Genomic DNA, 540007 nt, shown 5'->3' with positions numbered 1-540007 from the left:
CGGCAGGATCAATAGAGACATCTGCCTGAGAAAAGCTTTTCTCTGCAGTATTTTTAAGAACAATTTAGGGTGCAGGTTTTACAAAATTTTAATAAACAGGGGGAAGGTTTATACTGATATTAAATAGTTTTTCTATGAGGGCTGTAAATCTTCTGCAGTTTTTTATCAGAAAAGCATTTGTCTGAGCTAGTTATTCAGCATGCAGAGGAATGGAGTCTTTGGGATTTTTCTTCAGCTTTTTTTGAAAACTTTTTATTTTAAGTTCTCTAATTAATTGCTCAGTTGGGAGTTACGCAGGCAGTAGAATGCATTGCAGGAAAGGACCCCCAAAATGCACCCCCCGCCCCTTTTCTAAGCTAGCTGGGGGACAGGACATAAAAGCAAATCAGATCTTGGCCAGAGCTGTATTAGGATCTCAACTTTCAGATTAAAGTATGTCTATGGAATGAGGTAAGAGGACGAATCAATTCTTGGTTTAGAAAAAGGGAAGATCTCATGCGAAAGCATCAGGAGGAAGATTGCTTTCGAGTTTAGCTGCTGCTGATTTGTCTTGGATGTGTCGAGTATGGAGGATACTACAGCAAATCAGTTTGCCAGGAGCTCGGTGTTCTTTTATCAGCACAGCCAGCAGGCTCCCCGAGCAGACTTGGGGAAATGACATGGCATGTGTATGCCTCGGTTTCCCAACTGTAAAACTGGAGCAATAGTTTGTTAACTTCAGATGGTGTTATAATGATATCCCCCTCAATTTTTGGAAGGTTGCTGCTATCATCCTTAAGATGGTTTAAAAGCCCATGGTTAAATACATGTGCTCTTCCTTCGTTCTCAAAGACGGCCCAGTTTGCTTATCTCTTCAGTCATCTACCGCAGATGGAGAGAGAGGACTGTGCTCACAGTCAGGATAACTCTGACACAAGCGGATGTTGCAAAGTCAGTGAGATGTTTTGTACATTTGTCATTGTGTAAAATACATCTATTTTAATGCATGACTAAGAGTAAAAAATTTATTACCACAGAGCAAATTAATTAAATGTCCTTATTCTTATAACAAGTATGCATTTCTAATGGAACATTTTGTAGCATGTTGTTATATTGCTCTACAGCACTAACAAACATCTGCTATTATGCACAGCCAATCAAGATCTGACTCAGTTACCCTGCAGATAATTTTAAAATGCCTTAAAAATTTTAATCACGAAGCACTCGAGCACCACTTTTTAAAAAAAAAAACAAACCAAAACAACCAACCCTGAATTGAAGCATAGGAGTGGAAATAGCAAGATGACAAGGAGTGGGTTAAACCCATATTGAAACCAAGTTATGCTGCTGTTTTATTGCAAAATATTACAGCCTGAAGTACAATCTTCTGACTGTGGGCTCATTTGACTGCTATTCCTCTCTCCTCCAGTGGATGTTGACATTCCCTTCCCCTCTCCACCAAGGTAATTTATCTACTTATTGACTAGTTTAATATAATATTTGAAAGCCTTCGAGCACTTTGTTGATATGTGAACAGACCAAGGATCCTCCACCGCTTTGCTCTCCGCCCCTTTTCCCATCACTCACATGGCAGGATGGATTTGAGCCGTGAGAGGCGGGGGGATTCGCCAGTCGCGCCGTTTTGGGGACGTGGGATCAAATCCCCACGTACATTACACGAGGTGTCAAGGGATGTGGGAGAACGTGCCTCTGGCTCAGGGTCGGGCTCTTGGGTTTTGGCGAGCGGCTGGCCCTGTTAGTTTACTCTGCCGCGGATGCTCAGAAGCTGCCTTCTGCTTTGGCTGCCTTAAATTATATACTAAATCCAAATTCCTATGAACAACAAGGGAACATTAACTTTCAGTAAGTCAGTAGGAACTATTGGCTACGCAGCACCTCTGACCGTGCAGCCAGCTGAGAATATGGACCTGGGGACTCGTTTCTGGCCACAGTTTATTGGCAGACTACTGGGATACAAGGTTATTATTATTATGGAGATATTATTGAGCCACTGCTTTTGTTCCAAACCTCAAACCACAGTTCATGTATAGTGTAACAAAGTATGTAGTACCTATAACTTAAAATATCTTCTTTCATGTTTATTTTTCCAGTGACTCGGTATTCTTTCCTAAGTCAGTAGTTACATTTATGAGAGACGGGCAGATTTAGAGTTCTCTGAGCACAGACCTGTCAATCCAATGGGATATTTCTCCAGCTTTTCACCTCTGGAGGTCTAGCTCTAAATGTAGTCTGTATAATCACCCATAGTGCAGTTTGTTTGTATTGCTCTGGTAGAGCTGCACAGGATTAAAAATCAAAGCCAAACATGGAATGAGTTGTACACAGACACAGTTTGTAGCCTCTCCCCACATTTGCTCCAGTAAGGCTTGATGTTAGAGAAAGATTACTGAAAGTCAGAATTCAACTACATTTACAGCGTCATGTGGGAAATGTTTCCAATACCTGAGCGTTATTATTATAATATAGCAGGACTACTATAAACAGCAAATCATGTAAAAGTTTTTAATTGGTTCTCCTGATAGTCTTCACCACAGTACTATAAACTCCTTCTAAAGTGGAATTTACCTGCACCACCCAAACAGTATGAATTCCACTCACCCCCACCCCAAAAAAGGGAAAAGACAGACATTTCACTTACTTGGTAGTTTTTTTATTGTGTTTTATAAAGGTTGCTTAAATTATTGATGCAAGAGCTTATGTGTATGTATTATCATATTGTAAATACTGTCAGAACTGTGTTTACTTAGCTAGGTTATTGGGAAAAATAGCAAAAGGAAAGAAATTGGCCATATACTTCATAATGAACAGAAACCAAGGAAAACATAGAGATTATCTCAATTTGTTTATGTATTTGTTTTTACATAACACATTTTAAATCATTCTGGTTTTCCCACTGGTAAGCTGATACTCAGCCTGAGGATAAACCACTCTGAGGACAGAAACGGGAAGACTCACATTACAAACCAGCACCGTGCAAGCCTGGATTTATCCCACCTCCCCAGCTTTAGGGATTTTCAACAAGTCCTGACTATCTGCTTGTTCTCTGAAGACAGAAGGGCACAGAGGCTTGCACAACCACAGCTCACTTTTGGAAACCCTGCGGTGGGTGCTGACACGCTCAGCACATCAACAACTTCTATTTCCCCTGATGAGGAGCTTCATTTGGGGAGGCAGAGCCGCCCGAGCCGTTCTCTTTCCTGTGAGAAATGCCCCAGCGGTAGCATTGCCTGTCACTCATCACCTCCAAAAGCCTTGCTGCTTGTCCTACCCTGGCGTGTCGTCTCCTTCCCTTGCCCATTCACCGCGAACGTGAGCAGCTGCAAGAGGGACGGCACGGGGGGGCAACTTTTTAACAGCTGGGAAACGTGCAAGTCTGCTTCTCATTTTTAGATGCTGCACATCCCAGCCATTGCTGGCTGTGGATGTAGGTCTAGGAGGGCGAAACCGCAACATCAAGCAGAATATCTACACCCTGCTTCTCTCATCTTGTTGGCCGTGGTCTGTGCTGGACTGTGCTGACTCAGAAGTGCTTCCACAGAAGCACCCCTGAAAAGGTTCAGGGTGGGGACACCAAATGCGTTCCCCAACCACACTGTAGGTGATCGCGATGGTAAAAAACTTAAAACTGTGCTTGGAGCTGCTCTGTCACCAGCTCTGTCGTACTCGCTGTCGTTTGGGAGAGGCGAGGTGGCGGGTCGTGCCAGCAGCTGAGCAGGCAGCTTTTCGTCTCCCTTCCTTCTGGGCACCATCAGACCTTGTCTGGGCACTACAAGGCCCATGTAATCTTAGCCGAAGCCAGCTGCAAAACAGGACCAGGCTTGGTGGCAGCTTGGACCAAAACCTGCCGTTACTGTGGCCAAGGAGCCAGTGGACCTTGGTCACTTTGGGAAGTCTGGTCCCTGGCAAATCCACTATGCTAACTCTGAATGTTGTAATCTTGCCATCCCAAAGCTTAAGACATTTGTTTATTTTTCCTCTATTTTAAGAATGACATCCTTAAATTTCACCTATTTCTGCTTCCATTTCTCTGCTGTCTCAAGGACAACTTGGGGGAGAACCATGGAGAACCACTCTGAGACAGCTAAGCCCCATTTTGCACCAGCCAAAGACCATTGCATGGTTTGCAGGAAATCTTGAAAGGTAAAAGCAAGGCTTGAACCTTTCTCAAGTTTCAAAGGGTTAATTTTCCTTTTCTCCAAAAGAACACCTCCGTCATACAAAGGTGGATGCTGGTTGTTTGAAGGAAACACTCAGAGGATGTGGCTCCTCTGTCTCGGCTCTACTCCTCGAAAATTTGCAGAATGGAATCACCAGAGAGAATTGCTTGTCTCTGAATTGCCAATTAATGCCCCCAAAGTGCTTGGATAGCTGCTTCTCTTAAAGCTTTCGTGTTTGTTCACAAGTCCAGGGTAGACATCAGTGTAGAGAGTAATTACAGGCCATTTAAATTGTTACTCTGCTAACTTGTCTGGTCCATAACTTAAAGCAAATCTAGAACTCTATGGAGAATAAAAATGCTTCCAGAACTTTGAGTTTTCTAGAGACATTTTTATCCCAGTTCGAGAAAACGTCAGTATTAAAGTGTTCTGCAAAATGAAAAATATCTAGTTACAGATGGACCAATTTTTTTCCAATTTAGATTTTTTACACATTTCACATATGTCTGTATGAAACACAAAAATCAAAGTAAAAAGCCATTTCAAAAAGAAAAGTATAAGACTTTCATTTAAAGATGTCAAAATGAGCTATTTTGACATTGCCAGAGCCTTTCATCCTGGTTTTTCCTCACATAAGTGAAATTTCAGTAAAAAAAGACAAGACTTCACAAAGCGTTTAAAGAGAGCTACACTATTTTGATGAAAACATGTTCTGCTAGTGGTTTGATTATCAACTGTAATCAAAATAATGGAAGGTTTTGTTTTTGTTAAAATAAAAAAATGTGACTCTTAGGTAATAATAAGATACAGCAGCACTCAGCTGGCACAGAGTGTATAATAGCATCTACTTCAGAATTCAGTTCTCAACCAGTCATTTATATTATCCATCAGTCAGTGATTTTCCACATACAAAAGATAAATCCTCTTGACATTCTTCAGCTCTGGTAGGTAGCATACAAATGTGAGTCTGAATTTTTAAAGAAATTTTTTAATAAGAAAAACCTTCTACTGCTGAGATTAGATACTTCACTAGATGGGTTGGGTTTTTTTCCCAGTTGATTTTACTGGAATTTTGCAGTTTATTTATAGTAACACATGTAGCTTATTCCATGGAATCTGATAGAACTGTAAGAGTTGCCTGCATATTTGGAGGATAGGGATTGTAATGATTGAAGGACTTCAATATATTTGCTCTAGCAGGCAATTATCCTTCATGAAAACTGTTTTCTAGTTAGAGTTAGAAACAACTCCCTGGTAATAGCGACCTTCTTGTACAGTGATTTAGAAACACAGCTAATTGGCAAACTTGGCATCATGCTGCATTAAGTAAGTAATCTGCTTTATCTTATTAGGTAGGTCTGTTATCATACCAGATTTTCAAATTTGATTTGGAGATATGAAGGACATGAGGATCAGCTATAGGACCCACTTGCCCAACTGTGAAAATAAACAACAGAAAAAAGTCTGTTTTCCCATGCCATGAAACATCTCATTGACACCTGGCTGATGTAATTGACATTAAACAGCACATTAGGCTACTATAATTATAGGGTTCTCACTGCATCAAAACGTATCTGAATGATTAGTCTTATTATGTAGGCTTTTTTCCATGTATTAATTTTCTTATCTATGAGAAACAAAATGAAAAAAATACAGCAGTGCTCCAAAGCCAACTTTTGGAAACTCCTGTTAATAAGGAGAGGTGGATATTAATATAATTTCTTCAGACAGTAGAAATGTTCTTCAAAAGGAAGCTTAGTTCATCCCATATAGTTAAACAAACAAAAAAGGGGTTCAACTCTAAAACAGATCTTTCTGGAAAAAAATCAAACTAGTCATCTATTGAAAGGTTAATAAAAAGCAGGAAAACCATTTAAACCTATTTTCTGCCAATTCCAGTGTTTTTTCTGCTTTTAATGGGTACTAAGTAAGCGGGTTTTCAAGGGCACAGAAGAAGTATCAGCATAGTTTCTTCTATGTCATGAGTGATCTTTCATGACTATTGAATCACTCTCACCTAGGTGTGCGGTATAAGCAAGACTAAACTACAAGTAAAAGAGTGCTCCATTAAAAATGTTCTGAGGCCATCTCCAAGTTAGGCCAAGACATAAAAACTCTATCTACTTTCTTACATGAAAATCTAAGGAGTCGAATAACAAGTTAAGATGAGGGCAACAGCGTAATTTATTTCTTAGGCTTCCCTGTTAATCTTCCTGCAGATAAAATATTCATTTCCAATATTTTCTCACACTTCCACTGATCTTTTTTCTGCAGCAGTGATGGTAAACTTTGTTGGGTCTGACGCCAAATTTATTTTAAAAAGCAGTGTAACTTTCTGTCAGCAATTCCCATCCAAATCCCTGCTGATGCCAAATCTGGCACCGGCTCTCCGCAGCTTTTCCACACTAAACAACTACTGAACTCTGAAAATATTTAAATATTAGCAAAAGACGCGTTTACCCACTGCGATGCCGCTTCTACTTCCTAAATATCCCTGTCTTTCCCCAGACACGCCAACCGACTTGCTGGCGACCACCCCTGCCGCCCCCCGGCAGAAAAGCAGAGGACGGGCGCTGTGGGCAGGGCTCCCCGCCGCACCACCTCCGAGTCGGTGCAAACCATCGATACCTCTTCTTTCCAAGCACGGAAGAAAGGAGAGGCTTTCACAGGAGCCTGTCCTCCTCCTACGCCCTTCTTCTCCTCTTCTGTTTCCATCTCTAGAAAGAAGGCGTCTCGGTGCCGAGGAGCCCGGTGACCCAGGAGTGGCCGAATACGTGGATTTGCTCCTCGCTTTGATGGGGACAGGGGAAATGAAATAATCTGGGCTTGTTCGTGTTAGTTCTTGACTGCCAGCCACATCGTGCTGGAGGTGGGGGAGGACCTGGCTTGGGACCTGGCTGTGCACCAGGAGCCGGCAGCTGAGTTTTCCCTTCCCTTCCGCAGAATGGAAGAGGGCACTTGGAGGCTCCGAGCGCAAAGGCGGTTCCCAAAACTCTTCCCTCCACGCCGACCGTCCCTGCTCTCCCCAGAGCTGACGCTGGATGGAGGGGTGCTGGGAAGCACCGTGAGCCTCCCAGGTCTTTTTGCAGAGAACGGCAACGACTTAATGAAGAAGTGCAAACGGATGCAGGACTGGAAAGAGGTGAGGGGCACGAGAGGGCGAAGGCGCAGGTCCGCGGGCGGGCGACCTTGCAGACATCACACGGCCCCCACGTAGCGATGAGCTGGGGGAGGCTGACCCTCTCCAGCTCCTGCTGAGAGGTTGGTCTGCCCGCTACGGCGCGCACGAGGGAATCAGCCGCCCGCCTGGTAACGGGGGCGTCTTGCAAGCGCCTTGCCTGGGGACAGCATCTATCTACAAAACGTATAAGAAAAATGTCAGTTTGGGATGTATCGCTCACCTTTTTAAATCATTGAACAATAATCAGCAGTGATTCAGAGGCTGGTTTTGACAGTTTTCTGGAATTATGTAATGCCTTTCATATCTTATACGTATTGTAGACCTGTTATATACACGACATATTATAATTCAGTGTACGTACACATTATTATATACATAACGTATGCACACACACACATTAACACTCCCGTTAAAAATATGTACAGCCTTTTTATTTTAAAAGGATGGAGAGTATAATGAAATGTCAGACCCTGAAAACCCCACGTGTGGAGGGAATGCCGTGTAATCCGCGATCCCTGTTGCGTGGCAGGTGACTCTGAGGGGCTGCCAGAGGAATCTCATGACACTGAATGAAGCGGACTGTGCAAATTAAGCTTCCTTCCTTGGGGGACTTCAGTTTGGATTTTGAATTGCTTACTTCAAGCAGAGAGTCTCCAACACACAGTGCTTCTGTTGCTCTTGTTGTTCCGATTTCTTTTGCTCCCTATTTTGCATTGCAAATCTTTTGTTTAGGATTGATAGCGAGGCTTACTAACCCAGCCCCGATGGACTCAGCCCGGTGAGCTGGCTAGCAGACGAAGGCACTGTCTTCTCCAGAAACAGCAGCCAAGTTGAAGCTGACTTTTCCTCCAAGCTTTCTGTGCTTCTCTTGAATTAGTTCCAGCTGCCAGGCTAGCTCCAAGGAGGGATGCAGAGCCTCCCAACAGGAACACCAAGCAGAAGACGGCCTGCTCACCTCCTCACGTTCCCAGTCAACTCTTTTATGGGTCTCTTTTCCGTTGAGAGGCCACCACCAGTGGGCTGAGCTCCTTCTTCCAGATAGAAGTCTGTGTGAATGTCCCAGGCATCCTCCTGCCCTTGCCGCAGGGACAGGACCCCAGCATTCTCACCTCTTATGGAAAAAAATAGCGTGCTGGATTTATATTTTCCTTTTCTACCAAGCAAACATCTGGAATGCATTGATCCAATCTGCAATTTATATTTAAACCTTTTTTTTTTTTTTTAACGGATACTCAGAAAATATCAGATGTCAGTCTTCAGCAGTTTAATCACAAATGCATTTTGCTGCTTTCTCCCGGATTTTGAATGTCTACTTGTTAGAGCTTATTTGTGCTATGACAATTTTCACTTTGTTACATCAAGAAGGTACAGCTTCAGTAATTAACGACTGAAGACTGTGATAGTCTTCATTTATGATGAGTGAGTCCTTACCTCATGGACTGTTTCAGTACTTTTAGAATAAAGAAATGCTCGGTATGGAAATTCCTCATTCTCGTGAAATGATCAGCAAAATATCCAACTGTTTCAAGAGGTGGGTTTTCATCCAGCTTGACAAAAGAGTAGAGTATTCTGGTGCTAAGACATAAGAAGATATTTCATGCTAAAATATTTAAAGTGTATGATTACCTAAAATATATCCTCGTGACTTCTTATGAAGAACTAAAATTTTACTAAAAGCAGAAAATTGGGAATTGCTTTAGGGGATACATTGATATATTCTTTTGAGTGGGATGTGTCCCATCTCTGAAGAAATTATGTCTAGTGCTTGTCAGAGCTTCCCTCCAGCTCTCATGGCAGCAAAAATGTCAGCTACTAAAAAGCCATCCCATCAGGAGAAGTGGGAAACATTGCAGGATCCGTGACACTCAGCTTTGTGGCAGGATGACTACAGGACATTGAGGAATCTACCCTTGAATATTTACTGGTTACTGCATGATATAGATGACTTTTTTTCTCTTTTTTTTTCTCTCCCCCTCCCCGTTCTTTGAAGGCATTTAGAAATAAGTTAGGGCTGGGAATATTTAATGTTGTTTTGCTTATTCAAAATATATTTTTACAGCTTTTCTGTAGAAAGTAATAACATGATCTAAGTGGTTTCAAAACAAACCTACAATGCCTGCTCTGAAGGAAAAAGATTTACCTAAGGAAATTCTGCTTGTGGGTCTTTAAAGTGTCCTGTGGATATTATCACTATACAACCTATAGCAATTTTCTGTGGGGGTAACAGAGAGTTCGCCTCTTCCATGTTTGAGAGAAAGTTATCAGACTTTAAAGTGTTTTTTAAATAATTTTTTTGGTGGGATTGGTTTGAGTCTAACTCAAAAAAGAGAGGTTAATAGAAGCCTTTTAAAATGCAATTGAGTGCTGTTAAAAAATAAAAAATAAAAAATGATATGACAGATCTTTTAGAAGCCATAAAGATGAGACCACAGTCTTCAAAGATTTGTATTCAAGTGTTTTCACCAAAATATTCTGCTGCTGGGTAAAAAAAAATTAAATCTAAAGCTAAAGCTGGGTCACCACAATTGCTTGTTGTTTTCCACTAAGAAACTCACCACAAATTAAATTGATAGAAACTGATGTACGTTCCTTCTCCCAGGAGAAAGTCTGTAGCTAGGTAATGTATTAAATTTAGAGTGTTTAGAGTGTTTTTCGTGACCCAGGTGATGCTATAGGTCTTTTCATACAGTGGAATTGCAGATGAACTGGCTGGAAGTTTCATCCTAACATTTAGAAAGGGAAATCTCAGTGTTTAGAAGTTTTGCTGCCACCAAAAAACCTGAAGTAGGTGATCATCCCTCCTAGGATGAGGAATAAGGTTATGACATTTATTTCTGCAGCGTCTTTAGAAGGTAAATGTTGGGTTATCAGTCAACACATAGTCCTTGTATTGCACCCAGATCAGCAGGTACAATAAACAACTGCAATTTCTATTTGTCGTTCCTCCTCATACCTGTACACACAGGTGCACTGTTTTCAGTATTCTCTGAAAATTACTCTGAAAGACATCATTTGGTACCCTCAAGAGTACAGACAGGAGCTGATCTAAAGCTGGCCTCACAATGTAATTAAATTTCAACTATCCCCAAACATCAGCAACTTAAGGACTTGATTTGTCCCACCACTAATAGTGGACTGTCAAAATGCTTATTAAAAAAGTCTAAAAACAGTCTGATTTTGTTCTTATAATTTTGGGAGGAAACTTACTTTGGAAGTTTTACAACCGAATGTTAATGTTTCTCTTCTCTCTTTGTAACTCTCCTTTCTGCTGCCCTATTCTTCATACCCACATCATCCCGTGCTTCTTTCATCTACTTCCAGCTACTATCACCTGACAAAAGAAAAAAAAAAGCAAAGCAATAAAGGTCACAGCACAGTCACATATCAATACGATTTTGGTGAAGGATGCTAGATAAATCATTGTCTTTGCACTTCAGGTTGCACTGTGAGAACCTCTTGACTTCTCCAACATCAGTTGCAGGGGTGGCAGTAGATGCCGATTGTGACGCTTTATGGGCAGCCCCAGGGAAGGGACTTCAGCTCTGCCAAGGCCAGTGGTTACGGCTGTTCAGCCCACGTACATTTACGTGCTCAGCACCAACAGGTCTCACCTTAGCAATGCTGTGAAGGAACCTCTTTCCTACAACCCCATCCTTTTCCCTCTGTGAAGCGAGCCTCACTCTTGGTGCTTTAAGGAAAAAAGCCATTCGAGTCTGACTCCGCAACTAATTGGGTTAGCTGGGATTCAGTGTTAAAAGGCCATTCACACCTTTCCAGAAAATAAATCCACGATGCAGAAAAGACAAGGTAAACACTTTTCAGAGTTTATTCTGCTGCATAAATTCCTGCTGAAAAACATCTTTCCATTGCTAATGTGGTGATAAATTGACATTCATGTGACATGTTGCATATTGAATAGATGTGGGTGATTGTTAAAAGCAGTTTTCAACATTCCCCTGGAAAAAAATGAAGCTGTTAGAAATTATTTAGACTCTTCACTGTCCTTAAGGCATTTACTATGGAAATAGGAGAAATTGTTTAGTTCTCTGGGAGTGAAAATGTGTTGTTGAGACATTAGCTTCATTGTCTTAGTCGTAATTATATCCTTAAAACACATATCTGAGCTATATCTAGTCAGATGAAGGCTTTAACTTGTAACACCTAAGATGTGGACATTTTTTAGGGCCTCCAAGTGGTTAACATGGTTCTGACCCTGACTATTCCCCTTTTCAAGAGAGAATGCTTAACCAAAAAGTCCAGATGTAACGCCAACAATTTTATAATTATTTATGTATAGAACAGATACCTTAAGTTAAAGATTTGTGGGAGTTTCACTGAGCTGTCCCATCCTCTACCAGCTTTTGTATGTGGCAGGCTAATTTTACAGCCCACCTGCCACCCAGCGCGTGCACGCCTGTGAAAATCCATTTTGTTTGCAAAGAAGGCAATTGTGCAGTGCCTTTGGCACACCTCTGACCGAGGAGTGATTTCTTGTCACCCCGGCGTGACATACAAGCTACATTGCATACTCTTTATGAAAGTTAAAAATAAACGTGGAGTGACATGCGGCGTCAGCAAGCGCGTCTCCAGCTGCCAGTTTGAACCGAGCGCTGCTGACTATAATGCGAGCTTGGCACCTGGCTCACGTGTAAACACCTATATTTAGCTACCTAACTTCAGGTGTCCTAATCCCACCTATTTGGGGTGGGCATCAGTCACCTCCACACAGACATTCAGTGCCATTTCAAGGGCCATAGACTTGAACTGCCCTAGGACATTGGAGACATCTGCGCCGTCTGATATCTCAAATTACATTAGTTGCTTATATTTAGGTATCATTCTCTGTCTCCAGCCCAGAGTCTGAGAAATGAGGGGCACAAATCCTTTCTTGTCCTTTCACCAGTCTCTCAGACAAACTGCAGTCTCTTTGAGTTCATCACAAGTTTAAAAGAAAGCACACGAGTAAAATTTAAGAGGGATCACAGTTACTGAAAAGAATTGTAAAGATGGAGAGAATTAACACACAATACCAAGAAAACCTTAAGTTTCATTTTTAGGGGTGAGAAAAGACAAGATTCTAATACAGAATAATGCCTTTGGGGATAAAGAACTTTTGCAACTTAAAAGTTTTGACAAGATCACAATGACAAATACACTAGGGAAGAAATTTCTGTTAAAGTCACAGATAAGACTCTCTAACTGCTAGAACTGACAGAAGGGAAAAAGCTGGAACTGCAAGGCTTTATAGTCAGAGTAGTTTTCTGTACTTGGCGAATGTAGAATACTTTCAGTGTAAACAAAGAAAAATGGATTTAAATTCTGGGAAAAAGAATTCTTGGTGAGCTACAGGACTCAAAATGATACATGACACAAGTAGTTTAAAAATATTGTAGATCTATATATGATATCTCGCTTGTTTAAAATCATGCTGAGGTTAATTTCTAGCTCCCCATCATTTGACGTTAATCTTCATTTATGTATACAACTCCAGTAACGGTTAACAAAAAAATAAAAGAAAGAAAGAAGAGACCTTTCATAGTTACTAAGACAGAATACAAACTTATGCCTGAAGTCAGGAATGGTGCCCAGGCATTGTGGGTAAGTTCCTACTTTTAGTGGGACAGTGAAAATTATTTTATAGACTAGTCATCAATGTACTTACCTACCTGGGGGAGAGCCTAGCACACTGCTGTAGTTGTACTTCTGTATACTTAATATCCACCAGACTTGGCAGCCTTGTATCCCTTTTTCTGGTGGGATGCCCTAATTCACCAGGAACAAGGACTTCATCCTCATTTTCTCTCTGAACTACTGCATGTTGACTTCTTCCAGGCAAGTGCAACAAGACCCAGAGGAAATACGAATATTCCCACCTTGTCCTATGCAGTTGGCTGTGGTGACCTCAGATGCGAGTCAAATTTCTCTCACGGATGGCCAGTGCCGGGGTAGTCACAAAAGTGCTGAACAAATGAGGGTGATAGCAACTAAGGGGTCTGCATCGACTATCTTTCCTTGCTGTATTTTTTTGGAGCCCAATCAGTCAAGCATTCCCCAGGCGAGCCTGGTCACCTGCAGTGCGCCTCGGGGAGAGCTCTAGTGGGGTGGGTTTAAAAAGATGGCATCGGCACTTTGGGGCAGAGGACTTCCAGGAACCTGCGGTCTCTAATCTAGGATAAGACAGCAGCTGAACAGGCTCTAAATTGTAGACTCATTTGTAAACCCCTTCGTGATCGCAGTTCCTGGACTCCTTCCTTAGAGGGGAAAAAATAGATTCTGCATGAAATAGTAGTTTTGTCTAAATGCAAAGTGCCAGATTCACAAGTGGTGTCAGCTGGCCCAGCTCCACTGCATGCAAGAGCGTTGCACTTAACCAGCCAACATGTGCACTCAGAAATACTGGGAGGGGAGAATGTCTCACCCTCTGGTCTTTGCAGTAACTTGTATGGCCGTAATTTTAGATGCTTCCAGAGAAGACCATGCCTGTTGTAAAGGAGGAAAATCAAGCCACGGAAGATGAAAATAGACAAAATAGCCAATGAAACCTCAAAAGTGCGTTGTGCCAAGATACTGCCCAAAGCTGCAATTAGAGCAAGCAGGGTTTTTTTTTTAAACAGGCAGATGTTCAAACAGTGTCAACAGGAGGCCATGGCAGCACACAATCAGCCACTAACTTTGTACCTGTAATTTAGAAGCCTGGCTGAGGTATGAAACAGAAACAGTTAATTTCCAAGGGAGATACGCAGAGAAAATCAAACCCTCTCTAACTGTGAGCAGATCCAGCACAGGCAGCACATAGGACGTGGTGTCTGGGAGCCATCTGTGCCCCAGGCTCCCAGCTGGCACTGCCTACGGTGCAGCCCCGTGGAGCAGCGACAGCCCCAGACCTGCACGTCCCATGGAGGGCTCTGGCCTGAGGGATCTCAGGGGACGTCGGTTGGGTGCTGTAATCGCCGAACGTCGCTGCCGAGGAAGCTGGGAGGGTGCTTGCAGACCATGAAATTCACGGTGGTGAAGGGTGTCAGGCTGGAAAGTTCTTAGGTAGTGGTTAGACTCGTCGTAGGAAGGTTTTTTTCTGCTAATAGGTGGTGTGGAGAGGTGGACTAGCTCCTGCTTCTCATGTTATTCCATGCTTGGTTTTCTGCAAAAGCCAGAGGAGGATTTTGGTCACAGTGGAGGCGTGCTGTATGGGAGCAGTGTTCGTGGGTAAGCATGGGAGAACTGACCTACAAGTGAGCACTCCTCTGAAGACACACTCTCAGCCTGAAGAGGAAGAGTTGCTTTATTGAGGGCATGAAAAAGCACCAATAAAAAAATAAATATGAATGTCTTTAGGGTAAGAACTGAAGCGTATAGTTTACCCAGAGAAGTTGTGGATGCCCCATCATTGGACATGTTCAAGGTCACATCGGACGGGGCTTTGAGCAACCTGATCTACTGGAAGGTGTCCCCACCCGTGGCAGGGTGGATGGACTAAATGATCTTTAAAGTTTCCTTCCAACCCAAACCATTCTACGACTCCATATTTCAAGTCGGCATGCTTAGCCCTCCATCAAGAAAAGCTTTATGAAGAGGCAAACTGTGATGCTGAGTGATGGAAATTATATGACTGTCCTTCAGAAGTAGGAGCTGGTTCATACGCTCTGCTAAGATGCGAAGGCAGGGGAGTGGGCTGTTCGGGTCAGAACTGGAGGAGAAAGCAGGCAACAAATATATTATTTTCCTGTTCATACACTGGGAACATATTCTTTCCACAACATCATTTGGTAGCTCAGAATTTAATTTTATTTCCATTTGGCTGTGTAAGACAAGGAAGTTTATTGAAATGTCATTTTTAAGGGACAGTAGATTCCTGTCAATGCTTAAACAGCTAAGAGACTAAAACAATTTCTACTAAAAATCAGCCCTTTCTTTATACATGTGTTTCTTCATAGATGTCAGAGTCTGGGGGCTGAAATTACTCATGTTTTGAACTTTCTGAAAGTGATAATTTTAGGAAAGTCTGAGCAATAGTAACTGAAAAAATTAGGAAAGCTAGAAGTTTTTACAGTCAGTGGAGTGTAGTACCGTGTTCATTTCACACATTGTGTTACACAAAATAATAGTGTAGCTATTGATTTTGCATAATTTCACCTTGACTTTGTCCTCTACTGTTTCATATCTTGCCTGTGTCTCCACATGAAGGTGAAACTTAGCAGAAACAGGTTTCAACACACTAAGAAATAAAAAGTGAAAAAGATTGAACAAAGGCTGACAGCTGAAGGTCGCAGTTTGGAAGGTATGTGGCACTAACCAAATCACATATTAAATGATAAATTTGGATTTAGATGCAAGACAAAACACCTCAAGACTGTTGTGGAATTCCCAAAATTAACCTTTGGACAACCATTAGATTTTCTCAAGGAAAGGAGCCTACCTGTCCAGGATGACATGCGCTAGGAGTGGACACCTAAGCCCAGCGAGACATGCAAAAAGAGTGACCCAGGACAGAAAAGTATACGTGGGTCGTGGCTTCATGGCTTCGTTGACCATCTCCTCTTGCCATGGGCTGCTCTCACCTTGCAACTCTGCAGCTCGCTCAGCAGCAGCCTCTTCACCGTGCCTTTTGCAGCAGATTTTCTAATGGCTTCTCTGGTCTCAACTTTGTGTACGTGTGTGTGTCAAAAAGCAAAAGGAGGAGTATGGTAGTAATTTCTTTTCATTAACTTTTTCCAGGTTTTTTGTGTGTGAGGTGTTTACATGCCATTTTACAGAGTATGGAAAAGATGTTCCCTGTAATAGTATTAAGGGAAAAGACCACATTAGAAATGTGCCCAAATCCTTGGTTTCATCCAGCAGATGCATTCACTGGAGATGGCAGGGGAAACAGCTGTGTCAAACACGTTCCAAAGTTATATTCAGAGGAAAAGGAAGTTCACACCTATGTTCTACGTACTACACTTGAAAAACCCCAGTGATCTCACAAACCCCCCTAAGTCTGGGGCAAGAAGATAGGGAAGTGGACTCTTTGCCTCGGAACCATACAGCAACAAGGAGAACCAGCAAACGTCCAGGCATGCACAATTCAGCACAGAAAAAGGACCCTTCATTTAGATGTCAAGTCCAAGAAGCTAAATAGTCACACTAAAATGGAAAATTTTCTATTACCTAGAAAGGAGAGGAATATTTAGAGAAATGGTAAATACAAGTGATTTTTTCCATGCTTAGTGAACCAGGAGGCTGTAGTGAATTGGTATCCCAATAAAGACAAAACACTCATTCCAGCCCTTAAAAAAAAGAGAGATTAAAGGGTTTGATGAGATTTCAGTCATGAGTTGCTATGATGATAAATGCAAAACAAATTTGTTCACTGATGGCTCTAAGAAAAGCATTGCACAATCTTTTACAATGGTGTGGTCAAAACTTAAAAACCCCAATAGAATAATCATCATAGGAATGAACAAAACCCAAGATTTCAATAAACTCAAATAAAGTATGTGGCTTTGGTCTCACTCCATGGGTGAAAAATGTTTCATGTTTTTATTTATGGGAGGCCACTATTAGCTGACACTGACCATAAACCACGTGTTGACAGTGCCAAAAGGGGTCTGGCAAACCGTTCTGCTGCCGCTAAGAATAGAGCTTGTTTTTTCAGCTACAAATGTATGATTTGCAAATTGAACACCAAGTGGGGAAAGAATTAGTGGTTGCAGACGCACTCAGAGCAGTTTGACAGTGCAATGGAGCTAAGTCAAGAGGTATGTTATGTGCTGTGAATCTGATTAAAAATGTGGTCTGGTTTCAGGTGAAAATGAGGACTATTATTCCTGGCACTATTGTTAGGAACAAGACCCTACAAAAAATAGCCCTGGAGAACCAGTACAGTGTATTCCTAGACCCCATTGTAAGGGAAGGCTTTCAGTACTGTTGAGATTTATCTGAAAGCACCAAGATAATAATTGCCAAGGTATTACAGAAAAAAAAATGCTTCAAAGGATAGGTATAAGGATGATTTACAGAATCAAAAACCTAAGAGTAGGACAAGACTTTAATGTCGACCTAAAAAGAACAATAGCTTTCATTAAGGCTGTTTGGCTTACAAAAAGTACAAAGAATATATATAGCAAGTCATCTGAAAGAGCCAATGCTTGGGATATAGAAAACCTTGGTCCATTAAGGAATTACAGGTAGAAGGGTTTTTTTAAATCATATATACTTGTTTATGATGAGGCTTTCTTTATAGTTGTTCTGCCTTCCCTGAGATTACAATACTAGACAGTAACCATGCTTAAACAAATGATCATATACATTTATTTTTGTGGAATATAGTATTCCTGGCCTGACTACAGCATGCTTTTCAGTAGGCAGGAGTTTGCAGTGAAATCTGAATTTAAAAATATAATTAATGAGCTCTAATTACTTCTAGCCTAAGTAGCTGGAATAAGTTAGTGACAAAAATTTAGTACCTACTTAAAAAGATACTGATTGACATGCATCTGTATTTAATACTATTCAGTTGAAGTAAGAATATCACTAAGGAAGTACAGGACCGGGGTTTTTCTCCCTGCAGAAAACTGAAACAAGATACCTTCACTGCTGTACACTGATATCAGGCATCAAAATTTTTGGAAACAAAAAACCAATATGGAATTTCATATGGCTTGGAATGCAATTCCTTCAAATGGCATTGCAATAGCACTGGGGTGGCAAGAGCTAGCTGTATCTTTTGATGGTACGGTTACTCAGGATGAGTAAATATGATAAAGAAACAGATAAAGCACCTCAATTTACCACCAAAAGAATGGCCACAAGTTATCTACTGTGGAGAAGGAGGCTGCAGGCAGGCCACAAATACAGCAGGATGAGATAGCTGAACCAAAACACAGCAAAGCCAGAAAGAGTGAATGTACAACTGCCTAACAAAACCGGGGTATTGCTGTGGGAGAGCCATAGGTCTAGCAAAATTGTAAATTGCAGGTAAGTTTTAATGTCGTTGAGTGTAAAACACATGGAGAAAAATAACTCTAACTAGACATACTCACTGAAATGCTCTAAATCAGTTATTACATCTCAGGAAATGGATCATGGAAGTGTTGTGGATCATTCTAGAAAGATGTCTGCTCAGTATGTAAAAGAAAACATTACAAATTATTAGAAAAGGGAAAGAGTCAAAGAAAAGAAAGAATGTGATGCTACTGTCTGTCCACATCTTGAGCATTACGTAAGGTCCTGTCCTCCCAGCCCATGGACACATCTCATAGAATAAGGACAGTGGAAGGTGACAGAGGAAGGTGGCAAGGATGAGTAGGAGTATGAAACAACTGCTTTATAAGTAGATAGATTAGCATTCTTTAGCGCAGAAAAAGATTCCCTAGGTGAATATATTAAGAGTGTATGAAATCATTAGCACCATGGAGAACATGAAGAGGGAGTGATTATTCACTAGTCACAACATGGGAATAAAGAAATGAATCTAAGCAGCAACTTTAAAGCAAACAGATGTAGTCAAAAACACAAATGTTGTGGAAAGATTGCTGCAGAACGTTAGGGAATCCAGAAAAATAAATTAGTTCAACTTTACTTCAATAAAAGCATGGGTCAAAAGACCATTGACAACCACTAAAGACACAAGACACAGGTAAAAACCCCGTCAGCTGCCAGATTGCAGGGTTGAGGCAGCAGAGTACAGCAAGAGAAGGATGACCTTATGATACCCTTTTCTCACCATCTGTTACTGAGAACACAGACATGGACAGTGTACTTTGGCCTGAGCATAACTCACTACTGAGATCCTCCTTGCCCTTCTTGAAGACAGGAGTGGCATTTGCTTTCATCCAGTCCCCAGGAACCTCCCCTGATCACCATGACCTTCCAAAGGCAATCTGGAGTGGCCTCACAATGACCCCAGCCAGCGCCTTCAGCACTTGTGGCCGCATCCTGTCAGGTCCCATGGACTTGTGCATGTCCAGGTTGTTTAAATGCCTCCTAATGGGATCATCCTCCACCATAGGTAAGTCTCCATTGCTCCAGAATTTCCCACTCATCTCAGGAGCCTGGGGTACCTGAAGGCTGTTCTTACCACTAAAGACAGCGGGCAAGTGTCATGGAGTACTTCAGCCTTTTCCATGTCCTTTGTCACTAGGCCACCTGCCCCATTCAGCAGTGAGTCCACGTTTTCACTTGTCTTCCTTTTGCTGCTCTTGTACCAGCTGAAGACTTTTTTGTTGCCCTTTACATTCCTGCCCAGATTCAAGTCCATGTGGATATTGGCTTTCCTAAACCCATCCCTGCTCACTCAAATAGTGTCTTTCTCCATATTCCTCCAGTGTGACCTGTCCCTGCTTCCCCTTAGGTACACTTTCTTTTTATGTTTTAGATTTGTCGGGAGCTCCTTGTTCATTCACGCAGACCTGCCACCTTTTCTTGACTATCTACACGTGGAGAAGGACCGGTCTCAAGCTTGAAGGAGGTGGATCCTTTAGAACTGACCAGATTTCCTGGACTCCTCCCTAGGACTGTATCCCATGGGATTCTTCAAAGAATACCCCTGAACAGGCCAAAGTCCAGGGTCATGGTCTTGCTCCTTGCCTTGCTCTTTTTTCTCAGGATCCTGAATTTTACCATCTCATGCTGCCAGTTCAGAGGCTTCATGGACACAGGACTCAGCCTCTCCTCTGCTACTAGGACACTGACACCCTTCTGGAGCTGCAGAACTGCAGATGGGGCTGGAGCCATCCTCCTGGGGCCAGAAGTCACCAGCTTCCAGCCTTCACCATCACAGCAATCTCCATTTTTCAGTGCCGCCAGCATGGACTCTGCCTCCCCCTCCGTCAATGCAGCTGGGGGTTCAGACTCTCGTACCTGCAGGGTTTTGGAGAAGCTCCAGCCAAGCTCTTGTTTGCCATCCCTGATGGCACCCATGTGCTGCAGGCGAGGAACACATCTAAGCTGGGCTCCTGTTGAGAGGCCTCTGGTGTCTCCAGAGTCCCTGGCCGTGGAGCTGCACCCACCCTTAGGAGCTCACTCTGGTCCGAGTGGCAGGGGTAGGTGGTCCTGGGGAGCTGGGGACCATGCTCTGCCACATGTCACCACCACTGCAGAGGAGGCGGATGCTGTTCTGAGCGGAGATGCTGGCCCTCTCTATGCGTTGTCCTCCAAAACCTGCTGTGTCTGGGAGCAGGCTAGCCAAATCAGAAAAGAGTCACATTTTTAGTTTTGCACTGGACTTGTAAGCAGAGCATCGGCTTTTGGCAGTTCTCCTTCCCAGCAGATGTATGAGCTGCACTCTGTCCTCCAAAACAGCTGGAAATGTAACTAAGTTAAGATGCTTGTCCCTGTGTAGACCCCCCCAGACTAACAGAGAAGACTCAAGTCCCTCTTGAGTCCCTTCTCTTTCTAGAGCATCATAATCTCCTTAAGGTTCACAAGTGTTCACCTCTTTATGTGGAAGAGCACAAGGGCTCAGGACTCCGTAAAATTCTCTCAGGTCTGTTTAACCACATTCCTAGGTGTTTTAATTTATACATACAAGATATATGGTTGCTCTAGAACTTTCTTATTCTGTGCTTCAATTTTCTACTTGTAAAATAAGCATAATATACCTTCAGACCACCTCGTATTTGAAATTATGAAATCCTGAAAACAAATCATGTAACGTAACAATTACAGCTTTGTTCAGTCTGAGCTATTCCACATAAACAGGTCAATTTCTAATTTAAAAATGTTTTGCAGGAACATTTTTCTTTGTTTTCTAAATCAGAAATTAAAAATACAAGACTATTCTATGTAATTTCACGTAATGCAAATTCCAATTCCCACACAAGTGACATAGTCAATACTATTAGAAACCGGGGAGGGAATTAATGATAATGAGAAAAACCTCCTTAGGGGGCTAATTTTAAGAGTGTGCTGTAAACAAGGAATGAGACCACACGCTGAACAATGCAGAATAAAAATTTAATAAGTTGCTACCCTTTAAGTAAGATGCCATCCACCCTTTTCAGTAAATGAGGATGAAATCTTGAGAAAGGAGTAGTATTTGTTCAGGTAATTAGAGACCCTATGATAGCACATGCCATGTGCATGTACATGAGGAAACTAAAACAAAGTTGAGGAGGAAACTTTAATTAAGTTTCCTAAAGTTAATTAAGGAAAATCTTAATGGGGTCCTACAAGCAGCCTTCTAGGACTTATGACGAGGTCATGAAGAAGACAGAGACAGGTAGGATGAGAAAGAACGAACCTAAATTGCAACAAGAAAGGTTCAGATTGCATGGAAAGAGAAACTTTTACATTGTGAGGACAGCCCAGCGGCAGAGCGGGTTTCCTGGGGACTGCACATTCTCAGGACCCATTTGAATGAAACCATGAGCAGCCTGCTCTGACCCCCTCGCTGACCCTGCTTTGAGCAGGAGGTTGGACCAGCGACCTCCTGGAGTCTCTTCCTACCTGGATTATCCTATGATTCTGTGAATTTGCTTTTTTCTTCCATTAGACTGCTTGACTTTGTAACCTTATTAGTCCTTATGCATTGTATTTATGCGTTGTCACAGAAGGCTTGCAAAGGTAGCTATTGCTTTCTCCTGTAGCTAAACTGCTTTCAGGGAAAATCCTTCACAAACCGAAGGCCATCTGAAATAAATTGATCACTCTGATTTCTAAGTTCTTGTTTCAGATCCTGCATGGCCATTTAAAACAAATGTTCATACTAATCCCTGCAACTATGGATTGCTGGGGAATGGCTCTTTCCACTGAGGTTTCCAAAGATGTCATATAGTGCTACTAAAATTGATTCTTTTATTTCCAGTCTCTGACTTTAAATCTGAATGTGCAACTAACTGTGCTAACTGTGGAAGAAATTAAGACCAGGCCAATTATTGCTGTAGCTTTTTGGTTTTATAATGTATGTAAAATTAGGATGGTCCAGTGATCTTAAAACACAAAACATCTTATCACAGCCCTCCCTGTGGCAGGGTAGCATTCTCTAGCTTCACTAAGAGTGAAAGGGCTAAAAGGATCAGGGAAAATAAATTACTGCAGAGTCTACTTTTGCTTATGGGAAAAGAAAATCCATGATCTCCCCTTTCCTTTTTTTATTGTGTGAGAGACTTTGGGGGGCAAGGGTGTTTCCCACTGAATATGAACTTGGAGAGATTTGTAAAGATCATCTGGGGAGACTTTACTCCCTCTCAACACTAGCTGGATAGATTTTTTTCTAATGAATAATAATTGGTAAACCTAGAATTTTGATCAGCCTGAATTTAAATAACAAATTCAGTCCAGGTGTATTGAAAGATTTTTAAGTGGATTGGTTGGTTTGCCTAAAGAACCAGACACACAAAACCAGAATAAAAGAAGAAAAAAAAGAAGAAGAAGAAGAAGAAGAAGAAGAAGAAGAAGAAGAGAAGAGAAGAGAGAAAAGAGAAAAGAAAAGAAAAGAAAAGAAAAGAAAAGAAAAGAAAAGAAAAGAAAAGAAAAGAAAAGAAAAAAGAAAAGAGAAAAGAAAAGAAAAGAAAAAAGAAAAGAAAAGAAGAGAAAAGAAAAAAGAAGAGAAAAGAAGAGAAAAGAAGAGAAAAGAGAAAAGAAGAGAAAAGAAGAGAAAAGAAAAGAAAAGAAAAGAAAAGAAAAGAAAAGAAAAGAAAAGAAAAGAAAAGAAAAGAAAAGAAAAGAAAAGAAAAGAAAAGAAAAGAAAAGAAAAGAAAAGAAAAGAAAAGAAAAGAAAAGAAAAGAAAAGAAAAGAGAAAAAAGGGGAAAAAGCCCACACAAGGGCTCAAGAACCAGAGCTTTTCAGGATACTAGAGATGCAAATTAAGTTCCATTATCTGCTTGAGGGAACTGAAACCTGCCCTCTTACCTTCCTGGTGTAAACCAAGCAAACAAGTTGCCCTCACTCACACCCTGTGATATAAAGAATACATATATCCTTTTTCTAATGGAATGTAAGAATATCAACAGGGATGAGAGGCAAAGCTCAACCTAGTGTTGTCCTACCAGGCTGGAGAGCGGGGTGCTCCGCGAGGATATGGGGCACGTAGGAGAGGAGAGAATTCAGGCAGTCACAGCTTGGGTGAGAAATCTGGTCCCTGAACCTATGGAGAAAAGGCATGAAATTGCCACATCATATTTTATGAAGCTAATGCTTTATTTCTTTGGCTTTTCTTTCAAATACCTTAATGGTTTTGTTTGTGCCAAACGGGAACATTCTGTGTCAGAACATCTTTTTTTTTTTTTCCCTTCTTGCCAAAATAAGAACTTAGAATTTGGTTGGTGCCAATGACATTTTTATTTCTCTTTTCCTGTTTTACGGCAGAACTAAAAAAAAAATAAATCAGTAATTCATATAGAGCTCTGCTGCAGGTTTGCAAGGGTTATTCCATTTAGAGCTGAAGCTAGAGAGCTCCTTCCAACCCTGGAATAAATAGGCACAGCTCCTGTTGGCTTTAAAGTTTATCCTGGTATCTATCCAGGGCTGTGTTTGAGCCATGGAATAGAAAATAAATGTAACTGAAGGGGAGTTAATAAAAGTTTTAGACACCCATTAAATAATGCACCTTTAATGCTCCAGACACAATAATCCCAGTGCTTCTAAAATTAGCAAGGGTACTTTTTGTCCTTGCCTGACTTGCAGTGTAGTCCTATCTCATATTACTGATAAACCCTGGAAATACAGGGAATGTTCCTTCTGCATGTATCCTTCGCAGCTCGGTTCTAAGGATACATGCTGTACCTCGGGCTGTGTCAGGATCTACTGTGCTTCCTTCTCATCTATTCATTCCTTTCAGGCTTTAACGTGCAAGATCCTCTCCTATTGCCATGGGGATAGCCACTCAGTCAGAAACCTGTTTATTTCATTTCAGACACTTAGATGGTAACAGTAGGCTCAGGTTCATTCCAGCTTTTACTCCTGGTGAGGATAAAAACAAATCCTTCATTTAAAATATGCTTTGATTTCCAAGTTGCCCATTTGATTTTGTTTGCTTCCACCAGCATCTAGCAATGATTCTTGGAAAAAATTATCTTTCTTCTTCAGTACTATAAATCTGGAAAAGAAAGAGATATTCTTCCTTTTCCACTTTGATTCTTTTCAGATGTGTACTAGATTTAAAAAATCTCTTCAGACCTCCATTGCTACCAGACATGATCCTTGCCAGGCTAACCAAACTTACTGTGAAATAAGGTTTCCTGTCATATCAAGGTACAGCTGTCACCTTAACCCTCAGTGCTGTAAACAAGCAGTTGCTGGCAGCGGATCATAAACAGAACTATAATCTATGTACCTCAATTTTCCACATGTCTGGCCAAGAAAGGTATCTCTCCATGACATCATTCCATCTCATCCACTCCCCTGCCTCCTCAGCTTTACAACGCTTTTATCCTCTTTTTTATTTCTTCTGCATCCACTTCCCTTGCATCCCCTTGAATCATTTCTCTGTGCCGCTTTGGTTACTGTATGTAGCCCAGCGGTGACTCATGGAAATGCCTGTAGACTCCTCGCCTGTTTATTCTACCAGCCATATCCTGTTATTTGTCTGTCTCTCAACTATTCTTGTAACTAGACACCTTCTGCTTGACTTTACAAATGTTGCTTTTCTTGCTTGGGATTTTCATTCTTGAACACGCAGCCCCAGTGTTGCTTCGGTGCTTTTCTTGTCTCTAATTTTCCATGCTCTGCTGACCAAAGAACCCTACCTCTTTTGCAATTTAGCAGAACGCATCCATCCACGTTCTTACTTCTGCAGTGGAAACTGAATTGGTCTCTTCTTCTTGCATCCACTAAGAGTTGTTGGGTCTCTTCTCTTCCTCCAGGGAGCCCAACCCTGGCAGAGGCCAAAGGACTGCCCCTTTAACCCTAATCCCACACTCGCAGTATGACGACTTCAGTGCACCCTGCATGTGGGTTTTCTTTATCTGTACATCCTGTCTCTCAAAGAAATTAAAATATTACCCACTTACGTATGTTTACAACTGAGTGATTTTGTTCCTCCCTCTGTAAAAGAATGACAGAAATAAAGGAGAAAAGAATGAAAAGAGAGGAAAAGAGAAGACAAAGGATCTTTTCTGTGCAGTATTTTTTCTTCTCCCACATTTCCTACTTCTTTTTCTTGACACTCCTTAACTAGAATACCAGTTGTGTAGATCCAAGGGAAAGAAGCACACATTCTGCACTCCGCTGTCTTTGAGAATACTGAGACTGCTATTAGAAATGACATCCATAGGATAAAAGGCCCTAATGCTATGTCTCATTAACATCTTTGTTAGCATTTTTGCTACTAGTATTTTAAAATTATAAATCAAATTAGGATCAAGTATCATTTTTTCTTCTTCTGTTAGCCTTAGCAGATATTTTCTTCCTATCTTGTCATCTGTGCTTTTCAAAATACCGCAGACTTCTCTTCCTTGTGGTGTAATCTTCATCAGTCTCGAGGTTAACAAAGACTTCTGAATTTAAAATGACAAAGAAAGTTTCTAGCTCCTTCCTATAGCAACTGTGCTTGTCAGTCCCGGAGCAGGGCTCCAAAGGAACAAAGACCCTGATACTTTCTTCCCTCAGAATCCCGCTTCAAAACCTGCGTGCTCTGGTAAGGACTTCAGCATCTGGTAGGTTTTAGAGCACAGCCAGCACTCACAGTTGCTGGAGCCTTCCCTTCCAGACCTCCTGCAGAGACAATCCCACTAAAATACAGCACCTCTGTAAAAAAGAAATGCTATTCTGGGGGTCACTGGGCAGCTTTAGGGTCTGACAGAAAAGGTGCCTGAAAGGAAAACAGTTATTTATGGGTGGAACACATGTCACTAGGGGCAGAGCAGGAATCTTCTAAGAAATCTTAGGGTTCAGTATTAACTATCCAGCTAGCATTGAGTCTCATTGGCAAATAAAGAGTCTAAGATCTTCTCATCTGTAATTTTTGAACTGTCAGTCACAATCACTTTGATGCTAAAGAACTCGTATCCTACAAGCCCACTGTTTGTTAAATGCTCTGATCTAAAGACAAAGAAGGCTGTCAGTCTCATGCAAAAATACCTGAGGCTGACAGTTTTCATCATTTTCTTCATGGGATTATAATAATCTCAAAATATACACTACTGAAAATTAAGATAGTAAGAAGACATGGAAGACGCATTCATTTTGACTGGATTCACCGCACGTTGGTGAAAGTTTTATTTTTCAGCAGGAAGACTGCAGCATTCTTGTTAAAAAACAGATAAGTCAAAAGTATTTCTGACACAAAGCTCAGTGACTTTGAAGTTGGATGTCACTAGGCTTGGCATAACATTTTGGGGAGTTTCGTAATGTCTTAGAATACAAAATCTCCTTTTCTAAAGTGACTTTTGACTTTTTGGGTAAGACTCACATAGTCTTATTTCTGCCTAAGCTGCTATTTAAGTAAAGTGCTGCACCCGACTGTCAGTCTGTGAATTTTGGGAGGTGGTAAGGATGGATTTGAGTCCACAAAAGCTAAGCAATGCCTAGAACTCAGGCCGCCTCCTACTAACATTTCTCTGTGTTCAATGATTTGCACTACACTCCTACACTATAGCCAGGCAGCACCACTCTTCTTCTTAAAAGCCATGATCAGTTGGACACTATTATTTATGCTTGTAACTCCTTCCTAGCAGGTGGATATAATGGCCTTTTTCTGAAGTGTCCTTCATAGTCCTTTGAGGAAAAAGCAAAATGCAGGTATCTGTTGACACAAACTACACTTGCAGGAAGGGGACAGTTAACCAGAGTTTGCCAGATCCTTCCACAGAACATTTCTTGACAATTTGCTGTTTAAAAGATTAGGCAGTTGTCACCTCCCCACTTAAAAAAAACCTCCTGTCCTCACGTAAAATATACTTTTCCTTGCATTGGTCTTTGAAGAAATTATATGCTAGTCCTTGTCTAAAAATGCTGTTCATGAATACTTGTTCTGGCTGGATTCAGCACTTGAGACACCAAAAGAAATCACTGCCAAGCTTCTTATTGCTTCTTGATCAAAAGCTCAAACCAAGTAATAAACGTAATGCAGGAAGTACCTCTCAAATGTCCATCATTCACTCCAAAAAAGAAAGAGGGATATGTGATTTTTATTCTGCTTTTGTTCACTTCACTGGTTGTAGGGTTGGGATGGGAAGAACAGTCTTTTTTTCCTTTTCTCTTTTTGTCCTAATTGCATATGACAGTCTGTTGATAGAGAAAAAGCACAGAAATGGATCCTGGTCAAATTGTCATCCCTAGTGCCCTGAACTGGTGCTGCAGAAAGATACCATTTGCTACAACTATAAGGCTCTGTAAATTCCAGGATGCTAGACTTGAGTTTTTTCCAATGAAAAAAAAAAAGTCAGTAAAGTAGGATAGCAACAGTAAACTTCTACTTTTCAGAGACACCTTCCATCCAGTTAATAAATGATGTTCTTTCTAGGAAAACCTTACTTGTTCATTTTAAAGACCAGCAAAACACTTTGGCTGCCTAAAGACCTAACTCCTTTCCCTAGTCTACATTCAGCATAGGAAAGTCTCAGACTGTTCTGCTACTGATTTTGCACTTCAGACACCAAAACATGGTATTGATCTCTGCCTGTTTGATAGCAGAATGTGTGCAGGAAATGGGGGAAACAGCTTGCAAACAAACAAACAAACAAAAATCATTAAAAAAAAAAGGACTTGTAAACGGAGAGAACCATCCTTAGCTAAGTCCCAACACTAAGCACATAGCAAAAAAGAAGAATGAATAAATTGTATGCTTTGAGTTACAAAAAGAAACCTGTTCACTTAAAGAGGGGAAACATGAGTACCAGGGTGCATACTGCCTTTTTTTAATGTCTGTGTCTGATTATGGACTCCAGCTTTCACAGCTGAGTGCTCTGAAAGGTGGATAACCCCCTCCGCTTCGGGACCGAGCCTGAGGGTGGGCTGGTGCCCCCACAGCAGCCTGTGCCTCAGCATCCCTGCCCAGGCAGCCATTAGCTCTCTGCAGACGTCCAGGGACAAGTTGGGAGTTTGGATTCAAGCACAATCCTGAATCCCAAGCTAACATACAGATCAAGGCTGAAGGTCCAGGTCAAACTTAAAGCCTGAAGGCATTGATCTAAATTATTGCAGCCTCATGAGAGGCATTAGTGAAAACTACCGTTCCAGTAATATGAAATATTGCCACCTGCTCCCGTTTGTATAAAAACAAATTATTTTTTCATATGCCACCCTAAGGATCCTGTACGCTTTCACTGCAAATGTCTCACATTTACTTAAAGACCAAAAAGCCTGTGCTGTCTTCTGTATGCCTAAGTTTAGAATAATGAATATAAGGTGAGGAGAGGCCAAATAGGAGCTTTCCACAAGCATGGCTTAACCAATGCAAGCAAAAAAAACCCCAAAAACCCAAACAAAGCAGCTGTTTAAAAAGAATGTATGATCACACACAAAAGGACAGTTAAATGAATCAGCAGAACTGATCTTTTTTATATGACTTCATCATGGTATCCATCAGATTTAAGATGTATGTCTTTGACATTATATCAGTGGATACTTGCAAACATGCCTGAGAAATCTGGAAAATTACTTGCGTAACTGAGAAAAAACCAAGCATGCAAACATAGTAAAACTTTATTTCCCTTCAGTAATAATTGAACTGTTTGAAGCCTCAGGCTGGCCTTTTAGCATCACTGATTCAATCCTAACATTTAGACCAGAAGCAGCGTGGTGCAAATCCACAGTTGTGATCCTGTTGTGATGTTCATCATCTGCCATCTGGCAGTGGAAATGCACCATGCGCACGGTTGCGCCCATCTCCCGCTCTCCGAAAGCTGCCTGTCAGGGTAGACTTTAGGAAAGGGGCAGCATTGACTGGCTGCAGGTGTCTGGAGGGCTTTCTGTTGCTATACTCTTGGAAAGTGTCTCACATTGGAGTAAGGTGAAACGTATCTTGAAGGGGACTGCAGTCTGCATTTATACACAGACATGCAATACTGCCTTTTGTGGCTTTTTGGTATGGGATGGTTACCTGCTACCAGGCTGTTGACGCAGATATCGCTGCAGTTCTGTGGAGGTGGGCAACGTTGCTTTTCAGTCAGCGTCTGTTGAGAGTTATGCTTAGGAACAGGATTCATTTCTTCCTTACTTTTCATTTTATTCACATTCTGAACTTAAGTCACAGCTTTCAAAAGCTTGCAATTTACTTTCCACAGTCTTTGTTACAATATTAACCACTTTGCCACAAAACAATCTTTTTTGTGCTTAGAAGCCTAATGCTATTTTCAGTTGCAGTTAAAACAGACTGCAGGCCTTGAAGAGCAATCATCCACTTTCTCTATCACTAGATGCACAAGACAGGGTCCACCAGCCCCTTTTCTCTCTTTTCTTTCTGGCCTTCCTGCCCATCTTGCATCAAGGGCTGGTTGCTCTCATGATCCATTAACATACCCAAAATGCTCAGAGGCCAGGTAGCAACATGACTGGTCCAACACTAGCCCAGTATTTGATTTTGCTGACCTATAAGAGATTCATCAGTGCAGAAATCTTTCTAATTGGATACCAGTTTTTTGGGGAAATAGAGCCGACAACCTTCAGTGTTGGACATGAAAGGCACAGAGAGAAGAAAACTTCTCAAGTAGATAAGGACACAGATTTTCTGGAGTCAACTCTTTCCTCTTGCAAACTGCACATTGTTCATAAAGTGGGGACCCTGCCTCCATCTCTTAGCTGGAGATTTTCACCACTCCCATTCAAAACACTTCGTTTCATACATTAGTTACAGGTAAGCAGTATGAGAAGAAATGCTGTTGCTACTTGGTAACACAGAGAACAGAAAACATGATTTTAACCAAGGAAAGAGTACCAGTGAGGTAGTCCCTTCACTAGCAGGTGTGAAGAAGTGGGAATTTAATCTCAGCAGACCTTCTTCGTCCCTGGAGTTACTGTTTTTCATATGACAACAGCCTGAATCATTTGCGTAGGCTCATGAAAGAAAGGTTTTCCTTTCTGCATGTGCTTTAAAGGTTGCCAAGTGTTCTACTCTCCTGTGTAGTCTGCTCTAACTGCTTCTCTTCTGGGGTACAATGACACAGCTTCTCAGCCTGGGAATTTGTGAGTGTCCTGCCTTTCTACTGTGATTCAGGGATCTGGAAGAACTGAAGTGTTCCTAGTATGTAGCCCCAGTAAGCAAGAAACTGGGAATCACAACAACGAAGGGCTGGTTCACAGAATCACAGAATCACAGAATGGTTGATGTTAGAAAGTATCTCTGAAAATCATCTTGTCCAACCCCCCCTGCTCAAGCAGGCTCAACTAGAGCAGGCTGCCCAGGACCATGTCCATATGCCTTTTGACTATCTCCAAGGAGGGAGACTCCACAACCTCCCTGGGAAACCTGTGCCAGTGCTCAGGCACCCTCACAGTACAAAAATGTGTTTCCTGATGTTCAGACAGAGACTCCTGTGCTTTGGTTTGTGCCCATTGCCTCTGGTCCTGTCACTGGGCACCACTGAAGAGTGTGGCTCTATCTTCTTTGTGCCCTTCCTTCAGGTATTTATACACATTGATGAGATGCCACCTGAGCCTTCTCTTCTCCAGGCTAAACAGTCACAGCTTTCTCAGCCCTTCCTCCTAGGAGAGATCCTCCAGTCCCTTAACTATCCTAGTAGCCCTTTGCTGACTCATGTTCCATTTGGTGTCCGCCAGGACCCCCAGGTCCTTTTCTGCAAAGCTGCTTTCCAGCCAGTTGATCCCCAACATGTGGATGGGGTTGTTCTTTTCCAGGTGCAGGACCTGGCACTTTTGAATTGTATGGCGTTCCTGTCCGCCCATTTCTCCAGCCTGTCCAGGTCCCCCTGCATGGCAGCACGACCTGCTGGCATATCAGCCACTCCTCCCAGTTTTGTGTCACCCGAAAACTTCCTGAGGGCACACTCTGCCCTATCATCCAGATCATTAATGATGTTGAACAGGATTGGCCTCAGTATTGCCCCCTGAGGTATACCACTAGTGTCTGGCCTCCCACTAGCCTTTGTACCGCTGATCAGCACCCTTTGGGCTACTCAGCTGATCTCAGTCTACCTCACTGTCGGCTCACCTGGCCATACTTCATCAGCTTCTTTATGAGCATGCTATAGGAGATGGTAACGAAAGCCTTCCTGAAGTCAAGGTAGACAATATCCACTGCTCTTCTCTCATCTGTCAAGCCAGTCATCTCATCATAGATATTTATCAGGTTGGTCAAGCATGACTTTCCCCTTGTGAGTTTATGCTGACTACTCCCAATCACCCTCTTGCTCTTCATGTGCCTGGAAACGGTTCCTAGCATTAGTTGTACAGGGGTTGAGGTGGGGCTGACTGGCCCGTAGTTCCCTGGGTCCTCCCTTTGGTCCTTCTTGAAGGTAGGAGTGACATTTGCTTTCCTCCAGTCGTCAGGCACCTCTCCTAGTCACCATGATCATGCAAAGATTATCAAGAGTGACCTCATAAAGCCATCAGCCGGCTCCCTCAGCACTTGTGGGTGCATCCCATCAAGGTCTATGGATTTATATACGTCCAATTTGCTGAATTATTCCCTGACCAGATCCTCCTCTGCCAAGGGCACATCTTCCTCGCTCCAGGCTTTCCCCTGGTCTTCAGGGCCTGTCATTTCTGAAGGCTGGTCTTGCTAGTAAAGACTGAGGCAAAGAAGGCATTCAGTACCTCAGTCTTTTCCATGTCATGTGTTACCAGGGCCCCTGCCCCTTTCAGAAATAGGCCCATATTTTCCCTACTCTTCCTTTTGTCACCTATGTACTTATAAGTCCTTTTGTTGCCTTTGACATCCCTCACCAGTTTCCACTCCAGTTGGGCTTTGGCTTTCCTAAACCGCACCCCTGCATGCTCAGACAGTGTTTCTATATTCCTTCTGGGTTACTTCTCCCTGCTTCCACCTTCTGTATTCTTCCTTTTTGTGTTTGAGTTTTGCCAGGAGCTCCTTGTTCATCCATGCAGGCCTCCTCTCATGTTTGCCTGACTTCCTGCCTGATGGGATGGACTGCCCTTGAGCTTAGAGGTGGTGATCCTCGAATATCAACCAGCTTGCTTAGACTTCTCTTCCCTCCAGCGCCTTATCTTGTGGGACTCTTTCAAGCAGACTCCTGAAGAAGCCAAAGTCTGCTCTCCTGAAGTCCAGGCTTGTGATCTTGATTTTTGCCCTGGTCCCTTCTCTGAGGATCCTTAAATCCACCATCTCATGGTCACTGCAACTAAGGCTGTCATTGGCCTTCACATCCCCAGTACGTCCTTCCTTGTTCACGAGTATGAGGTCTAGCAGAAGACCTCTCCCTGTTGGCTCCCCTGTCACTTGTGTTCAGGTTGATCTAGCTCAACCAGTTTCATATGCCTACAATGGAGATACCTACATCTTTGCTAAGAACCCAAGGGCCATTTTATACTTAGTGGAAATAAACAGGAACTTTTGGGATGTGATTCATCCAATCTATTTTAAACTTCTACTTCATGCTGAATTGAACCTCAGTTATAAGTGCCTATTTATCTCCGTCAACTATAAACAGCGCAGAGGGTAACTAACTCACAAGTAGAAAACTGTATTTGGTCATATGGTCATCCTGTCCCCAAAGACTCTTTCTGTCTATGTGTTCATTCTACTTTGTAGAAGATCAAGTGAATTTTCAACTTTCAAAATGAATTTTATTCTCTGTTGAAACCAGCAAATGCCCTTATATCGTCCCATTTGCCATTTAGATTTGCATAAAAAATAGACAAGACTAAAAAGCAGAAGAGAATCAAAGATGTGTCGTAAATTCAGGTCCCTCTAATGAGGAACTGGACATCAAAATAAGGACATGCCATTAACATGAAATCACATACACCTGATTTCACAGACTTTCACCTTCTCTGTAACCGACTGTTCTGATACACATAGCAAAATTAGCTCTAAATCCTTGACATGAAATGCCTGAGTCATATAATAATTTTATGCATATATGCACATATAAACATCAGTATGAATACATACTAATAGATATCAGTATGATACACACATGTAACAATATTTGTACACACACAATTATGGAAATGAAATTATTTTTAAAATTATAAGTAGTGGTAAACAAAAAAGAAGTAAGTGCCATTTCTTTTTTGTTTGGAGTTAGTATGTAGAACTAAATAAGTTTATGCCAATTTACATTCTCCTTCTAAAAATCCATGTCTAGCACTGGACGAACAGAGTGACAAAAACAGTAACTCGCATTTTAAAAGCAAAAAAGCACACACAAACAAAACCATAAAAAATAGCTGATGTATAAAGTCTAGGCAGGACTGGCACATCTTAGTCTGTTGAGAAAAGCCATGGAATGCTTTAGAATGCTCATTATGTAAAGAGAGAAAGGAGACTGATAGAGTACATCAGAATAAATTAGATGCTTAGGCAAATAAGTGCATTTGGAAAAGATTTTCTAAAATAAAATTATTCAGTTCTTCACTGAAATTCATGCTGAACACATTGTACTCATTCACTAGCTAAAACAAGAACTAGACACAGAAAATGGAAAGCAATGCGTCTGTAGAATGTAACTCCCTCCCTTGCTGAAGATCAACTATTTTCTGTCTCGCGGGTGCTATTACCAAATAAGTGTCAAGAAGGCATACCAAAGAATTCCTACAGATAAAGCCTAAAGGGAATCTGCATTTTAGAATAGAATGGCAGAGTGGTTGAGGTTTGAAGGGACCTCTGGATGTCACCTGCTCCAACCCCTGGGGCTCGAGCAGGGCCACCTAGAGCAGCTTGCCCAGGACAATGTCCAGATGGCTTTTGAATATCTCCAAGGAGGGAAAATCCACAACCACTACTTTATGTTCTCAGTCTGTGATTATAAGATGAATATAAAAGGTATTTTCAGTGATAATCTAATGTGATGCACTTTTAAGCATGTTTTAATATACCTGACAAAAGGAAATTAATAAGTAAAAAGTAGACCATATGACAAACTAAGATATTATAGTCACTAGCAGAACTAGTACTAGAGCTGTCAGAGAGTATTTCTAATAAGAAATTATTCCACACTTATATGGAACGGTAGGACAACTAAACAGTACACTTTGGCAGAATGAGTCACGACAGGCGATAGTCTATGAAAGCCCATTGTGACTGCAAGTATATGCCTGGCCCCATTTCTTGCAGTCACTGTATGATGATGGCAGACTTTTTACATACTTCTAGTCACCACTACTGCATAGTAAAGCTAAGTCTGATGAGCCTCAAGCATGATGCATGCAGTGGTGTACGCTTGGATCTGCAGAGAGCTTATAGCAAGGATTAAATCCCCTAAATATTTGGATAGGTGATTTAGAGAAAATCCTGGCGGGCTGAGCAACAGGTCCCTGTTGCATTGCACAGCGGGTCTGCCCTCAACTGGGACAGGGACTTTGCTGGATCTTGGCACTGCCCAGATCTCCCGCGTTTGCCCCCAGCACAAAGATGTAAGAAGAGAGGGGACCAATGCATGCGTAAGCCTAGCTCTGCTATGGGGATGCATATCTGGGCTAGGGATCACAATCCCTGCTGGATCTGCCAGTTTGGATAGATTTTGAGACCTCTACTCCAGGACAAGGTATTCTTTAGTTCAAACGGTTTATACTGTTCCCCACCCCTCACGAATGTGCTGGGTTATTTCGGTAACCCTCTACATCCTGATTTCCAACCCTGTTCCTCTCTTGTCCCTTATATGGCTACACTGGGCCCGAGGCCAGTACTGATTTTGTTTCTGGTTTTGAAGATCAGAAGCAGCGCTTGGTGGAAGAGTTGGGAGTTCTTCCGGCAATTCATTGCCTGCCACTTACTCTCCAAATAAAAGTTAGAGAGAGCAGGGTCCCTAAGAGCTGTTTCAGGCCCAGGGTCAAATTGCTTTAGGCTTCTTACATTTTTCAGCAGCTCTGACAGAATCTTATCAGAAGTTCTCTGGGTAGAGAATTGTTGTGATTATAGGTAGCTTTAATATGACAAAATTGAGAAAGCATTTTAACATGCAGTTGCTACGTGCCACCAACATATGTGCTTAATGTTTCTCCAGTACATTATACTACCTTCTTCTCCTTAGTTCTAGCTGGCATCTGCGGTAATTTGCTTTTCTTAAATAACATTCCATTAAAGGAAATTCTTGGAAGCTGTGTGCACCTGAATTATCCTGGTGTAATTCTATATTTGATTGTCTTCCATGAAACCAGAAGTGACTTTGGCCCCATCTTCTGAGGCTAGTCATCATTACTGTATTTCACCTCTTCTCTGCAAATGTTTTTATTGTGTTCCTGCTAGCATGAGAAAGGATTCTGTAGAATTCATTAGGTTATTGTACTTGGCTGTGCAAAGAGCAATGGAGGAATGCAAGAAGAAGATGAGTTTGAAAGAGATTACTTTTCACCAGAAAAAGCAGGTCCCACCTAAGAATCACAACTACACTTAAACAGCTAAATACTTTTATAAATTTGTTTCTTAGTAATTCTGGCACAACCCATTCTTCTTTTCTCCAAAGTCAACAGCAGCTCTTCTCTATGTCTTAAAAAATCCTTATTATTCTCAGAAAGGAAAAATTATTAAAGGATCTAAGAACATATTGATTAATCCCAGTGGGAAAAATGTTTCTCTGTGGTTAACTCAGGGAGAAGAGCAAAGCTGTGGGTTTAGGACTCCCGATTCTCTGAGATGATAGGACCTGATGTGCTGCAGCTCCTAATGATGGATTGTGATAGGCAACAGCCTGCCAGTTTACAGAGGGAAAGATTAGTCAACTGCAATAGCCTCTCCCAAGGTTTCCCAGGTAGGACACGAAACACTGAACCGAGTCAAAAAGAGAACATGGCAGATGTAGGAAACAGAGAGAAACAACAGGCTGCTACCAGGCTGCCTCTCCTCGGGGCATCTCCATCTCTAGCATCTAGCTGGATATTCCTTCAAAAAGCAAAGAAAAAGCCGCTCTATTCTACCTGGTTCCAGCAAAGGTGTTTCTCGCTTAACTGCTATTTTTTTAAACTAAGACGCTGTTGCAGAAGTAGTGAGGCTGGTTCTGCCCAAACTAGTACATTAATTCTCGCTTTATCTTTGATAGCCTCTCGCTCTGTTTCAGGTAAGTAACACAAATGTTCATTTCAGGATCTGCATTAGGTTTCTCATTAAGCATTCACCTTGGTTTAAAGCTCAGTAACTCATCAGCAGCAGTCTCTTTTCAGTCCCAGAATACAGAAAATGGCATTCTTGCCCTTCTGCCCTCCCGCCGCTGAGCAACAAAACAGCTGCAGCGGTACAGGCGCAGCGTGATGCTCTCTGCCACAAGCTGCCTTTTCACTCCAGATCTTTCAGAGCTTTATAGTGTTTTCTCAAAGGTATTGACATGCTTGGTATCAGGGACCATCTCTTTGTTCTCTTTCTGTGCAACATCTGGCTGACAGGCCCCCCATCCAGGACCAGCTCTCACAAGTTTTACAGTGATGCTGTAACAACTGTAGTTAAGACTAAATGCCACCAAGTCACTTGGTTTGCTGTAACCAAGTCTAGAGATGTTGTATAATTTCTGTCTTGGAAACTGTCAAGAAAAGAAGTTGCTTAGCAGGAATGATTAGGAAATATGCCCATCTTTCTTAAATAAATACTCAAGGCTAACTTTATGGTTCCTTAGTTGCCCAAAGTTACCTGAAAGGCACAGCAGGACCATTTCTTTCTCTTCTTAGAACTGCTGTCAGCCATTATCACCGGGATGTCCTGACTGGCATCTTCCATCAGCAGTCTCACCGCAATCACCTTCAACCTACAGCAGCTTCTCTCTTCTGTAGTCCTAAGACCTCTTAGCATTTTCAGAATACTAAGGACCACAGAAACCGAGAGCAATAAGAGCCTGTACATAATTTCCAGTCTCTTAAAAAAAAATCAGAATCAATTTTCTTTCTGAATGCTATAAAAAGACACTTCAAAACTAGCACCAAAATAGTATAAATATTTCCTACAGAAATACTTTCAAAATTCAAAGTTTCATATTAACATCCAAATTAAATTATTGGAAAATTTGGGATAGTGGAATGTAATGGGACCCAGCCAGCACTTTCAAACGGCCAGCACTTTTCACTATAGTAACTTCCCAGAAAGACCAGAAAGACAGGTCTTATTAGGCTATAAATACTTCACAAATAGAGAAGCACTCAAAGTGACGGGGTGAGATGGAACAGAAGTAAAAGGGTTTATAAACAAATGTCTCTTCCGCTCATTGTACCCTCGCTTTCTGGAGCACGTTCGGCCAACTCGAAGGCTTTCTGCTCGGGATCATACTGTCCCCGTTCCTCTCGGCTCCCCAGGATGCCTTCCCTCCCACCTCCGTCCATGCTGGCTGCGTGCCGGCTGCCCACTCCCCCCGCGGCCCCAGGGCAGAGGGTGTCCCTCTCGACACGGTCCCTCTCCAGCTCCTCTACTGGCTTCTTCACAGCCGCTGCCGGGGCTGTGGGCTGTTGGCCAAGAGCTGGTCCCACTCCCCTGGCAGGTCCCAGCAACCTTCACCCTCTCCTCTGCGGGCAGCCCGCGTGCTGATGGAGAGCAAACCAACCCAATGTGCCACCAGGACTCATCCAGAGGCGTTAATGTATACAAAACACCGACGTACTTTGCACGTCTCCCGGCCTCCTGGTCTGACGCCAGCTAAGATCTGAAATTACTTGTACCGCATGTTCGGTCATTTAGGATACTACTTCCAAAATTATTTTTGGCAGAGGCGTGCGGAAGGTGAAGGAGCAACGTTTGAAAGAAGAAATAATCCATCCCTTGAAGGAGTTAGTTTTGGCTATGAGGATTTATTACTATAAAGCATACCTCTGTCATACCCTCTCCAAAAAACCCCACCTCAATTATTCCAGCTAATTTTAGGAATAAATACGTGGAAAAGTCTCCAGCAGTACCCAGTGAACAGAAAGCTTGCTTGTGTTTGCACTTTTGCTCTCCGCTTCCATGATCTCGGCAGCTGGGTGTGAAACTCGGCGCCCGAGAGCGCAGCATGGATGGCTCCGCGAGACGCCAGCGGGACCTGCGGGTCTGCAGGGGGAACACAGGCAACGTTGTTGGGTCTCTAGCAAACCAGCTCAGCAAAATTCAATATAAAGGTCAGGTTAGAAGTGTTCTCCAGCACATATAACCAGTTCCCCTTTTACCCAGCAGCTACGTACATCGCCTGCAATATTTGGTAGAGCCCATAGACTGAGCTTCCCGGCAGGGCAAAGGACGTGGGTTTGGTTGCTCTCAGGTTGTTAGGAGACCTACTGTTTCCCAGCTATAACCTCTCAGATAAAAGGGGATTATTACTTCCACATTTCAAAAAGAAAAGTGATTTTTTTTTTTTTTTTTTTTTTCTTGCTTTTTGCCAGGCATGAAGTCTGGTCAAGGGGTGGTGAGCACTCCTACGGTGCCAGACCCTCTGGGAGATGAAGTTACAGACTGATCCTGGTCTTGCACCAGCTACCATTTGGGTGGGAACTACCTGCCCAGGCATCACCTGAGCTGGGCATACCCACCCCTGCAAGTCTGGGCATCGGGGAAAGTCTCGGGGCATAAACGGAAAAAAATCATGGAGGTTAACTACTCCCCAGGAAAAGCTGCACAGGTATTTTTCGCACTACAAGTTTGAATTTGTGGGCCTAAAGGCTACCTAAATCTTGTTTCAAGCTCTTAGAAGAAAAAGAAAAGGAAAAAGGCATCATTTAGATTTCCAGTGACCTCAATGGGCAGGGCAGCGTGCCCAAGAGGCCAGTTCAGTAAGAAACTTGGCTCCTGCCTAACCTTCTCGGGAAAATGGTCCTCTGAAATAGAAACTACTCAAGTGTGTGAAATGGGGCATGTGCTTATTTATCTCGCTGAACCAGTGAGATTAGAGCAATGGATTAGCTGGAAGGGAAGGAAGAGATTCTTTATACCATATCTTGGTATTGCAAAATGAAAGGAAACAATTTATGCATCCCGAATTTAATCTGCACATTTCATTTAGTATTTATCTTGAGGATATTTTTATATTAAACTGTTCACATAAATCTTTTTGCCCTGGATTTTTCAAATATTGTTCACATTTGGGATTATACCTTTTCACTGCTTATTTGATAACCAGTACTTTATCAAATTCTGCTGCACTTATTACCTAGGTTTTTTTATAGACAGTACACAGTAAGCTTGGCACGTAGCTAAATAAAGTTAATTGTTAATCTCGATGTCTGGTACTGATCAAATACCTTTTCCCTTAGAAATGAAAGTGTGACAGAAGGAACATATTCTGATTTCATTGTAGACATTAACTAGAGAACAGGACTAACTGCAGTTGTAAGCAAGTGTACCTCAATTTTTTTTTCTTTGTTAATTAGAAATAAAATATTTATCTTTCAAGAAAGGCCTATAACATTCATTAAGTTGGGTGGTTTGGAGCTGCAGAACTTTCTAAGTCATCATTTTTAAGATAAAATATTTTCCATTCCCACTGGCAAAATTACCTGATGATGAACCACAAATATCTTGTTTGGACTAACATTTTTTTGAGATCCTAAATCTGACTTCCAAGCTTTGTCTCTTGTAAATTCTTCCGTACCTACTTTACCGTATTTTGTATTCAATAGTTCAAAAGGGAATTTTGCAACAGTGATCCACTTTTGCTCTGCAAATTCACATCTCCAAAAAAGGACAACTAGTGTGAACTGGTCAGCTTTTGGTCCTGTCTCTTCATTACCTGTCTTTTGATTTCTGATTTCTTTTCCTCACGTATTTAGTTATGGAAAATTTTCTTGCAGGTTTCCTTTCTGTAAGTTTCTTTTATGAGTAAAGAAAAGATTTGTCTCCTTGGGACTACACAGTATGTCTTTGTTCTGTTTGTTACTTTATGATGACTTTAACAATGCATGCTGATAACTGCATTTCAAAGATTTACTCCAAGAGAAACAGACTGGTATTTGAGTAATACTAGTGAGAGCCAGAATAAAAAAATAAAGTTAAACTCTTAAACCTGTGCTTAGGTACCCAAATATAAGTTTTGGCATGATTTTCACAGGGCTGAGATGCCCTGACTGAAAAATCTTTATTCAATGCTTTGGGGAAAGAAAGAGACAGAGCAGCTCACACCGCTGAAAGCATCTACTACACTGTCATTATCTTATATATCCATATTTGCCTTGACATCTGGCAGAAAAACTAATAACTGCTGTTAAGGAAATCAATTCCTTGAAAAAAACTGAAAGATATGGAAAAACCTGAATTTCTCCTGAACACTTCAACTTACTCACCCAAAAGCCTGGGAGAAAAAAATACCAAATTTCAACATTATGATTAGAAAAAAATAGGATGAAGGACACTTAGTTAACCTTCTGGGTGATGAGACTGTGCCATATTTAAAATCTTTTAGTCTTAATGGTCTGAAACATAAGGTCATAAAGTGCACTTGCGGTGGAGAGAGGGAAAGAGGAGTATAAAGTCTCTTTCATATTCTTGAATAAGTTCGTTCTCTTTGCTGACTTTTCTGATGCATGGAGAAACCCTGAAAGAGAAGCAAGTAGCTGAAAATATCTTACTGATCAGGGGCCAAGTGTAGCACCAAGCTTTGTATCACCAAACTTCAGAAGTCTGTACCTTTACGGGCTTTAGAGACCTTTAAAAAGTTTAAGCCGTTCCTCTGACACTGGACAAACCTCCAAAACTGTTTTGGTGCTGTCAGCACCCGCATACTTAAGAAAGATCTCATTTGTTTGCTTTTCCTCCTCACAGAATGAGTTTGAGAACTGGAAACATGGTTCATTGCCTTTGTCCCAGACAGACACACATGGGAAATGTACACTTCAAGCTCCCAAGGATCCAAATATAGATGACTTGGTTCCCCCAAAACAACATACCCATGCATGTTCTTTACCTCCTTGCTTTATTATAAGCGCATCATCAGTTGAAAACTGCTATATGTCAAAGACTTTGGAAGTAAATTAACATAGGACCTTTCAATCAGAACTGGGTATTTAAGCCTGAGATCTGAGTGTGAACTGTGTCTCATATTCCCTCCTTCCAGACAGCTTTTCAAGAACAAACTGAATTTGGATTACATAGAAATCTTTTTGGCACCATTGTTTTTTGCACAGATTAAAGATTTGTTAGAATGCATTCTTTCCATCCTTACGTGATTATGTGTATATTGGCCAACATTTTTAAACATGGAGTCCTCAGGCTGAACATTTTAAAATATCTTTAAGTACTAAATACATCCTCTGACTTTCAGATATGCTCAGCAACTGACCTCAGAAATCCCATAAAATCCCCGTGTCTTTTTCCCCGTAAGTACTAGTAATTAGCTGAAGGAGAGCAGAATTCAGAACAGGCATATTTTCTTTTGAAATTTCCAACTTGGCAGTGGATGGTTACGTTGTGTATCATCCTGTTACTGTTAAACAGCTCTTCCAGACCTGACTGTATTGAAATGGGTAAGATAAATTTTGCTGAACAGAGCTGTACAAAATCAATCTGCTATAGAGAAGAATATACAGCCAAAACACAATTATATTGGTTTAGGGAATTGAGTGATGTGGCTCAGGTTCAGCAATACTTTGGAAAACATAGAGCAAGAAAGAGACAGTTACAGTGAATTTCATGATTCATCGAAAGAATATACGGTACAACGGTGACCTTTAAAACTGGTGAAAACCCGACAGCCCCATTTAAGTTTCTCATGCTGTTTGCAGACAGCACAAAGAGAAAGCAAAGGTCCTAAGTATTCTGATCTTTAACTGGTTTTAAGAATATACACAGTAACATGTACACTCATTTTTAAATGGTGGAGGAACTGTAATCTGTGAGGGAAGTAGGGTTTGGAGTTCAACAAGCTTACATCTTCTCATCGTTAACACTTACCGTTCCAAGTAGCTCACAGCCAAAGAACCTCCATTTTACTTACTTGGCAAACAACCAAACAAAAAAGAAATCCATATCATTTGTTTTCACTAACTCTCGCATTGTATCTTAGCTCAACATCTGTTTTTTCAGTCATGAGCTCCTAAGAGCAGGGACCTCTAACACAGCATCGAAGAAATTATGTTGAAAATCTAACAAATCTAAGCCAGCTGAACCTATTGGAAAGATTCTTATTATTGCAAAAAGCTTTGGTCCCATTACTCAATCTTTCAAAAAGCAGTACCTTTTTGGAAGCTCTGACTGTTTTATAGCAGTTAAAGACACAAAAGTAACATTTCTCTTCCCTCCCCTCCCCCTTCCCTTACATTCAGACATATACACTAAGTAATTAGCAGAAGTTTGGAAGCTGACTCAAAGAGAGTTATGGTTTCTCTGCACACCCCCACTGCACTCCTTGTCCCTCTGTCCTTTGTCCCAGCTTCATCCTCTTATACCTCCAGTTTCTCCCTCATATGCTCCCTGCCTACCAGTGCTCCCATATTTCTTCTCATATTCCCTCAAACATTTTCTATCCATCTACTTTGCAAGTCCCATAATTTCTAAAGGGGCAAGGTGCAGCATGAACAGTGACTGGCTCGAAAGTATATGCCTTTGCCAGCCAGCAAGCCAAACACAGAGGATAAGTGTTGGGTTCACTCAGCAACTTTTACCTTAAATGGGACAGCAATGGGGACCATTCTTCACTAACCACCAACCAGTTTCTATGAGGTCTGTAGGAATTTAGTATCTTCCAGACGTCTAGCTTTCTGTGAGAGCTTACCGGACAGCGAATTAAGAATCTGTAACCCAGAACTCCTCTGGCATCAGTATCTCCTCCCTGTGGGATGCAGTCCACTATACAGGAGAGAAGACACCCTACTGACCCTCCTGAGGTTTGTTATTCTACGCTCTGCTTTGCTTCTCCACTTTGCTGTCCCACCCTGTCTTCTCCTCTGCTGTACTCTAGTACAGTGGTGGGATTCTTTCTCGAGTTCACTCTGTGGTATGACTCATAAGTATTACCTCTCTCTCTTTCTGTACCATGGGAGAAAGTGGGATGTGGTTTAAACCCAAAAGAATATAAACCACATGCAACTAAAAATAGTGGAGTACTTGGCCAGCAGGGAGGGGGAGCAAAACTGAGTCTGGAGACAGGTACTTAGCACCTGGAGTAGAGTAAAGTTTACGGTTGATTTAGGTCCCCCAGCGAAATCCATCATTCTTGAGATGGTCTTAAAAGTATTTCATAATTGAATAAGATAATCAAGCCAAATGCCACCACAGAAAAATATTATCTGGAACTTCAAACTCATTCCTGCACAAGTACCACTGCGTAAGTCAAAAGATCCTACTCATATGCATGTTTGCTGGCAAACAAGGTGTTAGAAGGATCAAAAACCTTATCATGGAGAATTAATGCACTATAGAGCAGAAGTTTATCGCAATCCATACCCTTGTGAGAGTCTAAAATATTCAGCTTAAATTTGCCCATTAAGACTTTGTCAACTGGAACAACAGTCTTTTAAGAGAAAGAGTATTTAAATTGACATCTTTAACGGATGCTGGAGAAATGTGCAAGATTGTTCAGAAAAGCACATTAATGCCTGCAGAGACATGGAGACAGTTTTGAAGGACTTTTAAGACATAACGCAACATGAAACAGCTAAAGCAAGAATGGGAGATGTTTTAATTAAATCTAACCTAAGAGAAATCTTTGTCTTTCCCTTGTTTGCTCATCTTCTTCTCCAACTGTTAAGGGTGAAAAAAATCCCATTAGACTCCACAGGCCTGGAGAGCACAGTGCTGACTCTGGTTTCGGTGAACAGGCCTTCTCCATCTTCTCCAGCGTTGTGCTGGAGCTAGCAGTTTCTGACTATTTTTAATTAGTTCTTGTTAGTTTTGTTTTTAAGTTGCATAGAAAAGTCCTAGAAATCTTTTTTTTAATAAAAGTCATGAGTTTCCTCTGGAGACCAATAGTGTAATATTCCAGGAGAAGATATTTTTCGTGGAACAGCAGAGTTTCAGAGGCCACGAGGGGCAGAGCTGCAGGCTCTGCTAAGCGTGAGGAGACATGCTACGTGGCCCAGGAAGGAAGGAAGGCCAAAACGACGGCTTCGCGGGGCCCTGCCTGGTGGAAATGGGATTTTGCGGCCGTTGCAGAAGGCGCTTGTCGGTGAGGGCAACGGAGGTGGCCCCATCTCGCCATCTCCTCACCTGGGACGTGGCCTAGCCGGCCCGACGTCGCAGCACCAGGGGCTCCTCAAGAAGGGGTCCACGGGGGGGCACGGGGGATGGACCCCAAGTCCCCAGGCCGGTGAGCGCCTGCAGGTGCTTCCTATAGGCACGGTCACCTCACGCACCCGCTTCTGTCTGGGTGTTGTGAGACGGAGGAGCTGGGACGCCATAGATGGGCCTCCCGGGGAGGGTAGGGGCTGCGTGTTTCCATAGCAACCGCAGACCTCCGCCACTGCGGCCTTCGTCAACGCTTTTATCAAAGTTTATCGCAGACGCTGTGAAGCCATAAACCCGCAGCACTTCATAGAATCATAGAATCATTTAGGTTGGAAAAGACCTTCAAGATCATCGAGTCCAACCATCAGCCATGCCCACTAAACCATGTCCTGAAGTACCTCATCCACTCACCTTTTGAATATCTCCAGGGATGGTGACTCAACCACTTCCCTTCCATCAAACATGCTGCCTGGGGAGCACTGGAGGAGAAAACATCCCGCCGAAAAAAGGACGTTGGCGAGTTCTAATTGCTTCAAAACCAAATAAAGTTTAATCCGCACACTCGCCACCACGTGCAGGAGCCAGCAAGTGCCGCAGCTCTTACTGGAAAACGTTAATGAAATGAGGAGATGGGAAGGAAGGCAAGGACTGGGATTAATGGCGTGATATTTCAGATGCCTCTAAAGCCAGGTTTTGGGACCCGCTGCTGCAGCTGAAGCGACGCGTGGACCCAGCAGCAAAGTTTTGGGTGAGGAAAGCAGAAAGGAGTTATGTCTCTCCCAGTTGCCCCGTTCCTTGTGTGCCCTGGGGCAAATCCAGGCGCTTCAGCTGTACCATGAGGATAGCAACAGAGCAGCACAGGACACAGGCAACACCACCTGTGGTAAGTTCAGAAAATGGCAGCCATCCAGACCAGCTCAGTGACCCTATTTATCCTACCACCAGTGCTGATGTCTCAGGAACTCTATTAATTTAGGTAGCACTGTAATATTAATACAAAAACAGTCAATAACAATCTTTGACATACAGCATATTTTATGTATATGTATAGTCTACTTCCTTGGCTCTTTTTAAACAGCCCACCTATTAACATGAATAAAACCAGTGCTTTTCTTCAAGAAGATGTCTTACACTTGCTCACATTCATCTCAAGTGTCCTTCTCATAAGCTTGATCTCTTGCCCATCTGCTGGCTAAGTGGCATGGGTATGGGATATTTTCTAGCTTAACAACATATGTGGGAAAATAAGTTAACTACTATGACATTTAGCTAGTAAAATAGTTGCCTTATTTTGCCCTGAAAAGACAAAGACCAGAAATCACATGCCACGTGCTTGCAGGGCTAGGCATGATGTGCTCCTGGCTCAGCCATCTCTCCCTTTCCCAACATGGGAGCTCTGCATGGGCCACTGGGAATTAGCTACACACTCTCACATCTAGCAAGCTGGGACAGTGCTCTCCAGCAGCTGGAGGGATGCTTCTGGGAGCACAACTACCACACCAGTTTTTAAACCTAAGAAGAAAAGATTTTTCTGCATCTCTTCTCTCCTCCTTCTTTTCACAGCTGTCTCAGTCTCCCATTTCTGGTCGCTACCACCCCTCCTCAGCTATGACCACCATTTTCCTCTTCATCTGGTATTTCCCTCCCTTTGGTTTATACCCATATTTCATATTAATTTCATATTAATTTTTTATCCAACATGTTTGCTTCTTTGCCCTTGGTGTTTGTCTTATTCTTGCACTGACTTTCTTTTCATAAACTCATCCAATCATTCACTTCTGTGCAGTTAAATTATCAGACCATGTTCTGGCCACTAACACTCATTTTTCACATTTTCGGACAGGAACTACTGTGCTTTCTTCCATGCTGCTCTCTTTCCCTCATGCTGGGGAAATGTTCCCTAAATTCCCCAAATGCCTACAAAAATTTGATAGTGGTTAGATTCCTAATGTTGCTAACTAATATCTACTTGTTTTATCCATGCATTTCTCATCCATCTGTCTCTGGTTTATGCTTGAGCTGCACTTTTTGAGAGGTAGGCCGTCCCTTTTCGCTCTGTGTTTGACCACTGTCTGTCATGACTACCTCCTGATAATGATACCGAGAGCTCCACAGACAGTAAATTAGTTTTGTGTTCAAATAAAATCCATGGAACTTCAGCTTTAGCAGGGATCGAAGGCCTGATATTTAATTCTAATGTGTCTCTTGGGACACTCTAGTTTATACAGTGCATAGCGAGACAGCGAGGCCTTGAAATAGGCCTACTACCCTGCTGCATGGAGGAACCATTAGATAGTCTTGGAGCTAGTGCAGGAAGAACTGCTAGCCAGGACCATTAGTACTCTGTAGAAACACAGAGCAGCTGAGATCGGTCAGGACCTCTAGAGATTGTCTAGTCTACCCACTATGCCCAGAGCAGGGTCATCTACAGCAGGTTGCTCAAGGTCTTGTCCAGTCAGGTTTTGAAGATCTCCAAGGTTGGAGACTCCACAGCTTCCCTGGGCAACCTGCTCCAGTGTTTGGTCACTCTCACAGTAAGAACTTCTCCCAAATTAATTATCATAGAGCTCTAGGCTGACAACTGCTCAGGCAGCATCTTGGTAGTATGCAGAAGAGCAAAGAGAGAACACGGACAAGCAAATGCCCTTCTGAGCTCCTGAACCCAATTGTGTTTTTAGCTCATAACCAGCTCCATTGGGGGACACTTCTCGCACTTTCTCCAGAGAGGTTGAAATCTCAAAACCTTTTAATGCTCCTGAGCTGGTCCAGTGCAACTGCCCCAACAGTCCCATGTACGCACCAATTTCCCCCTCGTAAGCTCCAGCAGCACCAGTGATATGTATGGACTATCTGCTGCTTATGATGAACCTGAAACAGAGGATTGCCACAGGTAACAAAGCAGGACGTCGCTGATGCCAGACACATCAGCTCAACAGCCATGCGAGGCTCCAGCAAATGGATTAAGACTGATTCATACTCTAAGTAAGAAAACCTGTTCACAAAGGAGTAGGGCATGTAATACACGCTTCCCTGGCTATTCAAGAGAGCTGATTTTCTTTACATTGTTCAGTGATAATTCTCCTCATTGAGGAGTATATTTCTGTGACAAATTTCAAAAAAGTTTGTCAAAATTTTGGTATTAATAATCCTTTATCAGTAAAGGAAATAAAACAGAACAATACAGATCTTTTCTCTCCTCTTCTTGACACCTGCCTACTCATACACATTCCACAGCTAAAACATTTTGGGGTTTGAGGTTTTCCTTTTAGACAGTGATTAATTATAGAATATTTTGGCCCAACACTGGTGAGCAATTCTGAACTCTGTTTTTGACTGAGAGCTTTTTCCATCATGTGTGAAGTCGCAGTTTTAAACTCCAAAAGTCCAAACAGTATAAGATCCCATAAATTACAGCCTAGGACATGTACCCTTCTGTTTAAAAATCCCTTTTAAAAAAATACTGATCTTAAATTTTTGTGGTTTTCATTATTTAACTGCTAACCAAGGTATTGTCAATGTATAAAATTAGACTTTAATGAGATGCATTTGGCAATACCCATCTGAGCACTGCTAACAGGGCACATTTTAAAGACAACTGATCATAGTTTTCAAAGAGTGTTTACTCTTTCCTTTCGAAAAAAATAAAATAAATTCATTGACTACACAGTCATCGTCTCTTTGTTTTGTGTTCCTGTTGGGATTTCATATTGAACAGAAGCCAGGCAGTATGAATTGCATTAGCTGGTGTCAGTGTGATCATTTCACTCAAGCCTAGATATTCTTATCTCATAGAAAGAAATATAATGAAATGAAGCATGTGTAAACTTTTTCTAGCAGTAGATGAGCTCTCTGTGGATATGCTTTTATGGTTCAATTCACACAGAGGAGTGTTTATGTGATAAAGGAGAAGGTTTCTTGCTAGCCTGGGCAATCATGTTAAGTTGTTTTCCTGAGATCTCTAAAGTTTCATAAAGAAAACAGATTGTAGATTTTAGATTCTAAATCATGTCTATCAGCCGCAGGCTTGCACTTTCGCCACTAACTACTCTGCTGACTCATTGGCTGACTCATTCAATGAGTTTCATGTTGTTCAATATTAATTTAGCTTAGGGAGAAGCATGCCATCGAGCATTTGCCATCTTAACACACATTCTCTCTCTCAACTTTGATTTGTAGCTAATAACAAAGACCAGAGTTGGGCCAGAATGGGGAAATCCAGCATTTGCTGCCCGGCAAACTTTGATCCTGTCAATGAAAGTCGGGCACTAGGGTAGGCACATGGCCAGTCCCAGGAGTACTAGATGTGAAATACAATGGCTTTGGGTGTTGTAGCTTAGTCTCAGTCCAAGTTGCCACTAGTTACAGAGTTCTACTATGAAGTGAGACTTATAAAAACAGTGCTGAAACTCTTCCAGTGGCTACACTTTAGACACTTTAAATATTTAATATAAAGTGATGTTTTGAATATTTATGAATAGAATTATAAGTGGATGCTTTCCTGGACAGAACTTGGGTTTCCTTTTTTTTTTTTTTTAATGCTAATGTAGAAACGAATAAAATCTGGGATTATACCAAAGACAACAGCTCAACGCTTTGCTGTTTATGTGCTTCATATTAAAGCTTTCTGAAATTCTTACTTCAGAAAGCACACCCAGTGAAAATAGACAAAAATTATTTCAACAAATAGTACTGTTCGAACAGATTCTTATCACAGAAGGATGGTCATCTCATAATATTTTTTTAAGATCCCAAGTCAAGATGAAGTACTGTTACATTATTTACACTACTGCAGCTTTAACCTTCCTTCACCCCAACCTCAGCTATAAAAGGCATCCAAAGACAACAGGAGCAGCATCCTCCCTCTAATTAAATTAGAGCTGGCCAAGACAGAGCTTAAACATTTTTCTGAAAACACAGGCAGGGTTTCAGGCTGATTACCTTTGTGCCCCTGCTTTTTGCCACTTTCACATCCACAATTTTGGAGGTGTGTGGGAATACATAAGTATTTGGAGACTTGCTGTCATCTGACCTTGTTTGCTTGTGTACTCAAGGGAGCAAAAAACAGCAACCCACAATGGAGGTGACTGCTCAGATGACACAAGAGGTTGGAAACTATTGAGGCTAACCCATAACCTCAGAGACATTCCTATCATCCCATGTCCAGGGGCCCCAAGTCCACTACCCTGTATACAGTAGGTCTGAAAAATAGTAACATTTAATTTTAAATTGCCACCACTTGGGCTGACAAGGAATTCTGGGCTCCAATTTCTCAGGCAGTCTACTTGGTTTTGAGGTAACGCATCACACATGCTGCTGAGAAGGGGGGGTCTGCCAATTACCAGTTACTGAGAGAAATTAGCTAACCGCCACAATCCCATTTCTAGCTGTCAGGCCAGCTCAGGAATAAGCCAAGTAACAAACTGCTCTTTGTCATAGCTCAGGCAAATACAGAAGTACAACCCACAGTGACCCTCAGCCTCTAGTGTGATAAACTCCCTATGGCATCTTGGCACTGAAATGTTGGATGGCAACTGAATTAGGAGGTTTCAGAACTGTACGTTGCATTTGAACAACAACACTCTGCCCAAATCCCTTCTTCAAAGACCACATCCTTCTGAATGGTTCAGATGTCCTTTATACAAAATAGGCTAAAACTTTCACTCAACCACGAACTGCATTCCTCATTTTCTGGTTGCTTGCTTGAGACCCCAAAGGTATGACATGGAAGTTGGAGAGAAGAGATGAAGTCTCTGAGAAATCAGCCACAAGTTATTCATGATCAGGCACTGAAACCTAGTGGGCACTTCTGGAAGTCTGGGTTGATCTTCCCTGGTGGTGGTGGAGCACTCTAGTGATGAAAGCACAACAAAGTCCACAAAGAATTTAATGGTTTCTGCTTAGTGGAAAAATTGGAAGATGGGTTATAAAATTTAGACTTAGGGGTGAATAGAAAAACAGCACATTCCAGTGCAACAATCACCATTTGTCACTACTGCTTGAATAATGCCGGGTCTAGAGAAGAAGACAGAATTTGTGTTTATGCAATTGGACTTTCATAATTATGTGCCCAGAGAAGTCAAAATAACATTGTGCATACTTCATTTTTCTTTTTCCTCCCTTTTGATTGCTTTTACTGAAGAATCTTGTATTTTAGATAAATGTAGTTATACACATAAAAGAAGGCAACCTCCCTGCAGGCACTTAAAACTATGCATGGAGCTGCACATACCAGAAGCAAAAACAGAACTGAGGGAAGTTCCATAGACAGATTAATAGAAACTGAGCAGCTGGGGTCAGCCTCCTCCAATGCTACAGACATTGTTTATCCCCTGTGCCTTAATTCTCCTTGAAAATGGGTAAAATATCATTTCCTTACCTCCTGAGAGTCTTCAGGAAGAAGAACAATATAACCAGACACTACTGTAATGAGGCCATCTAAAGGATATATAGATAAGAAAAACATCTGCTGCCTTCTACAACAGCCTTTCCTCTTTTCACTATCTCCTAGGCAGCAAACTAGGTTGTTTCAGAGGCAGAGATTATTCAGCTTTATTCTAGTGTATGCAGAACATTCGTCACATTTTGCCTAATCAAAGATTTTATCACTGTATCATAAGCCACACCTGGTTCCTGTATAAGAAAAGCTAAATTTCTGGCAAAGTCTGTTGTCAAGCTTTGACAACATTTGGCTCAAAATGAGTACTCCTTTCCTGCCTAGTCTGCACACACTCACAGTCTACCTGGCTTCTGCATGGCTGTAAGGTAACAGGAGAGGGAGAGAAAATCAGGTCAAGAGTTGTTTTTCCCTCTGCTCCCATTGCCAGAGGCACAGTTCAGTCTGACTTCTAGTTCACTTGCAAGGCTTTTACATAAAGCTCCACAGTGCTGTGCTGGTAGCCGCTCTTCAATTAATAGAGTAGATTCCCTTTATTTATTTAGTAACATTTCTTCCACTTTACGATAAAAGTCCCTGGTACAATAAAAGGTGCTGTGACACCAGGTTTGGGAAAAGGTCTACCAGTCCAAGTCCAGAGGTCGACAGGAGAATTAGGGTGCCAGACTGCTTCACAAGCCTTTAGCAAAATTTCCTTGGGAATTTAGATCTTGTGCTGGGACTCTGTGAAACAGCTCTTAAGTACTACTACTGCCAGATACATTTCTAATGTTGTGTGAGCTGTAATATGCTGCCACTGTGCTGCTTAATTTCTCAACATTTCTTAACTTCTAAGGAGTAGACTTTGCCAGCTTAATACCATTTTTAAGGGTGCTTTTTGGTAGTGACTGCATATTCCTGAGAATATTAGTATAATGACCTGAACTGAAGAAACAGTACATTCAAACCAGAAGCTCCTGAAGGGAATTGTATCGATACGTAGGAAGGTCATCGCCAGGGCTGGAAATTTTTGATCACCACACAGAGATCTGCCACTTGGGCTGCACAACAAGGCAGTGGAGTAACAGCTAGGAGCACTGACTTGTTTCTTAGAAAACCAGGGACAGAGGAATACTGGTATAGAACTCCATTCACAGGGAATAGAAGATTTAGGAATCACAGATTATATTCTTCTGGAAGTCAGCATGATCTAGTGAACATGATTGATTTTCCTGACTCTTTTCCATCAGCTTCATTTTTTCTCACCTTTGGCTTCATCCCATGCTCATTCTCTCTTGCCAGCCAGTGTATAGCTTCTCATGCCCATCTCAATATTTTTCTCCAGAAATATGAAGTGCTACAATCAGCTTCGTGTAATAATACATCTAATTAACAAAATGCTAACAGTATCTTTAAAAAAGCAGCTGATGAATGTTTTATCTCTAATAGCATGCATTCAAATACCATAGGCATAATTATGCTAGCCTTTTTATGTAGGGTAAAAAAGAAAGACATATGTCAACTTCACCTAAAAGGTTGTAAGAGACTTTGATTTCTGTCTTCTGACATTTCAGCAGTCATTTCTGCTTTATGCACTTTCAGGTCTAAGCCCTAAAAGAGTTTGCTCTCCTTTCTGTGTTGTTCTGTGAGATGGCAACTTTTAATGCCCTGACTAGACAGAGGTCTTCTTCTTATAATAGACAAATTGAATGCTAATTTCTAGTTGCATGAACCTTGGTACTCTCTCCTGATTAAATCTCTTGTAGAGCACAAAACTAGTTTTTAAACATGAAAAACATGCCATTAGCAAAGCTTGTCTTGCTGATATTTTTATCTCCTATATTTTGTGTCATGCTTTGAAGTCTAATGAGGCAAGCCACTCTGCTCTCCTTAGGTAGCAGTGCGGAACAAAGGATTTGAAGTGTTTGGTTGCTTCTCTTGGTTAGGAATTAGTTTCTTTATTGCTAGGAAGATGTTAGTTTACCTGGAACTTTAAACATTAGTTTTAGTTTTAGAATTTTGCAGACCATTGTGCTCATTTCTTTATGTTACTGCTTAAGAATTCCATGGAAAAGCACATGAAAAGAGATAGGAAACACTGCTGCAACTAATAGCAAAAGTAAAGATAATTAAGCTCTAAAAAGCCTAGGCAATGTAATTCACTGTAAATTCAATGTAAATCACTCTAAATCCATGTCTCCAGATTTGCTTTTCCAATAACGAATCCTATTCAGATTACATCATTATTCACTGCGAGAAGCCAAACTTGGAAATCTTGGAAATATACCTGGGTTTACATGAGCACTCTCTGTAATTCTTATAGAACTACAAGGTATACCATGCCACACAAGAACCATGGGGTTTTTGAGGGCAAGAGGAGGAAACTGCCAGACGTGTTTGGGCAAAGCAAATCTCTTGCTGGGTCTGCTATTCGTGGTATTATTAAATGGATTATGTGGGGATATGGATGTCACTGAACAGAGTATAACTTACCGATACTGTATATCACAGAAGAACATTTTTGTAACCCCAAAAGAAGTCTAAGGAATTTAACATGAACAGACTGAGAAGGGACAATTAGTTAGTGGGCTGTCTAGGCAGCTCTGAAGTACTGAAGGCACTTGGCTCCAGCTAAAGCCATCTGGAATATTTCCATTTGTACTCAAATCTTAACTAGAAAGAAATGTCAGAGGGGGTAGGTAGAGTCATATAAAATTTAAGGAGCCATCTGGAAGCCCTAGGAAATTTCTGAAGTCCCAGTTTTTGCAGCTAGGACATGCCAGAAGAATGTAGGTGACAGGTATAGAAAATAGCTAAAAAGGGATGTCATTGTTAAGTACAAGTAAAACATACATTTTACTATTTATCTTATTTGCCACTTTTCTCCAAAACTGTCTTTAAAAGCCTGATGTTGTCTTGCTAATTATGTCTTTACTTATTTTTTCCAGAGCGCCATTCTGGTGTCAGGAACAAGATGAATCTGAACAGAATCAGCAACCATGGGGTATGGTAACAACAGGGACAACCAGGAAAAGATAGCACGTGCGGGGCTCAGCTGCCCTGTGCATGGCAATGGACATCCTACCCATCCTATGGTTGGGCAGCCAGGCAAGAGCTCCTGGAAAGGCAACGGTCTTCCTATGAGGAATAAAGCAGAGGTGCAGCCCGTGGCTCCCATGCGCTAGCGCTGCCACAGCCCCTTGTATAGCATCGCCCTGCCGTAGGGAAGTGAAGGGCCAGTTCGTAGCCAAAAGACACAGGTGATGCCGGCAGGGCTGGGCTCTACAAAATGCTGTGGCCCTCCCTGAGCTGGAGAGCTGAAACTGCAGTGGAAATGCTGTGAAAATGTCTGGATTGTGGGGTTTGTGTTGTGTGGCGGCTGCACATTATCAGGTTGGGAAAGTAGATCCAGACTTGGGAGCGAAGTAAGGGCAGAAGGTTTCTTTTGCTAGGTTCTCTTCCCATTCCTCCCACACACGCACTGCTGCACTATCATCTCCAGATTTAAAGGAGTTTTAACAGCTCCTGAAGGGCTGAATAGGATCAAGGTCTCTTCACTCAGATTGCCTTGAGAATCCAGGGTCTGAAGAAAACAAACAAAAAATGCAATTGCTTATCTACTGCGGGAAGCTGACACAATATTTCCCTAAATTGGATCTACCTTTACCGGCTTCTGGAGGGACAACATTATAAGTGATTTCCAAAGCTTTTCAGTGGAACATGGGCATTCTGCCATTTATACACAAATGAATAAAGCATACTCCAAAACTTAGCAGATACAAACTCCAGGTGGACTGGTTATATTTTGCATCTTTCCCAGCCATGGAGAGCGGCCCAGACCCTTTTCAACCTAGGAAGTACAAAGCCCGGAAAGTACCACACTCTGCAACGCTTTGTCCGTACTGAAGGGTGCCAAGCACGTCCGTAACACGTGCGTATGTATAGTCGCCATCCAACATTTTGGGAACAGAACACGTGGCTGTTCTAGGACCAAGTGATGTAAATTCCCTTTGCTGCAGCAAAATTTCTTGTCTTAATTAGCACAGCAAAGGCCCGATGCTCCAGATGGCCTAAACAAGGTGTGGACTTCCCCCCATGCACCGAATTCCAAGCTTGCTAAATGTGGCATCCCGCCATGGGAAATTGAGTCTCAAAGTGATGCAGCTTCACCTCTGGCTGGTCAGCTACCTCCCAGCCAAAGCTGATCTGGGACTGTAACATCAGGGGAAGTGAGAAAGTAAGTGTGCATGTTTATAAAATATCTCCCCACCTCCCTTCCTCAAAAAAGTGTCATTATCCCAATCCTTTAGAGCACGGTTTTATTGTTCAGACAGAGACCTCACAAACAAACGCCAAAACAAAGCAATTTCCAGGGCCAAAATGACCTAGGGCTATTGCCCACAACGTCAAGTTAGTCTAGCTACGTTGACAGGGAAGAGATCTAATTTTGCTAAACCAACCTACCCTTACTTTAATTCCACTGCCAGTCAGGTTCATGTTTCAGGTCACTGCCATAAATCATTGCTCTTGAACAAATATCCAAGGCAAAGACAAAAACAGGCCTCGTGCACTTCAAGTCTTAGCGCCACAGGCTTTGAGAGCCTCATACCTCAGTGTTGAGTTTGGGCCTCGCTCAGAAAACAATTGAACTTTTGTCCTCCCCCTGGGAGTGTACGTAGCAGGATGGGTATGCTTAGCAGCACCTTAAAGGACCGGGCTGATCTCTGGATGCAACATGATATAAAGAAAAATGAAGAACAATGATAGAAACACTCCGTGCTCAAAGTAGGATAGCATGCCACACCCCAGTAGAAAAACACAGAAATGTGCGTTCAGAATATCCATGGGAATGCAACGGGACCGACTGTGATTTTGCCGATGCTGCGGGCATGCCAAATCTAGCAAGCTGCCTCTGGAAGCACTGCCATCGGCAGCTGCCAAATATTGCCAGCCATCTCATTAGCAGCGATCTGCATTTGCCAACGAGAGAAGCTGCTAGAGTGCGTTATGGCTGCTGAGCTGTGAGCTTGCTGAGGCCTGGTGGGCACTTAGGAAGGAGAGAGGCTGCCTTCATGTCCAGTGGAGCCTCTCCACTTCCCTCGAGGTCAGAAGCAAGGAGCTGGATTTATGCCCTTTGTTTCCTTCCCCTTTTCTTCTTCTCCCATACACACTACAGATAGCTCCAGTTTGGATTCAAATAATTTTTCCCATGCAGGAAAGAGAGAAAAAAAATATCATATCTCAAAATATCCCCCAAAAGAAAACAAAACCAGTGCAGTAACCAAAGCAAAGTTCTAACTCTGAGAAGGAAAACTGGCAGCAGCTCTCTGTGAAACCAGCTAACAGCTACTCCAGGCTGTCCCTCCCGCTGCAGTTTTACACAGAAGGTTCTCAGAAAGCATGGATGGGATGGAGGAGGCAGAAAGAAAAGACCCAAGAGTCACAAAACAAGTAGTCAGAGCAGAAACTTCACTGTTTCAGGTAAACTAATACAGATATTGATCATTCAAACTGCTGCATCGATATCAGTGATAGACAAAATATTTACTCAGAGGTTTCTGATCATCTTTCAAAAGCAAGTGATCTTAGGTACTGCACAAAAGTCAGATCCAGACCCAGGAAATTTTCAGTCTTGCTCGCCAGGATGTCTAAATAACGAGTATCACTTGCTATTTGTAGTAGTGCAGCACATAGCCACAGAGCTCCTCTAGCCATGAACTGAACCCCCACTGTGTTAAGGACTATAGATAGAGGCAGAAATGCCGGGCTCTACTCAGAGAAGTGAAGCAGATGGAAAACAGACAGATACAGGGGAAACAAACACATTATGAGTAAATACTCCTGGCAGAGGTCCCATGATCGCAATTTACAATTCACATAGGTTTTTGCAGGCCTTCCTACAAAGATGGGTTGCCTCAGGAGCCTGAAAGACTCAACATTGCCTCATTGCAGGTGATTTTAGAGAGCTCCTCCAAACATGAAGGCCAGGATGGGGACGGTCACAAAAGGTGGTATCTGAAAATTTTAGCAGGGGGCATTTGAAGAAACCAATCAGTGGTGGCAACTGGCTTTCGTTGTTAAAAGGCAGGGAAGACACGCAGTGGTGATAGGGTATGAAGCATATAAATCTGAGGGCAAGTCTAAAACGTCAGCTGCAGCAGAGAAAGAGGGAGTCTCTGAGCAACTGTGGGTTGCAATTGTAAAGATGTTGCAATAATCAAATAAGACAAAGGGCTTTGAATCAGAGAGTAAGAAAAGCTAAATAATTTCATGTAAAGTAACGTGTTTTTCAAATAGCCTAAGTTTGTAAAGCATAACAGAAATGTCCTTATTGTATGAACATAAACATTCCTTTTACAATTTTTCTTATATGAATGTTCCTATGAAAGGAAAATTCATCAGATTACTAGCAATTCATACGGTGACCTGCAGTCAGGTTCCACCATCACCCTGCTTTCAGTTTTGATGACTTCAGGGTGCCTTTACAATGTCAATAGTTATTTCCCCAGAGTAATTTCCAGGTGCCAAAGGAAAACCCAATTCCCTGTAAAATCCAACTTCGAATGCCCCGCTTTAAATTCAAGGACTGGCATTTGTACGCGGCACTAAAAAGACATAAAATATGGCTTAAGGCTACAAATCACATTTGTAATGTAGCCCAGGGGAACACAAAACTGTGCAGCATGGTCATGAACTGCTGATGCAACTCGTGCTCCACAAGCATCTGATTGTGAGGGAAGAACTACACTGTGGCCTTGATGATGAAGCCAAGGTACTAATTTCATTTCTGACTGCTAAGCAGTATTCCAAAAAGCTGCAAAATAAAAATTTTAAAAAAGAGCATCTGACTCTGTATTTTCATCCTCTATTAGAGAAGGTGAAGGGTTTTTAAAGTTACTTGGTATTCAAAGATTTTCACAATGTGGGTTGTGGGCTGTGGAAATGGAACTGGAAGATTGCTTTGGGATCTCCAGCTACAGCCCCGCAGTGGTTAGAGATGTCCTGGAAGTTGGGACAAGCAGCAGCTGCTGCGCTGGCATGTTGCTCCTGCCACCCACGAAGAAGCGTTAGCGTAAGCGCTGAAAGCAGCCTTTAAGTAGCCTCGCCTAGTAGAGAGCTGCCAAGGGATATATATTTTGGGACCTTGGTAGTGACTCTTTCACGATGTGCCACTTGTGGATGATATACAGAGCAGTACCCAGTTCATCTATTTGGTGAAAATAATAACTGTAGAGCTTACTTAGACTCAGCCCTCCGGTGATGCGCGAGGTGGAGCGGCGCGAGGCTGGCTGGCAGCGAGCTGCAGCCGGGCCGGGCAAGTAAGGCTGGGAGTTGGCTGAAGAGCAGAGGACAAAGCTTTCACAGGCTCTCGGTACACGTTCAGGTCCGCAGCATCATTCTGGTGCCTTCAACTGCCTCGCCAGTTGTCCACCTTCTACACAAGAGGCTGCTAACAGGAAGGACTGGAGATTTCCAAGGATGTCGGCAAGATGAGAGCAGTTCAATGGTGAAGAGGTAGATAACGACAGCCTAAAGTTTCTAGCCTCAGCTATTGCAACAGCTTTTGTAGAAAAGGCTTAAAAGCTTAATCTCACTACAAAATAAGAATGACAGTGTTTATTTCTCAAGAGTATTTTACCAAACGCAAGTCTGGACAGGAATGGAAAATGAAGACTAAGTATTGCATTAATAATGATTAAGCCTGATGCTAATCCTCCTTAAATTTCCACATCAGAGTAACTTCTGACTTGAAGCTCCATTGCTCCCTGGATTTTAACCATCTGTTTTTCTTACCTCTTACCTTGACTTTTATTAGGCCCTTCATTATAGAGCCTAGACTTAATGTTTGCTAAGCAGCTGTGTCTTTGATTTCTCTATTTATTCAGCAAAATTTTTAGTGATTACAGTGGTATTCTGTGGGGAGAAAAATCATTAGGCTCCAATGAAGATCTTCAGCCAGTGGTTGAATCTGAAGTTACCTGGCAACATTAAGTGGCTTTGGGTATGAGGTTGAATTGGAGGCAGAAACAGAATTAGACCTTGACATCAAGCTTCCCATAAAAGAGAAATCTCAGTAGGGAAAAGAGCTTAGCCCTTTAAGCTGGAAAGTTTTAATAGGAATGATACAAATCGATATTCATTTCATTGCTTGCATTGTAGGAGGGCAGGTGAATGATAGACAATAAGTGTTGAGGTATTGTTTTCCCTCCGGCCTCACTTGGCAAGGCCTTTTTCACTATGGAGCTGCTTCTCTCCTTGCAAATACAACTTCTTCATCATAGATTAGTCATAAGGGGAGAAACGATACTAGAGGATGCCAGCACACCTGAAATAGCAAAGCAATGTAGGGGAAAAAACCAGTATCAACTAAGTGTTTGCTCTATGACCTAGGGATAGTTTGAGGATCTCTGGGTAAAATACTGAGTTCGATTTCTCCACATATAACAACTGCAGCATGCAATTTGTCAATATTTTTAACAGGGATCTTTAGTTGTCTGGGAATCAGGGTACGCTCCTTTTTAAGGAGACAACAACCTGAGCCCAAAGGGTGTCTCTGGACCGAGCTCTCAAAGGGCCTCCCAGCTCTCCTGCAGAGATCAGACAAGGATACTTCAAAGGTTTTTCCCCTCCAGCTGAGCCGACAAGTGAGGGTGTTCACTGTGTAACTGTGCTCGTTGTTATGAAAACAGAGACGGAAGGACTGCCTGCACCACAGTCCGGGCCCCCAGGATTGCGAGCTCTTCCATGCACTGATCAACCTGCATTTTAAAAAATAGTTGTCTTCTCTCCTATAGTCATGGGCTTTTACCATGTTTGAGGCAACAGTCAGAGTTAAAAACAGTCTTTCCCACATACAAATATATAGAAAAGTACAGATATATATATATATGTCATCAAAAGTATAGCATGAGCCAAAGGTTTCCCAATGGCCTAACTGCATTGCTCCCTCTGAAGGGAACCTTTCAGCCCCTGGTGAAGTTACCTCCAACTCATGATCTGATGACACCATGTTAATATACAAGATCCTGTGAAGTTGCTCGTGTTTATTTTAAAATTGAGGCAGGGCTCCTGTGGTTCAGGTGTGGGGTATTAAAAAGTGCTACCTGCTTGCTGCTGCCCCCCAGGGACCTAGACTGCTCTAGGGGTCTCTGGAGAATGAAGACCATCCTGCCAGAGCATCTTGTCTGCACGTCTTTCATCTCGCCAGTGATGGACAGCCTCAGCTCATCATGCTAGGAACTGTGCTCAGCTCTTTTGGACCCCCTGTCACAGCAGAAAAGAAGGGAAATGCTCATACAGTCTCCCAATAAAAAAAGAAAAGAGGTGTTACCATGGGAGAGAGAACCTGGATCAGCCCACCCAGCCCAAGGTGCTCCTCCAGCGTGACCCAGAAAATGTAAATGGACCAGGACTTTGTGATTATTTTGCGTCTTCCCTAAAGGAAGAAGGTGAAATCAAATTAGGCCATTAAATCCTTGTCCATAACACCAACTGCATTTGTGATGTGTGCGAAGGACGTGAAATTTAGAAGTGCACCTTTTACCTGGACGAATTTCATTTGGAATGAGCCACCGAAGTTTATCAGAGAGTTTGTTGCATGAAGCAATGCATGAGGATTTGTGTGTTTGTGCCCTGGAGCATGGGCAATCCCATTATCTGCCCTTTCTCATTCTTCATGCCAAAATAATGGTTTCCCGGACCCAGCAGAGACAGATAGTTTCTATCTATCAGCCTGCTTATTTGTTTCGGTTGCTGAGGATTTGTATAACTGATGATTAACTCTTGCATTACCACAGCAGTGCTTCTAGTTTTTTAAGTGAACTGGATCCTTTGCTATCTGATAGTAATGCAGCAGTTACTAATATTTTTTCGGAGGTTATGCCTAAACCAAAAATTGAAAGCTGTGTTTCGGCAGGAGGCTGAGTCTCAAGGAACTTACCCGGAGCACCCTCCAGCTGGCCAGCCCCGTGCATTCCTTCCCCTTCATCCTCCTCCTCCTCTCCAAGGAGCCCCTTGTCACTAACTTGCTCTCACAGCCTGTCCCCCAGCCCTGCTTGCCTTTCCCTCTACCTTCACTCTTTATATCTTGCAGATTTACATGAGAAAGCACATTATGCAAAAACTTATTTTACACATAAAGGGATGAGAGCCAGAATTATGAAAATCCAATATATTAGTCTGAGACATTAATAATGAAAGACCAGCTATCATTGGCAAAACCCCAAAACTAATCCAGCTGCCCACTGAAGCATAAACAAATGCAGTCCAAATGTCTCCAGAAACACTAAGAACTATTCATTCTCCCCACATAAACTCAAATGCACTTCCTCTGAGTGGGGCAAGGGAAGGCATCTCCATCTTCCAGGGAGGCGAACCAGCCCCCCTTGCTGCATCCTAAGCAGGAGCCAGACTCTTGCGCCACCAAAACCAGCAGGAATTCTGCCATTCATTTCCCCACCGAAGTTCTGGATTTGATCCCATTTTCCTGGCAACAGATTTTTGAAACAAATATTCAGACCTGAATCTCTTTTACCCTGAGGTTCACGATGGTAAAATCAGAGTTTCATATGTTTGGTTAGCACCTTGAAAACAATTTCTCTTCTCTTTTGTGGCTTCTTGAAACACATCTACCCTGCTGCACTAGATTCCATAGAAATAATATTTTTGGTATTAGACTGCAGTAACACTCCCTTTTGCTTCTCCTACTTTTCACATAATATGACACAAGTTACAGATGTGATGGCCAGACAGTGAGTTATGTGTGACGGGTTAGTCTGTTGCTGGCAGGAAGGAATGTTTTACGTTGCGTAAGCAACATATGGAGGAGTAAAACACAAATGGGGGAGTAAAGACAACCTTGTCCAGTCCTGCCTTTTCTCATTCATTTTGTATCAGCTTTAGGCTTCAGTATTTTTCTTTTTAGCACTTCTCTTCCTTTATTCAAGGGTGATACCTGGTTTGCATCAGCAGTTAGCTCTGTAAGGCAGCAACTAATTGCATGAATTACTCTTGAGATACCAGAGGCCAGAAGAGGCTTGTAGGATAACTCAAGAGTCCAGGAGGATAATTCAGAGGGAAGGATAAGTCAAAGAGGGGAACAAATACAAGAAACCCTGTGAGCCTCAGTAACCTGGAATGGTGGTGAATGAGATGAATCCCTGCAGGGCCACTGGCTGAACTGCAATTTCGGAGGACTTTACTGTCCCTTCCTGGGACATTTTAGTGTTTGAGGGGCAGGGTGTGGAATGGATTAGTTAAGTTTCACTTTTACTGCAGCTTCAGGACAAAAGCATATGTAATCTTCATGTTAGAAAGGCATACGTAGCCCAGTGGTGTGCCTGGTAGATCCCCTGAGAAATAGTTTTAGAACTAGAAACTCCCCGTTGGAGAAAGTGTTTGTCATCCACAGAACCCAAGGCACGACACAGGCTCAGAATATGTTCTTCTCAATTTATAGAAGGAGAAACAGGCAAGAGATGTTGTATGGCTCTCCAGCGTGGAGCCAGGGAGAGCAGTAGGGAGCCTGGCACCCCGGTTTGGACTCCCAGTGCCCTCGGGCAGCCGGCACCTCGCTGGGAAATCCCAGCGCTGGAAGTATCATGTGCTGTCCAGGCTAGATGAACCACCCTGGCCCTGGGGATGCACGCTTCATCTTGGTGAAGGCAAGCACTTGTTAATCTAAACGTACCTCAAAAAAAAAAAAAAAAAATCCATATAAACATATCCTTACTCTCCATCTGTACGAATGACAGTAGGCATATGCTGCATGAATTAACACATTCTTTGCACTTCTCTCCTGCAAAGTAAATTATTTATTTCAGATGCTAGTTGTGCTGTCATTTTATTATGACCTAGGGTCTTTCCTTAAAATTTTGGCAACTGAACTGTTATAGCAACTGTCTTGCTATAAATAGTTCAATTTCATTAAGACTTACCAAGAGAAATGCAATTTCTCTCTCTCTCACTTAAGTGCACACACACACACCCCCCCCCCGCCCCAGTGCAGCACAGGCTTCATTCCCCGCTTATGGGATTTCTTTTTTCCTTAAATTGCTTACACACTTTATTTTCCTCATATCATTAAAACTCGTTACTACAGATTTTTTCAGCCAAGTTTATATAAGCTGCCTCATAGTCTAGAAATATTAGCTATATTTTATTCACTGCGTTTGCACTGTGTATGGGATTTTTCTTTTTTTCTTTTTTTTTAATAATCTTCAATTCATTTGGAAAACTTAACCATTTCTTTGATTCCTTGCTTGTTTGGCTTCTACCACAAAACATATCCTTTTATTCCTTACTTGCCTTTTTAAAGAAGATATTAGGGGATTTCCTTCTGGTACTGCTGTCTCCCTAAAATCATTTAAAACAGTGCTGTGCTAGCTCAGCTTCAGGAGAGCCACCAAGGAAACACAGAGACTGCAGAGGGGAGCTGTAAGAATGATCAGAGGACCAGAAAACATGATCTCTGAGAAAGGCTGAATCAAGAGAAGGTGTTCAGTGTACAAAGAGTCTGAGGGAACAAGACAGTATTCAAGCATGTTGAAGAAAATGTTTCAGAGGAAGGGAAAAACGATTTTTTCTGTATGCATACAGCAGTGAAGGCAAGAATGTATGGGCTTAATTGTAAAAAGGGAATTCACACTGGACAGAGGAAGACAACTAATGAGAAACCCTAAAATATAGTGAATCACTGGTTTTATTCCCGGACAAGCCCTGGAAGATCCACTACTGGACACCTTCAAAACCAAATATTTTTGGTAAATATCTGTGAATCACCACAGAAATGCAGTTCATCCTTCCTCCAAGTAGGGGTGAGTGGTCTTTTGAGATCCTTCTGAACCCCTTTTTCTTCTGTGACATCACTAAAAACATACTGCGGAACGTCACTGCTTACGGTGAAAATTGAGAAGGCAAAATAAGTTTAAAAGTTGGATCCCTGCTACAAAGAGACTGCAAAGCAAGAAAATACCAGCATCAACAGACAGTATACTAACTCTATAAATCTTAAGGGCTTGAATCAGGACTGAATTATTTAAAAAAATAAAAACATACAGTACTGTCTATTACTCAATTGTTAAAAGGGATTTCAAAACTAGAACATGCAGCTAAACCACATTTTACATTAAATTTAACAAATTTAAATGGAATAATTTATTTTACTCACTGCAAGATAATGTGACATGTACCTTGGAAAGCTGGGGTCATGCAAAAAAAATGGGTCAGCCTAACAGTATCAGGAAAAAACCTATCAAATGCACTTACAAAGACGGTTGTATAAGGACAAGACAGTGCCCATTTTTATCCCTTTGTATATTCATTTCAGTAAAGACCATCAGTTACGCATCTGACAAGGCAAGGGGAGATGCCTTTCCAGAGGGCAGCGGGTGGGAGATACGAGGTGCACACAGGGGCTCCGTGACCCCCACTGCCCTGCAGCAGCCCTGCCTTCATTAATGCCACATGAGGCTTGGGGATCCTTTTCCGCATCACATTGGAAAAGTGAAGGCCTGGCCTAACTTAATAAAAAGCTATGGAATTTATCTTCCCAGACTTTTAAAAACGTTGGTGTCTTAATGGAAAACTATTAACAAAATGACACTGAAGTTTTCAATACTTTGGAACTGAGCCTGCCCAGCAGGCTTGTTCTTTTTTGCCTCCAGGCATTAAACTGATTGCAGATTCAATCTGTGATCTGAAAACTAGTTTTCTTCTGTAAGCTCGTAAGCGCCAAGATGACAAGTTTTGTCCATCCAGGTCTGTTGACAGCTTTCAGAGCTGTAGGCAACTGAAAACTAGGACTTGCGTCGTTTCTTGTTTGCATAAGTAGGCTCTGGAATTGCATAAATCTAAACAAAATGGATAGGTTTTACATAAATAGGTTTCTTTTTAAGATACCAATGAAGAAACAGACTCTACTTTGTTTTTTTCTTAGCCACATTAATTTGGCAGCTATAGCAGGAGAAGCTTGGTTTTGTCACTAAAATAAGATCTAACTGAACTCTTACAGGGAGCACATTACAGATAAAAGCAATTTCACAGTCACTTTTCAGACTAAAATGGCAGTTGAGATGGAAAGACACACATTATGTTAATAGTAAGAGAAAGCTGGAAGAGAAGCGAGAGAGGTTTCAAAAGAACGTTAGTTAAGGAAAGAGAAAGAAACTCCAGGTTTCCCTAATGGCAACCATCGTTTCTTTAGAAGCGATATATAATAAAGCTCCAATAAAAAGGAAGGAAGGTGGAGCATTATTTTAAGTTGCAATCAAGTGGTGAAATGGAGGACATAGGACAGAGGCAGGGCAGCAACTGGCCCACAAGCTCGTGGCCAGGATCAGGCGAAGCAGCACGGGACCCAGAACAGACCCGTGGCCGCAGGGCTACGGCCCAAGCCACTCACGGCAGCCAGAGGCCAGGTGCATTTTCCTTCCCAAGTCCTATGTGAGCCTGCAGCATTATGACAAAACCCAACAGATTGCTTAAGATAGTCGTGGAAGTTCCAAACATTGCTGGCACTTTCTGCTTAAGATAGTCGTGGAAGTTCCAAACATTGCTGGCACTTTCAAAAAAAAAAAAATCATTTTAGCCAAGTTCCCTGGCTTCCTTTCAGACTTCCTCTGGGGTTTTGGGTCTGCTGGGAGCTGGAAGAGGAACATGGCATCCCTCGCTAAATTACGCTCACGTGTCCGCTCTGCGGCTTCTCTCACCGGGAGATGGAAGGTGCCTTTCAGCCTTGCCACCCAACCCTAAAGAGTCCTCCTGCAAGGCAGCCTAATGGGCACCGCTTCTCTTGCACGTGCAAAACTGAAACAGTTCGTGCAGAAATAAACACAGTGGCCCAGACCCTAAATATCCAGTCCCGCTACAGATTGTCAGTTCTTCCCAATATAGTCAGACCTTGAACTGTCAACAGAAGATAACTGGGTTATATGTTGTTATGCCCAAAGGGTCAGCATGTTACAGAATCTTATTTGACCTTATATAAACCACCAAAATTCAGTGAGAATTACAGCAAAAAGGTCTCTAACTTTCCTTTCACAGGGGCATACGGCAAACAAACCCTAATTGTGCAATGACCTTGGTGGGCTAAGGGGACCACACTGTGCTTCTTGGTGGGCCATCACGGTGGGCACTCGCTTCCCACTAGCCCAGAACTCCTTGCTGTACCCTATGGCTGGTAAATAAGTGAGACCTCCGGTTGGTGTTTATTATCCAAGACCTTGAAAAACATCAGAAAGACTCATTTGTTAGCACTTCATTAGACAGCCTGGTATGTCCTTTCATTAGCTCTCGGAGACCGAAAATGCAGGAGAAAATTGGTAAAGGAAGAACAAGAGAAAATGCCGCTATTGACTGCTTCCCTGTAGACTTGTTAGAGGAGCAACACATTAAAGGTGATACCTGTCTTAGAATTGAACACTTCCATCATGCAGCAGCTGTACTAGGCTTTATTGTTCTTCTTTCTGTTATGCCAGGCCAGGCTCAGAGAATGATACTCCGTGGGAGTGTGCATTAAATGAACTTAGTTGGGAGTTGCCCGACTTCTCTTCCCCGGCAGGGCAGCGGTCCGGGAACAGGGCGCATAGCCCCGGCATACAACATCCGACAGCCTGCGGAGAGCCCGAGCTGCGTGTCTAAATCCCGGATGGAGCTCAGGTAGGTGGTCATAATTCTGTGAGCCAGAGCAAGAAGGGTCAACTGCAGAAGGTTACAGAACAAGCCTGGGTGAAGAAATATCTCACGCTCTGGATTTCTTGTCCACTTTTAATTATTTTATCTAACTTTCTTTCTTCATTGCCTGAAAAAAGACTATAGTATTTATGAAATACCTCGTGTCCTGAAAATTTGTTTTAATTAGAATCAATCTGATTTTCAAATCTGACTTGATTTTGTTGAGTATGTTTGGCCAAAATGAAGGAAGAAATCCAAAGAAAATAAAAAACTACTCTTACCTTCCTTTAAGACTTCCACCCAGACTTGGGAAACCTGTTTCAAATCCCTCCTATCACCTCCTCCAGAACAGATTGCATGTAGGATATTCTAAAGGAAGTTCATTTCAGTATCAACTGGTCAACATGTTTCCAATTTGTATAAAACATTTACTGTTGACCAGAGCAGGGACTGGCAACCTGGCCTGTGTGGGCTCTCTGCTGATTAGCTCTCTGGCCAAACACAGACACAAGTGTTTCCCATTTCCTCTAAAACGGGGCTGTTTTGGCAGAAGAGATGCTCCATAGCACACAGGTTACTGGGATGATCCTGCTGAGAGGACAAAGATCTACTTCAGATCGCTGTCTCTAATCAGGAAGGATAAGGGTGAACTTATCTCCCAGGTCACCAGCATGTATCACCCGTAAGGACACCTTTTGAAGCTTCTTTGACTCTATTTGTTAAATTTCTGCTGCTCCCAAATTGTCAATTGTTTATTTTATGTATTTTTTTTTTCAAATCTTTTAGCTTAACATCCATCAGCTGCACAAGCGGACTTTGCTGCATGGGGGGTCATATACATGGTTTTCTCTGATGATTAAAAAACACCTACTGCAGTACAGCATGAAAGTACAGCTTTCAGGTCCTGGGTTAAAGTTGACTTTTATTTTCAATGATTTTTTTTTTCCTTCCTTAGGATCTACAGCTTTTATCTAATGGAAAGAGTAACTTCGGGGAAAAAAATCATAGTTCCCTGTCATATTTGTTACTCTAATTTCTACTAAAATTGTAGGGAAATTCACTGCATGTAAATATTGGTATATACTCTATGTGGGGTTTTTTAAGGGTATGCACAGCATCAGCCTCAAAGTAGCTTTACTGACAGAGTATAAATCAATAATAATCTCCACCTTTTCCCATTTTTTCTTTTTCAGATTGTGTTAAGGTTCATCTGCTTCATCTTCTGACCTGGTGCACCCTGTTTCTGCCCCATCTATTGATGGCTAAAATATTTATTCTTCCTCTGGCAGTCCTTCTGCCCTCTGGCATCAGGCGCAATGGTAGCGGGGGTGCCGCGGGGACCCAGCTGTGAAACACCCCGTTAGGCTTACTGATGGGACGGCGTGGGCTCACCGTGACACTGAATGCAGGCATGGGAAAGAGCGCCGTGCCCGCGTGTTATCTAGAGGTGCAAAGCCACCCCTATAAGCCTTCTGGCTTTCTTCCTACTATCAAGCCAGCAGGCGTTTCCCCTGTGCTGGGGTGAGCTCTGGTCGAGGAGCACTGGGAGTGGGAGCAGCCCTTCGGCCACCACCACGGGACCTGCCAGGCACCAGGCGGGATGGTGAGGATCAGAGGAAGAATACACAATTTTAAATGAGCCAGAAAATAATGGAGTTTTTCCGTATCTCATTTCCCTGTACGTTGTTTGTGTTTCAGAGCTACCGGAGGATTTTACTAATGCCAGCATCGCTTAGGGAGTCATGCTCAGTTCTGTTGCCTTGTGCTCATCCTTGGTTTTTTGGAAATGCTTTGTACATAAGTGCTTTGTTCATAATGCACTTCATAACCTGTGTCTGTGCTGTGATAAATACTTCCTTCCATTTAAGTCTGGCCTGGGCCTCAGCCGTGCGGATTCTTTTATGTTGTGACCAGAAAGCATCTTTTCCTGAGTTTACCTCCGAGATTTCATCAGCACAACACTGTCTTTGTCATCAACATCACTCTTTAAATATATTTAGAATTTCATTTCCTTGGTGTCCCATGTTCCCAGTGTGACATACCGTCATGGAAAAAGGCAAATGCTCTGCTAAAATCTTGACGGTTTATATACCCCCATTTCCTAACCTAGTTGTTCTTTATGCCATAGATGCTTTGATATACCTATTTTGTGACAATGTTCTTACCCTCACATGCCTACAGATCAGGTACATTTCCATTAGTATGATTCCTAACACTGAAATGGGATGTGGCTCACGCAGCTTATTTTTTACAGATTGGAATTTGAGATTTCTGTCCCCCCCAAAGGGGTACGATGTTTGATGGGCAACAGAAATATGACATTTGGGTCCACAGTGTATTCAACCAATTCCTTCAGATAGTCAGGCCGTACTCCACTTGCAATCACTGTCTATCTTTTATGTAAATTTCAGGTGATCTTGCTATTATTTAATATCCACAACACTGAATTTATATATGTACGTACCTACCTAACTGCAAATCAGCAAGCTTCATCAGCCCAAATCAAGTTCCTAAACACATGCCCATAAAGGTAAAGGGGAATTTGTTCGGGGGACCCTTGATCCGAGTCCCAGTCACAACCAGAAAGAGAATAACCCAGTTAGCTAATTCACATTTTACGATAACTGCCGAAGAGCTCAAAGCTGCACAAGGAGTAAAACTCTCCTGTGCCAACAGAACTACAGGAAGGTAAGCTGCCTGCGTGCTACCCGCGTGTCTTTTGTAAGATATCAGTTTGCTGCAGGTTCCTATGACTCTGGCTGGCATCACACCTGCCAAATGTGGGATGTTTCAGAAAGTGAGCTGGAAGGAGCAGTGTTGGGGGTGAGCCAGCTCTGCAGGACAAAACGCTGCTTCATTCCCAGCCTGATGCCCATTACCCCCCCCCAGACCCGCTCTCATCCTCACCTCAGCCCAGAGGTTGTCACTGAAAGGACTCTGACGAAGCATCCTCCCGCCTGTATAACTGTCGGTTTGTTTGTTTGCCTTCTGAAGAGGAATCCTACTGTCCCTAAATAGATTTGATTTTTTTCCAAAGCTGTAAATCCAATTATCCAGTAGCATTATCCAGCTGACAGCCATCAGAAGGGAAGCACTGAGTATAGTTTCTGAATGAGAAGCAGAATTAGGTTTACTATTTCTTCACGTTGCAGTATTTTTTCCTCAGATATTTGACATAGCATGGGAGGGACTTTGCTGACCCATTGCACGACCTGGCCTTCCTACCTCCATGTTGCTGATTTGTCATCTCATCTTCTTCTAACAAGCTGTTAGTGGAAATGAAAAGTGGGCTTTTTTTTTAAGATAGTGACATTTTTTTCATATTACCTTTCCAGATCCTACCTTTTGGTCACTTTCTGGATAGGCAGTTGGAGAAATTATACAGTCAGACATCAAAGACTGTTACTGAGATAACAGGAGAAAGCTAAGCCATGGATTTCAGACCCGCATCTGTGAACTACACTGATTTCAGTAGAATTGTCTCAAAGAAATATTCAGCTCTTGATAACTCTATTTGCTATGAAAGCCAGATTTCGGAACCACTGAGATACAATTAATCTGTACAGTAATGTAACAACCATAAACTGTATATTTTAGATTCAGTTTTGAAAAATCAGTATTTCTTCATACTTGTCTCTCATGACAGGGCATCTAGTCAAATGCTGTTGAAGAAAAGAGGAAACCTGGCAGAGAACAGATAAATGAGTGAAGGAGATGAAAATGGTATAAACACAATAAAGATTCATAAATACAAATCCCTACCTAGCAGACTAGGTAAAAGCTATATTTTTGATGATCCCCATCAGACATTCAATTTTATGTCCAGATTTCTCTTACAAGGTAACAGTAGAATCCCTGGTCTACATCATACTTTGGCCTCATGCTTCTTTGTGCCCTGTGTTTTTGCAGGGCCCCAGACCTTGTCCAGAGTAGATGCAGGTGTCAAAGACATCAATCAATTCCAACCTCACAATGAGTCAGCCTCACTAAATATTTCAAGTATCACTTTTCTCATGTTGCAAGGCTCATTGATGGTCCTAAGAGATTTTAAATCACCCATGGACTGTCAATGAGAACCTAGCACCTGTGTCCCTTTTTGTAAGGGGCTTCTAAATGATTCAGACCTTTCAGATAGGAGTGAGGTCTAAATTATCTTAAAAAAATCTGTGCCATTTCTGCTTGTGTCCAGATCTTGCCCAAAGGCAAGATGGAGACCACCAGATACACAGTCCATCTCCTTCCCTTCAGGAGACTGAAGCAGACCTGAGATGGGAGTCTTACTCTCCATTTTCATATCATGCAAAACAGTCTAGCCTGAGGCTTCTACTTTTATGGATTTTTTTCACTAGGAGTCAGATTACAGAAAAAAAAAGCAGCCTCTTTTTGAAAAGGGATAACTGGAAAATGTAAGCAAAAACATGTTTTCTGTAATTTTCTTCCTATGCACCATTTTAGCTAGAATATAAAGCAAAAAATTCTGATGAAGGAAAAAAACAACAAACCTCAGCTCATCTGTTTTTGTAACCTGTGCACAGACAGGATTTAGCATTCAGACCCTCTCAGAAACCCTTACAGCATTTTCCTCTCATTCAACCTAGCTCCTGCTTAATTTTTTTTGGCTTAAAAAAAAACAAATTGACAAATAACACCCCTTCACCCTTGTAGACAAGCCAACTGCCAAAATAACTATTTTCCCTCCTGTAGACAAGCCTAGCAGCTTGCAGATTTAACTTAGTGGCCACCAAGCAGTGATGGTGGTTGGTGAGGTGATGGGAGCAGCCATAAAGGCAGCCTGGTTAGAAGGGGAAAATTAGTTAACAGAAGAAAATATCTGCTGGAAAAATACTGACAGAGGAAATGCCTGCCAGCCTGGGAACGGTGAGCCTGGGAACCAGGTCTTTGAACCAGAAGCGTCCTTGAGAAGTACACAGCTGGCATCTTTGAAGTACAGCTGGGTACCTAGAAACCAGAGACATCCAGAGATACCATCGATAACTGCAAAAACAAGGAACTGTAACAGCAACTTATCATCTGAAAAGGTGAAAAACAGTCTGGAAAAAGGAGGAAAACATCCTGAGAAAGTATGATTTGGTAGCTGCCCTTGGCTCTTCTAACCGCATGAAGAGGAAAACAGTCTGGGAAAATAAAAATTGGTCTGAAAGAACAGAAAACATCATCATCTATTGGCTGTCCCAGGTGAAACCCAGAAATTAACAGCATCTATTGGCTGTTCAAAGTGGTGGTGTCCTATGCCCTCTTATGTCTCTGTGATATAAAAATGACTTTTCTTTTTAATCCAAAATGGAGCTGCTCTCTCTCTCTCTGAGAACTTTCTGTGCTGCACGTACTTTTCATTCCCTAAACAGGTTGAATTCTCCACACGAATGTTCTACGAAATCTTGGACCTTGACTGGGGATGCCTGGCTGACTCCAGCCTCCGTGATGCAGAGCATCTCTGAAGTCAGACTCTCGCTGTTAACGTTACTGGTGCCCTTTGGGCCCCCTTCTGGGGTCAGTTTGGTTTGTCCTCCCACTTTTGGGATGGTTTGGCCCCTTCTGAGATCTGTCTAATTTGCTTAATACTGATATTATATATTCATTTAAGTATTCTATCATAAGTATATCTGTATTGTTGATAAGTCGCTTCACTCATGATAACTTTGTAGTAACCTCTGGTAGGATATACCTACTTGGTTGTTCCTGTAGTACTGTTGATTGTTGCTATACTACTGATTGTTACTATGATTGATTGCTGCCACACTATTAATTGCTAATAGTAATTTGTAAATAGCTTGAGATGTTTATATTCCCTTTATTAACCATAGGTATACTTGCTAGCGGCGATTTTTGTGGTATTTGTGGTCATCTGTAACAAAGCAGAGAAATTTAGAGGATAAAGCCTCCATGTTCTTGTGTATTACGGAATCCTACAAACCCACAGTTGTGATCTCTACACACCCACAGGCTGGGGAGCCCTTTAGGTTGTGACATGAGGAGGACAAAAGGCAATTTCCCCAAAGAGCTCTGAGCCAGACGAGTGGAAGCACTTGCAGCATTGGTGGTGCCACCGCACCATGGCCAAGAGGTGAGCTGAGAAGCAAACATGGAAAGCGGGAGCACACACAACGGGAGCAACTATAAATTAAAATCCTTCAAAATCTGCAGTATTTCTGCATTCGTGATATACCTAAGCTTGTTTAATTTTACAGGAAAAGCTTTGGGAAATGGCAATGTGAAGAAGCCAGGACTGGGAAAATTGGTGAGTGCTGCTGGGAAAAGATGGCTGGACTTAGTGGTCTACTCTGCTACATTTGTGCATTTCATGAAAGGAAAAAACAAGGATCTTCACTTGGATTTAACTCTCCTTTTGCTCCTCTTACACCACTTCAGGTACGAAAACAATTTATTTACAATGTCAATTTTCTTGTAGTTCTCAAACTCAGTTTTATTGCTTGTCTACTAGTTGTTTATATAGGCGGTTGCTAGGGAATAGAAAACTAATTGTCTGTCTTTCACATCTCAGCATGTGAAAAATCAAAAGTCTGCTACCTTGCTGCTGTCTTTGAAGGTCTATAGCAAAGGCAAGCATGGGAAATAGGAGAGAATGAGCTTTAGGGCATCCGAGCAAGAGCATTGCTATGAGCTGATGGAGATAAGATGATTCTTTCACTGTCCTCCTCCTCCCAGCAAAGGTAAAAAAAAAGATTTTAACTAGAGCTACTTGGAAAGGGGCTTTGTTTTTCCTAAATGCACTTTTTTATCTTTTTAAAGAAAAATCTGAACCTGAAACTTTGACATTTGCCTGTACCACAGCTGCCCATATGGCTCAAAGGTGTTGCTGTGGAGGGGTTCTCTGCTGTTTGCTCCTGGGGCCAGGCTCTTCCCCCACGCACTCTCTCTCCTTTGCAGAGATGCCAGAGCAGCACGCTTGCCACAATGCATTTCAGGAGATATCATCATCCGGAGGCTTGGTGAGGAGAGCAGGGGTGTGAGACAGCCAAACAGTGACTCCCACGATCCATTGGCAACAGTGCCAAATAAATTTTTTCCACACATCTGGCCAAAATGTTTTGGCTTTTACTGTTCAGTCTTTAGAGGGAAGAGAAAAAAATATAAATTTTCCATCAAAAGCAAGCGGGTTTTTGTGAAAAGAAAACTCAAAAATTAACTTCAGAAGAGTCTCAACAGAGATTTTCTAACCAGTGGTCTAGTAGAACGGAGGGAGCAGAGGCAGACGCTCGCACGAGCAGCATCCACGCCCTCCTGCCCTGGCAGCCAAGGGAGGGTGCATTGGAGGTCCTTGGAAATCCCCCCAGCTCCACAACGTAATTCATGGGGTCCCGGCCCCTTTTGCTTTGGAGACCATGCAGCTCTCACAGGGCCCTGCTTGCTGAAGAGCCTCTGCAAAGAAACAAAAGGACCCCTCTTAGTGCCTGAGAGCTGGAGAGCTAAGGAGGACAACGCTGGTCGGGGTTTTCTTCCTGAAAACTGAAATGTTGGAATTCAAACAATCTATTCTCGTCTTTCCCGTGTGTTTTCTTTCTTTACGTGGTTCCCATTCAGCAGCAATATTCTGCTTGTTGCAATTTATGGATAAACTTGCCCTCGCTAAGAAGGAAACTTCTGCAGCAGTGATAAATGCCCACGTTGGTCGTTTTATTGCTTTTCCAGTGTGCACCGCTTGCAAAAACTGTGGCTGCTCAGCATTTTTTTTTTCCACTTTAATATCTGCAAGATCTTGGTCTTGTCTTCTCTCTTTCATGTGCATTAACTTGAGAAATAAGCAGGCACTGTTTCTTAAATCCAGATAAAAAGGATACATAATAATTACCAGCTGTATGGCTTCCTGGGGTGGTCCCCCCCACCATTCTCCCCTAATCTAATAAAACTGTGAGCAAGATCTGATTATGACTATCAGCTGGTCACCATATTTGTTCATAATGGCCAATAAAACCCCAATAAAAAGAAAAACCTGTGATTTTTCTTTGTTGAGTATGTGGAGGTAACTCATGAGGTGCATGTGTATACAAGGCCCCTCGGTACCCACCTCTATGCAACCGTCCAGGTTCCTCTTGCGCACTCACACTGCAAAATCTCGGCATTTAATCTCCTTCAGAGAGAATTTTTAGTGGCTAAACAGCCTCTCCTCACGGTCCTTCCCCAGGCAGATTTTGAATACTCCTTCTCAAAGCAATACTTCAACTCTCTTTCTTAAGTGTTTTTTTTAAAGGAAGATTGAGCTTCTTCTGGAATTTTCCTAGGTATCACGTAAAATATAATTTCCTTGACTTTTTTTTTTTTTTTTCTGAATTCTGAAACTTATTAAACAACAATAATTAGAAAAAGAAAACAGTATCTAGTGTGGTAGCGCATAGTGTGCATTCAAGCTGAAAGGGAAATAATTTATCACAAAGAAATTCTGCAAAGGAAAGTACTCCTAAGAAACCATTTTTGTGCTAGAGGAACATTAAACAACTCTAAAAAAGATTAAAAACAGCATATGGTATTTCTCCCTCGCCCTGCCCCCTCCCCAAATACTAGGACAACCAAACACGTAATTCAGCTTTTTATGATCTGGCATCAGTGGGTGCCAGTTATCATTGTTCAGTTGCCATCACACAGCTCCTTAACAGATTGCAGTATAGCTACAATTAATTAGGAGGAGAGCTCGCTGCTGGCACTGCCGTCCAAGGTCTCCAGTTCTCCCGGGGAGCGTGTGGTCAATCCCCAACAGGGAACGCTCGGCTGGCGAAGGCCAGCAGGCTCTCCAGGATCCTTAACCCAGATTTTTCCAGAGATGGGTTGTGTTTAGCACCATGTAATGACCAAACCTCAGCATTCAGAAGGGTGTGGGACAAGCCTTTGAGTACAGGAGGCAGCTACAAGTGGAGAGCTTAACAAAATACAAGAGCTCACTAAGTATGTTAGCTGTCACCTAAATGCACAGCTAAGATGATAGAAAAGTTCAAGTATCTCGCTGGAGCTACCAGCCTGAAGCCACCCCGCTCCTCCCCAGTATAATTTAGCAGCTCTCAACATGAGATCTATAGGTCTTGAGCAGGACCCGACGCAGCACCAGCAAATCTGCAGCTTCCATGCTGCTGATCTTCCATCTCCTGTCTATCCGATAAATCTCATTAAAGGAAGCTAAAAATAGAATAACATTATTTCTCCATTTTCTTGAACCAGAGAGGGGGAGGGCTGTGCTGGGGAATGGCAGAAGGAGTCCTGTGTACGTGTCTGCAAAGCCAAGGAGGTATGTCCTCCAAGATTGTTTTTTTATTAAGCTGCTTCTCAGTGTCAAAGCTGGTGAACTCTAATCCCAGGAAAGGCTTTTAGCTTCTGCTGAATTATATTATCAGGGAAAGTATATCTTTTACAGACTACCAATGATTTAAACATTTGCGTATGGTGAAGCTAAAGAACTAAAGTAAATTGTCAGCGTATGCAGATCATATCCTCCCTTATAGGGCTGGTCTTAAAGTGGAGAAGGCTTATGCAGTTGCAATGACTTTTTATTTAATAAATCCCTCTGTTTATGTGCTTAGACAACAGGAAATGCTGAATACATGGAATATTTCAATTAGAAAAAAGAAGTTTCCCTTCACTGTTGGTTCTTCTATTATACCTTTCTTCCTCATTCACGCTGAATGAAGAGTTAAGTTCTCCATCATACTTTTAATACCAGTGACAGATATAAAAGGGAAAATACCTGAAATACAGCCACAATCCAAATGATGTGCAAATGAGGTACAGTGTTTTCCCTACAAGTAAATCATTAGCTGCTAAATATTATACTTTCACTAATTTGGCCTTGTACTTCTGTGTTAGTCTATTCATGTATCTCTTTCAAAATCCCTGCAAAGCAGGAAAAGACTATTATGCTTGCAGATCCTGGTTCGAGGAGTGAAAGAGGATTATTTAACTCAACTAAAGCTATACAGGGAGTCAAACTGGCATTAGAAAGAAGATCCGAGAACCGACACCTATAATCCACTGTTCCTACAGTCTTTTTCCCCCCTCAATTCAGGGGATCTTTTCGTTCTTGTATTTTCCATTCAGAGAACTATTTTTCTTGCAGTGCTACTTTCATATTTTTCAGGAATCTTGAGCCAAATTGCAGACAATTCCAGAAAAAAGTAACACATATAGAGGTCAAACTAGAAAACATGAAAGGGGTCCTCTTTTTCCAGGTGCATAAATCTTTATGGAGCTTCTTAGCCTGACACTACCATCTTTTACTGGCAAATGTTTGAAGTTAAAGACAAGAAAAAAAGCACTATAAATCATAGAAGGATATAACAGGATTATTCACTATAATATTGGAGATGTTTCTGGCAAAACATACTTTATAATGTACTTTCTAATGGATGTTGTATTCTTAAAATTAAATAAAATAGCATAACTAAATTACATTCATTTTGCGATGAGGAAAACGGTAGCAGAATTAAAAAAAGAGAAATACCATCTAAGTTCCAAGGTGATTACTTACAAGTCTCCTAATACTCATCATTTTGAAAATGCTTATGATTTTCAGATCTGGTGACAGTGGGGGGTTTTCAACAAGAGACTCTGAGGCTTCTGCTCTTGTTTTTCCGGGTGCTGCAGCCCAGGATGGCAGATGAAATGGCGTGGGAGAGGCTGGACAAGCGCAGCCCAAGGTTACGGAAGAGCATAAAGGGAAATGTAGCATCTTTCATAAGTAGTACGGAGTTTTGAAAGTCTTACAGAATATTAACTATTTCCTTTAAAATTATTTTAAATTACTTGGGGTTTATGACATAGCTTGTCAGTCTGGCCAGCTGCGACCCAGGATGGCCGTGATGGCTGAGGTCCGGCTGGGGTCCACAGGTCGGGGCAGGGCAGACGTCACCCCTTTGGCCTCCCTTTTCACCCACGGCTCTTCCTGTGGGAAGAGAAAAAGTTTCTCCATCACAGAGACGCAGGAGCCGGAGGGGGAAGGAAGCCACAAACACCACTGCAGCTGCAGCTCCCCTGGGCTCGGGAGACCAGAGGAGACCCAGGTGGGTTTTGGGACCTGCCTGCAGTGAAACGACAGGGAGCATCCCACGAGAGGAGGGATGTAGCCCTTGGTCTTCACCACAAAGGCTGCACCTTTACACCACGGTGCCCGCCGGCTGAGCTGCACCGGGCCGTGGTGGCACCTACCCTCCCCCTTCCCCTGGCTCCCCACTGCCTCGTAATTGTGGTAATCAAACATACAAGCATCACCCATGAAATGCCGCTTTGGAATGACCTTTGTGCCTCTGGAGGTTTTACATACACCCTATGACTTCTATGGGCACAGGTAGCTATTGAGCATGGAGGCAGATGTAGTGATTAATTACTCAGATTTGCTGTTATGCAGAATTCCTTTAATATTCTTTTTTTTTTTTAACCTTAAGTTTCTTTTTTGAATATCAAACACTTCATCCTTTCAATCAAAACACTAACAAGCTTTTTTTTGAGTGGCTTGCTGGTTTGCAAAGCTGCTGCACCTACCTTCCTGGCCTCAAGCTTTGCTCTGGATTCTTTGTGAAAGGATGGCTTCTGTATTGAAGCAGAAGCCAAATATAGAGAGAGCTCACGTACTATATAGTTTTTTAATATGACTGTCAGAATAGCAACTTTTAACATTAGTGTATTTTTAACAAAATGCTATGATTCAGAAGCGAAATTTCTTGTCCTCCTGTCTTAGGCTGAGAGCTCAGGTTGGGGTGGGCATCTGGGTAGACAATGAGAGAATTTAGGATTCTGCAAATTGGATTTTTTGACAAAAAGACAACTATACAACCCTTATTCACAGGGCTAGAAAGCCCATTACATCCCAGCTATCCTTTGCGGACCTTGGCTAATGTGGGGTGGGGGGTGACAGCACCCAGAGGAAGGCAAGGTACCACTGATGTATCATATGTATCAGCTACTGTCAGAGAAAATTGCCGTGTTAGATGACCTGGAGACAGCGCAGTCAGCCATGGCTACGAACCTGAGATCTACAATATTATCTAATTACTTTTTCACAGAATCTGGAGGAGGGACATTCAGTCCTTTTGCCGGGATGTTATAAACACCTCCTTTTTAAGTACAGTATGAAAGCACTCAGCAGCACACACCTCTAAGCAACACCTGAAACCTTCTCATCACAGCCCTCTGTGATACGGGATGAAAGCATAGCTGGCTCTAACTGCATTTTTAAAAACGTGGTTAAGAAAATGAATTGTGCAAATTCCTTGCCAAGTGATTAATATTAAAGAGGAGAAATCTCGATTACTAGTCAAAAGGGAAGCATGTTCTTAATAAGAGAACATTTGGACCAAAACAAAATGTCAAACATTTTCTGATCAGCTGCATCCTCAGCTTGACGTGCCTCCTACTCTCTCACAAGATCAGCGTCACCTACTGAGCTCCAGAGTGAAGTCAGGCCTACAGCTTGGTGGCTTTTTCAAAGGGTGCTGGAGCCATCGGGGATTTACAGCGCAGCGGTGGGAACAGCCAGCCCACGTGGAGAGCGTAGGCACAGGGGGGAGGCGGGAGCCCAAATTTCGGAGGGACCTGAGGGGTGATGCACCCTTTGCGGTGCATGACGAGACTAGCGACTTTGGAAGAGAAACAAAAGTTGGTGAATACAAGTGAAATGAATCCTCGCAGGCAACGTACAAGACTCTTTTTCAACAGGTTTACTCCCCAGGGCCAAAGGTGTTCGTTTCCACACCAGGGATGGTTATCAGGGGTCACAAGCCTACAGCAGCTCTGGGATTCACTAGCACCCCTCTGTGCCCGAGGTATCGGGCTCCCTTGAAGCTGTACCATGAGGCTTTATGACCAGTAGGAAAGGCCACACTGAAAAACAAATGTTAGGCCAAATGAGGCATCCGCATTGACCTATATATTTACAAACTACATGCACAACCTCTGCAACTAACAGCATACGGGTATATGAAAAACTATCAAAGAGGTTTTCTTTAAAATATAACCATCATCTGCATAAAGTGTTATTGCTGAAGAACTGAGAAGCACAAGGAAGTGGTAGCCTGAAAAAAGATTTCTGTCAGCTCCAAGCAACAGAAAAGTGAGGCTTATGAAAACAACTGTTTCATAATCAAAATTACAGTAAGCGATAAGGCAGTGTATTCTCTAGTGTGGAAACTGAGAAGCTGTTTTCATACAAAGATACTTGGCTTATTAAGTTAACTGAGAAGGTCACAGTGAAGCAGGGTGATGTTCCCAAGAAAGAAAACCCCAACAGTTTTCCCAACAGCGAGGAGGCACCTAGATGCTGTTACAACTACATATTAGATTAGCTCCAATTATTTCATTGTAACTGTGTGTCCTCCCTGGCCTTTTCTCTCTCTTGTTTTCAATTCAGATGCTAAACTGCAAAAAGCAGCAGCGGTATTCTGATCGTTTTTACGGTCCAGTGCAGGGAGAGTAAAGGACCTACACCCAGGGGTTTGGGACACGGGATCTAGGTCACCCTGGGTCAGCTCTTCAAAGGCAAAGGTGGAAAGGTGCTTCTGCAGGACCTTATCTCCCCCTGCCTTGTTGGGTGTCTTTGCTGATCCGCAGTGGGCACCTCACCTTCAGCCTAGCACAGGCAGAAAGAGTTCACTGACCTGCTAAAATGAAGAAAGGGTCTTGCTAAGCCCCAGCAGCCCCTCTTACCTTCATCCCATGGATGTGAATTCTTCAGTGCTTCCTCCTACGTTTCAGAAGAGAAAAACCCAAACCACAAGCTCGGGACTATTTGGATCTCAAATTTGATTCAGACTTATCTCCTTTTACCAACATCTGTTTTAATCTTTAATGAGGCAAACTGTACCTTAGTGTGCGATTTGGAAGAGAACCAAGAAAAACAGGGGTTTGATTTTCAGTTCATTTAAACACCAGACAGTCAAGAAACATCATCCTTCCAGCTAATTGAAGTCAGACTGCAGGTTGCTGCTAATCTGGGACTAGGAGTTGCATGCCGCATTGTGGCCCTGCGTCGCCAATATGCACACGTGCAGAACAGCAGCCATGCTGAAATGGAGGGTCACGAGCAAAACAGATAATAAGAACACCACAGTAAAACAAACAGGAAAAGAAAAATCACTGAGGTACTGGTGCCAGAATACCACTAATGGAAACTTTCTCTAGCCAAAGCCTTAAGCATCTCACAAATCACTTTTTGAAGTCAAATTCCAATATGAAGAGCCTGGAGCTTTTGGACTCTGTGTTCAAATGGAAGGGCACGTCTCCACACTGCTGCAGGAGTGGCTTTGATTAATTCTAGCAGCACCTGAGCTACCTTTACCTGTGCTGCCGTGGAGACCAGCAGCGGACCTTCCACAGCAACAAGAAACTTACTGTGACTTTATATACCTGTCCAAAACCCGAAGTGACTACTGTGTAAATACATCCCAAGCTCAAACAGTTAGGATGACAAACTCTCCTCTTTCTAACTGCCTTCAGTGGTGTTAAACACATTAGGCTCTGATTTTTAAAACATCATGGTTTTATTTCCTGCTCAGAGGTTGCCACAGTACTGTGACAATCAAAAGAAATAAGATGTTTCAGTATGATAATTAATACAATGAGGCTGGTAAATTGATCACGATTGCTGTAAATGTCATTCCTTGGGCCCACAGTTTGTTCTCACCTTGGTTTTACCTTTTTTTTTTTTTTTTTTAAATGCTGATATCAGCACCCTTGGTAAGTATAAACTGAAAAGTTACCACTGTTTAGAATCACCCTGGTTTGCAAGTCAAACAGCTGTTGTAGAGCTGACAAGTCCCTGGGGAACCTTTAACACCAGAAGGATAATTTTAAATTGGAATCTGAGATGACTATGGCCTGGCTGAAGATCAAACAGGGTGGAACCAATATCATCTTATATTTAGAAAAAGAAAATATCTGAGCATAACGTTCAGGGCTCACTAATATATATATGGCAGGAATCTATTAAGAAGTATGAAAGAGAATCTGGATTTGTCTGAATGGACAGGTGAAGACATTAGCTGTGCGTTCAAGGAGAAGCAAACCAAGACAGAGATGAAGCATTAATAATGTTTGTGTTGTAATGAAAGGTAAATATTCTGGAGCAGGACTTGGCAGGGGGGTCAGGGAAGGCTGCTCGGGGCCAGGGGTCCTTCTAGACTGTCCCATTTTTCTTAGCTGTGCTACTTGGAAGGTACTGTTTAGCTTACAGACAAGTTCATCTCAGTCTGAAAGCACAAAGGACACTGTAATTCTATGAACAGTATTCTTTGGTTCTTTTCTTTCTTTCTTTCTTTCTTTTTTTCTTTCTTTCTTTCTCTTTCTTTCTCTTTCTTTCTTTCTTTCTTTCTTTCTTTCTTTCCTTCTAGCTACAGTTGCTGCTGCCTCCATTTCCTCTTTGGGTTATTGCTGGCATTAATCTCTCCAGGGAGTTCTACTGCAGAGCACAAACCTACCGACTGCTGCCTTGATGGCAACGTGACAGACATTTGAAGAAAAATATAGACATGTAGATGTAAATTGATAGGATTTTACAAGTATATTTTACTCACTTAAATCATTTTTAGCCCAGCTTGACCTGGTATGCCTGGCCACTAACACCAGATTAATCGCTTTTCAATTCCCCGGGACAGAAAGGCCAAGAATCATTTAATTGTAATGGTCTCTTTAAATACGATATATATTATGTTTTACAAGAAACAGTATCTATGGTCTTCCACAGAAACAAAACCACAAACAAACCCATGCACTGCATGAGAGTATTGCCAGAAAGAGGGTTGCAGCAGTTACGATGTCCTTGGCCCAGCGAAGGAAGGCTGTCAGAGGAATGAGGTGGTGTCTCCAGCTCCAGCCGCTGCTGCTTTCCAGCCTCTGCTCTCCCCCTAAGGACGAGAAGTGGGGTGGGAGGACGAATGCTCCTCATGCCTCGCCTGGGAGCCATGTGGAGAGTTTCTGGTGGGAAGCTGGTTGGCAGCAAGGAAAGTTTATGGATCGAGTGTGTGAGCCAGAAGAGAAGACGCTGGGTAAGTCTAAAAATGTCCGGGCAAAATATGCAGGCCAAAGTACATATATGCAGAAGAGAGAATGCAGGGCAGCGGGTGGATAAACAGTAGAAGAATGAAGTAGCTGCATAAACATGACTGGAAAACTTCAGACTGGTACAGAGAGGGCTGTGAGGCCACTTAGATGCTTGAAGGCTTCTATTCGTGTACCGGGGTCTCAGCGCCCTTTACTGTCGCTGAGATCTGGGGAGCAGTTCAACAGGTCGCTGATGGGCGACTGAAATTTCCTTGTAATCTTCCAGAAAGGCAAGGGTCACATCTGCCGGTCTCTTACCAATGTCTGGGCTACCCTAAGGCTTTTCAAATGGCTTGAGACGCCTGTTACAGGCAACCGATTTTAATCAGCAGAGCGGTGGAACGTAAGGCATGGTTCAGGTTGCCTTTGGTATGCAGCTGGGGCTCAGTCAAGTTGGCTAAGCGCAGGCATCGATGGTATGTGGGTTTAGGCACGATGGGATATCCCACGTGGCCTCGCACATCCCACGTCCGATCCGCCAGCCCTGTGCAGCTCCTGGGTGTCTGTGGTGCCCCTGGTGTCTCCAACTATATCGGCATCTGGATTCATCCCCCATGGCTGGTTAGCTTTAGGCTCCGCTGACTGCATTGACCTGCCTTCTCTGTTACACTCGGAGCTTAAAGACCTATAGATATATAGACATTCAACTTCAGGTGTCTCATTCTGGAACTGAACAGCATCCCAAGTGTTTGCCTAATCAGATGCATATGCTGAAGACTCCTTAGAGCTACTCATAGCCACCCAAGAGAAAAGAGAGTTTTATCAACTTCTATCAACAGTTTGAGGAAGATAATGCTGGCTGGGTTGGATAGGGTTTTGCCTTGAAACCTTTCTCGCCAGTAAGCAGCCTATGTTGAAAAAAAGAAGTAACAACTGAAACTGTAACAGACCCTATAGCTCTCTTCTCCCTGAGACATCAGAGGGTTTATTTCAAGTATTTGTCAAAGAAGTCTAGCACAGGAGAAATATCGTTTTTAAAAAAAAAATAGTAGTCGTTATTGCTTTTATTATTTGAGAAGCTGTCTGGAAAATTTCACCAAATTAAACTGGAAACTAAATAGTACAGGAATTTTCAGTGCATTTTCTCAGTTCTTGGAGTGGTTCTAATTATTCCTTCAGAGACAGCTCCTAGGGACCAAAATCTATTGCCTGTGTACAAAATCAGGCAAACACAGACCCAATCCCTAAAAATTTACAACCTGACTAAAATCCTAATCCAGAAAACCATTTACTCACTCGCTTTACAGTAAGTGTTTAAATAGCTAGAGGCTCTTAAAATCATGCTTCAACAGATGAGCTGTGTGAATATAAAATATGCTTGTCGCTTTGTGTTTTTTGCCAGAATTTCCATAACTTGTATAGACACAGAGCTTGGGAAGACGAGAGCTGAAATTCTAAGCAGTCTTTTTATACATACACACATATATACTCTCTCTGTGTGTGTGCATGTGTAGTATACATATATATCTGTGTATAAATATGTATATATGTACGTATGTATAACTAATTACAAAGCTTGCACAAATGCTGGGAATCTTAGTCACTGCTGTGAACTGGAAAGGTCACTCGAGCTGTATGAATTCAGAGAATTTGCTCTGGGGAGAGAGTCTGGAAGCGTCAGCCCATATAGCTGTCCAAGTATGGGAAAATAATTCCGGAATATTTTTTTTAATATGGATGAGCCTGAACAGCAAACCATAGAGCCAAACCATCCCAAATGTAGCAGAGCTTGAAACTGAGTTATAAATTGATTTCCTCATAGAGAAACAGTCATCTGTCTTCTAGAAGGGCAGTCAGGAGGGTCCAGTCATAATACTGGGTAGGAGCCATCTCAGTTTTTCACCCCCAATAAGGTCATTCATTAAAATAGCTGCCAGCACTTGCTACATGCTTCTCTTTTGCATTGCTCTTACTGACTCAGAAGGCTACAGGGGTCAGCTGAGTGGACCACTAGCTGTTTGAACTCTCATCTGGACGACCCTTCATCCATCTCTCCCATGTCAACACGTGCATGAGTTTTCCTCCATGTTTGATGGCTCTTTCAGGTCCTCAGTGAAATTTAGACCAGTTTCACAGGACTGCAGATCAAATCACAGGTCTCTGCCTTTCGTTTCAGGGAGTCTTGGCTACGTTTGACCCAAGCGATGACGTTTGTAGGATACGTTAGTGAGCCGTGATCCTCCGCTCACCCATCCCTACCCAACACCAGCTGTATGGCCGCAGGGGGAGGAAAGAGAAGGGAAATATACTGTCACTTTGGGAAGGGGATTGCAGATGTGGGAAAATCGCCTCAATGGTCTGAGGAGTGCAGGAGGAGAAGCAATGAGGGCAGTGCTCTGTGGAGACACCCCGCCCCGTAAAAACGGCAGCTGAAGCCCATTAGCACAGACTGATGTTGGAAGGGGTACTCGGCCTGCAGTTTAACTTTACTTGACATTTAATGCCCAGGGCTGTTACCTGCTGACGAATAACCAGGGTAGCTGCAACATGTGCTTACTTACAAGGCACTGAATACAATAGGGTAAAGTCCTTTAAGGAATCTTTGTTCTATTTTCTTCCTGTATTTCGTTTCCAGTTCCTCAAGATGCAGCGGTTGCCCTTGGCAACATTCTCCGGATTTTTCCCAAAATTTACGAAGACAAAATGGCACATTTGAGGACAAGCCAGTTTGGTCATTAAATAAACATTCCCTTTCCATTCAGTGGCAACATCAGAGCCACAGAAAGTCTTTTGCCTGGGTAGTTTCCTGAGATTACTGTCATTTATTACCAAAGCTACTGGGTCTTGCAGCAGAAACCTGACAAGCCCCACTCCCATAGTACAACCCATCTCTTAGCACATCCTGGGACGTGTACAGTCCTGCTACGCAGTGAAGAAGAAATTCTTCATCAAAATACTTGATGAAATGATCCTCTTTGAAGTTCAAAGTTACCTGTTTAAAGAAAAAAAAAAATCCACAAAAATATTCTTAATTTTTTTAATTCCAGTCTAGTTTGAAATCTATTACCACAGACATCAAAAAAAGATTTTAAATGGATAGCAGCTCTATAGCTGCCTTCACAGAAATTTTTATCTAACATTCTTGAGTGGATGACCCACGATTGCATAATATTTTTTATGGCCCACAAGTAGCCTAAAAAAAATAGGAAACTGAGATAGGCACAAAACTTCACAATGAGAAAAAATAGTGAGAAAGATGAAGAAAAAAATTCAATAATTATTCTAAATAAATCCTTAACTCCATCTGCACAGTATTTAATTATAGCAAAGAGAGAAAATCAAACCCTTCAGACACCAATATTTTCAGGCAATTGACGTATCTTGGCACTAGCAGAGCCACATTACAATGAAATAGAGTACCTAAGTCTGTAAAACCTTGGCTGTAAACTCAGATTTTCCAAAGGATGGATAGATAAAGGAGAAAACAAATATGATTTGCTTACAGGCTGAACTGCACATTAGGCAGGGCTATATGCAAACTATGGCACAGAGGTCAGAAAATATATCGCTGAAGTGTAAGCTTCTGAAGAAAAAACTCAGCTGGGGAAAGCAATGTGGTACAGAAGAAGCTATTTGGATCAAGAATCTGTCAATTCAAGTTAACAAGGGGTTAACTCCTGCTTTAAGTAATTTTTTAAAAGAAATTTTACAAACAGTGTTGGCTTGAAAAAAGGCACATACTCACAGTGCCAGTAACAGACATTTGTACTTGTCAAGAAGGAAATGGAAACTTTCTTAATAAAAGATATATAGCAGTGGGCTAATGTTCGGATTTTGACCTTGCTATGTTAGGATTAAAGCGTCTTGTTGTGGCATGTTGTATTAGGTTTGCATGGCAAAGTTTTGGTAGTGGGGAGGGCTACAGGGTGGCTTCTGTAAGAAGCTGCTGGAAGCTTCTTCCCCCATGTCCGACAGAGCCGATGCCAGCCGGCTCCAGGACGGACCCTCCGCTGGCCAAGGCCGAACCCATCAGTGACGGTGGTAGTGCCTCTGGGAGAACAGACTTAAGAATTGAAAAAAAAGTTGCTGAGACACAGAAACTGCAGCCGGAGAGAGGAGTGAGAAGGTGTGAGAGCCCCAGCCCTGCAGCCCCCCAGGTCGGTGCAGCAGGAGGGCAGGAGGTGTTCCAGGCGCCGGAGCAGAGATTCCCCTGCAGCCCGTGGGGATGAAGACCACGGTGAGGCAGGCTGTCCCCCTGCAGCCCAGGGAGGTCCTCGGGGGAGCAGATCTCCACCGGCAGCCCGGGGAGAGAGGAGCCCACGCCGGAGCAGGGGGATGCCCGAAGGAGGCTGGGACCCTGTGGGAAGCCCACGCTGGAGCAAGCTCCCGGCAGGACCCGTGGCCCCGCGGAGAGAGGAGCCCAGGCTGGAGCAGGTTTTCTGGCAGGACTTGTGACCCCGCGGGGGACCCATGCTGGAGCAGTGTGCTCCTGAAGGACTGCAGCCCGTGGGAAGGACCCACGTTGGAGCAGTTCATTAAGAACTGCAGCCCATGGGAAGGACCCACATTGGAGAAGTTCGTGGAGGACTGTCTGCCGTGGGAGGGACCCCACGCTGGAGCAGAGGAAGAGTGAGGAGTCCTGCCCCTGAGGAGGAAGGAGCGGCAGAGACAACGTGTGATGAACTGACCCCAACCCCCATTCCCTGTCCCCCTGCACCGCTGGAGGTAGAGAATTCAGGAGTGAAGCTGTGCCGGGGAAGAAGGGAGGAGTGGGGGAAAAGGTGTTTTAAGATTTGGTTTTATTTCTCATTATCCTACTCTGATTTGATTGGTAATAAATTAAACTAATTTCCCCAAGTCGAGCCTGTTTTGCCCATGACGGTACTTGGTGAGCAATATCTCCCAGTCCTCACATCAAGCCATGAGCCTTTCCTTGTATTTTTTCTCTCCCCTCTCCAGTTGTGAAGGAGGAGTGACAAAGCTGCTTTGGTGGGACCCTGGTGTCTTGCCAAGGTCAACCCACCACACATGGTCAGCATTTAGTTCTTGCTGGTGATACAGTATGTCTTCACCCTTTTGATTTTGCACTTTATTATCATTTTTAACCCTTTTATTTACAAAGGATCTGAGTGTTTTTGCAGGAGAGCAGGCGAGGGTGAATTTGCAAGACAGCTCAGCTTGCCAGAGCCTTTACCAACCTGCCTGCTCAGTCCTTGACCAACCAGAGAGGGATTAAATAAGAATCCATAAATAATTCTGGCCCTAATTTCTTAATACTTCAGATGGAAATTGATAAATAGAATTAGTTAGCTACCAAACTGCTTTCAATTAACTAGATGTAGTTAAACGAATACTCTAAATTTTACTACAAAGAAAGACTATTTTTTCAGCCCCATACCCAAACCACTTAAATTCCATATTCCCAGTTTCAAGCTGACAAAGAAGCAAGAGGGTAAATACTATGCAAAGAAAGGCTGAACTCCAGGAAACCATCACCTAATGGGGATGTTACGACTTCTCTGGGAAAAGTGACACGGAGTATTTCCGAACGTTCAGAGAAGTCCTCCTCACCCCAGGCGGGCTGTGTCCTGTGAGGTTTCACGGCGGTGCCCTCCACAGTGATGGACATGGCAGAGCTTGGTTGCCTTCACTGGTGTCGTAAAGAGAGTTTATACTGGTTAAGCCACCTAGTCCAGCTGTGGGTAAACCACACTGGCCCCGACTGGTGCCCAGGCTGCTTTGCTCTTTGCTAACTGGCTCTCCACGCTGGTGCAGCTACGTCGTGCAGGTGTGCTTCAAACCAGGACCTGCCCGGCCGAGGGGACGCCTTGCCTCTGCTCCCAGCAGAGCGGGCAGTGTGGCTGCAGATCCAGCTGGAAAAGCCCCTCAGTTCTCTGGTTGGGCTGGGACCCAGTGGTCTCCCACCTGCAGAACCTGCCCTGCCTCCGCCAGCGCCTGGTATGTTCACCCAGGTTAAAGTATCAGGTTCATGACAACGTTTGAACTTGAGCTGCTGACCCAAGTTAAAACTGAACAACTTGCTATTCGCAGCTCTTTGAAATCAGGTTAGTGAACCTAGATTAAGAAGATACCTTTTTTCCTATACTAGTAAAGGCATACTTCCAAAGATGCGCTCTCACTTTGTCAGCTTGTTTTGGTGGTGTGGTCTTGCCCAGGTTCTCATGTATTCAACACCAGCCAGTTCTCTTTCCACCCAAAAGCAAATGAGCAAGGCTATTTCTGTGCAAACCGAGTACTAAGTGTGTGTTTGTGTGAGATGTTTTAATAACAGCAGCCCTGGAATGTAAAGATAACACACCCGGCTCTATTTACAGAAGAGGCTGAGGATGTAGCATACATTTACATACCATTATTGTAATAAGGAAGAGTAACTTTCCATGCCTCTGAGTGCTTCTCTTGCTTCTAGAAGCTGTGAAGAAGGGACAGAGCAAACAGGGAGTCTGTCAGGAGAGAGGGTCTGCTGTAAAGGACATACAGACAGAAGACAAGAAATGACCAAAAGCCCAGAGGTGGCCATAAAAAAGGTTATTTAAAATTACCTTTGTAACTGTAACAGATTTTATTGTATATTGTGTTGTATATTATGTTCCTAGTGGAGATGTTGTTATGAAATTAAGGCGAACACATTACGTCATTCCTGTTGATCATCCTTACATTTATTCACACCCTGTAGGGTAATTTACTCAAATGTTAACTTCTGGAGTTTCTTACCATAAGGGAATTGGATATAAGGAAAAAAAGCAAAATTAGTCCAGGGCTGGCTGTAGATCCCCCCACCCACCAGTCCGAAATAATTTAAGTTAAGCACAAAGCAATCTCCTCTGAAAGGCTGTTCTTGCTGGAGAGGGAGATGGGCAGTGACGTGAGCTCTGATCCCCAGCTGGAAGCCATTGGGAAGCGAGGGGAGCACGGAGCTGGTGTAAGGCAGGAGGGTTGGCTGGGGGAGCGGTTACTGGGTACTGCCAGCACGGTGGGCAGCGGCGGCAGCGGTGCCTCTGCGTGGTCGGAAGATACGTCCCTTGCAGTGAGCTGGGGCAGCTGGCTCTTGTGAAAGAGTCCAATAAAACATTTTAATTATCTCCATGAATATCAGGTTGCTTTAAAAGTTGCTTGCTGTACACAATATAAATCTTGTGTTTGCAAGAGGACAAGTGCTCAGGGAGAAGAAAAAAACCAACAACATAGCAATCGGGAACACAAAAGAAGCAAAACCTAATAACCCTCCCATCAAAATAAAGTGAGTTGCTTTGCCTAGGTAAAGTGTCCTCCAGACGGCAAGACTGATGCTTGGCTCACAACAAAATAAATAGAACATTGCAGCCTGTTTGAGTGACTAATTAACTATTCAAATTTAAAAATGGCCAAGCAGTCAATGGATGCTAAAATGGGAGCCATTCTGAATGTGTTTGGATTTGCAGACGCACTGTGTTTATTTGGAGAATAGGTTCTTGCAGTCTGAAGCTAAGTTAATGACACTACCTGACTTTTTTCTTCATTTTAACTTTCCAGTTTAATTGGCAATTTGTGTAACACAGCTAAATCCTTATGAAATCCCAACAGCAACAACCCATATGTCCTGACTGACTGCTGGCTGGCTTTATAGTGACTGGTTGCTGTTTTAAAAAGATGCTGAGGACTGTATAGGCTGTGGATAAGAGACATCCGAGTAGCAAGAACCGACTTATGTCTGTAATTGGTCTTACTTATTCATGCAAAGATTGGTGATGCTGCAGGAGGAAATGCTCAAAGGTCTGGCCTCAAGCTCTTGGTGTCAAAGTTAATGGTGTCAAGCTCCAAGAACACCTTAACAGCCAACACTAATTGCAAATATGTACTTCTTCTGCCAGGTCCCAATAGCAATTACAAGGGAGGGGACTGAGTTCAGTCTCTGAGGGCCCTTTTCCAAGAGCTCTCTGGGCTGAAACCTCCCCAGCTCCACTGGCAGAGGGCTCCTTCGCAGCCCCTGGGAACAAGGAACTGCAAAAGGAGCTGACGGAAAAGGCTCACGACAGCCCTAACCATATTTACGGGCAACGAAATGTGCAAAACCTGGCTGGCATGTCAGGACGGTGATCAGCAGCTCAGTTCAGAGTATTAGTTATTGAGCCTGGTGAGGTCCAGGAGGCTTAGTCACGCAGCAGCTTAGTCAGCTTTGCATCGCTTCAGCCTGTCCCAGACCCAGAGGGATTAGGAAATTGCGGGGAAATTCAGAGCAAAACCTGACCATCATCCAGCCTGCGGGACGGTCTCCTCCCGTTGAAAGTTTCAGCCATATTTATTCCCTCACCTGTATGCCCCATCCAGCACCTAGGTGGTGAGGGTCACTCGGGTAAGCGACACAGCTCCAGGCCCATTTTTCCATGTAGCCACTGAGCATAAACAGCTAAAAATGGAAAATTTTCAACTAAAACAAGAACACAGCACGTGGCGTGGTAAGTGAGCCACACATACATTTGCCCAAGTGTTCTGTCTTGTGACTGACGTGTGCATTTATCATGCAGAAATGAGTTTCTCTATAAACACAGTCTCTGTTCCTCTTGGAAAGTGTACTGTAACTTTCTAAATACTGCTACACCTGCTTCCCCCAAAAGTCAATCCCCGGCCACAGGTGTGTCGGCTGTTTCAAAATGGCTGCTGTGGCATAAGCTCACATCTTTCCACAGCCATAGAAATTATTAATTGAGTAGCTTATTAAGCTTAAAATGGGATCCAGAGGAATTTAGAGAGCGTGTGAGCTCGTTTCAATACACAGGATGTAGCTGCGCTGTTGATTGATTGACGTTTCGCTACAGGCCTTTGTGTTTTGGAGGGTACGAATGTGTCTCTGCAAAAGCAGCAGAGCAGGATTAGCTCTGAATTCCACCACCAAGACTCCTTTTATCTTTCAGCCCTTTCACGCAGTAACAAATGGGAGCTGTCACTATTGCGTAAGTTACGTTTCTTTCTCTGCCCTTACGTATGTAAATGCCTAATCCCATATGTAAAAACAGTGGTACACAGTAGGCAAAAATCTTCTTTAGAGACGCGCTGCGGAAGGCTTGGATTACAGCCTGGTAAGAACGTTTAATAACAGCAGCAGCCTTCCCAAATTCCTTTTTCAGAGTTTGCACAACCAGTAAACGGAGCTTTAAACTCACACTGAAAATTAATACAATTTGTTTGTTGATATAGTTACCGTCATCTGCAGTTGTATAATTTATTATCGCCTACCGCTGCTGGGGATAATAAAAGAGTGAGTGGGTTTTGCGATGTGAGTAAAACATGAGCACAAAATCTCCACTGGAAATACTGAGTCACTTAATAAACATGTAGACCACAAATTCATTGTACATTATTCATTATGCAGGTTACAGATGGGCCTGAAATAGAGGAGCCTGCTTAGGTCTGTGTGCACATCTGCCGGTGCACACAGGCTCGAGCGGGGACGAAGGGTGTCCGGCCCCGGATGCCACCTCAGCCCCTCTCCAAAGACTGAGGCCAGAGAGAAAGTTTGGATGCAGCAGCCTGTGCTGCAGCCACCTCCAGGCCCGGCAGCCTGCAGTTTTATAGGTTTTGGCTGATCTCCAACGTAAATGTTGTTAAAGAGGTCCTTGAAGGAATAGTGATCAGGGTGTCTGTATTCTCATAAACAACGGAGGAGAGATCTGAGATATCGCAGCTTCTTTTTGACTCTGGTGTCTATCTCCAGCGCAGCAGCGTCAGCTGGCTGGACCCGCGTAGCCTGGGGAGTCCCGATACGTCCACAGGGCGGTTTGCCTTAGTCGTGTAGATGTGCCAGCCTGACACAAGCTGATCAAACGGCTTAGTGGGACCCTCGTCTGACCTTCAGCTCTGAGGGACCCATCCTGCCCCAAGGGCAGAGCCTGGGCAGCACTCAGCAGGAAGGAAAAGCAAGACGTGAGTCTTCTCCCTGCAGGAAGGCTGTACAGTCCCACGGTTAGGACTGGTGACTTCGGCATTTATTTTAGGTCCCTGGGAGGGGAGAAGCACCTGCAGAGAGAGATGCGGGGGATGTGGGTGCTCTGGTGGTGCACAGCGGCGGGGAGCAGGGACCAGCCGGCCTCGGCAGTGGCTCTGGAAGCAGGTCCTGCCTCGGAGCTTTAGCCAGGGGAACAAGGGCAGTGCTTTACCTCAGCCTTCTTCTCACCTGGTGCACTTGCCTAACCCAAAACAAGCAGCACAACCTGCCTTTTCAAGGCTGGAAACTTGCTCACCTGCTTGGTGTGGGGGCGGGGGGAACCCAAACCTTTGAAGTTTAGGTGTAGCTGTGCCAACTGGTGACACCTGTCGTAACATGAATAAACTACTAAGAGTTCGCATTTGCCATTTGAAGTGCATTTCGTAGGTGAAATACAAGGAAATTGGTGTTCAGTGTAAGCCCAAATGCTAATCCTGCACGTGTTTCGAGGCGGAGGAGGGAATAGGAAGAATTGTGGGAGATCTATTCTAACCGAGTAAACCCCACCGCGTTACTCATTTTTTTCAGCCATGGACCACTGTAAGTATTGACTCCCCTGGGATAAGTAACCACTGGCAGATTTAGCCATTGTGGCAGAACTGATAGACATCAGTATAATTCCCCCGGAGTGAAGCATTTATTTGCTTTCTCACATTTTTGCTGCTGTATTAAAAAAAGGCCCATTATTGATGATTTCCAGGAAAAGCTCTGCAATCACATTTTTCTTCATTGCATAAGCCCTTAGATGTATCTCAATCATTAAACATGTTTCATCAGTCTTTTTTTTTTTTTTCTTTGCAAATGGCCATGCAGTGCTACCTTTCACATCTCTAGAAAAGCTGTAATTTCCTTGGATCATCATAACTCTGGTGTAATAAAATGGGCAAAATGCTTAATGGCAGCCTTAGTACTATTCTTTGTAGACGGTCGTGCTTTGACATTTAGATGAATGTTCACCCAGCTTACAAACACAAGGGCATTCGAGGTCAGGTGCCAAGGCATGGCCATGCACTCCATCTGCGATCCCTCTGTGCAGTTGCCAGGGTGCCTACAAAGTGCCAGTCAAAAAGATAGGACCGCCATCTTACCTAGAAATCACATTACAGGCATTCATATTTTCAGTGCATTTTACACTCTTCCCCACCTCTTGAAAAGCCACTCTACTCATTTGCAGTTGACAACACATCTATCCAAATTCAATCCTACAGCAGTTTCCTAGGTAACTAGCACTTTGGCACAGAAACCCTCTACACGGCAGAACGAGCCAAAAACCCGTTAGCATTTCCACTTCTTTTCAATCCTTTTGAAACATGCAAAGATACAAAAAAAAACACCAAAGAAGCATTAAAAAAAAACCCAAACCAAACCAAACAATAAGAAGAAAGCCAATGGCAAGGTATGTTCAGCCGCTCTGTTTAACTTTCATCCAGGAAATTCTGCATCCGCCAAAAATTAGCTCAGATCTGGAGACAAGACCAATTTAAGGTCTGAAAGTGTTTCTCAAGGGTTGGACCTCTTCGGGTTATCTTCATAGATCCCCAAGACCTTTCTAGGCTCTGAGTCATGCCTGTGGTGTGGACAGATATTTCTGAATCATGCCGCGAGCTAATAATTTGAGTCTCTGCTCTCCTAGCCCCTCTTATCATAGCCCAGTTCCAGTGGGGCCTTACAAGGGCTGCAGGGCAAGGACCATTATCTCCAGCCTGTTAGAGGAGGCGTTTCCTCAGATTGCCTTGTAACACCACCAGGTTCAATACTCCCCCTTTCCTCTTCCATTTCTTGGCTGCAGAGCTTTGACCACTAATGCGGGATGACGCCAGCCCTCACCTCTAGTGTTCTGCACGTGGCTGCAGCTCGCTTAACGAAGGTTCCTCTATCCATCTCAAGAGAGAGAGACTCTGCAGTCCCCACTGTGGGACTGGCATTTAGAGGACCCCGGTGGAGGAACGGCAACGAGGGAAGGGGCAGGGTGACTACTGAGTTTGCTCCGACTGCCGTGCTGTAGGCCAGCAAGGGCAGCTGGTTCAGCGGCACGGTTGTGGTTGTGGGAGCTGTGGCGAGGCAGAATGCATTTCCTTGTTTTGCGTGCGAGAAAAAAGCAAATTCTTGCCCTCGCCTAAAATCCACACACGGAGCATTTAGGCACTGGAAAAAAAAACCCCGCAGCCTGAAGCCAGGATCATGTTAGAAGAGATTGGGCTGCAAAGCTACGCTGACAGCCCTTCCTAGCATTAGCAAGCACACACACACACACACACACACGGAGCTGATCCCTACAGAAAGGTAATTAAGGTGAGGGGGAAACCTGGGAGCGGCTGGCATAAAATGCCCTAAAGGGGAGGAGTGGGCTCAGGAATGTGCATCTGAAGGGCTTGGTCCGGTGTCAACTTCGGTGAACAAGTCCTGCTGAATCTTGCTCGCATACCCGGGTGAAGCCAACTCGGCAGGCCTTCGCCAGCCCCGTTCACGAGGAAGTGAGAGGGCTTCACAACTGGAGGCTGTAGCTTGCAGGCAAGGCCCTCCCTTCTCTGCCTGCAATTGTGCTAGTTTGCTGAAGGGCAGCATGTGCACATCGGACTGGAGCATAGTTCAAAAGAAGTAAGTGTTGCCTGCAGCTGTCCTCACTTCAGAGCATGTTATAGCAGGTTAAAGGCTGCTGTGAGCTATGCCAACCACCAACTCGAGAAGCTTTTCTGGCAACCAAGCATAGCGTCATAGCATGACGCTAGTCATGTCCCCTGGAACAGCTTCTTCTCCGGGAGCTTGGGGGAAAATGCCAGGGACACCTTCTGTTTACCTCCTGTGTCTTGCAGAGGAGAGGGGAGCTTCAAAAAGCTGGAAGTGCAGGGTTACATTTAGGAAGTTTTGTGCTACGACCTAGTGTGAAGCTGTCACAGAGTGCAGCTGCCCTGCCACGCTAGCTAATTTGAGGACTGGTAGTTTTTACAATTGCAGACTTTTATGCTAGCAATCTTCCAAAGCACTTTATACCACGTGAGCGCTTCCCTCATTGCCTTCCAGCAGAACCCCGCTGCTGAAGTGCAGCTGTCGCTAGCAGGGAGCAGCAAAGCGTCTTGTCCCCTGCTGACCCTCGGAGCTATACCAAGGTGAGCGTCATTCTTCTGGTTGTCGTCCCCTTCTAGATTCACAACAGCTGGGTTAGAGTCCCAAACCAGGGCCGTGTGTTGTTAGCCCTCTGTGATTTGGGTAGAGGAGCTCTAGCACCGGCCTCAGCCCTCGCACACAGGCACTGCCTGCCAGCCTGTAGCTGGGAGATTCTCCATGCCAGGTCAGCCTGAGCCCGAGTCCCAGCAAACTTTAGTTTGTCTCTTTGAGGGTGTTGGTGAGCTGAAGGCATGAAGACTTTATTCCACTCATTTGGCAATTTAAACACCACAGTAGCTATATGGGGCTACACAAACCAGCCCTGTGCTGCTCCCTGCTTCAGTTCCTTCACGGCTTTCAATGTTTTTTTACAGCTCAGGTATCAAAATAGCCCTTGCTCCCCCAAACCCAGCCTGCTATTTTGTCTGCTCTGACTGAGCAAGACCTTTCTTTTTATGCCTTTGCCGACTGACTTCTCTGAGGTAGGGGCTAGATGAGCAGTACCTGAGTTATCAAACCATTTTGGCTGTCAGCAGTAATACCTGTTTTTTCCTCCTTAAACAGATTATTGTCAAAGTTTAATAATCCTCCAGCACAAATGTTAACTGGCCGCAAGAAGTTCTCCTGATGTATCTGACTTGCAGCTTAGCATGAAAGTAACGAAGGTGTAGTGAGGGTACAGCTCAAACAATAAAGGTAATACTCAGAAAACAACATGAGGCTTGTCGCTTAACCACGCAGTAGCCTGACGTTAATCTGTCGGAGCAGCGGCTGCAAATAAGGCAGAAAAGGGGACAAATGTGCTTTTTTAACACTCCTTAGTGGAAATGCATTGATTTGAGCGAGTTCATGATCACTACTGAATCAGAGAAAAGGGTAGGCTGTTGAAAATAAGCATTATTTCTTCTTACGCTTCATGAAGCCTCCTTCAGAACTTTTGAGTTGGGAAAACCACCGCAGCTTCCCCCCCCCCCCCCCCCCCCCCAACCAACCAAGATAAAAATGCCTAATAAAGCAGGCGCCTATTCTCCCACATTACAGCGGAGATCTTTGCCACCCCCGGCTCCTCAGCCTCAGCCGCAGAGCTGCCCGCCGCAACCTCCCTCTCCCGCGCCCCGCCGGCCCCCTCGCCCTCCGCCGACAGCCCCGGGCGGGGGAACCCGGCGACGGTGCGGAGGGCCGGCCCGGCGGCCCTAAAAACTTCGACTCAGCCCGAGAGCCGGGACGAACGAGGGAGACGGGCGAAGCCGAGCCCGCCCGGGCGGGAAAACGCTGAGGGGAGAGGGGGCCGCCCCTTCGCCAACGGCCGCGGTGCTGAGGCGCCCTCCGGCGGCCGCGGGGGGGAGCGGCGGGCGGCGGCAACGGCCGGCCCTCAGGGACCGGCGGCTCGTGAGGTACCGGCGGCCCCGTGAGGTACCGCCGGCCCCGTGAGGTACCGGCGGCCCCGTGAGGTACCGGCGGGCCCGTGAGGTACCGGCTGCGCCGTGAGGCCCTTCCGCAGGGCGCTCGCTCAGCCGAATAACGTATTTGAAGGCTTTTTGTCCTTTTCCTGCAGCCCGCCAATGGTGGGGCGCTGTCCTCTAAATAAGTGTCCCTAAGGAGATCATTATTATTATTTTTTATTTTTTCTGAATAAATGACACTATTTGCAAGAGCTGGCTGACTAGCCGTCGCCCACAGCGGCGGGTTTTTCCGTCTTGCTGCCCCTCAGCCGCCCCCGGCACCGTCATCATCACTGTCACACAGCCCAGCGTGGCTGCTCTTCTGAAGTGGGTGGCTTTCCAGAAAACACCAGCTTTCGGACTTATTTGTTAGGGCATATGCATCACAAAAATAATAAACAAAAACAACCTGAGGCTCATCTATGGGCCAGGCAACGTCGTCCTGTCACGGATGCGGCGCCTCGGCTGGATGTGCGGCCGCTGGCTGTCACCTCTGTCACCTCCGCCATCGCTGCGCGGATCGCCGCCTCCTCACAGAGAAAATGCGGCTCCGTGGTTTGCGCAGCTGGAATTGCTGGCTGGCCTCCTGGCTTTGTTTTGCTGTCACCGAAAGAGGCTCGCTGCGCTGTGTCAGTCACCTTTTGTCACAAAAGCAACTTGGGTTCGGTCTCATTGAAATCGGTGGCGAAATTCCCAGACTCTTCAGCGCAGGCGAAACAAATCCAGAATCCATAAAAAAAACGCAGAGCGTGTATGAGGTATGCAGGTATGGCAAGGGGAAAGCAGTGGTCTTAAACCAGCCACGTACAAATGGAAGAGCAGCCCCAGAGAGGCGAGGTATTCAAAAACCCTCCTCTGCTTTCCTCCATTCACTCTCACTTGCTGAAGAAATGCAAATGTTATCAAACCCAACAGGTACATTCTCTGGAGACAACAGATACAGCTCTGAGGTGGTATCAGGCAAGCAAGTGATGGGAGAACAAGACTAAGATTAGTGCTGGGGGGCGATGCACACCTAAAGGACAAAGGGAAAAGAACGTCAAGCCCTGAAGAGTGGCTCACTGGCGTTGCAACGTATCTCCTTCTCCTCCTTCACATTTTGGGATTTGTTTTAGGGAATATTTGAATGGCATAACAGAAATCTAACAAAGCAGCCTGCATGTACAGTGGAACTGAAGGATTATATAGATAGCACAGCAGTGACTTATGGTGCAGCTGTAATTTAATTCTGTTTCAAGCTCTCCAACAAAAGAAGACGCGATGGGTTTCTTCCCTCTATCTTTTCATGCACATGATGAATGATAAAGGCCTGAAGGTTGGGGTTTTTTTTTGTATTTTAACATGAATGGTTTAGGAATGCTGGTCTTTTCCACCAACAGGCTTGGGAATCAAGTGAGCTGCTGGCAGCACCAGAGCAGAGAAACTGAGAGCTGAGTCCAGGCTCCAGGCACCAAACTACACTAAACTTTGCTTCACGGTTTGCAGGAGCAATGACCAGGGGAAGGGTGAGAGGAGGGAATTGGCATTTCTTACATCTTCTGGGAGAGCAGATACTGAACTTCAGCTGCCTCCCAAACCATAGGGCCTTTTCTACCAGGTAAAAAGAAGGAAAAGAGGTCAATAAGCCACTCTTGCAAGAAGCTTTTTGATACTCCCCAGCAATTACAGCTTTTATGTGCCTTTTGAGACTAGGTAGAGAGCAACTCAAAGATTATTTGTGCCACCAACTTGCTTTTCCCCTCCCGGTTAACTCCTAGAGAGTCACCCATCAGAAAGGAAAACAGCGCATCATATCTTTTTGACAAGTCCTGCTGCCACCAGACAGTCTGTTGCCAATACTGAAGCAATGAAGTTGGGCCAAAGCCTTCAGCCCTTCAGGAAGAAATCCACTGCCATCTGTGAGGCTTTAAGGAGTCGTTAATGCTGCTTCTTTTTGGAGCTTTCAGTCAAAAACACAGGAGCTAAGCTGTTACTCCTGTTTATTTTTCCTGGGCCTCCCTCTTTTGTCGCCCCCAGGGGAAGAGGGGCACCATTTCCTTCCCTTCCTTCCTCACCCTCTCTGCTCCCTAAGTCTGCCCTGCCCTCCATGCAGACGCCTGTTTCTGACTCATTGGTTTACCCATCACAGAGCACCAGACTTCTTTACCATCCTAGCCAATGCTTTATGATGGCCGATGCAAGATCCCTCTTCCACAACACAGTTTTTTGAGCTTAAAATTAAATATACCCTTTTCATCCCTTTAAAGTTAAGCTCGCACTCAATGCACGTGTCAGACCATCTCCGAAGAGAAAAGTGTGGACAAGCTGTACATACAAACTGCTCCGTTAGAAGTTGACTCGTGCTCAGAAATGCTGTAGCATTGGCTGCTAACAGACATCCAGCCCTTCCAACCTGTAGTATGAGCGGGACATCTCGGGGCTCGTTCTAAATCCAGACTCTTGTTCCCTAGCTGTTCCAAGGACAGCTGCACTCAGGCCTTCACAATCATCAGGCAGTTTTCCACATGGTTTTGAAGCACTGCCTTTTTGTTGCTCGCATAGCCTCAGACTCTGTCACTGGAAGAAACAGCTTTAACAAACAGCAGCTCAAGGATAATGCTGCTCCTGGCTTCTAACAGACTTTGCTTAGTAACTAAATATTTAGAAAACATTTCCCTCCCGGCCATCTCTCACCCTCTGCATTACTGAAAATAATAACTGGTTGTTTTTGCTCCTGTGTGCTAGTCTAATATTGCCATGTTTGCATTATGTGCAGACATTGTTTCTGCAGCATGCAAATACAGATACCAACACCGATTTCTTTTCCGAGTACACACCGTAACATTTAATTGAGGTTCTGTTTTATAATATTTGCTAGATTTGCAAATCTTAATTTTTTGGGTTATATTGCAAGGCAAGATTTCTTAAAATATCTACAACTGTCTTACTGACCCTTGTATGAGATTGTTCTAAATAGGATTATTCTGTCTTCTATAATTAGTGCTGTAGCATGTACCTGGGCAGCTTTCTTTGGAGACCTGCTGTCAGACCAGGCCACGGGGACTAAAGACAAAGTGGTGGTACTGGAAATGCAGAGGTGATAGTGAAGATGACAGCCGTGTCCTGCTTAGGTGTGTGGCTCAGGAATTTTTATTTGGCTGTAGCTGAAATGGAGTGACAAGGTTTAGTACGGAAGATAGTGCTTCCTGATACTTACCAGAGTAAAAAAAGACTTTCGGAGCCCGGACAAGAAGATGGGATCATCTTATGGCATCTCAGTCTCTGAGGACCTCGCAACTGCTTTTTCCACATCTACGTTCTGCTCTTTCCATATATATGCAATGTCTCTGAGATGGGGAATTAGGCCTACACCCATTTTATTCAGCACAAAATCCAGGTGCGGAGTCTGATAACTAGGTTGTCAGAGTCACCCAGAAGCATAGATCCCACTGATACAAATGAGAAGGAAATGTGAAAAAAAGACTTTAAATCTTCACTTAAATGAATCGTTGCAGACATAGTGAAAACCCACGCAGATGGTGGTATCACACAGCCTTTCACTATGGACCCAGTGCTTTACCAAGCGGGCCACTACTGATTTGTAACTGTATTTTAGCAGGGCTCTGAAATGGTACACATTAAAGGTGATCGGAATGAATAATTCTGAGTTGTCCAAGGAGCATTATAATAATGATCTGCTGCTCATCGCCTTTTGAAGTTAATTTTTTCAGAGGCCACCTGTGAGATTCTGTGAAACCCTGAGGTGACTCGCTTCTGGCAGCCAGCATCTGAAACCTCCAAAAGACTCAGCTCTTGAGGATGCCTTTCTTGTATTAGCTGAGGCATAAATACCGGTATACCACTGTATAATATTTGCCTTACCTGAAGTGCTGTATTGATACGCTGTAATTACAGATTCTGACAACTCTTTACCCTTTCCCTCAGTTACTCCTAGCGTTGAGCATTAGACACTTTGACTTAACAAGGCAGAACATCAAAGGTTTTATGTCCTGATGGACAACTGTGCAGCTTCAAATCATACTGGCCACTAAAAAGTACCTAACCAAGGGGCACTCCGTTAGACACCAGGCTGTGCATTCAGGAGCTGAATCATCATCATCAGCTGGATTCTAGGAGTGAAGGCAGCTTCCCCTCCCATCTCCGGCACCTCAGGTAGGACAAATTTGGATCACGAAATTTGGAAGAACATTTGATGCAAGTGACATGCCTGCCAAACACTACCTCGTTCATAACCATGGTATTTAACTACCAGCATACATGGTCATCCATGAAGACACTGAGAAAACATATATATGGCCCTGCATTTTCTTTTCCTCCTGGAAAAAATGGCAGGGCTGGGAGTGAGGTATTAATTGAGACTCTTGTTACTCTTGACAGATGTTCGCAGAGTTCTTAATCACTCAAGATGGCCAGAATACTCATTCCCTGTGTTGAGAAACTCCATCCTTCAGTAACAATCTGCTTTCTTGCAGATTGCTTTCTTCTATGTCTGTAGAATTATAGTAGGGTAACATGGGGTAAGCATTTGGGGCTTGAAAGAGTGAGCCACGTTGCTGTCTGCCATGACTTTCTTCACTTAAGGCAAAAGAAGAGTATGAGGCCCATAATCCTTTTTCCTAGAATTAAATGGGCTGTGAACAGTAGACTAGCAACTACACAGGAGTAGCAAACAGCCGACTTCATAGAGGACAAAGGCTGTAAGTAAAAATCTTGGAGTATGCAGAACAGCCACTGAAGATCCACTCTGAACTTTACTTGTATGTACAGCGTATCATACCTGGGCTGAACTCGACTTTTGGGACTGCCATTTGTGAGTGAAAACAGGCAACAAAAGTGCATGTATCATTTCTCTGGGAATTACAAAGGAAGGAGATCATGAAGCTCCGGTTTGTCCGTCCTACCCACTCACAGCAGTTCTGATGTCTCTCTAACACAAAAGGTTAAGGCCAAAAGCTTTTTCTCCGCCCACAAAGAGGGATGCTAAATTTGCATTTCAATGCAAAATTTAGAACATTTACTCATCATGAGGGAAATAACTGTCTGATTATATGGCAGGGATTATGAGTTCAGTATCTTTGCTCTTTCCCTGTGTATGGCATATAAGGCAGTAACGCACTCTCTAGGGAAAACCAGGAGGGAACTAAAGCTGATTTATCTGTGTGTTATAATCCCAACACTCGGCAATGAGTTTTTAAAAGGCAACAGTCCCTGGGAAAGGAGACCAGCACACAACTTCTCTGTCCTAGCACAGTCTACTACTTCATTCCCGAAATCTTTGCATACGTGATCCCCGTTCATCAGAAACACCATAAAAGAAATAGTTCAGCACGTTCTTTTGCTGCTGTATTTTCTGTACTTGAGCGGGAGATCACAAATGCTGAACTTTACTTATTTCTCAGGATCAGAAGGGAAAAGATACACTAGGACTGGATACAGTATTCAAAGCCATGAGATTTATGAAATTGAAGGTTTTTTGTAACAGTATGACAAACTCTGTATTTAAACAGATCACTCCCACCACACAGAAGCAGAAATATAACATGCCTTTTGTTCAGAGATTTACCATGTTTAATTATTCATTTTTTTCAGTAGCTTAACCATGTATTCAGTTAAATAAAGTAATTAACAAAAGTGTTCAAAGTGAGGCAATATTGTCTTTATGTTATTTTTAAATCGTGATCAGGTATCTGTGTGACATGGAAAACTAAAAATCAAACAAAGTACATAATCTTTGCTTCTCTAATAAAATTTAGTGCCAAATTCTGCTCTCAGGTAGATTTCTATAAAGCATTGTCCCTAACAGCATTACAATACCAGGGCGTATTTCGGGGTTTAAAAAGTGCAAAAAGATCAGAAGTTGTTCTCACATCTTAAAGCACACACCAAATGGAGAGCTGGTGTCTGGCTCTAACACATATCGCCCCGCTGACCTCATGCAAGCAGTCGCAGCATGACTCAACTCCAATAAACTGATTTGACTTCATCAGATGGTAATTTGGCTAAATTTGCTTTTTGACTTCAATTTGCCTGCTTCAACGAATGAGAGCACAATTTGGCTCCTTTCTTGGTGAAAAGGAAGCCAACCAAACATGACTTTCACCAGGCCTCAGTTTTTGGCCCCAGATTTCAACACACACTATTACAGCAATCAAAAGAACCATAGAAATTACTTATCATTTTACTGTTCCTCAACACATTTCACACAGTCCTGCAGCGAGCAGAATCACAGATGAACCTCAGAACATACAGAGAGCACAACTACTACACTGGACATGAAAAGGAAATTTTATTAAACATGTTTACATAACATGAGTTGGAAGTTCATTTAAAAGCACAGGGGAGTGTTAAGACAAGTGGTCAAAATAGAAAGGTACTATCGAATTATAGCTAGTTGGTTTTTGGCCACTAAGACAGAACAGGATCTAGTAGTAGTGCACCAATGCTTGAGTTCTTCCTGCTCAGCAGGTCGAGCAGTAACCAATCTGCGCCCTATGGAAAGATGGGCAGAATAATTCCCACGTGTTGAGTAATAATAAATAGTTCACTTGGTGCAGGCAGTATGTCTATGAATTAAAACCTAGTGTGTACACAGTTTCTACATGTGTTACAGCCCCACAGTAGGAATCTACACCAAAATAGTTATTAGAAGGAATTTGGTCCGTACTACATCACGTTTTCCATAGGGTAAAAAATAAAGTCCATCTATAGACATTTAGCACCAGACTCACAGACCTAGCCTGGCTAAAACCTGCAAAATGTCTATAAGAAAAATGGATGGCTTAGATTTCTTGGTTACTTCAGTATAGTAATTACGAGCAAACTGTACAAGTACATGCAACATACAAGCTGGCCTATGTGGAACTAACATACATTATTAAATAACCTTTTTCATCTCTTTTTACAAAACGTGCATGCAGCTTTGAACAGTTCCAAGTCATGCTGCTCTATTTGTGTGATCACAAAATTGAATGGCCTGTAAAAGGAGGGGAAACATATCAATGCACCTGCAGGAATCTGCAGTTGTTCGCACATTTACAGAATATCACAAGGGATTTCAAGGCCAAGAAGAACTCAAATGAATAAAAAGCAAATTGAAATTTGACTTTTTTTTTTCTCCAAAAAGTAAGATATCTTGCGTTAAAAAATCAAGCCTTGTGCTTGCATCAATCTCAAAGAAATGTAAACTAAAATTTGATAAAAACATTAGTAAGTGCAGAATATTTCAACTGGAATTTCCAGTGAAACATTGAACAACTCATACCATGCTCTATCCAGGGCAGACAGGTGCGTCTGAAGCGACACACATCAGAGAAGCCTGGGTACAGCTGAAAGTGTCATATGCTCAATCCATTCCTGGTCAACATTTTGGGAAGTCAAATATACATTTATACACAGAAACGTAAATATTTCCTCTCCATTTCTAGGAGGAAAATTGCATTACCAGTAACATATTCAATGTCAAAATTAAGACTAAAGCTGCTTTATACCAGTCCCCAGCAGTAGTTGCAGAATTCTTCAAAATTCTTCCATGCAAAACATCATAAACATAAAAGTTATTATATATAATGCAAACATATCTGCTTTTTACAAAGAAAAAGTGGCACTGTGATGATTATTTATTTTTAAGAATATAACTTAGATTGGTCATTTGTTCTGGGTTCCCACGTGAGAGACTTGGAAGTACCAGAACAGAGAAACGATTTGTACTCGCTGGAATCGTAACTGTGGCTGTTGAACACTTTAACGATGCTTACAGAGATATGCTTCAGCCCTTTGTTGTTTGGTTTAGAAAAAGAAAGGAAGGGTCTCTGTTAGCGTTGTGAGGACTTCTACAAAACTAGCAGAATCACATGGCAAAAAACTAGTGGAAGTGACAAGTACAGAAAAACTGCTGAAACACCAGGAAGGTAACACTGCTTGAGGGCTCTCTCAAAATGTGAAAAAATACAACATTGTTAACAGAGTGAGAGCTTCCAGTTTGGGTCATCTTTGACTTAGGTCGAATCTAAAGGTCCCTCTCTCTCTCTTATTTTATTTCATTTTTTTTTTTTTTTTTGATCATTATAAGCATCGGTGATAGCCGCTAATAGATTGGCCGTATGTGATAAACCTTTGTTCTGTCAATTTAAGCCATCTCTCGACAAACAGACATATGTTTGGATAACTACTACAAGCAAAAACAGAAGTGATTGTCTCTCTCCAACAGTGTTTTTTGATCATGTGAATATCTGGTTCCAACTGTCATCCTGGGTGATGTTTCTATTAGACAGCACCTGCTACTATGATCTAATGCAGGGAGGCCCAGTTGAACTTTCCAGAGATGACTGGGAAGCCCTGCGTGTCAGGGGAGTCAAGGTTGGATCCACTAGTGACGAAGGAGGAAATAATTTATACCAGCCTATTACCACACTGGACAGATCCAGTTCCTCCAGAAGGATCTGGGCAACGCCCATGAAGCATTTGTGGTCCATTCGGCCATAGTCTCCCCAAACTATTACCTGGAAGAAGATAAAATACAGGTTCAGCATTGTCCCCAATCCCACGCTCATATGTTCACTCCTGCTCTTGTTATGTGTAGCATAAGGAAAATGTTATTCTTAAGGGTGAAAGATTGCTCCCTCTTGTGGGAAAACCTAATGGCAGGACAGGAGTGAGAGTCAACAAAAGAGAAATGTTTAATACAGCCAGACATTTCGCAGGTCTGAAACCACAAGCCACAAGGATGCGTTTGCTGGTATTTATAAAATTAAATGCTTAGTGAGTTGGAATGGGTTTATGCATATTGCTTAAAGTTAAGTAAACATGCAAGTGCTTCTCCAAATTATAGCCTAAAATGGGATTAAGAAGCAACTGACCTGAAGGACTTTACCCTGTGGACTTTCATCAAAAACCAGTGTCTGCTGGTACAAAGGATCAAGGGTCTTCCGTGCAATTCTTGTTTTCTTCTTAGCTATACACGTTCCATTTTCCAATAAATACACTTTGACATAAGGAGCTGCAAACAAAACATCATGAGTTTTATGTTTGGACTTAAAAACTTCTACATTGCACATCGGAGCTGGATGACAAATGCCTTAAAAGGAAGCTGAGTGGAGAGAAAATGACACACATTATCTTCACTGTATAATCTGAATACAATTATATTCTTAAAATAAATGACGTGGCCCATAAGAAATCAATTTGATTTTTATAAACTTTGAATGTAATGATCTAAGATGTTACTAACAACAATTATGTTTCATGCATGCCTGTCATTTTAAAAACACTTTCTTTTGCCAGTTAGCTACTCTGGAGTCTCTATGCATGTTTAGGGGTCAGAGATATTTAACAAAAATAAGACTTTCATGTTTCATTGAAAGGAATATTTAAACTAAGTCATTCCAATAACAGACCTTAATTTCTCTTTCATCTTTGGCTCCGAAGGAGGTTGTAAAGAACCATTTTGGCAAAATGTTATCTAAAACAACTGCTCTAGTTGTTTCAGTAAGCAGTGGTTCTGGTAGCAATTATAAATCTCCTCTAACAAAGATTTCTGTAAATAATTAGAATGTCAAAAAATGTCCTTATAAAATGATACAATATTAAATCTCATTCATTATACAAATTATTGACACTGGCACTAGCACAACCTGCTGTCTTCCTGAAGCACCGTTGCATACAGAAGATCCTGGCATGTGGTGGGTCTGTTAAGCTGTTTGTTCAAAGCACTTTCATCTGTTCTCCATCTCTTGTTTTGACGTGGAACAAACACAAAGGACTTCATCTACATTGACAAAGCCCCTCTGAGATATATGACTTGCCTAAGATACGCAGAAATATTTCTGCAAATGTTCCTTCCAGAACGGATGTTGAGCTGCTGAAAAAACTTCCTTGGAAGGTGGCATGCAACTGGCAGATGCAAGGCGGTAAAAATTGGACATTGGTAGCAAGGATATCTCCATGCACACATTCCTTGTTGAAAAGCAAACCAAACAAATGTAAATGGAGTGACAGCTAACAAGGAGCTCAAAAAGTCTCCGATCCCCAGCTCATCAACATATTTCATATTCTTGTTTTCTGTTCATGTATTGTCTTTTTTTTTCCCTTACCTGGGGTAGATTTGGAGCCAGGTTTTTGTGTGAGGCCACGGGCTCTAATGACTTCTACTTCTAGTTGGCCCTTTTTATCCACCATTCCAATCTGGATGTCACCTGAGAGGGAGAAGAAAGAAGCCCAGATTTTAGACAAGCAGTGCGCCCCAGAAGATAGGGTATGAGAGTGAGAAACGGAAAGACTAGTTTGCTACTAGTCTGCTGCGTTAGTGTGCTTGTCACCTCTCCTCCTGATCCGTTTAATTTCCCCATCCTTAAACCACGACTAAAAGATATGCACTTGGGGAGCACAGTGACCTCTCTTGGTGTACGGTTTATATCAGAGCTCAGTATTTCTGATCCGTGGAAGCAGGCAAATTTACAGCAACACTATGGTATAACCACCACACCTTTAATTTTGCACTGGTAAATTATCTGGAGACTTCCCACCTAGGACTGTTGCCCCAGCGTGCCAGCCACTGACAATGCGCTGCCCTGGCAGCGGTCCCACACTCAGAGAGCCTAAAACCCAAACTCATGTTCAGAAATCCCTTCGGCTGGAAGTTTCTGCCTCCAAGGTGAGACGCAAGAGCTGGTAGTGCAAAGGGTCCTTGTCTGATGAAGGAGGAAGGAGAACTGCTGGTAGAGGCTAACGTTGAAACCTTCTTCTGTAACTACAATTGCCTGGCTGGATGCGCAGCGTAAGGCAGAGACGCCAGTCACACGAGGCACGCAGGCATAGCTCAGCTCCAGAGAATGGTGCCCTGCCCCTCAGCAGCTCAAAAGAGGTCTTTTTTCTGCAACAGTCTCCAACAAGTACAGGGGTGACAATTTTCCTGTTTTTATCAATATTCCACACCCATTTTTGGTGTGAATAAAATGATGCAACGCGTTAAAATAAGAAGCTGCTTTCGCTACTAAATAGTCAAACTTTTTTCCCTGCCTGAGTTCTGACAAATGACATTTCCTGCAGAAAAAGGAAACTGCTTAGTCCGAGACCAAGCACTGTTCTGATCTAGATCGACAAAATGCAAGGGAAGTGAAATATGGGCTGATGGTCAAAAGTGTTCTATCTCTGTGGTTTCATATATCATGGAATCAGCTGGGCAGAAATCTAACCGGCCACTTAGAATAAACAATGCACAGTGTGATGACATGGGCAGCTACGTGACACCTGTGCAAATAAATGAACTATGCATATATCCATGAAAAGCATGAGTATGTATGTATTTGACATGTGAACTCTGACTGTCTAGAAAAACACGCTCACGAATAAATGGTCCTGAACTACAGAATTTGGGGTCTGGATTTAGAAAGACAGCATTTTGAAATTAACTGGGCATGCGATTTTTCACGTGCTTGTCTAACAGTATATTAAAGCAGTGTTTAGACCGTGGTACTTGAGGTATGACAGAGCAGCAGGGAACATTTCTTTATCAATCAAACTTTGCTTGAATAAACAGAGCCCTGCGTTGCACTAAAAATAGTTCACAGGAAAATTCCAACAAGCCTTTTTAAGAGCACATCTCTGTATCGCATATCCAAAATAAAACATGCAACAGGGAACCAGAAGGGGGAGCGATAATACAAACATTTTCAAATCGTCACTAGTGAAAGGGTACCACATAGAAGGTCTTACGAAAATTGTTAAAAAGCATGACTGAGTGCTTTTTGGGGGGCCAAAACTTGAGCCTTTAGTAAATAAAGCAGTTCTAGGAGGTGAAAATAAATGTACTACTCAAGTAATCTTCAGAAAAATATTTAGTTAGAAAAGGATTAAAATAAAGAGATGGAAGAAATCTAGACCCTTACATTCATACCAGTAGAGCCACTTGGATTTTTATTGGGCAAATCATCTCACAAATACCTCCTCTTTCAAAATAATAATAAAAAATACTGATTTAACAAGTTTGGTGCTAATTAATGCACCAGTAAGTAGAAGTTACTTGGACTTACACAGCAGCCCCTGACTTAGGGGGTAACTCAAAGCATTCTCAAGAAAGTTTCTGTCTCCTCCTGCTCACAAGTTGGGAGGGAAACACTTTCTTCTGCAATTTTTCTTTCTGTTTCTCTCTCCTTTTTCAGAAGCAGCTCAGTAGCCCTTCCTGAAGCTGATTCTCCCAAGACAGCTGTACTGAAGCATTGGCCATTTATAATTTCCAGCAGGAGAAGTATGGTTAAAGTAGTGGATCAAGGACTCCTCACTTAGCATCCTAAAGCATGTCAAAGAATTGCTCATATATAAACAAAAAAATAAAAAAAATAATAAAAAAATCAAACATTTCCCAAGATACCTACACAGCACTGCAGTACTGAACACCTTATACACTCATACTCTGTTTATAACCAAGGTACAGCTAATACTACTGAAGGGAAATAAATACAGACTGGTCTGGAACACAGAGAAGATCACAGACAGCCTCAGGCAGCTGCTGTAGGAAAGGATTTTGTCTCTTTCATGACAAAGACTGGCTTTATCAGCAACTGATTATTGGGCATTGCAAATGTGGGCAGAAGTTTCACATTCTGGGGTTAGATGAACTAAGTCTGGACAAGTGCAGAGTTTGGCCAGGAACTGTCTGTCACATCCAATATAATCTGTGGAAAGTAAATATAAACTCTGAACAGCTGAGATTTTACAGTGAGCTACAATTGGAGAAGCCATAATAATTTTGAGTGGGAAGTGCAACTTCAAATTGCAAATGAGATTAGCTGACACCTCAAATGGAGCAAATACTGCTTCTCATCTCATTTTGGATGCTAGTGTGCTAGGAATATCAGTGACTGCATGTGGGACCTTCATGTTTACAGTGAAGGAAGCCACTTTGTAAAAGTCTTTTTGGTGCTGTAGTCTGGCAGTGTGTGCATTAGTTAATTGGCTTATTATTCATTTAACAGAGGAGAACATATTATTCTTACCCATGGCAGGGGTTGCTAGCGTTTGTCGGCCTACTAACTGTGCAGGTCCAAGTCCGTCGAGGAAATCACTAAACTGACTGTCAGCGCCCAGCCGTACTCCAGGAAATATTAAGCTGAAGACAAAATAAAAGCTGATTAAGCATAAGAACAGGATTAATTTCTATTGTCCTACAGTATTTACCTCAAAATTACTACTGATACAAAGCAAGCAGCTCAGGACGTGCAACCACAAATTGTTCTGCAGCATCAGGAACGAGCTGTCTCCTGTGGACCCCAAAGAAGTGTAGTGAAATTCAGCACATGGGCCCAAAGTAGTCCATAAAACAGTTCTGGCTAAGGAGTTCTCTAGGTGAGAGCCTAGTGAAGAGCCTGACAAGTGAATAAACTACGAGTGACCTTGGATGAGAAAACATAAAAAGCCTCATGAACTTTAATAGCCTATCCTTCTTCATTCTTGGATGCTTGATTTGCCTTGTAATACTGTTTGATATCTATACATACATCGAAACCCTATCCTTATCAGTTAGAACAAAAAGGGAAAACAGTTGTATACACTAAATTAATCTGATTGCTGCAGCTGTTTAATGAAGCAGTAAACTGGCAGGTAATAGTAGTGTTGATGAGAGCTAATGCCACTCCCTAGCCAAAATATTCTGGTAGCCACATCTGGATCTACAATTGGTACCCACCCCTCTTTCAGGACACAAACTGAACTGTAATACATCAGCACAGAATATATGGAAACATTCCAGGTCAGGCTGGACGGGGCTCTGAGAAACCTGATCGAGTTGAAGATGTCCCTGCTCACTGCAGGGGGTTGGACTAGGTGACCTTTAAAGGTCCCTTCCAACCCAAACCGTTCTATGATTCTATGATATGTGCTTTTCCAAGCTGCTTTCTTGTATTCCAGGATCGCCACTTTTTAATAGATATACAGTCTCCAAACAATAACAAAAGAAACAAACAAAAAAAAAGAAAGAAAAAAGAGAGAGAGAAAGAATGATCCATGGTGGGGAGATTCAGCTTTGACTTCCTCATCACAATTATGAGGAACAGAAGAACAGACTTTGAACCAAGTCTAGATAGCATCTTACCCAGCAGGCCATCCACCACACTGTATCTGCTTGTCCCTCAAAGGAAATTCCCTGTTTGACTGGAGAAAATGATAACAAAACTTCCTAATAAAATTTGATTTCCACAGATCAGGCTTACGTGCTCCAGTCACTCATTTTACACTGAAAACTCTTTGCAAACCCCAGTTCGTTGGATAGGAAAAGCCCATTCCTCTCTTCAAGACTAATTGATTTTACTATGCTTGCCTAAGTGACTGCCTGTAACTAAAGCTGGCCAGAAAATATCAGCACAGTGCTTTTCGTTAGAACACTCTGATTTACCAAAAGGTAAGCTTTTCACATAAGTTTAATTTTAAGAAATCTTTTTTTTTAAGAAGGTTTCTTTAGATGGAGGAGGAAAAGAACCTCAAGGTCTCCAGTTCAACCGTGAGCCCACCAGTCACAGCATTCACCTAACCTCGAGATACAGCTTCAAGCCCACCCTTCCTGACAAGACACACAGTCTGCTTCTCTCCCCAGTAGCACTATACTCGTTCACTCTCGCCCCTGCTATGAAAAGTTTCTTGCTCATTTCTTTGGCCTTTCCCCCCCAAACATGTTACATTTTGCTATGGAATGACTAACAACATTGAAAATATTCACTTTTCAGACACCTGAAGGTTATGAAGTATTAATTATGTATTGTGTATTAATTCTAATTAATAGAATATGTGTAGTAATTAATAGTATGTGTATTAATTCTAATTCATTAACTCTAGATATGGGCCAAGCAGAAGAATGCAACATGGTACCTGGGGTACGTGCTGTAGGAATCTGCTTTCTCAGCTGAGCTACACATTAATTGGTCTTATGAAATGCAGGATGAGGCATGATACTGTCAATAAACTATGTGATCCTAGAAGTAAAGTCAGTATGATAATGTACACACACATAAGGAAGGAAAAGTAGCCTGTGCAAACTTAAGCATTTCCTAGTTGTCATGAGTACCCACCTACAGTAATGTCAAGAGTGAACTGTGGACAAAATACTACTAAAACGACCAAAGTCAAGCTCTCACTGATTTTGATGGGAATCTCACAAGAGATAGGAAAATCCTTGCAAACAGCTTCGCTATTCTGAATACAATGTGCTATCAAAAACTGATTCCTGCTCACACTAGAAATAACATCTGAAGTTAAAGGTGACATTTCTAATGTTCGAAAAAGGCCCAGAACAAGGAGGGAGAGAGGGAGAGGATTTTAGGATCAGGTGGTACAGTGCATGTACCCCCGATTATGTGATGCAATTGTGCGCCTTTCCTTCTACCTTGCAGTTGCGTCCAACTTATGTTCTACAAATAAGCCAGTGATGCAAGTGGGGGAAGTGATTAAACAGAAGAAAATGGTTTTATTGGTCATCTTTCTTACAAGAATCTGTGTTTAACATTTTTCATTCACTGCAGTCTAAACCCAGAGCTGCTGTAACTAAAATTGTTGTACCAAACTCATGCAAGTTTGCAGAGCATCTGAGGATTTGATCTATAGCTAATCACAGAATCATAGAAAAACTGAAGACTTCAGAGAAGTTTTCTAAGCCACAAAATAGAGCACCACACTGAACAGAGCCCTCTGGTAGCCCTTTTGCCTACGGCATTGTGTCCTGTTTAAGGAACGTTTCTCTTCCTTCATTGCAGCAAGATATATTTAACTGTTTTGTTACCTGCCTCCTTTGGCCCATTCTCCTGGGCTTCCCTTCAGAGCCACTGTTTGATATTGGTGGTGGTCTCACTTCACTGGCCTCACTGTTTCTTTACTCTTGCCAGAGATTGGAATAGGGACATGGAGATCAGGGTCAGTGTTTAAGGCTAAGGTCAAGTGTGAAGTGGGTTTGCAGTCAGGTTTGCAAACCTGCATTGAGGTTTGCAGCCTCAATGAAGTTGAGGTATACTGAGGAACAGGAATCAACCAGAAGAGCTGGTAACTCTATCAAACCAGAAGTCAGGGACAGAAACATAGTGAAAAGTTAGGGAGCCGGTGCCAAAAGTATGGATCAATAAAGCAGGACAAACGTGGTCAGATGTGAAGAAATCTACTGTATGAGAGCCCTGAGAGAGGTAAGGAGAATTCTCAGAGGCAGAACTGGTGCTGGAACAAGAGACGGTGAGCAGGCACAGGAGCTAAGGAGGCAGAAAGAAGACATAAGATGCAGATCACGTGACTACCACCTTGTGATAGCTCACTTTACCTTGAAGGTGGACCTAGTTCTAAAGGATAATTTTCAAACTAAGTCCTGCTATGCACACCCAGCTTGCAATATGTCCCAATAAGAAGCAAGTACACTTGCTCTCTTCACTGCCTTACTCAGAGACTGATTCTCAAGTCAACAATTTAAGGCTCTACCTTGCAGTTTCTGTCCTTCAGATGCCCGCTGTGACCTCCAGATCCAGACCTTGGCTGCCCCAGCCTTGCCAAATCTGTTTACACACTCGGAGGGTGGAGCAGAGGATTAGGCTGTTCCCCTGAAAAGATCCTTACTGTCAGTACTGGGCTCCCACCTCTCCCATACTGATAACCAGGGAAACAGGCTCCCCAGCTCCACCTCAGCAGGGTCCAGTTTACTGGGCCCTTTGCCTCCACGGCGAGTGACTGGTGCCTTACAGACTGACGTTGCAGCACAAAGAAAGGAAGGAGGATGGCAGGATGGAGTGTTGAAAGGGTAAAGGTAATGCCCTATCATAGAATCATAGTGGGAAAAATACTGGGATATTTTACTCTTGTCCTTCACTCTTCATCTGATGCTTATTTACTCTGAGTTATTCATGATAGAGCCTGTTTTTCTTACATGGCTTTTGCAATTCTTAGATTCGTCAAAGAATCATAGAATGGTTTGGGTTGGAAGGGACCTTAAAGATCATCTAGTTCCAACCCCCTTACCTTCCACCAGATCAGGTTGCTCAAAGGCCCATCCAACCTGGCCTTGAACATTTCCAATGATGGGACACCCAAAAGTTCTCTGGGCAACCTGTTCCAGTGCCTTACCACCCTCACTGTAGAAACATGAGGGTGGTGAGATCATCTGATGATGAAGAAACTGCACCTTTACACAGCTCCTTGCCACCACCATGGCTGCCCCTGGCTCTTCGTGCCTTATACAATGTGCAATAGCAATTGTGGTAACACGGTAAGCATATAAAAAGATGAAGACAAAGAAGTCCCAATCTCTCGTTTTTTCCAGTTGTACAGGGTGCAATTTGCCTACCCCTGGTTTCTTCTTTTGTGGGGAGGCATCTTCTAAGAATTTCCTAGTGACCACTGTGCCCTGGCACACAGGGTAGAGTCCCACTGAGAGCTGTGAGGAGGCTGGACTATTCACACACACTTTTGTGTCAGATCTGCCTTTGTTCTCTTTTCCTACATATTGAGTCAGTCAGCAGTGAATGAAAACAGCTGCCCATTCCCCACCGTTGCCTGCCTGATTTCAGTTGATGGGGCAGCTGGACTCTGGGTTTACAGTTCTCAATAAGAGACTTGGACCAACTCCAGACTAAACTTTCTTTGTATATAGTATTACTGAACAGAGTTTCATATCACAGGGATTTACATAGAACATCTGAAGTTTAACTCTGAGTTAATCCAAACATAACTCGAAGAAAAAGTACCCCTATGTTTTGTTTTGAATAACGCGGTCTGAATTTAGTTGTCTTTTGATGAACAAAATGCCTCACCGGTTGACAGGGAAAATGTGAATCCTTAAGAAGTCCTCTCTCAATTTCAGTTTTCAAGACATTTGTGTTACATGCCTAAAATAGTTCAGTTTTGCAAACGTTTCAAGAGGAAGAATCTGTACACAGAGCTATCCCCTTCAGCCAGAGCTGGGACCTCTGTTCACATCCCAAGTTTTCTTACAAAGACAAGAAACTTCTCCTACGTTGCTGATATTTTTAATGCCACTTACTTGCCCTCAGAGCTATAACTATTTATGCTGCCGTCAGTGGATTCCCGACTCGGCTGTCGAACCATACGACTTCTCATCTCTGCTGCCATTCCTGTCTCTGTGCTTCTCTGTATCGTGCTCTTTAGCTTCTTGTTGCCAGCCTCTGAAAGCAGAGAAAAAGAAGCAATAGTTAGAATAACAACTTAGAGCAAAGCCTTTCCTTGCAATTTTCCCCCAAGAACAGTGAACTGACTTGACCATTACTATTTAATAATACGAAAAGACTATTTTGATCAAAGAAGGAATCCCTCTTCTTCAGCTGCAAACTGGCAATGACTTCTCTTTAAAAGGGATGCAACCTGCAGATCTTCATTAGGGCAAACTGTTAGAAATTAGGTGTCTTATTAATGACCTTTACACAGTTGGAATGTAGACAGGATGACTGTGATAGTGCCTGCTAACCATATACTTGGTAAGGTGTCTCTAGCCACCTCGTTAGTTAGGTTGGGTGACTACAAAAGGAGTTACAACTCTCAGAAAAAAAGAGGGGAAAAAAATCCTTCATGCATTCCACAGAAAAATGTTAAGTACTAAAATACTTAGTATCAAAAATATAATAATATGTTTTGACTCAGCAAAATCGTACTTTTCACCACGGAAATTCTTCAAAGTAAACGGTGAGCTTTACATAACTTCTGACCTCAGCACTTCCTAAGCAGAATTAACTCCTGAAGAATTTGTTTGGGAGACGATGGACTTCACAGTCTAGGCTTGCAACCGAACACTATCGAGTAATGCATATCTTGTGAAATTCTTTAAAGACTCGATCCATTTGGAAAAGCTTCCATCACACATTCTTTAAAATGCAATTTGTTTTCCACCTGGAAGGTTTCATGTTACCCTTGCGCAAGGAGAACTTCCAGTCCTTTACAGGGGTGGTTATGGGCTCAAGGTGCAATGGTCGATCAAAGAATTCTGCTGTCGTGTGGCAGAAATTATGCTTCTAGATGACAGTAATTGTTCTCAGATATCTATAACTGAAATACTTCCACCAAAGTCTCTGTGTGATGGAATAGCGTGTGCTGACTTCAAACTCGGTGTCCTGTTCTTCTGCATTTAGTTCAGCCCGTCATTCAATGGGTAACATTAGTTTCTCTCAGGAAGTAATAGATTTGACAAAGTTCCACGTAAGTGCATGCAGAAACATTCTTCTCCTGCATTTGCCCCTTCATTTCAGTGCTCCTTCATTTGCTCTCTGTGAAGTTTGTGCTTCCTTTTCACAGTCTGCTCAGGGGAGCGCCGGAAAAAGTCAATGTTTCTTCCACCTCCACCTGCTGTGGACTGGATTGCTCTGAAACAGTTTTCACCTTCCTGTTTCACATGGACACCGTTGATGTTTGAAGCTGACAGATCTTGACTTTTCTTCACATAAAAGTTATGGCTTTGGTAGCCCCGCACAGCCTACCCATTGCCCAGGGTGTTTAATCGCGCTGTGGAGAATAGCTCGCCCTTGCTCTTTGGGTCTGCAGAGCTGGTGGAGGGCAAGGAGAAATCACACGACAGAGCAGCTCCCCCTCCCCGAGTTATCACAGTAACCTCTCCAGAGCTAGCAGAGAGACAGCAAACGTGGCCAAAGCGAAAAAGAAAGAATTCGTATATTGGGCTTAGAGGAGAGAGACATCAGCACAGCAAAAGGGGCTGTAGTTTTCCTCTTACGCCTTCTGGAGCAGGGGTTGTTTACCTACGGCCACCCAGAAGCAGAGAAACTGCTGAGCAGAAGAAATCGGCTATTTCCACACATCCTTTACTCCTTTCTGAGGTCAACAGCTCTGAGGTTTTGCTGTGGGTCACTGCAACTCATCCAAATTCCCGGTCCTTGGTCAGCTGAAAAGGCATTGTTCAGTGCTGCTAAACTTGAGTAGAGTAGGCTGGACAAGGTACACCAGGCAGACCAGGTTCTGCCTGTGGACAGTGCAGGTGGCTGTGGAAGGTATTTGCTGGAACTTCAGTGACACTCTGTAGAAAATCAAATGCTACATTTTGGACCTGAGCTTTAGCTTTAAAAATAGATGGTGTGTCCAGCACATCAACGCTGAAAGGTAAGCTGAGCATCAAAAATGAATCAAAAGGCAGCCTAGGAAGCATAGCCCACAGGCAGAGCCCTACACCAAAGCAGGACTCTCACTTTCAGTAGCTATGCATTTGCCACCCATATTGTTTTGGGCTTTTCTCTCTTGCTGGGACCTGTCCGGAAGTTTCCATCTGCTTCCATCTGCTCCTACAAAGCGGGTGAGATTATGTGGTTTAACCCCTGCCTTCTTTTCCGGAGCCAGCCAGCTCAGGCAGCATGAGCAGGAGGATATAATATGGTAGAGCCTGAAATTTGGGGACCTGAATAGGGTTCCCTGTGAGTATTCACGGCTCAGGAAATGGGAGTGATGGGACACTAAAGGTAGCTACAAGATCATCATGACCGTGGCACAAATTGGGAAAGAGGTGTTGCTCTGGACCACTGGACAACACGGTGGGTGCTGGAACTTAGGGATTTGAACCAGGCTGAAGAACATATTCATAGAAATAACCACTGTAAAAAATATCCATTGATGACATTACAGAAATGAATATTTCAGCTTTGAGCCACAGCAGAGATTGAAAATGGCAAGTGGGTTTTTCAGAAAGAGTAATTTTATATTATCATGGATAATGTCCACGTTGCTGCTTGAACATACTTCTTTGCTGCACAGGTTTTAAATGCACAGGCCACGAAGTAGGAATCCTTGTGCATGGCCATAAGCAAGTCCACAACCTTGTGTCGCTGTGCTGCAAATACCAGACTGTCTTTTTCCGAATGTTTTTCAAGACACTGCTCTCTGTCTTACTCTGCTGGATTCTGCCTCTTTTTTTTCTTGCCAACATTTTTTTTCAGGTTGAAAATGAAAACAAATTCTTTCGCCTCCTCTTGTAAGTGCTACTAGTATCCACAACATTTCCTGGGAAAACTAGAGTCCTCCTGCATATTTCAGTGTACAACCTCAGTCTTAATAGTCTGTAGTACAATCAGAAATGTAACATAAAAGTAACCCAGGACAGAATGGTAAAATACCTCAAGAGTTCTATGGCATAAAGGGAATCGGTTTTGCCCATGACTAAGAACCGAAACACACGTTGCACAGGTTTTGGATGTTTTAACCGTGGTCAGTTATGCAGATCATATTTTTTTCATGCACTTATAGCACAAAAGTAATGAGAGCAGTTTGTCTTGCTGGTGTACTCCTGTAAACTTCTCAGCAAAACCCAGTTCTGCAAGGGAGGGAGGTGGTTAGCATACAGCAGAGTTGGGAACTGCTGTTACCTCTAAAGCTGCCCCAGTAATACGAACTCACACTTTGGGGTACAACTTCCAGTCCTGCCTTAACTGCACAATGAAATACAGAATCCGAACAACTACCAGTGTTTCTCCTGTTCTTGATAAGGTGTTCTTTTTAAAACATTCATTTTCATCTGGTATTACTTTTAATCTAGCAGTTCTGCATGTATCTTTGGAATGCCGCCTTTATACGAACAGTACAAGTTCGTAAAATATTTAAGTTCAATATCTATGATATATTGAGAAGATTTGCTACTCTTGCCTGGTTATCTATTGGAAAATGCTTGGTCCTGCTTCTGATTTTTATTAGGTTGGTATGTACTATTAAATTTTATAATACGTTACAGTTATTTGCCTGCACTGTGTAAATTACACTATATTCATTGTGCAGACTGAAGATAAACTGTCCCTATACTGAATACCATTTAGGTGCAAAATTTACTCCAAAATGGCCTGTATGATTCTGTCTGCTGTGTCAGTCATGTAAGGCTTTCTGCAAGCAGAAATGCAGATTGATGTGTATAAATTGCATGTAAACATATAGTTTAACAGGTACAAGCTAGAGAAAGACTATTATATAGCAAATGTGATGAACATTTTTGCAGATTTAATAACTGATGCGAAAGGATCATAAAGCAGCCATCTGCAGCTACAAAACATACACAGTCTGTAAGCATCTTGCAATTCATCAACAGCCTCGTTTTAGCACTCCCGCTACAACACACTGATGCATGTGTGCAATGTGCTATTTCAGTCTATGTATTGTAAATATAGCCTATAGGGATTCTTTTTTGGTCTGACAAGAAACTGGTCCCTGATTTTGGTTTGCTCAGACAAAAGTAAATTAATGGAGATCCTAATCTAAGTAATGATGAAGAGCAAAAAGCAAGCTCGTTACTGTACGCGCCGTCTCACATTTGCACAAAATATCAATGCAGTTGATGTGTCCCCAATTTCTGTACTTCCTCATCACCTTCACGTATAGCAGCCAGGAAACACCATTGACAACAGCATTATATTAGCGAGAAAGGGTCAGTGATAGGATCTATAGAATTAAGACGGCCTACTGGAGACACCTGAAGGCTAGCTTTACGTTTCTAAGGCATCCAATTCAGAGATGACAAAGCCAGGACAAATGGCCCAAAATGACTTGAATCCATGACTGCTCTTGGCGAAGGCACGTTGCACATGGCGTCACCAGTGGCCTGGCTTTGTCATTGGTGATTCAGTCAGTAGGACAGCGTTAGAGATCTCTGCAGGGCAGAAGACGACAATCCTGACATGGTCTTCTACGTACTGCCTATAGGGAGAGGTGCCTTGCGCGAGCATTGCCCAGAATCATACCTGAGAGCAACTGGTTGGTTAGCACCAAAAAAAGAAATTTACACACATGCAGCACCTGGGTACGTGGCATGGAAAAGTCGTGACTCGTTCAAAAGAACGCTCCAGAGAACAAAGCATACACCACTGCTAAATCCACTAATGAAAGGGCTAATAAGAAGGGTACTAATACTCAATGTCATTGCATGACTCAAGGGCAAATTATTCACGGTATCAAGCACGCTCATGCATCCAAAGAAAGCCTAAAAGGACTACAGCTCCAAGCCAGCTCTGACTGAAACCTGGCAGGACTGTGACCATATCGCTGGTTTGCACACCAACTGTGTGAGACACCACCAAGGTTACGCCAACTGGAATAGTAAGGGTCATCCTCAATTCAAAGAACTATAAAAAGAAAAGCCAAGGGGCATATTTCCTTCTGGTTCTTTCTGACGTGCTACTGATTTTACAACCTCAGATTTAGCTGCTGGGAGACCTGCTGAGTTACAAGTTCTGCAGCATCCCACTCACTCTGCATGTAGCACTTTCAAACAACAACAAAATGTATTTACACATGAATTGACAAAGCGCCCTTTGGCTTTAGTCCTAAAACAGAGAAAGAAAAGAAGAAATAATTCAAACAGCATTTTCTTTTACATGTGTACATCTCAGATGAACTCAGCAGTAGACTGATTGCAAAGATTGAAAATACATAGTGACTATGGACAGAAGATAAATAGTAAAAAATATGACCTTTAAATACAAATGTTTCCTAGACTTCATATTCCACAATACTCCACTCTATTTTCCATTCTGTGTATTCTGCTATACTCTCCTGAATATATAATGCCGTTTATAAAAAGACATCTGAAATATTGTAGTAATGGTCTTCTAAATGTTTCCTCCACCTATCACACAATATATTCAAAGAAAGGAGAACGCTGTTCATATTCTGTGGTGTTAGATCCAAATACAAACCATCATGTACTTCTTCCCATTTCTATTTATTAAAACAAATCCACAAACAACATTGATACTATTATAAATAACAAAACCTTCTAGAAAGAATATTCACCTTTTCAGCTGAGATAACTTACCAAGATGTATCTTATTATCAGGAGTTTGGAAAAAACCGTATCTCACAACTACATTTATAAATTCATATATTCAGCTGGCACACCAATTTCATTCCCAATAAATATTTTCAGATAATACAGAAGATATAAAAAGATATTTTTCAGATAAAAAGAAGATAATGCAATTGGTCCATTAATATACACAGTATTTTTTTCCGACATATTTAGAGACCAAGGAAGAAAAAGCACCATTCCTAACAAAAGGAGAATTCACTGAAATGCTGTTAACAGTTACGTTAATGCTTTGATGGCATTTTAGCCAGCATACTGCAGAATCTCAGCTTTTGACTGTGTTCATCATTGAAAAGCAAACTTGCAAACTCAGACTCTTTAACGGTTTGCACTTATATTTCAAAGGAAAGTAACTTTACTTATCCAACAGCTCCTATTGACTTCTGTGAAGCTGAAGAAGTACTTTGAGAAGAAATGACAGGAACTGCTTAAGGTCCTTGCTCAAACCAAAAGTAAACAGGAACTTGAAAATCAGGCCATTATTTACTACCTGACCATGACCTCAAAAATCTGAGCAACTGCTTTTACAAATCCTATCTCCTTAAGAAAAGATGGTCTTAGGCATGTTTACTGAAAAAAAAAGAAAAAGAAAAAGAAAAAAGTAAAACCAAGACTGTCATTTTGTATGATTATCCTGATACCTATGAATTCCCCATGTCAGGGAAGAAAACCTGGAAAGGAAAAACCTGGAAGGAAAAGCAAGGGTATCTGGTCAGAAGAAGTTCAGTTATGGCTTCTGAAATTACTAGTAGTTTTTGTCCAAAGACTTTTACATTAATAGTTTTGCCCACATACTTTACTTGCAATGAAGTGAAATCAGCCACTGTCTGTCAGCCAAAATGAGGCAATCAGTGATGATACATGGTAACGAGTTTTTACTGCTGGGATTGCACTAAACACACTTCATAAACATACAGAAATAACAGCATCTTAATTACCTTGTTTACACATATGCAAAGAGCTATATAAAAGCAGAATATGTCAATGAAACTGGTAAGAGGTATACATGTCTAGTTCTTCAACTCTTAAAGCCTATTTCAGTGAAATTCAATTAGCAACACAACAAAGTCATGTTTCCAACAAATTATTTACTATATAAACAGTTTATAAAATTTCAAGCACTCACTTTCTTACATATTCTTGGCTCTGTTAGACTGGAGGAGAAAGCGAGACGGAATGAAAGCAGCTCAGAAAAGCTGTTTGCACTTCAACAGTAACATTTTTACAGCAAAACACAGCCCTACATTACAACATCGTTTATTACCAGCCAACCCTTAGAAGAGAACTGACATATGGTACAGAGATAACATTTGTCCACTGCAAGGGTGCTGGGACACACCTGCCAGTTAATAGAGGAGGGGAAAACAACATTGTAATGCAGGAGAAAGTAGAAGAGATTCTTCAGATAAACTAAACCAACATTTTATTTCTTTAAAAATTTAAACATATTTAAGCAACTGCATGACGTCTTTTTTGGTTCTAGGCAGCCATTGCAATTTTAGCAAATTTGAGACTGTTTTTAAATAGCCTTCGCAATTACAAATACTTCAGTATTTATTATTAAAAACATAAAATGAGAGTATCATTACTAAAAGACAATGTTTTACAAGATGATATCACCCACCAGACAATTTATAAGATATCACTAATAAAAAAACCTTACTATTGCTATGCATCTTCAAAAACTTTCCTGAGAACTGTGATGTACATAATGGCAACCCAAAGCCTAATTCTTTTAATAACTTCCATAAAAACTGTAAATTGAAACACTGTCAAAACCACTGGTGCCAAAGCATCTTCTAGTAAAAAGATGTTACATGCCTTTTTGTACAGTTGAAAAGTTTCTGAATACTAACCCGAATTTAACGGCACAGCACACTAATCAGGAGACATTACAGCTTCAGAAACAGTCCCCTCCTTTTCCTCACAACAATTTGCATCCTGCGAATGGATGTGAATACGCCGCACCTTTTCTGTGGTTTGATTTGTTCCGACTGCAACTTTCAAGCCCTTCAAGTTTTATTTTACCACTAAGAGCACCTCCCAGGTGGGTATTACATTTCCCTTTAAAAATGTTACTAACCTGCCTTTAGAGATCATTTCTAGTGTATCAGATCAATGGAGTATCACGCCAGCACAGGTTTTTCCTTAGTGACTGTAACGTTGCAAAGTTATAACCCCAGACTAACACACGCTGCTAGATCAGACTAATAAGTAGGCTCATCACAGCAACACACAGAAAATACAGGCTTACCTCCAGCTTAAGCAAAATTAAACATCGGCTACGATATAATCCTTAGCAAGCAGCCGGCACCTAAAGCAAATTCACCTTTGTTTAAGTATCTCGTGCTGTTTCTGGGTAGAATAAATCTCTGGGGTCTTGGCGTTGCCTCTCCCTCGTTCTCCTGTAACCACTTGGCACGGCAGCACTGCGAGGAATGATCAAGTTGCTTCACTCACAAGTTCCTTTTACAACTCTGATTACATTATAGGGCCTTGCAGTGAACTACCTGCCAGCTAGCACTTCATAATATATTGCCGAAACATTAAAAAATTCAGTCAGCAGTGTATTTTCTAGGGATGTGCAAGTAGAGAAGAGCACAAAATATTCTTGGTAACCTTGGTTGATGCATTTTTTTAACGCTGCTGTTCAGCACTGGATGAGGAGAGTCAGACAAACCCAGAAATACATTTCTCTGTCTTGGTGATTTTGACTCATTCTGCATGAATTTTGGTGCAAAACCACCTGAAAAATTGCAAAGCTGAGAAACCATCAAATTAGCATTAAATACTAAATTACAGTTATGCTACAGAAAATTCTTAACAATGTTACTGTCTTAGAGGGACTTTGAGCACACCAAAGTTAAAGTTTCACTGCCTCCTAAACAGCCATGTGCATTTTGAGAACAGAACTTCCTTTTTGAATTACCCCTTTCATCTTTAAACTTCATTTTGAGGAAACAGACTTTGCGACAGAGTTGTTTCCATGTCAAATCGTTCAGTTTTTCTGATACTCTACTCCACAAATGTAATATGCTTTCCTCTTGCAATTGCTTCAGAATCAATTAATTCAACAAGCCTTTATCAACTTGGCATTCGAGCATTGTAGGGACCGATGTGTTTTCTCTCGCTCTCTTTTACAAAGAAAGGAGGTACCCAACCTAATGAATTTGGACATCAGGTTGATTAAAGATAGAAAGGAGAAAGGAAATGTCTCAGAATTTATCAAGCAAAAAGATGAAAACTATTTCAAAAAGAATTATAATGGGGAGAAAACGAAAAATATGATGCAATAAATTTCTCTCCAGTGGATCTTCAGAGTTATGGTGAAGTTCTGATTATTTAAAGTATCGTAAAATGATTAATGAGAAAAATGCCACAAATGATATTGTGCATTTCAGCTAGTAAAGATGTAACAGGACTTGTGGTTCCAAATACTGTATGGGTGACTAACAAATTCAAAATCCTCCGCAGTGGGGCTGCAGTATATCTCAATGTCACACCTATGCAGACATGTCCACCTGTTTTCACTGCATCGGCACAGATTTCCTATATAGTGCAATGGTTAAAGTAATTTGTATAATTTGTATCTTCTTGCTCTGCAGTACACATTTAGAAATGATGCTCAGAATACCACAGAGAGGGTGGCTTACCACCTTTTTGAAAAATACGTAGTCATATCGTCTGCAGTTCTCTCGTGATGTATGTTAAAAAAATTAAGACAGAAAAATACAATTAAATGGAAAGATTTATCTTCCAAAGGTCAGTACAATGCCATGGTAGGAACGAAATGCTGATGTTGGCAGCTGCTAACGTGTGCCTGTCACCCTCCCGAGACGTGCCTTCAAGCACACGCACGGCAAGGGCCCTGAGACCAGGCTGCCCTGTTGAGCAGTTCCACACAAAGTGCTCCGCTTATGTCAAGTGTACAGAAATTCCCTCCCACTCAGGCTCTTACTCAGGGAAACTCAACAAAGGTGTATAGTTTAAATAAAAAACCCATGGAGGGAAGGCTTTCACGCCACTGGCTCCCAGAAAGCCCCCACTTCAATCACAGTCTTTCCTCCTTTACACTCCTTCTCCTAGTCTCAGGAAAAATCATTCCTTGTTTTTCTTATTTGTATGACCAAACCCCCTCGCCAGGATGGTAACTGTTTGATCTGCAATTCCGGATCTGTAACAGAAAGGCTGACCAAAAGTTTGGCTTGTTCCTCCACCGCTGCAGGAAGAGCGAATTTGAGCCTCGGACTCTCTACAGAGCAAGTTTTTCTGGGCAGCCTCCAAAGTACCACACCCCAAAACAAACTTTCATTTAAACTTTCTCCATTCCTAAACACAAATGTGCACGCTATTTTTGCAGCCTTGTCTGCAGTGCTGTACCTGTATCACCATCAGTGATCCCTCTGAAGTTGCAGCTGCAGTAACATACATCCACGCTCTTCTTCAGCCGAAGTACCTATGCTAAGGTTTACTTTGCTTTTGAATTAACTTCTTTTTAAATGTGACTACATAAAGTCCCAAGCCAGCTATGTTGCGATGACCCACGGACCTACCTCTCGCATTTGAGGTCAGCCCAGGTAACAGCTGCCAGAAGGGAGACTAAAAACTCAGGAGAGGCTCTGTCTTTTGGGCAGCTAGAGTTCAGATCCACTTAATGGTGGTCCTGGTGCAAAATTTATCTTTTTAATCAGCTTTTTATTCACAGTAGTAGTTAAGACAGGTAAAGTAGTGAGCGAGCCAGTTGCTGAAGGTTTTCGTTTTAAAACAGCTGTTTGTGGCATTACGTTCAAACTGGTTTACATTAGTTACAGCAGTCAGTATGTAAAAAAAACCTACGGACTTGGGCGGTGGATCTGTGCTAGATAAACACTGCGTAACTGTACGATATAATTGTTCCCTGTGTGTTTATATTATTGAAAGTGGACAACTGCGAACGAAGACACAGTTTAGAGACAGAACGTTCAGCCAACCTTCCCAAATGAATGCTCCGGCATAACTCTGCTACGAAATCCTAAGGTTTGCATCCAGTATTGCTGGTTTGTTATCATTGGAAATATCAATTTCCAATCAATTTCCATTATCAAATACGCAGTGAGGAAAACTCTCCTGACAAGACGTAAAGGTTCAGCTGTGCCGCAGACAGACACCAGCACGAAAAATTGCCACCGCATCAGTATGGCTTTGATTGCTGGGCGAGGTAGGGAGAGATGCGAGACAGCAGGATTTTCTGTAACACCTTGCCTTTTGCCACTAAAAATGAATCCAGATTATTTTTGCAGGTCCCTACGGCTGCCCATTTCTCCTTCTCCTTAGCTCCCTTTTCTGGGTTGCAAACCTTGCTTAGCGAGGAAGCGCTCGTCCTTCTCAAAGGCAAAGGAGATGAGACAACGGTCAACAGACACCAGGCGGAAAGGTTACTGATACAAGAAGAGCTGTTCTGTGTTTTCTCTGGTAAATTACGCTAAATTTTTATTACAAAGCAAGATTTCTTTATTGTGTCTGTTGGCTTGTTTGATAATAGATTTCTCATATAATTTATCTGTTACAAACACAATAAAAAGCTAAGAAAAATACAAGCACAAGGGAGAATTAGCCACATATTATAAATTAGTATTTGAAAGATCTGGTTTAGAGCCAATAAATATAAGCAGACAGGCAGTGTTTACCAAATTTTAAAGCCCTTTCAAACACAAGGCAGGATGAGATGGAAAAAGAAAATGAAACGGTGCTAATACAGCCTATCTCTACAGAAAAAAATGCAACTCCCTCCCAAACTTCTAGCTATTTCTGAAGTGAAAACACTTCCAAAATGCTATGCCAAGTAAAACACAGGGTTACTTGAACTACAAATTTTAATGCAATGGTGCAGGCATATTAGTAAGTTTAATGATTAAAGGCACTTGTCTTGAGCTAATAGAATATCTGCAAATATTGCTCCATGTATGCTGATAATAGACATTCCAGCACAATACGAAGCTAATTCCAATACTTCCAAACTATTTAACAGGCCATTTTCCTCTTTCTACATTATCCAAAGGCAGAGGCTAAGACCAACCATTACATTTTCTTGCTGTTTTGATATAGAGGGCACTAACAAACCTATCACAGATGAAGAGATGACAACCATTTTAAAACAAACTGGAAAACAAAAATTGCATATGGACATCGACACAAAGAAAATGAGAAAGGGCAGCAGAAAATCGAACAGCTCGGTATGAAGGGAAACTTTCAAATCCACATCATAAAACCAAACATGAAAATCTACAGTAATCAAGCAGCCAGTCTGAACCACAGATTTCAAAATCCGAATTTACTTGCAGATAGCATATAGAAAGATGGCTCCCCAGAGTAGATGGCACGAAATGAAAATATAAAAAGCACACCTTATTTTCACAGTCCTAGGCTTACTACTGGCAAACCAGAAACTTGCCTTTTACAGTAATTTTAGTCTCTAACTTAGCATAGAATAACTTAAGCCAAGAAGTACTACATCTTTCCAGGGATTTCAATATATATTAGCTCATGGATGAAGATCATAAAATACAAAAGTAAAACAAACTTGCCTTTCATAGCAGGATTACACCATGGTGCTTGAATCTTGCCGAGCTAATGGTTTGAAGGTCAGGCTCTTTGGAACAGATGCACTAATCTCTTATTATCTGTATATTACACAAATTATTTCAGATAGTATTTTTTCTTGGAACTGACAGATAAGCTCTATTTGCTGCTCAGGATTACTATGATCATTAATGAGAGTGCTTCTTTTTGGGTATGTTCACAGTGTGAGAGGTTAGCTGTTATTGAGTACAGGTTGCTATAAAAATAGCAACAGCCAGTTAAATAGTAGGCAAAAATAAGACATGTAAATTCTATGCAGGTAAGATGTCATCAAAATAAGGATTAAACACAATATATGCACAGAAAAAAAGATTGCTATATACAATATAAATCAAAATCACATAAGATAAAACTTAAAAACATGATCTTGCTCTGTTATTATGAAATGCCATTTAAGGAAACATGTATTTTTGTTATTATAGCCTCTATAATACAACAGATTTTAAAACTCCATGAGTACCACAGAATCTAACATGACAGAATATTGAAGAGAAAATAACAACAAAAAGTGCATAAATCCCGGCTCATTTATCTAAAACTGGTATTACTACCCTCTTGAGTAAGTAAAGACTGGACGGACATAATAAAACTTATTGTCAGGTAACTTCTAACAAAATCATTATGAAAGATAACATCAGGAGCATGCAACCATCACAAAAGGAAAAGTTTGGGAAACTTCTTGGTAAGTTAAATGATATAGCTACTGCTAAAATAAGAAACAATATAGAAGGAACTTTGAATAAGCTTAAGTAACGTACATCATTAGTATAATAACTATTTCAGAGCCTTTAGATAATAATGATTATATGTTATTAAATACACCATCTTTAGACTATGAAAAATATAAAAACTAGCATGTCAGCTATTAGAAAGAGGATATTTGCGAAAAGGAGACTGTAATCACAGCCTTTACCTTATCCATTAGTGATGCAGCACTGAAGATATGTAATGAAGATAATCTCCAGTTTCTTTTGAAGTGAGTTTTGATGTGCATTTCAGTGGCAACAGGAGCCAATGTCACTGAAAGATGACTCAAATCTAAAAATTATTTTACTTTATAATTCTTTCATACAATGTGCCTCATTGCATAGTTTCCAGAAGAATATATATATATTCACAGTATCTCCTATTTTCCTCAGCTTTAAAGACATGTATTTAATTTTTAACAAAAAGAACATATTCTAGATGAAAACTGAAGGCATTTCTCTCAAGTCAAGAACTTGCAATATATAGTCAGAAAAGTTCTTAGAAGAATTTATGTTTTCTTCCACAGAAATTTTTAAGTAAAAGCCATCTTTCTTGTTTGGACACCGTTGTCCAGTGGTGGTCTTTCTCTGAAGACTGTATTATGTGTATGCCAAGTTGGGAAAGAGGAAGATGTACAATGAAGACCAAAACTTTTTCGAAGGCCTTAACTTTTCTATACATTTTTGTGTCATCTGCAGAGGAACTTTGGGCTACACAGGCTCATTGACTATATCAAGCTAAATATAAAAGCATGGGTAATTTAAAACAAATCTGAAGTGCATGGTCCTACTGAATGTTTTCTTTTCCTCTATATTAGAAAGAAGTGGTTTTTTGTCTTACATACTTGTTCACAAAACCATGCAGAATTTTCACCAAGGTCCAAGTTCATCATGTGTAGATCTCCATGGGACTCTTCCCTGTGAAACATACATAGGACTGGACCTCACCCTCATCTAGATGCTTGATGCATCATATTTAAATCAAACTTCCAGTATGTTTGTAATGTGACAATATGGCATTTCAACAGTGAGGAAAATAATGCACTTTAGAAACCAAAGTCAACTTTCCCTAAAAATCCTGCTCTGGCACAATGGTGCCTGAAAATTTGAAATAATTACCATTACCTAGCTAGTAGGATATGAGCTATATAAAATAGTATTATGGTTTTTAATATAACTCACAGTCCAGGAATTTAGAATATGTTCTGTTCTAGTCATCCCAACAACACAAGAACAAATAAAGCACCAACCCAGAATCAGGGTGAAATTCTGGTCTGCTTTTCTTCAGTATTACAAAAAACATCTGGCGTACACTTAAGTGATCGCTTATCATGCCATCTTCCTATTCAGCAAGGCAGGTAATGACAGTATTTTCAGGTATGTTGCAAAGATAACTTATGACAGTGATAAGCTATTATTTTGATAGAAAAACTAGCAATCTGAATAAAAAGATCTTGTTACAGAGAGTTCACCACTGTGCCATCAAGCAAGATAACAAATGTCACCATGCTATTTACTGAAGTACAAAATATGAGCTGAAAGAATGGTCAACAGGATGCGAGTATAAACATACACATTTTCAAGGCTAGCCAGTGATGGATGAATCTATTTGTAATTATTTTAATTTAGTTAATGACCTGTTCACATATCTTTTGCATTTCTTCACAGTTCAACTGAGTTCACCAAGTTAAAAAAAATTAGGAATCTTCTTACAGTGAAGTTCTGACTCAGCTTGTGTTTAACATACCTTTTATAATAATATCACTAAAATATGTCAAGAAATCAGGTACTACTATTTGCTCATTTAGCTAATTTTACACTGCAGAGAATAACGTACTGTGTTAAAGCAAGTCCTTCCTGGTAGAGTATTTAACTGAAATCCCCCAAATAGAAGCACTCTTACTAGGACACAAGAAATGAAGCTGTTAAGTGAAGCCAAGGATGAATGTATGCACGACCCACATTATATCCCAGCAGCACAGAGGTGTGAGTCCTACTAGAACATGTTGTAGGGGTCAAACGTCGTATTGCTTTCAGTCACAGATTCCCATTTCAAGAAAGCTGACACTGTCCTAGTTTGTATTGTAAATATTATTAAACATGTTTAATATGGAAGTGATATTTAGACACGCTTTAATGTATGGACATTTAAGGTCCCACGGAAACTTTGCTTAAAACAATACCCCTAACTAAAGGTTACGCACACATGCTCACACACATGCAGGCACACTCTGCGGGCACTCTGGGTTGTTTCTTTTCCAGCATCATTTCAATGAGATTACTATATCTCTTATAATGTGCTCCTAGGTACTTTAAACAGTCAGAAATATTTTCAAATCTGGTAATTACGGTCATAAGTTTTTAGGAAGTCTTGGCTCTTCTGCAGGCTGTGAGATTTTCAGTAGGTCACTTCCAGTCCTGGAGTTTGTTCCTCAATAAAAATGGGACAATGGCACTTACCGTTCCTTTGTAAAACGCTTTAAGGTCTACGACTGCCAACAATGCAAAGAACAAAGAACCATCGCTACTATTAAAGAGGTCTGACATGAACTATAAAAGTCAGAACATAAATTAAGAGCGCATAAAATAGATTGCACTACAAAGCGAAGTTCAAGAGTACATGTTTACATAGTAGCCATAGCAGTTCTTGCTCCAGCTGGGATTGCAAAATGATGGCTATACTGCTGCTGCAACTCTGACCAGGATAGAAAGCTTTGGACAACAAACAGAAAAAAAGCAATCTGCAAAAGGTCATCCATTTATTCTACAAAACACTCTTACCGGGTTACCAAATTCTTAAGCCATGAAATCAATGGGATTTTTCAGCAACAAGCTCTCAAGAGCAATTGATTTCTTAAAAATAAGCATATCCCACCAACAAAGAGGACTTTTTACACATAAAGACAAACAGCCTGTGTATGTAACGTGCCGACTAGTGTGCCTGTGGGAAGAAGGAAGGTCTTTAAGTGAAAAAGGAATGCTGCGATGCAAAGCATCAAGGTTCACTTCTCAGTTTTGCAACCTCATTTCATTCACAGTTCTTTTATAAACCGCTGATGATCCTAGTTCTCTATGGCACACCGCTTCTGTCGTAAGTACTGCCAATATTGTAGTGATGGGTACCACGTGAACACAGAGAGAGAGTAAAAGATGAGAAAAAAGTCAGGAGAAGTCCTATCTGTCACCCTAAACTGACATAATTCAGCCCTCCTTTTGGGAGCAATCACTGATCCAGCTGGACATTTGATTTGCCTCACTCTTTCTCTTCCTCACTTTTAACTCAAGTTCATGTTGTCCAAATATTTTTGCTCTTTCAGCAACAGACTATTTGCAATTATATGTGAAAAGTAATATTAATATGATAATAAAGAAGCATATTATCAATAAAAGCATTAACATGTAAGAGTTCCCCCCCTCCCCCCGCCGTAAAACTAAGATCGTGTATTTACTGCTCATTATACCAGCACCAAACACATGGCAGCACTAGATGAATAACAGCACATCGCTGTGCTCTCCGATTGCCCTTTGAAGACTAACAGCATTATGAGATTCCCAGTTTGTAGAAACTGGCAGTGTCACATAATAGAAAAAAGTTGTATTTGTGTTAATGGTACACTGAAAAAAGAATATTAGTGAAAGTACTTACTTTTTCATCATAAACAAGGCATCACAGGACAATGCTGTTATTACATATTAAGCTTGACTGATGACAATGTATGAAAGGCTCAGATCATGACAGTTGTGCTGACAGTGCCACCAATTAAAGTTACAATAAAATTACAATTCACTGTGTCATTTCCATCTACATGGTGATTTGATTTTTGGTTTGACTGGAAAGATTTATACCAATTACATAGTGTTAATTCTGATGATAGCATTTGCTTATCAGAAAAGGTAAGATAGTTAAGGAGATCATCAGTCCTAAACCTGCCTTCCCTTATTTTTCTGATTTGATCACATGTAGAACAGTTAACCAGCAGACTTCTTAAAGGCTTTTCATGGCAGTACTTTTCTTCCGAGGCTGACAATCTCACTATCCTTTATATAAGTATATTAATGGCTTCCTTCATGCAAACAATTAATAAAAAAATATAAAATAGGCACACATATATATGTAACTCTTGATTAGCATTCACACAGAGACTTAGAAAACTCTGACTTCACATCTGCAACCAAATCGTGCCACTCTTATGGATGCTGAGCAATCAGCAGAGCAAATGAGAGAAACTGCTTACAAGGTAGAGAATTACTCCATCTTAGTAAGAACATTATCTGATCTCCTACAAAAATAGCATCAGAAAACTTAAGTCAGTTGTACCAGTGACAAAACACACCCTCTTTAAAAAGTGGTCATTTCACTGTAAGTGTGCCAAAGGCGCTTTTGAATTTGTAATTTGAACTTTGCTATCACGCAGCAAGATGAGGATCAAACCTGGTGCTGCGACACAGTTTGCCTATTGCACGCCGAGCTGCAAGAACGAGAAAGTCTGTAGTTTGGGTAGCTCAGCAGCTGGGTCATTTCTGAAGCAAGACCTCTTCTATCCAAGCAACTCGGCTGTATCCCTCTCCTCTGTGCAAGAGCGGCAACAGAAAACCTTGCAGGGTTCAGCTCCAGGAGATGAAGGGCTGGGGCAGCCGAAGCCCTTGCTACTGCCGGCCTTTGAGGAGGAACAAAGCAAAGGCTGGGAGCAGAAGGGAATTTTACGTGTCTGTCGATGCTGTACTGGAGCTAGTCCTGCCAGACTCCTTTTAGAGCGTAGAGAGGGAAACAGATATTTTAGGGTGCAGTTCGTTTTTGCTATCTCAGGTATTTACTTGAGGATGGATAAGCCATGCGCAGGAGCGTACCTTTCTCTCTGCTGCCTAGAAAGAAAGCGATGAACTGTCCTGCTCCGTGGACACCTGCACTTGCTCGGACTAATCCCACTCGCTGTGATTATGGATCCTGATCTGCTTCTTTGAAGAACAGTGCCTCTCTAGTTGCCAACGGCAGGGTTCCCCCCGCTCTATCCCACAACCCCTCTCCAGCTCCTGACGCACACCTCGTACCGTATCGGTGTATTGAAAAAGCATGATGCGAGAGACATGGACATATGGGATTCCTTGAAGAGATAAGCGCAATAAGTGGGAATTAGTGGCTGGAGGATTTGTGCTCAAGTTTTTCTAGATGCAGCCCCAGATTTTTTTTTTTTTTTTTTTTTTTGATCCAGAGCAAGTAAAGCAATGAAAGCAGCTGCCACATGCAATAAAATGGCACCAGGTAAATGAAACAATCCATGACGTCAAATATTCAGTCACCAGCATTTGCACAGGAAGATTTGTTTCTGGGCCACACCAACTAGGACTGGAGAGGGGCTTTTTGCCCTCTTCAGAGTATCCCCCTGCCCAAGTCAGTAAACTTTAACTGGTGTTGCAGTAGGCTGTTGCAATCTGGAGGTGGTTACTGTGAGGAGTCACTCTTCTGAATATTTCGGGAACATGGTCAGATGTTTAAAAACAAAGGCTCCAAAATAAATGCAAGACCATTTAATGGGCCTGGGATTTTGGCCATGGGCAAACTTTGGACCAGAAACTACTGTGAGGCAGACTGGGAAAGCCCGAACCTTGGCTAAAAGAGGAATTTGGGGATCCCATCGAATTTCTTGCCATTGTTCCCAAGCTGGCCATAAACATGTCTACCCTCTTGAAGCAGAGTATAGGATAAAGGCCTGTACCCAGGCATGGAGCATAAAAATGCTGCCTGAACAAAAATTAAGTGTAACTGTATTTGCAGCTATGTAAGTGCTGTTAAAGAAAAACTGTGAACTGCTACTCAAACGCACCACAGTTTCTGTCACCTTCTCAGGCCCCTTTTCTCCTGGATTCCCCAATCAGTGACAATGGCTCATCTGTTAAGAGCTAAGTCCCGACCGGGCTCTATAATCCCTGCATAAATATATCAAAAGTGGCCTATTCCAACACATGCTAGAGATGACAGCTCTCTTCTTGCTGTGATATGAGCCTGTTGCCAGAACTGTGCATCTTCTTCACGTCAGAGGAGAACTAAGTGCAATACAAATGGAACTCAGCTCTGTCACACCCAACTCTTGGAGCGGCTGTGCCTCACAAGGGCCACTACTGAGACTCCAGAGAAAGAGTTTGGTTACTACATGAATCGGATCCTGTGTGTGACCCTTCTCAAGTGACCACTTCAGAGCGCTGTGGAGCACCTCTGCCTAGGCAGAAGAACCTGGTTCCTACCATGGTATGCCTCTAAGGTGGAGGCAACTCAAAACGTTCTCCTGGTAAACTATCCCTTTCCTATCAATAAATACTAAACTTCAACAGAATACTTTCAGTATGCGAAACAACCAAGCCAACCCTGCTGTGTATACACCCTGGAGTTTGTTTTCAGTGCCACTTGAACATCTTCCCCTATTAACATTTTAGTCACTTTGGAGTCCAGACTGAAGCAAGCGGATGAGCCTTGTCAAAGAAATCTCCCCACCCTGCCCTGACCATGAACTCCAGAAAAGAGCTGCTCAGGCAGGAGAAAAGATGGTTAGTAGGATAATTTTCAAAGGGAGAGTGATGGGTAAAACCAATTTACTTTTATACATAAATCCTGGGTCACATCTATACCTAATTCAGTGTTTCAGTCTGGCCACGCTCTGAGAGAGAACACTTAGCACCATCAAATCTAATCAAATGGTAGAGCTATAAATAAAGCCAGCAACAGCCACGTGAAAGCAAAACTAATCAAAACAGCAGCCGTGAGATTCCTCCCTTAACCTGCTCTATAAACAGGAAATCCATTTGCATATACCTGCGTTAAGATAACTTGTCAATCTGACAAGTTCTGTTCTGAGACCAGAGAAATCATCATGAATAAATGCATTCCCAAGATGTCGATTTTATCCCAAAGGCACAAAAGGCACGATTAAAAAAACCAACTTTCATTACTGTTTTACACTCGTATTTTACAAGCACCATTTAAGATCGAAGTCAGTCACCCAGTTAACCCAAGCTTCAAAAACAGAAGTTGGGTGTCTGTTTTGGGCAGCCACCCTATCTTACATAACCACGGAACTTCGGTGCTTCACAAATCACAGAAGTAAATGAGGAAACTGGAGAGGAGGCAGCAAGAGTGCTCAAAGGGGAGTAAACCAGGTTTCTCCTCTGCACTGACAGTGCGAAGAGGCGGTATCTCACACTGCCTTCTCATACGGACTCTTCTGCCTTGGTTTCTTTCTTCAGTACTATCAAATCTTGCATTTTTCAGAATCTAGCAGGAATGGGTGGCCAATTCTGACTGGTCAAACACTGGGAATTTCTGCTGGGATCGCCAGACGTCTAGAGCTTCCCAGAAGAAAAACATCTAATTTCTAAGATTTCTTATAAAGCAATGCTTTTGAAGCTATCAGGCACCAGAAACCGAACTTTTGCAATATGAAAAATGATTATGTGAGTAAATTAAATAAACCATATATGAGTGTCTGTCTGTGAGCATCAAGGACTTTTATAAATACTAAGTAATTTCAAAGCAATTCTCAGGTAACTTATGAGGATGAACACACAACAGACCACTGAAAAAAATACTGTAGTTTACTCTTTCAGTCCTTTGAATGTCTTAAGTGTATGACACTGCAGTTAAATATTTGTAGACTTCAGTCTGAAAATCTAAACAGATTGTCAAATTTTAATAAATTCAGGCAAGTTCAGGGATGAACCTTCCAACAGAGACCTGAGGATATATAGAGGCAACACGTACTGTTTGCTGAGGTCTAAGTAACTAACTATATTGAAGTCTGTACAACAGGAAACAGTAATTCAACTTCCATATTGCACAGTATTTTCATGTCTTAGAGTAAGTTATACCGAGTAACTGATATATGTAGCACCTAACAATACAATAGAAATCAATACAGATTTAAACAAACTTAACATTTTACACTATCGGTCCCCTTTTGGAAGTTATAGGACCATCACATTCTAAAATTCGCACGCTTAGCAAACTAAAGAAAGGCTGGGACAACATTCAAAATGCTGATGAAACTGTAAACATACGCCACAGTTGATAAAAATATTTGCACTTTGACAACATGCCAATGACTTAGAGATCCCAACTTTGCTAACTTCCTAGGCTGTTTTTTTTTCTTTGTCTTTTCTTGGCAATTTGAAGAAAATTTAGCAGATGCAACAAACCAGCTAGTCAAATGGAGTGCCCAAAAATCACTGAAAGTTTAATTTAAACACTTGAAATACCAGCACAAAGGAAAAAGAAAAGCCACTGTAAAAATAGAAAAAAATTGTCAAATATAAACCTCTGTTAAATTCTCACTAGTCTCTGATCGATTTCCTTAAAAAGAAATCACGCCTGGTATGTTTTTTGAAAGTCAGCCACATGCACAGAGAGCAGTCAGTTCCACGGAATAAACCCCACTGCTCACGAGCAGCGTTCACGCACGAAGCGCGAGCGGACGCCACCGAAGAGCCGAGCTTCGTTCTGAAGGAGCAGAAATCCATCGGGTGCCTCGGTCCTTTTCTTTCCCTTCTCTTTGCGTATCAGATTGGCTGGCAGGAAGCCAGTTTGGACTAGCAAGTGATATGACGTGCTCATTTTCATCTCTTCTACCTTCGTCCTATTTTAAGACTTGCCAAAGTGGTTATTACTTATGTTAATTTAATTTACATGCCATCGAAAGCAGGGAGAGGACTCTGGGCAATAAATGTTATACAACCAGAGATCAAATTCCGTTGTCGCACAGTTTACATTAGACTGCGGCTCCTTCTCGGAAACAAAGTCAACATCGGACTGGCCGATAGCCCTGGCTAGCAGATACGCTGCCAGCCTGATGCATGTGGGAACAAGGCCAGTGACTGTCCTCATTTATCATCTGTCCTCTCCTGTCCTGCAATGCTGCTCTTATCTGGGTCTCAGCCAGCTGAACTCAACCTCCCTTCATGACCTGTTAAAAGTATTGCAGGAGGGAGAGCTTGATATTTAAAAAAAAAAAAAAAAAAAAAAAAAAAAAGGCTATTCGGCAACACTGAAATGGTTTGTGAACTGATACCTGCTCCATCTGATGCTGTCAGCATTTGTTTTAAAATGTCGTTCATATTTATTCATATTTAAGGAAATACTCAAGCTGAATTGTGTCCTTTCAAGACGTACATTGTAAGCTGTTAGAATTGAAATAGTTTTTCATCCGACTTAATGACTTGCCAAAAAACTTGAAACTTATTTTTTAAAAAAAATCCTGTGAACATTTTTTCATAATTTTACTGAGTTCTACATATTTCATTACTTATAATATGCAATTCAGAGTATCTAAGGGCCATTATCTGTATTGCAGACTCTATTAGTTACATTATAGATAAGTATACAGGGTTTTTATAAATGCACTAACATCATCAGCTGCAATAAAAGCGGCAAACTTTACTATTATTATGATGATCATTATTATCCTTGCAAATCCCTTAAAAACACCTGTTGATCCTCCTTTTTGTCTTAGGTTAGGTTTACTGCTTTTCCTTTGGATTCTGTTGCTAATAGTTCTATTCCTAGCCAAAAAAAATACTGAAAAATCCCTCAGAGCTCATCTTCACATTCACAAGTAAAAGTGCTAAATAAGACGAAAAGTGTCTCTGAATCTAATGGTTCTTTGCATTCAGCTAAAGGCACTTTTTTTAAACTCAGCCCACCAGTATTTTAGCATCAAATATATGATTACCACACATTTTTATATAAGTTTTATAAAAAAACCCTCAAGAGTTTGAAAACTTGGGTTTATTTTCTAAAAGATCCAGAATCAAATCATTTCTTTCCCAGAATGGATTTAGAGATATAACATTCATATTTGAAAAACTGTGCTGGAATCAAAGAAGAATCTCTGTCCATATTTAGATGCAAAGACCCACTTTGTCCTTGACTGTAGCTAAACTGAAGCTACAAGCAAGCAAGCAAAACATTAAAGGTGATCTATAAAAGAGTGCAAAGAAAATTCAGTTGTGTGTTTGTGGGGAAGAATTGAGAATAGTTTTAAAACATTTTTCAAATTATTGCAAATTCTTCATTACATGAGAAAAATAATACCATAAATGGTTTGTAAGAAATACTGCCATGTACTGGCCAGATTTCAAAATTTTTCTTTCTATGAAATATTTTGATCTGCTCTCTGGAACTCTGTGTTGCATTTACTGGAAGTATCAGGAAAAAGGCCATAGTGTGAGAATCTGCAAAATTTGACAAAAAATGGTGAGATTAACAGTCTTGAGCAGCCAATTATGTAGACAATTGTATATGACAAGTCAGTTCTGCCCCAAACTTCATCTAGACGCTCGGAACAACCCAGTGATGAAAATACTGCAGATCCAGCTATTTCTGTTCTTTTCAGTTTTAAACTAGATAGCCTGAGCTCCCAAATCCATACTGAAAAATTGAATGAGTTGTTTCATGCTGAACAGGCTATCTCATTCAAATGAAAATCAAAGTTTATGTTAGGTAAGAAAAGGACTGCTTTGGAAAGGAAAAAAAAAAAGTTCAGGTCTATCAAAATTAAGCTAGATCACCTGACTCTAAAAAAAGGGGCTTTATTCTTCTGTAAGACAGGAATTCATTCCCGTGCCACAGAATGAGAGTATTTTTCCTCTGGATGACTGCAGGTACTCCAAACCTTTCTACAAAATCCCACAACTTCCAGAAAGCCAGAAACTGTGGCCCTGCTCACGCAAGAAGCATATGAAGGGTAATAAAATTCAAGTTTAAGGCTGACATTCTCTTACATATAGGTATTTATGTACAAATGTTTAATGTGATGATAGCAGACATTTTTTCCGTCTTGATAGTACTTTGGCATCACTCTATTTCTTTTTTCTGTCATAATTTTGATATTATTTCAGCTCAGTGTTTATACTTGCACAAAATAAAACTTGTGAATGCAGTGTGAATCAGATGAAAAAAGCAAATAAAAATCCTCTTTAAACAAAGCTTAGTTAACTAGAATTATCAGTAGGTCTTTCTATAAAACATTTCATAAAGAAACCCCAATAGAAACATAACAGTGAAGCTACACTTATTAAATACATTTGGCATATTTTCAAATTCTAGTTCTACAAGACATGTATGTCATAGCTTAGCTAAAATCAAGATTATACTTCTGGAAAGGAATAAATTCTCCTAAACCCCACACTACTCATATATTGGAAATAGCCCAAAGTACAGTTCTTGCTGCTGTAATATCTCTGTTAACAATTCTAGGGAGAAAATGCAAATAGACAGAAAAACAAACGAATGCTTTTGAGCACAAGTCAACTCACTACATAACAGGAGACAGTCAAAATGTATGTTTCAGGAAAAAGGAAAAGAGCCACATGTAACACGAGCTCAAGAGAGCGGCAGAACTGTGTTTGAAAAATACTAGCCCTTATTAGGAAATCTTTTGGAAGATGAGTAACTGGAACTGAATTATGTTTCTATTAAGGGTAGTGAATTCCTCAGCTAGACGGCAACAGTAAATAAAAGAGAACGTGCTTACATTCACTCAATGGTTTCAAAGAATTAAGGATCATTACTAGAACAAAGAGTTCCTCTTACAAAAATAATCAGGTCTTTTGCTTCGTTTTTAGTACTATTCTTCATCCTTTGGTGCGTTTCCCCCCTCCTGCTGCAGAAGCAGTTGGGTGCGTGCAGGATGAGCACGAAGCTCTTGCTGGGTCCAAGGGGACCTGCTGCTCTTCGCTGCCACGGCGTCAGGTTTAGAGCCCAGATCCTGTCACCCACCCCAAGGCACCACCACCATCCCTGCTGCTGCACTACAGACTTTTTTTAGATCGGCCAAAAAGAGAAATCCATCTTAACGTCAATCTCCCTCCATTCTTTTTGTGCGACAGAGCCGCCGTCCTCGCAGATCACCACAACTACGCAAAGCGAGCTCTAATGCTCTGCTCTGGGAAAAATAACAACCCGGATAGGAAGGACTCTCACAGAAATAATACCGAACAGCCAAACACGGCTACTGAGTGAGTTGCAGGACGGACCGCCAGGCTTCCGCTAGGCTGCAGAGAGTTACTTTTCAAGTACACGCAGTCTAACGTGAAGGAAAAGATTTGCAAAGCGTGCAGACTTAACAAAAAGGAGGTATCTGTAGGTAAGGAAGCTCCCGTGTAAATGCTAGGCATTCCTGCAGAGGTAAATGCCCAGTGCAAGCAAATACTTGAAAATGCTCCTCTACAACACAGCGAACAACAGGTGAATTCCAGAAGACTAAACTACACCTGCGGGGTGTAACTGTATAGCTGTAAGGCTCATGGTCATTCTGACTTCCACGATAATTTTCTCATTCTACCATTAGAAAATTGGGGATCTTGTTGCATTTTGTCTGGATGAACAGGAGATGCTAATACAAAAGAACAGCATCAGAAAACAAATCCTATGAAAACAGCAATGGGATATTTGCCTTAAAGAGAAAAACCTGTCTTGCTGACCCACAGGTAATTGCATCAGGCTGAATACGTCACAGAGATGTGACGCTACCAAATCTCGGATAGCGAGACGGTGAAGATACAGTGTCAGAATGGTCGCAAAGCACTGTCAGCACTTAAAAAGTACAAGAAAAGTGTGCTCCTATTAGCAGATGATCTTTCTGAACCCCTGTCTGCTGACCAGGGGTTAGAAAGCAAAAGGGAGGAATCCTTTCGCCTTCTTAACGCACGCCTCTGCATGGATCCAGGGATGGGAATACTTGCGTTTATCTGAGATCGAGCTTTTCCTTTTTTCCAGAACTCATCTCACTGGTGATACCTCTACCATTACCTCCATCCACTTTGTAATGCACTATTATGTCTCTATTTATGGTATAAATTCTGTAATAAAACTCTTTCCTCCTATGGCAGCAGTTTTTAACTCTTTCAAAATGAACCCAGGACCCCAAATCCAAATGCAGTATGATCAATACTGCCCTCAGTCACTCATTGATTAGGAAACTATAATATACCTGTAGGGTTATAGGGTGCTGTATCACAAAATCAGGACAATAGATGATGATTTCCTACCGTAATCTATTTTCCTATCATTTTCCTATGATTTAAACTTAGTTGCTGTAATTATTTAGAAAGTCTGCAGTTATATATTTATTTTGTATATATGTATATATTTATTTACAAAAATTAGGCTGGTAAAGAAAGCTAGAAAAGTTGGATTGTAACTAAAATTGTACAGAACATGCCTGGAGCTATTTTCATTCTTCTGTGGCCTTTTTGGGGGTTTTGCTTTTTTTTTTTTTTTCTTTTTTTCCCCCTTCTTTTTAACTGTGATAGCATAAGCAGAGCTGGATTTTCATTAGGAATACTGCCAGAAGATTACAAGCTTTTTTTGATGGACTATAAAATCTATCCAATTTGCGGGCACAATGAACAAACCATAGTAAGTAAGGATTTTGTTATTTCAATGAACAGTTACTAAAAGTATTATGAAATCTTAAACATAATCAAAAGGCGGGTGCAGCAGAAATACATACTTTTCCTTGCAGATTTACATAAAAATAAAACCCGATTCTTTCACTGACAATCTTATAAAGCACATATTCAGAAGAAATATTTTTAAAAGCACTGAAGAAGGCTGCACAAAATAATGTGATTACTGGTCCTTCTAAATCTAACACGCAAGTGGGTCTGCCCTGTATCTGCAAAGAGGTCCGTGTGTATATATAGACACATACACGCATACAGTCTCACACCCCCCCCCTTTTTCAATTGAAAAGAAAATCAGCTCTCAGAAATAACAGCTACTTAGTAGCAGTTTCATACACACCACTTCTATTTTTCTGTAAGATTAAACCTGTGCAGTATGCTAAAAGCAATAAGTATCTAAAAAAAGTTGAATTCAGCTCTTATTGACCATTTCTTCAAATGAGAAAAAGCAAGATGGAAGTTAATTTTACTGGTTTTGAAGACAGTAGTAAACTAGCATTTCAGATCTACATGTTCCACAAAAATAAGGAACCTCTGATTTTCAAGAAATATCTGACCTTTTGTTTTATTTCTGATCTTTTCTTTTGAGTTTTCAAAAACAAATAACTATATATGTCATGTATACCTGACTTACAATCATGCAAGTCATAGGAAAAAAAAATTTGAACTGACCAGTTCAGGAAAAACTGTGGAGGCTACAAATACATTTCTATATTTTTTATACTTCCTTTAAAATACATGCTCTGTGTCAAGACCACACCTTCAGTTACCGAGGTTCTGTAGCAGAAGTTCATACCTGGCACCAATTTTTGGCAGCCCATACACCTCCACACCAGTTTTCAAACTTCAGAATTTGGCTATTAGAACCAATTTTTACATAATCAATTTTAAGGACCTAGTTTATATAATATTGTCAAAACAGATTTATTTATTTTTTTTAATTCTCAATAGTGGAGACATTATTAAGTTACTTAGGCACAACACATTAAAATTAATTAGACCTTTTTAGACTTCTCCCCTTTTGTACACTACAGGAAGGAAGGACAGTGGGTCCCTGATTTAGGGCATGAGTATTTAGTCTTCAGCAATGGATTTTCTTCGGAAAACCTACCACGCCTCTTGTGTATATTGTCCTAAAAAATGGATTAATTCAATTCAATGATTTCTGACATAATTTAACTAAAAAAATAGTGACTGACAAAACATGTCACATTTTATTTGCTCTGCTTAGACCACAGATCGTGCTGTTTGCCTGAGCCACAGTAAGGCAAAGCAAATATCATTCTCAACTCTGTTTTACAATCATAATCATACTTTTCATATTTGATTTGCTGTTTGAGTTTCATTATAACTTTAGGTGCTCCACTCCTTGCAAAATTTTTCCTGTTTTGGAATTTATGCCAAGCAAAATTTGGAGAGCTATAGTGTCTTTCTCTGAAGAATGGAAACATCTGAGCTTTAAATAGATAATGCTGAGAAGTGTTTGGAAGTCACAGTTTCGATTTTAAGCTATTTACTAACTTCACTGAGAAGAGTGAGTTAGGGCTCATGCCAAGCAAATCGTTGTATGTTTGGTAGCCCCCTGTGCCGCCCTTAGGCATACAGCCCTGGCTCCTGGTCAGAGCTGGACTACTGAGTAAGACGGAGCAAAGATTTGCTCTGTCACAGCAATTCCTATTTCAGTAAGATTTAGGAGCTAGAAAGGAACACCAGATCAAACCACAAAAACATTCTCTGAAATACTTAAAATATTTTGTTCTTTATAGTAAGTGGAGTAAAACGTGAATCTAAAATCTTTTCTATAATATAATACCACTTTTTATTACTTTAAGAGCATGTCATTGATTCTGATGCATCTAAAATAACAACTTAGCGTATACAACTGTCTATATTCTAGTCTAATATTCGGGCAGAGTGCATTTTCGAGCAGCACTATTAATTACAGTGCTGAGCTTCAAATACGCCTACTACATCTATCATTTGGTCCAACTGCATGATTATATGCTTTCTGGCTTAAAATGAATAAATGAGTAGTGTAGAAAAGTATTACAATCTTTTTGTTAAAGCTTTACATTTTGAAAGAATCACTTCTACTGCTCATCTGGCAAAAAAAGAAAACCAAGGGAAAAGGGTGAGATATTTGATGATATAAATAAACAATATTGTTACTTACCTTCATTTAGATTACCCTGACTATGTGAGAGGAATGCTGCCATACGCGTACATTCTATGCTAGGCTGAAGCTTTTCCTCTTTTTTCCCTTCTTTTAATAAGAAAGAACCCTTAGGGCCAGGTCCTGCTCCCACTGAAGACAAGAGCAAAAGTCTTCACTGGGGCTCAATAGGAGCAGGACAGGGACTTTAAAACATTTTTTTTTCCCCCTTTTGTATATTTCTGTATGAGCTTTTGTTCCTTCAGGCTGTGCGGATACGAAGCTTTTAAGATTTCTGAAGTCGCAATAAAGAGATGGAAGTCTTATGTTCCTAACGAAGCATCATGCTGTTTTTTAATTTATCTGAAATCACTGACCCCAATTTGCCAGTGTTGTTTTTAACGAAAAAATATTGGATTTACTCTTGCCTAAGAAGTCAAAGGTAGTTTGTAAAAACATATTTTTTGCCAGTACAGGTACAACCTTTTATCCAAGTTACATAACCGCCATTCATTTGCTCAGATTTCAATTCCCCCATTCGTACTCAACTCTTGCGCTAGAAGAAATTTCCTATACATAAAAAGCTGCTCTTAGCCAAACCATTATCCACTGTTGATAGCCACATACGTGTCTTTGCCTTTGCTTGCCTACCTGTAAGCAAGGCTTCTGAGAGATGAAAACATCACTGATCAGGACAGAAAGTTGTTATGGTACATATTCTAAAAGGCATTTGTATATTGTTTCTCGCAGATGCCTAACGATCAAAGAAAATTAGTATCTCAGAAATTTATTCACAGCTGGAAAACCTTCTCTCCCGAGTGGTCTATATCCATATACATGTAACACAGATGCCACAGATGAAATAATGGTAAACCACGTTTGGTGAGAGTCCTGTTTCCGACCAGGAAAGTGTGTCTCACTCACCTGTTTGGCTAAGTTGAGATGTGCTTCTGCTCCTTCGAGATACTATGGCAACCACTTTGGCACTAAGGCTGGAACGCCTTTTCTTCCCACCTGTTCCAACCGTGCCGACAGCCGTGTCCGACTGACTCCCGTCATTGTGCTCCAGCTTATACATCTCTCCGCTCACACTTGTGCTCTTAGTGATTCTCCCTGAAGTCCCCATCCGTCTGCCTTGCATTTTAGGAGTAAATGTACTACAGTTACAAAGTAAAAACAAACATGTTAATTTGTCTGTGTAACAGCATTTCCAAAAACCTTTTTTTTTTTTTTTTTTTTTAATTAGTAAATTAATTTTAAGTCTTGATACATTTTCATTTATTTGGTTCACAAATAAAAGGTTAATTTGATGCTCCTCAGAGTATATATTTCCAGAATTATAATTTGTTCTTCACTTCTTTGAGGGAAATAAATAAAATGAACCGTTTCCCATGTTTTTCAGAGCGACATACACACAACATTTAAAAGGCACGTGGAGCCTTCCTGTCTATATCCCCAGAATACAGAAAGCAATAAACCAGCAATTTTATGACCAAAGAAAACGATTATGGGCCAAGAGAATATATCTAGGTTAATACGCGTATCTTATCGGCACTGTTCGCCAAAGCCTTAAGACCTAATAAATATGAAGATATCATCTTCCATATTTTCACACTTCACAGAAAGAGATAATACAATATGTAGTATTTTTTGGTCTTCGCTCTCTCACTTCTTTAAAGGTAAATGCAATAATCACAGTATAAAGGCAAAATAATGTTGAGGCAAAAAAAATCTAATAACCCGCTAGAACTTTCACTGATTGACAGAAGGATGAATCGTTCTGTCAGTTCTGTTTGATTTCCTTTAGCTATTGCATCGCATTTAAATGTTTCTATACAAATCCTTTTTCTGCTCCTGCACACGGAGGCTGGATAAAGTATTCAGAAACACGCTCTAGAGAACAATCTCAAATACACACAGGACATACTAATACACCGTCCTAACGCTGCTACGACCAAGCGATGCCCTAGCTCTAATGGCAATACAAAGTCAGCTACCACGCTGCAGACACGCAGTGATTTAAGCCGCAGCCTGACTCACTTCAGATGTTGTTGTTAAATTAGCCCAGTATGTGGGAAACTCCTTGATGTTGTATTGCTGATTAGTAGACCTACTGGCAACATACTGATTTTAGGATTTTTTTTTCCAGTAATTCTATATTTTGAAGTCAAATTTTGAATTTATTTATTGAGCCACAGTCCTGCTGTCCCTCCCAGCAGGTTCCCTTCCCAGGAGATGTGATGGTCTGTGTCACCCCCCTCCCCCCCAAAAAAAAGAAAAAAGAAAAAAAAAAAGAAAAAAGAAAAAAAAAAATAGAGAGTTTAGAGACACAGGCTTTACGTCATGACAAGTTTCACACAGATAGAAAACCTTGCCAGAAGAAATGAAGGGGTCTGTGGGGGAAGAACTGACATCTTGCGACTTCCACAGACCTGCGCCCTGCTAAAGCTGAAATCAGTCCTGTCCGAAGACAGATCCAGGAAAGTATAAAATAATGAATACATAAGTTTGGTTTACTGACAGTTACCAAGATTTACTAATGTGTGACTAGGTAAGAGCAGAGAAAAACAGACAGTATTTTTTGAAGCAGAAGCTAGAAAAGTACAAGTCCTTGAATAGACAACACTTAAGAGAAAGGTCATTATCAATCTCTGCACAGGCATTTAACGATGTTCAGCACTTAGGATCTGCTCCTGTTCAGTTCAAATAAAAAACCAGCTACCACCTTCACACAGAACAAGGTGCTGCGATGCACTGAAGTACTCGAGAACACATTGGAGTGGACCACCTGAGGCACACTGAGCTTAAAATAGGTTCTCTCTTGTTCCCTCCTATCCCACTGCGACTTGAGTGACTGGCTTTTGGGTTTGCACGGCAAAACTAGAAGGACATAGGTATTTTGATGTTGCTATGTAATATTCCTTTGTATTTTATGGTAGATCTCCCTCAGCACACACTCCCTCACGTGTATGTGAGCACACACATATAGACACACACACACACACATATATATATATATTCAACCATTCTAGGAAGAATTTTAACGGCACCTTTTGGTAATGAAAAAAAAACCTCAAAAAGACCATCTTCCATAAATATGCAAGTGTCAAGGAAAAGGTTTTGTGTAAGGCAAACTAGTTCTGTTCACTTAAATACAATATCAAATTAAGAAAAAATGCCCTAAAATATTTCCCATTTTCAGAAAATTGGTCTCTATTTTGGAGAGACACACATATTAATTTCTTGGTTTTAAATAAATCACGTCCCTAATATAGTACAGGTGTTTACTTCATAGGTTACATATAACGCCGCTTTTTAAAGTTGCAGGGATCACTAAATGACAGTATTTTTATTGTTGTTCACAGAATGCAATAACGTCAACTTTTACAAAATATCTACCAGCTACTTTTGTTTCAAGTAACACAGACATCTTTCTTCACCTCTTCACAAACACTGTAACGTGAAAAAATATGAATTGGGATTGCCACATGGGAGTCATTATTCTTCAAATAGCAAATTAATTTAAAAAAGCAGTGACGAATATCACAAAATTCATGCTGAAACTTCTGATAAAAATATTTTTTCTACGGTTTGAAAAGATTTAGTGAAGTTTATCTTTCTTAATTTGAGGGCTGGATATTGGTCCATCATAGCTCTAGCAGAGAATTCTGGCTATGGCCAGAATATCTTAGAAAATGTTTTCTCTTTAAGAAGTGGTGTTATTAACTGGCACACGCACCAAGAAAACCTTAAAACTAGAGATCAGACGTACAATGTGATAATACTGTCTGCATATGCAATCAACCTGCGCCATTAGCTCGGAGTGCTGTCACGCAGTCCCTGTGTTCGAACAGACGCTTCACTCCCTAATTCAGTGTATTTGCCATTTCAAGCAGAAGGCAGACCAAAAATACAGTCTGATACTTGGAGGGGGCAGAATCGCACAGTCCTCGTTTTCAGGGGTCCTACTTTCTACCTTGATTAGACATGGACAATTCCTTTCCATGTGGATAATTCCTTTCCACCAGCGCTTGGAATCGGATTTCAGGGACTATTTCTGCGATGCTGATAATGGCCCCTACTCAAAGCTTTCTGTAGTCATTTTGTTCCCATTTTGAGCCCTGGAGTTGTTGTCAGCTCTGGAACTCTTGACTTTATGCATCAATACTTTACTAAGTGAGGGAAGAAACTGAAAATACCTTTTTTCAGAGCATCTGTTGATATTTGAGCTATATTGACATGTACTTCACTGACATACTAATCTATAAACGTATCATTTACAGCAATAAAGTTTAAATGGACTACAAAATCTGCCATGCAATTAAAGAAATAATTGTTTATCATACTATTGACTTTGTTCTACTGAATTTCAAGTGTTTATGATGTAATAAACACTAATCTTACGATGGTTTCATGCCATTCTCACTTTTTTGTCCAACAGAGCTGAAATGCTCTAATCTCACCACATTATTTAATACAAGTTGAGGAGACAATGATGTCCATCAACTGAGAAATAAGAACTGATAGTATTAACTTCAGGAAAATCCCACTTTTGATGTATTAATTCTCTAATTCAAGGACTATGATTACTTTCTGAATAACAGATAAATTGCTTTTTCAAAGACCCACATACATTTCAATTTTCATTCTTTGTGACAGGTAGAGGAACCTACAGGATTCATCTTAATAAAAAAAAGATAGAGATATTTGGAATTCAGATTAATCTTGTACTTGTTTTTACCTTGCGAATATCAAGTCCTACTTTCCTAGGAAATATGTTCTAGTGTACTTCTAGTACAAAACAGCTGCTGGTTTGCTAGAAGCAGGCTTAATGGGATAGGGCCAAGGATCAAATCCTACAGCTGTCCAATACTTCCCCTTGTCATAACGAAGCAAACAGATTAAGAGTCCTTTGTGTTCAACTAATCCCCGGGCTAGTTTATTATTTGACATTAATTGGAACAGTATCAAAAGAACAGGCATTTAAAATTCAGTCGTCTTATACAATCGAATGGAGTACCCTTAGAACGCAATATTTCTCCATTCCATTACTGGCTATCACTTTCAGAAATAGCTCCTAGCTCACGTTGTTACTTTCTTCGGTATGGTTAGAGATTAATTAACGAAGCACAAAGAAGCAAAATACCTGCATGAATTTACATATATCCTTTTGCACTTAATCCTTCTGATAACAACATAACTAAAATTTTATTTTCCTTTACTGGACTTGCTGGGATTACTGACACATTTGTTTAAATGCAGACACAAGTTTTTGAAGGCCTGTGGCTAAAATTGGTAAATTATTAAGTTATATTGTTAATTCAAACCTAGTTCTCATACCACAATAAGTAAATATAGTTTTCAGTAGCAGGATAACTAAGAGTAACATATTTATCAGTAAACTCCATTTATTTCTAAATCAAATAATTCACTACATTTTTTTTTAAAGTATTTTACCATTTTTAGCAATGCTTTCAATGACTAGTTCAGCAAAAATCTTATGCTATTTCTAATCATTGGTATAACACCCTCATCAATATGTATTAAGAATAGTTATAGATGTCCTGTTCCTCTGTTTTACTTCACAGATATTTAGCATAGAAAAAGAGTCACTTGATTTTTAATTTTTTTTTTTTTTTTAAATGAAGTAAACCACTAAAGCAAAAGCCCCTTTGACCCCAGCAAGAGCAGAGCCGCCCCCCAGCCCCGGCTCCCCAGAACTCTCCTTCAGCCCCCACGTCACCCACTACCCCCTGGCTCCCGCATCAGCTGGGAAGACCCCGCTGCCTTTACCTAGGGAAAAACGCTTCCATTTTCCTGCCAAAACTTAAGGCAGTTTAGACAGATCCTATCTAAAGTGGTATCGGTACTACACGAGGCAAAATCAAGATGATATTTCCGTGTCAGCCATCAGCTGTGAAAGCAAGCAGCACTTTCAGTTCTGCAAGCTGCTGCTACCTGAAGGTTGTACTTGTATCTGTGGGAATGAAGAATGAACTATGAAGACAAAAAACTTGTTCAAAGAGTAGTTACAAGCTACCATAAAAATTAACCCCGAGGTAAATTCTATAAAATGAACACACTACAAGGACATTGTAGATTATACTTGCTTATATTAAACTACAGCATGTAGAACTGAAACAAAGCCAATTACATGTATTAAATCATTGTATGTCTTTCTACATACAGATATCTAATACATATATTTAAGATGCATAAAATCATACCAGACAAATTATTTGGATTGAGAAAATCAGTATGTAGCTATAAACTCAGTATTTCTCAATAACTACACAAAATACCTCCCAATAGTACATATCACCTGAAAAAGAAAGATAGTAAGACACAGGAAGCTAGAACAAACTCTGCCCATAAACTCACCTATATAAGATCTGGAAGCATATCCTTCTAGGGAGAAAATCTTAAGTCATTAGCCATTGCTAAAATTACAGTATTTCCTTCATTCCCTTAGATTTACTGATGATTTATAAAAAAATACTTTAGGCGTTTCTTTTCACGACCACTCATTTTTACTCCATCCATTTTTCCAATAATGCAAGCCATGAGTAAATAAATAATCCCCTGTATTCCTTGCCGTATAGATGATATTTTAATATAAGTTCTTTTCACACAGTTGCAGTAACTTGAATCTCGACAGAATCCCTGGCCTTCACCAGCATGAGCTAGTAAGCTTCCTTTCTCTTCCACTGAATGCAGAAACACGTACTAATTCATAGCCCCTATGGCACCCTTTTGCAATGAGGTAGCTCATGAATACTAATAACCTCCTAAACATGTAATAGTTGTGGACCAAAGGGAAGATGAGCACTCCTTTATAACGAGGAACATTACATTTCTAAAAATAAACTACGATATATAATTAATAAACCCAAAGTCCAAATTACCTATCCACAAACTGATCTGTCACTCTTAGAATATATAGCTATATTTACATATGATACGTAACATTTGCTGCAAGATTAATTACTGTACAATTTATGGTATTTCATAAATTAATTCAAACATGGTGTTTTACAAACCAAAGGAGAAACACATATCCTATCTTAAAATTCTCTCTAGTTAGTCAGTAGACTTTTTTAGATCATAAAGAAGTTAGTTGATTCAATAAAATAATAATTTTGTACAGTCTGTACCAACTGGAACTACATATTGATCTAACATGCACATCGATCATATATTAAATCCATGAAGTAGCGGTTCGAATCAGAAAAAAACTTGCTTCTCCTGTAAAGTCACCGTATTAGAGTCCTATTGGTATATTAAGATAGTTGAAATTCAGTAACTCTTGTAAACTATACCTGTTCTTGACAATATTCCTATATTGTAACAAAGTGCTAATATAGTATTGGAATCTGTTTTGTGAAAATGCCTTTCTCAGTAACACACTGACCAGTGAATTGTGCCAGTTTCACGGCTCTGACAGATTTCTATTTTTTAACCTTGTAAAACTAGCGTTTCTCCATGAAATGGAAGAATAATAATTCAGAAAGGAAGTCTGAACATTACAAAAGATAAGCAGATTTTAACTATTTCCCAAGAACATTTCATCAAGTCGATTTCTAGTCTCTGAAACAAGCAGAGCAATTGTCTGTGTACGCGGGAGCCCGTGCGTACCCACGGCACCGTCAGCCTGAAGCCGACTAATCCCATGAATCATAAAATGGAACCACCACAAAAGCAGTTCGTTCCTGCAGGGACGCTGCTCAGGGTTACCTATTCCTGTTAACGCTGATGCGGGCAGGCTAATGGGAATCAAAGGGCAAACAGCTTAAATGACCCAAACTTGACTGCAAATAGCCATGTATATATTAAGTTTACCAAACATAGCCAGCACATAAACATTAAATCCACACCAAGAAAACAGGCATTGGTGTGTGTGGGGGTGTGACAAATACAAAAATGTCGAGTTTAAGCTGAACAGAGGAAACTTTCTCCAGTAGCAAGAAAGCTGAATTCACCTATTTTTCTTTCTTTGTATAACATTCAGCAAGAACAGTTGCATCGCTTTCTTCCCTCCAAAGCATGAGGTACTGAAGTACCCGTGATCTCGCTGCTCTTTGTGTACAAAGGCTACCTCATCGATATGAAATAGATTGCTCGCTGCTCCTTTAGAAAAGTAAATAACAGCAACAGGCAATAGGCACAAAATAGGGAATGGAGGAGGAAAATCTGAAAGGCTAAATGGAACAACAAAGGACTAACAAAGGAAATACAGAAAACATTTTTAAAAAGATAAACTGAGATGAAGATAAAGCAAGTGAGAGCTACTTTGAGGTCTAAGCCATGGCTAAAGCTATCTTCCTACATTTCTTCAGTCTAAAAATAACATGTACTGCCTCTTAAAAATACTAGTGTAATGTTCTTATACTAAAAGTTTATGAATTATATTTCAACTTAATCAACTGCAATAATTAAATGAAAAACCAATTCAAATTATTTTTCAGATCATTAAGAAAGTCTGCTGGTAACATGACAGCTTCTTTGAAAGAGGAAGCATAATTAGATAATTAAAAATGCACAAGCAATGCTCCATAGTACATTTTTCATGTACAGATGTTCTGAAGGGATTAAAGACTCCATCTCTCTTCCTCTCTGACAGACACATAAAGCAGTTTATAATGATGGATTTGAAAAATCACTATATTTAGATAATGAATAATTAGAACATTAATTACTCTGGCTTCACCTTGGTTTTGTACACAAATGACCTCAGCACCAGAAGTTTCCATCTGTGATACACTATTTGGGGGTAAAAAGGATACACTGTATTTTTTAAGCAGCTTAGCTTAACTTTTTTACTATATCTTGCCTCTGCAATAATAATTTGGAGGCTATTGCCCTCTATTCCCCCCCCAAAAAAGCAAGAGTTGTGACTCAGGTTACATCAGTGTGCTTGCCCCTGCCCCAAGAGAGATCACCTAAGAAGCAATATTAATTAATTGCCATACATGTTCAAAAAGTTTCTCTTTAATGAAACTGGGAAGTGCACTAGTTAATGAAACAGTTTCGTTGTTCAGTCTTGGGCTGCAGGGATTTGGATAATCAGAAACAAAGTAGGATTGCCAATTTACTTCAAGTGTGGTGGTGGATGCTTAGAGTGTGGAGATTTTAAATGCAAAATGCCAGTCAGTTATAACGTTACTGGCTTGTCTATTAGTTACAGCTATACTTCAAATTTGACAAACATTAAAAATTTAGGTAGGAATTTTCCATTCCTGGTTTCTGCCCAAGGTTGAATTTCTTCTTTTATTTATTCTAAGCTCCAGCTGAAATACCATGACAGATTGTCTGGTCCTTTTGAAGGAATTAAAAAGGAAAAAAAAAAAAAAAACCTCAATATTGTACTGTTGCGTAATAAACAAATAAATTCACTTTGAGAAGTACTTATGGCTGGTGCCTGACTGAAAGATGCCAAGGAGGTGATCCTTCTATTTGGCACAGACTGTTTTCTGTTCCTTTGAGTAGCTGTAAATTTGGTAAATCAACATCTTTAAGCCATAACTCTCACGTTAGAGACTTCAAGGAGACCAACACTTAACAGGACACTTGCTGTAACAAAGCGGCATTGCACTCACAGCTCCTATTGCTAAATAGATTGTACATTTCCTGAATATTACTATTTTGCCTCAAGGCTAGAGGCAGAAAGTCAGTATTTCCCAGGAATTGCTTGTCCTGGCTACTCTAGATCTGGGAAAATTAGCTGGACTCTCCAGGATGCAGGGAGGCTGCATCTTCTCGGTTGGCCATCAGGCATGACCCAAGATGGAGTCATCTGACTGGAGGGCAAAAAAGTGAGACGGACAATAATCCCTGGAAGGAAAGTGGCTGGTTCATGGTGATACAGAAGCAGGAAGAGAATAAGAAAACTTGGAGAACAAATTCTTTTCATCTCTCTTTCTGAAGACAAAATGGTTCCTAAAAATTCCTGAGACTGAACAAAAGCCTTTCCAACACACCATCACAAGTATTTATTATATTCTGACCCTCCCACGAGATGATCAGTTTATCTTTTGTAGCAACAAAACACTCACTTTCCCCTTGCTTTTGCAGAGAAAGCACACTGCTTTTTCATGTGCCATTCACCCTGTTCTGCACGATGAACCCAGCTATCATATAATCTGCAATCTTTTACTATGTAGCTGGGTTAAAGAGACCAGAATATTAAAGAATCAGGCATGGTTTTTGCTCCAAACTTTCCACATGATGAGGGATTGAATCCACAGCGTCAAGCCAGAAGAAACTCACATGCAACAGGCAGCGTATGATCACCAATGAAGACGTGTTTGAAGTGACTTGTCAATCCTCACATAAAAGCTATGGGGCAGAGACCTGAAGAGATTCATTTCCCAGAGCAGTAATTAACTAGCCGAGCCAGAAGACCATCCTTTCTACAACTCCTTCCTCATCCTCTAAACAAGTTCTAGCTTCTGTAACAAAGAGAATTTGAGTTTTAAAGATGACCGACTTTATGTACAGTGTCTTCATTTAACCTTGGGACAAGCCCATCCCATGCACTGATTGAGGCAATTTCCATGGAGAGAAATGTAAGGCTAATTAAACGAGTATGCCTACACACAAAAAGGCCAGGTTTACACAAGCAGGCTCAGTTCTAGTATTTCCTATCTTTCAGCACTTAGCTTTGCACTCTTCATATTTCTTTCATACAAATTTTGTAAAAGTTCTCTTTAGTAAGCATTCTTTGTATTACATAAATTAAAATTTAGTGCTTTATGTCATTAAAAACATTTACATGTAAGCAGTAGAACTAGTGGAATATTTTATTCATATATGCAAGCAAAAATCCTGCCATTTTTCTCCTGATTTTTTAAACATATCCACATCAATCTAAGAGCCATAAAATGTTGGGTTTTTTCTTTCCATTTCAGGCTACACTTTTAATCAGGTGAATTTTTATAAAAACACATTTCCTTCTAATATATCAAGAGCTGAAGAGTGAACAGCCATAAACTTAACAAATCAGAACTGTTTTAAGTTTCTCCTTTCTGTTTTCAGTTGAAGTGTTGTGGACTGAGGGGTTTGGGTGATTTTAAATGTATTCTGACAGCTGTTCGAGCCAATTTGCTGGTCATTCTTCCATTTCTGGTCATTACCAGTTTCAGTCAGTGTACTGAACTGCTCAGCCAGCCAAACTTTGTTAGAATTGTAGTCTTCTGACTTTCTACGGCTAAGTAATTTTTATTGATGAACTTAAAATACCTTCACTATTGTGGCTAAACTCTGACAACTTTACTGTGCTTGAATTTCTCTTCCAACTACTCATACCTTATGTTATTTGGAGGCACGGAGACTAACCATAAAATCACAGACTAACTAATGCAAAAGATCCCTCTCAAACGAAAATACTATATACTCTTTTCCAGCACTTGTTCAAAAGAAAACAGTCCATATGGTAACTATTCTGTGGAGACACTCTCGATACGAAGGCATGAAGCAACACGGGGACGAAAAGCTTCCTGTAAACAAACGAGCTGTGGAGTGAGAAGCCGCGGAGCTGCACTTAGTGGTGTTGTGCCCAACCTCACGAGCCCAGAAAGGCAGGACTCCCAGTCCAGGCACAGCAAATTGCTGACTTGAGATAATAAGTTGGGATAAAGCTGTCGTATATAAACAGCTGTGTATGTACCACGTGATTAAAAGGCACTCCAAAAAGGAAATCAAACTGCAAAGTACAGACAAATAATTTCAGATACTACGGCGCGGAATATCCAGATGCAGGGATATGTCCAGAACAGGCAGCATGATGGTCCTCCAGTGCCAGAGTTGGTGGAAAGATCCCTTCTTTTTCTTCCCACTGCCTATTTCTACCCGAGTTTCTTATGCTGCGTTATGGTTTGGATAATCTGTCCTCGGCTATATGCTTTTAGCTTTCTTAACAAACTTTGACCAACTCACAATGTGACAGTTTCTCTATTGCCAACAGAAGATCATTTCGATCAGGAAGATTTTTACATCTGTACTCTCTACTTCTCAGACAGCTGGGAATGCAGATGAGACAACCAAGTCTTAAAGCTGCCCAGTGCTGAAAAGGTTCCTAGAGAGGTTTTATCCCTATGGCTTTGCCTGAAAGTGTTGATCAGTCTTTTTGCTGCATAAATACTCTTTCCTTGTGAGAATGAACACTATTACTGTCCTGAAGTTTTAAGCAGATGCTCCTTCATTTCTCAGATCAGATGACAGCTAGAACACAACTGTCCACATCTGTGAAGCTCTTAGTCTTTGCTAACCCAGCTAGGGAATTTGCATTAGCCACAAGTTGCATTTTGCACTATGTTAAAATTGTATTCTCTTTCAAGACAATTTGGCTTGGACTGTTTCATCTTACATCCGTATTTCTCAATTGTAAATTGTATTTTAAGCAAAGTAGCAGTCATATCACTACTACTCAAGAGAGTTATAATGAAGACTGACAGGTTTTCCATCAGCTTGAACTTTTGGTGTTTGTAAAAAAATTGAAGAATAGTGTAATCATTTAAAAGACATCTCTGATCTGACAAGTATCACTTATCCCTCTAGGGGGAAGCTGAATAAAAGTATCAGTTTGTTAAGCACACAAAATAGTAAAACTCCCAGCTTGTAAATAAAAAGATGAACTAGTGTGCTTTTTAAACCCAGATTTAAAATATTACCACTACATTGATGTTTTCCAGAGCATAATGTTCTAAATTATCATAAAAAATTTACTAATGCTTGTAAAAATGTATCAGTATCTTGAGTACAAACTTGTTAAAGAGTTTCAAGTGCTATTTATCACACTCCCCTCTGAAAGTCAAATTATTTTTTGGCTTATAAACTTCCAGTTCAGAAAAAAGACAAAAATTAGTGAACTTCATTTTTTAACTCAGATATGAAATTTCTGAGCTTTTAGACTTGCTTCCTGCGTTCCTTACGCAATTCTTAGAGCTTCTACCACTTGTTTCCCTACTGGCCCATGGTGAATTTCCACCAGAACTAATCTATTGGGAAAGAATTGAAGATACCAAGGTTTTACAAGTTTTGTGAAGTCTGATAACTAGGCAGATAAGAGATAACACTAAATAAGGTGCCCTGCTGAAGAAAGACTGCTGTATGATCTCAGTACTTATGTATTCTCTTTGGTGTGCCAGCTGGACACTCTGGGTAGGGGAAGATCATGGAGATACACTGGAGGAGGGAGATGACTGCAGCATTGGTGAGCTGATCTGCTAGGTTGTGACACTCAACTAATTGATTTGTTCCAAAACATCTTGTACGCATGGCCTTTTCACTGCGATAAATATTAAAGCTGAATTGAGTTTAATTTATTTTTTTATCAACCCTCCATGTTTTGGTTAATAATTGTATATCTTTTGTGAGCACAGCACTAATGCAAGCACCTACCAGGGACACACACACACACGTCCTTGTAGATGCAACACACAGTGCAAATGAGCATAATAAATGTGGAAAGACTCCATCCAAAAAATGATTGAATCTAGCACCCACTGTTGATGGTCTTGATTTCACCTCATTTTATTCCTGCGGTAGGAGTTTGATTAGTAACTATGGAGTGGTAAGTTTCACTGATGATTTTAAAGCATCCTATGCTTTGGAAAATACCGCTTCTTATAATGCTACCCCATATACCCTTCTCTGCATCATTAATGGTGAGATGCTCTTTGGATGGAATAAATTCTACCACCAGTCACATAGTAAAATGTTAATTTAAACATTTTTTTTTAAATAAAGACTTTGCAATGGAAAATTCCAGGATAAAAAGAAATCTTCTGAAAACATAGCAGACATATGGCTATGAATCCAATGAGGGCTTTTATTGTTTATTTTTAATAGTGAAACCCATGATAAGTCTTCAGTCTGTCAGCAGCACTGGCTACATTATGGATGCTCCTATTCTAGCTATGGGAGGGAAGATGTTCTCCATTGCAATATCAACTAATTAATCTCTCTCAGTATTTAAACACAGAACTATAAACCATGAAGCCACTGCACAATAAACATTGCTTATTACATTATATAAGAAAATCAGTCTCTACTTAGTGACCCTGAATGTCTTGTTTACAGCAGAAACCTTGACTACACAGAAACAGTCATACATGGGCAAATTATCAGCAATATAATTAGTGTCATAAATACAGAAGTTGTCTTCTGGTATTTATGAGTCTTTTTTAATCTCAAATTGGAATTCCATTACTGTCGTAGTCATGCTGAACAAAAGCTAAAGCAGTACAGTATCTTAGTTCTAATACTGACTTTAATAGCTTGTATTTAAAAATTACAAATAAATAATTGTTGAAATATATTTGGGAAATCAAAGCAGATGGTCATTACTGCCGTGTGGTTAATTACCTTATTAACTGAAGTCCTGAGACAGTCTAATTCCTGAAGCTAACAGGAATGGAAAAGTACTTGACAATTCAATGCAAACGCTCAATGCAATGCAGAAGTCCAGCCAGCCAGAATAAAACATACAAACAAGGGCTTAACATCCTGATTCAGCAAAGCGCTGCCATGGACTTGAATCTTTTCCCTTCCAGCAAAACACATGTGGCACAGCCCAGGTTACATACTTCTCTGAACCTGAGTATAAATCACGAACCACAACCCTTCATCGGTCGTGGGGAGCGCTCATTCATCCTTCACCGAAACCATCTGGTTCTTCTTGCCCATGTGGGCTGTAGCTCACTATCCTTCCCTTCTCCTTACTGCTGATGGTCACTCACTGCTGTTACTGTTGTGCAACAGAAAAAGCCATTAATCTTCTCCCCTCCCTGCGCACAGCTAAGCTTGCTGATATGAAGATAAGCTTCAAATGCTCAATTCCCTGCAAATTTCCCCCCGCAACACTCATCTTAGTACAAACGTCAACATGACAAAAGCAAACCGAAGAGAGAATGAAGAGAGACCTTCCAATGAAGAATCAGACCGCCGTGCTCTGCTGGCTATCCCTTGGTGATGTTCCCTTCAATACATAGAGGGACTATTTAAACATTTTGACATCCCAGTTCAGCAGGGAATCCCAGCAATTTGAGCTCTGTAATAGTGCCTTGAATCAAAACCTCCTTTCTTTCCACGAAGAGGAAGCTGGCCTCAACACTCGGTCAAACTGGGCTGTTAACTCATAACGTTTCTGTTTCAGTGATGTCTGATCTGCCTCTGGAAAAATCTCTCCTTCCTTACACTAAATTCTAAGGGCTCGTGAAGTTAAAACAGAAAGAGTGTTTAAGGAAAAAATTCTATGTTTTTCTGCTCTATTAGAGTCTCAGGGTCACACACAGAGTACAACCCTGGATTTCTGTGGAACTTAGCTAGGTAAAAAAGAAGAATCAAACTACAGTGAAGTCTCTCTTACATTACCTGCATTATTTCATTTTTTGGGCATGACAAAAAATGGTGGACAGACTGGCTCAACATTTCCAGTGAAGAATGAAAATTAGCAATAGATTTTTCTTTAAGGTAAAACAGTTTAAGGTAATTCTCTCTTCTGCTCTGAAGCAACAAAAATCCCCTAACCAGTCTAAGCTGAAAAACTGGACCACAGGAGGTTCTAGAACCAGAAAGTCATTCAATAAATTTAATCCTGGGGAACACTAGGCATTGTTCCCTCTAGGAGGAGACACATTTGAAGAAGGGCCAACCCCCCCTCCCCAAATAATTTTTTATCTGACTTTTAAAGAATTCCACTCAATATATTATTACTTGAGAAATTACACAGGTTAAAAAACTTTGGCCTGTGGAAGCCACCTAGTACTAGAGGACTATAATGTAACAGACAACAGTATAATAAAATGCAGTTGCTACACATTGAAGTTAGAAAACAGATATTTAGTTCCTGGGAAGTTGAGAGACTTTATATACTTACAAGTGTTACACAGTTTTTCAGTTACAGCTTACTGAACTGTAACTCAAAACCTAAAAGTTAATCTTGTAGCTTAAAGTGTGAGGCTTGAAATTTGATTCTAAGCTGTAATAGCTATACAAATCAGTATGATTTAATTATTCAAATTAGAAGAAAGAGCCACTTATTTCTGATTTTTCTGTTATTTGTACATTTAAGCACAAAAGAAATATACTATTGCATTATCAATGTATGAATTGCTTTAATCAGAGTAGCCTAGTTCTAGTATCTCATATTTCTTTCTTAGAAAGGAGGGATTCCTGTTTACAGACAAGATGGAGGATTTCATAATTACATGAAGTACATTCTAGTTACCTGAAAAAAATTTGTACCTGAAAATTGCAGGACCTACAAGTTGTCACGAGAAAGAAATTCTCAGGTTAAGAAATACTCTTCAGTCAATCTAAGTTTGCAGAGACACAGTTTAAAAAATAAATTGGGAACTCTCTCATAATTTTGACCATTAAAAAAATCATAAAAATGAAAACTTCAGAAAAGAGGACAACTTCTGTATTATCTCCCCAAATCCATGCCAGTTTGCATTATGAACAGAAATGAGTATCGTTTCAATGAGCGCCTTTGCACTGGGGCTTTGACAATTGATTAAAAAAAATCATCATATTGAAGCATAGATTCTGATGATCCACAGTCCAGCTGATAAATTACAACTGCAGCCATCTATTAATTTGCAAGTGCTTAGCTATGGAGGCTTTGAAGCAGATGTAATAGGGAAGATGAATAGCAAATGAGAACTTCGTCCAAGATTCTTTATAAATGTGACAAGCTGTAATTACCTGGAGTTAAAATTTCTGAAAAGAAAGGCTGATCTGATTCATATGTGAATATATATGCAGCAGAATTAATAATTTCTGGTACCGCTATAGGTATGTAATTGACTGTGGTGCTTTAGGCCTGAGAAACGTGTAACAGATCTTCCATGGTGATGTTCCGAAATGCTGCATGCAGCAGAATTTAACCACAAAAACAAGAAACACCCTTTTGAAAAGGCCGATTAAGGACTATATTTTCAATGCGATGCAGACTGATATCGCCACATGGCTGTTCGTGGAGCTGTGGAGATTTATAGTCGCTGGGATGTAGCCCTTCATATACTGCTAACATTGACTTCTGCTAAGAAAAAGACGCAGATGAGCACACTGCTAGAACGCTGTGATCATTGACACCTGACGGCACACAGCTAGGCATGCAGGAGGTATGCAAGTAATAAGATTTCTTTTTTTTATCTGTTTAGCGCTGCTGCAGCATATATAGTATATAAGATGAATCTACTATGTCTTCCAGTATGACACCCTGAAGGCCCTCAAAATCCTAGAATGAGGAACCACCACGCTTCCAACTGCAGGACAATGTCTGCTTTGCCAGACAAGGATCTGGGCCGATAGCATCTTGCACCGTTAGAATAATATTTATTTTTATACAGAATAGCGGTAGCAAGAGCTATAAAAATCAGGAACGTCCAGTTTGGTCTAGTATACCCAAACGGATCCCTCTCATGCTAAGCTACAGTTCTGTGCATTTCACTGCAAATTTATATAGCTCAATCCTTTCTTTATATAACGTGAACTTGCCCTTACACACAGGTTTGTCTAAGGAACATGGGATCAAACATATGCAAAGTACAAAAATATCTGTAATATTCACCACATTTTCAGGATCCCCTCCTAGGTTTAGATCATGAGTGTGGCATAGTGAATATCCCACACAAAGCCAGTTTGAAACTACCTACGAATTTGTTCCCATTTTCCAGGTGATTTGCTTTTATTGATGAATAAACTGCAGTGTTCTTCCATTGTTGCCTCCACTAGTTCTGTCCACAATAATAAGTAAAAGATTTTACATTTTGGTTTTTTTTCTATGAGTGAAGAATCTTAACTACACCCTGTCCGCTGTAGCACAAACTCAATATACAGATTTTAATTACTTTTGTAATTAACATGAAACGAGTGGGTTTCTTTATTTCAACACAGACCTCAGTCTCATCAACTGAAATGCGTGAAAAGCCTTGGTGCATTAACTTCGCTCAGCTGGCTCTGTGGTGCAGTACTGCTGCATTTCGAGTGAATCCGTGAGCTGACAAGGATGGATGCAGCCCTAGTCTAACCAGAGGGTGGGGAAAGGACAGAACAACTTTATTGCCCAGGTCACATCACATACATTTAGGGTGGTTAACAGGCAGCACTATTGGGAAGGCTGAGAAGAAGTCAGAAGACCCTTTAGACTCTCTCTACTCCATTCTCCCTCATCACCATAAATTGTATTAAACTAGATCCAATGTACTATGTGGGAGGATGGAAAACCAATGGGAGAAAATCTATTTCCAATCCAGAGAGTGCTCTCTGGCTACATCTTCTTGAGAGGTCTTCTGCAGATCAATGCTCCGGTTTGTCCTCAATGAGACGGCAAACCTCCAGTTACTTCATCTGGCTCCACACTAAAGACACCGAGCATTGTATGTAAGAGAAGAGCACAATATGCAGCATGAAATGAAACTCTGAAAAGAAAGAGGGATCTACGTGCGCAAACATTGCTAACTAAGAGGGAGCTACAAGCATAGAAAAGCAGCCAGTCAGCGCTCACCATTTCCCAATGAACTCCAAGGGGAATGTCTCTGGGCAGGTCCAGAAGCAGGGAAGGGAGAGCTCTTATTTGAGTCACTGGGAGCCCTTGCCTGGCTTCGAGTTTGCAAGCTCATCACCTTAAGAGCTTGAAGAAACTGGCTCCACAGTAACTAACAGGACAAAAAAGTACAACAGCATAAGGACAGGGACCCTATCTTGTGCTAGGGAGTCTCCCACATGTACATAACGCCAGCAGGCTGCCTGTCCAGAAGTGTGAGTTTCCAGAACTGTCACAGTAACTAGGAAAGTCCCCGAAAGCTTTGGAAAGAAAATATTTAAATGGCCTCATTTCTAGTTAGTTCCTCACACGAGAGTACCATCAGCAGAAGAACATTAGGTTATTTTCTTAAGAGACTAAGAGAGACATAGCAGAGGATACTTCCAATGCCTGCTGACAAACTGGAAGAATTGTTGGGAGTTGGGCAAAAGCCGTGGATCCAAAAAGTTGCACGACACACCAGCTGTGTTATCTTCAGTTTCACAGTGACATTCAGATTTTTAGTGTAAATCTTCAGTCACGGTCAAGCCCAACTTTAATAAGTTCATTCCTTTTAAAAGAAAGAAATGAACAGCAGATTCATTAATTAGCAGACAGTTCCTTTTCAGTACAAAAAATTAAGGATATTTGGAAACTACAGTTATATCTGAAAGCTAATTTAGATTCACCGGATCTTCCCTCTCAGTAACTATTGCCAATCAAAACTCTGAGGGGATAGAAAAAAGACCTGTTTCTCAGTTTTCCTCCTGGTTGAAGTGGCAAGGAGAGCCTGCAGAGGAAAGAGCAGGAGCAGGGTGCTGAAGAGAACACTGTACCATGGTCCACACTGGCTCTTCGTGCATGCTCAATATCCGAGGAAAAAGGACTCTGAAGGAGACGTAGAGAACTAAGGAGACCATCTAGCTGTAACTATGCCTCCAAAGGCACAGCTTCTGACACGGTTAGAGCTTTTGACTATTTTGGCCAATTGCTACACAACCAGCACAACCGAGTATTATGGTTATGAAAAAAGCAAATGGATTCTTCCATGTGTTGGTTAGGGCAGAATTAATGACACTGTGCCGGAAACCTCATCTACACTACTGATGTCACAAATTGAGCCTTCTTATGTTTAAGTGGGATTTCCCTAATTGCAGTTTGTACCAATTGCCTCTCATCCTTTCGCTGAGAAGGGCCTGGCTCTGTCTTTACTCTCTCTCATGAGACATTTATGCATATTGATAAGATCCCTCCTGAGCCTTCTCTTCTCCATGAACAGTCCCAGCTCTCTCAGTGTCTCCTTGTATGACAGATGCTCCAATCCCTTCATGGCCCTTTGCTGGACCTGCTCCAGTAGCTCCATGTCTCTTGTACTGGGGAGCCCAGAACTAGACTCAGCGCTCCAGATGTGCCTCACTAGAGCTGAGTAGAGGGGAAAGATCATGCTTCTCAGCCTGCTGGCAACACTATTCCTAATGCAACCCACGGTAGCGTTGGCCTTCTTTAATGCAGAGAGGCACTGCTGGCTCACTTTCAACTTCGTGTCTACGAGGATCCTAGGGTCTTTCCTCCAAAGCTGCTTTCCAGCTGTGAGCCCCCAGCGTGTAATGGTACATGGGATTATTCCTCCCCAGATGCAGGATTTTGCATTTCCCTTGTTCAATTTCATGAGGTTCCTATTGGCCCATTTATCCATCCTGTTGAGTTCCCTCTGAATAGTGTCAGACCCACCTAGTCTATCAACCATTCCCATCAGTTTTCTGTTGTCTGCAAGTCTGCTGAGGGTGCCCTCTGCCCCATCATCCCAGTCACTAATGAAGATGTTCAACAGTACTGCCACAATATTGACCCCCAGCGTATACCACTAGTGACTTGCCTCCAGCTGAACTTTGTGTCACGATCACAACTCTCTGAGCCTGGCGTTCAGCCAGTTTTCAATCTGCCTCACTGTTCACTTACCTAGGCTGTCCTCCCTCAGTCTGTCTATGAGGATGCTTTGGAAAAGAGTGCTGAAAGCCTAATTACTAAACACAACATAGAGAACATCTGCTGTTCTCCTCTCATCCACCAAGCAAGTCAACTAATGAAAGGAAGCTATCAGGTTGGTCAGGCACGATTTCCCCTTTGTAAATTCGTGCTGACTATTCATAACCACCCTCTTGTTCTGTATGTTTGGAAATGGTTTCCAGGATTATTTGTTCCATTGCCCTCCCAGGGGCTGAGCTGAGGCTGGCAGGCCTATAATTCACCAGATCCCCTTTGCCCTTCTTGAAGATAGTAGTGACAATTTCTTTCTTCTAGTCTTCAAGAACATTCCCCGGTTGCCGTGATGTTCCAAAGATTATTGAGGGGCAATGACATCGGTCAGCACCGCTCATTTAGTATTCGCAGATGCATCTTGTCACATGCCAACAACCTGTACATGTGCAGTTTGTTTAAATGTTCCCATATCTGATCATCCTCTGCTGAGTCCTTGGTCCAGATATTCCTTCTGGTCATCACTGCTCTACAGAAACCTCCTGGATTGCTTGCGCCCTACTGCATTGCTCAAACAGCAGATACCGATATGGTTTAAGTTCCCCATGAAATCCAGAGCCGGTGAATGTGAAACTTCCAGTTGTTGGAAGAAGGGTTCATCTACTTCTTCGTCCTGATCAGGAAGTCCATAGCAGACATTGTGTGGCCTTCTAATCTTTACCCATAAACTCTCAGCTGGTTCATCACCCATCTCTAGGCTGAGCTCCCTGCATAACTGCTCTCCCACTTAACACCCTTCCTTGCCGTTCTGCCCTGTGCTTCCGTGGATTGCAACACTCTAGTTGTGTGAGCTATCCCACCACGTCTCTGTGATCATGATGAGATCACAGCCCCGCAGCTGCACAACATACCTCCAATTCCTCTTGTTTGTTCCCCATGCATTAGAGCATGGGCCATTTAGAGAGCCACCCACTTGTGCTGATCTCCCAGATAAAGGTATGAGAGCTTCCCCCAAACGCTCTCCTCTCAAGCACATCCTTATTCACCTGCATACACTTGGGGCGGGCTCCTTCCTGCCCTGTTTGTTGATTACGAGGTCCTGCCCGTCTCCGTCACCCTGCACCCTTTGCTTATCAACCCATCAACCATTCCTCACTTGATCGCGTGTCGGCATTTCCCTCCTCCATTGCTCCTGGTCCAAAGCTCAAATGTACAAGCACTAAAGTTCTAGTGTATGGAAAGAATAACAGCTACATGCAAGTTGTATATGCTGTTCTGAAAACTGGGGATGAAACTGTTTGTCAGATAAAGTTTGACAGTATGAACCAAAACCCATTCTTTTCCTTCAGTAATGTGCTGAGAGCATACCTGAATCCCAAGAAGCAAATACGAGTTTCTGATACAAGCCATTCAGTGGCATGGTATAATATGTGAAATAAATTAGGGCTGGTTTAAGTCCACTGTTACAACCCATCATATTACCCTCTTTCTTTGATAAGCTCATTTAAAATATTTAAATTAAACTTAAGCATTCAATTAAGCAAAGCATGTAAAACCAGATTAAAATATGGCACATACATAATTATATGACACATTTATTAAGATACTAAATGTAATTCTTAATAAAGATGTGGTTTTCAAATTTAAAATGAGGAATAACAGTGATATTCCTAATGCAGGGGCAATTTGTTTGAAACCCAGATACACTGAGAGAAATTCACCTCAAAACTAGTTATCTACTCTTTCATATATTTAGCAATTTTGTTCAATCAGATTTAAGTGAAACGCCTTATGGTAGCCAGCTTGCTAAATCCTCCAAACCAGAAGCCTCCAGCTCACCTTTACCACGCATGACAGTTTCCTACTTGACATCACCAAGACATCCAGGTGTCTTTGCATTAAGCAGGCCCCTAATGAAAAATGATGCAATGACATCATTGGGCATCATTTTTAATGAAGTGAGCAAATGCCCTTCTTTGTCTGATCAAGCCCATATGGCGCTGATTAATCACCATGTATTTAACATGGATTCTTACTTATCAATCATTTGCATTAAACCGTGAAAAATTTCCTTCTGCTTCATTTAGGATGTGAGAAATGTTCCGGAGTCATATACAGTAACATCTGTAGCATACACAGGCACAAAGTATTGCTTGACTGTATTATGAATGCATAAAGACCATGACTGATGAAAGCAAACCTCCATAAAGAAGGACTGGTATTCTGACTTCAGTCATGAAATACACACCAACTCCAAATGCCATGGCAAGCCAAATTCACAAGTCTGCCTCTGCCAGAACATTTTGTTCCCAGAACAAAAATTCCTGATATTTGCCTGCACTTCCACTAGAGGGCATGGCAGTCAACCAGACTTCCCAGCATGGTAGCAAGAAAGATGTTCGGAATAATTTCATATGCAGACTAGTTTATCCATGCATAGCCATTTGTTATGACATTCACCTGAAAATGCTAACGAATTAGAAATTAAGAAGCTATTTTATATACATATATTTAGAACATGCATCAATCATAATTCCCTCTTGCAACCTATTAGAAGTGTTAATCAACAAAATCTCCAGACTGAAGATTAACTAATGGTATTTTCCATGCATGCTATGTCACAGTTTTCTGACAGGTAATTCAATTACAAACATAATGTAGGAATGAAATTAGTCTTCTGCCTTAAAAGGTTTACACAGTCTTGTCATTGGGTAAAGGAAAAGAAAGATTTGCTTTTGATCTCACTATGTTACTAACTTCTTCAACATGTTCAAGTTTCCTAATACTAAAAAACCTTAAGTTTGGGAGTTTTGACCCAAAGAATAGCTAGAGTGTTATCTAGCTATTCAAATAAGATACACAGTATTTCTGTTGTTCTGCATCAACTGGATTATCCTTGCTGTTCAGACAGTGTTTCATTCTATAAATGCTGTACTTTATTAAAAGCACAGTGTAGATTGAGTAAAGTTACCAGAGTTACTTATTAATATTAAAAATTGCTGAAACCCCCCACGAATTGTTCTACACTTACAGCGAATACACATAGACTTTAGAGCCACAAGAAAGAGAGATGTGCTTCTGGGTTTTAAAATCTTTACTGCTTTGAATAAAGAAATAACTAGTAATAAACATAGGATAATATAGAATACATTGTCTGAAATGACAGAATCTCAAGTCTTCAAAACTGATAGAGAAGAGAGAGAGATCGATTCTGCCTGGACTGATAGGGAAAAGGCATTAGCTAGATTTTTTTAAGGATCTTTCCTCCATTAGGATTTGGGAGGAAAGGTCAGGAAGCTGTTTGTGCTGGCAGACCTGGTGGTGAAGTTAGTGGATGTAAACCACACTTATTATGAGCTGAAACCTCAGTCCTTCTGACATTTAAAAGTAATGATATTTTGTACAAAATTACAACCAAAGTTTGCTTTCCTGCAGCCCTGAAAAGGACAGTATCTTGTATGTCTAGGATATGTCTAGGAGCTTAATTTACATCCCTTTTCACAGATGCATTAATATGAGGTATGATGGGGTTATATTGACTAACAACATTAACTAAAACTACTGCTGTCTTAAGCTGGCACGCTTCACATTCAGAAATTTGACACCACGACTGTAACAGGAATAACTATCCAGTGCTTTTTAGCTCATGCAGAAATGTTAGAGGAGCACAGTTTCGCTTCAGGTTACTAATCTGAACTCTGGAGTAGTCTCCAGTCACACTTCTCCATTTCATTTACTCAGCTTGCTGGTCAATAGCCCTAGGATTCATTTTTCTCTACTCAACAGAGAAAGAGATGGAGACACCCAGTCGAAAGGTGACGCATACCAGGAATCTTGCTTGTGTATTCTGAATTTGTGTAGTCTTCTTCTGGATACAAAAGACACCTAAGGATACTAGTTAAATGACTTATTTTAGTGAGATGGCTGATACTGGGCCATCTCCTTTGAACTTCTGTGTGCTTACTAGGTTCTTCATAGCTCTTATCTCCAGAAGGTATCTGGAGAACAAAAGTAGGTGCATAAAAAACAGGCAGTTCAACAAACTGTCTTTAAACTTAACATTACACTCACACACTTGCCATGGCCTCTGGGCTGACACACTTCCAAATGAAGATGTGGTTCCAGTAAAACAGAAGTCAAAAAATGCCCCTTTCCTTGCCCCTCTTGCTCGACCATCCCATCCAATCCCATCCCATCCTGCTTGATATAGGCTAACATCTGGTTCCTTGCAGGCAAAAATAAAATTTGAACTTCAAACTACTAATCAAACTTGAATTCAAATTTCTAATACCTTGAACTTAAAGAAACATTAGTAATTAAGAGAAAGAATCCATTTCACTTAATTTTAGATGTCTAAAATTAAAGCAACCGATCTAAAATAGTCATCTAGGGTTCCTTCAAAAATTAATGCTAGAAGAGGACAATTCACCTGTCTTTGACATCTATCTTAAGATGAGGTGAACCATTGAAGATAGTAGGTGGGTTTTTTTCCTTTTAATGATGACTAAGGGAAGTTAGACAATTTAACAAACCCCTATTTTTTACGTGAATTCTACTGTAGATATGTAGTTTTTAAGACTAAAGTTAAACAGCACGAATCTCACTCTGAAAAAATTGTAATACAATCAACGCTTTCCCCAAATTAACTCTTCATTTCCATGTAATAAGTAAACAGCACGAAGAATTGACTAAAGACTATGTGCTAGAGGCTACCTGTACAGGAGCGTAGGAAGCTGACTATGGCTCAGATCATCATCAAAATGCCTTCTCCTTTTGCTTTTCTTCAACACCCAACCTCCTTTCATTCTGACCTCTTTCGATATCTAATTCCCATGATACAACATTTTTGCAGGTCTCTAAAGACTTTGACCTTTTCGTAGCGATGCTAGGCAATCATCCAAAAATAAAGTGTGCACAACTCAAATGGAAAATTTTGAACAGTGGATGTTAATCTGCTGGATACAATGTTTTCCAACATAACATCAAAATTATTTTAAATTTCACTCCACTGCACTTAATGGTTGAAATAGGCTAATTGCAAAGATAGTACATTAGGCATGTCCCACTTATTTTAACAGGTCTTTCAGGGAAGCAAAACCTCTGCCAGGTTAGAAGAAAAATATTGAAATTTATGAGTCATTTATGATCTGTTAATTTCTTCCACATATTTCTACTGAATGAGCTGCGCTGTATATTATTACTATACACTTTGTTCACTGTGGAAGTACTACCCGAATTTAGAGAAAATTAAAGCAAGCAAGTATAAAGTGTCTAATCCCTGAGGTATGGATTCTGTGGACAGTATCAGAAAGGGAAAGCATCTGAATTCTACTTATATCACACTTTAGGGGTCCAGAGTGAAGGTGAACTGGAGCTCCCATTGCAGACACTTGGTTTTGTACACTAACTAGGTCAGCTAATCCTGTACCCAAGGTGCTCTGCTACTCATTAGAATGGAAGAGGTTGAACGGAAGCAAGGATTTGACCCTAGGTTTCCCCCTTCCCAGCCTCACATCAGGTTACTGGTTCTCCTCACTCTTGATATTTGTGATCAGACATTCTGAACCTAGGGAACATCTCTGATAAAATCTGTTCAACATAGAGATATTTAGGGGAAAAAAATCCTATTTTGTTCAACCTGCCCTGTGACAGGACCTAGCTGAGAAAATTCAATGTCTGGAAAATACAAGTATTTTGGTATGACTAAAGCCCTCTGTAAGGGACAAATACTGAAAAGCTAGGTCACAATGAAATGCAGCATTTAAACACATGAATTGAAATAACTTTAAACACTTCAATAACTTTAAATACATTTACAGTTCCACCGCAGTGTTCTGCTGGGTTATGGTTTACTGAAACTCCCAGGTTATAATTTCAGCAATCTGAAACATGACTTTGAATACCCTCATCAACTTCCCTTAACAAAGAAAATGAGGTGGAGCTAGTTCATATATAGAGGTCAGTTTCTGATTTCCCTAACACCCCTTCCCATTGCATGGACAGATCAAAAAGCCTCCAGCTGGACTTGTCGGATAGTGGTCTGTCTAGAAGTGTTCTGAAGTAGTAAATGATGCCTGATTCAGACTGATTTCCCCCATAGGGATTTTTTTTTTTTTTTTTTAATAGTTCCTAACTCTTCCTGTGTCTTATAACACTTAAAGTCAAATTTTTGAGAGTTTAGACATCGGTAGATGTAATTATAGACTACCAAGCCAATCCCACAGCCCTTACAGCTGGTGAGAGTTTTGTCATTAAGTTAAATGAAGACAGGAAGTGTGTATCTAAAAAAGCACTAAACCAAGAATAGATTATTATCAAAGATGAAAGAGATATTTTGTTATCGATAACGCAAATGAATTAAACTACTTTTGAACCAGAGATATCAAAATTACTATACAAGTACTTGTTTCAAATCTAGTAATTTATCATATGCATGGAAACAGCAAAATAAAAGCAGGTATGTAAGGAAATGAATACATAGATTGGAAGAAGGGAAAACAAAGCCTTCTTGAAAGAAAATTCTTTAGATTAAAAATCTAGTAACATTTCTGCTGTAATACCTTATTGGCATATAGATTATACTGATTCATAGCTAGCAATGACATGATAATGTGTGTTCAAGTTTCACTTGCCACAGACACATTAATCTGTCACCTCCTCATGGGATGTTTGCTTTCTGTTTTAGATGCACAACTGCAAAAATCATCATAGTCATCTTAGGCTATCAATGGAAGACGGTTTATATGCGCGTAACATTTTTCATAAATTCTTATGTTCTCTTATGTTTTCATAATATCTTACGGTCATCTCATTTCAATAATTTCTGATTGTATTTTGGCACTAAATGAAAGAGGGCGTGTGATACAATTGAAGCTGCACTGAGAACTCACCTGATTCTGCCCCGAGGGCGTTCAGATTGCTCTGACATAAAACTTGTGCTGCTGAGGCGTGAGGCACTGCTGGTTCGGGAAATGGCTGACACATCACTGACATCACTATCTGATGATTTGGCAGAGACGTTATCACAACTTCTGTACTGATCTGTTTGTATATTATACTAGAGATCAAGAAAAGAAAGGGTGAGGAGTCTCGTCAAAACATAGCGCATATATTGAGACAACAAGTGACCTAAGTATGACAATTCTGTTTTTACATCTAACAAAACTGTATGAAATTTAGAAAAATGCCTATATTAAATAACGTCTTTATGTCTAGTGAAGAAATCAAACATGATATTTATGGACTAAGACACTTGAAATAAATTACAGCATTGGAATTGAAATAGGCTGCTGGTTCTTTAGTATGCTGGAACTATAATAATGAACTATTTATGCAGCGGACATACATCTTCTCAAGCACATGCATACCATCTATTTGGCTATAGACCCTTTTTTCAACTTTTCAAATACTAAAAAAACAGGCTATGAAATACCTGTACAGAGTTAGTCTGGAACAGGAGAACTGCGTGTGAGTCTGAATGAAATGTAATGCTACATGAAGCTGACGTTGGGGATTGATTTCAATACCCAAGTTCTATCAGAAAAGGAAAAAACCCTGCATTTTCTACATCAAAATATCTCTGTGTATCATGATACTAGAGGTCTAGTCAGGCACAAAGCTAACTGAGCAAAAATGGTATTTTTTCTCAGGCAGATCCGTTCCCTGATCTAGTTGCTTTTATATGCACACACGTGTGAGAACTAGCAGAAGACCCAGCAGGAGGAATATGTGGACGAGGGTAGAAGTCTTTTCCCTTTTGCTAACAGCAGCAGCTTTGATGAGTTAAAGCCAACTGCAACACCACACTACCTATCACATAATGCTCGTATTACTCACATCATCAGTCAGACGTGTATAAAAGGAAGCTTCAATCCTAGCAATGTCACACTTACCTAAATTTTTAGTCACACAGATATGAGGATCAAATCATTGCCAGGCTCGCAAACCTAAAAACCACTACCAATAGAAAGCAAAGTAGCCTTGGCTGGGAAGCGACTAAAACGGTGGTATACCTCCCAGGGCATATTATGGGAAAACTATTAACACATGGGAAGACTAGGCAGTGTTTGACATGACACGCTAGGGAGTTCATTTTCCAGATCTGTGCTCTGCAAAATTGCAAGTCATAAAAATTTATTTATGAATTATATGGAAAGCTGTGACAGTCTGTGAATATCCCCAGCTCAACTAAGCACTGGGTTACAGGCTGAGTCAGTCGGCAAATGTCATGACTTAACTTTAAAAGCCTGTCAAACACAAGCTCAGGTTTGTACAGTTGAAGGTATCAGGCCTCCTGTCCTCAAGCCAGGTTTATCTTCTCTTGCTCCAGAGCCTTTCAGCAACTATGTTTGAAGTCTCCACAGCACACTTGGAAACCTCTTGGTAAAACATCTAAGATAAACGAGGAAGTTAACAGGAGTAGAGAAGGGGAGGAAATAAAGAGGACCCTAAGCACTGACTGTAAATATAGAAATCTGCAGGAGAAATGGAGGTTATACACATTTAGTGTCTTGGCGTGTGTTTCGGGGTTACTCACAGCTCCTGGAAGGCATACGCCAAAATTAAAAACACAAGCTAATTTATTAATAAAAACCTGGGGGGTTGACCTGAGAACTGTGCACTGAGGAAACTCTTAGCAATACCCTGTGAGGGGCTTGCACTGGCCGACTGAATAAAAACATCTGCAGGAGAGAAAGCTCTGGTTTACTAAGGGGAAATTTTCAGCTTCAAATACTAAATGAAACTCTGCAGATAATTTCAGAGTAGCTTCGAGCATGATGACTTTGAGCTCAAATAACATGTCTAACAGGCTTGACATGGAAACAGATGTAGCAGACCTCTGGTTTAATAAAGTGGGTAACACAGAGGACTCAAGAACTCCAATATTTAAAAATATTTTCAACTACAGCTAGGATTTATTTGGAGATTCTCTTTCCAAATAACTAGGTGTGACTTACTTGAATATAAATGACCAACAGTGTTAAGGTGAGACTATGCTGATATGCTTATTCAGATCACCTTTTGGAAATGGCTTGTAGAGTCTGATAAATAATTTTGATGCTTGCCCTCTTTCAGACTCCAAAATAAACCTCTCCGAAACAGAAATACAAAGCACACTAATTCTCATCAGCTCTATTTCATAATAATGGAATATTTAAATTTCTTTAGATGACATATTTTTCTTATAAAGTCTAAAAAAAATTCAAAGCCAGAATAAAAGCTATGAAAACTTTTTACTTAAGCTAAACATAAATATTCAGAGGCTGGAAAACCGAATGGTTAATTTTTTCCAGTTTAACTTAAACTTCTCCACTCCTGAGCCAGCCTGGGTATTTTATGAAATATTCCCACAGAATTCCTAATGAATCCTTTAAGCTTTCCTAAAATGAGGCATCTAAAAACATGAAAAGTATCTGAACACATGGAATGTTCTGGCTTTCCATTGAGCTAAATAGAACTGCAATCTGCAAAAGAAATCATGATCCTATTAAATAATAAAATTTCTGTTGACTTCAGTGAAATAGGGATTTCACCTTCCCTATATATTTAAAGGATATCTAGAAATGATTCCTCTGCAAGTGAGGTTTTAAAAATACTTTGTTTAAAACATAATCAGGCAAACTCTCTCAAATACATAGGGTTTTATGCATGATAACAAAGTGTCTCAGCAATAGCTCCATGTTTTATTTATATTTGCTGAAGACAATCTGACTTCCCCCCTCCATCATTCTGATGTCTAGTTACTTTTCTTCCTCACCAAAACGTCCACATTCTCTTTGAGGCCCTTGCTTTGAGAGCGCATACAGTAAATGTGGAATGGTAGAAGAAGATTCACGTGGTCGCTGAGCAAGCACGACACGGTGCTGGAGAAGGCTGACCCAGTCTGAGCTCTCCCATGAAGGGAACCATCAAGGCCAGCTCCAGTCATTTCCCTTGTCCTGCTGGAAGCCCTTCTTCTTCTGTGTTGAGGGAGGTATAGGCTGCTGGCCTTTGGCCCAAACCACATCTGAATCCTGCTGTTTGTTTAGCAGTCAATTTATTATTCAACAGCAAAATAATGAAGTTGAACACAATGGACTATATATGCCACGTGAAGCAGCAGAAGACCCTCTGTTTCACTCGTACAGAATTTGCTGCACATTTCATGGGCTACCTACATGGGCTGGGAAAGATGGGGAGGAGAGAGAGAGAAAGCATCAAGTATGGTTGTCCAGCTTACTGGTTAGGAAACTGGAAGAGAAGTCATAAGTCCCTGCTTGTGTATCAGTGACTGTTTAGGGACTCAGCCTCAGTGAATGACTGTTTAGTGTCAATACGAAACCATTTATTGCTGCAGGGTCGTCAGCCCAGGTATCATCCCCCATAAGTGGGGACTGTGTAGATAGCCTCGCTTTCTCTTGCTCCCTATAGTCCAGCAGTCTGTACAAAACGGAATTGCTTTGTAAGTATCAGACTGGCTTAACAGCCTGCCTTTCATACGCTGGTAAACAGAATTTTACAGTGAGAAGGGAGATAAAGAAAAAACTGAATCCATGTCTTCTACTTGCCTTGGTATTCCAATCACAGAGGTACTGCATAAAACATGGAGCATCCCTTCCTCAATGAGTTCTTCATGGCGTGGTTGAACTTTTACTACCCCTTTATACTGTATGCCAGGGCTGTGATTCCCGAGAAACTGAAACCCCTTCCCTTCACAGAAGAAGATTACCACAAAAAGCGGTGATGCTGCAAGTTAATGCTGAGTGCTACAGCATTTACATTTTCTGGATTTAGTTCTTCCTTCCTATAGCTGCTGCTTCTACTGAATTCACTGTCCTCTACAGGAGGCATACAACTTTTCCTGCTTATTCCCTACCGGGTACACCTTTTCAGTACAATCTGATAATCAGTCATCTCAGCTAACAGATGACAAAAACTGAAAGCAATTTTGAAGTGAACCTTTTTTCCCCTCAAATATAGTCAGAAGCAAATAGTACTCTCCCACAAAGCAGTGATCATTAAAAGAAGAATATTTTACTGTTGCAATACACCTGAACTTATGATTCAGAAGAAAAATGTCACGGGCTAAGATCCACTTATTTGACATCTGCATTAAAGTAATGCCTGCAGTTTTCCGACTGGGCTCAAACATAATATGATACAGTCCTGCTCATCATAACTCTGCATGTATTCACAATAATAAATTTCCCTGTCATGTTATATTTAAAGATTACATAATTCTGAAGCTTCAAAATAAAGTGAATTTTCAGTGCAATCACTTCTCCTTCAACTCTATATCTTACAGAAGTAAAGCTTATGTAACATTTCTATTCCGAGGTGCACTATTTATCACATTAGGAGAGTTGCTGAAGTTTGCAGCAACTTTGACAGCAATTACTAAAGAGCTGGCCTGTTTTTTACAAACAATAGCAGCTAGCTTCAAATGTCCAAACTATCTATCTGCACTGTCTGCTTCTGCATTACAAAGACAGAAGTTTTTTCAATATAACTATTGGGAATATAGACAGCTGAAATGCAGTCCTTCCACTCACTTTACCACCTGTGGAGTTGCTGCTGCTTCTACACCAGCAAAAGGAGAAAAATGGGGTATGATGTCCAGGCCTCACCTCTGACTCCTTCCAGCCCCTGGGTCTCTGTCTTAGGAGCAGCTCACCTGATGGCCCAGCACCCAGTAAGCACCAGTGATTCTGAGGAACTCTCCTCATAATAGTATCCAAGCCAACTACTGGGAACCCCACTCAACTACCTAACAGGGAACAGTAAAAATGAGCAAGTCAAACCATGGGAAAACTGCAGTGAAGCCCACGAGGCGAATGAATGGACCTCACTGAATTTTGTGAAACCCTACCAGTACTGGGATGACTGTTGTATCGATATGATATATAGTTAAGTATTTTTTTTCTGGAAGGCGGATGAAGGGAGATTAAAAGAAGATACTCATCGCATCAATGTTCAAGAGCATTTTCTATACAGAGCCTTTTACTTTACTTTTTTTTTTTTACTTTATACTATTAAGTACATACTACGGTGTTCTGATCAGTAACTCTCTTGAATAGACAGTCCTTCCAAAAAAAATGTGTTGCACATTCTCTGGAAAGCTGGGGCAGCTACAGCATGATGTTTGTGTTCTGTGTGTGGCATCTGGAATAAAAAACTTACTGTATTTTGAATTAAAAGCCTAATTAAGATATACTGTAATTTATATCTATGCAAATCCAATACTATGCTGCCAAAGTGTTTTTATTCTCGCAAACACTGAAACAGCACAAATATGTGGTTACTAGCCACGACAGCCTTACCAATACACAAGAAAGAAGGCAGACAGATGTTTAAAGCTGCTCTTTAAACCCTTTTGCCAAATCCGTAGAGGGTTTATTGTTTTGTTTTGGTTCTTTTTCTTTTTTCATTTAGCTTTTTGGAATTTAACTGTTTCACATAAATTATGGAGTCCCTTACTGGAACTGAAGGAAATAAGGATGTGAGCTCTGTGAAAGTCTCAAAACAATTAGAGCGGAACAGCCATCAAGACCTATACAAATGTTGTAGAGCAGACAGTTACCTATTCAAAATCCATTAATGGATGTTTCAAACAGAGATGTTTAAAAATGTTTACACCCTAAATTGCATGATGCATGCTTGAAAAACTAGTGCTTGCTTACAGAGATTAGAAGATTGAGAAACTGAGAGGAAGAAATTACAAAAATGGAAGAAATGCACAAGAAATGGACTGGAAATTGCAAAAGCCATGTTATGATACCTCTGAAAAAAATGCTTGTTTCAGTATAAGAGAAAACATATTTAAATTTAAGGAATTAATTTTGCATACACTTAATTAACTATTGCAAAGGAGAACCAGTCCATACTGAAGGAAAACTTCTGAAAGGTTCAGAGAATTTTATATGTAATAAACCAAGCATATTTGCAAATGTTAAAATAGTGGAAGGATCAAATCCGTGTGAGCTGTTTGCTCTGAAAAGTAGAAGGGAATATTTTCTCAATGTGCAACTCAGCATAACTTCTCTAATAATTATAAATACTTATTTTCTGAAGAAGTGGGCAAACAGTGCTACTTGGGAAAGAAAGAAGCATTTCTGCTAAAGAGGGACAAACTTTGCTTGCAACTGCCATTTCTGTAATAGCCATTTAATATTTCTTTCTCACTATCCCAAAAATGTCTGTTAGACCACTGAACATTTTTTCTCAAGTAAGTCTTGCTCTTGCAGCGTTCAAAGAATTTTCACAGATTTTGGCAGCAGAAATTAGGTATGGTCTTAAGTCCTTAGATGTCTCAGTCATCAGCTTACTGCACCACCTGATATAACTTACTATGTTTTGATTAGAGCTGTCTAAACCTTCATCTTTCAGGTTCATTTTCTTGACTTTCAGCATCTTCTGAGGGTAAAGAAAGGCAGTAGCACAAGGTTTGCTTTAGTAACACGTTTAAAGAGGTGACTATCACCACAGAGATATGAAGCAAACAGCTACATCACTGAATATAGTACAGTGTTAGAATGTGCTAATATAATTTGATCTCAGCACTTAAAAATTTATTGTAGGTTTTACCATCCTATCTAGGACTACACCATTTTCATGTAGAAAATACATGAAAAGTTAAAGATTTTTGGCTTTGAAGTCCAGGACAACTAATTCATTCTCCTTACTACTGTTTTAGCATGGAAAGGAGTACATGTCTGTCAGAACACTGGGTACTCCACAAGTATTTTTCTTATAACAGCGGACAGAGAATTTGCTTCCTCAAAGTTGTGGTCATACTTTTAAAAAAAAATTCTGAATAAAACAATTTTCAACAGAGTTTCTTCCATTTTGTACTCATTGTGGTGTGATTTGAATTTTGATTTCGTTTCTACATATATTTAAAAATGAACAATGACACTAGAAAACTCTAGGTACCAGAGGATAAGAGAAATCTGTAACATTGCAGGTTGATGTTTTCCAACGAGTATTTAATCATACACTGAATCTACATTAACCCAATAAGAAAAATATATTGAGGAGCAAAAATAATGCTTATGATAAATATTAAAGAGAGTCAGGATTAAAAAATATGTTTCATAATCAAAAAATACAAGCATTTGAATCAATCTGTTAGCACAGTTAATCCAAATCAGAAAACTGGCCTTTCACTAGGAACAAAGATGTATGTTTGGTCATCCTGGCCAAAGTCCTCAGATCGCACATTACCGTTCTCTCCTGCAAACTTTATCAAACCCATTTTTACTATTTTTTTAACATCTTAACTGGTTGGGAAGTACCACAGAGACATGCTGCATCTCACCCTCCTGTCCCGAGTTGACCTCTTGTGAAGGTAATGGCAAACCCAATATCAAATGAGCTCTTCTAATTATTATACAAATTCTGTCTTCGGAGAGATGATCTCGTTGGAAATTTCCATCCCAACTGTTGGGTTTTTTTAATAGCACTGATATCCCACAATTTGGCAATTGAGGGCCTAAAGCCTTGATTCTCTTATTTCTCTTCCCTTTGAGAAGTGTTTCATTTTCACTCTGCATTCACAGTGAGGTGGTCTCAAAAAAGAAACATCCTTGTTAAAGTTACCTCTGTATTTAACCGTAACAAGATCTTGAACAAATCTTTCAGATCTGTTAGATATTACAAGTTAGATGCCCAATTTCCTATTTACCCATCCCCAAAGTAAATTTCTGATTTTGTTTCCGCTGAGTACCTCACTTATCCGTTATTTTAACCTGTGCCTCCAGGAGCACGCATCAGTTCTGTGAAACACGGGGAAGTGACCCTGGAGGGGCAAGGACAGAAAGTCCAGCGCCTGCACTGCCGGAACAAATGCCAGGAGCATTCTGATATCCGCAGCTGTTGAGAGCTTGATGATGGTGCTTGCTTTCTGTATGGCACCTGCTCGCAAATGGAATGGTCGTCTCTTAAAATGTAGAAATAAAAATGCAAGCGTTTAGTTCTTACTGCTGAGAAGAAAGTCTTTGAAAAGTGGCTCTTGAAGCACGAAAATCTAAATTAATAAAAGCTGTGATTTTCTTCCAACTACTGTTATTCTGAGACCTTATTTTTAATGCACACAGGTGCTATGTGTGTCTTTGAATGTTTTACGGTGGACTTTTACATTCAAAGTGCTGTCCCGTGGTCACTCCTTGAAAGCACCTAACTCTCAGTGGTACCAGAAGAAAAGAATTGTAGGAATGCTTCCCCCACGACTGAGTTACTGCTGGCTTTTGCCTCTGCCCTTTACTCTGCCTACACCAACACAGTGCTGTATTTCTAAAAGGAAACACAGAATCTAACTAAACATTTTCCCTCCTGACTTTTGCAAATGTTCCCCCTCTGCTAGACATCACAAGGCAAAACATCTTTAGCCGAAAGTTCAGCTCCAGTCCCTCACAGCTTGATTTGTAAAAGTGGCAGTGCAGATGTGCGAGATGATTTCAGCAGTTTGCTCAGAAGCCTATACAGTTTTAAACTTACAAGGCTGCGGGATATCATTTTAGTATTATCAAGGAAAAAAAAAAGTCCCTCTATATAGCTTCATTAATGTAATTTCATGTACCCTTACTTATCAGAGGAAATCTTTATGAAAAGAGATGAAAGTAATCTATGTATTTCAAGAAAGGAAATACTTTATCCGTGACATTATTAGGCTATAAAAAAATTATACAAATATGAGAACATCTGCATGGGATTGGATCTAATTCTGTCTAGCCCTCTACTTGTCAGAAACCAGCAAGGGCTTAGAGAAGAACCAAAGAGTAGGGCTAACATCCCACCATACTTCCATGGCCCACTTTTCCAGTCTCCAGGGATTTTCAGGCCACGGACTTCCTAAGCTAGAGGTGACATGGATTTGTTTAACACCTGTTGAAGGATCTTTCTTCCCTGAATTAGTTTTGAAGTGTTCTGGTTTTTGCAGATTCATTTTAGGTGACATTAAAGACTAAGTCTAATGCACATTAGATGGGGTTAAAAATGATGTTAAAAAGCTATCACTCGAAGACATTTCTGTCAGGCTTTATAACACAATGTTCTTGAGGGTTATATAATATTTTAAATAAACAGGTTTATGCCTTCAATTTTCAAGCCAAAGTACCATTTCAATACTACTGACGTTACCTTGGTATATTGCTCACGCTCATGTTCTTGGCTAGAACCAGACCCTGATGTCTGATTATAACGGTGCACTTTCATTTTCATCTGTCTCGTTCGCTCCTCCACTACTAAGCTTGCTGCAAAAACACACAATGAAAATAAATTAAAAACAGTGAAAACTTTTTGGAAAAACCAGTGGTTTAGCAACAATTTTAGCTTATTTCCATCTCAATGAAACAAAGAAATGTACAAACATGTAGAACAAGCAGGGTGTAAACACAGAACAAAGGAACACTTATGTCAAGAAATCAACCACTTCCATTGCAAGAGTGTTTACCTGAAAATGGGCAGACATCCCAATTTTCTATACATTATCAAGCTGGTGCAACAGATATGAAAAGAGTGAAAGAATTTAGGTGATAGGCTGAATTATAAACCTGTTAAGTATTCTGGATGCAAGGGACAGAAATCCATGATCATCTAACCAGATATTTGCCTAAATGTAGAAAATATTACAGTAGCATTCTAAGAATAATTGCATTAAACAGGTATTAAAATTTAAAGAAATTAACTCCTCCTACTATTTTAAAACATAACTGCTTACCATAGCTCAAGATAATTTGAGAAGAATAATTTCTCCATTCAACCAGTCATAGTAAAAAATACAGTAATTTTCTAGCAATTTTCTTTTTTTTTTTTACAAAAAGTCCTTTAAAAGCACTACTTTGCTCTCTAATGTTCACTTCTATTTCAAAGAAATTATTTGTTCTTGTGCTTTCAACTTCCCTATGACATGTTTGTTTAAAAAAAGAAATCTAATCTCAAACCTTCAAGAAGTTGTGGTGCATTTTCTTCAATTTGAACAAATTACGGCAATTAATCTTGGCAGTGCTTGCCACAGGAAGATGACCTTGTACTAACGGAAAGAGTGGTGTGAAAGCCCGTGGGCTAAGGGTTCCTTAAAATAAGATAACCTTTGTGGTAGTGGGTAATTTTCAGAGGGAACTATATATACTGCTATTCTTAAACTTGGGAGCACTATAAATGCAAAGGAATAGCAATAAAAGAATACCTTGAAAACTGGCACTTGTTAACAGTTCTAGAACTGGACCCAAGTAGTCATCAGTGACTATTCTAAATAATAGAAGTACTCGCTATGCTCATTGTGTCTTAACAGGTTATAACATCCCAGAACAACTTCTTTTAGTTAGAAATTTTTGTGTGGTCACAAATTCAAGACTGGGATTTTTATTTGCAAAATCTTCTGCTTTTGGGTCAACCATGGATTTATATGGCTCTCCAAAACAATGAGTTTTAAAAGTCAAGTTTTTTGTAAACAGCCCTCCCCAGACCAGTGACAGGAGAAAGACACCAATTTAAAAGCTGCATAGAATCAATTTTCAATCACAAAACACAGAATTTTAAATTAGTGGAAGATAAGTACTCTATCATGTTGCTTAAAGATCTGTATTGTGAATTAAGAGGTACCAAAGTTCTCATATGTGGGCTTTATGCTGTTAACTGTGGAATACTTTACACATGTATTTTTTTGTCTGTGCTTTGCAAGCACAAAGATACAAAAGAAAAACCAAACCCCAAACAGTACACTCAGGGTCGGATATTTTAAAGTGTGTGCTACTGCACAAATCACAAGTGTGCATGCACGTACCATCCGAAAAATGCTTGTGGAAATGATGGAATGTCTGTGCGCTGGCTGGGTATGAAAAAATATACAAAGACATCACTGTGAAAAATATGTTGCTTTCATGTCCTCCTTCCACATTTCTTACTTAAAAATAGGAAAATTAAATACAGCAAATGACATCAAAGTTCTGCTACAGCTACAAGTTTAAGGCATGAAATAAAGTTATCATTGTAATCTTCAATCTCCCACACGCAGAGGGTCCAATCCAGGAAATTCTGCACATGCAGAATGTCACACTGGGCCCAGCAATTATTCCAGATGACTAATTATGTCGGTAAATGTGTACCTTAATTGCAATGAGTCCAGTTCCACCATCAGATATGCAGGCACAGCTCCAATTACTTCAATGGAAGTTGCATGGAGGTATCTGAAGGCAAAATTGAGCACTTTAGGTGAAATTTTTAAAGATGGCCTCTTATTTTAAGGACAGATACGAAAGGATTAAGATATACCAAATAGTGACTGAAGTGAAAAACTCAGATATCTTAATCCTATCATACTTGCATGAGGATATAAAATAAGAGGGAAAATTGAGACCCCTTTAAAAATTTAGCCCTATATGTGTATGGTGCACAGATTACAGTTACTGTAGAAAATAACCCTTTCACTGTGTGACTTTTAGGTGTTTCACCCTGTCAACTGTACATTATACTGAATAATTTATATGATATAATGTTACTCTGTATTACTTGCAATACCTGAGAAAGAATATTCTATTATGTAATGAGATGCTAATTCGGTAACTATATGTGAAAATTACTGCAGTTGAGGCTGGGTAAATATTCAACCTTAACTCCATAATTCTTGATTTTTGTTATGTTGAAATCCTTAACCTTAACAACACGCTTGTGTTCTGGTTTTCATTATTAGATATCATTACATAAAATAGCATGAGAACAATTAACAAGGACTGTGAAGTAAATCTAAATTCCCTAATGGAGATATTTGGTTTTGTGTGCATGGAGTAAAAAGTAATTTAGCACCAATTAGCTGTTAATGTATTTCTAAGCAAGCAACTGTGGGAAATATAAGTCTGCTCTAGAAGATACAACTGTGTTCTTTCTTCCAGCTTTGTTTACCATGCACATCTGAGCATATGTTGCAAACAGCTCAGTCCTGCGATGGAAAATTTCAGCTGCCTGATAAGTAGCCTGGTATACTCTTTACACATTAATCACAAGAAGCAGAGAAAAAATCTAACACAGGAGCAAAAAGCACATTAGCAAAAGCTGTAACAACCAGAGGTAACGCCACCATACGATCACATTACTTTCTTGGAACACAGCTGGTTACCACGGGTAATGAAAATTCGACATAAACAATACTTAAAGGACTTAACCTGCCTCTTAGAAAAATATGGATCTACTTTCTGTTAGGACGTCAGTATGTACAGAGTGCTTTTCCTGGAGCTCTTGAGAGGTAGGACTACACATTAATTTACAGATCGATGCACTGTAATCCCAAGACCTTTAAATTCTACAGCGGCCCTAGAATTCAAATTATGGAGGTTTACCATAAGTGTCTCAAATTAGTGGTACAACTACCATCAACAGCAGTTGTGTCAACATGTTACTCTCTTTGGTGAGTGATGCTTCAAAGAGCTACAACTCTCATCTCTTCAAGAGCTGCTCATTCAGATGCGAGATCAATCAGTGTAAGAAGTAATTGAAAGAAGAGAACTCCTTGAGCAGACTGCTTAGATAAGGGGTGCAAGTTTAGAGCTAAGGCTTTTACTACTACTAAACCATGTGAAGGCTGTACAACAATGATGTACATAAACAATCAAGCCATGCAGGAGAGAAAAGACAGACATACGAATGGAATCAAAATGTTATACTTCAATTCCATTAATATATTTCTAAACCGGTCTGACTCCTGTAACCCCAGGTGTACTGGGTCTGGCTGGGATGGAGGTAGTTTTCTTCACAGCAGCCTGTACGGTGCTGAGTTTTAGATTTGTGACTAAAACAGCGTTGATAACACACCGATGTTTTAGCAATTGCTGAGCAGTGCTTGCGCAGCACCAAGGCCTTCTCTGTTTCTTATGCTGCTCCACCACCCCCGTAAGTAGGATGGCCATCAGGAGGGGAACCATCTGGGACAGCTGACCCCAACTGACCAAGGGGACATTCCATACCATAGAGCATCGTCCTCAGCAATAAAACTGGGGGTAGTTTTTCCAAGGTCGCTGGTGCTCAGAGACAGGCCGGGCATTGGTCTGCTGGTGGGAGGCGGTCAGCGATTTATTGCCTTTGCATCACTTGGTGGTGGGGTTTGTGGTTTTTTTTCTTTATTTTTTTCCCCTTCACTTATTAAACTGTCTTTATCTTGGCTCATGAGTTTTTAACTCGCTACTGCTCTTCAAATTCTCTTTTCCATCCCACCGTGGCGGGTGGAATGAGTGAGCAGCTGGTGGGAGCTTAATTGCTGGCTTGGGTCAACCCACCACACCAAGCTACCGAGAATTAACTGCCCAACGTAGTTCTGAATGGTCTTCCGTCAAACAAAGAAAAGTTCCCTTAGCTATTACTTAGTTGATTATTCAACTCACTGCTAAGTCCCATCTGGCTTCCACTGTGAATGGGATTCAAAGGAAGACATGGTCTACAAAGATTAAGATCATCTCCCATTCCATAGGCTAGCAGGTCCATCAGCTCCTCCTGGGTCTCTTCCTCACATGTCATTCAAGAAACATCCTTGTGAAGACTGTTCACTTCGTACCGTAATTCATAACAGATCTTACAGCATTCTAAATATGCTACAAGCTGGAAGTATAACTAAACATCTGGATTTCCAATCTTTGCAGAGGTGATCATGGTATTACTAAAAGAATAATTTAACACATGCACATAATGGAGGAGTCAGGTTTTTATTCAAAAAGTAATTAAAAAACTTGCTTGTATTTCTTGTGATAAAAGGAGTTTTGATTACCATTAAAGGCAGTTTTTGGTACATATTTCCATAGTAAATAAAGGTTTTGTGGGGTTTTTTTATTGACGGACTATAAAATACATGCTGTCCTTTGAATGTCTAAAATATTCAAGTCCATAATATGCTACTTAAAGGAAGTAAGGAATAAATGGAAGGAAATAGCTACAGATCTCATTTTCAGCCTGCAACCTACCCTTAAAGAAAATTAGGACAGGCTAACAGTTGTTTTTTCTCCAAGGAGATGGCCATTTCTTAATTTTTCTAAGACATTATCTGTTTACTAAGAATTTATGTACTAGTCATACTCCTTTTATTATGTCAGCGCTATGGTAAGGTTTATAGATTTACATTTGATGGTATTAACTAGTTGACAGCCCTCATCTTTATTTCTGTCCTCAGAAAACTAGTGTGGGCACATTTCAACTCCTACCTGCTGTTTAACTGATAGAGAAGCTAGAGCTGGCTAGAATCCTAACTGTTCAGAATATGTGCTACCTTTCCAATTATGTACGGAACAACAGAACCATAAGCAAGTACTATACCAACATATCAAACAGAGTAGGCCAGATAAAGTTTTTTCTTTTTTTTTTTTCTTCTTTTTTTTTTTTGTTTAATACTTTGGTAGATAGACAGAATGTATCATATGGCATTTTTCTGTTATCCACAGAACGGGAATCTAACAATGCACAAAATGTGACTTTAAAATAAATTCAACCTGCATTGGTATCAACAACAGACCAGTCCAATGAAAATCAGTGACAGCTACAAAAGCTGCACTAACAGTAGTGACCAGTGCAAAAGAAACTGAGGTAATTTTAATGTTTTAAGTCCCCTATTTAAGGTTTGAAAGGGGAACTAAACTCTGTATTATTTGCAAAATTTCTTAAATGGCATTATGCTATAAACACCTATCTATTAAGCTGATAGAATGTATGAAACATGTCAGCTAATTTAAATAAAGATTGTAGCACAGGCAGCAACACTGAACAAGCAAGGAACAGCAAAAATTCTATAGCTGCCTTTCTAGCTCTACTTTTTAATTCCTGAGCTTAACTGTTTAGGTCTCCACCTCCTTCACATTACAACAATCACCAAAGAGACTCTACATTCTGTAGACTTTGGAAAGCTGTGAATCTTGTCAATAAATAACATTTAAAAAGAACCCACTCATACATTTGAAAAAAGGGATTAGAGTTGTTTTAGCACTGAAACTAACTCCTGTGTAGCAGTGTGAACATCACCAAATTCCAAGGAAAACAACCTTATACCCAAAACTGAACTGCTGTACATGCTACCCATGTATCTCCAGCAAAATATCACTATCTCTGATGACTTGTTGCTATCTAGCAAGTAATAAAGCAAGAAGGAGAAGGGAAATTTTGGCAAGGTGTATGAAAATAAGCCTTTATGCTTACACAAAAAGAACAAATTCTTAAATGCCATACAGAGATAGGGAGTTTTAGGACATCAAAAATCCACATGGAAACTGGAAGATACTAAGTTTATCTAAGGTTAATGGATTCTGATATTTTAGAAAGACTATCATTCCAAGCATACTGTTGGTGAAAAAGATTCAGCGAGAAGTCATGAGAATTATACCAAGTCGAGGTATACCAAGTCTGCAGTCTTGCAGAAACAGATTTAGGAAACGATTAAAAAGAAAGGAGATATGTGGCTTGATTAGGGTCCATAATTATTTACATGTTGGAAGAGTTCTAACCATTAAAGGCTCTTCAACTTAGCAGATACAAGTACCATAATGCCCAGTAGCTATGACCTTAGATAAGGTCAGATAAGCAACAAGCCATATGTTTAAAAAGTCAGGTGGTTAAGCACAGGAACAATTTTCCATCGCTTGCAGTCATTAAGTGAAAATACCTTTTTAAAAAGGACATTCTTGCTCAAACCCAAGTATGGGCTTAATGCCAGAATGACTGGTGACATTACCATGGTCTGTGATTAAAACTGATAACCATATCAGTTTATCCTAGACTATGGAAAACCTATGGATGTCTTAGCACTGACTATATAATTTTCTGTAATGGTGAAGTCTGCAAGCATAGAATTGGCTCTTGAGGCACTTCATGTTTCTGTTCAAGATAGTCAAGACAGAAAGCTGGTGTAGGCAAACAGTACAATTTGGAAATCCTCCAAATCTTACCTGCCCTCCGACATGTTGGAGTAAGCTATGTAACAAGAAGAAATTGGCATCAAGATTTCAGATAGCTGTAACCCTTACCAGCAGATATCACACATCCTTTATGATGCAAACTTTAAGGGAAAAACCCTGTAAGTCTAAAAGGACAGAAAGATTTGCTTATACAAGGAAGCTACTGAGAAGTAAATTGAAGTGAAAATTTATCTCATAAAAACTAGTTCATAGTAAGTCTCTCTGGGGCACAAACAGCAGATTCTGGCAGGGCAACAGGGAACTGCACTTACCCCAGAAGGCAACAGAGATCTGACCTATTCTTCACTCTGTCTTCACACTAAGAAGAAAAGTTGAACAATGACAAACAGCTACAGCTATAATGCAGTCTAGAGGCGCATACACTTAGCTCTTCTACACAGCAAAAGCCAGGAGCTCCATCTGTCTGTGCTGCTTAGATGCTCTGTTGATGGGAATGGGGGGAAAAAAACAGCATCTGGTTTGAGGAAGTGAGCACGGGAAGCTGAAGAAGAAACTAGGCAGAGCCAATGTCCAGAACAAAGACAGGGAAAAAAGCAGTGGTGAAATTTGGATGGCAGAATCCCCTAGAGCAGTGGGCAAGGGAAGCGAGGAAGGAGGGGAGCTTTCACTGCAGAGCTGGCTGTGTGGCACAGCAGAGAGAACTCACACTGGTGTTGGACCAGGATGAAGCGTTTCAGAAATAATAAAGAGTCTCCAGGTTATTTCTGTTCAGCCTTCAGGATGAGTTTTGCAATATGCACACACAAAGTATCCCTGTGGTAGGTTCCATGACTTTAAAAATCCACAGCAAACTCTACTGTGAAATGTAAAAAAACACATAAAATTTTGAAATCATGAGCAGAGGAAGGTCTTGAAATACAAGGTTGGTAACCCTGAAAAGTCCATCTCCTGCTAAGATAAAGAACTTGTTACCACTCCTCTGCATATACGAATTCAAAAAGTACTTATCAGCAACATGCAGGTAGTGAGGGAGATGGGCTCTGAAGCCTGCTCTGCAGCCCTGGTCCCTATACCCGACTAGAACGTGCTGTGGGTTCCTTTAAGCCTGTGTACATGGGTTTCCTTTCCGTGGGAGCTGATACCGCTCTGGACCTCCTCCCAAATCAGAATGGAGGCATGACCAAAGCACATACTCAGACTGCCAAGCTGGGAAATGAGCTTGGATCTCCCAGTACATGGAGAGGCACGGTGGTCATCTTGAGTTTAATAACTCACTCCAGAAGTAAGATAAGCCAATGTGAAAATCTGAACTGGCTGATGCAACACCCAGTTCTTCCTCAAAATGTTTAAAGGATGATCCCAACAGAAGCTTCTATTTAAGAGAAAACAACAAGAAAACCACCATATACTTCTTAAAATTTGAAAAAAATAAACCACTAGTTCTGGCAGCAATCCAGGTCAGCATCTTTGTAATCTGCTGAAGACTTTATTGGAACCCTTTCCATTGATTAAGCGGAACAGATGCTTGATTTTTTTGTTGTAGATCTATCTGGTCAGTGTTGTTCACATCTGTAGAATATGCTTTCATTCATACCTACGTCTCTTGCCACATAATATCCTGTAATCCTCCCCATCCATATCTCCCATTCACCTACTGTCCTTTTTCTCTCTCATTCTGCCCTGGGGAAAGTCAGAGGTGACAGCGGGCTACTAGTGTAAGTCAGCTCAACTTAAGTTACTCATGGTGCCCCAGAACTGCCAGCACTCCACTGCTTCCCACTCCTCTTCTTTTGCCCAGCTCTCTTCTGCCTCGGGGCTGCACCTGCATTCAGCTCCCGTGAGCCAGAGGAATCTGTGCATACAATGATCCCACCACCTTCTACACACTCCCAAATCTTGGGCCAGACCCATCCAAATCTTGTGGAAACAAGCTCTTTTACAAACCTGTTACAGGCATGGTCTAGTTTGTCTGCATAAAGTCAATCGTTTTAAACAAAGAAACATCCACTGCAGTCCAAGTCACAGGGCAAGGTTTGTGAACTTGAAAGAGGCATATAAACCAAACTGGCATGTTTGATTTGTATTGTTCTGTTTGAGAGAAATATAAATATTGAAGAAAGCAAAAATGACAGAAATAATTTGTAAAATCAACCATTCTTAGTACTTTCTTAAGACATTTCATAATACGTTCTTAACGCTGCAAAATAACCTGTAATTGCTAATACCCAAGTTAAATGTTATTTCTTTTTCATCTTTTTTTTACCATTATCATGAAAACATACTCCTGAGTATTGGCATGGGTGTTGGAGTTTGTAGCTAGTGGAACAGCTGCTGCATTTTTATCTAAGCAAGTATGAATGTGTCAGTGGGATTCACCCTTTCAGAAAGTAGAGAGGTTGTAGGAGATATTCTGATTCAAGTTCACCTTACAGTTTGGCTTTGACCCACCAAAGGCTATATTCAGACCAGAATTTCCCAAGATCTGCAGGCCTCAGGACTAGAGGTCAGAAAAGGTTAATCTGTGCCGTTAATGTTTATGCAGCATAGTAGTTTGCTGTTAACATTAAAAGGGATTCATATTTTTTGGTTTTTTTCTCTCCAAGCCTCACTCTGTTTTGAGATAACTCTTACTTTCAGCAAAAAGAAAAAAACCAAACCAAACCAAAAAACCAGAAAAAGGACTTCTCTGCAGTGTTGCCTGAATAGGGACGTGACAGACTACACTTTTCAGTATGTGGGACAGCCTTAGATACCTGTTGTTTGAGCTCACTGATTTACTGGTATCGGCACAGACAGGGAGAATTCATAGGAGGTCAAATGCACAGGAGGTGAGCGCTGTACATCCGCCCCTAGAAACCTGCCCTGCAACACGACTAACTTTCAGAGTGTCAAGGGCTTGTCATGCAAATAAAACACAGCTCATTCTTCAGAAGCCCTCTGCATACGAAGGATAGTTTCTGGCCATCATCACCTTCAAATATTCCCAAGCCCAGACCTATGAAACATCCTTCACAGATGCCAAAAGCCATGGCTGCATCATTAGAAGCAGATGTTGTGCAGAGGTCAAGAGCAGCTTAGGTAAAATCTTACTCTTTGTGTGAACTTTAACTCAATCAAGCTCCTTCTAAGCCATGTAAAATACCATGACTACTACTGTTAAATCCAGTAAATTGCATTTCAATAGGAAAACTAGAAATTACAAAGGAAACCATTTTCATATTCTAAAGAGGGGCATCAGGTAGTATATAGATATTTGAGAAACAACCTTCTCACCTGTTAAACACTGTTAACTAAATACTATATGCTGACATCGAATATATTGAGGGAAAAGCCAGTATTAACAGTTGCCAAACATTTGTAAAAAATTACATAAATATTTACCTTTTGTGGAAGAGTTAAAAGTCTCTTGCTCTTCAATGAATTAAATGCACGGAATGATGGAAACAGAAAAAGAAATCAGCAAATTTAAAGTTAGATAAAGAAATGTGTTACATGTGACAATGGCATGTACAGTAGGCAGTACTCCAGCATATGTAAAAGTGATGTAGAAAATTAAAATGATAAACCATGATAAATAATAAAGCCTATGACTTTTTCTTTAAAATTAACAGGAATAATGAAGTTACCGAGAACCAGATTGTGGAGTCTTTAAGTATTCCGCTCGAGCAGTATTGTCATACCCAAATTTATGATTAACATTAAAATCTTAAAATTGCTTTAAGTATCACTCTCACTCCTGAACCATGCAATCCTCATTTAGATTCTGAAGCCTTTTCTGCAATAATGAGCGTTACAAATTTATTTTCTATTACAAATTTATTTTCTATTAACTGAAATCTATAATACTCAATAACCACTGGACTACTGAAAATTGGTCTTTTGGAAAACATAAAAGATTATGAGGCTTGAACTCATTTGCAAGAGTTAGCAATGCTGAGAAAAAAATACTCTCCAGCGTGAGTAAAGATTCCACAAGCTGCCTCAAAATATGCAGAGCCACCTAAAAATTTCAAAATAAAACCAGAAATATGAAGACAAAACAAACAGTGCTAAAAGACTAACACCTAAAATTGAAATGACTTATTCTTTTTTCTTCTGCCACTCAAGTTTTATACTGATGGATCTGAAAAAAGGTTTTAACTGAAAGGGTTTGATCTTTTACCATTAGTCAAGCCACACTGTCACTGCAATGACATTTAAACGATCAAGTACATATACACAGGATGGTTTTCACTAGCTATTCATTTTTTTTTAGGATCATAAGTTGTTTAAATATAAAAAGATATTTGCAACTCAAAGGTATTATTTGACAACATACCGATTTTCTGTACAAAATTCTGATTCTTACTTGTTAAAAGGAAACACTGGACATCAAAACACTTCATTCCTCTATCAGGTGACTACCATTAAAGACTTGTACATATATGAGACACGTGAACTTTAGACAAGTAATCCCCATTCAGTACCAGTAGAGTCTTCAATGTAGCTTTCCCTCATGAAACACTAGCACACACACACGCATGTACTTCACCCTGCATACAGGCCACGTACAAAACTTATGCAGCTTTTTCTAACATGAGCTAAGATACAGCAATACTTCATGCTGGTCACACTTTTGCTTTTCTAACGGTCACTGCATGAGGCCTATTGCCATAAACAGATGCCACTGGAAACACACAGAACCACACTAGCTCAGTTATGTTTACAGATGCTCTTTACATGTAAATAGACTGCTGATTATCACAAACCTTACTCTCATTACAGAGCTTCTGAAATATGAAAGCACATTGTCGAAGCTATGAAAAAGAAATCATGCTGTGAAGCACCAAATAGAAGCAGATACAGGGAGAAAGACCTGGTTTGCATGAATTAGCTCTTAAAAATATTTTTTAGACTACAAACAATCATTGCACATTTATCTTGCTGGTTCATAAATTTCCATAGTACATAACATGGTTTTTTTTATTTATTTGCTAGATTTCCTAATATTATCTACCACAGCCAAAAAGGAGTGTAGAAAAATGCTACAAACCTTCAGCTTGTATTCGTTTCCTTAATCAACACAATGATTAACCATTATACAGAAGTGTAGAGACCCACCCTCAAATCCTATTCAAGCAAGAATTCCTGTGATGTTTGATAGTTGCAATGACAGAGGATGGACTGAATAAAGATCACAGAAATATGCTTTACACAGAAGTATTATTTAAAAACCGTGCAACTACATAACAAAGTTGTTATAGAAACAGCTGAAATGCAAAGTCAACGTAGAATCCCCGCCCCTCGTAATGATGTGTGCTGTTCCACTCAAACATGATGCAAATTAAAAAAACACTGATGCAAATCTCTTACAGCTCGGCGCAGCATGACATATTGAGAACACACCGTTGTCCTTATCTTGGCTTAGAATTTCACTGCTTTAGTCACTGAGCCAAAACGTCTTCATATTATTAGGTCCTTTCATAAAATTATCAGTTAAAACAAAGTAAAAAATGCTTCTTAAGTAGCAGACGTTAGGGTAATGACTACTAAAGTGCGACTTTTTGAAAACTCACAGAGACACATCTACACCAGCCTAGTTTTCAATATTCAAGCACCTCAAGACCTTTAGATGCAATAACATCCCACTGTGTCTTGCACTCTAGGAAATACTGCTGACGGGGTTTCAAAGGAAAGAAATACAACCATGTCTTCCTTGCATATCACTGGGATGAAAATAAAAATCACATTGCCTAAAAATTACAGAAGCCTACAATCTTAACTGAAACCACTTTAAAAGTCTGCATGTACTGGCATTGCTAAAAATATTATTTAGTTAGAACTGTTCCAAGTGAAAACAACTACCCACCCCACACTGCAAAACTAGGCAGAGCTGCTATCCCCTTTAGAACATAATCACCAAGAAGCCTTTTTTTTTTTTTTTTTTTTTGCTACTGTGCATAATTATGCTCTTTTGAGGTTTTAGTCCTTAAATGGAACTTTTTCCTCTACATTTAAGATTTTTTCTCTCTTCCTGATCAGTAGTACCAAACCCATTTCTGTAATGGAATAGGGACCACTACTTTGGTCGTCTCTCTAAGAATTACTTCTATGAGGGTTTTTTTTAAATAGAGTGTCTACTAATAAGGACCTTTTAAAACTACCTTGTTTTCTCACAAGTTGACTTTTTATGATTCTCTAACTGCCAGCCAGAGCAGTGTCTAAGACAACATCATCTGGTAGAGAGAAGGAAGCAACCGTTTTTTCAGTTCTAAACTTGACAATGACAAAATGGAATGTCCGAGATGCAATGTCAGTCCTAGAACAAGCCTTATTAGCATGGATATGATCATTTACAATTGAGAGCTAAAGATTAAAGATTTAGAGTTAAAATATCACTCTGTTTCTCGAGATGAAAACCACTACCAGTCTCTTGCTCCTTCATTAACTCTCATTTGTTTCATAATGAGAGCTTTAGAGAGTAATAAAATTACTTTACTGGATTCTTCTATGCCTTCTGAATATGCAAAGAGCAAATAAAAAACCCCTTCTTGATATACAGACATTCAATTTTTTACAGCAGTCACTGTGATTTGTAAAACAGACACAGATTCATGGATGTATATATTTAGATGTGCATTCAACACAACAGAATTCCTGTAAAGTGTACAGAAATACTTTACTATAAAAATGATACCTTATGGTTTATCATACAGGATTTCCTTGAAACACAGGACGTCAATACTGACCACCAAGAAGTAGCTTGCTTTATAAATGAAGAAAAGGCATTTTGAAATGCTCCCTGTAACATTTGTATATTGCACTAGATTTTGACATCGTCTATATCCACGGTGACTGTGAATTTAAATCGTTAAGGACACAATTCAGTTCCAAGTACAGCTAATGGAAATCTTTTACAGACCTCACCATGCTTTGGATTCAGCCCTACATTAGGGTCAGATCACTTCTAGTCACTCCATTTGACCCCGATGCTCATTTGACAGGGATTAAAGAGGTGAAACTGATATTAAAATTTGATACTGTAAATCAGAGCAAATGCTATGGTCTTACAGCCTCACTGAATTTAATTTCCTACAGTAGTATAAAGTTTATACGTATTATGATATTTATTTCAGAAGATACTGACAAAACCATCTAAAAATATTTTATAAAATCTATTCAATTTAGTACCTCTCTGCAAATACATTCTCAGCTTAAACAAAGTATTAAACATGGGTAAAATCAGAAACCCTCCCCTTCACAAGGACAAGCCAGTCACTTAGACAAAACCAAAGTACTGTGTAGAGAGGGAAATCACTTTAGCCTTCGATTCCATGTGCTGTAATGCAGCTATATTGACACAGATGGTATGATATATAACAACAAATTAAATGATATGTCGCATCCTACTTGTACATTTTATACATAAGACGCAAGCATATCAACAAGTGTAAATAAGAGTTCAGTGAAACAGCATTACTTTACAGGTATTCACAGTATCAACAACTTTCTAAACCTAGAGTAGCTTTAGCCTTCTGGTCAACTTTCATTTTTTCTTTTCCCTTCTGTATACAACCCATCTCTACTCATTTTCATTGTACGTTCTACATTCATTTCCAATGTCTTTAACAAAATATAAATTAGCATTTTATTCTCAACACACCAGTTATCAAGAACAGCAGAAAGATGACAGATGAACATCCAAAGGAAAGCCAACTTAAAATTAAATTAAAGGCTGATTCATCATTACATATTGTACCGAGTTCTGAAATGGCAGAAGAAACATGAAAGAAATTTGAAATTCATTACTTATTACGTTTCCCTAAGAGGCTCCCAACTTACTAATATGCAGAAATAGAAGATGTAAATGTAGTTTGTAACTAGTTTATAATCCAGACAGTCCTAGATTCACTACAAAATGAGAGGACTCGAATAGAAAGTTTAAAGTTAATAAACCCCACTTGTATTAGTATATTAATCATTCAAAATAAACACATGTATAAAACAAGAATGCATCTTTTATGTGTTAATTGAAGGTGTAGTATGCCATCACAGCTCAAAGCCATAAAATTAACGTAAGCTGATTGCATGTTAATGCAAGCCATCATACAAAAAAAATCCCACGATAATCTATCATGATAAGGTGGTCATAATCAGCAATATTATCTATTCAAGAAAGCAGCCTGCCAACAGTTCTATAAAGCGCTACAATATTTCACCATTAGAAGCATTTCTATAATTTCCACGTAGAAGAAAACCTTGTGTTACATGACAATCTCAGTTGTTGCTTGTAGTCAATGAGAAAACAGGCTTTTTAAATACAGACGAAATGTGCAAATACTATCCATTGTGCCATTTCATTTTATCATAATAGCTCATACTCTGTGTGCAGTATGTTGCTAGAAAAGGAAACAGCAATATTCATACTTATTTGATATTAGTATGTAAAAAACATCTTCCACAACCATTATGTCTACGTTGTCTTTTTCAGAAAAGAGCAGCACTCCTCTGCCTGATCAGTTTATTCTTAAGAAAGAAGGAGCTGATGACCTGTGCTTTCACATTTCCCATGGTGACTATTTTCATTCTTTACTCACTGAACTATGAACTCCAGAAGAAAAACAGATTTGTGATGTTTATTACTAATTTATGTTAATAATACATAACAATTAATATAAACCACAAAATAAGAAATGAGTAAGACTGGCAAAATGTTGTCAGAATCTTTGCCCCTGATTTCTTTAGCTGAATACAAACTAGATATGTGTTGGAAACTACCACGACTCTAATAGAAATTTAAAAGTAGACAAACATAAAAGGGTACTAGAAAATTAGGGCAATTAAACCATGCGTAATAATCCACTGGTCAAACTCTACTGGATTTCCCAGACTACAAATATGCTTTCATTCTCTTCTATTGCTTTATGAGTAGAATTATAGCATTGAACATATAGTTATGAAAGTAGACTTTAAGTAAAGAAAGGTAAGAAATCAAAGAGTTTGAGCTATCGTAAGCTCATTATTTGATACCTTGCTCTATACTGCCACTTCTTACTGGAACTTGCGGTAGCTGTCTTCCCCTGCGACTGCTGAAGGATGTGTCTGCAGGAGGAGACTGGGTGGGACTTCCTTGTTGATGTACTCTGCAAATGAAATTAAGATAAAAGTAAAATAATGCAAATGAAGAGAATTTTTATATTCAGAATTTTAAACACATATTAAGTTGCATATACTGAAGATGGGTTTGAAGAAGTTTGCATTTGGTGTATGCCATATGCACATACTCAGGTTTAGATACCCAGTTAACTTATAAGGCCTCACTTTTAATTTCTCTAACTACCTTCAACTAAGGAGAAATATTTTCCTTTGTTTTGTTGGGTTTTTTTTAATAAAGTACTAGTCAAAAACCACTGAATGAAAAATAGTTTTCTAAAACCCATTTATGATTATAACTCGCAATTTATATATGTTCTCCTGCACTGGTATAAGGGCAAAACAAAACGTCACCTCTATATTTTATTCAGTCTTGTATTCTCCTTGTGCTGATGCAATAATCGCACAAGGCCACAGAGAACTGGACAGCAAGTATCTGTTCCCATGGGATAACATGTTGTTTTACCCTGAACTCAGAGAAGGAAAAAGAACTTTAACCTTTGTACTGGGGGTGTGTGTGTGTGTGCATGTGTGGGTGCGCACAAAGAATGAACAAGATTTTTAATAATCGTACCTAAGTAAATATCCTAAACTCCTTTGGCCGAATTCTAGCTAGCACAATTTCAGAGCACCTTGGCTACTTCATTTCTTATACATAGTTACAGCATCTGAGCGTAACACATCAAACACCTTTGGAATGCTGGTAAGTCTGCATTTAAAATAAGCATGGTCACCTCTAATAACTAGGGAAAAAGTTTAAGAAAGTAAAACACAGATGAGAAGGAGCGGACCACTGAGGGAGAGAGCTTACTATTAAATGCCCTTGCCAGTTACAGTAATATCACACTCACTACAGTGGATAAGCACTGTTTATCTACTACCCCAAGGCTGCAAGTAGATAATTTGCAATTTTGAGTAACACATTTGTGGAAGTTCAAAATACTGTTGGCTTTCACACTGCGTAGATCAACTGACTTTCTCTTAGCCTGTAAGCTCAGAGTTAGCTGTGTGAACAGCACATGATTTCCTGCACAACGGTTAGAGAAATACTTTGATAATTTTCATATGGATACAGAACAAAACACAACAATGGAAGGACGAAAGAAACACAGCCGATTTTTTACTCTTACATTCGCTTAAGTATTTAAGTTCAACAGCAAGAAGTACCATCTGGATGGTGAAGATAGGTGGCGTAAAGGATATGGGAGAAGTGTAAATACCATGAAGAGAGGGTAATCTACAGTGCCAGAATGAGTGAACGCGCCATGTATGCTCAGGAAAGTACAACACCACACTGACACCCGGGAGGCAGGACATGAAAGCTGTGCTGTACACGTAATAGCAACCTTGTCAGAAGTGGAGAAGGTGGCGCCGAACCTCCGGGCACTAGGTGATGTACAGAGCATAAGGGTCTGACACTAGAGTGCTCACTCGACCTTGAGCGAGCGTGATGTTTTCCCCTAATGACTGGCTGTTCAGTCGTTCGTGGGGTTGGAAGTCCCCTTCTAGAAAGACATGGTAGCAGACCCCTAAAACATCAGGGCCAAAAAGAAACTGTTCAGTTGTTAGCTCCAGGCATACCTTCCCATGCCCCCCTCCATCAAAGAACATTTGCGAATCCTGGCTGCAGGACCAGGGTTGACATTTCAGATCGAAGTTATTAATTCTGAATGCAAATCCATTTTCAAAATGACAAACTGCAGAACACTCACCACTGCAGATACACGTGACCCTACTTGTGGAACTGTTGAACTGCACTGCATATAGCGGACGGTTGGCCAAAAACTCTAGCTGCATCTTAAACACAGCAAACACAAGCTAACAAAACATATGACGTTAAGTACTAGCACAGGGTAGGCTATGAATACCTACTTTTACCATAAAGCATTTCTAAACCACAGCTGTTATCCTTATTCAAAATATTAACTGGATTTCAATTAGTGTCCTAAAAAAGGACAATATGTAAGCACATATGTAATTCCCCTGGTTTCCCTAGGAGTTTGAAATAAGGAATCTAATTAAGTATCTTTCTGCTGTAAGCCCTAAACCAGAATACAGTTCTGAAGGAACTCTAATGAAAATATAATGAAAATATGCAGTAAAATGATTAATCGTGTTAGTATAATAAAGCATAATTATTAGTAGTTTAATAATTACATACACTGCAAGTATAAGATAACCTGAAACACTTCAAGTTTGGAGAGATACAAAGTATTCTAACTGTGCCTTTTTACTCTTCCTTGGTTTCCCAAAAGTACAGCATTTTGGAAATGGTACTACTGTATCTGCTGTTATTTCAGAAATTTCAGTTTCCTGTGACATGATTTCATTGTGGTTTTTTTGGTTTGTTTGTTTGTTTGGATTTTTTTGTTTGTTTTTGTTGTTTTTTTTTAAATTTCTGCAGACTTATGAAGTCTCCCTTCAGACACCCAGCACAACTTTCTCACAAGATACAGTCAAGTAACCAAGGGACTGTCTAGTTTATATGACTATCATACACTGAAAAGTCAACCTAAAAAAAAATATATATATGAGATAACATGTGGATGCCTACCAAGCAAGTAACAGTTTATGTGCAAGTCCAGTCACAATACAACAAAACCAGGATTCTGCTGCCCTTGCCTTATTCTCTCTCAAACCCTAACGCTTCTTTAGCTTAACTCCTGGTTTGCTGTGGTGATAACCGTAACATTCCTGCAGAGACTGATTCCCCTGATTCTAGAAGATGCTTACGACAACGAAGATGAGCCGAGTTCTGGAAACACCTGTTTCTCCAGGCTGACTGTAAAAGTAAACCATGCCAACTATTGCATGCAACCAGCTTTTAAGCATATTTTATCAGATAACGTCCATAAGGTAAATATGGATCCCACCCTGTGCCAGAAAGTGCTTGCTTGCTTTTACTATGAATGAATGCTCCAATCTAACAAAGTCATCATGTTCTCAGTTCTGATTTTTCTCATTTTAGAGGCTAAATGTCCTGGAATTTATCTGAAAGCCTAGCAAAGCACTAGGAGAGTCTGTCCTGCCATTACAGAACACTTTATCTGAGACTCAGAAACTGAACTCCTGCTCTTTCAGTAATACCTTTTTATAGACCTGTCCCCTTCCACGAGAGAAAGATAGAAGATCTGCTTAACTAAAATGAAGACACATGAGGCTTAAGACTTGCATTAGCTGGGCTATTACACTGAGACAAATATGCTACTTGGGGTGCAAATGAAAATAGAGCTAAAAGGGAAGTGAAGAAAAACTAGAATGGTGTTAAGGACTTGCTGGCCTAGGAGAAAGATCGGTTGCTGAAAGGAAGAAGTTTGCAAATGGCTGATCAGAATGAGACAAAAAGGAACAAGCACGGGAGACAAAAGCTAGTGTACGACTGAGGAAACGAGACAGAAGTGAGATAAGAAGTATGGAGAGGAGAGGAGTTTGGGAGAGAAATGATACCTGGTGAGCAATAGACTGCAACGAGCACGTACATGTGTATCATCTCCTGGTTCCTCAAAGAGGAAGGTAACACTGCAAGCAGCAAACCTGTTAATTCAATTGCCAATGGTCTACATGGGAATCCTACAGGTTCCAGCTCTGCCTGCAAACAGGAAAACTCAAATTCCTTCCTCTTCAGACTGATGGCTCAGTGGCACATACTAAATACAACATGCTGTCACTTATGGAACTATAAAGAAAAACTAAGAATGAGAGAGCATCACCGATCCAGCGCACGCTTGGCACCGGGTCCTATGTAAAATACAGCAAGGACAGTTGAATACTGCATGTATCATAACACATATGACAGGTAACCTCAGATCTGGCATTTCTGGGGTGATCAGTTAGGGCTGAAAGAAAACATTTTAGGATTGGGATGAACCAAGTTTTACCACAGTTTTTCTCATTCATACAAGCACAGCAAATGTAATCAGTTTTACTCTTTCAGAAGAGTTTACTGAATCCCACCTTGAAGGCTTATCACAGTGAATTAAGAGAATCCTTAGGCTCTGTAAACTATCCTGAGAAGGCTTGCTTTTTCCCTTTTATGTACATTTCCTAAGCTATCGCAATACATGGAGAACTTAATCTTACATATCATGTTGAAAGGCTCTACAGCGAAGCTGATAGCATGTTGGTATCTTATTCCAGTAATTTGCTTAGCTAATATTAGACAAGACCTGCAAATTGCAAAATAAAGATCAAATCTAAGACAGAAAAGAATATTTGAGGAAGAAATAGTCTTGAGTTATATTTGCCATTTGACAAGAAAATTAATTGCCTGTCCTATTATCAAAACTTTCTGGCACTAGTGCAACGTTCTATGATGAAATACTAAACTACAGCACTCGGACTTATTTAGGCATTTGTGTCTCACATCTAGCCGTAATGAATCACTTTACAGAAACAGAAGCCTACACCATGTGCCATGGAGATGTAAAAATAAACAGCGCAATTCATGTTTCCCTCTGCTCTTGTTGCACTGGGTTCATCGCTGAACAGCTATCAAGAACTGTGAGCCCCTTGGACCTCAGACCCAGTGGCTCCCCTTACTCTTCATAAGCTAGAAAAAAGGGGGGTAAAAATGGCTTTAGTGATCTCAATGGCAAAACTGTCCCTGGTTTAAACACAGCAAGGATTTCAGCCATTATTTAGGTAATTTCTCTCGTCTAAAGTGAAAAAGCAACTGGGCTGTTCTGACAACAGAATCATCAGAACTAAGAAAAATGTAACCATTGCTTTTGGATCAGGAACGATAATCTGGGGCTTGAAGCAGTAAAATAAAATAAAATCTCTGAAGTTTTTCTACACAATGTGCATTTTCATTCAAAAAAAAAATTGTCTGTGTTGTTCACAGAAGTTTTTCAACCCTCACAATGTAAACAGTTGTACATTCCTCCTCTGCTAATCAAGATAACATAAATCTGTTTCTGACAAAGGCAGGATCTCACCCCTCCTCACTGCTCTTATTTCAGCCAATATACAGGGTTTAATACTTAACTAGATGTACTGCTGACTAAATATATTTTTGTTTTTCACTTCTTCTTAATAATTTGAATGCATAACCCTATACCACTGTAGCATCAAAGCTAAAAGTTACAATGATAATATAAGTGCAGGAAAATTCAATGAATTCAAAGGTTAAAGACCCAGTGTTTATATTGACTTTTTATAATGATAGATTATAAAATTTTCTATACATATTTAAATGCATAACTTAACATTTTTATATTATAAATTGAAAGTCATTCGATCAGAGACATCTTGAATTATTAATCTGTGAATATATTTTTTTCATCCTGAAATTTATTGTACAACAGACGAGATTTTTTGGAATAAGATCAGTGGTAAAGTGCAGAAAAGGTTTAGTCCCATACTAATGAAATATACTACACACTTCCAAATGTCATCTTACAGAGATCAAGCTAGTGGCGATGGGTGTCAGGTTTTGGTTTATGAAATGGATGGACTGTTAGTCTTTACCATTGAGTTTATGTGCCATGATGGAGAATGCCAGCAAAATTCCATATGTATGCAACACAGCAAGCAGCGCTAATAATATAGATACAAAGTAAATAATACTGTAAATTATGACAACAGCTTTTGGTACTGTCACAGACGTTCTACTTCAAAAGTCGTATTAGAGGTATATTCAAAAAACTGGAATCATATGGATTATAAGAGACGTTTACTCATCGATCAGCAATCCTACCTTTCTGTTTCAGTTGCGGAGCCTTTCCTAGTTTGTTTTTGGCTGCTATATCTTTCCACTTTCCTGGACTGCCTGTGAAATGACATGTCAGAAAAGAAATAAACAAAGAAGAAAAAGAATACAGAAATATGAAGATTATTTATTAATGTATTATAAAGGTAATAACAGAAATGGTTGACAGATGAAAAAGTGACAACTACTGTCATGAACAGGCTGGTGAACTCGAGGTTGAAGACACATTGCACTGATTAGGTTTGACCGGGGCTGATGGTGTGAAAGTTAGGAGGTACCAAAACAGGGGAGTTAACATTGATCCTGACTGAACCTGTAGCTAGCTCCCACTTCACAGTCTGTATTTGATTAGAAACAACACCTCCTCGTAGGCCTTTTAGTCATCTCTTAACAGCATGAAAAAGCAAATGCAGAGTAGACAGCAGGAAAAAAATGTTGCAGAAAGCACCAGAAGATACTAATCAAATGTAAACTTTAAAAATTGCTTTTAAATCTAAAATCCAAAAGCAAAACAAATACTGCATCATATCAGATTTAAATAATGCTGTCACTATATTAATAAAAACTTGGCTTTTCAAAAATCTCATTGTATTAAAACTTGTTAAGGTTTTTTAGAAACAGTTTAAAACAATTCTATTTTTTTTCCTAGTCAATATAAATAAGTCAGAAGTTTATTTCATTTCTTCACTCTTTTCCCACATAAATCTTTTATAGAATTCATCTGACATTTGGATAGTGAGGCACTAGTTACCTCTGACAACCTAAGCATTTACTTTGATAGTAAATAAAAACAATGAACGGTGATATGAGTCAATAAATGTAAGAAGGAAGGTAAAGCATGTTTCACCATTATGACCCAGGACTATAAATATACTATGAAAATCTCTGCAAGTCTTGTGTGTTCCAAAATTTTCTTTACTATCCACAGTAATGTGAGCATTTACCCAACAGGATTTATGATTTGAAACCTTTGATAATCATGAATATATATCAGTTTTTCAGAATAAGAAGTGCATACAGTATTTCAGGAGTGGGCTAAAGCAGGAAGCGATGATTATTCATTGTTAGATCAGAAATGTTGACAAACCCTAACCTGCATCTTATGCTGGTGCAAGAAACATATATAGCAACTTGCAACGATATAATCAATGTCATATATTAAGCTATAAAAGAATTACTGTGGGCAAAACAAATAGATAAAAATAATATTTTAAAAATATATTTTCTTTTTAAACCTTTGTGGTTATAAAGAGTAATCCAGTGTCTGAACTGGAAGATACCTAAACAGCTGCAACACCAAATTATACCCAAAGAACATAATCACAGTGCATTTTCATGATTTGTACCCACCGTAATATTTGATGAGCATTATACTGTGATGCGGTATGCTCCACAACAAAGAAAATACTGCAGCAAAATACAAAATGCTTTTTGCATGAGCAGAGGTCATAACCTGATGCTTTCCAGGTTTTAAAAGAAAATACTTTCTTACCAAAAAATATCATCTCGGATTAAAAATTAAAATCCTTTTTGTCCTCAAACTATTTTCTCCAGATTTATTTTTTTTATATTCTCATTGCTTTTTATTTTTTTTCTTTACCAGGCCAAATACAAGGTGGATACACAGGGAAACATATTTAATGTTGCAGCTTTACTTAAAAGCTAAGTATTTAAAATTATGGTTAGATCCACTGAATGCAGCACCATTATCACTCAGATGATGTCAGCCTTTTCATTTTCTGTTTGTCTGGGTATGGGGCTTATTTTTCTCTTACTCCTTATGTCACTTGCTTAGACTGTGACATAATGTGCAATGGAGAAAAAAAGCACATAGTGACTACTCCTTGTAGGATGGAAAAGCTGAGAGCAGGACATCCTTTCTTGTGAAAAGTGACAAAGTAATATATAGCACTGGTGAGCCGAATATACTTATTTCTCTGCTCTCTGGCTGTCCTTGTGAGCAGCACGCATTAGATCTATGTTTAAAAATCACAATTTCCTTCCTGTTTCTTTCCTCTTGCTAAGAGGATGTTGTATACAATTCCGTATAGCTCAACAGCCTACTACAGCACTTGCAGCCCTGAGTCAGCTTGCGCACAGTGTGGGCATTGGCAGGTACGTATTTACAGGCAGGGGTGCTTTCGTGCCATATACAAGGTACGAAGAGTGCACTGGGGATAAGAACACTCAAGTCATACTCAAATTTACCTCTTAAATGTACTTTAGAGGGGATTAAATAGTATCTGTGAACAATACATACATATACGTACTTATACATAAAAAGAGAAAAAAACTTCATATACAGGGGATATATATATAATATACTATAACCAAGATCTCATTTATTTGGAACTATAATTTGAGTAAATAAGGATACCTCTGTGCTGCTCCAGGTTTAGCACTTAGGTGGTCTACACTGTCCTGTTTTGGAATGCAAGACTCCAGCGTCCTTGTTCTTCACAAAATTTGGAAACATGGATATGAATTTGGACAGAATGAGCAGAAACAGAGAGATGGTCACATGCAGTGAAGGTGGAGACATGCAGTCAAATACATAAACCAAAAGCATTAAGGCCCTATCTGATGAGAAAGGCTATATTTCTCATTTCCCCTTCCATTGATTTAATCCATACACTTTAAGGAAACGTTAAAATTTTTAGACATAATATCAACAATCTAAGATGCAATAAAGTATGAAAGAATGAATGAAAGCCACAACAATATTGTTAAACGCCTTTATACACAGCAGCACTGTGGCTTAATAGTTGCCATTATCCTTCTTGAGAATTAATCTACAGTATTTTCATTAGATTAATATATAAACCTAGAGAGAATATCTTCCCTTAGTAATCTGAAACATGCGTATTTCGTCATATTGTGAAATTCTCCTGAAAATGCAGGTAAATTTCATAATTTCATACATTCTGATGAAAACTTCATATTCTGTTGCCAGCCAGTCTGCTACAGTAATAATTAACAACAATTCAATAGCAAATTAGAATAACTGACTCAGCTTTCTTTTAAAAATTCAAATAAAGTTCAGACTATTTCTTAATGTCTGTATTATTTTCATTTTTGCTGAAGCTGTTTAAGAACCTCAGAATTTGTTCACAGCTTTCAATTTGGCATAAATATTATTAGCTTGTTGGTTTATTATTAGTTTTTTATGGTACAGATGGTCAAAAAATTTTTTTTCTTTATAAGGTATATCAATGTCAGATTTTTTTTCAAATATCAGATTTGGCTTTTAATGAGAAAACTCCGCAAAATTTGCAGTCCACTAATAATCCAGGGTATGTAATAAATTTGCATCTATGCCTCCATTAGGGTGAGGAAATGGTGACATTTCTCTTGAAGGTCAAAAATCTACCAAGTGCCACACCAAATCACCAATCAATAAGGCCTTGTTACATATATAGACAAGCACTATATATTATTTTATATAGAGACAAGCTATTCACAGTTCATGTTCCAATGACCCACGTGGCTCAAAATATTTATCGCTGTTGAGTGTAAACAAAATCTACGCAAAGAAATAGAATTACATTCATATCAAAATTAAAAATTACTAAAGTGACAAAATACCATTTTTTTAAAATTCAGTGTCAAACATTTAAAATGGTTTATTACTGGCTTGTACAAGAGACCTCAGTGGTTTGCAGTGAGTCTGGCCATTTACGTAGCCTTCAAGCCATCAAAAACGTCATGTTCAATACTTCCTGATTTTTCCTGAATATTTCTGAAAGGCTGGATCTACACGGTATGTGAGCTGGGAGGTCACAACTACTCTGAAGGCTTGGTAGCTCCTCGCACTCATTCCTAGCACTTCAATTCATGTCTTGCAAAACTGCGTCCCTGATCAAGTCCCACAGTTCCTGGAAAGACGGGAAAGGATCATCCAGGCCATATCAGTCTGCTGCTGGCAGTGCACTACAGCTGGCTTCAGGATGACTCGTGGACAAGCATTCTTACAGATGCACGCATGACCACCAAAAGGTACTTCTCCTAACTGAAAGTACATGAGAATTAATTTTTTAAAAGGCTTATTTTATCCGGTCTCGGTTATATGCTGAACCTATATGCAGACTTCTCAAAAAGAACAGTCTGAATAAAATTCCCACCTACCATTAAGTGCTTTCATTCTCCTTGTTTTTGTCATCACTTACAACTTCGCAATTTTGCAGTTCTCCAGTTACCAGAAAGTCTTTCACTTTAGACAGACTTTCTAATTCTAATTTCTAATACAAAACCCCCAAAACCTCCCAGCAATGAAGCTATCAAATTCAAACCAAAAACTATTCTTTAAAACGTTTTAAAGAAATACATGATACTAACCAAACACTTGCTAATTCCTAACACTGAAATAACATATAACCCATGTCTTCATCTTGTCAAGGTACATGGAGGAGTCACTTTTTCTGACATGGCAAGTGAACGAATTCCAGAATAACAGCAATCTTGCCAAGACCTTTACTAAAATTGATGTTATGAATCATTATTGATAAATACAATGTTGCAATAACTGGATTCAAACGATCAAAATTAGAAATAATGCATAAGTCATACGTTTAAGAAATGTATTCAGAAATAGATCTTCTTGATTGCACCCTATATGCAAATTTGGCCAATTTGTAAGGTAAATCTGGAATGTACTCAAATGAAGAGTAAGATGACATCTGTTGAAGTCAATTAATCTGTGAAAATACGATTTGAAAGCAGTGATAAACAGTTAGTCAGCTACCCCTGCTGATCCACCAGACCCTCATTCCCTGACACCCACTGCCTCAGTTGTGAAATTGATACAAGCACGTCTTAAAAACCCATAAATTATTGAACCGAGTGGTGTTGGCCAACTGCTAGAGCTATGGGAAATAATCAGAATGAATGGAAACTTAAAGAGTAAAAACCAAAGGTAAACCACCTTTGATTCCCTCACCGATACTCTCTCTACAGACAAGGTGCGCTATTATTTTGTATTGGGCATGCGATGCAAAGGAAGACCCTGGAACTGAGCGGCTGCAGCCAGTCATCAGGATTGGAGTTAGCCTAACCTCCCCGTTGAGCACTGACTGCATCACTGGGATTTGGTGACCAGATTCCCTGCAAGACTTCCAAGCACAAGAAGGTACTCATTTCGCTAAGAAAATTAGACTGCTGTTTCTCTGACTCGAAATCTTTCCCATAGCAGATTGTATATCGTACAGATGCTTTACTGTAATATGGTTGCTAACAGGTATTAGATTATTTCAGTCTCATTCCACGAAACTTCAGCTGACATCAAAAGGCTTACAATTCTGCATTAAGGATGGCAGTACTTAGATGAAAACCTCATTTCACCGATATGTGATATGATCATGATTTAATTCTAATCACTTCAATGACAGCAAGGTTTTATCAACTCTGATCCACTGAAGTCAAAGACGGTCTTTGCATCAGCTTGAAAAATGCGAAGCAAAATTACTTAAAAATGCCTAAAAGATACAAAGGACATTTGTAAACTATTAATAGCTGTCCCATCAAAGGGATGTGTTGGCAAAATTTCTAGAAAAGCGGTATCTGTAAGGGGGGGATAATTTTGAAATAATGTTTCACAAATTTAATTTTGTAATTTATAATGCTGTCTTACTCAAATAGAAAAAGAAATGCTATCCAAACACAATTACACTCTTCCCACCTTGTATTAGTGGAATACATCCAGTATCAAGTAAACAAGACAAATTACAGTACAAATATAAGTACTGTGGATAGACTTTAGCAGAAGGTAAGCACTAGCATTACAGTAACTGAGTTTTATCCATATACCAGTCTTGCAGTTTTAAGTGCAACTTCGTAAGAGTTTACACATGTACGGATTATTTACATGAACCATCTGTATCCTGTCATTTACTGTAAAATAAAAAAAAAAAATTGAAGGGAAAACTTTGACCTTGCATCTCAATAAGAATTATAATGTCTGCTTAAAAAAACCCCCAGATCTATCTGGAAAAAAAATAATAATAAAAAAAATTACTACCGCCAAGGCAACGGAATCCCCAAACTGATTTGAGCAGAAAGTTCATGACAAGAAAAAAACCAAAGGTGCTTCTATTAATCACAGGTGGTATTCAGCATTAAAAAAAAATAAAAATAAAAAAAATTCAAGCACTGGTATTTTTAGCCAAAACCTACCTTGTTAGGAAAACATGTTCCACGGAGACCATCCTGATTTGGACAGAATTTACAAACAGTGCCAATTTTTACATACATCAACTAGCAAGTGTTATCAAGACTTCCAACGTATCAATTTGTGGGTTTTTTCCCTCTTAGAAACAGTTTGTTAAAAAAAAGGAGAAAACCCCAATAAAATAAAAATAAGCACCTAGACAAGAATAGGTTGTACAACAAATATTTACCATATTATAAAGCACCACAGTGAAAACACCACCAATGTTTACAGAAGCAAGTAAAAACAGACTAAAGAACATTAACACAGATGATGTTCTGTTGTATTAGACATCTTATTTCATGGCTTGTGACCATTCAGGCAAAGAGAAGACTTGAAAAGACATTAATTCCTAGGTGCTTTATAACCGTTCAACAAAATGCAGAGATGGTATCTAAGCTGCTGTTTTATTTTGGGCTTCTGGAGGTTGTAAGTCTCTCTCTACTTATATGCGTACTTTGAAATGTCAGTATACTCCTCCGAGAGTGCAAGATGCAGTAAGCCACTTTCCACTGGGAGGAGTTGACTAGTACCTGTCATCCTCCGGAGATGCATGCTGGATATGAATCCTGGGACTAGTAGGTCGTCTCCTCTCTAGGGAGGGGGACCATCTACCCCTGTTTGCCCGTTCAATAAAACAGGAAAAAAACAGGATATTTAGTTTGTGATAAAATTAAATATATGGGATTTGGGACTGGAAAAATACCCCAAAAAGTCATGAAAGTGTGTCATTTAATTATTTTTTCTAGCAGTTTTCTAAGCCCCAAGTATGCTATTCTAATGGCTGTTAACTGCAGCAACATTACAGCTGAAACAAAGAGAATGTGTGCCCAAAGATGCAGAATTTACACCGATATAAATCTTTTACATAGTGTACCATTAAGTTTTCAAATATTCTTAAATGATAGATGATCTAAAAGCCTGTCATTCGCATAGAAAGTTGTAATTCCAAACTAGCAGAGATTTTCAAAGACCATATGATGGTCATTTTCTGTTGACTACTGGCTGGTATTTTGTTAAGTTCATGGCTGCTAGCTCTTTGTACTGAAAAATGCATTCTCAATAAAAATAAAGGACTATAAGAAAAATTCTAAGGCATAAAGTGACCCTTTTCTGGAACACAATGAGAGATTAAAGGTAAATTAATTAGCTACAACTAAGCTACACACATTTGTGTACATGTACTGGAGTAATTTTTTTCCTTTAAAAATATATATAGAAAGCATGTGCAGCCAGCTTCCTCTTCTGTTCGTTTCTCTGTATCCCTGCAGTACATGCCAGCAGAATATGCTGTATAATTCAATTTAACAAAAAGGACCTGAGCTGTGAATGCAAACTGGTGTTTTACATGTTTGTTTTTTTTAAAAAAGCTCATTTAATTTAGAATGATACATGTTATCTTACAGACTGGTGTTGCTTATTCTGTTGGGATGTTAAGTGGCTGCGTACGTATAACAATTTACAAAATCAAAATATACTGAAAATTTACAAAGAGCAAAATGTTTACATAAACTCTGCACAACTATCTAATATTTCACTTTCTGAGGCCTCCTTCCAGTCCACGTTATAAGGAAAAGGGTTTGATTTATGGAACATGCAAATAACAAAGTTTTCAAGGAGATTAGCATCACTTGAACATTAAGGTAGAACTTTGAGAAGTTTCAAGAGCAAATAGGTTGTTAGTAGTTAGTTTCTTTTTCTCTCCAAAGCAAGAGGTAAAGAAAATGTTAATGCATCAGTGCACTCAAAGCCCTTAATATGCTGATATCCACTACAAATATGAAACAGCATTTGATAGAATTAACTGGGTCATGCAGTATGAACTTTGAGAACATGCTCTCTTTCACTGAATGCTGAATGACTGTGAGCCACAGTGCAACGCAGACAAACATGCAGTAACCTAGTCCTTTACACGGCTGAAAAGAGCTGGAAACAATACGTCGCATACCTAATGCAAACACTTATTTTACTGTACATTATTTTAAATGTAAATGGTGATATTCAACATAACCGTTAAAGGCATGCAATATAAACACCTAATACTTCAGACTTACTAAAAAACCTTAGAAAAATCAACATGAAATCAGGACAGGTCTTAATTGGATCAAGTGACAGCTCCAACGTCTCTGTTACCTATTTACGAGTAGGTAACAAGTCACTGTTCGGCTTTGTACCTTAAGGTGGTAGTGACCAGCTAATAGCAAACACCCTGAAGATCTTGGAAATGTTTTGATTCCTACTGCAGCAAAGCACCTCAGAACAAATCTAACACCACAGCTGCTGGGCTGCATTTTGCAGATGTGCTGACCCTGTTGTACACGAACTAATCCCTGGGCTGTGCTCAGATCCCCACTGACTCACCTCTCAGGACCAAAGCATACAAACAGTACCAATCTGTACAACTGCTCTGGCGCTAACTGCTAAAATACACAATTGCTTGCAACATAAGAAACTTAGAAGGCAAATAAACGCCACACTAGATATTATTAAGTAACTATCACTGCCTGCAATCTTATATCAGTCTGGGGAAGATGCTGTTACGATGAGAAACCATTGCTGAATCAGTTCAGAGACTGCACTTAAATCTCACGCCTATGTGCTTTCCTAACTGGAGGCTGGGGGTTGCATATTTCCTCATTCTAAAGAAATGGTGCATCATTTATAAGGAAAAAAAGCACAATATTTGCGACACAGTGAAAAGGACAATAAAAAAAATCATAATAAAGGAAGTAGTAGCAGCAAAAACATTTTCAATGGCATTAGAGGATATTTATGACTATATTATAAAAGTAACAATGGCCTTGCAGATCATCACAGGAACTTCAACAATGCAATCATTTTGGAAAAAAAAAAACAAACCAACAACAAAAAAACCCCAGCTTGGAATAAATGGGTAGGTGGGTGGGGAAAGAAAAAAAAAAGGCGAGAAAAAAAAAATAAAGGCTGGCATGGTGCAACTGTATACGTGTATGCAGTAGGGGCTGGATATTTTTGAGTATCCTAGTGTATACTGCGCCAAAGAGAAATACATGACGGATTAAGTTCTGTACTAAACGATTCCATTTACCAAATAACTTTGGCAGGCCTGTGTCAGGGCAAGGACAGTTTGCCAGTCAAGTTATACAGACTTCCCTTGCTCAAATGATGAGGCTTATAGCAGCAGAAAAGAAATGTCTTTTTATTGTTGTTTTGGTTTTGGTTTAGTGCAACTAACGACTCATATATCCCAAATTTATATATACTGCTGAAAGTAATTTTTCTGCTGGTATATATGGGTCAACAAAATGACTGGCAAAGCAGCATCTTAAAAACCAGTAACTAGTCTGACCATTCCAAATGACAGGAATGATGTTGTATAGTTTAAGGATCAAAACCATTTCCAACAAATCATTGTCACAGAGAAACAGGACTCTATTGTCCATCAGTTAGACACAGCCAACACCAAGTTGTTAAAAAAAGCTCAAGTGGACTATTTTAACTCTTGATTTCATATTCAATCTAATTTATACCCTCTAAGACAAAAGATTGGGTGGAATAAGTAGAAATAATTTTCCATAGGTGAGTACACTCATAATTTTGTTGAAGAAAATATACAATGCCACATTTAGAAGTCTATCTTTATATTTTGAGGTCTAAAAAGTCTAAATTTTAAAATAAAATCTACAATTCCATTTGAGGGGTGGGGGGAGAGGGAACACCATGAAAACAACTAACAATACCTTTAACATAGGTCCCTCAAATATAATGATAATAAAGTGGTGCTGCATAGATTGGACTTCACAAAACCACGTAGCGTTTCTCTTTCTACAAGCAGGACCAACTCTACACCTGATGGGTGTTTGTCCAATCTCTTCTTAGACAATCTCCAGTAACGAAGCCAAAACAACCTTTTCCATATTGTCTACTACAGTGTTTCATCATACTTGCTTTCAAAAAAGCTTTCCTACTGTTCAAGATGAACCCAATTTAGTGTATTTTAAGTCCCTTATTCTCATCTTGTCCAGCACAGGAACAAAATGCTTTCTGAATACCTTGAACTTAATTCTACGTTCTTCAAACTGAAGTCTCCTCTATCATTACATGCAACTGACCACTAACCTCACGTTGAAGTGTAAGCAGATACATCCAACAGTGGAGAATTAAATCTTCTAAAATTAGCTTACCCCAAAACAAAAATATTAATTTGGTGGGTTTTATACATTAAACATAACATCCTCCAAAAATTGGGCTGTGTTGGAAAAACATCATCTATGTTGGGAGAAATAAATTTAAAAAAGTTTGTCCTAATTCCTGTGTCAGAGCCACACAGGTCTTATTTTCAACAAAACCATAGTGGAAAATTTGAATATGACATTCTTAAAAAAGAGTTTTCTGCACGCCCACGAAGGATCCCAAGTCAAAAGCACCTATTTAGGACTTCTAAAAGAAACAAGTAAAAAGTTTCATAGCGATGGACAATTTTTCTGGATCAGGCTCACAGATGATTTGGTAAAACCACGTGTTTAGTAGCCGTAGAGGCAATTAACACAGACTAAACACTTTTCTTTACAATGAGCTGATGAAAAATGCTGCAGATTCTGTGCAGTGCCTATAGGACAGAGGTTGCTGGGCATGAATTAGAAAGACACAATAGAACTAGTTAACATCAGTGACAGGTGTAGTTTTGAGTATAATATTTTAATTAGAGAGTTTACAATTGGCAGTTACTGTTTCACTGAATATTCAAATGATGGGTGGCATCTTGAAATAAAAGTTATTACATTAAATAGTTGCTTGTAGACGAATACAGCTGTATATATCTACACACTTAGTTCTTAATATGAGGCTATGATTTTTTTTTTTTAAATCTAGAATGATAACCTGTATTTCATTCTGAGTGGCCTTATTTCTGTCATACTTTTTTGTTTTTTTAATAACCATGTATATATTATCTATGATATCTTGAGCTCAATCTCAAAAAGGAATGGACTAGTGCAGATCCATCTGATTTATCTCAGAAGAACATTAGTCACTCCTCTGCAACAGGGGCACAACTTGAGAAAAGCAAAGTTCCAATTGAGGAGCATTAAGAAGTGGGGAGGAGAGGAAGGGAAATTCCACAAAAAACTTAGGAGAAACCTTATCTCAAAGGGAGAACTACATTCTTGCTGCCCTTCTTCACAGGTCCTCTCCCACAATAATGAAAATGATGCAACTGTTATAACCACCGCACTGTGGGGACTGACAAAGCAACTTTGCATTATTAACTGCCACGCTAGTTCAATATGTATCGCACAGATGAAATTGTAATTCCACCACAGTCCCACTCAATGGGAGCCTATTACTGCCTTTAGTGAAGCTAAAATCTCACTCACTCTAAAATGGCATAGTTCTTAGCCAAAAACACAGGCGGTGAGGAAAAATTCCCTTGTGAAACAATCCCATCTGTCAAACACACCAGTAGTATTTGGTTCATCTAAGATTTTGAATGAAGCTATTGTAATATTAAAAATTCAGAAAGCATCCATAAAATGCCCACACGATATATGACAGAACAATATTTCATTTAAATTGCAAACATGTCTTCTTAAGACTTATGTGAGCCTTAATATAATGTCACAGAGTGAAAAAAACTGAATGCAGCGATTTGCCTTGTAATTGCAAAAGCAGATGCAGCAGATTAGATTAAGAAAGCAATGGAGTTTGGCTGGTTTGTAGAAAATACATCAGTACACAAACTACAGTTCTGGCTTGAAATACGAGAGTTTTGTCATAATTTATAAATTATGTCACTGCCTTAGCAGTCCACAGAACAGGCAAGAAACAAACGTAATACTTTTTAGCAAATGATGATGACGATAAAGAACCAAGTGGTACTTTGTCAAAATACTTAACACTGCAATGCTATTATCAGCATACTGAGGACTTTTGTTAACAATGACAACAGCTTGAACTGAAACAAGGAAAGAAGCCAGAAGCGGTTATAAACTCCAACACACAGTTCACATGACATACATGAATATGGGAGCAAAAATGTCTACAAATACCAAAGCAGACATGAATGTACAAGAATGCAGAGTAGTCATATGAAGAAAAACAAAACTGATAGAGATCACCAGCACAGATGACAAGAAATTCATAAGTTTTTATTTTATACCTTTCTCGTTCTGGTGAATGCAAACTAGTATCTGGTCTCAAGCAGTTGGTACTAGCACTCCTAGCCCTGTCAAGGGAGGGCTGTAGTTCACTAGTGCCAGTGCATTGCATCCAATGGTAGAAGAGAAAGAAAAAGAAAACAAAGAAAGGAATACAATGTTAGATATTAACTCATAAAATAATGCTCTCTTTACAGAAAATGCAGAATCACAATGATTTAATTAAGGAAAACGTAAAAGAGCTGACTGGATGACAGTGCCAAGATTTGTTTACAAAATAAAAGCAAACAAAAGACTGCTAGAAATATTTCGCTAAGATCGTTGAAATGCTTAAAACTGAATGAGACAGAACAACATCCACTTGTAAGAAAGTGGAATGAGAAATATCAAACAATAAATTTAAAATCCTTATTAACAGCAGTAAATCTTAAGCCAACATAAAAGGATGAGATACACTATATATTATGTGAAATCACTTTACAGTGAAGCTCATTTACTCTGCAAATCCATATTAGATACCAAACAGGAGGGGGGATTAATCCTCAGTTTCTTACCTAACCAGTAGGTCATCTCCAAATTTCGGTATTCGTGAATTAAGGCAATCACGAAGGAGTGAAATATCCTGTCTAATCATGGATTTGGTCTTAGCACATGCAGGAAGAGTTGAGCTTTGTAAATTAAAATTTTTTAAACAAAATTAAAATAAATTTGACATGTAACCAAAACCTTATACATAAACAAAAGAATGTAACAAAGAAAAACATGCAACATATAATTTTAACAGTGAAGACAACTCTACCTAATACAAAGTGGCTTGGTTTGGGTTTTTTTGTAACGTGGGGATTAATTTAAACAGTTATATGAAGTTATTTTAGGATTATATCCCTTATCTCTCAGTTATAAAAAGTGTATGAAACATTTTAATTGTTTTTTTTTATTTAACAAAGCAAGACTATTTATTTTTTTAAAAAGGAACTAACTACTTAAAGGGGACTCTGAACACTTCTTACCTGTATAGGTTCCAATGAGTACCATTTTCTAGTAAAGGCATCTTGGGTGGTAATGTTTTATAGTGCCTAACAGAACTTCTTGAATGTGGTGGAACAGAAAAGAAAACAGAACAACACAAAAACATGCCAGAAATAAAAAGACAGGCAAACGTAAGCCAAGACTGCCCAAAATGTAAAATAAATGCATAATACTCTACTACATTTAATAGCTGTATTGAGGTTCCTCAATATATGTTTTTCTCAACTACTGGGACAGCTATCTGGGGGACAAATTTTTGTATTTACACTTTTGTTAATGCAGTCTATGAACTCATGACAATACTAGCCAGCTCAGATTTTTTCCCTTGAAATTAAAGTAATCTAAATTCCATTTATCAAGGTTTTTAATTAAAATATACAAGCTGTTGTACAGCATTAGGTTGATAGGAAACTTGGTCTTTATTCCTCTTAGTGATGCCTTACTTAAGCCTACAGAGATTTTAACCTCTTCAGTAGCTAAGCATGAAAAGCTTGCTTTAACAGTGAAATATAGTATCACAAACTTAATGAGAGATGTACTAGCATCTGGCATTTTTGAATATGGAAGTCTTTTGGAAGTAGTTTATTAGCTTCAATATTTAACAGTAAGTAAATGCTATTAATAATAATCTAATTAAAAAACCTAGGAGATCTACTGTATCAGCCAGCACGGCAGCACTCTGAGATGTTACATGACAAGTGGCTAATATCACTTACAGTACATGAGATTTTAGAACAGGCAATGTTTGCTTTGTTATCCAGCTCTACCCAATGAATAAGGGAGAAATTTAAAGGCAGACATTGGCCTCTGAGTGGGAATCATGGCCATTTAATGGTTAAGGGTTAATAACCAAGTTCTAACAATTTTCCACATACCCTACCAGGACACAGCTGCAGTGCTGTTAGCAGAAGCACCAGCAGCCTTGAGGGTTTTGAACATTTTGATTCCTGTTGAGGCTTGGACCTAGGCACAGCAGATCAACATTACAAACCCGCTGTGTCACAGACAGATGAAACACGTCGCTGCCTGGAAACCCCAGTGTTTGTAAAACCCTGAGGGATTTAACGGAGGAGCTTCGACCCTTCTTGCACAGGTTGAGCGGTCATCACTGCTGCCATCTCTAGCAGAGGTCACTGTGGCGTTGCAAAGTTGGAATAAAGGAATGGCTGTCCATCAGATCAATCCTGGCATATTAGCAGATATTGGCAATCAAAGTGGGTGTGACCCAAGACATGGAATGTGACAAGCCGTGGTCTATGGCATAGGTACACATGTCCTTCCAGCATTTCTGCTGTTAGTCAATAATTGCATGCAGATGGACAGGATGGACAACTAGGACTAGTATCGTTCTAAACTGGTGTATTAAACTAACCATGTAGCTTAACTTTGTAGCTGAGACTATCCCATATTAGTATTTCTTTCATTTAACATTAAACCCTTAACATTTCTTTCCTAGTTTAAGCTGAAGCTGTCTCAATTATTCAGCGAGCTCTCTAGAAAACAAGGATAAAGCTTTATAATGTTTCTAACATTAATAAATGTCAGGCCACTACAAATGAGAAAGGACAAAATATGGCAACCAATGCACAGAACAAATTTTTGTTGAAACAGTTTTTGAGACTATTCAGTCAAGGATGGATATTGGCAATTTTCTGAGTATTATTCAAACTTGGATTGGGCTGTATAAGCCTCAGAGTTAAATTTAAAAATCAATCTATTGTCTTCTATTGCCCTTATATTCACCTTCAATACATTATTAAAAGTACCATTCTGTTCTATAGTGTACCGTTACTGTTACTTTAAAGGGGTGGATTTGTTACTTTTCTTGATCATAAAAAAGTAACCGCTATAATTAGAGTAAGGAAAAAGGCAAGACAAGGCTGTACTCTCTGAATTCAGTGTCATGCTTACTTAACCCCATTGTTGCCCATGCACAATTTTTAGCTGGTTAGCTGGCCTGACGGGTTAGTAGATTTGTAAAACTATTGGAAATCTACAGTGGCTGGGCAAAGTGCATCAAAAGTTCATAATACAATATTTACTTTGTGAATTAAGTGAATTGAAGAATTCTAATGAAAATGATCATCTTTAAGAGGGAACGGAAAAAGCACAGAGCTGGGGACAAGCTATAGAAGATACAGCAAAAAGAGAAAGGCCATAGGAAGGAGGCAGGAAAGATTGCTATTGCATGACAATAAAAGGACATAAAACAACAGGGAGTGAAATAAATTATTAACTTTTAAAACCTAAAATGTTGAGGAAAAGGCTTTTTTAGATAAAGTATGAGAATGAAACTCTTTCTACTGATAATAAAATCTTAATTTTTAATGTAACAGCTTCTCTGATGCACAGATTTTTTTTGAAAGTTTTCATATTTATTATTTTACCTTTATACTACTGTGCCTTATAATAGGACCCTATCACAGCATCTTTGATGCTGTTTCAAATTCGATGAAGAGAATTAAAGCCACCCAAGGCATATTAAAAAACCCAAACTACTCTGTATGGGAAAATCCTACACCAAGTAAATGAGTAAGTACATTAGACAACATGGGTTTAAAAGTTTGATGGTTTCAAACATATAGGACTGACGTAAAACTCTTAGCAACACCCAGATCCCGAACAGAAAAATGGTTAACTACTTGGTTGAAGTAATTGACGGGTTAACTACTTCAACCTACATTTTTACTGATTCTAAATGGAAGATTTTCTACACAATCTGACATGTATTTTTAACAAAGTTAGCAGATGCGGTGGAAAAAAAAGGCAGGGAGGGGCAGAATTAGATTTGCTAGATAAAGATATTTCAGTCCCGTTTAGTTTCACAACATTCTGAAGAGTCGAGACAGGGAGCTCCACGTTTTGGAATGAGAGATTAACGAAGATTGAAGATGAGCCCAAACTACAAAGTTTATGCCTGAATCTAATTTATAGCACAATTTGTAGATGCAAAACCAAGTAATACCAGACTCCTCAAATCTGGAGTTCCCAGTGAGCCCTCGTTAATCATTGTTCTAGCCCCTACAAGTGACCAAAATCAGCATGAGATTAAGTGTCACAACAAGTAAAGATTGTTGGCTTCTGCGTGGCTGTAATATAAACATAAAAATGCAAATAAAAGAAAACACAAAAACAACTAAAAAGGAATGTTTGAAATTATAACAACACTGTCATGCATTGGGAGATCAGGACTTCTGTGACTAGAAAGAAAATCTATCACAAAATATAACTGCAAAATCAGAATTTCCTCAACTGCTTTAATCCTTACTACTGTAGTTCACAAACATACATACACATCTCAATCTGAATTAAAACAAACAAAAAAGAAAAACTGACACCTGGATCACAATGTACTGGGAAGTTCTTTACTTAGTGGGACTAATACCACTATGGAAAAAAGTTGGGCACACAAAGTATAGACAACTAAGCAGATGTGTTCATGATTACCAAACTCCTGTAGTTACCTGATGGTATGTAGGCACTCTGCACTTCTTCCTCGTTTTGCTCTGGGCAGCATAAGAAGCTCACTGCACAGACAGGATGGGTGGTGAGTGAAACAGGTATAATTATGAAGCATTAGATGACATGGGTTATGCCAATGATATGCAAATGAAAACATAAAAAGAAACAAGAAGCTTCTACCCAGATAGTCTGATAATGTTCAAACCCAGACTGCACTTCTCCAATATGAGCCAAAAAATGCCTGTGATAACTACATGTTCAACAAATTCCTTTTAGCGTGGCACCTATTTTTGTGGGACTTCTCCTTTTAAAATTCAGAAGTACTGTTTCAGAGCTCTTCATGACAAAAGCTATCCATAAAACAGCTACGTTTCTCTAATAACCTCCTTTCCTGTGAACTAATTAAAGAAGAAATACTTTAGAAAAAAAAGAACTATGCTTGTTGTTTGTTTTGTGGGGTTTTTTTTCTTCCTAAGCCACAAAATTATAGATGAAAAAACAGGGAGGTTTTACTACTAATTTACAGCAGATCATCTTATAAGAAGAGTAAACAGTCACCCTTTTGGGAAAAACAAAAATATATGTTTACTGGAAATATTACTTTTGGCCAAATATAAAATCTGGCTTATAGCTATTGACAGTGTTTTGTAACGCAATCCTAAAGAAACAAAAAAATTGCTAATCAGCCATCAGACTTTTTTTGTTTCTTGCTGTTTCCAATTGAGAAAATCAGCCATCTATTCTATTTTTTATTTACTGTAACCAAACACATGCTACAGCCAGCAAGATGGTAAAATTAATACATATTTATGCCTATGGTAAATATGACTATGATTTTAAATATCCCTTGAATTAATCTTGTAGTTTTATGCAGTTCAACAGAATCAGAAAGACCGACCTCCAAACCTTCTAATTACTGTAAATATGAAATTAAAGGTAAACTTCATGGAAACATGCTATTTTAAAAGAAGCAGGGAATAATATGAAGTACTATGGCGACAAAGAGAGAAAAGATTATAAAATAGATAAAGCAGCAGTTGTTCAATGTGCTTTTTGCTTCATGCCATTATAAAATGACTTATTTAATTGATGCAATATAGGTAATATTTATCTAAAATACTAAACTGGGCAGCTTGAAATAACAGCTTGCGAGTCACATGTGAGATTTAGCTTTGCATCTGGAACCACTGGCCTGATTTGATGCAACAAAATGTATTAAAATTGAACTGTTGTTTGTTTGTTTGTTTTTTAAGTAAAATTTCCATTCATAAGCTCAGAGGACTGACAGAATTTATATGCACCTAAAATGCACTTCTGAAAAACAGTTACCATTTTCTTAAGAGTTGCGAAGTAGTTGCAAAGTCCATTTTAAATCACAGGGTACTTCGTTAATATTTACTCTACGTTAGCTAAGCCAAAGAGTATCTATTGTAATTGGCCCATGGCAAACAGTAATATAAAATTCATCCAGAAAAGGGATATAAAATAGCAAATGCACTGTGAAATCTTCAAGTTAAAAAAACAAAGCAAAAGAATCCATCACAGTAGATTACTGATAATATAAGAAGATACTCACAATTCTATAATAAATTAAGTCTGGTTTGGAGACATTTAAAATAAAGACTGTTGTTCTAAAACAAGTGTTATCTAATGTGAGTATTTTAGTACTCACATTAAAAATTTTATTTAGGAATGAAAGAAACACTAAAAAAAGATATGAAGAGGGCCATGCCCTTGAAAATTGGACAATGATCCTAAATTCAGAGCAAAATATACTGATTAGCTAGATTTCCTAATAAAAAGCTTTTCCTAACAGATGTATATATGTATACACACACATGCGTGTATATATGTATATAAATATATATAAAAAATGCTAAAGTGGACAAATCACTTCCACTGGAAATTTATCATACCAGATGCTTTAGTAAGAGACTATAGTAACTACTTTTACAACGATCTATTCAGAATATTCAATATTAATTTGTGACCAATAACAGATCATTGAGAAAATGATCAGAAGTGATCAGCAACTCTAATTTCTGCCATGTAACTATGAGGTAATTACCTTTCAAACCAGGTTTTTGTTAGGCATCTACATGAATGTACTTGTTTAGATGCGGGGTTCAGTAAATGAACAACACATAATACTTATACTACTATTGATACTAATACATAACCCTGAATAAAGATTGGGGTTTTAAATCCTTGGATGCAATAGAGAATCTTCCTCAACAAAAGCTGGTTTTGATCTTCCCTATGATGCTGCTTTTATGTAATGAAAGACAGTGAAACCTGCAAGGGTTAAACAGTCTCCATAACTGAAGAAATCTGGGGAAAAGATGAAAACAGGAGAAAGGAGACCACTGCAGACAAGATTATTACTCAAGGAGAGTAAGTACATGGACTCATCTTTCAATTCTGCAAATAAGCCACGTACATCCATCATGTCTGATCTTTAAACTTCTGAAAAGCGTTTTCTGAACATTGAAAAGAGCTGTAAACTGCATCTTACACCTCTGAACAAATCCACCGGCCCATTGCTGCTGTGGCTCTGGTCTCATGTCCAAGAAAGCCTCAACGCAAGCCCTGCTCTCCAAGCATAACCCATGCATATATCATCATTTATATCATGGTTTGAGGCTTTATTGGAAGAAAATTTTCTAGACAGTTAACTGTTTCTATTTTTTTCTACTGACAAAAGCTAATTTTTAATGTCTCTCCCTCTTCAGATCTGCTGAATAAGAAATCTATCCAATAAATACCCTCAGGAATCTTTTTAATATATCACTACTTACAATAAATAATAACATGAAATATTTGCAACAAGTGGAAATTATTTAAATTAGCTTAACTATAAATCTGAGTACTACATTTAAAAAGCATTTCAATTCACCTCTGAAAGGAAATTCAGTACAACAATCCAACTTAGACAATTCTGTACATACTTCTTGCCTATAAAGTTGAATTTGAAAATGTTCTGAATAACTCATTAATTCCTGTATGTATGTTATCACATTCAAAAAGCAAAACAGGCAAGATCATATACAAAACTGAACTAATTTAACTGCAAAAGCCATCTGTTATTCAATTTTTGTGTTGCTTCAAAACTGGACAAAGAGTTCCAGAGATTGTTATGATTTATTCTTTACACTTTTTCACATGTCTATGAAGTGTATGTTCTGTATTGAATTTACTGGATCATTTGGAAAAGTTTTGTTGTCTTTAGTCATAAAAAATAGTAACTTACTGCAAAAAAAAAAAAAAAATCCAAAGGCATTACTAGGATAATTGATCTTACATGAATGGTAAACGTTTGCCATTACAGTTTAGCGATATGATTTTTTTTGAAGTAAACAAACAACCCACAAACATTGATAATCTATGTGACTGTCATCATTATATTTCCCAAATACTGAACTGAAATAACTTTTTAAACTTTTTTTAGCCATAAACTAAGCAGAAATTCTCATTTTCTTCCATTATATTAGAATATATTCTCAGATACCTGAAAACAATGCCTACTAAGAGAGACCAAGCATTCTCTGAGGAGTGTAGCCACTGCATGTATTCCAGGGAGACACGTGTACATGTCACACATCTGAGATTGGAGATTTGTGCTAATTACAAGCACCGCAACTATCCTTGCTATGCTTGGGTACTGTACCAAGTTCACCAGAATGTTACATAAGATGATGTGAGACTTCATATATAGATGTCCAAAATGTATAAGCACAGGAACGCAACTCATAGCATATGCAACTCCCATCTAGTAGGAACTCATACCTGGTATCTTGCTGGCTACCAAAACAGATAAATTCTGATTTACAAGAAGAGCTAGGGCATATGTCCAGATTTATGGTTTTCTAGCTAAAATCTCTGGGCTTCTTTCATGAAACAAAAAACAGAATACTCTAGGACAAACACCGAAGAACCATTAGTCTAGATACCTGCTATTTCTGTCAACCCACTGCACAGTTTTACCAAAGAAGAGTTATAGATAATTTAACCGTGACACTAGATTTGTCAGTTAGGGTGATTTCTCTCCCTTTCCCATTACTATCAGTCATGTTTCTACTGCACCCTTGAAAATTAGGCAAACTGGCAAAGACATTTCTAAAATTTTTTTCCAAGTTCAGGCTGACAATGTACCTTTCTTGATCAGACAAATACTGACTATCCATGTCTCTGGATCTGTAATCAACTGGAGTTCTGGAGGCATCATGGTGTCTAGTTGGAGAACGTGATCTTCTCATTTGATGAATTTCATCTAAACTCCTGAAAGGCAGAAATATGTATGATAATCTTGTTTTCTCATAAATAATACAGCTTAATGGATCACAGTACAAGTTACTTGAAGGAAGTTTTTAATCATTAAATTGTTAATATACGACTTCTAGAAAAATATCAGCTCCTAAGATTAAAAAAAAAAAACCACCTCTGAGCATAGAAAGCATCCATTTCTACCGTATTTAGAAGTACATGCTTGTTTCTGTGTACACTGATGGATTCAGTAATGGCATTTTCAAACCCTGTACTTAAAGAATAGCTGAGATAACACAAGAACTGATAACACTTCACATGAAATTAAGTTTTATGCATTTGTAGATTCACAACCAGATTTTTAAAGGGCTGATCTGGGGCCGTCAACTTTTTTGCAGGTACCTCCAAGTATTCTTTAAGAAAAACTGGGATAGGATATGGGAACTTACAGCAGATTGATAAAATCTTTAAGTGTTACACAATAGGGGTATGATTCTGTATAAATGCGGGTAAACTCTGACCCCCATGACAGTAATTTAAAGCTCTCTTCACATGGAAAAGAACAAGAAAAGAAACTACTATCTGAAGGGCAGATTCTTCCTTTAGTTTAGTAACTGCCATTGGAACAAGACGCATTAGTTTTTCAAAGTATAAAATGAAAGGAGGGGTGGGATTGACTATGAAATACTTCATTTGTGCATCATGCTTGTAGATAGAAAGAGTCAACAAGAGCACATATAATTGTTTGCAAAAGCAGAATGAGGAGCTCTCATTCTTTCTACTTTTAAAAAAAAAAAAGAGTCAGTGCCACAGTCTGGTTTATGTACAGCCATACTCTTCTATCTGTTAAGAATGCATTACCGAGAAATGCAACAGCAAGTGATTTGGTGGGTAGTGAAATAGCTTCATCTGTAAAAACTCAGGTAACAGGGGGATGCGTGCTGAGACTTAAGCAGCACACAAAATTTCAACACACAAGAACAGTATATATGGCACGGAGGATGGAAAGGAAGAAGCAAGATCATCAGGATTCTCAACTGGGAGGAGAAGCTGGTTTTCCAGTATATGCCATCAGTTTAAAACATCACAGACGTCTGGTATTAAACGACCCCTGATGAAACTCCAAAAAAGAGACACCAAACAATTGATAAGGACAGTACTGTAGCACAGAATTTTGTACACAAAACTCAGCTAAGAAGGGTAGATTTTCAGTAAACTACCATGCTCAGTGGGCAATAATGTTGCTAGTACAACACTTCAAGCCCTTGCAGTAATTCAAGAATAAAGCTTCCTAAAAAATGCAGGAAAGAAAAACTCGTAAAAACTGGCTGATTTTTAGGGTTTCATGAGAGGCTGCAAGAGAACCTTATTGCCCTGCGCAATAAAACAAGCAAAATCAAGTGGGTCAACTTTTGTGCTTAAACAGTCTGCATGGCACTATTCAAGAAAAGCATAAAGCAAGCAAATAAAAAGCTCAAAAAGGATTCTCCTTTTAATAGGTTGTCTATTAAAAGCAGTAAATGCAGAAAATAGAGGTTTATAAATCACTATCTGATTCTGTAAAGTATTTTTTACTTCTTCCATTAAAATGTCACATTATAAACACAATTGGTAATTTCAGCTTGCTGTTACTTCAAAATTAGTTTAATTCATAGTTATTACACGATTTGTACATGCCACTGTTTACTATCCTACAAATATACTTAAATGGCTCCATACAAGATTCAGACTCTGACTGAAAAAACATTTCCAAACCTACGTTTTAGTTATGGTACGCAGATGATGAATCACAGAGAAAATATCAGTAAGAAGTGGTACGCGTTACAAAGTTACAAGTCAGCCCATGAGCGCTCTTGAATGATTAATAAAAGCATACAGCAAGTTCAAATACTGCACTACTAAATTCAGATACAAAACAAGTTTTTAAATTGTTAAAAATTGCTGAACAAGAGAAAAGTTAATAATGACAGATTCCAGAAACTTGAAATCACCCAGTGTTTCACTAACTTGTGATGCCTACCTCTGTAATGGCACATTTGGTAAACGTGAACGGGTCCTGCCCTGATCGTCGCCACGGTGAGGAGATACAGATCGTGAACGATGATGTGTTGTTCTTTGCTGTTCTGGCACAGTTAGCGTTGTAGATTTGCTTTCTCTAGTACTAGATCTATAACCTACTGGCAAGAGGGCAACAAAAGGAAATTAGAGAATAAAAGTCTAGGTTTGGAAAGAATTCAGATGGTTAGTCCTTCCAGGAACACACATCTAAACGCTTACACAGCTTTCAAGTTGTCATTCAGCTGTTGTACATCTTGACGTATCATGCAGCCAGGATAAATTACTAGCATTACCTTTAAATGTCTACATGTACAGACACAGAGAAACTGAAATGATTTTCATTATGTACTGGAAGATGTAGACAAGAGGACTGAAATAGGTTTCTGACCTGGGGAAGTGTACCCAGAGTAAATTGTATTTCAAAATTGTCATACGGTAGCAAGTATTTGAAAGGAATCCAAGCAACGTAGGTTCACCTCATCTAACAAATGGCATGCTTGTGTACAACAGCACAGACTCATCCAGGACTGCTCATATATAAAGCATCCTTCTGACGCTTGTTTCAGTTAAATACAAAGATGATCTCCTACTGAACTTGGCCAAAGCCACCTACTTTCAAAAATTATGACCATTTCGAGTATATTGCATAGAATATTGGGTGTTGCATACTCTGCGGAACATTTTTTCTGAATACTATGAATAAGCTGCAAGGTTCCTTGTAGTTCATTTTTACATAGGATTTAAAAAAAAAAAAAAAAAAAAAAAAGTCAGCAAATTGTTAGTACATTTAAAGTGTTGATATTCCTGTGCCTTTATCCATGTAGCACACTGTTTGCCTTGTTATACACTTTGAACCCCAGCCTAAAACAGACAGTGAAGCTCAATAAGATGAACAGCTTTCAAAAGGTGCCTGTTACCTTTCCAAAAGACCCTAAGGAGATTTGTTCAGGCTTCAATTGCTCAATTCTAAACATTTAAATTAGATTACAAGAAGCCCTTGACAGTAAAATCCCTTAATGACGGAAAGGGTCTTCCCTTAATGCCTTCACAAATTATTGTTTAGATTCCAAAATAATAATTTTGCTGCTTCTCTGAATTTGCCTAGCATTGAACTCCTGTAACGTGTTATTTTGTTCAGCTAAAAAACCAGCCTGTATCAGAAATCTTCTTTCCATGCAGGAAAAGACTATGATTTAGTCACTCAGTCATCAATTGGATAAATTAAATAAGTTGCACTTTTTAAGGATCTTGCGATAGAGTTTCAAGTTTGGGTATTTTTCATCTTTTGTATAATTCTTGCAGTTCTCCTCTGATCTTCTATCAAATTGTTATAGCCCTCTTAAAAGCATAGCCCGTATACAGTCTGTGTTAGTCTTGGTCATGTATTCAATGACACTTGATAACCTGTTTAGCTGCAAGTCTGAACCCTGATCACAAACATCAAGGAAGCATTCATGCTTTTTTTCCCAAACTGTGCATCAGTTTACCAATGTATTCTAATGGACATGTGACTTATTTGAATGCATTATCTCATTATTAGACATGGAGGACAACACTTTGTTAAAACAGTGATAAGTAATCCTAAAATAATAATATCTTCCACCATGGAACAGATTCATCTCAGTAACACAAAAGTGAGAACTGGGACTTACTAGATGATTGCATTTTATCATCCAAGGAACTCTAAGGCTGCTTTCCCTGATTATACAGCTTATAATATCACAGCCTCCAGACATGTGTCCACCTTTCATACAGTACCGAACAAACTAGCAGAAGTTATCCAAAGATAACAGTAGAGCACCTATGTGCTGTAGTATCCTACAGTAGCTTTCAGCCTTATACCAGCTTTCCAGCAACTTCAGTAAATAAAAGAAGATTGGTTTCAATAAGTTCCTGTCTTTAATACCACTACAAATATGATAGGGAAGGCAGATAGGAAGGAGACAATGTTGACAAAAAGATGATTAGACAGTTTTACTACAGACTTTCTGGTTACTGTCAGCTAGAAAACACATGCAGAAAGACTTCTGCAAGTTCTGCTATCGTTTTGTCCAACTTCTGTGTCTTCTACGTCGTAGTACAGCAGCTGGTGTGAAAACATGGGAAATAGTTTTTTTCCTTCCATTTCTTGAAGCAGAGTGGTGGGATGAGGTTAATAAATCAGGGAACCAAGAAGCACTTTGAGTATTGATAGATTTTAGATTAGAAGGTAGGACTGGGCCCAAAGAAAAGCACTTGTAATAAGAACGTATAATGTAGCTGAGAAACAAACGTCAGGCACAATAATGTTGAGTGCACATGTGCGCCGTCCTCAAACAACACTGGGTTAGTCATGTCAAATAAAAATAATGAATGTAATTTCATATTTAAAATGTGATATTGCTCAGGTTTGGGGAGGGTGGGAACTATTACTTGAAAACCAGGAAAACATGTAGAAAAAACTTTTGGGAGAGCTCACTTGTAGCTACTAAAGAGAGCTCACTAGAAGCTACAAAACCAGCAAATGATTGCCACTTAAAGAGCATTTTTAATAGCGAAGCTGCACTGAGAACTACAGGCAAAACGGGCCTGTAAAAGTTGAGGGCATGCACGAAAGTATCTACTGAGGTTTATCAACCTTTTAACAAAGGAGCACTCCAATGTTTCACGGCTTTTTAGGTACTCTGGTGCTGGATTACCTTACCTGCCAAAAAAGTGTTTCAGAGTTGTGTAATAAAATTAGAAACATGAGGGTCACCCTGATCTCAGGAAAAGGACTGGGTGCAAATTTTGAAGCAAAAAAAGGGACTCCAGGACTTCAATGGAGATTCCCTCATCTCATGTACTAAGGTTGCTGCAGAAAATGTCAGGGGAAGAAAAAAGAGTACACATGACAAAAGCTGGTTGTGTTCCGTTTCCCAGGATAGCTAAATCTAAGCTGTATGTGCTAAAAAATATTTCATTTTCCAAACAAGTTTGCTTTAGATAAAATCCTGTCACCTGTATCAGAAGAAATATTAGTTTATATTTACTTAACACTAAAATCAAAGAAATCCAAGACTTCTTTCCACGCTTTAGGCAACTGTACTGAAATACCTATAATTTAAATATAAAAAAAATAAATATACATTTCAGTTTAAAATATATTTCTAGAGTGACTATCTCTAGTCTGCCTAAAAAAAAAATACACCTAGGATTATCCTGTACACTTAAAAATCTGGTACACAAAGATGATTTTATCCTACATATTCTTCATAGCCAAGCTATCCAGTGAACAATATCTGAAACTTGTGCATTGTGTTTACACAAAGCTTACAAAACATACAGAGCAATAGTAATTCAGATTTATCCTAAGTATTAAGTCAAGTATTGTCAAGTTGGTCAAATTGCATCCATACTTCCATAGTGACCATGACAGTGACAGCAACAGTAACATTTCCTCCTATCCTCAAAATACAAAGGCTCTGTGCTCTCCAGAGTGAGCAGAGAAATTGTTTGCATGGACCAGCATGATAGCAGCAATCAAGCTTATGGTAGTTTATGCAGAAGTTTCTCAGTTGCTCATGGGAAACTGTCAAGTGTGACATGAAATGGAAGCTGGATAAATGATGAAAATAGTTCTAGCAAATGATTGATACCAGAATGGTGGGTTTGGTTTTTTTAAAGACAATACAGACAATGACAAGGTGTTGTACTGATGTCACCCTGCTGCTACAGGATGAAAGTAAGTACAAAACAACGATTTATACAGATTATATATGATAGAAAAATAAATTGTTCTGAAAAGCTACCCATAGCATAAGCAATACAGCTCATTAAAAATACCCTTTGGGATATTGCCAACTGTATATCAGCTTTTTTTTTTCTTTTCAATTAAGAAAGTTACTGGGGATATTGCCAACTGTGTATCAGCTTTTTTTCTCTTCAGTTAAGGAAGTTACTGAAGTTTTGGTTAAAAAGACCTCAAAACATGTCTGGTTTTTATTAAATCCTTTAGTGATCCTTTACTGACCCTTCCTATATACTTAGCATTAATGAGGCCACAGCTGGAGTACTGGGCTCCCCAGTACGAGAGAGACATGGAGTTATGGGTGTGAGTCCAGCTCAGGAGCACAAAGATAATTAAGAGACTGCAGCATTTCTCATATGAGGAGAGGCTAAGAGATTTCAAATAACATTTTCTTCAGGTAAATAGATGTGGGCACAGCACAAAACCCTGTCAAAAATCAATTCTGTTAAAGCTGAGCGTCAAATTAAAGTTACTTTCACGTGTTGATATAAATGCCTTTTATGATCAGTTCTATGAGTTGATTTTAAAAAAATTATATATCACTGCAAGATAATAAATGAGAACAGTACAATTATATGAAAGATAAGACACATTTGTGATATGACAAGGGAAAAATACTTTTCTCAAAATATTCTTGAAGTCATCAAAGTGTCATTATTTTTGATGTAGGAGTGTTTACTTTCATTGACAAGCAGTGATTCTTTGCAGCTGCTGAAATGTCTAGGAAAGTAGTTTTCTCTGTTGTTACTAAATGCTAATACTGCATTTGCCTTAAAAATTGGTAAAACATTTGAAATTATAGTTTTAAGGATTTCCACTCTTAGTTAAATTAGCCAAAATATTTTCATCATTCCTTTTTTAGCTTATGGTGGTGATCAAGTGAACTTTTGTGCTTCTACATCTTGCAGTTATGTGTCTGGTTTTTAGAAAATGAGCAATAATCTTTGTGAAAATCTTGAGATATTAAGGCAGCAAAATAACTTCCTTCTCTTCTGAATATTTCAAGAATAATAAATTAACAATTGTAAGAATATACTTTTAATAAAGACAAAGCTGATTTATCACATATAAGCACCATGGTGCATAAGACTGGCTAGTAAGTGGTAAAGGGGCTTTAAAGGGAAACATTTTCTTTTGCATTGCACGTTGTAAACTCAGTTTTGATACTTTTACTTCTGTTGTGAAGGAATATCTTAATCCTAGACTAATCTATTGAAGCCAATAGAGGTTATGCCAAAATGGTCTAAGAGTGCACCTGAGCTGCATCATCAGCCTACATTATGGGGAAATAGGGATCTTGGTTGCTCCCTCCCACAGGCACACCTTGCAAAAGAATGTGTGGGAAATCTGGAGCAGATGAGCTGCACTGCACTCTGGTGAGGTTCACGGTGTTGGGGGGCAGGAGGAGGGAAGGGGTAAAGACCCTGCAGCAGAACGAGGAACTTGCATGCAACTTAGTTTTAACAGAGGAGACTGTTAGATGGAGAAGATATTGTCCTATTCATTCAGTGCAAATTAAGGTAGCAGTCCAAAGTCTTAGAAGATTTAGCAATGGGATAAGTAAGGAAGGTTGGAAAGGAGGGAAGAAACGTGTATTTGAACTTGGTCTCCAGGCACATTTGTGACTCTGTGCCTAAGATTGTCAAGCTAGCTACTCAGTAGATGGTGGGACTGGCAACCTTTTCCAGCTCTCACTGCAAAACACGTTTTCATATGCTGTCTAGGCTGTCACACATTCGTGGCTGAGGACTGACGTTTTCTTTGCCCCTGTGTCCCTAAAGTCTAACCCGCATTGAAGAATTCAGGTTGCACGTGCAAACAACCCCCCCACACTTACACGTCTCCACTTCGCATAGGAATCACAAACAGATGAACTCCACTTAGAACTGCCAAACAAATGTATCCATTACACTCAAAATAGACAAATTTGTGCTTGGTCAGGTCCAGAAGGAGTTTCCCCTCCAGGCTCTTCAAGTTTCAGTTTAGAGACTCTCAACTCATTGTAAATCCTGTTGCTACAGATTAAATCTTGCAATTTTCTACAGTGATCAATGAGAAAGTTTGGACCCATGCATTCTTCAAAGGCACACCTGAGCTTGCACAGTCCCAAGAAATTTCCGTAAGAATCAGTTACTCAAGTGCTGACCCAGGGACTAGAGTCCAATGCATTCAGCTGAACATTTTTGAACATTTCCTGTCAGATGGAAAATGTTTTATTTCAAATGGCAAATGGATGCCTTGAAGAACTGGCAGCTGATAAAAAGCCCCGATTCTTAACACGGTATACTGAAATCTTAAACGTAAGTCAGTCTACACAGATATGCCCATATCTACGTTGCCAACTAAAAAAATGAAATAATAAACAGGAAAAAATATTTAGAATCTATGATTTATTTCAATTTTAATTATTCACTCTCTTAGCTGATGTAAAAATATCAACATTAGTCACTTCATTAAAGCAAATATCATTACTAGACATACCTGAACAAATTTCCCTCTTAGTAACTCAGGTGGTAAATGCATTAAAGTAAGGAAGGAACTCAATCAACACTGAAGGAAGAAGAATTTGGCTCGGTAAACGTCAAAATGATATTGTGTTAATAGAATATGTGAGTTATTTCTGTGGTTATATAATGAATAAATAGTCATATTATTTTAAACACAGGTCAGGAAGATAGAGAGTTTTCCAAATCCCACCACGATATAATTCAGTGATTTTCATCAGGAGGATCCACAGAAAAACTGATTTAATGCTGGCAATGACATAGTGACTCTTCAGTTAGTTTGGGACAACTGGGAAACATTCATCTGACTTGTGGCAACAGTCAAATAGAAGTAGAAAAATGTGGTATCCAAAACGATCCTTAAGATTTTCAGTATGTAAGGAATGCTGAACTAAAAGTCAAACCACGATAGTCTCTGCAAGGATATATTTATGAACATTTAGGGTAATGACAGTTCATGAAGGCTTATGAAAACTATAAAAGATATAGCCATGCTACATGCATCTTAATCTACAGCCATGCATTCTCAACAAAGTCCATGGGAGACTGCATTATATCTAAGTTTCAAGCAAAAAGCAAAATAAATAAAAAAATGCTTGCAATAAACACTGAAATCTTAATTGTTATTTTAAAATGATTTTTTGAATTTAATTCATATTTTAAATAATGCTTAGAACATTACGAAGTAAACAATTAAACAATTTGAACCATCCAGTGGTTCACATATGAAGAATGATATGTAAAAGAAATATCAATGAATGAATAGTAAAATCTTTTAATTCACCATGATTTAGGACAGGTACCATGGAATAATCAGGAAAACTGTTTTTTTCACAATGCACTCTCCAAAACCAGTATCCTCAGTATTCCGAAATGTTACAAAGAAAAAAAATCAAACAAGCAAAAAAGAAGAGGAGGAAGAAAGCAGGACCATGCTGTTCACCCACGCACCTGGAGGAACAACTCCAATACCATCATCAACATCATAATCTGAGATGTCACTATCACTGATTGGCCGAGATCCTGCACAACAGTAAGGTAAACAAATACCTGAACATCCGGTCGTGTTATAAAATGTAAAAAATATGTTCATTTAACGTACTACTGAAATAAAAAAAAAATTATTTTAAGTCTAAACAATAGAGGAGGAGAACTCAACCCCAGTGACTGACAGTGGTGTTTCATAAGACAGCTGAGCCAATTTAACATCTTACAGCTGCTGCAGCCTCCTTTCCCCTTCTCCTTCCCTCATGTCCTCAGTAATCCTCTACTAGGATAGTTCGTCTCACTAAACCAGCAAAAAGTTAAGTCAAAGAAGAAAAATACTTTTGTGCTATTTCAGTGAGTAAGCTGAATCAGCTTGCTGAACAGGAAAGGAGAGGTGGCAACATATGGTGAAAGAGGGGAAGAGGAAACAGCACTGCCAGCTTTTAGAAAAATTCAAATCTCTCATAAAAACTAACCTTTAATTTGCTCTTTCTATACATATCCTCATGCAGCAATTACAGCAATATCACATTTTTATAATTCATTCCTGAATGTGCACCAATTTCCTACGCATTGGCTGGAATGAATGACTTCCTTCTTTAAGAAAAAAACCCAGAAAAATAGCTTGGAAACATACTTGAAAATAATCCCCTACATCCTTCGTATTTTTAAATAAATCTTAAATTAATTTAAATTAACAGAGAAGCTACAATATTAAAATACGTCAATACATTCATTATTTTAATATGCCTCATACAAACCTGAAATCAGACTCATCAAAACAACTACCTCCCAAATACATGCATACAACTTCTTTTTGTTGCAAAAGCACACTTCTCATCTTATTGTATAATGAGCATATTGGAGGTTGCGACTAACTTTACGATGAAAAGTGTTAAGCCTCTTGGGTCTTTAAGGACTTTCTTTTTGTAAAAGAAAAGCTTTTAATTATTAAAAAGAAGTATCCAATAATGATGAACTTCAGATATCTATTTAAAAGGAAATTTATGCAAACAAATGTTTGAACAATTTTCTTTTGTTAGTGAAGACCAAGCTAATTCCAACAGGTTTCACATTCTTGAAAGTTATGCACCACAGGTGAAAGGCTGCTACGTCATAATGTCATGTCTCTTCTGCCACACATTTTCATTATGTTTAAAGACTATGAAATGGGATTTTTATCTTGTATATGAAAGTTAAATATCATTACACCATTTCAAGTATTTCTAATTTTTAAATTTAAAAGAGATGAATGGAATTTAGACCTACTTTGTAATTTTTTGCTAGTGCTTTCTCCACCATGAACATGTCTTCTTGGCATGAAAGGTGATGGCTGAGGCAGAGGTAGTGAAGATTCATCATGTGTCTGTAGCTTATACCAATGTGGTTCATCATCTAAAAGCGCTGTCTCCAGCTCTATAAGAATCTAGTAGGAAAATTATCAAGTTTTAATTTTACTTTCAAGGCACACACAGACAAACACATATATAAAATATATATGCATATGTATTCAAAACCAAACAATAAACTCAGGAGAAATGTGATTGTATGTATCACCTCTCCAAGAAATTCACTCTCTTCTTCTTGTACTCTTGGCTGATCCCATACGGTTATTTCAAGCATTCGTTCTCTAAAATCTCTACGATGTACATGTGAGTAGAGAAAAGTTTGGTTCCATTTTGGCTCTAGACTTTTCTTTACTGTTTTGGTCCTCCTTTTACTCTTATCACTGAAACATAAATATTTGTTGTAAATTGTTTGTAGAGATAAATCACAAAATGCCATCTACTCATCAGCACTTACTGTTTTCATTCTTTCTTTCTGATCTGATAATGCCTAAAGAGAAAAGTATTTGCTGTACAATGGATCACATTCATCCAAAAGTCCACAAAGTTAATTTGATACTGACTTGCATGATTCAAGTGCAATTTTTTGTTACAATTAATCCAACTATAACAAATTATAAAAAAGGAATTCTTTACTTCATAAGCATTCATTTAAAAGCTGATTCAATACATGGTAAATTACAACATAATTTTCTAGACTGAAATTCTACTACCTTCTGTCTGGAAGAAAATACATTTTGACATAGGGATTCCTGGGGCGTCCATCTACTCTTGGTGGCAAATCTGTTGCTTGCAGAACATTTACTATTAACTGATGTCCCACTTTGTCATACCACAGTTTAACCTACAAGAATCAAGTTACCACAAAACATTACTGAAAATGGAGAAAACCCAAAATTTTCACACTGCATCACATTAACCACAATGCAAAAGTAACCGTTGTTTTTTCAAGAGACAATGAGAAAAATTTTATTTCAAATCCCTTAATATTTAATTAAAGTTAGATGGAAGTGATGATGGTATATACCAAAGACTTTTCTGTTTGCCACAGCTGAATAAAATACTAGTGCCTGATTATACTTACATTGTTTATGGTACTCACTGCATAATTTGCATCTGAGTGCATTTAAACCAGCATGTGTCTTAGCTGTGCACCTTAAAAGCTATATTCAAATAGGAAGTCCCGACTGCAACTAAACTTGAGGCATAGCTGAAATCTGTCTACTCTGATTTGTCACCTTGCAAATGTTCTTATGGGAAGTAAAATATAGAGCTAAATAATTTCTTAAGAGAGTCCTAACATTATGAAATTTTTGAGCCTGCTGTATACTTGGAAATTAATATGATCAATATAAAAAAGATAAGAATGTTCAAAAAGTCTAAGTACTCACAGTATACTTCATAAGCACAGCTTCAATTAGTATTACAGACAGTTTCAGGATGTAGTGTGTATATAAATTAAAATGCATTGCTGATCAGTGTAACTCTTAACAAATATACAGCTCTTTAAATGCTCCCATAAAGAAGATAAAGTGATACTACGCTTATCTGTAGACTACTGGAATGTACAGAAGAGACGCCATTTTCAGTGCAGAGGGTACAGGATGACAAGTTACAAGGCACTTTTATGGGCTCCTCTCAATGTAAATTCTTGCGCTTTTTGGTGTATTAAGACAACAATTCTTTACCTCTGCTGTGACTACAGTGATGGTTTGTGAGTGTGTACAGAGGGTCTTAAAAACATTGGAAAGGTTTAGTCTTTACAAACAACAGACATTTCTCTTGACCTCCCAACAGACCCTGGGAATGTGGAGTAGTGAGGGACCAGCACTTCATAGATTTTCATTAACAACTCAGGAAAAGCAAAATATGCTCACAGAAAGCTGCCCTGGTAGGACTTGTGGTGCATCCCGTAGGGCTCCAGGGCTGGTTGGAGATATAACAGAAATAGAAGGCCTTTCCATCTTCTGAGATTCAAAAGAACTCGAACCTAAAAACACATGAGAAACACATGAACTTTCCATCCAAAACTTTGAAGCAAATTTGGATAACTTATGAATTGCTTTTTTCTTTGAATTGCATAAAGTTTGCATTTATACACAGTATAACTGGATTAATAGATAGAAAGATTTTAAACCGATGTATATAGCATGGTGAAAAAGACTGCCTGGATACCCTTACCCCAGATTAAACCTGCCATTTTTTGATTTATTTTAAATAACATATAACAAAGTGCTCCTCATATAGCAGTGATAAAGCATACCAAGTGTTTCAAATAAAATATTGTCCTCTGACAGAATTACACACTCTCCCTTCCAACCCAAACTATTCTATGATCTCAAATCTTTGACGAATAAACCCACATCTGTTGTATGGATTATACTCCTGGTAGCCTCCGAAATTTTAACTCCCAAGGAACTGGCACACAGTAAGGTATGCAGGACATGCATCTGGCATGGAGGATGCTCCGGCGCCTGCAGGATATCAGCAGTTCTCCACGAGCAAAGCAGAGCCCTCACAAATGAGATGAGCTCGTGAGAGGTGTAACAGCACTCGGTGGCCCCACAGGACCCTGTCCCAGGGAAGGTTTCTGGTTGCATCTCAGGCAAGGCTCAGATGAGAAAAGACTGGGAGCCGTAGCCCTCACACGCTCCAGCTGACACTCTTTACATGGGATAGTTCAAAAGAAAACCATTCTTTTGAAGCATGATAAACAAAAAGTTCACCTAACCAATTTTGCCTGTTAAGAAAAAAAGAAGCAAGAACTCTGGACTTAGACTGGATGGTGCAGGAGGTGGAATTCCGACACCATTTGACCTTTGGCAATCCCTTACACCTGTTTTCTCTCTTATGTTAGGGCAAGTAAATGTCTGTTTTGGGCCACAGCATGTATACCAGTATGGTTCTAACAACACAAGATATAGAAGAAAACAATAAAAACCTGCTAACGTTTGAAATCTGTATAGCTTTAATCAAATCTACATTGCTTCAAATTTAACACACACGACCAAAACCCAGTGAATTTTGTCATGCAGAAACCTCGGAGCCAATGCAGTCTCCCAGTGCTCATCTTTCATAAAATTCATAGCTGAAATGATTGTACTGGATACAAGACCATGCTTAGTGGAAGGAATGAGGCGTGTACTCACTAGACTCTAACGGGGGGTGAGAAGTCTCGGGAATCCGTGGAATATCACTAAAATGTGAATATACACATAGTAATTAGAAACAACAGAGATGACCTGCTGCAACAAATAAGTTTCTGTGACACATTTCTAGAAATGTGGATCTGTTTCGGTTTTAATGGGTTATAAGGGAAGAAACACATATTTTCCACTAGCATTCATGAAAATCTTACTAATGCAAACTACTTCTTTCAAGTTAAGGAACTAGCAGACATAACAATATGAGCACTACAGCGTTCATATTGTGGATGGATTCCACAATATTTTTACAACCAGAATAAAGTTAGAGAGCTTTTAGTAAGTGAAAGGTGGCAAAAGGTAGTACAGCTACGGATGTTCAGCTATTCTGGGGAGGAAGAAAAATCAAAAAAATAAGATATAGATTAACTCACTAGTAATTTTTATATAAACGTCTCAAGGAGTTCACGGAATGAAACTGATGAAAATGTCTTACAATAATAAAAAGAAAAAGCAAATTATCTTAGCAATGTTAAACAAACAAAAGAATAATGCATTTCTTCAAATGCTAAAAAAAAAAATAATAAAATCAAACAATATTACTATTGAGTATGGACATTTTTCAATATACACATACCCAGCACATATAGAGCTATAAGCAAAATCAAACTGGTTAAGTCCACACACATCTATCAAAATTTTGCCATCAATTTACTCTTCCATCAAAATCTGGATGATGCTAGCTCCTTGCTTTCCTCTGTTCTCAGCAATCATTGAAAACACATTGCAAGAGCAAAAGAAACAACTGTTATTGTACAAATGTTAGCAAAGCAGCAGAGCAGGAAAATGGAAACCAAGTTCTTCATTAAATTACTTGAAAATATTTTTATCTACACAAAATAATCCCAAATTGGGACTACAATAATATTTGTGAAGAACATTTACAAGATTTTAAGTCTAAAGCTGAGCATTTTAAAGGTATTCAGGCACTTCTCTGTTCAGTGAACCACTATCTTACTGACTTGGAAGTCAATAAAACTAAGACTTCTAGGTATATAAAAGTCACTTATGAAAAAGAAACAGGCAGTTAAGTCAGAAAAGGAATGTAACAGTGCCCAATCAGATAGTCTTAAATTTGCTTTTCATGTCCTTCAATTTAAACTTCTGGTGCCTGTGTTTTAAAAAAGCCTATTTCAGCTCCACGTTAATGTCTCGCATCACTTACATCTCACATCACTAAACAAGAACGTGCTTCTCTTTGCCTTGACTTTGTAATTCGAGAGTAATGTGGTTTCCTTAGACTCATGGAAATGTAACTGCTTTACTCATTCTTGACACAGCATAGAACTACTTTACAAACATATAAACAGATTAACGACCTGTGGCACAGCATTTTCTCTCTTTCCAAGGCAGAATTTCCAGGGCAATTCTCAGCAGTCTGAAATATTTACTTACCACATTTAAACTGATTTTTCTGCTCAATACAACATTAAGTTTGTAATGATATCTTGTGCTAGAATACGAACACTCTCATCTGCAGTATAGCATTGTTTGTAATACCATCGCACTTAGGATAGCTAAACGAAGGCTCCTATGTGCAAGGAGTGTTTCAGCACGGGAAGTGCAACCTACAGTGTCAAGTTTCATAATCCCTGGGTGGGTGAAGAAAAACACTAAAATGAATTTGGTTTGGATTTTTCTCTGTATTGATGACAATACAGTAAAAGAAAGCCTAAAAATAAGTGTCATATTACATATAGAAGCACTTAAGAATTGATTTATACTTACACTAAGGCACCATTGCGCTATTAGACCAACACAGAAAAGTCTAATAATAAACCAAGATGAGAATCAGATCCACACAGTTTACAAGAGGAAAAACAGACACTGGAATGAAGATACCACATCATGAAAAAAAAAGGTCAAGTTGAGAGTATTTTCCTCAAGTAGAGCTGGCAACGCAAAAGTTCTCACCAGGTAAAGGTAAATCACAAAAATAATCAGATCTTTCTCAAGACTTTATGCATCAGACAGGAAAGAACTGAAAGTACATTTTTTAAAATGTATTTTTCTAAACTCCTTGTAATTCATATGAAAAACCGACAGGAACAGTGGAGGCTAGAACATAAATTCCAACTCCAGACAAAAAGCATGTTTGCAATAGAAATGTTATTTGAAATCTCTAAAACTTTATAATACAATGGACAGGTTTTTAAAATATATATATATAATTTGTATATATAAATATATATATTTATTATATATATACACATAATGCATGTGTCTGTATGTGTGTATATGTGTGCATATATATATATAAATTATTGCTTAGGAAATTGCAACTGTACTATATTTATTTTTAAGTACAGCTCCACACCACATTGCAAGACACAAAAATAACAGAAAGAAATAAATTCAGTATGCAATATGGTACTGATCTCCAAACTCATGGCAGAGTATTCTAACAAGTTCTCTAACAGTTCTGCTTTCTGCTATTGATTTCAACATGTACATGAAGTAATGTAAAGCTATACTTCTGTCTATGCGTGAATTTCTCACAAATTCAACAATCCAGTTTACATAATCATTTCTTAAATATTACAATGCACACAAGAAAAACAACTGGTGTACTACACTTTATCAAAAGTATGAGTGGTATTTTTTTAAAATGTTGGCATTTTAATTAAAGAATGAAAATTCTAAAAAGACACTATAATCTAAAACTTGTTATGTAAGAAAATTAGTCTTATCTAGCCTGCTTTTATTTTTGGATTGCAGAAAGCATTCTAACACTATGATTTACAAAAAAGCTCTTCAGAAGAAATAGTAGCTCATGACTTAAAATGTTCAAAACTAGACAAGAGAAAGCAAATGGTAAAAACAAAGTAAGAAGTTGCACAACCACTTATTTAAAATAGTAACAAAATTTCACTCCCCTTTCGGAGCAATGCGAAGATCAGAAAAGTAATGTCAGACACACATCCAGTAAAGAGCTGCCGACATTGAACTTTGTCTTTCTATCTCTGCCTTGGAAGGCAAAGGTATTTTGTGGTCATATGTCACGTTACATAGGATTATCTTATGCCTGATTCTTCCACACCTCAATGAATACATAAATTAAACCAAACTATACCTTAGCTTGAGACTCCTCGGTGCAGAGCCATGGTTTGTGAGGGTCACTAGTTTGTAAAACACAGGAACAGCTATAATTTCCCTGAGGTCTATAGTCAAGAGCTTGATCACTGAAGACAAACCAGATTCAACTGTGGCTGCAACCCACACTTTTTTTAGATTGCCAGAAGCAATAGGGCCAGAAGCATAGTCCTCTACATCCTACAGAGTTTTCAGTTTCTGAGTACCTGTCCCCAGTGCTCAACCTACTATTTCCAAAAGCATTCCTTCCCATCGGAACCTGTAAATCAATCTGCAGTTTGCACTAATGACGTTACTTGCGCGACTCTGGAATTCAGTACTGCCTGCTTTGTGATGGGGGTTCAACCTCCTTGCGAGGACCTAGAGCACAGTAGCAGTCCCTGCACAGAGGAGCTGTATCACACCAGAGAAACAACAATTTTGGCAATATTACCTGTGGAAAATAAAGCAAAGATAGCTAGCAGCTGACAAAGAAAACAGAGACAAATGAAAAAAGATTTGGTTTACCTGTGCTATCCCACAGAGCTCACCCCAGCACACAAGAGACGGTGAGTTAGTTACCGTGCCAGGTTTCTTCTCCAAAAAGAATACTGCCAGAGGATTTTCTATGCTGCCCTATGTTAACCACCTCTCACGCTGTATGCATATTCATAGGTAATTCTTCCCCTCGTATTCAGATAGCCAGCCCATTAATTCTACTTTTTATAGGTTTCTTATCTACCTTGTGTTGCAATCACTAGCATTAGCGTCAATTAGTTTCTATGGAGTTTTCACCGTACTGTTGTGGTTATACTGTTTATTGTTGCTATGCCTTCATCTGCTAATAGTGTTACATGTTTCACATTTTTCTCTAATAAACATCCTACAATTATCCATTACTCAAAATTACATTTGCTGGTAGACACACAAATCCAAATTTACACGACTGAGCAAATTGTTTAGCCATCATTTTTGTAACTGGCAGTCTAATTTGCGGGCTTACAATCGTCCCATTATTCACTTATGCCAAAATGTGTCATATTTGGGCTTTTTAGACCTTATATGCTAGGACTTTTTAAATCGAGACCATTAAAAGTGATGGTACATTATTTGCATTATTAATACTGAGAGATGAAAACACGTAAATTATGCAGACGAAATATCATTTTTCAGGTCTTTCGGGAACCTATTTCCTCACAGGAATTTTAGGTGTAATGGATTACCACTTAATGCTGTATCAAGCAGCTTCAATTTTGCTGAGTCAGCACCTAAAGTAGACACACAACTTTGATATACTAGATTTGTTGGATCAAATAAAATTTGGTGTCATGAATTTGAAACAATCACATAGTTTGGATAACAAGGGGGAAAGTAATCTGTTAAAGCAAGCAAACAATTTCCCATTAGGTAATATAATTTACATAGATTATAATTATTTTTCAAAAAAAAAAAAAAAAAAAGAGAAAAGGAAAAGAGAACCCTGTGTAGTATGTTCTTTTTTGTTAATAAATACCAGGATTTCCTTCATTGTACAATGTCTGATACTTTTTGTTCTTTTAAGATGACAGACAGGTAAATCCCAGTCTGATACAAAACAACAGGGCTTTGACTCATTACTGCTGGAAAAGGGAAATAGCTTTAAATTTCAAAGTTACATGCTCTAGTCACTTTGGGATGTTTATTAGCTCTTCGCAGAAAAAAAACCCAAACCCAAAAAATCCTCAAAGAAAAAAAAACAACAAACAAAAAATATCAATCAAGACACAACACTACAAGAATTGTGCTGTCATAGTATGTAAAAACCTCCATGCCAAGACTCTATTTCTCTCAAAATAAAAGCACAATTTACGTGCTCTATTTTTGCCTATGTCTGGAAAAAATACGCATGGGTCATCCAAAGCAAAACTTTACATTTTACTGGTACTATTTCTGGGTGCACTTTTTCCAGTGTAAAATTCACTGCTCGTATTCAGACATTCTTTGATTTTGAATGCAATACATGTTCTGTGCCTCAGTTCACCAGTTGCAGTATTTTCTCTTGATTTTTCTTCAAGAATATGTCACTGGAATGTGGTCACCTTGTACTTCACTTTTTGAAGCTATTAGATTTGCCAAATCCATAAACCAAAAGAATTCAAATGGTTTAATAATGAAGTTATCGTAAAAGTTTGGGATGCATGACATTTGCAAACATACTGATAGCAATAAATATACCTAAAGCTCATTACTTAAAATACTAATCTAGCACTTTCCTTTTACAACAGTTGTACAAATCAATTTTCAGATTTTCTTCAACTGAGACACGGACTTCAAATCAGGTCCACTATCAACATATTTCTTTTCTGCTGATTTAAACATAAAAACTAGACTTCCAAAAATCTCCTTATGGCATTTTATTTTTAATTACAAAGACATAGGACTGAATTTGCAACTTTCAGTCAGGAATTTCTCCTAATTTATCTGACTAAAGAATGTAAAATAAGGTTTCTACTCCCCCACAGTCTCCATCTGGATGGTAATTTTAGCTTTTAACAACGACTATTATTGCATCAAGGTTTCATTTTCCATTATAAGGTCAAACTCATAACTGGAATTAGCAACGAATGTCAATTTTATTTAAGTACTTTTAATAGTGATTACCATTAAAAAGGCAGAACTCATTTGCAAAATATAGCTACACTTGCACAGTATAGACAAAACCAAAAATCAAAAGCTGATGTGAAATAAATTTTGAAGAATGTTTTAGTCAGAAAATTAATCAAGGTTTATTGTTTCTAAAAGTGAAAACTTATATATGAGACAGATAAAAATTATAATTAGGATGAAAACTAGCAAATTCAAAATGAAATAATCATGCATTCATAAGGAAGAAACAGTTTACCATCTACCTAGAGGACAGTGGTATTTAGAGACTTACAGTGAGTGCACATGAAATCTGGGAAGATGACAAACTACAGAGAGATTTAAATCCTTTTAATTTTTTTTTAAACTAGCCAAGAGTCACTTTTTACTGTTAATCATGTGACTCTGTTCTGCAATACAAATGTGAATTTACAATATCTGATGCATATTCAATCCTGTAAGACTTAGCTCAAAACAGTCCCAATAGAGTTGCGTTCGGGGAAGGAGTGTAGAATATCACTGAAACAATTGTGACAAATGCAGGGCCAATGGCACTAATCTTATCAATTGAAACAGATTTTATGATCTTTCTAAGGTTTATTTAGGAAATCAAAAATAGAAGAATTGTTATCACAAAACCCCAAACCTGGATTTATAAAAAATAAAAATTAAGATAAACATAACAAGTTAATGCTAATTTTTGATGAAACTTTTTGTTTCCACTTTTGATTTTGATGACAGTATCATTTAACGCTAAATATAGTTTTTTCAGTTAATAGTTTTGGTTTTCCTTTTCTTAGCTTTTAAAGAAGGCCTGTTTCAAATCCTGCTAGCATTGACTTATTAAAATTGTGCAATGCTCCACGTTTGCTGATGCTTCCTTCTACTCATGAAAACTTGCATAAGTTATTCTGATTTAGAGAAGCTAAAATCCTGAAAACCAGATTTTTCTCATGCACAGGTCCACTTGATACACCAATTTAGCTTTCCCACTTGGCAAAAACCTTGTGAGTACTTTGACCATATGGAAAACAACATTTATACATATATATCACTGCAAAGATCCAAGACTGTAAATGGCAGTGAAGAAAGTGGAATATACACCATGTCAATAATAGAAAGTGAATCATATTCCATTATTAAGAGATAAAAAATAATGAACTCATAAATAGTCCCTTTAAAAGTCCCATTAGTAGAAGAAATAACTGTACTTAAGAAGCAAGTCTTTAGCCTTACCCGATAGGCCTTGAAACAATAATTTCAACTTGAGGTTCTGATTTTGATTCTAAAATAATGTTGTAAACTTCTTCATTTGTAGCTCCAGGCAAGGGTTTACCATTCCATTCTAGAACTTCGTCCCCTTGAATTTAAAAAGAAGTTTATCTCATTTCCATATTCTTTTACACAGACACGCAAAACATTTATGAAATCTATATAACCAAGTAACATTGCCCAAAATCAATTAAAAAGCTATGCTGAAACCCAAAAAAAGGTTTCTGAGAAACTATGAAGGCTCGTTTCTCAGAACACAGCTACAATTCGTACACACAAAACATATTAAAGAAACCACTTGTGGAAACATATTAAGTATTTCCAAAATAATACAGGACCTGTTATTGCGCTATGAAATGAAAGAGTCTTTAAAAAAAAAAAAAAAAAATCTTTTATTAACTAGCAGTTAATAAGCTTTGAAAACAGCTAAATCTTCAAAAATGAAAAATATAAATACCTACTGTTAAGCCTTTAAAAATCATGACATTTTATTACAATTTATACACTGTACATTCAATTTCTCTACAAAAAGGACAGTCTGCATTGTCTGTGTCAAACGAACCAAAAAGAAAAGCAAGGAGTGAGTCACTATCCCCTGAGGATGTTAGAGGGCACAGAAAGGAAAACATGACGTGAAAGTTATTTAAACTTTCTTTTTTCAGCTTGCTATTTCTGGCATTTAAATAGTATGTACATTACACTGTATTTTGGCCTTATTATAAAAAGGTGAAAACCTTGAAAGGTAGTTTCTAAAGAAAGATCAGTATATACAACTGAACTGCAGGAACCATAGGGTACGTTTACACTCTTACACCCCATCATATGCAGCAGCCAAAACTTCACAATCACTATCTGATGCCACAAGTAACTAATTTTATGGACAACGATTTTATGTTTATCAGATTCAGTCAGGAACAACCCTTCAGCTGCTGGCTTTGCTCCTTTCTGAGGAGATCTAAGCCAAGGAAGTCCTTTTTTCCCAAACAGCCTGTTATTTTGGTATTTTAAGAAATGCTTTCAAAGCATTTTGGCATTCTTTAAAACATGAGGGCTTGCTAAAGACAGACTTAATAAATGCTTGCTGGCCTAAGTTTAATTTTCCACCACGTTGTTTAGCTGAAACAGTTTTAAATATTTCATATATTTATTACATAATCTTATGTCGTGGGGAACAGGAATTAGATATTGCCTAGGAACTTCATTTAAAATTTATACAACTCGGTAAAAACACACCCAGTTTCTTCTGTAATACTGACCGTATTTTAAAGCTAACAACAGTTATCAACTAACATGTTGGTTTTCCCCTAAAATATAATCTGATTTCTTTAGAGACAGTTGGCTTAATTTACAAAAGCATCCCAGGCCTTAAAAGGAACAAGATGTGGCCAGCTTTGCAATAGTTATAACTTAATAGCAAAACCCAACTGGTATATATGCTACATTTGTAACACTTAAAATCACAATTTAAATGTCATTTACACAGCAATGATTGATCACATTTTGAAGACAAAATAGGTGCAACATGGTTGAGAATCCTGAAGAGGAACATGGAGGTGCCTGGATCGCAATTTTAGAGGACTTAAGCAGCTTTTTTACTTTTGAGAGTCAATAGGAGATCAAACAAGTAAAAAAAAAAGAATTGCCAGGATGACTAAACATAAGATCATCACAGTCAGAATGCTAAATTAACAGATGTGGCTCCAATTAGTCTTACTGAAAACTAGATCCAAACGGAGATTTGAGTGAAATGACACTTCTGCTAGTTCTAACCAGATCACCACCATCCATCTTTTGCTCAGCTTGTCGAGTTATCTTTTTGACCAGCCAAGCCCTTTTACATTGTCTCCTTCATCTCATGTTCATAAGGCTTACATTCCGATTTCTGCTCTCAGTAATAGGCATGGAAACAGGAAAACATCATTCAGATACTCAAAAAAACCCTGGACATAAGCAAAACCCACTGGACATGGTCCTGTGCAACCTGCTCTAGCTGACCCTGCTTAAGCAGTGGGGTCAGGCTAGAGATCTCAAGAGGTCGTACCCACCTCAACCATTCTATGATCCTGTGATACACTGCCACAAATTCAGGTGAGAGAAACTCTCCGGTCTTAAGTCCCACTGGAGTAACACAGAGTCGCAAGTCAGTCAGTCAAGGAGCCCTTAGACACCTTACACTGTAGATGTTTAGGATAGCCAAGGTATCGGCACAAAGCTGGCTGGTGGAACCTACAGGACACCTGCACCCTTATGGAGCCACTTCTGCTGGTGGGGCATATATCCCAGGGTATCTAAGATGCCTCTAGAAAGGAATATTAATGCATCTTGCATTCTACCCCCACTTACTGATGCGTGTTCGGCAGACAAGGAAAGTTTTCAGACTTACGCTGCAAATCTCTGATTGCTTTCATATTGATTTCTAAAATAGTAATTTGGATTGGGAGATACCTCTGGGGGTCAGCTAGTTCCAACATCAAAGGATAGACCAGGTTGCTCAGAGATTTCACCAGATGAGATTTGGGTATCTCAAAGGAAGAATATGCAACATCTCTTCTGGGTAACCTGTTCTAAGCCTCAACTATCCTCTCTAGATACAAAAAAAAAAGATTTTCACAAACAGGATCTTACTCATTCAGCTTGTGCACATTGCCTCTTTGGTGATCAGTGTGCACTTCTGAGAACAGTCCAGCTCTGGGTTCTCTACAGCCTCCCATTAGACAGGTAAAAACAAGAATTAGACCCTCCCATAGTCTTTTCTTTGCCAGCCTGAGCACACCCACTTCTCTCAGCTTCTCATACACGATATGCTCCAGACCCATTATCAACTTTCTGTCCCTCTGCCCAACCTGGTCCAGTTTGTCAGGATCTCTCTTGTACTAGAGGAACCCAAACTGGACGCACTACTCCAGATACAGCCCATAAGCACCGAACAGAGAGCAACAACCACCTCTCAACCTGCTGGCAACAGTCGTCCTAATACAGCCCTGCACATGACTGGTGTTTGCTGCAAGGTGCTTTGCTGACTCACGTTCATCTTCTTGTCCTCCAGCACGTCCAGACACTTTTCTGCCAAGCTGCTTTCTAGCCGATTGGCTCCTAGTGTTTCCTGTTGCACTGGGTTATTTTGTTCCTGATGCAGGACTTCGTATTTGCCTTTGTTTAGATTTATGAGGTTTGCACAATTACTCAATGATTTACCAGCTAGCCAAATTTTGGAGGTTTTTCATAAAGACGAAAAAGTGTGTTTTCCTAACGGCAAGGACTCATTCATGCCTTTTTTTGTGTTTTACTCCCATACAATAAGATGAAAAGACTTTCATTCATTGAAAATATGCACAAAACAATGTATTTTTTTCCTGTGAAATTATTTTGGCTCTAAAAATATTTTTATAAATTAAAAATAGCTTTGACTTAAAACACAACCCGGACCAAACATTAGAAATGTAATATTTCAGCCCAAATAGTTCAAGATTAGTGGAAAGAAACTTATTTTCTATACTTATCATCTGCAATTAAAATCTATAAACAACTATAATAACTGGTGCTATCAATCCCATGTATATTGACTTGGTAAAAAAAAAAAATTAACAAATGCCAAAACGAAGTAGGGTATTTTTAGAGACTCATCTTTTCTACTTCTGTATTACTATTTTCTTCTAGCAGTTATCCTAAAATCATACAAGTTGTCATCACAGCTTCTGGATTCCTAAGAAGGCATTGCATAGACTTTGGTTTGCTAAGACAACACTTGGAAGGTAGTTGCTTAGAGCCACGGTAAAAATATAAACTGCTAAGAAGTAACTTGGAAAACCAACTGTTGTGCATAGTTCTCGCTTCATTTAGAAGCTTGAAATATGCCAACAGCACAGACACTTATTTTTAAGTGCAATATATACATCTTATATAAATGAAATATTTTAAGACCATTTTCTTGAGTTGTTTTCCATTTTTATTTGTAACAATTCACGTTGAAAGAAGCACTAATAAAGACCATTGTGTACACAGCGCATCAGCCTTCAGGTGACAGTATAGGGCAAGTAAAGTAACTGCAGTGAGCTTTGTTTGCCACGATGAAACAGTTTTAAAAAAACGTTTGCATTGCTTCTGCAGAGTGTAACAAGCAGCTCCTGAGCTAGCAAGCAAAAAGTTACATGTGACACTCAGCCCTGACACCAGCACTGATGAGGAGTGTCTTGTATTTTGCTCATACATCCAAGCAACTGGAGTTAATAATAAATTAGAAATGTAGGCAGCTGTGGCATTCCATAACAACATTACGGTATCATCCTATATTTAAAAAATATTAGCATATCACACAACCAATGTTAATATAAATTAACAGCCGCATTACAAAAAGCTGAAATTAACAGGCAATGTATTTTATATGCAACTAATTGATTTACCTGCTCTGAGATGCCCCACCACATCAGCCAAGCTACCTTTCTTCACTTTGGTAATGAAGGCACCGAGTCGTCCCAATTCTGTCATTTTTCCTCCAACAACCTGGTTAATCATAAATTTCTAAGTTTCCAAGCCACAAACCAGACATCATATCAGGCATAAATATATAGACATATCAGTTTTCACATTATTTTTAAAATTAAACCTAAAATATGCATAAGCAAAGCTATTGTCAATTTGGGCTTTACAGAGGCCTAAGGACAAAGGTAAAGATACAAAAAGGCCAGATCTACTTGAAAAGAAGTACAGCTGACACAGAATGTATAAAATTTGTATTCCTTTTGATGTGTTCGAGTAATCAATCTTATGCAGTTTGCTAAGTATCTAAATTTGTTGCAGAAAGAACGTTTCTTAATAAATGACAAAGAAAATGTACCTTTTACAAATAGATGTCTGTCACATGCTGAAGTTTAAATTGCAAGTACACATTAAATCAAATGTATGAAAATCCCAAAATGCAATTGGTACAATTAAAAACTTAGCAAATACAGTACTATGGAAGATGGGCAAACAGTTCAGAAGAACATTGCTATTGCTAAACCCCAGGCCCTCTCATGCAAGCACATGACAGGACAAAACAGCAACTTCTGGCTTTTGTTAACAGAACTGAACAGAGCTATTTTTGAAGATGACTGCATGATACAGAGATCAGGAAAATCAGAACAAAAGGTGCCCTCAAGAGATAAGATTTTTAATAAAATATTAACCAAGAAAATGTAATCTTGCTGACTTGCTATTCTCTTTAGCTTCCTTACTCTCTCCAGCCAGGTTGGGTTTTTTTTGTCAGGAGTATCCTGGGAGGTGTTTTATAATAAAAGGGAACAGTGGAACGCTACTTCATTAGGTATTATTTCCCTATGTTGCAATCCCAATAACTAGTAGGAGCTTTAATACAGATATATCTCCAAGAAAATCGAGAAGCCTACCTGCCAACAAGGTTGTCACAAGATAGTAAGTCAAATTTGCCAGTGGGGGCCTTAGCTTATATCATACAACATTGAAACACGAAAAATCAAAAAGAAGTTCTCTAATCTACATTTCCTACTAGGACCAACCTTTTTTCTCACATATTAAAAAAAAATAATTGCTTGCTGTCAGCAAAAATCAGCCTTGTGCTACAGACTGCTAGACAGCTAGTAGAGTGAAGCTGTTCTCATCTTCTGTACTCCCACGCCACGTTATCTCATTTCAAGGTGGATAAATGGCTCTTACCCAGGACATTACCAAGTTCACAAGGTTCTTTCCTGATTTAATTCCCACCATGATGAGCAGAACTGACAACGCACATCTCCATCACATGTGAGGGATTGAACTATCAGAAAACTAAATGCAAGGAACGGTTCAGTGTCAGTGCCCTCTGAATTAGAGTCAGTCCTAAGTGGATGGAAATATTTCATATTTTGCACCGTTTCTGCTGCACTCAGTGGGGACAGGAAGACACCCAAATTAAATTCTCTCAGTCATCTTTGGAGCTCCATATAGTTAAAAATATAACTTGAGAGAGAAATTCTTGAACTAGCACACTGTACTCCCCACCAGCTTCAGAAAGAGCACTCTCTCTCTTTTAAGCGTTCCGGCAATTTAGGAACATGAACCAATGTCTTAATTTTTGAGGCACCAGATTAACTGGAATTACATTTTTGTATAATCTCTGCTATGCTTTAAGGGGTTTTTTTGCAAATTTTTGTGTAAATGTTTAGTTTCATTCTACAAAATTTCTGTTCTGAATGGCTGTGTGGATTTTAAACACTGACCTTATAAACACTTGCAATCGGATGACATTTATGTATGTGGATTATGAGATGAATTACTTGACTGAAATGCAAACAGTAGAGCTAGAAAAGGCAGGACTCCACCAGTGCATTGCAACGTGCAATGTCTTGCAGACAAGAAGCTAAATGAACAGACACCTTTTAATCAAAATGGTTCAGCTCCTTTGCCATGCATGAGTGGAAGACTGCATAGCATGATTAAATACATTTACATTCATAATTTTTCTGAATAACTTCCAAAACTTAATAAAAATGAGGAATACATTTTTGTCAAATGACCACATAATTGGAGAGTCCTCTGATTTAATGTGTTGGACCTCTAGGTCTAAGGTCAGTGTAAGTTTCTTTCATTTAAGACATAAACCATGTAATACTTACTTTTAGCCCCAGTAATGCACCTGATTCTTTTGGCATGGTTGTTCTCTTGTTAAGAATAACACGCCCAATTAAGCGATCTCCCTCTTTAGAAGGCTGCCACGTTACGGGATGCTGTTAAAAAAACAAGCAGTGGAATTCAAGAAGTGCAACCATCTTCCTGTATTTAGATGCACATTTATAAACCAATAAAATCTCTGGATCATTATGTCACAGTAGACACAAACATCCTTCAGATGTGTTACATATTGCACTCAATCTTCTATTATTATATCTGTTGGACTCTGGCTTCGTTAAATATTTATGTCCACTGTAAAAAAAATATCAGCACTAAGTCTGCAGGTAGAATTATAATACAATTCAAAATTCAATACATTTAAACATTTAAAACATACCTTAGGTAATAAAATTAAACATTTACTTTTAAATTCCATGACCCTGCAAAGCCCATTCATAAATTCTCTTCTTTAGAATAATATACATGTTATACAGCTCTACTACATGGGTTCACTACATAATAAAAATCCAAATGATCTTTTCCCAGCCCAAGTCAATAGAAAAAGTCACTGATCTTTCCCAGAGCAGCATCACACTCACAGCTGCTTTTGTGGTGCGTAGTGAAATCTAGTGTCATGTCTATAAAAGAATTAAATTCAAGTTAAAATTCAGGCAATTTTACCAGTGTATATTTTAATGAAAATTTCTTTCTGATTTCAATTTCCATGATCCACTAAACCAAATTTTCGTGTAATTTGTATAGAATAATTTTTTACAACAAAATATCTATGCTGAACTGAATTAACCAGCAAACATTTTAATTCATACTTATGAACCTCTTTTTTTCCTATTTCTTACCGAACTAATAGGGGATGTCTCCCTGCTGTGCCACGTGGCAGGATCCAGCCAGTAATAATCCAAGTCACCTGGAAGAATATGAGTAGAAAGAAATGTGTAATCTCTCAAACAGGGAAATATGTATGAATGATTACTTCTGCATATATTAATGTTAATGTGCAATAGTTTGATGAAGCAAATACAAAACCTGCATTATGATTCAAATCAACTTATATCAATTTGAAAACAATATGGCCTAATAACATAAAAACTAAAAACACATAATAATGAGTTTATTTGGACCTCTGCTTTTTCATGAATTGCACCTCAGAATTGTCTTGTGCACTCCAGCTGGTTTTTACTTTGCCCATTCATCTTCCAAGAACGGACCCCAATGCATGTCGTTCGCAGCCCTCCTCCTCCCCCCACCTCCATAACAAACACACAGGACTACAGCTAACAGTGACACGAGAGAGAATACTCCACAAAATAGGCACTTAGCTATAGTTAAGGACAGAACAGTCAACCACACTCAGAAATCTGCAAAGTAGTTGATCAATACTGTGACAACGGGTACTGTACAGATGGAGAGGCACAGGAGCTGGTTAAGGGTAAGAGAGCACCAAAAAAACCAGCCACACAAATAGAGCAAATAGTACCAACAGCAGATAGGAGGTTGCAATCTTTCATTTTGATTGGGACAAACTTATATCCTATGTACGTCAAGAATAAACCCATGAATTACAGTGGTCTGGAAGCCGTGAGCCAAGGAGAAAAGGCAGCAGAGCGTAACACCACAGAGAGTATATATGAATTTATGGAAAGCTATGGAAACCAACAGTTTGACTTAATGTATTACAGCTGTAGAAGGCTGAGTTGGTAGCAAAAAAACTACCAACTTCACTGGCAGTTGTCTGTGATGGAGGACTGATGGAACTGTGCACTCCAAGGAAGAAAAGGACGAGGCAGGAATTGCAAGAGGAAGAATATCAGGGACTGCAATTCAGAGCACAATTTTCTTTACGAAGAAGAAGGGTGCAGGTGATAACCGGGAAGGACATAGGAGAATGATGCAGGCTAGAAGAGATCCAACAGAAGGCTAAATGTGAGACTGATACAGCAGGAACAATTCTGAAGGATTTTAGTGCTAGCACTAGTTTTAAACAGAATATACCTGTGAGCTCTGAACCTTGGTGTTATTTCATCCCTTTGGGCATTGCCACAGGGTATTAACAACAATGCAATAGAGTCCTTAGAAATGAGAACGACAACTCTTGTTGTCTCTTGCAATAACAGTAGTATGTAAAAGCTTGATCTGAAATAACCAAGAGATATTTTTGAATTTTATCTGAGAAAAAGTAGATGATTCTGCCGTTTACCTTACAATCCCTTTAAACACACAAACAAAAAACCCCACCAAACCAAAATCTAAACTATCACTTCAGAGGTTAGTTTTAGACCCTGATGGAGATTCAGTCACCTCTCACTGAGGTTTATATCCATACCTGCGCTTCAGGCATTTTTCACCCTCACTTTGGCAGAGAACCTTGGTCATTTGAAACATGTTAGTGGAACAGTTAGATAATACTGCTTTTTGAATTCACAAGTAATTTTTTTTTCCCCCCCAAGTCTTTAAATTATTATGTCCCAGAGTTAGTTTTCGTTACAGAACAACTCTTCATACGCTTTCCTAGGAACATCCCTACAAACTCTTTATGGGTCATTTAAAAACCACTGGGTAAAAATTCTACTTTATCATTAAAATCAGATACTGATTGACAATAGCCTCTGCAGTCTTGATATGCTCTATGTCTTCAGAAAACTTATTTTATTTATTATGTGCACTTTAGGCAATACATCTTCACTGTCTTATCTTATAAAACACATCTCTATAATACTACTGTTAAATCAATACTCTTACTAGCACACAGGCATCCAACAAGACCCCAAACAAAGCATGCTTCTAGCAAGAAAAAAAATACATTTATATGAAGAGTTTATTATTTTTGACTCTTTTTCGACAAATCTTTACATGCTGATTATGAAATACAATTTGTATTACTCTTTATAATCTGTAAAATCTTTAATTGTTTACCATCTACATGATCATGTGCACAAGCTTATTTTTAAACAGCTTAGTGATGATCATACGCATAACCACACGAGGCAGTTTGCGGTTGCATTAGCTACTGAAGTTCTGCAATTTTGGAGAGCTTAACTTCACATTAAAGATCTTTCAGTTTTATTTTTAGCAACGTTCCTTGCACCTCTATAGACTTCAAAATGGCAACGAGAACAACAACAAATCCACGAACCAGACTGCCACCCCCAGTGCTGGCAGTAAGCTGGGACCTGTGGCACAGAGCTCTCCCATTTTCAGTAATGGACTCGACAATAGCACCAAAAAGCAACTCTCTCTTGCGTGAGCTGGCCTGCCACAGGCAAAATACAACACACTTTGCCTCCATGTTTCACAGCTATTTGCTCAGCAATAGAGAAACGTTCAGGCAGGAATAAATGCCAGCTCCAGCACGCGGATGTGTGTGTCCAAGTGCTCAAAAACATTTCTGCTCTTGTCCCCATTGCTCCCTCGTCTTTTCCTCTTTCTTCCTTCCCCAGCTTCAGCTTCTGGGTCCCAGTTTCCTTGCTGCTCTTCCTCCTGGTTATTGCATATCCATGACCACTTGATTCATGCATCTAGCGTCCTTCCCCACCAAGTTCCTGCTGTAACCAGATCCTCTCGTACGTCTTCTGCTTGGCTAACCTGGTAATTTTCCCATCCTCACGAACTACCTACCCTTTGCTGCCTTTCTTCCCTGTCCATTTTGTTGTAATCATCTATCTTCTGTCTCCTTCTGCTTCTGGCTTTGGTGTCCTTTCTTTAGGTTGTGTATTTTAATCCCTCCCTCCCCTCACACCCCTCAGTATTAAGCTACATCCTCGCTATCCGCTCCTGCCCGCACCTTTAGCTTTCTGTCCCTTTCACCCCTCTTGTCTGTTCTGCGCTTTGGTAAATTCCAAACCATCAGCTACGTCCACCGCGGCCGGCCACGGCCACGGCCCTTTTGCCCTCTGCTCTCAGAAGGCGAGAGCAGGAATCGTGCGGCTAACGCGGCTCTACTGAGCTGGAGCACGGATGATATGCTGGGAAGGCATAAAGGTAGCCATCAAATCAAAAACCTTGACTGAAAGTGATAGGCCTACAATTTGGTGAACATCTTAAAAGCTGCAAAAATGCATGAATTGGGGAGAAGAGAGTCCACATTCTTGAGAAATGACTTCATTTTTCATTCCTATTAAAAATTCAGTATGAAATAGACCACTAGCATGCAAACTTTTGGTTGAATCTACAACTGTAAAAAGGGGTTTACAATGCAAAATGTCAGTTAATCTATATTTATAAACAGTCATAGAGTAGAAGACACAAATTAAAACATAAAGGAACAAAATCCCCAAATGAGCTTAAAAAATATTTTATGCCAGCATCACTGACACTAGCATCTTGACATCTGCAGTTCAGTACTCTTTTACAGCTATACTTTTAACAATAATTTCACTGAACTAGTATTACAGAGAGCCAGGAACAGGTAAGTAACATGCGAAAACTTACCATCTAAGACCACAGTTTCAGAGTTTCAGAATTTGTCAAAAAAAAAACCCACAAAAACTCAAAACAGAAAACCCTATACACAGAGCACTCTCTCCACTGGTAAAAGTCACTAAAAATAACTAGTAAAATAAGACAAATTTAAGACATTATGGAGAGGCAAAACCTACTTTTCTAAGGAGCAAATAATTGATTTACAGGCTTAAACTGTTTTTAAACACTTTTTAAACAATGCTTTAAATTTAAAAACATGAAAAACTTAAAAATAATAAGCCCCTATGAAAATATACATATCCTGTACCATTATTTTTATACATTACTGATATTTTTAGAACTGATGTTCTAAAACACACACAAGTGTATTTCAACTTAAAGCATATTATTAAAAATGCATTTGCAGTTATGATACATGATTTACTTAAGACCAATGGAGTGAAACAAGTAGATTATTTACAAAACCTTCTTTCCCAAGGGAATAATTCAAAAGTTGTATCCTTCCAGCAATGAAATATTTTTCCTATTAACATGCTGCTGCTTGATTAGTTTACTTTTGGACACAGATGAATATCATCATAAATCTACTTTACAAGACACAAATGTGTTGAGGTTTTTTTCCATGAGAAGTCTTTTGCAGTCTTCAATCAAATTCCAAGACAGGGAGTAAAACTCTTAATAAATTGCTGTCGTTTTTGTATCCGCAACATGCGTGCCTTCAAAATGAAGGGAAAGCAAAACTCACACCACCAAAAAAAAAATTTTCTCTAAAATACTTCATCTTCAGCAGCACTACCCATACCAAAAGCTAATGCTGGGATACTGTGATTTTGAGTGAGATCCTGCAAAGCTGAGAAGTGCTGGAAATGACAGCCTTGTCTCTCTTGCAAAGCCACAACAAGCACAAAATATGAGAAAGTCCGTTATCATGTATGACCAGTCATGCTGATTTCCAAAGAGTCTTGAATACCGGAGTTAAAATACCCCAAGATGTTTCCCCAAATCCATCCAGACTACTCGGAGACTACTGATATTCAGCAAAGAACGTGCTTCTGGTGTCTTGCTCAAATCCAGATGCACTAGATTTGCAGCAGTTACTTAAAACAAGAAGCAGACAGTCTAATGATGTCAGTCAGCCCATGTTAGGCACTTAATTGAGCCTAACACGTAGCTGCTAATTAATAAAGCAATTCTATCACATAACTAGGAAACTTAGACAATTATTTTCAGAGGCTGCATCTAAAACTACAGCATAAACTAGCTTCCTGTATAGTCAGACTAGATCTCTCTAATTAACACATGCAACAGCCATTTATGTATTTTCCCTTATTAATTTTTAGAGTCAAATACAGCCTGCATTAAACAGACAATAAAGCTCATCAAAGACCTGGAACATCCTCTGTTATGTCTTCCACAGTCCCCATGAAACTTGATCAGCATCTCATAGAAATGATCAATTGTTTCCCAAGGTAGAAATCAATACAAGCCACATATCAACCTACAGAAAAGTTACAAAAAAATGTAAAGAAACTCCATGTATCAACTCGATTGCCTTCCTCCTTCATAGCCTGAGTTTTCATGAGTTGGAAGACCATTTTGCATGCTATTGGTAAATGTCTTCAGCATACTGTTATTGCCATCAAAAACATCTGGCTGCTCTTACAGATGCGATATGTCATATTGTTAAGCAAGAAAGTACTTCTATGCCCAAGAAAAAAAAAAAAGATGCTAATCATTTTATCGTATCAGAAAAATAATTCAGTGTATGAACAATGTATCTTTAAATCATTCTAGTCAAGCTACTAACTAACCACATAAAGAGAAAACACACGAGTACCCTGGCTTGACAGACAGCCTTCACATCTAAGTGGCAAGTGAAGAATTCAAGAGCTACCTATTGCTTATTTATACAGAAAGCTTCACAAAAATGCTCATTATCTCCTTGCTCTCAAATCAACCCACTTCAGATGCCTACAGTTAAGAACTTAAATCCCTGCTGAACAAGGTCTGTGTTTTACCATTTATGCAGTTCAAGGACAGGCTGGCTCATGCAGTATGTGGGAAGACTGCACCACATGACTGTGAAGTTTAGGTTTTATTTTGTACAGAAAATATATAATTGCATTGGATTTGATTTAGAAGATAAGGACATTTCATACTCTTTCTCACACAAAATGAACACTTTGGCATTTTATTTTGAAGCAAACCCCTTAGTTTAAAAATCTTTTCTAAAGTGGTAGTTACATTGTTACAATGTAGTAGTAGTTACAGCACAGGTTTCAATGTTGATTGATACTTGCAAACAAGAAATCCAGAAATAATTAGGCAAGGAAGTAGTGAACTCGGGAAATATTATTTTGATTGTTAAGGACACTAATATTAAACTAAATCTAGTGAAAAGAAAGATCCGTTTGACTTCTCCATTAGTTAATATTGCAAAGTTGTTTCTTCACAAGAGTTTGCAAATTCACAATTATTTTTGATTTTGCAAAGGGATGATTTGTCAGTGGCTGATTACTAAAAATTCTTTCAATATATTCTTTTTATCTGGGTGCAAGGTGAATTTTCTGTGGACCGTTTAAAATATAACACGAGTTTCTTATTCAGATATTTATTTAGCAAAGACTTTTTTATTTTATGGATTGTGATTTTTTATTTTTTTTTTAAATTAGGAGTACAGTTTACACATACACTCTTTTATAAGAAAGTATGACACTGGTGTTCATTGATGGCTCAAGAAGGTTTCTCAGAAGGTATACTTGCAAGAGACCTTCCAAAACAAAACCAACTGGGCCCATTTGTTTCACAAGGCAGATTTCCTGCCTGAATTCTCTCAGGGTTGTTAGGAGGCTTTATAAATTACGGAAAGCAAAGATTACTAATCTTGCCAATGGATGCTTGAAGCCAAAAATCACTACCTATCCAGTCAAGTAACAAACTGAGGATTTGTGAATGTTTCTGACACTTTTAATATGGACACAAGGTATGTAACAAGGAAGCTGTTCTAAGTTTCCTGAATCTCTAGGGAGTCCGCTCCTGACCATCCCTGAACCAACGTTATTTCGTTCCTTCTACTCAAACACTGACAGTGGAAAGGGTTGATGAACTCCTCAACAGCTAGATGTTTATTTTTATGTCAGAGACTGCCTAAAATATTATTCTAAGGATGTCTAAGTCTTATTGTAAGCATGTAAGTCCAGGAATTATATGACTCACAAAGGGATGGCCCTCAGAAGCACGTTCTGTAAGGTCTTCAGAAAGCACTTCAAGTGCTAAAGAACTTGTAGAGATGGAGAGATGTAAAATACTAAGCAAGATGCATGAACTTTCATTAATTTGAAAAGTTCCTTTGAAAGCTTCCTTAAAAATATTTTATTGAGGATCCAGAAAAAAAACAGTTAGCGGCACTAAGAGCTTCAAAGCAGCAGGCAAACATTTTAATTGTTTTTGGATACTGTGGTATTTAAAGATTTAAGAAAAAAATTCATATCTCAGGGCTAGCTCTGAGTACTGATTTTGCTGACTTGGATTACTCTCCTGAGTGGAAGCTAATTCTGTAGATGGATGGATAGATGGAGATCTCTGTTTTGAAATTCAGAGCTTCTTTGAATAAATTTATTATTGCTATTTAATTCCAATTCAGTATTGACACTAACTTGTGTTAACAGTTTTATTTGAGTTCCTGTTTCATATAATTAACACTAGTTTAGCTTTGGCCTGATCTCTTGATAGTATTTTTGTTCAGTGTATGAAGAAATTTGCAAAATGTATATAAAGTTGTCTCAAAAAGTCACATGGTCTCATAATTTTGGAGAGATGGATACATAGCTTAGCTATCCCATACACTTAAAGCCTGACCAGCTCTTAACTATTCTGCTGTTCTGAAGGAATTCCGAGCACTTCAAGTATGCCATGCTGTTCTTCAGCCTAACACAATTCTTCTTTCCTGTGTTGTGGGGTTTTTTGGGTGGTTTTGTTGTTGTTGTTGTTTTGTTGTTGTTTGGTTTGATTGCCTTTTATGGAGAGGTAGGACAAAATAGCTTTCAGCTGTTGTGTGTACTGGCTTTGTTTTTGTTGTTTTTTGGTGGGGTCTGGGGTTTGGGGGTTTTTTTTGACATTTAAAACCAATTGAGTAGGTTTTAATTGCAAAAGGTAGTATTTTCATTTTGGCCTCTTTTGGTATTTTTCCCCTGATACTTTTTAAAAAAAAGATTCAGTTGAATATTTTTTATCTTAATATTTGTTAAAGACTGATTTAGGAACTAATTATAATTCAAAATCAAAGCTGAAAATAAATTCTCCTCAAACCCCAGGGTGTTTCTATACTGCCAGAGGATAGGAATTTTAACAAGGATAAGCAAACCAGAAAAAAGTGTAAGGCTGTGAAACAGCACCCCATGCCTCAGATGTCCCACGGATACAATGCCCAGTGAGGTATCATGATACGTGCCCTGCTAGCACCCACTGCAAATAAGATGACCAAAACGGGCTATGCCCAGAGAGGCTTATTTGAACGTAGATTTTCTCCTACTGTGGGGAAAGAAGAAAGGCATTTCTACTCAGATATAGAAGGTAATACATGGTATTTATAAACATGCTGATAGAAACAACAGCAACTGGGAGCAAGGCTTCTTGTTATCCACAGGACCAGAGGAATCGGAAGGGAGAAAGACAGTGAACTTTTCTGTTAATTGTCCAACATACACACACAGAGCCAATCATGCAGACCTGCACAAGTCCCTTGAGAAATAAGAAGATTATATTTCATAATCAAAGTTATGGTTTCATTTTCATGAAAACTGGGGGAGATAATTCATCTCAAATATTACAATGAAAAAGAAAGTCTGAAGAGGGAAATAAAAGGCTCTTGGTCATCCTGAGCTTCAGGACAGAGCTTTCAGGGAAGAAATACAGCAGATGAAATTCTCTGGATCGTGATTAAAGAGAAAAGCACTTCAGCAGTACCATGATGGGGACTACTCCAGAGCACCAAATTAGGAAGACGAGCCTGGTGATGGTTGGTTTTGTTTGGTTTTTTTAATAAGCATTCATCAGAATCCTCCATTGTGCTGCATTTGAAGATAATGAGAGGTTTTAAAGGCTTTTGTTTCTCCAGTTCAGAAGGGAATACTGCAGGAAGAATCCTTGGAACGCACAGTGACAGATCACTGACACTAGGAAAGCAACCAGCAAAGGACCTGTGGAGCTTTGCTTCCCACCAGAAGAAGGAAATAATTAAGAATGTGAATCAACTTTGTGATCTTTAAAAAGGGAAGGAAGCTGAGCAGAAGAAACACCCAAAACCTTTCTACAAAAAAAACAACCAAACAACCAAACAAAACCAAAAAAACCACCCAACCACCAAAAACCAAAACAAACCAAAACCACCCCAACCTTAGCGAAAATAAGGAAGCAGCCACGACAGCAAAAGGAGTCCAGCAATCATGGAAGCATTTGAAGAAATACCACCAACATCAGAAGCAGAACCAGCCCAACACAGAGGAAGGAGAAATTAAGTCAAAGACTTTCCAGCTAAGTCATTAATGTTTCATTTTCTAGAAGAAGGTGAACAATCAATGGAAAGTTGCCTATGAGTAACTTACAGTGATAGTGTACCAGGAAGCACACTATCCAAAATTCGAAACACAACATTTAATGCAAACAGCAAAATGTAAAAACAATTGAGATCATTCTGCAAATATTTCATCCCTAGTGCTTAGTATCTAGTACCAAGTATTTGTCATTCTAGAATACCATGGAAAGAGTCTGCTACCATTTGGCTCTATCAGCAAATGACAGCAAGACAGCTAAGTTGTTTTGGTTTTTTTTTAAAATAAGTTCTCCTAAAAATAAACTCCAGTAAAACTCATAGCAACAAGTTAACAATGTCTGTAGCATAAAAATTAGATGTTATGCCAAAGCAGGAAGAGGTCAAACTGTTTAGATATAGTATACACTAGGCTAATTCACTTCATCCTAGAGTATTTACAGACCTGTCTGAAGCTACCTCATTGCCAGGAATAATTATTTCTTGAGAACTGGTGGAGTATGGATGAAGTTCCACAAAACTGGGAAAGGGCAAAGAGAGCACATAGGCTTAAAGGAGAGGGGAGGGGAAGAGAGGCTAGAAATTACAGACCAGTCAGCTTAATATCAGTTCCTGAAAAAATGCTAAAGCAAAACAAATCACCTTCAAGATAAGAAAAGATCTAAAAAAAAAATACAAAACCAAAACCAAAAAAAACCCCAAATTGTCAATAATAAATTAACCCAATTTCACTTCCTACCAGTGCAGTAAGATATGTAACAAAGAGCAGATGTCAAATATCTTCAGTTGAGCAGGAGTTTTGTTTATGAGCATGCCACGTTAGAGTCACACGAGAAAAAGTGTCTAAATAAAACTAGCATAAGGTAAAAAGCTATTTAGAAAAGCATATTCTAAGCTGCTAAAATTGGTAACAAAAAACCCCAAAGCATTCATTAAGCAGGGTTTGTCACATTTGTCTGGCATATAGCAACAGTCAACACTCAAATTACCATTCTAGATAATAAAACAGAAACATCTTAGATTTGTAGGTTACTAGACGCCAAGGATAAAGGAATAGCTAGTTACAGGAGACCAGGACTAGACTTCAAAGCTATCCTGACAAACTGGAAAAATGAACTGGAAGAAAGAGGACCCAGTTCAGAATGGACAAGGAAATGGCTCCACACTCAGACCAGGATAAACAAGTGTAGAAAAAGGGAAAGAAGGTCAATCAGTTACGGACCAGCTGTGCAGAAGATGATGAGGCGGATATAACCTATCACAGTGGTAACAGGAGAGGACAGCGTACAAGCCTGGCTGCTGTCTGAAAATTATTACCTTGGTTTACCTGGAAATTACCCTGCACTTGAGGAGTTAGCAGGGTTGGCCAGAGGCCATGCTCAGGTGCCTTGCCTACTACTTGCCACCAAATACCACCAAAGGTCAAACTGGTGAAAAAGTTAAAGTTTTGTTGTTGTTGTTTTTTGGGTTTGCTTTACTCTGTATCATGGTTTGTCTTCTGGGCACCCTTGCACCTAACCAACACCCTGACGTAACAGTGACCTTGATGACAGCTCAGTCTCTTACGTTCTCTCCTTGCAGCACACAGTTTAATTTTCAGAGAGGAATATTTAGCTTAACTGACATGTAGTTATGGGGGAGAGATGAGTTAAATTTAATGGCCAGAGAGATAGAGATGGTCTGGTTTAATAATCCTTTATAACTCTACAGTCTGTTACACAAAAAAGTCAAACACCCTCAAGAGAGACCAAAGCTGGACCAGGGGATGTGGGTCTAGTGTGATTTTTAAAATATCTTTTAATTCTCCCAATTCCATGCTATTCCAAAGGCTAGAGACGTGCTGCGGTATGACACTGCCCACAACACAGCCTTGAATCTCTGCCAGCGCAGGGTGTCATAGCTCTATACTTCTCAATCCCACCCTACTTCACCTTCTTCATCTACTTATTCCAGGATGTGCAAGAGGTCTCTGGAAGGCAGTTTAAGGCTGTCTACCACAGTGAGTAGCCTGAAGAAGAAACAGGGGTTTACCTTCTTTATGTAGCTATAAACAACTGACTTATTAAATGTGAGAGAGAGTGCAAGGCTTTGATCTTAACCAAAGGTGTTCTCCAGTCTTATCCTTTAAACCCCACACAGAGCTAAGGCTGACCATTGTCTCTTCCCAACCTTAGCAGCATCTTGTTTTCCTGATATTCCTACTGCTGTTTCAGTTCCATCTCTGTTCTGATTTCTCCTCAACCCCTTTTTCTCCAACGCATCTCTCCAGATTCTGCCCTCGGTATACTCTTACTCTCCTCTAAACTCTGCTAAAAGAAATTAATTTCACACATGGATTTTTTAATATATGTTAACTAACACAGCTGTAATATTTGAGAGGATAAAACTTCTTTCATGACTTATTCTATCATACAATCTTTAGGGTTAATTCTTCTAGTGAAAAGACTACTTTTCAAAAAAGACTTTTGCAGACAGTGTTATCATCTACTTAGATATAAGATTTTAAAGATATCTGTTATTCTCATACTGCATAATCCCTAAGAAACTTGCAATCTTCAATCCCTCCTCTTGCTTTCCCCTGTGATCCTTTAAGCGATTTAGCTGAGGACCTTATTCCAAATACAGATATTATCCCCCCCCCACCCCCGCAAGGAGAGGGCTGATGTCCTTCCCTGATTCAGAAAGTGCAATGCATCAGTATGATGATGCAGAGATAACATTCAAAATAAGCACAACTGTACATTTATTATCACCCATATATTATTATAACAACCATAAATGTATATTATGCTAAACAAACATACTTGTTCTATGTACACGGGTTTGATGATTTTTTTCCCCAAAATAATATGCAAAAATAAAAGTAACAGAATCATATTTCATTCTGAACTTGCTAAAGATGTTAACAATAGTGCAATTCAGGGGATTGAGGACACATCAATTGTCTTCTAGCAAAGAGAAATAATACACAGGAATTATTATTTATTTCCTGAAGTAAATTTATAAATTTTTTATCCATGACTTCTCCAAAATGCAAAAGTCATAATGCAATTGGAATATTATTATTAGTTTTCCGAAACACATTTACATTTTGATGTGTGCTTCCAGATTACAGATTTTTGTTTAAAAGCTCATGCCATATAACATAACTAATGTCAAATTATATTTGACACATGAGCTTTCAAAGTATAAACATAACTGAAACACAGACTTACAAGCAAAATGGTTCCTTATTCTCTGCTTAAGCTGAATATTTGCTACAATTAATACTTTACATTCAGAGGACACAGCATCTCCACTCAAACTGTACCATTAAAGAAATCTGTTTATAAAAAGATATATTTTAAAAAAATATAAGATACAAAATTATATCTAAAACCTCAGCACTCTATAGCCACTTATTTACCTGTCCCTGAATGCAATGTATGGAGTAGAAACTGAAGAAACCCAGCAAACATAGCAGCATCAGCAAGAGAATGGTTAAAAGAGCACAACTGGCATCTAGTAGGTTGCTGAATTCCAGCCTGCAACAGTAGCAAAACCGTAATGCAAGCAAAAATCCACTTCAGTGTGAAGGAGACGATATAAGAGAAGTCCCTAAGGTCCTTGCGTCCTGATTCTAAGCCAAATTATTCTGCAGCGTCAAACATTCAACACCGGTGACACCAAACAGTGCTACGAGAGCTCTTGTCATCAAAACAAATCTCTGCAGTGTAGTGCAAGCATCGATTACTGCATTAGTTCATACACGTTCGCTGCAATGACAAGGAGTTTCAGTCTCTAGAAGGAGTTAATGATTTTAGGAATCCAGAATTAACAATCCTCAGGAAACGAGATGGGAAAAAAAAGCTCCTTCCTCTCTAGATAGAACAGGAAAGAAGTTTCTTAGTGCTTTAAACCAACAGTAGACACAAGCTCAGGTACCTAAGTAATCAATACTACTGCTGCAGTTATTATTTATATTCAGCAGCTGTGCGCTGAACAAGTTTTAATGAACTGCATAAATGAAGCAATTGTGTAAAGCAAATGTGGCTGGTTTAAGTTATGTAAAACTTCCCAAACTGTAGATTTACTTCTAGCACACTGAAAACACAATGGCCCTTGAAAAAAATTACCATTTTTTACAAATTAAGTAATTTTTTATAAGAAAAATATCTTCTAAATAAAAAACTGGAAATAACATTTTGTAGTCCAAATTACATATTCAAGATAAGAGAGAAAAGCAGAACATGTACACCAGCGTATTTGGGTAAAGCCAGATGATTAGAGAATCACAGCTAATAAAATTTGCTAAAGAATTTAATGTAATGTAATCATATCCAAAACACACCACAATAAAACTGTTTCTTTGGCACAGACAGTCTTCCTCTGTAAAAATATATGTTTCTCTGCAGCATATCTAGATACTGCAGGACTTCAGAAATACAATAAACCTGCCTATTCAGAAACTAAAATGTGAGAAAACAAAGCAAACAAAGAGAAGCTTATAAGGGATAAAATGTAAACAATTAAGCTAACGAGAGCTTACGGTTCTTTCGTCTTTAATAAGATACAGATCTATTAGTAATAATGAAAATACACTTTTAATCAAGTTGTTCCACTGTAATTCTGGATCACATGATCAGAACCAAGGTACTGAATGCTGCCTTTCACAGCACATCTCACCTGTCAGTCAATAGCAAAAGCCACAGCTCACATCCCCGGCCACTGCTGACCTTCAGTGTCCCCAGTACCACAGTATCAGCAGAAAGATAAACACAACTGTCACCATCTGCTCTTTTCACTGGCATGTGACCAGCAGGTCGAGGGAGGGGATTCTGCCCCTCTGCTCCGCTCTGGTGAGACCCCACCTGCAGTTCTGCATCCAGCTCTGGGGTCCCCAACACGAGAAGGACATGGACCTGTTGGAGCGGGTCCAGAGGAGGGACACGAAGATGATCAGAGGGATGGAGCACCTCTCTTATGAAGACAGGCTGAAAGTCGGGGTTCTTCAGCCTGGAGAAAAGAAGGCTCCAGAGAGACCTTATAGCAGCCTGCCAGTACCTAAAGGGGGTCTACAGGAAAGATGGGGAGGGACTCTTTAACAGGGAGTGTAGCGATAGGACAAGGGGTAACGCTTTTAAACTGAAAGAGTGTAAATTTAGATTAGATATTAGGAAGAAATCCTTCACTGTGAGGGTGGTGAGGCACTGGCACAGGTTGCCCAGAGGGGCTGTGGCTGCCCCATCCCTGGCAGTGTCCAAGGCCAGGTCGGATGGGGCTTGGAGCAACCTGGTCTGGTGGAAGGTGTCCCTGCCCACGGCAGGGGTGATTGGACCTGGATGGTCTTTAAGGTCCCTTCCAACCCAAATCATTCTATGATTCTATGATATGTCCTCATTAGGAGATGATTCTTTGGAGGAGGACAATGTCCAGGCTTCATATACTCCAAAAGAAAATGATTGGACATCTACTGACCAGGGAACATAAACCCAGCTTTCCCCTAAAGCTGGAGAACACTTCTTGCAAAAGGGACAAAAGACAGACTATCCAAGTGCCCAGTGCTTGCACAGAACATCTGCTCTCCCAGTGACCCTTCTGTACTACTCCTTGAAGGACATCCTCCTGTTCTGCCAGGGCTGGCATTGAGGGCTTTGCTTCACTTTCAGAACATACCTCACCTGGATCCTGAACGCTCACCTCTCCTTGCAGCACATACTAAACAAGGCAGCGGATTTTGCCACGGCCCACCTCAACAGATGAAAAAATATTTACTTGCTACAACCTCAGAACTTTTAAACGAGACTGCACTATATGGGGCTTGTTTTCTAACTTTTTAAAAAATGTTCCTTTCATTGCTACAGCATACATGTGTTTGTGAAAAAGCAAATAAACTGTTCTCGCAAATGCATTTAGAAAGGTTGTTTGTGCCCCATGGTGTTGTTGAAGCTCTCACTGCCTCCCATTCCCCAGTGTGCCAGATACGTGCAACCTCTCCCTGCTCCGTCCCCACATCAGGCAGTCCTCAACACCAGTATTACCCACCGCTCTCGCTAGCCACGAGATCTGCCCAAGCCCTGCTAACAGCTTCAGCTTTAGATGGTAGAGGTGTCTGCAAGTATTTTCGGAGAAGTAACAGTAGAGAGGAGTAACAGAAGAGCTTTCTGAGGTCAGAAAGGGCATTTTGCAGGAAAGGACAGTGCCACCAACTCCATTATGCACTGCACACCCCTAAGGGTGCTTTTCACTCCACCCAGCCCCAGTCAAATAGAGCCTTTCTGGCTGCCCCAAAGGCTCATCTGACAGTTTGAGAATCAAACACTGATGGTTTATTTACTTTTACATCCATTAATAGTAGAAAGGCAGTAGGAAACTAACTGGAAATCTAGTTACCATTCAGTTGTCCTAGTAAAAATACATTATTAAGTTATAGCACACTTTCAGCCTTTGCTTTGGATAACATTGCCTATGTAATTTCAGGAAGTTTTTACCCTTGCAAATTATTTTACTGCCAATATTCTCTGAGGCACACTACACTGTGTATCTGATACTTAGATTTTGACCATCATATTTTAACTCCTCCATAATCTTCCTGCTAATAATTGTTCTAGATCTTAATCCGTGTATGATAGTCCTGCATTTGTAAAACTTCCTAAGATCATTGAACAATCTCACACAGATACCCAACCCTACCAGTTGTCAAGTTTTAAGACGTTAAATTCCAAGCATTAAACATACTATTCAGTTTTATGCCTGGGTGAAAAGGCAGCATTCCTCTAAAGCAAAAGTTTTACAACATGTTTTTTGAAAAAAGAAAGCCAGAGAATAGTCCCAAGCCTAATTCAGTAGCACAGAAAGGGCAATTCAAGGAAAAAAACCTATGCTTTAAGTTGGAATTTAGTTTAGGAAATAAAAGAAACAACAGAAAAGATCCATGTTACTGTCTCCAGACATCAAAACCAAGTTACAGTGGAGAAGAGATTCTAATACAATTGCAAGAGTCTTAGATACAATATTAGGTATTGTATGTGACATTTTGTACTCTGGCCATGCCTGATCCACTTCAAAAGGTCCTGGCTATTGAGGGAGATTCACAGTGACTGGACAAGGCAAACGTCACACCTCTCCAAGGAAGGCAAGAAAAAGGACCTGGGAAATCACCAACTGGGAAGGCTAACCTGAGTCCCTAGGAAGGTTATGGAGCAAATCCTTCTGGAAGGCAGTCCTGAGCACATGAAGGCCAAGAAGGTGACTGGGAGCCATCAGCATAGCTTTACCAAAGGCAAATCATGCCCAACTAACATGATTTCTGGATCTGCAGACAAGGGGAGAGCAGCAGACGTTGTTTAACGAAACTATAGCAAGGCTTTCAACCAAGTCTCTCACAATATCCTTGTAGCCAAATCAGAGAGATATGAATTAATTGGTGAACTACGAGGTGGGTGGAAAACTGACGTAACCACTTGACTCAAGTGATGGTCAAAGGACTGCAGTTCAACTCATGGTGAAATGTGAGATATGCAAAAAAGTATCAGAACAAAGATTTATGGGGAGGAACCAAGGCTTTCCTTTCCTCAGCTAGCAGCACTCCAGACCACAAAATGCTCTCCTGGGATCATAGAAAACTTGGATGTAGCCTTTGGCTATGCATCCAGAATTAAACTCAGTAAGGAAAACGTGCTTTCTTCTGCTGGGCTTAAGTGCAGAGGTTGGCTGACACTGAGCTAATTAAAACACTTCTGTTGACTGTGTACTTGTGCAACGTTAAGTGTGTCTTATCTTCAGTGAAGTATTGCCGAGTGAAGAGGACTGAGTATTTTTCAGATTCTTTGTCAAAGACAGTTGTTGACCATTTACCATTTACAAGAGGAAGACTTCTATATATAAATATACAAATACATATATCCATACACACAGAAGTGGTTTTCTTTTCAACAGATTGACATAGCTCGGCCTGTCATTTCTTATAACTAGTGAGAAAAAACAGATGTTAAGAACTGAGAAGACTGTGGTGAAAGAGACACATGGTCCTAAAAGCAATGTCTGCCCTCAAACACCCATTGAACTTGTTATAGCTCATCAACGTTCCTTTCCATTCAGGCATGAGCATATTCTGTTTATATTCGTGGCCAGCTGGCAAAAACCAAAAGCACTAAAGCAGAAATGATGTAGTCACATCAACAGAGGGACATACCGGAGCTAATAAGTTTGGCCTTTTATTTAGCTTGGGCTAAATCAATGTCATGCTGTCATTACCCCACAGCTTTTCGTTCAAACCTTGATCCGAGACAATGCAAAGTGGAAGTGAAGTAACTTGGCATCTGTCTGAAAAACACAATGTAAACACAGACATCGGGAGGAAGCTATGGCGTGCCTCCCACTGACATCCCAGACAAGTGACTTTACCACGCTGGTCCTAAAGGTCCTGTAGGGCAGTTTTACAGAACTTCACCCACCATTTTGCAGCAGACTGGAAGACTGATGGAAGACAGGGGAGCATTGCTGCACAACCAAATGATAGGAACCCCTTCGAGCACACAGGTATGCAAGAGCCGGTAAAGAAACACCCCGCTATCTATTGCTCCTGTATCCATCATTTCCAAGTTCTGCTGTCAATTGTTTAGTGCTGTGCTGCCACCAATATTCTGTTTCCCCATCCTCCACCCCGATTGACTTGATATTGTTCTTGACTCATTGGAGGAAGACGATAATGACAGTAAAATTGAAAGTGACAAGAAGAATGCTCACACTAGAAAATCTGAGTTGGGCCTTCAATCCCATAGATGTAGTGGCTGAGAACTTTGCTATCCAACCATCATGATCCAGTAATTTTGCAATGTGTTTATCTTATTTACTTCATCTATTAAAAAAAGCCAACATCTCCTCCAGCTGATCATTTTGACAATTGGCCTTGGCTGAGGAGGATCTACTGACATCAAGACAGAGAACATCAGTGCTGCACTGTCAGATTTACATATAACTTCGGACTTCCTCTGACATCACAGGATGATGAACTGACCTCTGTATGAAAAGAGATTTTGTAGAGTATTTTTCTTTGTGACAAGGGTAGTACTTAACAAATTTACTTACGATATCTATAAAAGATCTGCTGGACAGCCTTTTTCAGAGCCAAAGGTGGTCTTAACCAAACCCTAATTCAAACAATTTGCTCAGTCATTCAATTGCTAACCAAAGCCAGATGTTTTCAGTGAAACGGTGACAGATATGCAGCCACTGACTCTTCAAATTACTGACCAAGAGTATCAAAATATTCCTTTTGTTCCCAACTTTAACCATTATCTCTAGTTGTTGTGTTACTATCTCCATAGAGACAGATTTCTCCCAAGTCTCATGCCCTACAGCACGATGGATGTGGAAGACCCATATTCAAAGTCTCTCACCTGCCTGATGCAGGGTAAGCTGGGATGAAGTGGTGGTATGACAGCACTACCTTTGATAACCATGCTCAGGTACAGGCTTGAACTCACAGCACTGAACTGCTCAAATCAATTCAATGTTACTACCTGTAGGAAGAGACTGCAGGCATCTAATCTGTGCCTGAGTTTTCCTGCCAAAAGACAAGCCAAGCAAAAAGTATCATCTTCAAACCTGGGCTGCAGCAAAAATAGGAGATTCAACCTACAGCTGCAATATCATTACAGCTTCTTATTTAATTCAGCCACATCAGCTTACCAAAATTCCTTAAAACAATTCTTTTTTTTTTTTCCCTTCCAAAACTCTTTTTGCCCCACATTACAAAACAAAAGACAATGCATGCCCTGAACTGATTCATGTATAGGCTGTGACTGAAAGGTTATACAGCCAAGGGTGATAGACTAATTCATTCTATTTCTCTATTTCAGGACACCTTTGTCAACTTAATTCACATTCACTCCTATTTTTTTCCTTACTGCCTAAATCTGCATAGACATGGTTTAATTTCCAATTCCTCCTACAAGTCAGATTCCTCCCAGATCCTTTAATTTTAAAAATTTCAGATTAAAATGAGAAATTAGAGCAGCAGTACCATACACACCAACTATTTCAAAAGGTCGACCTCTATTAAACAGCATTTTCTATTACTTTAAAAATGTTATATACCATCCAAACAGAAAAAATAAAACCACACATCTAAACGCAGGGCTTAATGCTGACCGTGTTGTTTGTTTAAGCATTGCCAGAAAATTCATTCCTAATCCTCATAATAATTTTCCAGGTCAAATTAAGATTAGGTCCACAATAGCACAGATAGCTTAAAGTGTATTGTCAGACATCAGTTAATATCATTATTTGTTGTCGTAGCTTTTTTCTTTTCACGGAAAAGGATGCTGATAGATTAGAATTTTAAAGGAAACATTTGAAGAGAAGTCAAAATGTAAATGGTACATTTGTTCGTTAAAAAAAAAAAAAGAAGAAGAAATCTGCTCACTGGCAAAAATTAATGTTTTCCTAAGCATCTCCTTTCAATGGCTTGTAGGAATAGCCATTCCCGAAGACTTCCTTGGCACCGGGATTTAAAACTGGGTAACAGGAACAGATGAATCAACTTTTTGTATAACTGATTTCAGGGCAATTTTTTTGTGTGGAAAAGAGCCTGCAGCAACACAACTGGATTTATTCTTAAGTGTTCAGTTCAGTTCTCATTCCCAGGGAGCTGTTTTGCCCTCCCACCAACAGTCTCTGCTTCAAGATGATGACAATTCCACTACTGGCAAATCCATTACACGTGCCCCATGGGAGATAACTGAACCAACCTGGGTACCCTGACAAGGTTCAATGTGTTACATACAAATTGGCAGAAACAGCAAACACCAGAAAGTTTTGCAAATCTACATCTATCTAAATTTGTATTTGTGAGTTGCTTTTGTGAGGTTCAGTTTTATCTGTAAGTGCAAGTCACTTTTATACTATATTTTAAGTAAAATCTGAGCCCATAAAGAATACCAAAGTAGCTAGCATCCCATGTTTTTTGAGGTAAACTTACACCGATTTGCTGTGGTAGAGCTCTGGAGCATGACAGGCAGGAACCTGCATTATACCTCTGAGAGACCCAGGACCATGGGGAGTTGGAAAAAAAAAAAACCTGGCTGCTCACTAGCCCTCAGTTCATGGCACTGATTAGCATTCACTGCCTGAGCAGAGGTTTTTGCTCATCTCACAATCCAGGTGAGAACTATATGAATAAACTGCACATGGGTTAAAGCGAGTCAGTTGAGGAGCACTGCTTTGCACAGCATGAGCCCCCTGCTCTGCAAAGTTATCTGTCACTCCTCCCCAAAACTCACAGGAGCCCCATGCCAGGATTTGCAATTCCCACCTGAGATGTGGGAGCAGGGCTGAGGCGCTCCAGGGACTGTACCCAGCTGCTTCAGAATGGCATTTCTTCTCTTGTAACACCTGCTGATAATCTTTAATGCAGAAGAGTCTGACTTTCAAATACTTTACAAAGGCAAAGAATAAAACAAAAATCTGCAGAATTTTATATTCACACATAGGTCTCTATCCACTGTCTCTAACACCACTCTGGGATGGTGCCCTACAAGTACACGTCATGACACCTGAAGTATTGAAAAGCAACAGATGTATTAGAATGCACACATGCCTTCTAATTGTGCACATTCATTCTAATCCATATAAACGTTTATTTATACATTCACAAGCATGTACGACCCCCCCAAAAAAAACTCATCCAGCTAATATTAGGAAGTGACAATAAAACAAAGAATATGAAAGCATTCACATAAACTATTGTATCTTTTCTTTCTGCTCCTGCACCTACTTTACTGCAGCATTCCTGAAGCAGATAACACCGTGTGCTCTCACTAACCAGGTGTTTCTTATGCATTAGATCACAGAAAAAAATAGGCTGAAAAGAAATGTGATTTGGGTAAGCAGGAACAAAATATGCGACTTCACCAGAAGTATCTGCAAGGTTTCTTAAGCACAAACATACAGTCATCTGTAAATGGGTATCTCTAAGCTTCCCAAAATTTTTGAAAACCTGGCTCATGATCCCCCCAAAAAGAGTACCTTTTCCTTTCTATGTTTATTTTTTTCTAATGATAGGACTCATGTAAAGAATAACTGCTTCCGTTGAGCTATACTTGTCAGTGTCATTTCCATATCCGGAATAGATTCCATACACCATCTCTGACACTGAACCTACAGGACAATGTCAATCTGCCTACAGAAAAACGCACATGGAGAGAAGATCTGAAAAAGGTTTAAAAATTACCAGTTCTAGTAGGAAGGTGTGCCTGCATTTCCAGACTCTCTCCTTGCTAAGAGAAAAATTGTCTTACATAAACAGTTTGATAGATCAAAGTTAGATTTGACTGCTCCATCTAGCGGCTCATTAAGCACAATTTTGATGGTTAAGAACATGTGGCCTAATAGGTTAAAGAGAGCCACATGTGATGCTTGCTTTTTCTCTGAGCAACACAGCAAAATAAATTCTTAGCACCTAGCTCTTTTAATAGCATAACATAAAAATAATCTCCAAAAATGAAATAAAACTTCATGAAAGTTTAATGTAGTTAAGTCCATACAAGTAAGTAAATATTTTTATTTTTTTAATTATTAGCTTATTTATTCTATTTAGTTAATAAACTTAAATAAGAATGGTAAAGTTTTAGAGATTGTTCATTTGAATTTACAGTTGAAGTTACCTTCATATTTGAGTTTACGTTTCCAGTGAAAAGATATCTTACATTTTCACTAAGAGAACCAAACGAATAAAAAGCCAACCATTAAAACATATACACTGACTCTTGCCTAGTGTAAGAGTCAATTTCAAAGCTCAGGTGTGATTCAGAAAGCCACTCCTACTGTGTGAAGGACAACTAAACAAATCTAGAGCACCACTGATTTTTAGAGGGGAAAAAAAGTGTGTGCCCTCAAGTCTGCCCAAGGCTATTTCATGGCAATTCCAAAGAATAACAAGAACTTACATACTTTAGAAAACTAGTATAACAACATGACCAAATTGCTTTAAATACAATGTTTTTCCAACAATCATTTTGAGAATAACTAATTAGAACTGAAGTTCTTATTGCAGAGGAAAGAATTACCAAAGTGAGGACTAGGTTTCAAAAACTGGAACTTTACATTCTAGAAATTAATGTATACAATTAAAACATAAAATACATGTGAGTTAAAATCAGATGTATGTGTGATGTGCTTCATTTCTCCTTGCTACATGTCTGAAAACATTTTGTCTTAAATTACACATATGACTGAAAAGTAGCCAAGGAATATAACCATTTTACTTATTCCTCCACCACACACAGCTCCCACAACTAATACCATAAATATATTAAGTTAGGACCCTATGTGCAATTAAAACCTCTATGTAATGAAAGTTAAACATATGCTTGAATTCTTTACAGACTTGCATTTATGATTGCAAAATAACCCCACATTAGCTGTGGCCCAAGTGAAGCATACAATACACATTAAGTTAAACACCCTTTCCAGTCTAATGTTCCAATACCAGCCCCCCTTCCCTTCAAAGGCATTACTTGGATTTGGGAAGTTTAGATGAGCCACACTGCCCCTGCACATTTCTAGACTTGCTCAACGGATCAAGTCAGACTTGGTCCAATTTGCATATAAGGTACAGCAAAGCTACAAGTCACAAAGTAAAGAATGCTGATATTTGCTTTTCTAAAATAGAAAAGGTCGTGTTTACAGACAGGAAGCAAATGTGAAAAGAAAATATTCTAAATAACATGTATTATTTGAAGTTGCTTCATGGCTGGAAAGAAAGTATAATAAAATATTTAATACTAAGGGTGTCAAAAAAATGCTGCTGTAGGTATGCATTTAATGCATAGTATCACAGCATTTCCGAGACTTACGCTCTTACAAAATACCTCCAAGGTTGAAAGTGTTTAACAATTAGAAAGCTCTTCATATGCTATTTTTGCAGTCAGTCCAGGGAATGAGCTTAGAGACTCATGCACAAGAGAGATATTTTTAAGAAGCTAAACATGTACAAATACAGAGATTTCAAGTGTCAGAGCACCTCAAAATGTAACTTATTCAACTCTCTTAATATTTAGAGCAGTTGGGTGTCTGCAGAAGGAGGCAGTGAACTTAGAACAGTTAGGCTAGCAGCATGTAGCTCCTAGCTGTCGACTACATGCGTTAGCCAACAAATAATCACTGTTGCCTTACATTGTGCATATCCTGCTCACAGACTTTCTATTCTCACAGCAAACTTATGCAGAGAAGACAAAAACAACTATCAAGCTGAAAATAAAAATGTAAAAATCTGCCCTGTCCTTATACATCTTCAAGCTGAGGGGCAAGCCAAAACAAAACTCCCATCTCCCTTTGAACTAAAACCTTAGAAAATTCCTTTGCTTGGGCCAGAAAAGCAACGTGATCAGTTATCAGAACCATTCCATTAAGGTCTTAAAAACTTGGGGGCAGGGGGTGGAGGGCAGTAACTAATGAAGAATGAATAGAGCAGCAAGGTCCCATGCACACAACTGTCAAGCTGTCATATCCTTTAGTGGTGGCTCCATCAGTCAAAACTCAAAAAAACAAAAAAAAAAACCACCACCAAAAAGAACCCAAACTGAAAAAAAACCCAACCCAAAGGCTGAAAAAGGCTGTAAGGTCGGGAAATCTGGTCTTTTTATATGAAAACAAATAGCTCCACTATGTCTTTATAAACGGTAGCAGTATACATACATGAATCATTTTGTTACCTGATGGGAAAAGCAAGCAGGCAAACAAAAGGGTAATTTAGCTAATTAATAGGGAGTGAGAACGTGAATCTTAGCTCAGTTGAATCCCCTGTGGTAGGCAACCCACAGTTAGCCACAAGAAAATGCAAGTGTGCCAGAGGACAGTATTCTTGACAGTAATTACTTGACAGTAATCTGGAATTCTGCTGGATGCTGATAACAGAAGAAAAGGTTGCCTACTAATGACATGTCTTTGCATTAAATAAGCAAAACTATTTTATTATCATCAAGGCAAGTTGGAGTCTCAGTCATGGACTGAAATCTAACAAGTTAGGCACTGTACAAAAAGAAATGCCAGACTCCACTGAACTTGCAATTTAAATGCAAGTCAAGAAAACGGGCAGACGAACAAATAAGAAACAGGGACTACATTTATACCAGTGTATTAGACAGTGCCAAATGGATTGCCTTTCTTGCTCTACTGTCAGAGTAACCCCTGGAACAGTTGTGCCCTGGATCAGTTAGCACCCTCCTGTTTATTTCTAGGCAGAAGACATGCCAAGAATAAATCCTAACAGACAGCTTCCATGCAGCCTTTCTCTTGATGAATACAAGAGCTTCATCATATGGAAATGAGATGTGTTTTGTTACTTGGCCAAAGATGTCAAAGAATGGCTGTTTAACTTACTAGTACAGCAAATATAGCCAATGCGTCCATGTGAGATGTGCACATTTGAAAACATAACTCTTGTGCTTGGTATCACAGGTGAAATGGAGACAAGAATCAACTTCAGTGATTCCGAAGTGTAGGTAGGGAGTCCCTGATTTTGAAGTTCATATGCATTACAGAAGGAGTAAGAAAGAATGAAAAAAGCAGAATGGACAGGAACAGGATGAAACCGTGCATATTTAGTCAAAGGAAACACAGACTTTTCAAAATTATTAACCTTCCTTCTGACACAAGTTTTTCCTAGAGGCCATTTATCAGCACATAGAAAGCTCAAATAGGCCAGTCTATCTACTCAAATTTGTGCTGGAAGAAAGAAACTGGAATGGTTCCTGTGTATTACAGTAATTAAGTGCATTATTATAAGCAAAAAAAGGTATCAAAGATATCAGACAAATAGTAACAGAAAATACTAAGCAATAATCCTCAGTACCATATGGTATAACCCCTATGTTTGGGGTCAATAGGATGATCAGAATGAATACCCTGAATCCCTGTAACTAAGAAAAGGAAACAGAATGAACTTTTTCAGAAAATAACAGAATCAGATGCTTGTTTGCTCCTAGTTAACTCTATAATTAACTAAAATTAACTCTAAAATTAATAAAAGTATATGTATTATTCTATAATAAGCCAATAATTAATTTACCTTTTTCTTTGACAGGATTTCATTTTTCACCCAAAGGGAGGCAGCTTCCCCATACAGGTGGAAAAAACCAAAGGTTTGGAATTCAGTCCCAAGACCTAAACTCACCCTTCAATATGCTGTACAGACCATTCACAGTTACACAGCTTTACCAAACACAGTTTGGTTCATCCTTCACAGTTTACCTTTTCCTCTAAGCTCTCAGATCAAAAGAATAACAGTAAATCCTGAGTAGCAGTTCACATAACTTTGATGTTATACAAAAAATATATGCATATACAAAATGCTCAACAGTAGGACAAAGTGGGGGAAAGGAACATCCTCTGCCTATTAACACCATGCCACATTTCAGGCTAGCTGAGTTTTAACTTCAGTTCACTGCATAGCTACATTTTGAAAAGTGCTCAGCAGCTAAAATTAGGGTAATTTTTTCAAAACCTCTCAGCACCTTCTTAGACCATTAAAAAGTGCTCCATGGCCCACAGCTCCCACCTCTCTTCTTGCACCTGCTACCTCCAATGATTTCTGTATGGAATAAAACCTGACTGCTGAACGTTCTTGAGAATTGGTCTTCCATGGAGAAACCTAGAGAAGTGTTGGGTTTCTCTACAGGTCCAAACACTCTCCCAGCTCCTGAAATTAAAGCTACCCTGCTTGTCAGGTGTTAAGACTTTCTGAACATATGATCCTAATTCCTCCCTGCTTTAGTATCCCTCTTTTTGTAATGACAATACTCATTTTACTACTAGACAAATTACTAGTAGGACAAATTTGTTGCTATTTTATTTAAATGTGCAGGAGAAAGGTAAGCGACAAAGAACAAACAATTAATAAAGTAATGAACGTGAAAATCAAGGAACAGAGAAGACAGAGAATGCTAGTAGAAGCAAAACATAATGCCTTGCCAACTGCCAGAGATGTAAGAAAGAACTCAAGATTTAACAGTGTGACATCCATTTCTTCCATGTCTCTTGATAAATCAAAACGCACATTTCTCTTTTCCTTTTCAAAAACCAGATTGTTGTTACAAAACTTTGTACTGGAAATGGCTATCAGATATTACTTAAAGGGTGACAAAAAAGAGATAAGCTACAGTCAGGAGTTCCATGAATTTAGCCCCAGATTTCCCCATCTTGGCCAAGAGCCTGCCACAGGAACAACAGCAGTATTTCTCACATAGAGCCGTTTCAGTGCAGGCTATGAAGAAATCAATTTTCTAGGAATCCTCTATTTCAACTGAGTAAGAAATTATGATTACAATTATCCTTAACTTTGAGTTAAGGATAATCTGACCTCCCTGCCTTCCCCCACCCCTTTTTTTTTTTTCCTTTTTTTCTTTCTTTCTTTTCTAGACTATTCAACCCCAATCCATCCGACCTTTCCTTACATATCATGTTGTCTAGACCTCAGTCAATCTCATCGCTCTCCTGCAAACTCCCTCCAGCATGTTCACAACCTTCTTAAGGTAAACTAGAGAAAGGGCTTTATTAGGGTTTTAAAGGAGAATTCAGCCACATATCTTTCATGACATCTCCATTTATATGGTTACATATCTCAGTGAAATGCTCGATTTCTTGGCAACACTATGACTTTTTTCCCCACTCGCGCTCATCTTATTTAATTTGCATATACATGTATGTACTATACATAACTCCATGTACACAAAACAGATTTCTTACTGCCCAACACTGATTTAACAAGCACTTACTTACAGCTTCATAAGCACTGTAAATAATTTCAGCTACTCAAAAGCACTGAGTATGGATAGCATTGAATAACGTTAGCACTGACCAAAATTCTGAAACTAGAGCCATTTTAGATTATGTTTTTATTTAGATCCAGATTTAGATCCAAATTATTGCACAAGAAATAGAAGATAAATTGGAACTAATTCCTAAGAACTAACAATCTTCTTAGCAAGGTTATTTTATTTTACGCTAAGTCAAAGCTCTGCCACATTTTTAAACAAATTCAGCTCTTTTAAAACTCCATGCCCAACTCTCCACACAAACAGATGTTAAAATATGCTAGCAGATGTTACAGTACAACTTGACTTGCCTACACTCCACATTTAAAATACCTCAGTGAAAACACTTAGTTAAAACCATTTAAAACCAGCCTCCTCTTTCCTATAGCCTTTTCCTGATGTTTTCTTTTGGTCCATTTATACACCCTACCGCACACATGTGGTTTCTCTCTCAGCCCAAAAGGTACCCTCCTTGCCAGCAATGCTCTAGCACTTGGAAGACATCACCGGGGCAGGGATTTAATTTATGCTCTCCTTCCCCTGGAAGCACCCTCAAGCATGAGCACCCAAAGTGGCACTGGAGACACCAGAGGAGGATGGAGGAAGGGGTGGGATCCTCTCCTCCTGGGGCTGGGCCAGCGCCGACACGTTCGTCTGCAAACCACAGCATCCCTTTCTCCTGCTGACCCTCAGGTCTACTCCTCCCGGTCACTACACCCCCCCTGCTTCACACCTGCACGTACACCAAGATCCCAACAAGATCCCTGCCCCTAACACTTTCTAACCAGAAGGGTAATGTCATAAGAATGAAACTGGGTTGTTCTGTCCCGTAAGAAAGGCATTATGAATTAAACATTCACGTCTTCACTGAAAGAAATCAGAATGTCATCTCAGGAGGTTTTTTCAAACAAGGCTCCAACTCCACCATGCTCTCCTCACTCCCAATTAAATCCATTAGCAAGTATACGAAGTGAGTTTTACTTAGCTTTTTACCATTTTGCTAACAATATGCGAGTATCAGACATATTTTCAAGCCTAAGCAGTGTGAACAAAATACACATTTAGGCAAATATGAACAATGAGTAAGCAAAATGTGAAACCATTAACTCATCTGTTTACATAAAAGTACATGAGCAGCTTTCAGTACCTCCTCACATCATTCTGATTTCCAACACTATTTTATCTTCCAGCTTCAAAGACTGCATGACACACACCTAGAATAGCTCTTGTATCCATCACGGGATCAAAGAAGTTACATACAGCCTCATCTGGACACAAATCTACTAGTTCTATGCAAGTTCTTTGTTTTAAACTTTAAAGAAAACATGCTTTCTCAAACTTACTCCAAATCTAATTTGCGTTCTTCATTGGAAGGCAGTAGGCAGAAGCTGTTTTCAGTTTTAAAATGAGGTCTGGATTTCATTTGTAATAGTCTGGTTTATGTTATTCTAGCAAGTCTTTGAAGCAAGTATGAATGCAATTTATGCCTTCTAAGAGGACTCCTTTTGCCTTGCCAGGACAGTGCTGTCACTGGAAACTCAGTCCACCTAATGTTCAACTATTACCCATTTCAGAGTAAGGAGTCCTACAGCCTGTATTAATAACAGGATGAAAATTACTATCAGCAATCAGTAATAGTGTCCTGTTAAAGGGTGTAGCTTTTTTTTAAAAAGAAATTTGAGATGACCTTTTTGGACACCACTAAACAGTTCTTTCCCTAGACTTACTCCAACATGGAAACAACTCAACATAAATCTTTGGGTCCTCCACCAAAGAGGCAAAATCCCAGTGGACTGCAAAAGACATTTGTTTTTTGGAAAGAAAGTATCTCCAGTGCTTGTGAATTATTTTGTTCATAATTTTGAAGAAATACATATTCAATGGTTACATTAAATAGCAGGGGATGTACTACCTAAATTAGCTTGCTTTGTATTTATGAATATCACTTTTAGAAGGTTTTTTGTGCTCAGAAGACAGGGTAATGCAATCCTAAGCAGTATTTCTATGAAATGCAAATGTTAAAAAGTAACTTTTGCACAGTATCTACTTTATATGTCATTTTGGGCTATTGATTTTCAATACAGTCTTATCTACCCTACCTGTAACTTACGTTTCTGTGGGACACCATTTTCTTTTAAACATCTCTGTAAGCTGTTTTCTATAGAAAACTTCTATTTTAGTTGTTCAATATAGAATTGAAAATAGTACATCTTTATTACTCAGTTGCCAATTGCTTTATATTGGCACTCAACAAATGTGAACATTAATTTTATGATCTTGGTTTTTCTTGGTAACGGTGTTCAAAGTTAAAAACTTTATTTGCAGTAATTCTATCTTCCTAGCTCTACTTTGGCACCAGATTTCTGACTGAGCTGATATTTAGATAAGAGAGGATGGATTCCAGACCCTCCTGGGCTTATAAACTGAATCACTACAACTAGGGACCTGTGCAGTATCTCTCCCAAATTACAAGCAAAGCACTGAAGGAATGGTGGGTGCAACTCTGTAACAATGGTGCTACATTGCAATGAATGGGATTCTGACCTCGGTTACGACAGGGGCATTTTTTAATTATTTGTATCAATTGTTTAAACACTATGCCCTTTTACTATGGCATTTTTTTCTTTTAAATTATTGAAGGATTTCTAAAAGATTTTCTTAGGCAATAAAATTTCCTGCCTTTCCATCTACCCTTTTGAAATAGTGCAGATTTTTTCAAGTAATGATGAAAATTTAATTCTAAAAATAATTGGATACTTTACTACCAAAAAAGTAGTTTCTGCTTTCTCATTTGTATTCACATTTCTTAGCTCTTTTTCTGTACTATACCCCCAGCTTCAAAGGCTTTCCAATTCTTTTCCCATGACAAGGATTGCAAAAGTCGTATCATGATCAAGCAAAAAAACATTAACAGCTACATCTCACAGCTATTTAATTAATAAATGTTTGTCTGTAATTAATGTTTTGCATACACACATATATATACATATATATACACACATATATATATATTCTGATTAATAACGCGGTGCTAGCTTACTGACAAGTAGAAATAAGGTCTCAAGGAATGCTCAACAATGTTAACCAAGTATTGAGTTGGCAGTGGTCAGACAGGACCCTATTTATAGTTTTTATTCAAATAAAGTGAGGTAGCTCTCTGATATAACAGAGACCAAGGCCTCCACTGTCTAAAGGATGAGTCTAAATATCTGTCTCAGAGGTACTCAAGAACTTGATTCAGTTATCGAGAACATAAGCAGTTAGCAACATTTCAAATCCTCTGGGATTCGTAACACTGAAGGAAAAAAGTCCAACCTTTAGTGGTTTAACAATACAACAGGAAATTGGTCGAAAGCTGAGATCAGTGTCATGAGCCTGAAAGCAACTACTGAAAGGTTTTACTTACAAAGGACCACTCTAGAGCAAACTGTATCAACACATTGATACCAGTATCAATGACTTTCAGCCTGGACTTGACTTTCACATCAACGACCTTCCAGTTTATAACGATACCCCTTACTGAATATGGGAAGTCCTTTCTACTTCATAAGCAACCTCAAATTGATGTAAATAAATAAAAGCAAAAAACAAAGATGGAAAGGAAATGCTATATTAGAGACTGCTAGTACCAACAGAGGAAGTCAGAGAAAATTACACAAACCCAAATGTCAGCATAAAACATTGCCACAAAATAAGGGAAAAAGACATGTCCTCTTAGAAAGACTAGTTGAGACTGGAAGGGACCTCTGTAGGTGTCTAGTTCAAACCCCCTTCCTCAAAAGCAGGGTCAGCTAGAGCAGATTGCTCAGGGCCTTCTCCATTTGAGGTTTGAGCACCTCCAAGGATGGAGACTGTACAATGTCTCTATGCAGTATGTTCCAGTGCTTGACAACCCCCACAGTCAAAAAAGTGAGGGGATTTATGTCTAAGTGGAATCTGGATTAAGATTTCAGGGGCATGATAATCATGCCTCTTTAAAAATGAGCAGAAAAGCAAGGTTCTGTATTTTGAATGGAAAAGTTCATGCTTAGAAAGCTAAAGCAAGTAGCCATTCAGATGGGATAGAAGAGAAATGTTGTTTCCTCTTATATGTATATCTGGAGATTTAGGGGGTGTCAGGAGACCACAACATCAGATCAAGACAGATAGACAGGTTAGCATATATGAATCAGACACGTCAGGAATCAGCGCCAGGAACTAAAAGACGATGCAGACAAGCTGTTGGCATTTTGAGTATGAACACCAGCAGAAAACTTTCAAGTTACAAACACAGATAATTAAACTAAAGAGCTAAGCGCTACTTCCAAAGATACAAAAAGCCTTCAGTTCACTGTAGTGTCACTTAAAGACAAATTAGGGTTCTAAGACAGTTGGTACATTCTACCCTAGTCTTTTCTGACAATGTGTATTTTATCTGTTCACCATTCATGAACATGATTAACTTCTTCAGCCACAAGAAAGGCTTTGTTTAAAAGCACACAGTGTACGACACTTATTCCTTACTGTTGAGTGTTACCACGAACAGATGAAGACAAACTGAAATAACAGACTTTAAACATACTTGTAAGCTTGCGAGCAAATTCATCTAGACAACAAAGTAAGGCAATTCTCATTTCTTTCCTATATAACACTCCCCTTGCCCCATATCCTGACCTTGTTGACAACTCTGGCAGATCCTTGGTATTTTATTAAATGAGGTAAAATTTTGCATATCTTAAGACTGAGGTGTCAGTAAGATTATGATGCTTTATAATGGTTTTCTCAGATTGTTACAGAACTCAGTTTCCATTTCAATTCATTCACAGAAAATTATTCTGCATACAGACAAAAGGATGAAGCAATGACCAAAGGAGTACAGATATCATCGAGAGAATAATCTAGAACCCTTAAATTCTGTCAGTTCTGTCATTTCTAGATGAAAGAGGGAAGAGAACGAGAAAGAAACTCATGAGCTGATGCTACCTGTAACCAGCTCATCTTGAACTGAAAAGGAAACACTGCAAACCAAGTGTAAACAGGTATAAGACACTTCTTGGTGGAAAAAAAAAAAAAAAAAAAAAAAAAAAAGAAAGAAAGGTAAGGGGAAAAACAAAGGTGTACATTTTTTTTAAAAAGAGGCAAAAGAGAGAGAAAAATACAGATATTTTTTTTTTTCCCCCAAACCATGGCCATGTGCATAATATACATAAAGGTCCTTACCTTTTTCACTGACACTTTCACTTTCTATCTCCACATCTTCACAGCTAGTATATTCTGGTGTTGATGCCCCTTCTTCCTCTGAGCTACTAACTGACATCTGCCTTTTCTTTCCGCCTCTTTTTGCTCTATGAGGCTTTGGAGGGGATGGCCGCACTGATTCCGACTGGTCAGAGCTAAGGGAATCATTCCTTAGCATGGTCTCCATTTTCTCCCGCTTTGCTTTTCGCATGAGAATAGCAGAGCTAGGATCAAGGCGGCTCTGTTTTTTAAAGGAATCGTGGTTCTTGTACTCTACGTGTTCTATAGGAACTGGACTATGCCTGGGAGTTGGTGGGCTATGATTAGTTAATTGTTTAGAAACAGAAATTCTTACATCACCTGTTCTGTCTATAGAGTACGACCTCTGAGTTTCCACAAGAGATTTTCTGTCCTGAGTTCCCTGTAATTGTGAGCGTTTTCCTAATTTATTCTCAGGTACCTCCGCTTCCTCCATTTCTGTATGTGGCAAAGCTACATCACTGTGCCTTCTCTCATGCCGTGCTTTAGAAACTTTCGCGTGCATGCGCATCTGCTGTTCCTCAGGATGCGGTTTTACAGGGTATCTTGCCAGATTGGGGTCACTCCTGTAACGGGTATGATATTCATCTTCCTTCCTTTGTTTTTCATCATCAGGCACTTTGCCCTCCTCAAGTTTCTCTGGCAAGTCTGGGTAGTCCTGTGACTTGCCTTTCTCCAGCCTTCTACCTTCGTGCCGTTCCTTACGCTCCCTGTCATCTGCTGGTCCTTCTTTTTGAAGTGAGGTTTTTGGCACACGCTTACGCTCACTCTTTAAACCTTTGCCATTCTGGTCTGAAACCAACATTGCCTTCTTCCTACAATAAAAAGGAGTACAATAACTTGAAGAATTGAATGCAAAATAAAAATACTTGTGTACACTGTTATGGTAAATAGATTATAAACCAGGATAAGCTATGGCAAAACATATAGAAAGGTACTGAATCCATTAACATGAATTAAGTCTATTAATCCTTCCAGCAGTGCTTTTATTTTCCAACAGAAAACAACTTCCCGAGTCCACAAAAACACGAATTACAGATGGTCCAATTGAGTAAAATCACAAGAATATTAACATGGATAAATGCAGATAAACAGAATTTACCCACGTAAGTAGGAAGACTCAAAGCCATCTTTGTACTAACTGCAGCACTATGACAGAGTATCGGAGTATGTTCTTCATTTTTCTGGCAGCCGTTAGAAGGGTTACAGACTAACCACACAATTCACTTCAAGCACCCTGACAGTACAGATATAAACACTACCAAATGGTGTATCTCCCACAATAACATTACAGAAAGAAGGAATATGGATATAAAAACAATGCAAAAGAGAATATATCCAGAAACAATAATATTTGATGTAGTTTGCTTTATCTTATTAAAACTCTAAAAAGAAGTGCCCATTTCATAAGCACATAAAGAAAAGCAAATAGACTCCTTGAGATAATTTAATGGCATTCCTTTCTCTGGTAATAATAGGGGATGAAAAGTGAAATTTATTTCTCTATACTGCTGAAGTACAAAAACAATGAATAATGAAGCTGCATGAAAATTATGCTCTCTCCTCTTTCATCTTCTGCTTTGGGAGAATAAGCAAGCCAAAGAAACATAAAATCCCCTTATACCAGATATTTTTATTTCTCTCATCATTCCAACTGCCCTTTTGTTTACCACTTCACATATGAACCCATCAATTTTGAAGAAGGTTGAACAGAGCTATACACTGTATTTGAGATGAACCTGCACCAGGACAAAGTCACTAGGACTTTGTTTTGTGGCACTGAATCTTCCCTTCCAGAACTGATAAGTCTTCAGATTACACATCACAGATTTTCACAGATGCATCCAACAGGACAGGCAAAATTGGATATGATCCAAGTTAAGCTCCCGTCTCCTTTTTCTCCATCTCTTGTTCCTCCTGAGTTTTTGGCAACAAATGAGACCTGAGTTTACCATAGATGCTCTCCATTTAGAACCCTTGGACTTCACTTGAAAGTCTCAGTGACAAGTAGAGAATGTTACTATTGTATAATTAACACAACCATCTCACTTTTGGACAGCAAAGCAGAAATAGAAAGCATTTTGCTGCTCTAAAAGTGTCCTTCAGCTGAGTGATGACTGCTCTGGGGGCCTTCCCAGTGTTGGGGGAAAAAGTCAACAGAATTAGGGGAGGGCACCATGTGTTCATTTACATCATACATATACATAACACTAACCTGAGTTTTGGTACAGTTAAACCCAGACAGACCTCACCCACACAGTAAGTTACTAGCCACTGTTCATTATCCATTTTCAACTTCCATAGCTATGAAAAAAAAAAACCCTCATCAACTGTTCTGGCCAAGGGAAAATGTTCTATGACAGAGTCTCGTTTTGTTGCCACAGGCTCCCTCCCCAAGTGCTCTGCCATCTGCCAGGCAGCAGCCAAAAGAACAGCAACCGCTTCATCACATTAGCCTCTCTTGATCTGCTACTCCTCAACCTGTTCATTACAATGACTACAGCTCAAATTTACTCATTTCCTCACTTAAAATGTAATAGTGTGCTTCTGGTTGGCTTTATTCTTGCATACAGCTTGCTCTGAATTCAAGATGGTACTATTGCTGTTCTCCATGAATGTTTACTTTGCAGGTGTAAATGAGTTTTTAACAGTTCCTGGTTTATTATTAAAAATAATACAAACACTTATAAAAAGATAACACAGAAGGATATCTGACAGAACTCCACAGGGTGGGTTTTGAGTTTGTTTGGGTTTGGTGGGGGTTTTTTTTGGGGGGAGGGGTGTCAATTCTAGTACATTATTTCATCAAGTTAAAGGCTTGCTCTTTGTTTAATAACTTTAAAATACCTGCCAATTTTAAAAGTTACCTACAATTCTATATTAAAAGCGTACACCAAAATGCATTGAAGTACATGGAAATACCCCTAAAATACAATTATTATTTTTCTTCCTCATTTCTGTTGCAAAGACCAAATCAGCCAACGTATTTTCTAATGAACATTTACGCTTCCCTGGTCAGTAAATCAACTCTTTGTTTTTATACAGTTCTAGACACACACAGGGCCCAGCTGACAGCCTTGTGTAATATTACTGAACTAGCACTTATAATTGTGAGGCTCTAACAAGAGAGAAAGCATTACCTCTCTCTTGGAGGTTCACTTCTAGACCTTGATGAAACTTGCTTTTGGTCCAGGCCCATAGCTGGCTGGGATACTTCTGCTCCTTTCCTACGGTCGGACTGGACACTGGAAGAAGAGATTTCCTGTGATGAGGCAGTTGCTGTACTTAAGGGAGTCTGTGATCTCGATCGCTCTTGAAGTCTCGCTTTCTTTTCTCTCAGTGCATCCGAGCTTCCACCAGTGGCCGTATCACTCAGTGCTCCGTCCTGGCTGGGCGAGGGCTGCGGTCCACTTCCAAAAAACCACGCTCCAGATTTCGTTAGGATTTCTTGTTGCTTTCGACACAAATTGCATACCCACATAACCTAGTTGAAGACAACAAGAAGTGTCAGTGCAGCTACCCTTCAGACCCTGAAATGCATGCTCACTACCACAGAGCAGGTACAATCTCTCGCTCTCCTCTAAACTGGCGAGGTTGGTGCTCATGACACGACCCAGAACATGCTTCTCCAAGCACTGACTGCACTGGCTAGAGCCAAGCATCCTACAGGCACATGCTATGTGAGCTTCTCCAAAACGTGCTGCCGATACATGTCAGTCCTACCTGTAGCAATGACCCCCAGCCCAGCCCTAGCTCGCTTCTGAATTAACACCGACCACACGACCAACGCTTGTTGCCGGTGTTGATGCAGCTGGGGGGTGGGTTGGGTTGTTCTCCTTGGTGTGGATCGCTGTCAGGACAAGCCTACCAGACTGTAAATTGGACTTGTACCTTGGGTGGCAGAGTCCTGCCCAGCTAACTCCCAACCTCCGCCACCACAGAAAACTGACAGGGTATTTCCCTTTAATTAATTTTTCCTCACATAACGTAACTCAACATTAGCCTGCAAATAAATTCAGCATTTACTGTGCATGGTTTTAGCTATATCCACAACAGCTACTTACCAGAGATGCAAGGTAAGACCTAAAGAAACCTACTAATAGAGAACTAAACGCACCAATGAAAAGAATGCAAAAGAACCATATTTTGTACTACTTGAAAATGATCATTTACCACCTCTTTGAGTTACAGCTGTAAATAATAAATAAAACAAACATGTGTCCCTTGCAATCACAATTAAGCTGTGTACATAAACGGTGCTTCTTAGTTTTGGGGTTTTTTTTAAATTCCAGATACACAGATAAACAGGAGTAGACACAGTAAAGCGAGACTCCATGTTTCAAGTCTATATACAGTACAAGACAGTCTTATGTCCAGGAGTAAATCACCAGAGAAAAATAAAAGGTTAATCAGGACTCTAAAGTGTGTGAACGTTTAAGAAAAGATTGAGACAAAAACAAAAGGAGTTTTGGGGCAGAAGAACAAAAAAAGGCAAAAAATGCATGAAGAATATACAAGAGGTAGGATTTTTGTCAGAAATAAAAATAGAGATGAGAGGAAACAAAGCTGATAGCTAATAAGGAAAATGGTAAGGAAAATCTTTCAGTTTAATGTGGAAAGAAGTAAAAGAAAGGGTAAAATTGTAGAGAGGGTAAGAAGGAGGACAAAAGTTGGAATGAAAAATATGCTTAAATTATTTTGTGTAAACACGGGAATGATGCAACAGTTGCAAAATTATACAGTACTTAAAATTAGAAGGAACAGAAAAAGCAATCACTTCAGGGCAGAAATTGCAACAGGACAAAGCTCTGGTACCGAGCTCTCTTATTCTCTAGCCTGGGGAGGAAGTGCATGGCTTACATGGCATGATGAAAATTTTAGGCATTTTACATATTTAACATAATTAAGATTTATTTAAAACACCCTAGAATAGATTATCTGCTTAGGTATGAAGACTACATCAAAACTTCCAATACCTTTTCTGCACTGTTTGACCAAACTACGCTGAGAACACATCCAACTTTTCCCTGTATCTGGATTGTGCCTTTATCAAAAGGTGACTGTTATATTTCTTCTATTTAAGAAGGATAATGCCTATTAAAATTTTATTTAATTAAAAAAAAATAAAAATAAAACCTACACTTATTCCAACAGTGGCACAAACATGTATTATGATAAAAACAGATAACCCTCAGTAGGATAACAGGAACAGCAACTTCAACAAAATAAATGCTACTCCTTCAACAAAAAAAATCCTTTGATTCCGAAATGTCTTATTTCTTTCATCTAGTATACCTCAGAAAACAGAGATTCAGTTTATCAGACTATCTGTTCTAATAGGATACAGTTTTAGTCTATCTGGTATTATTACAAGTATTTAAAAAACCAGCAAGACTAAAAAGAAAAAACGCCACAATTTTAAATGTCTTTATAGACTCTGACACAATTGTTAGCTCATTAAACAGCATGTATGTGCATGCACATGTGTCTGTATAAAAATCTATGTCAAGGCTATAAACCAATCATTAATGAAAAATATGTCATTGTCTGTATTTTATCAGATTACAAAGTTGAAAAAAGGGTTAATAAAGAAATAAATCAACTAGAGTTTGCTTAAAGGAAGGAAAAGGAATACTAAAGTAAAATTTAAATATTCTAATTAAATTACATGTGTATATGTATACAAGCCCATTTAAATCTGTTACCATCTTTACACACTTCATTTACAATTTAATATACTTTATACATATTTTAAATGGTCAAATATGTAATAAACTTCAAGAAATTACCATTAACTTACATAATCATCTTTGATACTGTAATTAATTTTATGCAAAGTATTATGAGATCCAAACAAACAGGAATAGCTAATGCACAAATAGACACAGAAAAATACAGAATACAGGAAGAAGAAATACTAGACGTGTAAATTCAAAATCATTTTCTTACAGCTGTCTTTAAACACGGCAGTTTGGACACAATACATACCAATCACCACAGATTACACATGCAGGAAATCTGCATTATACTCACATAGAAGCTACACTATCATCCCTGTTTAGGAATCTCTTCAGGACTTAATAAATGCTACATTTGCCTTGAGATATATTCAGTCCAAAAAGGAAAAATAATAAAAGCTTTTCTTTAAGAGGAAAAAAAAAAAACCCAAAAACAAACAAAACTTGAGGTGACAGAAGAGTTTCAGTGACAAAACTGTATATTGAAAAACATTTTTAGAGAAGTATGTGGAGCAAGCAATTTAGCAGCATGCAGGAATTATATCCTGATTGAATATACTGGGATGTGTTCCAAACTAATCTAAAGTAAAGCAGGTCTGTGTAATAACTTATCTTAACAATCCACAGATGTTAGGCAACCAAACAAATGCTCTGATGAAGGATTACAGTTCTCTAATGTGGCTTCTGGACCTCCACATGATGCAGCAGTAAAATGAAGTGTTAGACAATTTTACTATGGCCTGTCACTTCAAAAATAGTTTCTGTTTACACTTTTCTGGATGGTGAGCTCTGATGCAGCGCTACAGTAAGTCATTCAAGACATCCAGAGTCTGGTGTTTGCTGTTGGGTTTGTTTCTGGTTTATTGCATCCTTGCACAGGTCAATGCATATCCGCACATGAAGCTATTAAAGAGAACCAGTAAAGGGGTGCTCCTCATTCAAAGGGTTCATATGCGTGGCTCTGGAAAAATGTGCATTTTCACAGCATAGCAATGGGTTCTGGGCTTTACTGCTACATAACAAAAACAAAGTGGCACATACAGGACTCGGCAGAGGTGGGTCAACAGTTCCCACACAGATTCACGTGGAAACTTTACAGGTTGCGTGAAAACATGCTAGAAGGATCCCATGCTTGCCTTCACGTGGAATATGGGGTATTTCATTCACAGAAAAAATATTCCTCAAACTTACTCTTACAGGTACTGTTGAATGTGATCCACAATGAGTAGGAACAGTATTCCTGTACTAACACAACATGAAATTCCAACTTGAAAGAGCCCATAGTAAATAATATATACAACTATACACACAGAGAAAAAAAGCATTTTTCAGTTAGAAAAATAAGAACACATATTCATAATTACATATTTCAAAACTGCATTTTAGAATGCAGAAAAAAGGCTTTTTTCCCAATTCAAATCTGGAGACTTCCAAACATGCACTGGGAAGCTGAAGTCACATTAGGGGGGACTCAAACTTTATACCAAATTTGCGTGACACATGCCAGGCAAAAGTCAGACTGAGGTCAGAGCAAGTTCCCCAAATCCATCACCCAAGCCCGGATTCTGAGGAGGCTCCACAAGGAGCACGCTCCATGCTTCATGAGTTCAGAAATTGCAAACCCACAGTTACACTGACCCCCATGCATCCTGCTTCATCTCTGTACAGCAAATTAGGTAACGAGTGTGCTAATACAGCAGGCCACAAGCTATTCCTTACTAAACCTTCATGTTATGTCAATTATTTCCCTTCTGAAGGGTGTATACACAACATCTTTCCAGTTTATTGCTTTCGTTAACATTCCTTTAGCCTCCACCTTCTACACACTTCTAGAAGACACTAATTATTTCAGAGAGATCTCATTAGGCAGACCATCTTCTCTGCCTCAGGCACCATTAACTTCAGCAGAGTTCTGCCACCATCCTACAAGTCATCTCTTGAAAGTCAGAGGGAAGAAATGTTATCAATTTGCTCTTACAAAACTATTCATTCACAGAATTGTTAGACTGTGTATCACTTAATGTTTCTGGGAAAACATAAAAACATGCAGCAAACCATGAAATTAGCATACAGCATTGCATTTATTTCTTCTGGTATATCAAAATGAATTCTGTAATAAAACCCTAGCTAAAGTGTCATGGTGGCTTCACTCCATTAAAATATGAATAAATGAATGTGAAAATCTACTTGAATCCTCACATTAGCCCAAAATCTAAATAAGTAAACAGCTCTACCTTTCTAATGAAAATGTGCTTGTGAATCCAAGCTTTCATTAAATATATTTTTCAAAATTGTACAGACAGCTGAGTTCATCCACTGGCTCCCAGTCACCAGAAGGGAAGGTCTTCTCCCCACCTCCCTTCTCTCTTGCTCTTCCTTTCTCCCTGTCAGGGTTTGCCCTCTCCCTTCCTCGCTCCCACCTTCCCCATACCACCTACTCCCTCACATCTTCTTCTGTGACTGTCAGGTCCTCCCAGGAGCCACCCGCATTTAAAAACATCGTAGAAATTTATCTGTATTTTTTAATTGGTTTCATTTTTTTGTCATATCTATTTTTCTCATGCAGGGGTATGATGAGTAGTGAAATCATGTGGCCAGGAACAGAGGCAAATGGGGGGAAGAGGATGTTTTCTCTATGGCAGTGGCTCACCATCTTCTGTTAAACTACATCTTGAAATGACACCAATAGTAGTACATGAAACTCGCACAGCAATGTTTTTGAGCAATGAAGCCCAGTGACATGAAACAACCTGTATCTATGCTAAGATCTCTGCTCTACTTCAAAGCAAAGCGGTTACATGCAAATTGCCTCCTGGAGGCAAGCCTCAGAGCACCCCAACTCCCAAACCACCAGGAAGAATTGATGAGAAGGTGCTAGTGGGCAGAAGACCAAGAGCGTGCTGAGCAGCTTTCTGTCAGTTTACTAGCACAGGTACTCTAACGTCTAGCAATAGTCCCAGACTGGGTTTAATTTGTTAGTAAAGAAATAGCCTAGAATTCTAGGTTCTGCTTTTTCTGAAGCCTCTCCTCTAGCTTGAGGGTTCAAAGGGACAGTAAGTTCTTTACCGTTCTCTCCTCCAAGCAGGGAGAGGACCACTTTGCCCACGCTGATGCTCCTCAGGCATACAAGGCTCAGCCATTTCAGGACTGGGATATTAAAGCCGTTTTAGCACTCTCCGTTCTTCCATTCCTGTGCAGAGCAGATTTTTTTCATAACTTAGGTTGTCAGCTTGATATTTTTATCCCAGTTTGGCAAGAAAATGAGGTTTATGCTGACAGCTGATTGGTTTCTTCTCCCCCTTTCTCCCCACACCCTCCAATAAATGTTTTAACCCACTGGACAAATGCAGTAAAATTTTGCACAGGCATGGAAGTTTTCAAGGGATTATATCCTTAAAAGTTTCATAAAATAGTCAGTTCCATAAAAGCCCTATAAATATCTCATCAGTGCAATCTTTTATTGGCATCACAGAATCTACATAGCAGTTCAACCGCAAGACATGCTCATAGGGAACGAGGCCCCACTGCTCACAGAACTGCATGTCACCTTCAAGTCTGCGGTGCCATTTACATGTTTGACTGAGAGCATCCAGCATCCCGCCTTATCAGAATTTTCCACTTGCACTAGAAAGCCTGCTTCATACTCTTTTCCTGCTCGCCTTTTATAGTTATCTGAGATGTTAGCTTTCCAAATCAGATCCTATGTGTACGAATAAGGATGAAAGACGCTTAAATTTTTTCTGTCTATGCTATAGACTATAGGCATGGCAGGTATTTAAGTTCGCATCCAAAGAGAATCCACTCACTTTCAAGCAGACACAACAACATAAAATGAAATCCTCTGCCTAGTGAAAGGCTAGTGCCATTAGATATAAGTCAGCGTATCCCACCTGGCTGCCACGTGGCACTTGAGAGGGCACAAGCCTGCCACAGGAGCTACATCACAACTGCCAGCCGTACATACATGTCTTACGTACCGTAGGGCATCAAAAAAGGCATCAGATGCCTGCTTTTAGGCAACTGAACACACAGTTAACACATCGATCCTAATCTTATTCCTGGCCTAAGTTTCTAAACCCACAATTACAAATTGCCAATAGAAGGATGCAGAAAAGGTACAGTGGAGCAATGATTCAAGGAGTTAACATCAAAAGGATATTTTATGCCAGTTTTGTTGACACTGCTGCTAGCAACAGCGTTACTAGTTATTTTAAGAAAAAAATAAAAAACAACGACTTTCTTCACACACCCTGCTGCCAAAATCTCTCAGCTACAGCTGCCAATCTTTCAGAAAGCTCCCGACAACTTCCACAAAAATTAAACATTCTCTAGAATAATCCTGCAGCAAACTGAGTGTTGGAAGTGGTATACTCAGGCAACTATAAAGTTACCATATGACATAATATCTCTAAAACAGCACACAGCCAGGTTTCAGTCACTATTGCAATGTACTTCTCTGAGAAAGCCTTCGGACTTCAAGGAAGAAACCAAAATTGCTAGTGGAGAAGTCAGTTTTTGTCTAAAAATTCATACCAGCAAATTTACATACTGTAATTTCAAATATTCTCCCCCTGCAAGTTTGTTTTTTTCTAAATCTACTACACAAATCAATTGATTAATACACATCACTAAAAACACACTACAAAAATTGTATTGTCACAGTTACAGTTGTGACCTTCTAAAGCAGGACTATAGCTTGGACAAACTATGAAACCTCGCACCTGAACTTCCTTGCAGCTCTAGTTTTAGGTCTACTTCTAACTAAAATGATCAAAATTTACAAACTTAGACTTTGGAGGGAGAAAGGAGGGGTTAAAAATCAATGAGAATTTATCCTCTTTGGTTAAAAAAAAAAAAAAAAAAATCAAAAGAGACTTGGGAAGTACTAATAGTTTGGGCTGATTTGCCCAGGCTTGAGAATTTCTTTTTTGGAAAGAAAGCAAACCCTCAAGAAAAGTTTACAGAACATCAGAGAGTACAGGCTTTATTTATCCACAGGTCATCATGATGAGCCTTAGACCACTTTTTTTGGAAACTCAGCAATACCAAATATCCCAATGGCCCTGTATTTAAGCCTACCCTATTTAAAATCCATTTTCCATATTGTTACACTCACTCATTCCTCACTCATCTTGTCCACACTACCCAGTTTCACCCTCAGTATTTTTATTTCCTCAGCAGTGGAAGAATTCTAAGCCCCAGCAACAATCACAGCTTCAGAAAACTCTGCTTTGGTCTCACTCTTTCCTCATAGATGAGTTTCTTTTTCAACTTCATTTCTCTTGCCTGAATTTCCTTCACTTTCTTAATTTATTTCTGATAATGTAGGAGTTGTGAATTGCCAGTCACATTTGCTGTAACATCGATCTCCATTTTTCATAGACCATTGAGCTACACTAGAAATCATTCTCTCATAGATAACTTTTGTATAGTCTTCTAACCTTCTTAGAAACAACAAAAAGTTTTGTCTAACTATTTGAACATTTGGCTGTCTTGATAAGCCACAGAAGCATCAACTGTACTCCTCTTAATCACTTCATGGTTTCCATAGTTACAGATATACATGGAACATAGAAATAGTTTTTTTAAATGACAGAAGTCTCACAAAATAAGGTAAATGGCATGAAACAGCTTACAGTCAGGACTGATATAAAATTTAATTGTCCTTCAAAAAACAGACAGAACTCACCAGAAGCTTTCCACTCCATTTATCCACTAATATATTTACAAACCCTAGTAAAAATATACACATGCAGTGCACGAGTGTGTACATAATCTCTGCAGGAGCTTGCACTACACTATTATTTATGTTTCTATACTATTCTTTTATATAAATATTCTTTTATACAAACTGTGTCAAAACAAATGTAGTAGAAAGGCAAGAGAGATTTTTTTGTTTGGTATGCAATGGAAAATAATTGATGACAAAAGGAATTGGAAACGTGTAGCTGTAGAGAAGTTGTAAAGAAGGTTAGTCAAAACAGAAACACAGTTAAACTGCAGAATCAAATTCCTGAAGTTAAAAAAAAAAAAAAAAAAAAAAAGCTCAAGAAAGGAAATGCAAGTGGGTCAACTGATGGAGGTCATAAGGGACTTGATGGGCATGAACTGAATTCCAATTTTGTATTCTCAAACACACACACACACACAAAAAACAAACCTCAAAAATAGGGTTACAGACTCTCCATCCTTGGAGGCACTCAAAACCCAACAGGACACGGCCCTGGCAAACTTATCTCCTTCGGCCTGCTCTGAGCAGGGATTTGGACTAGAGGATCTCTAGAGGCCCCTTCAAACCTCAACCACTCTGTGATTTTGTATGGGATAAAGCACTGAGAAATTTAAATATCTTGGCCCGATGGTTCTTCAACTACATTAGGTATTACTATGCTTGTAATACTTTACTGCTAGGTCTGCCTCTTTTTTTGTCTCACTATCCACATAGGTTTGTGCCCTAAAGCAAACAGTACATAAAATCTGAGAAGTTCTGAGTTGGAGAGGCACTTTACTCACACAAGGGACTATGGAAAGCCCACAGCATATTGACCAATTTTCTTCCAGGAGCACACAAGAGTCTATAAGCATAGACATCTCCCTCAGCTATCTGAGAGCTTAAGATTACCTCCACCAAATGCTGGTGGAGCGACTGTGTGTTTGAAAGCTTCCAATATGAGTTACTGAAAACCAAGTCTTATATTTATCAGATATATATCTATGTATCTCCATCTCCAGAGATTTCAGAGATTAAGTCTCTCTATCCTGCGTTGTACTAAGGTGTTAACAGCTGATGGTGTTCCCTCTAGGTTTGAAAGGGATTGTCTGCCTAAAACCTGTATTTGGTGTTCCCAACCTGTGAAATGCATGTCACTGTTGTGTTACTCAGAGAAACATACTGGCCTTGACAGTGGCTAGGAGCATGGGGTTACCAGGAGATCTGTTCTGGGCCCCTCTGTCTGCCAGGGACAATTCAGGGGCAAGAACAACGGACACAGGAGATGAGCAAAGCTTACAGAGACAGCTTGGATCCATAGGAAGACAGTGGAGCTGAGACTAACAGAGCGCTATGCAGACACGATGCAGAAATCCAGGGGCTGTGAGGAAGAAGAGGATCATTACTGGCTGTGTAAATAGGGATAGAAGGCAACAGAGGACAGCTGGCAGTTCAGGAGTATTCCCAGTGGGAATGAGCTGAATATACAGTAGTGACAATCATGTTAGGACAAAGATTTTTATGGATGATATAACTACCTGCCCAGGGAACGTAAGGGAGCGTGTGCAGCACGTTTGGATCTGTCAGTTCAAACAAATGCCCGGAAAACACTCTAGTTGAGAGGAGAGAAAGCGTATTTTTGGCATATTGCAGGATAATCTCATCGCAGTGATCTCTGCTGTGCAGCTTGGCAGAGGTCTCCTCTGACCACTTTGATTAGCTTTCCACTCACAGGGAATCGCGCTGCATGACTATCAGCTCTGCTCACCCAGAATTCCTCTCTGTTCCCCACCAACTCCTAGGCTGGGAGGTTCTGGCTGCTGAGTTTTGCTTGGAGCTCCCACAACCCCAAGTCCACACAAAGCCTAGAATAATGCTGTCAGAGCCTTACAACCAGGCTGTGGAATGAAGCAACTAATTTGCAAAGTGACTGAGTGAGGGAGAGTGTGGCACCAAAGGTGTGCTTCCTCCCATGCCTGGGCAGCCCCACACGCAGCCCAGACTCACCACCACTGCCAGGATGGCAGGGATGCCCTTGCCACTGTCCTTCCGAGGCTGAGAGCAAAGATGTGAAACGGTCTCCAACTGATCTGTTACAGATACTTTTTTGTGTCACATACAGATACAATACTAAACAGAATCTGGATAAGCCTGGAAATGTAAGTTTAAATAAATGAAATCATGACAAACTTCTACCGGTTTGGTCTTTCATGTTTTAACTTTTCTTAAGGACTCAAGAGCAAACATTCTCAGTGAAAAATTCATATTATATGATTGCACATTATTTTCATATTTAGTTTTCAGAATTAAATTAAAAAAAAAAAAAATCACCATAGTGGAAATATAGCTGGACAGAACTTTTCACGCTTAGGGGATGTTAAGTATCATATGGTACCTACTTATGAGTATTTTGCAACAGTTAGTACTGCCCAGTAACGGTTTTGACAAAGCACCAAGTAGGATTATGCCGTATAGGTGTTATACACATTCGTGCTTCACAGTCTACCCCAGACTCACCCTTAGGTTTGTAGCTTTCTTCACACAATTAGAAATACTTAAGCTTTTTTTTTTTTTTTTTTGTTATGCACATAAATGCATGGAATGCTTATAATTACAGAACGCATCTTCTCCCCACTTTGATATCATCACTGCAACTTCTTAAATGTTTATAACAGCTATTTTTAAAACAAACATACACTTTCTTTGTACAACATTCTGCCTTACACAGATCAGCAACCTGATGACCTCTTCTGAAAAAGCTACCAGACTATCCTGAGAAACCACAACATACCATACAAGTTGGCTCAACATCTTATTTGCAGTTACTCCCTTACCAAAAGGATGACAAAGTTTTTTGGCTTTTTGGTTCTTTTACATTTCATCTTTGTTGATCCTACCTTCTGAGATGTCCATGGTCCTTTCTCTTAATTCTCCCACCTCTCGCTCCAGGTGCAGAGTCTGAGGCTAAGTTGGTTAAGTCTGTGCTATCTGTGCTATCAAGCTCGAGCACAAAGGAATCTCAGTAAATCTGGGATGGAAGATTTGAGGAAGGGGAAGAGAGAATATCAGTGTTCTACAGCAAATTTGAGTGGATATCTAAGATTTTAAAAAGAAAAACAAAAACAAACCAAAACTGGGGAAAACAATGTATTTTTGGTAAGGAAAAGTGTAGATTTTTAGGAGAGTAAAGACTACAGGGTGACTGAGAAAGGGATAAACAACTGTGAGTTTGAATATGGAAGACTTAAAAGATAAGGAAAAGGAAAACGGGGCAGGAAAATGCAGTAGGAGTTTCGCGCCAGTGTAAGAATATTATAATTTTTTTAACTGATCTAAACAGCGCACTGTTGACAGCCAATTCACAGACCATCCCCGGTATCAATTTCAGAAGTTTACTGTCCTGAATTTACAATACTACTGGCAGACCACACAGGGAAAGAGGAGAGTTTCAATAAGGTAAGATGATGTAAAGCAGTGCAGAACATTAAAGTTGGGAAATTCAAACAGTAATGATATTTTATTATCTGATGAAGCTACTGTTACAAAAACAGGTTGAAAAATTGAGATCAGAACTTTGCTAGATGATGAGACAATCATTCTGATCTCCTGCACTTACCTGTATATTCACAGATATCTAATGAGGCTTTGTATTTCCTAAACAAATAAAAGGCATATAGCGCAGTGATGACTTAAGGGTATGGGGGGAAGAGGCAACAGTTAAAGATATCCTGCCTCTTTATTATCAGAAATAGAGGGATGCGTACTCCATGGCAGTACAGATATAAAGACCATGAGGCCTCAGTCCACAGTTATACATTGGTGAAGACTTTTTGTGCTCACAGGTACCGTCTGTTCAACAAAACAAGCAATCTTTTTAGCCAGGTAACTGATTTTTATGTCGCAGGTTTCTGTGTGTATCAGGAGCTGGAAGAAATTTAATGGCCACCTAGATCCCTCTTAAATGCTAGCTCCCTGGGCACCTGCACTTATGTAGAGGAAAGAGAAGAACCATGTCAGCAACTGAGAAAGCTTCCTTATCCCTGCTTGGTAGAAGGTAGCCTTCCCATAGCAACAGCTTCCAGAGCTGGTGGGGTCCATCTACTGTTGCCTAAACTCGGGCCACCTTTCCTGCTCACAGATGTTACTTGCATTTAATCTTCAGTATTCAGCCATATTTGAAGTAACTGAACACTAAACACAACCCCAGGGTTTGCAGGAAGCAGGCATATTTCTGATCACGTGGTACATCTGGAAAAAAAATAACTTTCAGATACATCAGCCTTTTGCTGGGTCCAAAAAGCCTATCCTTTGAACTGAAAAGATCATTTTGACCAACCCATCTGATAATCTTTCTGTGCACAGTACCATCCCTTTCGGTTTTCATTTGATCCCTGCGTGTTCTCATGAATCCATCGCTGAACTTTTTTTTTTTTTTTAATTCAGATTACGTAATATAGCCACGAGAATCAGCCCAGCCAAACAAATCAACTTTGGTTATTTAAATCCAAAACACACATAATAGACAAATCAGATAATTCCACCCTCACCCATAGCCACATACAAGTTTTTTTTAGATTTCATTTCAGTAATATCTGTTGTTGCTAGAATGTGAGTTTAATCATTCATTTGTATTTCTCTCTAGTTTATAATTAATTTTAACTCTATACTGAAATCGGGTCAGTAGACTACATATTAATAAGGTTAGCACTGTTTTACTCTGGTTGTCTCTGTAAGTTTCAGATGATTATACTAAAACCAGCAGTTTATCCCAGCTTAAATACGACTGGTTTACTGGAGGTCAGACTCTTCTGGCCCTGTCGTCTTTAATAACTTTCTCTTAACCACTTCAGCTCTTTATTGTCTCTAGACAAAATAATACAGGGTAAGAGGGAAGACCTGTGGGATGAGGTGGCCAGAAGAAAAATTGTCCAAGAGGACACGGACAAACAGGTAGAAAGGTTCAAAGCAGGGTAAAGAAAAAAGTTAAAGAGGCAATAACAAGTGGAGGAGAAAAATTCAGAGAGAGGCAATAGGGAGAAAGTAGGACAAATATCAGGAATTAAGAGGAAACAATCGTGCTAGAAAAGCAACAAAATTGGGTTGTCTTGTTGTCATATATCAAAGGTTATTGCATTTGGAGCAGAGGTGATGCATGGACAAATAAAACTTACTTCAGTGGAAACTCTACTTCCTTTCCTCAGTTTGGGGTTTTATTTTTACCTTTGGGTTTGGGATTTTTTCTTCAGAAAAGAAAGAAGGCATTTGGGGATTCAGGGTTATCTTTCTCTTTTAAGAAAAATGCTTTTTGGCAAGCTTTACGTCTCTTCAGACAAAATCAGCATAAGACATTAACAAGCCTACATACACACACACACACATGCACTACGACAACCTACCTAACAAATGAGCTTACTAGAACTCTCAGCACACAGCAGAAAACAGCGGCAGATTGAATGTGAGACACTAAAGTTCTAAATGGAAACAAAGCACATCCAGCAGCTTTTGCAATAATCATGTGGCATTGCAATCTTTTATTTGCAAATCCTTAACTTTTTTGTTTTTCTGTCCTGCCTATTTTAAGGAAACAAGAACTATTCTGAAGTTTAATGTTCAACCACTAGAAGAAACTTTTATTTTTCCCCTGAGCACCGGTGGTAAGAGTACTATTAGCCTTATAAGCATTTGCTGCTTGCAGAATATGACAGAACTGAAAGGTTTAAGATCCACACTGTCACGCTCTGCATAAGTCAGACTATAGTACCAAGTTTTTTGTATGATTTTGATGCCTGTCCTTCAAATTAAACCAAAGCAGAAGTGACTCTTCAGTTTCTAAATCTGCATGTTTACTTAGCCTCCATAAGAAATATTACTATATAGAGAGATTTAAGCATTTTGTTTCAAAGAGTTGCTGAGACTATGCCATGTCACTTGGTGTGCAAGCACAAGGAACTTTCTTTTTGAAACATTTACAGTATTTGCTATACTTAGTCAGCCCAAAGAGTTTACAAGACAGAAGCCTAAAAGCTGCTGTATACTACATTGATCCTGAACAGTGCTCCCTTTCCTTGCTGTTTGAAGCACAGGAATCATATTTTCTTTGCACTTGTTTAATACAATACTGTGTGACACTTAAATTGGAAAAAGAAATTACTGGGGAGCTAAAGGTAGCCATCCAGAAAGCTATCTAGAGTAGTGAGGTGGGTGCTGGTCTCTTCTGTCAGGTGGCTGGAGATAGGACGAGAGGGAATGGCCTCAAGTTGCGGCAGGGGAGGTTTAGATTGGATGCTAGGAAAAATTTCTTCACCAAAAGGGTTGTCAGGCATTGGAATAGGCTGCCCAGGGAAGTGGCTGAGTCACCATCCCTGGAGGTATTCAAAAAGCACGTAGACAAGGCACTTCAGAACATGGTTCAGTGGGCATGGTTGATGGTTCGACTCAATGATCTTAAAGGTCTTTTCCAACCTAAACAATTCTATGATTCTATCAGACATAAAGGAAAAAAGATTAAGAGAGTACATACCTTTCAGCTATTCAGTAAGATAAACTGCTAAGAAATAGTAATTACGGTTAAAATATATGCTGGGCAGTTTATATACTTGACAGAAAAATAAAACCAAGAATAGAAGCAAGGAGGAAAAGGTGATTTCTCAGCCCATAAACACCGTAGTAGCTACATTTATAACATAGATATGGCCAAAAAGTAGAGTTCTTAGTTGCCTATGAACAGCTCTAAAATAAAATACTAAAATGCAGATTGCTATCAAACAAATTGAAGGTCTTAACCAAGTGAAATGGTAGACAGCACAGTACATGAGACAAGTTTTGAGAAAACAGCCAACTTACAAGCAGTATAAGGTGTTGTACATCAGGAAGCTCTTCTTGCCATAATTTAGCCCTTGCAAAAGAGTGGCTTTTAAAAGCAAATGTTAAAGCAGTTAAACCCCAAATCTGATCCTTCTGGGGCTAAAATAGAAAGACAGTGACTTTATGTTGGTGATAGTTTAGAATTAGCTCTGTGATCATCATTAAACTCATTTTCATCCACTTGGTGTATGCAAAGTTGCTTTTGTATCACTCTCATTTATTACACAAGGTATAATGTAACAGTGGGATGTTAAGTGCAGAATTGTTATCTATTAAATTATTATTTAATTATAAATTAGCTTATAATGCAAATAAAGCCTGTAAGCAACACTGCCCCAAAACTCGCCATGATATAGTTTCAAAATTTGCAGGTGAACAGAATAATAATCAAAAGTTGAGAACAAAATGAAAAATGAAAGCAACCTAATAAGGACGTTCACAACCTGCGTGCCACTGAGTGTATTAAGGATCTTGTACCTTTAAAAAAGGAGGGAAAATTAAAAAAGGAAAACCTTCCAAAGTAAAGTTTCAAAAATCTACATACTTTACACTGAAAACAAGCTATTGTTTCATGCATCAAATCACAGGATTGAATTCAGTCAGTTCACTGAAGAAAGCAGCAACTACAGATACTTATGCTCAAAGAAAAGAAAGTAATTAAGCAGAACATGGTGAGCTGATCCCACGGCAGTTGGAGTGCCAAAAAGAAGTGGCTAAGAAAGAAAGAGAAAATAGTATGAGGGCTGAAAAGGACAGAGCGTACAGGCCAGCGTCCCTCTGCTGCAGTAGCACTGCCAGGGAGATGGCTGAAGCTGAACGGGGTGCGGGTGCCCCGGGGCTGGCGGTGAGGGGCCGCAGAGACGGCCTCTGTGAGGAGGGTCCGCGCCGGACACAGCCGGTTCCAGCCGGCTCCAACCCGCCCACCGCCAGGCACGGCTCAGCCCCACAGCCAACGGGGGCGGGGGGGGGAACCTGGGTGGGAAAGGGCAGAAATGTGACACGGGCGGTCAGGAGTGAGGTAAAAAGTGTGAGAAATGGCCCTGCCAGCACCTGGGCGAGAGAAGGAGGAGGGAAGGAGGGGCTCCAGTCACCTCAGCAGAGGTTCCCCGGCAGCCGGTGGAGAAGACTGGGCCGGAGCCGGTTTTCCTGACAGGAACTGTGGCCCCTGGAGAAGCCACATGGGAGCAGGGCTTTTTTTCCTGAAGGACTGCAGCCCACGGAGGACCCCACGCTGGAGCAGGGGAACAGCGTGAGGAGGAAGGATCGGCAGAGAGGAGCTGTTATGGACTGACCTCGACCGCCATTCCCCGTCCCCCTGCGCCGCTCAGCGGGACGAGGCGGAGGAGTCGGGAATGGAGGAGCGAAGTTGAGACTGGGAAGAAAGGGGAGGTGGTTTAGGTTTCGTCTTTGCTTCTCACCATCCAACTCTATTTTAGTTGGCAATAAATTAATCTTCCCCAAGTTGAGTCTGTTTTGCCTGCGATGGTAACTGGTGACCAACTCCCTGTTTTTATGTCGACCCATGAGCTTTTCCACCTTATTTTCTCCCCCTGCCCTGTTGAGGAATCTAGCAGCCAGCCAAGGTCAACCCACCACAGAAGCTTCTCTAACAAGACCTTCCAAATGAAGAAATGCAGCTGACTGGCGTAAACCTTGTCTTTGTGAAGCAAACTGCAGAACAGTTTTACAAATGACTCGAAGCCCATCTACGGTCTTTGGAGTCTTAACAGTGTCTCCCCATAGTCTTCAATGGGAGGAAAAAAAAAAAATTATCTGGATGCATTTCAGATGCAGCTTGGATGGATTTAACAGCCTCCTTAATCAAACTTAACTCAGTCATGAACTTCCATATCAAAGGACTTATGAAACAAGTTACTTTTCATGTAATTACCGTCTCTGAATTATTTATTTCTATTTATCCCTGGGTCTCGCTAACAGAGCCCCAGATCTGTCAAGCTTTCGGCTCTCCTCCCAGTGGATAACTTCGGAATTTAGGCAGGGAGTCTGTAGAGAACTGTACCTAACAGTTTGCAACAGATGTTGAGACTCCACAAAGCTCTTCCTACAGTAACTTTTGATAGTGTATATCTCTGGCATTACAGAAAGAGCACCGATTCTGATAAACACATAATATATTAGCTAAGACTGCCTGAATCTTCTGTAGCTTAAAGCATTGGGCTTGCTCCTTAGTTTAGACTGGGGAGGAAACAGCCTGCATGGCTTACAGCACCTCTCTTTAATATCCCAAATCTGTCAGCTGGCTTCTTTTTACAAAAACAAGCAGTTTCTCCTAAATCAATCAGACCACCCTGGGTTTTCTCCAGTCACCATCTCAGCCTCAAGAAGGCTAAAACAGTCTAGTCTAGATTAAGCTAGTTAAGTAAACTCTTCCCTTAGCTGACTACTGATCTTTATGAAGCTGAATACTCATAGTCAGTTGAACTACGCCATTCTCATTCTCTGAAGATTGTGTGTAACAAATTTTCAACAAGAGGTTTTAAGTATCTAATTGCATGGCCATACAGTTTAAAAAAAGATTTTAGTCTTCACAGGTCTATGAATTATACTCAAGAAATGGAAAAAGAATTTTATAACACTAATAATTTATATACTAAATAAAATATTGAAAATTGAACTGGGGGTTAGTACAATTTTCAGTAACATATAACGTTTTCTTGTCAGTGATTGTCTTTAACGTGGGAGAAAAACCAAACTGAACTCTATAGCAGAATATATTCACAGCTTTCCACACGTCAACAGACTGCATGAGGCCATAGATATCCTCTTTGAAGAGGGTCACTTTATGTAGGAGATGAAAGGCTAAAAAAAAAAAAATATCTGCTGCTGTATGAATTGTCAGGTTGCCTGTAGGGGAGAGAAGGCGTAGGTTTGTACAGAAGATTCAGACCAAGCGTTTAGGGTTTCATTTGAGATAAGACTAAATATAGGTATCTAAATGTGTCTACAGGCCATGACTGCTGTCTGATTTCCTGCTGTAACTAATGAAAATCTATAGTAGGATTCAACTGCCTCAACACTGGCATTCAGTTCTACCTGCAATGCCCTAACACTTCCAAAATACAAGTGTGGAGCTGTTAGGTATGACATGGAAATTACCTGAGAGCCACCCTCACCTGGGGTAGCTGCTGGAAGCTATGGTAAAACTCTGCAGTACCTGATATGACACTAGATGTCATGGGGCTCTAGTTCCCTAAACAGGCACTACAGCTGAGAAAGATTCAGAGCAGATTTAGATTAGTTCAGAGCAAGCTGAATCACTCTGAGCCACACTGACCTCCTCCAGTAAGTACAATGAAACACAGCTCACGTCTAATGTAGGGGTTCTCATCTGGAACTGATTCCCACTCAGTCTGACAGGTAAATGGATTGACTTCATCTCTCTCGGACACCTCATCAGCCTCCTCTTTAATAGTTTATAGAAGTGACCAAGAGGGCAGCTCCTCTAATGTGAACAATCGGCTCTACTAAACACTCACTTGCTGGTTGATCAGGAAAACATATACTTGGGTGTATAGAGCAAAGGGGTAAAACCTGAAACATAAGCTATTCACAGAAATGCAAGAGTAAGGTTATATCTGTGGTGAAAGCATAGCAGTAAAAACCGGAATAATATAGGAAAAGCAAGTGGATGAAACCTTCCTGCATTTAATTCCCAACTTCACCTTGTTGCTTTTCCTGCTGCATTGCAGTTACGTGGGCAAGAAGTTGTCGCCGTGGTCCCTTTAACCCACCACAAAGACAGTCAGATCAGTCCCTGAAATAGGCTGGGAAAGCAGGTTTCTCTACAGCTAAAAGGACTGATCCAAATAATCCTAAAGGCTAAAGCTGTCTGGCTGACAAAAGTCTTGAGAGCAGTGTGCTGGATGGACTTTCAACTGCCCTCTCCACACTTAGAGAAGCTACTTGGCCAGAGAAAAAAAGTTAGAGAGAAAAATTAACTTTCCCAATGCATGCATAGGTAAGTAATAGAATACATGAGTTTTGATCAGTTACCGCACATTGCAGAGATGCAAATTGCACCATCATTAATAACATCCCAGCAACATACAAAAATTTCCTCCAGTCATGACAACACAACCATCATGTGCATGCTTATCTATTTATAGAGTCCCAGCAACATCTGCTCAGCTCTATGATTAATCTGTATTTCTCAGTAATACTCAACTTTTTACAATGTAATATCCCCAATCATTTTCACAAAACTTACCAATACGAAGGTTTTGCTACAGGAGTCTGCTTTTCTACGGGCAACTAAATCACCAATCTAATAGATCATTGAAAAAATAACATTTAATTCCAAATTTTCTGTAAACCTGTTGCATGTAAGTTAGTTGACGGGTGTTTTAGATGGAATACTGAAATTGCACAGTATGTGATTAAACTTCAGCCTAAATAATTCGCAGCTCTTTGGAAAGCTCAATCTGGATTTAAAAAATTATTAGGTTTTATCTGCTCCTCAAGGAAATACAGATTACATTTTACGTAGATTTTCACTTAATCTCTTACCAGTCATTAAGCAACCAGTAACAGATATTTTATACCATTTTATAATCACAGTTTTGGGGAGGGGTTTAATTTATCTCCATAGGAAGGCTGAGTTGCAAATGGGTCTCTATACTAATAGATTCAAAAAAACCCCCCACAAAATATTACAGAAGCTTTGTCTATAGATTTGCTTGATTGACATACACTGTTCTATCCCCAAATTCACATAAAATCATGTACCTCAGGTATATCTATGGCAAACTATCCTAAACCCTCACTAATTGCAGCACTGGAGATACATAGATGGAAGTATCCATCTGTTAAGTAAAATCACAAAATGCTCCAGAATGAAAAAGATATAAAAAGATATAAAAACATAGATGGAAGTTATCTTTTATCTAGGACATTGCATTGCTAAAAATACACTGAATTTTAATCCTGGATGAGGATTAAGGTTATTTATAATAAAAAGAGAAATAGAGAGCGAGAAAGAGCAGAGATTACATCTAGTCCTCATAATTACTTTGTTCTCTGGAAATTTTTTCTGCTACTTGTCCGTTTCTCATAACGCTTAATAGGTCATAAATCTTATCAAATCTCTCTTTGCAACAAGATATCTTTTTAGCTAAAATCTCTCTGGTTCTGGGGTGACAAAACAGCCCCAGAATTCAGATTGCTAAATTCAGTTCTATTTAGCATCTCCACATTATGTTGTAACTACTAAAAACAAGGAATTGTGCCTCAGCAGTGTACATAATTATGGAAATTATTTTAAATTAATATTAGAAGTCATATTTAGTCCAAACCCCCACATTTCACATTAAAAAACCCCTTAACACAAAAAGGATCTTACATGAATGAGGGCCACAATGATTCAAGCCTAAAGCTACAAATTCCAAGAAGAAATAAATTGATCAAGAGAAGAATTTGCTGGGGCTAAGGGGCACACTCTGGGCTGTGGAATCAGCCTGTGTTTAAATGAGAGCGCTTTCACGTGCCCCGGAGTGGGCAGCATACCGGGTTTGTTGTGACCAGAAGGGAGGTAGCCACAGGCTGAACAAGGAGATTCAGTGAGTTCAGTTGCCAAACCCTGAAGTGTTTTAGAGAAGGATGGAGCACGATTAGAAGAAATCTTCCACTTTACTGGATCCTTTTACAGGAGGACTGTTCAAAGACACCGCAGCTGGGGACCACCGTTTGAACTAAGGGACAGGCTAGAGTGTCTTACAGCAATAAAACCCAAGTATATCCAGGAAACAGACCACTGCTGGAAAAACTGAAGGTGCATTGCTCAGATAAAAAACACTTCCGCAGGACAAACAGCTCTGAGCTCTTTGTTTGGACACCAGCAGTCAGCTCTGCTGGTGTACCGTATCCTCTCAGGCATCCCACGAACACGCTCCTTCAAGCCTCCTGAGCCTAAAGACAGGCTACACATTTCCCCAGAGCTCTCCCGCACATCTGCTATTCAGTCCTCGATTAAAAAAAAAAGGACAAAAACTATCTCCAGTCTCTAAGGCTAAGCTTTCATTAGAATATCAACCAGAAGAGATATCAAGGTTCATAGCTTCTGGGTGAATTAGATGAAAGTTTAGATGGTTTGAAATGTTTGCCTGCTCAGTATGTCTCCGTAAATAATAATAATCTGACACAACGCAAGTATACACATTACATGTTTGTCAACAGTAATAATGGCACTTTTTACTTGATTTCTATTTTCAAAGCATTGCACAACACGAATTCATTTCCAGTGATCAGACTCACTGTACAGACGCACATTGGAAATGGGTTCTATCCAGACTCACCCCACCCTCACGCAGGCAGAGCACACTGGCTTCCACATTGTCCTCCACCTGACATTGCAGACCATTCATTTCAAAGAGCTGTAAATCTATCTAATGACATTAATTTATTCCCCAACATGTTGATACAATAAATATGTGCAAGCCAAATTTCAGAGAAGCTAGACATGGACAAATTAAAATTACCTATACCAGTCACAGTCTCTGGATTAGCCACCTCTTTATTCCAAACTTCTGGGTTTTATACTCCAAGATTACTTCTTTACAGACTGAAAAAAAGATTATATGCAGCACAACTGAGACAGCTAGATGTTATATGGAAATATGTTCTAAAACTTTCAATTTTAATGCTAATACTATGAGGATACTTTTCTACATCTTTTTTATTAACATAGCATATTTGCTCATTAATTCTGTATTCCGTAGCAGAAAGAAAAGCATAGTATGTTTATTAGATATGGTATATAGTGGTTTAGAAATCTCTCATGCTACCAGCCATTTCTGCACTGCTGACAACCCATTATTCTGTTACAGAAATGAAGGTAACAGAAACACAGTAAATACACAATACCTTGCAAATAAAATTGTTGGCTTAATTTGGAATACAATAGGGCAAACCGATTTCAGAAATAATCACTGCAAACTTGATATGGCAATGAAAATGCCAGCAGTTTGGGATTTTAAGATACCATAAAGGTAATAGTCTGTTATTAATACTAGTGAGATTGGATTTGCCTTGTTATCAACAGGCAACAATAAATTCAAAGCAATTCCTACAATGAATTAAAGGACTTGAAAAAGTAGCACATTGGGGAAAATGAAGACAATTAAATGTGCATAACATCCTCAAAGGATGCCAGAGCAGTTCCAAATAAGTATAGTGACCTCTCAGCTAAAACTGCAGCTTGCTATATACAGGCTTTGCATGGGTTTAAGGCTGAGTTTGTTTTCCCTTGATAGTAACATTGCTGGAAATGTGCTGAGGTGAATGAAGAACTGGAGGAGCCAGAAACAGATTCCTGGGGTGACTACGCTTTGAAAATGATCACCTATACAGACCCATCTACACAGACATCCTACCAGTAGCTAACCAACCCCACTCTCAAAACATCTGGAAGAGATATAAGCCTGAAATATTTACTGTATAAACCTTAAATATTTATTATAAGCCTTAGTATTTACTGAAAGTGTTAATAATGAGTCAGCAATAATAACTTGTTTCTAAAAGGTTCCTGTTACAGGAGAAATCCCTCATTAAAGAAGAAATGCTCCATTTAAATTTAGGGTTTTAATTGTATGTATCGCTATTATTACAGCTACCTACAGACCTTTTTGATGGCACGATTGCAAGCAAAAGGGTGATCAAATACTATTACTGTATTCCCAATCTATCATAATTAATAAGTATAAGCAATAAGATGTAGAAAGAAAATTTGATTTCATGCATATGAATACATCATTTTAGCAATTTAATTGGCTGATTCTTTTCTCCTAATTTGATAAAATTATATACATATTTTGACTAATCAAGAATTATCAGAATTGCATCTAATTCAAACCGTTCATGTTGTTTGCTTTTACCTTATACCAGATATGCATACTTTATCATATTAAAACTATAAGGTCATACTTACTCATTTTCAAAACTGCAGTGCACTGAACAGACAAGCATCAGAATCTACTGATTCTAAAGTAACAGTTTATAGTATCGTGTTGATTATATTAAGGTATATGAACACATCAAACAGCAAACAGGCTCTTCTCATGACTTCTTAATATTGTGTTGCACCGTTAGTAATTTTTATTATCCTCTTTCTTCTTAAAGTGCAATGTATACAAGACATATCAGATTTCAATTGTTAGAACTTATTTCCTTTCCTCTTCTTTTCAATATGTATTTACAATTGAAACTAATTACCTAAAAATATTTTCCTTTACACAAGACCCTTATCCCACTTCTTTACTTAGGGATTCAGGGCATAGGTGAACACATTTTTGACAGAAAAGTGAACAAATATATTTCTATATTGTTGCATTTCCTGAAGCCAGAATTATTTCTCAAATCCCCAATATCATCCTTCCCTAGAACTTCAAATTTTCATGGATCAACAGATGCAAGACTACAGTTAACACTGTTTATTACTCAGTAACATAACAAAAGGGTAAAAAAGGGCAACACCTGCTGACACACAAGCAATTAAAAGTTTTAAAAAAATCAAGAAGCTACAAATCTTATTTTACTCCCAGGATGAGGAATCAAAAAATTCTTAAGGGAATGCATTCAAAACCAGAAGTGTATACTATCGCATGATACTATTTTAGGTTTTGGGTTTGTGTCTTTTTTGTTTTTCTTTAACTGATTAAACTTTTCGTATGTATTCAGCATATGGGATTTTATTTTAAATAACAATGAAAAAAATCACACAGCCTTCACTCACTGGAAAAAAAACTAGTTCTTTCCCATTATTTTTAAAGCATCCATTTAAGCAGATCTAGCTTATGAGGTATAAAATGTCAGAACTACATTTGCTACTATCTTTTATTGTGAAGGCACACCTTTAAAAGTAAAGCAAGGTAACTTATTAGAAAAATGGAATAAATACATTTTCAGCAATGTCAAATCTAAACACAAACTCCATGTGTGCTTCTGGACAAAAAGAAAACCAGAAAAATCATTTCAACATTTTCCATTCTAACTTTGTAGTGAGACTGACCCAAGTCAGGTAGGAAGATACTCCTCTCTACTTCAGTACTGATAGTGCTGTATTCCCATCTGGGAAAGCAAGTTTTAATCACCACGGAGTTCAACACTGATCTCCCATGCCTCAGACAATATCTGAGCCAGTAAGATACACAGCATTGCTGCGAGAATCACTTGAAGGCTCTTTGGCTTTAGACCACCAGCTTAATTGGACCAAATAGAATGTAAGGTTGTTAGTGTTAAAATGATAAAAATACTACAGTGAAGGCAACAAAAAGCTTGAAGTTATTCTGGTAGCTGTATTTTTTTTTTTTTCTTTCTCTCTGTTTGAACACTGAGCCAAAAAAAAAGCATGGTACTTGTTAGTGCTCTTTCTGAAGGATTCTGTGAAATTCTGGAATTCATTTGTCCAAAGTTGTAAATCACAGAATTTAGATATTCCCTAGCAGAACTTAAGGAGATTTTGTGTAAGCTCATAATGTGTGTAGTTACAATGAGGCAACAAGTAACAAAAAATGGCATGAAAGATCCTGGACTCTTTCATCGTTCACCATGCAAGCCAAAAGAAACATGGATATGCCAAGCTGTGAGGAGCAAGTTCGTCCACGTGGCCCTGCTTGGGCAAGGGGGTTGGAGGAGACGACCTCCAGAGGTTCCCTCCAACTACAGCCATTCCGGGATTCTGCGGCTGCTATGGCGTACCATATTTTTTGTCAAGATAAAGATAAATAATAATTCCTCAATTGATTTAAATACATTGAATGATTTACAGATTTCAAAGGTCAAAAAGGTGGTTCGTAAGAGCTTTATTCCACCCCATACTTCCTTTATTAGACTATACAGTAGGATGCATGTATATAACATGCAGTATGTTCACTTATGAAAAATCTATACAATATATGCTTATACATACACATACCATATATACGAGTACATGAGATTAGTCAAGAGAAGAGAGAATACAGCTCTTTTTGAAAACCCTTATTGACCTTTGAGATCCTATCAACATCTAGGTTTTTTAACACAAGTTTTTGCAATGGAAGGAATTATTACACTCAAAGGTATTGCTGACATTTTCTTAACTAAAAGAAATTCAAAACAATTCCCATATTCTTCAATCAATTAAATTGAAATAAAGGTACTGAAAATACAAGGCTAAAAATAGGATAACACGTCCAGTAGTAACACTGCAGGGGATTAAAAGTTTTTATTCATGCTCCATTAGACTACATGGAGTTTCTAACATTGTTTATGTAGGGTCTCCACAGATCACTGTTACCCAGGTTGCATGCTAACAGCAAAAACAGCCATGAACGATTCAGGAGCCCTTTGTCATGGGTTAGGACAGAAGGTTGCAGTAGCAATATATTTGCTTGGTCATCAACTGTAGAATCGCATGACAAGGAGACAGTTTAAGTGTTTGGCTAACAGGTAAACTAAACCTGGATAAACCAAGGAGCATAACCAAGCCGTTACCAATTTCATGCCGATTTAAAGCTATAAGGGAAAAAACCTCAGCTGTCTAGTGACTCTTCTACACGCCAACCATTAAACGAAGAAGCTCTGATCTGGTTAACTTCAGAGCATGAACATCAGCTGGCTGCTTTTTTTGTTGTTGTTTACAAGAAGTGACTAATTTTTGCTAGCTGGACACTGAAAAACAGGTGTTAAAGTCAAACATGTTGCTTCAGCAGACTTGGTGAAGAGCAAGCTGATGTTAAGGATTTAATTAAAAAAAATGTAACATTGGATTTGTTTGGAAGTGAACTAACTTCCCAGAAAGCAGAGTAAAGTGTTCTGCATTTTCCTTGAGACAGAATTCCTCAGTTTCTTGTCAGACTTTTTTCCTTTCCCTTTTTCTTCTTTTACCTGCTGAAAGCAGCAGTTCTAGGGAGCGATTACTGAAAAGTGGTACTTCGTTCCTGATGCATACAAACCCCAAATCTTTTTAGGAAACAAATTATGTTGAATGCTACAGAGAGAAAGAATTTATCTGCTATCACTTTGCAATTTGCTATGTAATTTTTACCTCTTTCTGATGGATTTTTTTCTGGTTCTACAGCTGTATTATTCAGAACTTACATAAATTAGCTTTTTAATGGACAATCTGACATAAGAGTTCTGTGGAAGGGATGTAAAAACACTCCTGACAATCCAGACATTTTGTTCTGACAATATTAACAACTTCTGTTAAAACAATTAGTACACAGCTGAATGGCACAGCATATGTGCCCAATTGGTAAGGCTTAAATTGGCAAGCCATTATGTAAGCAAATTTTAAGCATAATTTGAAGGAACTAAATGACAAACACCCTGTAAAAACACCTGCCATACAATTAGGGAAAGGTTTCCAAGTTGTCTTTCTTTCAGAGTATAAATCACTGACTTTATACTAAAATGAAAACAATTCCAGTGAAAGCCAGATCGGAAGCGTGAATCTCTAGTATTTCAGCACTGATAATTGACATTACTTTCCACAATCACATACTACTAAATTCGGTTAAATCAATTCTCGTGTATCTATAATTGATTTCACATCCTGATTTCCTCCTAGTCATCCTTTACATATGTAAACAGAAAAATGAGTAAGCAAACTCCTCTATTCTGCACAACTAACATTTTTGGAAAACACGGGAAAATGGTGACAAAGCTATTTTTCATCACTTGCTCCAAATTCTTTTCACTTTAAATTTGATCAAAAATTGTAATCCTAAAGAAATCTGTAGAGTGGCAGACTGATTGCTATGGATAAATATACAGCTTAATCCTGGAACATGGATCTTCCACCTAATTCTGTCAATGATGTCATACAAATTTCATTTAGTTCAATACACCCACAGCACCTCACAAAATACTTGAATTTTGATTCAGAGAAACTGCATTCACTCATTCAAGGCTACGTTTGTATCCTAAAATGTATCCCCTTTTCTACAAGGGGAAAGAAACAGAGCTGTACGGCTTCATATATCGGGTGTTTACAAAGGAAATGCATCTTTTTGCGTTACCTGACCAAATATTAGGAAGTAGTTTTACAGGAACGGTGCAAGGAAAAAAGTCGTATTTTTGGGTGGTTTTTGCTCCGCAAGGCTGTGGTACCACTGGAGAGAAGCAGTGGCAGCCAGGCCGTCGGGAATACCGAGCCGGGGCTCTGCCCGCTCCTTGCCACAGCGCGGAGCTGCCCCAGCCGGGCATCGCGGGTTCTCCGCTGCCCGAACAGCCCCGATAGTTCACATCGGAGGGGAGAGCGAATGCAATGGAGAGAAGGAACTTAAACCCGTTACCATTTTTGGCAATTAAAATGCTGGTGTATGGAACAGAACTGGAAGGATCCAGAACAGAAGTGTAGACGCTAAAAGGAACTGACAACACCTGGAAAACACTGTGCCGAACTAAAAGCAAGTGGTCACTCCTGCCAGCTTTTCTCTAAGCACCTACCTGACTTCCTTCTGAAATGCGCTCTCACATAAGATCCTCTACTAGTAATATTCTGCTTTCTTTAAAAGTATATACAAATGCTCGCAGCAAACAGGCTGCCACATTCACAGAACGGTGTTTCTGAATACTAAGGTAATATGAAGGAAAATGCTTGTACTTTTTCCGTACATAATACAACTGCCAACTGTTCTCAAACCCGATGATATTATTACTAACATTATTAACACTGAACACTCTCACTGCACAAGTACATTTAAGCCTGATTTGAATAACCAAACTAGCTAACAGTCCTCTTATCTGATGCTGTTTCCATTAAACGTGGTCTGCCTGCAATCATATGAACGGAGAGCAGGCTCAGGTGAGAAGTATGAAGAGCTAACCAATACTCAGAGAACATGGAAGAACTTCAGACACATATTTAGGGGTGCGTTTTGACATATGAGTCCTTGAAAGTTATGTGCCTCATTAGCCACTAGGAAGTAGCAGTTATTGCCGATCAATTTTGTGAGTGTACTGGAGTCATCTCTTGATAAACCTAGGATGCCCACTAACTCGCACTACAAGGAAGCAGTCTTGTGGGATGTCCTTTATTATTTTAAATGAGGAGGGAACATATTAAGTTCTGCTATTTATTTTTGGAAGAGTCCTTAAAATATATTCGGTGCTTACTTGAAAAGTAACAGCTTTGAAGTACTACATTATCCATATCCCATTTTAAAAATACTTAGCTAGGAGCAACAGTTCCAAGGGACCTCTTTAGGATCTAATACATTCCCCTACAGCCACAAGCAACCACATTACATAAATCCTTTCCTAAACTGTAATCAAATTTAACCTTTAAAACTTTATTGAGTTATTTTTTCTTCCAGTAAGTCACATGAAAAAATTTCCCAAGGCTTTACTCTACTGATTGCAAAAATCTGTTTCCAAGCCAAGAGCATTTATGGCCAAGTCACACCCATTCGGTCTTATGTATTCACTGTCCTCTAGTTTGAAGGTTATTCTTATTGTTTAAAATTACTGTACTTCTAGATATCAATTCTGTACTTCTAGATATCAATTCCAATTGCTCTACCTTTTGTCCCCCTAATCTCTCTAGTGTTCTCTCATATGAGCAGCTCTCCGTTTCTTTGATCATCCTCTGTATGATCTTCTTTGTGGCTATCACAGTTTGCATTTGTCAAAAATGGGTAACGCACAGTTCACAACATCCCAGGTGAGGTCTCATTAATACTAATTCTCCAACTCTACAGAAAATACCTTGAATCTAGAATAATGCTTTACTTTTCCTGGGCTTGGCACTTTAGTAACTCACACTTCATAATCCTTTCCAACTGAACCACCCCTAGCTTGTAGGAACTTGGCGCATGTATTTCTATATTAATGTAATTTATTGTGGTAAAAATTCACATGGAGAGAGCAGGGCTCATATGAACACGTTTTAAAAGTCTTTACTAACACAAAGCTCACCAGATAAAGAATGGTATGTCCCTATAGGTAGATTAGTCAGGAATGTCGAGCCCCTGAAAATAATTATTTCAGCGTGTTGTTCAGAGTACCACGCAGAAAACAGTGGAACGAAGCTGTAGCAAGTTCTATTTCATAGCCATTAGAAAAAAACCCATGCTTTCAGAACACTACTGCAATATGAAGGTGTGAGAGAAAGCATTTTCTCCGGCTGTTGCACAGTACTAACTTGCAGGTTACGGCTATGCTATGTACGTAAGTTGGGACGTACCGGTACTTCGTAATACAAGCGTTAACGCCATCATCCACACGTCAAAAACTCCATTGAATTGTAATGACTTTTACACTCGTTTCTGCTGAAGTGCCAGTGAAGCTGGCTAATTCCCACTCCCTAAGTCTCCAAGTTAAACTGTGGAACGCCACCTTTTGCCGACGTGGCTGAGAAGCGGCGGTAAGAGGAGGTGCGCTGCTCTGCGGGAGCACGGCCAGCCCTTCCTCCGCGCACAGGGAGCGGGGGTGAACGGGGAACCCCCTCACCTATTCCAGGTAAGGCACAGGCATTACTGGGGAGTGTACCAGTACTCGATCCTAAAAGCTTTGCAGATTTTTGAAATGGTAACTACACGTTCACTAAGGATTCGCTCCATCCTGCTCACTACACTTATGTCCAGTTTTAAGAGGTTATACTTTGCCTATGCATATTATTCCAAATGTAAATTAAAAAGTTGATTTCGCAAGAATTCCCTGAATTTCTGCTGCAGCCGGAAGTGAAACACAGCAAACCATGTAAATCCATGTGAAATTATAATTAAAATACTAAATTAGATTTCCTGAAGCTGATGGAAGGACCTTGCATGCAAAAAAGTCAAATTGTTAACCAAAGGCATTTTTATGAAATAAAGCTTTATTACACTTCATTACCTCCTCTACTTTTTAGCCTATTAATAATTCTCAGTTCTTAATTAAATTCTTTTATTGTCCTAATTTTGACAACAGTCTTGGGTTTCCTTGCTGAGCTATCTTGGAAGCCTGTGTTCAGCTAGGGGATGGGCAGGCACTGGGTGTTAGGATTCCTGTTCTTCCCCCCTCCCCTTTGGATGATTTTAAAATTTCAGTTCAGTTTTTTACATTAATAGGTTTCCCAGTTAACTAACAACATTATAATAATAAATGATAAAAAGCATGGATTCTAACCACTTTGTCCTCCTTTGGGAAAGCATCCAAGGAAGCAGAATAAAAAGAGAAAAGAAAGAAAGAAGAGAAAAAGAATAAAATAGGCAAGTATTAATAGACAGATTTCAAAGAAATGCAATTCTAATAACTCTCTAAAAAGAGATAAAAACATAAAATCTCAAAAAAAAAAAGCTTTAAATAAAAAGATGACATTACTGCATAGTAGAAAACATGTTTTCCCACCCTAACCCACAGAAGCATAAACAATATAACAAACAAAAGGCAAGTTACAAATGAATGGACGTTTTTCCATTTCTGTGACTTTAAACAGTGGGTGAAAAATACTTAAAATATATTCAATTTTTTTCTCAGTAAAGATAATCTGTATCATATGCACTCTAACTAATAGTATAAGGTTAACATGTCAAACTATATTTTCATAGACTTGCTCTAATGACACCACCTGCAGGTAATGCAATGTAATGCAACTATTTACATGAAAAGATGAATATATGAGAATTTTTGTCCAGTACACCTACATAATTTTTTCAGAATGTGAATTTAATTTAATGGACTCACAGGTACATCAGGGCTACAAAAAACTTGCAAAATAAAGATGAAACACATTTTTTGAGGGCTTGTTTCTTGAAATTTGAAATCTGAACTTTCAGATGCCCTATTCAGTTGATGTTTAGCTCAACAAAAGTGAAAAGGGCATAAACTAGTTCCATTATGAACATGATTATCTGCTATAAAATTTGTGACCACTTTAAACTGAATTTGTACTGATACAAAGTGCATGAACGCATGTCCCCTGCAAAAGACTGGCACCTTAAAACCATATGAGACAGTTACCTCATCTCACAATAGATAACAAAACTCTTCATGCAACAGAAGGGTATTTGTAAAATGTTTTATAACACACCACAGTCCTAGATGACCAGCCAAAATTAATCACTGGATAATGGTCTTCCAAATATAGATCTTACCACTCATGTACAAGTGAACAGTCGGTTCCTTGTAAGGGACTGACTGAACAGAGGGAATTCTCAGACACCCTTCAGTTTTATGGACAGCTACAGTGGCTAACTGCATGTGGATCAGAGGGAAAAAGATTTCTCTCACTTGCCTGAAAGTTGGATACCTAATCCAGATTAATCTAGAGTTTTCAAATAATTTTAAAATAAATTGACATAACACTCTCACTGTGGTAAGAAAAATGGTTGGGGTTTTTTTCCTAACCAAATAATTGACTGATTCTATGTAAGAGAAATCTATAAGTGTATATGAAAAGGTCTATACAAAAAGAAATCTGAAATGAAATAAGAGTTCAATAAAAATTTATCAATGTGGAGTTGTACCTGAGCAAAAGGGTTTCTCTTTCATTCTATGAAAAGCAAGTATGTTTTCTTCAAGCCATCACTCAGTAAAACTATACACTATGTAGTCTTTTTTTTTTAAAGTAAACTCAGTGAATCCTAAGTATCTCCACAATCATTAAATACATTATTCTACTTTATACACGCCTCATAACAAAGTGATGAATGAAACACTTAAGTAAAATGAAGCATGAAATGCCAAACTTAAGGTGAACAATCTGCAGCGTGACAATGTCAAGGAGGCTTTTTCTTAAGAGTACACATCAGAAGACTTACATTGTTTGATCGCAGAGAGACACGACCTCCACATCGAGCACAAAACTTGGTCCGGCAATAAGAGCATAAATGGCCACAACCATCTGCAAACTTTGTTTTATGACAGATTCCACATGTTGGAGCATCATCCTTGTGCTCTCCCTGGTAACGGCGGGCTTCTTCCCCTATCTTTCTTACTTGCTCTTTATAGCTTTCAAATTGTTGATGCAACCTCCTGCATAGATGAGAAAAAAGTTTATATAGCAAGAATAGGAGGAAATACCACTACTGTGTATTTCTTTCTTCCAATTTATAACTCTACCTAACATTCTTGGCATGTTCACAAAAATAAATTTACCTCATATCAAATACACACTGCACATGGAAGACTGCATAGGAGAATCTAAAGGAAAAAAATAACAGACATAGGTATTCCTATCAGGTTTACTTCAAAGCTCATGAGCAAATCATTTCACTTGACCAGAAATTGATCCAAATATAAAAAGATGGCAAAAAATGCATAGTTTTAAACAGAAGTATCTACCATGTACAGAATAAAAGCAGAAATATAATTGCGTGAGCAAATTTGCATTGCTTTTTAATCAACATTATTTATACAGCAGTTGTAATAAAAAAAAAATAAATCAACCTTCAGTTAGTGTCACACTTATGTTTTCAAAATCCAAATTACTAACACCTGTAAACTTAGAGATTTCAAAACACGCTCTAGAAGCACAGTGGCCCTACAAGAATCTGAGAATAATTTTCTATTTCAAATCTCTTTATTAACCATCTGTTGTATTCTCTCTGGTTAAGCATGAGGGACTACTTAAGGTTTGCTGTCCCTCATTACAGACATTTCTTCCAGCTTAGCTGTAGGAGTATATAGGAGTATTAGCGGGGATATAGATTCCAAAGATGAAGACTGGTGTTCCAAGAAGCAGCACTCTCCTCCAGCTGCCCCAAATAACAAACAGCCTGATGCTATACCCACCAACGGGCTACATGTCCTGCTACCCAAAAGACCCAGCTTCTAATCACGAGCTCAGGGAAGAGCCCTCTAGCCTTCACTTCCCCTTCTGTAAGTCAGAAATAATAATAATGAAATATTTAGTGATAAAATTTTTCTTATCATTATGATATTATCTCCAAAGAAAGAACATGTCCTCCCGTTGGTTTCTATGAGATTTTCTCGGCAAAGATGAAGTTTCAGAGAGGAACCAGCTAAAGGTCCAGGCACTTCCAGAAGGAGCAACCCAGCTCCTCTCCTGCTCCTGGCTGCGTGCTCTTACTGCTCCGTAGGGACTCCTTTTCACATCCACCAGACCCCTCCCAGCCAGCTAAATGTCGTGGTTTAACCCCAACCGGCAACTAAGCACCACGCAGCCGCTCGCTCACGCCTCCCCCAGTAGTGGGATGGAGGAAAGAATCAGAAAAAAAAAGTAAAACTCGTGGGTTGAGATAAGAACGATTTAATAACTAAAGTAAAATTTTAAAAAAAAGGAAAAAAAGAAGAAAACAAAACAAGAGAAGACAAGCGATGCACAATGCAATTGCTCACCACCCACTGACTGATGCCCAAGCAGTGATCTGTCCTTCTCGCCAGCTCCCCCCAGTTCCTATACTGGACATGATGTTCTATGGTATGGAACACCCCTGGGGCTAGTTCAGGTCAGCTGTCCTGGCCGTGCTCCCTCTCAGGTTTTTGTACACCTGCTTGGTGGTAGAGCATAGGAAAATGAAAAATCCTTGACTTAGGATAAGCGCTACTTAGCAACAACTAAAACAACAGCGTGTTATCAACTTTATTCTCACGCTAAATCCAAACCACACTGTACCAGCTACTAAGAAGAACATTAACTCTATCCCAGCTGAAACCAGGACACTAACCCATGAACCTGATCCAACAGAAAATTAATTATCCTACCATTAAAAAAAAAAAAAAAAAAAAATTGTTTTCCCATCGTTTTGCTTCCTGAATCACTCTGCTCTGAGCAGGGCACTGGATACCTGGGAGGAAGGCAGGACATGAGCTCCTGAAACCAGAAATGAAAAGGACCAGTAAAGGGCAGAATCACCCTTTTTGCAGCAACGAGCTCAGCTGCCATGAAGCTTAATTTACCCCACCCTGAAGCTTAATTTAAAAGGATCATTATTTCAGCTGTCAACTATCTTACTATTCATCAAATCATACAAGCAAGATAAATTTCTGTAGGTGCACCAGGACAGCACTGCAACTCCCGACCTTCATTTTCACGAGCTTGAGCAAAGACCTCAGACAGCCCAAGGGCGAGAGTGCAGCGGGGCACAATTAACAACTCCGGCTTTTCACCACGCTACGTGGAACCCACAGGCTTTTCACCCGCATTTCCAGATGTTGCTTCAAATCCACATCTCCATGGCTAGCATTAAAAAAATCAGGAACAGCTAAATAGGTTATTAATAGAAACAGGGAGTTTAATGAATGATAACAGTAGGTGTGTTGTCTGTAGAGGTCCTGTTGACGTCCTTCATCTCCACTGCCTGCTTTGAGCTACTTACTCCTTTAATTAGCATTGAGATTCACACCATTTAACCAATATATTTCTAGTGAGACAATGTCATGTTTCTGTGGGATTTTGCATGTGTGTGTGGTGCACTTGTTTTGACTTTAAAGATATAAGTAATCAGTGTTACTTCTATGAAATACTGTCTTGGTGAAGTGGAGATTTTTACTTTAATACTTACTTTGATGTTCAAGCCTGGAAAATGATAATTCAACTGAACTAACAGGAATCGTGGTAAAATACACATTTCATTTCGACAGGACTATCGCTGCTGATAACTACATAAATCAACCAACTCTCAGAGTAAAAACAGTAACTTCATACGGGCACATTCTAGTGAGGATGCAGCAATAGCAAAAGCTAAGAAGCCAAATAATCTATTCTCCCTCACTACAAACACAATGCATTATACTTAATGCTTTATGCTAATGAAAAACGTGGCAGGAGTAGCAAAGGGGGGTTTTTGTTTTATTTTTATATTTTACTAACCTGCTTAAAAACCCTTTGCAGTATCGAGCAAGGTAAGAAAAGTAGGTCAAAAGAATTAGGCAAAATACTGGAGAAACTTAATACTTTTGGCCACATTATTGGATTACACAGATGATTTAGCTTATCTTACACAGCTGCTCGCTTATAATGCATATAAACAACAGAAGACATTCAGGAATTTGTATAATAACCAGCTTAAAGAATGCAATTAAATAATGGAGAGGTCTGTAGGTAAATTTCTTACTACATCAAATATTCTATTAAAAAATGGAACCATGGAAACTAAATTCAGTTCTACGGCAAGACCAAAAGCTCTGGCTCTACACTAACGTGGAAAGGGAAGAAAACAGCAAGCACTGCCCCTCTTCCTGTTCTTTTCCAAGTAGACAGTCTACATCTGATTTTTTTTCGGTCTCGTATGAAGCTTAGGAAGAGTGTTAAGACAATGATGTTCTGCCCTTCTGCGCGTATCAAGGGGTAGATGAACATACTAGCAACTAAGCAAAACATAAGTGAGAGGTGATTTCATTTCTTTATAAATAAGTATTACTTATTCATAGATTTCTTACTTTCTGCAGCAATCTAAGACCCTTTTTACCATGAGGGGTTCAAAACCAAGTGCTTATTTTGCACCTCATACTCCACATTACTGGAGAAATCCTAACATTTGATCTATGGCAGGAACAGAATTGGAGAAAAAGGTTGCAGAATTCACAGGGCAGAAAGAATCTTACCCGGCTGATGGCAGGTCTGGTTCAATTACTTCTTTTGCAAGGTTTTAACCACCTTTCCCACCTTTCTGAGGAATGACGGATCTCTGTATCTCTGGCTATTCTATAACGGCAGCAGCAAATCCATCTCAACAGTTTTGCCTTATACAGAAGTATTATTTGCCTGATACAGAAATATTATTTGCCTAATACAGAAATATTATTTGCCTTATACAGAAGCATATTAAGTATTAAGCAAGAACTAAAATACAGATACATATTTCTCAAGTTTGCTCCGTAACTTCCAAGCTATAGAGCACATTTTCATCAGACGCAAGGGAAATTTAAGTCTATTAAATATTCCTTAATTTAGACAAGCACCTAAAGGTTATGTAAAAGACTTAATAACAGCATATGATATAATGGCTTGGGGGACCCCTGAGGCAGGTATTAATTCAAACCCCTCTGACAGAAAGAGCAACCGGGCTACTATGTAAGAGGAATATATTCATATATCCACACCATTTTTCAACATGCACCCCAAAATTCATCTAGTTCTGCTACTGAGGTCAATGGCATAGCTAAAAAGGGGAGGCTTCCTCACCCAAACAGCCTCCAAAAATGAAGGGAAAAAAAAAAAAAATATTAGATAAAAAAATAGAGGAAACTATTCCAGGACTTAACACTGGGCATATAGAAGGCAGACTGAAGAAGTTTTATTGAAATTTTCCTTCAAAAGTGAGAAATACAGGAGGCAGAAGATGGCCAGAGGGAGCAATGCACTGCAAATGCCCTGTGGTAAAATACACGTACACCAAATACACTGTACACAAAATACACTGTACTCTTCTTACAGTCTCCGTGAACAGCAGGACACAACGATGAGATTGAATTCATTCAGGTTTTGTAGTACCTATTAATAAATAACTGTTAAAATCACCTTTCAGGATGTGTTCTGTGACAATACAGTAACAAATACAGTAACTAATACAGTAAAATTCAGTATTTAGTTTTAAAATGTTGACCAGGAAAAACCTACCAAACGTTCTTATTCAAAATTAGTATTGACGTTTGAAATTGGTATCTTCAATAAATTTCCCTGAACACATATTTTACAACAGAAAAAAAATTCTTAAGTAGAAAAAGTATCTTCCAATAATATTATTTTGTAAAAGCGTTTTGTTGTTGGTTGTTTATTTGTTTGTTCTGAGGGTTTTTTGTGGTGGTGACTTTAGCAGACAGTACATAAAAGTTAGTGACCACTCTTGTTACTCAGTTTAAATATCCTTTGCGTTGAAACTGCAAATCTTTGATCCCACACGAAAGACAATGTATTTATTTCTCTGTTCCTTAAGATTTGATCCTTTAATCCACAAATCTATCAGCAACTGTTGCATAAGAAAATAAGTAAGAACTATTAGATACAAAATTTGAACTAATTAGAAAAATATCCCTCCAGGTATAGATGTAAGAAAACATTAAAGCTCTCAGAGGTTTACATACTTATATATTTTACATATTTATTATTGTATTGATAATATTTTTAATATTTACATATTTACATTTAATATTGCTGAACTAGAAGTCCCTTAATTTTTGTTCTGCATCACTCCAGCCACATGCCTTGCTTAACGGATCTACCTTTTTTAACATACTGTTTCAACCTCTGGGTACCTCCAAGAGCACCTCTTTATAACATCTGCGTATGAAACTTCATCCTTTGCTAGAAACGCAGAAGCGCCTGTGCCTTTGGAACTGTTTGGATCCCCAAGAGCATCACCTGATGGCCCAAGACTTCAATACTGCTCCACTTTTTATTATGTAGTAAGTTTACTTTCCAGGCAGGAAAGACCTCTCCACGCATAGGATTAAAACCATTCTCCTCTTCGTGGAGAAACAATAGGAAAAAATATCTTTGAATACAACGATACCTTTGATAAGCTTCCTCCACAGCCGTCACTGCCACGCTCGCACACCCTTAGAAAAGCATCTGCACCCGCGAATCTTCGAGCACATCAGATCCCATACGACTGAAAAAATACCTTCTGTTGCTAAAATTCTGGAAGAGACTGAGCTGCGTGGAGAGGCAGGTCAGCCTCAGGACTACCACACGTACAGGAGAGGCTGGTCCCACCACTGGCAGCGCAAGACAAAAACCAATACACAGTTGTCATGTGTACGGTGAAAGACTTAACCTGTTCACTTTTACAGGATACACGTACCTCAACATACCTTCAGGTTTCTAGGGGTTTTTCCCCAAGAAAACACGGTGGGTTCCTCTCCCCTTTTTCTTCAAAGGCATTTATTTCACAAAAAGACTGCTTTTGCTATGTGTCGTACATGTGTCACATTTTCATTTGAATATTCCATATTTTACACTGACAGTGTAAACTGGTAAAAAAAGTAGTGATAGGCAATTCTGCAAAGCTTTTCTCATGTCTTCATGTACTTATTAAAAACTGTAAGCCTTGGAGGATGCTCATGTGATAAGCATCTTACATACCTTAAACTTCTCAGACAGCTCACTGATATCATTAGGAGGACAGACAATAGACATTGAGGTAATCTATAATATTGACTGATCAGAAAGTGGTATATCAAACCACACAAAGGTTATTATTTATGTTGTTGAGTACTTTTGAGCTGGCCCAGGATGTATACTTATACTCTGCAAACATCTCCATTAAACAGATATTAAAATTATGATCCAACAATGTGATTTTTTATTAACATACTACGGTTTTGCTTTTTTGCTGTTTTACTTTTAAATTCCTATAGTGCATACCTATCTGAAATATTTGCAAATATACACTGCAGATTTAAAAGTGACAAAATGGTGCACTTGCATGTTTATGCTCTGTCTGCACAGTTTTTCTAAAAATGCCAAAGATTTGGGTCACCTTTATGACCGGTTATATTTTAAAAGTTTTTTTAAAGGTAGTATGAAAGTGTATTTTTTACTTACTTAAAAATCCAGCAGATGGCACTACAGATTGCATTTTCACTCTCCCAGTTCAACTCACAATGATTCAATCTGGGCAACTTAAACGCCTGATTTAACATTATAAAAATATTATGCCCTGTCATGAGTTCATGTTCATAGAAGAAGTGCCACCTCTAAGTGACATACCCACCAGCGGCTATCTCATGTATAAAAAAAGCTTAGTAAAATGCAGTACTTTTTGCCCTGTTCACCCATGCCATGCAAACACATAATCACACAGAGCTCAGACAATTTTTTTCATAAAAGAAGTGAGACTTTTACCAAGTTCTGTTCTTAGCATTATTTTTTATGGTAAATAAAACACAAACAAAGCAAACTCAGATTTGTTTCCACACATTTTCTTCTGCTGTAGATGTACAAAAATTAACAGGATGGCAGGGTAACATATTTGGACAAAACAGCCAGACTTCTCATGCTTCTGGATATTTAATATGCCCATGAAGGCAACGGCTAGATCTAAAAACCTGTAGACAAACTTCAAGCAGCTACGCTGAAGCTGTGATCTGAAAACGATTGTTCAGCAGCTCCGTAAAGCTGGAAGCACCTCAGTCTCACCGAGTTCAGTGAAGTCTAGATGGATTTGCTGGTTACTTCATGCATCATCTCATCACATATGAATCTGTTATTAAAATTTATACCCTCTGCACAAGTAGGACAAATTAGGGTTGCATAATAAATACACATACCTAACTCTTCCAGCTTCCAAGTGTTTGACGTAGCAATGTTAATGCGTTAGCATATTTGAAGTCCAGGGTATTCTTGAATATTTGGGGAGTGCTGCTTTTTTAGCAGAGATGACAGTTGGTTTGGTTTGGTTTGTGAAGTTCAGATAAATCCTGAATGTACGCATATTTCAAAATTCTCTACTTCTGAGTGAATTTGGATGTTACGTTAATATTCTGGTATTATTGCTATTGCTGTACTTTTTTTTCAGCATGAGCTGCCATTTTAAGAGCACAGTATTTGTCTATAAGAAACGCTCACCGAAGGCAAGACAGACATGGATCTGTGTAAGTTGTGAAACAGTTAGGAACCCAATTAATCAACTAACCTTTAGAGCAAAAAAGGCCATGTTTGTGTAGGAGTAATACAAGCATTAATCAAAGGACCGCAAATGGATGAGTTAATGGCTTCCCTATCTTGCGGGTGTTGGGTTTTGTCCTCCACAACACGGCTGCTTCTGGCCCTTTGCTGTCTGACTTCTCACTTTTCTGTGACCTTACTTACCACCCACTTGACCTTTCCCTATTCACATTTCCTGTAGGTCTTGTCTCTCCCTCCTACAGATTTTTTAAAGAAATATAGCACAATAATTATTATATACGACATATATTATAGCATGTTCTATATCCTATAACAAAACAACAAATATTCCTCAAAATCTCAGAGTTTACTTGACCTGAAGGTTTCTTCAGTCTCCCCTGTTCATTCAGCACACAACTATGGATCAACTCCATTATCCTCTCAACTTGGTCTTCACCTGCCGCCCACGACATTTTTCACCTCACCAGCAATCACCTGAATCCTGCTGGGCATCAGCCCTCTCTCCTCCACGTGCCAAGATCTCGTCTTCCTCCCCATTGTATTGGTGCAAACACAAATTTGACCACGCTTGGAACTCACAGGTCTGTTTCTCTACTTCACATTTCTTTCCTTCTGTCCAAAACAAAGTGTTTCGCAGAGATTGCCGACTCCCATCATGGGTGACCTGTACGTCAAACTCCATAAACTGAAAGCGAGATCTCCTTGTACCTCCAGCAAACCTTAACCACCACCTCCATTCTGCTTGCCACTCAGGACCAATAACTACTGTGCTGCACTGGACTCATGCCTATTTGGATCTTCACCTCAAAATGCTGTATAAGCCTCGGAGGTTAATTTTGTAAATTAAAAAAAAAAAAAAAAGTTTAGCTAATTTCATATCCGTCCAGCTTAAACATTCAGGTATCATCAGCTCATCCCTCAATTCCTTTTCTCGCCAGTGCAAGCCTGTCCTGCTGATAGTCTAATCACAATCCTGCAACAAACATAATTTGATTTATTTTACCTCTTTCTTTGTATTCCTCCAACGAGCCCTTTTCTACTGCATAAAACATAAACGGCTTATGTTCACCTTCAAAGACTTTCACAGCCTATTTCCACCTTGCCTATCATTACTCATTAAGTACCGCGACGCTCCTGCTTGAGTTAAACTTTCAAGCAAGAATCTTCGTGGTTTTCCCCTTGTTGCCCCTAACGTGGGAGCATTAGCAACAACACCATCCCATTATCCTCCTTCAAATTCTCCTTTGCCTTGATGCCTACAAAGATCTGGACAAAAATTAGGTTACTGGTATATTAAAACTTCTATTTATCAGGCCAGACAATACAGACTCCCCTGTCTGCTCCTATTATTTTATTATTTGATTAATACTTACAATGCAGGCTGCCCCTGTGGCAAAGTGCCTTTTTTCCTACATCCGTAAAAACCCTCACTCAGAAGGGTTATAGTCCATGACAAGTGCTTCCAGGCAGTATGGTAATACAAATCTCCCAACATGATTCAGAAACTCATGAAGTTACTTTCTTTATTTCTTGTAATCATTTTATGTTTCTAGTCATCTACTTTTTGGTTTCCGGCCCTCAGGCAATATACTCATACTCTTCCCCACATCCATGAGGGAGAAAGTGTTTTTAATGAATGTTGGTATTTTCCTATACGCCCATGACGCTAGGAACCAGGAGCAGCACAACCATAAAGCATTTCATTAGGAGACTCACGATAAAGTTTGGACTTCGCCAAGACGACAGTTTCACTTATAGACCTCACACGGGAATTTAGACCCGGCCACCACCAGTGGAATTAAAAGTTGTTCACATGTAACAGATACTTGTACCCTCTACACAAGTTATCTTAATTCCAATTCCCTCCTATAATCTCCTATCAAGCGCATACTACCCGGCAGCATCCTGACGAGCCTGCACAGGCTGAGGCAAGAAAGTCCCACGCCTTGGTTAGAGGGTCTCCCTCCTCATCCCACCGGAGCAGAGGCGCACCACCGAAGCGGCGTGGAGTGCAGCTTTATTCCTGGGGCTCCTATCTGGTGCCTCTTCACCAGCAGTAACAGTCATTTTCAAGCTAACATCTTACTAAGGGCAGGTTTTCTGGAAGCATATAAACGAGCTCATTAAATAACTTGCATAAAATGTCATTTTTCAGCTTCCTGGAAGTTTCCTAATGTAGGTTACTGGAAAACTTTATTTTCGTATACTTCTATTTGTTTTTTAAAAATAACCACAGCCCACAAGCAGACTTCCTCCTTACACAACTGAAGAACTGTGAGTCAGAAATGTACAGTATCTACAATAAGGAATTTACATTCCAGCTTCCCACAGTTCCTCCCAAATGACCGTTATCCTTTCTGAGGTATAAAAGAGAAACCAGGTAACTAAGCAAACAATGCATAATAGTACTAAAAAAGGCATAGCTAGGGAATTCAGAAAGAAATTGTCTATGTCTTGTATTAAAAAGCACTTACACACTGAGATATATTTAGTACTGAAGGAATCAATGCCTTCTGCAGAAAAATAATTAATTATTATCCCTTCTTTGTTTAAAAACATACATTCTTATGTCATGGCTTTTATGAAAAATGCAATTAATTTAAATCAACTGTTTTTTTCTTTTGTTTTTTTTATTCTGAGTTCATAAAAATATGAAAACCAATACCATTGCTAAAAAGATGTTCCATTCTCCTCACGTGACTATTTCCACTACCTTAAGTAAGAGTACAGCTCCTATGTTTTATGGTAACTGCGTGCGGAGAAGCTTATGTTCCAAAAGTTGAAGTCTTATTTTTCATAAAAAACGTTTCAGTAGCATTAGGAAGAGTTTCGTGGGGTTTTTGGAGTGAAAAATGTCACATTTTAACCCTGAAGAATTATTTGGACTTTGAAGGTTTTAACAGGCAAAAAAAATTGAAACAAGACTGAGAGAGGAGGGAGACAACACCTTTCCACCCAGTACCGCTCCATCCCAACTGCATCTCAGGACCTTGCACTTTTGGAACCTCTGTGCCCCCTTCCTTGGCCTTTTTAAGGAGGTGTAAGCCCATCCACCTAATTGCTGTTATGAGCTGGGATCTGGAAACACATTCTTCTAAGGCAGGGCATGAGCCTTATTCATGATGCCCCAGCTGGCTTCACAAAAACAAGGAGGAAGACCTCTGGGTCACAGCACAAGCATGGGAAACACTGAAGGGCAACACAAATCCAGAATGGAAGAAAACCAGGTGAAAGATATGATCTATCCCCTCAAGGTGGAGAGGGAAGTGTAGGGGATGAAGATTACACGAGGGTGGAAGAGGCTCCAGATGACTGCCTTGGAGAACGAGAGCCTTGTCGGAAGAGGTCACAGCAACAGAAGTCCAGCCATGAGACCGGGTTTCACACAAAGCCCCTCAGGTAAGCTTGTGATGCAAATACAAGCAAAAGAGTTACTATTGATGACTTTGAAAATATTAATGAGTTAAAAGAATAGAAATAGGATGGTGAGTGGGAAATGGTGGCAAGGAGCTACCAAGTCCCCTGTCTTCCACGGACAGGAGAAGGATACAGCTCCACTATTCTAACAATTTTTTTAGTATTATCCAAGTTAAATTGGTAATTACATTGACCACAAATAATTACACTGCCCAAATTCGGTGACACAAGGCTTAATATAATATGAAGTCTCCTCAGGTGAGTCAGCTTGCACATAGTTCCAACACCAAAATAATATTCATAAACATTTGTCCCCAAGCCCATTGGAAACAGTTGTTTTAAAAACTGCAAGCAACAACCATATTCCTCAATGGTTTCTTCACTCACATCTGAAACATCAAATTCAATAAAACTTTCTTTTTTGAAAACAAGGAAATGACAAGTTGTGGCACAACACGCATTACCTTTGGTCTCGTGGAACAGAGTCCAGCATGCTTCTAACATGCAGACTGCCTCTGTGCCTTAGGGCAGCAACTGACTCGGTACCGCACTGGAGAAACCACGCCGTCCTTGCTAAATGTTCAACCCTTCTACTTCTTTTACCATCCTATTTTAACTATAGCACCTGCCCTTCCAGCTATTGTTTGAACTTCACTTACTCATCGTCAGTCCCACGGGTTAGACTCCTCTCTCATCCCACTCCTGCCAGCTTCCCAGGCGAGCAGACTCCTGTGACCTAATACAGCCAATTTGCTAGAATACAAAGGTACGTGAAGTGGTATCATGCAGAGAGGACACACGTCTACCCCCTTGCCTTATACTTCTACACTTCCCTGAGCAGCCCCAATTGGCCTCTGTTGGTTCTCCAGCCCTAACGTGACCTACGGAAGGGGGATGGAGCTAAACGCCTTCAACACCACCACAAAAGTGGGAAAACAATCACGGGAGTCAAAGAATTTTTTTAAAAAAAGAAAAGAAGAGAGAGAGGTAGAGGGGGGTAAGAGAAAAAGCATCAACTGTAAAAACAGTTAATTGCAGGGGACACCAAGCAGAGCACCTTGAAGACCTCCACAGAGCCAGCTGACCACTCAAACAGTAGGATGGGATGTTGGAGTCCCGAAGTCTCCAGAACCCCCCGTCAGGATTCCTCTTCCCAACGCTCCACACGGACAGTTTGGCCAGAGCCCGCAGAAGAGCGGTGAGAACACCCCACAACGTGTCAATGCCTTGTCCTTTGGTCTTAACCAGTATGGGCATTTTTATAGACCTCTTACCTCTGTGGACAACTCCACCACGTAACCATCCCAGCCCTGCTGCACTTTCTCGTTTAATTTCTTCACCACTCAGCTCTCCTAACACCGACGGTGAAGCAGGAGAGCAGCTGGTTTCCTCTGAAGAGCTGTCACCAGCTCCAAGTGACAGAGTTCAAAAAGTTTCATGAGTTCGTATGCATAATACTGTTAGCAGCCTAGATTTTACCAAATGCAAACACTTAAAAATTATGGAAATATCACTATGTTACAATCCCTCTCCTACTGAATTGCTAAAACAAGGATTCAGGCCAAGCATTATCTACCTGATAAACATGGGACCTATAAACATATTCAGCTTTTTAAAGATTGCTGTAACTACTCCTGCATCAAAATTGGAGAAATAAATGAATACATTATCTTACTTGGAGCATTCACATAATACCTGTTGCAGGAACACCAGCCATAATGACCAAGGGACAGCAATACCCATGCAACCACACAGTGAACCAGTCCAGGAAACTGGATGGGGTTAGGACACGAACTAAGGAAAAAAAATCTGAGCCCACACAGTTGCATTGATGCTGGATTAAAAAATAAAAAAAAAGCAGCAGCAGAATCAGAGGCTGAGGAACAGGGTGATAAAACCATTTACTGCAGCAGAAGTGCTAGCTTGAGCTGCTCTTGCAACTGCACTGCCAAAACGAAGCATTTTAAGAAATATAGCATTTTTCACGGTGCAAACTTAATATTGTTTGTATGTGACTTTAACTGGGATATATGCCTCCTGGAAAAAAGGCTTTTCTTAATGAAAATCAAAATAACAAGATTTGCCACCGAGTTTGTTTCAAAAGTGAATTTCAGTTCTCTAAAATTTGTCAGATCAACAGTTTCCACTGTAAAAAGACCTGAGAAGTTTTCTCCTACCTGCTGCCTTCCCGCATTATCAAACCACAACAAGGAGACTGTCTTCCAGCGCCTCTACAATTCGCAACACCCTTACAATTAATTTCGCCCTTGCTAAACTGGGAAGTGAGATCAAGAGTCCTCTCTTCTTTTCCCATCTATTTTAGAGACAAACATCTATTCATCCAATAAATGAGAAACATAAAAAAAAATTAAATAAGTTTTATGGAAGGCTTACTTAAAATTATGAAATCAGAGCTTACTCTGACACCAAGAGAAGAATGATAAAAAATATTAAAGGCAATTAGCTAAGGTTAATTTGCCTTCTTTCTTTCAGTGAAATGTTTTCATTCTTTGTGTTTTCTTTATATAGCGTAACAGATGAACTGTTTTAGTACAGGTGTATGGCAGAAAGCAAAGATCCCAGAGACACCCAGCCATGTTAATACCATTTGCGAGACTACAGGGCATGTCCTTTTACATTACTGCATTTGCAGACGCAAGCAATTCTCATACACGGTTGCTTATTAAAAAACCAAGCCCTTTTAGGCTTGTTAGGCACAAGCTCCTTTTACAAAACCTTTTAAAAAAGACTGCTGGTAAGTTCCTTAAAGTTTCATCAAGATGCAGAGGGACTAATTACTGTCTTCCCCAGCCAGATCAACAGCTCTGGATTTTCTCAGAGCAACATTAAACAACACCATTCGTAAAACAAGTATGTTTCAACATGCTCGAGAAGCAAGAGCACTGATTAGCAAGTGAGGAGGCAATAACCTCTAATGCAGGGAACGAGTACCAAATAACTCCGTCAATTTTTTGTCACTGATGCTGAGTCCCACTGAACCAACAACTGTAAAAAAGTGGGGAAAGAATAACTGGAAGTACCAACAGAACATAACCAGTTTAAAAATAGGTATAAAATTTGTGCTACCTAATCCTGGGTGGGTTTTAGCGCTTTTGTTCTTTATTGTTGCTTTGCTAGGAAGTTCCCATCTCTAGTTTTATAATAGGCTGTAAAAAGTGGAATATTTCAGGTACTGTATCATGTTTTCCCTGTCAACTGACTAAGTGATGTCTTCATTTTCCTCATTTACTTAAATATTACTGAATCTAACCCGGCACCCACTCTCTTCCACATGTTGTATAAAAGACACACAAAATGTGTCCCCCGAATGAGCTGACTGGTGTCAGCTCGGGATGGTGTAACAACGCTTTAATGCCACTACTTCACTGAAAGAAGCACAAAATGATCCTTGGAGAAGTAGTCTCTGAACCCCACAGGAAAGTTCTCCAGTAAATACTATTTTGTGAAGTGGCTCTGCCAGCAAATGTCCCTTAAAATACATTAAATCAATGAGTAAAGAATAACTTGATTTATTTTCTCTTCAAAAACATCGGCTTCATTTTATTATGGAATACAAGTATCATTTATTTAAGCTAAACTTCACCAAAATTGTGTTTTTGTGAACAAACAAAACCTAATCTGTTTTCAGAGTGAAGCGAAAGAGAATTAAATGGTGTTCTCTTCAATTTACTGAATTAACTTATTGAATCATATAATATGCTACTGTGGGCATGGTTTTTTTTCTAAGGACAGTCATCACATCGTCACCAACCAGCCGTAACATGGAGAATAACTGAAAGTCACGTAAAACAAAGTGCAAAAAGCCTGAAGGGGGGGGGAGTTACAGTAGAAAAGCTCAATTTAAGGATTGGAGAGGTGGAGAAAAAGATGAATGGAAATTTTGAGGAGAGTTTTAAAAGTAAGGCACAAATTTTCTCCTACACAAAATCACAAACACAGGTACCGGGTTTTAGTGCTCTCATTCTGAATACAGAGCTACTAACCACTAGACACATTAATGAAGCAGTGCGCATGAAAGAGAGGGAAAATAAAAGAGAAGCCCATTTATCCAACTGAACAATATTAATTAGTAGCATCGCTAAATTCAGCTGGATGAATCACATAACCCAGGCAGAATTTGTCCTGATCAACCAAGCTACCCACAACAGAGACAATCCAAGTCAGCGGGGAGCAGCACAGCTGCCCCTCAGATGGGAGCACCCCAAGTCTCAGGAGATCAGCCACCGTTCACAGGCAGTTGCTCCTGTTATGGACTTGCATTTTTAAGCTGTTAAGTCCGTTTGGAAAACCCCACGCACAGCAATCCCCAGGGAAGCGGGCAGAAGATGACCACGGAATTATATGGCTTCGCTATGGGAACACGACTGTGAATTGCTGTCGTTCTTTGTCCCCATCAAGAAGCCACAGAAAGAGAGGCTTACGGGCACCTCTTTTAAAATTTAAGCTTATGAACACCTGGCAAGTCAAGATTTTTGCATCTTAAAATACCACTGAATGAAAAATTCATCATGTCTAATACCCCAAATGTTGCTGCAGGCTCCTCTATCTCTAATTCAGTGATACAACCATTTTTCATACTATCTGTTCCCCTGCCCCCAAAATTTAATTACGTCGTGACAGTTGGTGAAGTAATTTTTTTGGTGTCAGTATCACGAGAGATTGAAACGCTGGATTAAAATGGCATCAGCCATCACTAATGCCAACACTTGCAAATCACGATGTATTTTATCTGTCAAAGCAGTTTCAAAAACAGTTTCTTAGTGCAACCCTAATAAAGTCGCAATTGGCAACCAGGGTAAGAACAGACCCTGCTATACTCGGAGAATATTGGTTTTGCTACAATCACGCAGTGGAAAAAGATGCTTAAACACATTACAGTCTGCTACTAACAGTGCAATGCACACAAGCAAAAAAAAAAATAATAAAAGAAAAATCCCTAGTGCTGCAGTATATCCCTTCAGTCAGCTGGCACCTGTTAAAAAGTTTGGAAAGTTGAGAGGTGTGGGTACCGGTTCAACATAACAGGAAATTACTTTGGAGCAATGTTTATTAAAACAGCTTTCTGAAACAGTCTTTCTCACACATGCATTTGAAAAAAAAAAAAAAAAAATCTGAGTATTTTTGGCATCCAATGTGTTAAACAGATGATAGGTATCAGATGGCAATACAGGGTGAGCAGCAAAAATATGACAAAGCACAGTGGTCTGTAAACAGAGCAAAGCTACTGAAATTCTAACTACCATATGGTGGTAACAAACAGGACACGTGCAAAACAGGAAAAGATCTCACAGTGAGGGGTGTGATAGGAGCCAGCAAGATGCAGAACCGAAAAAAAATTACAATAGGACTGCAAGCACAACAGTGATAACGTTTCAAATTAATTATATTCAGCTGAGGCTCAGTGTGTACAGTATGTCTTCTAACTAAAAATAATTTAACAGCCTCGCTGAGAGCATCTCTAATTTATCATCCTGTTCACCTTCCTTTATAATTTCCATATTACAAGGAACAAAAAAGGCTCACACATCTATTTTAACTATACCATCAAAGTGCTTGAACACAAGATAATGATTAAGCTTGTCTTCAGCATTATTTAATTCTCTTCATTCTTCTGGATGCCAAAGTAAACACAAATGAAAAGCATATGGCATTTTAGTGAATTAGAAAATTAGAAAAGGAGAACATTAACTGCTTTTATTTTATGTTTTAAGCACGGCACGTGGTAAAATTAAAAATTCCAAGGCTTTTTATATTTGTGATTTATGTTAATTTCTTCTTTTAATGTACTCTCTACTGAAGTTAAATGTTCTCAAGAATACTCTTTGTGAAAGAAAACCCATAGCATGCTCTCTACATTTTTATTACCTATTTTTTCCCCAAAATCTCCCTGTTCATAACTGCTCTAAGAAAATTGTCTTGAGCTTGAAATTATTCTCAGTAGAAAAATGGAGCCTCATTTGTGGTGAGCATCCTTGCTTCGTGATGCTCACTGAGACTGTACAAGCTAAGTATTAAATCAGTGTTAACAAAGAATTTTTCTGCAAATCTCTCTTATCTGATGAAGTGGTTGAGTAGAAAGTGCAAGCCCAAAATCAGTATAAACTATTTTTCCTTTGATCTAAACCTCCACAGCAAGGCCTACAGAAAACCATGACATCCAATTTCAGGTTCTCGTCTCCTTTCCTTCCTGTTTTCTATCAACAGTTTGATTAATTCCCAAGCTTACTATTTATGCCCAAACTCTTCCAAAACGACATTCCCATAAAGACATTTAGTCCGCACAGTTCAGCACTGCTAATATATCAAAATACGGATTTTAGTCCCATAATAACGCATAGTGGAAAATTGTCATACGGACAACACAGCAGAAGGACACCAATCACATCCAGCAAACCCACCGGGGTTCCCTCCTGAGGAGCCATACTATTCATAGGTATGATTTTTAAGAGAAGGAAGGCTTCTGCCAAACCATTTCCCATTTAAATCCGGACAGAAAACCCCTAGGGCTCGTTTTAAACCAATAATACCTTAAATAACAGGAGCGAGTGTCCTTTGGGAAACACTACACAAAGTCTACCGACCTGTTTTATGACTCTGCCTGCTCCTCTGAAATACCCATAAATCTCTCAGAGAGATGTTTCTCCAAAGGTTTTCCTTGGTTAGTATTTTTCTACTATTCTACAGTGGTTCTCACAACGGCCCGTTAAGCAACATGCACCCACGGACCTTCAGGCTCCCTGATCATTTCTGACTGCCACAGGAGTCCACGGGCTGGTTGTCGAGCCATCACGTCCCAGAAGGTCAGACCTCCAGAAAATTTGGTCCAATGCCACAGAAGGCTCCAGGTACAAACCTGCCACTCCAGTGTAGCTGTGCCCATACGAAAAGCGCTGATAACTTTTCAAGTGAGCAAGTCAGTATTTGTTCCAGAATACTTGGATTTAACCATAGCATTAGTCTCCTACCTATTCTCTAGCAGAAAAAGGTATTTCATTCCCCTTGGCTAGTCCTTCAGAGAGCCAAAAGCTGTAAGGATTTAGCTCCTGTCATAGCTCAGTATTTTCTTAACCTAAAAATGGATTTCCAGATGGAGCTAGATGTAAAGGAAGCATATCGTTCTTTTACATCAGGATTTCTTACTGCTTGAGCCAGCAGCCTCTGCTCATCTAAGCAGAGTTCTTGTGGTTTTGATGATCACCGACTTGTCCTTCTGCCAAATCCACAGATTTTTCACAACCAGACGGAACAGTCGTAGAACAAGACCACTATTTTGTAGTCTTGGTCTGTGCTATGTTTTTTAAAAGGCACTCCCTTCCTTTACTTGGGGTACAGGATGTAAAATCCAAAGCTGAGTGTTAAGAGTGCTTAAGCGACATTTTTATCCAGCACATTGTACAATATTCTCTAAAAGCTGCACAGAATGACGAAGAGTGAAGCTGTATGGGTACCTAGAGTGAGATCCTTCAAAACAGAAGATGACGATTTCTTATCAGCTCTTCCCATCCAAGTGGAACAACTAAAAATTTCTTTCCGTCAACTATAATCCGAACAGCCACCAGAGCATTTCTGAAGTAGAAGTGAAAATCTGGAGGCTTCAGGAAAATTCCTGGAGCTGGCCAACAGTACAAATACTGAGACTTTTTCTATGTTTCAAAGAAAATCACCTACGAAACCATCTGTGCATTGCACCACGCCTTGGTCTAAAGCCAGAACAGCCAAGAGGTGAGCTGGGCCCAGAACACTGGCATCATCCAACCATGTCACTGATGTGGCCTCATACCTTGCCAGCTTCCCAAAAAGTAGGAAGTTAGGTACAATTTGCCAGACAAATTTGTCATGTTGAATGAAGGCGCACGACAAATCTGGCTTGCTTGATGGAAGGTAATACTTTTCCTACCTGAAAACAGACAAGGAGTAGGTATCTCTGGGTAACAGCAACTCTCACCTTTTCTTCCTCTCAATAAATTGCCAAGATTATCAAAAGATTATCCTGGTATGTCCAGGATTATGTGTATATTCAAAAAACAGGAGAGAGAAAACATCCTGCTAGGACTGCACTAGTGTGAAATGCTGTCTCTAACGCTTTACGAGGACTTGACTTAGGATATGGTACACTGAAGGACAGACAGGAATTTTTTTCTTCTGCGACGAGGACTGAGATGCAGAAGTTTTTTGGTTGTTTTTTTTTTACTAGATTATCCGCCTGTGCTCACTGCCATTGCTACTGTAATTTATTTATGTCACAGGTCCTTAGAAGACCAAAATATATGTGAGTAAGATTGGAAGGAAGCAGAGTGTTAGGAACTCAAGTGACAGTGTCCCTAAATAAGAAGTATGAACCGAAATCCACTAGGTATCCTATTTTATGTCACTTTGTTAGGTCAATTCACCTCAGGATAATTTGGTGTTTCATATAGATTATTCACCCAAATCATTACACTGTTTGCAGACTGGAAAGATTAGTATTTTAGCCTGGAGGAGTGCGGAAGCATGGCTTTACACACTTTGTATCAGTACCGAGTTGATTACCAGGGAGTTATGATTGGTGGTACGTAGAACTGATGAGTCATAAACAAGGGATTGGTTGCAGCCATTATATTGGAAATATTATCAGAACGTACAATGAAATGTATTAAAGCAGTAAATCTAGGTAAGTTGTCTTTACTACACAATAAAACATGTCAATTAGTTCCTGTAGGAAACCTGCTCCTGACTTGGGAAGATGTACAATATGAGCCCATTAACACCCTTGCAGCACGTTGACACCAAAAACTTCAGTTCTAGCTCTAGTAAACACGTTTGAAAATGGCCCCTTCTATCCCTCCTTTGGGGGAGTGAAGAAAAAAAAAGACAAGAAACAGGAAAGAAAAAACAAATTATCTAGGTCCTGGAGTTCAGGAAGTGTGTAACATTGTGTTGACGGGATCTGAAGCCGTATAATGCATTAACTTTAAGATAAGAAGCAAGTCTTCTTCAGAGAATACTGAGAGAAGATCAGCACCTCCTAGGTGAATCACCCTGACCATTAAAAATGCATGCCCTGCTTCCAAGGACAGTCAGTCACTTCAACTCCCATCCCTCAGTGCTTATTCTGCCTTTCACCACCAGATTAAAAAGCTTTTAGTGGTAGATACTGTGTGTGTATGAAAGTGTTTACATCTTATAATCAAGTCACCTCTTGATCCCCTGTGTGATAAACTAAACAGATTGAGATCTGTAAACCCTCCACTGCAAAGTAGTTTCTCCAGCATCTGAAACACTATTGTAGCTCTTAACTGAACCTTTTGCGACCTTTCAACAAGCTTTAAAAACATAACGCCCTAAGAACGGTGTCCTCCTTTCACCCATTTTTCAAATGCCATATTACAAATGCCAAGGATGAACATCAGGCTTAATGGCCCAAAAGCCTCTTTGGTCATCTGAGTGCCCCTTTTGAATACTGGCTCCACGTCAGGAGTCTCATAAATGTACAGAATTTTCCTAATTGCCCAAACTTAACAAAGAAAAAAAAGAGCATCAGTCAACCAGAGACTTCTGCAGCCAAGTCTTTTAGTCTTCTTGTGCACAAGTAACTAAGGCCTACATATTTTTAAATATTTATCCAAAGCAGGTGTTGTGCAAGTTTTCTTTGGCTACTATCCAAGTGGGAAATTACTTCTTGTCCTCATAGGATGCAAATACACTTCTCCATTTTTTTCCGTGTACAAACAGAAATATTTAGCTAATGCTCTCACTTTTTGTACATATTAGCAGCGCTAGTATGTCCATCTGAAAATGGGCCAATATCTTCCTTAGGGTATCTTCTATGTAAAATACATTTCCTGAACAGCCTCTTATTGCCTGAAGATCTGGATTTTTTCCTCATTTCTTTGGTATCCCTTACCAACTCTCCGTACTTCATAGCTTATCATTCTAAACAGTTTGTATCTGTGTTTGTGAGGAATAAGGACAGATGAGTAAAGGCAACCGAAGCTGTATCATTCCCATGTTACTCAGGTAGATTAGCCAGTTAAAATATCACCTTCCCTGGAAGATACTCCATATTAAACTTGACAGGATACTGTGGAATGTAAGCAAATGAGAGTTTCAAAGCATTACATTAGTCTTTTCATCTCTGAAAAATACTAAAAATATCGCCCTATTTTCTTCTCTGTAGGGTCTACAAAGAATTACTTAAAATCTTTCCTGCAGTTCTTAGTAAGCACGTTTGAAATTTTTCAACAGTACAAAAATTAACTTGCATTTTTATGACAATCAGGATTTACAGATGGAGAGTCCTACATGAGTATTTAATATTAATCATAATGAAAAATGGCAATCAATTTCTTAAAAAAAAAAAAAAAAACGCATTAATTCTCTTGGCCATTCAGGTGTATGCTTTTCCCTTGATCATTTGTACTACTGAAAATTTCTAATTCATAGAAAATCGTTTCTTGTCATGAAAAAAAAAGTCAGCTGTCTCTCCTTAAGATAGAAGGTTCTCACTATTCTAACTACTCGCCACCCCTCCTGTCGAAAACTCTAGGTAATGTGAATCATACTAGAACTTAATAAACTAAGCCTTATCTTACTTTCAAACAACAACAAAAAAATCCATTAATTGCAGCAAAATGCTTCTGAGTGTAGTATCTTCATTTGCCTCTCCTAATGTCCCTTAGCTAAATCCCAAAGCCTTCAGTCAGGGGAAATTCCTTAGAAACAATTCTAAAATCCCTTCTTCACTCCACTTCCTATTTTTAGCTTTCCGATGTTGGCAGGTAGGTAAGTTGATTGCTTGCAGATCCTGAATTTCAGCAGAGCTCCTTTGATTTCCTTCTTCGAGGACACAACAGACAATTAGTACGTCCGCGCTGTCAGAAAAGTTTCTTAATTAAGTTCATGAAAAAGCTTTTGAATTCTTGACTGAAGTGGAACACTCTTGTTTATTGCTCGTGGTGCCATCGCTGCCAACGCTATGAATAGCTCTCCCGCTTCTCCTGCTGCGTGCTCTTCAGCAGCAGCGAGGCATCGCGGCCGCCGTCCTCTTGTCAACTCTGCTGTGACAACGGGCATCACCGGCAAACTTTCCATACGCCTTGCAGAGCTCGCCCTCCCTCTGTTGGCATTCTCCACCGGTTTTGACCCTTCATCTTAAATCACGACTCCTACAAATTCCAACATGTTACCATAAAATAAAAATAAAAATCCTGAGTGTCTGCTGTTCAATTACTCTCGTCATCTCCTGTGACCTGAAACGACCGCTACAAAAAGCATCTAAAAAGCCTAATTCAGAAAAAGGATATTTCTTTAAGCTGAAATTCTGACATTTGTATATACATTTTTAGAGCCAAAAAGTAATGTAGCATTCTGTGATTTTCCCAAATAGAAAGCGAGTCTCAGTTTTAACCTTCAAGTATTTATTCTGATTTCACTTAGATAAGTGTTTAGCTCTGGCAAGGATATGATTTGCATTTTATTTGTAAGGAGAGCAAAGATGGATTCACACAACAAGAGACATTTAGAATGACAAGAGTTGAGAGACAAAAGATAAAATTTCCAGCTTAAATCTTTGCAGGTGCTGAAAACAAAAAGGGAATAGGAGATGACAATATAAATGCCACTCTACGAAAAAAGCAAAAAATTTAAAGTACAGTCTCAGACAACTTTTGTCATGTATTCATTTTTAGCACTTTCAGAATCTTGCAAATATACTGCTCCACTGTTTAATTTTCTTCTTCTCTATTTGGGAAATATTAAATGCATTAGCAGGCTTCCACTACGGCAAGCCAATATTGCTCTACTTAGTTTACTTCCTTGCTTATTCATTAGCTGAAATTATTAAGTCAAGGGGATTAATAAGTAAGAAATTTTCTGTTTCTAGATCTGAGAGAGCAGCAAAGTCTATAACGTATTAGATCCTGCAGAGACGCAGTAATTTAAAACAGCTTTTTTGAGATTGGCGACACTATGAACAAACAAAAAAATACCTGCTTAACTCTGCACCTTAAAACCATGAGCTCCATACACACAGATGTTCCCAAATAAGAACTCCCAAAGAGCATCTCAAACAGATGCACTAGATGCCCACAGCCAGGCAACTGAATCCTGGCCCTAGTCACAGTCGATGGAGTCTACAGTGTGATTGCCTCATACTAAAGTAGAAATTTGTTTTTGATTGCCCGAATAGCTCCCTATTTGCTCTACATTTCCTTATTTTTTTATTTATTTGAGATAATCATGAGTTGTTCATTCTGTAAATGTAATTCAAAAATTATAAAAAAATATTAATTAATTTGGTAATCAGATTTCTATATCAGGCCCAGATACTCTAGAATAAATTTTCTTTAAGGGGTGCCTCTAACACATTAACCCACTTCTAATAACTAGCCTTTTGGGCCCAGTTATCTTGCAATTGAAGTCAGTGGAAATTTTGCTATTGACTTAAAAAGAAACAGGAGGACTATTTCATTGGTGGTCTCACCTAATGGAAGTTTGGCTCCTAGACAACTGTAAAGTATTACTTCTTCCTTAATGGCACATCATTTAAAAAGGGCTGCATAACAGTCAGCTTTTGAATTGTGTGGACTCTCATTCTCACTTGAGGAGCAAGAGGAGGACCATATCTGTTGATACTTCCTCTGCAATACTTAACACATAAATAGGCGACTAAATTTTGAATGCTTTTGCAGTAGAATGACACAACTTCGAAAATTCTAATGAAGGGTCTAAGAGCAAGCTCAGATGCCTACATGATTCAAGATGATCTCTGTCCCCATCTCTAAAGCCCTCAGTTCAGACCGGTGCTTTCTTGGGTTCCTTGGAACTTCAGAGCACGCACAGGTGGCTGAGCAGTTGGTAGGGCTCGAAGAAGAGATGCTCCAAAATTTGGCTCAATCACACCGTTTAATAGCCTCAACATGGCATCGCATAAAGTGGAAGAAACTGGGGGGCTGCTTGTCTGTAAGATAAAAGATAAGCTTTTAGAATATGTGGAATAGATAATCATCGGACTGGAACTGAGATAGATTTCCAGAGCTATTTCAGTAATGACCTTAACTGGCCTCCACTGACAAAGCAACATCTTTGGTGTTATTACCCAAAACTTAGAAACCTATTTTAAACACGCCAAGGGAAGACCTACCCAATATGAACTTACTTCTGTTCTGCAAATGAAAATAAGAGTCTAGGCAATAAAACTGCTGATCTTCTCCTGTTGAATTTAAATGACCGGATGTGGAGAATGAAAGAAATGTTGATGTTTTCAAGAAACCCAAATTCCATGGCACAAAGCCACAGATAAAGTGTTCAACTCTCCGTGTTAATAGCAGAACTCCCATCCTCACTTCAGAAAATACTAGGATGAAAAGGGTAATTTACTAAAAGTTGCTTTTGTAAGCTAGAAAAAATCCTATATTATATGAAGGTAAGCCACCACTCCATGTAAAATCAGGACAGGTATAGAGTAGTTCATTCTACATGTCAGTTGTACATAAAGGGAAGTCCAGTCAGCATGTATTTAGGCCTTTTCATGTGGAATGAAAGCAGTCAAGATTCCAATTACTTCCATGTCCTTAAAACAGTTAAAAAAAGAAGTAAATATTTAGCTAAAAAGAATGCTCTGCAGACATGATAATGTTTAAGTACTTAATTTAATTTGGACTTGGGTTTGGCTTGGCCCTGCCTGAGCCGATTTAGTTTTAGCTCTGAAAGCAATTGCCTAGCAGTCAAGATAACCCTTGCTTAAGGTTGTTTTGTTCAGCTTTAGTTTATAGTAGTAATAAGCAGCTATCCTGGGTGGATTAAACTGTCTACGTGGTGTGGGAAAGTGCAGACACGGGATGATACCGGAGGTCCCAGACTGTACACAGGAGTGACAGTGGTCAATAGCAGTCACCGCAGGAGTGCAGCCTCATGATTCGGGAAAAAACAGCACTAAAGCCAACAAAGAGGATGGAAAAAAGAGAGCAATTGGCAACCAATGAAAAAAAAAAGTGAGTGAGACTGAGTTGAAAAAAACCAACAAACATACAAAAATTAACTCATGCTGACCAAAACACCTAGGAGGAGAGAGCATCAGCAGGATGCATCCACCCAGCAAAAGAGGGAGAAACCCCCGTGATGAGCATCAGCTCCTCCTAGTGAAGACCTCAAGGTGCTGACAGTTTGTCATAACCTCCCTGCACTCATTCTGCTCAGGAAAAACCAAAGCTGCCAAGGGCAGGACACTGAGAAACACTGGAAGGGTGAGCATAGCAACAGAGAAAAGCAGCAAGGTTTTGTGCTGGTTTTTCTGTGTAACAATATTATCTGTATTTAATAGGTTCTTGTGTATTAATTTTGACTATAACTACATATTACTATAACAGAAGTAGTGATGTGAAGTATTAGGTTATTAAAACTTTAATTGGACTAACAATAAATTCTTAGTTCCATATATATGATGTGCTCCTTTTCACCTGTAAGATTTTGAGTATAGCATCACATACGCTTCCTATGGGAACCTCAACTACAGAACTGACAGCAGTTCTAGTGTTTTCATTGGTACGAGAGAGACAAGGCAGAAGCCCATTATACCGTTTCAGAAAGTCACTTTTTCAGGGGGAAAAACCCAGACACCCCTCCCATACTCATACGCGCACAGGAAAAAAAAAAAAAAGAAAAAAAAAGAAAAAAAGAAAACCCACACAACTAGAGGATGTCTCCAGTTCCAGCCCTGATGGAAAATGTTATGGAAGTGCCTTCAGGGATAGCTCTCCTCTTTTGAAAGAGAAGAGCATGGCAGTATGTTTAGACGCTTAAATTATGTCAGCACTTTTTAAAAAATCTTTTCTGCACTTCAGGAAAGAAGAACCACAGTAATAACATTGGCGCAGCTGTAACCTAATCACAGTCTCTGTTATCAAATTTGTACTATTTTTCTGAAATAACCTGAATTCACGTTTAAAAGCCACAAAACCACATTCAATCTAAATACAATCTTTCTGGTTATGCTTTAATAACAATCATATATCATACAGTCCCTCAAACTGAAATGAATAAACTCTTTGATAGTAACTTTTAATAATAAAGGAGTGTCCTTTATCCATGATGAAATAATTCTTCGGTCTAATATGTTGTCCTGGTTGCAGCTGGGATAGATTTAATTGTCTTCCTAGTAGCTGGTACAGTGCTGTGTTTTGGATTCAGTATGAGAAGAATGGTGATAACACACTGATGTTTCCAGTTGTTGCTAAGTAATATTTAGGCTAAGTCAAGGATTTTTCGGCTTCTCACGCCCAGCCAGCGAGAAGGCTGGAGGGGCACAAGGAGTTGGGAGGGGACACAGCCAGGGCAGCTGACCCCAACTGGCCAAAGGGCTACTCCATACCATGTGATGTCATGTCCAGTATAGAAACTGGGGGGAGCTGGCCTGGGCAGAACACTGCTCGGGAACTAACTGGGCATCGGTCGGTGAGTGGTGAGTAATTGCATTGTGCATCGCTTGGTTTGTATATTCCAATTTTTTATTATTACATCATTTTATTATCGCTATTATTATTATTGCTATTAGTTTCTTCCTTTCTGTTCTATTGAACTGTTCTTATCTCAACCCACAAGTTTTACTGTTTTTTTCCCTATTCTCTCCCTCATCCCACTGGGTAGAAGGGAGTGAGTGAGCAGCTGCGTGGTGCTTAGTTGCTGGCTGGGGTTAAACCACGACATATGTTTAATACGTCAACGAAATGAAAAGATTTCTGCTGCTTTCAACTTCATAAATTCCATGTGCTTACAATGTCTTGTAGCATGTTGTATGTGAAAATTTCATGCAGCATAGGTATAGAACATACGTATGTTCATCACGTTTCAAGCACTTAACCATATAAATGAGTAAAACCATTCTGATCAGATATGACTATATGTGAACCAGACAATTACATAGTCCCCTCTTGGTATAAATGCTTTACTGTTCCCTCATTCAAGGTCTTACATATCTGTACATCCTCAATAACAGAAATGCTTTGCAGATGAGTAAATTCTCTTTTGGGGATACCAGAAAAGTAACAATAAGTCAAGATGTAAAAACTAACAAAACACCTGACTCAGATGAGAAGGAAGATGGGGATCTCATGAATTCCTGAACTACAAAACCCAAGTATTTTGTTCTTCAAGATCTTTTGTCCTATGCATTTTCACTATGGTAGCATATGCTGAGGATTGAAAATGACAGCTGTTTCCTCATGTTCACATAGGATCTAGAGCCAAGACCTAGAATGCCACTTGAGAACGGATCGACTTACCACCACTCTTAACTGTTTCTCCAGCACAACTAGATCAAGGAACCCACAGCCTAGCAGACAGCTACCATACTTGTTCTTAACAATACAGCTCAGCATATTAAAAGCTGGGGGTGAAGACGTGGCAGGTCTGTTCAGAGACAAGGGGAGGATGGTAAGAATAGCAGGTTTTTAGCTTGCTGCTGAGTCACACATAATACAAGTTGTGTCTTGTAGGTACAAGAAGAACAAGAAGTGCCTACAAGACTGACTGCTGTACTGGATGGAGGAGGAGGACAAAAGACGGACGCGAGAGAGTTGGTGAGCGAGGTTTTATTCCCTGAAACTTAGTTTGCAGGAAAATGTTCAACTAATTTCAAAGCAAAAAGGACTGACCCAAATAGAAATGTACGTAGGAGACTCTTCTAGGATGAGGCAAGAAGCTGCACGTGATGGGCTAGATGGAGTTTAAAAGCAGCATAACTCCTGCAGCAGAGTGGACCAGAATTATGCAGTGGGCAAGGTGCCAAAACGTAGAAATGTAAGAGGAGGAAAAAAAAAAGACATTGGTATAGAAATTGCTTTTCTTGTCTCCAGTATTACATGTGGTATTAATGTCCCACAGCCTACAGAAAAAAGCCATTCTTCCCTGTTTAACAAAACAAAATTGGTAACAGTCTTTGAAAAGTTTTCATTTTTTCTTCCAACTACGTATCACTACTACCACAAACTACATAATTATTTTAGATAATCATATATCACACGACACAGAGTTCATAACCATACTAGCAGAAATGTGTAACAAATCTAAATTAAAAAAATCAAAATAAGCTGTGGACATCATCTTCAGGGTTTCCTACTTAGCTATCCTTTCTTTTTATATGCTGCATTAATCAATTAAATGCAAGTCACTAATTTTCTTTTGATTTTTTAAAATAATTTCTTTCTCCTTGGAGTCTGACAACGCATAGACTTGTCTCAGATTTTTTCAACTAAATATGATGCAATTTTATTTCTTCTACTATACCAGCATATGCAAACCTAGAAATGCCTACCTTCCTTTAGAGTTAATTAGAAGAGGAAGGTATCAGACAGACTGGGTTATCTTCTGAAATTCTCTTCTCCATTCATTATATGAGGAATTTAGGTGGATAGGAGGAATTTAGGTGGATATATCACATATATATGGATACAGGTGGAGTTCCAAGAACAGGTGTCTAAAATTTTGGTGAAGCAATGCCTAGTTAGTAAAAGCTGGACTAAGGAATCTGAACAGCCTAACTATTGCTCCTGACTGCATGCTTCTTACATATGTATTAATTTTCTCTTCTGGGGGGTCTTGCTGTTTCCCCAGTCTTTTATTTCTCATCTTCATACTGCCCAGAATCATACAAACGTACAGGATCAGACCTACAGGATCAGGCAAATCGTCTGCCTCTCCCAAACTTTCATTCTCTAACTCCTTTTAATATGGAACCTAAAATTAACCAAAGTTTAAAATAGCAACATTTGGATTTCGCTCATTCTCTAACCGTGCTTTTTACCACACTCTTCCTTAATGTAGCTCTCCTTAATATTATTGCCTAAAATTGTAACTTCAAAACAGATCCTTGAAACTTTTTCCTGCTCCTCTTCATTGTAAATATTCACAGAGGACTTTTTCACCTATTCTATACTGTGTAGTGTCTAGCATGTAGTATTTTTAAAGGAACTGAAATTCAGTTCTGAACACACCACAGGATTGCAATCTTACAAGTTACTACCAAGGAACATAAGAAACCAAGAAGATGCCAACGCTCTCACAAAATCCATACCCTGAGAGAACCTGTAGTTGACAACTTATGATTTACTACAGGACAGAAAATCACTGTGGCAGGTGTCTCTGAGGAAGAGGGTAAGAACATTAAAAGGAAGGAAGATGACACTAGGTTGGCTTGAAGACATAATGGGTGAAATGAGGGGCATGCATTTTATTCAAATCCTTTCTTCAAATTCTGTTTTACCACAATGCCTGTAAGTTATTTGACAATGGTTATGGTATAAATTTTGAGATCAGCATCCATTATGCTAACCAGGATACTCACACTCTTTCCCTACTGTGCGTCTGTTTAGATTACAAACTCTTTCAGGCAATGTCTTTTCTGTGGCATTCTTTGTGTACAGTTCCAATGAGGATGCCACCCCAGGCCTACAGCTCCTACATGCTAGAGCAATCCAAGTGACAATAACAACAGAAATGTTCTCACAGACATTCCTCACAAAGGAAAATATAATCTTCAGCCAAGCACAACCCACCAGGAAATCTCAGTTTCCCAGTTCCATTCTTTTGTTCATGAAGGGAAAATACTACAGGTTGTCCACAAGTCTCTTTTGCTGCAGTATCTTCCAAAGAAGTACAAAATCAAGACACGTCTATGACTGCTAAAGAATATCACAATTACTCTCTTATTTAAGATTTTCTTTTGTTCTTATTACACCACCATAGAGTCCACAATGGCTTCCTACCACGAGTTAATATTGGGAAAGGTATGAGGGAACAAACCCGGACCTTCTACCGTGAAAACATAGCATGTCACCTCTAACACATTCCCTCAATTCCACTCTGGGGTTTGAAATGTACTCCCATGCACTTCTCTTTGACAGATTAATGCACTGAATATGGCAGCTCATTAAAACATTTTTAAATAAAGTACAGTTTGGGGATTTCTAATGTGAGTATGATTTCTAGAATTACCTCAACACAGAATTTCTCCATTGCAGTATTTCCCCAGACATCATTGCAACTACAGAAAAGCAAAGCACCAAAGCACACTTTCCATTTTAATTTGTATTTGCTCAGCACCGTAAAGTTGCTTGGGAGGGTTGAGGGGGTGAATAACTGCTTGGTACACATAGTCAAAGAAATCCTGACTATAAAAAAACAAAATCAACAGTCTGTATTAATGGACAGAATAGCAGCAGTGATGAGCTGAATGTCCCAGTTGCTGCACAACAAAGAACAAAGAAATGGAAAATGCACAGAAGATGGCACTGATGGGCAGACCCATTCCCATGTTATTGCCTGCCATGTCTATCCTTTTGCACAATCACAGTTATCAGTGCTAAGCCTTCCTGACCAAAAGGCCAAAAAGATACAGTCTTAAACAGAGGAAAGGACAGCCTGTGAACCCATCATCTCTAGTCTATCTGTGGGAGAAACACTGATTTCCTTCAATTTTTCCATCCCAGAGAAAGGGATAGTGTAGGAGACACTCGCAAAGAGAAGGGCAAGGTGGACTCCATGAGAGCAGGGAAGTCACGTTCCCGGCTATTCTGTGTCTGCCACAAAGATTGCTTCTGGCAGGCAATGACTTAGTCTCCAGAAGTTAAATCCCACCTACTAAGAGCAGATATAAGACGCAAACGCTCCTTTAGATTCATTTTGCCAAAACTGGATCTTTATATCTAAAAAACTGCCCACACATCAATAGAAGTAAAAGACCCTGGAGATACTTCCCCACGCCGACCAGTGGGCCGACTCGCTTGACACATTTCATAACTACAGGTAATTCCTACATCTACAGGTAAGAAAAAAATAAAGCTGATGCATTCATGGCTTTGGAAAATTAACTGCCTGGCAGAAGAGGCTCAGGACCAACATTTGCTCTAATTATTCTTCCTGTGAGCAGGAAAAAAATGACTGCCGCATCTCCAGTTGAAAGTCTAGGAGCAGAGTCTCTCCCCCTCTCATGCCCTCCTTATTTAATCTCCCCTTTCACTCACTCGCTCCCCCTCCTTCTTTGTTCTATTTTCCACCTTCATTACCACCTCCTCCTCACCTCTCACATTCTCCCTTTTGTCTCCCTCACTCTCCCTCTCACTTTCTCCTGTCCTTTTCTACTCCTCATCCCACACACCCTCCTCTGTTAGCTTCACTATGTGAGAAGTTAAGAGGAAAAGAAGAAAGAGAAAAGACAGAAGGATTTACGGAGGTGGAGAACTACAAATAAGGAGAGAGACAAAAAAAGAAAGATGCGCTAAGCCATCCTATTTGTGTCAGTGAAAGCAAGGATATGAACCCAGAGCCCCGGATCCAGCAGACAGATGCTAACTGGTAGGAAGCAATTCTGCCAGCAGGGACACCATTTAAGAATTCAATCAATAGCAAATCTCTGGTGAAAACAAATAAGCATGCAATATTCAAACGTAGATTAAAAACCATTAAAATCACACTGGGTTTTAGTGGCAGAGTCGGAATTAGAAATTGTAGTACAAATGGAGCGGCTCCTTACTCGGAACAGTTTCAAATACAAAAATGGCTGCACAAACAGTGGTCTCCTCCCAAAACTACCTACAGCTGCCTCTTTGTGTACAGACCACCACATGCACAACATCTAGTGATTCTCAGGCAAATTATCTGGGAAGCATATTTGCTAATATTGAGATTTTACTGACAATATCCACAATTACCAACCCCATTTATTCGCAGACATTCTCCCCCCACTATTGACGAAGTACATGTCGGAGTTTGCTAAGACTGCCCAGCTTTCACTGTTTCATGGCTATAGACTCAATCAGGCAGCATAGAGAGTGTTTTTTAATCAGATCATATCAGGATTATAATTAGCGCTGTGTAGGAGCTGAGTTAAGGTAACACAGCAAAATGCAGAACAATTCTATCCTGCCTGGCACGGCAGTAAAATAGCTAATAGCGTCTGATTATTTTTGCTCCTTGCCACACGTGCTTTCTTTTCCAGCACAAGCCAGCGGAGGTGGCTCCGGGAGGAGAAAGCAGAGAGTCCACCCTAGTCCCGCAGAGCTAACAGCGTGCAAATAATCTGGCACGGTCGCTTCCACCCCGGGTCGCTGAGCACGCCTGGCTTCCAGGAGCAACAGCGGACCGGCTGCGCGGTGCACACACAACGTATGGGTTCGACGTTAGGGGCAACACCTACTCGGCTGCAGGCACCTTTTCTCTGAGCTCCTGGAAGGGAGTCCATCGCCACATCGCGAGGGGTAGGACCATGTACGGCAAAACTCGCTTGTTCCTCTGCCACGCCGGCAGACAGCTGTTATGGAAACGACAAGCAGCAATCATGACAGAGATACCAGCTTAGCGAAGTTTGCAGACTTTCGTCCTTGCAGCTCTGGAGAGTGGGATGCTGTCTCTTCTGCAGTCCTCTTGAAGCATTTCCCTTGAAATCTGCTGAAGAGCCTCTGCCATCTGCCCCCTCTCTTTGTCTACATCTCACGACGAGGGAAAGTAGAATGAAGTTCACCATTACCACATTTATCTCAACAAATGGCTGCCTGAGATTCCATATCTATTTTAAGAAAAAATAACTAAATACCAGCAACTAAGGGCTCAGAAGGCAGTCAATAAGATTTAAAACTGCATGAGTGCTGTAAGCAAGCTGAGCTAGAGCACAGCCACATTTCACAGAGTAACAAAACCACGTAGGCTGGAAGGGATCTCCGGACTTCATCTAGTGCAAGACCTTGCTCAGAGCAGCATGGTTTTCGAAGATGCGCTGCTGTCTGCAAGCAGCAAGAGCACCTCTGCAAACCAAGGGGAGCCAGCCATTGACCACGATAACCAGGCAGTTGTCATGACAAAAGCACCAAACGTGGAGAGCAGCCCAGGTATGGAGATGGTAGCCAAGCTCAGCCAAGAGCCCGGTGATTGCCAGGCAAGTCTGCACTAATGAGGGAAGTCCCATCAAACAGCATTGTCCCCCACCATCGGTTCCTGAGGGACATTACTGGCAGCCAGTTGCCAACAGCATTTTGGATGCTGATCACCAATCCTGGAATGCAGCAATCCAACCAGCACTGACCAATACCCAATTTGTCTACCAGAATACTACTGAAGAATTTTTGGAGAACTTGCTGAAGTCCATTTCAAGCAACATTCACTGCACTTCTCTTGTTTACAGAATCATTTGTAGAAGGCAGTTAGGTTGGTCAGGCATGACTTGTCATTGGTAATGCCATGCCAGCTGTTCTCAATCACCTTCTTGCCTTTCAAGTGCTCAGAAATGGATTCCAGAAGAATTTGCTCCATAATCTTCCCAGGTGCTGTGGAGAGACCAACAACCCTTTAGGTGTTGCTCTTCTTCAAGACGGGTGCAACATTGGTATTTTTCCAGTCTTCAGGGATTTGTCCTGATCGCCATGTGTCGTGACATTCCAAAGATGATAAAAAGCAGACTTGTTACATCTGCAGCCTTCCTCCACAACCTTAGATGCATCTCTACCAAGACGTGTAGGAACCACTGCAAAAATTTCCTTAGATGCTTTCTAAAATATGTTCTATATCTAACAAACTTTCAGGTCAAGCCTACACATTGCACAGATTGTATCTGACCTGGAGTCCACCAACTGACATTTTCACATGCTATTGGAGTCTTTACAATCCTATTGATAAAACTAGCATGTAGATTAACATTCGATCTACCAACAGCATTTGAAAAACCTCACTGGAGCAAGGAAAAGGATTCTTCCCCTCATCTAAACAAGATCCCTTTCAGTTTGATAAATGACATTTGTTGTTAAACAAGTTTTCCCCAAGGCCAAAGCTACCCCTGTGAAGTTGGTTAAGCTGGCTTTAAAGATATTTTCTGTTACCACATAGCAGAAAGTCATCTTCCAGTGGCTCAGATCTGGTTAATCCACGTCCGTGTGTGTGCCGAATGCTCTTCACCCCTACATGCACCTTCTGGCTTAGTTAGCCACTTGCAGTGAACATCTTTTGCATACTCAGGGAAAATGCTCCATGCCTGGTCTCTGCACCGTGATCAAGTTCCTGTGTACTTTCACATAATGGAATTTCAGAAAGATACGGTACTTTTGTCAGATAATCAGTTAATTCCATTCTCTGCCATAATTTTTTTCCATTTTACTGCAGCTAGCATATAGGCATTCTCTCCATCCCGTGGGGAACTGGCTGCAGTTTTCTGCTTCTGCTCTGCCTTCACTACAAAGGGAATTACATTAGACTGGCAGCAACAGCCTCATGGCTTATTAGTCCTTCCTTTGCTGATCTTTGAAAGATTGTACCCTGAGAGGAAGCATTTAGAAGCTAGGAAATGAGCCAAAGAAACACGATACTTGAAGAGAGCTCTCTCTTTCCCAAACTACAAAATATTTTTACTAGACTGACTAAAAGCATTATACACCCTATAACTTCAATTTTAAGAAATCAAAAATTGTCAAAAAGTTCAGAGAATAATCATGAGACTGCTCCCCAAAGTCTATGTCCTGAAGATACTGCTAACATTTCTGTCATCTCCCTACATCCCATTTTTACGCACATCTCCCTCCTGAATCAGAACTACAGACTGAATCTTAAAAGCATGAATAACCAAGAAACATACAACATTCTTTTTTTGTGCCAAGTTTCCCACTTACTTTTCTTTTTGGCAGATATTCATGTTTTTACATAAATGAACGAAAGCACAGCTCAGGTAACATGACTGTGATTATTATACAAGGCATCTTTTTTTCTCTTATTCACTATTGTCAAAATACCTAGCAAAAAATTAAATCATACTACCCGATTTTTACAATCAACTGTATAATTATATACATTATTTGATAATCACATTACTTTTATTTAGGTTAAAACTCAGATTCGTAACTGCCCTAACAACTAAGTGGACCTGATTCTTTATTGTCTTGTGATCCCACTTCCTGAGAGTTGTGAGGAGGGAGAAATGAAAAGGAAGAGGCAGAAATCCTGCAGCTGGCTTCTGGACAGAAGTCCTGGAGAAATGGGGCCAGCGGGGCAGTTCTTCTGCTATTTCTTTCACACCTCCTTGCCTGAGCGCCAGGCACCGTCACTGCACCAGCAGAGTTGGGATTTGGGTCACCACAACAGCTCCTCCTGCACTAGGACTTGGTTGACTCATAATCAGTTGCTGAGACACAATTAAGGGGCATCCATTGAGTGACATTTCCTCTTCACTACCGCGTGCAAGCATTTCAAGGAAAGCATCTTCCCCTGAGGTGTTTTGGGGAGTCGCCAACTCAGTACCCTTGGATGTCTGGCAGATGCAGATGTGCAACTAAAAAGAAATGTCAGGCTGGTGTGTATCAAAGAGCCAAAAGTTTTTAAGTAGGGACTGCCAAAAACATCTGATTTGATTAACAATGGGAGGTTGGAAAGAGAAAGCAGAGAGAAAATGGGCTGAACCACGAAAGAAGTGACCAGAACTGCTGGAAAACCTCGAGGTCCAACTCTGTATCTTCGCTCACTTTTAGGAAGGGCTTGAAAATACCCATTTGCAGCCAGTCTTTACAGCACACCCCGTTTTCACCATTTTCCTCTAACATGTTGAAGAGAGCAGTTCTGTCCTGAATTTTATGTACTTGACTCTTGACACCAAGAACACAGTTCTGAAGGATAATTATACGCCATCGTTATACAGAAGAGGTTAGCCTAAGGTCAGCAGGACAATACGTATCCACTACAGAATACTAAAACATTTCAACGTATTTGATCTGCCTAATGATCAATATAAATTTTAAAAGTTTTCTCAACCCCACCGTGAAAAAGGCTGAAGAAGCATCTGGGCAGTGCCTGTACTGTCTGCGGGACAGCAGTAGTAAAAAAAACCAAACTAACACAGAAATGCCATGATATGTGTTAGAGATAAGAAAGATAAGCCTTAAATCCTGTGCTTCTTCACTAGGCTGAGTAGCTGCTACCCAAATAAAAGGAGTAGATGTCAGACATACTCCGAAGATATTTCTTCAGATTATTCACTGATTATATCACATCATATAAAAGCCAATGCCAAAAAAACCACTGATTTGAAGTGGCGGCTGATCAAAACCATCCTGCTAACACTCTCTGTACACTGGCATGTGCGTAGTCTTATTAAAAAGCCCAAAGACTGAAGTCCTGTGATGTAAACTTTATACCTATTTTGGTTAATACAGAATCCTTTAAACATTTAATTAGAAAATCAACTTAGCAGGATGTTTCACAACTTGGAAACGTTCTGATTTCCAATGTTCTCTAACAAAGTACTTCTCAGCACTCTGCTGTAAACTGGGCCCTCTGCTAAATAGCATCAATAAAACGGCAGCTCCCGTGGAGGAAATTAAAACTAAAGAAACAATCCCTTTTTAGGTTTAAAAACCTTATCCAGGAAGTTCACACTTTAATTTTACATATATGTCCTGGAAAGATCAGAACTTTAGAGGCACTTTAAGTGACACTGCTAATGCAGAGCTCCGTGATCCTTAGTCTTATATTTAGAGCACTCTGTGGGACTGGTCTGAAACACAGAAACCAAGGAAAAGGGAAACCATCTTCAGATTCATGTGAGAGAAACCCACATTAACACTGACTTTGTGATTTTTTGACTGAAACTGTGTAATCTGAGTTCTGCCATGAGGAGAAAAAAAAAAAAAAAAAAAGGAAAAAAAAAGCAGCTGAGATTTCACTAAAATGAACATCCAGCCTCCAGAGCTCAGCTTTGATGACAACAGATACGCTCCACAGCAGTATCACCAAGATGGATCATTTAGACGAGAAGCACGATTCTTATTTATACAGCCCATTAACTAGCTATATATACACACACGCAGAGAAACACATGGAAACTTTCTTTCGGCTAAGGAAGTATTATACAATGAACCTGGGGAGAGATGGGGTTTCATATGAAGTTGCAGAAAGAATCCTTAAAAAGCTTTCCAAACAACATCAGAACGTCTTATATTACAGATCATTTTTAACGGTTAATGAATTTTACTTCCTCCAAAACCCATTCTAAAAAAAAAATCTGCCTGACAGAAGCTACTTTTTCCATCACAACGCACAATTCTACCTCTACGCGCACAGCGCCTGTCGGAAGTCACCGCGAAGGAGAAGTCGGCAGCGTCGCCAGCTTTAGGCTAGCGGGAAAACCCTTCCTCGCAGTCAGCCCGGAGAAATCCCAGCACCGGCTCCGGGAAGAGCCGCCCGGGAGGAGATGCCCCCCTCACACCTCCGACTGTCCATCGCCCCGAGGAGACGCAGGCTCCGCACGCCGGAGGTCTCGGAGAGACCTTCGCCATCACAGTGGCAACACCCGCTGCCATCAGCTCATCCAAAGGCTTTCTATTGAGCCATAATTGATTCATTTTTTAAAAAGAAACTTCCAAAACATCAAACCGCCTTTCCCGGTCATTAATTCAACCCTCTGCATATTTTATATCTCCAGACACTTCTACTTATTTTAAGAGCACTTCATCGCAGCACTGATGCTGCTTGTATACATCCATTGCGTCTTAATTTCATTGCGTGTGTAAACAGAATTGGAGCTACAGAAGTACGCGTAGAGCAAAAATACATAAATAGAGATGCCTAGGGTTTTATGTTGTAACACTACACAAACTGTACTGGAAAGATGTGAAGTCACTTTTACTAACAATGGCGAAACTTAAAAAATAAAAGTACATCTGATTCTATACAGAGAATAGCTATGCCTACTTACCTGAGAGCAATTCTGGCAAACAGAACCTTTTACTATTTATAAACCACAACTAACTCCTCTTTTGTCTGAAAAGAAACAAAGGTCACCTTATTTTGACAAAACTACCTTAAGATATTTCAATTCACAGCATACATCTCCTGCTTTCAAACACCAAACATCTAAATTATTCATTCTATCCAGAACTCTCCATGAGGGATGATGGGTCAAAAAGCAGGCTGGAAGACAACAGCTTCTTTTGGATTTTATTTTCCAACTATTATACAATTGATAATTTTCTGAAGACTGAACAGTCAATACCATAGACATAGCCACACTACCAACATCACCTCCCACATCACCCTTCTAGCTTGTAAACCAAATTCCTGAGGAGCATAGCATCATCCACCCACTTCCACTCCCCATCCACGTGCAGCTCCAGATTTATTACTTGTTGATGGGCTAGAGATGGGGATCGTCGTACTACCTGGATTAACTATCTGCAGAAACGTGATGCGCTGTTTTCTTGGTAATCAAGGAACTACATAGTAAAAAGGACACCCTGCTGAATTCACCTGCCAGCTTTTCTTCCAAGTCATCAATTCAATTGCTTGCAACTGCTGTCCCAACTTCAATCATCTAACTTAAGGCTCAATGAGCAGGAAGAAGAGCAGATATAATGAACGTGTCCCACAGTGGCCGCTTTTATAAAGACTTCTTAGAAGCCTCATTTTAAAAGCAGGACGGGAAGAGACGAAAAAATGACAGAGAAGCAGTGGAAAGAAGTGGGGAATTAATTTGTGTATTTTTCCCCTGTAAAATGAGTTCTATGGGACCTGCAGTGCTTTCAGAAATAAAAGTGATGCTAGTGGAAATAAATATTACACCACTTAGGTTCTGCTTTTCTCAAGCACCTTCTCTCTGAAGGCAACAAATATTTTCAGCAGTAATACCAGCATTCATTTTTCACTTTTCTCAACTCTGCACAGAGGAATTTAGCGCCCTACTATATGTCACGCAGTGCATCAACTGTATCGATGATGAGAAAATACGTGATGATGAGATAAACTGGTGACGAGAAAATACCAGGGGATGCCAACAGTGGCACTAGATCACACTACACTTAAACGGTTGCTTTAAGAGACTAAACTCTCCTCAAGGTTTTAAATGTTTTCCTGTTAACAAAGATCTACATTAGCTTACTAACAAAACCCTGTGGAACCTAGAAAAATATTCATGAGATCAGTACACTCATGATAACAGAGTTTGGCCATTCGCCACATCTAAAAGCTAGAACAATGAAACATTTCATTTGAAGTTAACATCAATACACAGTTCTTCATGTGGATCAGCATATGCATGATCAATTATTAAGAGTATTTTTAAAGAAAAAGTGCACTGAACTTAAATGAGGCTTCTCTGGGAAAAGCAACATTACTCTTTATCCAGGTAACTTCATCTATTAAAGGGTTAAACACCAGCTTCTTGCTATTGAGATTGTTACAAACAGAAAACTGTTTAAAGAGACAGGCTGACAGACTTAGTTGCTTTGTTGTTTGTTTTTTTAAATATAAAAGGCCAATTTTCTCACCTCATTGGGACAGTCTCTCCCCAGGGAAAATCAGCATGTTCTAGTGCCCAAGTGGAAGGGAACACTGTAGTGCAAATAAACGTCTAAAAAAGAACTTGTTGTGAATGACTGTACTATTTTTGCAGGTATTAAGTACACCTAGATCACATATTCAAACCTGACTAATCTTTGTCAACTGAGATAAATCAGGAAGCTTTACCACTATTTTTTTTATTCTTTTTTCAAAACATAACAGCCTTCCATAACACTTTCTAAAACGTTTGGAGTGGCAAAATTTTTTCAGAATGTGTCTCCAGTGAGGAACAGCAATCACGTAACTGGCATATAGTTGAGCGGTTTTCAACATGATTCCCTCAGACAAGAGATGGCAGATGCATGTTTCTAGTTCTTTCCCACATTTTATACAGCTACTGCCATCTTCTTCCTCCATTAGTTATCCCTTTGATTTTCAGTTGTACTATTTCTTCCCTACCACTTCTTCTGCTACGCTTTTCCAAGTCTATTTAATTTTTCCATTTTCCTCCCCACCTATGGTTTTTTAAATCATGATTTTCTTAAGATTCCCTGCCTATTCTTAGTAGGGCTGCAGGATACACCTCCTCTTAGAAAAGCATTGCAAAGTCTGAGAGAAAACTTGCATAAAATTGCATACACTGATGTTAAGCAAATACAAACATCCCACAGCTCTACCTTGCTACATCTCCCCTAAGCCTACTGACTAGCCTAATGTACCTGTCTCCCTCTTGCGTATTCCACTTATAAATTCCACTAATTTCATTTGCCCTTCTTCTAAGTCCATTTGTCTTTCAAGTCACCGTATCCCAGTCTCGCTTTCTTCGCTCTTGCCTCCATCGCACCAAAGGGACCGTCCTTCAACCCTGCCAGGCCTCCCATGGTGGAGTGGGAAGAGTCAAGAAGGCAAAAAGCACTGAGCAAGAAGGGCAGGAGAGAATCACAACTGGCTCTTCCAGTTTATACAAGTAACTTTGTTTAGCTGTTTAGAATCAAAAAGCATGCTAGAAAAATAAGTAAGATCTAGAAATTCCAGTCAAAGCCCAAAAGCCAAGCAAGTCCGATTTCCTAAGAAGAGAAGAACTTGCCTGCCAAAGAAAAGCTGACGTTTAGGTCCAGAGAAACGGCGGCTGTACCACCAGTTGCAAGAAAACCCAGGACAGAGAAAATACAAGCAAGAACAGGTAAAAGAACTCAGGAGTGCGTGGGAGGAAAGAAAGTCAGCTTCAAAGCTGCCGTTTTACCAAATGGGAAATTTTAAATGCTTATGTAGACAAAATCTCCAGTACTTCCTTTTCATTCTCTGCTACTTCTCTCTTTCTTCAACTTACAGCTTCAACAGTATGTGTAATAAGTCTGGTTCGCATGCAGAATTATTTAGGTTGGTAGGGCCATCTTGAGATCATCTTGTCCAACCTTGCTGCTAAAGCAGGGTCAGTTAGAGAAGGTTTCCCAGGACCACGTTCACTCAGATTTTGAGTATCTCCAGGGATGAAATCTCCGCAATCTCCCTGGGTCACCTGTTTCAGTGTTTGACCACCCTCACAGTAAAAAAGTGTTTTCTTGTGTTCAGATGGAGTTTCCTTGGTTTTAGTTTGTGCCCATTGTCTCTTGTCCTGTCACTGGGCACACTGAGAAGAGTCTGGCTCCATCATCTTCAATCCCCATTATCAGATATTTATACATATTGATAGGATCCCCTCTGAGCCTTCACTTCTCCAAACTGAACAGTCCATGCTCTCTCAGCCTGTTTTCGTTACAGATGCCCCAGTCCCTTCACCATCTTTATGGTCTTTCGCTGGATGCTCTCCAGTGTGTCCATATGTTTCTTGTACAGGGGAGCCCAGAAACTCGACACGGCACTCCAGACGTGGCCTCACCACTGCTTGAGTACATGGGAAGGATCGCCTCCCTCAACCTACCGGCAACGCTTCTCCTGATGCTTCATCCTAATGCTCCAGGATGCTCTTGGCCTTCTTTGCCTTCAGAGTGCATTGCTAGCTCATGTCCAACTTGCTGTCCACCAGGATCTCCAGGTCCTCTTCTGCAAAGCTGCCTTCTAGATGCTCGGTCCGTAGCCGGTACTGGTCCTGTAGTTATTCCTCCCCAGAGGCAGGACTTTGCACATCCCTTTGTTGAACTTCATGAGATTCCTGTATGCCCAGTTCTCCAGCCTGTCCAAGTCCTTCTGAATGGATCCATCTCCTGCATCAGCCATTCCTCCCAGTTCTCTGTCATCTACGAACATGCTGAAGGTTCACTCTGTCCCACAGTCCAGCTCATTAATGAAAAGGGTAAACAATACTTGACCCCTTGGGTACACCACTAGTAACTTGCCTCCAACTGGTCTTTGTGCCGGTGATCACCACCCTCTGGGCCACATCATTCTGCCTGTTTTTAATCCACCTCACTGTCCACTTACCTAACCCACATTTTCACACCGTGTCTATGAGGATGTTACGGGAGACAGCGTCAAAAGCCTTCCTGAAATCAAGGTAAACAACACCTACTGCTCTCCACTTATCCACCAACCTAGTCACCCCATCGTAGAAAGCTATGAGGTTGGTTAAGCATTCGTAAATGCGTGGTAACTACTCATGAGCACTTTCTTGTGCTTCATTTGTTTGAAAATCGTTTCCGAGATTAATTGCTCCATAACCTTTCAGGGTTGGAGGTGAAGCTGACTGGCCTGTAGTTCCCTGGATCTTCCTTCTTGCCATTCTCAGACAGGAGTGGCATTTGCTTTCTTCCAGTCTTCAGGAGCCTCTCCCATCCACCAAGAACTTTCAAAGATAACTGAAAGCAGTCTTGCAATGACATCAGCCAGCTCCCCCAGCACTTGTGAGTGCATCCCATCAGGTCCCATGGACTTAGGTATGTCCAGTTCTGAGGAATACATTTATTTGGTGCTTTTTATTTTGTTTCCAGGTCATTTCAACGCTACAATTCCTGACAGGACCTTTGTTGGCTAAGGAGAATCGGAAGCATTCAGAAAGGACATGAGAAGTTACCATTCACCTCCAATTCTGAAGAATTCATGGAGCATACATACACATTAAAGTCACATGCAGCAACTACAGGTGTGGCTAAATGTGTGTCACAGTATAAAATTCATTCCGGTGGACTAAGAGACAGCACTGAACACATGCAACAGTAACTACTTGGGAGAGACTTATGAAAAATACCATAAGGTTAACTGCTCATTAGCTTTGCTCAATAAGTTATCAAAAAATAATCTAAACATCATTCACGTTGAGTGCCTGTTTACTAGACAATTGACAGCGCAGGACTGCCGAGGCTGACAGGCAACCCTTATTAACACTGACACTCGGTCTTCCACATTGCACTTTGCAGTGCAACTGGGTAATAGGCTGGCATCTCCTTTATAAAACAGCTCCGAAGACTGAACTCTGCTGTACGCTGCAGCCCGAAATGCTCTGATGGACAACGAAAAACAAAGGAAGGCTACAACCAGCTAAAACGCTGTGCTCCTGCCACGTGTCCCTGCGTGCACAAACTTCGAGTTTGTCCTTCCAGTCAACTGCTGAAATTGGTAGAACCGAAGGCCGGCTTTGGCACATCTGTAACCACCTCCACCCAGGACAAGCCGCCTGTGCGGTACAAACCATCTCTGTCCAGGACAAGGAAGAAATTCCTTCGGTTTGGGTGGACCAGAAAAGCCTCTCCTTGAAAACATGAGAAAGGGAGTAAGTCTGGGCTTTTTTTAAAATCACTTCGCTGTCAATGAAAGTCTTCCTTCTTTATTACTGGACAGTTAACAAGCAAGAAAGAGTTTATGCTTTATAAGAGACACATGCCGTTGCTTGAAGATCTATCTAATGGATGATTTGAACAGCACAGAGCAGATTGGGTCAACAATTCTTACCAACAGCACATTGTGTTACTTATCACCACTTCCCTCATTTGCAAGTATAATGCCTCTTGACTCAGTTTCAACTTTAGCACCACTTGTTTTTCTCAAAATGGTTTTTAATTCATTAAAAAGATGTGTTTCATTATCATAATGAAATAAATAGCCCATCTGATGTACTGTATGAATAATTTTTTCCACATTCATATTCTTAATTTTAGGTTAGCAGTTTGGAATATTACTTTAAATTTTTTTGCACATATATATATTTCTAAATACAAATGTTATCAATAAGAAAGAAGTCCTCAAAGGGTGTTACATCCTTCTCAGTGAAGCACAATTAAATCTATTCAACTAGGCAGACATTATTTGGGAAGTACATTCCATAAGCTACTGATTTTGAAATTATGCTGTAATACAAAGGAACCAATTTCCACATTAATTTGTATTAATGTAATGCCTTAAGATCAAGAATTCTCTTCATCCTGTTCTTGCCTGCTGTGAAACCATGGCCTGAACTCCAGAAAAATCTCACACTTGAAAGGCAAAGCCCACAGAAAACTCCCGTGTTGCAAAGATCAGCTTTCACTCCTGAAGAACAGACGGGTTTTGTCATTCTCTCTGGATCCACGCTATTTATCGGAACGCTTTAGCTAAGGAAACCTTCTAGAAGTTGTTCTTTGCTAAAATTTCTGTTTTGTTCAGAAGCAATTCAAAGAACTTCAGGGTTCTGTAATACGCCTTTCCACACCAAAACAATGTAAACAAAAATAAAAATCATTATCCTATTAAAAAAAAAAAACACAGAAGAATGTAGAAAAGTTTGTTGAATAACCAGCACTTTGGTTACTACACTGCTCATAAATACCCTTAGTCCCTCTGAAACCTTCTAAAAGATAACCAAGCCTATCCTAAGTAAACACTTGACCAACACGTCAGAAACTATATTCCCCCAGCACTGTAGATCACACGCTTGATCCTCATCTCAGAGGTGACTGTACGAAGTCCCGTTACAAAAATCCTTGTCTCACGGCCATTTCATTTGCATATCCTGTATAATACAAGAACAATCCCCTGTATAAATTATGCCTGTGCGTGATTCATCAAGCTTCTTATCATAGACATGGTTTTCTGCACCACTGGACAGAGTGGCTCCTACAGGGGGTGAAGTCAGCCAAAAGAGAAGCAACTCGACCGTAAACAAAAAGATTAATTAAAACCACTAATTTATGAAAGAAAAGAGGGCAGCAATAACTATATGCTGCAAATTATGTAAGTTATATTTATCCATCTATTCAGGAAGGAAGGCGCCTACAGAGCCTTGCCTAGCTCTGTGATGGCAGTCACTCTTTCAAATGGTATCTGGATAAATTTCACCAATTATATTTAAGAAGCTTTAAAATCATTAGCATGTCAAAAATGTACAACTTAGTTTTTCCACGGCAAGCTATGTTACATAAACATTCACCTGCTTTCTCTCCAAATTGCACTATATTTTTAAAGCTATTATGAATTCTTATTTTATCCTACTTCTGTTTCGATGACTCCTAACAGATGGTAGAATTATTTAGTTTGTTTTCGGTTTACTGCGTACCTACCTTATATATGTTTAACCCAGAAAGGATGCAAGTGAAGAAGAGGAGGAAGGACACCCCGTTGCAGTGCCCCGACCACTTCCCTGGGGCCGGAGGAGAGACTGCTTCGCTCCTCACAGCTCCTCGGCACCTGCAGCTCCTGCCATGGACCCGTGGAAAGGGCGGGCACTGAAGAAACCTAAATCTGAAAAGCTGCCAGGGCGACTTTCAAGGCAAAACGCTGATGGACTGGAAGGAAAAATGCCGCTCTGGAGACCCCAGGAAACTGCATGGAGTTTGCGTGGCTCGGGAAAACTCTGAAGTTGGTCCAATTCCTCCTTCTCAAGAGGCTCAAATAACGAGATTCACCTAGCAGACCAGAGCTCCCCCTAGTTAAACAGCTATCTTGGTTTAGATTACATGAGTATGCTCTAGTAAAACATAAATTTAGCTACTCGGAGGTTTCTGCTATCATCTAGTTGGTTCAGCTTGAAGGAAGAAGTAGGGTACCTCCACCCAAAGATTCAACTCTGAGTTGAGTCAATGACACTCAACTCTGACTGAGTTGAGTCAACTGGTGGAAGTTCCCTACTTCTAATCATCTTTTCAATAGCTCTTGAGATGAGAGACAAAGCAGCAAGTGAAGGAGCTGCATAAATACAAGAGCTATCAACGCTAATATGCAGGAGTAAGTCTATGGTTTGGGGGAGAAACCACAATTAAGTTCTTCTGAAATAATTTTGTTTCCTAAAAACAGGGAACTAGTCACCTGTAGTCTCTTCACAGTTAATGGTGAAAAAAAAGAAGATACAAAGGATTGCCATTCAACTTTACAGATGTTTTTCTCAGTATACCTGCCCTCTGCAAGTACCTTTTGACAGCACTGACTAGAAAAAAGTTCAGATGGAAATGTAGATGAGAAGAATCTCACCCAAACCACCTGCAGAGTTAAGGGTTCTCAGATGCTGAGTTTTTCTTTGCATTGCCTGTCCTGTTACACTAGAAGCAGAAACGGAGATCTCTCTATACATGCAGTTTCAGAAGTGGTAAGCACTTTATTCGCTGTAACTTCAAAAAGATGAAAGCTCCTAAGGGCAGTTAAGGTCTCCCTAAAATATGCTAGGTTCATCTAATAAAAACTATGACAGTAATAATGAAAGTAAAATGGTTTGCATTATTAAAGCATTTCTCTTAAAAAGAAACTAACATTTGAAGCCAAAACTTACCTTTGTACTATGTTCCAAGTTCTGCCAGTCAGGAGGTCTGGTAGTAGGCCTGGAATTACAGCAATAGGACTTACCATAATGCAGACCCTAAGAAGAGGCCATTAGAGTAGCCGTTCTGAGTACAAATACCATTAATGACTTCAGACTGGCAAGCGGCCCAACACAGAGACGATCACTGCCCACGCCAACAGCATTACTTGCTGTCAACACCGCCACTAATGGTGGTGTCCGTCATTTTTGCCACTGTTGACTGTGACATCCAGTCAACAGTAAAGTAGTTTACGAACCACTAGCTGAGTGTGAAGCTGGTTGAGTAAAATGATTATGCATTATGTGAATTCAAAGTATAGTACTTATTTAACCTGGTTGTAAGAGATACTAACGGAAGTTCCCAAGAAGCAAAGCATTCATTATACATGATACTGAAGCATTACAATTACGAGGATGTCAAAACATCTACACAGAGCTGTAACATCTTAAATATTGTTATCCTGAAGATACAAAAACTCAAACTGAATCAAAATAAAAACCCAGGAGATTATTTTGACAATTTCATGAGGAATTCCTCATTTAAGAGGACAGAGACCTATGAAATCTAACACATACAGACATGCCCTGATTTGGATTTCTTTTTTTTTTGCTGAATTTAATTTTATAGAATCATGGCATCACTGAGCTTCAGAAGGATCGCTCGAGGTCCCTAGTCCACCTCACCCTGCTCAAGCAGGGTCAGCTACAGCAGGTTGCCTGGGACCACGTCCAGTCAGGTCTTGAATATCTCCAAGGATAGAGACTCCATGTTCACATGGCATGAACTTACCAGGCATTTAGTCTGACTGGCTAGTTGCATCTGAGAGGCTTTTTCATTCTTTGGAAGCTGAGACAACCAGCTGTCCTCAAAAAAAAAAAAAAAAAATACAGCAAACACCATGCGGTTACCAACAAGGGAGAGAAACACTGCTCAGCACCGCGCAGCCCACAGCACTCTGGAAGGCTGGCGAGTCCTCACTGCACCCAGACAGGAAGGTGGGAGAGTGTTTAGGAAAAAAATTATCTTTTACTGCTTTTCTATTTTGCCATTACTTCATTGAAAATAGTTTTTGCATTCAACATCTTTTTCATGTTTTTAACTTAAACAGCGACAAAAAAATCCAGTTCTAACCACAATCTTCTGCCATCAGAATCAGCCCATGATGTTCAAAATGACCTACACCAAAAAAAAAGCTAACAAAACTTGTAATTTTTGTTGCCACATGCTATGCTTAAGGCTTAAAAAAAAATCCTTTGACTTATGGCAGTGCAAAATAAAATCGAAATTATTTTAAGGTAATTTCTCAAGATGCACATAGCTTAAAGAGGCAATTAAATTTACCTGAAATACATACTCTAATGGGAGAGAGAAGTATATTATCAGACCAAGTAATCTTATTAAAATTTCAGCAGCTGTAAAGAGTTTAAATTACTCCTTTCAAGATTTATCAAGGTGCTCAAAGGCAAGACAAAGACTCAGATAGACCATATACTACAAGATAATTATAGATAATTTAACATACTGAGAAATCCAAAAGAAAGGATGGAAGGAAGGAAGGAAGGAAGGAAGGAAGGACGGATGGACTATTCAGTCATTGCTCTTGCATTTCTATTGCTATTCACTATTGCAAATAGCTCTTATTTCAGTTGACAGACCTCAACATGCTTTATTTAAATTTAAAAAAAAGTAGAACGATCTCCATTTTATTTATAAGGGTGCTACAGTTCACAGGAATAAAAACAACTCGGTGTGTGTGGCTGGCCAACTAAAGAATGAAGAACAGTGTTATCCAAAAGCCTGGTATCATATCAGGAAACAGGAGAGTGCTCTGCGCACAGACACCATCGATGGGCATTTTCTTCCTCTCCTCTGAGATACTGCTCCTTGCTTCACTGGAAGACCGCAGCAGACAAAAGCAAGCACAACATGGAATCAGATCGCAGGTACAGCAAAGTAATGTGAAGTTGTGTGGATTTCTGAAGAACAGGACAATTAGTTTAAACTTCATATGGATATCACTAAAATCTGCTGGTTGAGATCTCGGAACGGTTTGATCGTGAGTATGTAGTTTACCTCTCCAAAAGAAAAAATGGATGGTGTAATTTCTCACTCTGTAATCTCTAAAGAGGACACTGTTCTCTACTTCTTTTTACCCAGCCCCACTTGTCCTGGACGCTGTTTCTGCACATTTTCCCACCTGGGCAGAAGTCCCAAAGCAGCTGCAGAGTTAATTCTAGCGACTCCTGTTGAGATACATCAGTATAAGGAAAAGGCTGGCAGAACAACTGCTTCTCCTCAACTCCAGAACACCGGGTCCCCAAATCAGAGAGGTGAATGGCACACGCACGTACACTTTGAATTGCAGCCTATGCTAGGAAACAGCACTAAAGAAAGGAAAGGACTATCGACATTTAATCTGTCATCTTCCTCTACGACCTTATAGTAACACAGGCAAATGCTGACAGGAGTCCCACCCGGTTCCTCATAGCTGGAAGACAGAAATCGATCCAGGATTACTGAGGTAGGAAAAATCAGAGACATGCCAGCACGAAACTTCCCAAACCCAAAACAAAAACTTCCATATGAAGGGAAAGCAGCAATCTCCCACTTTAAATCACAATATGTAACGTAATGTAATCATTCATCCTCAAGAGGTAGTCAAGCAAAATTTTGATTCTTGCCTTTCAGCTGTTCTGAACAACTTAATTATCATCCTGTGCTAAAATGGATGCAGGAATGATGCAGGTTTTATTCTCCAGCCATGTTTTATGGTGTGTTTGGTTGTTGAAGTGAAACTCCGATTCAATAAAGAAAGCTGAACTAAACATAGCTGAAGCTTTTTTCTTGTACCGTGATTTCAAGAGATTTCCAAATAACAACATAGAAATGCAGGAGGACATATTGCAAAGACATGTTGGAAGCAAAACTACTGACATTTGCAAGCCTTATATAGCAAACACCTCCTTCATCTTCCTTCTTTCCCAGATCTGCTCTCTTGCTTCTGCTTCTACCGCACAAGTATGTGGAACACACCAATAAGAAATATTTTGAAAGCACAAAACTTGATTTAATAACTAATGAAATTTATTAAATCATCACTTCATTACAGAGCATTTCCCCTTCCTATATGAAGGTTAGGTTTACTTATAATTTAAAGCATAGATTCAGATCTTGTTTCCAAAACAATATTTATACATTAATGGGCATATTTAGTTTCACTGATTTATTTTACTATTCATTTTGACTTTTGCTTTATTTTCTCATGTGATTGAAAATGACAGCCTATTTGAGACTTCATCCTTCCTGCCTGACTCTTCTGAAGTTTAGATTAGTAAAGGTATTTATAATAAATATTTACACTGCCACTTTAGAATTACATTTAACATCATCCATATAACAGTACACACTTATCTATGACAGATCCACTTTGCCTCTATAAAATATTGACCTCCTAGTACCTCCATGAGAAAAGACATAATTTTAGGAAATTAATTTCTCACCCACCTCCTGTTTATTCAGGATGCTCATAAAAGACATACCAAGTTACAAAACAAATGGGGTAAAAACAGACATGGCTGTTTAAATGAGTATTTGCCCTTCCAATGCTTTATACTTATGATAGATGATAAATCACTTATATTTTGAGACTGAATCCAATTAACACATCTATAAATAAACTAGAATTACTCATTAGGTTTTTGGTTTAAATGCTAGTAATATGGAAGCAGGGGTCTAAACTAAAACCATATTTTAAAGTTGTATGTGCATTTAAGACTGAGATGCAAAATTTTAAACTGTGCTTTACCCAGAACACTATTAATCAATAAGTTGTTTCTGTGATACTGGTCACACGCTGATAAAATATTGCCTAATGTTTTTCATGCAATACAAATACTAATCTTCTAGAGATTTTCAAATTTTTTTCTTAAACACTGGCTGCTTTCTTTACCACAGGGTGGTGGTAAAGTGGTTTAACACTTTTGAACTGCTCTCTCCCTCAAATAATGTAAACCTTCAAATCAAATAACAGTTATCTTGCATTCCAAAGAGATAATTGTGGCTTATAAAGATATTTTTGTAAATATCTTAGCCCTTTTGTCCACAGAGGACCAGAGTATTTTGTTGATCGACTGCAACAATATTTTGATGAAGCAATGTGTGTTTCCAGCATAGATGCGTAACAGGCTGTCATTTTTATCAGAACCAAAGAAATTCTCTGTCAGATTAGTATCTGTAGGTTTTGATGTAAAAGATCTTGTTAAATAGGCTCCCAGAACGGTCAATTTGCTCATTTAATTGACTCAGTATTCATTCCTACTTTTTTTTTTAATTTAGTGAGTAGCTAGAATATAGATAACACAGTATAAGGATAAAATTACATGCTGTGTAAATTCTGCTACAAAAATTATGTTAAAACAGTTCAGAATGAAGCACATTTCAATTATATAATAAAAAAATACATCTCAGTGACATTGCAAGTTTCCATTTAACTGTTCCTAGCATGAAAAAACAATGGAATAATGGTTAAATTTAAATATAACTTATTATGTGTTATGGATTGAAATGCACAGTCAGGGCACGCAGAATAGCATTAACTCTGCCCACTGAAGACAATAGGTGACAATCATACGACTAGGTCATTTTTTGTATTTGTAGTCTAAGAAAAATATTAACTGGTGTTTTTTAATTAAAAAAAAGCATCTCTCCTGGCTTCTATCACAACATGGCGAACCCACTGAAATATCGCTCTGAAATAGCAAGGTTCAAGTTAAAAAAACAATTTAAAAATATCAAATTACATCAAGACATGGCAGAAAGGTGGTGATAAAGGCAACCTCAAAAAATCCCCTAGACGCTAAGAAGCAGAGCAATTACTGAAGCATTCTCTCCCATTCTACTACCTAGACAGATCTGGCTTTCTCAGATAATAGAAAGCAAATATTGCGGTCCTAGAAAACATTATCAGATGCAGACAGTATCAAACACACAGAACACCTTCTAATCTACTTTACTGCCCTGGAAATTAAGAAGGAGAGGTCATCATTCCTCTGCTGGAGAAGTAGTAAAGTCACACTTGAGAGAATTTTTCTGTACTACAAATCACTCCATCAAGCCAGGCTGCCTCTGTTCATTCACTGAAGGCAACACCTCCTCCTGCAGGAAAGATTCACGGAGGAATCTTCTCGAAGAGCGTTCCTGACAGGCGTACATGCAGTGGGAGTACTTAGCCTTCCTCTGAGCTCAACTCTGTTACCGTATGATGTTTTCCACCATCACCTTTCTAAAGGGGGCTTGTACGCGGTGGACATGTACCAGGTGTATCTGCCTAGAGAGCTTACTTCATCAAGGACTCCAGGTACACAAATGTAAGACCAAAATGTGGTCTAAGGCATCATAGCCAACCTCAGTCATTTCCTCCACCTGACTTCTGAAACAGCTTGGCTTTGGGGCATTCCATATCTTCTTTGGTTGAACTTTAAAAAAAAAAAAAAAGATTAAAAATCCCTGAATATCAGATGATATTCATAAACACTTGCTTAGCTGAGAAATCAAAAATCCTTTCAAAAAAAAAAGGTAAGGAAAGATTTGAGAATAGCCCTATCAATTTTTTTTCTCCTTCTTTCTTGTATATAACCTCCACTATGAACAACACAACCTGTTTCTCCCAAAAATAATAATTAAAAAACCCTCAAACCACAAATTGCTATCACTATTTCTATTTTTAAATCTAAGCAAAATGCCATGATGGTAAGTGCCTTGTAAGCACACAGGAAGAAAATTACAGAAGAACAACACAGCATAGCCCAACGCAGCTTCGATCCCAAATAACCCCAAACAAATGGTCTGCTTATCTGTTTAGGTCCTTACTTTGTGCAGATCCCTATGGTATCTGAAGGCTGTTTCTCATCCATCAGGCCTAAAACCTTCACAGTAACAGACCTGATCACCAGCAAGATGCTTTCACAAAAAAGAGTCCACTCCTAGACAGAAGGTACGTTTGAAAGTGCTTTCTAGTTCAGAATTCAAATGTGTTCTGTCTGAACATATGCGTGAAGTGAAAACGTGGTTGCTACTGAAATTAAAATTTAGAAGTCCTCTACGCATCACAGCTCAAATACCACAAAACTGCATTTGAATACTCCTACAATTAAAAAAAAGATACATTTCCCAACCTTCTGGCGTTAAATATTTCTTTTGGTGAAATTTTGTATTTTAAGTTGTTTTCCTTTTCTGTGAACAAGTGTTGGCAGACTGTTCCAAGCCTGTCACTTCACTGCAGCTTATCTTTTCGTTTCATTGATCTTCTAAATCAGCAAATTCCTGCACTTTAAATACTAACAGAAATGTAGTTTTGGGTGCTAGCATTCTAAGACTTAAAAATATTCAAAATAGCATGAGCATTTTATGAAGTATTTTCTCTCATTTGTGTCTCCCCGACTACTCTAACTGATGAGCGGGGATTTTCTGTGCACTTATTTAGTGCTGCTGTCCCCCTGGTCTTAATGGTCTGCTTCATGTAGATGGACAACTTGCGTACATTTAAAAAGCAAGTTATCATCACCTGCAGCAAAGTTTCAAAGTCTTAAAAAGCAAAAGAATTGAAAACCCACTAACAAGACATTTTAACATATCGCCATTGTTTTAAGACAGAACCATGTAACCAACTGAAAGCAGTTTTCTCCCTTGAAGAGATTTTGAAATCATGTCTAGAAGGGTCACTAATTCCACAGGTATCCAAGATGAAAAAACAAGAGAAAAATAAATTGCTTATAAGCCAGCAACTCTTTTTAGACCAGAGCATAAGGTCAGTATTGTTCCTATTTCATTTTCTTTCAGCATGACAAACTTTTAATCAGACAACTGAGCCCTGGAGAAGCACGTGGCATGGCTTATTTTTGCTGTTAATCATCAAGATAAACTATCATTTCCCAACCTCATATGACCAAAAAAATTACTCCAGGTAATGAGTTCTTTTCAGAATCTAGAAGCTGCAGAAGAACTTCCATGGTAAGCAATATTCACAGAGCTTTCATAAACGCATGCTGACTGGGCCTGATTACCTGGTTGTCCTGTATGTGCTGCGTGATGGTTCTCAGGACGATCTGCTCCATAACCTTCCCCGGCACCAAGTGCAGACCGACAGGCCTGTAGCTCCCCGGATTCTCCTTCCAGCCCGATAGGTGGCCCATTTGCTAACTTCCAGTCCACTGGGACCTCCCCAATTAGCCAGGACTGCTGGTAAATGATTGAAAGTGGCTTGGTGAGCGCTTCCGCCAGCTCCCTCGGTACCCTTCAGTGGATCCCATCCAGCCCCACAGACGTGTGTGTGTGTCTAAGTGGTGTAGCAGGTCACTGACCGTTCCCCCTTGATTATGGGGACTTCATTGTGCTCCCCATCTCTGTCTTCCAGCTCAGGGGGATGGGTACCTAGAGAACAACTGGTCTTACCATTAAAGACTGAGGCAAAGAAAGCATTGATCACATCAGTCTTTTCTTCATCCCTTGTCACTATGTTTTCCTCCACATCCAATAAAGGATGGAGATTCTCCTTAGCCCTCCTTTTGTTGCCAATGTATTTATAGAAACATTTGTTATTGTCTTTTACGGCAGTACCCAGATTAAGTTCCAGTCAGGCTTTGGCCCTTCTAATTTTGTCCCTGCATAACCTCATGACATCCTTGTAGTCCTCCTGAGTCGCCAGCCCCATCTTCCAAAGGTCATAAACTCTCCTTTTTTTCCTGAGTTCCAGCCAAAGCTCTCTATTCAGCCAGGACTGCCTTTTTCCCTGCCACCTTGTCTTCTGGCACATGGGGACAGCTTGCTCCTGTGCCTTTAAGATCTCCTTCTTGAAGAATGTCCAGCCTTCCTGGATTCCTCTGCCCTTCAGGACTGCCTCCCAGGGGACTCTGCCAACCAGGATCCTAAACAGGCCAATGTCTGCCCTCCAGAAGTCCAAGGGGTAGCAGTTCTGCTGACGCCCTTCCTTACTTCTCCAAGAATCATAAACTCTATCATTTTGTCATTGCTATGCCCAAGACAGCCTCCAACCATCACATCACCCACAAGACCTTCTGTAATGCCGTGGGTGGATCAGTGCATCTCAGACACAGCCTGTGTGTCCAGACTGGTCCCTAGTCTGTTCTCTAGGCTCCTCCAACTCCAAGCATGGCAGATTTGAGAGCACTCTTACTCTGGAAAAGGGAGATCAAAGTTAGCCTGGCATCTGCCAGTTGGACACATGCAACCCTCTCAAGTGTATGGCTGTCTATAGACAAGAGAAAACAGAAACGTACGGTTCAGAGATACTTGACTGCTCTTTCCACCTTCCAGCGCCACATCCAAGATCTTCACACACCACTCTCTCCACACAACCCAGACTCCAAGAGTTCATTAGCTACCATGAAGGAACTCGGAAGTTACCCTCCACCAACACGTGGCCAGGAGCATTCCTCCTGAGGCCCTCACCAAAGCATGACCTAGTCTGTCCTCCAGACAAATGTTACAACGGGCGAGAAGAGAAACCCAAACCACTCCCTCTACTCCGGCCTGATTGAAAAGAAAAAAATAACTAGCCAGAATTAACAGAGATGGAAACTGGGAAGAACAAAGAGCAGTTGAGGACATTTTTCCAGTCATTTTGGTGGAATATGACCTTCCCCATCCATGTCTCTCTGTTTTGCTCTGGCAGAGCAGCAGCCCTTGCAGCATTCTGGACTCTTCCACCTCAGAGCTATCTATCGACTCCAGCTCCTGATGGGCCCAAGAGCCCTAAGTGTCTTGCTGGCAGCACCCTCCCTTTGTGTATCTATCTGGATGACTTCTTAGGTCATCTGCTCATTTCCCACCAGCTGATGCAACATATGAGGCTAGGACTTGGACTGCTTTATATCAAGAGGCCTTTGGGACAGGTCTTGAGCGCTAGAGCCATGAGCGAAAAGAATAAAAACCAAAGCATGGAGGATAGAAGCTTGAGTGATGGAAATGGCTGCCAGACCATGGAAAAAAGAGCAGCTGATATCCCAACGGGAACGATGCAGAAGGCCGATTCCCCCCAACTTTAACTGTGGAGTATTAATTCAGTATTATTTGTCCTTTTCGAGACTTTATTCTTCCTTCTTTTGTTGTTGCTTGTACTAGTAATTTAATACTCTTCCTTTTGATTTCTTTGTACTAATAACTTAATACTGAATAAATTTATCCTGGAAAGAATGTCAAAGAAAAGTCAAAGAAAAGAGGAAAGCAACAAGGTATAGAAATGGAGATACCCTTAAACCTAGGAAGAGGAACTGGATTGAAAAGTATGCAGAATAAAGTGAGGAGTGTTTTTCCTCAAGGTCTTGCATACTCCAAAGATTTACCTTCAATCAGGAAAAAAAAAATTTAAAATTTATTATATAAAAGAACTAAAAAACAGGTCTATCCCACCACCTCCTTCACCCTACAGACAGCAAGATGGAGATAAATGTGACAGGAGAAGAAGTGATTTGGGCATAGGCTCCATGGATAAACTTAATAATTTAAGAGCAAGGGAAAACTACCATTGTTTGCAATACCGTATTTCACTGTATTTATAAAGGATACATTTAGAAATCTGTCTGGAAGGCAGATGCTCTTATTGTCCCATGAAAGAGCTCGAACAAAAAGCTTGGTTTAGAAATTTGCTAACAAGCTACTGAATTCTGAGTCAGTAACTGGCTGTTCCGGAAAATGTCTTAGGTTGCAAGGTACCACGTTTTTATCTGAACTCTAGGGTAGTCTCAACTGCTCTAAATTTATCCTGGCCTTAGGTTTTACATCTCAGTATACTCAGGTTCATTTTGTTACAAACCATCAGAAATAAAAGGTTCTAGGATATGGGCCATCTTCTAAGAGGATTTGTTGCATGAATTGGTGACTTATATCTCCAAAATTGAAGAGCTGTCAAAAAGAAAAGGATACTACAATCACTTTACTTTCATTTAACTCATTGAACCAACAATCACAGGGAGCAAAACGACATTAAGTGCTCTTTCTTATGATTTATTTTTAGTATTTTATATATATACTTATATATAGAAATATATATACACACACACGCATACATAAATAAAATTACATTTTGTGATCCAGAGGCTGGGATCAAAACCACACGAGGTTTTTACCCAGCAGCTGCAGTTTTCCAGTGCAGACATCACTGAAGCAACATCATTCATGCTAAATTCAGCAAATCCCATGGTTTTTTACTTCAATGTTTTTGGTCTCATTGATGACAGCCAGATATTATTTGGGCAACCTTACCTGTAACTGCAGTACAGGTTTCCCCCTTCTCATCTCTCTGCAGAGGAGCAATGGCTTCACTTTTCCATCTACAAAATCCCATGCCGAAATATGGATGTGTGCCTCAACCAATGTGTGAAGCATGACCACCGATTTCAAGTGCCTCAAACGGCCAGAGCATGCGTGGCAAGTCACATCAGATGATTCATTGCATTGGTACGGTGCTCACGTATGGACTCTTCTGCAGGCTCTCCACTGACTTCACAGTAAGTTTGAAACACCCCTACACTGTAAATGGACGTCTGGCTGATTACTAACACATAGTGGTTATTTGTCTGGGATTTCCAGGTGTCTAACAGAAGACTACCAAGGCATCCAGCAGTCCAGCCAGAACAGCAACAGTCCCAGGGACATGCCAGGGAAAACTGCCAATTCCTTCCTTCCTCATCTCAACCTCAACCTGGACGAAGCTTTGTAATATTACACCTGAGCAATCAACTGAAAAGAAAGATGGTTTATGTTTAGTGGGAAGGCTACAACTACAGGGAGAAAGGTGAGCTTTTTTTTAAACCCTTCCACATCAAAGGGAGTTGTGCCAACTGAGCACACAGCTGCCATAAGGAAACTTTTGGTATGCAAGATGTAAACCCACAGTTTACATTTAAAATTCTCCAGGTCTGGAATAGTCTAAGCCTTAGTACAACACCTAGCACAAGCTTCAGACCCTGAATCACAGTATAATGACAATAAAAGATTTCTCAAACTACGTAATTCAGCCACAGATGCACAGAGCCTTCACTTACAGGTGAACTCATTGGCTGGGGAACCCACTGGCTCAGTCTCAGTTATTAAACTGGTAAGTTCATGCAAATTCACTTTAATCCCAGTAGACAGAAGGATTACAAAACAGTATTTTCAGAAGCACAAGGTCCCATATTTATATATGATTTATGCTGCCAGGAATCTAAAGCAAACATGATTTTCTCCAAAACATGAAAACATTCGAACCATAAATCATTAGAAAATTTATGTAATAAATGCATTTATACTGATTACACATTTCCCCTTCCCTAACACACACAGTTCAGAATTAAAAGGTAGCCATTTCTAGTCATGACACTGAATTGAACATTGGTTTTGGAGATTTTTCACAGATTTTTAGATTCACACTTCCTAATCAAGAACCCTAGTTCCACGTTTCCTATGGTTCAAGTTGTTAAAAAACACACACACTTCCATTCACACAGTATATGCCTTCATTCTTCCTACTTCACCCAAGTTGCAGAAGGCAAAGGCAGGGACTGGGAGAATAAAGAACCACCCACTGCAGGAGGTCAGGTTCAACACCATCTAAGGAATGTGAAGGTGCACAAGTCCATGGGACCTGATGAAATGTATTCGCAGGTCCTGAGGGAACTGGCGGATGAAGTGGCTAAGCCTCTATCCATCATATTTGAGAAGTCATGGCAGTCCGGGAAGTTCCCACTGGAAAAGAGGAAACATAACCCCCATTTTTAAAAAGGGAAAAAAGGCAGACCCAGGGAACTACAGGCCAGTCAGTCTCACCTCTGTGCCCGGCAAGATCATGGAACAGATCTTCCTGGAAACTACACTAAGGCATGTGGAAAATAAGGAGGTGACTGGTGACAGCCAACATGGCTTCACTAAGGGCAAATCATGCCTGACAAATTTGGTGGCCTTCTACGATGGGGTTACAGCGTTGGTGGACAAGGGAAGAGCAACTGATGTCATCTACCTGGACTTGTGCAAAGCATTAGACACTGTCCTGCATGACATCCTTGTCTCTAAATGGGAGAGACATGGATTTGATGGATGGACCACTCGGTGGATAAGGAATTGGCTGGATGGTCACTCTCAAGGAGTTGTGGTCAACGGCTCGATGTCCAAGTGGAGAGCAGTGATGAGTAGTGTTCCTCAGGGATCAGTGTTGGGACCAGTGCTGTTTAACACCTTGGTTGGTGACATGGACAGTGGGATTGAGTGCACCCTCAGCGAGTTTACCGACAACACCAAGGTGTGTGGTGCAGTCAACACGCTGGAGGGAAGGGATGCCATCCAGAGGGTCCTTGACAGGCTTCAGAGGTGGGCCCGTGCGAACCTCATGAAGGTCAACAAGGCCAAGTACAAGGTCCTGCACATGGGTTGGGGCAATCCCTGGTATCAATACAGGCTGGGCAATGAGTGGATTGAGAGCAGCCCTGAGGAGAAGGACTTGGGAGTGTTGGTTGACAAGAAGCTCAACATGACCAGGCAGTGTGCGCTTCCAGGCCAGAAAGTCAACCATATCCTGGGCTGCATCAGAAGAAACGTGACCAGCAGGTCGAGGGAGGGGATTCTCCCCCTCTACCCTGCTGTGGTGAGACCCCACCTGCAGTACTGCGTTCAGCTCTGGGGTCCCCAACATAAGAAGGACATGGAGCTGTTGGAGCGGGTCCAGAGGAGGGACACGAAGATGATCAGGGGGCTGGAGCACCTCTGCTGTGAAGACAGGCTGAGAGAGGTGGGGTTGTTCAGCCTGGAGAAGAGAAGGCTCCGGGGAGACCTTATAGCAGCCTTCCAGTACCTAAAGGTCGTCTACAAGAAAGCCGGAGAGGGACTTTTTACACGGGCATGTAGTAATAGAACAAAGGCTAATGGCTTTAAACAGAAAGAGGGTAGGTTTAGTTTAGATGAAAGGAAAAAGTTCTCCACTGTGAGGGTGGTGAGGCACTGAGAGAACAGGGTACCCAGAGAGGCTGTGGATGCCCCATCCCTGGCAGTGTTCAAGACCAGGTTGGATGGGGCTTTGAGCAACCTGGTCTGGTGGAAGGTGTCCCTGCCCATGGCAGGGGGGGTTGGAACTAGGTGATCTTTAAGGTCCCTTCCAACCCAAACCATTCTATGGTTCTATGATTCTACTCCCTTTCCTTTACATCCTCTTTCTATTCTCTCCTATGTCCCCCTGGGCCTTCAAAATTATTCCTTACAATGCAGCAAATACATTTTTTTCTGCATCTAAATCAGCTTTTCTTTTGGTTATTCTTTTTTTTTTTTTTCTGTAGTGAAGAACTATCGAGACTGCAATACTTGCTACAACAAGCCTAGTCTTCAACATCGACTTAGAGGAGTACATGAACAGAACAGGCATTTTTGTACTTGATGTTTATCAAAGTTCTCTCAGATCAGACAGTATTATCATCTTCCCCTCCATCACTCGACAGGACTGTGGCTTATGCTTATGTCACTCACACTAAGAAGAAAACCTGGCTGTCATTCTCCAGCCCTGTACATTTACAGAAAAGCAGATATGGTTTTCCCAAAACCCACGAACTACTGAAAGAATAAGCTCTATGCTTGTCAGAAGTTGTTAAATAGTAAATATTAACAGAAGGAACTTCAAAAGGATGCAAGATTTGGTCTGGCTGACACTAGTTCATACGAACGCAAAATGGAGAAGGTGCTTATAGGGTGCATACAGGGTCAGGCTCTAATTTCTGAATCTCACAGAGGGCAACATCTGCCCTTGTCTTCCTCTGACCTGTCAGAGAGGGCAGGGTGCTAGAAGCAGGCTAGAGAACGCTGCCATGGCATATACAGTGCTGCTCTCTGCCAGCAAATTCAGGCACTCTCTTGCCCCTGTGTCAGAAATTCCTCCCCATCTCCAGTTCTGCTGAGACCAGGTGCTCTTACAGCCTCTGTGCTTGAATTAAGTCTTCAAACCATGGAAATACAACAATTCTACAGTACCTTCCTGGATCAACTACATGAAGACTCTCCAAATCAAAAAGAAGCAGCTAGTTAGCTTACTGCAAAAGGCTCCAGTACCCTTCTTCATAAAACCACGCAGGGACATACTAGTTGTCTTAAAATTCTACCTGCCGTACTATAACACAAGAAGAAAGGGTCAGTTTTCCAGGAATACAGGATCCTGAACCAGATTCCATGACAGTTCCAAGAGAGTAAGCTAAGAAAAGAGCCTTTGCTGTGGAGGGTTTCCTTATGGTTCTCCTGAAGGCATCTAGACACACTTTTCCTGCAAGTCTCCATTAGAGCCATACAAGACAGAACTACAAGGAGAAGCATGCTTAAATATGTACTGTCTTCACACAGTGATTTGGAATGATATTCAAAAGTGTTCAAGCTTCAAGGGAGATTTTTGAGTGGGCTGATAAAGTCTCATCAGGCACCTGAGAGATTTCAGTAAATAGCCTACCTGAATTTTTAAGTTCTTAAACAATGTCCAGCCATTTGTCTTTGTATCTAGGCTACAAGCCAAGAGAGAACACACAGCTACCTAAAAAGATGGAAAAGATAAATAATTTGGGTTAGGAAATAAACTTCACCACTATTGTCTCTCGGAGTGTCTTTTCCTTACATAGAGAGACTTGACTCCCGTAACTTTACTCGTCCACATCTGAGCCAGTCACCCTAGGGTTCTTTCATAGCCAGGAAAAACAGGCACATCTAGGAACATTTCATTTGTTTTATATGTCTACTTTAGACTGAGCCATAGGCACTCTAGATACAGATGTTCCTATTCTTTTCAATTAACTAGTAATTTTTTTTTTAAATCAGCTACCCTAGAAGAAGACAGTGATGTTGCAGATTTTTATATGTAGCCTCATGCATCCTATTTTAGTTGCCTGGATGGCAACTGAGTACTAGTCAGTTAGCCAGCACTACCGGCTCTTTCCCATTTTCTTTTGCTGACACAGAAGCAAGCAGAAAACCAGAGGGAAAAGCAATGTGTATAAGAAGCAGCACTGAGAGAAGACATTTACTAGAATGTGAATTGCCAGTAAAGATAAACCATGGAGAAATGTTTCTGCGGGTACATCACTCTTCCATGCAGCAGCCATGTTACTTAAGTCACAGAGGTATTTGTATGTTGTTTGGATTTTTAAATGTTCCAAGACAAAGAATCAAATATGGGACTATGATTTTTCTGATCAATTAAACTATTTCTGTGTACAGTTGTTAACACTGGAGTGTAGGAAACAACACACAAACACAAGAAATACTCTACCAGGTCGGACCAATGGTCTGTCCACTCCTATATTTTGGCTCTAATAAAAGATGGTAGTAGAGGATATATAGGGAGAGCACCTAAGCTGGACTGCTTTCTGTAGCCCTTTCCCCCCATTCTGCACAAGCATCCACTGCTGTTGTTTGGGGGATGCAAAATAAGATGGGCCTCCAACAAAACTGGGAGGATATTAGCTATATCTGAAATGTCACTGAAAGCTGTAGCCTGTTACATGGGGAAGTTGCCAAGTTAAAAATAGAAACTGCCATTCTGACTACAGCTGTGAGATGCATTTCACTGATGGGCTGGCTTTAATCTGTTTTATATTTTATTTAAAAGGATGAATCCCTTAAAAAAACCCCTAACATTGTAAAATATTACCTATTTCAGAACACCGAAACCTGCAGCGCTGACTGCAGAGAGAAATTAAAAGCAACGCAGTACATTGCAATACATGTTCTCATCAGTAGTAGGTCAGCAGAAAGCACCGTGATGAATCTGCTGCTGCTGCTTTTCTAGTTTTTGACTGTGGTATTAGAAGAGATAGTTAGAAACCTGAAAAGGTATCTCTAACAGCTGCTCTTCACGGATGCTCAGTTACTACAGTGGGACTAGTCTGCATGAGTTTGAGTCTGCTTTCAGGGCATCATACTCCCCTATACAATGTTTAGAGCTGTATATAGACAGCTATGTATATAGTGTAACCAAATAAATCATACCATTCATCTCTAATATCAGCTGCTCTCCAGTAATAGACAAGGACTTCAAGCCCGCCTCCAAAAAACACCCAGCTGAATGGCCTTAAAATAAACAGACAATACATTACTTGAATCTTCTGAAAGATGAAGTAACACTGAGGTGGAAAGCAAGTTCAAAACATTTGATTTCTTCCTACTGTTGTGAAATGTGCCTTCAAAAGGAAGAGAGACAGTTTTAAAAATTGTATTTGTACAGCACTTCATTTTTCAAAATGCAAGGAACCAAGTACACTCATTCAACACCCACGTAAATTATGAACAGATATTTTCTAGGCACCTGTAAATCACTTCACTTGTATACAGTCAATTAACTGCACATGCACGTACGGATAAGAGAGCACCTGGTCACTTGTCCATCTCAAAAGAGAAATTGGGCCGCTGCAGGAAGGGATATGTGGTGGTACATGAGACTCTGCTGGTCCAGCTCCAGAAGAAGCAACACACCTGGGGAAGTCATACGTCCAGACCGATCTTACATGCACTAATCTCTCAGCAGGTCACATACAATATTCTTTCTTTAAGCCTGCATTTTCCTTTGATGTACATATATTACACTTGTTAATACTAATGAGAGCACTGAAAAACTCTTGAGAACAAAGGGAAACCAGGGCCCCGAGGGGCGTGCACTCACTCCTGGTGAAAGCAGTGACTGCCATACATTGAGCTGCCTGAAGTACAACGCAAAACCTCCTGAAAAGGAGATAAAGCATACATCCACTTTCATTGGAACATTGCCATAGTGAAGTTTGGCTTATATATATTTTAATCAGAGCTTCTGAAAAAGCTTCAAAGAGCCTACAGTGTACAATTTAATTAGCTATTTGTTAGAGAGAGACTAGGCTCGCTTTGAAATTCTGCCATCTGATAAGGAAGAAGCACGTTCAGTCCAAGGTGCTATGTAAAGCATACACACACAGTGCTCCAGACCTTCATTTAAAATGAAATCTTCTAGCCCAGAATTACGTTCTTCCAGGCTGTGCTTAGAGCAAGACCAGACCCAGGAGTCTACCTGCAAACAGGTCAAATACAGGGAAGTCAAGATTGATTATTCCACTTCTCAATGGACAGTCCTGGTTCTGTAAGGGGATAGTGTTTTGTAATTTAACATCCTAAGCCTTGACTTAACAACAAAGAACCTGCTATTTTCAAGCAAAGTCCTTCAATTTAAATGCGATGGCAGCCTAGACATAAACCCAGCCTTAAATACCATGTCCCAGCCAGTACTAGATCAGCCTGCAGTGAGAGCTCTGTAGCTTTCTGAGAAGCAGTGAACTGCATAGGCCAAACTAGAAGGGATGGAACAGCTGATACAATAGCATTTACTCACACCCAGTTTCAAATAAATCAGATTTATAAATTAAAAACAGAAGTCTTTGAACCTGCTGTAACTTCCCCACTTCGGGGACAAAGACGAAATAAAATCTTGTTGAGGCCGTCTATTAGATTGGCAGTCATTGCAATGAGGGGAAAAAATACAGATGCAGCAATTTTAAGAGCAAGAGCATACAGGATGGTTTGCTGCATCTGACATTCCTTCTTCTTGAAATTAAACTTTCACTGTCATTTACACCTTAAAAATATGCAGTCCAAGAATATATTCCCTACTCATCTCAAAATTTCCCTTCTATCAGTGGATTGAGACCCATTAATTTCCTAAACCTGCTTGTTTTAAAGGCGAAAGACATACTCCAGATGGTATCACAAACTAGAGGGCAATCCTTGAAAGTGATTTATTGCCTTTAACTGAACACAGAACCGTTAGACCTCTACGTTCACAAACTGTGGTGGGCTTGAGGAGAAAAGAATTAAAACGTTTTACTTTATTCTAAGCAACTCCTTTTAATTAGATGCATTTAGCACACATCTCCTCATTACATTCATCACGCCGTATTTGAGCAGCTTCTCAAATCACTTGTGATTGCACAAACGTGTCTTCTGCAAGAGCCTGAAAGGCGGCTGCTGCTGCTGGCTCCACCTCTCAGCTCTGCAGTTTTTATGAATGACTAGCAATCACTGACAATGAATGACTGCCAACTGCCCACTCAACCCTTTCTACTCTTCCCTGCACGTACATACTAGAGAAGCAAACAAGCTCTGTGACTGCAAATGAGCCTTCAGTACACTTTCCAATGTATGGCATTCATCTTTCAAAACAGGAACTAAATGTTCTTCCGGATACTTAGAGTATAGAAATTAAATATTAAAAGCTTATGCAACATCCTTTTTCTTTTTCTTTTTTTTCCAACCAGATAACTTTTTAGGCATTTAATCAAAGCGAAATTGTCTTTTTCTGAATGCTCCACTGCTTCAGCAACAAACAGGAAAACTGGAATTAAAGAGCCCTCACCTACTTCCAGCAAACTGAGATTTTTCTGGAGCCAAAACATAAAATCTGTCAGTTGTTCTGCAATACTATATTGGTAATGTTTCATCATAAAAGATACTTTCTATCCAGAAGGCAGTTACTTCTATACCACTAATTTCTTAATTTAATGGATACATGAAAACAATCAGTACTATTTTGCTTGTTTATTACAATGAGAATGGCCTATAAAGAATGTTAAATGCCACAGTAGTTACCATCATAGCCTGATCAATCTAAATTTGTGACTGTAAGCAGAGGGTAAAAAAAACGCATAGGAGAAACATTTGTATTACAGATTAGTAACTAAGGCCAAACGTAAATCAAGAAGTAGTTCGCTGCATGCTTTGACATCACTCCATTATAACAGAAAATAAAATAAAACAAAGAGCAAGGTATGCTCTATTGCATACTGCTTAAGAAGCCTGTTCAGTTCTTGCAACCCTGCAGCCCAGTACTGCCACGCTAGGAACGAGCCACCGGCTTTGCACCGAGTTTGCAAGGCCTCAGGACCAAGGCTTGTCAGCCCTGCTTCGTCTGAACTTCCCTTGGCCTGTCTTCAGCTTCGTTTCACTCGGTGTAGCTGTAACAGCAAATAAGAGAGCTTGGTAACCCCTGTTATCTAGCAGGGAAAACGGAGGTGTTTGGGACATGCGAAGAAGGGTGAACTTGAACAGCTTGCGATTAGCACATTCAGAAATAGGAAAGTGGCGCAGATACAGGAGTGCCTTCACTGAGCATTATTCAGTTGGGGAAAATGTAAAGGATCTACAACAGAAACATAGAAAAAGTTGTCAGAAGAGGCAGCGTCCAATGTCTTCTGCATGCCTTGCGCTCAATTCAGCTAAAACAGTGAGTGATTGAAGATACCTGAGCACAATAAACTACCACCTGGAATACAACTCATCGTTTTAAGTATACGTAAAAAATGGTGAACGAGGTACTTTCAGAAGCAGCTGATACTGAAGCTTAATCTCATGTCCTAATGCCTAACAAGTTTCAAGAATAGACTTGAAGACGTAACACAACACACTGGAAACTTACACGCCACGTTTCGGTACAATTATTGCTAAAGAATGATCATGAACAACACAGGTAAAGGCTGGGGGAGGACCTAAAGTGTTCTTTTCAGTATCTTTAAAACACCAGCAAATTTAACTCATTTAATGCACTAACAAGTATTTTTTAATGTAAATGTGTATATAAACAGACAAAAGTGCACGAGTTGCAAATCCCACTCTCCACACACTTTCTCTAATCGAACTGGGCTAAATGAAGCTCCTATTCACGCTCTGCTCATCTGAGCATGAAGAAAAAAACATTAGTAATGTATATCATGACAAAAGTATTTAACATCTTCATGTCAATGGTTTGACTTCAGCTGAGACCCATGAAATCATCACAAAATGTATCAGAAGGTTTTAGTGAACCTCAAGTGCTATGGCCTAAAGCAAACTGTTTCCTCTCCTCTAATTCCCAGCAAATACTGATATGCACTGGACATGTAAAGTGGTGTGAAATGAATGATGGAGCCAACATTTCCTTTGTGTCCTGAGAAACAGTATTAAAACAAACCCTTAGCATCAATTTATTGTGGTTTTGGTTGGGGGGGTGGGGGGTGGGGGGTTTTTAAGCCTTCTTGCAAAACAAAAATACAGGGAAAAAGAAACAGAATAATTGTCTCTGCTTAAGGAAGATCAAATGGCTACAAAGGAATAGCAGTTAAGGAGGCCTGAAGATGAGCACATTCATACCCAATTAGCTTGTTTTCCATCTGCAGCAGTATTAGTTTTATAAAAGACGGTCACCTCTTACTATGAATTTTGCCTTGCTTACGTATACCTTTACACTATCGCAAGCTACCACAAAACTACCATTAGAAAAGCGGAAGGTGACAGTGACAGACACAGCCTTTGAAGTTCCCTGACCCTGTTACCGCTTGCTGCTTTTCCCATTTCGCCACACCGATGTCCGCCTGTAAACAAAGCATGCCGTCCACCTAGAAGTTTGCCATGCACAGTTTTTCAGAGAGCTGATCAGTTTGTACTGGCTGGGTTCTAGGCCAGGTACCCAGGGGAGACGATCAATCATTAAGATTCTAGTAGTCAAATAAGATTTTCATTACATGGTACCTGTCATCATCTTTGCTTCTGACGCAAAAAAACCAACACTTCCAACAGAAGAACAGCGTAACTCAGTTTTGCAGCTGTCATGGTCATCCTCCAGCTTGAGGCAAGTCTGATGATCCCCAGCTGACACAGGTTTTTCAGTCACTACCCCACAGAAAGGAGCAAACAAAAGGGCAGGGGATGAAACCAGCCAAAGCTGCTATCTGAAACAGCCAACATGTCCCCAGATTTGTTTACATTTGTAGTTGCTCCCTGGATATTTTGCATTTCCAGTACAGTCAACATGATTGCCTAATACATTCACACCAGTGCTATTCATAGCAAGAGACTCTCATTAATTCCGCTGTTTCTTTTGATCTATTTTTGCAGGTGTTCTGATGCTGACATGATTAGGCTGAGAGCACACTTTTTTGTCTGAAAGTAATTCTGAGGCAAGACCAAAAAACCTTTATCACTGCAAGATCTGAAATACCATCAGTCTTAGGGACATAATTATGGATTTTTTTCTAAGCTATTTAAAATTCTTATGACAGATCATGACTAAACAGTACTAACCATTCTTTCACATCCAATTCAAACAACTTTTGTTATATGATCATGGAGAAAGCCAACATGTTAGGCATCGTAACATATTCAGGAAGACAGACAGTTATGTTCACATAGCACAAAATCAGCTCTTCAATTATTCCTGATTACATCTATGCTGCCCAATTGGAGATAGCTGAGAGCTGCATTTAGACTTCGGTAGGGACATTTATTGTATGAATTATTTGCAAACTGTCAAACACCAGTGTTGCATTTACCTAGAATACATGTATCACCCTTACTCCATGTCTTCACTTTAATAGACATGTAATAATTCAGCTATTTGAAGAGTTGTCTCCAAATGGAACAGCTACATTGATATTTTGAAAGCTGTTTTTTCCACTTCTCATGCCCTATTCTCTACATAAATGATGTAAATGGAAGTCACTTATTAAATCCTTCAGAGAGATGCATTCAACATGAATCCACGCAAGGGATACGTGCACGAATATGGTGACAACATTTCAGACCTTGCTGGTTCTGGACGAAAATAAGATCTGTAAAGCATGGGGGAGGTGGAGAAAAGCAGATACAGTGGGTTTGCATTTTTTTCTTTTTCTCCATTGAAATTCAAGAATTCCTTATTAAAAAACCCTATATACTTACTACTTGTCAATAGTGAACCACTTTTGTGGCCTCTATATCCTCTGTGAAGACATATGCCACATACGATCTCCACAGAACTCATTCTGTACTTAATCTATACTTGCGTACTCCTACACACACACACAGGATCACAGGACATTTGAGGTTGGAAGGGATCTCTGGAGATCATCTAGTCCAACCCACTGCTCACAGCTGGGTCAGCTCTGACATCAGATCGGGTTGCTCAGGGCTTTATCTGCTCAGTCTTGAAACCTCCAAGGATGGAGACTCCACAGCCTCTCTAGGCAACTGCTCACTGCTTGACTATCCTTATGATGAAAAAGCTTTTCCTTATATCCACTCTGAATCCCTCATTTCAGTTTATGCCCAATATCTCTCATCCTCCAACCAACACAATGCTTGGAATAGCCTGGCTCCATCTTCTGAATAAACTCCTCATAGGTACTGGAAGGCCACTAACAGGTCCCCCCAAAGCCGTCTCTTCTCCAGGCTGCACAAGCCCAGGTCCCTCAGCCTCTCCCAGGGCAAGCGCTCCAGGTCCCTGACCATGTTGGTGGCCTCTGCTGAACTCGCTCCAGTTCATCAACATCTTTCCTGTACTGTGGGGTCCAATATTCTAGATGATGCCTAATGAGTGCTGAGTAGAGGATAATCCCTCTCCTCGATCTCCCGGCTTCTGGGTGCTGTCGGCCTTCTTTGCTGCCAAGGCACGCTGCTGGCTTATATTCAGCTTGCTGCCTACTAGGATGCCCAAGTCCTCTTCGGCTCCACTGCCCGCAGTCAGTCAGTTCCCAGCCAACACTGTTATATTCCTTCCCAGACACAGGAGTTTGCACTTGCCCTACTGAATTTCATAGGGTTCCTGTCAACCCATTCCTCCGGTTTATCGGGGTCACTCTGGATGGCAGCCCTGTCCTCGAACCTATCTACTGGTCCCCCCAGTAGGGCATCATCTGCAAACTTGACCAGAGTACATGCCGGTGCCTTTTCCAGGTCACTGATAAAGACGTTACACAGCTGTATCCCCAGCACTAGCTGAACATGTGCTTGAGCCACCCTAACCAGGGGTTGACCTTTCCCAGCAGCAATATGGCACGTGCCGTAAAAAGCCCCCAAAGATCCAGAAACCAAACCACAAACTGCCAACACCATCCACGAGCAGCAGCCGGACCCAGGACCCTGGCACATGCCCCGCTGTGGTCTCCAGGGGCCACTCGACGAGCAGACAGAGGTCTGGCACACACACCAGCACGCTCCCAGGGAATGCTCTCCTGCTCCCTGTGCCACCGGGTCCCTTGGCTTCAGGCACCTCCTGAAGCCCCCCATCTCCTCTGCCCTCCCCTCAGTGGGATTCTCACCCAAACACCTCCAGCCACAGAAAATCCTGCATGCCGTCACCCATCCCAGTGATGGGTACCCGGGCTGAGGCTCCTAGCTGACCCACAGGAAGCCACCAGGCATGGACTGGGGGCTGAAATAGCCTTTACGGACAGGGAAAACTCACCAGACCATCCTTCTTCCCAGTGACGAGGAGGAGCTGTAAATCCCCACTGCTCCCGAGGCTAACACAAGTTGGGTCCTTCCACAGGGGCTCTCCTACCACTGCACTGCTTCCCTGGGCTGTTCCTACCCATCGAGCAGGTGGGCTGCAAAAACCTTCTCCTTCAGATACGGTATTTCCTTCAACACCCACAAAACAGTTTGAAAATTAATACAGCTAAACAGAGCATTTCAGATGAACTTGTGAGTTGTTCTTCGGCGTTCTCCTAAACTGAAAACTTCAGCATAATCAGAAAAGTAACTACCTTTTTAATGACTGTTACCCTCCTGGAGCACGTTGATGGGAACCTGAAGTGATTTTCGGCCACATGCTGCACAAGGAAGAGCTCCTTCACAGCAGCGGCAGGCATGGAGGAATTGGGACCCACAGACAACATGTTTCAAGCAGCACATGTTTTTTTAAACTAGCTGACGAGACTCCTCATCTGAGAGATTTTATGAACATTACGGGGTTTCCTTTTCACTTTTCAGCAATATTTCAATTTAGAACCCAAATCAGACTGCAGTATAATGAAGAACAAGAAACCAGAGCAACCATTCTGTCCAGTTCCCCAATGTTTACGGATACTCATTTCTTTGCTTTTAACAGATCAGAATGGGCCTCCAGGTGCAGAACTGGTATTGAAGGTCTGGGAGAAGAAATAAGACTGCCATGAAATGAAAGGGCATTAACTAAGGCCACTTCTGATGACACATAATTACAAACAGGTATGACGCTGGGTAAGGAAGAAAGCAGAGGAAAACTTGCTCTCGTGCAAGTCTTCAGGCAGAAAGTTTAGGTCCATAATTCGTGTTAATGGCATCAGATCTGGTGGCTACAGACACACAGTAATGCCAGGGTACAAGTACTACAAAATGTAATATTTGTACCGTGTAACCATGGGTATAAATGTTTTATGAGCTCTAGCAGGGCCTAAAGAACATACTGCAAATTGGGTGGAAGAGAAAACGACGCTTAAGGAAGAGGAAAGTGGGTCTCGAGCACTCAGGTCCTTAATCACGCAGCATGTGGAAAAAACCATCAAAACAATTCCCCTTCATATTCTCATGACTGATTAACTGGAAGCCAGGGAGGGGGAAAAAACAGAGACTCACCCCTAAGTATTCCTTAAACCTGGCTTTATGCAAAGTCAGCACAGGGGCATTTTAGATATGTAATCAAACCTAACTCTAAAAATAATTACATAGAAATGGAGCTTATACAGAGAGCTCCTGCAGACTGCAGGGTATTACTCGGTAGCTTTGTAGCCTATCAGATGCCCCAGCCCCTTGCCCAGTGCCAACCCAAGGCTTATTCCCAGGCCGAGAGATTTTCCAAGAAATACACCCTACTCTGCTGGCTCTTTAGGTTGCTTTCGTTGATGTCTGCAGCCTCTCCAGGCAGTTGTCTCATTCCCAGAATGCCAGTCTCTCTCCTGGAGTTTACTAGCACGCATTGCTCACTTCACTAAGGTCATATTTTGCCACTTGAAAATTTAATTCAAGCAAGCTGACTTCTCCTAAAATTTAATTTCTCTCTAGTGAAACCTGCCACACAATACCAGACCGTATAAGCTTCACAAAGGCGGCCAACACCATCCTGACCCGCATGAGGAGGGTGCACTGCCACAGCACGTCGACGGAGGTGATCCTTCCCCTCTGCTCAGAACTGGTGAGACACACCTGGGGTGCTGGGTCCAGTTCTGGGCTTCCCAGCACAAGGGAGACACGGACAAACCGGAGCGGGTTCAGCGAAGGACCACAAAGATGACTGAGGGTCTGGAGAGTCTGTCATACGAGAGGAGGATGAGAGAGCTGGGACTGTTGAGCCTGGAGAAGAGAAGGCTCAGGAGGAATTTCATCAGTGTGTATAAATACCTGACAGGAAGGTGCAAAGAAGACGGAGCCAGGCTCTTCTCCGTGGTAGCCAGTGAATGGACAAGAGCCAACTGTCACATACTGAAATACAGGAAATTTCTTTTAAACACAAGAAAAAGCTTTGTTGTATTGTGAGGATGATTGAACACAGGTTGTGGTGTCTCCATCCTTGGAGAAACTCAAAATCTGGCTGAACGTGGCCCTGAGCAACCTGCTTTAACTGATCCTGCTTGAGCAGGGGAGTTGGACCAGACGATCTCCAGAGGTTCCTTCCAATCTTAACTATTCTGTGAGTCTGCGTGCACTGTGGTGCCCTGTAGGTACGTGTTTCCACAGCAGTGTGCACCACACTAAGATTTTTCTCTTCATTTTTAATGTATATCCTTCATTATTGCTTATAGAACTAGGCTAGAACTATAGCAGCATAGTACAGTATGTTCAAAACTGTGTTCATTCAGGAAGAGTGTTCCAGAAGCTGAAAACGGCTGCACCTTCAGATGGTGCAGAAAATGCGTGTTTCACTAGTACTTCTTCAGTGATCGTGCCTCAATTGCTTATACTCATGAAAACAGAACCAGGAAGCCCCAGATCACCACCACCAAAATTTCCTCCTCATTTGGCAATGTACTTACTGTAACACTCATCACAGCCTCTACACCGTACAACTGCCATAGCTTCTACGCTAAGCTCCTGGGGGGAAGGAGGGAAAAGGGGTCAAATCCTTGCTAATTGCACACTTACACCAGTTCATCATCCAGGAGCCTGGTGTATCCCAGGGGAACAGGTCAGGAGACTAGCTTGCTGCTATGATTGATAAAAGTGCATGTTGCACCCAAACAAAAAACTGTCCCATACACTATTTTATGGTAAATGGTGGGATAACTGGTCTGTGCTTTCTAGGTAGCGGCAGAAACTGGAAAATGGGAGAACAGTTCACAAGGCCAGTAGCATCCGAGCTGAGCTAGCCTGCATCCAGACCACTGGCTGCAGTAACAGCTGCTAACCTGCATTAATTCAAACTTTCACCTGTACTACCTGAAAATTCAATCAAGAAGGGTGTTAAAAGCACTATCATTTTAAAGACATAAGGGTTGTGTATTGTCAGAACCCAAATTATGGCAACATCTCAGTTAACTCCACGGTGGCAAGTCCTGATGAACACCCTCTCCTCCACATGTAGTGGGTGCTCATTAGTGTCTCTAGCTAAACGAGGTCTAAGCATGCCCAACTAAGCGTATCTGAAAATTGGTAATAAATCCAGGCTTCTACACAGTTGACAAAGAGGTTTTTATGTGTACCAAAAATACCCGTGCCTTCCGTGCCACTGACACCAACTTTATGCATTGGTAGCAGAAGGCGGAAACAACATATAATTTATGGTTTTCAGTAAATATCGTTGTGACAAATTGTCAAAGGTAGAATCAACTTAGTTTTTGAAAGCTATCTGACAAATAAAAAAGACTAACAACTTCCTTTTAATGAAATCCAAATTTAGCTTTAATAATTAGAATTTTTATAAAAAGGAAATTGTCTTCCAAAGCGAAAATTGGCACTAGTTCATGTTGTCAAATTTGACAGCATGAAATCATGGGACAAATGATGGTATTCTGCAGCTGCTAAATACTGTCAAATACACTTTACAAGTTTTATTCTTATAAATTCATTAATAGGAAGCCCTGTTTTTGCAAGGAACTGCCTCTCTTCCCAACGTACAATTTGGACAAGAATGATTCTAAAAGATTCCTCACCGCTGTTAAGACGGCTTGCTGTTCTTTCAACATTTAAAAGCCTTGGCCCGCACACAACGCTATCCCAGAGCCCTACAGAGTTGGCAATAGTTTGGAAACAGCTAGAACAGTTTACGAACAAGTTCCTACAGCTGTTCTGCATGAGGGACGGTACAACCGCACACACGGACCGCCAGGCACAGGCTAACCCAGCTGACCTTGTCCTGAAGGAGATGAGAGCAACCACAATCCACGAAGGCAGCTCAGCGGCCAACTGGGACCTTCTGCTGGCAGTGAACAGCTAGTGAGAAGTAATGTTTTAAACTACTCCAGCTACATGTATTGGATTTCATTTTCCTATGTATAAAGGAAAAAATATAAAGTAAACTTGTGTAACAAATATTGTATGTGTGGATTCACATCAGTATTAGCCTGACGCAGGTTAAATTGCTGTAGCTGTGTGGCTAGACACCCAAGCTAGCACATAACTTCAAACATGTAAATAACATCCAAAATATTTTTAGTATATAAATTAGGCACAAATCCTTTAAATAATGATACTGCACATAAATTATATTTAATATTAGAATGGAAAAAAGCACTATATGAATTTTTAAAAAACATTTACGTTTCTTTTCATTGTTGTTAAACAGAACTCAAAATCAAAAAATAAAACCACTCTGAGAAAAGCATATGCTAACAAAACTTATTATTGAACTACTGAACTACTTAACTGTTTTTTTGCTGCATATTCCATCTGATTGGTTGAAAACCATTCACAACTGAATGTTTCAGAAGTCAAAAACGTAATTACATTCAAGGCAGCTATGGTGCACTTGAGTGGTGTTCTTGCTATTTTTATAACAACCCCTGTCACTTGGACACAGTAAACAAACCTGCTCCTTACAGTCATTCTGCCCAAGACTGTCCGAGCTAATTCGCTTGCCTTGACTAGAACTGCAGACACAACACACTTTTCTGCAGACCTCATTACAGCAGTTTACTTCGGCATCTACAAACTATATTCATTTCTGCCTCCGGCCATCGTTGTGGATCATACGACTGCTCCTAGTCTCCCTCAGTATAAAAACACCAGTGCTGCTGTAGATCAGTTCACACTGGAAACGACTGCAAGCACCCAGGTCCCACCAGTGCTGCTCTAGCAGGACTGCTCGCCAGCAAGACTCCCAAGCTCTAGCAGGGTTCTCTCAGCAGACATCCCTCCCTCTATCTCACTGGCAAGGCAATTCAGCTTGGTGTCCTGAAAAAAACTTAGACAGGTCATTCTTATACCCTGTAACACTGCGGTCACAGCGACAGAGCGGGTAAAACACTATTTCAATATAGCTTAGACATGGAGAATTCATCGGCGACACTAATACAGAAGGCATGATGTGGAGATAAAAAAAATGGGAAAACATAAAATGTAGAAAAGCAACTGTTTAAATTAAAAACTCGAGTTTAGTGCCTTAAACAGAAATCATACATGGCAAATGGAAGAAATATACCATAATCACTTAAAATCAAAGAAGGTTTCTTGATCTCTGCCAGGTAAGAAGCCGAGCACGAACACTGATTCAGTTCCAAAGGAACTATTGGGTTTTAATTATTTTATCACTAACAGATAACTACCTTCTTCTTTAGAAAGCACTTGTGCATCATTATCACTACGTTTTATTTATTTTTATCTGGATCAAGATATCTGTTACTTTTATAAAATCATCTTTTCCTGTGAAAGATGAGCATGTGTATTTTCTGTTTGCTTCCTGAGCTCTGCATATTGAAAGCATGGATTATTTACTACTACTACTAGCCAGCTCATCTCCTAGAGGCACAATTAAAGTTATGTTGGGTATACACTATCTATACACTTTTTAGTTGTATTTGGTTTGGTTAAGTTGCTGCATCTTTTCTTATATTATTCTTAATGCTATCTTAGGACCTATTAATTAAAATTAAATGGCAGCTCTACAGTACTTCTTGGAGCTCCAAAATACTCCAGTTACTGGAGAAAACACTTCAGCGCTTACACAGCGCTCCATCATTTGGCTTCACAAAGGGCTTTGCAGGAAATCAATGCCTTGTCCACGCTACACCTACTGGGAACCAGAGCTAATAGTGAGAAGAAAAAAATATTTCCAAGGTCAGCCAGTGAGATAGTGGAGAATCTCCTGAATTCCCAGTTACAGACCTGTTAGTAGGACGCACAGGTTACCTAGAGCATTTACTGGCAGTTCATGTTGCTCTTCATTATAACATCACATCCAACTCCAGGCAGCCTTCGCCAGCTCTGTACCCACAGTCCTGACTGCAAATGTGAATGTTCCCCTAAGGGTTATTTTTATATTTTCTTTATTTTGGAGCAAGATCTCCTCCTGTGCTATAGCTCTCTGCTGTACAGGACAGGCGCCTAGGAACTGCTTCCAGCTTCTTCATCCTGAGAAAGAGGACTTTGCTCTGACACGTAACTGCTGGCGAGCAGCTCCATGTTGCCCCACTGACACAAGGAGTGAGATTCATCTTGCCTATCTTCACACACCTACAAAAAAAATGGTATCACTAGCTGAGCTACTCACTCTAGGCTCCTTTTGTAGTCAGTGTAGAGAAACAGGGACCTTAGAATGAGACGAATAGCACCCTGCAAGTACCCATTCCTCTCCAATGATTACTAAGGAGAATTTAGAACTACTAACTCATACGAAGACTTCAGGTACAGGCATACGCTTCTAGTTGTTGAGCTGAATCCCAGCGATGGTTTCTAAGTGAGCACTTACTAGCACAGGTTCGGATTTGGATCTGGCATAGATAACATACCTGGAATATTTGCAGCCACATTCACTTCTTTTATGGTGTCTGAACAGCCAGAGGAGAGCTTAATCTTTACATTACATACATCACAGTGATCAGCAACTCCTCTCAGCACCGTAAGGTTTAAGTAAGACAACCAGCATTGCACCAGCCTGGAAAAGACACTCTCCCTTTGACACTTCACATCCAGGATCAAGTTTCAAACGTGTCACTCAGTTTTTCAGCCCGTGATCAGGATTTGAGCCTCCTCTCAATCTGGCTGGGAATTACGTATCCCTGGATTAAATAATCTCTTAGACGGAAAGCTTTAGACCTTCCCTTCAAAAACATGAGAGGAAGCCAGAACAACAAATGGCTCCCAGGCTGACCGTCAGTAGTTCTGCTGTGGATTCAGACGAGAGAGAGACTGAAAAAAAAAAAAACAACTCTCATTTGAGTGGTTATTCACTGGTATTGTAAGGTGCTCAATGGTTTCCCCCATTCCTACCGCCCCTAAGGGAACATAATCTGCATTACTCCAAACCGTCATCTTCTGCCTTGGGGCAGTGAAGACACATATTCGTGACATCTCCCTAGTCACCAGGCTCACAGGGTGCCCACCCTGGATGGAGGTGACGAAAAAGTTGCCTATTAAACCAGATACCCCACCACAGCAGCCAGGAACTGAAAGCCCACCAGTGAGAAACACCCAGAGACAGTGGGGAAGTAGTGCTGGCATCCCGTGGGAAGGGAGCACCTTCCCCACCTTCTGGCAGGGACCGTGGAGGATACGGTCCCGTACCCCTCTCAGGGAACATGCCCATGCATAAGAGAAGGGAGGAGAAGTACGACCGTATTTTCTTCCCTGCTTACCCGGTCCTAACCCTCTCAACACTCACAACACCAAGTCCTCTTTGACCTCCGTCACTCCTCCTGTTCCTGTGAGACAGAGGCACAAGTTGCCTTTAGCTTCCGCACCCTATTTTTAAAATCAGTACTGCTTTCTCATTTTTTCAGGTCAAGCCAAGCTGCCCACGAGTCTGTTGATGCTCCATATGCTGCTGCAAGCTGGAGAGGAAGAAGGGCAAGTGAACGCTGGCAGAGATCAAGCAGGAGGAGTCGGTATTTCAGTGCCATCGCATGCGGCTGAAGATAGAAGTCATTCCCAGTCAGCTCTTCCCTAGAGGAAAATTTCTCCTTTTAAAGATCTTTACACATAAATCCTTTGTGAATACATCGCATGCTAAATGTAAATGCTGGGCACTGGAGGACTGAGCCATGTTTTCCACATACAAAATACGCAACTCCATTCAGTGAAAATAATAAATATGTAGCACGCTGGCATCCAGCTCCATTTTATTCTTCATGTGTATGTGGCGCGAGGAAGGGGATGTATGGATTCCTAATGTTGTGAACTGAAGTCACTGCCACTGTCACTTGCTGGTTAGATCTGAAAAGGAAAAGGCTGTTTTTTCAGTTGGCTGCAAGTGAAATCTCATGAGAACAGCTGCTGTCATTTGAGTTCAGGCCAAGATGGCAACATTTGAGAAAAACAACCGATCTTGTGAATTTCCCACCACTTGGAATTGAAATGTAGAGACGCCGCATCAGACATTTTGTAAGTACAGAGTCCTGATTCAGGCAGGAAACCGAACCTACTGAAGTACCTATCCAGTCATCACCTGTGTCATCCTCTCACCCACACCTCATCTCCACGGTCTTTGAAGGTCCAAGATCTCCAGAAAGCTCCATGACTCAAAACAGTGGCAAACAACCAGGTGCAGGATCTCCAGAAAGCTCCATGATTCAAAACGCTGGCCAACAACCAGGTCCAGGACCTCCAGAAAGCTCCATGGCGGAAACGATGGCCAACCACCACCGCTGATTGCTGGCCACCTTTTCCAACCACGGAGCTTTCTGGAGATCATGAGGAATCTTCCACCTCAAAAGGAAAACCTCATTTGGCAGGGGCTAGCTTTCTCATAGATCAGCTGAAAAAAGGACTTCAAGTCTGACAAGATACATCTACCATCACTGCCTTCTGCTTCAAGCACACATCTTCAGGTCTGCCTTTTCTGATACAAGCATACAGAAATATACTTAAAATGAACTCTACTAAAATAAATTGTTATCCTACATACCCAGCTTTCTGAGGCTGACGATGAAGCGCACACGACAGATGTTAATCGTGCCACTTAATGCATGACTGGGTGGATGCTGCGGTAATGTGGGTGGATTAAAACTTAATATAATACCAACCTACAGCTGCAGAAGTAACTGAACTCTGCCACTGCTTTAACAGCAGATTTGTTATTTGTGTGGACTTACTCATACAACAGAAAGATCCTTTTAAAATTACCTCATACCTAAAAAGTATTAACCAAGGATTCAAATCACTACTGAAGAATCATAAGACAAGTTTTAAGAGCTAGTACTTGGTAATGCTAAAAAGCAAAGATTATATTTGACACAGCTGAAGAACTCTCTACACTGGCTTGAATGTATTCCTCTATTTTTGCTCTTTGCAAACTCTCACCAAAATATCAAAACTCTCTTTTAAAACCTTTTGTTATTGAAAATTATTCACATTGAAAGTTCTGCAAGTAATTTTCACTTCAAACAAAGCTTTCAAAATACTAATTATCTTAAATTTGAGTTATGTGGATGATTAGGATGCATGATATACTCCTGCTCCCTCACTGAATGAATGTAAAACTGTAAGGCAGGGCTGCAGTGTGAATGATTGTGATAAATTCAGATTAAATCTTTATATCAACTATTTGTATTTTTTTCTTTAAATACGCAGTCTACCCAAAGAATCATGTAAGTAAAGGTACATGGAAAGCAAAAATAAAAAGTTTATACAGTGAAAATTTAATTTGGTTTTAAATGACAATGAAATCATGTTTAAGATGTTTCTCTCTTTTTCTAGCTCTCAGGGCACTCGGCAGATGTTCAGTGAAGAAATGCATTTGAAATAGGAAAGAATGTAACACTTTTTCAGTATTCTAAGTGTAAAACAGCAAAAGCATTATGAGCTACATAGATATTCCTTCTCCTATAAATGCTATCCTACATTCTGCACCTACAGATGCTAACAGTGGCTTTAAAGGAATATTTACCTTAAAAGTTAAAAGCAGACATAAGATTCTACATTTGGAATACAGGCAGCATTCTGCAGGCAATACTGTGCCCACATCAAAATTTAAGTGATTTAAACGATGACTTCAAGCTCTTTCTTGGTTATAACTTTGTGCACTTGCAGAAAATGCCAGAAGACCATGATTTGACCACAAACAGTCAAGAAATTCAGTTTTACATCCTATGGACTAGATGGTAATAGCAGAGTATAACTAGATTTTAAATTTCAAATTACATTATACCATAAAAACTTACTTCAGAACTGTCCAACTGTGTCTGAAACCTAATAATTTCAGACACAGTGGTAGGTAAAACCTTATTTCCTTTCATTAGAGTTAAGTCATTACTATTTCTGTGATAACTACAGTACATCAAAACTGAGCACATTAATCTGATCAGTCTCCTGACACGCTTTTAACTTTTCAATTGCTTTCTTAAAAAACTGGCTAATGTAAATTGCATTCTAATAGTCTATGTGTATTTTGGGTTTATTGTTTATATCACTGAATTCAAAATAACAAGAGGATATCTAGGTTTAAAGTATTAATGTAAGAAAGCATTTTCAAAATCTGTGGCAATTAATGAGATTAATTAGGCATGAACAATCACACTGAAATACTTTTCTTAAAGGAGGCTATTTTTAGTAAAAAGCTATGATATTTGGCGCTATGATTGGTGTGGAGGGGTTTTTTGCATTTGCTGTCCAAATGTCAAGTGACTTTCTGTCAAATAATTTTACACACAGTTCTGCAGTGAGCACTTTTGTGAATAACAGTCTCTGTTTCAGACAAAGTATTCCCAAGTAAAAGTTGAAAATTAAGAGATTTAGATAGTGTATAAAATTTGAGAGAGGCTCTGTCTTCAATTTGTGTGATCAAAGTCCCACTGAAATCAGCTGGAGCTTTTCGTAGGCATGGCAAGCAGGGCAGATCATGTAACATGTGCTTGAGGTTTAAGTATTCTTTTGCTCAATTGAACACAATTGCAAGTGTGGAGATAAAGTGGAGAAAAATCTACAGAAAATGGTATCAATTTGTTTTTTCTAGCCTGATTGGAAATATTTGAGTAACTTACATGGTTTGATCCAGTGACCTGTATCATAACCCATGAGTACTAACTGCATGGGTAATGAATAACATTCACAATCTTTTCATTTAACTCAGTGTTCTGTAGAAATAGATTCTGTCAATGAATACAGGAAAGTGCTTTAAAAATATTATTTAGAAATAATTTTGAACTCAATATTATTCATTACCACATAAACTAAGCTCATATTCCCCTTTTTTCTCCTGAGGGTACTGACATACTACTCTCCTGAGTGGGTTTAAACTCATAGCCATTAGCCTATCACCTTACAAAGTCTCTGAAGAATCATGATTTCATAAGTTTTACCAAATATGCAGCCAGAAGAAGAGATGTCAATCCGATCATAGATTTTTATTGTTGCTAACGAAGTCAGTAATTTTGCTATTCTAGGGGTTTTGTTTTCTTTTTTAATTGGACTGAAATAAAGTGGGGGCAAAGCAAGGATGTTCACCGAAGAACTAAGTTACTAAATTTTAACACATATTTACATTACTTATTTCTAACTAACCTGATGGCCACATGGTTTTCTATTCATTATTTAAGAAGCCAAAAGTACGCTCGCTGCCTCTGCAGAGCACATGAAAACAAAGGGTGACATTTCATTGCAGTCACTGGCTTCTATCGCTTGCCAAGCACAGGTCAGTGCATAGAAACCGGCCCGTATCAAGCAGTTCAATGGTTGTTACCAGTAGGAAATTCAAAGCTCCGTCTGCAGACGGTTTGTTCGAGGCTTTGGACCTGCACCCAGAACAACATCGCAGCCACGAAGCTCCCCAGAAGCACTTTGCTTATGCTTCTTACACACCGAGGAAGGTCTCACGCACAGCAGCGTCCTTCGCACAGGCCACCGCAGTGAAGAACAGCGGACCGAAATGTGAACGGGAGGCAGCTGGAGTTCAGTGTAATTGAGCCGATTCTTTCTTTAATATTCGCTCCCGTAAGTTACTTCGCAACTCCAGAGCTTTAACAATCAAGATTATTGACAGCAGCCAGGGCCAGCATGCGTGACAAGCTGAGATGCCGGTCTACATGCAGTCGAGGTTGGCTTGCAGGGCTTACGTGACTTTAATGGATGGGGTTTGCTTTTGTAAATACAAAAGCAAAACAGAAAGGCAGAGTGATTTTTCCCTCCTTACTTGGTTATGAAAAAAAAAAAAAACTCTAATCATATTTTTAATGCACAAAGGTAAATGAAATAGGAGCTTCCCAACCACTTAAAAAGAACTCCCCACCTATACTTCAGACTCAGTAAGTGCATACTAATTAGCAGGTAAAATAACAGCAAATTTGTTATTTCAGTGTTAGTAAATACTTGGATTTTATTGTTATTTGAATCACAGGTCAAAATGATTATCTATTTAATCCTATTTCCCAGCAGTGAAGCAAAACAGATAGGCTTATTTATAAAATTTTCTTTTAATGTAACTAAGGAATCAGGGTACCCAATTACAGTCTTTTAAAAAGGAACAGGTTTTCAAATAGTGCCAACCTTGGAAATCCTCTAAGGTGTTTCGTCTAACAGCTGTCATATTTCAATGGCAGTTTTTAAAATCAAGGCCACCATGCTTAACAGGCACAATTTTTTCAATATTGATGAACAGCTATGATATTCTGGGCTGGAAAATGCTAAGGGAATGTGAGGAAACATTAAAACCAATTATCTTTAACAGATATTGCAAGTACGTGGTAAAGTGAACCACATGAAAATTAAACCTACCATGCTAAAAACAGAGGCATATTTCAACTGGGAACACAGTAATATCATATTTTAAATAGCTAATGGTAAACAGCAAAATCAGGTAACATACGATGTTACCATGCTACTGAATTGCATTTACAGTAGGTAAATGACAGTTACACTTAAAAAGATCAGCAAAGGATGATTCATCCTAACTTATGTCCTTCTTTAACTTATTTTAAATTCTAAACCAGTGTTTTTCAACTCGCTGATTAATGACATACTAGTATGGTACAGGAGTTTCAAACACTTAGCTGATAAAGAGATGCACAGTTAGGTTAAGACATTACAAAACTTTCTAACACTATGCGTCTTCTAATTTTAAGTAAACACACATTTTGTCCTTACACCTAACTCCCACTTACCAGATTTTCTATACTGAGAGGGGTGCTTTTGGCTGCACAGAAACCAGCAGAAACCAGCAGCTAAAAAACAGTCGCAGTTGGCAGAGACTGGCATATTCTCAAGTACAGGTTTGCAAAATCACTAGGGAAACTTCCTGGCTAGTGAATCTGTATGACTACGGGACAAACCTCCTTGCTGACTCTGCACTTTCAAAAGCATTCAGATTTTGTAGGAGTCTCATCTGCTGTGCAGAGAACATGTGTGTTTCAGAGAATATGGAAGAAAACTTCTTCAGCACAGTTTATTTGTGCTGACGTACCTCTTGTTACCACCCCTGGAACAAGTGGGTTCTCTTTCATCCAGAACGATCTTTCTTAGGTGAAGACTGTGAAACTTCTGGATATTAAAGGTTATCTCCCTCCTCTGTGAAGCGCAAAGACAATGAGTCCTTGCATGGAGAAAGAGCACAACTCCATACATCGTTCCCCTAATAGAGATGACATCAAACACACAGGACAAACTTCTGCCAGCTTTAGAAGGAGCTACTAAAGGAAGCGAAAGCTTCCCCAAACAGAAGCCAAAAATCAAAAAAGTCAAAAGGTGACAAATCTTATTGATCGTACCATTTTAGCCTGAGCTGTGGATGCCCCGGGTGCTAGGTGCTCTAGGTGTTGTGCAGTCACAAAATCACAGCCCCTGACAGCTGATTATCCAAGTACTGGGCACGCCACAACACACGGACACCGACAGATGGGAGAGCAGAAGGAAAGAATGAGTCAACGTTGGTCCGTGTATCAAAAGAGCTGGCACACGAAGTCCCCGCTATAACTGCAGGTCCACCGGGGGACAGTGATGTAACGAGGAAGAGCAAAACTCGTAACCGTTTTTAGAAGGGTGATTCAAGCACTCATTAGCCTGGGCATGCACTGTTTTATTCTGAACCACACAGTACACACGACTTTAGCCAAGCCTCGGTAGTATGCTTTTGGAGGAAACGACTATCAAAGATGGAAGTAAATTTAAGAACACTGAGAAGAAAGAAGAATTTAAGGAAATACAGGTCGCGCTGGACCAGTGGCAAGAGCCTCCTTTGATGACTTGACTGTTTTTTCTAAACAAAGGGAGGTGTAGTGGATCTGAATTTCAGTAAAGCATTTGATACAGAGTCAAATGGGAAATCGTTGGTTAAACTGAAGAAGGTTTCTTCAGTCACCAAGCTGAAGAAAAGGCAGGAAAATATTTATCTGAGAGGGGTACTACCAGCCAAAAGGAGGATGACTAATCAGTTTCACAGAACTAGGACTAGGATTGCCTATATTTATCATTTATTTCAATAGTCTTCGCACAAAAAGTGTAATTGTGACGCAGAAGTTTTCTTGTGATACAAATTCAGGAGGCAAGGTCAATTAAGAGAAAGATTGAACAGTACACAAAGTCAAATGACCTTGAGTAACACAATAAGATTACATTCAGTAGTACAAAATGTAATGTCAGGCAGCTACAGATTAATAACAGCTATTACAAGCTATGAGTTCATTACCTGGAAACGAGTGAGGAAAGAGAGAGAGACCAACCAGCCCAAGTCTGCTCGTTCATCACAGCATGGCTGTGACCAACAAATGCAATCCCAGAAAATGGTAAATATAGTGCATTTCGGAGGGGAAGGTGTTTCAAGATTTAGGTTTTATTTCTCATTACCCTACTCTGATTTGACTGGTAATAAATTAAGCAGATTTCCCCAAGCCGAGTCTGTTTTGCCTGTGACGGTAACTGCTGAGTGATCTCTCCCTGTCCTTATCTCGACCCACGAGCTTTTTGTTTTATTTTTTCTCCCCTGTCCAGCTGAGGAGGGGAGCGATAGAGAGGCTTTGGTGGGCACCTGGAGTCCAGCCAGGGCCAACCCACCACACTGTTAATGCATTTTGGCAATGTTGTACATATCGTTACCTTAAATAATTCGTATGCTGTATGTATTGTAATTATATATGTATTAAAGTTCCATCTAAAAGCCTTCTAGACCCTCATTAATGCAAGCTGTATTAAACAAAGACAAAGAAATTAATTAATGAGAGAGCAGGAAACAGTGGCCTGTGATGTTTTACTGTGGAAGTGGTACAAGAAGGTTCCCCTCATTTTGTTAGGTCCACAAGCCAATAACACGTAACAATTAGTAATTAGCAACAATTACTTTTGGTCACTCCTTAAGAATTCAAGGATTTATGGACTTTAAAAATGGAATGAAAAAATACATCAGGTCAATGTGTAAGGGCAGAATATAAAACTGGAATGAAGAGAAATGAAAAGCACCACTGGAATGACCAGAAGTGTAAGAGGAATGAAATTCCCTACCTCCCAGAGAGCCTCCTCAACTGCAGCGACTATTTCAGCCTAGCTCAGATGATGAATTCTGTCTGTAAATTGTGTATCTTGGTAGCCACCCACTGACAATTCTTGAATTTTAAGACTAAATTATGGCTCTGGCCAACCTCCTTCTCCCTCTATTTGTAGGAAGAGGGGAGAGAGAAAAACCTCCTGGAACATTCTGCTGGAGGAAAAGGCCACCAGGATGACCTGGGAATGGAGGCTGCCTGAGCAAAGGAGACCCAAAAGAGCTCATTCAAACAGAAAATGTAACACTGTCTTCTTTAACTACATCAGGGTAAAATACACAGAGGAAAAGAGCTGAACAATAAGCAATACATATACGCTAGCTAGAAAATAAATTCAGCCTGGAATTTATAATACCTAATTATCAGGCCAGATCTGAGGATTGATCTCTTCTAGCTGGCATCTGGAGGGCTTGTGACAGAGGAATCCTTTTGGAGAGATTTGAATAGATACATGTATGCGTACAAAAAGCATCACTCCTCCTAACACATCTGAAAATACCGAGTCCTCCTCTGCAGCTGAATACTGGAAAATGTAATTTTTAACCAGTTTCTAAAAGCATACTGTGAATATCAAAAATAAAATTTACAGAGCTAAGGAATGGCCAGCCTCTTATATTTCACTCTTCCATAAGAACATAAGCAGCCGTAACTACACCGGGAACATCACCGAACTCACCAAATATTTAGATTGAGCTTTTCAGGTCAGGTAATAAACACTGCACAGAAGATCTGAATCAGGCTACAGCACGCACGAGGAGGAGGAGGACAGACAGAGCATGGGAAACACCGACAGAATTACATGGTTACTCAATTCAGATATAAATATTATCCTTCTGACTCAGATGTGTGATCATCTTTTCATTGCTGGTCCTTTGAAGTGCAAACACACATAAAATCATGAGGAGATATTTTTATCAGTTATCTGAATTATTTGATACCATCATGATACCTGAACTACAATGGAAGCTGCTTCTAAGAGCCATTTCATCACACAAAAGCAGCATGTTGAAGTAGCTATAATCCAAATTATGACCCACCAACATATAAAAGTAGGAATTTTGTCCAGGAATCATTATCTGACAAGTATCTTTCAAAACAAACATGGAATTTATTTGTGTATGTGTGCATATGTATGCATATAAAAGGCTTTCCTGCAAATAAAGATTTGAAAGACCAGCAAGTAATCCAACTGCTATACAGTGGGCGCTAATCTAGGAAGATATTATCATATGAAAAGGTCTTTCCTCAAACTAGCACAGACAAAAGCGGGCAGCATCCACATTGACCACCTGATGCTGAGCACACCAGTTCTCACCTGGAAGTGGCACACCAGCTTTCCAGGGACTGGAGGAACTCCAGCCCTGCTTTTGTAGGCAGCTGTCGACACACCAGTTTGAACCACTTGACTCCGCGAGCCGGCCCACGGCTCTCCAAGGCAGCTTCCATGTAAGGCTGCTGTTCTAGACCTGCCTGCCTTTGGCTGAAAGGTAAGGTAAAAAGCCAAAAAAGAGCCTGCTGCTCACTGGTGATGATTCTGCCGAAATCACTCGCGCACAAAGCACTGACAAGTGCTGACAAAACACTACCAGCTGGGAGAAATTCAGCGCTGTAGCCAGCTACCTCCACTGTTTCACTAATTTAACCTACAGCAAGGTGTTGAACTGATCTAGCCAGATCAAAAGCCAGCAGAGGCATCAGTTTAACTGAACTCCGTCACTTGATTCAGAAAGGTACGCTGGGTACCTCAAACTTACATTTTATAATGGTTCCATAACACAGCCACTGCTCTCTTCTGAGCTTTCTTCTTTTTTGCCAGGGAGAGGATGGCAATATTAGTTTTGTCTGGAAGTAAGAGGGTGTTGAATCCAGTGGTTGTCCAACGTTCTGTGTCGCTGTCAGACTACAGTCAGGCCGCATCTTATTTTCCATGACTCGAATCTTGCACGTCTGGCTTCAAAACTGACCAGTTTCAAAAGGACCCACAGAGCGATGTGCTTCTTAAACCTAGTGTGACCTGGCAGGGAAAGACGTTCTGGGAATCGGGATCTGGGATCTGTGAATTTGATAGAGACTAATCTAGATGCATTGCTTCCAATACACCGTGGCTTCATTTGTGCATAGAAATCAGCTGCGATTTACACAGCTACCCAGAATACATCTCCATGGTGCGGATCTCACGTAGGTTGTAGTTGGCAGCTCTGAGCTCCAGAGCAGGAGGAGCTGTGACCCTCACGTCATGTTACCCCTTTCATGGTATCTACGTACATTGGTTACATAGGAAACTGGTGTGCTGGAATCTAATTGCTGGATCATGCTCCTCAGGCCAGGTGCCTAGAGTTAGGGGCTGCAAAAGCTCCATTTCTACCAAAAGCCATCTTTCTGGACACAGTCTGACTACAGATCTAAGCCAAATAAGTTTATCCCTCCTTTCTAAGCAAAAATAGAAGTCCCCCAGTTTCATTTTTTTTCAATAAACCATGCATATCTGTGCATATACAAAACAGAAGATGAAAAGAAACTGTAAATGCTCTATTATGGGGCCACCTTTATTTGTCTTGATTCATTGGCCACTTCTATTTTAATATTGTTCACCTCTTTGCGGGAAGATGGCATATATCTCACTGACGTTTTCCGCTGAGGGGACCCCGCACAGTCATTTAGGGGCACCTGCGCCTCCGTGAACACAACTCGCTCCTACAAGCCCACCCGGCTCACGCCCCGCACGCTCTTGCCAACGACGGACTGAAGAAGCAAACACGGAAAGACGGATTTCCCTTCTGCAAGTAGTGATGCAAGGTCTTCATATACTCACTTACTGCAGACTCCTCAGGCTGACTTAAAACACAGATAATTTGAGGGAGACAGATTATGTGGTTCACACACAGAGAGAAGAGACCACCTCTGACGTAGCATGAAGAGCTCACAGGTCCCTACGCTATCCGGAAAGCGTCTGCATGTCTCCCTAAGAGCAGAGGACATACGGTTTCCAAACAGCGGCATCATTTAATCTACCTCTCAGCTACTAAACCGACATGCTGCCAAAGTTTTGAAAACTTACATATTAGGGGGGTTTTATAATTTACTGATGCATATTGAGAAATGCACATACAGGAGAAATGTGCTAATTCAGCTTACACGTTTCATGATTTCTGAGTTCTCACACATGGAAACCTACAGTTGTTTTTAGTTTTTCAAGGGATTTCTATGTGGAAAAACACAGTTTTTTTCTAGGAACTCAACACTCGCACAGTACTACAAACGAATGTGTACACGCAAGCACACAGGCACACAGCAGAGCCACAAAGTGCCATGTTCATCCCATCTAGTTTTTGGGGTGCAGAATGCGGCCATCACATCTAGTTTTTGGGGTGCAGAATGCAGCCATCGCACGCAGCTGTTACCCCAGCCTCCTTTACTAGCCAAACGGGCGCTTTCAGGCTATGAGTCATTTTGTCTTAGCATAAAGGTAAAAAAAAATAGGTTTTTCAAGGGTGTGATTCATCTGTCCTGGTTCTCTCCATTCCCCACACAGGGAGCCTTGGGTGACTAACTCAGATGTAGACGTCTACATTTCGCCACATGAATCCCACTCACAGCCTGTAATTTCCCGAGCATATCATGCAAGAGCATGAGATTTCAAAACTGAAGAAGGGAGGTAACGGAGACAATTTCCCTATCCTCCCCCCACCTGTGCCAAGTTAATTACATATGTTGCTCTTATATTGTGTGTGGTCGCTAGAGAGATGTGACAACATACCTTGAATTGTAAGACTATCAAAATATTTTCCAAGTACTACTTTTTTCTGATACTCAGGTTGAAAGTTATTACAAAGCCAAGAAAAAGCCCACAATGAATATCACACTTTCAGGGAAGGAAGGAGTTAGATGAAATGATAATTCAATTGACTAGATGAAAATTGGTTCAAGGGAAAGAAATCAGCATGTCACAAGGTCTGAGCACCTCAGAGGACAAGATTCAGGCAATCTGAAAAGAAAAAGGGGGTTGATTTGTATTCTCACAAACAACCAGAGCTAAACAAATTTTCCTAAACTGATTAACAAAAACAAAGGAAGAGGCAGGGGTCCCTGTAACTGCTCTAAATATTAATTTGAAAACTGTAGTGTCCAGATGACCCTCAGGATTGGTAACGCTGAATTTTCAGTGGTTCTGGAAAGGACTGGGTAGGATTTTTAATCTTCCCTGGAGGCAGCAGCAAAGGGGGAAGAAAAAGGGGAGCCACTCTTTCCTTCACCCAGAGAGGCCCAGAGATGGGAGGAAGAAATAGCACAAGGTGATGTGTGAGGAAAAGGAGAAGCCTGAAGCAGTTCAGTGGAAGTTGGGAATTGTCAAATTTTTTTATTCACAGTGGGGAAAAAAAATTTCTAATCCTGCTACCTAGAACGTGATCACTCTATAAGTAGAGGCAGGGTCCACTCGAGCAACTTCAGCTACAAGAAATTAAATTTCACTCCTTCTCATTTGCCTCTTCTGACTTTGATGCTTTTCTCTTGTAATTTCCACTTTTCTGAGCGAAAGCACAACTACTTGCTTTTCTGAAATACGTACTGTTGTTGCTCAGTATATAAAGTCAACCCAGATGATGGACACTAAACATACTACTTTCACAGAGACAGAAAATCCAAATAAAGTAGTGCTGCACACAAAAATCTTTGAAGTACTTAAAAACAAAGACAAATCTCATGATCCCAAGCAATGGGATGTCTTCTTCAATAACCTGCAAGCTTCTGTTTGAAGAAAGGTGTCAGATGAAAGGAGAGATCCCTATCAGTGAGTATTTTCAGTGTTCCCCTGAGAAGAAGCAGACAGTGAAATTATTGTTTATGTCTTTGGGAAAATTGCTGTCACAAAGAGTTAATGACATTACCATACTGTATTAGATATTAGTACATTACCTACAGATACACTTTACAGAAGTACTGGACCACCACTACAGTCCACTTACACAAATCCTGTCTAGAATCTCAAGATGATAACACCCCTCCGCTTTTGTTTCAAGACATTGATTTGAGCGGCTTTACTATTTTTTTTTTTCAGTTTTGTCATTAATCTTACAAGAATTTCCAGCGACATTTCCATGTTAACATACTTGTCTTTTAAAAGCAAAGCATGAGGAAATTTCCATCTTTAGAGGATTTTCTTTCTTCACAACCAAGAGCAGCACATTCCTTCTATTAAAATACTTTGCAGTCTAATTTTCTTCCAGTACGCATCTTATGCATTTAGGTCCCAAACCTGTAATGAGCACAGATGCATGGGTCTGCCCACACACAGCAGGAAAAGGGCCATAATTCTGACTCATCTGGTAATTTATGCTTCTATACTGGTGTTACAATAATGCTAATATTGCATGAAAATATTTCTATAACACTTATAATATTTGTCAAAAAATAATATTCAGAGATTGTCAAATTGCCACCATGATTCTTACATGATCAGAATATCTCCTTCTCCAGTAGGCTGCACTGCCGAGGGCACATCAGAACCCAGCACAGGTTTTTTTGGTATTTCCACTGTTCGCAATGACCTGAGCCATCAACGGAGCTAGGAGGGGCAAGGGGAGAATATGCCAGCAAATGCAAATATCCAGCTCAGTTGCTGTGAAAGCCTCCAAATTCTGTGGTGTAAAATGCCTTGCCTGCTGCCAACCATATACTTACCAGTAGATCTTTGTTATGGGCTAACACTGCTGTCTCTTGTTAAAGCATACACTCATCTCATGTTCCTATCTCTCTTTAACAAATCCAAAAGAAGATAACCAAGACTCTCAGAAAGTGTGTAACAAATAAAAAAAAATTAAATTTACACTGGCTTTTGTGTAATCACTGTACAGGACAGGTCCAATGTAGATGCAGGATAGGTCACATGTAGAATAAACATACAGGACTTTCATATTTTTATACGTATACTTGATCTCAGCTAGGATAGATTCAAAATTTGAGACCAGAATTGAAACTGTTGCACAGTATTCCTAAAATCTCATTTAACCAATGAATGTCACCCCCCTCCATTTTTTTCCTTTTTAAAAATTGTAGCATACATCGCTGATTAAATATAAAACATACAGATTCGCAATTTTGACTTGGATGCCCACAGCCAATTTTATGCAATTTTTGCCATAGTTTGATTTCCTTTTGTTCAGAAAAAGCTGGTTTGCCCTTCCATGCTTGTATTTCCAGTATCATTATTCTTCTGTCATTAAGTATACCAGGGGTTATGTTACAGAAATGTAGCTCCTAAACTCTCAGTAAGCAGTGATGGAATTTTCTAGGATACATTTTGTTTTCTTCAATGCCAAGAAGACATGAAAACAAGATTCTCAGATTAAAAAAAAAAAAACCCACAACCTGGTTTGAAATAAAACTATTGCTCTCAATGACTGAGATGATTTTTTTAAAAGAAACTCTAACATACTGAAGTGACTATGTAAAAAGTTTAAACAGATTTAAGTATGAAAGACATGACTGTGTGTATGAATGCATGCATGTTGCAGAGTGGGAAGATGTGTACTTATGTACATATGCATGCTACTGGATAAAACAAGCTTAACTTTGGGAACAAAATAATTTACACAGATGCAATTCCTAAGGTCATGAGATGTCTTCTTGGCAAGGTCAGATCATTAAACTCTTCTAGATCCTTTCCAAGTTTTGCTATTATGTGTTAATGTCACTGAAGCCCTAACCCAAAGAAAAACATCTGGTGCTTGCTGTATTTCTTATTAAACGATTAAAAATCTGCTCTGATTCAGTTCTTGCTGCATGAATTAAAAAAAACCAACTTACATCATGTCCTACCTCTACCTGACTTGTGGCCTTTGGATGTGCGAACATAAGCATATGTGTGATAAGTGATTACACTTCGAGGGTCCGTATTCATGGGGAGCTGTGGTGCGAGGAGGGATAGGGAGAAAGGTACCTACAGGCTCATCATTCTTAGCTAAAGGATGAGAAGTGGCGGCTGGAGTTGATTAGCTCTTCAATCACTCCAAGTCATCACTGCATTAAATTAAGATTGCTTGAAGGCACATGGAGCAATTTACCTTGCACAAAATAAAGGAAATGACAAAATTGCACGTGAAGAAACCATTATCTGATCCCTGGTTGCAATACTTCACACTTCTTTAGCACCCTTCATCCAAGGGTCTCAAAGATTTCAGGGGCCAACATTTTCTAAAGATAAGTCCCAACTTTCTCTGCTCAGAGGTTACCACTTGCACAGGTTCGTGTCTACCTCATACCGAAGGTATCTGTGATGCCTTTTGAGGTCCAGTCCAAGGCTGCATTCACGACCAAAGTCTGAAAGTCTGAAAAGGGCAGATCTGCAGGCACAGGTTCATGCACAGCTGGAAGGTGCACTTGGAGGCACACCGGACCCAAAGTGTACAAGCAGGGCATTCATTCCCCACGTCTCCAGGTGTGCTTGCATAGGTCTTATGGCACTTGACAGGAAAAGCACTTGAGGGCACTCTCTGCAGATGGCTGTATTTGAGACGACTCTTTTGGAAAGGGCAGATAGACCCACCCGTTACGCTCCTCTCATCCACTAACACCCATCTTTGGATTATTCTACCCCTTCTCATTTCCAGCAAAGAAGTTTGTCCTTTCCCTTCCACGGTATACTGTAAGAAGATACAGTTTAAAATTAAGAAAATAAATAAATATGGAAGACAAAGCACATTTGCCAGGACGGAATGCCCACTAGGGAATCAAAACAGCAGTCTCCACGACTGTGTGACAGATTATGCAGAAATGTAAAAGGATTGTAAAAGCCATGGTCCTATGAAGAGAAGCATTCCTCCAAAGAGCGAAGGCAGGGAACTGCGGGCAGAGGATTTAATTTTGCACACATTTAACTATCAGTGTTTCACTTCCAACACACAGCTCCCTTGGTAAGAGGTGAAGTCCTCAGGGCACGCCACTGCAGAAGACTCGGGGCGGTGGTGGCAGCTGAGGACAAATCTCTTTAGGTCTGACTGTCCATACCATGTCTGTGGGGTTGACTGCAATGTCTGAAGCAGCCCAGAACTGCACAGGTACAATGTTCATGTAAAGCTTTATTAATTCTTTTCCCTTTTATATGCAAATTCTCTTCTGCACATCACCAAATCTCATCCAATGACCTAATTTCACACACATTTCTGAACTGGTTTATAACAATTAAACCGGTGTATACATACACAAATACATGTATACCTACATATATACACATTATATAAAACACGTTTAATCATACCACAGAAAGACCCCATAAATGGCCAGTAAGGGGTTTCAAGACCCTCACCTCCGATGTGATATATCTTGCTTCAAAAGCCTTTTTTTTGATTCAAATTTGCATTCTTCATGAAAGAGTCTTATCCATCAGGATCTGGAGTATTTGGATATATTCTCTCCCACAGCTGATGCAGCTGATATAAAAATACTGAACGACTTACTAACTCAGTGTATTTGAAATTACCAAATTGCCTTCACAGCTCACTAGTTAAGACATATGCTTAGGAATCTGACTGGGTAGGATCCACTTCCTAATCCAATGAGTATTTTCAAATACGCAGAATGATTCTGGGGTTTTGGTCTTTGGCTTTTATTGTGGGGTTTTTTTCCAGAGGGGGAAACGAGGAAGAATTTTCTGATTAAGCACAATTTAAAAAGATACCATTTTTGGTCACTCTGTAACCCAATTATTTTTTTTTTCCACTTTTGGGCTACATCCCAAATATAGTAATCAGCACACGCACAGCAGTACTGACCAGAGACTTTGTCTTACCCCTTTTAGTCCACATGGACTACATAACACACTAGGGCAAGCTTTCAGAAACGTTCAGCTTTCTTTCAAGCACCAAGACAAATCTGATTTCACAAGGATCTGGCCTGCTGGATGAGCACTGGCACTAAGTTCTTGAAAAAATGAAGACAAGAAAAGTTAGCCATACCTATGTGTTTGCAAAGCACAGCAGCCTCTGTGCTTTATAGCTTTTAGCTGCAATTCAGCATGATGATAGCTGCATGAAAGCTAGAGCAAATGGTTAGGTACCATATTACCATAGTAGCGGCAGAGGCATTCAATACATTCAACATTTCAGCCCTCTTTCAGATCCAATGCATCTGCGCTGAACACGATGGGGACAGTGCCTATTAATTTCAATGGGGCAAGGATTTCACCCTGAGTCTCTATAGAGAGTATCACACTAAACACACCATGCTCTTCATATTTGTCATGATATATTACAAGGTAAACTTCCACTGTTTATTCAAGATTAGATTTTTCAGAGAAAAGAAATACAGTTAATAAATGAAATCCAACAGAAAGTCCTTTAAAACAAGCCTAAACAAATAGCACCTCTTATTAATGTGCTGTGTTTCTTTCCTTCCACAACACCATGTTCCATGAGCTCTTCAGTAATTTCTTTCTCCACCAATTTTCATTAAAGTGGAAGACTCAGGGATCTCCAGCTATGTTGCTAAGCTCATCAGAAGGATAAGCTTAACCCTTCAGCTCTGTCTGCAATCCGTTCCTGTTTTGTCGAAAACTTAGCTGTAGTACAGCAATATTTTAACTTAAGATAAAACTCTATGAACCATCTTGATTTGAAAATAACTGACATTTAATTGTAGGTATTTTTAGTCATTTTCCCAAAGTTACACTAATACAGTTGACCAGTCACAATGCTTGAGTGGATTTCTTTGGAAAGTTTTAGTGAAAAGCTTTGAAACTCTTCTCTTGCTTAACTGAATACATAGTGCACAAGCAAACCACTTCTTAGCAGCTACCGATGGAGCGATATGTCATTATAAGTACACCAGAGCATACAGGTATTGCAGAGATGGCTTAAATCATTATTATTTACTTCATCTTCACTTGTGAAGAGAACAACTGCCTAGGGAAGCTAGGTCCTCATGAGCCAAATCGCACATGAAGGATCCTACAGAAAACATACTTGCCTAAATGATTCCAATTACTCCATCTTGTAAGCAAGGCACTCATCAACGTACCGACAATTCTCTTCTCAAAATCTGCCTCGTCAAATTCCTTCCTCATGCAATGCCTTTGCAGTGGTTACTCCCTAATTCTTGCAGCTTATTGTAAATAAGCCTGCATTCCCTACTGTTATATTGACTTACTAGCTATGGAGAAGCAGTTCATCCTATGCTGACAAGTTTCACCCTAGGTTCCCCTTCTGCCTTAACATAAGACACAGTCTTCAGTTTAAATTAAAAAAAAAGTAAAAAGCAAAAAGCATAGAAGCAAGGAATTAGGTGAGAAGAAACTATACACTTCGAAATAGATTTTGTTTTCTCTGTAACTTCTAACTAACTTACATATAACTATGCAGGTACTTGCCTAGGTGTTTAGCCCTCCCTAGAACTCCAACATGTACCCTGGCTACTAGAGCAACAGCACAGGAGTTCTCAGCAACATGTCATTAAGTGTCTTCAGTGCAACTGGCGTTTTGAAAGACACAATTCTCTTTATCCTAATTATATCCCTTGAGAGGTATGTCTGGGAAGTGAATGCAGTCACTTCTGATGACCCAGCCTGGGACTGTGCACCTGGCAGACTTTAAGGACATCTTTCCTTCCCAGGTCATGTCTGATCGTAGCATGTAAGGTCTACATAAGTACAAAAGATTATTTCTAGAACTGTGTATTGGGGCACTCTTCATCTACTTCCCCTCTCAATTTTATTCTGTCAAACAGACATTGTTGTGACTAATTCCACTAAATTATTAAAAAAATACATTATTTACAGACATAGTGTGTTCATTTTATGTAAAATTCAGGATTAAAAAAAACAGTCCAACTTTGAAGTTATAAGAGCAGATTTTAAAATGCTCAGACTGCCCTATAGGATGGAAATATTCAGCTACATCCAATCTCTCCTCGCCCAAGCACCTCTATAACAAGGAATATAAAGTGATTGAGAGAAGCTGCAGCCATTGAGCCTTAACTGTCAATTCCCCAGGAGTGAAAAAGTTCATGGGTCTGATACAACCTATAGGTTATTCAAATTTACGTTCCCCAAGTAACAAAAAAAAAAAAAAAAAAGTGGGGCTTTCTTTAGAGCACAGCTTGGCCAAACATAAGGACCTGATCTAAATCTCACATGCTACCTTGGCATGACTTTTCAAAGCTATTTCTAAGCTTTTTGGTTCTTATCTACATTAAAAATTGGCCTACAAATTCCATGTTTGTTTCACTAGAAACAAAATACTTTTTAGTGTCTTTGAAAAAGGGATATTTTGGGGAATAAAAAGACACAGCTGTTTGATTTGCACACAGTTAAAACAGAAAGATGCGTGCTATTAAAATGTGTATGGTGTTACATGGGCACCTACTCGCCTCAGCCAAAGGTGGGGTGTGAATGGAGTAAGGATAGCAATCTCACAAAGAACAGTTTTCTTGGTCTCAATGGACTGTTCCGCAGAGGAGCTGGGTCTATACAAACAAAAGCAGAAATGGCCAGGACCTAAGGTGTGCTGAGGTCCTGGAGAAGACAGGACGTGAAGTTGGAAGTGAAGTGAATGGGGAAGAACGAGAGCGCAGAGCGGGTGTGGAACGGACGATGAGGTTAGACGACAGATGGGAGGCAGGAGTACAGCACGACTTACATCTGTGCCAGAAACCACTAAGAATACAATGCTTCTAGATATAAAATCATATATATTTTATATATGAAATATTATATATATGCACACATACATTCAGAAAAATGCTTTATAAGACATTTAAACAATACATAAAGTTTTCCCCATCCCTCTATTCCCTCAGCCATGTGTTACCAAGATATATTACTGAAGCAAGCTTCCACCTCAAACATATTCACTTGAAACCGGCAGCAGCAAGTTCCCTCCTTGCTGTGCCTTCTGGACTTAAAGAAACTGGACAATCCTATGCATATTTTGTATGCCTGCCTAAAGGAAAATTTGGTGCTGAATTAGAAAGCAGGGGGAATTTCTGAACAAACAGCACACTAAAATATAGAGCAAATTGCAAAGGACTTTCAGAAGACTCCATCTAGCACTTCTTAAAATGCTACATTTTTATATAAATCTTCAACTTCAAATAACCCAATGTAAGGAAAAAAAATCTGGACAAGAGCTATTAAAAGGCCCAAACTGTTCCCATTTCCATAACATTCTTCAGCCCCTCACTACCACATCAACCAGTCTTATCTCTGCCTCTTACACTTGTAAAAATATATGCAAACAGTAATGGAACAAATGACTAGGAGATTACAAAATCCAATTTTCCTGCTCCTAGTACAAATTTCCAATACACCAAAACACCCACCTGTGCTATCTTACTCACTGCAGGAAACCCCACGTGTTAGCTGCTACAAAATGTATTTAAAAGGACAAACTTGCACCTCTACACACATACACAAACACATACCACAATATACCATATACATTCAAGACTAAGAGATCAATAATTACAATCACAAGGTTCTGCTCTATCACCACACTGTGCTTTAAAAGAAATAAATAAAATTAAATAAATTTCTAGTATTATCTAATCTTTCGGGTATTATACTTCTACTGAAATCTCTGCACTTACTAAGCCATCAACACATCAACATATACCCAATGCTTCATTTTCACTGCAGAATAAAACAAGAGTGAAAAGGAAAGTGTGAGCGGCATAAATCGACACTGGAGGAAATAATGAAGGACTAAAGGCAATGAGAACTCACTGGGTCCTGTGAAAGTCCATTGCCAGAGTCACAAACTGGTATCTTTCTCACAGCTGAAATATTTCGCCAAAGAAACACTTCTATTACCCTTTCATGCATTCTTCTGTTCTTCTGGACATTAATTTCTCTGTGTATTTCCAAATAACCCCTTCCAAATTCTCTGTGCATTTCCAAATAACCCCTTCCAAAAGCTGACACAGTTCTGGGGCTCCTTACAGGAGCTCTGAGGAACTCAAGTTTTTTAACCTTTAAAATGAGACAGTTAGTCACAAGCTGCCATTATTGTCAAAATACCAACAGTATAAAAAATACATATATATATATATACACATTCTCAGCAGAGTGCAAATTAATGTAAATTTGTTAATCAGCAACACGCCCTCCCCGCTCAGCTTAAGTAGGAAAATGAAGAAAATCCCTTGCTATGTGCAGAGCTCGCACTTGGTATATTAAGATTATTACTGGCTATAAGGAAAGAATTTTTGGAGGATGCACTTGTTAAACCACTGAAAGCATATTAGTCATTAGGATCTGTGGCCTCTAAACCACTAATTTTCCAGCAGCATCCTGTACTTCAGGGCACAGCAGACTGACACTGCTGCACTTGGAAAGAAAATTGTATTTTGGAGTTTGCACTTTCTTATACACTAAATCAAGGTTTATGGTGTCGAATTAAGGGCCAAATAAGGTCTAGAAAGTAGTGAAACTTTTCATTCTAATATAATTTCAATCCTATGTTAGCAAGAATATGATTTAAATACAGTTTTACATTAAGTAGCAAGGCCCACAGAAAGAGTATTAAAAAAATCAGAAGATCTCTTTGAAGAACTATTTTAGTTTTCCTTTATAAGCAGACAAAAAAGATTTTCATATTAAATGCCTCATGAAGAAGTGCGGCCTTGGTTTCAAGCTTTCAATGAACTAAAACAATTGAGAAAATTAACAGAAGATCTAAATAGGATTTTTTAAATCTCTTTTGTTAAAGTTGAAGCTGCATTTATTCCTAGTGTTATCTGCAGATCCTATTCTGGCTTTTAAATAAAGAGATTAAAATCAACTCTTTTCTATATATTGATTACGTTTGTTTATATAAAAGTCTGACGAAAAGGGTTTGTAATAACTGCCTTCACCTTCATCGCCTTTTTAATGCCTTAAAAATTAAATTTTATCAAAAAAATATAAAAATGTGTGCTCAGAGAGACGATTTTGGAAGGGAGACTGGAATAAAGGACTCTGGTATCAGAAGAACTATACTATGTATTGCTAGCATGGGCTGCTATGTGTTGGTAAAGTCTATTGCAGTATTACTTGGGTATGTGCTTTAAGGTCCTTGATACATTTTCCTAGCTGCAGGGGTTTTTTATCTTTTTTTCACTGAGGTTAGCAGCCGTTTATTAGAGAACGGCCACCTTGACCAGCATGGAGAACAGCTTTTCTGATGTGGTTTTTCTGAAAGCAGAACCCCCAAAGGCAAATTCACGATCATTCAACCAGCACAAGGGATTTCCATTCAAAAAATCAGCAGGTATTTCCACTTTTTCTTAACAATTAGGCCTGGAGTGACATTATAAGCATGACTTAGAGGAAAATAAAATATCGTGGCATATAGGACTAAGCTTGCATAATTACGTAAGAAATAAAAACGTACCTTGAAAGCAAGATATCACACATAGCTGCCTTGTTTAAACAATGCAAAGATGGCCAAAGAGCAATACATGGGCTAACAGCTCCAATATTAGGTCACTGTTTGTCTCCATCTTTTGTAATGAAATGAGACGGGGGGATGTTTGAACATCCTACTCACTCCCATCTTCATATCTTTATCCATGACCTGGACGAGGGGATTTAGTGCACCCTCATTAAGTTTGCAGATGACACCAAGTTGGTGGGACTGTTGATCTGCTCAAGGGTAGGAAGGCTCTACAGAGGGATCTGGACAGGCTGGATTGATGAGACAAGGCCAATTGTATGAGGTTCAACAAGGCCAAGTGCCGGGTCCTGCACTTCGGTCACAGCAACCCCGTGCAGCGCTACAGGCTTGGGGAAGAGTGGCTGGAAAGCTGCCCGGCAGAAAAAGGACCTGGAGGCGTTGGTCGACAGCCAGTTGGATATGAGCCAGCAGTGTGCCCAGGTGGCCAAGGCAGCCAACGGCATCCTGGCCTGTATCAGAAATAGCGTGGCCAGCAGGAGCAGGGAAGGGATCGTCCCCCTGTCCTGGGCACTGGTGAGGCCGCACCTCGAGTCCTGTGTTCAGTTTTGGGCCCCTCTACAGGAAAGACATGGAGGTGCTGGAGCGTGTCCAGAGAAGGCCAACCGAGCTGGTGAGGGGCCTGGAGCACCAGTCTGATGGGGAGCGGCTGAGGGAACTGGGGTTGTTCAGCCTGGAGAAGAGGAAGCTGAGGGGAGACCTGATCGCTCTCTGCAACTGCCTGAAGGGGGTTGTAGCAAGGTGGGTGCTGGTCTCTTCTGTCAGGTGGCTGGAGATAGAACAAGAGGAAATGGCCTCAAGTTGCAGGAGGGGAGGTTTAGGTTGGATAGTAGGAAAAATTTCTTTACTGAAAGGGTTGTCAGGCATTGGAACAGGCTGCCCAGGGAAGTGGTGGAGTCACCATCCATGGAGGTATTTGCAAGATGTGTAGATGTGGCACTTAGGGACATGGTTTAGTGGTGGACTTGGTAGTGTTAGGTTTACGGTTGGACTTGATGGTCTTAAAGGTCTTTGCCAACCTAAATGATTCTATGATTCTATGATCTTCTTGTCAAGTGCATTTTTATGTAAATAGAGTTTTGTTAACAAGTCCAGTGAAGAAAATTCTCTGTCATCAAACACCAAAGCATGACATTTCAACACACGAAGAAATGCTGGTCATTAAGTGTTTCAAATCTGTATGCGGTCACAAATAACAACATGCAGGCAGCACACACATCAAATCCACACAACGGGATCTGTGCCTTTCTATTAAACCAGCATTTGGGTACATCACTGAGCTGCATGGCCAACTTTGGACAGAAAAAGCAAGTGGAGAGATTGAAGGGTATTCTCAGAAATACATTTTGCTAAATGACTAAGTTGTGCTTACATAGAAGATGTGTTACCTAACTGAGTTAACTACATGAAATGTCTGAGTTTAAAAGCAGCAAACACAAACCTTTCTCATGAGCACAAAGTGTTGAACTTGCTGTTAAACTACCACTGTAAAAGAGTAATTCCCTCTACTGTGTACCCTATACAATAGATTTATATCTTCCTTTGCCAAAATGATTTGTATTCATGTCTCTTTCTTAGGAAATTATCACCTTGATAAAAGGATGAGGCTTCACTATCCAGGAGGCAGCAGTCCTTACAGAGGAGCCCCAAACAGTCCCAATTTTGGTACAGAGAGTGAAGTCAGACCCAGCTGCAGACATCAACAAAGCTGGTTATTTGGATTTATTATTATTGCTTTGCCTTGTAGCACTGTGTCCTGAGACCTCCACTGAGACCACGGATTCTCAGAGCAAAGCCTGGAGACTATCCGAACACATGGGAAAGGAGTGCCACTGAGACAAGAAACAATCTGAAGAAAGAAGACAGACAACTGAAGGGAAGAAAAAGCATTATCTCAATTTAACGAATGCAGACCTGAGGTACAGGCATACTCCAACTTCTCCAGAGTGGCAGCACACAAAGGTTAATTGTATCTCAACTCTCTGTCCAATAACTTAACATCCAGACTGATTCTTTCTTAAAGTGAAATCAAGAAGTACGAATCTCAGAGTAGCACTAGCAGAACAATGACAAATTTTCTGGATGACAATGACTGATAATTGCTCCTGACACTTGTTACAGGCTGCCAGAAGTCTTCCAGCTACAGTTATATTCAGCATCATGGCAGCACAGTGCACCTTTGAAAAAAATCAGATACTCTTGATTGTAATTTCTGGCAAGCAAGCAGATGAATTAGCAAACTTCCATCACAGTTAGCACTTCTGGCAAATCCCTACCCTCAAAATTCAACCAAAAGCACCAAAGACATCGGAAATGAATCATTAAATCATCTTAAAGTGACCCCTCCAGAACTGCTGGATCCCAGCACATGCTCTGGGTATTGCCTATCAGTTGTGGTTAGACAAGCCAGTATCAAGGGCTGGTCCCTTTCAGGTATTTCACATTAATTTATAAGAAAGGGAAAAATTGATGTTTTCAGAAGAATCATATCACTGAATCACCTTGCTCTTGCAATGGATGACCACTAAGATCCGTGAGTATGTATCACAGCATCACTCCCATATCCTGACTTCTTGAAACTCCAAATTTTAAAATTAACAGACACGTGTTGGTACAGAAGCAAGATATCACCAATAAATCAAGTAGCTGATGACAAAATTTTGTTTCTATCAGAGTGCTTATTCTGTAATTTGGGAAATTAATACAAAACTGTCAGTCCCAAACTACAATGTATCTCAGATTTGAAATACCCATCTCTTTCCTTAGTACAACCCCCAGGATATCCTAGCTCCCTCAGCCTTGTTCCCCAGCAGATGTACTTATTCGTGTCTCTCTATCTCCCTCACCTTTCTCTCTCTCTCTCTCTCTCTCTCTCTGGCTAATGAATATCACACATTCAAGAGCTTTTTGTGGGGGGTGAGAGGGGCTGCTGCCTCTTTGTGTGCACACTTGTGGTCAGCAACAATCTGTGAACAGCAGCATTTGCTTGTGTAGTTGTGATGAAACCATTACATGTATTGCAGTTTGAGATTTCACTGTGCATCCCTTATCAAGCACACCGGGGCAGGCACCTGTTCCATATTGAAGTCCACATCCTTCTATCCTTAAGGCCATCCAAACCAGCCAAAACTTAAGTTTAGTGCAAGCCTGTCTGCTGCAGTCACCCCTCCCAAATGTAGCACTGATTGATACACTTCTTTGCCTCTTTCATATCCATCTTTCAGAACATGGTTTAGTGGGCATGGTTGATGGTTGGACTTGATAATCTTGAAGGTCTTTTCCAACCTAAATGACTCCATGATTCTATGATTCTATGATCTTCTGGCTGCCAAGACACAGGATGACACTACTGCTTATCTGGTTTTCATCACAGTTTGGAAAACTCATTACTTTCTCCAACATCTAGAAAAGAAAGAGCTAGACCAGCCCAGGAGAGTCAAGGTTTAGTTCTGCATTAACTACAATATTATTGCGTGACAATCTTTAACTGTGAAAATAAGGTTCATACTGTAGCCAAATGGGGTCTTCTACACTGAGAAAAAAGGGCAGTGAAGAGCTGGATTTGCTCCTCTTCCCCTTTCCAGCTGTTTCAGAGGATGTAGGATCAGACAGTGCAGGATCAAGGCAGAGACTTCTATGCCACCTCTATAGGATTTAGATGCTGTTTGCCCTCTCCCTTCCCTTTCCATTGTGCCACTGGGGAAAACGCAGAGAGGAACAGCCAGATGTTCCAGGTGGTGGGATCAGTGCTAGAAGCGGCCAAGCAGGCCCTTGATACCAAAGAGTGCAGGGAGTAAAATAAGACTGCCTACCATCGTGTTTGCTCATCCCAAATGACACTATGCAGCCTATGAGATTATGCACCTATGTGGCTTATCTTAAATACTGGAGCAAAGTTTTCTAAATGCTGTCTCCGATACTACTATATATAATATGCATGTGCACAGACACACACACACACATACCAGGGAGATCACATGCTGCCTGAGGACCGAAAAGTTATCCCTACCTGCCAGAGTGTGGTACTGGGGAAAAACTACAGAAAAATACCAGGGAGATTTCCCAGCCAAGAGCAGCTGCTGATTCAGCAAAGCAGGAACCTTTACACATTCAGAGCACTTTCTATGGTTTTGATTAAGGTCTCTGCTGTACAGTGATCTCTTTGCCCCAGTTGTTCTGCTTTCTTCTCACCTGCTCGGTTTTTTAGCTGTACTTGCACCCTCGCCTCAAACTTCAACACCCTTTACTCCTTTTTCTTTCCATTCAGTTGATTCCCTTCAGCTCCATTCTTCACCCACCCAAAAAGCAGAGACGCCACCTTTAATTAAAAACAAAACCACAGAAACACAGACCATTCCCTCAGGCACTGAGCCTGCACAGATTAATATGTACATGCACACAACCTCCAATATGTCAGGCTGGAGATGACAAGGCTGGACAGACGCAGGGGACGTGGCACCCTGCCTATAAACCTTGAGACTAACACAACATTTAGTGCCGCCTTACAGCTGATGTACTTGTGCTCTTTATACCTCATCTCCCTTTTGTCTGCTTACTTTGTTAGGAAGGTAAAACTCCTGGTGCGGGGCCATTCCACAGCCCTCTGTCATACAGCTCCTGTGACAGCAGGGGCCCTTTCCTAACCAGAGGAAGCACTCTTCTTATAAATAGTAAGGTTAAAGCAAATTCCAAATATTCAAAGGCCTCAAAAATTCTAAGACTGAGTTAACACAGCAAATTATTTTGAAAAATAGTAATTTGCATTACTACGATCAGGTTTACGAACTCTAAGATGTGGCTGAGCCAGGTTTCCAAGTCCTCTGCTACAAACAAGGCAGAAACCTAACCACCATCCTTCCTGTTAAACCAGACCAGATCTCTTACATGGACCTACCTTTCAATGAGAAGCTTAGGGACAGCCCAAGAGTAGTTAGGTAATACTATAAAATGCTGATTTTGCTGGGAACGTTTAATTCAAATGCACTGAGGTGTCCAGTTCCTTCTTCGGTCAAGCTATCTTGTGTTTCTGGATGCTCTAGCTGCACCACCTGAGCCTGCCGAGATCCAGGAAAGCAGCTCTCCCAAGCCCCAAACATCTGAACCTAATGACTCAGACCCCTCTCTTCACAGTCATGAGGCTGGCTCACGCTCCGAGCATTTCTGAACCTTTGTATTTTCTACTTGCCTTCTATTTATTTATTTTCACACTGAAAATAAATGTTCACCTCCTCCTGATTTGTGTGCTTAACCATCTCCAGTTCAAACCCAAAGTGAAACAGACACATAAATACACAAGTCCCAAGTCTGCTACCAAAGGATCCATCACTTTTCATTACCCAATTCTCAGTGTGCAGAAGTGCTATTTTACGCTTGTTCTGCACTAGACGAATAAGCAGCTGCATCACTCACAGCCGACTTCCCGGCTCCCATCCCAGCTAATTCCAGCCTTCCCCTCACATCTCTCCTCTGTCATACATTCCTCCTCTGTCTGATCCCCACAGACCTGCCTACATGGCATCCGAGTCCAACTTTTTGTGCCTTAAGGGATGTGTACTTCCTTACAGTTTCTCGCTCACTTGCTGCCTACTTTCCTCTTTCCTGCTGTCCCTCACAAGGCTATAGCCCGCATTCTCATCTTCTCCTCTCATTTTTCCTCTCCCACGGCAACTAAGCAACCATAGTTTTTCTAGTGAACAGCCTTGCCAGCACAATGCAAAATGCCGACCATTTTGTAGTCTTTTCTCATTAATCTGGTGGTTACCTTGTGAGGACATTTAAAACACCTTAGCTAGCACAAGACTCAGGATTAACACAGTAAAATAAAATAAGGATTTTATCAAACAAAGTATCTCATTTTCATTGATGGCAGTTTAATGATAATTCGCGTTGAAAAGGTACTGCTTCTCATATGGAGGGAAACATGCTTTTGCCTCAATAGCCATAATATTATTTGAGAAATAAGAGATCCCTGAAGGAAAGATAGCGATCTCAAAAATCCTGCAGGAGGGATCTGGAGAAAGTGGCAGGCTGTTGCACAGGTCTGAAGACACAATCAGACCCATCGACTGAGCTGAAGCTCTTGCCATTGCTCTCTACGTCCAGCAATGAAACCTGGACGGCCCAGGGACCGCTTCCAGCTGAGAAAATACCCACCCACGACATGCCCGAGGGATCTCTGTGTCGGTCAGCTACAGATACCACCGCCTGCTCCCGAGGCTCCCTCCACTCCCTGCTGCCCACTGCTGCAAAACCGGGTTTAAAACAGCAACCAGCTTCCCACCCTTTCCCCCCACCTGAAGACAAGGAGGGGTACCACTGGACTTCTCCAATAGTAGCAGACACCTGTGTTTAGACAACAAAATCCCCTCCTGGGAGACACAAGCACAATTTCCATGCTGTCACTGTATGTCCAGGGACAGCCCAGACAGACCCTCAGCCACAACTGGATAGTGTTTTGTATCTGTGAAGACCGACCGCAGTTAGTCCTCTTAGCAACATTTTATGAACTGAGCATGACATTTGCACTGAACAACACTGCAGTTCCCTTACAGTTTTGCAGGAAGCTCACCTTAAACAGAAATGCAATTTAATATGTATAAAATGGCTCTTTAACTGAACTTGATTTGTCTAGGATTTTCTTTTATCAATAGCATGATTATAATGCCTGGAATGAGAAAAAAAAAGAAAAAAATAAATATTAGAGATTGAACACTGATGTACTGGATATATTGTATATAATAGGTATGATATATATGTAATATACATCAGTGTAACCACGACAATTTAAACATCTGGAAGGTAAGTAAAGTTGAAAGCCTTACTGAAAAATATATTATGAGATAAGGACACATGCACCATAAACTGGCTTAGAATTCAGCAGGGAAGCACCACAGTATTATGGAGTGTAATTTGATCTGTCTTCTAGTGAACAGACAGTAGTAGTACTTCTCAGGTTTACAAAATGTAACAAAAAATATTTGGGGAACTAATAAAAAATAGGAGGCTGACAGCCCTGGGGTGCAGCTCTCTGAAGGACAAACATCTTGATATCAAATAAGAAGGGCACAACTTCACAGTCTAAAAAACTGCAGACTGGTAGATTCAGGCAAACTATGGTAACGCACAGCAAAAAAAGCTTTCCCATACTCTCAGTGGCCTCAGCTTTAGCCTGGAGGAAAAACTACTTTTCCTTTTCCTTCAGGGAAAACACTTTTAATTTTCTTGTTCATTCAATTCTTAGCCTCTGACAAGGGAGTCAAAAGGGTGGCAGTTGCTGAAGTCACTTATTGATTTTCTTGGTTTATTTATGAATGCCAGACATGCAAGGGCCTGTCTTCAAAATTTAGCACCTGGTATTTTACACCATTAAGTAAATTGCCAGGAAGATTAGTTCCTTTCCACCTCTGCAACTTTCACATAACGAGCGAGCTGCCCTCGCAGAAAGTTCATTGAACTTTGGCTTTCATAGAAAGCTCTCAAATTTAGGGCCCCTCCACTAAAACTGTACGTGGAAGTTCCCTGTCTTCTCCACTTTAAGAAGGCTTTCTTCTCTGGTCTCAGTTGACCTCCATTTCTCTACCAGTACACAGGCAGGAAAGCTCTGCTTTAGAATACATACAGTAGGAAGCAGAGGGAAAAGTAAAAAGGCACAGTATGGGATCAACAGGAGGGTTTTCAAGGGTAATCCCATGTACAATATGTTGCAGTAATCCAACAGAAGGTGACAGAAACCATGAATCACTCTGACAAGGTCTTGATTTCAGAGAAATATGGCAAACACTTAAATGCAGACAGAAAAAAGCATACTTGACCATAAATTCTGCAAGGAGAGAGCTGAAAGCATTGCCAAACTGCAAACCCTGTAAAAAAATAAGAGGACAAACCCCCTCCATAATGGGAAGCACTACTGTTGCTGCTGTTCTCCTCAAGATTCTTCCCTCATATTGTTAATTTCATTCATTTTACTTTACCTCAAGGAAACCTTGGCTTTTTTACTTTTGATCCCATCCAAGATAAATACCAGGAAAGAAGGAATCAGATTACCTTGGTTGGATGAAAGAGAGAGCACTGTCCCATCTGCCATGTAACTAGAACTCCCCAGCTCCACATGGTCTGTTTAAACCCATTCAGACAGGGACAAGATTAGAACTTGAAATGGCCTCACCAGAAAAAGGGATGTTACAGGTAAACAAACCTGTAAATATACTGCTGATTCCCTGAACTGGTTAATCCAGTCCAAACGGGTCCTGCTGAAAGTTATTTTACAGTGAGTGCTATAATTGTTTGAAATAGACTTTTTTAAGGGAGGATGTTTTGCTTTAAGCTTATTTAATTTGACAAAAAAATTTGCAAATAAATTATAAAGAGATTTTGCTTATAAACATGAGAGCTTTTAAATTTAAAAACTACAATCAACATCAAATCATTTAAAAACACAAAATACAAGAATCATGGTATGTTAGTGAGGTTCTATATTCTTAAAATAGATTTCTCATTAAAAAATCAATATCTAATTTTGCTCTGAAATGTAAGAAAAATGTACTGTGCATTTAATCTCAAAGGAATTTACACACTTTTTACACATACACTATCAGAATCAATTCATATAACTCTGCAATCTCCACCTCTGAGTGAATACAGTTCCTTTCTATGAGTGTATTGAAAAACAGCTTTTTGGAGAAAACAAAGGAAAACAAAATACACAATTAAGACTGCAGGAAATTAGGGGTATACAGAACAAAAAGTAATTTAAAAAAATACAGATACAGCTTTGAACAGTGAAAAGCAGGGAGGGTTTTGCAGAAGTGTAGGTAGCCATGCCTTGGTTTCACTCTTCGGAAATTTACTTTCTATGTAAAGCTTGGGGAGTAACTGAACAGTTACTGAATGAATTTGAGAAAAATGTGCTTCTTTCTGCAAAATACAAGACTTGCAGGGACGTACCCCATCTAAACGGACTCAGCAACACTTAAGTCTTACTCCAGTTAGCAGATGTGCTTACAGTGACACTTGTTCCAAGGCAGAGATTCACCAAAGTTAATCAAACTCAGCAGAGGCACAGGACCACAGCAATACAATGTTTTGCTGGTCCATGGCAGCAACTTGTTCAACTGTGTCATCTGTCCCCACGATATGACTGCAGGTAAAATTGTTCCCAATTTTCAGCTCCTGATCAAATTTCACCAATGCACTTTGCATATTTTAAGGAATGCTATGCAACATAATGTTGCAATTAAAGTCCCTAAAACAACTTGTACATATTTCCGTACAGCCTGGTTCCATATGCTTAAGCACAAGCACACATACACATACAAAATATCTTCTAATTCTCATCCATAAAGTGCAAACCCATTACCCTGATACTTTGCAGGTGGCATCCAGGGCCAAAATCAATACAGTTAAAGTAGGATGATCTAGAGTTCTCATAAATTCTGTCCTTTCTTCTCAACTGCCTAGCCTCATGCACCATGCACTCCATCAACCAGCTGCTTTCCTGTTCTACATCCATAGCTAAAAACACATAGACAGCAGAACATAAAACTGTATCGCTGAACTTTGTCATGCAATGTCAAAATTTTGGCAATAAATAACAGTACCAAGGAGACTTATCACCTCAAGTAACTAAAATACCCATAGATTGTTCATAACCTTTTACTGCTCAAGCTTTCACATTATGTTTTCATCTACATCTGTGCAATTTCATTTAATCAGTACAAAATTTAGTCTCCTGATGTCAAATGTCAAAATGACTCTGAAGTTAATACTGCAAATATGCAAAAGTGCAATGACTTTATTTTGAAAATAACTTCATATGAAAGGCTAATTAAAAACCTAGAGAATAATGAATATAAATGAAAAATTACTCCAACTGCTTTCTTAGTACATGCAAGTGCTAAAGAAATTGCGTAAAGAAAAGATATTAGAAAGCTCAGACAGCTACTACGTCTGCTCTTGCATAGCTCTTGATGCTTTTTCCAAGATCAATGGAATCGTCAAAAGAAAACAGTTATACTAACAAATCATGGCTCAAAACACAACTAAACATATTCCATCATCCAGTTCCAAAATGGCTTTTTGTTACATAAACTGCTTCATTGTCATTTCTCTCAAAATTCCTATTACTAATCATTTGATCTGTAGAATACTTCCACATGATTAAGACATACCGATGCAAATAGCCCACAGTTAAATCTGTTTGTATAGTATAGGACTGTAGGTTTGCTAAATATCTGGAAGGAGAATTGATGTATCAATATAAAAATTACAAAATCCTAGTTTATTGATAGGATTTTGAAGCCTTCACAGTACATTCAAAAACTTTAGAATTAATATATATTTTACAAAAATGTAGACAAAATCTTCATGAGCAGTGGCTACAAAATTTCTAATGCTTGCTAGGCTCATAGGCCAAACTAGGTTTGTAAAAAAATGTAGTATCTTTTATTAGACCTGCTAGTGTAAGGTGTAGACAGAATTTGGGGTACATAATTTCTTTGTTTGATCAATTCAGAGTATGCCGTATTGGTAACCAAGAGAAACACTTGAGAAGACACTGCGCACTTTGGTCATTCAAGGATGTGAAGACTTCCATTAGCAACTCTCAGAACAAACAGAGCTCTCTGTTTCTTGCTAGAAGAGTAGTAGACTTTTTCTCTGCAATATAATAGTACTCACACTAAAATAGCATGGTTGGGCTGTGTTCCATTCATGAGCAATGTCCTAATGAATTTCACATAATGAAGTTTAAAAAAATAACTCTCAATTAAGGACCTCAAAGTAAATAACTGTATTTTGATGCAACGCATTTAAACCACCACTCTAACTAGAATTTGGTGTTTATCTAAAGCCCAAAATACAGAGAAAATTAGTCTTTGGTTACACCCGAGATCCTCAAAAGTTGAAACAGTTAGTTTGCTAGATCCACCACTGTCACCACTAAAAAGTGCAGCTCTATCTGCTAGGTTCACCCCGATCAAAAAGCAACTTTCAGGGCATACACTGATCTTCAGTGATTCCAAGATGGCTTCATATACGAAAGACAGACCAAAAAATTAAGAGATTTCAAACACTGCCCATTTTTATTACAGATACCTGAAAGAAAAATACACAGATAGACACGCTCCCCTATCTTCAGTAGTATTAACAATGCTTATCATAAGCAAAGTGCACGAAGTCCTGACACTGAAAATAAGGCACACAACTGATGTGAACAAACTCAGAAATGAGTGCCAACATAGATGTTCTAATTCACTCTAGAACTGTCTGGAAACAGCTATTCATCATGCCGTGTCTCTTCATGCCTCTGAAGTGGCAAGTGTATGAATGGTTTTGTGCGTGTCATTATTCTGAAAATTGCAACTAGCTTTTCTTGCCTCTGTAACAGTGCCAGAGAATATATTTGGAACATGGCTTTCTTGTTTAAAACTCTCTCTGGACATAAGTATCTCATATGCAATCAAATTTTGAGGATGATTATTTCAGTTTTAAGTATAAAGAATTACAACGCTACCCTATCACATTGTGCAAATTGTCTTACCTAAGTAACTATTAAAGCAAACTTATAGGGGTATTCTTTTCTGCTGTTTGTTGTGAAAACCAAAAATAACTCTGACTAACATTTGCAACATTTGCAACACCATAAACATTGCATAATATTTTACCATATCTGTGAAGTATAAAAGAAGGGATAAAACAATTGTAACTCTTGACAGATGCGGAGATCTGATAAGCTATCTGCATCCTTACAGATCCAATATATGGATCTGACCAAGGTAAATCACACAGCCCTGATCAGGTGTAAATCTCTCCAGTAACTGTAAATTATATGAAAGTATTTCCAAAAAACAGAATGAAACCACTCTGTGTTCGTAACTGATTACATCGGATTTTCTTATATGTTTTATTACTACTGGGAATTAGAGTCAAACTGTAGGCATGCAAGCTTTTTCCACCAAAACGTAATTGCATGCCAGTATCTATTAATTAAAACTGGTAGGCCCAGGGGAGAAGAAAAATGCAGCAGGTACCAGTGGGTACAGTGAAGAAGGTTAAGTTGGGTAGAAATTATAACTGGCTCTAACTATTGGCAACCAAAAATAAAATTTCAATTTTGTCATTTTCCACCTTCAATAATGCCTGCCTCCCAAAAAGGCTGAATACAAGGGCAGCAGTATTTTTAAATAGCCCTTTCTTAAGATATTAAGTTCAAGTCTTAAAATGCTTAGTAACCGCCTGATGAAGGAAGCATGCTACATGTTTGTTAGTTGCTTTCCTGTATCCAAGGTTGCAAAAAATTCTTCACGAGTCTTCAGAAATAAAAGGGCATTGACAAGACTGAGAATTTCAAACCTCTCTTAATGTTGTTCTCCCTCTGCTATTTACCAGAAAACCAACCAACAGGAGGGTACCCTTCCCTTCTAGAGAAGAGGTCTCTTCTGCATAATTCCTTTTAAGATCTGGGTTTATAATAACTCTGTACTTTGAGAAGTTCCTGCGCAGATATCATGTTCTTTCACCCAGTCTTTGTCTTCACCCTTCTGCAGGGCACACATAATGCCCATGAATTTGTAGATTCACAGACTACTCAGTCAGAAAGTATTAGTGCAAAAGCCAGGCATGAAGCTGTGGTGGCTTCTTATATCAAGTGGAGAACCACGTGGGAAGATGCATGCACAGAAATAACGCCCTGTGCATTTCAATAAAACCACTGAAACTGGGGCCAGAAAAGAGCTCTGGACAAAAGCTTGCACTTCAGACCTTCTGAAACCTCAACTATGCCAGTCTGAAGCCCGTGTCTAGAACATGGTAGGGATGTTTATTACTGCCTGTCATCCCCTATCACCTCCCGCTCTTCTATCGTTTTTGAGGAGATTCCTGTGAATCTGCTATTGTCTGCTTACAGTCTCCGGCTCCTGCCTTGGTGGTGAGATGGCCCCCCAGTAGGACAGTCAATGACTGTCTCATAGTTGCCTTACCGTGTGACTGTGTGCAGTTGTGAATACATTTTGTCTGTATATAGTAGTGTCCTTGGACTACTCAGTCCACCTTCCTGCTTAAAATTCACTATCAATTCTCTGAATTTCCCTGCAAGTCATGAAAACCCTCCTTGCAATTCTGAGGTCACCACAGTTGTCTCCTTTGATCAGGACACCCTTCTGGCCACACCTGCCCTCTCAGAGTGGTGAAAACTTGAAGCCTCAAATGCTGTTAAATTCTTTCTGATGTTTCCATTGGCCAAAAGGCAACAATAGTTTCTGCACCGTTCAGTCCTCTCTCTCCCTCTCTGAGGGCCTTGGACAGTAAAGAGGAGGGGGCTGGAAGCAGTGACCACAAGCAATCCTCCCCCCCAAATGATTCAGACTGATCTGACATTAGATACTGGTCTCCCTCTTAAGCTTTAAAACATCCAACAAAGGGACAACGTCAAGTCCAGCACAAGAAGAGGAATAATCCCATGCACCAGTACATGCTGGGGGCCAACCAGCTGGAAAGAAGCTCTGCAGAGAAGCCACTGAGGATTCCTGGTCAACACCAAGATAAGCATGAGCCAGCAATGCACCCTTGCAGCAGAGATGGCCAACACCATCCAGGGCTGCATTGGAAAAGCATTGCCAGCAGATCAAGAGAGGTGATCCTTCCTCTCTGCCTCAGCGCTGGTGAAGCCACATCTGGATGCTAAGTCTAGTTCTGGACTCCCCAGCTCAAGAAAGACATGGACACGCTGGAGCAAGTGCAGCGAAGAGCCGCAAAGACAGTTAAGGGCCTGGAGCACGTCACATGAGGAAAGGCTGAGAGAGTGGGGACTGTTCAGCCTGGAGAAGAGAAGGCTCAGGGGGATCTTAACAATGTGTATAGATCCCCAGTGGGGAGGAATAAAGAAGACAGAGGCAAACTCTTCTCAGAGGTGCCCAGTGACAGGACCAGAAGCAATGGACACAAACTGAAACACAGGCGGTGCCATCTGAACATCAGGAAACACTTTTTACTGTGAGGGTGGCTGAACACTGGAGAAGGTTGTCCAGAGAGGTTGTGGAGTCTCCATCCTTGAAGATATTCGAAAGCCGCCTGGACACAGTCCCAGGCTACCGGCTGTAGGTAGCCCTGCTCTGAGCAGGGGGTTGGACTAGACAATCTTCAGACTCCTGCCATCTCCAGGAGTAAAATCGTTTCACCATGGGTTTGTACACTCAAGTGTCAGGATCAGGGCTGGCACTGCCAGGGAGAGGCACAAGGCAGTATTCGAGCAGTCTGTCTGGGTGATTCTAGGGGTGCAGACCACCCACGCACACAGCAAGTGACCTGCACTCTGTTCCCTGCTCCATCACAGAGCCTGAAACACCGTGGGTCCAAACCACTTTAAGTACAAAGGAAGAAATAAAGGCTTTCAAGCAGCAGAGGTGAGGACATCCTCCATTCCTCCTGCTCCACTGCACAAAGTGAGATTCATGGGACCACGGAAAGGATAAGCAAGAGACAGTCTGACTCGGAGGAGGGAGTCTTGGTATTGTTTATCTATTTTATCCTTTAATTCCTTGGTGCCAAATGCACAATCAGTTCCCAGAGCTCTCGATTCCTCCTTTGTCTTCTCAGTGGGATTAAAGATAGGCTTTAAAATCTTTATCCTAAAGATAGGATAAAGACAGAGTTCCTCATGATGGCCGCTTGACTCTTGCTTTTATTTCTGCAAAGTGGCCCAGTTTCAACAGAAGGGATGAAGAATGATCCTACTTCTCCCTTCCCTACTGCTTATGGCAGGGCAATTATCATCAGGGGATTTACAGCATCCAGGCTAAGAAGGTCTTGGAACCCCACTTCCTTATTTTGCCCATAAGCAGTATACAAAATAAGGGTGGCAGCAGCTGTCACTGTGTTTTGAGCAGTATTCAATGTTTTCTGACAATGTTAGGTATGGTCCAAGTGTCAGAAATGGAGAGGGAAATAAACTGCCTCCAGGAAACTGGTTAAGAGCACATGCCTCCTGGACACTCTGTTAATCTTCAGAGTTACACAGCTAGGAGTTCAGGCTGGAAGCTTCCAGGTGCACACAGGAAATTATATAGGCGTTATCTTGCAATCTCTGAAACAGAGATTCTCACCAACTGCAAGTGACTTCAGGATTTGGCAGCCCTGAAAAGTGAGAGGCTCTAATATCCCTGTTAATTCTAGAGACCTGAATTCTACTAAAATCAAGTTTGTGTACCACACTAGATGGTCAAAATAGGGTATTAGGATCAACTTCTCCCTAGTTATTAACTGTCACTCTCATGGCAAATCTTGAAATAACTCTCTTAAGACCTGGGAAGGTTGCAAGTTCCTGCTAGCCTCTCTGCTGAAGCTACTCTATGAAACTATGAAGAACCTCCTGTGTCTTTGAGTTAAGTTTCCTACTCTTGCCCCTACCTTGGCAAACAATCTCCTTCAATCTTGTTAAACCCCATCAGAATGGCAGTAAGAGCTTCTGTCCCCACTTAAACTTGCTCCAGAAAATGAGTGCCATGGTAACTAGCAACCTTCTTCTAATTTCTGCCCAAAATTTGTCTAAGGTTTATTTATAGCTGTTCCCCCTTTGATAAGGCACTGTTCCAGCAGGGGTGGAGAAAAGTACATTGGCTGTCCCAATGCATGGTCCTTTGGGGCTGTGAGAGTGCACAGAAGGACAGAACTGGAACTCAGCTAGCTGTGTTCACAGCTGCCATGGTTTGCACTTAGTACTTAACTAACCCAATGAGATAAGGCACACAATTGCACATGAGCAAACTTCAGCTTAAGTACATACATATAAATATATGTAGTTCTGTGATTTGTCTACGACTGAAATTTGATGTATATTAACTGGGGTTGTTCAACGTCAAGGCACCCTATACCCACAAACAATACAGTTGTCTCAGGCTATCTAGTGTTCGAATCTATACTTAAAACTATTTTTCCTTTAAAATGTTTTTTGCCCCCCATTTTTGCAAATGATGGTTTGTTTCTCTCTTCAGTCTCACTGAAAACTTCCCCTCTCACACTTCTTCACAATTTGTTAGTCACATCAGTCACCTGTAAGGCAGCATCTGCACTTCAGGCTAGACACATCAGCCACTCAACATGAACCTCTTCCCTTTCAGCTACAGGAGCACCTACCATGTAAAACAGGAAAAAATGCCTCCAATGTGAACTAGTCTGCAGAGGAGGCCATGGCACATTCTACCACTGTCCTATGCAAACATTTACTCATACAGGAGCAGCAGAAGCTTGGGTCTGTGAGGCCAAGCTCCAATTAAGAGTTGCTAGAGACTACAGTCTTCAGAGATACCCACAAAATCTGGCATAGCCAATGTGAAACAGGGAAAACGAGAGTGGATGAGAGTTGAGTACACCATGGTAAAGACCCTCCTCCTCAACAGACTGCTCTCCATGCTGCTGTCAAAGGTGTGGCATGCAGGAAGGTGAAGCTCTCCCAGCCACAGAGGAACAAAAAGGCAAAGCTCTGAAGCCCCAAGAGGAGATCATTCAGCTGGGAGGGAGGAGGACCTGCTTCCTACTCCTAGCCCTCTTGGTATTTGAAACTTCTCTGACGTTTAAAAAAGGCTACATTAACAACCCTGGTAACCAGAAGCGTGCAGCATGAGAGCAAGACAGCTCCTTTGCCAGGAGAGCTCTTCCTAGTGGGCTTGACATTGAGTTAGGCTCCTGGGCCCGTTTTCATTCTTCTCTGTATGGGGAGCCAAACTGTTTCCACTAAGTTATAATCTAATGGCACTCATCTAGGACACAATTTCTTCAGGCCAATAAGTGTACGGGGCTTAGGTAACAGCTTCCTAACTGCCAGGCTTTTACACCTAAGGTAGCTGGAAGCAATAATACTGCCTGTCCTCTACATGTTAGGAAAGCGGCCATCGCTGTGACAACACCACTTTGAGTTCAGCACTGAGTATCGATAGGCATTATAGAGGTACTGTATTAGCGTCAGGTCTTTTAGAGGACTTAAGCACGTGACTACGTAGTTTGTGACTCCCAAACAGGCTTAGGTGCAAGACAGAGACACCAGCCAAGACACTCACATGCTCTGGTCCTATATGCCCCGGACACAAAGGAACACACAGCTTCTCAGGTGCACCATTACGGAAAGATTTTGTGGACTGCACTCAAGATGCCTCAGTTTCTACTTGGTGCCAGGTAAGCATCGGCGTGCTTATGTGGATTTGAGTCTTCAGTGCCATATACCAGATTGGGACCACACTTCACTGCACAAAGGCGTATAGATATGCTCTCGGGACTACCTAGTGACACTGCCCCTATTACAGCAGGAATGCAAAAGCCACCCTTAGACGTAAAGGCAATTTCAAGGCAATCAGCTAACAATGTGTTCCTCATGCCAAGGTACACCTGTTCGCAAAAAAAGCAAAAGGAGGAGCCTTCACAAAAGCCCTAACTCCTCACCACATTGCTCCAAGGTATCCAACAGGTCACAGGACAGCAGAATGCTCCCCTTCCCCAAAAACCACACACAGCGGTTTGAAATCTGATATTGGATGGGTGAGGGGAGGATGAGGTCTCTGCCACTGACCAGGTACACCTAGAAAAAGAAAGTCAAAAGCCAGTACAGGTTGCATGCCTTTATCCTAAGGGTGTGACAAACTCCGTTAGCCCCAGATTGCTGAAGGAAACTCAGCGGGTCAACAAACTGACAGATAGGGCAAGTTCCTGGAAAGAGACAAACAGGTGGTTTCAAACCGAAGCATGCATTTCTGTCATTCTCCAGTGCAAGCAGCAAAAGCATCACGGTGTCCACAGTCCTGCTCCCTGTAACAGTGCCCTGCTCCCAGGCTGGCACACTGCAATACGCGCTGATGTCAGCATGAACTGGCAGGGAGGGTTTACAAGAAGGCTGTTAGCTCAGAGTCAGAAACAGGGCTCAGAAAGACAGAGAGGTACAGACCCGAAGGAGAGGGACACAGCCTCCTTACCGATGATCCTCATCTTTTTCCACTTCTCCTAAAATCCATGCAGTCTACTCACAGAAACACCTTAAATTCCCTTGGATCCACAATTTTAAGACCATCATGTGAAGAATACAGTGGTTTAACCGATAATTCTTCCTACAGTTTTCTGCCATGAGGAGTGCTGGAAAGGAAAATTACAAGTGCTGTTTTGGAAACTTTTATTGCTAACTATCAGGACATCCAGAACAGGAGAGAAATGCTGCATCCTTTTTAGCCCTTATGATTCATGAGACAGCACGCATCCGGCTGCAGGACTGAAGGTAGCATAGTTTGCAACACAGATCAGCTTCACTTCCAGGGGACATCACAGATTTGCATGTGGGTGTTACAGACGGAAACATTTCTCTGCCAGGTGGTTTTAAATGAAAACTGGTGGCTATTTTGCTGAGACATGGGGATCATCAGAAAAACTTTTACTGAAGATAACAGGAAGGGATGGTGACGATATCTGACTTTTATAATATAGCTGTGTCATCTGGATAGCACCGTTGCATATTTGTAACAAACCTCTACAAAATTATGGAAGTAAATTCTTGTCTCAAAATCCAATCTTTTAAGGGTTACTCTCTGGAAAGTTGTGTCTAACTCTTGTCCCAAAAAGGAAGTGCTCGGCATACACAAAGGGCGCACAATCTCAGGCAACCTAGCGGATCTCTGTAAGAGTCAAATCATAATCCATATGAAAACTATTTGCTGTGACCTAATTTTTGAAAACCAGCAATACAGCTAAAGTGAGTATACAGGTTTGTAAGTTTCCCAATGTATTTTCTATTAATTTCTGGCCCTTCATTTAAAGAAAATAAATCTATTTAAAATCACAATTTCTCAGACCAATAGAGAGCCTAGACTGCTATTCTCATGATTTGAAAGAACTGTTGTAAGGAAATAAACTTTTTAACTTGGGTATCACAAACCTTCGAAGATAACATAAAGTAATTTCAAGTTGAATTCACAAAGCACAATTTTTGACCTCTTCTAAAAACTGTATTTAAAGTGTCTTAAATTCATTTAGTAAAACTGCTGAAGATTCCCATAACCTCACAGAAAAGGAAGCATCGGTCCAGAATTCAGAAATGCCAATACAAAAGAAGAGCAGAAGAAAAAAAATGAGGGAAAAAAAAGGGGAAAATTTATCCTCTACCCCATGTTAACAAGAACAGGGCTGAGAAATTACCATCTGTACCAACAAAAGTTCATTCTCGCAGCGACTGTAAGATTTATAGTACTGCTCTACCACACGATCACAGAACCAGTAATCTTCTTCACAGAATAAAAGCTAAATATTTCTAGGGAAGTAGCTGTGCTGGAGGACGAGGAATGGCAGAAGGATAAATGTAGTTTAGAGCCTTAGCGCTACTCCTTTAATTTTCTTCTGATAAATAGAAACCGAGGAGGGATCCTTCACTTAACGTTTATCCCACATTGACTAACACAACTCATTTTCACAGAGCATTTCTCCTCTCACCCACCCCACCTCCAAGACTAACCACACCCCAAGCGTAATGAACAGCAACGGCAAACTGAACTCTCCGTCTTGGACCGAGATCCAAACACCACGGTCCCGGCCGGCTCCTCGGCGATACGCAACGCTAGCAGCTGGGCCTCGGTACCCGCCGCTACAATCCCCTGTAAAAATTCAGAGCCAGGCACCGACGGGAAGGGACAGAGACAGCTATATAGTGAAAGGCTGTCCCAGCTGCAGCAAGCACAGCGTGCGGGGCCGAAGTCGGGAGCCTGCGGGGGTTTGGTCTCTCCATCCGTCAGAGAAAGCCGCGGGGAAGAGCTGGCCCGCATGGCGCAAGTGGGTGTTATTTCCGATGCTGCCAAAAGAAACACCCAGATCACATCACGCCTCCTGAGCGTCCCTTGCAAGCACAGGTGTACGCAACCAGAGGACCGTGAGGTAAGGATACACCTCCCCTGGCAGGGAGGGTCTGGGTAACGTCAGAGGTCTGCACTAGTCCAGTCACCTCTCCTACCGTTTTCCCCCCCCGGAGCGAACAGGCCTGACGGGTAGTCAGAATAGGAGAAACCCTGATTCTCCTCCACAGGCCACAGCTTCGGTCTGTTTATTCTCACCACTCGCAGCAGGCAATTCGGTAACGTTACGTTTGAAGCCTCCTATTGACGGAGGAGGCTAGAAAATGTGGTCACATGTGCCGTTTGGCAAGGATGGGGCGGGGGGGGGGGGGGGAGAGAAAAGGTCCACAAGAGGCTGTGGGGACCTGGTCGCCAAACATGGCACCTACCCACACCCCTCCCCGCGCCGCCGGCAGCGGGATAAACCCGCTCCCCGCCCCCCCCCCCCCCCTCCGTCCCGCCGCCACGCACGCTTCCCCCTCCGTAAGGAGCGGCGCGACTAATTGCGTTTATTTCCTAATTACGACCGCCCCGCTGTCCCTCACAGCCCGCTGCCCTCCCGGGAACGGGCGAGAGAGCGAGAGAGACGGCGGTTGGGGGCGCGAGGCGGCGGCGGGAAGACGGCGCGGGGTGTGGAGGGGGGGGGGCGGGGGGGGCGGCCGCCTCAGCCCCGCGGCGGGCGGTAGCGGAGGCCGAGCCAGGCGGGGGCAGCACGGCAGCCGCGGAGGCTCCGGCTCGCAGGGAAACCCCACCCAGCGGTCCCTCCTGGCAGAGGCGGGGTTCTGTGGACCCCAAAGGAATCCCACCTCGATCGATTCGCCCCCTCCCGTCCCCGTCCCCCAAAACACCACCGACCACCGCCGCCCGGCCCCCGCGGCGGGGTTGTCGCCCGCCTCTTTCTGCGCCGCTGGCTCCCTCGGGGCGGGGAGGGCCCGCCGTCCCGCTCCGTCCCGCCGCGCCGGGCCGGGCTCCTCCGGCAAGGTCTGCCTCGGGAGGAGCTGCCCCGCGGTGGGGGAGGACGGCCGGAGCAGGAGGAGGGAGTTAGGGGTCGGGAGGGGAGCGGGGGCTCCGCAGCGCCGGGTCCCCGCTGAGGGGGTCCCCGCGGGGCGGCCCGCCGAGCGGGGCGAAGCCGGCCGGTCCCCGGGCACCCGGCCGGCTCCCGCGGTGGCAGCGCCCGCTCCCGCCCGCCGGCGATGGGCGCATGAATGAGTGCCTGAATGAATGAATGACTGGCGTCTGCTTACTTGAGCATGGCCTCTTCTTTCTCTTCCTCTTCTTTCTGCCGGTCCATCACTGCCATGATAATGTTCCTCTCCTCCTCTGTCAGGTGGCTCAGGTCGGGCAGCTCCTGCATCGGGGGGGGCACCGTGGGCGGGCGAGGGCCGCGGGGCCCCACCGAAGAAGACATTTTCTTTCCGCCGCTCCCTTACACCTTCTACCTTTGCACGGCAAGCCCAGCCAGCCTCTCCTCCGCCCCCTTCACAGTGTAGTCCTCCGAGCAGCAGCAGCCGGCAGCTCTCTGGCAGCAACGGAGGAGGCGGAGACCCAGCCTTTCATGGTTGCTTGCATCCACCCCGGCCCGGCTGCCGCTGCCGCCGCTTTGCTGCTTTGCTCCCTTTGTTTCCGCCGCTTCAGGGAGCTCGGGGGCTGCCGTGCCGCCGCCCGCAGCCCATCCTTCCCGGCGGTGGCTGTGCGGGGCGGGTGGGGGGGGGGGGGGTGTGTGCCGTGGCGCGGAGGGCTCCCGATCGCCGCTGGCGGGCTGCGTGAGGGGAGGGAGGGCGGGCGGGCGGGGTAGGCGGTACGCGCCGCGGGCCGGCCGGGAAGGGCGGGTACCGCCGCCGCGATGCTCCGCCGCTGCGAGCCCGGCGCTGGGCGGAGGGAGCGGGGGGGGGGGCCGGGGCCGGTGAGGCGGAGTCCGGCTCTCGCCTCAGGGGCGGCAGCGCTGCCCGCCGCTGCCGCTGCCTCTGTCCGTGGGCTGCCCGCCCTTCTCCCCCCGCCCCTCGCTCGTCCCGCGCGGTCACGGCCGTCGTTCCCGGCACCGCCGTCCTCCTCACGTTCTCCTCCGGGTTCCCGCACCCGCGGGTCGGGGGCCGGCAGCTCGCCCGAGCTCCCGCCGAGGCTGCCGTCTCGCCCTAGGCGGAGGGTGGCGGGGGGGCCCTGCGGGCCGCCTGAGGGCTGCCTGAGGCGCCGGGGAAGCCCTGGTCTCCCGGTGCTGCCGCCGGTGCCTCGGGCGTGAGCCGTGCCGGCTTCGGCTCCAGCTGCAGCCCCCTTGCCTTGAGCCAGCACTGTCACCACCCGTTCCTTGGCGTCCCATGCTTCAGCACTTTCTTCATAGGCTGCTTACACCCAGTAAGTGGCACCCACGCCGCGGTGTGTGTGCCCCCACACGCTTCCCGGGGGGGGGTGGCGAGTGCTCTGAACTCTCCCCGTCCGGCAGACACGGCTTTTTTTCACTGCTGTGACCCACCGAAAGCGTGCCACGGTGCCCACTGCTGAGGGGGTAGCGCACAATGAAACGAAACATCACTTCCAGACAGAGACAGCTTCCCTGTCAAAGTCTGACCCGCCAGCTCTGAGCAACTCGGGGCTGGGGAGCTGGTCACGAACACAACAGCCCTTCCTTCCCTCCAGGAGATCATCTGCCTGCGACCTGCTGGCCAGAAGCTCATGCCGATAGCTCTGGAGGGTTCCTTGCTCAAACGCGTGCCTGTCAGGGAACGAAATCGTTCAGGCTACTTGGAAATGCAAAGCCAAAACACAGAGAAAACTGCACTTTCAAATAAAATGTGAACTACCACTAACACACGCTGACACTCAAGACCTCTCAGTCACGCTTCTGCCGAGGTCGCAGCATGGAAGCAGCTCTGGTTTCTAGAGAGATCGTCTGATGGGCACGAACCAAGGGAAAAAAATCTATGCTGGCAGTGTTCAGTGCTTCTTGCTGCCAAACTTGCCGGGTTTGGAATAGGGAGAGGGACCAGCTTTCAGCCAGCCGCGCTAATACCTCTCGCGCAAATTCTGAGCACTGTGAACCTTCGTGACCCTTTGAATTTGAGAGGAATTACTGGGGCCATCTGTTTGTGTCCCCCCAAGAGAATTTCTGCAGGACACAATCTGATAACACAAATTAAAAAGAAAAAAATAATAAGCACTACAGTGACCACCAGAACTTTTGAGTCGTAATGTCCAAGCTCAGCTCAGAAAGTGAAGTCTCTCAACTATTCCAGCACATGAAGGAAACTGAAACTTGAATGACCGACAGATGGCTCAGAAGAGATTAAAGTGGTGTTAATAAGCAAAGCACTATGAAGGGCTGGTAGATATCATAATGTCACACTCAGTTAAAGACACAGACCCTCCGCTAACTCATGAGGTGATTTGTCCCAGGGCCTGGCCACGTTATTACTGCTAGATGTAATCCTTCTAGCTAAGTACTAACAAATCAATAAAATCACTTCCCGCCATCTGCGACCGGCAGGGAAGATAGCCTTCATGTTACAGGCTGATGCTGAAGAATTTATCCATTCATTACCAACAGGCAAAAGTATGGCAGCCACCTCAAAACAGAAGGAAGCAAGACTGAAAAGAATAAGATGATGAGAAGAAGGTGAGGTACCACCATATGTTTAGTATCAGAAACAACTAAAACATGACGTGACTGGAATAGTAATACTAGACACCACGATTATGTTGTTGTAAGTATCCATAGGTAGTCTGCACTCCCTCAGACGATTTAGGCCTGCACGTGCCACGTAAAAGATGTAGCTCAAGTAACTGCAAGAACTAATTCACCAGAGCAGCGGCACTAGTGTTGAAGAGTCGCTGCTTTAAGCCCCACCTAAACAAAATATTAAAGGTCTATGACCATGAGACCCAAGTGTCTCTAAGATAATTTTATGAAGAAAATATTACATGAGGTTAAGTTATCCTGCTCACCTTTCTGCTTATTAATTACTGACACAGTCACGTATATGTCTGTTCTGTATTATTGTGTTAATTACTGTATGCTGGGTCAAGCACATGAATTCTTACTGCTGTGTGTGAAATACATAATTAATACAAAGAGCATGAGAGGATTTTATATATAGGTTTTATAACTTAAAAGGGAAAGATGAAAGCTCTTGCAGAGTAATGGTTAAAAAAAGTGATGGAAGTTGGATTGTGGACTTGCATCAAGCCGTTATTGTGAATAAAACTGCATTACTGAAAAGCACAGAATCACAGAATCATTTAGGTTGGAAGGGACCTCTGGAGGTCATCTGGTCCAGCCTCCCTGGTTAAGCAGGGTCAGCTAGAGCAGGTTGCCCAGGACCGCATCCAGATGGCTTTTGAGTAGCTGCAAGGATGCAGACTCCACAGCCTCTCCAGGCAACCTGTGCCAGCACTGTCACCCTCACATGAAAAAGTGTTTCCTCATGTTCAGATGAGACCCACCGTGTTTTGTTTGTGCCCACTGCCTCTGGTCCTCTCACTGGGCACCACCGAAAAGAGCCTCAGTCTTGCTTACACCCTCCCATCAGATATTTATTCACATTGATAAGATCCCTCTGAGCCTTCTGTTCTCTAGGCGAAAGTCCCAACTCTCAGCCTTTCCTCATATGACATGCTCCAACCCCTCAACTATCTTCATTGCCCTTCACTTGACCTGCTCCAGTATGTTAATGTCTTTCTTGTACTGGGGAGCCATGAACTAGTCTTAGTACTCCAGATGCAGCTTCACCAGTGCCGAGCAGATGGGAAGGTTCACCTCTCTCAACCTTCTGGCAATGCTTTTCCTAATGCCTACGTCTTAGGCACAACAAATGATTTTACATTATTTTTGCATGAAGACAGTAGACTCTACTAGAGAGAAATATAGAAGAAACCATAAAAGTAATCTCATTTTTCATAGGGCTACGTGAAGAGACTCAGCTCTTATTGTCAGTACTTCAGACCCTTAGTGGTCAATTTGCCCACATTTGCTTTGTAAAGATGAAATATCTGCCGTTGTCGTGCAACCAACAATGTGTGGAAAGCCCAGTCTAGTTCAATACATTATATCCTGAAGCTGTAACGATACATGAGAGTCTTGAAAAGAATTTCATTGCCTGGTTAGTAAGAATGCCCCCTGCTTAGTAACATCCAAAGTCTTGTCACTGACAGGCATCCTATTAACGCCATTTCTCTGAAGTCCTATCTAGCAAAGACTGCTGTGAAATCTAGAGATGGAATATCAATATAGCTGTTGTAACATACCGGGTAAATTACTTTCTTAAACATGAGAAGCCAGTCATTATAATGGAATCCGTGATCTTTTCCTCTCACTTCATAGCAACAAGTATCCACATATGCCCCATGCGCAGCAGATGCATATTTCTTTATGACTGCAGACCTTCCCTCAATCTTAGGAACTTCTCTTCTCCACCATATCTTCCTTTCAGATTGTCCAAAGGCCACGTTCTAAACTTCTCAATTCCACAATACTCCCTTTTCAAGCTCTTTGTGTTAGCCTAGCTGTGAGCAGTCATGAATGTCTGTTCTTCTTGCTTGAGGCAATCTGAAAGAAGAAACTGGAAACAAACAATTCAGAGGGTTTTCCTTTAGGTTCCCTCCCTAGAAGAGTGGTGCTCTTTCTCAGACTCATGGGAGACTGGGAATAGTGAAAGCTGTGGAGGAGTTTTCTGTCTGAGGGGGTTTGCCATTTGAGGGGCAGTCATGAAGGATGAAATATCTTGTAGCATAAGGGCTCAAAGTAGTTTCTCACAATAGATTAGTAAAAGTGGGACACCGTGACTTCTCTCTCACTCAAGAAGAAGTTGAAGGAATTTTGAAATTTCAAAGACAGACCAAATTCACAGTAAAATATCTTTTATTAACCTATCATGATTTTGAAGAGCAGTTTTTGTTTTGGCATCTGACTCACGATTTTTCATTTCTTTAAGTGTGGTGGCACTGCAGTATTTTAAGAGAGAGAAGAAGGTCACAGCTAGCTCTAGCATGAGAAGAAATGGAAACAGTCCTTTTCAAGGCAGACAAAAAACACTGGCACAAAAGGAGTTCGTTTCAGGTAGGGATTTCAGTGCCTATTCCAGACAAGATTTATTATTATGCATAATTTTATAATGAGTGCCTACATCCTGCAGTGATTAGTGTCTTAAAAATGCTCTCAGACAGAAGCCTTGGTCTTCTTTTAAATATATTTTATTTATAAAAATAAAAACACAACAGAAAAAAAAAAAACATCTAAACAACAAACTAGCAGTTCCATCAGCAGCAAACCTTACAGAGCCTGGTTTTGGATGACAGCTTTGGATTGTCTTGTGTCAAACAATGCAGCTGAGTTTGCACTTTCACCTGTCCCTTAGTGGGTGCACAAATCTGAGTCTCCTCTATCTAACTGCTGATTTTCATAAAACCTGCAGGAACTCAGTGTTTTTAGACCTCTCCCTTTTTGTCAGGCTTCTTTGAAATTGGTCAAGAGATTCAAATGTTATTGCTGGAGTACTGACAGAAAAACAGTGCAATTGCATAGCTTGGTTTCCTTAAAAAAGTAGACTAGAAACCCTGTCCCACCCCCATAGGTCTCTAATTATTCCCTTTGCTCTTCTCAGTTCCCTCCTGTTTAGCTGTGTATTTCTGGCATGGCAGTTTCCAGAAAATCATCCCATCCCTCAGGTGCAGCTTGCCAAAAATGCATAAACAGGAACTGTCACCTTCCTCCTCCATGACATGATGCTTCTGTATGTGCAGCTCCAAATCATACACCCTTTTAGGTGCAACAGTGCATTTGCAACTCCTATCTGATTTGAAACTGTTATGAGCTGATTCTTATTTCAGTCAGACTACTTTCCAAATGTGTTTGTTAATAATTACTTTTTTAACCCAGTAATACTAACAAGGTTTTAAGTACAACATCATTTTCCAAAGTACTGAGATCAGTTTCCATTTTTTCTCCCTTAACTAGAAAATGTGCAAAAATTATGGAACCGACACCACCCTCCACCCCAAAAAGTCATCATCTACTTTTTGTTTCTCTTCTGGGCCTATTGTCTAAAGCTGATAGTGCAGGCAGGTTCAACCCCATTCAGTTCAGGAGAACCCTGCATAAGGCCATTGCATAGAAAGACCCTAAGTTTGTAATATCTTTTTACATCTGTCAGAAAGGCTGAGAAGTGTTATGGCTCAGAGAGAAGAAACTGAAGCCCAATACTCTTAGTCAGCAATCTGGCAGTTGGAAAAGCAATGATTCAGTTCAAGCATTGAAGTAACACAACATTTTCTATAATTATGGACCATATCTCTTTGGAATAAGACTTTTATTGTTGCTCCAGTGGTTTTACTGAACAGTTCTAATATAATTAGTAAAGTAGCCTATCAATATAATGAATATGTACTTTGCATTGTAATATATAAAGGGTTTTTTTTAAATATTTGCTGCCAATTGAAGTATCTCACCATTATTTTTTCTCCAAAAGAAAATCTTCAATAAAGTCTTGAATGTTTTACACTATGACTGCAGCAGAGAGTGCAGTAAGGGTAAGATCTAAATGATCTAAATCACCAAATGAACAAAGTGCTTAGTACACTGAGGTCTAATGCTGTCCATGTCGCCAGAAGCCCTCCAACAGCTGCCAGAAGCCCAGAGATACTCCTGTCAAGGGAATGTAAGAAACTCCTGCTGTTTTATCAAGCCTAATTGGCAGTAAACACCTGATTCCCCAGGCAAGCTGTAAAGAAGCAGCAGGTAAGAAGATGGCAGTGAGGGGAGGAAGGTGTCATTCTCCGGAGCTGTTCCTACAGTGGAGGATGTGCTATGCCAAGTTCTGTCTTACAATCTATTGCAACCCCATCACAATCTCATACATCTCTATTTATAGAGATTTATTACTAAAACAGGCACAAGAGTTTTGGTGGAACAGTTTGTCTTAAGAAGTAGTGAGGCAAAGTTTGTAGGAGAAAATACCTTTAATTATCCGATGGATATAATCAGAAAAGTTGAACAAACCTTAAGGCATGCAAGCCCTTTTAGGTTTGAAAAGAAACAGCAACATGCAAGCTAAGCACGGCCTGGCAACAGTTGCTTTGAACTAAACTTTATTATTTTAATTGCCTAGACAACCTGAGAGAAAAGAGTGCTTGAAATATGTGGAGTAGAGGGGATATTTGTAAGAGGAGTGATGCATTTGTGGAAAAGAGAAGGAAATAGAAGAAAAGACAGACAGAAAGACAATTATTACCTGTGAAAGAGGAAGATGTCAGATGAAATGCAAGAACAGCCAGATAATCATAAAACCAATATGTGTACTGAGTTAATGACTTTAAACAAAATGTAGTATCATCAAAATGAAAACAGTCGTCAGAAATGTGTCAACATCTACTGCATTGTTTAACTGGAGAAAAAATGCTTCTGTGGTGTAGAATTTCTGCATTTAGATAACGTTTTGATTAATTTTGTTTGAACTTTGTATTTTACTAAATTCTTGAAAGAGCAACTGCTGATGAAAAAAGGTGACATATGTATTGTATTTAAGAAGTTAAATACTTCACTGTAAGAGCCACAACTGTATTAAAGAGAAAGCATGAAAAACGAATTTGTGATAATCCCAAAACAACATTTGGGACAATATTTGTTTTGCAAATAATTTGGATTTTTGCTGTTCCTATTCAGTACCATGAAAAAAATAATAAAAAAAAATCACATCAGAGATAACCCTGTTCTCGGCCAGCTGTACCATCTTTATAATTGGGGAAGCTGAGGCACAGACTGATTTCAGGAAGCTGAGGCACAGACTAAGTGACATTACCCAAGTCATCAAGTGAGTCACTGGAAATGAGGAGAAAATAGTAAAGGGTCACATCCAATTCCTGTGGTCTAACTATTCATCTGCCTCCTACATTTTAGGGTGCTCTTACAATCAAGCTGAATAGTCTGAGTAGTTACTTCCATTAGTCTTCCCTTAGTTGCTGTACTCTGAGTCACAACAAAGTCTGAGTGCTTGTAGTCCAATGCAATACAGAGTAAAACAGGTGAGCTTAAACAGGTAATTTAAAGTATTTGTTTCAATACAGATCTGGAAAGCAGCTGTTTCATTTTCTCTTTCAAGATGTTATTATTTTTACCAAAAAGATGCAACATAATATTCTCATTTATGTGTTATCTCCTTTCTATATAAAAAATCCTCTCTATTTGCTCTGAGTTCTTATACTCAGAACATATGCATATTTTTTAATGCATAGGGAAGTACCAAACTATAAAGAGGGAGAAAATTCAGAACCGTGGCACCTAAATCAGTGTGTTCCCGTCAAAAGCTTTGCCTTGAATAATCTTGTTGCAACGTTCTAACAATACAATACAACAGTTTATGTAAAGTTCCATGTTTCCTAAATGAAAAACTTAGGAAGATGTTTGAAGTAAATAATTCACTGATGTCTGGAGATTATGTTCCTAAAATTACTTCCCAGTGGTCTCCAGTAGTCATTTTGTTGCCAGAGAATTATATTGTCAGATTATTTTGCAAGTCACCTTTAAAGGCTGAAATGCTGAAAGAAGAGATGAAACTCTACCTAGGTTTTTTTCCCCTTCTCAGGGTGTATGCGATTATGTACTGAACTCCTAGAGGAGAGGTCTGCGTTCTCACGTCAATACTTGAGATTCAACTTGGAAAGGGATATCTATGTAAGTGTAGTTTTGTGTTAAAAATAAAATTATATCTGTTGAAACACTTTTTGTGGGCAAGGCATTATTAGAAAGGAGAAAATTTTTACAAGTATAAGGCTGTCTTCAGTTACAGTCAATATTGTTGCCCTCTGGCCTAAAGACAAAATCAAAGTGCCAGAATAGAATATTATCAGGATGAGGAAAATGGAGTAGAATTAATGAATTTGCAATGAAGGTGAAAGCATTTGGGCTCAGCAGAGTAGTAGAGGAAAAGAAAGTGGAGCTCAGATGTTGATCTTAGTAGAGTGAGAGTAGCAGGCTTCAGGGCCAAAACACAACAGCATAAGCTTGCTGCAGTCCTGAAAGCAAAGGAATCGGATCAAAAACTACTGATGATGTGGTTGAACAACTATCAGTTACAGCTGTTTTTCTTCCTCCTTTCTTCCTGGTGGAAGAAAGATAGCCAGTGGGATGCTGTAATACTAGTGCCCAAAATACAAAGGCATGAAAAAAGTATACTGTGTTACTGATACAATAGAGTTACATGTTTAGTTAGAGCTTGGGATCAAATTGAATTAACAAGCTAACCACCTTAACAAGTAGCACAGAAGCTGGATTGAAATGCCAGACGCAAAGAGGAAGACTACAGAACGGGGTCAATACTACCAGCCTCCCACCCAGGAGCTGACACAGGCTGGCTTAAGCTGTAAGAAGTGAGAGAGTTGGTACGGACAGAAACTATTGGGTCACTTCAGTTACCTCCGTGTAGAAGAGGGAAACTTTACTCAGCGTCATAAACCATACATGAAATTGTCAGTGATTCTTTCACGGATCAGCTGGCTAGCAACCCCACAAGAGGAAATGGAGCCCTTGACAAGATAATGACAAAAATCTGATTCAAAATTTCCTCTGGAAGCACAACTGTGCAACTATAAGTGTTACTCAGAGCCAGCATCCATGACACAAAAAAAAACAAAAGGCCAAAAACTTGGCCACAGTTCTGCCATCAATCGGGTGACAGAGAATTAAGTTACAGGTGGCGTAGAGGCTGAAGGACACCAAAGTGGAAGCACAACAACATTGCATACACTGTATTAGGAGAGGCTTGGAAACTGGCAAAAGGAAGATGGATAGGCTAAGCTGGGTTGTTAGAATTAAGAAAGCATAATTTAAAAATCTGAAGTTGTATTCAAACAAAATGAAAAGGATCATAAATTTGGGTAGATGAAATGTGAAAATACAATCATGTAGACCAAAAGCGAATCGGAGGAGTAGCTTCCTAAAGGAACTAAAATTAGTACTAAATCCTTCTCTTAGGACATCAGGAGAAAAATATCTGGCAAGCATTTTGTAGCACTACCTTAACTGGAGTAGAAAAGGAGCAGTCAGAGAGGACAAGACCATGCCAGAGAAGCCAAACAGGTAATTAGCATCCAGATTCATTACAGAAAAAATGGGAGGTTACAACACAAGCATAATTTTTTAAGGGGAAATCAGTGAAAATGTCTGAAAATTGAAGCAACTTTGGAAGGGATTATGATTCAAAGAAACAGAATGAAAGGTAACGAATACAAATCACCAGGGCCAAGTGGTATTCACCTAAAAACTTAAAGAGGAAATAGATGAATTACTAACAGTAATGTGTATTCCTACCTGGTGATGACTATGATCTTGAAAAGAGAACACATGGTTCTGCCTTGTAAACCTCTTGGAGTTCTCTGAAGTGGTCAACAAGTATGTGGTTCTGTGTGATCCTGTTGATACAGTTTACTAGGATTTCCAAAAGACCTTGGCTATATCCTTCAACAAAGGATACTCAACAGCCATGGGAGAAGAGGAAAAATCCTGTCTTAAATGTATAGAATCATGCAATAATTTAGGTTTGAATGGACTTCTGGAAGTCATATAGTCCAACCTCTTGCTCAAAGTAGTGCCAGCTTTCACCTTAGGTAAGGTGGCTTGGGGTCATGAACAGTCAAGCTTTGAATATCCTGAAGGATAGAAAACCCACAAGCTCTTTGGGTATCTTGGTGCAGTGTGAAGAAAATCTTATTTCTAATCGGAATTTCCCATGCAGCAACTCATGCCCATCACCTCTTCTTTCATTGTCAACCTCTGAGAAGACTCTACCTGTGTGTTATCATCTCATCTTAAGAAGCAAAAAAAAGCAATCAGATTTCCCTTTAGCCTTCCCTTCAAGCTGAACAAACACAGCTAGAAGTAAAACACAGTGGGAACTAATAGTCAGAATTCTCAGTAAAGGAAGAGGGGTTTGACAGAATTCTGTGCTGGGACCCATATGTTTTCGCATAGCCACAAATGACCTGGAAAAGGGGATGAGCGGTGAGATTTCAAAGTTTTCTGATAATACAGTTGTCAACGTAATAAGGACAAGGTTTGAGTGTACAATTGCTGAAAGATCTTATGAGGCTTCATGACAGAGCAATAAAATGTTTTGTGAAATGCTGTTGTGAAAAACAATCTTAGTTTCATATATCAAACAGTGGACTGTGACCTGACCATTACCACCCAGAAGTGAGAGAGACTTTGGGGTTAAGATAAATAGTTCCAAGAAAGCACCATCTCAGTGCTCAGCAGCAGTCAAAAAATAAATCAAATGCTAGGAACTCTCAGGAACGGAGTAAAGAACAAGACAGAAAACACAGTTACATCTCCGGATAAATGCACATTTCTTACACTTTGAATTCTGTCTGCAGTTCTGGACTCCTCATTTAAGAAAGGATACATTAGAGCTTAAAAGAGATTCAGAGAAGGACATATTTGAAGGTCAAATAATACAGAGTGGCTTCTGTACAATGAATGATTCGGTAGGCTGTGATTCTGCAAAAAAAGGGTGATTTGTGGGGATGTGACAGAAATCTACAAAAACATAAGTAACATGACTGAAGTGGATAGAGATCAGCTATTCACTGTCCCTTTCCGGGACATTAGCAGTCATCAAATAAAGCTTGTGATGGTGGTTCCGCACACATAGGGTACCACACCTGTGGAAATCCTTGCAAAAGACACTGTGAATGGAAGAAGTTCATATAAGTTCAGGGGGAGAAGTACTTGGAAGAATGATTCATGAAGAGTTGCTAAATAAACAAACTATAAAAGACTCCAGAAATCCTCTAGGTTAGAAGTTGGAATAGTATTAGGGGAAACAACCATATATACTTACATGGTTCTTATTCTTCCCTAAATGTCAACTTATGATCACTGTTAGAGACAGAACATTGGCTAGAAGGACCTTTGTTTTGAATCAGTATGGCCGTTCTTACGTTCTTGCCACTTGGCTTTTTTCTTTTTTTTTTTTAATGATCATCCTCAAAATTAGCCCCACATTTCAGGGGCTATGCAGTTGTTCAGCCTGTCTTGCTCCATTCCAATATTAGCTGAGATGCAGCCTAGAGTCTAGCCCATTTTATTGCTGTCCAAATGGAAGAAATACCTGTTTTATCGCAACAAAACTACTTCTACTCTAACCACAGAGTAAACCAAAACCAAGTGATGTGTTTTCTAAGCACAGCTTGCTCCTGTATATACTAGGAACAAAGTGATGTTCAATATCTCATTAAATGCAATGCTTAATATGTCTTCTGCGTTGACAGAACGGAAACAAAGCCTTTGTTAGACTGGAGATAGATGAGATTTCCTTATTTAAAAAAGCTCAAGCCAGTCCTGTAAAGGATGTTTGTTAAATTTTTTATAGTGACCTGACCCAAGCCAGATGCTGTGAAGAAAACCCCAGAGAAATCTACCAGCTGCTGCTGGTAGAAACTAACAAAACGGATGTCAGACTAAATAGCTCCTTATACTTTGCAATGGAAGAGGATTAAAAGGCATATATAGATCTTTGTCTTTTAACTGGTGGTACTGTAGCACATAGGTAGGCTGATGAGAGACTTCTGTTAGAGAAAAACTTTGGTCAGCAAGGAGACAGCAAATACAGATTTCAGTTCTTTGGAAAGGATCGTTGCTGGTCTTCTCACCTTGTGTTAAGGAATCTATATTTTTTCCACTTTGATTTAAAAACCCACATTGTTTTCAATCTAGTGGCTGTACCACAAAGGAAAAATCAAGAAACCAGAAGTCAAAGCTATTAGACTTGAAAATAAAATCACTTTCTGAGGGCCAGAGATAGTTGTCAAAGCAAAGGTAAATCCATTTGTGTTGTGAGAGTTGACAGGATCAGCTGTCCTCAGAGAATTCTTCGGAGACTCAGAGGCATCGCAAACCAGAAAAGTGTTGGTGATAATGGAGAGCGGCCCAAGGAAATCATAGAGATTATACTAAAGCTGTCTCAGTATTAATAACTACCCACCACCATAGTTTAATTTATGTAGCTGTTCTGGAACAAACCCGCAGAAGAGATGTGCTGCATGGGCGTGGTGCGTTGTAGCTTACAGTCTTATATACGCTATACTGGCTTAGGTTATAATTCACATTATTGCAATGTATTTGCCTTTCAGGGAAGGGCAGGCGTTGCATCTGCTGCAACTCTATCAGTTTAACTATAAGGGTTTCTTTGAAACAGGTTTTTCATTCTGTAGTACTGCATCCTAGCAAGGGGAGTTCTCTGCTTAGGTGTTTCTGTAGAGGCAACAGCTCCTACAGAGGTGCTGCTGCTGAAAAGAGCATCCCCAGAGATGCAGCACACCAGCTGAACGTCTTCAGGCATAGTAGTGATTTAGCTCACATGGTTCTTGCATGGCCTTGTGTCCTTAGAGCACCCTGCTAAGTCTTCTGACCTCCTGCAGGGTGATTATGGCCAAATCCTGGAAGCACAGGTTTATTCTGATGTTCTGGGAGAGCTCCTACCCCCAGAGCTGCAAGTGGCAATCTGCACACCAGTAGCTTGGGGGATTTCTGGCAGCACCCATAGTTTCCTCAGAGCCATGGTGCTGGAATGGCAGGGAGAGACCCCCTTCATGCCACCCCTGGAAGAAGCATGCTGGCAGGCAGCCGTGGTAGCAAACTGCTTTCCGGGCATTCTGTCTCCAGCCGATGCACTGGCTCGCAGCTGGTGGGCCAGGTCATTCTTGGCCTAGATAGGTCTGCCTTGTTAGGGATAGTGGCACAAACCCTGGAGAGTTCAGCGTTAACAGCAGTCCCTGCCCTGCAACAGCTGCACTACAAGCCAAAGAGGATGAATATATTGCTGTACTAAGGTATAGTAAAGATCTCTGTCTAGGCTTCCTAGTGCTTTTTCCTCAGAGGTCAGAAACATGCTTCATTCCAACTCTTCTCTCTGTTGGCACTCTTTGAAGTGAAATACCCCTGGTGTGCATCCCATCAGGCTCAGGATCCTATTATGTTATTTAGACCCTTACTTCATCTTGACTCACAAAGACTCCATCTTTTCAGACCTCAGCAGCTTACTTTACCTGAAGCTTAAGACTGACTTTCAGCACTGAGCATTGCCATTGAACCAAGGCTAGTGCCACATCTCCCACGAACCATTCGGAAGTTAATTCCTTCCCTGAAGAGTGTGCCATTTAAGCACGAAGCCAGAGGGAACAGCTGGGTACCAGGAGAGGGAGCATATCAAGAAACAGTGCTCAGTATCTGTCAGCATGAGAGGTGATAGTCTCAGCCAAGGGCTGCTGCCAGTGTGGCAAAGGAGAGTGCAAGGAGACACTTAAAAGGAGTTAATGAGGTAGCTTTGTGGCTATTTACAGGATTTTCCTTTGGTGTGAAGGGCAGGAGGGAAGAAAGACCAGAGGTGGTGGTTTGTTTTGTTTTTTTAAAATTTAATAGATAGAAAGTGGAAACCAGTAAATTGATTGAACAGAAAAACTGAAAGGCTGAGTCCTAACACCGCTATTTGGAAAGCATAGCCTGGTACCTTTTGGTGGAAAGCCAAGTGGAATGAAACATTATTGTTATGCCCCAAAATATTAAAAGGATCAATTTGTGTTATTTTGTTTCCCAGGAAATCTTCCTGTATCTGAAAGTTTCACCTAAGACAAGATATCAAGACAGCACACCTTTGGCTACCAGCTACTCCTGTAGCCAGCAGCTAAGAAGCCTCAGAACTTTCTTTTAGCCCTTATTCTATCAGAGCCTATGACCAGTTAACTGAATGACCTAATGCAAAGATTTCCTCTCTTCCAGATATGCCTATTAGTAGCAAGATGTAAGTAGGGCTTGTTTGGGTACCTATCTGTGAATCTGTTCATTGGATGTTCTTAAACACAAAACTGTGAGTAAACAGATTGGAGGTACCAAAGATGAGGTACTTAATCAGTCTGGGTATTTTAAACTTGTTGAATAATCAGCCTCCATGTTTTCAAAACATAGCTCCTATCTTATAAAATGTTCAAAATGCAGAAGTATTGCTGTTTTAGTTTTGCAGACTTAGGCTCACCTGGAGATTGGGTAGAATAAGAGGGGAGGAGAGAGAAAATCACTGGATTGGGATGCGTGCAAAAGATCAGAATTACACTTATGCACAGTCTGTCAGTCATCCTCTGAGATCTCAGAGGAGGTGCAAGTCAAACAGATACTTGGTGAGAAGCAGAGGTTCCTTTGCCAAGCCTCTTGTCTTCCGTTGAAGTACTGGAGTATCAGACTTGCAAGAGTATGAGAAGAGGAGAAAAGATGGTAACTCAGTATAAGGGGACCAAGTGTCAAATATGACTGAACAGAAGGATGAGAAAGAGGTATGGATGGAACAAAATACCTAAAGAGAGTCATTAACATGTCACCATTTCTCATAGGTTTTCTGTCTTGCCTATTTTAAGTAGTTTTGACAAGTGTTAAGTGTGATAAATATCAGTCCCTCTGGTATATAAGTATACAGAAATCACAGAACAGGTGAAAAGACGCTTCAGGAGTTCACCTGCTCTATCCTCCCACCCAAAGTAGGATCAGTTATTCATTTATGATCAATCATCATTGCTGGTAGACATTTGCCCACCCTGTTCCTCAGGACAGCTAAACTATTCCCAGAGACTGGCTATCTTTACTTTTAGAAAGCTACTCCTAATGTTAAAATAAGTCTGCTGCAATTTTAGCCCATTGTTTCCTGTTTTGTACACAGGGAACATTCTTATCCTCTTTGCAGCAGCCTTTCATGCATCTGAAGATTGCTCTCACATCTTTTCTCAGTATTCTCTTCCGCAGTGTTCCCATCCTGGCAATTTCAGACATTCAAACAACCAAATTTTTACAATGAAAATAGTTTTCTTGACTCCATTCTTTACTTCCTAAAAGTGTGTAAATTTTATTCTTAATGCTATTATGAGAGAAGTGGCTACACAATTCTTTAGAATCACCTGAAAGAAAGGTACACAAAAGTCATGGGCAAAAGAAACAGCCTACAATAACTGTACCTGTCCAGTTTCTCCACATTTCTTAGAACATGGCTTCAGCATCCTAATATCATGACAGCATTTAAGCATACTTTGGTTTTGAGAAGTGGGTTCACATTATGATTTTAGGTCCTTTGTATTACAGTCTGATCTGTATTGGTGGAATGTAATCTAATAGGACGTCATGGAGATGTTATGATTTATCTGTATGGTCCATTTCAGAGTCTTTAGGTGTGCTGATTTACGGCTGAAGCAGCTCCACTGAATTAAGTAGCATTTAAGTATAATGTTACAAGAATTACTATTATAACAAATTGCTATAACTTATTGTTATAACTGTTACCTACAAAAATAATGCATAAATAATTTCTTATATGTAAACCAAGGAATTCTTTAAAAAAACAAGTGGTAGAATCATGCCTTAGAGTAACACATAAGCAAAAACTAGATAGTTATGAATTTCACTCAAAACTAGGCAAGACTAGCATTCTGATGAGATATTTATTTCTCATTATGATTACAAATGCAGCTATTTAGACCAGGAGCCTGTCTTGCTGCTGAAGGTTACCACTGTGCTGTAGCACTATAAACGCAAGGGTCAGCAATTGCTAGGCCCCATTCAATCTCTCTCCTCCATTTATACCCTTGAAAGGGAAAAAGAAAAAAGGTACAAAGAGATTCTGTTTCTATTCTTGTTAAAGTTAACGCAACAGGATCCTACAGGCTGTAGGTGTTGCTAGGAAAGTACTGCACAAGCTGGTCTGCCTCTTTCAGTGTACTAGCTTTCTGCCTTCTACCAGCTGAGAATACCATGGAAACAGAGGTTGGGAAGCAAAAGCTGGTCAGGTTAGGGATCGGGGATTTAATTTTTTTTAGTACCTGTATCAAAGGAGACTTTCTTTAGAATGGCAGTGTGAAACACCCTGCTGCATTTCTAGTGATCTCTATGGCAGTGACAGCATTCCCACTGTACAAAGACAAAACAGTGTGACAAGGTCAGTGCAGGAGCCGTTTGACTTGGTATCTCCTAAAACTTAAAGTAATTAGAAAAGTGATGCACGTGAATGCAAAAATATCTTTAAATATAAGCAAATAAACGCGGTTTACCTTCCTCAAAACTGATGGACCCCGTGGAAGTTAATGAATAGTGTGAACTAGCAAGCGAGAACAGAGACAATGAAAAAATATGAAAAAAAAAATCTGGTTTTAATAGTGTTAGTTACATTTAGTTACTGATTTTTCTAATATGTTAGCAAATATCTTGCAAAATAACATTTGCCTTTCTAGTTGTCATGCTGTTATCACTGCTTGTCTATGTCAATAAAGCCTGATCTTAATGGCTGCCAATAAAGGAACTTATCACAACAGTATCTCAGTCCAGTTCAAAGGCCTATAGTCAGTAGGTCTGTAGCTCACAGTGGAGTTGCCGTGATTCAAGCATTTCTCCTTATCAGGTACTACCAATATGCACAGTTTTAACCTTCAGCAAATGTGGGGCAACACATCTTGTTTTAGTTTGCAGGGAAGAATAATCAAACTAAATGGAAATGCCTTTGAAATTGCTGGCCTGGGCCCCAACGAGCTTAGTCAGTGATTTCAGTGGAATTAACCTCCCATCGGCCTGTGAATCCAGATCTTCAAACATGTACACAGTTGCTGAAGAATTGCTACAGCTCAGCTGACATCCACTAACCCGTTAAGTGTTAGGAACTGCATGTGTAAGCTTACATTATATGTCAAACAGCTCTGTAACTTGCTACTATGGAGTCCTCCAAACATTACCCACTTCCTAGCAATATCTTATCTGGAAGCAAAACAAACCAAACAAAAAAAAACCAAAACACAAAGACCTAATGATATGAGAAGAATTAATACTAAACACCTGCATTACAACAAACTGCTGTCTGGGGAGATTGCACGCCTGATTTTATACCAATTTAAACTTGCCAGATCAGCAAGGTTTTGTTGTGCCTGACATTGTCTTGAGCTAACAAAAATACTGTCATTCATGCTTCAATATTAAATGAAAGTGTAAAGATAGCCATTCTCACTGAAACTGTTCAGTAGTATTTATACGTAAACATGCCATTAGTGACCAAGCAGAATACATTTAATTACAATAGTTGTGACAAAAAATAATTACCCAATAATTATCCATTCATTTTAACCATTTATCAGCGTCCTGAAATAGGCTGTTGATAAACAAGAAGACACGCCAGGTAATCCTTGGAGTTGCCTGCAGAGGTCCAAGAACATGGATCTGAGAGGTGTGAACAGTCCCATTTATATCATAAGAATTATTTTAGATGATCAACAGTGCTAATCCAATTAAAACACATTAGCTACCTAAACAGAGGCACCTAGTGCCATTTGCAAACCCTGTAGGTGCTGCAGACACTTGCATGGACTTGACTAAAAGGCTTATAGGACCCCAAGCAGAATATCCTGTGACATCTAATTAACATTAATTTGTTTATAAATCTGAATTCTGCCCTAACTGTTATATTGTCAACCTTGCCACTGCTTGTGAAAGGTAGAAGATGGAAGTTCACATTACTAGTCTCAGCACAAATTTAGGATTGGCACCTATGTTTGGTACTGTAAGACGGTACCTAGAAGAGAACGCCTGTTTATTTTGCCTGAAATTTTTTTGCTCATTCTGACCCACTAAGCCAGACAATGCAAGAGTATAAGTGTGAAGTGTATCTGACCAGGATCATAAGCTTTGTCTGTATCAATAAGTTAGAGTACCACAGAACGGACATAGACATTGGAGGTCAGTTGTCTCTACATTTTAGTTTGCAGTAAGGTTTTCTCCTACATCAGCTATCGCCTCTGCCAAAAAATTCCCTTTCTTGGTTCAAGACATCACAAGCCAGCCAGTTCCTACAAAGAACTTCAATAATCCCACACTGTTTTGGAGGCTAAAAGTGTTTAAAAAGTATTGACTATACCAAACTCCTCTGGCTGGCTTTAGGGCCCCAAGACAGGTCCTCTCCCTGTTTAGCCTATCGGTATGGAGTAGGTATAGCTAAAGAGACCCCTATAATTTCGTCTTCTCAATACACAGCTCCGAACTGCAGAATCCAGATGTCGCGGTTTCAGCCCAGCCGGCAACAAAGCACCGGGCAGCCGCTCGCTTCCCGCCCACGGTGGGATGAAGAGAAAATGTAAAGAAACACTCGTGGGTCGAGACAAGGACAGGGAGGGATCACTCACCGCTTAGGGTCACGGGTAAGAGACAGGCTCGACTTGGGGAAGAAGCAAAATCAATTTAATTTGCCACCAATCAAATCAAAACAAGGATATTGGGAAGTAAAACCCAACCCGAGAAGAGCTTCCACACACCCCCCGCCCTCCCGCCTCAGCCCCACTCCCGGTTCTCTCTCCCTGGGGAGCAGGGGACGGGGCTGGGTCGGTTCCTCACCCCTCGTCTCTGCCGCTCCTTCCTCCTCAGGGGGAGGAGGACTCCGCGCTCGGCCCCTGCTCCAACGTGGGCTCCGTCCCTCCCTCCCTCCCGCGGGAGACAGCCCTTCACCAACCTCTCCAACGCGGGTCCTTCCCGCGGGCTGCAGTTCCTCACAGACTGCTCCAGCGCGGGCTTTACCACAGAGCCCCGGCCATCTTGGGCGGCCTCCCCTCCCCTCCACAGGCTGGGGGGGGGGACACACAGCCTGCCGCCCCACCGCGGGCTGCCGGGGCATCCCCTCCTCCTTCACGGACCGCGGTATCGCAGAGGGGTTCCTCTCACATCCCACTCCCCCGACTCGCTGCAGTTCCCCTTATGAACTCCGTTCTCCCAGAGGCGCTACCGCCGTCGCTGAGGGGCTCGGCCTGGGCCAGCGGCGGGTCCCGCTCGGAGCCGGGGGAGCTTCGAGCAGCTTCTGACAGGAGCCGGCCCTGCGGCCCTGCCCCGCTACCAAAACCCCGCCACACAAACCCCAAACGCCAGTCTGATCTGACAAGGCCCAAGAGGCTTTTACCAGCCTTGACCTGGCACCATTTCTTCCTCTGCTGGAGGATATGTTCTGTCTCGGGAAGACCTTCCACGTTTCCAGGTTTCATGTTTTTCACTGTGACAGCGAGAAGGAAGAGCAAAATTAAGACTCAGGTACCTTCCCTACCCAGTCTTAATTTACCCTTCAGCACCTAGAGATACAGCTATTGTGCCTGCTCTTCAATTTGGACAAAACATTGAACGTTCACCAAAGGGGACCTGAAAAAGGAGTGCAACGTGCTTTGTGCAGTATCTTGCTTTTGGCATTTCAGGTGGGGAAAAAAATTGGCCTGTGGATAGGATTTGAGAGAAGACTACCAGTATCTTTTTTTTCCAGTGTGAATGCTGAGTCATTTTGAGAGTATGTTGCATACTGAAGAATTAAACCTCAACCAGTTAAAAGGTTGGATTAAGACATTTTGGTGGCTTAGATGTCTAATCTAGAAAGAAAATGGGTTAAAGCTTCCTAAAGTGCAACCTCCCTTGAAAAGAATAGAAGATAAAGATGTCAATAGGTAACTACAACACCACTTTATATGGACAAAGACTAGAAGCTCAGAGATTAAGTGATTGCCTTGAAGATTGGGACCCAATGGCAAAATTGTGAGTGGACTAAAAATCTTGATTCCCAGGCCTCTGCTTTAGTTAGTAAAGTATAAGCTATGGCAAGGAGCAACAAGAATGGGGCCACTTCGTCAGAGAAGATGAGGAGCTGACCACAGTGCAGGTAGGTAGGAGCAATGACCACTCTGACAAGGGCACGGTCCCACAGTATCCAAGCAAGACAAACAGAACAGGGTTGGTGACAGTTACAGGCTCAGCCAACAGTCCAGTGATCAGATATATGCAAAGTGACATATTATGTTCGAGGTCAATCCAGGAGGTCCAGCCAGCAAGTCAGGATCATCAAGGAACGGAGCTGGATGCAGACTTACCAATACAGCGTAGCTCAGGCAAGGACTAGGGCCTGGACCTGAGCTTAATGGAGCTAGTGGGCCAGAGGTGGAGGATGTATAGATGGAGGTCCCAGATGTTCTCAGGGTAATCAGAGCTAATTGGTGCACTCAGGGCATATGCACTATACACTGTATTTCCTGTTCCTAATGTCCATCAAGACGAATCTTAAGCATTGCTATTGTTACTTTTCTTGAGGTGACACAGTTTTTCATTAAATGTATGGACTACTTTGTTTTTACAACATTTCAAGAGCTTCCTTAATATGTTTTTGTAATTATTTGTGATTTTAATTAATGTGATGCTATAGTTATAACATCCTTCTTACAATATAAGTAGCAGCAAAACAAATCTTTGCACAAGGTCAGCTCCCAGACCAAAAGCACGTGCATTTCCTGAAAGGTAATGTGCATTGGGAAAAACAATAGAGGAAACCTATGAATGGTGGTGGCTGCTGAAAGAGATCTTGCCTCACGACAAAATTGTCTAACTTTGATGTTGGACAATTCTGTGGCAGTGCCTACACATTGCAATGAGTTTTTTAGAAAGGCAAGAGATGTAGGTTATCTCGCTTGTGATTGTAACTGGTGCTGGATTTGAATAAGTGCATTTGAATAACCAGGCCTCTGATGGGAATTAGAAAAAACAAAAACTAATCTGATAGGGCCTGTCAGACAGTGAGAGTCAGGGACAATGTAGCATTTTGTCTCTTCATGTGAGACTATTCCACGCAGACTGCTCTTCTTTTGGTCTTCTGATGTGCCAGCTGAAAGGGGTGAGGTTGTGACCTCTTCATTTTACTAGCAGAGCTGATTGACAACAAAGGGCACACTAACACCTACCAAGACCCACCCTATACTGTCCTCTGACATTCAGGGCCTTTTGTTACATTTTCAGATCTTTTATATGACTTCCTACTTGTTCTTAGAGCTTATTCGGTAAAGCACATTTGTGTATAGAATATTTTAGTTTTTAAAGCAGAGGTTGGATGGAGATTGCAGATATGATGGCACACTCACATTGATGTGTTTACTTTTAAAATTGCACTCAGTCCAGGAAATCTCATTGATTTCTGTATTTGGTTGTAGAGCCAAATCTTTAGCTGAACTATGGCTTCCAGTAGAATTTTTTCTGCTTCTGACAGCTAAAGTTCAAACCCGCCTGAAGAGTTCCTGTAAATAGAAATTTACAGAGAGGTAGTGAAAATTATTAGGGGGGCAAATGCTTCTTTGTTAGTGAAAATAACTGAAACCGCTTACAGTGAAGACCTCTGCAGTAGCCACGTATTGGGTTAAGAAGTACTAGCTCTAGCCTTTAAAGACTTCCTCACCTAAATTATCAGAAGTGACTGTTGATGTAGGTGTTTCACTGTAAAGTATTCAAACTGACATGCCTCAAATGTGTTTAAATTTCACAGTGATTGAAAACTTGCTATTTGGAAATCAGATTCCACAAGTCATTTTGAGATAAGGACACAAAGCAAATGACTTCCTGAAATTTTAGACTAAATTTTAAATGTGTAGTGCATCTCAAGCAATGAAGTTCATTGTTGCAAAGGATTATTTAGAGATCTGATGGAACTCAGAACTATATGAATGTGTGAATTTCTAAGTATAAGATACCAAATTAGTTCTGGTCGGGAAAATATTCCTTACCATATTATCACACCTTTATGGGTATTGCAGAGAAGTTCTATGCCTTTCTATGAAGTTTGTAAGACAAAATATCGGAGCCTCCACATTGTTTGCTTTATTCGTCACTCTTTTTTGATTTTTGTTCCAGTAAAGTGTAATTGTTGCCCTAATGATTTTCAAATAATCAAATGAATAGCAAGCTAATAATATACTTTGAAAGTTTTGTTTTATTTAGGTAAACCATTTCTCCTCATATTTTCTCCTGACAGCTAAACGGCATTCTTGTAGCCCACTAAGAATGCAATTAAATATAGATGAAATAATAAGATGCTGATATCGATTAAGAAAAGCTAGGTAATTTTAGAGTTTAGTCTTTGGTTATAGTATTACCAGAAACCAAATCATTCTTTGGTATAGCAGCACATATGGCACATAATATCACCCACTGTTCTGAGGCGCCCTGTTAGACAACCATATGTGCTGACAAAAGTCTCTGGTTGTTCAGGGGCTTATTCAAGATTGACTGGCTGTTTTTTTCTCAAAATGTCCTTGATTTACTGTTTTACATCTAAATTAGAACTTTTAAACTGTAAATATTCATGCTCAGTTTTAAAATGCTACAGCATGTATAATTTTGGCCTGAAATTCCAAGCTTCATTTCTACCAGACAAAAACAAGCAACTCCTTGACACTCAGGAGCTATGAAGAAAGATTTCTATTCTACTATTGCCATCTAAGCATTATTAACTTCCTTACCTAAATCTTTTTCCCACTTTATTCCCTGCCAGTACACACCTCTAGATGTGACTTTCTTCATGGTTGTAGCACTACAGTCCTCAGTTCACCTCTTCTCTTTTAGTATCCAGTTTACATACACACTGAGTTCTCTGTGGTTTGAAGAGTGGAAACATCCCATAGGAAATGTATGTAAATAGCAGCAGTTATGGGACAACAAATAATGAATCTTTTGTGAGTCAGCTTTGGCTGCTCTGAATAATACAGTAAAGATAGCTCATCACAATAAAAAGGATATTGTAGGATATTTGCTTAAAGGAAAAGTTAAAACATGGGACTATATACTGAAAATAAGACTGGAAGAGTATTTTACAATAGCAATTTAGAGTGAAAGCAGTGCAGAATAAAATCACAGAACATTTGCAATGAAATCTTTGATATACTGTCTTAAATGGGAATTAAAAGGCAGGAAGATACAAATTTCAGTTAACATGAAAGTAGGTCATTTTACTTCTTTGACATAAGAATTCCTTTGCTAAAGGAACTGAGACAATTTAATGTAGACTTTAGAAAAGAGTATGACTTAGCACCTCATGACATTCTGTTAAACAATTAGGGCCACACAATACCTGTGAAGTGCATAATAAGTGGACTCAGAAATGATAGTCTGCAACATTGTCTGTCAATATGGAGTCATCCCTGGGTAGGTGTCTCTGATGGATTTCCTTATGACTAAATTTTACAGTATTCAACATTCTCCTTAGTGACCTAAAAGTAAATATAAAATCAGCATTAATAAAAGCTGCAGATGACATGAGGGTTGGCAGAGTGGTAACTAACAGTGAATATAGATAAGTCAGTGTGATTTGGGTCAGCTGGTAGACTTGTCTATTCAAACAAACTGTAATTTAATACAGCAAGATACAGCTATCCCTACAGAATACTGAATTCTAAACTGAAAAATAGTGACTTTAAAATAAATTGTGGAGTCACACTGGACAAGAATCTGAGTTCTCATTGTGATGGTATGGCACAAAGATGCAGCACAAACTGCAACTGTACAAACACAAGTACTGAATAGAAACGGGGAAATGTTTTTTTACTCTGCATGTGGCATTGGTGACACTGGTGTGCCACCTCCAGGTGTGGTACATACGTCTTAAAACTGGTGCTGAAAATTAGAGGAAAGGGCAGGAAAGAACTGCAAATATATCATCAAAGACTTAAAGATCTCGGTGCTTATTTTTAGCAAGGAGGACATTAATAAGTGACTTGGATATGTTATTTTGCATAAAGAAAATACCAAGTTCTCGTCTCTAATAGAGAAAGCAGTAATACTGGGGGAAGGGAAAAATTGTTATTTCTTTAATTCAGGCCTATCTTCCTTTCAGAAGGAAGTTTAACCACACAAATGTCTGAATTCAAAATGGGGTAAGTGGGTGAAATGTGAGGATTTATGAAAGGCAGAGTGTCAGGCTGAGTAATCTAGCACCCTTTCTGATCCTAAACACCATGAATCTATGATACATAGATAAACTTGTTTTCTCCCAGCTCCATTTGGTTGTTCCAGAAATAGATTTAATTGTGGTAAGTGTTAATCCCATTTCTTTCCAGAAAACACTGGCACTTTCAAATGGAAAAATATTAGTTAATACAGAAAATCTGCAAATATTAAGTGTAAATGTTTATATTTACATCACCCTGAGCTGAGTGGGCAGACGCTGATATCCATGTGTAATGGCATTAATATGGATTGTTGAGTACAAATAGTGAAAAAATTGCATTTATTCATAGGTGATAACAGAAGGGTTCTTGCACCACTGTTCATCTAACTATACGGTACGTTTTTAAAGCTTTACGTCAAATGTTTGTTTTTTCAACCACTGGTTACTCCCATGGAAGCTGTGAGCCTTTCGCAAGGCCGCGCTGCCCGTGGGGAGGAGCTGTCCGCGGAGCCCGTTCAGCACCACGGCCAGCACCCGCCTTCTGCTCCCCACCTTGGCCCGCTTTGGTTCTCCATGATCCACAGCCCAATCTTTCTTCAAGCATACAGAACAAAAACCTTTTCCTCGTAAGGTTCGGTGGATTAGTTTGGTTAGCTTCCATAGAGAATCTGGAATAATCATGGGCAAAGTGAGAGAACTGGGTTTTGAAGTCGTTAAAGATGCATAGATGCACGGTAAATGCAATCAAACTGCAAACAACAAGGTGCGAGTGAAAACCTTGTTCTGCTGGTAACCACCACTGATGGGATGCATCGCCAATTCTAATGCGTGGTGGGATGGCCCCGGCCAGCAGCCAAGCATGCACAGAGCTGTTTGCTCACTCTTCCCTCCTTTCCCCACTCGCAGTGGGAATGGGAAGAAAATAGGAAGAACAAGAACAAGAAAACTTGTGGATCAAAACAAAGACAAGGAAATCACTGACGAATTACTGCAGTTGGCAATACAGACTCAACTTGGGGAATTTCATTTAAAATATTTAATTACTGATTTGGGTACTGGGAAACAAAGTTGACAAACTTTTAAACACTTAGGGAAGACACCTTTTCTCCCCCACTCCCAGGTTCAACTTCACTCTGGACACCTCTCCTCCCTGCTTCCCAATCTCCTCTCCCCTTTCTATCACCTCAGGTTACACTCAGTCCCATCAGTGAGGCAGCAGATGGTGCAGGAGGTTGTGGCCAGTGCATAGCTATTTCTTTCTGATGCTTTGTTCCTTTTCTCCTGCACTGCTCCTTCCTTCTTACAGTTCCCTCTTCTCCAGTGTGGGCTCCTCCACAGGCCATAGTCCCTACAGGGGTGTACTTGCTGCAGTGCAAGCTTATCCACGAGCTGCACTCCCTTCATGGAAGTATCTGCTGTGGCATGGGTCCTCTGCGGGCTGCAATCCTTTCCAGAAGTACTTGCTTTGGCATGAGCTTACCCACAGGCCACAGTCTCTTCTGGGAAGTACCTGCTCCAGTGTGGGTCTTCCATAGACCACAGTTCCTTCAGGGGTGTAACCACCTCCACCATGGAATGCCTCCTACTGCTGTGGCCTTGTTGTTTCCTCTGTTTTTCACTTCTTCCATCATCTTTGATGTTTTTTCCTTTTTTTAAATATGTCATCACAGAGGCACCGCAAATTCCTCTGATTTGCTTAGCTCTGGCACGCAGTGGATCCATTGCTGAGCTGGCTTGAACTGGCATCATCGAGCACAGGGCAGTCCCTAGCCTCCTCCTACAGAAGCCCCCCACCACAGGTCCCCCACTACCAAAACCTTACCATTTATACCCTACTGTCCTGGTTTCAGCTGGGACAGAGTTAACTGTCTTCCTAGTAGCTGGTACGGTGCTATGTTTTGAATTCAGTATGCGAAGAATGTTGATAACACTGATGTTTTCAGTTGTTGCTCAGTAGTGTTTAGACTATTGTCAAGGATTTTTCAGCTTCTCATGCCCAGCTTCTCAGCGAGAAAGCTGGAGGGGCACAAGAAGTTGGGAGGGGACACAGCCAGGGCACCTGACCCAACTGGCCAACAGGGTATTCCATACCATGTGACATCATATCTAGTATAGGAACTGGGAAGTGGGGGTGGGGAATCGCCACTCCGGGACTAGCTGGGTGTTGGTCGGCGCGTGGTGAGGAATTGCCCTGCACATAATTTGTACATTCCAATCCTTTTATTACTACGATTGTCATTTTATTAGTGTTATCATTATCAATATTAGTTTCTTCTTTTCTGTTCTATTAAACCGTTCTTATCTCAACCCACGAGTTTTACTTCTTTTCCCAATTTTCTCCCCCATCCCACTGGGGGGGGGGGGTGAGTGAGCAGCTGCATGGTGCTTAGTTGCAGATAATGTCATATCTGAGCTGAAGAAACTAGCTTGGGAAGAGGTCAATATGTTGGGCAGGGGCTCAATAATCTTTTTAGATGGCAGGAACTGCCTCTAAGGACTAGAGAAAGGAGTATTTGGCTCAATGTGTCTGTGACCAAACCAAATCCATTCTTTTCATATGCCTTGGTTACACAAGGTCTCATGGACTCATTCCACATTTAAAGCACCCAATGTTAAAGGAAAATGGGGCTAGATTTCATTTGTTGTCCTCTTTGATTGAATTGCCCTTGCTTTGTACATTGGATAATTACTTGCAGATGTGCAAAGAAAACGTAGAATGCTACTTCACTAATTTTCAAACATGTAAAAAACTATAAAGACTCAAAGCATTTGGAAATGAGGTCTCTTTCACCACTGATAAGGTAGACCTCTTAAAGAGTATGGGTATTCTTGATAACAGATGTGAGTACAGCATGTGGCAGCAAATCTCTGTCAGATCGATCTAACTGACTGTTGCAAGGAACATGCAGCACCACAATCTTTCAGACGTGCCCCCAAGATCTGGAGGGAGTTTGTGTTGTAGGTACTAGAGTGCATGGAAGACCACGCCATTGTATCTTCACAGTGATTACTTGTGCTAGTGAGGTTAAGCTAGCACTGGCACAGTTGCAAATGCCAGATCCATAATTCTGCTTTGTTTTTAGACTCTTTTCATGTATCAGGGACTGGCTTGGTGCAGCTCTGTTTACCATTTTGAATTCCTTTGACCTAATTTGCCTGGGATTGATATCAGTGCAGCTCCATTAATTTCAGACGCATAAATCCAAACTTATACCAACATAAATGTCAGACCCATATTTATAATGACATCCGTATATTCTTCATTATATTCATGGACAATAGTCTACTAACAAGTCAATCAACTTCCTTCCAAACAAGGACACTAATGAAAATAACTTATTAATATCCAGCTATTATTTTTTCACAGACAAAATGAAATCACATCAAGCAAACTAAAAAGCCTCAATGTTTCTTGTGTCTTTAACACACACACACACACACCAAAAAAACCCAAAACAAAACAAAAAAACCCTCTTTTCTATTATGGATCCAAAATTCTGCTTCTGGTGGATTTTATGATTTTAACAGGATTTTTTAGTCTGCAGTGGCTGAATTAAACAGTAATTAACTATCATTTTAATATTTATAAATAGAATTTGTGTCATAAAGGGACCAAACTAATATGTCATTGCAACAGGAGAGTCCATTATTGTAGATTGGCTTTATTCTACCAAAAACATATTACATGTTATATACAGATAGATAGAGGTTCTGTTATAAGATTGAGATTGCACAGAATTTGGCCACTACACAGAAGATGCAGGAGTCAAATCACACGGCATCTCTTCCTGGGGCATTATCATCAGATTACCACCAGTGCTGCCATTAACAGACACTTCTAAGCATCTTTATCTCTGTGTGAGTCTCATGAACCCAAACGAGGAGAACTAAATCTTAATAGGACCGAATGCTTTTATCTAACACTGATTTCTGTCACTTTTCCATTCAGAGTATGAGGAATAAGCATGTAACAAGTCATCTGTGCCTAAACACTCATCTGTCAGACATTCCTACAGAGTATTTTATAGAGTGCAGGTTTGTTTTCTTACTTTCATAGTAGCAGTTTGTTTTAATGCAAAGATTGTTGGGGAGTGGACAGGTTGAGAAAAAAAAATGGTAGAAATTCAGTACCTCCATTAACACAAGAAGTTCTAAAGCTGTGAAGCAGCTTTTCAAAAATATATGCAGGTTTCAGTGTTTCTCACTGTTCCCTCTCAAACACAAGATATGAATAGGCTATGAGAAAGCAAACTTAGCCCAGGTTCTTGAAACGTTCAAGTAGAAAAATACACTGGCATTCAAGTAGAAAAAAGCACCTGAAAATGATGAAGTTACATTTCTAGTCTCTTCTCATCCCTCAGCTCCACTTTCATTCTCCTTTCTCATTCTCAAAAAAAGATTATTTTTAAATGGACCTACCAAAGCTTTGATTATCCTGTCATGACTTTAATGAGTAAATAGTTAAATTGTCAATAGTTAAAGGCAGAGACACAGTAGGGAAATGTTGATGATTGGCATAGCTCTTTTGGAAACATACCTCTATGCAAGAGTCAAAGGGTTTTGTTCAAAGGGAGTTTGAAGACTCCCTTTTAGAGAGTGAAGACTTTGGCAAAACAAAATTATAAATAAGAAATTCACACTTTAATGATTTTAGTAACTTGTTTTATTATAATATTATGTGATGACTAGACTTCCTAGCTGAGATATTCAAACCTCCACTGTTTCAGTAATATAGGCAGTTAAGCAGAGATCACCTTCTCTTTCACTCAAAGTGCCCATTTGAGTGTTTATTCATTCAAAGTGCCTACATTTTTAATGAGACTGTGCTTAAATTAGGTACCTAATACAGAAAGTAACTGGATTCTATAAAAAATATTTCTTTGCTTTTTGTTGTTTTGACACTTGTCAAAAGTTTTGTTGCTTTGACACTTGTCAGCCTTTGGATTTACTCAATTTCAGTCAATAAGATGAATCTTGTGATAGCCAAGTCTGCATTCTTATACTGGTGGGGCTTTTCAGATATCATGCGTCTTCAAATAGCATAGTACTAAGAAATTGTCTGCGCTTCCTCCTTGTCCTGGTTTCAGCTGGGATAGAGTTAATTTTCTTCCTAGTAGCTGGTATAATGTTGTGTTTTGGACACTCCTCCAGCACGAGGTTCACCTTTTAGAATAGAAGTTTTCATTTTTTCTTTCCTGCCACTTTGCTGATATGCAGAAAAGCAAGGCTTCTGTTGTTAGATTGGGCATCACATGGTAGTCCTTATGGGGTTTCACACCACCTCCTGTTGATGTCTTTGAGTAAAATCAACATGAAGTAGCTTCAGCCACAGTGTCAAACTGAAGGGACACAACAATAATGAAAGGTGGGAAACTGGAAGCTAGAAGCTAATCAAATAAAGCTTTGAGGTTCTTGACTTGCCCCATGTAAAAAGGCTCAATATAGCCTCAGCAGATTTTTAGGGGGTCTGAATCTTAATCTACATCTAAAATTAAGATAGCAGATTTACACCTACTCTGTTTCTCACCTATGCTGTTTCTCTTATCATTGCATTATTATCATGTTGTAAGCAAAGGGAAAGAAATACCAACAGCAGGAGTGAAGGGAGTCAAGAGGAGGTTTCTGAAAAGAGCATTTGTCCTTAACAAACCCTTGTCAGGTCAGCAGGTATCTCGGTGTATGCACAATGGAAGGTGCTGTGGGTAGCGGAATGGACAAAATGAGTGCATAGAGATGATTATTTTCACTCACCTGAAAAGGATGGACTTGAGCTGATGAAAAAAAAAAAAGTAAAATTACAAATTCCAGAATGTTCAAGAATTTCTGACATAATGTCTAGCATTTTAGAAAATTTTAAAGTGCGGAACTGGAAAAATAGATTCCTCTGACATTTTTCTATGAATTAGCATAAGCAAGTTAAGTTTTATAAAAAAGCAAGCATTACTCAAAACCACAAGCACTATCACTAACCATGTTCTCCCATCTGTCCCATGTACATATCAGGCAGAGGCCCAATCTAAAACCAGATACCCTGAGCATTTCCCTGTTCACTCAGTTTTATCTCAAAATTTCCCATGAAATGTTGTTGATTATTAGCATGCAGAATTTGGTACAGGATTGTCTGTACTGCAATATAAAGTGTGTGTTTCTGTTGCTCTGTTATCTTTCCCATTAGTCATTCCTCTTTATCCCATGCTAGCTTGTTAACAGGTTTTAAGTTTTTTTCTAAAGGTTTGTTCCAACTTTTCTATTATTTGTCTTGTTTCGCTGCTCCCATCCTCCATTATGTTGTTTCTCAAAAGCTTCTGTTTTTTTCTATCATCTCACTCAAACTGCTTTGGTCTGTTACTCAGATATTTACTTCTTCACTCATGAGATATTTTCTTTTGGGAGAGAAAGAGAAATTTCTTCTCTTCTCTCTCCTTGGAGCTAACAGGAAGGGAATACTCTTCTCTGTTGCTGCTCCGGAAGGAGCAGAGCTCTGACTGAAAAAGGACAATGGATAGAAATTTCTGATGCTGATTTCCACCAAAATAGGAAAAGTCTCTTCTTCCATAGAACCAGGCCTTTTACTTGCTTATCATCTAATTTTAGCTGTTAGCTGATTTTGACCTTTCCATAGTAATAACCATCCCTTAGCTCTCATAAAGGAAAAGTTTAGTCAAAATTCCTAAGTTGGATATCTAATACTATATGCTTAAATCTGTATTTCTTTGCCTAATTTCCAGCTGAACAGCATACTGCATGACTTCTATGGATTCCTGTCAGCTCTGGAGTAAGTAAGGTGGAAAAAGAATCAAACAAGAAGATAGCATGAATTACAGTGCTACAAATCCCCTTTTCCTGTTAGATTGTCTACAGAGAAATTCAGTAATAACTACACAGTCCATGACCCCTGACAAATCATCTCATTGTTTTCCTGGGCTTTCCTATCTTCTTTTCTGAAACTCTGCCAGTAACCTCTTGGAGGCAGCTACTGCATTTCAATATTTTTGTGCCAGACCTAGCAACTTGGAAGGTTCATTGTTCCTTGATTTTAAGTTTGTCAAAAAAAAAAATTATCTGAAAAGATTCCTGCCAAAATCTATTATAGTTTTAATAACTCTTATGAGTATGACTTCTTCTATGTAATCCAGCCTATTATTAAAGTTTTATATTTGTTTCACTGCTTTGTATTTGTCTGTCTACAAAATGTGAAGGGAGGAGGACTGTAGTTATTCTGCTACCCTTAGTGGAATGACTTGCTGTTTTCTGGTTGTTTGTTGTGCTTTATCAATAACAAAAGGAACAAGATGCCTGAAAAATTTAGATTTGGCCCTGTGCTTTACACTGCTGGGAGGGGCATGGAGCACTTTATATCTTCAAAGTATGTAAAGTATGTATCAGTAGGCAGATTTCATCCGTATAGTTGGGTACCCTGGGAACTGCTACCAAGACTGTCTACTTTCTGTTCACCTCTGTATTTGTCCAAAGACAGAAAGAAATATTCCAGTAGTCAGGATATTGCTTACTGTATCTTTATAATTACTGTAATATTTAAAATAAAAAATGGGCCAGATCCACCGAAAAAGTCACCAGATCCATCTAAAAATTGCCAGTGCTGGGATTTATGTACTTAAACCCCACGTAAATAATTTTTCTCTGCCTTTATTTTGCTGCTGATGTACTTAGAGAAGCCCTTCGTTTTGCCCTTCGCATTCCCTGCTGGTCTCAGCGCCAGGTGAGCTTTGGCTTTCTCAGCTCCATCCCTGCATGTTTGGGCACCGTCTCTATGTTCCTCCTGGGAAGTTCATTCCTCCTTCCTTGGTTCATATACTTCTTTTTGGTGTTTGAGCTCACTTGGGAGTTCCCTGTTCATCCATGCTGACCTTCTGCCACATTTGCTCACCTTCCCGCACATCAGAATAGACCGATTTTATTCTCTGAGGAAGTTCAACCAGCTCTCCTGTGCCCTGGTGTCCTCCATGGCAACTTCCCATTGGATCTTGCCAAGATGATCCCAGAATAAGCCAAAATCTGTTCTCCAAAAGTCCAGGGTTATGATTCTACTATTTGTCTTCCTCACTTCTCTCAGGTTTTTAAACTCCACAATCTCATGGTCACTGTAACCAAGACAACCCCCAACCTTGTAACAGTCTACTTGTTAGAACAGTCTTCCACTTAGTGGGATATTTTAGGTTTTAAGGTTCCTTCAGACCCTCCAGTCCCTCAGTCTTGTAGGGAGGGCAAAGAGCAGATCTCTGTAGGACCTGCTAAAACCACCCCAATGTATGATTTGTAATTTACATATACAATTACATTTTGCAATCTATTACTTGGCTAGTTTTTAATTTGCTTTAAGTAGGTTGTATTGATTTTGTATATTCCTAATTTTTATCAGAATGTCATGAATCTAAATATATTACACCAATTACATGTATTAACCGTGCTTTTAATCCAACTATATGCTATATCAGATTTGTTTGATAAGACATAGTCAACAAAGCCATGTTGATTGCCATTAATTAAAACACCTTCATTTAATTCCTTGCTGATTGCATTCTGTATCAGCCTTTTTGTGATTCTGCCCCAAAGTACTGTACAGCTGATGAGCCTATTGTTTCAAGATGATGGCACTTAGAAGGAAAAAACATGCAAAGGAGAGAAGGAAAAATTGTAGGAAACAAGTATTTCACACCTGAATGTCTGTTTTCCTGCTCCCTTGGGCAGTGGCTGTATTGAAAGGAGGTCCAGCATACATGTTTAGGACAAAACCTGTGCCACCAGGAAGCCCCAGCAGACAGAGAAGGCAAATAGTATTTTTAATAATATTTTGCTTCAAAAAGAATTCCTTCAATTTTTCAAAGTTAGAGGATTTTTTTGACAAAATGCATCCCCCAAACTAGCAGAACAGAAATGGCTAGGATGATGTTCTGTCCCCTGCTGCTCTGAGAGGTTATCACGGAGAGACAACTCTGTCTCTGCGAGCAGAGCTGGCTGCTTCAGAAAGCACCCTCCTCTACTAAAGCTGAATGAGACAGAACTCAACTTAAATACAGAGGATAGAAGCTAGCAATTGCTTTGAATATAGGTCAAGTAGTCTTATTGCTTATTCATTAGGTTTTGTGTTTTTAAGTATAGGTTATTCAGCTATGTAATTGTTTAAATCAGGAAATGAGGCCCAGCTGACACTTGTTTGATTTAAGATGTTCCTCACGACACCTCTCTGTCTACTATGTTTGCAATTTAGATTGAGCTAGTCAATACTGTATACAAACACAGCTACTGCAGTCTGGCTTACTCATACACTGCCACACCAACTTTTGTCCATTAATAAGCCTATTGAATGCAGTACTTCTTTGTTCATTAGAAAATTGAGCCTGAGGCAGATTGTTGAAAGCTTCCAGGTATTTAACATCAATTTTCATTGTCAAGGGACGAAGTTGGCAAACCCCCTACTAACTAGCTATATAAATGGGCAAAAAGTGTATTTTTTAAGGTACCTTAACATTCAAATCTTTGGAAAGTATTTGGCTGGGGCTTTGGGGAAACAGTATTTCAAAGTCAGGGTGGACTAGGTTTTTAAGGAGATGCTTGCTTTTTTTTTTTTTTTCCCCAGGTTAGCTTCATTGCTGATTACAGATATCCTTAGAGTAATTCTTATCATCCTTAGAGTTTATCAGGAGAATTTCATAAGGCCATTTCCAAGGACCAAAAGTCCCTCACAAAAGTTACGGCACGTTAACTGGGGCTGCGCAGCTGTGTGGCTCCACTTCCTCATGTGCTGTGGCCATGCACATAAAACAGGGGCTGGTACTAATAGTCTTGCATGTACTACATACTAATTGCTAACACTATATCCCCTTAGAACTCGTCTCCTCATCCTCCTCTTTCCTCGGTTAATCAGTGCCCACCAACACCTCAACCATGTCTATCATATTACTGGAGGAATCCTGATAGAAGGTCAATGAGGATGAGGAACTGTTCTCTCAGGAGCCAGTATGCCAGTCAAGAATGTCTCCATTTGGTGGGTTTCTGTGCTCTTGGACCCTCTGAAGTTAACGACGGTTTTCCACAGACTTCAAAAGGAACAGGATCAGGATAGTAAGGTATAGTGCATGATGCTCACTGTCCAAAAGAATCATAAATATTCATACCACTAGTGGTACTTCTGGCACATATCTTGTCTGATTAGTTAGTGGAGAAAATGGCAAAGAACTGTTTTTGTTGTCAAACTGGTGGTGGTTGTTTTTTTCTCTGTTCATCAGTAGACACTGTCTTTTCCCTTTGGTGAGCTTCATAGGCAAGTCCTGCAGGCCACATGTCTAAGACTTCCTTTGCCCAACAGTACTGCCATCAAAATCTCCTTTCCTTGCAAACAGCCTTCCTTCTCCCCCTGTTAAAAATCCACATTTTTGCTCTCTCTTATCTCTTCTGCTAGAAAAATGAAATTATAAAAATCAATCTGAGATTGCCAAAATATGAGGTAAGAATTCCTGTAGAAAGAGGATACGCAAGTGTTCTGCTGTAGACCTGAACCTTTTTTGACCTGCAGAGAAAGGGGACAAGACTTCATCCTGTATTATTAGCTTAATTGACTTTAAAACAATACTTCGCTCCACTAGCATCTCATGATGTGAAAATAACATGGGTGGTTTTAGCTCTGCATACCTAAGAAAAGCTCAAACTTAAAAAGAAAATAAGTGGTTTATTTGGCTCTCAGTGGTAGTTATTTTCAGATCATCTTGCTTTTTTTTACAGACTGAAGTCAGCCTTGATAATTTGGCAACCACAATTTCCAATTCTAAATTATTGGGGCGTTACAAGAAAGTTTGTACGTAAATACCTTTAGAGAAGCTAAACTTTCCAGAATGCTGTCCATGTAAAGCACAGCAACTCTGCATGGTTGTGTATTTTAATTGTCTTATTTGTTTCTTAGTGGCAATAACTTTACTAGTTCTTTTATCTCTTGCTGTCTACTCCATTGCTTCAAGCAGGTTGAAAAATAATCTAAGTAAAAAGGAATTCTAAACCACTCAGTTAACGTGCTTTCCAATTTCCGATGCTTGGAATAGTGCCATTTGAAAATAAAGGCCACAGAATTAGAGGGTGTACTGTGCCTTGACGCTTTTTTTTATGGCTTATATATAATAAAAACTTATTTTCTCCCTACTGACGAAGAGGGAGCTCAGGGTGATTAGCCCAGCAATAAATGCCTGTATTTGTAGACACCTAAAGTTTGATGAGATGAGACCCATCTTTCTTCACAGAGGAATGCTTCAACTCTGCTGGCTGAAATCTCTTACACTTGCTGGAACTCCTTCAGCAGGTCCAAATGAGACTGAATGTCCTTCGGAGACCTAATGTCTTGACAGCTGTATGCTCAGTGAATGTCTGCAGCAAAGCAGCAACCTTTTGTCAAAGTGAGATGTTACCTATTACTCAACACGGACTTAGTGTTTGGGAACATTGACTTGAATTTGTTTCATTGTTTGGTTAAGAGCATACCTTTTTGTACTGGCCAAGGTAACAAACTACATGCATGTCTGCGATAAGTGTCTCTGGTGCTGTCCAACAGGCCATGGATGGGATTATTCTCCCTGGAGGAGAACAATATTCTTATAAAAATGCCTTAATATCAATGGTTTTGTTCATTTTGCAGTCACATAGCTGTCACAGGTACTGCTTTCTCACACTTTGAATCTCTTAAGGTTTGATAGATCATATACCATACCATAAAAATGGGAAATAAAACTGAAAAGAACTTCCTGGGTAACAAATCCAACTGCAACTGCTTCAAGCAATCATATAACACAATCTCTTTCATAATTCAGTCAAGCACCAAGCTATGGCCTTTTTACTTTGTTACTGTTAGAGATTGTTCCAGAACCTGAAGGTTTTGAGTACTAAAATCCTTCTTTGAATTTCAAGCCCAGAATTAATTCATGCCAGATTCTCTTCATCTATGCTGTACTGCTGCCCCTTAGTTTAAAAAGCTCTCCTCCTACATTGATCTTTATATTTATAGGCAGTGATCATATCTCCTTCCAGCTCTTGATTTAGTGTACTGAGAGCCAATCTCCCATAGGCTTTCCATCCCCCTAATTGTCCTGTTAACCATTTAAAAAATGCCTTCCAGCTTGAGATCATCTTTTTTGAACACGGATGAACAGGACTGCATGAAGTACCCTGCATGAAAACTCACCAAACTATTCTGAACTTCCATTAATATTTGCAGATCAGAGAAAGCAAGGTTGGTGGGGATTTTTCCAGAGATGTAGGCAAGAAAGGTACATTCTTTTTATCTAGGATATATACGATAGCCATGCCTGATTTCAAATCTAAATGGGATTGTTATAGATGACGTCCAGTACACATTGGCCTGATCAGGAGTTAGAAATGCATCCAACTACATATACTTTGGATCCCAAGTGATTGCTGCTGGTGCCCTCCTCAGGGGTTTTTGATATTGCACTGTGTGTACTAAAAGCAAATAATAAAGGATAATAATTGCAACTGAATAAAACTTACTTTCTTGTGTATGGAACAGCGATTTGATTAACCACCAGAAAAGAGCTCCCCTTCACAGAAACTCCAATGCTGAGGTGGTGAAACCCTTGAACATTTTTGACAGAAGAAAATGCCAAGTCCACAGCAAGCCAACTCTATGACCATGACATGCATCAGAAGACTAAAAATTAGTAGTTATGAGCAGGATGTGGCACAAAAAGGAAATTAACTTTCCTTTATTTTACTGAAATACTTTGAACTGAAATCCCTGCTATCACATCTGCCTGTTCATAGGTGTTGATGATATTTTTGCCAGACACTGCAAAGGCTGCTGGAAAGGAAGGCTGTGTCCTCACAGTACGGGACCTATCTCTACAAATCAGCGTATCTGTAGAAGGAGATCTGTGGTGTTCAGTGTTCAGAAGGTGTCAGAAAGGATAGTGGGGCATGTAGATGAAATCTTCTCATGTCTGTCAGTCAATTAAAAAGGTAAGGGTCCAGTTGCTGGTCTCCACTGTATCATCACAGTAGCTCTAGTTACTTGCTGCTGATTCATGATACACCATTTATATCACAGATGACATTTCTACTTGAACCACATCCAATCCATTTTATGCTTATTCCAGCCTTTCCAGTACATGTCTCTGTAAGAAGTTAGCCTTTTGAGACAGAGTAGGCAGCAATACAAAAATCAATGCATAAATAATACAGAAATACCTAAGTATATGTCCCTCATTTATGCCATGCAAAATGCATTTTAATTAATTTTTCAAAAAGGCAAGGATGAATTAGATAAACAGAAATAAATACTATGCACCAAATGACAAAAAAATTTAGCCTATTTTATAGTCTTTGGTTTAAAATGGGTGATGGCCTTACATTTTAAAAAGCTATGATATAAATTTTCCCCTCTCAGCTTTGGAGAGATTTGATTCAACTGCAAAAAATGCAACAATAAAATCACCTTGCTCAGTCAGAACAGTAGCTTAACAAGTCACTAGTAGCAGGCAAAGCTTCAGAGGCTGATGAAAAATTTCCTAGGATGGCCAAATATAAAGAAAAGAAAAAACATCTGCTCCCCTTGGGATTTCTTCTTAACAGCAGTCAGATGGTTTTCTTACTGGAATGTGAAGATTTCTAGACTTTATAGTCTAATTATTTCTGTTCAGTTATCAAGAGTTTTTGAATTCTGGTGAGATCTTGAAGCCATAGTTCTGAAGCAGTAACTTCTGTGGGCTAATTATGTATATGTGAAAGTGCACTAATGGATTCTCCTTCTAGTCATCCCTAAAAAATACCATATTGTAGTAAGTTATAATTTCACAGACTTTGGTAACATATTTTGCTGAAGCAATAAGAACATTTTATTGGTTGAATAACGGAAGAATGAAAAGTATGGAACAAGAAAAGAAAAGGAAACTAAATAGAAGAAAAATAAATTGTCTTGAAATAATTTGTAAAGAAATTATCATTTTGGTGACTTTGGTTTGGTTTGGTGACCAAACATCTATTTATATGGAAATTTGATACTAGGTTATAGGAAAAGCAAATATTTTTCAAAATTATTAGTCAAGAAATCAGATAGGGATGAAAGTAATAACATTATGTAGGAAAAAAAAGCTTGAAGATAGACCCTGTATTAAGGAGTAAATTTGTTACCTGATCAAGAAGAGGCTAATTAAAGAATGATAATACAGAGAGCGAAGACAAGTATCAAAAGACTGTTTTAAGAAACGGCTCCTATTATGTTTATGTAACAGACAAGAAGAGAGGGGAATCTTCAATGTAGATGGTATTAAGGCAATGAAGCACTAAAGGAGTTGAAATGGAAGAAAATTAGAGTGGCTAAAGACAGGAAAAGTATGTAGTGTTAAGATTAAGAAAACAGAGATTGATGAGATGAAATCGTATAGAAACAAATAGAAAAAAAATGAATGAAGTGGACATTCTTACATGGAGGATGCTGAGAATTAGGTAAAAGAGAAAGAAAAGATGAAATATTTGTAATTAGTGAAGTATAAGACTGCAGAACTTCTTGAAAATAAATGTCTGGAATAAAGTCTTCTCATGACTGAGGAAAAAAAAAGGAGACTTACAGGCAAATGAAATGTTGCTGGTTTAGTCACATCTCTTAGGCAAAAAGATCCAGGGCTTTTATAAAAGTCACACATATTGTCATGGAAACAAAACTGGAACTGTTGCTTTGGTGAAGGGTATTTTGGGCCCAACAAAAGCAAAGATGCACATTTGCTTGTTTCAGTTATTCTAAACAGAGGAGGTCTGTTGTCAAATTGTCTTTGGACAGCTTTATATAAAAAGACCGCTTTACCTAGTGCTTTTAATTTGTCATTAAATATAGAAGTAAGAAAGGATAAATAATAAAACACTTGATGTAAACAAATAGGACTTCATTTTCATGATTTCCATATTATTTTCCTATTGGAGGTATTAAAACAAGTTTGCTTTCTGTATTATTAAATTTATTTTACCATCTTATATGGAAAGAACAGTTTAGATGTTCCTGGACTGCTGTTTGGAACTATGTTGTCTTTTAGACAAAGCACAAGAAGGGGCAAATGAAGCTTTGGTTTCTCCTTGGCACCATACAGTTTGCTGATGGAAAATACTAGGGATGGCATCTGAGGTTTCTGGCCATTCTGAAATACCAATTGATTAATGCATTGCTTGAAACCCAAATGGTGCTGCATAATAACAGTGTTACCTAAGAAAGAGTTATTTTGTCTAAACCAGACTCACATTAAAAAGAAAGAAAAAGAAGAAGAAGAAAGAAGAAAGGAAAAAAAAAAGATAAAATAAGCTGGAAGTGATTGAGAAAACTCCTGTATGCCATAGATGCTTAGGATTTATCCAGGCTGGAGTAAGGTGTGCTAACAACCGTGTCCTCTTTCTGAAACGCTGAGTAATGAGATACTTTCAAAGCAGAACAACAATGACTGACATTCAAAGCATGGAAATGGCCAAACATTCAAAACTTGCAGTCCAAACTGCTTACAAAGTTGGCTTTTCAGTGAATACTGTTCAGAAAGCAATCTTATCTCATTAAACGATCAAACACATCTGCAGCTATTAATTTCATCTCTGATGGACTGTTCAATGTGTCTTCCAAGACAAGAATAGAACTTTGAATAAAGACGGCAATAACCTGCTTCAAAGCAAAATGTGGGGTTTTTTTGGTGCAAGACAGCCCCAGGTAGAGAAGGCTTTGCCAAAGGGGTCTGAATGTTTGCACTAATTCAAAGGGCCACTGTACAAGTTAATTGAAGATAAATGCTCTGAAGGTTACAATAAACAGAAACCATATGGAGCATAGGAAATCCCCAAGATGAAGATGGCTAGAGGCTGGTAGAGAATCAGGTGCAAGTATATGCCCTGTTCTTATGTTTTTCTCTATTTGCTTATGGCTGCTGCTGCATACATGAAATGTAGCCAGGGTGAGCTTTGGTCAGTTGTACTATGCCTGTTTTTGTGTTCTTTTACTCTAAGCACTTCCTCGGTTGAGAAACTTGCTTCTCATTGCTATGCTACCATATGTTCTCATCATTTAAACCTTCCAGTCACAGGTCTTGAAAAATATAATCCAGCTTGTACAGTTCTTTCTGATACCATTTTTTTTCTTACTCCATCAGATCAATTTCTTGTCCCACCTGGTTCTCTATGTCAGCTATTCAGCATTTTTGGTGTTGATTCAGTATTTCCCATTTGAGTTACTTGCTCGTTAACACTGCTGTTTCTAACAAACACAGTTGTGCCGCAGAGGTTTCTGCCATCTTGCCCCCTCTTTACTTTTGCATTACAGTTGTCAAAACATGAAGTTATTCCCTAGCATTTTCAAAACATACAAAGGTCTTTAGTAACTTCACTGTACAATCTTCATCTGCTGGAAGTCACTCCTCTCTGAAATCTCAGTGGTACTCGGTGTGACCGATTCACAGTGTGCCCAAAGCTCTGTCCCCTTCTGGAAGCCAAAGGGGTACGGTTAAGGCCAGGATCTAACTTACACCTACAGGCATACCACTCTTCCCAAACTCGCGTATGCATTAGCACCCGGTGCTCATCTGATCTCTTTGTCCACACTTTTCAGGCATCTCTGATGTCATTTCAGTGAAGAGCTGTTTTGAATATCCAAGGAAGATGAGAGCATGTCCTAGTCCGAGCTTGCGAGGGCTCTTCTTTTGCCATTTCAGATGAAAATACTCAGTCTGTGTACTTGTTCTGAAAGAGACGACCAGCCCTTGCTTGTACAAACAGCCTATGCGTATCGACGGTGAGCGGTGATCAGCAATGTTTCAGCCTCTCGGGAGGACACTGACAAAAAGACGTCGCATTGGGCAGCAGCGAGGGGCTGGCTGCTCCCTCAGGGAAGGAGCCGAGGGAGGGTGACCCCGGCGCAGGCTGTGCCCTCGCCTGCGAGGTGCCATCCTGCCAGGGCTGAGGGCGTCGGGCTGGGCCCGGGCTGGGCCATCAACAAGCCCCAGGCACGGCAAGAAATGCAACCCATCCGGGGACCACTGGGTTGTGGGGGGATCCAGTCGGGAGCTAAAGCGGAGAGGGCCAGAGACATATACCCCTGTGCCGCAGCTGGGGCAGGGATGGGTGGCCCCGAGATGGGCTGAAATGGGGGTGCTGGGCCCCACGAGGGGGCTGGGAGAGTCCCCCAGGGAGGCCAGGCTGGGACGTTCCAGCCTGTCGGCGCAATCATCGGGGCCCTGGCACTACAGATCAGCACAGGCGTTGGGTTAACCTCGTGTACACCGAGTATTGCAGTGGATGGAGATGCCATACGGGGAGAATAATATGGTATTATGCTAGGAACTATAAGCTGAAAATTTTTTTTTATTTAATTAGTATGTTCTTGTTAAATCAATTTGTTTTTATCCCGGCAAAAATTTAACAGAACTTACAAGCAGATAACATTTTTTCCTCTTCTGGTCAGTCTAGATGTCTAGCAGTCAGATTCTTCCTAAGTAGAACATCACGTATGTATTTCAGCTTTCAGCTCCCTCAAACAATTACCTAATTAGTCTATAGAAAACATTTGGCACTGAATTAAATCCAAGTGGCTGATGAAAAAAATCAATATAATAAAAATGGAAATTTAATTATTAAATATTCCATAGGCAGCGCTTTAGTTTATCAAATCCTGAGACTGCACTGAAGATTGGTGATAGGTCCATTGTAAGCACTGGCATCTAAGCGAGTTACCCCAGACTTCTTTCTAATCTGGCAAGACAAATAAATGCTTCTTACGTGTGTTTGTCCTAAAGCACGTACCTAAAATGTGCCCTAGAAATATGTACTTCTCTCCATTGACTATAAAGTGTGCTTGCTACTCTGAAGTGTAAATACTATGTAGTAGACAGTTCACCATTAGGTGAGGTGAATCCTACATTGTATGTCTGAACAAAGTCTAAGATATTGTTCAAATTTTCCTAAAAATTTTTCTTCTCTTTTCCTGGTGTGTAAATCATTCTATCAGCAAGATATTTCCTGATGTGTGTTCAGTTCTGTCTAGCTCCATTTAACATCTGTCCCTCAGCATCACTAGAACATGCCTTGGAGAAGGAAGCAAGTTAGCTAGAAGTCATTTGTCAACTTTGATGTCTTCCTTCCAGACACCCAGCTCTGTGAAACTTTCCCTTACTCAGTTAGACTGTCACAGCTCGTTATTGTCATACTGTAGCTGAATGTATTAACTTTGCAGTCTCAGATAGCTTGATAGCCATCATTCATATATAATACAAAATTCAAATCCCTGGCTAATTTTCAATGGGGGGACCAATACAAATTCTTCTTATTACAGCATTATTCTGCTTATTTTCTGCGTTTGCACTTGGTCACATGAAAGTAGGGACTATATGATACTTCAGTCTGTTGGTCATGTCCTTCAGGAAAATTGTGACAACAAATTAGCACAAAGCAATCTTATCTGCCTAATTATTTTACTTTTATTAGAAGCTTGCCTTTATAAGATGTATCTCAAAACTATACCACAGTTAGCCCTCTCTTAAGTGAGAACTACTTGTTAGCCTAAGGAAAGTTAAAATAACTTTTTTAATTGAAAGAAGATTTTTTTTATAAAGAGGGCCTTGAGATTAAAAAACCAAGTTAATTTTACACAGGTCTGTCCACTCATACATAACTTCTATAGTGGTTGAAAAAATTCTGTTGTCGCATTTTTCTATAAAAGTGCCATCCCACGGAAACCAAAACTTTCTGTAAGAATGGGCCAATTTTGGTGCCCTTTCATGAGACAAAACCAATCCAAGTTGAAGCACCCCAGTGAGATCAAAATGTTCCAGTTTGACCTCATGACATTTTGGTTTTTCTTATTAAAGCCTCTTCTCTTCTCCAAATGTAATTTTTTCCATTATGAATTATAAAACACAAAATAAGAAGAAAAAAATGAGAAAACACCCTTTCATTTTACTGAGCAAGAGTGAATTTTTAAATATGTAATTTTCTTGACATTCTGAAAGTTTTTTTCTTCATTCTAGTATTGAAGAAAACAAGTTTTTAAAATCCATTTCCCACAGAACGTGAATACCATTTCCTGTACAAGTCTAATCATTTTTGCGGCATATCTTTCAGAAAGCAATCCTTCTCCACTTAACATCTCTTCTAAGACAGACAGATGAATCATGCCCTGGAGGTGCCTGTTTCTTTCAGCTGGCTATAAAGGGAATCTAGGTTGATGAGTCTAGACGTCGACAACCAACTTTCAGATATCTACCCTTAGGCAAGATGACTCCTTTCTATTGAAAAGATGAAAATACTCTACAATTACTTTTCAGTAAGCATGATTTTTCAATCATGCTTAAGGGAATGTTTATCAACAGTTTGCCTTCTAATTATAAGCCTTAAAAGAGGTTAGCTGGGGAAGTGGCGGAATCCCTGCCATCCCGGTGCAAGACCGTATCAAACACGTACATACCCCTCAGCGATGGGCTGTGCCAGCGTGGCCCCCTTTGTTCAACTCTTTGGCTCGAATTGTAGTCTGGGGTAGCTGTGTAGGTCACAGACCAACGGAACTGTGACGCTCCTCTCCCCGCAGTCGCAGGAGAGCAGCGCCCTCCTCCCCAGTAAGCACGTCAGCAGATTGACTGCAGGAATGCGTGCACGGGCATACGGAGATGACCAGGATCCCTCCAGCCACTCCAGACCTCCACGTGCGGCTGTTTTGCTTGCTCACCCTTGCACACAAGGTCACAGCAGTAGATGCTGGGCTGGATGGGATCACTCAACTGTACTGAGCGTTTTTGCTGGTGCCACGGACCAAAATGGCTTGCGTATATTTAGTCTGGCCTCTTAACAGAAAAAATGGACTGCGTGATCTCTGGAGGCGTCTCCTACCCCTCACATGTCAGGGTCATAGATTTGGCCCCAACATTTGAGGCAATTCGCTTCCACTGATTACAGCTGGAATTTCACACTGCAAGGAACTCAGACCTCTACCACTTCATAAAGCCAAACCTACTAAGAGAGTGTAAGATGAACAACCACGGGGTGCAGTCACCTTACAGGTCTTTTTGTTGTAAAGCGGCGTTGTAAAGCAGCGTTGTAAAGTGTTGTCAGTGCTGAAGCTGGAGATTAATACAGTTTGTGTAGAGACTAATGGAAAAATGGGGAAAAAAAAGGTTACATTGCACATTTGCATCAGGATAAAGGAGTGGGAAAAGAGGGGTGAGGTACCTGTGAGATTTAGCAGGTGGGGTGTACTTTTTTGGACTAGGGCAAGTCTGAGCGCAGAGAAAACATAAGCAGCTTCTCTTTCCATACAGTTTTTGAGACAGAAAGAGAGAAGTTGTGTGTTTATTGGGCCATCGTCCAAATAAGAATTAAGGTTATTTGGGAACTTAAAACAACTCTTCATGTCATGGTTTTCTAGAAGCCTAATATTTGTTGACTTTCCCATTCTGAAAGGGCACAAGATATGCCTGAGATGCGTTTCCTGCCTTAGCAGAGTTTTTCAGCAGTGAATTACTTTCTTTCTTGAAGCGAATGCATTTACATTTGGTTTTGTACATGCGGGTGGACTTTTAAGCGGTTGCAGATATCCATTTAAGATGTGGCTGTAGTGATGCAATTCAAGTATGCAAAAACAGACAGTGTTTTTCCTTGGCATTTACTGGAGGGGGAAACACCACTGTCAATATTGCAGAGAGAAGGAAAGGGTCAGCTCGCAGGGCACGGTCACAAGTGTCCCCCCAAGGCCAGTAGGTAGCTCTAGGGATCCCACGTCACTCTTCTCTCCAGTAGCTGCAGGGGTGCTAGAAATGCCTGGTTCCCATCGCCAAGCTTCTGCTTTGTTACAGCACAATGGAGATTATGGTTGTGTCTGAAATGCTGTATTTGAAAAGAGAAAAGAAACTTGGCTCTATAGCTCAAGATGTCAATGACCTTCCATGACATGACGGTTACAGTAATAGTAAACATTTAAAAGCAAACTGATGTCTCCCTCTGTCATTACCTCCTTCACCATTTCACAGTGTCCAAGTTACTCCTGCCATCCTGGCCATCCAGATCCCATTCCTTTTTTACATTCCATTATGGCAATAGTATTTAAGAAGCAAAAAACATTCATAGAATCTGACAGCTGTAAGAAAAGCTTGCTCTTGCTTCCTCCAAAGGCTACCTCTGGAGAATCCCAGGTCACAAATTCCCCACAGCATATCTCTGGACCTCCATCACTACAACGCACTCAGAATTGAGCAAACATAGAGATTTTAGAGCCCTTAAACCAGCTATCCTTTGCACATGAAAACGTTCTCTGGGTCATTCATCCAAATGCTGTCAAATGAGTGTAGGAACTCCTGGGGCAGAAACAACCTGAAAAAAACAACTCTGGCCATGTCCCCCCAGGCGGGTGGAGGAGCAGGTAGCCGCTTTCCATGAGCTTCTGTGGGAGAAAGGTGAAATGCTTAGGGCTGCCTAGGAGATATCCCTCATTCACACACATGGGAAGAAAATGGAAAACTGGGAAAGACTCCGCACCTACTGTTCCCTATCCCTCTTCCTGCTCTATCCTTCCTTTCATTCCTCTCTGACCTGAAATTCACTATACTGTCTTCCCTTTCCCAGGATGATGTCCTTTCCTTCCTGCTCTTGCCTTACCCTTTACTTCACTCCCATAACCCTTACCTTTTCATTGTAAAACATGGAGATTGTCATGTGAGTGGCCTTATATACTGGATTCCGTTACATTTATCTGAGAGATCTCCATGGGCTTCTATAGGTTGTTGCTTGGGATCAAAATCCGTTAGAAATTTTAATCTTAAAACCCTCTTTTCCACCCTGAGAAGATGTGATTAGACATCTGGTTTTGTTGCTTGGTAGTGTTTTCATCTCAGAGGAAAATTAACAGCAGGTGAAAGCTTATCAGGATTCTATGGTGAATCTATTCCATTTAAGACATGCATATTTTTTCTCTAAATTTCATTTATGCATAATCTCTATGAAAAAATTAATTTGCCATGTATGTACCTCTGAAATACTTGCTTCTTTGAACAAAAAAAATTTACAAAATTAACACTTTCTCTCTATACCAAATTATATTCTGTTAAAATGCTAAAAATAACTAGATTTCTTCATTATATATGATGCAAACAGCTGAGATTTATTATGGGAACTTTTTATCACACCTTCAGCTATGTTAATTATAAGTAGAGTTAAATGAAAACACTCCTATTTATTTGATTCATTTTACCTTTCTGCTGTTCCTAAATTGTCTGCAAATAGACCAAGAGTTTCTGGAACTCACTCTTGCTTTAAATTGCAAAAACAGTTGGAAAGCTTGGCATTCTGAATTCACAGGTGAGGAAATGGAACCCACTGGGGTTTAGTTACAGCTCTTCATGGGTACCAAGAGGCTCTTCCAGTGATGGGATCTGCCAAACGCAAACCATCCTTTTTCCTTCGACCTTCCTGTTTTCCCAGGTGATTGCTCTCCTGCAGAGACACCACCTAACATAAAAAACTGAAATGTGTAAGTGTAATCCACTAAGATTTATTCTATATTTCACTGGTTTTAATAATTTAGAATAGAAAAAAAATAGAGGGAAGGAAGTTTTGGGAAGGAGGAAAATCCATTTTAACATCAATCCTTTTGAAGGGAAACTACTGCAATTCCTTACCGGTGTTTCAAAAAATATCAGGGAATTCCAAACCCTTTTGGAGTATCAACTATTTGAAGGTTAAAAAAATTAGACCCAATATTTTCCAAGAAAAAAAAAAATTAAAAGTGCCTCACTTTGGTTAACATAGCCTACGACATGCAAACTAGTTCCATAAAGTTGAATAGAGTTTTAGAAGGCATTCCTTTTCCTTGGTTCTTGCATCATGGTAACTGCACTGAAAATGAGAGTGCACCGAGCTTCAGTCCATGGCTGGAAAGCCACCATCACTGAAGCTTTCTAAAGATAAGGTGGAACAAACTTCTGTAAAGAAGTTACAGAAAAGAATGTAAAGAATGGCTTAGGTATAGCTGACCCTGCCTCATGGGCACAGGGATAGACTAGGTCAATATTCTTCAACATATGATCTGTAAACACCAGCTGCTCATAAGAGAGCACACCACTTTCTGTGAAATGACTTTCTTGCGGTGCACAAACATATTTCAAAGCAAGCAAGCAAAGAAAATGAGGTAAATAGGGGTTTTCCCCAATTTAAACTTCATTTTTATTCAATTTTAAATTAAAACTTGGGCACACTTACAGAAACTTGTGTGCAGATATTTTCCTAATGATTAGTAATTCTTGCGCTGAAAGCGGCAGAGATGCACTGGACGTTCTCCAAATGGCTCTCCCAACTCTCTTCTCCATGACTCGAAGGTATGAAAACAGTGGGGCCCGGACATCACTTTATTTACTCCTCCCCTTGTGCTTTTTAAGGCATAAATTTTCTGCCCTGTGCTTTACTTTGGTGACATCCTTTAGTACACTGCTGTTAGCCAGAGACCAGCACCTCACCACGTACAGCTCTGCCCAGGAGCGAGTGTTGTTTGCTTCACTTATCTCCACCGAGGGCCCAGTGCCGGCTGATCTATCCACCATCAGCAACCTTTGGAAGTTCTAGCACTGCTGTTAGATGATGCTATATTAGTGAAATCTCATCACTGTGAGAGCACTTTATTTTATTAAAAGTGCAATTAAAACAAAATCAAATACTTTCATTAACGGCAACAACCAAAAATTAGACTCCCAGTTCCTTTCTTCTCATTAAGAAAATTTGCATTTGAATAACTTTTCAACTGTGTGTATTTGTAATTAATGCAATTACAAGCCAGAGATCTGTTCCCAAAAGTAAAGAAAACTTCTTTATCGGTTTTACCATTTTAATTGAAATAAGACTTTGTATAGTGAATTATTTAATGTCTGTTATCTGAAAAGTACATATAGAGATAACAGCCTCAGTATTTGGGACTGTGCCCATTTATTTTAGAGCTGGTGTAAGTCCTGGGAGCCACAGTGGATCAATTGTTGGGTTCAGCCCTGGAATACTGAGCATTATGGCTTTGTCAGTTTACAACTAGGGCCTATTGTTTATTTAACTCTTTAAAATTATCTTTTTCTTTTCCAAATTAATATATGATAGATAGGAAGATAAATATCCATAAAAGGGGAAAAAAACTTCAGCTAGGTTGAGAGAAGATAAAAAATGTTCATGGCAAGAAAGGGAAAAATGGAAAAATTATATAGTTTATAAATAAAATGATACAACCTGTGGTTGTCACATACAATAACAGGACTCAAGAGCTCTGGGCATAATCAAGGCAATATCGTGCTGGATGCTGCACAAACACATGGTGCTTCGAGTCTTTGCTTCAAATAATTTCTTATCTCCCTTTTTAATCCTGAAGTCTTTTTTTGCCAATTTCTCCTGGGACTTCAGAGAGCCTCTCAGTCAGGCCTCGGCATTCACACGGTGTACGTGTAAGTGTTACTGCAGGGCTCTGCATCTTTATGCGTGTAAAATTCAATGATGGAGCCTACTTTGAAACGGGAGCCACAGGTGTGCGTGATCAGTAAATTGACGTGGGGCAAAAATGGCTAAAAAGATATATGTACATAAAGTGGACAGTTCATGAACAGCTTGAAAGTTTTTTGAAAAGGTGCATTTATTGTTACACGACTTAGCTGTTATTGCTTGGATAATTTTTCATAAGGTACTACAGCAGTGTTCCTCTTCAGAGGCCTCTTTAAAGGAGGCAAAGATGCAGGCTGAGTTCAAGAAAATGTATGTATCACAAATACAGTGGAATCGAGCACCGAGGTCTAGGCAAACACAGCTCCAGATTAGGTCTGTTTGACTTTCAAACATTTGAATAGTTCCACTGAAATGAATAACCATACCATGAAATTTACTGAAATCCATGAAGTCCAGTATCCTATAGATATGTCTCTCAGGTTTGAGCTCCAATATGGCTTCTGATGGCTTTTCAATAAAGAGTGCTCTTACACACAGCCCCTCCTTCAAAGCAGCTCAAGGCATCTCCCCTCCTTGAACATCTTCATTCATGAAACTCAAAATTTGGTTGAAATGGGGCACTAGATTCAAAGGTTTCTGAAGGAGTAGACATGAGGCAAAGAACAGAAAAAGAAAGTTGAGAAGGACACTGAGAAATCATAAATCTCATTTTCCTTTGGAAAGCACAGAGGTTTATAAAGCTATGCACAATCAAAGCCTAATTTCTTCACAGTTTACAAATCACAGATTATAACTAGATCCTCTACAGTTTCCCTTACTTGGTCTCTCAAGCATTAACAAGCATTCTGTACAATGTAAGTTGCTTTAAACCAGATGCTAGTGAGATTGGATGATACCCCTTCACCAATAGTTAATTGTACTAAGCTTTCCAGCTAATTTTAAAATATTTGAATTAAGGTAATGGACTGTAATAGATATTTGACACATTTATAGTCTTTATGTTCTTTCAAACACAGCCATTGATGGAACATAAAATAAAAAGGAATAAACTCCAGAAACCAGATTTACAAAAGCATCTGCAGATCTTTTGTTGCATCTTCAGATATCGGACAACAGTTACTTAAAGTTAACAAAAAGGGTGTTGGGGTTTTTTTTATTCTGAAATTAAAAGCCAGATGAAATTGAGAGTGAGAAGAAGAATGGAAAGATGCTTCTTGATAGATTAGGTAAGAAAGATGCAAATATGTTCTAGCAGAGTGTAATTATTTCGAGGAATCTACTGTTCAATAGAAGATAAATGATATTTTAGAAGAATTCTATAAAAATCCAGGTAAGAACTTCTAATGAGGAAATTGATGATTATTTTAACAGATGAGTCTGCTGTCACTTACACATAATGGGAAAAATCTCTTAGATTTTTCTTTCTGTCTCACAGGAAATTGAGAAAAGCAATTAAATTTCTCAAATTTGAAAATTTTTTACTAATGACAGGTTTCCAATACTGTTTCACAGACACTGCTGACTGCACATACTTCAGCCTTTAATTCAAATATTTATTCCTTGTACAAAAGAGTTACTTGGGATACTGCTGCACAAACAAACAATCTCTGAACTGCTTAAAATAGACAGGGGTCACTGAAATGGTAACAGTTTGTAAGTCAAAGTCCTTTCTTAATAAAGGCTGCAAATTCATTTGCAACCCTTTTAATAGCCTATGTAAGATATATGCTGGCAAAATGAACTTTAAAAAAGAAATAGTAGGTGTTAGGAAATATAGTTTATTTATCAGGAAAAAAACCCACAGAAAAAGCAAGCCTCAAACCCTGCTCCCCAAACTATATAATGCTAATTACCTAAAGCTTCTTTTCTGCAGTGGTTTTCAATGCTCTCAAAAGGCCTTTGATTGCACTGAATAGCTGTGCAAAATCCTGAGTCATTTCAGTCTGGAAAGATCTTCACCCAGTGGATTAAGGTAGTGTTAGTGGTGTGAGGTATCTGAAAACATTATCTGAGAGCCATGCCATGAGATCAGTTCTACTCCTTTTTGTTTGGAGACATCTCCTACACCCCTCTGTATTTATGTAGGTGTGTAACATGAAATAGGCATTTCTCAGTGTCTTTCACTTTAGCAAAAGGCATTATCATCAGATAAGTAGAGGTTGGAGTCAGAGAAACTCAAGCGCTTTGAGGTGAAAATTAAGACTTCAGTGCATGTATGACACCCAGCAAAATGCCGCCTATCCTGATCAAGGATTCAGCAATATAAAATAAAACACATTTGATTTTTCTTAAACAATCCCTCTTTAAATCATCTCTCAGGTTCTTTTTCATCTAGACTGGGGGTTGGTAAAAGTATTTTGGATCAGCGAGCTAGTGTAAAAGTACATATTTTATGCATACTCTCATTTTTCAGTCTAATCATAGACACATTGGGGCCATAAATGAAAGAACGCAAAGTATGAACTGCCTTATGAAACCACCTGGTTTGTGCGTAGCAGGGGCAATCACCCTTCACCAAGTCCCATGTGAAGAAAACACTGCATGTGTCCAGCGAGACCTAATCATACCAGCATATGGTGTTCTGTCAGGAAAACTCTTCCACAAAACCTGTCTCTGTGGTTCTCTGATAGGAATTTCTGATAGGAATCAAGGACAAGAGCACTACATAGCAGTGTTAGCACTGACATTCTGTGACATTCTGGAGGCTTCTCTTCCACTGCCTTAGATATTCTGGACACAGTGACAGAACAAAAGCCGGGGGGGGGGGAGGAAGTTGATTACAAATACCAAGAGCAAACCTTATTAAATAATAGAAATCCCAGAAATTTAGGTTTGGAAATGATCCCAAATGGGGATGGACCTGGTGAGAACAAAATTCAGCATATCAAGACCAGCCCCGAAAGATATTTGGGTAACCTGAAATTTTCCCACAGAAATGTTAAAGAAGTAGCAACATAATAGAGCTTGTCTCGCTTTAGACAGAAGCCTTTCTTGAATATAGGTTTTGATAAAAAAATGAAATTGCTGTCTTCTTGCTCCTGTGACAGCTCCTGCCTTTGTAACAGCCTTTTACAGACTGCAAGAGTTAATGTGCTTCTCTTAAGAGCGTTCTTTATATACAGAGATGCATACATCTCATTAAACACTAAAAACTCATCACTAAACACATATAGCTAAAGTGCGAGTCAGACACCTGAATGAGGGGGAGAGTTCCCCACTCCCCATTTCTACATTGCATTCTGCTGTCTCTCACAGGTTGTATTTTCAAAAATGTTTTTATTTCTTCTTGTCTTCTGGATTCTCTGTAATGGTGTGTTGCCCTGTAGTAGCCCAGATGATGCCCAGTAGGGGAGATCAACTACCTCCAGTGCTTTATGCATATGTTTATTCAATACACCACAGAATAAGTGTTGCCTTTTCAACAGCAGCATCGTATTGTCAACTTGAATGGAGTTGGCTGTCCACGGCGGTTTCTCTTTCCTTTTCTGTGTTGTCCCAACCTACCGAGGAGGAGGAAGGTGGCAAAGGTATTATTTTGATACAGGGATCTCTGGGTTGAATGAGATATTGTGAAGGAGTGACACTGAGATGACAATATGAAATCAAAGCTAAATTAGAAGCTTGACTATTTACTTCACCGAAAACAGAAGTAGATTTTATGTTGGAGGAAAATTGCATATCTCATGCAGCGCTTAGTGTCAAAGGCTTTATACTCCCTTTGAATTGTGTCTGTATGCATGTTTGCATGAAACTACTTGGGAAATTTTATTACCATATTGAATAATAGAGTCCAGAGCTGGTAGGAACCAAAAGACGTATCTAGTCCCAAGGCAGTATCTATTATATCTGACAGATATTTATCTGACCAGCTCATAAACAAGCAGGCAGAGAAGCCTCCACAGTCCCAGTGCTTTCAATATGCCTAGCAAAAATAATGTAATGATAATATTTAGTCTGAAATTTTCCTATGATTTAAGCTCATTTTATATTTTCCTACTCCCATTAGCCCACAGGACAGGTTATTCTCTTTCTACTTTCGAGTCTTTTAAATATTTGACATTCGTCATGTCTCCCCAGCATGTTTACTTTTTTATAGTAACACAACACTGTTGACTCATGCTTAACCTAAGTACCATTATCCATTCCTCATACTACATTTTAGATAAGAAATACCATCTAAATAGAGCAGTATTTTGAATTTGCCCCTGAACTGCATCCTGATTTTCTCAGACTATTTCTCCACATCAACATTAAACCTTTCTTGTGCGTATTTTGATCCTCCCAGCTTTGAATTGCCTGTAAATATAAAACACCTGTAATCAATATTGAGAAACATAGCTTATGGATATTATATATCTGCAAGCCATTGCATACAGGATATTTTCTGCTGTTTGAGATCACTGTGAGACAACAGTAGTCACACCAAGCACATTTATTCATAAACGAAAAACAGCAGAGAAGCGATTCATGTAAGCAACACTATCCCTAAGCAATTCTAATTTATGTATCTTACATTTACAGAACATGGCAGAAATCCACACTTCCCCAGCCTTAATGGTATGCACATCCATATGCAAGCCTAGCTTTAACTATGTTCTTAAATCTCTTTTTTACAGGTGTTTTAGGAATATTGAATATTTTGTACTTTACTGATGTTTATATTTAATAATTGAGCCACTGGTGTAGTTTCCAAATATGATCCAGCTAATTATCACTTCTTGTTGCTTTAATCAGATTGGTAGGTATGTGTTCAAAAGATACACTAATAATAAATCACTAAGGCCTGTTTTGTATCTTCCCCAAACCAAGGTCCATCCCATGCTGCACAGTTTAAGGCTTCCATTCATCTGTCCAGCCATAGAGGCACACAGACTCAGCCACCTGAAAATGCGCTGTTTAGTCCTCAAACACTGTTTTTTAGTTTGCACTTACCCTTTACAAGTTTTTATATAATCATCCCAGAATGCTTTTACTTTTCATTCTGTGAGATAACCATGGAGACCTGAAAGGCTTGACGTTTCTCAGCAAGGAGGAGTAAGGCACTGCTGCAGAGTCTTTGTAGAGAAAGTAATCCAAAACTAATCCTGTTTATTGCACCAATAGTTGTTCTACAGCCTTTACCAGTCAACATTGTTCAGAATTTTTAGCAGATTTTTTTTTCTTAATCTGGAAGCGGTTCTAAGAAAAAAAAAGAAGAAAAAAAAACAAACAGAAAAAGAGCATCTAATTGTTGTGAACAGTGAGCAACATGATCAGCTATGTCAGAAAAACTGCAACAGCAGCTTCATGTGTTGTTCCCAGGCGTGTTAAAGCAAGCTAATTTTAGCAATCCTTATGTATTCTCAGAACATGCGTTCGTTCTTTATGAAATTGCGGGATATCTTAGTAGAGGGATTTCATGTAAATTATTTATGATTAATCCTGTGGCTTGGTTTGGCTTATGTCCACTCTCGGTGAAAGAACTTTAAACTTCTTAAGTGGAAGCACGATGTGAAATATTAAAGAGAAATATTTATATATACATTCTCTTTCTATCTATGGATTTCAGACATGAGATAAAAGGTTTCTATTGTTGATTATTTCAGCTCTCTTGGTTCTACTGCAGAGCACTCACTGCCGAGCTCGAAGCTACAGCTTGGGGATTTCAAACTGACAGAGAAATGCTCCAAACCAGCAGTCTCCTTTTGATTTGCCAAAAAGTCTTCTCAGCTAGCAACAGCAGTATTCTTCTGGTATGAAAAAGATCAAATATAATTACCATTCATCACCCTCTGGAGAAACAATTACATTTCTCTATTAAATAATAGCAGTTTGTGTGAGGTAATGATTTCAGGAGTCCACAACGGAGTCCTACCTCTATTATGCATCACTTAAAGTTTTGCCCTAGGTAAGGGAGATGTTAGCTGACAGCAGAGTCAGGTTTATATTCAAAACCAGCAAACTTCTCACAGTCCTTTTTTAACAGATGCACTCAGATACAAAACTTGCCATGCTGTCCAGCCGGTTGTTATCTTTAAATAAGAGTATGTTTAAAATGAAAATTAATTCAGTAGCTGCTCAAGAAATTTCCATTACCCTGTTTAATGCTCCCTATTATAGACAAATCTTCTTTATGGAACCATACAGTGACAGATTAGTCTTCCTTGTTATCAGGTATCTAGCAAGCGTGCCTCATCAAACAACGCTGGCGACTATAAATGATGTTCTTGTTCCCCTGGATACACCCTTGTGTCCTTTGCAATTTTACCTTCCTTTGTCTTTAAAACAAGAATTGCCAAAGAGTAGAACTTGAAGTTATCCAACAGATTCAAGGTTGTTTATTGTCTTCGGTGAACGCATTCGCTATTTCTTATGGTTACCATATTAAAGTAATTGTCATCTAAACTCCTTCACTGTAAGACAATGACCGGTGTACAGCACTTAGAGTTATTTGTCTTTTGTAACATGCCTCCTTTTCTCCCTGGAAGTCTGGGAACTCCTCCTCCTCCAGGCGCTAACGTAATACCCTCTGTGGTGCTGTTTTCTCTCTGGGTGCAATGAAGATTGATCAAGGCTGGTCTTTGTTCTGTTCACTTCTCTTCACCCTTCCCTGATTTTGTGCTTTACCTATAAACTTGAACTTCCATATTAAAGGAAAGGAAAATCCATAGATCTCAACTTACCATGTCAATACGTTCCTAAACCCTGTAGATGCTTTTTCAAACCGTAGCAAATCAGTTCAACTCCCTGAATTTCTAAGCTCTGTACAATCTGCATAAAGCAATATATAACCAGTTACTGTACTTGCAAAGCTATAGTAGGAGTGTAGTGCTTTAGGTAAAGCAGCTGTCGACCAACAGAAGAATGTAAAAATTCACTGGGCTGTTTGATCCAAAGTATTGCATTCTAACACTCTGAATGCAGTGGTAAATGAAGAGGGCCTTCTGGTGTCTGTGCCAGCCAGCAGCTCGGTACTCAAGGCCTTGCAGACACAGGAGAGATTAGAATTGTTTGTGATTCAACCAGGGAGCACCCAAAATGTAGGCATGCTTTCTGAGAAAGCCAAATGGATTTTGCTGACTATCCTGGGCATGTGAGGGGTGCTCAGTCAATTAAGTTACAAGAGAAAAAAAGTTTAAAAGTGAGTATACTATATACATTACATTACATACATACTACTCCTGCATTACATAGTGCTACATTAACATTACTGAGCATACTACATACATTAACCATGCAACAGCCACTTTTAATGCAAGCTAAGCCTGATGTGCAGAAATATATTCTAAATATATTCAGAAAAATATTCTGCTTGGAGTTGACAACATATTACTGACCGAAAAATGATGATAGGAAACTAGAAGTGAAGTACTCGTGTTGCCCACTTTAACAGCCTACAACACCAGGCTTCCTGCACAGTAAATAGCGAGGGATAAGTATCTCAGAGGTTATTTCAGAGGATTCAAGCTAGGCAGCAGTGTAAATCCTCTGGAGGGCAACCAGACCACTAACTTCTTGCTTACCTGAGCTGCTCTGAGTTGTTCCCTGGAGATGCCAACTCTTCTCTGCTGATTATAGGAGGTGCCTAGACTCCTTGTTTAGAAACCTAACTCAGTATCTAAAATCAGATGTGGTGAATACTTCCTGAATATTCACTGAGACCTCATAATTTTCAAAGGGGCCAAGTGATGGGTTTAAATTAAATATTAATGAGTTTAAAGCTTAGTTTTCGTAAGTTCTGGAAGAAAGTGCACCTGAAGCAGTAACCAGTGGACAGTGAAGTTAATGTCATGTACATTCCCCTGCAGACTGCAGATTTTCAAAGTCCATGCTGGACTTAATGAGATACATGCTAACAACCTTTTAGTACATAAACACCAAGTGTAATGGATTTTACATCCAGTTCCACTGGTATAAATACAAAGCAATTTCAATAACGGAAACTGATGCAAAATAAATATCATGCCCATTGCTTCATACCTCTGTGTAATGTAAATAACACTTATCCCTTTCCAGGGAGATTTTTAAGGTGAAGAAACATCTTCTTTTTCTCACCTTGACAGAGATTAATTTAGCAAAAAATAAAATCAACATATTTATGAAAGATATAGCAGGACAGCAATGCAGGTCCACCTCTTTTTCAGCATATACTGCATGACCAATGGTCTTACAATCTTTTTCATAATGACTGCATACTTGAGCCCCCTTTCATTAAAGGAAAAAGACATTGGTGCTGAGCTCTCTCTCACATTACTTACCAGTCCAGAATTTAGCTATCTAGGGTAAGTTAGTCATCTAGGTCTCCCTCTGTCGTCAGTAGAGTGGCAGGTACTTCCAGAGGATGAGTCATCTCATCTATTTTAGACACATATCTTAGAACAGTATGAATCACTCTGAAAATCCCTCTCCCCACGGCTTACAGAGGAAGCCTAGACAACTGGCTTAGCCAGGACACCTAACTTTTTGCCAGCTAAGGCAGGTGCCTGCTACTTAGTGTTCTTGCAAAAAGGATGTCAGTTAGAAAAGAGCGTTTCTTCAAATGTAGACACATGTCAACTGATGGCAATACAGAGACATGTTCATGCCGAACTATCAGACCATAACGGTATTAAATCAGTATCAGCCTGCCCTGTTTCTGACCTTGAGGTGAAAAATTCCCCATTCCCCTGCCAACTTTTTGTGCTAACTAATTCACATTTGAACACGTTGATAAGGCAGGTGCAGCTGGACAAATACACTGGTAAGCACCAAGCCTATAAATTAGTGACTGGGGAGTAAATTTTTTCTAGCCAGTTCAGGTAGTCTTCAATACCTGTTGGTTAATACTGCTTATTGGTTTTATATCCTTCTGATTTAAATTCATACAAGAATGCTTTCATACCAATTGCATTCAAAATATGCAATTAGATTCAGAAAATAATGAAGTGTTATCACAGTGGCATATGTCTCGTCCTTTTTCCCTTTCAAAATGGGCTGGATAGCGAAAAAGAAATCTGCTAATTAAATTACAAAATTTTGAAGAGGTCAAAATGGTGTAGCACACACCAAGCTCTAATTCAAAGAACACAGGAAGCAGTGCAATTCGGATTTGTCATTCTTTGACACAGATTGTAACAATATAGTCAGGAGTTTTAGAGAAATGCGTTCATTCTTTCTCTCCCTCTGGGGTCACTGCACTGTGATCTATTTTTATACAGGGAAAAAAAAAAGAGTTTTCATTGTTAAAGCAAGTTGGATGCTCCCATATCTCATATTCAATCAGAGCATTTCAGAAAGCCTAGCATCCTCCTTTCAACCTGCTCTGAAGCATTTCTACTGGTTATAGACATCAGTCATCCACAATATTGTAACCATAAAACCCTTTAATTTTTTAAAAGTGGTGAAAAAATGGAACTTCCAATGACTTACGTATAAATGGTATTGAAAAATTTTCTTTAAAAATGCAAAAGCTAGAGAAGGAACAAAAGCAGCAGAAAGATAATAAATCTAATTACATTGTCCCCAGAATTTTAGGGATACTGTTGTCCAAATGATAACTACTTTTCCTTCAAATTATATCTTCAGTAGGGTTTGTCTAAGGAATTCCTCTGCAGAAATAGCTCACCAAATAGTATGAAACTGGTCCTATCTTACATTCCTGAATTCTCCATCGACTTGAAATACTAATTCTGTGTTGCCAGTGTCTTCATGAACCCCACTGTACAAAAAAGGAAACTCAGAGGAGGAGGGAAGGGAGGTGAGAGAAAGATGAAAAAGGTACAAGAAAGAAAAAAAGGGGGGCAGGGATGGCAGTTGTCTTGGAATTGACGACATCTTACTGATTACAGCAGGAGATAACCTTGCGTTACCAAACAAAAAATTTAGTTACAAAAATACAGATCACATTCTACCCACAGCATCTTAAAGAAGGAAGACAACTCTGTCACCATTACAGAGATCCCCATGCACTCTCAAGGCTCACCGGTGTGCTACATTAGGTCCATGCCACAAACCTCACCCTTTCCATATACTGGTCTGAGTTCAGCTCCCCTGTGCCAAACATCCAGTAGCTGTAGAAGACGGCATTTCATCAGTCTCCTCTCCTTATCTGTAACACTAGAAACTACCCGATATTCAAAATCAGAGCTGTTTTGTTTGGCCTTGCCTCAGCATACCAATCACAAAGCCTGTTCCTGTTCTCTGGATGAACGTGACACTCAGAACTAAGTTTTTAGTTTCATGTTGAAAGCTTGCCCTTGAAAAAACGTCATCTGATAATTTCCAAAGTTTTGCTGTTTTCATGAAAATTCATGCCAGGTAAGTTGTTTATTAGATGTGCAAACATTTGCATGAAGAAATAAATCCTGCCTGCATAGCCCTGCAAAACCTTCAATAGAACTTCAACATGTGAATGCCCCTTAACAGATCTGTTTCATATTGTGCCAATTAACACCCAACTGAAGGTGGCTACTGAACGTAAAGATACGCATAATGATTTATTTCAAAGTTTCTTTAACAACATTTAAAATTGAGACTACATTATGAAATAATATTAAAATAGGGACTTATCAGATAATATCAGAGGCTGTTGACAAGTGTATGAAGTAAAGAAAAAGGAGAAATTGTGGTTCATAAAAGAATTGATTTGTGATTTACAACTCCACCCAAATCCAGCCAAAAAAGCTTTAATACTAGGTATCATGTTTGTGTTCGCCTCATTTCTTAACATGCATTTCAGTGCTGGAAATAGTAGAATGGTACCAACATTCTGATCCTTAGCAATGCTCTTTTCTACACTCGATACTCATCTTAAACCAGTCCTAATTACATTTTTTCATTTGTTTGTTCATGTGTTGTTAGTACTGCAATAGCTTTAGTCTCTTCAGTAAAATATACTGTGAATCCACTCCCATTCATTTATCTTTCCTTTAGAATAACACTTAATACTGAGTTTCCTTTTCATATAAGCTTATTTAGAAATTTGCTAGCACCAGCAACATGATCACATCTTCAGGAAGACATCTAGTCTTGCAGGCATCTAGCAGTCCAGCGTGCATTTGTAAGCTGCCTTTTTGCTTACTAGAAGGCAAAGGAAGTCTGCTGCTTTCAGCAACTTTAGGAAGCTTCCCAGATAATGGTACCAAAATAAACAATATTCCCCATCTGTGATCAGCACAAGTGACACTACGGAAATCTCTGTACCTCTGGTGTTGAATTCTTCTCCAAGCTCTCATGACACGATCACTTTCTATACTGCAGTTGGGAGCGACCATCACTGCTTTCGTTCCCACAACTGAGGAGAAATTCACCATACTGCTCCCACTTTCAACCAATTCCACTGGTTCCCCATTCATATCACAATCCATTTAAAAGTGCTTTTCATTTCCAGAATCCTTGCATGCCTTACCCCAAGATCTCCCACAGATCTCATCACCTGTTACGCTGCATTTACAGCATCATCTTTGAGCAATCTGACATCAATTCTCTCTGTAATAGTTCTATGCCTATGAGGCAGACATCAATTAGCTATCTCATTTAGCATTCTCATTTTAAAATAGACCTTTTCTCTTTTCCCTGCTTGATTTGTTTTCCCTGCCACAAGCCTTATGACTGACTTCTTTGATTTATACTGGAGAATTTTCTGTTAGCATACTATTCATTGCCTGCTTTGGGTAGCATTCTTGCATTTTATAAATAATTTGGTCAACATCTTAAAAAATCCAACCTTCAATCAGACATTTAGACTGATATGCAACAACATGGTCGTTAGTTACTTCACTAGAATTGGGGTTCTAACTCAGGGATAGAAGAAAAATAAAAGGTCAAGTTTTCAAAAGAAATCCCCTTAGTTCCTGATATTTCCCTTGTCATTATTTTCCACATTAAAAACTACAACCATAACAATGTCTTAACTGTAAGTTTTTCCACATTCATTTTTGATCAACTATTATTACAGTATTACAGATACTGTATTAGCTTATACTTAGGTGGAAAGGACAAGGGAGAAATGCAGTTCCTTATTATTAAAAAAACCAAAACCAGATACTTGCTCAAAAAGAGCCTGGCAGCAGCAAAGGCATGTGGAAAAAAATTAAATTCTCTTAAGAAATAAATTGAGGACAAACTCTGGAGAATCACCTTTCTAAACATGCTTTTTGAATCTTGTTTTATGTACATTGCATACATTTTTTTCCAAGCATTTCTTAATGTTAATTATTATATTAGGATATACTTTTATTGGCAACATAAATAATTTTCATCAAACTGACTTCACTTAAATTTTCATGTTCTGTTACTATTACATCTCAGTTTTGTACTTCATTACACACAAAAATAATTCCAACAAATACACCAAACATTTGAACTAAGCAAAACTATCGTGCCTTTATTTTCCATTCTAATGGCCACACATGGTCATTACAACCCTCCTGGTAACAGTAATTGCTATATATAAGCATACCTGCAATGTAACGAACTTACACCCAGCAAACTTCTAAAGCTTAATTTTTCCCTGCCCACCTTTCTGCAAAATTAAACCACCTCCACAGGGTCAACTGCAGGTAATGATGATGGCCCCCTGGAGCTGCATTTACTAGGTTTTTATGATTTGAACCCCATTTCAAATCATGAGAGGAGCCCCATGATTCTCTCCAATGCCTGGCAACTCGGTTAAGCCTTTAAGTTACTAAGAATTAATTATTTTAATTCAATGACTGTTCCCCAACTTAGCTCCATTTTATTCCTATTTCATCTCTCAAGTATGAAGAGTATCACAAGAATCTCTCAAGTATTATACATACACTTGGTATGTATCTGCCATGATGATGCTCTTTTATTTCCTGCACTCTGTGATATACTGCGTTTAGGGGCACTACACATCTGTACATTTGAGTGACAAGAAGTTGCAGACAAAGAAGGAACTTTGCCAGATTTTCATTTGCCATTTTATTAATTTTCATCCTGCTCCAACTGGGAGACAGGGAAATCCTCTATGAATTATTTTGAACCATTTTGTCCTAACTTTTCTCCCGAAGGCATTCTATATATTGACAAGGCTGCCTAAAATCTTTACCGTGGAAACTTCTATCACTCTCAGCAAGATTACACACATGAGAAAATACTTAGAACTGAGCCTTAGTTACTACTAAGGTGTATTATAAACTTCCCTGGAAATTCCTGGAGTGTTTTTAAGTTTGATGCCTTATCTCAAGCAGTATTTAAGCAAACGTGTTCTAATGTATTTTTAAAAGTAATGATGGTTTTGCCTAAAACATGGGCTAAGCAAAAATCTGTTTTAATTATAGCCTGTAGCACGTTAATTGTATATCATTAAGAACAAAGAAAACTGCATTTTTCCTAACATAATCAAAATTTAAAGACAAAGTAAATGTGAGAGGCATGTAAGAGAAATACTTCCTACGTTTTGGGGGTTTAAGTGCCTGCAATTTTTGTGATAGCTACGGAGTTTGCAAGTGTTTTTGGCTAGGGGCGTGGGGCTGAACCAAAGGAAGTACAACTCTTGTGAGCTCTGAGGGTGCCATCTTCTCTGAACGGATCAATCCAGAAGTCCCCTGCACTTGCCGGGAAGCTGTAAGCTTCTGTCAGACATACAGACAGGTTTTCCAACATGCTGCACGTATGTACTATGCAGATTAGCCAAAACAAGAATGTCTGAAAGAGTTTTACAAAGGGAACATAAAGCCTGGAATAAACAGAGAATTGAAAATGATGGCAAAAAAATTGAACATGATCTACCTTCTTTGAAGTTAAAGTGATTAGAATGGAGCAGGCTGGGATTTATAGACTTCACAGGCTGTGGGAGGGACTTCAAAAGCAGAGAGGTGATAGATGAACATGTTTTTTCAGCCCTGCAGTGACAAAAATGCAACATGGTTTCAGGACTCTTAGAACAACAGGAAGAAAAGGAAAACAAAAAGTTCTAATTTTAGTCTCTGCGAGTCATCCGTGTTGCAGTTTGATCTCCTTGCGCTTAGGACACTCACCTGGAACGCACCTTCAGCAGAGCACAAGGCTGATAAATACTGATAAATTCTCAGTAAACACGCATGACACAGAGATAAGAACCACCAGGGCCATTTTTAAACTTTAGCTTTGAAGACTGGTGAAACCCACTCTGTCATTGATTCGGAACCAGGGTCTGAACTGGGATTTACCGTGACCAGTACTGCATCGTATGCCGCTCTGCCTTCTCCCCCAGCACACAGGTTTCTCAGAGAGCTGTCTACTTACACCTCTCTGGTAGGACCATCCCACTGTGTACGAAATACTTAAATACTGGGAGCAATCAGCTGCTGTTAACTTCTTGTTTGGGACAATCTGCTACATTAAGGAAATCTGAGTTCTAAGGGTTAGAATCTCCTCAAAGCAGGAAAATGAACCCATCTCCAATTTCATCTCGCTTCTGGGCAGAAGGGGAGAAAAATCATTGCCATTGGTGATTCTAGCCCCTCCACCCAAGAAAGTATTTCCAGCTAAACTGTTCAACATACAACTCATTAATGAATTTGAGTTGATCACATTTGTATTTTAGTGAATACCACATCTACCATTTTCTGTCTTACTGCTGCACATTTCACTGCTGATCTTACCTGAAAGCAAGTTTAAGAATGTCCTGGTTTCAGCTGGAATAAAGTTAATTTTCTTCTTAGTAGCTGGTATAGTGCTGTGGTTTGGATTTAGGACGAGAATAACGATAACACACTGAAGTTTATTTGTTGCTAAGCAGTGTTTACACTCAGTCAAGGATTTCTGAGCTTCTCATACTGCCCTGGCCAGTGGAGGCTGGGAGTGCATGAGAAACTGGGAGGGGACACAGCCAGGACAGCTGACCCAAACTGGACAAAGGGCTACTCCATACCATATGATGTCATGCCCAGTATATAAACTGGGGGGAGTTGGCCAGAGGGCACCGCGGCTCAGGGATTGGCTGGGCATTGGTCAGCGGGTGGTGAGCAATTTTACTGTGCATCACTTGTTTTGTATATTCTCTTATTACTATTATTAGTATTATTTTCCCTTCCTTTTCTGTCCTATTAAACTGTCTTTATCTCAACCCACAACTTTTACATTTTTTCCCCCCGATTCTCTCCCCCATCCCACTGGTGGCGTGCAGAGTGAGCGAGTGGCTGTGTGGTGCTTAATTGCTGGCTGGGGTTAAAACCATGGCCAAGAAATATTGGAATTTAAATTAAAAAATTAAACTGATTCTCAGAGGAACTGTTTTTTCCAGCCTCTCTAAATGGTAGCACGCTCTTTGCAATAAGAATATGGTAAGAAGTGGTTTACAGACTTCATTGAACTGTGCACATGAAAGAAGTTATTCAACATGCATAAGTTTTTGCAGAGCATGACCTGAGCATCCTAATGCCGCAGTGATCTCCATATGACAGTTTGCCTAATATAAAAAGATCCAAGTTTGCAGACTTTTTGAATTAGTATTGTGTTTCTGCATGCTTGTGACACTTGCTCAAGCAGCCTTAGCCTTGATCAACTCTGCATGCTCCTACAATCCAAGTAATAAAATACAGAACACTGCTTTCTGTCCTATGTCATGTTTTGAAGATTTTAAAATAGTTTATTTAAAGTAGTTTTATATACAAGTTGCTACATAAACATTTACTTAACAAAAAAGGGAAAATATTTATTATGCACATGCATTAAAAGAGTTACTTTTACAATATATTTTACTTTCTTTGGTGGTTTCTAAAGTTAAGTTTTCAAGGAGGTTCTAGCAGAATTTTTTCTCTAGAAGCAGGAGGGCATGCCCCTAATTATATGGGTTCTGCAGGGAAATAGAAGGCACAATTATAGCTGTATTTTAGTCATCTGAGATGCAGAGTAGACCCTATGTTATCAGGCCATTCTCACAGACGCATGTTCCCTATCCACATGTGGCAGGATCACTTATTTCCCAGCTTCAGCCCTCTAGCCCTTACTCACCTGCGATAACACGTTTCCACCTTTTTCAAGAATAGCACATTCAGCTTACAAGCAGGAAAGCTAATCTTCACGAGGGTGCACATGCAAAAGAACTGATTTATTCTATATATTTTTAAATTAGCTTCTCTGGCAATTTTAATATGCAAAGTTCTCTTAAGAAAATGAGCAAGAATGCGATCAATAGGTTTCTACAGTAATTATTTAAAATTTATCTCAACAGTTTACATAGCTTTAGGACAGATTTCTGATATGCAATTCAATATGTTGATTTTAAAAAACTACATAATAGTTACAAAAATAAAAATAATACTTTCCAGTAAGTTCTGAGAAGCTTTACAGCATTTTTAAAAGAACAAATTATTTGACCACAATGGCCAATGCGGTGGCCGAAGAGGGCTTAAGGGAGAAAAATTGATGTCAAAACTGATTATTCCAGTTCTATCAAGTGACAGGCTTGTTTTGTTGAATTGTAACAATGTTAGATTAATATTAAAATTTCAAATTAAGGTTACTATATAAATTTAGTGTTCAGCTGTCCATGCAAACAATTGAAATAATTCTTCTAAACTATTTAATCTAACTAGTATCAGTTTCCTGTTTTGGCACTGCCTCTGAAAGCAAGATAAATATTCTATAAAAACAAGCAGTACTCTCAATTAATTCACATACAAAATTTAAATTCCTCTTTGTCAATCCTATCGGTGACAATGAAACAACATCCAGAGTAGTCCCTTTTGATTAAACCACGCTAATTTTTTAAACCAACCTTCAGGATCAAAACAGATCTTAAATTGAGTGAGTGCACATTGCCATAAATCCTTGTCCTTTTGCACAGGCATGTCACCTCGACTCCTCGCGTGGCCACAGCAGCCTGCATTCGCTGGTCTCTCTGCAGCCTCGCCTAGAGCAACTACATGGAGAAAAAAGAAGCAAAGAGGCGGTAAGCCAAGCAGGAATGGTCAAAGAAGAAGGCTGGCTGCTTTCTGGGTAGAGTTTGTATAAATTTTGAGATAACTTTGTTTATCTTTTTTACTGCAAAGGTAAGGAACTTTGGATATTTATTTTTTTTTTAAAGGAACTCTGTTTTACAAGTATTTTTCCTTTTCAGGAAGAACTTTTTTTAGTAGCTCTTTTTATAGCAAACAACTGTTTGTCCCACCAGCAGCCTATAATTAAAACAATATTAATAATAAAGAGCAAGCTTACTTCTTGCCTTCGCTGTCTATTTGGGATCCATGCGGCCGCGTACAGCTTATCCTCGCCCTGCCTGTGCCAACCTGAGGGCAGGCTGGGACCCGCCATGTCTCCCACAGCCCCTATGGCCTCTTTCGACTTCACATCCCACAGCCCAAGCTCTGGGAATGGGAATAGCCTGGCCTGGACAGAGAGGGGAAAGGCAGGCACACGGGACATGCGGTTGGCTTTCGTTTTGGGGAGAGGTGCCATTTTTCTCACAGAACTGGAGGTGAAACCAGGCTGTGGTGGGTGACGAGGCGGTGTCACGACGCAGCTATCGCCTTCCACAGCGCGGCAGCCTGCTGCCGAAGAACCCGCTTCCCTCCCGCCTTCCTTTCGCTAAGGAGGGGGAACGAAGCCGATAAGGGCACAATTTGGCGCTACCCGCTGCCTGGCAGCCTGGGGCCGGGCCCCCGCCAAGGCGTGTGTGTGGCTGTGTGGGGGCTGGTGGCGGCGAACGCCCGGGCGCGAACAGCGGCGTGCCGCCATTTTAACTACGGGCGTCCCTCAGCGCTGCTGCCAGCGCCATGTCTGCTGAGGGCGGCTGCCCGTCCCCTGCGGCTGGGCCCGCCCCGTGCTACCGCCGGCACCCTCCCGGGTAGAGCGTCTGCTGGGCCGCCGCGGGTTTGCTGTGGGACGGGGCGCTGCAGGTGGGCTCCGAGGCCGCGCTCTCGCTCTCCGCCGGGGCGAGTGAGGCTGAGCGGGCGCGGGGGCGCCGAGAGCGGGCGGGCGGGCAGCCCGGCGGGGTGCGGGCCGGGCCCGCCCCGCGGTGAGGCGAGGCGAGACGCCGCCGGGATGCCCGGCAAGGTTTGATCCGCGGCTGAGGAGAGCCGGCACCGAGTTCCTCCTCTGACCCTGGCGGAGGGAAGAGCGTAGCTGCCGATTGAAATTAAAAACAAAACAAAACAAAAAACTGGCAAGGCCTCGCTTACGGGATCCTGGGTGAAAATCGAGACGTTTCTGCCCCGCCGGGGGCTGTAACGCCCGAGCAGCACGGGCTGGGTCTTCGTCTCGTGGGTTCCAGCTGCCATCTTGGCGAGCGGACCCGAGAGCAAGTGCCGCTCCTGAGGGAGCGGGCTGTCGGTAGTCCGGGACTACGGAGAGGCTCGTGTCTAAAGGGTTGGCACGTAGGACGAGGGAAGGGTGGTTGGATTTTGTTCTTCACAGCCTCCAAAAATAGCTGGCCCTGAGAAGCTGTTTTCACGTGGAGACTTTCCTCTGTGAGGTGCCCTAGATTTCTGTGGGAGATGAGGCTGCTTCTCCTTCGCCTTTTTCTGGAAGCAAAAATGTGATTGCTAGCACCAAAGAAGCATAGCAACACTCTCTTCTGCTCGCAGGAGGCCACGAGCAGTAACAGCAAACCATTTACTGCCAGGTTTGAATGCCTTGTTTTCCTGCGCGAAGCACAAAGTTTTGCAAGAGGTCAGAGGTTTGAAGTCTAGGCGGTAGAGCTGGTTGAGCTGTTAACTCGGGTCGGGTCAGTCACTTTATCACTGGTTATATTACTGTACTTGAACAATGGGGCTATCCATCTAACAGGAAGAGCAGTTAGCAGGATCAAGGGTTACTCAGATGCTTGTTTCTGTATAACTTGTAATGTCACCAGGCCAGGTTCATGCTAAACCATAAGACTATAGAGTAATTTAGGCTGGAAGGGGCCTTCAGAGGCCACCTGGCCCAGCCCCCTGCCCAAAGCAGGGCTGACTTCAGTTGCATTAAGTGGTCTGTGGCCTTCTCCAGTCCAGACTTGAATTAGGAGCTCCTTTGTGTGAGTACTGCAAGATAAAATGGTTGCAGTCAAGCTGACTGTATCTGTTAAAGAACCTGCAGGTCTTTCTCTCTCCATGTAGAAGGGAGCACATGCTAAAGGCTTGTCTTTCCAAAACAGGCTAAATACGAGTAACCTGTGTGTGCAGGTGAAAGCCTTGTGAGGAATTTAGCAGGATGAAGCCTGTCATTGTGGTGCATGGTGGAGCTGGCCGGATCTTTAAAGAACGAGAAGAAGGAAGTCGTGCTGGTGTTGTAAGAGCTGCGCTGCGAGGTTATGGTATCCTGAAACGGGGTGGCAGTGCCTTAGATGCAGTTGAAGAGGCAGTACGATCAATGGAAGATGATCCTCATTTTAATGCAGGTAATTTTTCAAGTATTAAGTTGGTTTAGAATCATCATGTATTTCAAGTGTTTTGCCCTGATGCTTCTGAAAATGCTGGCTTGCATTTTCTTTGAATTATGCACATTGCAGTGGAGTAAATAGTGGTGTCACAAAATAGTTTATTTTTCTGTATAATAAAATAGCATGGTATGTACCATAGTTTCTCATGAGTACACTTAGGCAGATGAGTTACTCTTTTCTCATTTTTCAGTGTTTTATACCTGCCATTTCATTCTTGTGGTGCCGTATTACTTTTCTGTAAATCCTTTCCCATTACTGTGCTATGTATTCAGTTTTAAGACATGGACTCCTTAATGGAGGATATGTTTAGTTAACGTTCGTGTTTAAGGCACTTGAATATAGCTTGTAGCAAAGTTTAAGCCTTAACGCTTAACCTTTACTATTGCCACAGGAATACTGTTCTTGGGGATTTTAGGTGTTTTTCTCTTAAGTAATGCTTGCGATTAGTAATTTTGTAAATAATAATACAGAAATAATGCAGTAATGGTATACGAGTCATGAATTTTTACAGTAAGGGTTCATAACTGGATTTTCTAATGGTTAATGTCAATAGTTGAATGTTCTTCTCCTCTTTGTATGACCTCAAATTTATTATTTTGATGAATTTCAGTGAAAATATTTCTCCACCTCCACCAAGGTGTGTCAAGAATGAACATGGAAAGACAGACCTGTCGGTGATTTAGATAACATAGGTATTGGTTATGCGCACACTTAGTTTGGAGAGATTCTCTTGTTCCCTCTCACCTTGTAATTGAGAGCAGGGGAGAGCTTTTACTTCATATGAAACTTCCAGTGTTTTGTTACTGACTTGGGTTGAATATCTTGATTTTTAAAGGATTCAAGATGAAATCATGAAGTGGACTTACAGGTGTGGTGTGTACTATTGTATAATTAACATCAGGGTGGCATTCGCTCATTTAATTTTTACTTCACTGGACTTGAGCCTTAAGCCCTTGTTCAGGTTTGTGCTGATCTAAATGGCAAGTAGTTTGGTAATCACTTAGAGATACATCTAATTGTGTTAACACTCATTAGATACAGCTGCTCTCAGTCGCTGGCGAAAACGAGCTGAAAGCTATGTGAAGAGGGCCCTGATTGGAGTGGCTGTTTAAAACTCACTGTGTGGTATTTATCTTTGTAAAAGAAAATCAGTTTTACTGTAATATTTTCTAGGAAAACACAGACACTGCTAAGAGACAACAGTAAATATTGGGAAGAATGGGCATAACCATCAAGTTGTGTCCTTTTTTTGAATGATGGGGTTTACCCCTGCTGTGTAGATGCATCTTGATGTAGGCTTTGGTGGAGGAGCTCAGAAGCTATACTGTGGCTAAAGCTGCCATTTTAGTGACTTGTGCAGCGTCGTGAAGTCATCAAGTTCTGCTTGTGATGAGGAAGCGGCCTTGGTTATATTTCCTTCATGGGATCTCTTTGACTAGCAGTATTAACTAGCTTGGTGTGAATACTCCAGGTAGAAGAATTGTTATTATAGTGATTCTTGCACACTTTCCTCCTCAGCCCTTGCAGGACAGAGGACAGATCTACAGGACAGATCTATCTATTTGTAGATAGAGGGAATTGGAGTGCTCCTCTCAGTACCCCTGCTGCGATTTGGCTGATGTCAGACACCTTCATTATTTGTGTCCCTTTAGATTTTCTGTCTTCTGCTGTCTCTCTGGTTTTTTTCCTGCCCTTTCCTTCACAAGTGAGCCAAACTTTTTTGTTTTTTTCAGTGCTGCTGCCAATGGGGTACCATGGCCTCAGAGACAGGTAGTCCCTATCCATCACCCTGGAAGGCAGGTGAAAAGGCAGTCTGTAACCATAGAAGGAAGGATTCATCCTACCTCAGATAACCTGAAGTTTAGTATCTAGTCTTGCCATGGTGTACAGACTTTCATGGTGGTCAGTGGAATGGGAAAGGGTGGCTGTACAGCTGAGGCAAGTGGGATGAATTGTTCTTGGAGGGCACCTGTCTCCCTTCACCAACTGTAAAAGGAGGCTTTTGTAGGAAGTGGCCTTTGACTACAGGAACTGTCTGCAACTGTTTTCTGCTCAGGAAATTTTAGGAAATCCTAAAATGTATCCAAGAGAGATGTCCAGTAGACATAAGCTACTACTAACGCAGTGATGAAGGGGTCTGGTAGCGCTTCCCCTGGAACCAAGGTTCTGGTCACTGGTACTTGGTATGGGGTTACCCTAGTTGTAGTGGGAGTTTCATGATCATGGGCTAGAGAGCCTACCTTGTCAAAGGAAGCTAAAAGAGTATGGCAGGGTTTATCTAAGAAAACAAAGAAGACTTATTCCTTACACCAGCATAAAGGAGAAGCTGGAGGAATGATGTTAACATGGGTGGCACAAGGCAGTTACCTGTAAGGTCTCTACAGGTCAGTGTAGTCTAGATATTAACATGTTGTGAATGGTGCAGGACTGAACTCTGGAATAGCTTATAAAGTCGGAGAGGAGCAAAAAATAACTTTTTGGGCGTGTGTCTGTGTGGCAAGGGGAGTTTTGGAGACAACAGAAATAAAAAAACCTGGTTTAGCTCTGTACAATGTTTAAGTCTTTTCTACCTGAACTACTGTGTAACTTTTGTTTTGTTTTTTTTAACTTCTTTTTAGGTTTAGTCTTCTCCATCCTTATTAGCAAGGCTTGTGCACTTGATGACTTACAACTGATTATTCCCATGTGATACAGTTATTGGCATTATTATAAAAAAAACCCTACTATTTGCATTATCTCATTTTGTATCTCATTAATTTTCAATTAGGCTAGTAATAGCACCAGTAATTATAGAAGAAAATAACTACCCAACATTTTATTACTTAATTTTTTATTTTTTTAAATTCCTTAATCTAGTGTTTTTTATGTGGTAATGAAGAACTTGTTATTTCAAGCTTTTGTTACAGTAGTGAGTGAACACTTTTATTCTGCTCTGTCAATTTTGGCAGTTTCTTGGAATGCTATGTGACGTTAATCTGTTGATAGGATTGACCACTGTGCTATTTTGTTGGGTTATATTGCATCCTGCTTTGAAAGAACTGTAAAGGTAAAATAGTTTTATGCGCACTTGAAGTGATCTGGGGGATGAAGAATTGTGTTCGTGATTGTTTGTCGTTTTAACTCTCATACCTAGTGTATCATTTTGGATGGGATTGGAAGTGTGTGTTTCATCTTATAAAACTCAGATTTAAAGTAAGCGTTGTACCCTGTGAGACTGCTGTTAATGGTTGGATTTTTGTGGTTATACTCAGCAGTGCTTCTGCTGTTTTGTTTGTATGCAGGAGATACTTTCAATAAGTCAGACAACAAACTGGGAAAGAGAAAGTTTGCTTGATGAGACCTAATGATTGAATCATGTGATCGTTAGCTCTTAAAGACTTTCTTCTTTTTCCTTTCTCCCTGATTTTTTTTTTTTTTTTTTTTTTCTTTAGGCTGTGGATCTGTTCTAAATGAAAAAGGTGAAGTAGAAATGGATGCCATTATCATGGATGGAAAAACTTTAGAGTCTGGAGCAGTATCTGCAGTTAAATGTATAGCAAACCCAATAAAACTTGCTCGACTTGTCATGGAAAAGGTATGCTGAATATGTACTTGAGTATGAAACATTTTTTCCCTTAGAACTTCATCTGGTATATTGGTACACCTTCATGATGTTTGTGTAGCACTCTGAAGCAGGGAAAAAAGGGAGAAATACATGGTAGTGTTCGGAAACTATGGTCATGACCCTGAAGAACTTTTATTTTAAGGGGTTTTGAGAAGTATTTATTAAAAATAGCGTTCTAAGGAAATGTAAGTTCTGCCGTGCAGTTGGAAGCTCAAGAGGAAATTGACATACACGTTGATCTGTATCTTCACAGCTGGTGTTCAAGATTTTAGGGTTGGTTTTGTTCACTTGTTTTTTGAAGAGCTTTTATGCTGGCCCTGAATTTTCTGCTTGATCTTGCAAGATTAAAGTTGAATAATATACTGGTGACTTTGTGATGACATGGAACTGAATTTAAATGACCCAGTAACATATTTGGCCAAGTAATGTGGTCTTATGTTGTTCTAGATAGCCTCCTCCCTTGTGACCTAATCAGATGCCTTAGTGCAAAGTCATGGTCTTCCAGCAGTAGAAGATAACATGTAATGATAGATAGCACTATGTGATGGTGACAGATTTTCCAAGAGAATCAAACTTACCAGAGCAGCAAATGATTATTACTTGACTTCTGACATAAAGTTGATCCTGCTTTGCTACACTAAGAAGTTACTCTAGTATCTGCCACAGCACACTTCTCTCATTTTTCAGAAACGGTGCAACTGGTATGGTTCAGGATGGAGTAGGTTATTTGTGTGGTATGTGCATCTGTTTTACCATTACTAGACTGTGACAGGGATCAAAAAGTTTGTACTGTTTTTGGAGTTTACATTTTTCATCCTGCTAGTGCATCTGCCCTGTTGTTGAAAAGGGTTTACGTTTGCAGAAACACTTATTAACAAAGAGCATTTATGTTTCTTTAACCTTTCAAAGTGACTTTTGAGGAAGCAAAACCTCTTTTGGTGATCTGTAAAGATGATTGAAATGTAATTTGTCCTCAACAGCTTCCAAAGAAGATAAGAATTATTTTTGGCCTTAATTGGAGGATGGTTCTGCTTCCAAAATCAGTCTAGTACGTCCACTAGAAGACAATGTTAAAACTTGCAATGAATAAGCTTTTTGTTCCTTCATATTGGTTTTATTCTGTCATTTGGCTAGAACAAATGAATAGATATAGCTGGTAGGCAGCTTCACAAGATGAAATTTTTTAAAATTTGAGAATCTAAGTGGAGAGTTCAGGGAGAGATGTTTTCTAGCGTGTTGGGGGAATGTTTTTTGTGGATTGTTTTTTTGTTTTTTTTCCTGTAGATAACATCTTTTAATGCCCATTGTTCAGTTCATATTCCAGAATCACATTTTTTTTGTTGTCTTCTCCATGACAAAATCCCATTTAAGTTGACAAGAATAAAGTCAGAACACCACTGTTGGTTTTTGAGAACATAACTTTCCAAAGTGGTTTTTTAAAAACAACAAAAAAACCCAAAACCAAAACCCCCTCTCTTTTGTCTTTCTTGTCTGTTATAAGGTCTTTCTCATCCTTGTATGGTGCTTCTGGTGTTCAAAAATGTTGAGGCTAAATTTGAAAGGAAAACATCAAATTGAACTATACAGGACCAGGTATAATGGCGTAGCTCTAAAACCATGAAATTTTGTGGTAAAGTGTATTACTCTTTGCCCAGATGCAAAAAAAAAAAATCTGTGTAGATGACAAAGTTCAAATGTAAGTTTTGGCCTAAATTGCTTGATATATCTTGAGGTGAGTTTCTGCTGCTTCTCCATCAGGTATTGTAAATGGGAATACCAACTGATGTTACTCTTCTGTTCATCTTGGACAGGAATTCTGGGACACCAAGCCAGGCTATTTCACAGTACACTTCGGAGTATATTTTGTTTTGTTTTACTGTGCATAATTAAAAATATTTTCAACTCTGTGACCCATGGGTAATAAGACTAGTTTTCCGGGGGTCCTAAGCATGTTAGGATGCTTATTTCCCACTGGTTTTGAGATGCCTGACTGCCTTAAGGAATTTTGAAACATAGAGCTCCCAAAACCAAACAAACCCAAAAAACCCTCCCCACCTGCTTGTAATTTTCTGTATTTCCGTTACTATTCTGGAACAATATGGGCTCCATCTGGTGGCCAGAGTGGCTCTTCTAGGTTGTTATTGTGCACATTTACCCTGTGAGCTGTCACATTCTCACTGGGCTCAAATATGTCCAAATCCATGGGATTGAAGAAAGGAGGGCAGCAGAATAATTTCCATTCATTATTTACTATGCTATTGAACACAGCAGCCTCTAGAGATGGAAGGCTTTTAGTACCTTAAGTAATTCAACAAATCCTCAAGAAAGCAGTTCAATTCCTGTTATGTAGTGAACAAAAATAGAATGATACATTGAAATGGCACTTTTTGTTTTGTTTTGTTTTTGAATGGGGCATGTAATCCCCCTCAGCTCCAACACTTCATTAGGTGGGCATCTTGTGAACATTAGAGCACTGATTCATTGGTATGCATGAACTGTGTATATGTTTTCCCCTACTATATCATCCAGCCCTTTACATTAGACAGAGGATAATTTAGCTTAGAACATAGACTTCTCTAGGCAAAGGTGCAAATTTTTGCTATGCTCTGCACACTGCCAGGATTGTTAAATAAAGAACAGTGATGGTCTGAATTTCAGGCCAGCTGCAGAAATTTGGGGGATTTTCTCTTTCCTGTTTCCCATGAAATTAACTAAACTTGCCAACATTTGTTGTTTGTTAGTAAGATCTCTAGAATCCTTTATTTATTTTTTGGTCCTCTTGGATTACTTTGTATAAATGTGTCCCAGAAAAATTAGGCACTTAAGAAAGTTAGCAAACTTATTCATGAAACTGTAGAAGAAGGATGACACAGAAAAATGTGCTTTTGGGTTGTTTGGCAATGTTCTACCAGCTCTTTTGATTGATAAGGTATGTTGAAAAGAAAAAAAAAAAATCAAACGCACCTTAAGATACCTTCTTTTCAGTGAGGACTGAAAAAAACCCACCAACCAAACAAACAAAAAAAACCCTATCATAGAAGCTTATTTCTCTATGTGCAAGTATTTCTTGTTTGTGCAGCTCAGGAAGGTGGGTATGTTATCAGAACCTGCATATGGGAGGGAACCCTTTGAAAAAGTTTTAAGAAATAACTTCCATTTTTTACAATAGAACTTTTTGGTTTTAAACTTATTTAAAGGACGATATAGAGTCTTAATTGTTGAAGAAAGCAAGTGATGAAGGACACAGCCTTCTGATACACTGAACTTTTATTTTGACTTTATCTGTATTTCCTAAAAAAACCCCACAAACAAACAAAAAAACCCCACCAAAACCCCAAACCAATTTGAATTATTGGGTTGTGTGCTTCTGGTGGTTTGGTGGCAATGGCAGAGGGGGGCAGTATTGCACAAAGAAGTTGGCTTTCAAGTGGAAGAAACTTAGTTTTGTTAGAAATAGGTAGGTCATACTGTCTGGTAACATCACTCAGCATGTAAGCCTGTTGTCCACTCTTTCACATAAACAGAGGACTTCTCCCTTGTAAGCCTTATTCTTGATCCCTAAAGCAATAGTCTTGTGAATTGAGGGCTTAATTTGTCAATAAAAAGGCATTTAAATTTTCAAAAATGGCTGATGTCAGGGCCACAACATCAGGAATGTTTCTAAAGTGTAGTCAGATTTCCCACTTCTGTAACTATCTGAAGGGGTTAGTGCAGAGGCTTTAATAAGCGTAAGTAGAGATCAGTGTCCGTGGTTTGGGAAGGGGTTTGGCTGGAATCCTTTAAAACAATGCAGTACTATGGGTTGGTCACGGTAGTGATTGCTTGTCATTGCTTTAGAAATCAACAGAAGTTGATGGTCTGCAACATCTTAAAAGTCTGAAGCTTTGAGAGTGTAAATGTCCTGAGGAATGCAGCATGTCACAGAAATACCCAACCTCTGGCATTCTCGCTTCAGTCTGAGAGCCGAGTATGTGCCACTTTGGTGCCCTGCAAGGCTCTGCAGGCCTGCAGCCTCCAGCATCACATGGTTGTACTTTTTGGACCTCACCTGGTACCTGTGTGCTGTGTTGCTGCATGGACATAAAAGCTTGCTTGAAGTTAGGTGCTGTGCTCTGAAATGACTCCATACGGTATAGTCAGACCACCACTCCTCCAAAACCCTCCCAATGAGCAATTAACAGCTGTGTAGTGGTCCAAGAAGTTGGTGCTTATTTTTGGAAACAGATGTAAAAAAAAATAAATAATAATAAAAAATATCGGATTTTAGAGGTCCTACTAAAGTATAAGGATTAATGAAGCAAATTTATCTGGGAAGTTTCTCTAAAACGTGAATTAACCAAGCTGTACAGACTTTGAAGCATGGATTTAACTAAGGCGGTTGACTTAAAATCTGGTCTAAGTGCTTTGCTAAATAAAGGAATCAAAATAGAGCTTCTGCAAATGTTAGAAGAGAGCAAACATTTTTCAGTCAAACCTGTTAGAACAGTATTCCATTCTTGAATTTGAAATTCTGGGTCTGTAAGAGTAGCAGCTAGTTGAAGGAAATATTTAAAATAAAATGGTTGAGCTGATGTTAAGAAACACTTCAGTGCGTGATATTTACATTTTTTGGTTATTGTACTCTTAAAAGGTGTAATACCTTCAAACAGAACAGGAATTTATTTACCATTCTTTCCTTCTGAGTAAAATCCTTCTAGATCTCTTAGTTAACTGGACAAAACAGTTTAGTTAAGTAGTGATTTGATGATTGACTGGAAACAGTACAAGGAAGTTGCATGCAAATTAGCAAAAGCAAGTTTGCCAATTTTTCCTTCTCCTATTATAAGTATTAAATAGATAAATGCAATTCTTTTTTACTAATGATGAAAGTTTGTGTTTTGGAGAGCTGAAAAATTTTCAGGTAGTGGAAGAGGATGTAGGCATAGAAATCTAGAAAGTTTAAAAATAAAACAAAATTTGGAATTTTCTTTGTGTGGATACTTATAAAAATAAAGACTGCTTGTACAAAACTGCTCAGTACAAGACAAACAAGAATTGTCAGTGAATCTCCTGTCTGTCTTCTGCAGACGAAGCACATGCTGCTGACTGACCGTGGTGCACACCTCTTTGCTCAGGCCATGGGTATTCCTGAGACTCCAGGGGAGAAACTCATAACCGAGAGATCCCGGGAGAGATGGAAGAAGAACCTTGAGCCAGATTCCAACCCTGAAGAGTTTCAGAAGTAGGGTTTTTGTAAAATATTTTTTCTTTTTAAATTCAGGCAATTTAATTTATGCTATCAGCTAAAAAAAACCCAAACAAACCAAAGCTTGAAAGCCTGTATGAAGACTTGAGAATACTTCAGTTCCAAGTATTACATGGTTTGATAACAGTCTTCACAGTATGTCCTCAGTGAAAGTAATGAAAAATCAAGCTTTCAGTGAATTTCCTCAAGTGTAAGTGACTGGAACAAACTTGAACAAATTTGTTGATGCTTAAGATTGTCAGTCACTTTGACATAGCATAGGTTTTGTGGCATTAATGGAGAACAGGGTTAGAATTTGTTATTGTTCTTAAAATCACCAGTTGTAGAAGTTTATTGAGCAGCTTTAACAAACAGCAGGCATCACTTTGTATAGTTCTTTTCCATGAAGGAACTGTGATTCTAAAATATCTTCAGTCCACATTTTAAAATGAGTCCATGGAAAAAAAAATACAAAATTAATAAAGCTGATCTTGGTTAAGTAGATGATCAGATTTGTCTTTAAACTGGATTAGGTAGTTAAATGACATCAGATTTTGACTAGTAACTCCTCCTGAGTGCTGATTGTGGCTTTTGGTTATTGTAGATAGGAATGACAAAATTGACCAAGAAGTTTGGTGTAATGGTTGGTGTGAAGAGGGATACTAGTGAATGGTATTGCATAACAGAAAAATGAAAGTCACTTGAAAAATAAGAAAGTCTCATATAAAGTAAAGAGGAAGGTGAGGTGGACAGGAAAGGAAGTAAAATCATCAAATGTCAAAAATGTTTTTTGTGCCTGTGAGGTAGGCATAAATACTAAATTATTTTGAGCTTCCATTTGTATGTTAATGGTTGTGGCATAGGAAAGCACTGTATTACATTATATAAATGCTGTATTACATGTTGTTCATCTGTTCTGTGAAACAGTAGTAATGAGAGAAGCAGAGCTGAAGAATTAGTAGATCAAAAGGAGGAAATTTCTTCTGTGGGCATCTTTAATTAAAGTCCATGAAATGAGGCTATAAACTACAAGCTATATGTTACTGTCAGTAAATTGCTAGAAGGAAAAACAAATTCATGAGGCAAGTGTAAATATGGTCTTGTAAACAAAGCGAAGTTGTTCCTTGACCGTAAGGTCTCAGTTGTAGTTCATCTTGTATCCAAAAGAAGTTTTCTTTTGATCCACGGTCTGTCCAAGGACTGTGTGGTATTATAATTAGTTATGAAGGATTAGAGGATGGCGTAGCCCCTCCTGCCACTTGGTCTCCTGAATATGTAAGTTGGAATGGCATGGCTTGTGAGTCTCCATTCATTCTTTATAACTGCTTAATTATTATTTTTTCTTGTAACAGTGTTAGGTATCTTCAATTTCAGCATTATCTTGTTCTGAAATATCTGATAATAGAAGGCTTGTGTATTTTTGAAGGGCTCAAGACTTCTTCCTGTCTTAGCCATGCTGTTCTTTTTCTGACAGCCAGTGCCCAAAACATCAGCACAAATTCGCAAAGTTGAAAACTGGTCTTTTTTTATGCAAGCCCATTTGTTCCTGTATCACATGTGGAATGTTCTTTTTCCTGTTATGTCCACAGTGATTATGCAGAAACTTGCCTGGGGCGAACAGACAGAAGGTGAAGTAGTGTTAGTCAGAGGCAAGATAATACCAGATCACACTGGGAATTTGAAGGTTGGTGTGTACTTTGCTTCCAGTCCTCTGGTCCTAACAGTGTTGGAAACCTTGGGGGTTCACAGCTTTCTAAGCCAAGTTTGCTGTTTCCAGAAGAGGGACCTTTCTCTTCTGCTGGTTAGAAGCCTGCATTCATTTATGCTAAAAGCTTATGATTCTATTGCACTTAGGACAAGGCATCTTGTACACATTATACTGAGAATAGGATGTGGTTTGTTTTATCTTCAGTCTCTCACTCCAAAGATTCTCACCATACCTTTGTCAAGAAGGCTGGAGATTGCCTGAGAACCCCTCAGAAAGGCAGTTGAGTCTGGCCATAAGGTAGTAAATCTGTGAACCACAGTGCAAGAGTAACTCGAGGAGGTATTAATTAACAAGGGCCCTGACAGCAATCAACAGAAAACACTACTATTGATGCAGTGCTAAGAGACAAAATAGCAGATGCCTTATTAGTTGAATGGGGATAGAATAAGTACATGTAACTTCATGAGTACTGGATAATAAAAGATTTAGACAAAAGGGAATGATCAAATCCAACTGATCCATTCTGTGTCACAGTCTGTGAAGTATATAAGAATAATTCTTTATTGAACAAAATCATTATTACTAATAGCTTCCTCTGGTATACTACAGGTACTTGTTGAGGTTCTTGCTACTGTCACTAACAATAGAGAGATAGTTATAATATGGTATCTCTACTTAGTTTGCCTGTCTTGGTGATGTTTCTGAGTCAACTAGCTATGCAACAGATTGTTTATATCTTCTTTGCCTTTGTTCTGAAGATGAACAAAGAAAATACATGACACTGAAGCAATAAAAAAGTTTAAAGGGACAGTAAGAAATATAGTGTAGTTGTCTGTTTGCTCCATGGCAGATAAGGTATGTCAGACGCATTCACTTTGTTATTTATTGCCAGTTGAGCTTTTGTACCAAAACAGATAGCTGCTGTGTATGTGATTTGTGCACTTTCATTATTCTCACAACTGCTTAAGGTAAATACATACTTAGGAAAATGTACATCTGGATGCACCTGTCTTAAGTTCTCAGGAGGATCTAACTTTAGTTGGTTGAAAGGTGCCACATGAGTGTGCAAGGGAGTACTGAATTTACTAATATTCTTTTCAGCAAATCATTTGTAACAGATGGATGGGTGGGAAGCCCATCTGCACCATCATATCAGTTTGAGTTGAGGTCCGTCTCCACATAAATGTCAGAGCAGTTTGTAAGGCCTGTGATTCATCAGTCAACTTTGAATTGCTGTGAATGAAGTGTAGGGACTGACAGTATGATATTTTACATCAGCAGCAGGGAACAGGAAGTTGCTTCTCTGAGAAATTGACTGTGGGTTTCGTGGTACACAAGGACTCTGACTTAATTAGCTTAGATTTTGTTGGGCTATAGAAAGACCCTCGCCAGTGGCCAAGCAACTTCCAAAGATATTCCTGTTCCAGTCTCCTGTTGAGCAGTTCCTTGAAGGATTGTTACAAATTATTTTCCTGTGGAGGGATTTAGAATTTTTTGGTATACCTCTCCTAGCTAGATACTGTTTTATGTTCCTGCATGAATTGCCAAGATTGGAATATGGGGACACTCAAAACTGTTGCTTCTCAGTAATGTCTTGCTTCTCAGTGCAGCAACAGTTACAGTAAGTTACAATAGCCTTTTTTTTTTTTCTGAGTATGAGTACATGTGTATATTTTAAGCAGCCTATTATATATGACTTTTCTGTGCTGAAGAAATAAAGCAATAGTTGAAACTTCTATTTTCTTCAGCGCATGAAGATTTTTAAGCTGATATGTGGTTTCAACAGATTCTACAGGCCAAGTGATTTAAACCTCAAGATTGCGTAGCTACAGAGTACAAAGATGAAAATTTGTATTAATGATGGGTTGTGAACAATACTAGTTGAAAGGCACATAAATAACTTTTTTTTTTTTTTTTTTTTTGTGGCATTCAAACATTTAGGAGAATAAGGAAGAGGAAAGAGGAGGAACAGGAAGGAAATGATTCAGTGCATGCATAACATTACTGTCCTTTTCTGTGTTCTCTTGTTTACGTGCATTGTCATTAATAATTCCGGTTAACCTCCTGTTGAGACAGTGGAGACAATTCTTGCATCTTTGAGTTGCTATTTAGGGGAAGGTTGTGTTTCAGGTGTGTCACAGCCAAAAAACTACTCCAGAACTATGATAGCTAAAAATATTTCTGCCCTGCATGCTTTTGTTTCATGGGTTTTTGCCTCCCCAAATCAAAGCTTCCATGCTACAAAGGTAAAGAAGTCATGGGGGGAGATGAAAAAAAATTGAGTGTATTCTACTTTTAAATATAAAGCTATGAGAATTGTTGCATATTGCTTGTTGGTTTTGTAATGAGAAGCATGGTAAAAAATAGCTTTATGATGAGCAGTAATTTTTTTGCAGTAATCTTTTTTAAAGTTACCTGGAAAAGAAATGCAACATGCTTTGGCAGGTATGCTTTAATTCTACCTAATTTTGTGAACTGTTTTTCTTGGCAGAGACCTTGGAACAGTCGGTGCTGTTGCTATAGACAGTGAAGGAAATGTAGCTTGTGCAACATCCACTGGAGGACTCTCTAATAAACTGATTGGCCGTGTTGGTGACACAGCATGCATAGGTATGGGGTCTTGCCTCTCATTTTTTGAAGGTATCTTATTTAAAGAAAGAAAAAAAAGAAAGCAAAAAAGTATTGCACGGTCTCCTTTTCATTTGTGAAATGAAACATAAATACTGGTACATCTGAAATGGAGGTCTAACATTCAAATGTATCAAAGCTGAAGCTTCTTAACACAACGTGGAGATTGCAAGTAAGGATTGGGAGTAGAGGTGTAGTGCTGTCATTATTATCATAATCCAGCACTTTTCTCTCTGGAAAATGGGGATGGGAATTCCTTTTTTCTGTCCTTTCCTGAATGCTAACATATTTTTTTTTCTGTTTCCTTTCTGTTCATTCTGATAAAACTCTCCTTTTGTATTTCTGTGCTTACAGCTAAGTCAAAAAATGTAGCCTGTTCCATACTAAGATGCTGTTTTCTTGGTACTTAAGGAAGTAGGTGTAATTGTAATTACTGTTCATTATAGGAGTGAGCCAATTCTGTAAAATGACTGGCAACTTTGAGTAAATTCCTGTTCTTAGAGAGCCCTGATAAGACTGCTTCAGAGCCTAATAGATGCGGTGTAGAATAAAGGAAATATTTTAAGAGATCTCTTATCCAAGTATAAAGAGACATTTGAAATCCTTTCTGCAGACTTCCTCCTCTCATGGGACAGACTTGCCATTTGATTGCTTCGAGTTCTACCATACAGTTGGGATTTGAAAAATAATTATTTTTAGTAAAGCATGTTCCAAACTCAAATAGCACTGTTGTTGGCAGTACATGATTATTATAAAACTAACACTAACTTTCTCTCGCACCCTAAGTTGCTGTGTTTTGGTACCCTCTGCATGCATTTTGACAATGATTTTCAGCTTCATTTCTGACTGCAGCCTTCTGACTGCAAACACCCTTCTCTTGTGTAGATCATGTTCAGGGCTCCTATAATATGGAACGTAGGTCTGTGAAGGACAAGTGAACTCTTGAGCATATTGCTTGCAACTTTTGCTCTTAGTAGACATCCGCAGGATTGGATACAGAAATGCTAGCTGTCCTTTTAAATATAAAAGCGTTTTGAAAGGGGGCTTTGACAGAGTGATTGTGGCAGTGTTTTTCCACGTGTAAATCGGGTTCCATTGAAAGGGTCTGATCTAATCAAGAAAATACAGAAGGGAAGAAACTTTCATTGCTCTTCTGTGCTGCTTTCCCCTCCCCCAGTACCTTGTTTATAATGCTGTGGTATGTTCCTCCCCAGCTCCTGGGAAATATTTTTCTTAGGAGATGTGCTAAAAACATGGGTGTTGAGCAAGCGGAAGCTTGGTGGTGAGCAGGGTGCGGAATATGCCAGCAAAACAAGGATGGGAGGAAAAAAAAGGCGCGGGGGGGGGGGGGGGGGGGGACAGGGAGCACATTCAACAGAAGAAACACTGCTTGTGGTGAGGATTGCAAGATCCTTCGGGGGTGCTTCGTGATGCTTCACTAGAGCCCAGGCTCTTCAAATCTCTTACCTGCTTTTTCTGTTGCGGTTAAGTTCCCCTCAAACTTGGTAAATTCACCAATGTCCTCACAAGATCTTCCTTCATATCTTCTCAAATTGGTAATGTTGTGTGACCTGGCACTCTGCATCCCATCACTAGTTTGCTGATGCTCAATATACCGTCCCTTCCTGTTCTGGAAGATACTTTTGCCTATCCCCACTGCTTCTGCTTCTTGTACCACAAGCAGATCACTAGTCTTCTAGCTCTCTCAACTTGGCAACTGACTTCACCCAGCTCTCGTTGCTCTCTCATGTTTTTTACTTTTCAAACTGATGCAGAAATGAGAAAGAAGTTTGTTACTGACACTTTGCTCCCAGATGTGCACAGAACTGCTGGCCCTTTAGGAAGAAATGTTCAGTACCGATTTTAAACAATGCAGAGCTTGCAAATTGTATTACAGAATATTGCTGGCTTTTTTTTTTTTTTCCCCCCCTCTGAAAAGGAAGTGGAGGTTATGCTGATAACCAGTCCGGTGCCACTTCAACCACAGGACATGGAGAGAGCATTATGAAAGTGGTCTTAGCCCGACTGATCCTCTATCACATGGAGCAAGGTATATTCCAGACTTCCTGTGAGCTGAAATAATGAGGCTAGGAAACGTTGCCTAATGACAGGTTTCAGTTTATGTACTATCATCCTAGAACGGTTGTCAGAAGAGTTGTTCCCAGGGTTATGTGGATGGGTCACCTCTCTTTAAAAACGAAATGAAGTACTAAAGTATTAATAAATCTAAAATAGCCTTAAGTGGACAGAAATATCTATGCTGCTTGATGTTCAGTCATGCTTTAGATTAATGTAGGTTGGAAGACATTGTCTACTTTGTTTAACTGAAGTTCTCTTTAATATTTTTTCCCCGAATTTTAAACTAAAATTTTGTGAACAAAGCAACAGAGAACAAGTAAAAGGAAGAGATGTTTAAGGAAGCAGTAGAGGAGGGCTAGAGATAGATAATCAGAGCTGAAATAAGGAAAGCATAGGATATCACCTTTCTAATAAACTCTAAAGGTCTTTATTTTAACAACTCTGATTATAGCAACAGAAATGCTTTTAAGATGTTTTAACTATGATTTAAATTTTCATTTTGTTTTGGAAAATATACTAAACTGACTGGGTGGGTATGTGGTAAACAGCTGACACAGTATGTCTTATGTGACTGTAATATAATCTGACTGTGAGATGACCCTTTGGAGCTTTACCTTCATGAGTTAGTCTGTCATCTAACCCCTTGATTATATTACAGCCTGTAAACATAGCCAGACAACATACTTCTATTGCATGCAGTTGAAGAACCATTAATATAGATATCACCATTATTTTTAGAAAGCCATAGCTTTTGGGCAGTGTAGTGTAGCTTGCTTTGAGATCAACTGAACTGGAAATAGTTGGAAAACTTTCAATTTACATTTTCATTGGAGAAGCAGTAAGTAGAGAGACAAGTAACAGCTGACAATATTTTTGTTACACTTTATAGAGCTGTTTGCATATAATGGGTGCATTTCTCTGTCAATCTCTTGGCTAATGTGATAGTTTCAGCATAAAATACAACCTACAGATTGTTTCCCAAAGCTCTAACACATTATGATCTCCCCTTTCTCTCTCTGTTATGTCCCTAGCTATTCAATTTGTGACTGAGCCTTCTAAGCTCTATTTAGTCTAAACTGTGTAAACCAGTTTCTTCTCTGGCTTGAAGTTAACTGCATTGCAAAACCTATGCGCTGATAGCAGTTACCTGGCTTGTGATCAATCAGTATGAAAGGCAAATGAGGCTCAAATTAAAAAGTTTTTTAGAAAAAGAAAAAAGAAAATTAACCCACATGTGTGCATGTTTAATTGGTTTGCACTTGTTCACCCTGCCCATGCTTGCTCTACCTTCATTCATCCTGCCCAGAAGTATAACTCAGCTGCCAGGAAAATACGTAAGCAATAGACTTCCCCCACCCCCACCCCCCCCGCCCCGTTTCCATGAAGGCGCTGAAAACAAACCCTCAAGTTACTGTAACTTTTTTGAGTCCTTGAACGGTCAACTGAAGTTGCATATTTAAGAATAACTACAGAGCTCTTCCATAATTCTGTTCATCTATTCAGTAATTCACATAGTAAATATCTTCTTTTGGACCAGTGTTGTGAAACTTACTTTCATATTTCAGGAGTGAATTGCTTTGCCAGTCTTAACAGCTGTTGGAATCTCTGTCTTATGGTGGCAGCTGTTGTCTTGATGAAAAATCAAACAGTGAAATGCTGACCCTTTGAAGTCAGTCAGTGCCACTGACTTGAATAGTCACAGTGTCACTCGTAACGTCAGAGAAAGGAGCTTTATCCTGTCAGTCACCAGTGCTGTGAATAATTCTGACTCTGCTGGTTTTGTTTGGTTTTAACTCAAAATTTGGAGGGAAGGCATGAAGGTCAGGTTTTGTTCTGCAATCTAAGCTGCATAACATTACTGATGGTATCTATCTTAGAACAATTAGGCTGAGCCAACTGCATTCCTGAATATACATTCAAACTTGTAGTGCACAAATATTCTGCAGCCATTACAACAGACTTGTGTGTATGATGTAGACATAAACTTTCTTTTATTTAGAAAATAGTCCTGTTAATATGAATTAAGTGTAATGAAAAGATAAAGTTGCTTTGCTGGTCCTTTCTCTGATGTGTAGTACATAGAGTCCTCATCTTGCCTGATACTTTCAGAAGTTTCAGGAAGAGTAATGCTGATGTCTGCTTTTGATAAATTATGACAGTGTGAAGTACATGCTTTGTGGTCCATTACAGCCAGTGGACTTGGGACATAGATGATGACTGAAATTTTTGATTGCTTTAATGTGTTTTTTTCCAAATTGTAAATGCTTTAGACCTACCTTGTGACAAACCTTTGATGGAAAGTGTGCAGATTGGCATTTTTCCCTTCAAATGATGGCATAAGAAATGCTGTGTCTTGAACATAGAGTTGATGAGTTAGTCTATATCAAACACTGAAACTGAATTACAATCTGAAGCTATTTAAATCCTGTCTTTGTAGCAGCACCATAGCAGCTATTAGCAACTGTCCAGGGCCTTCCTATAAACAGTTCCTTTGCTACACTGGAAATTTCTTGCTGATTTAGTTGAAGGAGGAGTTAGATTTGGCTGGCTCCATGGGGAGGGGTAAAACTTGAAGGGAATTTTAAAACTTAAGACAGACACCATGAAGTTATCTTGTTCTTCCTTGTTTCAGGACTGTCACCAGAGATGGCTGCTGACACTGCATTAGACTACATGAAGACACGAGTTGGGGGCTTGGGGGGTGTCATTGTTGTTAACAATTCAGGAGAGTGGGCAGCAAGGTTCTCCACCAAGCAGATGTCCTGGGCTACTGTAAAGGATGACCAGCTGCATTATGGGATTTATGCTGGGGAGAGGCATACAAAATCTGTTGATGAAGCACTTACATTGGAAAGTGAGGGATTCTGACGATGAAGAAATATTGACTGAGGTAGAATGGAGATCTCCAGTTTTTGCTGGAGGACAATGACAGTTGATGTCGTCTTTCTGAAAGACCTGTACTCTTTTGATTGGTTCACTGACATTGCCACATTTACAGTCAAAATGAAATCTGGGCGTAGCTCTTCAGTGGTCATGGATATATGTGTAGAGTTTATTAATACCTTTGGGAAGTCGGGAGGTCCTCCTTTTCTAGATGAGAAAGAGAATGGTCAGTAGGTTTCCTGGTCACCATGCCTGAATCCTACGTTAAAGGGAGCCTAAGTTTCCGTATTAGAGGAACTCCTTTCCATGCCCATTCTCAGAGACTGCTGCCAGGATGATTTCAGAGATTAATACCTATTAATTAAAAACTGAATTTTGAAAATTGCATTGCTCTCCAGTCATCCCATGATAACAAAATGCTAACTGTCAGTGAAATACCACCAAACAGCAGTGAAAAGTTAAGACTACGTCATTGTCACAGGCTTGATGTAACTGTCAGGGGAAATAATAATGAAGTAAAGAAAATAACTTTTCTCCAGACATGGGAAACATGGTGTTTCTAAGGAGTCCTATTTTATTCCATTCACTGGCATCAGACCTACAATTAAAAACCAGACACCACAACAAAGTAGGCTACAATATTTTGAACTATATGTGGATAGTTAACAGGAAAGATATTATTGACTTAGTATCTGGAGTAGTAATAAAGAAAGTCATGATTTGAATAAATAAACCAGCAATCTTTACTACTCCAATACAAAGGTGATAGGCACCTTTTAAGTCTAAACGTGAGACGGAGGTTAACTGGAAAAATAATTATCTAAAATCAAGTGATAAAAGCAAGCTGTACTAAAACAAATAAAACTGCCTCTTAACAAGCTTCTTGTCTGAAGTCTGAAATGTTTTGTGGAGAGGTTTTCTTTTTAAAAAAGAATTGATATTCTGCATTACCTTTAATACAGTTTCTTCATTAAGGTTTTGTAGTTTTAAAAGAAAGACCAAAATTTCTTCTCCCTGTTTTCTGACTTAACTGCGTCTTTTTTTTGTGTTAAAACTGTGTAATAATTTTATGGATTTTAGCTGGCGATGAGGTTTCCTCTGCGGACAGATTTGTAGTTATAATTGCATGCCATCGTACTGTGGAATGTTCCCTTTACAAGATAACCCAAATAAACATACCAAAAATCTTAAATCATAGTGTGAAACTACTCATACCTGTGACCCAACTACAATAAGCTGTGTTACTGAGTTGGTTCAGACAGAATCGTAGGATTGCCAAGGCTGTCTAACCTGCTCTCTGCTTTGATTGGCGGTTTATTAGATGCTGCAGATGACTGGATGTGGACAGCGATGGTTCAAGAGCAGATGGTTCATTGAAGACATAACCATGGAGTGCTCGTGTACTTTGTCCACAGGAGATGGTGTGGCAAATGGCTACTGTCTGATCATCAGAAGTTTACGAAACAATAACAGTATTTAAGATGTGCTCATCTGTAGGGAGAAGTAGTTGTCTTCTGAGTAAAAAGTAATTCATTTCCCTTTCTCTGCATGAGATACCAATCTTAAATGGCCGGACTGTTCTCTGAGGAAAAAAACCAGTATCGCCTTAGCTTCATTTCCAGAATATCAAGGCAATCCAGATTTTTGTGGTCAAGATTCTGCTTTGTTTACCTCACCTGTCCCTAGTCCAAGATCGAATTCGGGACAGGCAATAGAAAATATGATCTTTGTGAGTTCTGTCAAATTGCACTTTGCAACATTATTGTCATGAAATTGCTCAATGATTTCTTTTTTTTTAATGAAAAAGAATTGAACTTGAAGGATGTTTTTTAGAGCTAAATGGTGCTAGGTAGGCATGGATGTAGGCTGTACACAAGAAGAATACAAATATCTTGTCTTATAGCTGCTTTATCAGATTAAAGACTCCATAGAGGGCATATCCCTAAGTAACCATTCCTTTGCTTGAAGTAGCTGGAGGGAGGAGTGCTTAACCCACTGTCGCTGCAACACCTGGTGTTATCATCTTTGTCAAGCTCTGGTTTTGTTGTTTTCTGAGTGGATGCAGGCCTGTTCTGATCATGCTCCAAGTTAACCAAAACCCTAGTGATGGTTAGTGTAGCAGCAGTAAGCTAATACACCTGCTGGGTGGTTTGTTGGCAAGGGTTTGGCACTACGCTAACCTGGACAGTTGGCTTTTGGTTAGCTTTGAATATATTCTCACCATCAACCACAGCAGCAGTACAGGTACGATCTCGGGGCTGTCAGAAGGAATAGTAAATGGTTACTGTGGTTAATTCACCTCAGCTGTGCTCAGGAACATAACGTAATAAATTGCTGGCACTTAACAAAGAGCATTATCCTATATAGGCTCTTCTGTCGCTCATCAGCAGACTAGCTGGGCACCGTCCAACAGTGCATTAAGCAGTGTGACTACCATCTGGTCTGTATGATTTGTTCTGTCTCACCCACTCCTTGGTAGCGCGCTCTATATTCCTTTCTCGTGCAAAAGTATCTGCTTTTCAAAAACATGCTTGTACTGTTACGCCTTTCTACTTCACGGGGGGCTGGGAATGAGGAACTGTGCCTTGCATATGGATTGATGACGTTTGATAATCCTTAGGCTGGAGTTTGCTCTGCAGTTCAAATGATGGCAGCTCAGGCAAAGCACTAGGACCAGCGGTCAGGGCTACGTGCTTTTCGTCCAGCTAGCTGACCGAGTCGATGCTCCTCGGAAAGGTATGCGATTTCCTCACCTAATCTGGAGAGCAGGTAGATCTGTTCTAGGACAGTGTTCCCCTTTCTGCTAAGAAGGGGGGATGATAGCACATGGTCAGGGATGGGATAGGCCTAACTTCTGAAGAAAGTGGAGAGCTGGGGATCAAACAGTTGGTTTTTTTCTCTCTACCCTTCCAGACATGTTCTTCAGCTGGAACAGGGCAAGAGGCTGTTGCTGATGATGTGAGAAGTTGCTGGTGTTGCACAGGGCTACCTAAGTTTTTAATACACTTACATGCCCCATGCCCTTTAAGAATATCAAGAAATTACCCTTTATAAAGGCTTTAATTTAACAGCTTTTATAATCGTAAATACGGTTGAAAGACGCTGAACTTCAGGGGGATACTGACAGCAGGATGGGAAGTTGTGTGCCACTGCTATGCACTGCTGCTGGAAATGAGCCTCTAATCCAAATGGCTGTGACCTGGATATCAAAGAAGGAAAATTAGGGTCTGTTGCCAAGAAACTGAGTGTCCTTGGCATGTAGCAAAGCAGCAACAGAGTTTTAATTATCTAATTAAAGTGTGGCATCCCGTTATTTTATATCATTTAGAAAGCCAGTTGTGGGTGTTGTCCTGTTTCTTTCTTGCTACTCTGTAGAAAGGGTCCCTGACCCGAGCAGGTAGCTGCGATGGACATGCGTATCAAAGCCAAGATGTTAACAAAAGCAGCAGTCATTGACTTTGCTCATATGTTGTTAGTTCTGTGCAGGTTTTCCTTCTTAATCTTTGCAAGTTGTAAGTAATTAAAAATTGTTCTGTGGGAGATGTAGGACGTGTTTGGAAATTTCGGGTTATTTTTTTCCAGTGTTCTACTTTGTCCTACATTTCAGCTCTGTGTCTCTGGGGTGGTTTTCATTGACTTTGAAATCTATCTTGGCAAAGTTTAATGGCACTCACTGTTTTGCTTGTTTCTCTTCTGTTCTGCTTTTCCTTTGATATGCTCTGATAAATATTTGCTGTGGGACAGATTTCAGTCTTGGTTACGTCAGTATAAATGAAAAGCACAGTCACTGAAGTCCATGATTACACTAGAGGAAGTGAAATCGGACATGGGCTCGCCTGTCCGAAGCCGGTAGCTCTGTAAGTATTGAGACAGCCTTTGCTAACGAGGGAGAGAAAAGAAAGAGGACAGACAGCCTGCTGCAGGGATTCACTGCCTGAGACAGGACTCTGGTCTCCAGCAGTGTCAGGGTGAAGATCATGCCCGGGGAAATAGTTAAATATGCGCACTAGGAAATAAATAAGTGTCAAATGATTCACATAAAAGAATTTTAAGATCGTACAGATAGGGCAAGCGATGAGTCATTTTGGTTTAGACATGTAAGCCATGAAGGAGGGGAATCTCATTTTCCTTTCCACTGCACCCCTCACACTCGGTTTATTGGGGGCACATAGATACCCCACAACCTTTGTGTAAATGAGCTTTGCCAGCCCTGGCTGCATGTGCTTTAACTTGAATTATTTTTGACATTCTTGCCTTTTGGCCTTTAAAATTCTCCTTGGTTAGAGCGAGTCTTGTTTTCTCGCAGTTCCTCCCCAAGTCCTTTTCCGCTGAGGACAGGATGGGTTACGATGCAGGCTGCGTGGGCTTTAGCCCTCCAGCCCTGCACTTTTGACCCTTTACTGCCAGGGCTTTACTACAACTTAAGCTATGTAAATGCATGGTAGCATGCAGCTTATTAAATACTCAGCTGCTTCCAGACTTAATGGCTCTGCCTGGCCTTGCCTGCTAAGCAGCATAGCAGGCTGTGTGCTTAGCAACCCCGGCTGCTGTGAATGCATCACCCCCGTGCACCGCTTTCCCTACTGCCTCGCCACTGAATAGAGCAAATATTTCCAGCTTTTTTTCCGATGGTACGCAAAACCTTGTCTAGGTTTGGGTGTAGGTAGCACCTGCCAGCCGCAGCCTGTGCTAACAACTGTGTTTCAACAGCACCATGAGGTCTGACTAATATGGGAGACAAAACCTGGGGCTGCTGGAGGTGCTGGACTCATTTCTGCAAGTACTAGTGACTGTAAAATATATGTATGAGTAAATGTAGATCCTATGTTTTTAGCACTTGCTTTTTCTTAGCAATTCCTAAATGTCCACTCATAAATAGTTTCTAGAATAATTAACAAACTGCTGCTCGTTGGGGCTGGAAAAGTGCACAATTTGCTGGGACGTGGGTACTCTTACCCTCTGTACTTGGAACTCATTTGCTGCATGGAAGAGGGATGCAGCCAGTATTTCTCTCCTTTCCTATATTATAGCAGATAATTTGCGGTGGTGTTGGTCGGTTGATTCTTCGTTATTATTGTTTCATTCGTTTTGTTTTTTAAAAGCTCAAAAGAGTTCCTGTGGCTTCACTCAGGTGTTTTTACCTATCTTTTTTTCTCACCTCAGGTAACCCTTCTGAGGTCTTGGGAATGAGTGTGGCTCAGCTAAGCCTCTAGTAAGATAATCACTCAGAAATGATGATATTAGGGAAAATGAGTGGAAGATGAAACCCAGCATGTTTTCAAGTATTTTAAGCCAGAATGAACCACAATTATTATCTAGTCTTACTTGCTAAATAAACAGGGCATAGGTCCTTCTCTCTGTTATTTCTGCATTAATCAAATAAGTTCTGTTGAAGTATGGTCTGTTCCTGCCATTGACAGAATGAAAATGAGGACGTTCTCTGTGAGAAAACACCTGAACCATTTTTTAAATAATTCTGTTTTAACAAAAAAAGACATTATCATGGCAGATACCCCAGTGGCTTCTGTGCTGCCACCAGGCTGTGCTTGAAGTCTCCATGGGGTGAGGACAGCAGACGTGAAATTTCAGATCAAAGATACATGGTATGTATTTTCATGGCAACAAACCTCCAGAAGTCCTGCGTGTAATGGCAATATTTATATAACAATTCGGGTCTTCAGAGGAGTATACAGAAGCTGTGAACTGATCTGCACAGCTCTTCAGTGGAGTTTATTATATTTGAACTGGTTTATCTCTGGTGAGCACGCAGGGAGATTAAACAACTACTCTGGAGCCACCAAATGCATCTGAGGCAGGGCCAAGATTAGAATATTGATTTCTGGCCTCCGCAGTCCCAGGCTCAGTTCACTACATTATGTTGTTTTTACAGATAACGTTTAGACAAATAGATCTTGACATATCAAAAGCTCAGTAGCCTCTCAGTAAATTGAGCAGGGCTTTAGCTGTTCAATTCCTGTGATTTGTGCGTGCCTCATGCCTGGTCCTGGTAATCTCAGTAGCTATTGTATATTTACAGTGAAAACCACTTGTATCCTGAAGCATACTAGACTTTTTTTTTTTCTCTTGGAGTAGAAATAAGCCTAATTATGTTACAATTTCTTCTTGTCAGATTGAGATCTGCAAATACGTTACTTCAAAGAAATTCTGCTTCAATCCTCTTTAAAAAAAAAACAAAACACATTGATGGAGATTCTCAGTCCTAACCAAGAGTAGCTTGTTGCTATTTCTAATTTCTTGTTTGTGTAAGAAGCCAGAAAAATGGGAAAAGTCCCACAGACCCAAAGTTCAAATCCAAGTGCTTTTAATGAAATCACCTCGTATCACCTGAGGATACTTGGTTTCTGATACCCGAATGCCAAAGAAAAGGCAAGTATATACATGAAAGCTGAAATAAATTCTACACAGAGAATAATTCAGTTATGGTAGTACTAGAAAATTTGTCTCCCAATATCCACAGTGGTGTAAGAATATTGCCAGTGCTACAACCCCAGAAACCTCCGAATCACCTGAGCTTGCCGAGATGTAGACCAGAACCTTTTCTCCACATTTCTGAACTCCAGGTATCTCATCTGCAGCTAACAAAGGACCCTGCTTACTCAGACAGAGCCTACTTGAAGTTTGGCAGTCCTACAAGAGCTGTACTGGCGTTTCGAACACGTCAAGTTATCTAACAGTCTTCTCCACCCTTCCTTGTTACCCCATGCAGTAGCACGATGTCATTTGTCAGAGCGCCAAAACTGGAGACATGCTGAATATGTGAATACCAAGGAAGTGGTTTCCTTAGCAATAACAGGCATGTGAAAGTCAAAACTTCCTTTCCTCCTCATGTGACCTTTTTCAAAGCAATTCAGCCCAGGAACAATAGGAGTGAATTCCAAGCACCCGCAGTGTTCCTGCACCGCCAGGCAAGGATCTGCCAAACGGCCAACTTATCTTACCTTTTTATTAAGGTAAAATTATATTTCTCTTTAGATGCTCTCCACAAGGGATTTGGTGTGTTTATGTGTACAGCATAGTGTTTCCTGAAAGCAAAATTGCCTAACACCACAGAAACAAATATATAGAAGATAAGTAATTTTCTTGCCATTGTGGACCAAAACTTTTGTTATGCATAAAATCCAAAGTCCCTTCTGTTGAGAGGAAATAAGGGCATGAAAACTCTTGCCAGCTCATTTTAGTAGCTGGACCTCTCTGATGACATTTTGCCCATTTCATATAAGGTGAAAATCACCACTCCTTATGAAAACTACTAAGAAAAAGAACGAGGGAGAGAGAGACAGATGATTTACGAAGGCAGGTAAGAGGAAGATGACGTTTGTCTCACCCGTCCAGCACACAAGTGCAGTATCAGTCCTCTGTTGCTATTCTTATCCTGAATATTTGGTACAGCCTTTCCTCATCCCTAAGGAGACAGCAGTGATAGCCAGAAGTACTTACACAAAGCCGCCTGTCGAAGAACCCAGAAGTATTTTCTAAAAGCAGCTACTAAATTTAAACCTGAGCTTCCTATTGAGTTAGGGAACTATCTTCCCTGTTTTTCCAGCTGGGGAGGCAATACAGCAGGTAGTTGTCAAAAGGGCAGAGAAAATTCCTGTTGGAGCTGGAAATGGTCGTTCAGCATCCTTTCTGTATGGCAACGTGTGAGAGACAGGCTTGGATTTCAGAAACTCAAGGAAAGCTCTGGTGTTCCAGTTCTCCCCAGCTTCGGTGTTTCTGGGTCACCTGTACCCAGCCCCTTGCTAGCTGCCTTGCTGCCCGCTGATGGGACCTGCATTCAAGTCCCTGGTAATTAACAGAGAAGGGATTCTCCAGTTCTCGGGGACCGCTGCTTATCATCTTGCTTTTAATCACACATGCTGTGGTTTGCTTGGGTTTTTCCTCCCCATTTCAGCATTTAGTTTTAAACTCTAGAGGACCAGAAGTTTTCAGAAATGAACTATGCAATGTGGATAGCTGAGTTTGGAGCCAGTCCTGCCAGGCAGAAGAAATTTGACAGGAGACGGTTCCTCTGCAGCTTTCTGTGAATCTGGGGAAGGGATGTGGCATGGGTTCGGAGCCTTAATGTCTGGAGGAAAATAGGCAAGCCATCTGCTCCTGCAGGCGCTGGCACATCGGTGCTTTGTGCCAGTTACACCAAGGCAAAACTTATTGTCTCGCCAAGCATTCATGTCCAACAGAGTGTGTAAGTACCTGCGGTGAGTTGCTGTATGAAATCCCAGTCCACTCTTGGCAAAATGTCACACCAAGCACGTTCACGTTCAATGCCAAGAGCTATGCAACGCTGTGCGATATTCCTGTGGTTTCTGTGGTTTCTGAAGGTGGACTGTCACGAGGATGCTCGAGGAAGGATGCGGATGGGCTGTTGTCAAGGGGGAAGGCTGGGTATGTGCAGCAGCCTCTGCCACTGATTTGGTGCCGGAGGGGGTGACATTCAAACCAATTTCTTGTTACGCCCTCAAAGGCAAAAGGCAGGTGTGACCAGAAGTAGGGGCAGCCGAAGCAAACCAGACACAACTGTGGTGAACAATTGCAATGTGTCTTTCCGGATACGAGACATCTGCCCCGCACAGGGAAGGAGGAGTGGGAGAAGAAGGATTGTGCTTCCCATGGGGGAGCGAGCGAGCAGCGGCCGGGACACGGCTGCAGCGGCACCGCCGTAGCGCGGTGCGACGTGGAGGTGGGCTTTCTGCTGTCGGGAGGCTTAGCAAGTGATGCCATAGCCCAAAATACCACATTACACAGGCTGTGTGAAGTAGGTACGGACTTGGAACAGCAGTGGAGCTGGAATCAAAGACAACCGAGCGCTCCTAGACAGTGCCCCGCCGTAAGAAAGAAGGACTTGGAAAAAGGCCCCTGCCTTTCTTTCTGGTGTGGCAGAAAAGGATCAGAAAAAGGTGTAGGAGGAGCCAAGAAAATGCTCTCCAGCAGAGGAAAGACGGCCGATGGGCTGTCCACAAGTCCCACTCCAACAGTAACTATACAGAATGGGTCAAAGTCGAGCTAGGCAGTACCCTGGCACCGCAGTAATACCCAGTAAACTACTGCAGTACCAAACAGTGCTTATTTTATTACATGCCAGTGCCTGAATGAGTAATTCGGGATTTATTTAGCTATCTCCATGTTGCTGCTCTGTGTGCAGGGGGGTCTGCAGTGGGCTGGCCAGGAGGCCCAACGCTTGGCAGCGAGGCAGCGCTGCGCAGTAACGACCCCGCGTTCCAGGAGGAAGGACGGACTGGTGCAAAAACACAACAGCGGCACAAAAATTCGGATGCCAGGAGAGGGTGTGCTGGGGGCTTGCAGTGGGGAGCACAGTGTTAACTGCTGGGGCTCAGGGAATCGTTTGCCTATCAAGGACTAACCTGAACATACAGGCTCAGTGCATTATAATTACCCAACACAGAGCAGACTGCAAGATATGTGTCACGTGCTGTGGGACTAGGCGCTATTTCCAGCAATCCCATAGAAGTGTCATAGGATGATACTCTCAGCTACATGTTAATTAATCAATAGTTTTTTTAATTCTGTTTTCCTTTGTTCATGTTAAGACAGGCTTTATTGCTCTTTATGGGTCATTTAGCTCGATAAATCTATTTGAAAAATTACTTGACAAATGTTTGAGCAAAGATTCTTTCTAAGTATGTGTTCCTTTTGGAGAAAATCTGGCAAAGTATCTTCCGATCTGTTCCTTCATAGGAGAGAGAATACAGTCAGGATATGCCAGCTCCTCCTGCATAGTGCAGCTATTTTCTTCCTTTAGTTCTTGCATGTTTCAGTTTTACAATTGCTCCCACGGGTCATAATAAACCAAGATATAAAGAAAATATATTCAGCATCTTTTGAAAAATAACAAGCTGTATCCTTTACAGGAAATGTGGGTTGAGGCATAGTATACAAACTTTTGTCATGTCCTTTAATCTCACTTAACAGGCACATAGTTCAGCCATGCTGGTTTCTTCAGAGCATGTGCTGATACGATTTAATTAATAAATCAGATTGCAGATTCTGTGACTGCTAGAAAATGTTCAACAGCAAAGTCACTTTGACAGAGCTGCTTTTCAACATATTACCCTTCTGCTGAAAGATCCCCCAATGAATCCAATATTTGTCTCAAGCACTGAGGAGAGCAATGACCTACTATAAACAGCACTGCCTGGCAGTCAGAGCTTGTCATTGTTAATTTACTGCCACAGCAGCTCATTCCCAACCTTTCTGAATAAACACAGGTATTAAATCATTCCGCTGATGGAAAAAATGCAGATTCCATTCAAATCGATATAGTATGATGTTTCTAGACTTCACTTTTTGAGTAGTGTGTTTTAACAAAACTCAGGCTTCTAGGAGATGGGAGTGTGAGCTAAAGCAGTGCTATGAGCCTTAGTACAGAAATTTTCCAGCTATTCCAGCACAACAGTGCTGTCAGTTTAATGCACTTTTGAAACCTGCTATGAAGTGACTATGAAAGTAATGAGAACCAAGCAGATTGTTCTGGGTCTGGAAGAGCTGCTCCAGGTGAAACCCCCAGCGAGAGGAAAAACGTTCAGTGACTGAGAATGAGGGCAGGATGCAGACGCAAGGCTGGGATGCGCAGACGAGGGCGGGATGCAGAGACAAGGGTGGGATGCGGAGACCAGGGTGGGATAAGGGCCTGAGCAGACACGCAGCTCGGCTGAGAGAGGTCTTTCACCAAACACCGGCTGCATCCTTCCTTTCAGCACAGACACACAACTTTGCCTCTTCACAGTGATCTCTAGGCCCTTTCGTGTCTGAGAGCCGTCAGAGACCTACCCCACTGACTAAATTAGAAAGCATCTCTGCAGGAAAGCAACAGTGGGCTCCAGAACTTTCCTGACGATTAACTTGAAAACGTGCGATTGCCCATAAAGCATATTTTCTGTTGTGGACAGCTGAAGGACATGCAGAAATTCAGCACTGCTGCTATTGCAACTACTGAGACCTGAAAAACAGGTTCATTACCAGTTCTACAGGTGTAATGGGAGGATATGGATCTCATGTCTTTGGTTTCACTTATTTTTGGTGCTCGTCACTTATCAGGCAGATTTGTTCCCATTTCTGGTTCATTCTTCTTTTGTTCCGATCTGTCTCGCAGGCAGTGTTTGGGAAGAGCACCTGCCTCTCCAGCACCATTTTGCACCAGCAGATCTCCAAGAACCTTAACCAAATGAAAAGAAATGGAAGGAATGAGGCAGATTTGGGGCAGTTGGCAGGGGCAGGCGGGTAGGGAAGCGCTGTGGATCAGTGGATCATCCTCCAGAGGAGCAGGTGGAAGAGCTGTCATGTGAAAACCCAGTGTGGCAGGTCCTGGAGTGACACCCAAGCTCCCTGAATCCTCTGTGGCTGCCGCTACTGCTAAAACCCACCGAGCAGAGCTGTTCTTGTGCTGGTCCATCTACGGAGAATAAGCTACTCCTACCAGCAAACACAGGCTGCTTCAAGTGGCTGTGGTTTCTATGGGGAACCTAAGGGTTTCACCCCCGTTGTGCCAATGTCAGACAGGTATCACTAGGATGCTTTGGGGTTTTTCTCCTCCAATTTTTAAAGAAAATTACTTGTAAAAGCTACATTAAAAGAAAGCCATACAATCGAGCACTCACATGGTAGGAAATGGAAGAATTACAGTTACACTCTTTAATTCAACTCTTTTTTGTCCCTGCATGATACAATCTTTAATTATACTCCACCAGCTAGACTTGTAAGAAAACTGCTACTGCTTACTTTTACTGGTAATTTATTATAGAAAATAATACGCTAAACATGAATGACATGTTCAGTGATTCAATATTACCAAAGCAATAATGTGATAAAATACTGTGGTGTTACTTGTTCGCTCCTCATACTGTACTTACTGTACAAACATTTTAGTGAACAGTATGGAAAGCCTGGAGCTTGAAAGTATCTTTTGGCAAAAAAAAGACTTTTAGTCGACGAGAAAAGTTATCTCGGAAAAAAGCAAAGGATGTGGACTAATTACTTTGCTTTCTCGTCCCAGACATTCAGCTAGAGAAGAGAAGCTTTACAAAACTCATACGATAAGTGTGAACTGAGCAGCTTGCATTGCAAACCAGAATTGTTAGTTCATGCTGTTTGATGGCACCTCTCCAATGTACACAGGGCCCTGATCCTTAAAAGCTCACGCACAGGGCGTCTCTTAACTTTACATACATGTACCGTCACAAGAGCGTCCAAAAATGAATAAATCCCAGTTCTTGCAATACAGTATTTCATGTTCTCCCCTCTTTTGTTTCTGTATTCACCTCTACTCCAAATTTTAATTTGTTAGGAAATTAAATGTTTAATATTTTCTGGTCTATTCCTGGTAGAAGGTGCAAAGAGCTACAGACATTTACTGTTCTCTTACAATATTACAAATGTAACTTTTTTCAAATTTAAATAAATATGTAAGATCTTGTACCAGAAGAACTGCTGTCTGTGTCTTCAAAGACATGTATTAGAAAAATTTCTAGTTATAACCTAAATGTTTGCCTCTGAATATTAGATTTTTTTGCTTTATACTTATATAACTAAATTGTCCTGTTACCTTTAGCAAGACAACATAAAGAGAAAATTCCTCTGATGCCAGAATGGCAAAACTGGGCCCTTCGTTCTTTAAACAACAATTCAAAGTCACGTTGCCCTTATTGCTGGCCTTCAGTACTAAAGGTTTTCCTCATGCCTGGCTTCACTTTGACTTCATGGCTAAGGTTTCAGCTAATGATGCTATCAGACAATAGCAGAATGCAATTCAAAACAACTACTGGAAAAATCCCTAGCCCCTTCCAAAGCTACCAGGTTAGGACAAAAGAAGAGCTGTAATACCTACTGTGAAGGAAACACAAGCATTGAAGCTATTGGGCCTGTATCTGTACATCGATTTGCTCGCTAATTTAGGGATTTGTTGTTTCAAATATAAGTTGCAAATGGTTTGATAACATGGCCTGAAAACAGACAGAGCTTCTGCATCTTTTGAGAATTGGTGATTTTTTTTATTTTTTTTTAATTTTTTCAGCCACAGGATTTCTCTGGAATTAACTGTTGCCCTGTCCAGTGAAGGTCACCTGAGATAGCAAGCATATGCCGTCATGGTCAGTACATCGTATCTAGTCGTTTTGTTAGGGAATTTAGGTCTTTTTTGTTAGCATGTATTTCTTTTACTATGCTATACAGAGTTAAACTATGGTATATGGAGAGAGAAGAGGGTAACTGGTAATACTGGCGATATTATGGGCATCCCTGTGAGGCACTAAATTGAACCGAATCAGTCAAGAAGAATATTCTGTTATACTTGGGATCTGAAGTCTAAAAGTCACTTTTGATTAAATTGTAAAATAGTATTTTCTAAGCTGTGTTAATTTTACTTTGAAGTCCAGAGCAGCAAAAATGCAAGACAATATTAGAGTTAGTCTGATCATCTTTTTTTGAAGGCTAAACACTACATACAGCTCCCTAACTGTAGCTCACTACCATGTGTGCATGGTAAAAGTACCGAATTGGACATCTGCTGCTGTGCTCTTTACCAGCGAGGCCACTTTAAAAAGCTGTCTGCTGTGCTTTCAAAGAAACCCATCGCTGCGTTCCAGCGCTGAAGACAATAGCGGAGGGCAAAGATGTAACCTCTCTTGCCTGCATGCTATATATTCACATTACATCTCCTGCAGATGAGAAACCGTCATTACCATGAAGAAAACTAATTTGGGAACAGTGTATTTTTCTGAATTATTGTTTCAATCAGAAATGAAGTGGAACTGCCCAATCTTAGTAGTTATTCACTAAGCAGGTTCATTATACTTGTATCTATCAGCCAACCCACATCAGATCCTCTTGTGCTAGACATTATAAAACCAAGAGCTGTTCTGAAAGTTGGACTATGCAGAAAATCATTTGGTACCACTGAAACATGTCGCTTGGAGGAGTGCCTAACTTTGTAACTTTTTTAGTACAAACGTTTTTGGAGTAAGGAAAATGGTGTAATACTAATTTCACTCAAAAGCTCAGACTATATAGGCCGTGCTACTCAGGAACAGAACATCAGCCAGAACGTGTTGCTTGCTTGTGACTGGAAACAGCCAGAGAAGAGGCAGAGACAAGCGGTCACAGCTGCAAGGGAAGGGTGGGAAATGCTGGCCTGAGAGAAACACGAGGAATCTTTCTGGTAGAAAACTGACTGGAAGAAAGCTAGGAGCACTAAATGAGTATCAAAGAAGGTATGTTCTTCTACAAGGAAGCAGAACTCTTGTCAGTGCCGCTCCCAGCTCTACCCTTGACTTGGTTTTCTGGTGGAAATAATCTGTGAGACCGTGAGTAGTGGCTCAAAGGGGATTTGAGCCACATTTCTTTAGTTTGGATCAGAAGGAGCAAAAGATACCACTGGTTTTGCCCTTGATGTTTCAGCGTGCTTGTCCTTTATTAAAAACTAAAATCAAATGACTGTGCTTTTTCTTCCTCCCAGCCTCCCACACAGCAGCTCTGCCGCAAATCAGATGCCATGGAGGGTAGGTACCTCTTCTTTCCAAATGTCTTGTTTAATCTCCTCCTTCCCTTCTGTTCAGCTTCTCTTACAGTACAATAAACCCTGGGCTTTGTCCACCAGCCTGCATGTATACACTAGGCCTACAACCTTGTTTGTAGTTCTGATGACCTCTGGGGAGAATATATCAACAGTTTCTCATCTCACTACAGCAGTGAAAGTGAGTAAAGCACAGTTGTTTTGTCTTTGAGCAATGGTTTTGATGAGGAAGTTATCTTGGTAATTAAAAAAAAACCCCAACCCCCCCAAGGCCTCTGAATGGCTTCTCTATTAATCACTACAAGGAGACCATTGACTTACTGCATTTGTGAGAAACATGCCCATAACAAAGTCGACACAGCTTTTTCTAACTCAAAGAGCATTTAATTTGGCAGAGACTAATACCTTTCCCTCACAGATATTACAGTAATAAACTGTGACTGAAAAAAGTTAGTAAAT

The 540007-nt window shown here is 40.1% G+C and overlaps 2 protein-coding genes across 53 annotated transcripts; one reads left to right on the top strand and one right to left on the bottom strand.

Moving 5' to 3' along the window:
• Nucleotides 1–103266: 103266 nt before the first annotated feature.
• On the bottom strand, nucleotides 103267–439152 carry RIMS1 (regulating synaptic membrane exocytosis 1). Of its 50 annotated transcripts, XM_049817970.1 has the most exons (36): nucleotides 438645–439152; nucleotides 318594–318807; nucleotides 316960–316971; nucleotides 290472–290525; nucleotides 286683–287026; nucleotides 283486–284357; nucleotides 251364–251431; nucleotides 250512–250622; nucleotides 248304–248403; nucleotides 243868–243991; nucleotides 237312–237368; nucleotides 236884–236930; nucleotides 235612–235724; nucleotides 234448–234578; nucleotides 233946–234117; nucleotides 233658–233814; nucleotides 232353–232424; nucleotides 225091–225247; nucleotides 222960–223085; nucleotides 218810–218872; nucleotides 215327–215404; nucleotides 214871–214984; nucleotides 214319–214408; nucleotides 208716–208799; nucleotides 204358–204435; nucleotides 201969–202040; nucleotides 197617–197799; nucleotides 196148–196260; nucleotides 180396–180508; nucleotides 171170–171336; nucleotides 144698–144930; nucleotides 114995–115136; nucleotides 109989–110101; nucleotides 107088–107189; nucleotides 105855–105994; nucleotides 103267–105497 (listed from the first exon to the last, which is right to left on the bottom strand). In XM_049817970.1, the coding sequence occupies exons 1-36, from the start codon at nucleotides 438806–438808 to the stop codon at nucleotides 105279–105281; spliced, it is 5199 nt and encodes a 1732-aa protein (XP_049673927.1). In that variant the 5' UTR covers nucleotides 438809–439152; the 3' UTR covers nucleotides 103267–105278. The 50 variants fall into 50 exon arrangements, with proteins under 50 accessions (XP_049673927.1, XP_049673877.1, XP_049673879.1 ...); XM_049817920.1 differs by lacking the exon at nucleotides 290472–290525; XM_049817922.1 differs by lacking the exon at nucleotides 290472–290525 and having other exon boundaries at nucleotides 215327–215401.
• A 66044-nt stretch (nucleotides 439153–505196) lies between these two features.
• ASRGL1 (asparaginase and isoaspartyl peptidase 1) lies at nucleotides 505197–525886 on the top strand. Of its 3 annotated transcripts, none has more exons than XM_049818030.1 (7): nucleotides 505197–505397; nucleotides 506596–506838; nucleotides 510312–510454; nucleotides 515551–515705; nucleotides 519908–520026; nucleotides 521984–522094; nucleotides 524756–525886. In XM_049818030.1, the coding sequence occupies exons 2-7, from the start codon at nucleotides 506652–506654 to the stop codon at nucleotides 524989–524991; spliced, it is 951 nt and encodes a 316-aa protein (XP_049673987.1). In that variant the 5' UTR covers nucleotides 505197–505397; nucleotides 506596–506651; the 3' UTR covers nucleotides 524992–525886. The 3 variants fall into 3 exon arrangements, with proteins under 3 accessions (XP_049673987.1, XP_049673986.1, XP_049673988.1); XM_049818029.1 differs by having other exon boundaries at nucleotides 505198–505357; XM_049818031.1 differs by lacking the exon at nucleotides 505197–505397 and adding an exon at nucleotides 505524–505649.
• The last annotated feature ends 14121 nt before the right edge of the window (nucleotides 525887–540007 follow it).

This window comes from Accipiter gentilis, chromosome 15, assembly GCF_929443795.1.
Source record: "Accipiter gentilis chromosome 15, bAccGen1.1, whole genome shotgun sequence".
NCBI lineage: Eukaryota > Metazoa > Chordata > Aves > Accipitriformes > Accipitridae > Astur > Astur gentilis.
This window is presented reverse-complemented; position numbering and strand designations above follow the sequence as displayed.

Bases quoted from the DNA above. Each gene is read 5' to 3' on its own strand.
- RIMS1 (XM_049817970.1), bottom strand. From the start codon at position 438,808: ATGTCTTCTTCGGTGGGGCCCCGCGGCCCTCGCCCGCCCACGGTGCCC. The intron at 284,358-286,682 runs GTAATGCTTTCT...TTTTTATTGTAG, and splicing joins AGTGAACCTCCAAGAGAGAG to GAAGAAGGCAATGTTGGTTT. The intron at 237,369-243,867 runs GTAAGGCTAAAG...TATTATTGTAAG, and splicing joins ATTGTTTCAAGGCCTATCGG to ACATTTTCATCAGTTTCATT.
- ASRGL1 (XM_049818030.1), top strand. From the start codon at position 506,652: ATGAAGCCTGTCATTGTGGTGCATGGTGGAGCTGGCCGGATCTTTAAA. The intron at 515,706-519,907 runs GTAGGGTTTTTG...TTTTCTTGGCAG, and splicing joins AACCCTGAAGAGTTTCAGAA to AGACCTTGGAACAGTCGGTG. The intron at 522,095-524,755 runs GTATATTCCAGA...TCCTTGTTTCAG, and splicing joins CCTCTATCACATGGAGCAAG to GACTGTCACCAGAGATGGCT.